Below are 452,737 nucleotides of genomic sequence, written 5' to 3'. Positions count from 1 at the left end.
ACATTACACTGACCCCTGTTTGTTGTGATGTCCTTTGACTCTTCTGCTGCCACTCATCTCCGATAGATGGATTTGCTGCTGAGTCCCGAGTACAACGGCCTGCCTGAATGTTGATGAGAAGTAGCTGGGGAGTTAGGTAACTTTCTTTTTTAGCATGCCAGTCCTCTGGTTCATATATTTTCTGATACTACTTGTACGTAACACACTGGTTTATTCGATCCCTACTCCAAGGCACTGATTGAAATAAGAAGTGTGCAAACTTAATGGAATATGACAGAGGAGTGTTCATGGCTGTCTGCGACCGGTTCATTCCATAGTGAAGCCTGGGCACGCCAACTAGTAATAAATAAATTTACCCACTGACTAGGATTTTTAAAATGATGAAGAAAATGATATTAAATTGAAAATAATGAGTGGATCTAATTCATGATGACTTATTTTCCTATAAAATTTATTAAAAATAGCTTAAAATGTAATAAAATTTGAAGTGAAATCCTTTATTTTATTCAGCTTAAAAGATCGAACAATATTAAGATATACAAAAAAGATAGCTAAAACGTAGTCAAAAGAATAAAAGCGTAGTTAACAATAAAAGAAAAACTTCAAAACAAATAAAGATAAGAACTTCACTTTCAAACACGATAAAACAGGCCACTGTCCCTCATAAAATGGATGACAATGACTACTAACTGCTCATCATCTCGCAGAATGAGGAAGATGGTATTAGGAAGTTTTAGACTACAGTGCAAATCAGCCAGGTTCGCGCACTCCATAAGGATGTGTATTACGGTCAGATGACCGCCGCAAGTACACACCGGGGTGCCTTCTCCCTTCAGTAACTAGGAGTGCATTGCTATACCATGGCTGATCCAAAGAAGACATAATAACACTGCTTCTCTCCGAGAAACCCAGAGAGAAGTCTTCCATACCTTGGTCATTCGTTTAATCGTTCTCAGCTTATTTGAAAGAATGGCTTGCCACTTTTGTAAGGCAACGGGAGCAATGTGACTGCCTCCTTGACAGCTCTACCAGCTAATTCATTTCCTGCTACATCTATATGGTTTGGGAACCACAGAAATATAATTCTGGTGCTAACCCTCCACAACCCGGCCAGCAGATCCTGCATCCGCTTCATCGGAGGGTGCCGTGGAAAACGTATCAATAGACTGTAACGAGCTTAATGTATCAGTACGCAGCAAAAAGTGCGCCGATGTTCACTATCGGAGAGCTTCAAGGAGAACATAAAGCTCTGTTAGGTACACTCTGCAGGTTTCAGGGAGAAGAAAAGGAAACTACCTTTTATTGACAATGAATATGTAGCCTACCTTCACTACTGCCCTTGAACCACCCTGGATACTGGCTAACAGCGGCGATGAGGAGCCTCCGATAAATGGAGGGATCTGTGTTCACTTATGGGTCAGTGCAGATCCAGGATCATTTCAGGCTGTTGTATTAACCACAGCGGTACCTTACTTGGTCGTCCAACAGGACAAGGAACTGAAGGTACATCAAACAATCTATAATTGCTTTTCAAGCATACAGTATGCCAATTGGCTGCATTGCTCATGTATAAGCAGCATACAGCCAGCAGTTTTCATTGTGAACTTATGCAGAGATAGCTTGGGTGAAGTGGTATCTGCCGCAAATTCGCACCATAGGATAATGTTTGCTGGTGCCCCAGATGTAAAGACAGCACACCGGATTCAGCGAGCGGGCTAGCAATGGGGCTTGTATGGAAAGCTCCCATTACCAGCCCTTCTCCATTGTGGTGATATTCTTCAGTTTGAGAAGAACACTTTTCCTTCCTGATCCATATGCTGCACTGCCGCAGTCTAATAAAATATGTACCCTATAAAAGCATAGTGCCTCTAGGAAACTTCAAAATATTCAGTTTCTTAGTGCATTTGACTTAACTTATGCATGTGTGGCTCCTATGATAATTTACTATAAAAAACAAGCCCAAGAAATCGGTATGTGTCAACCACAGGAAGAGTAACCTCTCCTAAATAAAGCTCAGGATGGGGAAGAAAAGGGAGTTTCCAGCAGAAGTGAACAACAGCGGTCTTATCAGTTGAAAACTGAAGTCCACTGTTCCACTCTCTTAATACTTCGCTATAATTGTTGCTCTGAAACTGCCATATGTTACGAGTTATAATGCAAAGCAAATTCGTCCACATATAGCGATGTGGGACTCCATTTTCCTGAACGTGATATTGCGCCCCTTCTCGGACACAGAATAGATGGAGAGACTATTTGAAAAAAAAAAAATAGAACGGCAAGTAACCTCGGAATTTCCACTGATGCAGGGCTGAAAGGATGCCATATCCTATGAGGTGTCATAGGCCTTTTCTATTAAAAGAAAACAGCCATCAAATGCTGTTTTCAGAGAAAAGCGTCCTGGATAGAACTCTCCAAGCATACCAAATGGTGAGTGGTAGAGCTAGCAACTTGAAAACCATACTGGTATCTATAAACTTGACCGGATTAATGGTACTTGGACAGAAGTCCTCTCTTCTCCAAAAACCACACAAGTCGTTGATTCACCACCCTCTCATACACTTTACACAGACAGTTGGCGAGACAAATAGGTCTGTAACTTCCTTGTTGTTTCCCATTTTCACACCAGGAAAATGCTGGGGCTGTTCCTTAGTTAAGACCACAGTCGCTTCCTTCCCAGTCCTAAACTTTTCTTATAATTTCGTCATCATGAGGCCTGTCTATGGTGGTGCGACATAAATCAAATAACAAATATGGCAATTACAAAACAATTAAACCTCATTTTATTGTAGATATTAAGACATTAGAAAAACAGCAATAACTTCTGCAATGTATTTTTTTAATCAGTTAATCAATCAATCTGCATTTAGGCGTGTCACCCAGTGCCAGATTCCCTATCAATTGTTTACTTAGTCTTTTCTTAAGTGATTTCACAAAACTTGGAAATTCATCAAACATTTCCCTTGATAAATTATTCCAATTCCTAATTCCTCTTCCTATAAATGTTCACCCCAATTTGTCCTCTTGAATTCAAAATTGATCTTCATATTATCATCTTTCCTACCTTTAAAAGCTCCACTTGAGGATGTCCTGTATTTTCAACATACATCTTAATGCAAGATGCAATGTATCTGCATATGAATATTCATCATTCAGTGCTTCAAAAATCTCAATGCAATACATGTGCAAAGCAGATCACATGCTTTAGTTTACAGTACATAAGTTTCAGGTTGCAAATGGCGATAACATGTAAAATGATTAATCCATAAATACTAGCCACACTCGATCATACAGTATTGTATTCTTACACTCGATCATACAGTATATTGTATTCTTCAAGCCACAATACACTACATTCAACAATAAAAACTTTGCATCACACTGGCATTGTCTGTTTTATTCAGAAAGTACATTTTCAACAGCATGGGTTTCGCTTCCTGTCCATTTAGGGGGTGCTACTAAAATGTTTATAACTTATCTGTTTTGCCCATCACTGGTTTCATCTATTCAGCTATTACTTGTATGATCTGTTGTCATTTTTCTGCATGTAGGGGTTGGCGGTATGATTTTAATAAGGTGCTCCCATCTGGAACAGACTTCCCAGTATATTTCTGCAAATATGTTCTTAAGCTAGGAAAGAGGAATACCACATGCTACAAATGTCTTTCTGTTTCAGTAAAAAATTAATTATTTCTTGAATTTGAAGAAGCCATTGCCTTGCCAATGAATTGTTCTCACACTCCACCCTTACTGCATTGTAATTCCTTATTCTTCACACGTTTTGCACTACCTATATGCCGCATAACATCGTTGCGTTGGTGTTTTTCATAAATTGTATTGATATATCACAAACAATGCTATATTATCCGAGTCTGCAGAAGATTATTAAATGTTAAGCAATTAATTTATTGAAACCACCTATTCAATACTAGTAAAGTCTTTAGGACCATAACATTGCCATTATATTAAGTTTAAGTATGGTACATGTTTTGCCTGTCATTGCAGGCATCGTCAGCCATGAATTCTAATTCCAAGTCAGAGCTCTGAGTGGATGCTTATTAGGATTATTCTAAAACAATATTTTTTATAACAATTTGCACTGGTGTACAAGAACATTAGGTCATATTGGAGTGAACAAGCTGTTCTTGTTTAAAAGTTCAAATGTGACATCCAACATAAGTTCACATCCAATGGAAATAATATTAACAGTCAGCTCTCATGTGCCGGTAATGACAACGGCATGATACAAGTGGGATTTAAATTATCTGTACATTTTTACAGTCTATTAGGAGATTAACTTGTACTAGAAGTATTCTTAAGAACAATTTTTTTTTACACAATTTACACTAATATATACAACACATGGTACAATTTGGAAATGAACTTGCTGATCCCGTCATAAAACTTCAATGGGACGTCCTACTCAAGTCCACGTCGTATGGGGATAATACTAATATTAACACACATAATGCCGATGCTGGAATGGCAATTGTAATCTACTGTATCATAACATTTCTTTTTACATTAGTGGGAGATCACACACATTTAGCTTATATGGTTTTGGGATGGCTTAAATATTCTATAGTAACATCACTTCCTTGAAGAATGAGAATCGCCATTAAAGTCGAGTGCCGGTTGGATGGCAAGAATGCTAACAGAGAGCTTGATTGAGTTTCATTAAAAGACAGATTATTTCATCTCCGTATAAACAAGCTGTATGTTGTTTATGTTGTGAAGCTTTTGAAGTTATTCCGTGTAAGCCCGAAGAGGAGTTAAACTGGTCTGGATGTAAGTGTGCATGTTGAAATCTGTGGAATAAAACGAAAAAATGTGCAAGTGCTATATTAGAATGGTTTATTAGTGGATTTAATATTCTTGACACTTATACTTTAGAGGTTAGGAGGAAGTCCGGTTGTGTAGCTTGTGTGAGGTGGTCTGAACAGTCGCTTTATCTCTGCTTCTCGTATTGTAGGGGTGTGTCATTGTTGGCTGGTAGTGTGTTGGGAGGGGCGTTAAGGTCGCTCTTGGTGCAAGTGGGGGAAGGGGTATGGCTGGGCGAGGGGGCAATGGCTGCTGTTGATGTATAGGTATTAGTGTTGGATTTATAGTTGAAAATTTTTAAAAATGATTATTGTTTATGTTAAAGGATGACAATAAGTTACGAATTTGATCCGTAACAGGGCTCTTTGTTTCTACAATGTCATTTAGATTTTTATTAAAGTGTTGGTCTAAAAAGATGTAGGTATTTTCAAATTCAGACATTAGACTACCTTTATTAATGATCTTTAAGATTTGTAGGTCCTGGTCTATGGTAGTGAAGTTTCTTTCATATGAATACTCATAGCGGAGTGTTTGTTGTGCTTAGATGCGTTGTAATGCTCTAAATATCTTGTGTGAAAACTCTGTCCAGTTTGTCTGACATAAGAAAATTCACATAGGGCGCATTTGAGTCTATAAATTCCTGAATTGGAGTATCGGTCGTGTATTGAATTTACAGTATGGAAGTTAAAGAATATATTTCTGTTAGTATTACGGGTTTTGAATGCAATATTGATGTCCTGTTTCTTGATTGGGTTGGTGATCTGATATATAGCCGGATTTGTGAAGGTAAAAGCAGCAAAACTGTTTTGTTTTTTAATTTTTATTTTTTCTTAGGTCTTTCAGGGGTTAGGTTAGTACCAGTTTTTAATTTGATTTTGTTTATAATTTTATTAACTTTGTTTGGTTTGTAATAGTTTAGCCAATTCTTTAATAAATTGTAGTTTTTTTTTCTTTTCTTCGGTTGTCACTGGAAAAGGGAATTTCGAACGCTCTATGGATTAAGCTGTAGAAGGTTGCTAATTTGTGAGAATGCGGGTACATAAATTCATTTCTTATAGTCAGAGGGGCAAAAGTGGGTTTTCTATAAATTTGAAATTTGAATTTATAATTGGCTCTATTTATGGTTACATCTAGAAAATTTGAGTTGTTGGTTTCATCTTCCTTTGTGAAGGTAATATTATTGTAGAGTCCATTAAGAAATTCTAAAATGTTGTTGTTGTTGTTATGCCGTTTATCAATGATGGTAAATGTGTCCTCTACAAATCTTATCCAAAGGTGGAGACCGTTGATTTTGTTAGCTTCTAGATTGAAAATGAAAATAGTTAGAATTCCTGGATCTCCTATTGCTAGTCATTTTTGATGGTACATTTTGTTGTTGAAAGTGAAGTAGTAGTTATTCAAAACAAAGCTCAGTAATTTAATAAGGTCATTTATTTCAAATTTGCTTAAATTGCTGTGTTCGGAAAGGTTCTTTTTGATAATATTTACAGTACCATTTATAAGGATGCTTGAGTACATACTGGTGATGTCATATGAGACCATTAGGTTAGGTTGATGTTTAAAATGTGTTAATTTTCCGCAGAAGTCAATGAAATTTTTTACGTATGCTTCATTGTTGAATTTGAAGTGTTTGTTAAGAAAATAGTGTAAAAATCTTGAGACTTTATATGTGGGACTGTTTCTGCTGTTTATAATAGGGCGCACTGGAATTTCCTTTTTATGGATTCTGGGTAATGCTCTTGCAGTTGGCAGTTTTGGATTCATGATAGTAAGTTTATGATGTTCTTGCTCTTGCAAAAGGAAGGATAAATTTTTCAACAAAACCTTTAAGTTACGTTGAATTTTTGGTGTGGGGTCTTTGTTTACTATAGTGTAGGTATTATCGGAAGGGAAAAGTACTGTTTTATTGACATAGTCGTCCTTATTTAATAAAACAGTAGTGGATCCTTTATCAGCTTTGTTTTTAAGTTGATTTTTTTGTTTTTTGAGGCCTGGTTGTGGATTATTTCTCCATTCATTGACTAAAGAGGGAAGTTTCTTTTTAATTTCAAATCTAACGTCGTTACGCTTGTCGGTAGCGAGTTTATTAATGTTGCATTCGATTTCGACAGCTGTGGTGATAAGGTCATCCACTTTGTTGGGATTTGGCCAGTTGAATTTCATACCCTTGTTGAGAAGATCCAATTCTTTGTCTGAGAAACAAGTTTTTGATAAAGTTATAGTTTTAGGGGTGTTGTCTAGTAGCGAAGTGTTCGTGTTCGTTTTTTTGGGAGGTTTGGTTGATTTCTGTTTAGTTTCTTTTAAAGTAGCTAGTTTTTGTTCAGTGTTTCTTGTTTTTTTATAAAACATTTAACACTTTGTTATTCACGAATCTTAGATATGAATCCCATTCTAATGGGGGCATGCTTTGGGCAACTTCTAGATGAGTTTTGTATAGTTGTAGGTTCATGAGCGATTTCTTTTTAAAAAGAGACTTGCTCTCGCTCTTTAACCAGATTTCATTAATTTTTTGTTGAGAATTATTGATTTTTGAAAAGGGAATTTTTTTTCTTCGTAAGTGTTTTAGAAATTTCGGTACTAATCCACTCTTCAAGCATTCTTTCAAGAAGTTAATGTCTCTTAAGATTTTGCTAAGTCTGAATCTGAGATTCAGGTATCTGTTGGATTTAGCCTGGTTGGCTACTCGATTACAAGAGATTACTTTCATTTTGACCTATTGAAATTCAATTATTAAATGTTAAACAATTAATTCATTGAAACCACTTATTCAATACTAGTAAAGTCTTTAGGACTATAACATTGTCATTATATTAAGTTTAAGTATGGTACATGTTTCGCCTGTCATTGCAGGCATCGTCAGCCATGAATTCTAACTCCAAAGCAGAGCTCTGAGTGGATGCTTACTAGGATTATTCTAAAACAATATTTTTATAACAATCTGCACTGGAGTACTGTAAAAATGTACAGATGTTTTAAATCCCACTTGTATCATGCCGTTCTCATTACCGGCACATGGGAGTTGACAGTTGATATTATTTCCATTGGATGTGAACTTATGTTGGATGTCACATTTGAACTTTTAAATAAGAACAGCTTGTTCACTCCAATATGACCTAATGTTCTTGTACTCCAGTGCAAATTGTTATTAAAAAATATTGTTTTAGAATAATTCTACTAAGCATCCATTCATAGCTCTGACTTGAAGTTAGAATTCATTGCTGATGATGCCTGCAATGACAGGCGAAACATGTACCGTACTTAAACTTAATATAATGACACTGTTATAGTCCCAAAGACTTTACTAGTATTGAATAGGTGGTTTCAATAAATTAATTGTTAAACATTTAATAACTGAACTTCAATACGGTCAAAATGAAAGTAATCACTTGTAATCTGCAGAAGATCTCGAGAACTTGCTGAATGGTATGGACAGAGTCTTGGCGGAGTACAAGATAAGAAAATGAGTCCAAAACAAAAGTAATGGAGTGGAGTCGAACGAAGACAAGTGATAAGGAAATATTAAATTAGGAAATGAAGTCTTAAAGGAAATAAATGAATATTGTTACTTAGGTAGTAAAATAACTAATGAGAAGTAAGGACACAAAATGCAGACTAGCACAAGCAAGGAAGGCTTTTCTTAAGAAAATAAATTTTCTCACTTCGAACATTGATATAGGAATTAGATGTTTTTGAAGTCTTTTGTCTGGAGCGTGGTGTTGTATGGAAGAGAAACAAGGATAATAACTTTTTTTTGCTAGTTGCTTTACGTCGCACCAAAACAGATAGGTCTTATGGCAACGATAGGAGAGGAAAGGCCTAGGAGTTGGAAGAAAGCGGCCGTGGCCTTAATTCAGGTACAGCCCCAGCATTTGCCTGATGTGAAAATGGAAACCACGGAAAACCATTTTCAGGGCTGCTGACAGTGGAATTCGAACCCACTTATCTCCCAGATGCAAGCTCACAGCCACACGCCTCTAACCACACGGCCAATTCACCCAGTGGATAATAACTAGCTCAGAGAGAGAATAGAACCTTTTGAAATGTGGTGTTATAGAAGAATGCTGAAGGTGAGATGAGATCAATTTGGCTAAATTTGAAAAGAAGAGATAGAATGACATGACACATCTTAAGACACCCAGGACTTGTTCAGTTGGTTTATGAGGAAAGCGTTCGCAGTAAGAACAGTGGGGGAAGACCAAGGTATGAATACGACAAGCAGATGTAGGGTGTAGCAGTTACGTAGAAATGAAAAGGTTAGCACACGATAGGCTGGCATGGACAGCTGCATCAAACCAGCCTATGGAATGATGACTCCAACAACAACATATACCTGTTTAAATTAGTTCTATTCTGCTTTCTTACAGTACTTGTCATCCTTACTTTATTTCCAGCTCCCTAAATTCACATCACTATTCCCCAGACCACCCCGTTTTCCTGAATACATCCCTACCTCCCTATAACTCTTTTAAACAAACCCTCTAACTTGTTTGTACCATTGTAGTTCAAGTGAAGACTATCTGAGCATAGATCCCTATCTCCTACCACCCTGTGTGTGTATGTGGTAGAATAACATCCACAGTATCCCCTGTCCATCATAAGAGGCAACTAAAAGGGGCTCTTTACTTGGGAGTATGCACTGAACCATGGGGCCCTAGCCGAGTCCTTGCATTGCTTGGACTTACTTATGTCAGGCTCCTCACTTTCATCTATCCTATCCGCACTCCCTTGGTCAACTCTGTTCTTTTCCAACCCTGATGGTATTAGGTTTGCGAGGCATAGGGAGTCTTTCATTTTCATGCGCTTTGAGTCCATTGTCTTTCTTTGGTTGATACCTTCATTTTTAGGTCTCGGTTCCCTTCAATTTTTCTCCCTCTGATTAGTGTTAATAGAGTTGTTCTTCCTCTTAAAGCAATAATAACCACCACCACCACCTATCTCCTACCCACTCATTAGGATCTATAAATCTCATTCCTAATTTCCCACATGCCCACTCCATAGACTCGTTTAAATCCCCTATCACCCTCCAGTCTGCATGGCTCTTACACAGTATCCCACTGATAACATCCTCCACTCCTTAAGGTCTCCCGTGCTTTCATAACCAGATCCACACATCCTCAACTATGTTAAGTGTCTTACGTTGTTGTTACCAATGTGGAAAATTGCCACTTTCTCCTTACCATCTACTTTCCCAAAAAATCTGCCTTAACCTAATTCCTGGATAACACTCTACCCTGTGTCCATTCCTCTACAAACTTTCTCCACATGCCTAACAACAGAGTCGTCCATGCCCAAAGCCCGAATCCCACCCTCAATAGATCCCCCTACTCTCCAGGTCTCTCTTATCTTCCTGGACAGCTGCAGAATCTACTTCTTCCCTGTTCTCTCTCTCTTATGATCCTGTTCCATGTCCCTCTTGCTAGCATCTACTCTACATTCCCCTTTCCTACCATTCCCTTTCTTCTTGCCTTGTCCCTCCACTGTAACACCTGTTATCCTCTTCTTTCTGCTGTAATACCCTAAGTGACCCATACCTTCTCAAGTTAGTGATGAATTCCAAGGTCTAACTTTTAATGATTTAGGGCCGGTTCTACCACCTACTGGTAAAGTAGCGCGTAACTTGCCCTCCGCGCAAAAGAATGTTTCCGTTCGACCACTCCCACGTGGCGCTATCGGCAGCATACATCATCGTTACCTGGCGCGTAATTTATCGGCCACTTCGAGGGCCAGATAAGACTTTACCTGCCGGGCAAATTTTGAGAGCTGAACATTATTAGCTGTATTTCTGGTGACATACAACTCAAATTAGCTCAGTATACTGAAAGAAAAGCATTATACTGCAACAGTGATCGATACTGTATTGCATGATTTTGAACATTAATGCTTCCTTTGAGTTGCAACGGTCACACCAGCCTCTCACATTGATAGCGTAGGGAACACATTTTATACGTCAAGCTTTCGCAAAGAAACTCTAAAAGGATATAAAATCAAAATCTACTTTGAAATAATTTCAAATGGGATTTAATTTTCTACGTTTTCAGTTTTTAGACACCAGGTATAACTTAGTCCTATGTATCCCAATTACCCCAAGCTTCCTCGTAATGTAATCGCTAATGCGATCTGTTCATAATATGAGGTTTGCAGGTTCGAGTCTTTATTATGACGAATCTTTTTTATTTTCATTATTAGCATTGTATTAATCTGTATGCCTCTTTACATACGTTCTTTTGTTAATAATATATTTCATTAAAATATTTTAATCACAAAATCATCTCTACAGGAAAATGCTTTATATGTGTGCTACTTATAGAAAGTGATGTACGATTAATATAGCATACAGGACTGTCGCCCAGGTAGCAGATTCCCTATCAGTTGTTCACATAATCTTCTTGTAAATGATTTCAAAGAAATTTGAAACTATTCCATTCCCGAATTCCTCTTCCTATGATGGATATTTACCCTGATTAGTTCTTTAACAGTACCTTCCAACTTTATCTTCATAAAGTTAAATATTAGAATGAAATGCATTATCAATAAATGGAAGCATGTCGAACTAAGAACAGAAGACCAAAACAATGAATTGAAATTAATCCACAACATAGCTAAACAGAACGGACACAGCAAAGAAATGGTCAACAAAATCATTCACAAAATAAAATCACAACCTAAAACTAAATTACCTAAAACAGCCAAACCCAAAAAAGACTATGCCCTATTTACCTTTAACAACACCCATATATATACCATAACTAATATTTTCAAGAAGCACAACATGAAAATAGCATTCAAAACCACACACAATAATACCAACATTATACATAACACTAAAACAGTCAATAATAACAATAAATACAACCAATCAGGTGTCTACCGTATCAAATATAACAACTGTGACATAAGTTACATTGGACGTATAGGCAGAAACTTCACCATCCGCTACAATGAACATATAAATGCAGTAAAACATAACCATTTCTCATCAATAGGCCAACATGTAGAAGAATCCAAGCATAGTTTCACAGACATCAATAACGACATGACGATACTAAACATAAACTCCAAGGGCCCCCTGCTCAACATAACCGAAGATTTCTACATTTCTTTGGACCAATACGCTAACCCCAATCATAACATTAATGATATTACAGAGAAAACCAGCATCATTTTTGATAAAGCCATTCCGGCATTAAAGAATGATTACCTCAAAATAGTAAACACACGCTCCAACAAACCAACGAATCACAAGCACGACCCCGCCCCTACTTCCCCAACGGCCACTCCTTCTTCCTCTCCACCTACACCACCCTCCACAGCTAATATGAGCCCCAGATGCACTCGCAGTAGAACACAACAAGCCTTCAAACACATTGGCACAAGACCTCCACAACAACTATAGTAAGTACTCTTTCCATACATACACCAGGCATTCCTTCATACACACACCACCGGTATACTTATATTAGCTTATCTTTACAGACTACAACCACAAACGTAGATGAGAGAGGTGTTGCCACCAACTGCTTCTAAATCCAAACTCAAGACCTGCAGTTTACTAGTATATTAAAACTTACCAGAGTATATCACAAGTTGGAATATATAACACAATAACATTTCTTCATGACAAAGGTCCATATCAATATGACGCAACCAGCTTCAGAACATTCTCGAAGATTACCTCACACAGCTAAAATCAACATAACATAGAAGCAAAGGAACCACACAGAAGATAGAAGAATGGAATCTATGTAACATGAACTAAAAATTTTAACAAGTGTCTACCTATTGCGCCGTTCCCGGCTCACTGAAAGGACGCATAATATCCAGGCTAGCTTAATTATGATCTTCCAACTAAACGTTTCAATAATTTGGGTGTTGAGTTCCGAATCAGAGAAAGATATACCATGCGGAGCCAAATACGACTTAAATCATCTATAGAAACGACTCTCATATGTTGCTTATTCTAATTCTTATGCTATCAAGATGTTATCGCTATCATTTACTTAAATCTAGGTTTCTATACTACAAACACATTGAAAGAATTGTTTAATATTTCTATATTTGTTTATTATAACAATATCTCAAACCAGAATTCGAATATTGGACTATCCTCCATAAAAAAAAAATCTGATAAAGGAAATTGCATGGTCGACTGCTTATTTGGCCTATTTCGAGGGAACATGGACTTAATTTCATGAATTTACCTATTTCTCCATTCAATATTTAATTATTCATTTCCTGTTTCCTTCTAATTGCGCTGTGTCATTCCTTTATTCCACGTTTCCATGTTTCAGGATGGAAAGAAGAATCGAAGAAAAAGGCGGTATCGTGCAAAGATATATGTAAACAATGTTTACGGAAAATCTACTGATATTTGGCACATCCAGTGTCCACTACGCACTCTAAAGTAAAGGTTGCTTAACCTGGTCATCATCTGTAATATATCTATTGGTATTCATTACGTTAAGTGCTCAGGTCATGCCTGTCCACAAAATCAGGGACAGAATACAATGTATGGCAAGGTATTAAATTCTGAATAGGCCATCATTAAGCTGAATACTCTTATGCTCCAGCTCATAATCATTAAATTAAACCCATAAGTCCAAAAGAAAATGTGAAATTTCCCTCTTAAGCCCTTAAAGCAATAATTAAATTGGAATAAAGCATTCAATTAACGGATTGAAACAAAATCGAATATGTTCGAATGCTTAAATTGATGAAAGCTTTCCTAACATAGGTAACCAAAAATTCATATAAATAATTGAAAACTTACTTGGATGACTAAAGAAAAACTCATCTGCATAGTTACTTACTTATCTGAGTAACAAGAAATAAAATATATTATTGGTCTAGGTAACAAGAAAGAAAATTATTAGTTTGGGTGCACCCTAGCAAAAGAAGAAAAGAAATATTTACAACTTGAGTTCCAATAAGCAAAATATAGATTGAGGGTATCTTCTTCATGGTATCCAGGACGCATTTCTGAGACTTATAGCAATATCTCAAGAATTGGAATCTTTCCTACTACATATGAGGTCTGAATTAACTATTAGCTCTCTCTCTCGGAGCTCATATTCACTTACTGCCATAGAATAATCATATCCTTCAACATATTAATAAATACCTAGGGATGCTAATCTGGGAGGATAGTTCCCTAATGTTTCCTTACATAATCAAATCACAATATTGAATATTAATGCTTCTTCGTCTCAGACTATTTCATTCTGCATGAATTCCGACAAGTTTCCCTTTCAAATCAATGTAGTTCTCATAAAAGTTCCATCAGAACCAGTAAGACACATATACCATTAAAAGATCCAAATACTCTCGTCATCTTAAGCTAAACATAGGTGCGATATCCTACTTGTTAATGACTACCCTACTATTCTTGTCTGAAGTATGCTATCAAGAGTGGTTCATAGTGTGAAAACTTGATCGTTGAAAATCATTTCTACATTTCCATTTGGTCATCAGTGATGGGATGTCGCCTAAGAAATTACTACGTTCCTCTCGTCTGAGACTAAATTGGTATTAAGAAAATTTTATGACAATACATGTGTTCAGTTCGTCCTCCTAACTGAGATGATGTTGACACTACCAAGTGAGCGTTCCGACCAACAGATGTCACTCAGATCTTATTTGTATTTCTACATGCTTGCTCGTGAGATAAACAGAACATGAAATTGCTACGCGTTCATTTCCTAATTAGCAAAACTCTGCATGAAAATCGTTAAGTACATAGCCACATCACCGTGTTCATCCTCACGAAGAATTAATAACTATCATTATTCTCAATCGTCAATCACGTATCAACTTCTCTAAAAAATATTACTATTATACTTTCAAACCATAATCTGTCTCCTTACTAACACGGGTTCACTTCTTGCCATTGTGGCCCTTATTTTTTCTAATTAATTAATTAATTAATTACGGTTCACGAATACATTTCCAAATACTATGACCTTCCTCCAGTCATAACCACCATTTATCATAAACAGATTTGTCTACCTAGCAAGCATATCCTACTGTTGGTTCCTAATTTGACATTCATTGACGATAACCAATGTGCATGCCTTTGCTGGCGAGATGTAGTGTTTACAGTGCACTATGTCTTCTGGTATGGGCTATATCAAATTTGTTACTTTCATTGACCTGTCACAGTCTCATCCTTGGCTTTGACAATATGAAAGTGACTGAGGTATGAGTGATGCTAGTAATACCATTCCTTATGCAGCCAGTCCCTGTTATGAATGGTGTGGAAATATCGCTCATAGGGTCAGTTGGTGCATACTTTCAGTGGGCTTGGCAGACTGATATGTAAGAGCAACTGCTGGCTCGGTGAGGAAAGCAACGGGAAACTACCTCACTCCTCGTTTCCCTAGTACACCTCTTCAGTGACGCCTAGGCTATTTATGACAGCTGTTGGCGAAGCTGCAGAGGATCAAACCAGCCTTCGGGCTGATTACCCAACATACATACAACCAATGTGCACACGTATCTATAGCTCTTTTATGTATCATACAACTACTGTCACTTTGACTAATTCAGAATTTCACACTACATGGATCACATTTCGAACGTAGGCTTTGATCACTGAATGACTACCTATCTAAGGATTTGTTATGCACATCTGAAGATTACCTATCCACCTTCATTCTAATTTATTACACCACTCTTGTTGTTTAATCACTTCGCACCGAACAAATTAATAAACCATACTATATTTACGGTTGAATACAAACATTATTACACTGATTTAAAAGTAAAACTTATCTGAATTCAGCAGCTCCAGTCGCCGTCATATGTCCAGCTGACAGGACATATTGAAACGTCGCTACTTATTTCCCTTGGTGGATGGGAAATATTCATATGTTCCTCCTCTGGGCTCAGTCATCTCGGTCGGCCACGTCATCCTGCGGCACCCATTTGGGCAGTCTGGCTTATCATCTCCTTAGAGCTCCATGTTCATCTGTGGTCTAGACGGAATAGAATGGCATATGAGATTGATTAGCATTTCCATTGAGAATAACTGTGAGAAGCTGTATAATATGAAGATTATTTCCCTTTGAAAAAGTTGATTTACTAGTCGAATATTTCCTTAACTTGATGTAATTTTAGAATTTGAAATGATTAATCCTTTTTCTTCACTATATTTCCAGTTACTGTAGGATTCCCTCTGTAACTCTTCACTTCGGTAATATCGTGAAGTACGTCAGCAGGGACTGCAGTGACGTAAGCCTGTTGCCGTTATTTCCTCTCTTCACGTATCTTGAAAATCGCTAAATGGAATTATTAATCTCCAGTTCCATTCGCAATGTAGCTTTTAAAATTCCTCCTTTATCCCGCGGAGCTGATTTCTTGCTGTGCCGTCTTTACGTTTGGTACAGTTACTTCTGTCTTCAATCCGTATATTTCTTGGTAGCAATCCAATCTCTTTTTTTTTTTTTAATTTTATAATTGTTAGTAACAATATTCCCGTTCGATCCTTTTCACTGCCTTCTGGATCGCACTTCTTCTTCTCTCCCACTTGATGTGAGCACTTTTGTCTTCACCTGCGGTATGATTCAGATCTTTCGGCGTTAATTATTCCCAGATACATGGGTTCCATCTTTGTTCTACTTACAGTTGTAACTTCTCATGACAGTGAAATGGCACACTATACATACCAAATTTTAATGTGTTAAAACTTTTTAAGTGTTTTATGTTGTGGCCCATATGTTTTAATATGTTCTATATATTCATGTTCTAACTTATTGCAACTTTTTACCTTGACTACAGATATTTTAATTTCATGCTACTGTATCTAATACAATAACAACTTGTGAATTGTCTAATGGCTGGAAACAAATCATGTACCAGCTGATGATGGCCGTTAAGAGCCGAAACCAGTACTAGTTTAATCTATTTAAAATAAATTGTGTATTGATTGGTGGAAAAACACATTTCTTATCTACACTTTGAATCTGTCAATACGGAAAATGAAATTTATAAATAATAAAAGGCTTTCAACAGTGTTTCACATAATGTGATCTGGTATGCACTTTGGGACCATGGTGTACCAGAAATGCTTATTAATTGGAATAAGATGCTATAGATGAACACCACAAGTCGTGTATGTTGTGCTGTTGGCATCTTCGGAAGCTTCCTAGTGAAAACTGGTGTACACCAAGGCTCCCACATTGTCCGTACTGCTCTTTGTCCTTGTCATGAACGCAATCACGTGGGACCTGCGAAGGAGTGTCTCTTATATGCGGCTGATATCACACTTGTGGATACCATCAGAAGAGAATTTCAGCATCAGGGAGAAGGCTGGAACCACAGTCTCTCTCAAAATATGGTTTGGACTGAACATAAAAGAAGACTGAATACCTGGAAACCATCTTAAGCAGTGGCCTCTTCATCCAAGTTGATGGTGGGATAGGTGATGAAACGCAAAGTAGGATAAAGGCAGTATGTATGAGATGGAGGGAAGTCAAAGGTGTACTCTGCGACGAAAGGATGCCACTACACCTGGAGTCCAAAATATACCGCATGGTAGTATGTCCTGTTTCTTTATACAGTGTTGAATGTTGACCAGCTGACAAAGCTACAGTGTACCAATTTCACAACATGGAAACACGAGTTCCGTTGGTCGAAAGGCATCACACTTTGGCATCAAAAATATTGTTCGCCAGCAAATGGGCATCGGACCCATCACTTGGTGGTGGTGGTGATTATTGTTTTAAGAGGAAGTACAACTAGGCAACCATCCTCTATATAACACTAATCAGAGGGAAAATATGGAAGGGGTCCGACACTTCGAAAAATGAAGATATCGGCCAAAGGAAGACAAGGGCCACGAAGGGCGTGAAAATGAAAGAGACCCTAGACCTCGCAAACCTAATAGCGTCGGGGTCGGAAAAGAACAAGAGTTGACCAAGAGAGGTCGGATAGGATAGATGAAAGTGAGGAGCCTGGCACAAGTAAGTGGAAGCAATGCCAGGACTCAGCTGAGGGCCCCGTGGTCGCCAACCCACGCTCCCAAGTTCAGAGCCCCTGAAGCCCCTTTTAGTCGCCTCTTCAATGGTATGATCATGTCCTGCATGCTGCAACTGGATAAGTTGCCAATTTCACTCACACCTTTGAAATTAATGGGCAGCGTCCATGAGGGCGTCCAAAGCAGCGCTGACATGACAAAGAAAATGCTGATATGAAGACTATTACAAGATATTAGAATCATTCCGTATTGACGGTTTTCACTTTACAAAGGCGGAAAATGAGATTAGCCTCCTATTCAATACATCATATATTCCGTCATTAGACGGAGCAAACAATTTCAAACATGTTTCAGCTCGCTTGAGCCATCTTCAGTGAAAAATTAGGGGGGTTGGAATAATTTACATAATATAAGTTGAAAAAATGCTAAAAAACATAATGAAGGAGCAAATGAAAAAACAAACAAAAGAAAGCCTAGATGGAAACAAAATTAGCACAAATATACAATATTTACATGAATACGCAGAGCAAAAAACAACTTATTGCGACAAAATTCAGTGAAACAGGTGTTAATTTAAAATAATAATTGAAACTAAAAACTGCGTTAACCTAAGAAACAGGGAATGAGAAAACAAATGATGCAGATGGAAATGAATAATAGTAGCACATGGTGAGGTTGTGGACCTCATAGTTTAAAAATTATTGGTTTAGTAAAAATGACAAAACAGTTTGAAATTACTGTCAAAATCATCCTAGTAGAAATATATCACATCAAATTGGTCAGGAGGAGAGCGGGAGCAAACATTTTTGAGAAACCAAGCCTGATATAACCTGCAGGTGAAAAGCCTGTGACAAGGAAAAAACACCAATGAAATTTAAGGCTTTAGAAATAGCAGCATTCTCAATATCTTCTCAATTTAGCAGTCCCTTTCTTCATTATTGTTTCATAATGTTGGCTGGTGTCTTGTCTTATTATAAAGGGTCGGAAGGGCCGCGATATAAAAATTGAGAAGCTGTGTTAGCTCTCCTCCTGACCAATTTGATGAGATGGATTTCTACTAGGATGATTTTGACAGTAATTTCAAACTGTTTTGTTATTTTTACTAAACCAATAATTTGTAAACTATGAGGTCCACAACCTCACCATGTGCTACTATTATTCATTTCCATCTGCATCATTTGTTTTCTCATTCCCTGTTTCTTAGGTTAACGCAGTTTTTAGTTTCAATTATTTTAAATTAACACCTGTTTCACTGAATTTTGTCGCAATAAGTTGTTTTTTGCTCTGCATATTGATGTAAATATTGTATATTTGTGCTAATTTTGTTTCCGTCTAGGCCTTCTTTTGTTTGTTTTTCATTTGCTCCTTCATTACGTTTTTTAGCATTTTTTCAACTTATATTATTTAAATTATTCCAACCCCCCTAATTTTTCACTGAAGATGGCTCAAGCGAGTCGAAACATGTTTGAATTTGTTTGCTCCGTCTAATGACGGAATATATGATGTATTGAATAGGAGGATAATCTCGTTTTCCGCCTTTGTAAAGTGATATGAAGACTCTCAACTTAAGATCAAACAATGCCCAAGATTGTGCAAAATAGCAAGCCAAGATAAAGCAGCAGATCCTGCACCAGTGGTAAAACACTTGCAAGAAGTAGAAGTAGTAGTATGTCACAGCCAGGATCCAATTTGAAATAGTTCCACACCAATCATATCCCCCCCCCCCCCGTGAGTAGGGCCAGAAGAATAACACCCAGGTACCCCCTGTGTATCGTAAGAGGCGACTAAAAGGGGCCCCACGGGTTCTAAACTTTGGAGCGTGGGTTGGCGACCACAGGTCCCTCAGCTGAGTTCTGGCATTGCTTCCACTTGTGCCAGGCTCCTAACTTTCATCTATCCTATCTGACCTCCCTTGGTCAACTCTTGTTCTTTTCCGACCCCGACGGTATTAGGTTGCGAGGCCTAGGGAGCCTTTCATTTTCACAATATCTTCATTCTTCGAAGTGTCAGATCCCTTCTATTTTCCTCTCTGATTAGTGTCAATAATCACCACCACCACCACCATCACCACATCAATTATATTAAGCAAAAATGGTACATTATCAAACGCACTAGTTAAAAAACAGTGACTTGAAATTTTAAAACAGTTTTCTAAAATCAAAATTAGGTTTCATGTTATGGATGCTTACAGTTTTACAGTGAGTTGCTTCCTAGCCTGTGATTTAATAGTTTAAAATAGACTATGTGATTTGTTTACTGGAAGTCTGTTTTTTTTTTTTTTTTTTTTTTTTTTTTCCCACTCAGAGCTAGGTTATTTTGTAGGACGAGTAAAGTTTTTTTCCATAGTCATCCAAACTGATGATAAATAAATACTACAAATTAGTGCAATATCACAATTTGGCATGTTTTGTACATGACTATCAAAGAAATTTGTACTTCAGACATACTGGCACTTGAACATCTGCAGAAATTTGGAAGAAGGCCCGTTTTGTTATGGGATCAGTAGAGCTATAAACGAGTGCAATTTCTTGCTATACCTGCTATTTTGAATTTTATGAGTTGAGACGTGCTCATTGCGACCACTTTAAAATCTGCTACTTCAGGCAAGGAACAATATTTATTAAAAACATTAGTATTCTATTAACATAGTATCGAGAAAGTATCAAGAACCCAACTCTAAAAATAATTCCATTTTCCAAGGAAATACATTATTCTAGGGAGGTCACTGAATGCATTGAGCAAGTTTCGAACCACGATCGCACATAGGAGAAAACACCATGAACAAATACCCTAGAAAAGTAAACAAAAAAAAAAGTTTTTTTTGTTCTACTGAAGACAGTGCACAGGAATTAATTAATTGAAACAAAAATAAAAATTTACAAGAACAACTTTTATTTACAAAACTTGTTTCCCAAAAATGGGCTACAGTTGTGGTCCAATATTTGGATGCAACATGATAACCCTCATACAAAATAATAGCCCAAAATGATAGAAGGTATGGTACACACTCATTTTCAATCAAGACCAATATACACCCAGAACAATAAATTACTTAATATTTATTATACATTAAATTCAACAAATAAGGTTAAGCTACCACCTGACCTACTTCTTCTGATTTTGCTGTACGGTAAGCATTTAGTTCTGTGAGAAATGTATCTATCCGGCAATTTGAGGGAGCACTGACATTTGCCTCAAAACGATTAATATCTACCAAGTCTTCTTTACATCTTTGATAATAAAATACAGCAGCCAGCATGTGCCAGAATGTAAATTCTGGCCACAGGACTTTGGTGAAATATATACAACTACAGGATATCTGAAAGGAGAACACAATATATCAGTAAAATTAAAGCACAGTGAAATATTACACATTAACAATAATAAATTGACACTGAATTGCCCATTATGTATTTGTTCACCAATTTAACTACTAGGGAGTAAGTTGACTATTTTTATGAATGAGGAAGAGATTTTGTTTTAAGAGTTTAGAGCATTAGAATCACTACTGTCTGTATTTGTAACTTATACATGCATTACTGTATCTGTGACTACAAATGTACGCCTCACTGCTTGACGGTAGGTATTATCTCAGCATGTGTTTGGAGTTGGTGAAACAGCAAGAGGAAAAGCTCGCCCGTCCTAGGAATTTAACCAATGAACTTGAGCTCCTAACTTTTATGGTACAGACAACTATGAATGAAAGTTTTTAATAACAGTGAATTGATGGCAAATACAATTTTTTGAAAGAGCTGGTGTGCTACAATAGGTTTGCTGATATGAATTGGAGGAAACACAATTTCACAATGTTAATGAAACAACGTTTATAAACCAGTTGTACATATAGCTTCTCATTGCACACACTGAGCACAATGAGAAGCAGTATAGTTCTACTGATGGTTTCTCGCTTTCAAGAATGACAATGTTACACACAGCTGCTGTAGTCAGTGCTGTCTGACAACTCTCCAGGACAGGGTCACAGAGAGTAAATAAAGGTTTTTTTCACATCCTGGTAATGATTTAAAGTTAAAAACTTCATGATCGTTCCGTATTGAATAGAGAAATAAGAAGATGTACAATATTAGAAGGATCCACCTTTCAATACTTCGTTGTAAGTTGAACTAAAAAGAAGTCACAACTTGTTTATTGGGACCGGTTTCGACACATTACAAGTGTCATCATCAGCCAAATAGTAAAGTAGATCTTTATATCTTGCCCTACTTTACTATTTGGCTGATGATGAGACTTGTAATATGTCGAAACCGGTCCCAATAAACAAGTTGTGACTTCTTTTTAGTTCAACTTACAATGAAGTAATGAAAGGTGGATCCTTCTAATATTGTACATCATCTTATCCTGGTAATGCTCGTAGTAGATTTGACATATAGATCTGATGGGAATAGTACATACAGAGCAAATACCGACAATCACTGCAATAAAATCCTTTCATTAGCTGCCTGTTAGCTCATTTGGTCTAGCTACTATACTGAGAGTCAACTCAAGACCTTAGCGGTCCCTTTGATGTTAGTCAGACTTCTGGTCGGTGAAAAGGCTTCCGCAGCGCCAAGCAGTTCCGTAGGTTTGTTACCTGTTCCCGAAGTCAGGAGCTTCCTTCAGTTTGGTTAGATATTCTGGTGAACTGACTTGACGAATTACAAATTTTTGCCCCGTATAAATATGGAAAATATATCACAGGTTGTATGTTAATCGGGTTCGTTACCAACCCTTATATTTCATACATAGATGGCTATGAATAGTTATTGTTCTCAGCGGTGGTGTATGTAGCAAAATAATAATTATTTAATATGATATTGAAATCGTATTGCACTCTGTACTTAGTAAGCTTTGTTCGAGTTCATTCTATTGCTGATAAGTTCGCATAATATGTGCTACGTTGGAGATGGATCCAAGAAAACTGTTGGCAATACTGGCTGCAACAGCGTGTTCTTGTTCAGTATTCATAATGGCTGCCAGCTGTGAGCAAGACGTGTGTGATGCTGTGACGCTTGAGCCCCCTGTGAAATACTTTAAAGCTAACAAGCGTAGAGAAAAATTAAGTAGGAAATGTAAACCAAATTGTTTTAAATGTTTACAGCAGCCTACGAGATTAGAATCCGCTGTGGACTGTGGAAGACGTGGTAAAAACACCACGCAGCTGACCGGCGTTTCTGTGTACAGTGTTTACGCTGCTCGCGTGGAATTTAAACTCCACGGAAAATCCAAGTCTCCAGCGAAAGGTCGATGTGTCAGCTCAGCATTCACCGTAATAAAACAAGAAGGGCCTTAACACGGCACGGGAATAGGATCCTTGGCGTATTCAATGATGATGATAATAATAATAATAATAATAATAATAATAATAATTTGTACTTTGCTTTATATTTGTAACTGCCCTCTACCCGCAGAAGTGTTCTCATGAGGGGATCATGAGTTCGTTTTTACCCTTCCGAATGACGAGACTACAATATGTACGACATTCCTGGAAACATTGTATTTTGCAATCCCACTCACAGGTGTTTTTTTAAGCTTTTTGAACTGTGGGAAACTACCACTGACAGCCGTTGCACAAGAGCGGAATCGTATACTTATGTTGTAAGTCTCACACAAATTGCATTATGAAATAAAAATAAACCTTGCATTTCTTGCCTCGGTATTCGTCAGTAATCAGTAGGTTTTACATGGTCAATAAAGGAATAAATAGGTATGGTACGTAATCAAAGTACAGCTATGTGAAAAGATGTGATTTCGTTTCGTGCTTCACTGTTTCAGAATGAAGTAGGCTACTTGTTAGACAGACGCACGGCGTTAATAATAAGCTGGTTGTGGAGGAGATGGAGAACGGAGACGGGAAGGGGGAACAGGGGACGTGCTCACGAACGGAAGAATACTTTTCCTAAGCTCTTGAGTTGAATTTCAGTATAATAATTATTTGATGCATATACAGTCAAATCACATTAAGACCACCTGCTAGTATCCATAGTAACCACCGTTCGTAGCATGGACAGCAGCTACACGTGCTGGCAGTGACTTAGCTAGGTGCTGATAAATGGGCATCTAGATCCATTCTGTCTGCAGTGTGTCCCACAACTGTTCAAGGGTGCAGGGCGGGGGAGTCAGACTGTGAAAACGATCGAGGTGGTCCCACGGATATTCAGTTGGATTGAGACTCGGGCTGTTTGGGGGCCAGGGAAGAATGCTCTTCCAGCCATCTGTAGGCACTTCTAGCCACGTGGCTACAGGCCAATGTAATATCCATTCATAAATCTGGTGACAGATACAGTAAAAATTCTTTTATACGTTTCACACTTATACGTTATCTACACTTACATGGGTTTTTCCCCCCCAGCGGTAACCACAAAATCCTATACGTATTACGGCAAGTTATTTCATTTGTACGTCTTTCACTTATACGATTTATCCGCTTATATCCTAAGTCCTCAAAGACAAAATGCTTCGTTTATACGTTTACAATGGTTTCCTTTTTCAAAATCGCACAAAATATTCTAAACACAAACTTATGACTCACACAGTACTTTTCTTGGAAATCATACCTCTGCGCGCATGTTTGGTAGCGTGAGTGACTTGGAAGCTATTTTCGAGTTTACTCTTTGGTGTCTTGTGCTTCAGGTGTGACAGAGTTGTGATTAGCATCGTGAGATTCGTAAGTAGTGAACATGGTAGAAAGAAAGAGAACGAGCATTACGACTGCTGAAAAATTACGAATTTTGAGTGTAGAGAAGGAAAGTGGCAACATGAAACGAGTTGAAACTGCTAAGAAATTGGGGACTGCTCCGTCTACCTTAAGTACTATTGTAGCTAGTGCTGCGGAAATTGAAGAAAGCGTGCAAGTTAGGTGTTACGACAAATAAGCGGACCCGCATTTAGGGCAGAAAGTACAAATGCCTGGAAGATTGTTTATTACAGTGGTTCGGGCAACATAGGGCAGAAGGCATTCCAATCAGTGGACCAATGCTTTGCGAAAAGCATCAGTGATCAGATTTGGTGTAGAAGATTTTAGTGCTTTGTCGGGCTGGCTACACAAATTTAAGGTTAGACACAGTATCAGCAGTCATTATGTGTGTGGAGAAAGCAATAGTGCAGATGCTGAGACTGCACAAATTGGAAAGGAAATTGTTTGAAAGAACTGACATCACTATTCACTCCTAAGGAGATTTTCAACGCAGACAAGACAAGCCTCTTTTATAATTTAATGCCTGGATAGACAATGGCATTCAAAGGGAAAAAATGCCACAGCAGGACACAAAGCAAACTACGTGTAACTGTTCTGTTATATGCCACTAGTGACGGAAGTGAAAAATTGTCTGCACTGACAATCGCCAAATTTTCAAAGCCACATTGTTTTAAAAACGTTGCTAAGCTTCCTACAAAATACACCAACAGTAAGAAATCCTGGGTCACTACGAAAGTCTTTGAAACTGGCTTCAAAGAGTGGACGCCAAAATGGGAGTGAAAGGTCGTAGATCTTATTGGCTGTGGATTGATGCCCAATACATCCTCCTGTTACTTCATATCTGAAAAATGTGACTGGAATTTTTTCCCGTGAATTGCACAAGCGAGCTGCAGCCGCTCGATCTTGGAGTGATACGCAACTTCTAGTTGCTGGTGCAGCACGCAATCAGATGTGTAAACGTTGGAAAAAAGGACAAAATGAAGATAAAACATATTACGAGTAAGATTTCTCTCATTTATTTCCTCTTTTTATATGTTTATTCATGTTTATGTAAAATATTTTCTCTAGGACTTCGCACAGTATCATGCATTAAGGGCCGTTTCACACTAGGCGACAGGAATCTGCTATCAGCAGCCTGTGCTTGTGGAATACTATTTTGAATGGAGCTCTTCACACAGGGCTATTCTGTCTTGGCGACCAACCTCGAAGTAGTTCACTCCTGCTACTGGCAGCCGAGGCAGATTTCGCAACTCCGACTGGCGACAGCTCGTAAACCATCGCTGTGCACTGGGGTCTTCACAATCTTCAGTTGCGTTCTGTTCAGAACTCCCTTCAGTGATTGCGCATTTCATATTCCTTCACGTTATGGATTCCGTTACAAAATACTATAAAGTGTACTAAATAAATTATATTCAATATGAATTGGCCTTCAGTTTAGAGGGCCTCATGTTAGATTCCCAGTGGGGCCAGAAATTTTAACTTCGTACGGTATGGTTTGTGTTTGTCCCCACTTTCTCCTCTTCATATTCATACAACACATCACACTACCACCCACTACAGAAACACGCAATAGTGAACGCATGTAGGGTTGGCATCAGGAAGGGCATTTGGCCGTAAAACAGGCCAGATTAACATGGGCAACACAGTTCAATCCTGCGACCCCACCACTGTGGAAACACGTTAGAAGAAGAAAAATACTCAGTATATCTAGACAAGATAACACAGAAAATTTCATTATACAAATTATACAACCATCCGGAACTTAAAACATGACTAATGTAGCAATAGATTTGAGAAGATAAATACATGGTTTCAAGTAATGACCATCTCAGTTCAACTACATCAAAGTTAAGGCTTATTTTTTGCTTTTCTCAACTTGGTATCCAATCCCGCAATATCATCTTTCACATTTTCAAAAATTCATCAAAAGTTTTCTTTGACATCCTGAAGTAACTAATCAACTTGGTCATCACATAAATAATCAAATAATTTATAGAAAAGTCTTTCTTCCAAAGCACCTTTCAACATAGGATGTGAATGAAACCTACAACACTCTTTTTCCTTCTTTCTTTTCGACAATAACAAGAAGCAAAAGATGATGAAAACTGGCAAGCCAGGGAAGGCGGCTAAGTAGCGCAGCGGGCTACTGCTCAGCGACACGGAATTCGTATGAGCTATTCTGTAGCCGATTATAGTCGCCTAGTATGAAGCGGCCCTGAAAGACACGATTCACTGAGTTGTTATAATAATCTTGAATGATGCTGTCAATGCTCTATGGACTACCAAACATTTTATGACGCACCATAATATTTCTGAGGAAATAATGGCCAAATTGTACCGGTTTAAGAATACTGTTCATGCACTGGCCAACAAAAAACAAACCAAAATAATGGACTTCTTTATTCCATAAAGTGATTCTTTTCCCTCTCTTTGTAGCCCTATTTTTTTTTATCTGTGTGCATTTCTTCTTTGTTTATATTGTTTCATATTGCCATATATACTTTGGAATATAACTCAGCTTTTTTTCTGCTACTGGCTTCAGGTTGCACCGACACAGATAGGTCTTATGGCGACGATGGGATAGGAAAGGCCTAGGAGTTGGAAGGAAGCGGCCGTGGCCTTAATTAAAGTACAGCCCCAGCATTTACCTGGTGTGAAAATGGGAAACCACGGAAAACCATCTCCAGGGCTGCCGACAGTGAAATTCGAACCCACTATCTCCCGGATGCAAGCTCACAGCTGCACACTCCTAACCGCACGGCCAACTCACCCAGTACAACTCAGCTTCATATTTACAGAATTTCAATTTAAGAGTTTTACACACTTATATGCTTTTTCCTTCGGTCCCCTGGAAAACGTATAAATGAAGTTTTACTGTAATACCCCTTCTCATGCAGGCCCATTTTGATCACGTCTATCCTCTCAGCAGCCCTTTAAAGAATTTTACACTCCCACCCAATGTACTTCACAGCCCCACAACCCTGTTTTATGGAGGATAAATCATGGCTAACAAACCTATCTGTCTTCAACCAAAATGCTACCTCCACCATCGCTAACAAGATGCAATTGAATGCATTAAAACTGACCTGGACCAAACTCGATAGCTGCAGTTGCTTAAGTGCCGCCAGTATCCAATAATCGGGAGATAGTATACGTTCAAACCCCGCTGTCGGCAGCCCTGAAGATGGTTTTCCGTAGTTTCCCATTTTCACACCAGGAAAATGCTGAGGCTGTACCTTAAAGCCACGGCTGATTCCTTCCGACTCCTAGCTCTTTCCTGTCCTATTGTCACCATAAGACCTATCTGTGTCGGTGAAACGTAAAGGAACTTGTTAAAGAAATTGACCCCCCCAAACCATGATCTGCTCATATACAAACTGTCCTCACAGGCATAATATTAACAGTTGAACTCTCATAAAAAACTCTTCTCAATCGTCAATAGCGAGTGAGTCGTACTGCCTGGCTCCATTTCCTCAGGGCTGAATCTGGTGTCCCATAAGGAGGAATTCCATCATCACTATTGTTATCTCTCAAAGATGAAATAAAGAGCACCCCAGGTTCCATTATACTATATGCAGATCTATAAATCTTCAAAAATATAATAGTGAATTCCACAGATTGTGATAGTATTCAAAACACTTTGGACTTTTGCTACAACTGGGCAAGTAGATGGAAACGGAAAATTAATGCTGAAAAATGCAGATCGGCCTAAATGAACGTGAGCTTATCCACAGGTATGAAATAAACAGCACTTCACTGAAGGCTGTTACTCAGGTCAAAGATCTTGGAATAATTCATGATAGCAAACTAAATTTCTCTTTTCATATAGACCAAGTTAAATTCCATGGTGCCAAGAGGGCTCTTGGATTTTTATTCAGATTTACTGAAATTCGTGACTTTAACGTCCTTAAACAGTACTTGTAGACTTATGTTCTTCGTATCATTGATTTCAGCTTCCCGTACAAATGTCAATAAAATTAAACACATATTCTCATTCTTTGCGTACATTGTGAAGGCCTGTAATCCTGACCTGAGGCAGTATAGTACAAACCAGATTCTGTCACATTTCAAGATCTTGGACCCGAGCAAACATCTTCACAGAATGGTTACAATAGAAGTCCGTTATAGCAAGTATGGGATATAATGAGAACCCCGTTTTAACGACATGTTTAAAATGTCCCTTCAAAATTCCTATATTAAACTTTGGTTACAACGAGAACCCTTTCAAAAAGTCATCCATTATTATGAGAGATTTTAACGTGTTTTATTTTCTGTTATCGGTATTTCTACATTTCAGCGTAAAAGCTAGCAAAAAACTATTGATTATTTTTCCACGTAACTCTCAATATTCCATGAACTAATGTACAGTAAATATTTGTTATATTACTGTGATCGTTTTACACAATTAGATTATAAAACCTTCCACGAAAAGATTAACAAACATTGAAGCAGCGGGTCTCTTGCAAAGGATATTTTGGCACCATTATACTCTCGTTTGTATCAAGCATTCATACGAAACGATAGTACTTTCGGATGTCAGATTATTTTCTGTTACTGATGGCTATACTCTTCAGCATAAGTAGCTAACAAAACACTATTGATTATTTTTGTCCGCGTAACTCTCGATACTTCACGAACTAAAGTACAGTAAATATTTGTACATTAGTGTGACCCTTTTACACAATTAGATTATAACACCTTCCATGAACAATCAACAACAAATTACAGCAGCGGGTCTCTTGCAAATGATTTTATTGGTAGCGCTATACTCTCATTCGTATCAAGAAGTCACGCAATGCGGTAGTTCTTTAGGATTGATGTTACCACAAAGAATCGCACACAAAATGCTGTCAATTGTGTACGCTATTTTATTTATAAATTATACATACATACTATATAGACATAGTGCCTTAAAGAACAAAAAGACGGTGGTAACCTTTGTAGATTTCACTAAGGCATATGACTCCATCGACAGACAAACCCTTGGAAGAATCCTGAAGAACAGAGGATTAGATGGTACTACACAAGAACTCATAATGGAAATTCTATCAGACACAAAGGCAAGAGTGAGATTCAGAGGAGTACTCTCTGAAGAATTTGATATCAACACTGGTGTCAAACAAGGAGATGGATTATCACCAATGTTGTTCAACATAGCTCTGGATGAAGTCATCAGGCAGTGGAGAACAATGAATGAGACAATGGGAATACCAAAGACGCATGTTGGGGCCAAAAAGGACAATAGGGCCCAAGTAGATTGTCTAGCCTTTGCGGACGACATAGCTATAGTAAGTGAGACAGAAGAAGATGCAAAGATACAACTCAACAACTTAAGCAATATAGCCGGAAGGGTAGGACTGAGAATCGCCTACAACAAGACAAAGACATTGAATACCACTGAGGATTGGACAACACCGGAAGGCACCGTGCAAAAGGTGGACGAATTCAAGTACCTAGGAGAATTTATAACAGGAAGGAATAGGAGCAATGAGGGAATAACAGAGAGGATAAAGAAGATGCGATCAGCCTTCTGTATGACCAGAGATATATACAATAAAAAGAATATATCTACAGACGCCAAGATCAGACATTACAAGGCAGCGGTGAGAAATGCTGTATTATATGCTGCTGAGACAATAGCACTAGGAAGAAATGGTGCGGAACAACTAGAGAAAGAAGAGAGAAAAATATTGAGGAAAATACTAGGCCCTAAGAGAGGAGGTGAGAGATGGATGAGGAGGCCCAGGGAAGGATTATACCGGAACATGAGGACAATCTCAGAAGAAATCAGACTGAAAAGAGCAAGGTTTGCAGGACATGTAATCAGGATGAATATGGATAGAATGACGAAAAGAGTATGGGAAACAACAGCGAGGACACGAGGAAAGACAGGAACCAAGTGGGTAGTTGAACTCGGGAAAGATTGGTCGGAATTGGGGATCAAGGTGGAAGAAAAGGAAAATTGGAGAAGTAAGTACATACCGACTAATATGCCAGAGATCAATGATAGGGATGGATACAGGAAAAGGATTGAGAGTCACCAGTGGAGTAGACAAGAGAAGAGGATACTGAATATCTCAGAAGAGCAGGAGAGAAGAAGAGAAAGGATGAAGAGGTTCTGGGAGGAGAAGAAGAAAATGCAATCCATGAAGGAGCTGTCCGTGGTCCTACAGAGGCCGTAACGCAAGAAGAAGAAGAAGAAGAAGATATAGACACGCACTAATAAACTGCCATCATGAACACTTGACTACTACACTCTTAAACAAAACACTGTTATGAAGCATAAGAAGAAGAAGACTGCCACAATAGCATGTCAACATATTACCAATTATGAATTCACATACTCCATTAGCGACTTGCACTCACAACTCTTGTTAAAACAACTCAACTCTACCCTCAAGACTGCCAGGCTTCTAGAAGAATATGACACATGTTGTCTCATCATTTTGAGAGTCTCCAATAATGTATTTACAATGAAAGGAATTTTCTGTAACTCTCTAGAGCTAAAGATATGTTGTTCCGAACTACTACCTTGTGTTACACAATATTGCAGTGGATATATACAATCAAAGGATTGTAGTAGGATTCAAACCTGTGGAATGAAATTTCTTAGAACTGTCCTCCAAAAGACAAGATTTGATCATGTGAAAAATGATGAGATCCAATCTAACCTAGGTCTAAATGAATCGATGGAGGAAAGACTTAGGTCATCTAGACTTAAATGGTTTGGGCATGTTAAATGAATGAATAGCACAAGGTTACCATGTGCTTATTTGGAAAAGAGAACAACAAGTAGAAGACCAGCTGGAAGACCAAGAAGATGGATGGACCAACCGAGGGAAGACGTGAACAGAAGAGGATGGAATTGGGAATCTGTCTTGGACAACAAAATGTTTTTAAATAGGCAACTTTGGAAGACGCTTGTTTTCAAACACCCTACCCGGCTCGCTGGAAGGGCAAACCAATAATGATTATGATTATATACAGGTTATAATAAATTACATACTATTAATTATGTGTTCTTACATTAAATAAACTTATATTAATATACATACAGCACATGTTTCATGACATAACCTCACAAATAATACGACCACAATTTATACCAAATAAAGTTTGTACACAACTACGTAAATAATAATAAGAATAACACTAATAGATGTAAACAACTTCACAACCACACCTCACAAGTCATAATAATATTAATAATAATACTCATAATGATCATAATAAATCAAGCTCGATATTTCCATTATTTACCCATGGGTTAGAGAATATTGTTTCCAGTCCATTACACTTGCGTCAGGATGTCACAACTCTGTTCGGTTGGTCAAACTGTTATGGCTATGCATTATTTCAAGAGTTCTTTACTGAACTGCTATTATTGCTGTCAAAATCTGTTGTTTCTCAGGGTGTGACTGAATCTGACGCTTGTATTTATTGCTGTCGTACGCAGAGTAAAACTCCTTCTTGTGTTGCTTAAGCAATGATTTCCTTAGTGCACGTGTCTAAAATTGCTTTCTGTGTGACTTATGAACAGACTGTGCTACTGTTTATTTAAAATATTGAGTTTCTTTCCGTAATGTGCGAAGAAGTCATGTAGGCCCTAGTAGTGATCTTAAAAGCAAACTGACTGTACTGTGCAGAGTTAATTTAAATTTCTGTTTGTATTCAGTTATTCGTAATGTGAACAGCGTAGTTCGAACTGTCAGCTATTTCTAAGTTGTGTTTGGGAGTCTTCGTTTCTTTCGAAAACAGTATCGGTAATAAAACAGATCCACTTCGTTCTGTAACTCTCTAGAGCCAAAGATACTTTGTTTCAGACTATTACCATGTAATACCAATACAAATGGTCCGTTATTGGACATTGCAAATTTTCCAGCTAACTCATTCCTGGTTGGCAGCGTTTCGCCCCCGTGAGCTAAGTTGGACTCATCAGTTGGTACATAGCACACCCACCAGGACGCATGGCTAGTGCATACTGTGGAGGCCACTGCGTAGGCTACTTGGAGCTACTGGCAGATGCACTATGAGAGACTTTATCTCATTACCAAAAATTGATGCCTGCTTGGCCATCAGATGATCTAGATGTTGATTCCCATACGGAACCTGAAATATTTACTAATTCGGGACAAATATTTCAGGTTTCCTATGGAAATCAACATTTATATCATCTAGTACCGTGTGTTGCACAATATTGTATTGGATATATACTTCATATGTACAGGTAATAATAAATTACATACTATTAATTACGTAAGTACTTGACACAAGACAATGCCAAGTGAGAAACGAAAATCGTTAGATTTGGCTAAAAAATATGAAATTGTGCTGACTTGTGAAAAAAAAGCAACATGAGCAAAATTGAAATAGGCGGGCGGTATAATTAAACATCTTCGACTCTATTTACTATCCTTTTAAAAAGTAGCATTCCAAGCGGCAGTAAAAAACTGCGTGCTGCAGACCATGCTAACCTTGAAGGCAAGTGGTTTATCCAGAAATGAACTGCAAGAGTTCCTATTTCAGGGCCGGTGTTAAAATCGAAGGCACAAGACTTGGCTCTCACACTACTCAGACTTCCAGTGCAGCGATGGACAGTTAAACCACTTTAAAGCCAGATGTGGCATTTCGCTTCACACAATAAAAGGCGAATCGGCAATTGTAGACGAAAAAGCAGTGAATGACTGGCTTTCAATTCTCCATGAAATTCTTAAAAGGTACAAGCCCAAAGATGTCTACAATGCTGCACTTTTCTATAATTTATTACCCCAAAGGATTCTTGCAGTGAAGAGCAACCCGTGCAAAGGTGGGAAATGCAGCAAAGAATGACTAACCATTCTTTTGTGCTGCAACATGTATAGTAGTGATAAACTGAAACCGTTTATTACTGGCAAGTCAGCCAATATAGTTGGTCCATTATTATATTATTATAAATTTACTCATTCGGGACAAATATTTCAGGTTCCATATGGGAATGAAGATCTACATCAAGTCAGCCAACCCGCGAGCTTTTAAAGGCATGCATGTATGCATGTATGAAGCGAACACGAAAGCATGGATAACATCGGCGCTTCTTAAGCAGCGGCTTCAAGCATTTGATTCGAGAATGGGATTGAAGAACACAAAAAGTCGTTCTTTTTATAGACCATTGCCCCGCTCATCCAAATGTTGAGCTACGGAATATTGAATTGGTATTCCTACCACCAAATTGTACCCGTGTGCTACAACTACTTGATCAGGGCATTTTTAACTCCTTAAATACCGCTCTCGTAGCACACGGGTCAACTCATTCATGCGTAGGCTTGAGTTAAAACAAGTACTGAAATGGAATGTACTGTAAGCTATGTGAGGTATTGCAGTGTCGTGGGAAACCATATCGCCCGCTGCAATTTCTTCATGTTTCTGACACTGGCTTCCTACGAAGTGAAACAGAAAGCAATATTATTGAGGAGGAACTTCCTGATCTCCAAGTGCCAGATAGCTGGAATCGTGTCTCTTCTCAGCTGGAAGTCGCCTGTCAATTTGACGATTATGTAAAAGCTCATGGTGTACCTGTGTGCAGGGATCTGAATGAGAGTGAAATTCTTGAACTCGTTAAGCATACTAAACCACATGATGAATCTGACGAGTGAGGAAGATGGGGACATCACAGACGTACCAGCACAGTCTGCAGTCGTGAGTGCTTGAGATGTTTTAAAAACATTTTATACAGTAAATGACACATCACAAAATGATTTGGTGGCTATCCAGAGAGTGGAGAATTTTGTTATAAGGAACGCCACTGCAGGCACAAAACTGAAGCAAGCGAATTTGGACTCCTTTCTGAATCCTGTGTATTTGCCGGTTCTTGTAACGGGTCTCTTGTTCGAATTATGCCGGTGTGTTTTATTTTGTATTATAAAAAGTTGTGTGTTGTAACTCAATTCACATCCTGCCGATCAAAGACTGACAGAATTGACCATTGCAATTCGAGTATTAACGGTCATGCTAAGTCATCAGGCATGCTGGGATTGCTAAGAATGTAAACAACATGGCTTCACGACCGGGGGATGTTGCGTGTGTATTAACTGCTAAAGTATGAAGCACATCTCTGTCTTTATTCTGGGAGCTCCATAGAGTACCACAATAAAATGAACAAAGCGAAAGCATACAAGAAGATAAGAGAAATTTCTCAAGGAAGTATACAGCTTTTATATTCATTGGCTAGGGGCTTTACGTCGCACCGACACAGATGGGATACGAAAGGCCTAGGAGTTGGAAGGAAGCGGCCGTGGCCTTAATTAAGGTACAGCCCCAGCATTTGCCTAGTGTTTTTTATATTCATTACCATATGATAACCTATAAGTAAACACCATCCACAATGTTCGGTTTATGACGATCTTCGCATATTATAATTAGGGGCCGTATTTTTTGGTAATAACGATATGCACAAGTTTTTTTGATATCTTCTTTTTTGTCTATATATGACTTCCCAGGTACTAAAAATACCGTATTTTAGCAAAATGAACTTGCGAAATATCGCGAAATTTGATTTATTGCGCGAATTGCGCAAATAATCGCGAATTATATACAACTTAGTGCGAAAAAAGCGAAATGGCACCGGAAGAGCTCTCCAATAAACGTTTAAATACTTCTGAGAACTGGACTATCGTAGTTTCCTTCTCATTTGCCTGACAGCACTGTATATTCTGCACACAAATGCACACGAAGCGGTACGCATTTTGTATTGAAAGTATGTGTATTCAGTTACGTGATCTCTAAGGCAGTCGATAAAAATCAATATCTGTCATTGATTACAGCAAATACCGTTGTGGTCGTAACAAGATACAAGACCGGTTGTAGATACAGCAGTGCGCAATGAGAGTTTGTTACATACAAACATTTATCGGCAAATGTCCAACATTTAAGTATAAAAATGCCGAAAACTGAAGTCACAACAGGTTTTTTGAGGGTCGAAGAATACAACAGTTAGGGGTTCTATGTATTTGATGCTGCAAGAAATATTCTAATGTATCAATAGTGTACCAGTAATATTCGTAAAGTTGAAATGTTCGATATACACTGCAGAGAATCAGAATTAAGCGAATGAACATAATTCTAAGCGGCAAATAACAATCGACGATACTTTACAGATCGTAAAGGTGGGTTGAAATATTATAGAGAGCAATTTGTAACAGACACAGAAAAAGCATTCATGCAAGCCACCATGCCTCTACAAAAATAGGATAATCCTGGCATAAGGAAGAGAATGAATATAAAAGGAAAGATAAATAATACTGTCTTTACTGTAAAATATGACGGTATTGGTAGGGCTATTGTAAATAAATCGCCTGTTTGAGTAGTAATAATATTATTTTTATGCCCCACTAACCACTTTTAGGTTTTCCGGAGACGCCGAGATACCGGAATGTTGTCCCGCAGGAGTTCTTTTACGTGCCAGTAAACTAGTGACACGAGGCTGACGTATTTGAACTCCTTCAAATACCACCGGACTGAGCCTGGATCGAACCTGCCAAATTGAGGTCAGAAAGCCAGTGCTTTAACCATCCGACCTACTCATCCCCGCCCGTCGAAAAAGAGTATATCCGTGAACATCTTCCAGAGCTATATGACTTTGCAAAATGCAATGAAAGCACATCTCGTTGAGGAAGTGAAAGAAGACAGTGTTAGCAAAGTTTTAGGAGGTTTTATACAAGACCACAGGGAATTTGCATCCAAGTGTTTGCAAGCTTTATGGTTTCCGAAGTCTAATGTGGTCAGCGAGAGGAGCTTCTCTGCTTACACAAAGACACTTCCTGACTGTTGCACAACTCTGCATCCTGATAATCTTGAAACCATGCTTAGTTTGTACTTTGGAGACAAGTAATTCAACGTCTAAAAATGTAGGCTATGTATAAATGTATATCACAGGGCAGATCACTTAACTTCATTTCGAAGTATCAGCGATTTATACATTTATTTCTAAAACAATTTACATATTTGGTTTTTCTAAGATTTAATAACAATGATACATTACAAGAGTTTACTTTAAAACCCCTTATCACAAGGTTAGTTACATTTACCCCATACGCTACTACAAGGAAGATTTCGCAGGAAACATCAATCAGTATAACAATTTATTTCACGAAATACCTACCGAAATAGTGTCAGTTTTAACACCGAAATCAACAGTTTTATTTCACCAAAAAATAAGGCCCCTAATTATAATATTAGTAGCGAATTCTCCCAATATTGGAAGCAAATAACACAATCAATATTATTATTGAATTCCTAATATATTTTCATGCAATAAGATAAAAATTTCCATTGCATTGCTATCATTTCTTATTCAAATCAGCACTGTGCGTAAATGCAATATAACATAACCTATGCAAATGATGTTAAGGCACTAAATACATTACAAAACTTATGTGGAAGAATATCGCAATAATTCTTCCATGCAAATTATGGCTTACAGCGCGTTTCTCTTCCTTTTAAGAATATATCATACTGCTAGTCCAAGAACCACAACTGGTGGTTGACTTTCCTCAACATTAAAACAAAAGTCTATCAAATCTTACCAAATCTTTTCAAATATTGTCAAACCTTCAGTAATGTTGAACAGTCTTTGACAAGATTTGAAATTTTTTTGTGAAGTATTGAACTGAAAGAAAAATGTTATGGTGTGCAAAAGGGAATTTTAGTCGTGTGTTTCTGAAGGCTAGGTTTAAATTAAACATGATCGATCAACCATATCGATTTCTCACTACGTCCGCTACCCATATTAGCAAGGTATTTCGTGCTGCTGATTATTAATCCCCATTGACTGGTGAAAAGAAATATTCAAGTTTGTAACGAGAGAGAAAATGCCTTCATAATTCTTCTTCATAAGTGCGTAAATAACGCGACATTTCTTTCGTTAGCTCAGTCAAAATAAAGGATGAAATAAACAACTGATTTCAGCAATAACTATGTAACTGGCCTGACGCACCACTAACTACTTTTACCGGTTTTCGGAGATGCCAAAATTTAGTCCCTCAGGAGTTCCTTTACTTACCAGTAAATCTACAGACACGAGGCTGACGTATTTCAGAACCTTCAAATACCACCGGACTGTGCCATATTATTATTAATATTAGCAGCAAATTCTCCCAATATTGGAAGCAAATAACACAATCAATATTATTATTGAACTCGTTAAGCCTACTAACTCACATGATGAATCTGACGAGTAAGGAGGATGGGGACAACACAGTCTGCAGTCAAGAGTGTTTCAGATGTTTTAAAAACATTATATGCAGTAAATGACATACCACTAGACGATTTGGTATCTATCCAGCAAGTGGAGAATTTTGTGATAAGGAACACCAGTGCCGGCACAAGACTGAAGCAATATGACGGGATAGGAAAGGGCTGGGAGCAGGAAGTAAGCATTGTCACAGAGTCGTGCCTGGAGAGAAATAGTGACAGTGATAGCGGAAGCAGCGACACCTCATCTGCATTATCTGAAACCAACCAAGTAGTATTGAAAAGGTGGAAACGTTTACGTTGTTATTATTATTACTTATATATTAGTTTATTTTAGTACTAGGTACAGTAAATAAATAAAAATGTGATACACCTTAAGATACGACAGTATGTATCACTGATTTCAGAGGTTAGTTTATTACCACATCTGGTTAAATTTCAGAAAGGCTGTTCCCTCATATATTTACAGCGAAATTATTATTTTTATTCGTTTTTGCTAGTTGCTTTACGTCGCACCGACACATATAGGTCTTATGGCGACGATGGGACAGGTAAGGCCTAGGAATGGGATGGAAGCGGCCGTGGCCTTAAGGTACAGACCCAGCATTTGCGTGGTGTAAAAATGGGAAACGACAGAAAACCATCTTCAGGGCTGCCGGTTGTGAGCTCACAGCAGCGCACTTCTAACCGCACGGCCAACTCGCCTGGTGAAATTATTATTTTGCCGGGACGTACAATATGTTTCCATGATACGTGCATGGTGAAGTATGTGTTTTTTTTGCGTATCTTTTCTGAAATTTAGGGAAAATCGGGTATAACGACAACCCGCTATAGCGAGTACTATCCGCACACTTTATCTTGGTGCATTTACATCCTAGTGCTGAATCGGTCGACCTCGGCGATCTTCGAGATTCATACTGGCAACCTCTGAAACACAAACTATGAATCGCTTAAGCATCGTTGTGCGACATCTGGCGTAAACTTTACGTACTGGTACTGTTGTTGTTTACACATCAAAGTCAAAGTATAGAATTCATGCTACGAACAAGATTCGCATCGAGAGGTATGTTTTATAATGTTATATAATGTGTATGTGACATAGTTGTTGGCTTAAGATGATAACGGTTTAGAAATTTCATATCGATCGATCATCTTCTCGATTCAATTCAGATTTCATTTTCATTCAGTTGGCAGCACCAGGCAGCACTATCGATACCGGGACAGCTCCCTCCTTACTCCTCGCCCCGTACACACATGCATCAAGATAAAGTGTGCGGACAGTAAATTGTTCGCAATTGTAAATTCTCGCTATAATGGACTTCTACTGTACCTCATTTCCAGTCACATGTTCATTAATGTAGGATCCAAATCGTTGTGTGGGCCTGAGCTCCAGCAACGTTCTATTTTCTATCGCCTTCCCACAACAGCAAATATCCTGCAGGAAACAGACATCTTCGTTTCCTATCATTTCTTCAAAACCAAGCTGAAACATATACTAACGGAGTAAACTTTTGATTCTCTGCTGACAACCTGGTCAGAAAATGACCCTTTATTTTTTAACTATTTGCTTTAAATCGCACCGACACTGATAGGTATTATGGCGACGATGGGATAGGAAAGGGCTAGGAGTGGCAAGTAAGCGGTCGTGGCCTTAATTAAGGTACAGCCCCAGCACTTGTCTGGTGTGGAAATGGAAAACCATGGATAACCATCTTCAGGGCTGCCAACAATGGGGTTTGAACCCACAGATGTGGGGCTGCCACATTAGTTTCTTATCAAAATAGGGACCCAGGAATCTGCAGGTGTCTACCACTGGTAAGACACTGTTTCACAAGCGGAGCTCTGGTTCAGGATACACAACCCAACGTTGATGGAAGTGTACAACTGAGGTTTTCGCTGCTGAAAATCAAAAACCATGTTATAGGGCCCATCTATTGACTCTGTTAATAGAATGCTGTAGCTGTCTCTCAGCAAACCCCACCCTTCCGGAGCTGCAATATAAAGCTAAATCGTCTACATACAGCGATGGAACGACTGCGGGCCCAGCAGCGGCAACTATGCTGTTGATGGTGATTGCGAACAGCGTAACACTCAGTACTGATCCCTGAGGTACTCCATTTTCCTGTATATAATATTGAGAAAAAGCTTTCCCTACTCAGACTCAAAAGAGCCGGAGGGACATGAAGTTCTTAATAAACGTTGGCAAATTACCCCGAAATCCCCACTGGTGTAGTGGAGAGAATTCCATATCGCCAGGTAGTATCGTAAGCTTTCTCCAGGTCAAAAAACATGGAAACTAGGTGTTCCTTTCGGAGGAAGGCTTCCTGAGTGGCGCTCCCCAATCTGACCAAATGATCAGTGGCAGACCAGTGAGAGCGGAAACCATACTGGTAGTTAGACAAGAGACCTTCCTTTTCCATGGCTCACACAAGATGCCGGTTAACCATCCTTTCAGATAGCTTACAAAGGCAATTTGTAAGGCATATTGGCCTATAACTATCCAGGAGTTTTGGATCCTTACCTGGCTTGGGAATTGGTATCACGATTCCATCACGCCAATGAGATGGAAACACCCCTTCACTCCATATTCTGTTGAATAGGGTGAGGATATCCTTGAGACATCTGTCAATCAAATGCATAAGCATTTGACTGTGGATTTTGTCCGGTCCAGGAGCCGTGTCTCTGCATAGTACGAGTGCACATCGCAACTCCCAATCTGTAAAAGGCACGTTGTAGAGATGTGAAGCACTAGAGGCGAAAGAGAGATGGTGTACGTCTGCTTCACGTTTAATTGGTAGAAATGCAGGGTCGTATCTCCCAGAGCCTGACGTATCCGCAAAATGTGACGCGATGGGGTCTGCAATGACTGAAGGAATCGTAACAATATCTCCATTAGTGGAGATACCGGGGACTGAGGGCACATTCTGTACTCCGATAATACGACGAAGTTTTGTCTACACTTGTGCTGTCATGGAGGATACATACTTATCCCATGTAGCTTTCTTACTTTCTTGAATCAAAAAACGGGCTTTCGCACGCAGACGCTTAATTGTGATATGATTGGACATCATAGGATTTCGATGATAATGCTTAAAAGCCTGTTGGCAATCACATATGGCTGCTGCAATTTTGTCCATCTAACATGGGACCTGTTTCTGGCGACGAATACTGGACGAGGAAATTTCAGTAATAATGGAAGAAATGTGGTCGTCAGCAGACTCCAGCATATTACTGGCCAACACCGTGTGTTCGGAAAATTCTGGCCAATTTGCCCCCTGGAATAACCAGTGCTTGGGTACTTCGGAGAGTCTTTGATTCAAAATAGATAGAATTATAGGGAAGTGGTCACTATCACAGAGGTCGCCGTGTACTTGCCACCGTAGCAGGGGAACTAGCGCAAGGCTGCACAAAGTGACATTCAGTTGTGAGAATGTGCCATGTGCACTGCTGAAATGTGTCAGTTCCCCTGTATTAAGAAGCATGCAAAGATCGAACAGGTTGATCAGTCGCTCGAGCATCCTCCCCCTAGCACAGGAAGACGGAGAACGCCAGAGTGTGTTACGGATGCTCACGTCTCCCAGCATAAGGAAAGGAGGCATTAAAGTTTAAGAACTGAGCAATCAAATCTTGTAGTGCACGCACTTTAAAATCGCAGTCCGGTGGTATCTACACGTTGCACACAGTTGTCATTACTGGCAACGAAGTGCGAACTGCAACTGCATGTAGCTGAGTATGGAGCGGTACTACTTCGCTGAAGATGTCCGAGCAAACTCGGGTACAAACGCCCCCCAGTTGCGGCGCCATCCAAAGCTAGTGTGTCTTTGGCATAAAGACGATATCCTCTCATAATCGTGTCCAGGTTTCAAACAAGATTCCTGTAGGCAGACTACGTAGGCCGCATAGACGGATATCAACTGACGTAACTCAGCTAAGCGACAGTGATAACTACTGCAGTTTCACTGCAATAGTGCCATTGTGTGGATAGGTAGTGCTTTGAATTTAGAGCAATTTCTTGCCCTTTGTTCGGTCCATTACCTGCCAGGTTTCTCGTCAACACCACCATCCACAATGTGTGGTTCAGTCTCCATGGTCTCCTCAGAAGAAGGAGACGTGGTGACTGGGCACTCCGCAGACGGTGATCTCACTGATCAGGAACAGTGGGCCTTCTTCCTGGGAGAACTATGTTCTCTAGAAAGTGATTGAGCAAGAGGGCGTCGGGGCCTCTCGCTCTTTTCCACCGTTTCTTCTTTTTTGGAGGAGAACCAGCAGATTGCTTGCCAGACTTCTTAAGCAATCCTGTGACCCCCGATTGATTTGGAGAAGGCTGCTTCTACAATTTCTTAAGGGAGCTCTATGGCTTCATCTTCTCCTCCATTATAGTCTGAGCATTGGAAGCAGGGCTGGACTTTCCAGCCCTATTTGGGGAAGCCTTCCCCCCACCCTGTTGGGGGAGGACTTCCCGGCTGAACAGTCCTTGGAACAGCCCTTCCCAGGCATCGTCGCCAGTAACGCTCTTTTCAATGGTTCACGTAGTGAAACTCCAGTTTCCTTAGCTATTACATTGTGTTGCTGGCTTTGACTTTGTGATGCGAATTCAGTACTGGTGTTCTGTACAAGAGTCCCTGGAGTGATCCGCACGTTAGCGACCTTTACAGCGAAGGAAATTGAGAACTTCAGAGCAGCCACAGACAAGAACTTCCTCCGGATGTCTGGATAAGATAGTTTATCCAGCATTTTTATCTCCTGGATCATCTTCTCCTGCTTGAATGTGGGGCACTCCTTTGAGATTGGAGCATGCACACCCGGGCAGATGACGCACACAGGTGGTGGTGTGCAGTCAACCCCAGCATGCTCGTACTTCCCACACATTTTGCAGGTTGTCGAACCTGTATATCGCAATGAGGTGCGGCCGAACTTTTGACGGTTATAGCACCTCTTTGGTGCCGGAATATATGGATGAACAGTCAGATGATACATCGCTACTTTTATCCATTCAGGTATGGACTCGGTATTGTAGGTAAGGATGAAAGCACCCGTATTCAGCAGCTTATCACCCACACGCCTCTTCAACCTCTTCATGTCAGTTACACCCCAACGTGCTAGGTACCGTATCATAGTATGATCGGAAGACAACCAAATCCATGTGGAATATAACTCCCTTGCAGGAGTTAAGGGTGTGGTGCTTCTTGGTTTTCATTTCTACCTTTCCAAATAACTTGGCTTTAAGTAGCTGTCTGGACTGTTCTGCTGTAGATGTCTTTATCCGTATGGATCCATCGAGGACCTTGAGCATCTCGTTGACTTCACCAGCAACAATTTCTTCTATTGAATTACTTATCATAAAAGAACATTCGTAAGAAAACTTTTACCATCGACTCTGGAAGCAACCAGGAATCGAGGAAGACGTTCGTCACTTATATAATCTACTGGAACTGGAGTATACCGCTTGCGTTTCTTAGCAATCATGGACGCTGTTTTTTGAAGGATGCCACCTACTGAAAAATAGTTAAAGAAGAGAGAGATTCCGTTTTTGGTCCCATGAGTGATGCCAAAGGCAAGGCTATATACTCCAGAGGACGCCCGGTATCTGGAGGGGGTCGCTAACAACTACCATATTTCACAGCATAATCGTCGCCACCGCGTAATCGTCGCATCCTTTATTTTCAATACAAAAAACTTTAAACCTTTAATTACATAATCGTCGCACGTCCAAATTTTGTTCACTAATCTGGTTAAAAGGTAAATGGAACTGCAACGTAAGTTGCACATGAATGCGCATTTAAATACGTGTATGGTTTATGGGCAATTTGGCAACACAGTCACGTTTGCGACATGTTGCACAACGTATAAATAAATAATACCGGTATACAGTATGTACGACGCATGGCTTACCGGTAGACTATCGGCAGTTTGACAACGTGGTCGCGAGACAGTGTACTATTTATTCACCACCTACATATTATGCTTACCGGTAGGCTATCGGCAGTTTGACAACGTGATCGCGAGACAGTGTACTATTTATTCACCACCAACATATTATGAGTTCCCATTTGAAATACGTAAGGCTGTAAGTTATCGCTTATGGGCAACGTCGCCAGGAAATACCGGCTAGGTAGGTTGAATGGACCTCGAACCAGCCCTCAGATACAGGTAAAATTCCCTGACCCGGCCGTGAATTGAACCCGAGGCCTCTGTGTAAGAGGCAAGCACGCTACCCCTACACCATGGGGCCGGCTCCTGTGTTATTGCCCACGAAGTGAAATCCAAGACGATAACGCAGATTTCCACGGAATTATTCAGCCGAATTATTTACGATGTCTCAGTTGTCATCGCTAGACTCTTATCTTACTACTACGTCATAAGTGTCCGGGCATGGGATGAAAACTTTTATCCAAGCAGTCAAGATAATTATTATCCAATGCTATTAAAGTTTTATTTTATAAACTCGTCAGTAATGTAATGTAAAATCATCAATAACTGGGAAGAAATATTAACCTAATTACCGTATGTTTAAAAGAAATTTAAAAAAATGAATGTTTGTTACTGACGTCTCGGAATACAGTCAACTATACAGTAGATCTACACCGCGCTAGCTAGAGCTCCGGTTTGCGAGCTTTGCGCAAGCGCAGTAGTGTGTCGCAACCAACGAGCTAAACTTATAAATTGTTGCATGCTTCCTTGCTGCCTAACAGTATTGGCTGCTCTGGAATGGCCAGATCACAGATGCATTTATTTGTTTCAGATTTACGTGATTACTGTAGACATGTGTGCGTGAGAATTTAAGTTTTTAATTTGTGTTTTGGGTGTTTGCAGAAATAATTTGTTTTAATAGTGAACAATTACGGAAAGTCCTTTATATCGCAAAATATTAACGTGTGAAGCATTTATAAGCGATTATGGGTAAATATAGAAACTATTCTGCGGGCTTCAAGCTAAGCGTAATTGCCTTCGCTGAACAGCACGGGAACAGAGCTGCAGAAAGAAAATTTTCTGTGAGTGAAAAGTTGGTGCGTGACTGGCGGAAAGTAAAAAAACAAGCTAAAAAGCACAAACCCTTCTAGACGCGCGTTTAGAGGTCCTAAAACAGGGAAGTTTCCTATAATTGACGAAGAAGTGTTTAGGTACGTCAGTGAAATACGTAACAATGGCTGCAGTGTATCATATGAAATGTTACAAATTAAGGGACAGGAGGTAGCGCGCAAACACAACATACCGGTAACTCAGTTTAAGGCGACTCGTGGGTGGATTAAGGGGTTCATGCGACGACACAATCTGTCAGTGCGAAGGAGAACAACACTAAGCCAAAAGTTGCCTGATGATTACACGGACAAGATTGTAAATTTTCACTGATTTGTCATACGTTTGCGCAAGGGAACTTCGTACTTGCTTTCTCAAATCGGTAATGCCGATCAGACTCCAATCTTTTTTTGATATGCCTCACAACAGCACTATTGCGCTAAAAGGATCACGGAGTGTATTAATGAAAACCAGCGGTAGTGAGAAGTTGCAATGCACGGCAATGCTAGCCATTACAGCTGACGGGAGAAAGTTGCCGCCTTGCATCATTTTCAAGAGGAAAACGATGTCTAAGAATATACAGTTTCCCCGTGGAATTCATGTACGAGTGCAACCAAAGGGTTGGATGGACGTAGAACTCATGCTGGACTGGGTTAAAACTGTGTGGAATAGAAGACCTGGTGCACTACTAAAACAACCAGCTCTGCTTGTTTTAGATAGTTTCCGAGGTCACCTCGTGAACGAAGTGAAGCAAATTCTCACTACAAATAAGACACGACAGATAGTCATTCCTGGTGGCCTAACATCTGCTTTGCAGCCACTAGACGTATGTGTTAATAAACTCTTTAAAGACCACTTACGTCGATTTTACGACGAGTGGATGATGAGCGGCGATCAGCAATTGACGCCCGCCGGAAATATCAGGCGTCCACCCTTGGATTTGTTATGCTCGTGGGTGAAGAAGAGTTGGGATCTTATACCACCTGAACTAGTCTCCAAGAGCTTCAAAAGGACTGGGATTTCGAATGCACTAGACGGTTCCGAAGATGACGCAGTGTGGCAGGGAGACGAAGAATCTGATACTGGTATTAACAGAGGCGAGGACGGCGCATCAGATAGCGAAACCTGCGATAGCGACACCGAAGATTTGGAATAAATTGCGTACCATTAAGTCCGCATTTCACAACAAAGCAATAATTTTTGGCAAGTGTAATATTTTAACTTTAATACTCAAATTAATGACAAATTAACTTAATACGTTCATTTTTATTTTCAGGTTGGAAAAACGTTCGCCGAATTGTTGCGAAAAATTATGAATTTTGTTTTAGACTATTTTAATTATTTTGATGTATAAACGCGAGTATTACGTGCATCTTAAATTTGTATCAAATACAATTTAGTTATAAATACATTTTTTGAGTAATACAAATACTGGTATTAAATATTCATCGTATAATGGTCGCACCCTACAATTTTTTTCGAAAATTTTGGTATAAAAAGTGCGACGATTATGCCGTGAAATACGGTACTCTCCCAGTAGCCATGCATCACCTCGCCACGACCCGAAACGTGTGATTGGGGGAGGTAAAACCTCCGTACTAATCATTCTACCCAAGGCAGAGAGGGTGGCTACACAGGAAGAGGAATGAAATTTAAGAAGTTGAGAACAGAAGGGTAGAAATAGTAATGAAGAATTAAAGAGCACAGACATCTCTCAGTCAATTCGCGGAACACCTTGTTAGTCTGGCCTTACACAGAGGCCAATTCAGCATGGGTAACCCTGAGCTGGCGCAGCCCTCTGGATCAACAAGCACATGTCAAGGTCATGGTGTCCCTAGAGGGGTTAACATCTTTCAGAAAACCTACATTTCATGTTTCAGCTCCATACAGAAGTACTGAATATACACAGCATTTGAAGAAATGACATGTCTCCAAGCTGAGGCTTCAATCTCATAGTAGATTCTTCATTTTCAGAAAACAAACATGAGCCGTTCCTATTCGTACACAGATCACTAAATCCAGGCCAAAGTCCTCGGTAATACAGCTGTTGAGGTACTTTCAACTTGTTTCCCGTAAATGTTCATAAGGACATGTTAGTAATGGCAGTCACCTTTGTCTTGTCAGAGTTAATTTGGAGTACAAGTTTATCTCCTTCTTCAACGATTCTGTCTACCAGACACTGAAAACCTTCAGTACTGTTGGCCAAGATGACAATGATCTGTGTACCTCAAGCTGTTTATCTTCTACTTCCTGAAGAGCTGTTTGGAAGATCCACTAAAGAGTACAGAACAGCGGGGGAGATAACACACATCCTCCACGTTTTATCTGGGTAGCTTGAGTTTCACAGTTTCCAATTTTCATGGAAGCTTCTTCATGTTCATTCAACTTTTTAAATGAATATTCACTATCTATTGCTACTGTGTCCAAAATGTTTGATACAGTTGAATGCTTGTGCATAATCGATGAAGCAGAGATTCATAACATCCTTTGGGTAAACCCACTTCTTAAGGGCTTTTATTCTCCTAATAGGGTTACATTTCAGAGTTCATGTTTCAGCTCCATAAAGAAGTAGTGAATATACATAGCTGTCCTCATCAGTCTAATCTAGTCTTGTCCAGTCCTTTAAGTTCCTCAGCCAAGGATTATTTTTAGGCTGGTTTGCACTTTGTGTGTGTGTGTGTGTGTGTGTGTGTGTGTATTCTGAGATGTATTATCTTTAGAAACATTTTAAGAACTTGACTCATGAGACCAATGAGCTGGTATTGACTACATCTATTGCCATTTGGATTCTAAGGAATGGGGCTTAGAATTTACTTAAGCCATTCTTGCAGGATGCAGCCTGTCTTGCATATTTGATCAAATAACTTGCTTAGTAATCTAACACATTTTTCATCAAGTGATTTTAGAATTTGAGGGTGAATATCATCTGGACCTGCTGCTCTTCCAGTTTTTAATAAAGTTATGAACCTCTGCACTTCACTGATCAAAATTTCAGGTCCAGCCTCTGTACTTATTAATGGTGAAATGGGGCTTGCTCCTTTTTAAAATAGATATTGCACATAGTTCTTCCATTCATCCTGTATTCTCTTCACTACAACTACAAGCATTATTTTCACACATAAAATAGCTCATCATAAGCTTTAAAATTAATGCAGGATGAATTTTCTGAAGAAATCTAAGTTTTAAGAATCACTGCAAACATAAGGTATAGGATAAATATAGGAGTCTGTTTTGAAGCTTATTCATATATATATAGAGCTTGGGGCAAGATTTTGTCAGCAATCTTGTGCACTTCGAGAGTTAGAGGTTTGGAACAATGGTCACCAGACTTCAGTGGTAATATTACTGTAAATTGATCACGAATTAAGTTAGGTGGGCATGAAATTGAAATAATCCTATCTGTCACTTTCCTGGAGTGAATATGGCAAAAATCGTAAGAGAAACTACCCAGAATAGCTATTGTCACGGCCACCAAATTAGGCGGGTGATGAAAACTGCGCTGTCGTCAGATATGGGAACGGCAAAGCGACAGATGGTTGAGAGTCGCTTACCCCCGAGCACGGATTGGCAACGCTGATCGTGCAGTGCTGTCTAGTTGAAGCCCATCCGCTCCAGGCCACCTTACCCGAGTCATTCCCTGTCATGCAGCTGTTGAGCTCGCACCGTAAGTGCAGTTAAAATGGATGGTGAATGTGAATTGATTTGGGCTCAAGTCAAGAGAGAAGTGGCAGAGAGGACCAAGACATTCAAAATAAAGGACGTAGAAAAACTCACGTCAGAAGCCATCGACCGTGTGACTGCTGCAGATTGGGAAAAGTGCTTCAATCGCGCGAAAATCTTCAAACAGACGATTGGGCCAAGGAAATAGTAAGGGGCGAAAGAATGGAGCCATTCATCATCAGTGTAAATGAAAACTCGACAGATAGTGAGATGTGTGATGACAGTGACTAAGGAATCTTAGACTGCCTTGAAGCTAGAAACCGATTCTTAATTCATTGTAAATTAATGTTAACCTATTCTTGAAAGTAGTTCTTTTTTCATATTACTCAGTACAATAGACAGTATTCAAATATTTAAAGTTATAATGTAATAAAACTGACACGGATTAATATGTAATCCAAAAGTATTTACGGCATCCTGCAGCCTGTGCTGGCGCGCGCACTCCGAACTGCCTCAGCCAGCTACATTTACATGATCACTTTCCGGGCCATTTTCCAGGAAAATTACAAGACTCACGGAAATATGTTTCAGATAAAAAATATAAGTCAGGCAATTTTTTACACTTTTCCTGCAGATAAAATTTTATTGGCTGAAGAAATAAAACCTTGGCCGCTTACTGAAATTTTCAATACATGATTCTACGGATTTAAATTTACTCGTTCAAAATTTTATTTTTATAATTATTTGAAGTGGTTTATATGGAAAATAGTTATACCACTGATATCAGCAGTCTTTTCTGAAGCTTGTCGTATAATTTGTTTTGAAACATTGTATGAAGTAACATCAGGAGCTTGAGAGAGAGCAACTTGCCTCGCGCTCCGAAATGATGTGTTCAGTTAGACATTTCTTCGCCAGTTGCTGCATAACATTGGCAACAGCGTAATTTCTCTGACCCGCCTAATTTGGTGGCCGCGACAATAGTGTCGGCATAAAGATTTAAAACTTAGATCTTTCCTCAGTGTAAATTCCCAGTCCCACTACTGAATATAACTTAACATGCTTGGTTTCAAAAGGTAAATGTTAAGATCAAGATGAATTTTCACTCATTCAGTTATCCAAAAACCTTTACAAAATATCTCAACAGATGACTATGCTACTAACCTGCCATAAAAGAAAGTCACTTAATCTGACTTCCCCTGATGTTCGTATAACTAGTTCTGGATTGGGACTATTGTTGGTGTACAGAGAATTGGTTATTAACTCTTGGCTGATATCACTTGGAAGCAGTACCTTCCTTTCTACCCCAGCAACAATACTCTTCACTGCATTTGTTATCTCATCCCGGGCTGCAGGCAAATAGAACATGAGATCATCAGAGATTGCATAGAAATATAATTTATGAGCAAAATTATATCTAACAATGTATAAATAGTTACTTCACCAGCAACAATTTCTTCTATTGAATTACTTATCATAAAAGGACATCCATCAAGGAAACTGGACTCATGAGACCAATGAGCTGGTATTGGCTACATCTATTCCCATTTGGTTTCTAAGGAATGGGGCTTAGAATTGACTTAAGCCATTCTTTTGGGATGCAGCCTGTCCTAACACACTAGGCACACTTTTTTTTTTTTCAAATATACCGTATTTACGAGAATAATCCCCGCCCCTAACTTTAGGTAGGCTTATTTTGAAGAAAAAAAAAAAAAGGCCAACATTGATGCAAAAAACCGTATCCCAATTTCGTGCCTCAAATTTTTTTTAAATGTGCGGGTATTATTTGCGTAAATACCCGTATTTATGCGAATAATCCCCGCCACCGTATTTACGCGAATAACACTCGCCACCGAATAACCCCGCACCCTAAATTTTGAAAGGCTGATTTTGAAAAAAAAAAAAAAAATGCCAACAATGAAGCAAATAAAACCCGCACCCCAATTTCGTGCCTCAAATTTTTTTTAAAAAATTTGCGGGTATTATTCGCGTAAATACGGTAATTTCCTTTTGATATGATTTACATACACACATTTCATACTACTATCACTAACTAGCACAGATTGAAACTGCTTCAGTGCATTTACACTTTAATATTTCTCTGATTTCTAAGGCTGATAACTTCTGCAGTATTTGAAAATTTCTTACATGCATAGGTCACAAGGCTTGGCATAAGAAATGCAAAACTGCACTCTTCAATGATCAGTGCCGCTCATCCCAATGTTTCTAATTTGAGAAATAAAGATCATCTTCCTCCCAGCAAACAGCACAAGTAAGCTACAGCTTTTAGATCAAGGATTAATATGGTGTATGAAGCAAAAGTATTGTAAGAGGCTGGTACAGAGAAGATTGGCTGCACTGGAATCAACATGAAAAATCACTGTCTTACATGCCATGCATTTCATTAAGGCCTCCTCGGATTCTGCAGAACAAAATGCAATTTGAAACAGCTTCAGTGCAGCTGGCTTTTGTCGTGTTCTTGGTGATGTCATGCTAAATGAGTTTTCTGAGAGTGAAGAATAGCACCCAATAACAGGAGACTTTGGCCCATTACTAACAAAGAGGACTACATGAAGCTATAAATAGTTTACAGACATGGGCAGAGGACAACAGATCACAAATAAGCACAAAGAAAACTGTGTTATGATGATATTCAGGCAAGGTGGGAGAACTGCAGCAGTGGACAGAATTACTTACTACTACTACTACTACTACTACTACTACTACTACTACTACTACTACTACTACAACAACAACAACAACAACACAGAATACTGATTGTAAATTTGTTCAGATACTTTTCAACCCACCAGATCATCATTTAGGATCCACATCAGAGAAAGGACATCAAAGGATGTATGAAATTTGAAAACCTCGCCTAACTTGCCCTTGAAACAGTAGTGAGACTTTTCCAATCAAAAATCAAACCAGTGCTTGCATATGGTATAGAAATAATCTGGGAATATCTAACAGTATCAGACCTCAAATCTCCAGAATGTGCCAAAGCAAGATTCTTGAAAAAGGCCCTTGAAGTCTTGAAGTGAATATCACCCCTCTTCGAGACTTGTCTATGAAGTGACAAGAGAAATGTTCCTAATAGAAGACCTCTAACTGAACAGACACCTACCACAAAATGGAACGCTTCAGACAAAGAAGTCTCCCTTAGAATTTTACTTCACTGATGCAATGATAAACTATAACGGGGCCAAACTGAACAAAATATGGTGTGCCCTTGCATGGCTAGCAGTTAGTGGATGTTACCATAAGTTGTACACAAAAGCTCACTTCTACGAGCCTTCTTCAAAGTGCACGTGTAAACTCTGCAATTGTCACTGTGAACGATACCACTTCACAAGCTGCCCAAAAAAAGAAATCTGATGGACTACAACAAAGAGAAATGCTTGTCTATGAGCTGACGAGAGAAATGTTCCTAATAGAAGACCTCTGACTGAACAGACACCTGCCATCCACTCCCCACATACAATGGAACTCCTCAAAGACAAGAAAAGAAGTCCTTTAGAATTTTAGTCTACCGACGCAATTTTCATTTCGTGTGGCTATTTCTAGCTGGGTGCAGCCCTTGTAAGGCAGACCCTTCGATGAGGGTGGGCGGCATCTGCCATGTGCAGGTAATTGCGTGTTATTGTGGTGGAGGATAGAGTCATGTGTGGTGTGGAAGTTGCAAGGATGTTGCAGGGATGTTGGGGACAGCACAAACACCCAGTTCCCGAGCCACTGGAATTAACCAATGAAGGTTAAAATCCCCTACCCGGCCGGGAATCGAACCTAGGACCCTCTGGACCAAAGGCTGGCACGCTAACCATTTAGCCATTGAGCCGGACTACCGATGCAATGATAAACCATAACTGGGCCAAACTGAACAACAATATATGGAGTGCCTTAGCTCTATACCATACCTGGCTTACCTTAATAGTAAATAAATAAATAAATAAATAAATAAATAAATAAATAAATAAATAAATAAATAAATAAATAAATAAATAAATAAAATCTTTCCATTTGTTTTTAGAAGCATCAGAAGAAAATATTGCAAAGGAATATACAATTCTAATTTTACAGTCCAAGAGCTATAAATATTGACATACCATAAAACATTACCTGTATAAGAAAAGGCAACATTAAGAAAGGCCTTATTATTTTCTTTTGTGATGAACATTGCTTCAGCAATCAACTTCCTGATGTCTTCTGGTAGGAGAGCTAAGTTACCAATCACTCTAACACACACTCCATGTTCCATTAGCTTGTCTCTGCAACCAAAACATTACGTGCAGTATTACAGCAATTAAATAAGACTAGAGTTTATATTACAGTAGAAGTCTGTTATAGAGAGAATTCGCAACGGCGAAAAATTTACTTGCTACAGCAGATTGTCGTTATATCCGATTTTTGTAATTAAAAAAAAGGTCAGACGGACACCCACACACATTAAAATCAGTATGAAACTACAATCAGTTTGTTCAAAACATTTGCAGATTTCCATACTACGGCTTAGTCGTTAGTTATTTTTCCAAAACATGAACACGCATGTTCAATTTCATCCTGAAAAATTGGAGTATATCACTCCAGTGTCTTCTGTGGCAAACCCTTCATTTTCTTATTCAGAGTCATTTAACCTTACTTAACCTTATATGCATCGTAAAGATATATTTCAAGCGCCAGTAGAGTAATGATAACCTTCTCGCCATAAATTTACAAGGGAATAGCCTTTCCAAAATTTAACCAGATGTGAGAAAATACACTGAAACCTTGTTAGGGATTCCCTCATTAAAACTACGTCATGCTTAGCATGGCGTAAATTCAAAGTCCCGATTCACGATGTATTAAATTTATATAAAAATAACTCGCTTATTATGTCACATATTTTCACTATTACCGCGCAATACGATAACGTTTTTCCTAGCCTTGAAAATGTTCTTTGGGCCGATGACCTCTATGTTAGGCCCCTTTAAACAACAAACATCAATCAACCAACCAACCAACCAACCAACCAACCAACCAACCAACCAACCAACCAATCAATCATCAAAATGTTCTTTGTCATCCCTTGTGAAAGAAACAGACTTCCAACAAATATTAGAGCCATCAGCACAGGAGGCCACTTTGAGACAGTTGCATGAAAACGAGAACTGGCCTTGAATTCCTGTACTTTACAGGGTAAATCACATCTTCGGGAAGGAAGCCGTTAGCGTCAGGAAAGTTCAGTTTTGTTCTCCGATTTTCATTGATATTGCTGAATGACCTAGAAAGCATGTTTGTGCTTGTAATTTTCCATTCCTTTCAGAAATTTAGAAATTTATTCTGTGCTGAGTCATACAGTGAAAGGTAGCGAATATTTGTAGTATGATAGCCTACGTACGGAGGAGAAACACAATCGTGTGAAGTTGATTAGCGTGTCGATATTATTGTGTAGCCCAGTTATAGATACTGAAAAAGTTATGACATTTGCTTACTAATGACGACAAAATTAAAATCCAGGAAGAGGACAAGCATCCACATCTTTCAACAGTGGCATGTATGTTGAAACTTGCACCTTTGAGTTTCGACTTGAGTTGATCAAAGTTTTGTCACATTCAAGATGGCAGTCAAAGTATTTCTTGCAAGAAATCAGCTTCATTTCCCGTATCAAATCCTATTTACAATGAATCAATAACAGTAAATTTCCACATTTTAAATATTTTTTTTCGCTATTTGTTTTATGTCGCACCGACACAGATAGGTCTTATGGCAACGATGGGATAGGAAACGAATGGGAAGGAAGGGGCCGTGGCCTTTATTAAGGAACAGCCCCAGCATTTGCCTGTGTGAAAATGGGAAACCATGGAAAACCATCTTCAGGGCTGCCAACAGTGGGGTTCGAACCCACTATCTCCCGGATGCAAGCTCACAGATGCACGCTCCTGACCACACGGCCAACTCGCCCGGTTTTATTGATACTTATATTTGTGTTAAGCAAATCAATCAATCATATACAGTACATGTTTCATTGAATTCAAGAGACACTTTTATAAAAAATAAAACAAAAAATTGCTTTGGAAGGAGCAAATGATGAGAACATCCTCGTAAAATATAGAACACTGACAAAGAAAAATTATTTATCAAAAACATTTTATTAGTAGACAAACAGAATATCATATATCATAGTGAAAAGTGCTGGAAACAAAAAACATTGTTTATAACATCTGCTCCAATAAATATAGTTTTAAAATAGACTAAAATAAGTAAATCCAGTTCCCTCCCATTTCACCACCCCATTCAACCAACCACATTGATTTTAATTTATTTCAATTTTTTTTAAATTAACATAGATTTTAAGTAAAACAAGGTACTTATTAAGATGTTCTTAAGAAGATAAATACTTTGTAATTTCACCTGAGCGCTTGTAATACAGCTCAAGATGTTCCAAATTGAATGAAACATGAACTGTATATGATTGATTGACTTGCTTAATGCAAATATAAATATCAAAAAAGGTGGAAATTTACTGTTATTGATTCATTGCAAAGTAATCCTCTCGCACATGGCCGAGTTTAACCTCCAAATAATTCAAGGTCAAAGAGTGTGATCAGAAAACAATGTTTATAATAATTTATTTAACGTGCACAATGTGCAAAGAATTACTATATAAAACATCAATCTTCGTTGCAAAATTTCACCAGTGATTCTGATCGCTGTGTACAATTTAAAACATGGTACCTAGTACAGTGTGCACCACATCTTAAACATACACAGTTCAAACCTGGTTCATGATAACGCTTTATATTACACAGTTTATAATGGAACCCATGAACGGAGAACCTTGTCAGCAGGTGTCGCAGTTCATATCCACCTTGAACCCACTCGCGATTTAGCATGGCATCGCTAGAGTAGAAATCTTCCCAGATGTCAGCCTTCTTCGATCGTAGGTCTCGAAGCAGATGTATATAGGGTGTTGTTGCTGGAAGTAACAACTGTAACCTTAGCTCTTCCACACAAAAACCCTCTCTGGATAGCTCATACACGAGCCGGGAAGGAGAATATTTGGAGAGGCACAGAGCCCGTTTCAAGTAGATTGCCTTCAACTTCTCGATTTTATCTGTTTCATACTCAAATGTTCCCAAATGTTTTCCAAGCCATATGTTGCTATAGGGCTGATTTTTAGATGAAAGAGTTTTATGGCCGTTTCTAAAGACAAGTTTCTCAGATAGTTAATGTCAGATATTGCTTTCATAGATGCATTCAGACGATCCATGAGATGGAGGGTGAAAACATTACCTTGGGTTTGAAAAATTACACCCAAGTATTTAAAATGCTTTACAGACTTAAGTTCTTGGTCTTCATAATAGAAGATTCCATGAGGCCTCCCTCTTCTGAACGTCATGAAATCTGTTTTTTCTACATTCAGTTTGAGCTCATTTTTATTTATCCAGCCTACTATTTGGTTGAATGATTCCTGGAGTTCCTTCTCTGTCGATGTTAAGACCATATCATCAGCGTACATTAATAGTTTGACGCTTTCCTGGTTTACCAAATCTACTATGTCTGCTGTCGCAATGATGAATAATAATGGACTTAATGGGTCTCCCTATAATACCCCGGTTGTTTGTTTCAAAATAATAGATTTGGTGATGCCATCATTTACTTCTATTGAATTGTTGAGCAGTAAGTTCCTAATCAGCAGTATAAGGTAGTTCGTACTACCAATGATACTCTCCAATTTTTCTAACAGTATGGTTCTGCTTATGGTGTCAAAAGCTTTCGAATAATCTATAAAGATGGCATGCAATTTACCCCCTGGTTTCTTAAAAGGCTTCTTCTATGTCATTCTGGAGACAGTGGATAGCTAAAGTCGTTGATTTTCCTTTTCTAAATCTGAATTGCGACTCCGGTAGGTTATTTTCTACCAGTTTAATGAGACGTTTACCTACTAATGAAGTTTAAGTCTTTAGTAGAGTACATTCTAGCGCTATTCCTCTATATGAGTTGGGATCTGCGGTATCAACTTTGCCTTTATATAGCATTTTAATAGTAGATTTTCTCCAGTTGTCTGGTATCCTACCTTGCCGCAAGCATTCATTCATTGGGTGAGTGATGGATTCACCCAATTTTGGGAGAGTAGCTTTAAGATGTTCATTAAAAATGTGATCTGGGCCACATGCCTTGTTATCTTTAGATGCTGAAATAGTTGATACAACCTCATTAATTGAAAATTCGTCAATTTCAGGGATTATTTGAAACACTGGCACGAAATAATTAGTAGGCCGTGCGTCTCTCTTGAAGCACTGCACTCAAGTGCTTTTCCCAAACTTCCATTGGGAAGTTCCTGGAGAACTTCTCGGTTGTCTAGGCTGCAGAACCAGGTAAGGATCTAGACTGGCACGGTCTATAAGTTTCTTTTCTTCTTCCTCTCTATAATGACTTTTGGCTTCTTTTAGTAGTAGTTTGTATGCTCTCCTTTTACTGGCATATATTTAAAGGAATTCTTTTGTTTTCTCTCTTCGGGATGTATGTAATGCTTCCAGCACATCTCTACGACATTTATAGCATTCCTTGGTGAACCAGCGCTGAGATTTTCTGACCACAGGTATTGTTGGTAGAGTAGCATTCTGGAGCAGCACTTCTATATAATGCAGCCTCATTAAGATTACCCTCTCGTAATAGGTTAAGTATAGTTTGATTATCTTCACCACAGATAAGAGACGGATTACTTTTTCTACTTATTTTTTGTACGGTCTCTAACTGTATCAAGCGTACTAGGCCAATTCTCCAGCTGTAAGGAAGTTGCAACTGGTAGGTGTTTCCGTTGCGCCTCGAGGATAACCTCCTGCTTGATCGGCACAAACTTAGAGTTTATAAACACCAGATCTATTGTGCTAGCACCATTATGAGACATGTAGGTATTCATGTCAGAGGCATTCACCAACCGAAGACCTTCCTCTTCTAAGAAGTCCAAAACTTCTGTTGATTTTCGATGTTCTGTATCGATGCAACAATTTAGGTCTCCGGCAAGGATAATGGCATCATCCCTAGTAGTCACAGTTAAAGCTTTACTAACTTCCTCAATCTCAGTTCATGAGAAATCTGGCTGGAAATATACACAGACACATACACACGGCTTGGTTCGAACTACTAAAACGTTCGTAGATCTGTATTGTACACTAAATGGTGAGAATTGATCAGTGAGCAGACATGCAATGCCTCCTTTGGGTCTCCCTGCTGGAGGTTTTTCTGCCATGACGAATGTTGAATAATGTCTACTAGTTTGCCACGCATGCGTTAAAAGTGTTTCCACTAGGATTATTACATCAAATTCCTGTATCATATCTTCTAGTGTGTTTGTCATGCTCAGCAGTCCTTCAGTATTCCATAATAGTAGCTTAATCTTTGATGTAGGCAAAACGTTGTCGTCCTTATCAGGATTTGGTTGAGAGCATTGTACCCGAGCCGTTATGGGGTCGAAAATTATACCTCCTCACCAAAATCCTCCCTGGCCAGAATTCTGGGTTATTTACTTTTTCTAGGTGGTCAAATCTAATACCAATTCGGAACGCCTTCTTTGTACCTTCTGTGTCTAATTGGTCACAAATAATGTCATCAGATATATTGTTATCTCGAAGGAATTTAATAATATCCTCCCTCTCCATGTTCTGATGGAGTTTGCCTATGTACAACCAGGCTGTTCTATTAGCCGCTCTTAGGTTGCTAGTTTCATCAGCCTTTCTCGAAAATATGATTACCTGTCTACGGTGCCGGTTTCGCTTCACAACCTCCGTCCAAGTCCCCTCTTCGGTGTTATCAGATGACGTTTCTTTGTCTTCAATTACTCTAATGTTCTGTTCGTGGCTATTTGACTCCACTTGTGGTGGTTTCGGGGCCAATCCTTTCTTGGCAGTGATTCGAGGATGCTGAACTATAACAGAAGTACTGGTTCCTTTAAAACTGTTCTTATGTTCTTCATTTTGTCTAGGCATCGCTTTATTTATCTCCTCCGCAACCGTTTGTTTGATGCTTTCCTTAAGACTTCTTATTTCTTCCCATATTGCTTTTAATTCTTCTTTTCCATGTCTTAACATAATTAAATCATCTTTGCATATTTTGCACATCCATAGCAATGTAGTGCTAGGCTTTTTGAGAGTCGCGAAGTCACCCGCATTAACTCCGGAACACTCCTTGTGAAACCACTTACGACAGTTTCCATCACAGCCCACAGCAGCAGTTATCCGTTTTCCACATTCTCCGCACGGAGTGTTGTCTCCTGTGCTCTCGGTATCGTCCTTCCCTGGCATTAGGAACACACCCTCAAAGTCGTTGCCGAGCAGAGCAATATGGCTACCACACTAAAAGAATTTTGAAGTGCTCGTTTGGCTGATATTTACTCCATTACACAAATAGACTCGAAGATAACACACAATGTTTAATAACCTACTAGCCCGAAATAGAAGACTTCAGCTGACATTTGTTACAGAAAGAGTGTGATCTGCAAATAATGAGCTCATACATTTATGGACCCCAGTGCAAATATTTTATATTTGTTGGCTGGTGTTTTACACACCTTATACACCGTTGTTATTTAATACGCCCCAGTGGAAAACATTTTCGCATTTGTTTTCTCGTCTTTTTCATGCCTTTTAATACTGTCATCTTTAGAAACAGTAGATAGCCCATCTCTTTCACTGCCCCCATACATACACGTAAAATGTATTCACGTTGGAAAAAAACCCACCTTATCCCTGTTGGTTAGTTCTGATTTGTGTATTCAATAGTAGCATATGTTTTCTCGCTTAACACATTCTCTTTCCTTGTCCCCTGCAGAAACGTCCAAACGAGGTTTTACTGAATAAACTAAACTTGCAAATCGGTCTTCCTTCCTCCGCCGTATTTAAAAAAATAATTTTATTGAGTTTACGTTCCATTAACTACTTTTTCGATTTCTGGAGACATCGATGTGCCGGAAGTTATTCTCGCAGGAGTTCTGAGCCACTCAGCCCAGCACGCTGTATTCTGAGATGTATCACATTCTTACTTAATTTCAGTACATAACATTAAATTAATAGATTGTTTACTTCAGCCTTTATTTCTAAAGAGATAACTACTACTATAAGCCAGGTTAATTATGCATTTATTATGGAAACATGTTCTCTTTCATTTTCGAATTGTGTTTACAGAACAACAGTCAACGAGTATTACTAATGAACTCTGACATTTCCTTCGAGTTCAAATATCGGAGAGAGAGCTCCCTGGTGCAAACAGGGCTAAAACTACAGCAAAGATGATCATTCACATTCATTGTAATCGCTAGAGTCCATAAATATTGATTATGGAAATAAGAAAGCACGCTTAATCGCTTGTAACAACGGATGTATCAGAGATAGGGTTCTCACAGTAACCGAAGGATAATACACAGTTTAATATAGGAATTTTCATGGGACAGAAAAAAAAATCTGTCGTTAAAACGGAGTTCCCAATATATGTCATACTCGCTATAGCTGACTTCTACTGTATATGATTGAAAGTTTTCAGACACTCTTTAGGAAAAGGGTAATGTCATTACAACAGCAGAAACTACCTGTAAGCCAGGAGGCAGGGAAATGACTGTTCATGAATAAGTAACGAATGAATGGATAGGCCAGAAGGGTTCAGTGACTTTGTATAATATCATCTGCAGTCACTATGAACGTCATTTTTGGATTCTCTCAAAACACAATATATCAATATAATACCAATAATATACAAACTGAGACAAACTGTGAGGAAAAAAAAAAACCCTCTAAAAAATAAATCTCACACCACAATCAGCCCAGATGGTAGCATCTTATAAAGGCCTCTTGCCAGGGTTTTGGCAAAGTTGCAAACAGTACAAACAGTAGATCTTGCAGAGGATCCCTCTGTGGGGGGTGGCAGTAGAATGACACCCACGGTATCCCCTGCCTGATGTTAGAGGTGACTAAAGGGGCTCTAAACTTGGGAGTGTCTGATGGCATCCATGGCGCCTTTAGCCAAGTCCTGGCATTGCTTCCACTTACTTGTGCCAGGCTCCTTTCGTATATCCTATCTGACCTCCCCTGGTCAACTCTTATTCTTTTCCAACCCCGACGGTATTAGGTATTGAGGCCTAGGGGAATCTTTCTTTTTCAGCCCTTCATGGCCCTCATCTTCCTTTGGCTGATACTTTCATTTTTCGAAGTGTCGGATTCTGTCCTTTTTTTTCTCTCTGATTAGTGTTATACAGAGTATGGTTGCCTAGTTGTACTTCCTCTTAAAACAAAATTTTCCACCACCAACACTCTTGCAGAGGAGAACTCTTTAAAGTACAACAAATTTAATACAAGCGAGGATCCAGATCTTCCTGGAGATACTGTAATAAAATGGAAAAGAGAGGAGAGCCTGTGCTCACACTGAGCGATTCCAAACACGCCAACTGTAAAGCAAAAGTTATCGGACACTCCTGCAGCTCCTTGGATTAAAATTCCAGGTACTGTATAAAACAGCTGCTCACAAACGACAAGATACTAGGACATTGTGTGATCAAAGTGCAAGCCAAATCAGATCAAGAACACGAACAAAGAACGTTCTGAGATTCAGGAAAGCAAGATGAAACAACTTAATCTTCCTACTGGCAAATGTCAAAATAAAAGCCATAGAGCATGGACCACATCAGTTGTGCTGAAATCCAGCAAGGATTTTTGTCATTTTGATAACACTGTATGTCTGTTGAGAATATGTCCATGACCATCTTATGGCTCAGAATTCAGATTGGGGAGTAACTACCAGGCAATGGGATAGGAACAGGCTAGGAGTGGGAAGGAAGCGGCCGTGACCTTAATTAAGGTACAGCCTCAAGGTTTGCCTAGTGTGAAAATGGGAAACCATAATCTCACAGCAGAGGCAAGATGATTTCTTGAGGCGTGATAATGGAAAATAATTCCATTTTACATTAAACATGGCTAACTACTTCATTTCACACAGAGGTTGAAAGTGAAAGAATCGAATCATGAAATTAATGGTATGTCAAGTAAACTTGAAAAACTGCATTAATTTCTTCTTCTTTTTTTTTTTTTTTGTGTGTGATCAATGGATTTTAAACATTTTGTTGCCTATTTCTTCCTTTACCCATCTTAGGTTAGAAATAAGTTCAACCTGTCTGTCATCTATATTCGCCAGACGTCAGCAGCATTGAAATTGATTATTGAGTGTACAATCAAAACTGGCATATCTTAGTGCTTCAGCTTGCTACAAACCTGTTTTTTCCATATTGTGAGATTTTATAAATTGAAAGCCATGTACAGTATTTTTTAATATTCAAATACATTTCAGTTACAGATTCTCCATTGTTACTTTTGTTGATAGACGTGTATTTGATTATGTTAAAACTGAGGAAATGGTGCAAACTGGAGATGCAGCACGAGTTGATACAACATGAGCCTTGCACTTTTAGACCTCGCCTTTATATTTTTGCCTGGCACTAAAAAGGTTAAACCTGCCAACAACTACTCTACAAAATAATTTGACTGCTATATAAATGTTTTACTCTAAAGTTTACATGAACTACAGGTATTAAATTCTCACCTTTCACTGAGTAGCCTCTGAAACTTTTGCCTGGCCAATTCCAATAATGCATTGACTTCATCTGTACTGCGTTTGAAGTTTTCAATGCTGAATGCATAAACTGTTACTTCAGGTATTCCCAGATCCAAACACCACTGCAATGTTTCGGCCAACTTATCAAACCTGGAGCAAAAGAAAGAACTTGTATGGATATGGCACTAAAATATCTATATACCGGTATATAAAATAACATGTCCTGACTGAATGATTCATCATCGCCGAGCCAAAACTACTGGACATAAAGGAACAAAATTATGGGGATATATTTATATTACAATTTAGGTGCTTATTAAGGCAGGATTTTTGGATGTTCCTCAGCTAAGGGGGTGGAAAAAGGGGTGAATATTAAAAATGAGTAGATCTGTATCTGGAAATTGAACAGTTTACAGACTTAAAAATTGGTCTCCTTTGAAACACATTTTTGTTTTTGGAAAATCCCCTTAAGGGAGTGAAAAAGGCAAAAAGGGGATACTTATATCTCAAAAACTGAAGATGTTACAGACGTGAAAATTGGTATTTGGAATTTCCTATAAAAATAAAGAAACACTTTTTTTGTTTTTGGAAAATCCACGTAAGAGGGTTTGTATGAAGGACTGAAAAACGGGCTGAATTCTTTTTATGAGGATATTTATATCTCAATAACTGAAGATGTTACAGACATGAAAATTTGTATTTGGAATCATCTTTAACAATACAGAAACGTATCTTTTTCTTTTCGGAAAATCCACTTAAGGGGGTAGATGAAAAGAAGTGAAGAGTTGAATTCTTTTTATGAGGATACTTATATCAAATACTGAAGATGTTACTGGACTGGTGTGAAAATTGGTAATCTCTTTTAAAAATGAAGACACATGTATTCTTTTGTTTTCAGAAAATCCACTTAAGGTGGGGCGGGGGATAGGTCGTGAAGGAATTGAAAATAATTTAATTTTTTTAAAAACTGAAACTGTCGTAGACATGAAAATTGGTATTTGGAATCCCCTTTAGAAATAAACACAACTTTTTTGTTTTCAGAAAGGCCACTTGGAGGGGGGATGGGGGTTGGAGGAGGAGTTGAATTCTTTTTATGAGGATACTTACATCTTAAAAACTGAAAAAAACTACAGACTTGAAAATTGGTATTTTTTTTGTTTTTGAAAAGTCCTCTTGCGGGGGGTGAAAGAAGGGGAAACGACTGAATTATTTTTATGAGGATACTTATACCTAAAAAAAAAAAAAAAAAAAAATATGGATAGACGTGAAAATTGGTATTCTGAATCCCCTTTGAAAATAAAGAAACACAGCCCAAGGGGGTTTGACTGGAGAAGGTAGTTGACAACATCAATATTAATTTTCTCAAACCATTAGACATACAAGCTTGAAATTTCACATGATGGTTGTCCTACATCTTATATTTTAAATAAAAAGCGGTCTTAAAACAATACACCTCTAAGGGGTTTTGACTGGGGGTGGGTGGGGTGTGAGGCCCAATGACAAAAATATACATATTTCTGAAATTGCTTGACATACGAGATTGAATTTTCACATAGTGGTTACTCCTCAATATCTTGGATTTTAAATAAAAAGTGGTCTTCAAACAATGCACCCCTAAGGGGTTTTGACTGGGGGGGGGGGGGCTGATGTCCGATGACAAACATTTATTTCTCTGAAACAGTTTGACATACGAGGTTGAAATTTCACATGAATGTTGCTCCTATATATGAGTATATCTATATATCTCATATTTTAAATAAGAAGTGGTCCTGACGCAATATATTCCTAAAAGGTCTTGGCCGGGGTTTGGGACATGATGAAAAAATATTAATTTCCCTGAAACCGTTTGACATACGGGGTTGAAACTTCACATGATGATTGCTCCTGTATGCCTTAGATTTTAACTAAGAAGAGCTCTTAAAACAACACACCCTTAATGGGTTTTAACTTAGGTGGGGGGAAAGGGGGGGGCGCTGTGTCTGATACCATAAATATTCATTTTTATGAAACCATTTTTGACATACGAGGTTTAAATTTCATATGATGGTTGCTCCTATACGTTTTAGATTTTAAATAATAACAGGTCTTAAAACAATACACGCCTAAGGGATTTTGGGTAGGGGGGTTAAGACTTATGACAATATTATTCATCTATAACCAAGTCTTCACAACAGCCAAGGTACATGACCAAATTTCAGATTTCTCTTCTTTATTGCCAAAAACATTTATTTGTAAAACTTAGGGGTTTAACTGAAATAAACTTAATACACGATTGGAGGAACATTTTTCGAGACTGTGTATCTCTAATGGTACCAACGTATTCTTTTTCATGAAACCATTTGTATTACAAAGTGAAAATTTCAAATGATATCCTAGCTGTTAAATAACAGAAGGTGTGAAATAAATTTAATCCCTCAAAGAGTTAAACGGGAGTTAAGATCTGGAAACAAATATATTAATTCCTTCCTCCGAAATGGTTTAACGTACAAAGATAAAATTACAAATAGCGGTATTTATTTTAAATCCTAGGTGTGAAATAGGGAATACTCTCAAACGTTCCAGCCCTAAACAAAATTATTCATCCCTCCTTAACAGTTTGACGTACAAAGTTGTAATTTTACGAGATTCTTCTTCTTTTATGTCCTAGGTGTAAAATATCTTTAACTTCAAAATATTTCTCCTCTAACAGGTTTAGATAGTGGTTGACGCTCTAAAACACAATTTTACATGAAGGGTGGTCTATATCCTAGATGTTAATAAATAGTTAAGAACATACACCCTCCTAAAATAAGCATTCATTCCTCCATTACAGTTTGACGTACAACATAAAAATTTCACAGGTTGGTCACTTCTTTGTAATAGATATTAAATAAGACAGGATTTAAAACATTCCAATTCTTCTGCACAGGTTTCAAAATGAGTGTTAGATCAGAAAATAATAATTTCCACAAAATCATTTGACGTACGAACTGATGTATTTTACAGGTCCAGCCGACAGTAGAATCTCTAAAATGTAAAACTTTTATTAAAAACTTTCACTTTAAAACTGTTGTGAACAATGGGTATTTTGCTAGTTGATAAGTAATATTTCAACTAAGCAAGCACTTCCAATAAAAGCAACAAGAGGCAGTAATATCAATCTTTAATTCTGAAAATGGTACAACTAAAAAACAATTTTGGAGTTACTGTAGATGCCAGCATAGTCTGTAAATTTGATTCATTATGTTACAATCCATAAAATCCCAATATAGTCCAACATAATAATATAAAAAACACTGCAACAATAGTGGTCATCTCAAATTCCTTTATCTCAGAACTTGATCTTAATGGGCCATGAGCAATTTAATGTTAAACATGGAGATTACTTCTGTGGAAGTTTCCTCAAAGAACTGTAATCAACAGAGTCAGGTACTAGTCTAGTCTACAACCTATAATGTCAAGAGTGTCTGTTGTAGTGTACATCAGGTAAATGTACCAATAGATGACACTCAGTCTAAACGTCATAACACTAAGGAATCTCCACATTTCCAGGGGGTAGTACGAGTACTGGAAACATTGGTGATCCTTATTTGACTACCTGAACTGATCCCTAGGATTAGTGGTGTGTTTATCTTCATGTGAAACAGATCTTTGAAGGACATGTGAATGTATGACTCAATATTTCCCTTCTTCTAGACATATTCTTTACGAGGTAAGTAGAATTTTAAGGCTGACAACATTATAACCAAAATACATATCAAAACAGAAAGTAAAACTCACTTGAACATTTAAAATATTTTGATAGGTTACTCTCATTCATGAAGCAAATGACTGGATCAGAAAGGTTCTCGTCATAGGCCAGGTAAATGAGGAGGGAAGGAAGCAATGATCTGGCATATGCAATGCTACCATTCTAATGCTCAATTCAGACCAATAATTGTGCTGTTTAGCCCTTTACAAAAGATGAAGACCATAACAACAGAATTCTAGTCCACTCCAATATTATTGCTCTTGAAGAGATGCCACTGTGATGGAATTTTGTTCCCCCTCAAAGCTCTTGAGCATTCAATACATTTAACTGTTCCAGGATTTAGTACCGCAACCTACAGCATGGGGGGTGAACTCTAAATAACCATGCAATTAGGCTAGCCAATACAAGGGGGATTGAAATCTTGACTATCGTATGTTTCCCTAAGTTTATCATCCTATTTCCCAGGTAACTTTCAAAGCCTGCAGTTTAAGTTATAATCCACAGCAGCCAGAATTCTACAGTAGTTAATGTCAATTAAGTATATAAAATGATAAATTCACTTCCATAGTAGCATACTGAATCCCTCCAACGTGAAGTTCCTGTGATGGGTAGCTGTAAGAGCGAAGTACAAGACTGTTCACTCAAGCTACCTACATGTGATGCATCATAATCATGCACGCAAAGCAGTCTTAAACAGATTACTGAACAGTTAAAATAATAGCAAGATATCTACATTATAAGCAGTATGGGAGCAGTTACATAGCAGCATTTATACAGAATTTATAATTAAATTTCCTATAAAAATGTGCATATGCATTTTCTTTGTAATTCGAACCACCTGGTAGAATACTGTACTTAAACTATGAGCACACATCCCAAAGGTCTCATACATCAAGTGCAGTACAGCTGGATGGTTAAAGGTGAAAAATCATTATTGGAGTCTGTTAGTGGTGCAAGTCCAATGATCATTATACTCCTTCACTCTGCAAGAGGAAGTCTAAAGCAGAAACCAGGGTTGATTAAAGAAAAGGTGAAGCAGACAAAAGCAAATGTATGTCTGCGACCCTTGCAAGAAAATAAAATGTCTAATCTATCAGGATTAAAGGTTCTGGAAAAAATGAAGTTTTCTTGGTCATGGACACGCTACTTTATGTAATGTCCGCGAGGTGAGATGAAATTTGAAAAAGAGGGTGATCACGGGTAAATTATTATTGGATTGTATGCTATTGTTGCCAAAAATGCACATATCTAAGTCTGAATGTTCATCTGTCTTTCTGACCTCCTTTCACATCAAAACTACTGGACCCATCAAGTTCAAACTAAGCAAGTTTATAGTTTGTACCTTTTGTTAACATAAAGGCAAGTTACTGTCACATTGTCAAGAAAATGTGAAGACAGTATGAAGAAATGATACGCTTGAGACCCTTACAAAGTGAATACATTGCCTAAATGACTTGTCCTATAAAAATGAGCTATCAAGAGGACTTAAAAACCAATTTCCTAGAAAAAGGTTTATATGCATTTTAATCTCAACTCTAAACTCATATGTACAGAGTTAGGTATGACTTTATTTGACACTTGTTTGTTTCTTTCCAATACGTGATCCTGACCAGGAAAAAATCCTTTTCTGTGCTTTTGTGCATACTTTAACCAATGAAAGCCAAAATAACTGGTGAACTGTTGATCTTACAAGCAAAAGGAGCATACATACAGGATATAGAATTAAATTTTGAACACTCTCATGTTTTTTTCTCAGAATGCCTGGTGGCCATGAGAGTTAAGGCAGTTGTGGCAGCGTACTTAGACAGTTTTAAGTTCCATTCAGCTGAAAAATTTGTCACCATCAGAATACTGGCCAGCACAGGTGAGGTCATGGTATACAATTTGTAAACATCAGATTGTGTGCCAAAAGCCTGTATTCAATTCCAAATCTCTCTGCGGTATTTATATGAGTGAAGGCATATGATGCTGTTGATAGCGATTCATCCGTTGGATGAGGACATTAGGCCTTGCACGGACCCCTTAGTGCTATTCAACAGGAGCAGGCTACGTACTGGCACCAGGGTTCACCTCTCCCTTCCTATTATCATATATCATGTTATTAATTTCATCTCATTAACTCCACTGATAAGGTTGATGGCACGAGGGGCATCCAGTCGTAAAAACTCACTATGAAATCTCACTTCAAACCTGACCCCGTAAGGACACGTGACAAGGGTTAGGCAAAAATACTCTCATGCATTTTCTATGTATCAAACAATTTATCAGACAATTACACCCTTAAAAAAAAAAGTAATATAGAAACATTTTGAACACGTGGCTGAGATTGCTCACAAATCCAGCACAGAGGATGAAATACTGCACGTAAAATACATGGACGGATGTTTTAAAAACCTCCAAGATTTTCTGAAGATGAACTACACAGCAAGGAATAGAATTTAATAACGATATACTACAATATGTATTTTTGATCAGTAGTATTGCTTTAGGAAGTAAGAAATCACACGCACTTCTTCTACGGCAAATTCAGCTCGCTTGAGTACGGGTAAGGAGGCGAGGCGATGGAAGGATCATTCCTCCTACGTGAGTGGTGAAGGAGGCAGAGTTGGGAAAGGTAAACTAGCTATCACAAGGTCTGAAACAACTTGAATTTCATGAGTCTGGTCGTGGGACTGTCATACGTATCGCTTTTGTCAGCTATGCTCATACTAACACAGGAAAGCAGGCATGAAATATTGACTCAAATTCATATTAAAGTGGAAAGAAGCCATAGGTAAACAATAGTTGGAATGTGTTGCCAAACATGATTTTAGCTTTGAAGAGTAGGAGATTTTTTTTTAAGCAAATAGAAACTGGCTGAAGCGAAGTGTGCTGACCATAATGAATTAACTACAGCTGTAAAAATAAAACCCATTACATGGGACAAGAACATACAAGTATTTAATAACAAAATAGCCATAACAACAGTTTCATGTTGGTCCTATACTGGGTAAATCACCTAAAATGCCACCGGAAATAATTCTGAAACTAGATATACTGTCCATTTAATGCACTATTTTCAGTGACAGGAAGTTGTAGACAGGTGTTCAGAAATGTAGCCCGTACTGAGCTTCCAACAATGATCAGAAATTGGTCTCCTAAAATGAAGTTATGTTTTTTAAATGCAAGAATGGCTATTTGACAGTAAGAAAATAAAAGATAAGATCAGAATCACAATGGCATTCTTTGGCACGGTACTAGTGTAAACAGTTAATGACATTTTAATCTTTTGAGTGTTGTCTGCTCCATTTGAACTGTCATTACTAGTATGTGAGCACCTACTTTGGTCATATAAATATGTACGTTTTATGTTTACATTCCCCCCCCCCATTATACAGATTACATTGAAACTTTCTAGTCAGTACTCAAGTTGATTCATGCTGGATGTGCCAGATATTACGGTATTTACAAGAGATGAAAAAGTCAACATGATCTTAGAGGACAGAGAATGTAGAAAGAATTTGTGCTTTTTTCCTTAGCCATCTCAATGACTATATGCAAATCTTTTCAACCAACTAAGGGAATGATAATGTTCCAAAAACAAATCAGTGACTGGAAGAGAGGGCAATATTAATGTTCTAGCAGCTGTTGCTAAGATCTACATGTAAAATGCTACAATATCACCTACAACCTCAGCACGAGGCAGGGAAGTTTACTATGTATTCTGCAACATTACAAGTCTGATTTTTATTATGTTCCTCACAATCAAAAGCGACCATAGAAATGATTTTCAGAATCACGGCAATAATTTTTTGAATGGGTATTAAGACGAACAGATATCTTGTTTACTGATGGAACAACTTTTACAAATCATGGCCAAGTCAGCCCGAGAAACATGTTCTATTGGTCAGTACACAATCCTCATTGGCTTGGGCTAATGGAGCATCAATGTCCATACAGTATCATGTATGGTATGAAATAGTGGAACACCACCTTATAGAAGCACGATGTCTATCTAATTCATAGCCCAGGATGCCGTACAGATCGTCTTAACCAAATGCTTCCATACTGATGGACTAGGCAAAGAGAACTTGAAAGCTGGCCAGACCATTCCCCTGATTTGAAAGAACAAGACTTATTCTGTGGTGAAGTGTAAGATGTTATCTACAAGGGCATGCTGACTACACCAAAAGAAAAGAAATATTGGAACAGTCTGTAATGACAATTGTTCTGGAATGCAATAATATGTGCAGTGATCTTTGCATGAGAGACTGAAGTACTGTACATATTGTAGCTAATGGCCATCATTTTGAATAGTGGTGGTTCTCATACCCAAAACAAGACAAGACAGGCACATATACCATAAATGACAGTTCAAATGATGCAAACCATGCTCAAAGATTCAGATGACAACATTCCATTAACCTTTTGCCGCTGTGATGCTAATCGTGTCCCTTTAATTTTCTTAGTGTCAACAGACATCACTTCATTAAATAAAAACAAATTTTGTGCTAGAAAACAACATTCTGGTCCTTGTTGGAAGCTCAGAATAGGCTACCCCTGTGAGCACCTGTTTGTACAGCACATCTTGTTTCAGAAATTGTCCTGGTGGCAGTTTTATTCAAGTTCTGTACCGAGAGTTTCATTAACTTTAACATATGCAGATAAAATACTACAAGATTTTGTACTGGTGAATAAGCTCAACACATGCAGTTTTGTACCTGCTCTTTTCAAACTCCAATGTGTTGACACTAACAAAGATTTTAATTTTCACTAGTATGATTTTTTTGTATTTTACATTATCTCCAACCTGGTGAGTAACACCGTACTCGACAGACTATTTTCAATCAGTTATGTCCAAGGCTGTCATGGAATTATCAACATACTCATACTCATTCTTTCCAACACAGTTCCTGTATCAGTACAGGGTCTCTTTGATAATGCACAACATGAAAAATGCATTCCTACATAGTCAAAAGTATATTCATGTAATCATCCCTGTACTACAGTCAGGCTTTCCAAATAACTTTTGGCATTGATTGCTAATGGATGAAGTATTCTGCAATTTAAACCACGTATTGATTTGTACATTTCACCAACATGCACGGGAAAACTGAATCACTGCCTCCTGGCATTTTTTACTTGCTTCTTACTAGATAATTTAGGTTACCGAGGTTATATTATGAACAATAACAGCAACTTTTTACAATCTTATCCAACAAAGACGAAGAAATTGTCCTTTGCAAAAAAGGATACAACTGAAAATTACCTATATAATTAATTATGTATTGTGAAGAAGGTACTTTCTCCATGCCAGTTCATTAACAATACGAAGAAGCACTTGAACACCTACTCCTGCATCAATCTCACAGGCACATAGAAAACATTGTGGACAAAGTGACACATACTATCCTTCATGTACAGACAATGAACAGTGTGTTGGAAAGAACCTAAAATAACACTGAAGCATGCATTGTAGCTGAACTTAGTTTACACAAGTGATGGTAACATAATGTTATCTTCAGAGATATACTATGTAAACATAACCGCAAAATGTACCTGTGCTGGGATTATGTTCAATATTCCATGTTCTCACTGTACTAACCTCGTGGGAGAAAAGAAGAGAATACCCTTACCCTAACACAATGTGAAATGATCACCAAAAGTGGATGCTATCCTATGGTATAAATTGTCATCAAGCGAATACAACACACCTCATAAAATTGTGAACATGGCAGGCAGGGACACTGGCAGTTCAGATCCTCAATTTAACAGCATCTTCAGTAGTGCACCCATCTCTTGTTACCTGCGAGTCAAAAAATAGACTAATATTACTAAGCTGAGATACTGATGTTCTGTGATAAGTGTGCTACGTGCACAGGAAGCAAATCACTATGCAAACAACAAAATGGTGCTATCAGTTAAACTACCGTATACACCAAAAAATGTAGAACGCCTGCGTATGACTATGACAGACTTATCATGCACAGACTATCTTATCTGCACAAAGACAGGAAAATTGCCATGTGTGAATCTGCATGCCAGCTACGGCTTGTCATACAGAGACGGTCTTGTACGTTCAAAGCTAGGAAGAATGCCAAGAAATGCAATTACATTTTATTCATCCAATGTCTATATATTTATTTATTCAACAAGCAACAAATCAAAGTTAACTCTTCAATTAATGTTCCCATTTCAAATGAATCACTATTACTTCAATGAAGTTGAAAGGGAGGATGAAAAGCAGTACTTGACCAGAACAGGAAAATTACCAATTGCAATAAAATTTAACAACTTTTCAGAATTATCAACATACTGTAATTAATGTATATCTACAGAAGTAATTTACTGTGCAATATCTTACATGATAATGGGGTGCTTCAGTAATTTTTAGAAATGAAACATCTATAGGTTTTCTCACCTGGCTTCTTTACACCAGTGAAAGGAGACATTTCTAAGGAAACTGAATGACCTATAAATACAGTATTTGTTGTGAAAGAGCCTCATCCACGTATAAAAAATAGGGGAGGCGGCAAGGTCCATTCTTATACCGACAGAATCATGTACTTATACCTTGTGAGACTATCCAATGTCAGTTAATTCTAACTCCCTGTTACAAGGCGTGCAGTGAAAGAGACTAAGGTAATCCATGCCTTTCTGTATATTATGATAAATCATAACCAGCATGATAACAGATGTTAAGAGATTTCAAAGAGAAAAGATGAAGTGTGAGATGAAACATTTATTAAAGAATGATGGCTGAGTGGCTCAAATGATACAAACTCTGGTCTTCTGAGTCCAAGTTGGTGGGTTCGATCCCAGTTTACTACGGTGGTACTTGAAGGTACTCAAACACGCCAGGCTTATGTTGGTAATTTACATAAAAGAGCTCTAGTGGGCAAACATTCTAGCACTTCGGCATCTCCAAAAACTGTAAAAGTAGTTAGTGGGATGTAAAACCATTAATATTATTATGATAGTTATTGATGAATGTTTTGATGACAGGGCATAGGAGTATAATAACTTCATTATTGAATATTATGATCTATAAAGATAATAATTTCATAACAGCTTAGGCTTTGATAGCAGGGGCCAATGACCTAGATGTTAGTCCCTTTTAAATAACAATAATAATAATCATCATCATTTCAATCTCAGTGTTCTGACTACAGAAGAAATTTTCTGTCCTAGCGAATCATGGTCAAACTGGGTTCGTAGCATGCAATGTTTCACAGGAAACTGTGAAGGATCTGTGATGTGCCTATGTGCTCCCAATATACAGGTGGTAGTATGCTGTTCTCTGTGCAGTCAGGACCAATCAACACCAAACCCCTCAGGGTTTACTGGAAATAACCATAAAACCATATCTAAGATCTTTTATACTAAAGACAATGGGTTAGGATATAGTACCATATCTGAAGTACTTATTTGATTACTGTTTGCATGAAGGAGCTATACCAAATGAATGGAGAGTTGATATAGTAGCCCCTGTGTACAAAGGAAAGGGCGATAGACATAAGTAAAGCTGAAAATTACAGGCCAGTCAGTTTGACATGCAATGCATGTAAGTTTGGGGACAGCATTCTTTCTGATTATTAATAACTGGTTCGATAGAAGGTAGTTCGGGTTTAGGAAAGGTTATTCCACTGAAGCTCCACTTGTAGGATTCCAGCAAGATATAGCAGATATCTTGGATTCAGGAAGTCAAATGGACTGTATCGCGATTGATAGGGTGGATCATGGGAGACTACTGGCAAAAATGGGGGACTAGACAAAAGAGTAACTGAATGGGTGGCTATACAATGGATGCCGTTTATTGTAATCACAGATAATGCTATCGACCATATTATACAATCACTTTTATGAAATACCGTAAGGACAAATACTAAAACACTGAAAATCTTCCATTTACTGTGATCATGAATTTGGTTTGTCTTATCACATTTGTTTTTAAGGATTTTGTTCTCAGGTATGCGAGTAGAGTGCATACAAAGGAAAGGCTCCCAACCTTTAAAAGACCGGTTTTTACACTGTGCCTGTCTTCAAGGCCACTTTCACGTCTCATCTTTTGCAGCAGGTGTACGGTAGAAAATCGGTCAGCGCAGGTGGTAACCGTCCCACAAACACTTTCTGTTTTGTTTCTTCCTTTACGATAGTTTAGCCAAGGACCACTCACTCGAGTCTTACTAAAGCTTTCGCACTGTGAAGTTCTTAGCGTTGCACAGTGGGTAATTTCTAGCATCCAGCCGGCCAAAAATAATATTTTCAACCCTTGTCTTTGGTGCGAATTTTCTGTGAGTAGGGCTTATAAGACTCTTGGGTACAATAACTAAGTATTGAAAAGTCGCGCTATCTGATTATCTAATCTCACCGAAGGCCTAAAGTGGATATCCTCCGTTAGGGCATCAAATTCTGGCGAGGCGAGCGCGCATTTATTATTATGTGAGGGCTCAGTAAAGACGGTCAGAACTAAATATTTCGTTAGCTTAACTGTGGCTTTTGGCTGCGACCAGGCGCGACCATGAGAGTAATTAATGTTTTTCAGAAGTCATGTACTCTGTAACCCGGAGGTCGGTTTTCGAGCTGCTGAGGAACAGCAGGGAATATAAGCGGAACGATGATAATGCGAATGTTGTAACTGAACATTTAGGCTTTGAGGATTGTTCCGAGGATATATCCACGTCACTAAGGAAATCTGTCAGTATTTTGTGTACTAAAATTTGATTACGCTGGACAAAATATAATAGAAAAAGGGACAAATTGTTGAAGTACAATAAAAGTTGGTTCGAGCAGAGAATAAGCCTTGCAGAAGGTGCATCACAACAATGTCAGGATGATCCTGCCATTAGCCTACTATAGCTCATTCCATGTTAAGAAAACAGTATTGCTCTTATGACAACAGGGTTACCATATCGAACGGCTCCGCTCAACGCCATCATGGGAAAACGTCGGCACATAAATATGTGAAATTCAGTATGTAGGTTCAAGACGAACGGCTCAATAAACTAAGCTACAATTACTTTTATGAATTGAAAGGGACGTGGGGTTTACAGGGGCCACTTTTGGTTTGTACAGAATCAGAGGTAAACTACAGCACATAAGAAACCTCAAGACTGAAATATAAGGCAAATTGCGAAGAGAAAATAGACAAATAATTTTATGGACTTGAGGGGCGGGTGATGTATTTAATTGCATTTAATAAATTTATCCAGACAATAAAAGCTAGAAAACAGACGCAGTAAATAAATACTGCAGATGACTACAAATATCACAGTATTAATGTTAAAGAAATAAATCACACACGTAGGCTTATTGCATTAACTCTCATTCAACACAATACATTTACGCACTGATTTAAAGCCTAAAATACACACGCAATAAATAAATACTGTAAATGACTTCACTACAGAAGTTCAGGGAGGAAACGCGTCTATTGGTTGATATCCGAAGCAAAGTGCTGGCAATACCAATGATGCAAACCGCTAGAAGATTCTTCAGAGAGGCTTCCACTCCTGCGGACATTACTGGAGTAGATATAAAGTTAATAAACCATCTACGTGCCATCATAGAAACTCTTTCGTGTGGGCATGCCATTGATAAAGTGACATTTGGCATGTACGCAAAGGAAACTATACAACTGTACTTACAAAAATACAAATTGTACTACATGCCTATAACTTTTCACAAACTCTTGGGTCATGGCACTGTATTATATCTATTGGACACCTCTCTGAGGAAGCCCAGGAGACCAGGAATAAAGATAATAGGAAACCTTCCAGAAAGAGACAAATACTGACCTTTTCCATAGGCTGCTTATATCATCGGACCCTTATATTACCAGCTTAGGGAAATCAAGGAGGAGGAAGTTGATTCCATTTTCACGAGAAGTGTTCAACTTACTGTCTGAGCCTCCTGTATCTGGTTGCGCCCAAGGAGATAATGAAAGTGACGATAGGGATTCTGATGTAACTCCATCTAATGAATAAATTGTTTGGCAAGTACATGTATTCCTGTATCTGTTTTTAAACATTCTAAACAGCATCTATTTAATTTCGTAGAGCTATAACGAAAAATGATTAAAATTACGATTACTAATTCTATTCTTGGCGTAGTAACCTGTTCTTTGTACCTGATTGACCACACACTTGATTATCTCCAATAATAGCAGTTACATGCTAAGTTTTATGTAAATCTATCCATTAGTTTCCGAGATACGATTTTTGGCCGGCTAGATTCCTAAATTACGCACTGTGCATTGTAGTGCAGTGATGGCTGTGTTAAAAGCAAACATGCACCATCTTCTGTGCAAGCTAATGAAAAATCGAGACAATATTCTTAAGGCAGCAAAAGAAAACAAAAACTTCAACTGTAAGCAAAATCGAGGTGGAAAAGACAGTCAAGTTGAATTAGCTCTAAAACTTTTGTACTCAAATGTTCGTGAGAAAAATGCTAGTGTTGACGGTCCTCTGATGTGGCAAAAGGCTGAAGAACTAGCAAAAAAATTAAGAAAAAATAATTTTGTGGCAACGAAGGGTGTATGCACCGTTGGAAGAAACTAGAGAATATAGTGTACAAATGAACCTATGGTGAGCAGAAGGACGCTGATTCTGCTTCTGAGACTGCACTGTATTATCGTGCCTTGCCTGAACACACTTACTTGTTCAAAAATGAAAGTGCTAAAGGCTGTAAAACCTCCAAGGAAGGAGTAACAGTTTCATATTGTGCGAGCATGTTTGGTGAAAAGAAAAGACTGTTAGTGCTTGGGAAAAGTAGGAACCAATGTTGTTTTAAAGGCATCAATAAGTTTCAAGTGGACTATCATTCCAACTCCAATGCATGGATGACTGCCCTGGTTTTAAAAGAATGGCTACTGAAGTGAGATAATAGGCTGGACCGTAAAATAGTTTTTCTGGTTGACAACTGTGCAGCATACATTGTGAAATGTGAGCTCAAGAACATCAGGTTTTCTTACCGGCAAATAAGACTTCATTAATTGAACCATGCAATCAAGGAATCATTCAAACCAAGAATCGAACTGTTTCTGGCATGGGGATTTTTAAGAGAGTTACCAGAAGTAAAGGAGAATGTTGAACTTCATCCAACAGGCTTAACAGAAGATGAATTACAGGAATGGTTGAACATTGATGAAGGCATCATTACTGATGCGAAAGAAACAGAAAGTGACATAATGTGAGGCAGTTACTTCCGTAGAATTAGATATGAGAGGTGAAGAACACGGAACAGAAGATAGCGATGCTGATGATGACGATGTTGCCGAAAATTCGCCAACACCAACGAATGATGAAATGTGACAGCCACTAGATATCTTGCGATGAGGTGTTCAGCGTAGGTCAGTGGACTTCCAAAAACATTATGAATATGAAAGATTCATTAATGAATTCATTAATGAACTTTTGAGAGACAACTAGAAGCAAACAACAATTAGACCATTTTACATAGCTGAAAACAGTTAACATTATTGCAGTGCTGTGTATCGGTATCTGTTTCATTGTAGTGCATGTAGGTTATGAATAAATACAGTACGCTACCTATCAATTTTTATTTTTCGGCTACAGTTATCAATCTGTTAATGTTATCAAATTATCTGCGTCCCAGAGTGATCATAATAAGCGGCGTCCACTGTATTTCTAGAAAATAGAACTCAGAGAATTAGAGTAGATGAACCTTTATCTGAGCCTGTAATAATTAAGAGGGGAATTCCTCAAAGCAGTATTATTGGACCTTTATGTGTCATATTTATCAATGATATGAGGAAAGAAGTGGAATCAGAGATAAGGCATTTTGCAGATGATGTTATTCTGTACAGAGTAATAAATAAGTTACAAGATTGTGAGCAACAGCAAAATGACCTTGATAATGTGAGACGAGGACAGTAGGCAATGTTATGATGTTAAACTGTGTTGAAAGTCAGGTTGTGAGTTTCACATATAGGAAAAGTCCTCTCGGTTTTAATCACTGTGTTGATGGGGTCAAAGTTCCATTTGAAGATCATTGTAAAGTACCTAGGTGTTAATATAAGGAAAGATCTTCATTGGGATAATCACATAAATCTGATTGTAATATTAAAGAGTACAGATCTCTGCACATGGTTATGAGGGTATTTAGGGGTTGAAATAAGAATATACATCAAGATTGCAACAGAAAATGCCCTGACACAGAAGGGATAGAACAACTGATTGACTTCATGAAAGAAAGAAATATAGCCATACTTGGACTGTGTGAGACCAAGAAGAGGGGTACGGGAGAGATTCCTCTGAAACAAAGATACGGCTGTATTACAGGGGAGGACCTGAAGCACAAAATGGAGAAGCCATCATACTTAGCTCTTCGGATATGAAAATGTAATCCAGAGGGCAAGTTGTTGGATTTCTGCATGAGGAACCAAAAGATTGTTGGAAACACATGGTTTAGGAAGAAGAACAGTCGGAAGATTACAAGGTATGGTTAGGGAGACAGACGAACAAAGACCATGATTGATTATATAATCATCGAGAAAGAATACCGGAAGAACCTTGTAGATGTAACAGCCATGCCTGAAGAAGCCTTTGGTGGAGATCATAGAGTTGTGATAGGAAAACTGGAAGTGGGAAAGATTGAAAAACCCCAATTAAGAAGAGAGAAAAGAATTAAAGTATGGAAGTTGAAGGAGAAAAGCATACAAGAAGAATTTCAAAGGGAAATAATGCCCTTGGTACCCACGACGGAGATGGGGATGTTGAAAATGAATGGAAAAGATTTAAGGAAGCACTGGTTGGATGTGCAGAAAAGATTATGTGGTAGAACATCAGGAAATGTGAAAGACAGAGACACACTGGTTGAATGATAGAGTTAAGATTAAAGTGGAGGAAAAGAAAATGGCATGGAAAGCATGGAAGACATGTAAGACTGAAGAAAATAGAAGTAAATATGTGGAGGCAAAGAATTTGGCCAAGAAAATAGTGGAGGAAGAAAAGAGGAAATTGAGAGATGATATGCAGGGCAGCAAGAAATTATTGCATGGTATCTTAAAAGATCAAGTAAACACCAGATTTGTGAAGGATGAAGGCGGCATAATATTAACAAAGCCAGAAGAAATAAGAAATAGATGGAGAGAGTATTTTCAGAAGTTGCTGAACATGAGAACTAATGACAGTCATTCAATGGATGACCAGGAAAGGCAATTAGTTGATGAAGAAATGAATGAAGAAATTACAATGAATGAAACTGAAATGACAATAAGAATGATGAATGGAAAAACTGCTGGAATAGATGAAATTTCAGTGCAGATGATAAAGGCTGCTGGAGCTGTAGGCCTGCAGTGGACATATCGAGTTCTCAGGATTTTCTGGCAGAATAAAAAGGTCCATGAGGAGTGGCAAAAAGGAATAATCATCCCAATTTTCAAGAAAGGTGATAAAGTATTGAAGAACTACAGGGGAATTACTCTGATATCCCATGTTGCTAAGATAATGGAGAGGATACTGGAAAGTAGGATAAGGTTGAGGGTTGAAAATCAGATACAGGAAAATCAGTTTTGTTTCAGAAGTGTAAGGCCAACAACAGAGCCCATTTTCATTTTGAGACAACTAAAGGAAAAGCAATGGGAGTATGGGAATGATATGGTGATGATGTTCATTGACATTGAAAAGGCATATGACAGTGTCCCCAATTACCTGGATACTTTCACAATACAAGCACGCATTTAACCACGTGCCCCAGTATGTGACTGTAGGTTGTGGCCAGAATGTGGAAAGCTTCTGCTCTGAATTGTGTAACTGGGGGAAGGGGCTTTTAAGAAAAACTTTTTGAAGTTTGTCAAAAGCCAGTCCAAGCTGGGATAATTTGCTCACACTTCTTCACAAAACCTATGTAGGCCATGAGCGAAATGTACCATTTTAGAGTAAAATACTCATACCGTGCACGGTGCTGCGCTGCTTAAAAATAAAAGCACATTGTCTTATTTTATGCCATCAGGACACAGAAAAAACAGCACTGACCAGCAATTTGGATATAATTGAGTAATCGGTCTTTTCTAACATTTCGTCAGTCAATCAAAATATTTCACTTGGTCTATCAAATTCCAATGTTCCAATCACAACGTTGGCTACATAGCACCCCACTAACACGTCTTACTAAAATGCGAGGACTTTGTGTGGATGTCAAAGCAAAAGTAGGTACCCAGCATTAAACGGTAGATTTTGTTGATGGACCAAATTGCAGCACCTCGGCATCTCCAAAAGCCATAAGAGTAATTAGTGTGACGTAACGCCAATAACATTATTAATCATCTACCACTTTTTACATCAAGATCTAGTTCACTAAGTGACTGCTTACGATTTTCTTTTTTTCAGATGACAATTTTCAGGAATGTTTCTCTATTTTTTAATTTTCTTCTTAGAAATTATAATTGTCCTAGGTATCACATTTGCATCATATTTCAGTAATTTTTCAATAAGTCTCAAATAATAGAAAACACATTATATAATTAATTCACGAAACCACGCTCTGCAACCAAATGTAACCGCTACTACAGTGGTTACACTAAACACGATAAAGGGTAGCAGAGCGTGGTTTCGATCCACGGATCTCTGGGCTATGGGCTCAGCATGCTTCCACTTTCAAATGTAACCGCTAATACAGTGGTTACACTAAACAAATACTAAACACAATAAAGGGAGAAAGGTAAGAGCAACTACACAATACCAAAAACCACTACACACTCAGTGAAACATCAGCTGAAACTACGCGGATCTCCGCCGATAACAACTTTAGTAAATATCAGTACGGCCAACTAGATGACAAACTAGGAAGGTGGGAAGAGGCTGCGAACCTACCAAAGGCATGGATGTGGCTTAGGTCGCAGATTCAGAAATAATCAACCGTGATCCTTAATTTTTAAAATATTATTTACAAATGGATTTTACAAATAAATTCCGAACAAATTCCGCCATGCGGAAGGTACCGACACATAACGATAATAAAATACAACCTACATGTTCAGCTGAGATACACACCAATTATTAATACACGTTCTTTGACAATAGCTTCCTACAAGTTCAAAGATTCAAACAAACTATACATCTAGTTACAAATCCAGTTGTACAATGCAATTTAGTAAGTAAGAAGGAACGTAATACGCTATTTCAATTTACAGTGAAGTTAAACGTGCTTTTCAAAAACTCTGGCGTACATCAAGTGACACAGAACTACCAGGGGCAAAACCCCAAGGTAAATATATTAAACTACAATTTTCATATTTAGCGAAACAAGAAACGGGGAATGCCTCGAAAACAAACAGGCAAGCCCAGCTGAAAAGCTAAGGCATCATAAACAATTAAGTGGCGAATCTAGGTGAGGTTAGTGTAGACTCCTATATGAAAAGGCAAGCGAACATTACAGGAAATTTAAGCTGGAACGGAAATCAAGAGTGCTTACCCACAAGGTAGCCCATCCCGGTAGCGAGACGACATCGAAACTTCGGACAACCAGATCGACTGCTGACAGACCACAGACAGACCACGACAGACCACGAAATGCTGCCTTGCACTCTTTATAAGGGAAACCCTGGCCTTGGAATAGCCAATCAGAATGCACGAGTCCGCCTATCGCCACCCAGATTCACCCATCACAACTCCTACTTCAGTCGCGAACTTTAACATACTTTCTCGAATACACACGATCCCGAATCTTCCATTTCCAGAACAGTCAGAAAATACTTTCTAGAATACATAATCAACAAAAGGCAACACACCCTGTTCAAAAATTCGCGTCGAAAATTTTCTGGACTGTTCCAGTCAATATACAACAGAAATCTACTATTTACAAATACAATATGTTATCAAATATTACACTGTACAGGTTAGGTCGTTACAAACAAAACATCTCACCACACTTCAGATCATATAGTAAGTACTACGGAAGGTTTACAAATAAAGTCTTCAATAAACACTTTCCACTTTCCAACACATTCTACACCTGTGACACATGTATGTATGAGTAAATTTATAATGTCCATTAACAGACCATTTAGAATGGTAGTATAAATTTATTCATTCGGGACAAATATTTCATGTTTCCTATGGGAATCAACATCTATATCATCTGATGGCCAGACAGGCATCAATTTTTGGTAATGAGACAAAGTCTCTCAAGTGCATTGGCACTGCCAGTGGCTCCAAATGGCCTATGCAGTGGCCTCCACGGTATTTTTTTTTTTTTTTTTTTTTTTACAAGTTGCTTTACGTCCCACCGACACATTTAGGTCTTACGGCGACGATGGAATAGGAAAGGGCTAGGAGCGGGAAGGAAGCTGCAGTGGCCTTAATTAAGGTACAGCCGCAGCATTTGCCTGGTGTGAAAATGGGAAACCATCTTCAGGGCTGCTGACAGCGGGGTTCGAACCCACTATCTCCCGAATATTGGATACTGGCCGCACTTAAGCGACTGCAGTTACCGAGCTCGGTCAGGAATGAGTTAGTTGGAAAATTTATAATGTCCAATAATGTACCATTTATATTGGTATTAACTTCACGCTTCCACAAAATTATCAAAAAAGAATTGCAATTGTTGAATGATATTCTCTCTCTAAAACTTCTGAGGTTAGTAGAAAAATATCCCCAGGGCGACCAGCATGGTGTGTTCCAATAATTACATTACCTATATATCTACCTGCAGTGTCCATCATCTCATCAATAAATATCCAAATCTTATTTTCTGCTACACTGTGTTGTATTCAATTTAGAGTATCTTCTCAGCAACGCGATAAATGTTTTTTTTGCAGTGTTGATACCGTAGGAATAGATTTCTGTGTGTATTTCTCCAGGAAATTCTTGAAATGGGGATTGTTCATCTTGTTTAGAGGAATGATTGCAGACATCATCATCTCACAAAGTTCCTCTGAAAAATCCGAACATCTGACCATCGCTGAAGATGTAACAGCCTTATCGAATATCAAATGCTGCGTCTTCTTTTCGACATGTTGTCATTTGACATTGCTGCTATGTATCGCCATGTTACATTGTTGTTGCACATTAAAACGTTTTTTAGCTACGACCTTCACTTCACATAACTTGCAAAACAGAACTAAAACGAGTGCACAGAAATATTTTCCAAATTCCTTAACAAAGTTTCGTAATAACATTAGTAGAAGACTTTTTCTTAGACATACTGGAATGTGTGCTGGGATACGATTCACTGTAAACTGATGCTTGTGGAAGTGAAAGGCGGTTGAGGTTCTAATATCTGAACAAAGACAAGTGAGTGATTGCCAGAAGTAATTAGCTCACTGCTGGGATGGGTTTTTCAGGATTATTTCTGTCTCTATCTGGGAGACCGGGTTGCCGAGTACAGCGGGTGGGGTAAAAGGTGCAGTGAGGTCTATGACCTTTATTTTACACTATAAATTGAGGATAATTATGTCCACCTTTTCAATACAAAAACAATGTGACGTCATTAACACATCACATATTTATTACCTTTCAAACATTGGGACCGGTTTCGGCATTATTTGTATGCCATCATCAGCCATAGGAAACTTTGTGACAAGGCCTAAGTACAATATTAATATAACTTACAACATATATATATATATATAAAAATTGAACATATTCTTACATGACTATTAAAATTTGGTGTACACCATAAAACCTTAGATTAAAATTGGTAGCATATTTTATGCGACATATGACTTATTTCCTTTATACAATTATTTGACTAAAGTTAAAGCTTTTTTGTCAGTTTTTATAAATATTACAAAATGTTAATTGAGCATCCAGATAACAATATTCAATCTTTAAAAACTTTTATAACTACTAGGCGTTAAAGATAATAGTGCATTTGTTTGGTCAAAAATACTAAATTGACATGCATTAAAATGAAATCGCCTACTGTCAGATTGGAAAACAGTGACCTATTTGTACTAGATATGGGGATAAGTTACATTATAAGTCTTTAGTAATTCTATATCTTGCGTTAATATAGTTTGGTTATTTAATAACAAGTCGAATAAAATGATAAATTCGGCTGATATTTTAAACTTTAAAACATTAATTGTCCATTATAGAGGTACCTTTTTCAGTGAAGATATATAGTGAGCAAAACAGTTCCTCTTAGAATTGATTACAGGTTCACTCTGTTTTAGGTGGATTTTGGATTGAATAAATTTCTTATTTCGTAATATAATGTCGTTGAGATATGTAATATTCCGTCTTTTATGCTAATGTTCTTAAAATGTAGATTGACTGGTTACGGTACACAAGCCGGCTATCGCCAGTTCACTCGTAGGCGCCGTCATATGCTGTTAAATATGTCCATTAGGGTACAAGGAAGGAGTAGAGGTGCGAAAATACTAGGTTTTTGTATTATTACCTGCCATATAGAACACTGAAGAAGACACTATTTTCGTTTAAGTAGAAACATGCTCCGCCCCTCTTCTAATACTCGTAGTCTGCTTTCTGCCCTTCTGGTAGACAGTTCCTCACCAGCTTCATTCTCGACAACATAGTGCTTAAGGTGAGTGAGCAAACTCATAATATATAACAACTTACCGGACGAGTTGGCCGTGCGGTTAGAGGCATGCAGCTGTGAGCTTGCATCCGGGAGATAGTGGGTTCGAATCCCATTGTCGGCAGCCCTGAAAATGGTTTTCTGTGGTCTCCCATTTTCGCACCACGCAAATACTGGGCTGTACCCTAATTAAGGCCACGGCCACTTCCAACTCCTAGGCCTTTCCTATCCCATCGTCGCCATAAGAACTATCCGTGTCGGTGCGACGTAAAGTCACTAACAAAAAAGAATTACAATTTAGGCCGATTCCAAATTATAGCATCACAATTCACTAAATAACTCAAGATTTAACCCTGAAAAGAGCCGTTTCTTAAGAAAAGCTTCATCTTGACTTTTATAAAATTCTACATTCATTACATTCCAAATTAGCAGTGAAGAGGGTTTCTCCTCTGGCTTGGAGGAAAAATTTGCCTCCAAGTTAGATAGTTTTTTCTGCCACCAGTGTATGAATTGAGATTTTCCAATCTCATCGGGTACTCCTAGGAAACAGATTAGTAAAAGGGCACAGTTTTTGCCTTGAGACTCTCCACTATTCAAGCCCCCCTTTACCGAAAAAAGAGGAAGAGTATTCACAGATCACGGCTGTCTGCGGCTTGGTTATTCCAGCTCTGGAACTATGGACTGTTAGATCGGCAGTGTAGTACTGTTCATTAAAAGTGAGAAAATGTGTGGTTTTCCATTTGAATGAGTATTTCATACAAAAGCATTGTTTTAATCGCGCCATTTCTACTAACGTAATGACCTATATTCATTTCAGTTGGGAAAACTACTAAGTCAGTCTTTCTGAGGATGTAAAAAGGCAGGTGGAGAAAGAATGTGTTTCCATTATAATGAAAACTCCCCAACCTGATTTTGACTGATGGTAGGCAAGTGGGCCTACCATTACAATGAACATTCCGTAACCCAGTCTTCTTATGAGAAAAAACGTTTGGTGACTTCCCCCATTGCGTTTCTAGGGTAATGTTACGAGCTGTATGTATATATGTTTGTTTAGTCCTCAGCCCGAAGGCTGGTTGGATCCTCAACAGCTCCGCCATCAGCTGTCATAAATGGCCTAGGCATCACTGAAGAGGCATACTAGGGAAATGAGTGAGGTAGTTTCCCGTTGCTTTCCTCACCGAGCCAGAAGTTGCTATTACATATCAGTCTGCCAATCCCATTGAAATGCTATGCAATTTAATACAATCTTGCTCACAACCTGAACACTATCTAATCTAGAATTCTCTATACAATGTAGAATTCCGTAGCGAAGCACGGGTACATCAGCTAGAATTCAATAAATCCAGCATTCTATATGCCTACACATCAGGTATCTGTAGATGTTTCCTTATTTAGCAATCTGACAAACATTAGCAGAAAAGATTATGCAAGACCCAGAAGTGTTGGTATGAAAATTCAACTTACCCCTTCGTGTGACCTTCTATTTTTTCTACTTTATTCTTCTCGGCGTATCGTCGGTTACCGTCCATAATAAATGCTACATGTTTAGGGACTCCTCCACTTCTAATTACCTTCACACATAATAGCTGAAGCCAATTCAAAGACTTTTCACGTATCCACGACATTCTCCGACAAAAGCCAACTGAGTATTACTTTTACCTGCAAATGAAAGACATCACTGAATTGATAGGACACTAGCACATTTACAGACGTTATGTTTACACAGCAACCATACAGCAAATCATGAACAGGTATGAATTACAAAACCAGCATGTTTTAACTTAATAACCGGAAAATGCTCGCAGCTTGGAACTATCGAACTCCTCACTAACCTGGGAACTTTGTACAACTCATCAGCTGACCACCTCGAGTGATCTCAAACGCACTAACATTTTTCGATAAACAAACATTCTCCTCTTATCAAACGACGGAAATAACACGCCTATTTAGATATCTCATAGCGTCTTCAGCAAAGCAAGACACTGGCTAAAGATCCAGATATTAGGATTTTATTTAATGATTACTGAAGAAGTATCACATCATCCTGCAGCAGGTTTCTCCATTTGCTTTGGGTTTTGAGTCGCCACATTGTATCAATGCGCTATGAACGTGTTTCTACCAACTGCCCTAGTTTTTTATGTCAATAGATAAAGTTGGTTATCGAATTTAATGTATTAAATACATACATTAATATTATGGCTAAAATTAATAATTGCCTGCATGTTTAAATATACATAAACTGTAGCGACAGATCTTTTTTTTCTTCATGCGCCACGCTACACTAACTGACGTAGTGCATCTTGGATTGAGAAGTGAAATGAAATGGGAATAGGATACATTTTCGAAGAATAATGAATTATTTTCGATATGTTCTTTGTGAAGCAATAGACTATAACTGCAGTTATGGAAAGTGATACTTCTTCTCGAGAATGGTGTGTAGCTTCAGGTAAGAAGATTGCGCTTAGTATCTCATGATTCATGTATAAATTGGCGATGTGAGTGTTTGTTGTTACGACGGTTGTTTCTCTTGCAGAACTGTATTTCCTGATCGCCAAGTTTTTGGCTGCTGGTCCTTGTCAAGAGTCAGCTCAGGTAACTGAATGAATAATGAAATAAACATAACAAATTAATCACCTGATGCGTAATTACATTATGTGATGTCTGTTTTCAGGTATTGAGACGGGAGTTGGAAAATTCGAAGGTATGTGTGTTCTTGTTGTAGTGTTTGACATACAGCTCCTAGACTAGGGGGAACCGCATGGTTTGCACGTGGTTTGGTGCCGTCAAAACACTACAGATGGGGGGGTCAATGACCTTGATCGTAAATAGATGATGTTTGATGGAAATTATGTAATGAAACTTCTTATGTTTCAGGTATTGCCCAAGAGGTTCGATTGGCTCGGAAATGAATATGATCAGACTTTTGAGGAATTGGTAAGCAATAATAATTAACAAAACTAATTTGTTTATAATTATATAATTCGTAATTGTTGGGGCATTATTTCGTATCAAATAATTCATCACATTTTATGGAGATAATTGGTTCATTACATTATGGTCATTTAATGGAATTATAGTGGGTTGTCAAAAAAAGGACCATCTCCAGTACTTCGTCCCCAATTAATCCCCTCCTTCACCTAAATAATTTTTTTTTTAATCGTTCAACGTCATTATTTTACCTCTGGCCAATCCCGAGGTCGGAATGCCAGTTGATGACGTTATACGATCAATGGGTGTATGCCCGTTACTGTGATTGGTGAAGTCATGCAACTCTTGTTTCCATTGGTTATCGTGCAGCGTACGCATGCCTAGGAGTTCTTCGCGTTTGTATTCTCTCTTCAACAGCTGGCTTAGTGGCTTAGTACTTCCACCCTATAGCTCTGATAGAAAGGTACCGCTAGAAGTCGTGTCTGGAAATCCGAATGTTGAAGTTACGTCCGTATACTTATTATTTGATGGAAGGAGTCCTGTGGCTTCGAATTTCGACACGAGGATTCCATGTTGATAATTTCAAGTATACCGTAATAAAATACCCGGTTCATCTATTCGACCCCGTAGATATACGGGACAAGGGTTGAACATCATTTCCTATTAAGTACATTCAGTCCTCGGCAAGTAATTTACGAACCTTTAACTAATCAGTTTATTCTACAATAATTGGCAGAGGGAAGCTGGTGCAAGCAAAAAAAATCTTTACATTTTACACAATATCTGGGCAACCATCCTCTCCATCTGGAGAAATATGACGGATACTTTACCCTTTCCCACCATCCCTGAAATTGCATGCATTGATATAGGTCATATTATTTTCCTTATCATAGAACCCTGTTCCATAAAAGAAGTGAATAATGGAATGGTACAGAAATTGTTACATTCATAAGTGCCTTAATTAAGGCACAGCCCCAGCATTTGCCTGGTGTGAAAATGGGAAACCACAGAAAACCATCTTAGAGCTGCCTACAGTGGTGCTCGAACCTACTATCTCCCGTACGTGAGTTCATTGCTGCATGGCCAACTCGCCTGATCGTTCAAACTGCAGGATGATTATGTAATTTTATGTAGAGTTCAAAGAAATTGTCAAAAAATGAAACATGTTTTAAGAGTAAACAAGTAATTGTGAGGCATTATTAGTGCAAGTAACTTAATTATTTATGATTCTATATCAGAACACAAAATAATAGTAATAAAAATAAACCAGAGTGGTGCTGTTCTTTTTGCAGTAACAAATAATTCACTTTTAACATGATCAACAGAAGCTGGACCGGACCAAACGACGTCTTGAGGAGCCCAATAAATAGACTAACATGTCATGGTTTCCATCATAAATTATGCACACGGAAAGGTTTCCATGAACCCTCTATAGACTTTATGTAATGAATATCATTTCTGCAATTGTGCAAAAAGAGTAATGTCATTAATGAACTACAGCAAGGTAGTGATGTGCTTGAGCCCGGCTCGAGCTGCTCGAACAGAAGGCGTCAGAGTTTGAGCTTTGCTTGAGCTTTTGTACGCGCCGCAACCTAGCGCCTTGCTGTTACTAACACCCAGCAAACTTGAGAAGGATATGTAAGAGTATTATGCTGGACAGTACCGGTTCGTCCTCTTTACTGTTACTTCCGTGTCTTTTGTACATAATATAATTTCGACCCATACCTATATATTGGAGACAATAAAAATTCGTGTTTGTGCGATGATTTGTTACAAATACCTCCATCCGAATAAACCAATAGTCTACTAAAATGTGTTGTTTGGGCCGTATAAATACAGAAGAAGGAAACCATTACACGTGTCGTAATAGTTACATATTTGAATGGTTATAAGACTAAAAATGTATGATATTTTATCTTCAGTTGTTGACATATTTCTCGCTCGGCTGCATGGCTCAATGGTTAGCGTGTTGGCCTTTGGTCACAGGGGTCCCGGGTTCGATACCCGGCAGGGTCTGGATTTTTAACACCATAAGATGTCTTGTTATATTTGTTCCAGATGGGCTCGAAAACTACCGGACCGATTGACCTGAATTATGGTAAAGGATACAGCTTGAAATCTCGAGTCACTTTTGATTTTCATATATATATTTCACTCGTCGCCATAAGACCTATCTGTGTCGGTGCGACGTAAAGCCCCTAGCAAAAAAAAATATATATTTCACGCAATCAGACAGTAACATTGCTGCATAATAATATTTATACATGTATTTGTGTACACGATTGATGAGATGTCAATCCTTTCTTACTCAAATTCTTCTATACGAGCATAAAAGGTGATTCTCTTCCAAGGAGTGGAATCAAACCCCCCAACATTGAGGACAGAAGGAGAACCTCGCCTACTGCGCTGCACAGCGGTCTTAGCCGCCCAAAGCATGATATTGTAACAATAATATTACCATATTCATAATTTTGCACGGCCTAGAAAGCCAAGAATAACACACGAGAGGATCTGTTGTGCTGACCACATGACACCTCGTAATCTGCAGACTTTCGGGCTGAGCAGCGGTCACTTGGTAGGCCATGGCCCTTCGGGGCTGTTGCGCCGTGTGGTTTGATTTGGTTTTTTGTTCATAATGTTGCGCCAAACGTACAGTTGTTGCAAGGCACACAAGTTCTGCCATGGCAGGAAATACTTCTGTTAATACGCGGGGAATATTATGGATGCACGCTTCATCCTTTTCATTGCATATTATCATAATCTAAGCCTTCTAATTTTATGGGCAATCTTTATTCCCCATAAGATATATGTCAATGACTGAATCTAGTAATATGTAAAAGCACGCACCTTCATTATGAGTAGTGATGGGCAAACGATACCCATGTTCGAGCAGGATCGAGCCGACCTGATACGCGCTGAGGTTCGAGCCTGTTCGAAGGAAGCTCGAGCAGTCACGTGACCGAAGGTGGAGTCTGACTCGAGCTACAACTAGTGGTGGGCAAACGATACCCATGTTCGAGCGGGATGGAGCCGACCCGATACGCGCCGAGGTTCGAGCGTGTTCGAGGCAAGCTCGAGCAGTCACGTGACCGAAGGCGGAGTCTGACTCGTGCTACAACTAGTGGTGGGCAAACGATACCCGTGTTCGAGCGAGATGGAGCCGATTCGAGCCTGTTCGAAGCAAGCTCAAGCAGTCACGTAACCGAAGGCGGAGTCTGACTCGGGCTACAGCTAGTGATGGGCAAACGATATCCATGTTCGAGCGGCATCGGGCCGACCCGATATGCGCCGAAGTTCAAGCCTGTTCGAAGCAAGCTTGATTAGTCACCTGACTGAATGCAGAGTCTGACTTGGGCAACAGCTAGTGATGGGCAAACGATATCAGTGTTCGTGCGGGATCGAGCCGACCCCATACCTGCCGAGGTTCGAGCCTATTCGGTCACGTGACTGCTCAAGCTTTCTTCAAACAGGCTTGAACCTCGGCACGTATCGGGTCGGCTCGATCCTGCTCGAACACGGGTATCGTTTGCCCATCACTAGCTCAAATAAGTCAGCCTGGTATCGGTAGATTTGATGGTACGCAAAAGAACTCCTGCGGGACTAACTTCCGGCACCTTGGCGTCTCCGAAAACTGTAAAAGTTGTTAGTGGGACGTAAAGCCAATAAAATTCTTGTTATTTCTTGGCCCTTATGATTTTCCATCCCGATATCCCCAGTGCTTTAAAGGGGTGTTTATTTCCTGTTTGGAGTCATGTCCATAGAAGTAAAGAACTCCATTGTTCATTATTGGCTTTATGACCCACTAGCTACTTTTTCGGTTTTCGTCATCATCTTTAATTGCGCATCATCTTCGTCTTAATCTGTTTACCCTCCAGGGTCGGTTTTTCCCTCAGGGATCCCACCTCCACCGCCTCAAGGGCAGTGTCCTGGAGCTTCAGACTCTGGGTCGGGGGATACAACTGGGGAGGGTGACCAGTACCTCGCCCAGGGGCCCTGCGGGAGGATGCGAAGATTGGAAGGGAAACCATGGAAAACCACTTCGAGGATGATTGAGGTGGGAATCGAACCCACCTCTACTCAGTTGACCTCCAGAGGCTCAGTAGACCCTGTTCCAGCTAACGTACCACTTTTCAAATTTCATGGCAGAGCCGGGAATCGAACCCGGGCCTCCGGGTGTGGCAGCTAATCACACTAACCACTACACCACAGAGGCGGGCTAATTGCCAATCAGTGAATAAATTGATGGTTTCATAACGTAATGCTTACGCACGTAAAATTGGTATAAATTGTATACCTCAACAGTAGAGTAACTGTGTAGACCTTGTCCAGGTGGACATTCTGAGACTTTCACCAGTCTAATGCGAGTGCCCGTCCACTGTGCTTTTCATGAAAAACAAAACGGAGGCTATCAAGATTATTTTACCTGCATATGTCGACGTCGTTTTATGTGGAGGTGTCTCCTCATTTGGAATGGTGTCATTCGACGAAGGACGAAGATAATGAATTTTGAAGTGTCTTATCATCGTCGATGTATTTTTACTATAATTTTTTAATATTTTATCACATCGTGTGCATTTTACTAATTTATCTGGAAGCTCTTTAAAGTAGTCCCAAGTCCATGACCTTTTTCTACTGGCCATTGTCTGCTCTGTCTGAAGTAATAACAAATTCGTCTGTTATAATTATGTACTACTTATTATTAATGAGAAAATAATAACTCGTAGCATACGAAAAACATGTTAACAATCGGTACTTGAAAGTAATGATTAACAACATTAAGCCTGCAAAACATGACAAAGTTATACAGAAACACATTTCCGAAGAGCGGACAAAATGTAAAATGCAAAGGTACATAGTAACGAAATAAATATTACCAGTCTGTGGATAACTCAGGAGATACAGACATTATTGATGAATGATGAAAGTGCAAGAATGCAAAAAACGAGGAGGCTAGTAAAGAATACGGGTGATTAAAGAATGAAGTGGTTAGAAAATGCAGGACAGCTAAGGAAGAATGGCTGGAAGAGAAGTCCAAGAATGTTGAGTGCTGTATGGCCCTGGAAAAGGCTGATGTTGCCTTCAGGAAAATCAACGAAATCTTTGAAGAAAGGAAAACTAGGTGTATGATTGTTAAGAGCTCGGAAGGAAAACTACTACTACGGAAAGATTACAGGAACATATCCAACAGTTGTATCAGTATAAAGATGTAGATTATCTGGTTCTGGAACAAGAAGAGGCTGTAGATGCTGATGAAACGGGAAACACAATTTCAAGAGAGCTTTGAGAGACCTAAATAGGAAAAAGGCACCCGGAATTGAAAACATTCCCTCTGAATTACTGACTGCCTTAGGAGAAACCAACATGGCAAGGTTATTCCATTTAATTTGTAAGATACATGATGGAGAAGTGCGATCCGATTTTTGCTAGAATATAGTTATACCTATTCTCAAGGAAGCCGGCGCTGACAAGTGAAAATTTCTGCACCAATAGTTTAGTATATCATGCCTACAAATTTTTAATACATATTATTTACAGAAGAATAGAAAGACAAGTTGAAACTGAGTTGGGAGAAGCTCAATGTGGCTTCAGAAGAAATGTAGGAATACATGAAGCAATCCTGACTTTACATCTGATCTTAGAGGAGCAAATTAAAAAGGATAAGCCCATACACATGGCGTTCGTAAATCTAGAAAAGGCATTTAATAATGTTGATTGGACCAATTTATTTGATATTCTGAAGGTAATTGGGAACAGATACCGAGAAAAAAGAATTATCTATGATTTGTATAAAAATCAGTTTGCAGTGATAAGAATCAAGAGCTTTGAAAGAAGGCAGCAATCCAGAAAGGGGTGACTCTGTCCCTCCTCCTTCTCAATGTTTACCTAGAACACGTGGTAAAAGAAATCAAAGACCGAGCTCGATAGCTGCAGTCGCTTAAGTGCGGCCAGTATCCAGTAATCGGGAGATCGTGGGTTCGAGCCCCACTGTCGGCAGCCCTGAAGATGGTTTTCCGTGGTTTCCCATTTTCACACCAGGCAAATGCCGGGGCTGTACCTTAATTAAGGCCACGGCCGCCTCCTTCCACTTCCTAGGCCTTTCCCATCCCATCGTCGCCATAAGACATATGTGTCGGTGCGATGTAAAACAAATAGCAAAAAAAAAAAAAAAAAAAAAATCAAAGAGGAATTTTGAAAGGGAATCACAATCCAAGGAGAGGAAATCAAAATACTGTACTGAGATTTGCCGATGATATTGTTGTTTTGTCTGAGACTGCAAAAGATCTGGAGAAATTGCTGAATGGTATGGACAGAGTTTTGGTGAAGGAGTAAAAGATAAGTCCAAAACAAAGGAATGGAGTGCAGTCGAACGTCAGGTTATGCAGGAAATATTAAATTAGGAATTGAAGTCTTAAGGGAAGGAGATGAATATTGTTGCTTAGGTAGTAAAATAACTAATGATGGCAGAAGTAAGGAAGACACGAATTGCAGTCTAGCACAAATAAAGGAAGCCTTTCTTAAGGAAAGAAATTTGCTCATTTTGAACATTGATACAGGAATTAGAAAGATGTTTTTGAAGACTTTTCTGTGGAGTGTAGAATTGTATGGAAACAAAACATGGATGATAAATAGCTCAGGGGAAAAAAAAAAAGTGGAAGCTTTTGAAATGTACTGTTGGCTAAATTTGACTAGAAGAAGAGATAATAAATAATAATTTTGTGTGGCTATTTCTAGCTGTGTGCAGCCCTTGTAAGGCAGACCCTCCGATGAGGGTGGGCGGCATCTGCCATGCATAGGTAACTGCGTGTTATTGTGGTGGAGGATAGTGTTAAGTGTGGTGTGCGAGTTGCAGGGATGTTGGGGACAGCACAAACACCCAGCCCCCGAGCCATTGGAATTAACCAATGAAGGTTGAAATCCCCGACCTGGCTGGGAATCGAACCCATGACCCTCTGAACCGCAGGCCAGTACGTTGACCATTCAGCCAACGAGTCAACAGAAGAAGAGATAGAATGATAGGGACACATTCTAAGACACCCAGTGCACTTTTAACCCAGTCCGATGCCCGTGAATTGTGTTACGCAGTCTCAAAAAGCCAAATATACCAGACCATTAATTCATACATTTAGCGGCCGCTATACATTCCTTCGAATTTTCCGCCATCTTTGCAAGCATCAACTCGCTAAACACGTCATTTATGTCATCATATAGACGCACGAACAGCAGCTGTGGAGCCCGTGCTTGCCCGTGCCGGCGAATCCTGGACTTATACCTCATAATTTATTAGAGAAGTGGATTAAAATTCCTTTTTCCGATATCCTAAAAGTCCTTGACCATCGCATTTCCACTTTACGACAAATAGTGAAAACTTAATACAAACAGTGGAATGGCACCTAACATATTCGTCACATTTGCTTCAGCTCAATCCTAGCCCCAGTTAATTATCAGTATACACCAGTACAAGGACTTTATCACCTCCAGGTTATTAGACAAAGAAAGACATGTACGCTGAGTGCATAGGGCTGGTGATCACCCCCAGCCCGTTATGTGAAATAGCTTCAATAAAAATCAAAATTGATGTTCCCGTGTGATATATATATTTGCTTTGACCCAAATAATAGTTTCTTTCAAGGCAAGAAGCCTTCAGGGGTTATAGAACCAATGAGTTTAGTAATCTGAAGTCTGTTAAGGAAACACACCATAGTTAATAAGGTACCGGGCGAGTCAGCCGTGCAGTTAGGGGCGTGCAGCTGTGAGCTCGTGTCTGGGAGATAGTGGGTTTAAACCCCACTGTCGGTAGCCCTGAAGATGGTTTTCCGGGTTTTCCCATTTTCACACCAAGCAAATGCTGGGGCTGTACTTTAATTAAGGCCACGGCCACTTCCCATTCCTAGGCCTTTCCTCTCCCATCATCGCCATAAGACCTATCTGTGTCGGTGCGACATTAATAAGGTGTGTTATTCATTATTTGTTGTATGCTGAAATAGGTTCTTAAGCATGTTTATTTATGTTTTCTAGGAAAGAAAATATCCTCACATTGGTCCAAGACATTTGCTGGAGATATGTCAACGTATTGGTCCAATATTAGAAAAAGAAATTAAGCCATGTATACCAGGTTTGTCATCTTTACTTGGTGCAGGTCGCCAATCTTTACTTCGCACTCACAAAGGTATGTATTTAATTTGTTCATAAAGTATAATGGGACTAAAATGAAACAAAGTCGTGTGTGTGTGTTTTTTTTTATTTTTAAACCTATCTTGTCAATAGTAAACATACTGTAATAAAACAAACGCTATGTTTATTTCATCCCAGTCTAGAAAGCCAAGAATAATGGCCGAGAGGATTTGTCGTGCCGGCCACATGACAACTCATAATCTGTACGGCTTCGGGCTAAACAGTGGTTGCTTGGTAAGGTCATGGCCTTTCAGGGCTGTTGCACCATTGGGTTTAGTTTGTAATACTTGTCCTATTGTACATGTTTTGAGAACGAATCATTCTGTTTCACTGAAGATGAGAATGATTGGTTCTTGAAAGATGTACGATAGGACAAATATTATGAAATAAACATAGTGTTTATTTTATTATAGTGTGTTTCGTATTGACAAGGCATATTCCAGTTAAATTCCTGGCTTACAGGAGTGAGATTAACTTAATAGAAGAATAATTTCTTTTTAATCTCTTCATACCAGAATCTCATATGATTTGATGTTTCTCATAGTTTTCTGCAATATGGTGGTGACTTTTGGTGCTTTCAATTAGAATTTTTCATACTAACTTATTTCTCTGTTAATCTTTATGTAAAATACTGTATTTCACTGCACTTTTTATACCAAAATCATAACTGCCAACTTTCTGCATTTAGGCGGGAGTCTCCCGATTTTTGACAGTTTTTCCAGCCTCCCGATTATGCCACTATTTCTCCCTAATTTAGCTTATTTTTTTGTGAACTTCAAACATTTGTTTTAAAATCCTGCCATTTCAGCTTTGTATGCCAGTGGCCGGAAGTTCTTCACTCATTGGCTGCTTTCAAATGAAATATCAACGTTTATTAATACAAGAAATGCGTGCAAATGTGCAATGTTTATTGAAGCTTGTATATCGCTTCGCATATTGTATCGATTGTCAATCTCTTGTTCTTGCATGATATGTTCGTTCTCATCATTCTTATTAATTCTAGAGACAAGTCGCTAGATTTGCAGTATGTTTTTAGTAATATGATGACAGAATTTCAAAGATAGCGACTAGTGACTTTTTCTAGAGATTTTAATAGCCATTTGGAGACAATTCTGGTGAATTTTATTACTTGATATATAGCATAGCGCTTCGCATAATTACGCGGGCACGTGATGCAATATATTAATCTATGCATTTGCTAAGTAATGGCATCTAAGTGCCTGACCGATTCATACGTGTGCAGTATGAGTTCATACTATTTTCGGAAGGCTTATTAGAGACCGATCAGCTTACTCACATATTTCCTGTGAGATAATAGAGATGTGCAGTTTTTAACATTGTAGCCTCGTATATCAACAGTCGGGTTTTGAGACAAGTGTTTTAATATTATAATATACCATAGTACTCCTGTATTGTTCGTAGTTGTGGCAGTGTTTATTTTCAATTGTTATTAGAATTGTTTTTGAAATGAATGTGTGATTATGGGGAAGCCGTCGTATGTACAAAGCTAAGGAATTGGGCTGAGTGAGTAGGTGCCGTGCGGCTAGGGGCGCGCTGCTGTCAGCTTGCATTTGGCAGATAGTGGGTTTGAACCCCACTGGTGGCAGACCTGAAGATGGTTTTCAGTTGTTGATAGTAAAATCAAGGCTGCAGGGCAACTGCTTTCAACAGACCTTTGACGGAGGGTTTCACAGACAGGCAAAATCTGCCACTGCTGCTTCGCTGAATAACATCAGTGTTCTGCTGATGGAGAAGCTTCTGTAAATCAATAAGATGAAAGGAAGGTAGGCCTACCCTACCATATAAATTCTTATAAACTTTTCGTAGTCGTATATTTAGGTCTCACTGAATACAAATACATATGAGAGTAAAGAATTTGTGGATTTAGATTCCACTCATTTTCCTTGGAAATGTGTGTTAATTTAAATGTGGACTTGACGACATGATACATGGAGCTTACTGGAATAAAGTATGTATTGCCCAAGACATGTAGAATAAGCAGTTTTGACCAATTGTATCTCCTGATTTTTGGTTTTGTAAATTTGGCAGGTATGCAAAATTTTCGAGAAAATAGTAAGGTGCGATCATTACGCGAGGAATATTGGTATTACAAGTGTTTGTATTATAAAAAAATTAATTCATAACTCAATTGTATTTTATACAAGTTTAAGGTGCACCTAATAATCGTGTATATACATCAAAATAATTAAAATAGTCCAAAACAAAATTAATAATTTATTCACAACACTTAGGCGAACATTTCTCTAATCTGAAAATAAAAATGAACTAATTAAGTTGCCATTAATCGGAGCTTTAAATTTAAAATTCTACACTAGCAAAAAAGATTGCAATATTGTGAAATAGGGACTTCCCAGTAAACAATTTACTCAAAATCTTCTGTGTGGCTATTGCCGGTTTCGGTATCGGATGCGCCGTCCTCGCCACTGGTCATACCAATATCATATTTTGCATTACTGTAACACAGTGTGTCATCTTCGGATCCGTCTAGTGCGTTCGAAATCCAAGTTTTTTTGAAGCTCTTGGAGACATGTTCAGGTGTTATGAGGTCCCAACTCTTCATTGTGCCCACGAGCATGATAAGTTGAAGGATGAGGATGGATGTCCAATATTTCAATTGGGCATCAATTACTGATCGTCGGTCATCATCCACTCGTAAAATCAATGTAAGTGGTATTTAAATGGTTTTTTAATATATATATGTCCAGTGGGTGCAAAGTAGATGTTAGGCCACTGGGAATAACTACCTGTCATGCATTATTTTCATTTAGATTTTGATCACTTCGTCCACAAGGTAACTTCGGAATCTATCTCAAATAAGCGGAGCCGGCTGTTTCACTTGTGCACTGGGTCTTCACTATCACTATCACTACTGATCTGCATTTAGGGCAGTTGCCCAGGTGGCAGATTCCTTATCTGTTGTTTTCCTAGCCTTTTCTTAAATGATTGCAAAGAAATTGGAAATTTATTGGAACATCTCCCTTGGAAAGTTATTCCAATCCCTAACTCCCCTTCCTATAAACGAATATTTGCCCCAATTTGTCCTCTTGAATTCCAACTTTATCTTCATATTGTGATCTTTCCTACTTTTAAAGACACCATCCAAACTTATTCGTCTACTGATGTCCTCCCACGCCATCTCTCCACTGACAGCTCGGAACATACCACTTAGTCGAGCAGCTCGTCTCCTTTCTCCCAAGTCTTCCCAGCCCAAACTTTGCAACATTTTTGTAACGCTACTCTTTTGTCGGAAATCGCCCAGAACAAATCGAGCTGCTTTTCTTTGAATTTTTTCCAGTTCCTGAATCAAGTAATCCTGGTAACGGTCCCATACACTGGAACCATATTCAGGTTGAGGTCTCACCAGAGACAAATATGCTCTCTCCTTGACATCCTTACTACAACCCCTAAATACTCTCATAACCATGTGCAGAGATCTGTACCCTTTATTTACAATCATATTTATGTGATTACCCCAATGAAGATCTTTCCTTTTATTTATACCTAGGTACTTACAATGATCCCCAAAGGGAACTTTCACCCCATCAACACAGTAATTAAAAGTGAGAGGACTTTTCCTATTTGTGAAACTCACAACCTGACTTTTAACCCCATTTATCATCATACCATTGCCCAGCGTCCATCTCACAACACTATCAACGTCACCCTGCAGTTGCTCACAATCTTGTAACTTATTTATTACTCTGTACAGAATAACGTCATCTGCAAAAAGCCTTATCTCTGATTCCACTTCTTTACACATATCATTGATATATATAAGAAAACATAAAGGTCCAATAATACTGCCTTGAGGAATTCCTCTCTTAATTTTTACAGGGACAGATAAAGCTTCACCTACTCTAATTCTCTGAGTTCTATTTTCTAGAAACAGAGCCACCCATTCAGTCACTCTTTTGTCAAGTCCAATTGCACTCATTTTTGCCAGTAGTCTCCCATGATCTACCGTATCAAATGCCGTAGATAAGTCAATCACAATACAGTCCAATTGACCTCCTGAATCCAGGATATCTGCTATATCTTGCTGGAATCCTACAAGTTGGGCTTCAGTGGAATAACCTTTCCTAAACCCAAACTGCCTTCTGTCAAACCATTTATTAATTTTGCAAACATGTCTTATATAATCAGAAAGAATGCTTTCCCAAAGCTTACATACAATGCATGTCAAACTGACTGGCCTGTAATTTTCAGCTTTATGCCTATCACCCTTTCCTTTATATACAGGGGCTACTATAGCAACTCTCCATTCATTTGGTGAAGTTCCTTCATGCAAACAAAAATCAAACAAGTACTTCAGATATGGTACTATATCCCAACCCATTGTCTTTAGTATATCCTCCGAAACCTTATCAATTCCAGCTGCTTTTCTAGTTTTCAGCTTTTGTATCTTACTGTAAATGTCATTGCTGTCATCGGTAAATTTTAATACTTCCTTAGTATTAGTCACCTCCTCTGTCTGGACGTTATCCTTTTAACCAACAATCTTTACATACTGCTGACTGAATACTTCTGCCTATTGAAGATCCTCGCATACACACTCCCCTTGTTCATTAATTAATCCTGGAATGTCCTTCTTGGAACCTGTTTCTGCCTTAAAGTACCTATTCATACTCTTCCATTTTTCACTAAAATTAGTGTGGCCACCAACTATGCTTGCCATCATGTTATCCTTAGCTGACTTCTTTGCTAGATTCAATTTCCTAGTAAGTTCCTTCAATTTCTCCTTACTTCCACAGCCATTTCTAACTCGTTCCAACCTGCACCTCCTCCTTAGTCTCTTTACTTCCCTGTTATAATATAGTGGATCTTTACCATTCCTTACCACCTTTAAAGGTACAAACCTATTTTCACATTCCTCAACAATTGCTTTCTATCTCACACAGGTTTAACCCAGTCTAGCATGAGTTCTGTGACCATCCAACCCTTTCGTTGCACTCGTACATGAATTCCACGGGGAAACTATTTACTTGGGCATCGTTTTCCTCTTCCCAAGAAGCGAAAGAAAATTATGTAAGGCCGCAACTTTCATAATTTCTGATTACCGCCGATTTTCAAAAATATGCGCCCCGTGATCCGATGTTAATACAATTTGTACGTAAAACAATTAGCTGAGAAGTTGAGGGAACATCTTTCGTTGTTTTGTAACATAGCTTGGTTGTTGAAACTGTCGCTGTTATTGTTGTTGAAGTAAAAGTTGAATGATGTTATGGCCTTGGTTGTATGGCACAGTATCCTGAAAGGTAGTTCACTAATCGGCACTTTAAAAGTTCGTCAAGTTTGATACGTGTTTTTACCCTCCATTGACGATTCAACTTCAAATATTTGAACATTTTAACGTATGTTTTTTTATATCCATACTAACAAATCAGAACCTTACAGTATTCCTCAACTTCAAGTTTTTATGCATTATCTTAAAGCTCTATTCAGCATTGTGCAAACTGACGCAAGTGTGATAAACTGGCATAACTTGAAAACAATATTCTCTCACCCATGTGTAAATAATGCAAGTATCAAGCTCGAATCATTATTATTATTATTTTACGTTGAGGAATTTGGATCCCAGCGGTGAAGAAGGTGGGAGAACTATCTTGAAATGTAAATCCATACAGGTCTGATTTCGCAGCGGGTGATGTTGTGATCAGCGTCTGTATCCAGGTCAGGGTTGGCTGTTTAAGCATGCTCCAGGTCATACCAATCTGGTTCTAATTTTTGTGGGACCTACGGGTTCCACCTTCATGTGAGATGATTCACACATTCTACCATGATGGTAAAACGCACATCGGAAACTACCCCAGCCAGTAAAAGCCGGGGCCAGTTAGTCTGATCTAAACAGGGCATTGGATTCTGGGGGCCCTGCATCATCATGTTGGGATTAGTCGGAGGATCCCTCACCCTGCAAGATAAGGACCACCGAGCTCGATAGCTGCAGTCGCTTAAGTGCGGCCAGTATCCAGTATTCGGGAGATATTAGGTTCGAACCCCACTGTCGGCAGCCCTGAAAACGTTTTTCCGTGGTTTCCCATTTTCACACCAGGCAAATGCTGGGGCTGTACCTTAATTAAGGCCACGGCCGCTTCCTTCCCACTCCTAGTCTTTCCCTGTCCCATCGTCGCCATAAGACCGATCTGTGTCGGTGCGACGTAAAGCAACTAGCTAAAAAAAAAAAAAAAAGATCAGGACCAAGAAAAAACACTTCTTTGGTACGATGAATGTCGATTTCCTCCTAAGATGGTATAGATGTTGATTCCCATAGGGAATCTGAAATATTTGTCCTGAATGAGTAAATTTATAATACCAATATAAATGGTCCGTTATTGGACATTATAAATTTTAAATTATAAATTTTCTCATTCTTGGTTGCCAGCATTTCGCCCTCGTGTGTTAGGGTGGTATTATAAATTTACTCATTCAGACAAATATTTCAGATTCCCTATAGCAATCAACATCTATATCATCTGATGGCCAAGCAGGCATCAGTTTTTGGTAATGAGACAAAGTCTCTAAGTGCATTGGCACTGCCGGTGGCTCCAGTTAGCCTACGCAGTGGCCTCCACGGTATGCACTAGCCAGCGTATTGGTAGGTATGCTAGGTACCAACTGATGAGCCCACCCTAGCACACGAGGCCGAAACGCTGGCAACCAAGAATGAGTTAGCTGGAAAATTTATAATGTCCAATAACGGACCATTTATATTCGTATTATAAATTTACTCATTCGGGACAAATATTTCAGATTCCCTATGGGAATCAACATCTATATCATCTGATGGCCAAGCAGGCATCAGTTTTTGGTAATGAGACAAAGTCTCTAAGTGCATTGGCACTGCCAGTGGCTCCAGTTAGCCTACGCAGTGGCCTCCACGGTATGCACTAGCCAGCATATTGGTAGGTGTGCTAGGTACCAAGAATGAGTTAGCTGGAAAATTTATAATGTCCAATAACGGACCATTTATATTGGTATTATCCTCCTAAGAGTCGGTAAACAGATAAAAAAAAAAAAAAAAAAATTGTGTGGCTATTTCTAGCAGAGTGCAGCCCTTGTAAGGCAGACCCTCCGATGAGGGTGGGCAGCATCTGCCATGTGTAGGTAACTGCGTGGTATTGTGGTGGAAGATAGTGTTATGTGTGGTGTGTGACTTGCATGGATGTTGGGGACAGCACTAACATCCAGCCCCCGGGCCATTGGAATTAACCAATGAAGGTTAAAATCCCCGACCCGACCCGGCCGGGAATCGAACCCGGGACCCTCTGAACCGAAGGCCAGTATTCTGACCATTCAGCCAACGAGTCGGACGGTAAACAGATGGAACTTATCAAAGAACTGGAGAGATATCAGATCAAGTTACTCGCTGTACAGGAAACAAGTTTCCCATCAAATGAAGTATCTGTGATGGGCAAGTACAAGATAATAAAGGGACAACCAGCGATCAGGGAATATAAAATGGGTAATAAAAGAAAATCACCTTCAATTCTAGGAACAGCATTTTTTGTTCACAGTTCAATTCTAGATGCAATAATTGATTTTTGATCACCTTCTCCTAGGCTTTCCATCTTAACCTTGAAGAGTGGAAACAAATTGTATGCAATCTTCAGTGGGCATGCACCTATTAATGAGGACAACAAGAAAATTCCAGATAAAGTCGAAGAATTCTGGTCTCTCCTGGAAAAGGAGTTGTTGAAAACTCTGGAACATATGATTAAAATATTAATGGGTGATTTTAATGCTCAATTTGGCAAGGGAAGAAAATACAGGGAAATAGTTGGCAGTTGTCCTGGGCATATAAGAACCAATAGAAATAAGGAAAGGCTTATTGAAGTGTGTGAAGCATTTAACCTCAAGTTAATGTCCACCCAGTTCAAGAAAGAAAGGAAGAAATTAATGGCATGGCGTTCACCAAATCTCATGTTACGGAAGTTCCAAATAGACCATGTAGCCACATTGAACACGGCAGTGATTTTGAACGTTAAAGTGCGAAAAGGTGTAAACATGGATTCTGACCAATACCTTTTTTAGAGTCAAGATAAGATTTATTCCAAAGTCCTTTAAGAGACAGACCATCGCCCAAAGTCAAGTAATATCGAACTGACGAACTCAAGATAAACCAAGACATTGTCGAGAACTATCAACGAGAGCTTGAGGTCTTGGAATCTTCAAATTGGGGCGAGATGGCAAGGAGGATTCAAGAAGCAGCTGAAAAGACTATAATGATCGCCAAAAAGAAGAAAAAGAAAAAGAATGTCCAATAACGGACCATTTATATTGGTATTAGAAAAAGAAGAAACATCCATGATGGAATGACGATTGTGAAGTAGCCTTACGGGAAAGGTCTAAAGTGTGGATTAACTGGTGTACTAATCACAGGAATATTGAAGACTTCAAGGAACAATGGAAACACACAGCAAAAATTAAAATGACTTGGCAGAAATAGGTATCAAGGAGGAGGATATAAAAGAAAGGACATCATTTAGGAAGAAGGTTGCAGGAATGAGGGATGTGTCTGAAGAGCAACATGCGAAGCCACGGAACATCTCGGTGGAAGAACGAGTAAGTAGAATTCAAAGACTCGAGAATCTTTGGCGAGAGTGTAAGATGAACATTCACCGAGCTCGATAGCTGCATCGTCGCCATAAGACCTATCTGAGTCGGTGCGACGTAAAACAACTAGCAAAAAAAAAACCATCATTCAGAATGGCTCTATATCAGACGAGATGATGGTAGAATATTCTGTACATTATAACCTTGTTGTTAGGCACTCGAGAATTTACGAGAAGGTATTTTTGTAACATATCTTTTTAGAAGCCTTTCCAGGCACCTGTATAAAGAGATGGTCTTGATGGTAGAGACGAGTTATTGTTTAGTAGGAGTTTCACTGGTGAACACGTCTTGTTGTTAGGCTGACATGCCGATGTAGGCAGTTGGTAGTCAACTGTTTCAAGTGTGTTTCTAGGTTACAACCTCCAGGTGCTGTGATAGGCAGTTGTTAAAATGGCAGCTTGTTGATGTTCTCGGAGTGAAGTGTTTTGTTTGTGATACAGTGATTAAGGTTATGTGCATTTAATTTGTAAATAATTATAAATAAATCTGTGTACACAAGTTGACAGCATTTTGTGTGCGTCATTGTGGATACATCATTGGCGACCGTGGGACAGGATGTAAGAATATACGAGTGAATACGAGTGTAGTGCGAAATGCAAGTGATACTAGAAAATATGTCAGTGAAACAGCTCAAAGACGAACTCACGAAGAGAAATCTCCCGGTGAACGGGAAGAAGAAATTGCTCCAGACGGGGTTACGGGAAGATCTCGCTTGAAAAGGAGAAGATCCTGAAAAGTTTTTCATCGAAGTCGACGAAGATCCAGACGAAACATCTGAAGATGAGGTAAATATTCCCAAAATGTGTTCTAAATTAATGACCTTGGTGAAGGCACTAAATGACAAAATTTCAAACGTAAATGACAAACTTTCAGACAAAATTTCAGACGAAATTTCTCAAGCTAACTCAGTTTTAATCGGATAAATATTACAAGTGTACACGCAGGCTTACAAAGTTGAACAAGGCCTAGAATCGAACATTTCAACCACAAATGACAACATTTCAATGCAAATTAGCGACGTCACGAATCGATTAACGCAGCCGATATCGGACATCACGTCAAAACTGGGACAGGTTGACCAGATCGATAGTAGAGTAAGCCAGCTGGGAGGGGGGAAATCCAGGTTTGCGGCATAAAGCAACAGGTTGAGGGGAGATCTTCTACTGTTGAGGGTAATTTTGAAAGCCGTATCTCTGCCGTCGAGGGAAATTTCGGGAGCCGTATTTCTGCTGTTGAAGGAAGGTTGGAAAACTGGATTTCGACCATCAAGGGAGACGTGCAGAATATAACGGAAAGCATCCTTCACGCAGTAGAAAATAGATTAACTCAAACATGATGTACCCCCACACTCCTAACCCCCTCAAACCTAACCGGCAATACAGGACACCTAGACCCAAAGGTGATTATAGAGAGCCTTCCGGAATGCCACAGGCAATTGGAAGAGAACCCAACTAGCTTCATCGAGGGGTCGGTCAGTTTGTTAGGAAGAACTAACCTACCAAAGGACATCTTCGTGTAACTCATCACACCATGATTAAATTGGCAAGCTGCTACTTGGTGGAATAACTTGAAGGGTCTAAATTTAAACTGGATGGACTTCAAGAGGGAATTCCTTGCTAGGTTATTTTTTTTTTTTTTTTAAGGGGCTTTACGTCGCACCGACACAGATAGGTCTTATGGCGACGACCTTGCTAGGTTTAATTCCAAAGGTGTGAAGAGCTCCATGAAGAGGAAGCTACTGACTGAGGCACAACCTACTGGCATGAGAGCTACCGCCTTCCGTCCTACAAGCCAAACAAGCCATTCATTCATTAACGTGACTGTTGTCAGATTACTACCACCTATGAAGTATCACCATCTCGGAAGGGTAGTTGGAGCAGAGGACGGGGTAACTTATTATAACATATGAGTAAACAACACAGTAAAGGTTTCCACCTATTCAATACAAAATATATTCACAATATTTTAAAGTTACATGGAACTAGTTTCGACCCATCTAGGGGTCATCATCAGCCACATCAAAGCAAAGATCAATCTTGACGAAATCCTAAGAACATGTTAATTTTAACAGTAAGATTATTATGGAATAACAAGTGAATGTGGTAAATGGATTTTTGTGGTTGGGTCAATAATTAAATTGGTGGCTACATTGAAAGTGTTGAGATTGGGCCAATTGTGTTTGAAGCCCTTCGAAAGAATTGAGTTTTCATCATCACTCAGAGTGGTGCTATACCAGCGAGACAGTGGAGTTTTTCTATGGGAGTAGGTCTTAAACAACCTGTGATAATACGGCAGGTGTCATTTAGTGCTACATCTATGTTTTTGGCTTGGCTGGACTTATGCCACACGGAGCATGCATACTCAGCAGTGGAGTGGCCCTTCTTTTTCTATAATAAAAAAAGACCCAACCACAAAAATCCAACGCCTACTCAAACATACTTTAAAAAACGCTTCCTTTCTCCTCACAGATCAAGAAAAAACTAAACTAATAAACATGAACCCTGGACTACCCACTGCCAAAGCCCTCCCTAAAATTCACAAAACTAACATTCCTATCCGTCCAATTATCAATTACAGACCCAGTCCCCTATACAACACTTCTAAATTCATCCAAACATTTTTACTTAAAAATTATCGATTTTTATCCAACAAATCTATCAAAAACACTTCTGATCTAATCAACAAATTAAAGAATTTTGAAATCCAACCAAATTTTTCTCTCCATTCTTTTGACATTGTCAACATGTACCGTAGTATTCCAATTCCAGAATTATTCCCCATTATAAACAACAACCTAAACAAATTCAGTAACCTAAGTAAACTTGAAATTCAAGACTTCATGTCTATTTTAAAATTAGTTCTCAACAATAATTATTTTACCTTTGACAACACCATTTATCAACAAGATGGCTTGGCTATGGGCTCACCTGCTTCTGGCATTCTTGCTGAAATTTACCTCGACTTTTTAGAAAACACAAGAATTAATAATAATAATAATTTCTCCAACATCCTCTTTTGGGCGAGATATGTCGATGACACATTAGTAATATTAAATGAGGAATCAACCAACGCAGCCTCTACACTTCTTCATCTCAACAACTTAGACTCTAACATTAAATTCACCCTCGAATCAGAACACAACCAAACTCTTAATTTTCTAGACCTAACTATTACTAGACATCCTTCTTCTTTATCTTACAAAATTTTCAGAAAACCAACCCAAACAGCAACTACAATAAGACAAGATTCTTCGCACCCCCAAGCTCATAAACGTGCTACTTATAACAGCTTAATTTTTCGTGCTTTCAACACCCCTATGTCCAAAAAAGATTTAAATAATGAATCAAACACCATCCGCAACATTGCTAAATTTAATGGCTTTAACAACTCCTTCATTAACCGCATCATCAACAAATTCAAACACCGTCCAAAAACCACTTTATCTAAAGACACAATTAAACCAACTGCTTTTTCCACCTTCACTTTCACTCAGGATGCTTATAAAATAACTAATATTTTTAAAAAACATAATATGAAAATTTCTTTTAGAACTAACAACAGAAGTCTTGATATCTTACACAACTCTAAATCTCTAAATAAGTCTAATGCTTTTTCTAAATCTGGTGTATACAGATTTAAATGCAACAACTGCAATTCCTCCTACGTCGGACAAACTGGCCGCAACTTCAATATCAGGTACTCTGAACATGTCAATGCCATTAAATACAACAGATTCTCTGCCATAGGACAGCACATACAAGACTCCAAACATAGTTTCACCAGTATTGACAATGACATAAATATACTTAAAATCATTAACAAAGGCCCCCTCTTAAACATTACTGAAAATTGCTTTATCCACCTTGACCAGTACTTCAACCCTAATTTCAATTTAAACGACATTTCTGAAAAACCCAATATCCTTTTTGACTTCCTAATTCTTCTTCTCAAAAATTCCAAATTCCAAAACCCCAATTCTATTTTCCATGCCTTACATAGTTCCCACCCACATTTTCTACCTCCAATAACCCACCCTCCTAACCCACCCTAAACTACCCCTCCTTCATTTCCCTATCTTATCCTTCCTCATTACCATCTAACTTCAATTTCTTTTATTCTTTCTCTTATTTCACTATCACTCTTCCTCGTTTAATTTATTCCTCCTTCTCTATTTAAAAAAAAAACCACGACCTTCATTTCGGTTCTCCTCTTTCAAATTTTAACTCTTGTCTTGCGCCAACTTCGACTACTTCAATCATAACCTAAAAATTTTTCATTTAAAAAATAGTGCACTGTGCATATAAGTTTTCATTTGTTTTCCGATATTGCGCTTTTTACTACATTTTTTTCTTCTCTCTACAATTGTTTTTTCAAGTCAACTGTTTTCCAAGAACTTAGCAGGAGTACAAGTACTCATTCAATTATTCTGATTTGCGTCGTATATTTTTATATACGTACTTAACTTCCCGCAACCGTAACAAATTCTGGACCTTCAAAACATTCTCCACTCTACTTTGGCGTCCGACCGCTGCACATGACCTTGAATGTGCCGCGCTGATCACCAGGAGCTGGCAGCTTTCTACTACAAATCTATTCGTCTGCGACTTCAAGTTTTTTTTTTTTGATCTTCGTATATTAGTTGATAGTGTTGTGACTTTGTGCATAACAGAATGTGGTGTTGTGTCTTTGTGCCTATCAGAGTGTGAAACTGACCTTCCAATATTCATAAACATTGTACATGTTTTTACGGCTGATGATGACCTGGACTAAGGTCGAAACCGGTCCCATTTAAATAGGAATGTGATTACTGCATTTCTTTCTTTTAAGTATTGAATAGGTTGAACCTCCTTTTCAAATATTTAATTTTTAACTATGTTGTTTCTGGCAGACACTTTCTGTTTCACGTTTAGGCAATGTTTCTTATACGTAAGCGTACGGTCCAGAATCACTCCCAGATATTTTGGAGTCGAACAGTGTTGAAGAGGGATTCCTTCCCAGGTGATTTGTAAGGTTTTAGCTGTTTTTTTTGTTATTGAGATGAAGTACACAGCTATGAGTTTTGGCAGGATTTGGCTTCAAGTCATTTTCATTGTTGTAGTTGGTAAATTCTTTCAGAGCTTTGGATAAAGTCTGTTCTACCTTTTCAAAACAGTTGGCCTGAGCAGTGACTGCACGATCATCAGCATAGATAAACTCTGGGTACCTTCAGGTAGAGGCTGTTCGTTAGTATAGATGTCGAATAACAGTGGTGCGAGCACACTGCCTTGCGGTAACCCATTCTTCTGTGTTCTCCATCTGCTTCCTTTTCCCTGAAATTCCACAAAGAATCTTCGGTTTTGGAGAATATTTTTAATGTTGCACATTAGATGGAAGTCTTTGGTGATGTCATACAATTTTGTTAGAAGAAGCCGATGGTTGACTGTGTCATAAGCTGCAGAAAGATCAATGAAGACAGCGCCTGTAATGAGCCGATTCTCAAAGTCATCCTCAATATGCTGTGTCAAGTTTAATACCTGTGATGTGCAACTTTTTCCTTCTCGGAATCCAGCTTGCTGTGGTATAAGAGACGACTCCACCTTTCCTATCAGTCGCTCAAGAATGAGCTTCTCCAGGACCTTGTACAGGTGACAGAGCAAGGAAATAGGCCTATAGCTTTTGGGATCCAGCTGATCTTTGCCTGGTTTAGGGATAGCAATGACTCTAGCCTTCTGCCAGATTTTGGGAATCTTGCATTCTTGGACACAGATATTTATTAATTCCAGTAGCCAACGCCTCGTAACAGGACCAAAATTTTTGATCTGTTCTACTCAAATGTCATCTAGTCCAGCTGCTTTTCCCAATTTGCACTTCCTCAGTGCTGATTCCAGTTCAGCTTCAGTAAATGGTGGAGATAGTATGTTGCTCTCTTGGTTTGGCTTCTGTGTTATTGGTTTTATCTAGCTTTCTAGATCGGGTTGATTTTCCATTTACTAGCAACTGATGGACTATTTGATCTGCCTTTATATTAGCATATGTGCTTTTCTTGCTTCTTGTTCTTAGGTTGTTTCCTCTGTACCTTTGCTGTTGTTTCCATTGTTGTTATCAAGAGAAAATGGTCACTTCCTATTTCATAGCCACGGTATACTCGACAGTCTGTCACCTTCTGGAAGTGATCTCTCTTCACTAACACATAATCTATGATGGAGCGCTCATCTCGGCTGGGTTCCTCCCTCGTGTACATATGTATCATCTTATGCGGGAACATGGTGTTCACTGCGACGAGATTATTGGCAACGCAGAAATCAACAATCCTCTCACCATTGTTGTTAACCACAGGCTCACCATGCCGGCCAACAGCTCCGCCACTTCCCTCTGGCTGGTTTCCGACTCTGCCGTTGAGATCTCCTAATACAGTGATTTCCCCTCGAGTGCCATCCACCACATTCTGTAGCTCTTCGTGGAACCTATCCTTCTCCTCCTTTCTTACATCGTCGTTCACTCCGTAAACCACAATAAATGTCATCAGCTCCATCTCTGGATCTAATCGTATGCTGACCGTTAGAATTCTATCCGTGTGGAATTTCCATTCCTGAATCTTGTTTCTGAAGTTCTTGTGGATCAGTAGTGCTACTCCTGATTTGGCCCTTAATCTGATGCTAACTCCACTATAAATGAGCACATGATCGTTCACCATTGTATCCATCCCTTGACCTTTCTTTTTTGTCTCTGTCAGTGCCAGCACTACAAGTCTTGCTCTCTCGAATTCTGCCACTAATTCATTCTCCTTTCCAGCTAATCCTCTTATATTCCCTGTTCCAAATCTCATAATCCTTTTTCCTCGCCATGTAGCCATCGGGTTCAGCAGTCCGGTGTATCTCTCGTTTTGACTTTTCATGGGAGTTATTTCGGGCATGTGAGTTATGGGCCCACAGTGCCTATAGGGCAGTGAGGGGGCTGCCCTCTTTTGGCCTCTGCCCTTGCCATGCTGCGACTTCAGGACTGATGGTGTTCTCATTCCCAACTCTCTGAGACAAAGATTTTCTTCCTTCAGGACCTACAGCTGAAGGTCTGTCATTTAGTCTGGCCCCTCATCCTCGACCTTACCGGCAAGGGTGACCCTGCCAGGAGCCGAAGCTCCCGCCGGCATCGCTCTCGGGATCACTGAGGCACGCAAGCCTCCCCACCACGTCAAGGTACCAGACCATGGGGGAGGCTATAGGCTTCTTACTATCTTAATTTTAGTTCAAGTCTCTCCAAGGTTTAAAAAAAATCTGTTTTATTCCATGTATATGTAAATCAGGTGCCTGATTCTATTTTAAGGTTAAGATAATGGCTGATGATGCCTAAATTCAAGGCAAAACATGTACCATTTTAGTTAACATGCCAAAGTAAATTCAACTAAGACAAAACTTATTGTATTGATTAGGTGGTGAAATCAATAAATTAACTTATTGTTATTATTCCAATCAAATATCATCAATACAGATCAAGAATGATATTTATCACATGTAATATTAATGCCAACCAAGCAATGATAAAACCTAATAAGTATCTGAACCTGAGAATTAAAATAGGCAAGATTTCTAGAGATATTAAGCTTCTTAAGATTGCTTGAAATTAGAGTTGGTACCTAAGTTTCTCAAATCTTTACAACGAAAAGGTCATCCCCATTCAAAATCTAATGTCACTCAAAAGAAAGTAAACAGCATATGGTTAAAAAAATGAAATCAAGCTATTATACAAGAAGAAATCTCTATTGAATTTACAATTATATAGGACACATTTGACCATCTCTCAAAAATTATCTAAACTTGAATGAAGTTCATTTTTAAGGCACACTGACCTTAAACTATCTTACATATTAGACAGGAAACAGAAAACCCTAAACCATAAATCATTTTGTTTACAAGAAAACAAACACAAAACATCTGACCAAAACACAACCAACAAAGTGTCCCCTTCCCATTTGACTAACATTTCCACTACAATTAACCTATCTAATACTGCCTTCTCTAACCAAGATATGAATCTATTGGATAAGGGTATTAAACATAATTGGCCTAATCGCAAAAAGCAGAGAACATAATTACTGCCATCGCTGAAACCGAAACTAATATCGATAAACAAATTCCGATTGACAAGCAAAATTACGTATGTTATGAAGTAAAAAAAGAAACTCCCAACATTGATTAATGAGATAACATCTAACAATAACTACAACGTCTCGAAACAAATTCTAAACCTGAAATCCAAAATCCATAATAGCAACGTAGTAATAACAAAAGCAGATAAAGGCAACACCATAGAAATAATGAACAAACAAGATTACATAGATAAAACAGAAACCATTCTATCAGACAAAACCTATACTATAATTAATAAAGATCCAACAAACAAAATACAGCACATCTTAAAGAACCTTCTTAAAAATTCTACTTTCATTTTAAATGATCAAGATTATCAGAAATTAACCATAATGAACCCAAAATTACCTACAGTCAGATCATTACCCAAAATTCATAAAAAGGAGGTCCCATTCGACCTATAATTAATAGTATGAATAGTCCTACCCATAAAACTTCTCAATTCGTACACAAATTCCTAAAAAAACATTTCAGATTCAACAACTCCAACCCCATAAAAAACTCGATCGAACTTTGCAATTCCCTAAATAAATTCAGCCTGCATCAAAACCACGTTTTATGCTCTTTCAACATCACCATGTATACAAATATCCCTATTAATAATATTATTAACATCATAAGGAACAATCTATCGAAACATAGCAAATTAAGTAAAATCGAAATTGATGAACGGTTAAAATTACTTAGTTTCATTTTAAACAACAATTACTTCACCTTCAATAAGAAAATTTACAAACAGGAAGGTTTGGCGATGGGAGACCCGTTATCTGGAATATTAGCTGATATATACTTAGATAATCTCGAACATAGCAAGATTATCAACACCATCAACGGACTCTGTCTTTGGCATCGTTATGTCGATGATACCATAGCAATAATAGATAAACAAATCAATAATAGTGACAACATATTATCTTTCCTCAACAATTTGGATATTACATTAAATTCACTAAAGACGATGAAATCAATAGCTCTTTAAATTTCTTAGACATCAAAATGACAGGATTATCAAACAATTTCGACTTCCAAATATATAGAAAAATCCACCTTTTCTCCAACAAGCATAAAACATTATTCTTTACATCCCAACTCACATAAAAAAGCCACTTATCACATTCTAATATGTAGGGCATTAAAAATCCCTATGTCCTCCAGTAATTTAAGGAAAGAATTACAATTCATTAAAGAAATAGCTAAATTCAATGGATTTAATACAAATATAATTGATAAAATCATCAACAAAACCAAATTAAAATTAGCTACAAATTTAGCCCCATTGAAACCCGTTAAACCAAAATACGCTAAATTCACATTCACTAACCATGGTATTTATCCGATAACCAATTCACTAATGAAGCACGATGTAAAAATAGCCTATACAACAAAAAACACTAATCGTTTTTTATTCTTTAATCATAACTCTGTTAACATCACAGAAAATAGTTACTCTGGATCAGGGATATACAGACTAAAATGCTCTACATGTAATTTTTCTTATGCTGGCCAAACTGGCCGTAGCTTCTCCACCAGATACGCCGTGCATTATAATGCACAAAGACGTAACAAATTTTCCGCAATGGCCAACCACATGAGGGACACAGGTCATAAATTTACTACAATAGAACAAGACCTTCATATCCTCAAAAGAGTCGATAAAAGTAAACTTATGACTGAGTATGAAAATTTATTCATTTTCCTCGAATAGCATTTCAACAAAGATAAGAACTTAAACGACATCATTGATAAAAAAGCCTCTTGTACGAACAGACTTTATGTCTATTACAAGAATCAATTCCCCTCACCAATATATTCTTAAAAGTTTTCAACCTCAAATCAATAAGCCCTCCTATCTCCTCTACAACTAATACACTCCCCCCCTTCCCCTCACTGCCAGTACCTCTAATTCAACTGCAACCAATAGACCCTTAGCCACACCCACTGTAATATCACTCCCTCCAGCGGCATCCCACCGTTACAATACGTGCAGCAATACACTTCCCTCTTTCTCTCCCACCAATAGTAGCTCCCCTCCAAGTACTACAAACAAGCCCATAGTCGCGCCTTCGCAAACAGTTCCATCTCCAACTCAAACCTACAGCTATAACACCTGTAGTAAGAAGCCGACAGTCGACAATAACGTTCAGTTAATAACATAACAAATTACCCTCACCATCGTCTAATGGTTTCCTTTTACAGATTCAACTGTCACACTTCCGTTTCGACTAGTCAATCAACCTACATTCTTAACAACATTGTAGCATTGCATCAAATTGAGATGGTCCAAAAAGGTTCTATTTAAACATCGTTCTTCAACCGTCAACTTCAACTTCGTATTTTAAGATCAAACCGAACCACATCACCATATGCCATTGATTTTCGACTCTTTCTCTTGTAAACAAATAATTGCTGGTCACTTGACCATCTTTCATTATATTTTATTCTACATTATTTATTAAATACGATTTTTATCGTCATTTTTGTTGTAACCGCTGGTCGGCCAACATAATTTTTGCCAATCCTATCACTCGTTCATAACAGACTGTTGCTTTGTTCATTTTAATTTTAATAGAAGCCTTCTAATGTCAATATTACTACTACTTTCCCCAATTGTATATTTCGTCACTCATTGTAATATCTTTAAAACCAACTTCATTACAAGTCTTTTACCATATATCAATTTTAGTTCAAGTCTCTCCAAGGTTTTTTAAAAATCTGTTTTATTCCATGTATATGTAAATCAGGTGTCTGATTCTATTTTAAGGTTAAGATAATGGCCGATGATGCCTAAATTCAAGGCGAAACATGTACCATTTCAGTTAACATGCCAAAGTAAATTCAACTAAGACAAGACTTATTGTATTGATTAGGTGGTGAAATCAATAAATTAACTTATTGTTATTATTCCAATAGATGGCTGATGTCGGTTTCGGGTTGTAAATTTCGCCTGAAATATCACATGCCATCAGGAAGAGTATCAGGCCTTAAACCCACAGCTAAAACTAAGATGGGCCTCCAGCAACGTCAGAAATACTACCTGGCATAAGCAAAAGTTTAAAAATAGAATATTTTGATAATCTTTTGACTCAATTACAACTTTCTGTTTTTCTTTTAGATTTGCTACCTCGTATTTTGAATGTGGTTGATTATGCTGTACGAAGGCATGGCTGTTCTATTTCTGAACCCATAGGAATCTCCAGGCAGCACAATATTGGTGAGTCACTTCACTATGTTTGTAATCATTTTTATATTACAAATACCATGCAACAATCTTAACAATGTTTTAAAATCAGAGAGTTTATTGATTGACAAGAATATGATTGATAAAAGGTACAAATTCTTTAATAGAATATATATTGCTATGCTATTGCAAAACCATGATAAGTACACATTTTTTTTATTTCTTTATTTTTTAATCCCAGTTGGTGTATTTTTGTGTGATATTCAATGTAAAAGTGCAAACATTGCAAAATTTAAAATATTAGCCCCTTGAAACAAAATAAATTTCTTTTATATTGGAGTATTTTTATAAAGATCTTCAGTGCAAAATAACATTGTCATCTGCAGATGCAACGGTTTTACACTAGAATTTAAAGGAGAATTCATTCACCTTCAGTGCAAGACCACGATATCTGTCATTGTTGTGATTTTGCACATGCGTTGTTTATAACCTGTTGTGCAATCAAAACATTTTTTCTCAATAAAATGATTCTTGCACTGGCATGGTGATGTGTTAGAAACATTTTGTGTAGAATTTTTTGTAGAATTATTCCCTGTGTAACATACACACCGTACAACTTCATAATAGACTATTATGTTTTGCAGAGTTCAGTCTGTGCATTAGTATCGTATTTCTTCGAATCAAAGACAACAAATTTTCCTCAGAATTTCATGTCGTCTTGCATTCATGACCTAACAGTAATGAACACCACTGGCAGCTACCATGGCAGCCATGCTGCTTCCCTTTACATCCCTGTGCACTTCCAAAACTCGTTGACCTTCAACATCTGCATCTTCGCTAGCCACTGAAGCGCCGAAGCCAGCAAGCAAGACGTGTGTCCACTGGCAGCTAGTTGTATCTGACACTTAGTAGAAATACCATCGTTATAGACAGCAGGAATATTTTTGTGATGGATTGTTGTATTGTAGAGACCTATGGAACAGGTATTACCAGCAAGTTTGCAATGGGTTTTCGTTGATATTTTTCTGGACATCGAGAAAGCATATGACTATGTACCACGCAGGCATATACGGGAATGTTTGAGACATAAAAAAGTGCCTGATGACATCATAGCACGAGTACAATGATTATATGATGAAACTGAGTGTTGTGTCCAGGTCTAGGATGGAAGGTCAGGTTGGTTTGAAACGAAGAGTGGAGTCCAGCAAAGAAGTTGTCTTTCATCACTTCTCTTCATAATCATAATGGATGAAGTTTTAAAAGCGGTTAAGAGAAAGGATCCAACAACTAATGCCCTGGTTTTTGCTGATGATGTAATGGTATGGGGTGAGACAGAAGTGGAAGTACAAACTAGACTAGATCTCTGGCATGAAACTTTTACAACCTTAGGTCTCAACATCAGCAAAACGAAGACAGTTGGCTTGGTGATGAGTAGAAACTCTCCAATTGTTCATCTAAGAATTGGAGATGAGGAGATGGATATTATAGACAACTTGCAGTATTTAGGTAGTGTTCTGTCATCAGACAAACCATACATCAAGAGATTAGTAACAGAATACAGAAAGCTTCTGAATTCTATCACGCTGTACGTCAAATACTTTGGGATGAAACATTTCCGTTAGTTTCTAAGATCAGCTTGTACAAAATATATCTAGTACCTATATTGACGTATGGCCTGGAAGCAGCAACACTTACTGGACCAGCAAAGAGTCGTCTTCAGGGAACAGAAATGAAGTTTCTCCATTCTTGTCTACAAAAAATAAAAATGGATAAAATAAGAAATGTGGATATCCGACAACAGCATGGATTGGAAAGAAGCTTGCCAGAGACTCTAGAAGTGAAGAGATTGCAATGGTATGGGCACATGAAAAGAATGAACCCTCACAGGACTCCTCGAACAGACTTTGACCACAATGTTCCTGGGAAGAGACCAAGAGGAAGACCTTGTGATGTTTGGGAAAAACAAATAATAAAGGACCTTGAAATTAGAGTTTGAACAAGTGTCACATATATGAGCAGCATCTGTGAATGGATAGAACAAACTGAAGGAGGCTCGTACACAACCGCACCCGGCTTGCTGGAGCAATGAAATGATGATGATGATGATGATGATGATGATGATGATGATGATGATGATGATGATGATGATGAAGCCTGCAATGTAATCCTGAGCTGCTTACTTCCCAGGTGGTATTTAAATTGAAGCCCAACAGAGGTTTAGAAACCATTAAGTTAAAGAATTCTTAATGTTATACATAATGTAATGAAAATTTTAGCTCTACCAAGATCGTGTCCATTGTTTTTTGGTAATGTATGTGATGACTGGAGTTGAGGGTTGTCCATAACCACCCACAATATTTGCAAAAATACATAATTTATATAAGTTCCAATTTTGGTATTTGTTTAGCCCATTTAGAAATAATTACAAAATACATATTTTTGTTTGTTTGTTTGTGTGTGTATTTGTTTGTTTGTTTGTTTGTTTGTTTGTTTGTTTGTTCGTTCGTTCCTTACTATCCATTCATTTAAGGTTTTTTTTTAAATAATTGAGAAAGAGTAGTATTTACAGCATGGGTCATTTTCAACCCCAGCATTTAATTTGATGTTTAACGACATTACTACGTGTTAAATATCCCTTACAAAGCACTAAGACATACCTTTTTTGATAATTTGTCACTATTTAAGAAGAAGAATAAAAGTGATATGTCAGTATTTTATTCTAACTAGAATTAGTTTCAGAACTCTGTCTTCCAGTAAACTCAAAACAGGTTTTATACAGCACTTCCCGAAGCCTACATGCTTGGGACCATTTCTTGAAAATAACTATATCCATTTTGAAATGTCACTTTTATATTACTGAGTGATCATTAATGTGAAAAACTGCATTATACGAGAAAAATAAAATCCAGGCACTATGGGTCATATAAGACCCATTGGCCTTAAGTGGGTTAAGGTATATTTACAAAACAAGCAAAAAATATTTTCATTAGGGTTGTAGGCTGTCTGAAAATTTTCATATATCATTTCCAGGAAAGGCTGAAAAGTTTTTTAGGCTCTTTATATGCATTCCTTGTAGAATTGTGAACAAAATGTAAATATCGCAAGAATAGTTCAAACCTGTACCTTTTTTTTTTTTTTTGCTAGGGGCTTTATGTCGCACCGACACAGATAGGTCTTATGGCGACGATGGGATAGGAAAGGCCTAGGAGTTGGAAGGAAGCGGCCGTGTCCTTAATTAAGGTACAGCCCCAGCATTTGCCTGGTGTGAAAATGGGAAACCACGGAAAACCATTTTCAGGGCTGCCGATAGTGGGATTCGAACCTACTATCTCCCGGATGCAAGCTCACAGCCGCGCGCCTCTACGCGCACGGCCAACTCGCCCGGTAAACCTGTACCTTGCCATTGTGTGAGGGAATATAGGAGTTTCCAAAAAATCCATCCCTGGTGAAATAGCTCTTCAGGGTGGGTTTCTGAATTATCTCCATCAACGTTAAAAGCCCGAAGAACACATACATTTCCTCCCCTATGACTGCCTCCCACTTCCTGGTGCGCGATCTTGGTTTCAAGTGGGGTGCCAAGTATACATCTGCTGCGTACCTATTTGTCTCTCGAACAATTAAATCAATCACTTTGTTGTAAAAGAACAGCAGGAAAGCATCTAAAACAGACTCAAAATGCTTTCTGGTACCTGGCACACCTGTGAAGGGGATCTTTTGTGTGCTCGTAATGAAATCTACTTCTTGCCACAACCAGTGAACAGCAGACAAAGTTATTACTGCTGAAGCTGTTTCTTCTTCATATGCACTGTCTGCCACTTCTGCAGTAACCTTTCGCTATGCATAGTCACGGTTCATATCCTACTGAAATTGTTGCTTTCCAATACATCACTTCCCAATACATCACTTCCACTACTGTCATACATATATTGATTAGGTGGAACCAGTATAGTAGTTTTTCAACTTATATAACATAATTGTCAATATGGATCCAAAATGAAATTTATTTCATGATATATCAAACCAATAATCTCTGCATTTGTAAGAAAATGAGATAGCCTGGCCGTGCTTCTGCGACTGAGTAGCCTCTAGCCTGTGAAGCAAAATATACCTGCAAAGTATTTGCTTCTGTTACGCCCCATTTATAAGTGGCAATAAGTTTATGAAATTAGATATAGTTCTGAAAGCATTCTCGAGATGGCATGAAACGACGTGATACCTTCTCTCATCCTCATTCTAAAGCAACTTCCTTGAAACTCAATAGAGGGTGTTTCATGTTCCATCCCTGATCGATATGAGCCAAACGCAATGTACTGTATATTGGTCAGTTTCGTATTAGTTCTAATTGTGAAACAGAGATGACAGGAGAGTACACAGCTTGTCGATTCATAAGTGAAAAAAGATCCTACGAAGCAGCAGTGCTGCATGTGTAATAGGCGTTCTAACTGCCGCCTTCACCAGCCGTTCATGGTGCGTCGAACTGGCTGAACAAGTATAGTACAATGTATGTACAATATACGTCGAACTGGCTTGAATGGTTAAGTTAGTTGTCATTAATCACGTAGAAATGAGGAATAACTGTGCAGCCGCAAGAAAATATGGTATAACTAAAGCCATTATTCAGCGTTATTTTTCCTTTTGTCACATACAGAGCTCTCGTCCACATCTTACTTTCTGCCCACAACGTGATTACCAATGTGCTCCCTCTCTCTGTTCAATAATGTGGTGCTTTTCTTTAGCTTATAGCGAGAACTCACACTGATCATCTTAAACATATGATATTACTTAAACTTGATCCCATGTAAATGATGCGATATGTACATGGCACTCTTCTTGGATTTGGCAGGAACATACAGTATTTGCCAACAGCGTGAGCAGAAAAGTTCCATCTTCTAGATGTTCATATGTCTGGAGTACTGTATGACTTTGATGCAAATATTACACACACCCCAAATTTCTGCTGCCGTAGTTTGAAAAGAATATGCGGAGATTACCTATTCTACACAGTTTTCACCTCATCATGTCAAGATCAACCAACCATTTCTTTAAAATCTATGCAGTTTCTGATAAGACCTCTTGCTTGGGCATCCTTTTTCTCAATACTTACGGCAGCAGTTAATTTCAATCAGCAGATATTCACAGCATAACTGTAATGCACTTTCATGCTCTGCAGTACAGATCATGACATTTTGAACACTTTTATTTTCTACTGTCGTGCCATATTTGATGTCATTTCAGCATCAGCATAACTGATTTGTTCTAGTAAATAGAATTTTTTTGATCACAACTTGATGATGGAGCTCTTATACTCTAAAAGTTTCTGCTCGTATGTATCCAAAACTGCATTAACGTGATTCGTTGCCACAGAACACAACAAAGACGTTCTGCCTTGTCATTTGGACACACTACCTTTTAATCCTTTCCAACTCAAATTAAAATCTGCTGTTGCTCGCCATCTACTTGTATTTACTCTCAGCTTGCTCCAGTGCTGAACACTTCCATCACCTAAATCATGTGAATAAAACAGTTGTGTGTATACTTAGATATTAAATATGGAATAGAGCCTCCGTGGCTCAGGCGGCAGTTTGCCGGCCTCTTACCGCTGGGTTCCGTGGTTCAAATCCCAGTCACTCCGTGTGAGATTTGTGCTCGACAAAGCAGTGGCAGGACAGGTTTTTCTCTGGTACTCCGGGTTTCCCTGTCATTTTTCATTCCAGCGACGCTCTCCAATTTCATTTCATCTGTCAGTCATTAGTCATTGCCCCAGAGGAGTGCAACAGGCTTTGGCAGCCAGCACAATTCCTATCCTCGTCACTAGATGGGGGCTTCATTCATTCCATTCCTGACCCGGTTGAATGACAGAAAAGAAGCCGAGGATTTTTTAATTAAATATGCAATCTACACATTTTGTCAAATCATCAAATCAAATTCACTAGTCCTTTTTCAAAGTATTGTACTTTTGTTATTAGAATTTATTAATTTTTTAATTGAGTGAACCAACTTACTGAGCAATTCAGACATGAAGAACAACATAAAATGATCCAACACTTTCAGGTTTCTGATGCTGTGTGAGAGGAATTTCATGGAAATAGTTATTATTTACATTCAGTACTTCAGTCATCCATCAGTCACCTTTTCATTTGCATCTCCATCAAAGTTGACAGAAGAACTCTCAGATTCAGATGAAGCCCCATTCTTTTTAAATAAATAGTCACTCTCTTCCAACAGCTCTAAAATTGTATTACTGTACTGCATTTTATAAATACATGGAGAGAACATGGATGAGCTGTAAATTGTGAAATAATATGGAATTCTCGGCATCAACAGTAGTGAAGTGTAATTGTGAGCATTTCCGATAGATGATGGTACCAAATCAAATCATTCATACAAATACCAGCAGTTTTAGATGTCAGGGAAATGTTTAGGTTCATTTGGGCTGTGCCTGATATACGAGCTGTGTGGGGAAAAAAGATGTCGAACTTTGCCCGATTCATGAGGGTTTATGGCCTTGAAATTGTCAATATTCCATTGGTAGTTAAATTTAGATTACCTATTCCCTAACTTATACAAGTCATATTGCAGCATTAATTGTGATCTAAGCGTAAAATTATTATTTGATTAGCATCCCTTCAATTGCTATAAATTTTGAGTTGGGGTGTCATCATTTTGTCCCACAGAAATTCTTTAATGTACTGGAAGCGAATGATGTGGAATTGATGCATTTAAACATCAAATACCACTCACCTCAGCCAGAATCAAATTCGCTATCTTAGGAACAAAAGGATGATGACTAACCAACTGCACTACTGACTTTGGCATCTTCAAGTAAACTCTCCTGGATCTGAATTAGAGGTGCACAGTGATGGTATACCAACCGAGGGCATGTTTGCAGGTCAGTAATGGATAACTTCTGTTCTGGTTTCAGTAATGGAGATGGGAACAACTTCTTAATATTTTTGTTTAAGTTCGCAATTATGTCTGCGTTATCAAAATCTCCACTGAGATAACAGATGTGTATACCATTTAGTGAGTGAATTACAGACTTATCTATCCATTGTTATGCAAATTATTTTACTCCTTAATGGATTCACCATAAGAATAGTTGCTGATTGATAATCCTCAACAGTTGATCTTGAGTTACTCAGGCTTAATTAATCTTTCCATATTAGAGCTAAGTCATCAGCAAATGCCAAGCTACATAATTTACTTAGGCCATTAGTTAGTCAGAATCCATGTTCTAGGTTAATGCTGTTGATTATTAATTTCAACAGACATAATGATCTTGGGCAGCTCCTTGCTTTTATTATTTTATTTTTATTTTGTTTATCCCTACTTCAGTTTCAGAACAATTAATATTTAAATTTATTACTTCTTCCTCCTCCACCTTTCCCAGGTGTGACCTATGTCGCGTATATGGACATGGCCCTTTTTTTATAGCTGAATGCCCTTCCTGATGCCAACCCTGTGTGGAGGGTTGTATGAACAATTTCTTGTGTGTGTGGTGATTGGTAGTATGGTATATGTGTGAGTATGAAGAGGGTAGTATTGAGATAAATGCAAACACCCAGTCCTTGAGCCATTAGTAAAAACCTTTTGCTACACCCACAAGGGATGTACAGCCATTGTGGTCTTCTAAATTTAGCAAATGTTTGAAAACACATCATTAGAGATGAATTATTACATGTCCTGATTGAAGATCAAAACTTCTCTGGTGACATGAGAAACTTTATTGACTGCAAAGTAGTTTGCCCTATGCTCTCTCAGTAATTTTGATAGACCTTACCAGAATATTTCCACAAATAAAAAAATCCAAAGACAAAAAATATCAAGAATCTTCTTAAATCTTGTAGAAATGTAAAGTGCAATCCGCTGACAGAGATACTTGCCACTACCTTATGTTACGTGTCTCTCACAGAGCTGAGTGGATAGAAATACTGTGCTAGTTCCAGTTGATATAACCTTATAGTCATTGTATGCCGATAACAACTGTTCATAATCAACATTAATTTCTTTTCTATTACACTTTGATTTCTTATCAAATTTTCTCAGAGTTAATATTCTTCATTGAACAATAACTTTTGCTTTTACTGCCCTGTGAAACATGCACTTAAGCCACATGACCTACTTGTTCTACCGTAGATACGTCTCTGGTCTCATTCCTAGTATCATATGCTAATGTAGTACAACTGTACACTTTTTTTTTTTAACCTGACATTGATTGAAAATGAACATATAATGCTGATAATTACAGACGATGATGACTCACATTATTATTATTATTATTATTATTATTATTATTATTATTATTATTATTATTATTATTATTATTATTATTACTATAGTCCAGTTCCATGGCTAAATGGTTAGTGTGCTGGCCTTTGGTCACAGGGGTCCCAGGTTCGATTCCAGGCAGGGTTGGGAATGTTAACCGTAATTGGTTAATTTCGCTGGTATGGGGGCTGGGTGTATGTGTTGTCTTCATCATAATTTCATCCTCATCACAATGCGCAGGTCGCCTAGGGCGTCAAATCAAAAGACCTGCATCTGGCGAGCTGAACTTGTCCAGGGACACTCCCGGCACTGAAAACCATACACCATTTCATTATTATTATTAGCTGTGTACTTGTGTACTGTGTACTTGTGTACTGTGTACTTGTTCAGCTGATTGTGTATAGAAAAAAAACCTATGCAATAACTATATTGGAATCAATGGTAGTCTTTCTACCTGGTTGTGTACTTGCATGGAACTTGGAATATCTCCTTCATCCCCATTAAAACTTATATCTTGTAACTAATACATTACCCATTGTTTTCTGGATGAACATTTTAAAGGAGGAATCTTGTCTTATATGTGTGAATTCACAGTTTTTAGAGTTTCTTATATAAGGGAAATTTTAATAATTAACTTTAATTTAAACTTTATATAGGGTAAAAGGTAATGTTGTACCATCATTATACAGGATAGGAGAGAATGATATTTGCAAGGCATATGTGAAAGCCATTTTTAATTTTCAGATATTCTGTAGGTACCATTTTTATTTTTCAGATATACTGTAGATACTGTGATGATACATTGTAAAACATAATATTTTTTATGTAAGGTATCACAACAGGCAAGAACATGCTGCAGTATAGCAGTCACGAGGGCAAATGGCCTGTTGTGACAAATACAACACACCTGGACGAAGGTCAGAATAATAGAATGAATCACAACAAGCACACCAACTGTTTATGTAGCACTTATGCTGCCGCGTGCAGTGAATATGTACGTGTTTACAAACATTTATCATGTATGGAATATAAAGTAAAACATAAAACATTGACTTTTGTCCTTCTGAACAGTAAGAGGATGTTGACAAATTGTAGAAGATACACTTACTACACACACCTCATATTTTCAATATAATTTTCCTTTACACTCTGTGTATTGGTCAGATTGTCCAGCTCCATGGCTACATGGTTAGCCTGCTGGCCTTTGGTCACAGGGGTCCCAGGTTCGATTCCCGGCAGGGTCGGGAATTTTAACCATCATTGGTTAATTTCCCTGGCATGGGGGCTGGGTGTGTGTATTGTCTTCATCATCATTTCATCCTCATCACGACACGCAGGTCGGTTACAGGCGTCAAATCAAAAAGACCTGCACCTGGCAAGCCAGACCCGTCCTGGGATCTCCCGGCACTAAAAGCCATACGCCATTTCATTTCATTTCATTTGTCAGATTGAGCAGATGTGTTTGAAAATGAATTACTAATCTGTTTCAAATGACGATAAATTCGGAGGGTTAATACTTGAACTCATTGAAATTCCTTGTTGGTTACAGTGAAGGTACTCCAGGGTCGAGAAGCATCAGGTCCTTTGAACCGCCGTCATGCTGTATCAAGCTCTCTGTATAGCAAACAACAACTTTATTGTCGAAGTCTTGGCCATTTGTCAGCTGTCTACTGTCTTCTGTTTGACCGAACTGGGAGATATGTTATAACGGTGAGAATAATTTTATTTCTAAAAATATATTTTATCACCTTGCGTTTCCACTTCAAAATTACAGATCCTCATGTTTATATAATATATGCAGTATGTTTGAATGTCAAGGTGTATGGAAGTCTTGGTCATATTCAGGGTTCAAATGTGAAATGACAAAAATAAATATAAACATGAGTGTAACAGATTGCTCAGAAGGGCTTTGGATCAGTTAAAAGTGGAAGATAATTGTATTAAATTAGTTGTCTTTAAATGTCTCAATATACCACTGTTTATTCAAGAACATGCAAAATCAGAAGGGTAAGAAAACTGTACACCACAGATACAGAAAAACATTAGAATAATTACACTAGCCAACATGATTTTGCAGTAAAATAGAAAATATGTTTAGAAAAAATGAAAATCGATGTCCTGAGTCCGAAAATGATGTCATTTTATTTTGTATCAGTCTAGTTTTGACACAGTTCTCTTCTGCATTCATAAGATGTAACAATGAGAGATGTTCTCATGTAACTCACTGTGGAATAATAGTGTATTAGGATCAAGGGAGCGAAACATGTGATTATTCCCGTGTGTGAAGATGGCAGATCGAGACATGAGCAAGGGCCGAAGTTCTGAGTTCTGTTGTCTAGAAATTTAGATACGCAATATTAAGAGCACGAGGAAAGTTGGATTGCAGATGAGACAGAGTAGAGTTGTTGTCTCAGACCACTTGTATAAACAGAAGTGCTTTAAACCCCAGTTCTTATCTGATGTTTATGTTGGGCTGTCATACCTTTTCGCCGGGCTGAGTGGCTCATACGGTTAAGGCGCTGGATTTCTAACCCCAACTTGGCAGGTTCGATCCTGGCTCAGTCCGGTGGTATTTGAAGGTGCTCAAATACGACAGCCCCGTGTCGGTAGATTTACTGGCACGTAAAAGAACTCCTGCGGGACTAAATTCCGGCACCTCTGCATCTCCGAAGACCTTAAAAAGTAGTTAGTGGGACGTAAAACAAATAACATTATTACATTGTCATACCTTTTCAAGATAGGAATTGTGCTAGCTGCCGAAGCCTGTTGCACTTCTCTGGGGCAATGGTTAGTGACTGACATATGAAATTAAATTATATTGGAGTGTTTTGCTGGAATAAAAAATGACAGGGAAAACCAGAGCACCCAGAGAAAAAAGGGTCCTGCCACCACTTTGTCCAGCACAAAAAATCTCACATGGAGTGACTGGGATTTTAACCATGGACCCAGCGGTGAAAGGTTGGCGTGCTGCCACCTAAGCCATGGAAGCTCTATTTCATATTTATAATCTGTGTAAATATACAGTATACACAACTGTTTTATTCACATGATTTAGGTGATGAAAGTGTTCAGCACTGGAGCAAGCTGAGAGTAAATACAAGTAGATGGCGAGTAGATGTGCTGTACATCTCGGTTTTTTTTGTACCTCTTGAAGTGTCATATGATAAGAACAAAATAACTTGTTCATATACTGTTTGCCTTTGCAGATGGATTGGACTCAACATGATCTGTGTATGTGTCATTGTGTCAGATGATTTGTTTTCTGTCACTGACCTAGGCTGATCTCAAGAACATATATTGCCGTATTACATACTAAACTCACTCCATATCTAAGGGGTGACTCAGAGAAGCTTTCATGTCATTTCAATTACTTTCTTTTAGCGATACTTTACATAACTAAAATTTTCAGACCGAGCTTGATAGCTGCAGTCGCTTAAGTGTGGCCAGCATCCAGTATTCGGGAGTTAGTAGGTTCGAACCCCACTGTCGGCAGCCCTGAAAATGGTTTTCCGTGGTTTCCCATTTTCACACCAGGCTGTACCTTAATTAAGGCCACGGCCGCTTCCTTTCCACTCCTAGCCCTTCCTTGTCCCATCATTGCCATAAGACCTATCTGTGTCGGTGCGACGTAAAGCAACTAGCAAAAAAAATTTTTTCAGATAAATCAATTGTAAATTGTCACAGCATTTATGATATCTTCTAATCTTTGTTATTTTAATCGGTTACTATCTTCAAACTCCCCATTCCATATGGAATAACCCAGTTTTTATTAAAAGGTGTTTTAATACAAAATCTCTCATTTCTACAGGAGTTATAGTAAAAGGGTATAGATAATAATGTCGTTAGGGATGGAAATTCCACCCGAATGAGCACATGGAGCATACTGATGCCAGACAGCTGGTTGTACTAATTGTGTAATTAAGTATGCTAAATTTTATTGCTGCATGTCATGGTCCCAACACAAACCTTCCTGCACAAAGAAGTTATAAGATACGTGCCTGTGGTGGAGAGGGGCCCCAGGGGTCTTAAACTGTCGGAACTGCTGGGATATTTTACTTTCGGTTGTAAAGGTGGTCTGGATGTTTTAACCCTTTGCCGTTCCCCATTTAAAGGCAGATGCCCGGCCATAATTACCATGTTTTCTGACAGAGTCCTTTAAATTTCAATAGACACAGCAACATAAATACCATCCTTTAAAAGAAAATAACTAGAAGTCAAACGAATAAATATATTAATGTAATTTCTTCTACATTTCCTACCTAAATAATTAGTGCATATGAATGTGTACTCACCCTAATTTTGAATATCTACATTTTGCTCATGATGGTATTCCAAAAAGCACCCCCTCCTGCACAGTGGTAGATTGCGCTGCTTATATTTGAATGTTGTTTGTTTACCTCTCCCAGATGCTGCCCTAGTTTTAATTTGTAAACACAAAGCACACACTTTGGCATAACCAGGTATCTTCACAAGAGAATGAAATACTTCAGGGGATGGACAGCCGATGGGTAAACTTATTTTCCTGTCCGTATGTTTGCGGGACGTGAAGTTCCCGATCAGCTGTTGCACCAAGTTGCGCCGGAAGTTCAGCTGTCTGTTTTCATAAGCTGTGAGAGCTGGTCGGTTACTTATATCATAAAGAATGAAACTGTTCGCAACGCACACATTGATCACAAAATGAAAAATAAATTTCTACCAATTTTTAGACGATCGCCCAATTTTGTAGTATTCTCTTTTCTGATCACTTATGTCCACTCCACCCATATGTTTTGTGTAATTTATGACAGTATGAGGACATGTAATTTCTATTTCTTCATTGTCTTTGTTACGGAGTTATCCGTGGAAGGCAGAGGTGAAAGAAGGTGCGGGCTGGAATGGGTCTAAGTACAAAGCTGAAAGATTAATTAAAATTTAAATAAAAGTTATATTTTCAATAGACAACCAGATTTAACAAATTTTCACTAGGTGAAATAACAATGAAAAATCAGGTACAATTATAACTTTACAAACGAAAGCACAAGTTAAGGGGTCTTTACAAATTCTGGCTTCGAGCCTCAGTTACACAATCCTTGAGCTACTAGCTCAACATTACCAAGGTACACTCATATATTCAAAGGGCAGAAAACCCCTTCATTCAAGGAGCACTTGCTCCCAACTTTTAACCTCAAGCCTCCCAGAGGCACTTTTCAAACACAATAAAGAGCTGACCCGCTCTCAATTTTTTAAGCCTATTAAAGGCAATACCAGACTTTTAAAAAACTTGCCATCGAGGCACAACTTACAAGAATTAAACCGGGGTATCTCGTACCCAGCCTACAGGGCCTTAAAAGAAGAATAATAGGTTAATTAAATGGCACAAAATACCATGATGAATGGAGGCGTTGCTTGCACTCCTACATGAAACTTTATAAAACCTAAGGGGCACTAGGCCGATGATGATACAGGGGCTATTCCCAAACTAGGGAGGTGACTCGTATAAGAAAATTTTAATACATTAAGAGTAGAAAATCAGTTATGAAAACATAGTCACCTCAACTCAAAATGAAGGAGAGCTCGAGAGGGTAAAGAACTCTCTATCCCCGATTTACAGTTAAATAATAAGAAACTTTTACATAAGCTGGCACTAAGTTACATTTTTCGAAAGGTAGGTTACATTGAAAAAGTTTCGGACCTTCCCCGAGGGCTAAACTGCTGAGCTAGCAGGAAATAAAGATGTTAAAAAGGCCATTACCTTCTAGAAGAGCTGCTGGGGGATGAAAGAGGCGCTTCCAGCCTCCTACTATACTTCCATACACTAAGCTAGATGTTGTACGAGTGGCTGAGAGCCAGGAAAATCAGCAGTTTTTATACTTTCGGGGAAGATTCGAGACCTTTCATGAATGATTAAGACACACCCACAGTCATTTATTGGGTAGCTTACAGTTACACATCAAAATTGAGGAAGAAGAACGCCATTGGCTGAAAATTAATGACAGAAATTTACAATTGGCTAATTTCAAAACTGGCGGAAAGAAAGATTAATATTGCCAACCCACAAATGAAAAAACAACATTTAGTAAAGAACAAACTTATAAATACAAAATATCTTCAAGAAAAGTTCCTTCACTTCGCACCAGGGTGCATGATCATAGTTTTTGATAGAGACATCTGTGAGAGAATGTCCACACTTCTTGATAATTAGTAAACAAAAGTAATTCAAAATTAACACAGTGACATCTTCTGATAGACGGTTGAATTAATTCAGTTTTAAAGTTCAGAGTTTCAGCTATAGAGGAGTACTTTAAGGCGGAAAATTCAAATGTGCGGCGTATAGGTGTACCAACCGGTACAGCCTTTACTGGTTTTTTGTTTCACTGTACCATCATTCACAGAATCTGAATTTGTTGACTGCATAAGAACAGCATGTTTATCTTGCCAGACTGTTGCTGTTACACCCTCATTTTCCATTTTCCTACATTCTCCCCACTTAAGTTTCAGCTGTGCATGTTTCCTAAACTGATCAGGCCAACCCTTTGTATTTACCCTCATTGTCGGACAACTATAGGTGTTATGGATATAATTTCATCAGTTTTGCAGAACTGAAAAAATTATCAAAGTAAACGTGATGCCACTTTCGCCAGTATGACTCTGTCAGGTGTAAAACCACCTGCTCTCCTAATAGTAAATTAAAATCTGGTTCCGTGTTTCTTTCTTCCCCTTGTAAATTTCACATTTCAGAAGGTAGCCATTTCTTCTGTCAGCAATATCCCATGCTTTGATACCCCTTTTGATAGGTTTCCCTGGGAGGTACTGTTTCAAGATAAATCTTCCCTTGAAACCTATCATAGCTTCATCTACTGTGAGTTCACAGTCAGGTGCGTACAAAATTCTGAATTTTACGGTAAGTTGCAGAGCTGGTCTTGCTTTATGCAGAATATCATAATGTTCATCTTGTGGTGTTGGCCTGTTTACATGGCTACTTAGATGTAAATATTGCCCAAGTTTCCTAAACCGTTTCAGTGTCATTGCCTGCCTTACTAATGGGCACATGCAAAAGTCTCCTAGGAAGTAATTTTCTATTTCAGGTAAAACAACCAATCCCATATAAATTAGAACACCTACATATGCCCTTATTTCATCAGTGTTAGTGTCTTGCCAGGTAGTATCTACAGTGCCAGTTTTTCTTTGTAAATATTCGGCATGAATATTCGTCTACTCTGCTACTAGCTCATAAAATTCCAATCCCACAAATAATTCAAAAAATCTTTTTCTGAGCAGAGTTGAGTGGCTCAGACAGTTGAGGCGCTGGCCTTCTGACCCCAACTTGTCAGGTTCGACCCTGGCTCAGTCCGGTGGTATTTGAAGGTGCTCAAATACGTCAGCCTCGTGTCGGTAGATTTACTGGCATGTAAAAGAACTCCTGTGGGACTAAGTTCTGATACCTTGGCGCCTTAAATGTAGTTAGTGGGAGGTAGAGCAAAATAACAGTATTATTATTCTTTTTCTGAACTCCCGGAAGGTAAATTGTGATTTGGACCGGCATTGATTTCCCATATTTACATTTCATCAAAATGAATGTTGTGACTCCAGATATCACTAGTGACATTTCTTTGTAGCCCTGTCCCTCGATCTTCACACATTATTTGTTCACACTCATGATTCTCGGAATCATCACTACTACATTGATCAGAATGCAATTCTGAACCACATTTAGAAGGCTCACTATCTCCACTAACAATCTAACATATCTTCAATTTCGCGTTCTTTCATCCTTTCAACACAACTCCACAATTAGACGACATGGTGTGAACTTGAACAAAAATAATCTCTAACTGAATGACGATGTTTATAAAGTAGATCTGCTTGGGAAATACACACAGGAAATTCTGTCAACAAGGTCCTGACAGCTTGCTGAGTCAAATTAATACAGTGTGGTTTCATAAGACCCTTCAATGTTTTTCTCGAACACACTTCTAATGAAGGTGAGTGTGATGAGCACTTTGGAGCGTTCAGTACGGCAAGTGGGTGATAATACTCGAGCGCTCTGGAGTGTTACGGACGGCAAAGAGTTAACTCTTTATTGCCTACTTTGAAAGACTATACTCAAGCTTATTTGTCTACTAATCTCATTCCAAGTCATCTCTCCACTGACAGCTCAAAATTTGCACATGCACATGAAACTCATAAATCAAGAAGCTCAAGATTTATCGAGCAGCTCATCTCCTTACCTCCAAATCTTTTCAGCCCAAAGTTGGCAATATTTCCATTACACTACTCTTTTGTCGGAATTCACCCAGATCAAATAGTGCTGTTTTCCTTTGAATGTTTTCCAGTTCTCATATCAAATAGTTTTTATGAGGGGTCCCTACTCTAAGTAGGGTCCTACAAGCGACTTATACGCTTTCTTTTTTTATATTCTTACTACGATCCCTAAATACCCTCATAACCATATGAAGAGACCTGTGATCCTTATTTGCAATCCTGATTATGTGATTATCTCAATGAAGATCTTTTCTTGGTATTAGCACCTAGGTACTTATAGTGATCCCCATGAGTTACTGTCATCCCTTCAACACAGTCATTAAAACTGCCACCTCTTAATGATTACAGGATCAGATAATTCTTCACCTACTCTAAATCTCTATGTTTTATTTTCAAAAAAATTAACTACCGTACCCCTTCAGTCACTTTTTTGTCTATTCCAATAGCCCCTTTTATCATCAATAATCTTCCATGATCTACCCAGTCAGAGGCCTTGGATAGGTCAGGAGTGATACAGTCAATTTGACCTCTTGAATCTAAAACATTTGCTATATTTTGCTGAAATCCTACAAGTTGAGTGTCACAGGAATAAATTTTCCTAAACCCCAATGTTTTCCCAAAGCTTACAGGTAACGCACATCAAGCTGACTGGCCTGTAATTATCTGCTTTATGTTTATCACCCTTCCCTTTATACACGGGGTCTACAATTGCAGCTCTCCATTCATTTGGTATACTGTAGCTCCTTCATGTAAACAGTAATCAAATATTTCAGATATGGCCCTATATTCCAACCCATTGCCTTTAGTATTTCCCCAAAAATCTGATCATCCTAGCTGTTTTTCTAGATTTCAATGTTAGTATCTTTTTGCAAATATCTTTATTATGAAAGGAAAATTTCAGTACTTCACCAGTATTAGTCACCTCTTCTACCTGGACATTATCCTTATATCGAACTATCTTTACATACTGCTGACTAACTGTAAATCCTCACATATGCACTCCCCTTGGTATTTTATAATTCCTGGAATGTCCTGTCTCGAACCTGTTTCTGCCTTAAAGTACCTGTACATCCCCTTCCAATTTTTAATAAAACTTGTATGACTGTCATTAATACTTGCCACCATATCATCCTTAGCTGACTTCTTCACTAAATTCAATTTCGTGTTTAATTCCTTCAGTTTTTCCTTACTTCTACAACCTTTCCTAACTCTATTTCTTTCCATTCTGCACTTCCTCCTTAATCTTTCTATTTCTGTATTTTAATATAGTGGCTCTTTGCCATTCTTTACCACCTTTAAACGTACTTACCCATTTTCGCACTCCTCTACAGCTGCTTTAAATCCCATTCTATAAGCTGTTTATATTGTTATTTATCATTCCCCACTAGTCATAATTCCTTTTTTTAAACTTCCTCATGCCTTCCTTATCAATCATATGGTACTTCCTGATATTCTTACTTTTACTAAAGTACTTTGTATCACATTTATTTTTAACTATGACAAAATCTGCTTTGCGATCACTTATACAATCTGTCACTTCAGTTTCCCTATAGAGCTCATCTGGTTTTATCAGCACCTTCTTCCCTCTAGTTGGTTCTATCACTATTCGATACAGCTCTACATCCCTGATTAACTTACTTTCCATTTGTTGGTCATGTTTTCTGCCATTCGAATTACCATCCCAGTTGACATTTGGTAAATTTAGATCACCCACTACAATCACATTCCTTTCATTGTCATTTTCCACATAGTTGATTATCTTATCAAATAATTCTGCATCAGCGTCACTCTTCCCAGGTGTATACACCCCTAAAACATCAAGTTGCCTGTTATCTTTAGAGATGAGCATTATGTCTAGAATCTCATGTTTCTCACCCTTAACTTTCTTAGCTTAATCATACTTCTTTCACCAGAATGAATACTCCCCCTCTTTTTGAATCTATACTGTCTGTACGATAAACACTCCAGTTCCAGGAGAAAATTTCCATGTCCATAATATCACTTCTCTGCCATGACTCAACTCCTATTACAATATCTGGTAAATATATACTGTATCTATTCATTTACTTAATTCTATTCTTTACATAACCTCTACAGTTTATCACTAACAACTTTATGACATCCTTACGTGATTTACAACTCCCTGTACTCTCATCACTGCTCCCTAGCACTCCCCGACTCCCTGTAACTCTTCTTAACTCCTAACTTATACATACTACTGTGGTTCAAGTGAAGGCCATCTGAGTGCAGATCCCTATCTCCTACCCATCCTTTGGGATCTACAAATCTCAGTTTCAGTTTCCTACATATGCATTGCATAGTCTCATTTAAATCCTCGATCACCTTCCAGTCTGTATCTCTCATGCACAGTATCCAATTGATAGGAATCTTCACTCCCTAATTTCTTCTATGCTTCATTAACCAGATCCTGCACATCCTCAACTATGTTGGTACCTATTCCTGCTTGTCTTCATTGTTAATACCAATGTGAAAAACTACCACCTTCTTGTTACCCTCCTTTCGTCAACATCTGCATTAACCTAATTCCTGGATAACACTTGCTATCCTGGTTGCCTTTCTTCCACACACACTTTCCCTACATGCCTAACAGTGGAGACCCCCATGACCAGAACTTTAACCCCTCCCAGCTTGTTACATTTATACCTCCCTGCCGGTATCTCTCATCTTCCCTGATGGCTGCAGAACCTACTACCTCCTCCCTTGTCACACTCTCTTGACCCTGTTCTACCTCCTTATTTCTACCCTGTACTCTTTAAGTTTCCCTTTCCTGACTATCACTGTCCTCTTACCCCCCTCCTCTGTGAAACTTCCCTGTTTCTCATCTTCTCTCTGCTGTTCTACCTGCAGTGATTCGTATTGATTCCTTACCTATACCTCTCCTGAACTCTCTACCATTGAAGTTTCCTTGGGCCCTCAATTTCCTTCCCCTTAAACATTAACCTACCAGTCTTCACTTCCACATTGTGAAATTGGAGTTTACATTGTTTGAAAACAATCTCAGAACATTAAACAGAGAGGATGAAAGAAGGTTATACACAGTTAAGAAAAATTAGGGGAACATGTTTTGTGACGTCTGGTATGTGAACGTTAATTTGGTAGATAGATTTCCCATGGTTGTACAGCATACCTTGAGACCTTAGCTACTCAGAGTATGTCAAATCAAATTTCACCCCTCAAAACAAAGTGAATAGCGGTGCGTCCGTGTGTCGTTGTGAAGTACACAGACTACTGCGGTCATTTGAGCATGTTGTACATAAACCGGCACATCCCACGAGACATCTTAACGAGGTTCGAGTTGCAAGGGCCATCACTTTGGACTTTTCGTCGTGTTGCTGTGGTTCTCAGTGCCTCTCCGTCAGTTATTCACCGCTTGTGAATCGCTACAGTGAGACAGGCCAGTTCACAAGGAGAGTTGGACAAGGTTGTGGACACATGACAACACCACAGGATGACCATATCTGACCATCTGTGCGTTGCATCATCGTTCAGCAATTGCCAGAGAACTGCAACAAGACCTCAGAAGGGTTACTGGAGTCACCGTGTCTGACCAGACAGTAAGGAACATGTTAAGGGAAGTGTCCTTACGACTCAGACGTCCTGCTCGAGTGCCCCGTTTAACGTAGCAACATCACTCGGCTTGCCTTCTGTTTGCCTGTACCCACGTCAACTGGCAACTTCGCCAATGGAGACCTGTGTTGTTCACAGATGAGTCCAGATTTCCCCTGACCCAGCGTGATGGACGTCACGTGTATGGAGATACCGTGGTGAGCAGTGCATGCCAAATGTTGTCCAGGAAGGCGATCGATTCGGACAAGGTTCTGTGATGGTGTGGGGTGGCATCTGTATTCCACCCCACCTGCGTCTAAGTAGGAGTATGGATAAATCCCGGTAGCGTCTCAGGTTAAGAAAATGATCTTGTCATTAATATGTTCATATATCGTAGGTTCCAAAGAAGATTATAGGCACGTTCTGTAAATATTACTCTCCATTCGACATACGATGTGAATTAATTCCTACCATCCATGACTATAATACCTTATTGCTACATATCTTATCCTATTTTCCAAAAATAATAATTAAAAATAATTCTTACAATAGTTTATTAGCATGCTAATCCGGATAAAATGAAATTAAATTATAATCTGGGGAGAAAAGAAAAAGGATGCTTAATAATCAATTAACACATATTTACATTGCTCTCTGGTAATAACATAACTGAAATGGGGTCTCTTCTGCTAATACATTCATTAAATGCCAAAAGTCGCTTTACTCAAGTAATTAATATCATCACATAACTCCCAAATCATGATTCAACTCCACTGCTGAAAAGTTAAAGCTTTAAAATGTGAACATTATGCCTATTGAAATTAAACGCTCACAAATGTAAATTTCCATGTAAATTCATAATTGATCTTGCAGTTATTTCTATACAAGGTTCTCATCTATTATTATTATTATTATTATTATTATTATTATTATTATTATTATTATTATTATTATTATTATTATTATTCATTATGGGGAAAATTTTATGTTGGGTCTTCTTCTTGTTGACATTCTTGATTTATGAGAGCCGAGATATTCAATAAGTTTCCCTATTATGGCTAATAATTGTTGCCACACCCTTAAAATATCGTTAAAATTAAAATATTTATTTATCGTTCCTATATTACATCATTTGCAACACTAGCAATCATAATCAGGCTAAATAGACCTCTCATTAAAATTTCATATGTATATCAACCGAAAAGATGTGCCAAATATTCATATATTATCTTGCCATCAGTCATAATTTAATCTTATTTCATATACCGCTGTGCCATTAATTCAGTTCAACTCAATACATCAATCTACTGTTTGCTTGGGAAAGAATGATTCTGTATAAGACGATAATTCTTGACATAAATCCCTACATCTTCTCCATTAAGCATATGAAATCCATTAACTACTCATATTCTGTTACAATATGTCCCAAATTGACATTGAATCAGCTGGTCTCTTGGTATTACGTTTCATCTCAACATGACCTAACTCTGCGATATTCATTCCAAATATGATCCTCTACCAACATGTATCATATGAATTCGTAACATCTTCTTTCACATAACCTCTCGACAAAATAAACATTACATCTCAACATTTCTTCTTAATAATCATTCTTCACATAAACATCTCATTATTCTTCCCTTTAATATCACATTTGTTACAATACTATATTCCCTCGACGATATATTTTCAATAATATTCTCATATTCCAAGCAGGATCCATCTCTTCGTAATAATCAAGTAGGTACGATTATGTCTGTCGATCTGATTTCCTCTTAAAGCTCAACTATGTTCTTATAATACATGCATCCTTCCAATATCTCCCAGTTCACATCTGACTAGACTTTCCATGTAGATTGGTACGTTAAATCGATATCCACTCGTTACGTTTGTCGTCATAACCATGTCACTTCACATTTGAGTATATCTGTTACAGTATTTGCGGTTTTATGATCAAGACCTACCACTAACATTTAGAATTTGGCACGTATAGTTCATTTACTAACATAAATTCACTAACATAAATTATTTCTATCAAATACTACGAATATTTTTACACAGGAAACTTATCTTATATCTCGTCTCTCCTCTGGAGACTGCTGGCTTTTGCTTGCTCGTTATGCCATCTCCATGTGGCTGGATTCCACCTCTCAAGACGTCATCTCTGGTCCCACGGCATGGTACTGCTTGACATCGTTATGGTATCCCAGGCAATCTGCTCCCAACAGTTTAGGTGGATCTCATGATGTCGCAGTCGCTCATGAAAGTAGAAAATGACATTATACTGGCAGAATATATAATTGAGCTATTCATTTTTAGCCTCTCAATATATATATACATATATTATGGTCTCTATGTTGAAACTGCGTCTGTGTAACTATTCAGATGTGGCTTCTTGTAATAAATATATCTTTTCCTGAGACTAATTAGAGATTCATTTGCTACTTTGATTATTCCTCAGTGTTTTAGATTGCTCGTAGCACAGAAATTTGCCCTTTTGCGTTTTCTTTTGGCGGCTCCAATATCTCCCTTCCTTAATATTTTGAATTTAAAGATTTCCGATCCTTTCCGTAATTTGACTTGTTCTGTTATTATGTAGCTCGGAATTCTACTCCAATCTTCTTATTTAAACTGTTTTTTATTTCCTGAACGATGATAGACTGCCTCTTCTTGCTTCTGAGTTGATTTTTCTGTAAAATCTTTTTCTTCCAGTATTAAGAATGAATTGGTTTCAGTTTTTTTTTAAAACAATATTTGTGCCATCTTGAAGCTCCTTTGCATGGTCTTTATGATTCTGCGCCTTCTAGACTAAGATTGATCTGCATCTTGGTGACAATTTATATGCATTTGTACTGCTTGAAGTTGCTGCGCGCCATTTGGTCTACTCCTTTTCCGTTTGTGCGAGCACCTCGAATGTAACGTCATGGTACAGTATTGATAGTCATACGGATCTTGTCGTCGTCCGTGGTAATCTTACTGCTGCGGGGTACATCGAGCAGATAATGCTACAGCATGTATTGGTTGCTGCATATGGTGTTGGCCCTGAATTCGCACTCGTGCACGACAATGCCTGTAACGTGCATCACCAGAGCTGTTTTGCGAGAACTGGACATTCAAGAGATGAAATGGCCAGCAATGAGTCCCGACTTTAATCCCATTGAGCATGTGTGGGATAGGCTTGACAGAAGTGTTCGGGGCATCCTATTCCACCACAGACTCTCCAAGACCTCGAACAGGCTCTCATTGAAGTCTCTCATTGGGACCTGATACCGCAACATGACCTCCGTCCACTTATATGGAGCATGCCAAGTAGGTGCCAAGCTGTGAGAAATGCTCATGGAGGACATACACCATACTGAAGCTCTCCAACTGTGATAAATATCCTCCCTGGAGGACTGTTATCACTTTGTTTTTGCCCATATTTGGACATTTCCATTTGTGTTCTGAAAATGAACATGAATCCATTGATGCTTTTGTATACTTCAATTTTAAAGAATAAAGGTTTAGTTGGTAATATAATACCTGGGTGTGAGGTTTGGTTTTGTGGAGCATGGCATATGTTTAAAAACATGTTGCCCTAATTTTTTTGAACTGTGTATATACTCTTACGTGATGGGTAAGAACTTGCTTTGTTGGAAAGGAGGAAGGCATTTTCATGGCAAATATGGCTATTCATTGTGAATTTAAGTATTACAGTATTAAATCCAGTACTTTCATTGTTATTTTTCCTGTTAAATTATGGTGTTTTTAGTTTGTTTGTGCCAGTCCCGCGGTTTAAGGGTAGCATGCCTGTTTCTTACCCGGAGCCCCATGTTAGATTCCCGGCTAGGTCAGAGATTTTTACCTAGATCTGAGGGCTGGTTCGAGGTCCACTCAGTCTACATGATTACAATTGAGGAGCTATTTGACGGTGAGATGGCGGCCACGGTCTAGAGAGCCAAAGATAACGGTTGTGAGGATTCATCGTGCTGACCACACAACATCTCGTAATCTGCAGGCTTTCGGGCTGAGCAGTGGTCGGTTGGTAGGCCAAGACCCTTCAGGGTTGTTACACCATGGGGATTTTAGTTTGTGTGCTGAATTCCTTTTACTTTCTTCCTCTGTCTTTCTTTTATTTATTTATTTATTTATTTATTTATTTATTTATTTATTTATTTATTTATTTATTTATTTATTTATTTATTTATTTATTTATTTGTTTGTTTGTTTGTTTGTTTATTATTTATTTAATTCATTCATTCATTCATTAAATTTTTATTTATTTTCGGAGCTTGTTTTGACAGGAGTTTTAAATCCAAAGGAAAAGAGAACTAAAATTCATTGAACTGCACAGGGTGCTGATGATCTGTTGGTGAAAATATGGAGCACAATTGATGGACGTTTAATGGCTACACTACGAGGAGCAACTGCTGAAATCACTGATATTGCTGTCAACTTAGAAAACACGTTGCTGGCTGCTGGTAGCCTTGATAAGCTCTTGAGAGTGTGGTCCTTACAGTCAACGGCTCCTGTAAGTAAGACTTAAGCTTTGGCTCCTTCTTTCTGTCTGCACGAGTGTAGTTTTATTTCCAAAAATAGACTCATTTCTTGATTAAAACATGTACCATGCATCCTGTGGATATTTTTCCTTTGGCCAGGTTTGTTTAGCATACAATGTTGTAATATAACCTAATTTATACAAGCTAATTTGACTCTAGCCAATACACATCTAACATATAGCAAAACCCATCAAATATTATGTATTAACTAGTCAAATGGAAAAAAGGAGAAAGATAAAAATTCTTATTACGTAAGTGCTAGAAATGATCTTCATTAGCCTGCATACAAGAATTGTAGTGTGAGAAAATATACAATTTTATTTTCTACAGTTCAGCCTCTGATATTTCTCCACATTTTCATTGTGGCGCTGTGCCAGAGTTTCTGCTGCACGCTTAGTCTTTTTAAGGTCCCACTCCTTGGCTGAATGGTCAGCATAAAACCCTTCAGCCTAGAAGGCCCTATTTGGTTCTCGGACTGGCCAGTGTTTTTTACTGAATGTAGCCAATTCCTCTAGGTTGGGGACTTAGTGTTTGTGTTGATCTTAACCCTCGAACCGGTAGTTGAAATAGCTGTAACCTATGGGTGTGCACCATACATTTGCAGTACCTGATGTATGTCACTCTGACAGATGTATTATTCACAGAATATGCACATATAATACACCGGAACATTTAGCATGAACTGGACTATTTGAAAAGTGGTTTCCATTTACCCTCAATGTAATATTTTTTAAATTTTCTGCCCCTTTAAATGCCCCCTCAAAAAAATCAAAAATATTTTTTACTTACACATCAAATATAAATGACTAATCAGTTTTCCTGAAACTTTTTAAAATATACATTTTGTAGAGAAATTAATTCTGATGATAGGCATGCAAATTTTAAGTGAATAGTGTTAATACTTTAGGAATTATTCAATAAAAAGTTCATTACTTGATAGAGTTCTAACCGGTGGGTATTCATAACCTATCTCAGGTGGCACAACACTTATCCATTATGCTGCAGTAGGCCTTGAATTTACAGATACATTTAATTCTATTAAAATATCTTCATCATTTAAATCCAAAAATGTAGCCATCGTGTGTGCATAACACACAGTAAACAATGAAAACAAGTCACAACAAAATCAACACGTGTTTCAAATCTGTACGAATTGCGACCTTCATTTGTTTCAAAGATATCACACATAAATGGATGTATTGAACACTGAAAAATTCCACATTCCAAGGAGAAAACATGCCTGATGAACGCTGCCATCTAACGTAAATATTCACAACTTCTTCTACCTGTATTTACTGGTAAAATAGACCTGACGATCTATCATCAGCTACTGGTTCGAGGGTTACACAAACAACATGCCACTCTACCAAAGCATGCAATGGTGAATACATCCTTCCACATAGGGTTAGCATCAAGAAGGGAACCTCCACATCAAGTACTATCCTCAGTAAAGTGGGGGGAAAGATCAGGATGAAGAGGGATAAGAAGCTTTTTTAAGAATTAGTTTGCCGTGCGGTTAGGGACGTGCAGCTGTGAGCCCTCATCCGGGAGATAGTGGGTTCGAGCCCCACTGTCGGCAGCCCTGAAGATGGTTTTCCGTGGTTTCCCATTTTCACACCAGGCAAATGCTGGGGCTGTACCTTAATTAAGGCCACAGCCGCTTCCTTCCCATCCCTAGCCCTTTTCCGTCCCATCGTCGCCATACTACCTATCTGTGTTGGTGCGACATAAAGCAAATAGCAAAAAAGAAAAGAAAAATTATTTCACTGTTTTGGTCAGAAGGAATAGTATGTTGGAAGAATGTTGGTCCTAAAATAAATTGTTGCTGGAATAAGTATTGGAAAGGAGCAAACAACTGTCAGTTCAGCTCATATATAGAGAGAGGAACATGGAAAGGAGCACGTAATAGGTCAAACATAATGGCAGGTTGGTGTGGGAAGAGGGAGAGGGAGAAAAAACTAGGACAAACATAAAAACACAAGGATATTTTCTGCATCTTCACACACTGCTGTCTTTAAATAGATAGGCTCCCTCCTTAATCCCAGCTGTTCTACATCCTTCTTTTCTGAGCTCCCAGTGAGGTTGATTTTACTTCCCAGTTTCTTCGGGAGGGCAGGCATTAGCACTCACTGAGGGGTCTTCTTGACTTGACAGATCTTCAGTCTTGATAGGCCTACAGGAAGAAAAGGAGAAGAAGAAACACGGATAAGAGGCGGAAAAGGGAAGAAGCACCTGTATTCAACTTATCTTATGCATCAAACACCAATTTTTGTGTTGTGGAGTCGAGATTTGTGAATGAGTCTTGGGTTCTCTCATGATCAGTAACAGTTAGTTTATGAATTACATCCATGTCAATGAAAATGTGCCAGCTTTAAACATATAATTATCTGCTTACTTTTCATTTCTTTATGGGTTTATGGTTTAATATTGTATTGTTTTTCAGGGCTTTGCGAAGTCTGACTAGACTACTTTTGAAATACTCTAGCAACTCGATACTCTGGTTGATAAGTGCTCTCTAATGAATGAAAAAGGCATTAAAAATTGCAAGTTGTAGCAAGGTTCTTATGATTGCTGTATAGATGAAGCAAACACGATTTGTACTGTACGCTGGTATGACAATAGTGTTGTTACCCTCCTCTCCAGTGACCGAGCTCGATAGCTGCAGTCACTTAAGTGCGGCCAGTATCCAGTATTCGGGAGATAGTAGGTTCGAACCCCACTGTCAGCAGTCCTGAAGATGGTTTTCCGTGGCTTCCCATTTTCACACCAGGCAAATGCTGTGGCTGTACCTTAATTAAGGCCATGGCCGCTTCCTTCCCACTCCTAGCCCTTTCCTGTCCCATCGTCGCCACAAGACCTATCTGTGTTGGTGCGACGTAAAGCAACTTGCAAAAGAAAAAAAAAAAACTCTCCAGTGAATCTGGCGTGCATCCGTTAGGAACTGTGAGACACTATTCTGCTGCCACTAAGAGGAGGATAGATGTAGATCAACCAAATGTAGCTAAAACGTACAATACCTACATGGAGGAGGGGTGTGTTGATCAGATGGATGGCAATATTTTTGCTTACCCGATTGCAATCAGAGGAAAGAAGTGGTATGTCCCTATAATCTTTTAGATGTTTGATGTTGTACAGAAGAATGTCTTTCAACTGGCAAAATCAATGGGATACTCATCAGACATGTTGAAGTTCTGCAGAGAATTTGCAAGTTCACCTCTAATGAAATATAACTCACCAAGATTGCTTCCAGGACCAAATCGCCTCGTAGCTACTCCTCAGATAATACCTACATCAGTACGAAAGGAAAAGACAAAACACCTCATTGTCATGCAGCAACCACGACGGCAGTGTGCTGTTTGTCAACATAAAACAACAAAGGCCTGTATAAATTACATGGCTTTATGCTCCATAATAAGTGGTTTTTTGTATTTCATAGGGCTTAAGAGGATTCAGACTGAATTCTTTAACTTATTGTAAAGATATATTTTTGGAGGAAGAGAACATCTTCTAACACAACTTGTTACTTTGTATGGTATGTGGTATGTAATAATGGAGCTTTTCGATCAGCGTTTGGCTCTATCACATTTTATAATCAAATATTAGTAAAAAGTGTCAAATGAGAAACTATTGCACGTATCAACTGAAAAATAGCCAAAGAAATGGAAAAAATCAACTTCATTTCTAATGGCACGGTATCTGCCCGCCAGGTCGTTAATGACCCATATTAATAAAACAACTAGTACAAATAATAACATTATTTAATGCATGTAGTATGAGTTCTGTACCTCTAAGGACTACTTTAGTTGAATATCATAAAAATTTTATATAAAAAACGATATGGGCTTATATGGGTTAACTTGAAAATTGCTGACAACATATGACAGTTGGAAATTTGAGTTCAGGATGGCAAAGTAAGGCCCTTGGTGTCCCTCAGGGGTCAGTTCTCGGACCACTGTTATTTATAATCCAAATTAATGATATATCTAAAGATCTTAAATTCTGCAAATTGCAAGTGTACGCGGATGATGTACAGATTTACTATCATTCAGAACCGAGTGATATTAAATACTGCAATTACTAAAATAAATTCCGACCTTCAACATCTTAGTGACTATGCAAATAAAAACAGTTTATTAATAAACTCAAATAAGACTCAAGTTATTATTATCAGTATCAGTAAAAACCTATATTCCCTCAAGCAACAGGACATCTCCCCAATCATTTTAAACAATAACATCATACCCTACTCTACTTCAGTGACTAACTTAGGAATTGTTATGACTGAGACCCTAAATTGGACTCAATGGGTGATAAGCACATGTAATAAACTATATAAATGCTAATATCCCCTGAAACGGTTCTCTAATGTATTCTCTTTTTGACTTAAAATACAAATAATTCACTCTCTAATTTGTTCACTTTGGGTGATGTTAACCTTAGCACTAACTGGGGACTGCTGAGAGATAATGTTCACTAGGGGAAGCTGCAGATGAGGGGAGGGGGAATGAGTTGAAGGATGAGGAGCCGGACATATGTTGCGCAGACTTTCTTATTTGCTGATTAAGATCTCTTTCAATTGTTATACCAACAAGAATGTTAGACTTCTCCTGAATTTCATGAGATTGTGAATGGAATTTGATTTTTGATTGAAGTTTATGTGAATATTTTCCAGAATGTTTAATAAAGTTCCTTTATTGGCTGCATGCAGGATATCTAAATCTTTATCTATAGATGAAAATGTTTGATTGTAATCCCCCATGTGTTCACTCATGGCAGAAAACTTCCTGTATTTAGCTGCATGAAAGTGTTATTTATAATGGACTAGAAAATTCCTCGCAGTCAGTCCGATGTAGCTGGCATCACACTGATTGCGTATTAACTTATAGAGCCCTGATTGCATATATTTATTAAGAGTATTCATGTTTTAAATTAGTTTGAATGAGGTGTTGTTAGTTCTGAAAGCGATATTGAGGTTTTGTATTTTAAAGATGTACTGTCGGTGGGTCAATAATAATGAAAATATCATCTACATATCTTGACCAATGGAATATTCCTTGTAAGTTATTAAGTACCGTTGTTTTTTTCTAGCTTATCTCTGTAGATTTCTGCCAACATTCCAGAAATAGGGGATCCTATGGGGAGTCCTTTCTGCAGATAAAGTCAATATGGAACTGAAGATGAAATTGATCACATGTAATAAGAAAAACAGCTGGTTCAGAAAGGAGTCTGTCTCAAGGTCATAAGATACAGTCGGGATGGACCGTATAAGACTGTAATGGATTATGTCATTGTTGGTCCCACATGGTGTAGAGGTACCATACCTGCCTCTCACCGGGTTTGATTCCCAGCCAGGTCAGGGATTTTTACCTGGATCTGAAGTCTGGTTTGAATTCCACTCAGCCTCCGTGATTACATTTGAGGAGCTATCTGACGGTGAGATAGCGGTCCTGGTCTAGAAAGCCAAAAATAATGGCCATGAGGATTTGTTGTGCCAGTCACACGACACCTCATAATCTGCAGTCCTTTGGGCTGACTAGCGGTTGCTTGGTCGGCCATGGCCCTACAGGGCTGTTGCGCTGTGAGGTTTCATTTCAATTACGTATGTCATCACAGATGAAGAAAGGAGCAGGCTTGTGACAGATGTCAAAGTAATACTTAATGAGAGCCTTGACTGACCACCAGTTATTAGCAACAGGAAGATGTCAAAGATCAAGGTGTGGCAATTTCATAAAACAGATGTGAGAGCAGACCATTAGGACCAGGTAAGAGGTCATTTACCAAGAGATGAAGTGAAGACCAGAGATGAAGAAAGGGCCAGACTGAAAATCATCTTGGCAAAGAAAGCAATTGAGGTCTGTGGGCATGAAAGTGAGGGAGAAGGAAACATCATGGTGGAATGAAGGTGAGAACAACCATAAGGGAAAGGAATGCATCGTGTAAAGAAAGAGACCGAGAGAAAATAAAGTTCGAACTTGTAAGGGATGAAGAAAAGAACAAACATCATGGAGAGGTGTACAGAGATGAGAACCTGAAGGTCAGAGGGTTAGTTCAAGAAGAAGGTGAACTTCAGAAAACAGACATGAGAGCAGACTATCAGGACCAGATAAGAGGTCATTTGCCAAGAGATGAAGTGAAGACGAGAGATGAAGAAAGGGCCAGACTGAACATCATCTTGGCAAAGAAAGCAATTGAAGTCTGTGGGCATGAAACTGGATGAAGATAGCAGAGGCAATATAAAGTTACTGTACAACATGTTCAAAGGGAAAAGGAAACCAGTTGATACCATCAAGGCACTTGAAGATGAAAGTGGGAATAAAGTCAGAGAGCTCCCAAAGAACCATTTTGACAACCTCCTGAATGGATTAGAGGAAAAGAGAAACATAAAACCAGATGTGAAGCCTGCTCAGAGGAGCCTGCTATCACCTGCACAGAAACAGAAGCCGCACTAAGAACTATGCATAGAGGAAAATAGCCAAAAATAGATCAAGTAATGCAGACATGATCAAAGCAGCTGGTATACAGGGTCTGCATTGACTACACAGGCTGCTTAATGTACTGTGGAAGGAGAACATGGTACCTGCAGATGGCATCGGTGGTGTTATCATTCCTTTGTTCAAGAAAGGGAATATACAAAAATCCACTGATAATAGGGGGATAATTCTCATGTCACATGGCCGGAAAATGATCGAGAAAATCATAGAATGGAAGCTGTGAACTGTCTTAGAACCTCAACCGGAATACGAGTAGTACGGCTTCAGAAGTTACAGGTCAACTGTAGATCTTATATCCAGTGCCAGAATACTGGTGGCAAAGTATTGGCAGAAAGGCAAGAACTTGGCATTCCTGAATATTGAAAAGGCATATAACAGTGCTGCAAGAGAGATGAACTGGCATTGCTTGGGAAAGAGGATGGTGCCTGAAGAACTTGTAAGGAAAGTTCAGGTGTTGTACAGGGACTGTACCAGCTGCATAGGAATTGGAGGGAGGCACTTATCATGGTTTACAACTAAGAATGGCATCCAGCAAGGCAGTGCACTCTCCGTTCTGCTGTTTGTCACAGTTATGAATTATAAAATGAAGAGCATGAAGGAAACTTTGGGTGAACTCAACACAGTTGCCTTTACTGATGACATCATGATTTGGGAAGAAACAGATGACGAGGTGCAGGCAAGACTCAACTTGTGAAAAGTCAAGTTTCAGAAGGTTGACCTCAAGATTAGTGAAACGAAGATGGTGGTGAAGGCAGAGAGCAGATATAGCCGACCAACAACCATGAGACTAACCAGCTGAAGAGTGTGGACAGTTCCACCTACCTCAGCAGTATAGTCTTCAGAGACAACATAGCCACAAGAAGGATCACCAACAGCTGCAAAAGAGTCCCCACCTGTTACCAGCTTGTGAGGACCCTTTGGGATGTTAAGATTCCAAAGAAAGCAAAATTAACCCAATAGCTTGGAATGACGTGTAGCATTCGTCATGCGGTAGCTGTCTGCTGCTCTGGAGTGACGTGTCTGACAAGCATTCCACCACATCTGCATTGTCGTTCCATCTCCTGAGTTTCCGTCAAACTATGCCTGAGGTCTCTTCACAGCCATCTAGGCAAAGCTCCATTGTTTCGTTTCATACATATATCGATCCACTTTAATGGTTTTTTACCTCATTAGCAATGTGCAAAATTTGTTGACTATTCACTCATGTACTTTTCCTGCAATGGCATAGGAAAACAAGGATAATTTTTGTAGCAATGCTATAAAAGGCATATTAAATAAGTGTTTTAGTGATTATGAGGATAGTAGGCCTAATTATAATTTTAGTGATAATTCTGATGAGTGATGTTGCAGAGTTAGACTCTGATGAAGGTGAATTGATACTGAAGAGACTGTTGTTTCCAGTACTATTCATGCTGGATGTAGAGGTGCTGTGTGTAATTCTTACTGGGAAGACATGGATAATTATGTAAGAAATAAACATTTTATTTTGGACCCCAAGGTCCTAAATGTTGTAGAACCAGTAAAGGCTTTCAAACTTTTTTTTTTCCGCCTGAACTCGTCCAGCTACTGTAATTGTTACAGAAACAAATCACTACACTGAGTGGTACATAAGGACCTGAGGAATGTTATATCCATTTCGATCTAGGGTAAAGGAATTGATTCCAGTCACTGAAAATGATATATATGTTACTTTAGCTCTCATCATGCTGATGAGAATAGTGCAGAAATAAACTGTTAGGTCTTACTTCTTGAAAAATTGTACCATTGTTCATTTTTGATCAGTCATATCTCTACAGTAGAACGATACTGACCTTTACCTATGGTATCGAAACATGTACCCTCGCTAAGAAGGACTCATCAAGGTTGCAGGCATCAGAGAAGAGTCTGAGATCCTCTATCCAGAAGATCAGGATTGACAAGTTAAGAAATGAGGAGATGAGACAGGAAGCTGGGATGAAAAAATATCTGCTAGACAGTGTTGGTACATCCGTACTGTGCTGGTTAGGATGTATGATGATATAGCGTACAAGAACAGCCTGAGTGTACTTGGGAAGAGAGGTAGAAGGAAATCACCAGGTTAGAAGAGACAGAACCTGCTGGATGGATATGGTCAACACTGACAATGCAGTGGATGATGTGGAGAACAGGACATTTATGAATAGAGGAGAGTAGAAGAGGCTTATCAACAGTACTTGGGAAACTGGAACTGTAAATTCATGATGATGAGTGATGACTAAGTCTGCTATAAACATTTTATTGGTAATGTTGTGTTTTTCAAAGGTTCTTGGCTACTATGGTCATCCGACAAGAAGTTGCATGGATGCGGGCAAGAGGTGTGAGGGGTAAGCATGGCTGATGGAATGGAATGGCGTGTGGCCTGCGGAGAGGCCTAGTGCAGGGCTTTCATTTTGACGCCTTACAGGCGACCTGTGCGTCTGTTAGGATGGGGCCCTACCTATGATGAATTCTAATGCTCAAGACAACAAAAAAACACACACAAACACAGAGAGAGAGAGAGAGAACCCCAAGCCATTGTAATTAACCAATTAAGGTTAAAATCTCCAACCTGGTTGGGAATTGAACCCGGGACCCTCTGGGCCAAAGGACAGCACGCTGACCATTTAGCCGTGGAGCCGGACAGCATGGCTGATGAGCATGCGCTTATCCCAAGTCTCAAGACCTGGCAGTAAACATCTGTTCCATCCGTGGTAACTCTTGCGAACTGAGGCGCTGTCGTGAAGTTTCAAAGAGGTAGTGCAATTGTGCCTTAGTTACCCATTTACTGTATGTACTGCGTAATGAACAGTTTGATAATTAATATGCATTGATTCAGAGAGCTCTCGTTGTCTGTCATGACTGACATTTGTAGCTAAGAGTATAGTATCTTACTCCTGCCATACCTACAGGCTGCCACGACTTCTCGTCAGACGCCGATAGTAGCTAAGGAGTCTGAGTTGTCAGTCGTTAAACTGATATGTGGGTTTCTGAAAAGGAGCAAACTACAACTATGGGCTTCCTGTGATCTTTCATATTTTCTTCTTATTTGTTGACACACATAGATACCAATTTGGTAGAGAAACCACCATACAATTCTTCATATTTTGAACTTCTTGATATTACAATTCATCACAGTAATGATGGTTTTTCTTATGTTTATTTCTTCTCTTTCTTTCTTTTTTGTTTTGGTTTGTGTACTCAACTGAATGCTTTTCTTTAAAACTATGCGAAAACTTAGGCTTTAATCACTTGAAAGATCATTTAGTGCCTATGACGAGTGAGGACATTTCTATCAACTTCAGAAATATCAGTGATAGGCTGAAGAAAGATTTAATAACACACTGATGGATCACTTTTTCTCTTACAGTTAAGTATTGAGCATTCTCTAAAGGCAGTTTCATTCTTACTATTTCCTTCCAAAATTTTCATTTTATGAGCCTTGTAATTAGTGTGTACTTTTACAGCAGTTAAAAGCGTAACGTATTGTACAGAAATCGTGTAAGAGAATTTGTCATCCTTATTTTGTTGTTCAAATTAAATTTGTCCCTTCTCTCTATGACATAATGTAATTTTGTTCCTGTACATTATGTGCTGTATTACATTTTGGTATTTATTCCCTGTACCTAATATTTCGAGGTTTTTTAATTCAGCTTCTACACATCCATACCCATTAAATGACTATGCATTTCATAAATACCTTATTACTATTAGGAATAAATATTGTAGTGTAAATAGCTTGTAAGAAATGTGAGATTAAGTGAAACATGTTCACTATGCTTCTCCAAGCACATTCTTTAGTTTGTGGATAACAACTCAACCCACTCTCCTGAATTTCATTCTTAGGACATTTAAAAATAGTTTCTAATAAGGGTAATACTGAAAATGTGCACTAAAGTCCGTTCGTGTTCTATGAATTTCAGGTAGCTATTTTATCCAGTCACACTGGCATGATCACTGCTGTTCATTTCTGCCCCATGACATCAGGTGATGTCCAGTATTTGATCTCAACCAGCACGGATGGGTCAGTTGCATTTTGGAGTTATCAGTACGTCATTGGAGGCAAATATAACTTTCAGTAAGTAACAGGTGTTTTCTTTGTGGTGGAGGTGATTATTGTTTTAAGAAGTACAACTACGCAATCACTCACTACCATTGTTTGTCAAGTGAATATTTCCGTAAAACACCACCATTGAATTTTAGACACCTTTATTAGGGCTGTATTGTTTCTGAAGTGTGCATACATTCTACCTTTTCAAGCATTTGTTGCATGCAAAGAAATAATAACATAATTTCCCATTCCTCAGTTAGGCATCTATATTTACAAGCAACACCCTTGGGTTTGAAAGAAGGAAACCTCTCTTACCAGTATAGGCTTTGTATTTACCCCTGTATGTCTGACTTGTTGGCTGAATGGTCAGCGTACTGGCCTTCAGTTCAGAGGTCCCGGGTTCGATTACCAGCCGGGTTGGGGGTTTTAACCTTCATTGGTTAATTCCAATGGCCCGGGGGCTGGGTGTTTGTGCTGTCCTCAACATCCCTGCAACTCACACACCACACACCACACACAACACTATCCTCCACCACAATAACACGCAGTTACCTACACATGGCAGATGCCGCCCACACTCATCGGAGGGTCTGCCTTACAAGGGCTGCACTTGGTAGAAATAGCCACATGAAATGATTATTATTTACCCCTGAATGCAATAATGGTAGTCATTTTTCCGTAAAACACCACAGGTGCTGTAGACATGATATAGGCTTTTGGGCTTATGCCGTGACATGGCATAAGTACGGGCCGTGAAAGTATCGATGGCAACATCACAGTTGCTGACTACGAGAGCTCCATTGAATAACCCTTAACTTGCCATTTGCTGTGCTGGTAGAGATTGTGTGTGGCTTGTATTGTATGCTTTATTTGTGTATGTAGTGAGATCTATAAATGGTTTGGTGATTAGTAATCAATCCAGTTAATGTCTTGTGAATGGTTGAAATACTCAGCATCAGTGAAAAGAGATGGCTGGGCTCAGGAATGTGTCTAGTGGATGAGCACACCATTTGCTACTGTGGTGAGGACAGCACACAGCACTGCAACAGAGTTGCATTCATCATTATTGAAGAAATGGACCAGGCCATCAAGACAGTAGTGCCCTAAAGTGTCCAAATCCTCATGGTCCAAGTCAGTGCCGCTTCAGTGGATGTCCACGTTAGGTCTACACACCCATGGCTGACAGCAATGAGGACTTGATTGACTCCTTTGACAGTGACCTAGAAAAGCTTATTCAATCAGTCAAGAACAACAACATGGTCAAACTAATGGGGGACCTTAATGCAAAAGTTTTAGAATAAAAGGTGGCAAACTTGGTGGAGGTTTTGGGTTAGGAAACAGAAATGAACAATGGGACAGGCTTGTTCAATTTTGTTTCAAGCATGATTTGGCAATCATGAACACACCTTGATTAAACTGCCTAATAAAAACCTTTACACCTGGAAGTCTCCAGTGGACGTCCCACAAAGAGTGATTAGGAATCAAGTAGATTATATCATGATCAGGAAAAGTTTAAATGCAGTGAAGGCTGTAAAGACTATACCAGGAGCAGCAGACATCCCATTGTGTTTTGTGCCATTATATGCCTCTGCCTGAAGAAAATAAGGAGAATGAAAGTACCCAGCAAGCTGGAATCAAAGCACTCTGTGAAGATAAAAAGCTAGAGGTCATTAAAAATATAGAACAACAGTTTAATATCCAGGGAATTATAGAGAGTGTGGAGGCCCTGTGGACTGAGTGAAAAAAACTGCATTATGGACAATGCACACACCATGCTGCAAAATCAAAGACTGCTCAGAAAGGAACTGCGGATGTGGAGGCCCTTCTGGACCTCATGGAGACTAACTTCATTATGAAATCCAAGATCTGAATGGATCAGAACTCAACGTAAGTATCAAATGAGACATCAGGAAGGCCAAAGATGTGCATCTTGAAGACCGCTGTGCCAAATCAAGGACCTCGAAAGGCACTATGATATGCTCCATCTCCACAAGAAAATTCATGAGGTGATTAGGTATAAGCAGACTGGCCGACTAAGCTGCCTGAGAAATAAGAACGGCAACCTGATCCTGAATGAAGACCTGAAGATACAGCATTGGTTGGAGTATGTAGAATAACTTCTCGGCAACAATAGGAAAAACCCAGAACATGGAAAAGCTGTGATGGGCCCATTGATTGCAATGGCTGAGGTAGAATAGGCCCTAAAAAAGACAAAAACTGTAAAAGCTCCAGAACTTCCGTATGGCTGGTTGCAGTCAACATTCTTGAGCTTGCTAAAGAGACCTAATGCAAGAGAATGGAGACACTCCCTTATAATCAGCCTGATGAGTACCATACTAAAAATCTTCCATAAGTGATCCACCTCCTCATCTACAGGTAAACTGAAGATCACATTGGCCATTTTCTTAGCTTCTGAAAAGGCCTTGGAACTCAAGAAGTGTGTTTGTCCTTTAGATCCTGGTTCAGAGATGCATAGAGATCAGTTGCCTGGTATTTGTATCCTTCGTAACTTTGAAAAGACGTTCAACGGAGTTCGGTATGAGAAAATGGCGACCATACTGCAGGAAACCCACAGACATATAGATTTCGACTGGCAATGAGCAGCAGGATTCTGAAGCTGGAAGCATGTGGCCGCCGCCATCTTAAGTCACTACACTACCCCGATGGATTAATGTACAATAGTAGCCAAAACGGGAATATTGGACAGGAGATCCTTAAAATAATTAAAAGCACATCAAAATAATAACATTGATTAATTAGACCTATTAGGTCCATTATTTTACTGTTAAAGAAAAAAGAAAGGCTTGTATATCAATTTACCAATGCTTGAAAATAACCAACCTGTTTTAGACCGATCTTTGGTCAAATCTGTTTCCATTCAACTCTCGTACAGCACGATTCACACATATTTTCAGGTTCGTTTGTTTGTCCAATCCTTGTCCCGTTTCTTTATGGGGTCGGGTATGAGGTGAGATGAATCTGCCGTGGCGAGTTTTTATGACTGGATGCCCTTCCTGACGTCAGCCTCATCAGAAGAGTTAATGAGATGAAATAAATTACGTGATATATGATACTAAGTAGGGTGAGGGTGAAACCTGGTGCCGGCACATAGCCTACTCCTGTCGAATAACACAAATGGGTCTGCTCAAGGCTTAACTTCTCCATCCAACGGACGATTCACCATCAACAGCGTCACATGTCCTCACTCCATATGAGCTTTTCAGAGAGGTCTGGAATTTAATCCAGGCTTTTGTCATGCAATTTAATGATTAGAAATTGTATACCACCACCTCTCTTACCCAGCCAGCCAACATTCTGATGATGATGTTTTCTTTCAACCAGCGGGACTCGAACCGGCTAACTACAGTGTCAGACGGTTTAGACTTCAACGCTTTAATGATCAGGGCCACTAGGCGGGCTCTCCCACGTATTTTCAGGTACAGTGATGAAATTACACTAATAAGGCGATAAACATGCATATCCTTTGAGTTTAAGTCTTAAAATATGTGAGCTTTAACTTGAAAAAAAAAAGTTACATACAACTGAGCTGTGACTTCGTTTGGTATATTCTCTTTCATGACTGAGCTTAAACCTTTGCAAGTATTTTCTCCGAAATACATCTCAGTAAGTTTGCACACATGAACATCTTTCGTAGGAACATACAGATTGCCTCTATTCTGGAAAGAAATGAATGGATAAGGATTTTCTTATAATAATGTTATTTATTTTATGTCCCACTAACTATTTTTACGGTTTTCGGAGACACCAAGGTGCTGGAATGTTGTCTTACAGGAGTTTTACGTGCCAGTAAATGTACTGATACGAGGTTGGCATATTTGAATACCAGTACGGTACCTTTAAATACCATGGGACTGAGCCAGGATTGAACCTGCCAAGATGGGGTCAGAAGGCCAGCGCCTCAACCGTCTGAGCCACTCAACCTGGCTAAGGATTTTCTTTTTGTACAGCAGCTTCCTTACTTGTATCACATTGTAGAGAATTGGCTAACATCTTTACCACGAATCCTGAGATATATTTAATAATATTCTGTGATAATAAACCTAACATCCTATTTTGGTTGATGCAAGCTTACCAATCCTTCCACTCTAATTTTAACAGTAATTTTGACATTCTTATAATATATCTTTAAAGATTAGAAGAGAGCGAGACTGCATGCCAACAAATATACACCAGAAGGAAGTGAATTAGGAACCTTTAATCGTAAATTTAATTGCATTAATAAGTAGGCAACAAGTGTACATGAGCACAAGTACGCCACTTACCAGTGTATTGGAACTCCTATTCCTTCCTTATTCTTTCTTCGTGAATAGGAAACAACACACCCAAACACTACAGTACACGGGTATTCATCAATCTGCCACACAGTAGTTTTCCAAAAAGTTAATGTGAAATGTACATAAAAACAACATAAAACAAAACTGCACGTAACATAGTAACATGCATGTTTACTGTGAATCTGTAGTGACGTAAGATGGCAGCGGCTGCAAGTTTCCGGCTTCACTAGCACCAGTGCTACAAGATATGGCACTGGCTATCTATTTAATATATGTCTGTGAAGAAACTTCCAGTGCGGATGTAGCTGGGAGTTCTCTTACAACTTCCGCATAGTGAGGCGGTCACCTTTCTATCAAGATGGTGACCAGTGTTGCTTAATTGTGTTGTGACTATTTCATAACTGACAAACTGTTCATGTTGTATTATTGTGAGCTATTGTTTATTAGTTAAACATGTGAGATAACTGAAGGACTGAGGGCATGGTAGTTGGCTATAATAGTTCTTTACTATCTAAAAGTGCAGAATTACTGATGAACTGTTTGTGATGTATTATTGCTAGCTATTGCTTATTAATGTATTAGCAGACGGGGACTCTCTTTAGAGGCAGCTCTATCGCAGGGAGTGCTAAATCTGCCTGTGCAAGTCCCAGGACACACTGACCCGGTGTGTACTACCCAGTATGTGTACCTGCTCGGGGTAACGTGTGAAGATGTCCACGGCATTGAAGGCTGAAGAGGTGGGCTTTGGTACAGCACAGATCATCATCATAATCAGTCACCACTCACCACTTATCTGCATTTAGGGCTGTTGACCCAGGTGGCAGTCTTTTCTTAAATGTTTTGGTTTACGTCGCACCGACACAGATAGGTCTTATGGCGACGATGGGACAGGAAAGGCCTAGGAATGGGAAGGAAGCGGTCGTGGCCTTAATTAACGTACAGCCCCAGCATGAAAACCATCTTCAGGGCTGCCGACAGTGGGGTTCGAACCCGCTATCTCCCGGATGCAAGTTTACAGCTGCACACTCCTAACCACACGGCCAACTTGCCCAGTTTAAATGAGTTCAAAGAAGTTGGAAATTTATCAAACATCTTCCTTTGTAACTAAATCAGTCCCTAAGTCCCCTTCCTATTAAACAAATATTTACCCCAACTTGTCCTCTTGAATTTACACTTCATCTTTCCTAACTTTAAAACCTCCATTCAAACTTACGCTAATGGCATTCCATGCTCCAATGACAGCTTGTAACATACCACTTATTACATCCATTTTTGATCCTTATTGATGATATTTGATTGAAATAATAATAATAATAATAATAATAATAATAATAATAATAATAATAATAATAATAATAATAATAATAATAAGTTATTTAACATGTCATTGTCGACGTAATTCAACAAAGACAAGATTTATTGTATTGATTAGGTGGCCAAATTAATAAAATAACTTATTGTTATTATAATACCAATATAATGGTCTGTTATTGGACTTTATATTGGTATTATAAATTTAATCATTCAGGACAAATATTTTAAATTCCCTATGGGAATCAACATCTGTATTATTGTTATTATTTCAATAACATACCACTTAGTTGAGCTGCTCATCTGCTTACTCCCAAGTATTCCCAGCTCAAAATTTACAACATATTTGTAACACTACTCTTTTGTCAGAAATCGCCCAGAACAAATTGTGCTGCTTTCCTTTGAAGCTCTTGCAGTTCTTGAATCAAGTCATCTTGGTGAGGGTCCTATACACTGGAGCCGTACTTTCGTTGATGTCTTTCCGGTGACTTATGTGCTCTCTTTGTTACATTCCTATATATATATATTGAACGTTTAACACAATGTTATGAGAAAATTACATTACTAACGCCTATGTGTTATACATCAAAAGAAAAGTCTCCATCTCAGGATTGCTAGAGAAATATTATTTCATTACGTCATTTATTTTCGTAAAATACCCATTTATTTGAATAATAGGATGCTTAGGTCATTACAGTTAACAGTATTCACCGATAGATTGCTCTATGGAAGGTGTCTCTGCTGATCTTTCTATGCCACCGATTGAGGGCTCTGTGAAACCAATGACAGTACAAGCTTTGAACAATTGGCATTGCTTGAAATTGAAATAATTTTGAATTCAAATGGGTTTTAATGTAAAAACTTGGTTTGCCTCTGCTAACAGATACTATATTTTCAAGCTCAATTGCAGCAACACTACATGCCCCTAATGCTCAGAGATGTATGGAAACCTAAAATAAACTTACTTAACTCAGAACCAAAAGGGGTTGTCGATGAAATATTAACACTAGAACGGCTGAGAATTTTACGTTCCTAGAACAGTGGCAACGAATCATTTTGACCCATCATAATAAATGCTTTAAAGCTGAATAAGAGATGCATTTTCTTCTACTGTGTTTACACAAATTTATTTTACACACAAACACTTATAATATATAATATAAATTATAATATAAGGACATTGACATAGTCCAACACCAGCCACAACAGTTTTAATGTATCATTTTAGTTTCAATTTTAAATGTGTAGTCTGACATTTCATCACTGTTTTAGATTTCGATTTTACTTAAGACATACCATATTGTATTCTTTATTGGTGGTTATATGTATACATGTGTTTCCACTTTGATCAAGGCTGAAGATGACCTAATGTAGTAAGATCGAAGCTAGTACCAATTATATAAGATGCTATATTAATCTAATGGTATTGAATAGATGATGTCTGTAAGAAGCTGTTAAAACTATTTAAAATAGTATATGATTAAAGTCCAACTGATTTATAAATATCAAAGAACAAAAACAATATAATACTTTCTTTTGTTTAGCCCAAAATTTAAAGAACTATTATATCACAATTCACTGTATCAAGGAATAAACAAACATTAGTGGTGTATTAGGAAAATTATATTTACATAAAATTTAAATATTTAGATGATGTTGAATGAAAATCACTTCCTAAATAAATTTAAGATCTTCAAGTCATATCTTTTCTTCTTTTTTATCCTTAAATTATTAAATGCTAGTTCATACAATGGGTTCTCATCTATAATTATTTCATTCAAACCTGTTTCAAAATAATAATAATAATTTTGTGTGGCTATTGCTAGCCGAGTGCAGTCCTTGTAAGACAAACTCTGATGAGGGTGGGTGGCATCTGCCATGTGTAAGTAACTGCGTGTTATTGTGGTGGAGGATAGTGTTGTGTGTTGTGTGTGAGTTGCAAGGATGTTGAGGACAGCACAAACACCCAGCCCCCGGGCCATTGGAATTAACCAATGAAGGTTAAAATCTCCGATCCGGCCAGGAATTGAACCCAGGACTCTCTAAACCGAAGGCCAGTATGCTGACCAGTCAGCCAACGAGTCAGACGATTCAAAATGATAAAAGTGTATTGACAAGGTGGACCAATCATATACTGTTTTAAATAGTACACCTAAATGGTGACAGAAGCAGGTCCTATAGATTAAATGATGGATTATGACAGGTCTCAGTCCTTGCTCCACTTCTCTTCAATCTTTACACTGCAGATCTTCCACCTACAGCTTGCAGGAAGTTCATATATGCTAATGACATAGCCCTGACAGTCCAGTCCACAGACTTTGAGACTGCTGAAACAATTGTCACTCAAGATCTCCTAACACTGGACAGCTACTTTAACACTTGGCAATTGAAACCCAACACCAGTAAAACAGAGGTCAGTGCATTTCATCTGGATAATAGGAGGGCCCACTACATTCTTCAAGTACAATTCAGAGGTCAACAGCTAAAGTATTGCCCTCAATCAAGATATCTGGGTGTTGTGCTGGACCGCTCTTTGACATACAGAGAACATCTCTGCAGAACAGCAACTAAAATCGGAATACGTAACAACATCCTTTACAAACTCTGTGGTACAAGTTGGGGGGCAACTGCGACTGTTCTTCATACAACTGCTCTCGTCTTAGTATACTTGATTGCTGAATGTTGTAGTCCCGTATGGATCAGCATTGCATACGTAGGAAAAGTTGATGTCCAGTTAAATGATACAATGAGGACAATATCAGGCACTCTCAAATTCACACCACTCAAGTGGATACCAGTGTTATCCAACATTCATCTTCCACCTTAGAAGGCTAACAGCTCTAAAAAGAAAGAATGGTTAAAATGTACTGCAAATGATTTCTTACCCATACATCAGGACTGCTATCCCCAGAAGCAAAGGAGATTAAAATCTCGATATCCCTCATGGCAACTAGGTAAGAGGTTGATTGAACCAAAGTACAACATAGACAAAACTTGGCGGGAAGAATGGACTACATCAAACCCTGATCAGCTAGGATTGATCATCGATCCCTGCAGGAAACCTGGTTTCAGTGTCACAAGAATGATATGGATGTCTCTGAACAGAGTGCGGACCGGTCACGGAAGATGTAACTTCTGGCTACACAAGTGGGAGAAAACTCCCAGCCCTCAGTGTGATGGTGGTGATGCAGTGTAGACAATTCATCATATTGTGACGGAATGCTCATTACGGTCCTTCAGCGGAGGATATGAAGACCTTCAGAATGCAAGTAACAATGCAGTGAAGTGGATTACTTCTCTGGACATTAATTTGTGATTTTTAGTGATCAAGAGTGGGTATTACTAGATATTTATTACTTGTATGTAGTTTTACCTTCATATTTGTAACCGTATCCTATGCATGCCATACGAAAAAAAAAAAAAAAAATTAATAGCTTTGGACAAGTCAATACAGGAACAAATACAAATACCTACTATGGTTAAGTTTATCAACATATCTGTAAGAAGAACATTTTCTAAATGATGAGTTTAGTACAATAATCCTGCTAACTGGAACACTCATCTGACAGTAAGAGCTTAACAATACCAAGAACCCAGGTTGGGTACACACTGTTGACTGACAGTGCAAACTGCTGCATTGTAATAAGGAATTACACAGGTGTTAAAATGACCCCTTCCTCTGTTGAGGGTATGTCATATAAAAAATCTATGAAGATTTAAATATTTTGCTGATTGCAATACGTCACTGTAAACAGGACAGAAAACTATAAAAAGTCAAGACATTTGAAGAGAAATGATATGCGAGTGCACACATTATTTTAGAAAAATTTAGTGTGGGTGTCATTTTGACCTGCTCCATGGACAGGAATTGCAGCTTTGTTATTACCAGATGGTAAGTCAGTTCACAAAACTTTTGGTTTACCTGTTCCAGTAACAGGAACTCAGAAGCAGGCCTTTTGCAATACTCAGCTGTCATTATTATTGATAAAACTTCAGTGATTCCTGCATTAGCAGTAAATTGCATTGATTGCCTACTAAAGGACATTATGAGGTGTAAAAAAGAAATGGTTGGTAAGATTGTGATATTAGGGGGAGATTTTTGGAAAGTTCTTCGTGTGGTATCCAAAGGTGGAAGAGTTCAGATAAATGAGGCATGTATCCAGAATACTCAAATATGGCCAAAAATTAAAGTACTGCACTTGCTACTTACAGTAACCTGCCTTTCAAATTTAAAAGGAGGCAGTTGCCGTTACGTCTTGCTTTTGCAATGACCATTAACAAAGCACAGGTTCAAGTTTTGACAAAATAGCTATTTGCTTATCTCAGTGCATTTCCAGCAATGGTCAGTTATATGTGGCATTTAATCGAGTTAAAGCTGTGAGGGATACCAAAATTAAAACTATACCATATCAGGATCAGTTCCCCGAAACTGAAGGGTATTTCTTAAAAAATTCTAAATAAAATACTAAAATCAATCAATGAATAGGGCAGCCAAATGCAGTCATTTACATTGAAATGTAGCCTACTTTATTAAGTGATTAAAACATGAGTTACAAACATGTAAAAGAATATTATGATAGGGCAGTTGCCAAGGTTAAAAAATTATATACATGTAGTTACAAGGGAAGTGTAAGTTTAAAGGCGATTAAATAGTTTTCCGGAGTTCAATATATTTTCTGTTACTTTTCTCATGTTTCCTTTGTCATAAGTTTCATTTTTAGTCTTTGTTCGCAGCTATTGTTGTGACAGGCCGCTAGTTTTCTACAAACCTGAAATACCCTCAACCATACAAAGTGATCTATACCTTTATTTTCTTATTACACCTATGGAGATCTTTTCTCATATTAACACGAAGGTACTTACAGTAATCCCCATTAGTTCCGTTCACTCTATCAACACATTACATAAAACAGAACTTTTCCCCTTTGTTAATAATAGTTCCCATTTTCACACCAGGCAAATGCTGGGGCTGTACCTTAATTCAGGCCACGGCCGCTTCCTTCCCACTCCTAGCCCTTTCCTCTCCCATCGTCGCCATAAGACCTATCTGTGTCGGTGCGACGTAAAGCAACTAGCAACAAAGTTCCTTTTTTTAAAGAATCTCTGTTGTTCCTTAGGTAACATTTTATGTAGCTGCATCTTCTAAGAAGCTGCTTCATAATTATTTTAAATGATTTGTATTTGATATTTTTATTCTTCAGGCCAAAACCAATCCAGTACAATGAACGGATGAGGCCTGGGCATTCTCAGATGATTTGTGCTTCATTTAGTCCTGGAGGTATGTTCTTAGCAGCTGGCAGTGCAGATCATCATGTTAGGTGAGGATAATACCTGTTACAATGTTTCACTGTCATAAAAATAATTTTTCACATGAAATGATGTTCTCTCTCTACATTTTAAGCATTTCTTTTCATGAACATTTACTGTATTTATAACATACTAGCTGATGTACTCGTGCTTCGCTACGGAATTCTAAATTGTATACAGAATTCTAGGTTAGGTAGAGTACTCGTTGTGAGCAAGACTGTATTAAATTGCATAGCTCTGGTCGTTACCCTAGAAACGCGACGGAGAAATCACCAAACGTCTTTTCTCATATGAAGACTGCGTTAGGGAATTTTCATTATAATGGTAGGCCCGCTTGCCTACCATCAGTCACAATCATGTTGGGGAATTGCATTGTAATAGCAGACACTCACTCTCCACCTGCCTTTTTACATCTTCAGAAAGACTGTTTTAGTGGTTTTCCCAACTGAAATGAACATAGGTCATCATAATGACGTCAGTAGGAATGGCGCGAGTAAAAGCAATGATTTCACGTGAAATACTTGATCAAATGGAAAACCACACATTTTCTCACTTTTAACGAACAGTACTACGCTGCCGATCTAACAGTTCTAAGTTCCAGAGCTGGAATGATTAGGCCGCACACAGCCATGATCCGTGAACACTTTTAGTCTTTTATCGGGCGGGGGGGGGGTCGAATAGTGGAGAGTCCCAGGGCAAAAACTATGCCCTTTTACTAATCTGTTTTCTAGGAGTACCTGATGAGTCGGAAAATCTCAATTCACTACACTGGCGGCGGAAAAATCTATCTGACTTGGAGGCAATTTTTGCCTCCAAGCCAGAGGAGAAACCCCCTCTTCACTGCTAATTTTGAATAAAATGAATTTAGAATTCAACAGAAGTGAAAAGGAAAAAGCTCTTTTTAACAAATGGCTTTTTCCAGGGTTGAATTTTGAGTTCTTTAGTGAATTGTGGTGCTATCATTTGGAATATGCCTAAATTGTAATTCTGTACCAGGTCATACTACTACTGCTACTACTACTACTGCTGCTGCTGCTGCTGCTGCTGCTGCTGCTGCTGCTGCTGCTGCTGCTACTAAACGCCAAAGTAAAATGGAGAATAGCTTGAAGATCCACAGTGCCTGATATTGAATGTGTCGCGCTGATCACCGGGAGCTGGCAAGTTGCTTCATTGGATCTACTCGTCTTCAACTCCTGCACGATTATGGATCTTCGTATGTGTTCGATTGTGATGTGACTTTGTGCCTGACAGTGTTTAAAAACTGGCTCATTTAACCGTTCTCCGCTATTCATAAACATTGTGGGACTTTGCCTAGCGCTGCGTGTGCCATGCTGCCGCTCAGAGAATTGCGCACTGTTTTCTTTTGAGTGACTTGCATTTTACTTCTTCTGAGTTTTACAGTGTCTACCCCCGTTCATTTATATCACCTCTTCTACTGATCCGGAGTGTACGTAATCTTTTCCTTTTCCTATGCAATGTTTTTCATGTTTTAATCGGCTGACGATGACCTGGACTAGGGTCGAAACCGGTACCATTTCTACTTATTATTAAATGGGAATGTAATTTACTACATTTCTTATTCTTTTGTATTGAATAGGTTGAATCTATTTATCAATTATTTCAATTTTAACTGTAATATTCAGTCAGGTTGTTATACTCGGTACGCATCAGTAATCCTACCTATCGGAGTTGAGCAGCAGCATAAGAGACAAAGAACATCACCACAAACATTGGTCAATGTAATGTTATTGTTGATCAATGTTATGCGCTTTCAATATTCTAGGCCTTCACATTTAGTTTTCTTCCGACTCTGAAATACCACTCCTATCATAGTCGGTATGGCAAAATTGAATAAAACATAAATGGTCGGAAATTGTATTCTCTATAACTTTTGTTATGTAGTACTTTCCGATAGGACCAATAACATAGGTATTTAAAAATTAAATATTAGGTGCCTTCCCCTAAGCTACAATTTCATGCAGGGCAAATAAATTTTTTTATAACTTACACTGTAGTTTCTTATTTCCCGACTCCATATACCAACTTTCATTAAATTCTGTTAACCCATTTTTTGGCAACAAAAATACAAATTCATGAATATCTGTGTTATCAGAGCTGGTACGGTAACAATGTATGACATAAATGATTGGAAATTTAATTCTATATAACTTTAGTTATGTATTATTTATCGATAGGACCACTAATAATATACAGTAAGTATTTGGGAATTAAATATTAGGCCTTCCCCTAAACTACCATTTCACTCAGCGTGAGTAAAATGATTTATAGCCTAGATTGTAGTGGCTCATCTCCCGACTTCACATGCCGATTTTCATTAAATTCTCTTCAGCCGTTTTCTCGTGATGCATGTACATACATACAGACTGACAGACAGAAATTACGGAAAAGTAAAAAGTGCATTTCTTTGTTACTATGGACATGATCGATACGGAAATACCATTTTCAAATTCTAAGCAATGTGCAGACAAAACTCTTATTTTATATATATAGATTTGAACTGTTTTCTTCACTCTGTATTCTGAACATTGCACTAAGATAATGATTGTTAGAATGAATTTTTCACTGTTAAAAATGTTGAATTTCAAAGTACGTTTTTATTTTAAGATCAAAATGTTCATGTTTTAAAAGTACTATTCATTGTGTAGGAAAACTTAATCTAGTGACATGAGTTTGTGTTCAGCTTATCAAATAGTATCCATTTGCCTGGCAGACAATATCTTGAACCTATACTTTTCAGAACATAGTTAAGGATTTTGTGGCTTTATGCAGACATCTGCGATATGGAAGATGGAGTTATATTCACATGGGAAAGTATACTCAAAATCTCCTCATCCACAATTGTTTTGTTATAAATGTTCTAACATCATAATCCTGTGTTAACGGTTTGCTACATGGAGAGAAAATCCAAAGTAGGTACCAGTAGTTACTCTTTAACAAAGGGTACAATTTACAGTAGATTCATTTCAGGCCTGTTATTGTAAGAGAGAAATACTCTCCTTAAACTCTAATTTCTATTAATTTCAGGGCATGCATCCTATTACTAAACCAAATATTCTTGGAATGGCTTCCCTTACCTGGGTAAAGCTGAAACTAAACCTCATAATTTACTTGCTGTTCTTATTGGCAGTTATAAATATAAAGATTTATTGCATCTGGAGGTGGATGTACAAGTGATGGTTGACTCTAGAAGGATGGCAGGGGTCAAAATGACCTCTAGCACATTTTGTTTCCATATGTGCACTATATTTTAGTACTGATATTATTTGTACTCCATGACTTTATACAGTTTCTTCCATAATACCTTCATACAAGATTGTAATTTCTTTCTCTTATTTGATCAAATAAGAATGCAAGATATATCTGTAAGGATGACATTGACCCATTATTAACATACGTTTATACCTGGATTTTAAGCATATTCTAGCCTTTATTATTAGATACCTTGTTATCAACAATGACGTTAATGCATATTTGGAAGTTACCTGCAAGCCATAATAAGTACAATGTCGAACTCTACAAATGCTTGGTGAACAACTTGTTGACTGTAGTGTGAGAGTGAGAGCAGTCTTGAGTGAGATTTTTCCATTCTAATATAAGCAAACAAAATGATATACTACGAAATGAATAGATCTTAACTGAGCTACAAAACATCTCCTTAGATGATTCAGGCAGAGAAGACAATGATTCACTCAGCAGGAATCATTCTGATACATATTGATCATCATCTCCAGACGATTTATTTATTTATTTATTCGTATCAGAAGTATACATTTTACATAACATAATGGTACTTCATAACATCATATAGTGTCTGCCCAGAATTTTGCCAAATCACGGGCATTAGGTGTTGCAGCCATCAAGTCCTCCATTGTGCAACTTAAAGGACATTTACTACAGTTCATGAAATGGGCTGTGGTTTGGTCTTCACCACATTCACATAGCCTGGATGTGCCAGGAAAGCCCCACTTCACCATATTGATTCTTGATCTACCAACCCCAGTGCGAAGCCTATTCAACAATTTCCAAGTAGACCAATGTTCCTTGTGTCATGGAGGGAGATGTTCAATTGGTATCATCCAACCAGCAAGTTGCGGATTTCTAGTTCTCCATAATCTCATCCTTGTGGATTGATATGGAAAGAGCCTCCCCAAAGAGTGTATGATTTACATTCGGGCATTCCCTGGGCAACGGTGAGGTGTTAACACCAGCTGATCTTTCCAATCCAGAAGGAACATCTATTATTATATAATGAATCTCTAGACGATGATTAAACACAACAAAGTGGAGATGAAGTTCTGTCAGAAGATGAAACCAGCCCCACCACTGCAGCACTCATTTTAGATTCCAGCATTGAAACATCTGCAAATGGAACCAGATGGGAAATATTAGATGGTTCTTCTCCAGTACCAGGTAGGCGATCAGCACAAAATATTTTACGTATTGTACCTGTCTTCGTGATATGCAACCCAGAATATCACAGATGATTCTAAGTTTAGTGCTTTCAGCCTAATCAAAAATCTTGAATTTTTTCAGTTATAAAAATATGCACTGAAAAAGAAACACTGCATAAAAAGCCAGGTTGCATAATTTCTGAAGAAGAGCTTCAGGCATTTATTACTCTGCTGTATGTTAGGGGTGCAGGTCTTCTTGACATACCACTGAAAAGTTGTTGGTCTCTTTATGAGGGAGTGGCAACTTTTAGAAACTGTTATGTCAAGAGACAGAATGTTGGAGATCATGAAGTATTTCAGGTTTGATATTGGATCAGAATGAAATGAAAGGTTGCAAGACAAGTTTGCACTTATATGGGACATTTTATAAAGAACTCCAAACACTGTTTCAGTCCTGGAGAAAATTTCACTTGTGATGAGCAACTGTATCCAACGAAATGTAGGTATAGATTTTTGTAATATATGCTAGGAAAAACAGACAAATTTGGAATCAAGTACTGGTTACAGGCTGATATCAAAACCAGATATTCTTGGAACGGCTTCCCTTACCTGGGTAAAAATGAAACTAAACCTGATAATCAGTCTGTACGTGAATTTGTAGTTCTATCCCTTATGAAACCATATTTCGAGAGGGGGCTGAATGTACCTGCGACATCTATTTTACATCTGTGTCCTTAGCAGGGCAGCTGTGAAAGGAATGGACCGGCATCGCCAGTACAAGAGAAGGAATTGTAGGAAGGTTCCCTATACAGTTAAAAACAATAACCGAAGAAGAGAGCTGTAAGATACCACAGTCTACAAGAATAAATTGGGTCACACTCTTTCTGATTATCAGTGCAAAAAAGAAAAACATTGCCCTTATTTTGAGCTTTCTTCACTCCGATGTGCAGGTAGAGAATCGAGGGAAGAAGAAACTGAAAACTACTGTGTACTGCCACAAAACTAAAGTTGGACGGACTGGACGTTCTAGTTTAGTTGTATATAATGAAAGAAATGTTCAAGAAAATCGGAAAATAATGAGGGAAGACATCACTGAAGAAGAAACACTGTCAAAAGTCCAACTGCTCCAACAACCCTCAAATGTACATAACTCCTGCCAGAGGTATGTATGTGGAAAATGTTCGTTCAAGAAGGTACTGTGTAATGATACAGGATGCAGTATATGTGATGACTCTTTTTCCCTCTGGATATTTGTTTATTCACACAAACAACTTGCATCAGTTACTCAGCTGATATTGTGCTTCCTACAATCATTATTGCATGCTGCTCTTGGCCACTTGGTTTCTTTTATTTCTTAGAAGCTCCCTTTTACAATAGAGAATTCATTAGAAAAGTGTTCTATATTGTTTATTTTGTTTACAAGCTTTGTCATTGTTAACACATCATAGCCCCAGTTTATGAGCTAGAATTTGACAAAACATACAGTGGAACCTCGATTATACGTTCCTGGAAACTACGTTTTCCCGTATTATTCGTTCAAATTACGTGGTCCCGCGAGCATCCTAATTAAATCACGTTGTAAAAATCCCGTATTATCCGTTCCTCGAAGAAACAATTTCCCAGATCAACCGTCCAGAAATTTCAGTCCCATCAACGCTAAATCCTCGATCATGCGTTTTTCAAGAAACTGTATCTCACGAAAGGACGGCTACGGCATACTTACGGATTTTGGTGTTAACGTCTCGTCATTGCGGTACCGGTAATTTGAGGAAGTACTGTACCAGAAAAGTGATCGACGGCGGACTTGCGTAAGGGGCCATCTTAGCATCGCATTCTAGTGGTATTGTTTAGAGAATCCGTGGAAATCATAAAGCAGAGAGTGACCACAACAATTGGAAGGAGACAGAGTGCATTTCTTCGAAAGCTCTACATGAACACGAAACGAATTTCATCAAATGTTCGTATTTGCAAAACGTCAGGGTTAGATGTTTATTTTTTTTACTTTTTTGAGTGTATCGCCGAACAGGTTTTCGGCATTTCCCTCAGGGCACTGTATAGTCACTGGGCTTTCAGGCAGGAATCGAAACTGCTCCTTCTTAAGTAACACAAATTGACAGTAGTATTTTAATATTACCGTACACAATTATGTTATCGAGACCAGAAGCCATGGGAGGTTTTGAGATTGCCTATTACTGTTTTCGTCCTAATATAAGACAGGGAATTTCATGTTTTTGTGTTAAAATGTTGCGAAAACCGCAGTCGTTTTATTTGTGCATGTTACATTTAAAAGCTTTGTATCATTTTGTACCGACTTTTACAGCGAGTGTGCTTTCCAGCTGAGCTCAAGGTCACGAATAATCGTAATTTTGGAAGTGTTAATGATATTTTTTCTCAATTATGATTAGTGACGGGCAGAATTGAATTTAATGCATTTGAGAACTTGAAGATCGATACTTACATTCCAAACCATATTCTCGAGTTCAACATAACCTTGAAAAGCCGATGTAGGCCTAATTTACGCGGTACAAGATTTTTATAAACTGACTACGAACAGTATACCGGTGACCAAATTACATTGGAAGAAAAAAGAAAGAGAATTTCGCCGTCATGTTGAGCGCTTTTGTATCTAATGTGCTTTAATTTATTACATCAGAGATAGAGAATTAAAAACTACTTGTGGTCGATTGTTGTTTGGCTTGCCGTTACGGGTACCGTATTAGATTTTCAAAGAGTTTGGCTCTGGCTGATCAAAGTTGCTGAACTGAAAGAAGTTTTCAGGGAAAACAGACGAAGTTTCCCAGGTAAAACTGGATGTAAAGTTTCGAGATTTTTAAGTCGCGTACCGGTAATTAATGTTTGAAGCTGGCCCCGCGGTCTAACTTGCCTGCCTCTCACCCGAAGGGCCCGGGTTCGATTACTGGCCAGGTCAGGCATTTTTACCTTGATATGAGGGCTGGTTCCAGGTTCACTCATTCTATGATTACCTTTAATTGAAGCGCTATTTAATGGTGAGATTGCGGCCCCAGTCTAGAGAGCCCGGAATAACGGCCGGGTGGATTTGTCACACTGATCATGCGTCACCTCGTAATCTGCTGGCCTTCGGACCGAGGCGGTCACTTGGTAGGCGGAAGGCCATTGGGGCTGTAGTTTGGTTTGGTTTAGGGGTGTTTGTAAGATTATAAGTATACATATTTCATTTTTGTGATGTTTAGCCAAATTGTTGATGGTTCATTCATTCCCGGATTTTCCGTTTTCCCGTGTTGTATGTTTTTTTTCCGTGGTTTCTCCAAAAATGCAGAATCGAGGTTCCACTGTAATTGAATTATGACTTATCTGGTGACTTACATTATTTTATATCTGTATTATGTGTTACAATGTTTGTAAAATCATTGAGAATAGTGGACAAATCTTAAATTGATGATATGTTAAGATATGAAGATGAGGTAATACTATTCATCACAGTGCTACTCCATTCACAAGAAATTTGTATTCTGACGAGTTAATTATGGTTAAGCTATTTTGTGATGAAATTAAAACTTAGAGATGTAAAATCAATATTTATTTTCTTTTTTTTACATACAGAGTTTATATGATGGAAGGAGAGGAAGGCCCTCACCGTATTCTTGAAACAGAGGCGCATTCTGACCGTGTGGACAGCATCCAGTGGGCCAATTCAGGGCTCCGGTTCATCTCTGGTAGTAAAGATGGTACTGCTCATGTGTGGCATTATGAATGTCAACAATGGAAATCCTTGCCCCTGCTTATGAGCACCAAATTACCAAAGTAAGGGAAATATTTGAATGTTATGTATTGTGTTTCTGATTTGTTGAGTTAGCATGGAATATTTATATCAATTCACCCATTGTCGCCTCCAATTGGACGTCCATGCGAAAAGGTTGTAACTGTAACGGAAGTAGCACATTTTGGCGGGTTACAACATTTATACTACTGAAAATATTTATAGCTTTTAATATTATTTATTGTTTTTTTTTTCTGTATAAAAATAATGAAACATAAACCACACTTCTAATTTGCATTACCCATTGTTAGAGCTTCCCATTGTTTAACAGAATTAACTGAACACCAGCAATATTGTTGCGAGAATGTTTTGCAATGATGACTAAATATTACATTGTCACTTCACATTGTCTTTTGGTTCTCATAAAAACCTCGATATTTTTCAGGAATGTATCGACACAAGTCTAGCAGATTAGCTTTCTTTTCCGCAGATACAGGCAGTGGGTCATTATACAGTTTCGGTAGTCTATTCAAGCTTATTCAAGTTTGCATAGTACCAAAGTTGTAAGTAGTTGCGACATTGAAGTACTGCTGGAGAGTCTGAGGATATCTTCATCCAAACGTAGTCTGTTATTTTGCAATTTGGATCTTTATGGATTTGTTTTTCAATAGCACTCATATCAATTAAATCATCTTGCTGCATGTAGCAAACCAAAAACGAGTTGTTTGGTCTTGTAGTTGCTATTACCTGGACCAATTCAAATGGATCGTACACAAGGGGGTTCTTCTTGTTTCAATGCAAAATCTCAATCACAAGGCAAAAAGCTGTGGCTCGTGATTAGAAATGTTTGCTTCACAGATGTGAAGTACTTCAAGTTCAGCAGATATTGATTCAAAACAATAGTTTTCCAGTTATTATTCTACCCTGTACATCAATCTGACCACACCACTAAAGTTCTTTCTTCACTTAATTTTAGTACTGAAAATTCATAGGTTATGTACTTCAGGAGGCAAGAGGTTATTTCTGCTGATCCCCGTCTGGCTACATTTTCAGGCCATACACACATCCACACCTTATTGTCCCCAACATTATGTATTGTTTGTTTGTAAGTTGACAGAATATTTGATAGAATATTGCAGAATGGTTAAGGGTAGGACAGTACAGTACCTCTGGAGGTCTGTGCATATGACAACGTAGATTTTGTTTGTTGTAGCCTTTTCAGTATCCTTCTGCAGCATTGAATAAGCTGCTTCTGCTTCTACCTGTAAATGGTGCAGTTTGCCCTCTTCTATTTTCTTTCTTTCGGTTTCTTTTTTACTGTTAACACTCTGAAGGAACAGTCTATCACAATACCCACATGTATCCGAACGTGGTACTCCAAAGCGTAAATTATATTCTCCCCTGAAAATATCTCTGTACACTCTTTCACTGCATTGTACTGTAGAATTATCTTCTTTAAAGAGTTGGTAAAAATAACATTCAAATTGGAACTCGGCAGAGCTTTTCATTCTTATGTCTCAAGTAGTGGTTTTCTTGTCTTGGTACCTTCTCAGTGTGTTTTCTTATCAAATCTTTCACATTGTTCTGAAGTGTGTTTGGACGATTCTTATGCGTACCTCTTCTCTCTTCAAAGGGAATGCCACATTTTATCTTCTCTTGGAGCATTTGCAGACGTCTAGCAGTAATTCTATATATCGTGCATAAGGCTTTTTGGGATACCTGAATTTGAACTGCATTTTTTCTTTAAAAGTACTTAAATGTGCAGTGTCTGCACGAAATGGCCTCATCAGTCTCCCTGCGTTTAATATCTGCAATTTCAATGCATGATGAAGCTAAATGTCGTGTTTGTGCATTGTGGTCTAAATTGTAGAATTGTTCAAACAACATTCTGATGTCCTCCAAACTCAGTGTTCTACATTGATATTTATATTTACAGGTAGTAATATGTAAAGGTTACATGTGGAATACAAACGATTGAAACTACAAGAAAAGAGGAGTATCAAGGAAGAAGAGGAGAAATGTTGGGGAGAGTTTACGAACAAAATTGAGCAAGAGAGTCGAGGAAATCAGAAACTATTATACAGAGTAATAAAATCAAAAGGAATAAATCAAGAAAAAATCAAGGCATTAGAGAGAGAAGATGGATCCATAGTACATGATGAAAAGGGTCTTCAGAAGGTGATGGCAAAATAGTTTGAAAAACTTTATAATGAGGATGAGTGCTCGGAGGAAGAAGGAGATAAGAAAATGGAAATAATAGATGGAGAAAAAGAAGAGAACCCGATAACATGGTTGGAACTTGAAAGGGCAGTGAAGGCAATGACCAAAGGTAAAGCAAGTGGAAAAGACAAATTCAATGCTGATGTGATTAAGACAGCAGGAAGCAGTGGACTACAGTGGCTCTACCAAGCCCTCAATGCCATATGGAAGGAAAGAAAGATACCTAAAAATTGGCAACAAGGAAGCATTGTACCATTGTTCAAAAAAAGGAAATAGGAAGAAATGTGAAAATTATAGAGTTATAACCCTATTATCTCACATGGGCTAAAAGAATGGAGAAAGTCATAGACAAACACACTTAGATGAATAGATCAACAGTAGACTTGATATTTACAGTGCAAACGATAATGGAAAAACATCTGGAAAGGAACAAGGAAATTATCCTCGTATTTTTGGATTTGGAAAAGGCTTATGATTCAGTTAAGAGAAAACGTGTACATGAATGCCTACGGAAAAGGAATGTACCAAAATCATTAATTAACAAGATAAAAATGTTGTATCATGAGAGTAAAAGCAATGTACAAGTGGGGAGTGGTGACTGAAACATTTTATACAAAAAAAGGTTTCAAGCAAGGAAGTGCACTGTCACCATTATTGTTTATTATATTGATGCATGAAATCATAAAACGTGTAAAACAGAGTATCAGTAGTGACAAAGTGAATGCTTTGGTATTTGCAGATGGTGTGGTGATTTGGGGAAAGGGAGAAAAGGAAGTACAAAGGAGACTGGACATTTGGAATGAAAATCTGAAGGAGTTTGGAATGGTAATTAGTAAAAAGGAAACTGTAGTCATGCACTGTGGAAAAGAGGAAAAGAGAAGCCAAGTGAACATAGACGGGGAATGGTTAGAGAATGTAGAACAGTTTACATATCTGGGTAGCATTATTAATGAAAGTTATTTATTTATTTATTTATTTATTTATTTATTTATTTATTTATTTATTTATTTATTTATTTGTTTGTTTGTTTGTTTGTTTTTTTGTTGTTGTTTTGTTTTGTTTGAAAGTACACAGGCAGTAGGCCCAATACAGTACCGTAATGAAGTCAACCCTGAAATTAATAACAGACTAAGGGCCGGTTCTACCACCTACTGGTAAAGTAGCGCGTAATTTGCCCTCCGCGTAAAAGGATGTTTCCGTTCGACCACCCCCAGGTAGCGCTATCGGCAGCATAAATCGTAGTTACCGGGCGCGTAATTTATCGGCCACTTCGAGGGCCCGATAAGACTTTACCTGCCGGGCAAGTTTTGAGAGTTGAACATTATTAGCTGTATTTCTGGTGACATACAACTTAAATTAGCTTAGTATACTGAAAAAAGCATGATGCTGCAACAGTGGCCGATATTGTATTGCAGGATCTTGAACATTAATGCTTCCCTTGTGTTGCAACGGTCACACCAGCCTCTCGCATCGGTACCTTAGGGAACACATATAAGTCAAGCTTTCGTAAAGAAACTTTAAAAGGATATAAAATCAAAATCTATTTGTAAATCATTTCAAATGGGCTTTAGTTTTCTACTTTTTCAGTTTTCAGACACGAGGTATAATTTAATATATAGTACGTATCGTACCCTAACTATTCGAGTGTTCTTGTAGCGTAATGGCCAACGCGCTCACTTCGTAATTCGAGGTATGCAGGTTCGAGTCTTTATTATGACGAATCTTTTTTATTTCCATTATTAGCGTTGTGTTAATCTGTATGCCTCTGTTCATACGTTCTTTTGTTAATAATATATTTCATTGAAATATTTAATCGCAATATTATGTCTACTAGGAAATTGCTTTATATGCATGCTACTTATAGAAAGTGATGTTATGATTAATAGCACATAGGACTGTCGCCCAGGTAGCAGATTCCCTATTAGTTGTTTACATAGTCTTCTTGTAGATTATTTCGAAGAAATTGGAAACTATTCCATTCCCGAATTCCTCTTCCTATGAATGGATATTTATCCCGATTAGTTCTTTACATTTACAGTACCTTCCAACTTTATCTTCATAAAGTTAAACATTAGAATGAAATACTTTATCAATAAATGGAAGCAGGTTGAACTAAACGAGGTCACAGAACTATTTGCAAATAGAGCATCGTGGAGATACTTAATCAATTCACAGAAGCCTGCAGATAGAATGCTCAAAGGCAATAAGTCCGTAAAGAAGATGTGTGTGTACATAGGCCTACGTATATGGAAGCGCGTGAAAGAGAGTTAAGAACAACGGCAGGGATCGAAAATACATTTTAAAATGTAAATTAGAAATACGATGAAAACCTGCGTACCTTCTATTATGGAGCGAGCGACTTGACCAATCTACTACGAGAATACTTTTCAAAACGCTGCCTTACATGACAGGTTATAACGGGCGTAAGAAAATGTAATCTCAAGATTTTAATCCCGATTAGGTATTGATATTGAAGATCATAGATTAAAATCACGAAAGCTTGACATAAATCGTTGTCCATACCTCTTAAAACTCCCCTTATTAGGCTTTTTGGTGATGATAATAAGCAAACGCAAGCACAGGGAAATAAGACAATCGAAATGAGTTTCATGCATCTGACGATAGATAGCACCCCACTCGAAAGCGAGAAGTCGCTGAAAATCAGTCTAGCCAACTTCATATATCGGTGTCTAGCTCCTGGTAGCTACCTAGCGCTTGCGCGGAGGTGGTTGGACGCAAGCCAAAGTACCAGCCGATTTACACCTCCAGGTAGTTTACCTCCCGGGCAGCTGCCAGCCACTTTACCAGCAGATGGTAGAAACGGCCCTAAGTACAGTAAAGGTACAGCATTTTATCATCAAGTCAGAGAGCTTTTATGGGATGACAAAGTACCGAAGAGAATCAAATTAACATTATATAAACAGTATTTCATACCAATTGTAACATACACACCTGGGCGATTGGAGTGGGACATTGATGATGATGATGATGATGATGATGATGATGATGATGATGATGATGATGTAACGGTAACTAATAGGAGACAAGATAGTAAGATCCAAGCAGTGGAAATGAAATTTTTAAGAACATCGATTAAAAGGACAAGAAGAGATAGAATTCAAAACATCAAAATTAGAGAAGAACTAAATATAGAACTGTTGTACAGAACATACAGAAAGCAAGACTGAGGTGGTTCGGACATCTAAAAAGAAAGGGAAAGGAACGGATAGCAAGAAGGGAATTGGAAAGGGAAGTTAAGGGAAAGAGACCAGTTGGAAGACTGAGAAGAAGGTGGGTGGATCAGATATGAAAGGACATTAGAGAAGCTGGATTAGATGTGGCGGAAGTAATGGAGGAGGAAAAGTGGAGGGATAGAAAAGAATGGAGGAGGCTTGTTAACCACACCTGGGTGACTGGAGTGGGACACATGATGATGATGATGATGATTGTTGTTGTTATTATTATTATTATTATTATTATTATTATTATTATTATTATTATTATTATTATTATTTGCTTTACGTCGCACTGACACAGATAGGTCTTATGGCGACGATGTGTTAGGAAAGGGTAGGACTGGGAAGGAAGAGGTCGTGACCTTCTTCCTCTTTTTGGGCCTCTAAATATTAGTTCCTGATTAGCATCGACATTTAAGATCTTTTGCTACCATGTTTTTCCTTCATTCTCACCTAGATATACCTGCTCCCTTTACAATGCTGCAGGTTTTTCTTTTTGGGTCTTCTTGGATTTTTTCTCTCTCTTCACCTGGTTGTCCTAGGATGGAGAGTCTGATTCTACCCAACACCTCACATTCGAAAAGTATGTGTTCAACTGATTTCTCTGCTTCATTGCATTTCCTACATATGTTGACTCGCAATTCTATGTAGGTGTTTTTTCAGATGGCAGTGTCCTGGCAACAGTCCTACTATCTATCGTATATTTTCTCTGCTGAGTTTCAACAGTTCTTTAGTATGCTTCTTGTTTGGTCCTTGTATCAGTTCCTTTGCAAGCCTGTTTTCCATTTGTTTCTTTTGTACCCATTTTCCTCTGTAGTGTCAGGCTTGTCCATAGGAAATCCCAAATACAGTTTCTGGGCTTACAAAATGTGTTTCTGCCCATTTCCTGGCCAGTTTATCTGCCTTTTCATTTCCTTCTATACCTGCATGCCCTGGTACCCATATTACTGTATTTTGACAATGTTGTACTTTAAGAGCTTCAGGAGAAGTGAGTGGCAATACCAGACAATTCTGGGTATTATTATCCGGACTGCCTCTAGTGCCTTAATGGTCACTTGGCTGTCCGTAAAAATGAAAATGTTCTTTTTCCTATAGTTCATTTTCAGATTTTCTTCAAGACATGTTGTGATAGCTATCATTTCAACTTGAAAGACTGTAGTGTGTCTGCCCAGGCTCATCTGGATTGATCTCTCAGGTCTTCCCCCCGTTGATCCCTTCTCCTGTGCCATCCACAGTCTTTGAGCCATCAGTCCACCACGCTATATCTTCTTTTTTCAGTATTCAATTTGTTGATATCCCAGTCTTCTTTTGTTATTATCTGGGTTCTCAAACGGTTTTTCAAAGTTGTACTTTGGTATCATATGATCAGAAGGCATGTGTAGAACTTCCTCTTTTCTTACTATGTTAATTTTACAGTGTCCTGGATTGGGTCTTTGTGCATTCCAGCACACTGATTGTGCCAGTCTATATGAACTCATTCTAGCCTGTCCTTTTATGAAATTGCATAGTGATGGGAGGTCTAGTAAAGTATTCAAGGCTTCTGTCGGTGTAGTTCTCATAGCTCCAATTATGACTATGCATGCCATTCTCTGTGAGCTATCCAATCTACTGTCGACTTTTCCTTTACTTACTTTGTGCCACCAGATCATTGCAGCATTGGCCATCAATGGTCTAATGATCATTGTGTATATCCACATTACCATTGATGGTCATAGGCCCCATGTCTTCCCAACGGCTCTTTTACATGCATACACCAAGCTCTTGACCCGGGTTATGTTCCTGGCCTTGGCCTTAATTAAGGTACAGCCCCAGCACTTGCCTGGTGTGAAAATGGGAAACCACGGAAAACAATCTTCACGGCTGCCAGCAGTGGGGCTCGAACCCACTGCCTCCCGGATGCAAGCTCACAACTGCATGCCCCTAAACGCACGGCCAACAAATAAATTAACAAGAGACATTCTGAAACATTACTGGAAAATGTGTTGTAAAAATGAAAAATTAATTAAAATATAGTGTGACAATTTGAAAAAGTCCACTTGTAAAAAAGTCGTCCACTTGTGAGTCTGAATGCTAAATATACATTGCATTATTACAAATGCTGTATTCATCATCCTAAACCATCTCCAGTTTCCCGGATGTGGTATATGAGCCTCCTCCATCTCATCCTGTCCTTGTACCATTTCTCCTCCACCAACTTGTCCCAATCATGACCTCTCAGCAGTACATCGTTCTTAACTAAATCTATCCATTTCTTTTGTGGCCTTCCCACGGGTCGTCTTCCTTCTACTTTTTTGTCAAATTCCTTTCTTGCAGTTCTGTTAACTGGCATCCTCTTCATGTGACCAAACCACTTCAGTCTTGATATCTGAATCTTATTGAGGAGAGAATCATCTATTCCTACTTCTCTAATTTCCTCATTCCTAATATTGTCTTTCCTGGTTTTCTGGATCATATTGCATAGGAATTTCATTTCAGCTGCCTGGAGTTTGGAATTATCTCTATTGGTCATTGTTGTGGTTTTGAGACTGTGTGTAAGAATTAGTGTATAATAGGACTTGTACAATGTCATTTAAAAAAAAAAAAAAAGGTATTTGCTCATCTCACAGCAGATGTCTTACCTGGTGGTAAAATTGTGTTGCCTTAATTGATTCAGTTGTTCACCTCATGTTTTGCTAGGTTGTCATTTGATAGAACGCTACCCAAGTATTTGAAAACTGGAACGCTGTCCAGTTGGGCGTCATTTAACATGACTATTGGTTCTGGTCCTTCCCCATACACTTTCATCACCACCATCTGGGTCTTACTGATTTTTAAATCATATTTCTTAAACTCCTCATTCCAGCTTTGCATTCTCTCTCCCAGTTCCTCTTCTGAGTCACTCCAGATCACGTCATCATCTGCAAATGTGAAGGCTTTGATATCTCCGTGTTCTTTTATTACTACATCCATCACAATAATAAATAGAACTGGTGACAATGAGCTGCCCTGCTGCACTCCTCTCTTTGTTTCAGACTAGTCCGACAAACCACGTCCTACTTGAATTCTATTCCCACTATACAACATTTTTCACTTTGTCTATGAGGCTGTCTCGCACTTGAAGTTCTTTCATGCATGGCCAAATTCTTTTCCTTGGTATACTGTCGTAGGCTTTCTCAATGTCCAAAAATATTAGAAATAAAGACTTGTTCTTCTCCCAGTATTTTTCCATTAGCATCCTAATTGCAAATATAAGGTCTGTAGTTGACCTTCCTGGTCTGAAACCATACTGCTCTTCTTCCAAAATTGGTTCAACAAATACTGTATTATCATAACAAAATATAGCTTGACTGTTTTAAAAATTCACTAATGCTAAATACAAACTGTGTTGTTACATATATAAAATTGGTCATCTTGTTACATTCTTGTTGTGAAGTTAAACGGAATTTTGAATTAATTATGAGAACTCCTCTTGTTTGATCTGTGGTGGACTCTTACTTAACACAGGGCAGAGCTTATATGGTAGTGTGTCTAATACAGAGAAATCATTCACTCAGATTGACTTCTTGTTTTTATTGTCTGTAGGGGTCTAAAAAGAAAGAAGAGACTTATGACTTAAATTAGTGAGAAGAGAGGTGGGCGGGAGTAAACTATCAGAAAATGCCAAACTATAGTACTCACTCCTGTCCCTCAATTCCTCTGAACGGGCTCTGTCATATATGCACTATCACGTCGTGTTGGCGCAAGACTGTTTGCTTACGGGCAATGAGGGCAGGCTGCTGCTGTTGAGGGGTGTCAGTAGAGGAGAGGGTAGGCATGAAGGCAAAGGAGAAGCAATCGGTTGTCCGTGACATGTAATAGATGTTTTTTTGTTGTAGAATTTGATGTATAGTTAATTAATTAATTTAAGAGAAATTTCAGAAAAATTAAATGTCCTTGTCATTGCATGCCAAAAGCCTGGGTTCAATTCCAAACCTACCAACAAAATTCAGAGAAGGAAACCATACTTTCCAGTGTCTATCCAATCAACCCACTATATAGTGTGTGTTTTTATTCCTTGTTTAATAGTGTTTTTCTCACAGGTATGTTATAGTGTAATATTTATATTGAACTTGAGTGTTCGACAGACTGAAAAGCTTTTAAGCTGCATACGGAGGGAGGGCATTGGACGCTAATGTTCAAGATTCATCCATCGGGTGGACAGTTTGGACGTTGGAAGAGGACAAAACAGACAAAGCAAAAGAACTATCTTCACCAAGAAGCATCTGTACTTCAGTGAAGAGACTGCAAAAGGCGTCCAGAAGAGCAGCCATTTTCAACACCTGGCAATGTTGAGATAAAATGCTTATGCTGCCTTGCAGATAATGTAGAGAACTATCAAGGACTAAGGAAGTTCACCTTGACAGAAAAATCATTCCATTCTGATAGGCCTACTGAGTCAGTGTAAGAGATAAAAAAAGAAAAATTACTCCTGAAAGGAAACAAAGCCTTGGAAAGAACAGAAAAAAACCATATATTGTGACCAATTTTTCTCATACCTTTGGAACAAATAATGACTCCTTGGAGCCCAAATTTAATCCAGGGAATGACAGACGAAATAACACCTAGATTTGATTTTTTTTTTTTTTTTTAAGTAGTATTCCAAGATGTTGGTTTGAAACACTAAATATAGAAACACTGACTGGGAAGATGGAGGTAACAGATGTAATGGAAAGAAGGAAACTAGATTTGCTCAGACTGGCAGAAACAAGATGGAACCGAGAAGAGATTTTAAATTATACTGAATTTGAAATGAGGAAGGAACAAGGAATGGAGGTGTGGGAATAGTGGTGAGAGACAGTTTAAAGGAGGAAGTAAAGGGAATATGTGACAGAATAATAAACAATACAATAGCACTAAAGGGAAATAGCTTAGAGATGGTGTATGCCCCGCAAGTAGGTTGCACATCGAAAGAAAGAAAGAAAGAAAGAAAGAAAGAAAGAAAGAAAGAAAGGCGTTGAAGAAGAAATGCAGAAGCAATCGGAACGAAAGAACATGATAGTGATGGGGGATTTAAATGCAAACATTGGCAAAAAAAGGTAAGGATGCAAAAGTGTACTTGGAGGAGAGGGTTGGATGAGTCGAAGTCAGGAAGGTGAAAAGTGGCTGGATTATTGCAAACGGATTGGGTTGTTGGTTGTAAACTATTGTTTCAAAAGGAAAAACAGCCATAAAATAACCTGCTGCAATAGACACTGGTCTCAAATGTCAGTGGTGGATTCTATTCTCTTCGACAGCAAAATGAAGAGGAACCATTAAAAATCATCAAAATTTAACTCCTAAGAGAAAATTATATTTTTCAACCTTTTAATACCTGTTAAGAAGGACTTAACCTATTAATAAATAATGAAAAGACATACCTATAGAATTATAGGAATTCTGTACTACCACCTCTCCTACCCTGCTGGTCAGCATTCTTGTGGTGAAATATTTATTTCCACTAATAAGACTCAAACTGACTAACTGTGGTATCTGACCATAAAGACCTGACACCTTAAAGAGCACCACCACCAGGCTACTTGTCTGAAACATCGTGGTACTTCCTTTTCAGCCATTTCCATCCAACTACAACAAACAGACAAACTAATTGATGTGGACAACAGGGTACTACAGGAACTGATGGAGCATCACAAACAGCAGCAGGTGGACATTGCAATAACCCAATAGTTTGTCACCAGTAGAAGCCCATACTCAGTCACATTGTGACATGTGATGAAAAGTAGATCCTTTGTTATACTTGTAAGCTAAGTAGGAAGTGATTAGACATTGGTGAAACCCCCATACACTTTTCTGATATCAAAATTGTTGTCACACAAGCTTTGTTGTTAGTGTAGTGTACAACATTGAATGCTGTCCCTTGCAAGTTCTCTCTTTCTATGAAACCATTTCCGCTGTCAGGTATTATCCGGAAATTGATAAAATGCACCGACGTGTAAAGTGCAGCCATCTTTGGCCAACGAAAAGAGCTTTGATCATAGTAAAGAACATGAAACTCCTTGTGGAAAATATTAAACAACAGAAGCCCAGAGACCTGAAGTATGAAGTTTCCCCGCACTGCTGAAATTACCCTGCCTTAGCACAAACAGAAAATCATATATTTAGGCATCTATCACTTACTAAGTGACAGGTATTAAAAAACAGAGATATTGGAGAAAATGGTTCTTCGTTGCTTCACAGTAACTATTTTGAATGAAGTGAGTATATTTTTTTCATTTGAAAGCTCACCGGTACTATGAGGTACTAAAGCAGGCTTTTATTTCCAAACAACCTAGCACTAACGAGTTGGTTTAAAAATTCAGGTAAAACATAGACAAGCAAACTAAAATTAAAGGATCATACAGAAATAGAATGAAAAAGTCAAATTGATATTGTAATCATTTGCCAATAAATGAAAGCCACCATAACATTTGTTGGACCCTATGTAAAACCAGGCTGGACATAACCCCACCAAAGTGTAAAGACTGTAGGCATTTTATAAAGATGATAGATATACTCAAAAGAGAACAGAGGACAGAAGTATTACATTTAAGAACCTGATCTAATGTTACTTTGCCTCTTTCAGCCATGGGAGGTTGCAAAAAGGAAGCTGAAGCTCTGTAGGCTCTACGCTGTTTGTACAAAGAAGAACAAACCTAAGACTTAATCTGAATGAATGTGAGCAAAGTAAAAATAAATGCTAATGATATAGATGAAGCATCAACAAAAAAATTCCAGAAAGATGGACAGTGGCGGATAATACCTAACAAAGTCATGTACAAAGAGCTAGAACCCATTACAGATACTATGCGTAAGAGGAGACTGGGATTCTTTGGACATATCATGAGGATGCAGGATTCGAGACTTCTGAAACAACTAGTACAACACAATCTTGTCTCAAAAAATACCACAACAGGATGTAAATGGATCAGAGAAATAAGAGAGGATCTGAAGGAAATAGGCCTTACAACAGAAGACACCACAAATAAGATAAAATTGAATACAAAACTGAAGAATACAAACCTCCACTTTACCCTTACACGAAACAAACCAACAACGCATATTTTCAACTGAGGAAAGGGCACGAAGATCGGAGCGTCTGAAGAAGTACTGGGAGGACCGCAAAGCCCGAACAATCCCTTCAAAGAGACCTAAACAATGGACTGACTAAAGTGATTCTATGTGGTCATAAAAGAAGAAGAAGAAGATGATAGAGTCAGTCACCAGAAATAGAGCATTCATATAAAATAGATACAGTAGAATACAGGCCTGTGAAATAAGGTTTCTTAGGAGTAGGATTGTATTATCACAGTCATCATTGTATGCATCATTGGGTACAATTACAAAAATAAAAAATAGAGATATATACAATATACACAAAAGAAAAACACAATCAGACAACTAAATATTACGAAGGAACAAACAAGTGTCAGTTCAATCATATAGAGAGACTTAGGAATAAAAACAGGAACACACAATTGGACTAAGACAATGGCAAGTCAGTGTAGGAAGAGGAGAAAAGGACAAATATGAAAACCCCCTAATTAGAAGGGGACAATCTCCACTTCTTCATACACTCCCATCTTCGAACGGATAGGCTCTCTCCTCATCAGTCCCAGTTCTTGTACATCCATCTCTTCTCAGTCCCCGATGAGCTTGTTTCTGCTTCCCATCTTCATCAGGAGGGTGGACATCAACACTCATTGAGGGCGCATCTTGACAAATCTTCATTCTTATATGGGAAGTATAGGATAGAAGAAAACCGGATGCTGTATTTCCTTGTGTATTAGACCGCCCTAGATTTTTTGAGATAAAGAAAATGGGAAGAAAAAAATTAAACCTTGCATTGAAGATCCTACCAACATAATTCGTCAGAGAAGAACTATGATTCCGCTTTGTAGCAGGTACAGACCATATTGCAGCTCCGATGACATCACATAAATAGATTAACAGTTTCCTCTGTCCAATCTGCACAATGCAAGCACGCATCATAGTCATGCGATATGTCTGTGTTTTGTAGTTTAAGAAATCTTCACCTCTGTAACATACTGCAGGTCCGATGACATCACACAAATAGGTGAATAGGTTTGTCTGTCTGTCCTGCACATTACAAGTGCGCATCTAAGTCATGCGACACGCCTGTGATTTGTAGTTAAGAAATGTCCGCCACCATAGCATAACAGCACAATTAGCTGCCATTATTGGGGACCCAAGTTCAATTCCCACTACTGCCACAGATTTAAGAATGGCAGGAAGTCGGGTATGGAGTAAATTGGTACATGAGGGCACGAGTTTACTTAAGAAATATTCATGGGTGTTGCATTAATATAGTAGGGAAGATTATTAACACTGTGATCATGTAATATCTCATAAGTCAGACCAGTATAGGTGATTTTTGGAGAAGAAGGTTTAAAACGTGATGAAAGCAATCCAATCATAACAATTGTTTTACTCATCAGTATATTCAACCAATCATACTATGTAATATAAACATGGAGACAGTGAACGACACAAAATTAAACATTATGGGAAATAATAAAATGCATTACCTCCACACATTTAGATATCTATAAATATGGCAAGCTTTTCCAGGTGGTTTATTGTATTTATTTTTTTGCACAGAGATAACATATCTAACCATCTGTAAACAGCGTGGTCTCTCTTATCTTGGTTATAGTTGTTTAGGTAAATCCTGATATGATGCATGAAATATACTTAAAAGTAAAGGTCTAACTTTCAACACCTCCAGTTATCCAAGGAATGCTTCCAGACACTATCTGTGATTCAGAAGTACAACTCTTAACATTCGCTCAGACACGGGATCTTGAATGCTGTCGATGGCTGTGAAGATGACTTTATATGGGATGTGAAAACACTTCTAGCGGAGCAGTTTGCTGCACAGATGACAATAATTCAAATGAAGGTATTGGTTAGGTTTATTATGTGATAGGCCTACTGTTCAAATGACTGGCATTATGTTCTTTCTCGTATTAATATTGCATAATACGATTGACTATATTTACAGTATATGTAGGCCAAAAGTCATGTGTTTACCATTTATTGTTTTTTTTTTTCTTTATTTTTATTTAGAAATACTGCTTTCCACCTGAGGTAGCCAATAAAACTCAGAATGTCAGGCTAAGTGGCTCAGACAGTTGAGGCGCTGGCCTTCTGGCTTGTTGGCTGGTTTGATCCTGGCTCAGTCCGGTGGTATTTTAAGCTTCTCAAATATGTCAGCCTTATGTTGGTAGATTTACTGGCATGTAAAAGAACTCCTGCGGGACCTCGGTGTGTCCGAAAACTATGAAAGTAGTTAGTGAGACGTAAAGCCAGTAACATTATTGAAACTCAGGATAAAATCATAAGTTTGTTAAAGAATAGTGAAAATACGAACATGTACAATTTATAGCCTAGAAGTGCTCATGCACACACACAATTATACTTAGTAATGAATCACAACACTTCACTACTCAGTCTGTCCGACTCGTTGGCTGAATGGTCAGCGTACTGGCCTTCAGTTCAGAGGGTCCCGGCTTCGATTCCCGGCCGGGTCGGGGATTTTAACCTTAATTGGTTAATTCCAATGGCCCGGGGGCTGGGTGTTTGTGCTGTCCCCAACATCCCTGCAACTCACACACCACACAAAACACTATCCTCCACCACAATAACACGCAGTTACCTACAAATGGCAGATGCCGCCCACCCTCATCGGAGGGTCTGCCTTACAAGGGCTGCACTCGGCTGGAAATAGCCACACGAAATTAATAATAACTACTCAGTCACTATTTACAAAAGTTGCTTGTCCTCATAGTAAATTTCCAGCTTGCTGGAATTTACCTGGAACGGGCAATCCTCTGTAATTTTGATTGACAGGTCCCATCTTTCACTTTGCTTCTCACACACCAGTCACTTCACCCTCTGGCTGGGTTCGAATACACCTCTGTTGACTATCAAAACACACAACTGCTGTCCAATTGTGTGTAATCCAGACAAGGCCGCAACTCGCACAATCAACTCACGTGACTGCTTAATACACTAAGCTACTTAAAACATGTCACTCCGCAAGACGACAACACAACACCAACAGATAAACGACAACAACACTCTCAACATTCACTATTCCAATGCCACTACAACACTCAACACTGCTCTTGTTCACGGCTAACCAGCTTTTATATCCTCGCTGATGAAGTACCAGAATCGTTGGGATGTAGCTGGAATAGGAGCGTTCTAGTTTCACCTTCCAGAAAATTCACTGAGACACCAGATGAAAAGCACAATGAGGGACAGGCCCTCACATGCCCCCAGGCCGGCTGGTGGGCGACATACAACAATAGATTTTTCAGTCCATTTTTCCAGTTTTAAAGTAATTTACATTAATTTTATGACTGTTTTTGCATTTTATTGTTTCTTAGTTCTTTAAACTGCAACCTTATATTGCTTTGCAATCGCATGATGGTTACATGAAATAAAATCCACTGTTAAAGACCGTATTGTCAACTCCAAGTGCGGTACCTGCGCGCTGTAGGCGGACCCCGATGAAATCCTACCGCGGTGCTCTTCATTGAGTGTCGAGGTGGGCCGGCACGTTTACTTTGAACAAATTAGGGTGCTTAAAGCAGGCCGGCTGCGCCTGAATACTGTGTGCATGGAATAATGGAATAGGACCTCGGTTCTATTTTGTTGGTTTTCGGAACCCGAGGTAATGATCATTAGGGACAGGCGGGGGCATTCGCATTGCGACGTTAGAGGTGAAATTCTTGGATCGTCGCAAGACGGACCGAAGCGAAATCATTTGCCAAGTATGTTTCCATTAATCAAGAACGAAAGTTAGAGGTTCGAAGGCGATCAGATACCACCCTAGTTCTAACCATAAACGATGCCAGCTAGCGATCCGCCGAAGTTCCTCCGATGACTCGGCGGGCAGCTCCCGGGAAACCAAAGCTTTTGGGTTCCGGGGGGAAGTATGGTTGCAAAGCTGAAACTTAAAGGAATTGACGGAAGGGCACCACCAGGAGTGGAGCCTGCGGCTTAATTTGACTCAACACGGGAAACCTCACCAGGTCCGGACACCGGAAGGATTGACAGATTGAGAGCTCTTTCTTGATTCGGTGCGTGGTGGTGCATGGCCGTTCTTAGTAGTTGGTGGAGCGATTTGCCTGGTTAATTCCGATAACGAACGAGACTCTAGCCTGCGAAATAGTTGCATCCGGGATCCGTTCATGCTACCGGCGACAACACATCTTCTTAGAGGGACAGGCAGCTTCTAGCCGCACGAGATTGAGCAATAACAGGATCGCTAGCCGGCATCGTTTATGGTTAGAACTAGGGCGGTATCTGATCGCTTTCGAACCTCTAACTTTTGTTCTTGATTAATGAAAACATACTTGGCAAATGCTTTCGCTTCGGTCCGTCTTGCGACGATCCAAGAATTTCACCTCTAACGTCGCAATATGTATGCCCTTGCCTGTCCCTATTAATCATTACCTCGGGTTCCAAAAACCAACAAAATAGAACCGAGGTCCTATTCCATTATTCTATGCACACAGTATTCAGGCGCAGCTGGCCTGCTTTAAGCACTCTAATTTGTTCAAAGTAAACGTGCCGGCCCACCTCGACACTCAATGAAGAGCACCGCGGTAGGATCTCATCGGGGTCCGCCTACGGTGTGCAGGAATCGCACGCGGATAACCACGGCGGCCGCGCGCTTTTGACTCGCCACCACCGGCAGGACGTTCCACGAAACATGCCAGTTAGACACCAACGAGCGATGAACTGACAGCGTGGAACACAAATCCAACTACGAGCTTTTTAACCGCAACAACTTTAATATACGCTATTGGAGCTGGAATTACCGTGGCTGCTGGCACCAGACTTGCCCTCCAATGGATACTCGTTAAAGGATTTAAAGTGTACTCATTCCGATTACGGGGCCTTGGATGAGTCCCGTATCGTTATTTTTCGTCGCTACCTCCCCATGCCGGGAGTGGGTAATTTGCGTGCCTGCTGCCTTCCTTGGATGTGGTAGCCGTTTCTCAGGCTCCCTCTCTGGAATCGAACCCTGATTCCCCGTTACCCGTTACAACCATGGTTGGCGCAGAACGTACCATCGACAGTTGATAAGGCAGACATTTGAAAGATGCGTCGCCAGTACGAGGACCGTGCGATCAGCCCAAAGTTATTCAGAGTCACCAAGGCAAACGGACCGGATGAGCTGACCGATTGATTTTGATCTAATAAAAGCGTCCCTTCCACTTCTGGTCGGGACTCTGTTTGCATGTATTAGCTCTAGAATTACCACAGTTATCCAAGTAAAGTGGTACGATCTAAGGAACCATAACTGATTTAATGAGCCATTCGCGGTTTCACCTTAATTTGGCTTGCACTGAGACATGCATGGCTTAATCTTTGAGACAAGCATATGACTACTGGCAGGATCAACCAGGGAGCTGGCTGGCGTTGTAACTCGTTATTTAAGAATGCTTTGAGAAAAAGTCCCCGTTTACATTACTATAAATTGTTTATTGTAATAAAACTAACAATAAAGTTAATGCGACATGTTTCATCTCCTATTTAGAGACATCTTAAGCCATAGAAATGTAGAACAAAGCCAAAGTACAAAGATATACGTACATTTTAAATTTGGGTACAGAAACAACGTTAAAATGTTTTTTCCATGGAAATATATCTTGATACGTACATGATTATCACATAAGTCTTTGGTAATAGATTAGTCATAAAGACAAACAGTCAAAAGTACCATTATGGAGCAATATTAAATCTAATGTAAATATGCATTTAAACTTAAAATTGATTCATAACATTGGAATTTTTTTTTTTTTTTTTTTTCCATAAGCTGAATTTTAAGTGAAGCAGGCCTTTCAGCATATCGGCACTGAATGCCCAAAGAGATCGGATTTTGTTTGGGCTACAAATGAGACTATTCAGTGGTTGTACAATTTAGATTTTATGAACTCTCCTTGAGTTTCTTTGATTGTTTAGTGTTGTTTTAAATTTGTTGTTGTTTTTTATATTTGTGTGTAACGATAAAACTGTTCTGTCCTTGAGATTAAAGATACATTGGATTGTTATATATTATTAGAGTGATTATTTATTGTACATATGTCATTGTTCCACAGTAACTTTTTTAACAATTTATCCTCAAGATTTAATCTATAAATCAAAAGACTTAAAAATGAAATAATGTTTTACACTTAAGATACAGCTTGTGGAAAAATCATTCCAATGTTACGAATCAATTTTAATCTTAAATTGGTGTTTACCATAGATTTAATAGTGCTTCATAGTGGCTCATTTGACTGTTTGTCTTTATGACTATTAACAAAGACTTAAGTGATAGTTGTGTACATATCGAGATATGTTTACATGGAAAGAAAAAATTTTAACTTCGGCTTTGTTCCACATTTCTATTGCTGCAGATGTCTCTAAATAGGAGACAAAACATGTCCCATTAACTTTATTGTTTTTCTAAATAGAATAAACAATTTAGTAATGCTAGAATGTTTCTCAACTGACTACAGAGGAAGCACTTTGTATTGCTTTCTTCAAACGAGCCAGTATCAGTTCAAGATACTTTTTAAAATGTATGCAGTAAGCTTATGGAATTAAAGTTATGATACAAAACATCTCTAGTTTTCTGGATTGGGGAAATTGAGTAAAGAAGACTAAGGAAATGGAGATCCACCCTATAGGGTTTTTCCTACAAACTTATCACTTTAATACTTATTTTGGAATTCATTCATCCGGAGCTGAAGGATGTCATAAGAATGGTTAAAATTGACCGTATAAAACTGTAGAAATAAGGGTTAATTTATGAAGGCATAGCTTCTTATACTGTATATATTGCTCTTTATCCTTATCTCCCCCATCTGGTGCTCTTATCAGGAATTCTTCCATGTGTATGTTCCTACCCTCTTCTCTGGTTTCGTATTGTAGATGATTATACTTGTAACATGTTACAAACTGCTCCTTTTAAGTCTAATAAATTTGATATATTTGCACACTTGCAGCACAGTAGATACAGAAGAAGATCCTAAGGCAAAACTTAAAGTGACAATGGTTTGTTGGGACCAGAGTGACTCTTGGGTTGTGACAGCTGTCAGCGACTACACTCTTAAAGTATGGAATTCATTCACAGGTATGTTTTTGAGTACATTTCCTTTTTTCATCTGGCCTTGTTTTCTCATAGTTCAGTAGTTCAGCAGAAAGAACACTTTCCAAGTTGGAGAATACTGGTTCTGCCCAAAGTCTGTGGTTTTAGTCCTGGTCTTTGATATTACTGCAACCTTTAGAGTTATTCTTAAAATACATACCTTTTGTAAAGATAAGGTCCATTATGCCATCCAGTATACGCATTAACTAGTAGATTGGTGGATCATTGGTCTCTTTTATGGTTGGAAGGAAAGTGTTCTTGTGAAATTGTTAATTTTTGAAAATGAAAAGAAACCTGTGTTGTGGGCAATCGAGAAAAATCACCAGCTGAGACTCTATAACAGCACCACATATACACATGTCTCCTCTTACAACTCATAACCACAGGCCCATATGAATTAATCAGAAAAATGTTAAAAGAAATGATTTTCTCTGTGGTAGGCAACTGTGTGCTATACATTGTTTCTTCTCAGATCCAAAAATTCTACATGTTATGTATTTATTGACTGAATAGTGATAGTTGCTCAATGTGATTTTTTTTTTTTTTCCTAATGCATTTATTTGCATATGTTGTCATTTTAAGAAATTTGAAGGTTACATTTTGAGGAAGCATAGTGGGACTGTATCGTTAACACAGAATGCTACTAGGACATGAAGAGAGATAGCTACTAAATTTTGTCTGTGTAGGCACTGTAAACCAAATTATTCAGTAGCACAAACAGACTGAATAGTTTCACCCAAGAAAAGAGGAAACTGTGGCAGGTAAAAGAAAACTACACTGACTAATGACTACTTTCTCCCAAGAAGAAACAAATTAAACCCCACGATTTGGCTCACAAATTGGGTGATAGGGGAGTCAATCTACACCAGACCAATGTTTGTAGTAGACTACTGCAGGTGGAAGGAAGGCCAGCAAATCTCCAAAGGTTCATCTAATAGGAGAAATGCACAGAAAATTCTCTCTTATGAGGGTACATACTCATTAGTTATCAACATTAGAATATTGAAAGAGTACTTTTCTCTGATGAAAGTTACTCTGAAGTGCAGGAGCAGAGGCTTCAATATGCGCTCCAAGTGAAGAATAAGCCAACAAATTCTGCACATTTTGCAACAGACTGTAAAACACCACACGAAGAAAATGTTTTGTGGGGTGCTTGACACGTGAAGATCCAGTCAGTCGATGGTATGATAAAAGGTGACCAGTACATCAATATAGTGAAGAGTTCTTTTCGAGCTGCAGAAAAAGGTTTCCGGATGGTAACGGAATTTTCCAGCTAGACATGATTCCTTGCTATACTTTAACTCTTACACTGCACAGTTATTTAATGACCCATTCATGAAAGAATGCAATTATGTGGCAGAAATGAACATTTTCAATTGGAGTCTTTTATGTTTTCTGCATGTTCCTTACAACTTGAACTCTGCATGTTCCAGCAGGAAATAGGAACTCGCTAGAGTAAATAATGGCCATTTTTTGACATTAACAAAGATCATTCATTGTTGATTATGAATTGTGAATTTTACTGTAATTCATTGTCAACGATCTATTTATTATCTAAAGAGCAACAATATCTAAAGGGCATCAACATCAGGCTCTGTTATGTGAGAAAAGAAGATTAGAATACCACAATTGTTATGCATAATACACTCAATATTTTATGTAGACATAAACCTACAGTACATAATACAGAAAGGGATTATTCTGGTACCCAACGCATTCACATAATGCTCTGTACACTTTATGAGTGTGGTATTTCTTAAATCAACCAACGATGCACAGAGGAGGGTTGTTGGGACACTGAGCACAGAAGCATGCGGTTTGCTTCCACTTACAGGTGTTTTTGACAATTTGCAGGCATTATATTGCAGACAGAACAATTCAGTTTGTGCTTTCTGTCCTCGAACTGTGAAGGGAAATGCTTCTCTTTGAATCTTACTTCAAGCAGGTTAGAGAAACTATGGCCCTTCTTGCTGGGTAATCTTCTTTCAAACCCTTCAAGCAGTCCATCAATTACAAATTGCTGGAACGTGCAGTGAAGAGTGAGTGAGTTTCTTGGTAAGATTTTGTAAAATGATAATTGTATGGCCTCAGCTACCATGTGCAGACATTTTAATTTTTGCCATCTGGCTGTCTGCTCATCAATTTCAACGTTCTATTTTACTGTAGACCTACTAGATAGCAGAGTAAACCAAATCTCTCTTGGGCATCAATGGCTGACTTATAATTAATTTTTGTCGGGTGAACACCACATTTGTCGCCAGAGGTCTTTTACATGCAGACGTACGACATGGAGTGTCAAATAGACTTTCTTCCACCCTTCAAAAATCTGACTACCTCCGCCAAATTTGAACCCACTATCTTGGAATCCAGAAGCCGACACTCTACCCCTAATCCACAAAGGTAGCTAGGATTTTGTAAATTATATGAGAGACAACCATTTATGAGTGCTACTTCAATAATGAAATGCTAGATTATATGATACCATTTTACAGTCTTTCTACTAAATGGATAAGTTGAACAGTAGGGATCAAAACGGTGAACTCCACCCATGTACTTATTGTAACCAACCTGTGCATTAGGTTTGGACACAACTCGTTTTCCACTTTTGGAGTTTACTTTGACTTCAGTAACTCCGGCAGTTCCTACTGTAGATAACATGTTCACTCTTCCCGTATCTTGCCAGGTTCATGCTAGCATATCGTATTAGTAGTAGTCCATACTCGAGGCATTTCACTTCTTTCCATTTTGGCAGTCTTCATAGGTGCTGGAAGCTCTTTCCTGTTGATACGTACCATACCACATGCTCCACTGATTTGGAAGATATCTGAATAGATTGACACCTGTCTTTGATTTTCAAAATATTTTAACAATGTTTTTGCAACTCTTGCACCTAACCTGTCCTCAGCAGTTTTATCTATGTGCATGTCTTTCCCAGTATACACATTAAACCAGGGCATATTCCCATATTGCTTGTGCACAATGACCAATCTTTTATGCCCCATTTAGCTGATGGTTATGTTGGCAAGTACTGCTTGAAATATAAGCATCCTTTTGAAGCAGAATATAGTTTCATCAATGGATAGCTCCTTGCCACAACTAAATACGTTCCTGTATGTGTCTTTCATCAGGTCGAGTATTGGCTGCACTTTATGCAGTAGATCTTCATTTTCTTGTGTGGCTGCATAGTATGGTTATTGAAGTGCAGGAATGACTGCAGAAGTTGAAACTGATCCCTACTAAATACTTCTGAAAATCCAGAGGATTTTTTAAAGCCAGAATTTGTCCTGAAAGTATGAATCAAGGGTAGGTTTATGGCATCCCATTCCTATTTCTGTAGTAACAAATGCTCTAATGTCATTATTAGTGTTTGGATGTTAAGGGCCTAAAAATCACCCAAGTATACAGGCAACTATGCTCTTAAAAATACCTAAATATGATCAAACACATGCACTTCCAACGAATAATTCTTGCCACTCGTTCTTTGATATTAACCTTTTGCACTGATTTATTTTCAGTATTGCGTGTAGCCTATTCAGATTTGTTTCAACACTTTCGTCATAAAATTTTCTCTATTGCAACATAGTGGATTTATTTCAAACAAAATACAAAATACCTTGATAATTCGAAATTGGTTAATTCAAAATCCCGCCAATTCGAAGAAGCTCTCTTTCCCGGAAACATAAGGTACGATTTTGCATGTTATTTAAATTGTTTAATTTCAAATATGGATAATTTGTAATTTGAAGAACAATGTCCCACCATTGCCTCAGCCTTCCATGTGGGCATTTACAATTGACAGTGAAGTTGTATGCATCATGAGTGACTGTACTATTTGCCGCTCTCAAGATATGGCCGTACCATTCAGACACCCTTCTCGCATTTTCATGATTGGGGACAACTCCCACCCTCTGTCAGGTTATGTTGTTGGTTATGTGATCAATGCGTGAAACTCTTAAGAGACCAAAGTAACATTCACATCTCCGTGGTACGCAGTCATTGCTCGGCACTTTTGATGACTTGGCCAGCTCTCAGCACTGCACAAACACCGTTAGGCAAACTGTAGTGTGGTATGTTAAATGTTCGTTGGGAATTAATGCACACATATGTAAACAAGAATGCATAACTTCATGTTTTATTAGAAAAACAATAGACTGGCAAATTGACATGCATAACAGATAAAAGATAAGAGGGGCATACAATTTTATCAATGTATACTCCACCTCAATTTTAGTTTTATAAGATACATTGTATTATAAAGATAAAATTGGATTATATGTAAGCAAACTTGAAAACTTTAACCACAAAAAAAGAAATACTAGCATATTGAAAGTAATTACAAGAAACTATAAATCTTTATTGTCAACCTTGAACAAATACTAATGCCAAAAAACACAACTGATTCTCAGCTATAAGCATTAACATGTCTGATTTTAATAAGCCTTTTTCAACCGTAGAACAAGATTTGTCAATTCTCAAAATAGCCAGTAAAGGTGTTCTGTTGAATATTTATGAGAACATTTTCATTAACATAGATCAAAGAAGTAATCCAAATGGTAACCCAAATGAAATTTCAGAAACCCTCAATATTCTTTTTGAGGAAATCATGAATACTTCTTTTTTGTTAAAACAAACACGCGTAGCCTTTCACTCTTTCTACCCTTGAAATTTCTCCTCCATCCCTCCCTCATACCTCCGCTCACACACTTGCTGCTTCCAGCAGACGACCAGCTATCTGTAGTCCAACACAAGGCCACACACATGTCGGCCAGACCAGAGAGAGACAGGCAAAGGAATAAGTATACGGACGCTTGTAATATTATTGTCACTTGCGAACTTCACTCTTTTCAGATCTTTTCTAATTACTTTTTTCTCATTTTTAGACTTCTCTTACTCTATAACTTCTCCATATAACATATGGAGCCATCAGTTAGACCAACCCGGTATTTCAACCTTTATATTTTGAGAGAAGTTCCACCTGACTTCATCCCAGTTTCAAACATAAAATTAGAACATCAAGAATAATTACTTGTCAGCTAAGTGTTGGACTATTATCCTGTGTTTTTAACTGAGCATTTACAGGGGCTAAAAAGAACTAATATTATGATCCAAAGTATAATGCAAACAATTTTAAACCTAATAGTCTAATTTTAACTTTTTGATCTTCTCTGAATGTGTTTTTAATTAAAAATATGCTTTTATTTTAATATAAGCAGCTCTGTTGAAGTGTATATTTTTAATTGCGGCATTTGACTAGAGTTCTTAGTGTATAAATCAAGAAGTTTAGATATGTTATTTAAGATATAGCAGTTGCTACTGTATCTTTACTATATTTTTGCTCTTTGGTTGAAGATGTCTCTTACAGTGAGGTGAAACATGTCCCTTTGATGTTCTTCTAAAATGCAGTAAGATTTTAAGTATTATAAAGGTAAAATTTACCTTCAAAAAATCTGTAATACTTGTTCAAGGTTGACGATATGGATTTATAATGAAATTCATTTCTTGTAATGATCATGCTAACCAAGCAAACAAAAGAAGCTAACACGTACTTGAATATCAAGCTAAAGATCTCAGAAACTGGTAAAGATACGCTTTTATTGAAAAAATGAATGACCTTGTTCCTATATTTTTTAATTTTGCACAGTAAAATCAAAGCACTCTGTTTTTGGCATCAAAAATCTCAGTTGAAAAGTAACGCATTGTGGCTTAGGATCAAAATAACATTCCTTTATACGAAAATATCCTTTTTGTATTCATATGTGAAGCACGTCTGAGTGCTGCTTCAACACTAGTCCCTTTAGAATGCAACTCTTTTCAGAGATATGCTAATACGAACATTCTGAATATACTTTCTAAAAAACAGAACATTCTAGATAGAAAATAGAGGTACTGTTGCACAATAAAAACATAAAAATTGTTGTCCCTCAAAACCCAGTAATGGAGATGATTCTAATGCAGAACAAAAAACACCTCAAATTACTTTTAAAAATTTCAATAATCTCAAACGTAAAATCAAAGATAACAACTTAATAATTACAAAGGCCATTTTTTTACTCTTTGAATGATAATAGAAGTGCGGGAATTCAACATGATGGCTAAATATCGAAAAAGTGGGTTCAGCAACATTACTTGATTTAAGCCTTAGTGGGAGCATTCTTTGGTACATGAAAGAAATATATTTAATATTTATTTTAAGTATGGAATAGAGACAACTGAATGCTTCTATTAGCATGTTAAATAATACTTTGTAAATCATCCAAAACACTTTTAACCGAAATACCGTTTAACGATCGGAAAAAATATTTGGTTAAATTACAAAATCGAATTAAAGACATAATTTGTTATGTTATACTGATGTTCTGCTAATGAAATGGTGGCATTATACTGTATAGTGTCTAGCAAATGATGGGAAAAGAATAAAGACTTTTTCAGAAAAAAATTAGTAGGGCCTACTCTATATTTACAGTACATATACCATCGAACATCATTTTATTTTGTAAATACAGTTGAATAGTTCAGGTTCCCAGTATTAAAACGCTTTGTCAACAATGTACTATATATGTAGCCTTATTGTCTTCATTTACTTTCATCTAAATCTAAACCTTCAAAAAATAATTCTCAACCTCTAAAAATGACATTCAATTATTATCCAAAATTTTGATTTTCCAAAACTCCCTTCTCCCCCCCCCCCCCCCCAATTTCAATTAAAAGAAGTTCTACTGTATTATCATAAAATACATGTACATTTTTTAAATATTTTATATGAAAAATGTTCTTTTATAGGTCAGCTGGTGCAAATTTTACGGGGGCACAAAGATGAAGTGTTTGTTCTTGAATCACATCCTTATGATCCCCATGTTCTTTTAAGTGCTGGTCATGATGGACAGATCTTCATTTGGGATATTATTACTGGCAAATCTGTTGCTTCTTTCCAAAACACTATTGAGGGACAAGGTCATGGAGCTGTTTTTGATGCAAAATGGTCGCCTGATGGTACAATGCTGGCTGCAACTGATTCTCATGGTCATATCCTAATGTTTGGATTTGGATCTGGATTTGAGTATTTTGGAAAGGTAAGGAACTTAAAAAAAATTTAGAATAGTGGATCATATTCAACTGTTGCTGAGAAAACATATTATTTACTTCTGAAGAACAGACATGGTGTTATTATTTACTTTCTGTAGAATGGACATGGTATTAATAGATGTGGAACTATTAAATATTTACAGTTTGTAAGCTCTGTAGAAAATTGGGTTAAAATTGAGAGCCACACTGGCCCAACAGGTATTATACACACTTTAAAGAAATTAGGGGAACATGTTTTTGAATGTATGCCATGCTTCACAAAACAATACCTCACACCCAGGTGTATTACCAACTAAACCTTTATTCTTTACCGTTGAAGTATACAAAAGAACATCGATGGATTTACGTTCATTTTCAGAACACAAACAGAAATGTCCAAATAGGGGTGAAGACAAAGTGATAACAGTCCTCCAGGGTGGATTTTTAATCACAGTTGGAGAGCTTCACTATGGTGTATGTCCTCCATGAGCATTTATCACAACTTGGCACCTACGTGGCATGCTCCGTATAAGTCGACGGAAGTCACGTTGCAGTGTCAGGTCCCATTCTTCAATGAGAGCCTGTTCGAGGTCTTGGAGAGTCTGTGGTGAAACAGGACGCCACGAACACTTCTGTCAATCCTATCCCACACATGCTCGATGGGATTAATGTCGGGACTCATTGCTGGCCATTCCATCTCTTAAATGTCCAGTTTTCGCAAGACAGCTCTGGTGATGCACGTTATAGGCATTGTCGTGCATGAGTGCGAATTCAGGGCCAACACTGTATGCAGCAACCAACACATGCTGTAGCACTATCTGCTGGATGTACGATGTACCTCGCAGGGGTAGGATTACCACAGACGACGACAAGATCCGTACGGCCATCAATACTGATGCCACCCCACACCATCACATAACCTTATCAAAATCGATCGCCTTTCTGGACAATATTTGGTATGTACTGCTCACCACAGCGTCTCCATACACGTTGATGTCCATCACGCTTTGTCAGGGGAAATCTGGACTCATCTGTGAACAACACAGGTCTCCATTGGCGAAGTTGCCGGTTGACGTGGGTACGGGCAAACAGAACGCGAGCTGCGTGATGTTGCTGCATTAAACGGGGCACTCAAACATGGTGTCGGGGTCGTAAGGACACTTCTCTTAACCTTTTTCTTGCTGTCTGGTGAGACGCCATTACTCCAGTGACCCCCCCCCCCCCCTCCCCCCGAGGTCTTGTTGCAGTTTTCTGGCAGTTGCTGAATGGCGCCACAACACACAGATGGTCAGATATCAGTCATCCTGTGGGGTTGTCATGTGTCTATGACCTTGTCCAACCCTCCTTGTGGCTGGCCTGTCTCATTGTAGCGATTCCACAAGCAGTGAATAACTGACGGAGAGATATTGAGATCCACAGCAACACGATGAAAAGTCCATCCTTCCTGGATCAAAGTGATGGCCCTTGCGACTTGAACCTCGTTAAGATGTCTCATGGGACGTGCTGGTTTACGTACAACTTGCTCAAATGACCGCAGTAGTCTGTGTACCTCACAATGGCACACGGGCGTACTGCTATTCACTTTATTTTGAGGGGTCACCTGACATTTTAATGCATGGCTACGCCTACAGATGGAGTATAAGTTCGATTTGACATACCCTGAGTAGATAAGGTCTCAAGGTATGCTGTACGACCATTGGAACCCCATCTACCAAATTAACATTCACATACCAGACGTTACAAAACTTGTTCCCCTAATTTTTCTGAACTGTGTATTATCTTCCCAACTAGAAGACTGACTTTTTATCTTCAGGTAATCACAGGGATTTAAGGGCTGTCCTCCACTTTCTAAGCAGCTCCTGCTTAACTCGTCCAGTTTTCCAAATATGTAACAGAACATTTTCCTTTGTTATCATATTTCCATCAAATATAAAGGACCGATGGAAGGTGATCTCATTATCTGTACTGGAGTTCAAGAATATTGGAGTCTTTTACACATCCCCCATTGGCAAATGGATTTTGGGGTGGGTTTTTTTTTTTTTTTTTTTGCTCTACCTACTTTTACATTGTAATTTGAGGCCTCATTAAAGTTAATAGAAATATTAAAATATTATAAATCCTTTCTATTTATAAAATTCATATGCATTAAACCAATTTAGTATCTTACTCCAACTAGTATGGTGTACAACTAATTACAGTATTCACTACTTTCTCTCAGTCAATGTCTTACTTCCGTCTTACTTCTCTGTGCATTTAGTAATTGTGATCTCTGTTTGTATGCTGCTCTTGTATGTAAGTTACATCCTTCAGGTAATCTCAGATTGGGTTGCCAAATGGCACCTAGTATGAAGAGTAAATCAAACTTTTAATTTTTTGCTTTCTGTAAATTCATTATCAAATCATTCCCTAGTATGACTCTTTGTTGATGTCTGGGCTATCTGTGACAACTGATGGTGGAGCCAACCAGCCTTTGGGCTGAGGACTCTACATACATACATACATACATACATACATACATACATACATACATACTGTACCGGGAAATTATCATACATACATACATACATACATACATACATACATACTGTACAGGAAAATTATCATACATACATACATACTGTACCGGGAAATTATCAGGGATCGAGGCATGAGAATCTACACTTAAGGATGGATGGTTCTTATGGAGTAGGGACAGAGAGGCATATGCAGAGTGAAATAATAGTTATGCTTAAAATTCAATTTATTCATTACTATGAATTGATGTGTAATGTTTCCTATTATTCCTGCTCAAAATATTTATATTGTAGATAAATTATTAAAGTAAAATATTTCAAGAGATGATTGTCTTTTGTCTCGATGCTTGAAAAGACTTCATCATAAATTAATGGAAACTAATATCTTTCATTTGAAATTGGAAATTCAAAATATCAGAGTTATTTCCTATAGTCTTTCTAAATAACTTTAACATAAATATTATTTTCACTTCAAAATAAATATTTCTTCACTTCCAAAGTTTATGAAGATTTTTCCTACAGTCTTTCTAAGTATTGAAATTTAACACTTTGAAAATAATGCAAAATCAGTCTGGTTTATGAAGTTCTTTCCTACAGTCTTTGTAAATATTGAAATTTAACACTTTGAAAAAAATGCAAAATCAATCTCATTTCCAATGAGCATTATATTAACTGTCTGTAGAACTGCCAACAAAATCACTGACTTTATCATTCCACTCAAAAGAAAGTTAGTCTGGTGGAATTCTACGCACTTGTTCTGAAAAATGGTTTTAAATGCACATCATATCACCTGTATTCACTGGAACTCAGGACCTGAATGTAGATAGATGCTGGTCAGCGAACAGCAAGTTGATACCATAGGCATCCCATGTCGTGAAGTTGTCCCTATGGCACCATGTTCCACTTCCCACGTTGAAACCGTTCCCTATCCCTCCTAGACACATCCCACGTCGAGTTGAGTTAGCAGCAGGTAGATATGATGATTTTAAAATATGGCACTCGTCAGGATTTCACGCGTTATCGTGTGGTATAGCAAACACGCTAAAGTTCAACTGACTAGAATTGCTAGTAGTGTCCTATTCAGAATAACTCACATTTGCATGTCATAAAATGGGCACGGTATTTTGTTAAGTGCATTTGTTCTCTGTTCTTAATACTGGCAGCAAAATTACGAAAGCTCATTTAATTGGAACCATTGTTCATATGAAAAACACAGTTCTAACATAATTACAGGTATTACACATGAAGAAAGATTTATTCACTATAGAAAAGTGTTCTAAACCGTGAATATTTATATTTACCATTGCTTAGAATGTTATGGAACGTCTAAAGCGACACTGTCTTATTCACTCGACCGAGCTCGATAGCTGCAGTCGCTTAAGTGCGGCCAGTATCCAGTAATCGGGAGATAGTGGGTTTAAACCCCACTGTTGGCAGCCCTGAAGATGGTTTTCCGTGGTTTCCCATTTTCACACTAGGCAGATGCTGGGGCTGTACCTTAATTAAGGCCACGGCCGCTTCCTTCCCATTCCTAGGCCTTTCCTATCCCATTGTCGCCATAAGACATATCTGTGCCGGTGCGACGTAAAGCAAATAGCAAAAAAAAAAAAAAAAAAAAAAAACTTATTCACTCGCAATGAGCGTTTTAATCTTATTTAAAGTTAAATAAACTTTAAATTGAATACGTGTCTTCAAGCACTTTTATGGAGTTATTTGTTTTAATAGACTGAATATTTATGTAGTTCACTAGAAAATTGATTTAATGAGCACACGCTTCACGAATGTTCCAAGTTAAACTAACTCTGATGTGAGTACAAGCTCTGACCATTCCCTTCCAATCGATTTCAAGTTCAAATTATTATTTTACAATATAAGTTACTGTCACACGTCCTCAAAACACGAGAAGACTAAGTTTGTATCTGAATGGTTGAAAAATTTCTAAGTCCAAGAAGTAACACTTTAAAATAAATTTGTTGATGATCATTATGGTAGAGTTCCTGCTTACGAACTTTCTCGTGATGACTAAGTTCGAGCCTTGGCGGAGACACTTATGCACGACAGCATGTTCTCCCTTCTGTTGCGAATTGTGAACTGTCTTTACTTGGTAAACCCTTGTCCTTTTATACGATTCTGCCAGGTCTGACTTAACCTCCTCGTGGCAGAATTGATTTCCTTTAAGGTCTAATTACTTGCAAATCCCTATTAGAAATTTGAATATGTTGGCCTTCAGATGATGGGCTACAATATGACATATTTCATTATTCAATATCTTATCTGGATCAAAAGATAGTAAAATATGTTCTAGTCGTTTCCAGGCTAAGCTGTACACGTGATCGGTGCATCATAGCAGGTCAGTTCCCTTGCGTAGAGCTCGTGACATCACCTCACCTGCTGAATGTAAGTCCTGGCCGTGACATGGCAATGCTTCACGCTGTATTAAATTATGTTCCAGACCTCTGACGGTTCCTGGTACAAGAGACACATACATACATACATACATACATACATACATACATACATACATACATACATACATACATACATACATACATACATACATACATACATACATACATACATATACACACTAGCATAAAAAAGATTAAACTCACCTTAAGAAAGCTCCAGTTCTTATAGTATATTAGGCAACAGATTAGTGCTATTCTAAATGACATATATTTTAAATCAAAATATGAACATAGGAATCCACTGTACACAAACTGACACACTATAAAGTAATTTATGCTTAAAAAAACAATGTCTTTTAGAAGATATTCTGTGGCTCAGGCGCCAACATACCTCTCTCTGTTGGGTTTCGGGGTTCATATCCCGGTCACTCCATGTGAGACTTGTGCTGGACAAAGGTAGGCGGGATAGGTTTCTCTCCCGGTACTCTGGTTTTCCCTGTCATCATTCATTCCAGCAACACTCTCCAATATCATTTCATTTCTTCTGTTAGTCATTAATCATTGCCCCAGAGGAGTATGACATGCTTCGGCAGTCGGCTAGATGAGGTCTAACTCATTCCCCTCCTGACCCGGTCAGATGACTGGAAACAGGCTGTCAATTTTCATTTACAATGTCTTTTAGAGCTGCAGTGGGGTTTGAACCCACTATTTCCCGAATGCAAGCTGATAGCTATGTGACCCAAATCGCGCTGCTACTTGCTTGATCAAATGTTCTATTACTCTAGAAACTTATGTTCCTTTTTGATGCGTCAATGACCTTTTAGGTGTAATGAATTTTTAAATTATTTTTTTCAAATTCCTCTGTTGAGTAAATAAATTTATTTTATTTTAACTTTCATCTCCATTGAGAGGATGATTTATACTTCCTCTTAAAACAAAAAACTCCACCACCATTAAGAGAATTGACAATATCCATAGCAGCACAAGCTGTGAAGATTATGAAGCCTTACAAGGATAGTACAAACCAGGAATATAGAAAAAAGTATTTCTTCCTTACATGACACGTATAACAGAATAGGGTGCTTTCTTAGGAAGTACAAAATAATTCCAGTTTTCACCACAGACCGGACGCTCAAATCCCTATTTCGATCAGTCAAAGAAAAACCACCTCTTGAAACACCGGGTATCTATGAAATGGTTGTGGTAGCTCATATATCGGCATGACTAAAAGGCTTGTTAGCACCACGGTGAAAGAACACATTAGGTCAGTCAAGAATGTTACTCTTTCATCCTCCACAGAAAAATGCTATATACACTGAAGAAAATGGAAATTGCAACACCCAGAAGGAGTGGTGCTACATTGCTGCAATTGAACATGCAAGACGAGTGTTCAGTTGTGCTTCGATGATTACACTTTCCAGTCCTTCTGATTGCAAGTTTGGACAACAATCAATACAGGATGTGCTCACCACGAGCTGCAATACATTGATGAATTCGTTGAGGCATGGAGTCAATAAGACCCTGGATCGCTTCCTGAGGAATTGTGGCCCATTCTTGCTGCACTGCACGGGTCAGTTGTTCCAGAGTTGTGGGTGGCTGAGGAAGGTTGGCCAGTTGTCGACCCAACATGTCCCACACATGCTCAATAGGACTGAGGTCCAGGGATCTGGCGGGCCATTCTAAGGTTGTGATGTGGAGAGCTTCTCTGGAGATGCGTGCATTGTCCTGCTGAAACATCCCATTAGCAATGTTCGCCATCATAGGGACAACCACTGGATTGAGTACCCTATCGACGTACTGTCGAGCAGTCATAGTGCCCTCAACAAGCACTAATTGTGATTTCACATTAAAGCCAATAGCTCCCAGACCATAATGCTTGGTGTTGGCCGTGTGTGCCTCTCGACAGTAAGATCTGGGCGGCCCCTCTCCCTGGTACGTCGGCGCACATGATTCCGGTGATCACTGCGGGCAAGACAGAAGCGCGATTCATCATTAAAGACGACCCTATGCCATTCGATGACCCACGTCGATCTTTCTCGACACCAGGACAGCCTTACACGTCGCTGTTGTGGGGTCAATGGAACACATTCTGCAGGGACACGGGCTCGTGAGCCAGCTGCACGCAGGCGATTACCAACTGTTTGTTGTGTAACGTGGGGTTCCATAGCTGCTCGAATTTGCGCTGCAGTTGCATGGGGTTCCATCCGGGCCATATGAATGGTGCGGCGATCCTCTCTCACAGTTGTCTGTCGCGCTGGGTCTGTGCAAGGTCTACGAGTGTGGGTAACTTCATTTGACCACTGTTGCCATACACCGTATGCCATGTACAGTAGATGCCTGTCGGCCAACACGTGCAGCGACAGTCCGTAGCGATAATCCAGCCTCACATAGCTCAATTATCCGAGCCCTCTCAAACGGCGACAGTTGTTGATAGCGTGCTCTTCTCTGTCATCGAGGCATGTTTGACGAGGAACACTTCACTGCACAGACTGCAAGTCAACTACGCTACACCAAAGTCCGTATACTGGAGTTAATTCCTCCACAACCAATCACGTGGGGAGACCTGTAGCAACAATCCAGTGGGTCTGAAACTTTGATCGTCTACATACCTATATGGCATCGTTCCATATCTTAAAAATCAACACAAACGACCAATGCCTTCATGGTGTTGCAATTTCCATTTTCTTAACTGTAGTATTTGGAAAATAGTAGGTTCAAACCCCACTGTCGGTAGCCCTGAAAATTGTTTTCCGTTGTACCCATTTTCACACCAGGCAAATGCTGGGGCTGTACCTTGATTAAACGATAAGGAAAGGAGCGTGATTGAAGCGGGTGATCTCAATTTACCAAATGTCAATTGGGAAGGTAATGCAAACGACAGGAAGCATGACCAACAAATGGCAAATAAGTTAATATGGGAAGGGCATTTGATTCAGAAAGTGATGGAATCAACTAGAGGGAAGAATATTCTGGATGTGGTGCTGGTAAAACCAATGAGCTCTATATGGAAACCAAACTAATAGATGGTTTTAGTGATCACAAAGCTGTTTTTGTGGTAGTTAAAAATAAAGAAAGGAAGATATTAAAATTAGGACTACTAGGCAGTCCCATATGGCTGATAAAACAGGCATGAGGGAGTTTTTAAAAGAAACTATAATCGGTGGAAAATGATAAATAAAAATGTAAACAGACTCAGGGGTTTAAAACAGTTGTTGAGGAATGTGAAAATAGGTTTGTACCTTTAAAGGTGGTAAGGAATGGTAAAGATCCAATATATTATAACAGAAAAGTAAAGAGACTAAGAAGGAGGTGCAGGTTAGAAAGAAATAGAGTTAGAAATGGCTTTGGATGTAAGGAGAAATTGAAGGAACTTACTAGGAAATTGAATCTAGCAAAGAAGTCAGCTAAGGATAACATAATGGCAAGCATAATTGGCACTCGTACAAATTTTAGTGAAAAATGGAAGAGTATGTATAGGTACTTTAAGGCAGAAGCAGTTTCCGAGAAGGATATTCCAGGAGTCATTAATGAACAAGCGGAGTGTGTATGCGAGGATCTTCAAAAGGCAGAAGTATTCAATCAGCAGTATGTAAAGGTTTTTGGTTACAAGGATAATATCCAGATACAGGAGGTGACTTATGCTAAATAAGTATTACAATTTACCTCTGACAGCAATGACATTTACAGTAAGATACAATAGTTGAAAACTAGAAAAGCAGCTGGAATTGATAAGATTTCTGGGGATATACTAAAGGCAATGGGTTGGGATATAGTACCATAACTGAAATACTTACTTGATTATTGTTTGCATGAAGGAGCTATACCAAATGAATGGAGAGTTGCTATAGTAGGCCCTGTGTATAAAGGAAAGGATGACAGACATAAAGCTGAAAATTACAGGCCAGTCAGTTTGACATGCATTGCATGTAAGCTTTGGGAAAGCATTCTTTCTGATTATATTAGACATGTTTGCAAAATTAATAACTGGTTTGATAGAAGGCAGTTTGGGTTTAGGAAAGGTTATTCCACTGAAACTCAACGTGTAGGATGCCAGCAAGATATAGCAGATATCCTGGATTCAGGTCAAATGGACTGTATCACAATTGAACTATCTAAGGCATTTGATAGGGTAGATCATGAGAGACTACTAGCAAAAATGAGTGCAATTGGACTTTACAAAATAGTGACTGGATGGGTGGCTAAATTTCTAGAAAATAGAACTCAGAGAATTAGAGTAGGTGAAGCTTTATCTGACCCTGTAATAATTAAGAGGGGAATTTCTCAAGGCAGTATTATTGGACCTTTATGTTTTCTTATATATATCAATGATATATTGTGTAAAGAAGTGGAATCAGTGATGAGGCTTTTTCAGATGATGTTATTCTGTACAGAGTAATAAATAAGTTACAAGATTGTGAGCAACTGCAAAATGACCTTGATAATGTTGTGAGATGGACAGTAGGCAATGGTATGATGATAAACGAGGTTAAAAGTCAGGTTGTGAGTTTCACAAATTGGAAAAGTCCTCTCAGTTTTAATTACTGCGTTGATGGGGTGAAAGTTCCCTTTGGGGATCATTATAAGTACCTAGATGTTAATATAAGGAAAGATCTTCATTGGGGTAATCACATAAATATGATTGTAAATAAAGGGTACGGATCTCTGTGCATGGTTGTGAGGGTATTTAAGAGTTGTAGTAAGGATGTAAAGGAGAGGGCATATAAGTCTCTGGTAAGATCCCAACTATAGTGTGGTTCCAGTGTATGTGATCCTCACCAGGATTACTTGATTCAAAAACTGGAAAAAAATCCAAAGAAAAGCAGCTCAATTTGTTCTGGGTGATTTCCGACAAAAGAGTAGCGTTACAAAAATGTTGCGAAGTTTGGGCTGGGAAGACTTGGGAGAAAGGAGACGAGCGGCTCGACTAAGTGGTATGTTCCAAGTTGTCAGTGGAGAGATGGCATGGAATGACATCAGTCTTTAAAAGCAGGGAAGATCACATTTTGAAGATAAAGTTAGAATTCATGAGGACAAATTGGGGCAAATATTCGTTTATAGGAAGAGGAGTTAGGGATTGGAATAACTTACCAAGGGAGATGTTCAATAAATTTCCAATTTCTTTTCAATCATTTAAGAAAAGGCTAAGAAAACAACAGATAGGTTATCTGCCGCCTTGGCGAATGCCTTAAATGCAGATCAGTAGTGATTGATTAAGACAACGGCCACTTCCTTCCCACTCCTAGCTCTTTTCTGTCCCATTGTCGCCATGACCTATCTGTGTCAGTGCAACATAAAGCAACTTAGAAAAAAAGAAAAAGAGATTGCTATAAACCAATCTGCCATCGCAGAACACTTCTACAATATGCTCTCCCTAATCATCTTTGACCAGGCGAAGGTCATTGTTCCTGTAAAAGACTTCTATGCTCGATTTGTGAGGGAAGCCATAGAGATAGAGCTGTGCGCAAATAACTTCAACAGGGAAGACGGCTTAAAGTTATCGAATACATGGAGACCTGTACTCCAAAAATACAAGCGTAACACCACCACCATGGTACAGCACGACGCACTCCAGGAACTGTCGACAGATGGCAGTAACCTCCCAACCACCGCAGCACAGCACGATGATACCAGAGTCCAGTTAGTGGCGAGGACATGGGTAGTATGGTTGTGATTTCCACATTCTTTGAAGAATTTCAATCATCACTGTCAGAAGCAGATCTTCACATGCCCTGATGAAGGCCAATGTAATTTGGCGGAAAGATCGGTTTTGTTTTAGTAATAAATAAGTGGCTTTAATCCAGTTAATCATAGTTATTTATATATTTTAATACAATGAGCCACGAAAACCTATGTTCATTAATTAGAAATGACATGATATTTGTGTGTGTATTTTTTTCTTTGTTTAAATTTCTAATTCATTATAAATAACATGATTTTACAAGATACTTTTTAAGCCTGATTTAATATTTTTGAAGAAAAAAGCGGGGGGACAATGAATGGACAAGTACCTGCAGCAGGAAATAGATCAGAAATCCACAAATCTCAATTAAGTATCAGTTTCTAGAGTATATACAGAATTTCAGGGGTGAGTTTAAAGTTTCTTATATTAGCGTAATAAATACATGTATAAAATCAGTATTCTTAATAAAGGAACATCTGTATGTTTAGACTGCTTCTGTCTGGGTCTCTTGGGTGATGATGCTGGTGTTCATCACCCTTTCCCCCTCCTTCTTTCCCCTTGCCCCCTCCCTCCCTCCCTCCCTCCTCTTCTTGGACTGTATCATTGTGTTACTTATTTATCTTTTACTTTTGTAGTTGCCAAATGAACTGTTTTTCCACACTGACTATCGGCCTCTCATTCGGGATGCAAACCACTTTGTTCTGGATGAACAAACTCAAGTACCACCACATTTGATGCCACCACCATTTCTGGTGGATATTGATGGGAATCCTTATCCTCCTTATCTTCAGCGACTGGTTCCAGGTCGAGAAAACTGTCAGGGTGAACAGTTAGTTCCTAATATCATTGTTGGAGCTGGAGGTGAGTATTATGGAATTGAATTCATATTGCTTGAATTGCTGTCTAGAATATTTTCAGTTATTGCATTTCACTGTTGTAATTTAGGGGCATAGTAGCTAATGGTCTGGGTTTAATTCTTGACTATGCCATGAATTTTAGACTGGTTTGGTGGACTGGAAGAGTCTGCACTCAGGCTCAGATCACATGATCATGATTATATGGATTGTATCACACTTTTAGCCATTTTGGAAGTTTTCTGTGGTTTTCTACTTTCAGTTCTGGCAAATAGGATGCTCATTACAAATACAAAATTCTGAAAGGGAAAAGTTTATTTAATTATGTCAGAAACATAATGTCAAAGATATTAAAAGATAACATAAAATACATCCAAAAATTGGTACTTGAAGCTGATTTCTGCACGTGGTGTCCCTGCATAGATACTTGGTATCAGTTTCCACTACTGAACTGAACATCAGCATTCCAGAAGCATACTGTAAAATATCTCTTGAGTAAGATTTCCAACAAGTGGAAAAGGCTCTTATCACAGCCAAGTATAATAATCATTTCTATAAATCTGAAAGGGAAAATGAAATAGAAAAGAAATCCTCCTCTATACATGTACATAAGCCTGCAGATTACAAGGTAATTGTGTGGTCAGCACAAGAAATCCTCTCAGTTGTTATTCATATCTTTATAGACCGGGGCCACTATCTCAATTGCAATCATGTAAGCTGAGTGGACCTGAAACCAGCCCTCACATCCAGGCAGAAATTGAAACTGGGGCCTCCGTGTAAGAAGCAGGCATGTTACCCCTACACTGTGGTGCCATTTTTAAAATGATTTATGTGTGTTAATTCAGTCAACCCGTCAAGTCCAAACACGATTTCAAAAAAATTCCCAGGTGTATTTCTAGGTTGAACATCAGTCTTCTTCTTTTTCTTTTACTCCATCTTTTTCCGTTTAGACAGGGTCAGCATTTCTGGTGAGCCTCTTCTGAACATCCACCTTAGATCTTGATCTCTGCTAATTCCAGTTTCTTCTCCTCAGATTTCCAGATTGCCCATGCCTCTGCCCCATAGAGCATTGGAGGTCTAACCGCCATTTTAGTGCACAAATGTGCAAAGTACGTTTTCAGATCAGTCCTCCTTACAAAACTAAATAAGGGCCTTTGGTCTTAACACCTTTTGACATGATATCTATCACATTGTTTTTCATATAACCTGCATATCCACTGAAAGTCCTGTTGATGAAAACTCTTGTTCCTACACACTTTGTGGTGAAAAACCTACACTGAGAATCGTGTTGCCACATGTCGTAGGTTGTATAATACCTGCATCCATTCCTGTGAGATCATTGTGTCCATTCAGAAGAAGTTACTCCATATTTATTCCTATTTTCACTAATAAATGTCATTATTTTCTCATATGGTGTAGACAGTAGAATTATCAGGAATCCCACTTTCTTGACGACAGGGAGCTCTCTCATTAAAGCATAGGCTCTTTTTCTTCCCTAGCTGTACAAGATTTCTGCACTTCAGATGTAGCCATATGTTCTCAAGCCTTTATGGGGCTACCGGAGCAACTTTTAGGTGAAAGAGTCTGATTGTTATTTCCAGAGAGGGGGTGTTGTAACATGCCTTATGTCACTTATGGCTCATATAGCAGCATTCACTGTCTCTCCTAGATGTGGCTTGTGAAGGTGTTCCCTGGTGTCTGATGTGACCCCTAGATACCTGAAGTGTGAGACAGACAAGAAGGGTCTGCCTTTAAAGTGAATAACTCCATGTTTCCCTCCTTTTCTAAAAGTCACCATCACTATCTTAGCCTTAAAAAGATGCAATTCGTTTCCCTCTGCCCATTCAGTCACTCTGTTGAAGGCTTGCTGAAGATCTTCTTGGCTACTTGAGACTAACACTATGTCATCCACATACATGTACAACTTTACATTTTCTGGTATTGTTCTTACAATATCTTCTGCAGCCACAGTAAATAGAATGGGGCTCAACGGATTCCCTTGAAGGAGCCCTACTATTGTCTGTTGTGTGGTATTGTATTTTGTTACGTTAAACCATTAAACCAAATAATTTTGCAATTTTTATTTTTAAGCTTAAATTTAAAAAAAGCTTTATGTTTTGGCTGGTAAGCCTTATCATCTAGAGGAAATATGGCTTATAGTTCTAGTCCCGTGAAATGTTTATTTAATAAACAATTATTTAATTTGTATTGAAAAGGTGGAAAAACCTGTGGATTCTGATTGCCATCTGTAGGAAGAAATTTAAGCTTCGTATTTGTTAAGGGAAGTACCTTGAGCAATAGCGATTGTCAAGTAGTGAAATAGAAAGTACAACTTGTTACCATCAATCACCATGGAGAAATAAAACATACCTTTGGCACGAAAGCACGAACTTGTATAATTTTAGAAATATGTCTTAATTTCTGATGACATGCAAAATGTTGCTCAGCTAGGCAATTTATTACCAGCTCAAGAGGTCAATAGTGGTGAAGGCCTTTGTATAGTTTAAGAAGACGGCATGTAATTTCCCACCTGGCAGTGACAGAGTGTCTTCTGTATCTGACTGTAGACACTGAATGGCCTTTGTTTGGCATCTGTCTCTTCTGAACCCAAATCATTCTTAGGGAATGTGGACTTCTATTACTTCTGTCAGTCTTTGAGATTCTAGCTTGGTAAGAATATTTAACAGTGTGCATTTCAGAGCAACTCCCATCACAGTTCAGGTCACTGGTGTTTCTATGCCCTTTGTAAAGCATTTTCACCATTGATCTCCTCCAGGTTTAGGGGATAGTCACTTGTCACAAACATTCATTAACCCTTTGGATGCCGACCCATAATAGGGCATCATATGCATAGAATGCCAAGCATGTTTCAATGGATTTTCCATTACTGTATAAAATTTGTTATTTACATCTCATTTTAAAAGATCATCATCATCATCATCATCATTTCCCTTTATCCAGCTGTAGTCGGGTAGGGGCAAATATGGTTCCTCTCCACTTTCTTCGGTCTTTCCACCACTCCTCCTCCAACACTGTGTCCCAGTCCAGGTTTCTTTCTATAATGCTGCGTTGGATGGTATCCTTCCATCTCAATCGTGGTCGTCCATGGCCTCTCCTTCCTTGGATTTGCATTTCCATCACCCTCTTTGGTATTCTTTCGTCGCTCATTCGCTTTGTGTGCCCAAACCATCTCAGTCGGCTCTTCTCTATTCTATCATTCATTTTTTCCACTCCAATTTCTTCCCGGATTTTCTCATTCCTTATTTTGTCTCTTCTACTCTTCTGTATCATACTCTCCCAAGAACTTCATTTCGGCTGCCTGTATTCGACTCTCATCCTTCTTTGTCATTGTCCAAGTTTCTGCTCCATAAGTTGTTATGGGTACGTAATACATCTTGTACATAGTATCCTTTGCTTCCGTTGGCACATCTTTGTCCCATAACATGTTTCTTACACTATGATAGAAACAACTTCCAGCTTGAATCCTTTTACTAATCTCAGCATACAGTCGAGCATTCTCCATTAATTCACTCCCCAGGTATTTAAACGTTTCCACTACTTCCAGGGGCTTGTCTGCAAGTCTAATCTGTCCTTTCCCTTCTTTCTCCCCTCTAGTCATAACAAGAGTTTTACTCTTTTCTACACTTATTTTCAATCCACATTCTTCGATCTTCCCATTCACCACATTCAACTGTTCTTGAACCTTGCTGTCGTCTTCTCCCCAAATCACAATATCATCTGCAAATAACATCATGTTCATTTCTCTTCCTCCATATGCTGCTTTTGCTGTTCTCATGATGTCATCCATTACTATTGTAAACAGGATTGGTGATAGAACACTTCCCTGTCTCAGCCCACTAGTTATTTTGAACCAACTTGTCCTGCCAACTTGTGTTTGCACGCAACTCCAACATTCCTTATACAATGCCATGATCATTTTTATTAATACCTGTCCAATTCCTTTTTGCACCAGACTGTCCCAAACTTTCATTCTGGGGACACTGCCATATGCCTTTTCGATGTCAATGAATGTCATCACATATCATTCTCGTACTCCCAATGCTTTTCCATTAGTTGTCTCATAATGTAAATGGGCTCTATTGTTGACCTTCCACTTCTGAAACCAAACTGATTTTCCTGTATCTGATTCTCAACCCTCAACCTTATTCTACTTTCCAGTATCCTTTCCATTATCTTAGCAATATGGGATATTAGAGTAATTCCCCTGTAGTTCTTCAAAACTTTCTTATCACCTTTCTTGAAAATTGGGATGATTATTCCTGTTTGCCAATCCTCAGGGACCTCCTTATTCTCCCAGACATTCCTGAGAACCCGATATTTCCACTGCAGGCCTACAGCTCCAGCTGCCTTTATCATCTCCACTGAAATTTCATCTATTCCAGCAGTTTTTCCGTTCTTCATCTTTCTTACTGCCATTTCAATTTCATTCATTGTAATTTCTTTATCCATTTCTTCATCAACTAATTGCCTTTCCTGGTCGTCCATTGAATGACTGTCATCCATTCTTATGTTCAGCAGCTTCTGGAAATACTCTCTCCATCTATTTCTTATTTCTTCTGGCTTTGTTAAAATTATGCCACCTTCATCCTTCACAAATCTGGTGTTTACTTGATCTCTCTTTTTGTTTCTTAAGATACCATACAGTAATTTCTTGCTGCCCTGCATATCATCTCTCAATTTCTGTGTGAATAAGGCCCAGCTTTTCCTCTTTTCTTCCTCCACTACTTTCTTGGCCAAATTCTTTGCCTCCACATATTTTCTTCTACTTTCTTCAGTCTTAGATGTTTTCCATGCTTTCCATGCCATTTTCTTTTCCTTCACTTTAATCTTTACCCTATCATTCCACCAGTGTGTTTCTTTGTCTTTCACATTTCCTGATGTTCTACCACATAATCTTTTCTGCACATCCAACCAGTGCTTCCTTAAATCTTTTCCATTCCTCTTCAACATTCCCCACCTCTGTCCTGGGTACCAAGGGTATTATTTCCCTTTGAAATTCTTCTTGTATGTTTTTCTCCTTCAACTTCCATACTTTAATTCTTTTCTCTCTTCTTAATTGGGGTTTTTCAATCTTTCCAACTTTCAATTTTCCTATCACAACTCTATGATCTCCACCAAAGGCTTCTTCAGGCATGGCTGTTACATCTACAAGGTTCTTCCGGTGTTCTTTCTCTATGATTATATAATCAATCATGGTCTTTGTTCGTCTGTCTCCCCAACCATACCTTGTAATCTTCTGACTGTTCTTCTTCCTAAACCAGGTGTTTCCAACAATCATTTGATTCCTCATGCAAAAATCCACCAACAACTCGCCTTCTGGATTTACATTTCCATATCCAAAGGGCCCTACAGCATCTTCCTTTCCTTGTCTTTCCATTCCAACTTGTGCATTTAGATCTCCCATCACTAGTACTTCCTTATCTTCTATCTGCCTCTCCACTTCCTCGAAGAAGTCCTCTATATGTTTATCTATGCAACCAGTTTGTGGGGCATACAACTGAAATAGATCTTTCACGCCATTTTCAAACCGGAGTCTTATCATCATCATCATCCTATCACTGACGTACTTTGTATATTCCACATATTCTTGGATTTCTCTTCTAAGTATGATGGCCACTCCATTTTTTGCTTCAGGTCCTCCGCTGTAATACAGCCTGTTTCCTTCTCTCAGAAGGATCTCCCCTGTACCCCTCTTCTTGGTCTCGCACAGTCCAAGTATGGCTATATCTTTTTCGATATGGAGGTAAAATTGGGTATGTGAGCTTGATATACTCCAAGGAATATAAACATGTGATTTGCATTTCAAAAAACAAAATTTTATGGAATATTGTGCACAAAAATAATAATATTTTTTATTTAAAGAAAGGAAAAACATAATTTAAAATTAATTAGCACATTTTACACTAAATCCAAAGCGACTAAGTGAAGATATTTCATCTTAACTCTTATCTGGAATGATATATACCAATTTATATTGTTAATGTAGGTCTATTTACCAATTTCCAAAAACATTGAACATGTGGAGAGAAAGATACCAACAGTGTAAACCTGTCAACGATTGGATTTTTTATGAATTTTGGGAGAGTAATAGTAATCATTTGAGAGAACTGTGTCTAATAGCAGTATTTGTTACTACAGAACAGTTCAGAAGATCAGAACAACATACAAAATCAACTAATAGTGTCAGGAATGAAAGTGTAAAGAACAGATTCAATATTCTATGGGTGGAGCATCAGGATGAGGTAGGCCTACATGTTTTGGCCCTGGGATTTGATAAAAATGGTGGGGATGGACAACATTACTTTCAGGGAATATGTATTCAGTCCAATAATCATCTAATTCACTGTCACTGACATTTTCATTAGCACTGTCACTATAACTCTTTGACGTTGCACAAAATGTTGTAAGCCCATTAGCCAATGGCACGGATTCATCATCCCTGATGCGCTATCTGAAGACCCCGAAAACATCATAATCATCACTTTCGCTAAAATTAGAGTCGCTTACATCTTCAAAGCACCCCAAAAGTTCCTCAATTCCTTCTCCCGAATTATTTATTTATTTGGCGTATGATGAATAATGACAACCCATAAACTATTAGGCCTACGTGACGACATGCCTTGTTGTGATAAATGTACTATTTACAACTTTACTACGACCTAAATAAATTGCTAAGTAACTATAAATACAGTAGAAATAATAATAAACTTAATGTATTACAATAAGTAACTCAAATGCGTCAATTAGAACGTAAAATTATTGAAAACAAATCACAACACGCGGACATAAACAAGCAAGGAGGCTGCCATATTGGATCATAGACGTCAAGCGCTCACAGATCATACACTCAAAATCGACGAGTAAACTAGCAAAAATGAAGCTACGTCAGTGCCATCTAATGGCATAAGAAGGAATTACAAACATTCTACCTTCTTTCTACTTGATTTGTGGCGCAATCTAGCGTCTTACTGCATAACTACACCACTTATACGAGGGTGCCGATCAAATCGGCATCCTGGCATTTTTCGTACAGAATATAAGTGGTGATGCATCGGCACCTTGGCACTGTAAGAGTTAAGGAGATTTACTGTGCCATAGTTCAGCTTGGAGGCCTATAGATGTTCATTATATACTTAATCGGGACCGTAAGCCTTGCGATTCTTTACAGATTTTATTGCAGTCATTACTTCCTTCTCTGTGAACAGTTCTTGGGTCCTATTGTGTGGCTAGGAGAATTTCTTATGCTGAGGACAGATGATCTACCCATGTCTCCATTGGTGTGATATGTGGGTGGGGTTCGGTGTCCTGTACGGTTTCCTTTGTTCCTCTTCTAATGACTTGTTTTCCTCATCTTCTCTAAAGGTTTCTTTGCTTCTTTTGTGGTATCCTTATATTGTCTTCTTTTGTTTTTTATAACTCAGTAGATTGGCTTCTGATGGATTCCACTGAACAAAATATAGAGCATCTAGTGCTAATTTTTGAACCATATACAGTAGAGTCTTGGTATTTCAAGTCTCTATAATTCAGTATTCCCATAAATCCGAGCTGAAAATGTTGAATTAACAAAAATAAAAATCATCACTTAGTGAGCAAGTGCCTTATATGAGGTGACAGCTGAACACAATACACGGGAGTTGTTATGGAACAAAATATTGAAGAGAGTGCAAGAAGTGAGGAGGAGAACAACGATGAAGACGACCAGCCATTGTCTAACCTTCTTAAATGACTTCCACATTGAGAAATCACCAGCGATACTGACATCATGGAGTAGTTAAAAGATGATGAACAGCTGGAAATTAAAGATTCCTTTATCATACAGATGAGGTATCTGTTTTCAAAACTGGATAAGTCCATTACATGAGTTTCAAAGTGGACAGATCTGGTTTCAAAACTGGACAAGTTCAAACTATTTTCCAATAAATTATCATCTAATTTAGCTACATGTCACATATCAATGTTATAAAACATTCTGTGGCATATGTCTATACAACATTTTTCCACATTTTATCAAAAACTGGAAAGATGGACATGTTTGGTTTTGAAACTAGATGAGTGCACCAACACAATGTGAAAGTGATGAAGATGTGACAGATACTGTACTGCTAATGCTGGTGGCCTAGGGAGCGGTGTTAAGCGAACAGGGAACTGGAAATCAAGTAGGGATGACATAAAAATGTTAGTGCTCAACTGTAGAAGCATTGTAAACAAAGGAATCGAATTAAGTAATTTATTAGATATATACTTACCAGATATTGTAATAGGAGTTGAATCATGGCTAAGAAATGATATACCGAGCTCGATAGCTGCAGTCGCTTAAGTGCGGCCAGTATCCAGTATTCGGGAGATAGTAGGTTCGAACCCCACTGTCGACAGCCCTGAAAATGGTTTTCCGTGGTTTCCCATTTTCACACCAGGCAAATGCTGGGGCTGTACCTTATTTAAGGCCACGGCCACTTCCTTCCCACTCCTAGCCCTTTCCTGTCCCATCGTCGCCGTAAGACCCATCTGTGTCGGTGCGACGTAAAACAACTAGCAAAAAAAAAAAAAAAAAAGTGATACAATGGATGCAGAATTATTCTCATGGAACTGGAGTGTGTATCGTAGAGATAGGATAGGAATGGTAGGAGGGGGAGTATTCATCCTGGTGAAAGAAGAAAATGTAAGCTACGAAAAAGTTAAGGATGAAAAACATGAAATTCTGGGTGTAAGGCTCTTCTCTAAAGATAATAGGCAACTTGATGTCCTTGGCGTGTATAGACCAGGAAAGAGTAGCGCAGATGCTGAATCAGAATTATTTGATAAGATAATCAGCTATGTTGGAAATGATATGGAAAGGAATGTGATAGTAGCAGGTGATCTCAATTTACCAAATGTTAATTGGGAAGGTAATGCGAACGAAGTATGACCAACAAATGGCAAATAAGTTAATATGAGAAGGGCAGCTGATTCAGAAAGTGATGGAACCAACTAGAGGGAAGAATATTTTGGATGTGGTGCTGATGAAACCAGATGAGCTGTATAGAGAAACCGAAGTAATAGATGGTATTAGTGATCGCGAAGCTGTTTTTGTTGTAGTTAAAAATAAATGTGAAAGAAAGGAAGGTCTTAAAAGTAGGACTATTAGGGAGTACCATATGGCTGATAAAACAGGCATGAGGGAGTTTTTAAAAAGTAACTATGATCGCTGGAAAATGGTAAATAAAAATGTAAACAGACTCTGGGATGGGTTTAAAGCAATATTGTTGAGGAATGTGAAAATAGGTTTGTTCGTTTAAAGGTAGTAAGGAATGGTAAGGATCTTCTATATTATAACAGAGAAGTAAAGATACTAAGAAGGACGTGCAGGTTGGAACGAAATAGAGTTAGAAATGGTTATGGAAGTGAGGAGAAATTGAAGGAACTTACTAGGAAATTGAATCTAGCAAAGAAGTCAGCTAAGGATGGCAAGCATAATTGGTGGTCATACAAATTTTAGTGAAAAGTGGAAGGGTATGTATAGGTACTCTAAGGCAGAAACAGGTTCAAAGAAGGACATTCCAGGAATCATTAATGAACAAGGGGAGTGTGTATGGGAGGATCTTCAAAAGGCAGAAGTATTCAGTCAGCAGTATGTAAAGATTTTTGGTTACAAGGATAATGTCCAGATAGGGGATGTGAGTAATACTAAAGAAGTATTAAAATTTACCAATGATAACAATGACATTTACAGTAAGATACAAAAGTTGAAAACTAGAAAAGCAGCTGGAATTGATAAGATTTTTGGGGATATACTAAAGGCAATGGGTTGGGATATGGTACCATATCTGAAATACTTACTTGATTATTGTTTGGTTGAAGGAGCTATACCAAATGAATGGAGAGTTGCTATAGTAGCCCCTGTGTATTAAGGAAAGGGTGATAGACATAAAGCTGAAAATTACAGGCCAGTCAGTTTGACATGCATTGCATGTAAGCTTTGGGAAAGCATTCTTTCTGATTATATTAGACATGTTTACAAAATTAATAACTGGTTTGATAGAAGGCAGTTTGGGTTTAGGAAAGGATATTCCACTGAAACTCAACTTGTAGGATGCCAGCAAGATATCAGATAGCAGATATCCTGGATTCAGGAGGTCAAATGGACTGTATCGCAATTGAACTATCTAAGGCATTTGATAGGGTAGATCATGAGAGACTACTAGCAAAAATGAGTGGAATTGGACTTTACAAAATAGTGACTGAATGGGTGGCTAAATTTCTAGAAAATAGAACTCAGAGAATTAGAGTAGGTGAAGCTTTATCTGACCCTGTAATAATTAAGAGGGGAATTTCTCAAGGCAGTATTATTGGACCTTTATGTTTTCTTATATATATCAATGATATATTGTGTAAAGAAGTGGAATCAGTGATGAGGCTTTTTCAGATGATGTTATTCTGTACAGAGTAATAAATAAGTTACAAGATTGTGAGCAACTGCAAAATGACCTTGATAATGTTGTGAGATGGACAGTAGGCAATGGTATGATGATAAACGAGGTTAAAAGTCAGGTTGTGAGTTTCACAAATTGGAAAAGTCCTCTCAGTTTTAATTACTGCATTGATGGGGTGAAAGTTCCCTTTGGGGATCATTATAAGTACCTAGATGTTAATATAAGGAAAGATCTTCATTGGGGTAATCACATAAATATGATTTTTAATAAAGGGTACAGGTCTCTGCACATGGTTATGAGGGTATTTAGGGGTTGTAGTAAGGATGTAAAGGAGAAGGCATATAAGTCTCTGGTAAGACCCCAACTAGAGTATGGTTCCAGTGTACGGGACCCTCACCACGATTACTTGATTCAAGAACTGGAAAAAATTCAAAGAAAAGCAGCTCGATTTGTTCTGGGTGATTTCCGACAAAAGAGTAGCGTTACAAAAATGTTGCAAAGTTTGGGCTGGGAAGATTTGGGAGAAAGGAGACGAGCTGCTCGATTAAGTGGTATGTTCCGAGCTGTCAGTGGAGAGATGGCGTGGGAGGACATCAGTAGACGAATAAGTTTGATTGGTGTCTTTAAAAGTAGGAAAGATCACAATATGGAGATATAGTTGGAATTCAAGAGGACAAATTGGGGCAAATATTCATTTATAGGAAGGGGAGTTAGGGATTGGAATAACTTACCAAGGGGAATGTTCAATAATTTTCCAATTTCTTTGTGATCATTTAAGAAAAGGCTTGGAAAACAACAGATAGGGAATCTGCCACCTGGGCGACTGCCCTAAATGCAGATCAGTAGTGATTTGATAGTGAGGGGCACGCTGCACTAGTGACAGCTATGCGTTATTTCGACCAACAGTCCGAGATGACCCTAACAGACAGTCTGCTATTTAGATGGTAATGTGACATGCTTGGAAATGTTGCAATTCTTTAAAACAGAAGACACTTGACAGTTTTTCAAATGTAATGAAATGTGTGTTTTGTTTTCATCATTATTGAAATAGGCCCTACTTAATTAGTTCTTTTTATTTTCAAAAAACACTTGACAATTTCTTTTAATGTAAGACAATATGTATGTTTTTGTTTTCTAAACTACTGTGCTGTAATGTTGAACATGACTAAGTTTTTCATATACACAGGCTTTTTTGTGTGATTTTCTAAGTTCAAGTTTCTCTGTAGTTCAAGGTGTTGATCCTGTCCACCTCGAATTACTAAGGCTCTATTGTAGAACTTTTTATTAAACCATGGTTTAGCTTTCTGCTTTGATACATTGGTAGGTGCTTATCACTTCCTTAATAATTTGTTGTAGTTTTGTGATTGCGTTACTCCTTGAAAGATGTGATGTCCATTTCTTCTATTAGAGCTGGATTTTTTTCCTATGTATTTTCTTAAATGTGCTGTCAGTCTGTTTTTTGTCCATACCAGTTCAAAGATGGTCTTTACCAGCAGATGTTTCTGTACCACTTCCTCTATTATATTCTGTCTCACCACTTTGATACTTTGTCTGTTTGTGAGCGCAACATTTAAGGCACTTATTCCGTTATGGTATGGCATCTGTTCCATGTTGTTGACGATGGTTAGCCCTTCCCCTTTTAGAAATCTGCAGTACTGCACTTGGTTTGCAGCATGGTCTGTCGATGCAACAGTTCATATCCCCTACCAGTATCAGTGTGTCAATCTGCATTGTCTTCTCCAAAGCAATCTTCTCAGCCTTTAGGGTCCGGTTGAAAATATACACACGTGGCGGTGCATATATTTCTTTGCTCTTACTAATAGAACCTTGTTTGTTCTGTTTACATGACTTGAAAGGTGCTAGGTTAGGTTTCAAAATGGATGTGAACAATTTTCCTTTGTTCTTCCTGTAGTGCCTTGCTGTGTTAAAACTTTTATTGTGTAGACTTTACTTACTTCCCACTCTGGGGTTAATAGGGTCTCTGTTATTTTGACTTGATTGTATTGTTTAAAAAAATCCTATCTGGCAGCACGTTTATAACATTGGCTAGTCCTTGCACGTTTATAACATTGGCTAGTCCTTGCACGTTTCACAGTAAAGTCTTTACTTCTCTTTACTTCTGTCTTTGACTTGATGACACTGACTGGCTTCACTCAAGGTCGGTCCCTCTGTGTAATTGTCTCTGGTGCACGAATAGGCCTTACAATGATGCTTATGCCCTAAAGTTTAACAATCAGAAGCTTGTCACAGAACACCAAATTGTTTGCTTGTTTGTTTGTTTGTTTGTTTGTTTGTTTGTTTGTCTATCTAGTCATCTACAACAATCCATACTATTAAATTTCAGCCTAGGAAACCAAAAAGACAGCATTGAGTTCTTTTCAAAAGGAAAATGGATGGCATTGGTCATCATTTGGAAAATAAAAAAATCCTTTAGGCTTGTTCTGCAACAAGTAAGAATGTCTTATGGCTTTGCGTGAAAAGCTACTAATGTTAAAATGTCGTAATACACTTTTAACAATAGTTCATGATTTTGCTGTATGGTTGCATCACTGATGTTGAACTCTGCCAACACATTGTAATGACAGTTGCTCTCACTGATAGGAAAAACACTGCTTAGCTGTTTTTTTTTTTATTTAATTCAAATGCTCTCACTGTAGAATCTAAATCTCATGCAGCCAAAACTAGAATTTATGGAACTTGAAATCCAAGTAGAAATCAGTCTGATACTAGGTGAAACTTGTTTCCTAAAAATATAGTTCCAGTGGGCAATTAGACTTCCAACTATGAATTGTTAGAATTATCAGAAACACCCTGTGTTTACATCTGGTTCACCATTCCAGAATTAAAATTGATTCTTACTCTAAGTGCTGAATTGGAGTAATTTCAAGGCTAAACGTAATGAAAATTTGTAGCATTTATCTACTTGCATGATAGACTTGTCTGCATTGTTTTCGCTGCTGTAAAAGAAACCTTTGTTCTCAGTGTATAGAGTAGATCATTTTGCAATGAATGTACCACTAAGGGGGAAAAATGAGCATCTTGTACTCTACAGAAAATTTGATACAGCACATCAATTTTAAGAAACATACCTCAAATTTATAATGATGAGATCTGTAACCGACACTAGTCCGCTTCCGTAGAGTAATGGTTAGCGCTAATAGCTGCTGTCCTCAGATGCCCAGGTTTGATTCCTGGTACTACCAAAGGACTGGTATGTGGTTTAAAATGGTACATGCAGCTCATCTAAGAAGAGCCTGCATCACCTAGGTATGAAAAAAAATTAGTTTACTTTTTTGTGTGTGGTTTGATTGAGATCTGCTAACCTAGTTTAATAACCACTACTTGTTATATTTGGTAGAAGAGTCTGGGAGATTGATTTGAAATTCATGTGTAATATTGCATGTTCTGTTCGAAAAGAGTAGATATGGTTAAATCTCCAGTATGAGTGAATCACTACAGAATACAGCAGAACCTCATTAATCTGGACCCCATTAGTCCAGAAATCCGTTTCATAATAATACATTAATGCAATTACAGTATAAAGTTACGAATGCAATGTTGTAAATTGCACAGGAGGTGATCATTGAAAGTGTGATCGCTGCAGAAAGCTCTGAAAGGGATAAATATGACCAGGATGAAACAAATGATATTATTAACCCTAAGCCGAAACTTGGTGAAATTAGAGACCATCTAAACATTGTCATTAAATACGTTGAAGATAACAACAATGAAAACATATCTGCATTGAGGCATCTCTGTGAGTTAATTTTTAAAGAAATTAATATCGGAGGAAAACAGTTCAAGGTATTGATCCTGTCCACCTTGAATTACTGAGGCTCTACTGTAGCATTATATCTTGTATACTAAATAACCTTTGTATTTCTTAAATTTAAAATACTGTGCCGTACACATTCTTTTTTTTTTTTTTTTTTTTTTTTCTGAATAGAGTGTTTGAATATGTACCATGGCTCATTTCATAAGTTATTTTTTTTAATCTGGACTTTCATTAATTTGGACAATCTAGAGTCTCAGTTAATGCGGATTTATGTTTCTACTGTATTTTCAGGTAATTTCATATAGATATATCCTGGAGATTATAGTTGTATTTTTTATTGTAGGCCAGCAAGAAGTGATTGAGGGTCTTCCAAGTAATGAGCCACGATCTAACATTGATCAAATGATTGCTGCCCTTGCAATTAGACACAGAGGAGGAGCAGCATCTGCTTCTGATAATGCCACAGCTGGAAGGCAGGGAGGTACCTCTGAAAACACTCCAACCCTGAGGCATGTAACTTCTCCACGATCTAGTAAGTGTTCTTCTTGAAGTAATTTTTAATCATTGATTCATTAATTACACTGACCTGCAAAATAAAAATATTTCTGTTTCAAATATGAAAGATCTCTTTAACTAATTTCAATATGCTAAATTGAATGGTGAAGTCCATTTTTCTCTACCATAGTAAGTTTTCTTACAAATCACAAAAATAGATTTTTAGACTAATAAACGACATTAAAAATTGAATACAAAATTTAGAACTTTTTCTGCTAAATAAAATTCACTATATACGTGATAAAAGAGCAGTTGTTGAAGGTTTTTTTTTTGTTTTTGTTTTTTCCTGGAAGGAGGACTGTGTTGATTTGTGTTAATGTCCTTGTTGCATATCTTCTCTTTACAAGTACCAATACCTTTTCTCCATCTCTTTTATTTCCTGGTGAAATCTTTCTCCCTGTTCATCACTCAGGGTTCCCAAATTATCAGGAAAGTAGTAAAGGTGAGAGTACAAAAAATTGAGTTTTAAAGCCATATTGCACTCAAGTACTTGCAGTCTTTTTTAAAATATATTTCCCACAATTTCTTCATACTGTGCATCTTTTACATTTCAAAGAAACTTGCTGACTTCATCTCTGAAAGTACACCATGACTTACGTTCTATATCATTCATAGTGTCCAAGAATATACTCTCTTTTAATAAGCTGTTTAATCTTAGGTCCATCAAACATTCCCTCTTTTATCTTAGTTTGAGGCAAAACTGTGAGTTTACAGCTTGAATACTGGAAATGCAAACCATTCTCGTCTAAGGCTTTCCCGTATTGTTTCGTGGTTCCAAGGAGGCAGTAATATTTTTTATAGGATCAAGTAGACTGACATGAATGACTTTTTTTCTTCTGGGGTTAAACGTTTTCTCTTAGGCCATTCCTTCATTACTCAATGTTTATCCCTTCATCTACTGTACCATTCGCATAAGAAACAAGGAGATTTTGTGTACCCTCCCTGTTGGCCTATTTTAGGAAAATCAACCAAGCACTTATATGACATCAGAAGAACCAGTGTGAATATTTTTCATCCTAGAATTTTGGAAAGAATTAGACCAAAGATGGGATGTAAAAGAAAGTTTCCAAGCCAAAACAGGGACATCAGAAGAAATTTATATATATACAAAATGAGACTTACATTATATAAAGGGGAACAGTAAAAGAGTCCAAAGAGTTTTGAGAGCATTGTTGTCCATGCAACTGTCTATTGAAGGTAGGAACGGAAGGAGCAAGAGAAGAATGTTGTAAATTCTATAATACAGATTCACACAATACCTAGACAGCACTCATTTGTACAACAAAAATGTTCCAAGAACTCCACAAAGAGAATGGTTACAAGAAAATACACAGTACATGGCATTCAAGTATGTAAATCTTTCTTAAAAAGGTACAGTATCTCACAATGTATACAAAAAGGGCAATAAGATTTTAAAATCAACATAGGCTACTGTAGTGAACATGTAACTTACATCATGATGGAAGGGTTTTATCTTCAGCATTTTCTATACTTTTCTCACTTTTTTGGTCTCCAGATACTGTATTTGTCTATTTGTTTCCATTGTGGATGCTTCAGTAATGTCCTGTAAAAGAGGTTGTTATAAACAAATTATTATATGTGCAGAATTGCAAACATGCATTGCTATATCCCAAAGTAAGATATTAATCAAGGGCACAAAGTAAGCCTTTTAATATGAATGTTACCTTACACCTATCTCATATTCATTTACAATTGTTATGGAACTTCCTTCTGACTCTGTTTGACTTAAAATTATAAGTTCTAGAAAAAATATTTATATACCGATCCTTAGTACAAAGATGCTTCAATTTAGAACTTCATGTGATACCAATTATTGTCTGGACAGACATTACTGCAGTTTTCCTGCTCAACAGGTAAACTGTGCACAGTACAGTATGTCTAAGTTGCCATTCATTGAGCTGTGCTGAATCAATGGTAGGAACTGCAGGAGATTGTGATCCCGCTGCTAAATCCCAATCCAGTCAAAATAGCAAAGAAGGGTAGTTCTCACAGTCAGAAGAATTTATATGAAATTCGTTATTATTGTTAATAAAACTTACCTCAAACAGTGACCTCATTGAATTTTAATTAGTAAGGTTTGGAAGTTCATGACCAAAAGAATCACAAAATATGCAAGCAAATATGCCCTAAAACCTAACTAAATATGATCTAAAGAAGGTAAAATATGACTTAAGCAGTTTAGGGATAGGTAGCAAGTATTAGGGTATTACTAATATTAAACATGCCCAAAAAAGTGATTAGCAATAATACAACAGACACATTTAATCATGCAGACAGACAGAGAGAGCTACAGTAGGTACCTTAAAACTTTACACATTCATTCATTCATTCATTCATTCATTCATTCATTCATTCATTCACTTAGTGCTGAGGTGCTGCTCTCACTTTGTTTTCCTGAAAAATAAGCAAAAGAGCAAAGTATTAGCATGCTTTTTTTTTTTTTTTAATCTGTCGGCATACATTTGTACAGCATCTCTTTTTTTACCCGAGAATCATGTCTTCTAAACTTGCTACCTATCTGTTTTGGGAAAAGAAAGAAAAATACATATACTACAATATTTTGAAATCCTGTGTTTGATATTCGACACAGATAACATGTACCTTGTTAAAAACGATGCCTTAATTAAAATAAATTGCTCAAAATATAACCAAATATAACATTATATCACTAAAATGAGCAAAATATGATCAAAGCAATAAAACAGCTGAAATATTATATGCAACATAAAATTGCTTTAAATGGGGCCACGGACCCATCATTCACAGTTATCTTTCAGATTTCGGGTAAAATGACCTCAGAAAAGAAATGTGACTTTTCCTTAACATCCAAACCTTATTAATTAGTAACATCATTCACTAGCACAGGATTTACGTTTCCACATTTTCTTTGAGTATTAATCTATGTTGCACACACACTGTTTATCCAGTACTGTATGAGAATGAAGACATGAGCAGTAATATCCCTTCTTGTGGGACTACTGAAGAATGAGGCAGGAACATGAGACAGCACACAAACTGCATCAAATGACCAAGTGACGTTTTGGTGTCGCTTGATGCATAATCGGAGGGAACAGAAGGCTATTAGTCATTTGTTTTAATCTCTGTGGTATCTTGATTGGCACTTGGCTGAACTCAATATTGTAATGATTTATATTATATGTGCCAACAATTTTGATCGGGTAGTTTAAGGCTTTTGCTACCAAGTAGTGCAAGAATCTCAAAATTGGAACTTTGGCATTTGGTCAGTTGATGCATAACACCATCCAGTTGGCAAGTTCAGATCTCTTGTGGAATACTTTCACAACCCACTGACAGAGAGAACTGACCTTGTAATTAATTCCACTAATATGCTGTTAACAATTTTTTCAAGATTATGTTAAGAAAGTTCTAGACCTGCTGGCCTAGTCAAAGTTTTAAAATCAAAATGTAATTAGGCTACTGTAATTTTTAAAATTGAACTTACATTATAACATCATTAATGAATATGCTAACAGACATAGAAAATGCGGAGTCTTGTTTACCATGTGTTCTAATAAATGTGGAAAGGATCAGGGTTGTATCATCCAGTATTTTGTGTACTTATTATGGTTCTTAACTTTTAATGTTATTTGTTTATATCATTACAGGTCGTGTAGGTATGCGTCGAACTGGAGATGTAGAAGGTGTTCGTCAGTCAAGTGGAAATTGGCAGCGTGGAAGCGATATTATTTGGCACCGTAGATCTCTTGCAAGACCTCTTAATCCTGCAGAATACTGCTCTTTGCAAGCCAAAATGTAAGTATTAGTTAAAATCTTAGGCTTCTCAATTTCTATTCTATAATAAAAGGTACTTATTCAGCAACTGGTATAAATCGAAGTGTTGTGGAATTTAGAAATTAGGTGAAGGATTGAATGGAGTTGGGCACTTGATCATTTCTATTCATACATTGTAATCCTGATATATGTTGTATTGTTGAATTTATTTTCTTCTTCTTCTGCTTCTGCTTCTCAACTCCCTACCAGGTGGGGTAATGTACTAGTGACCACGACCTGTGCCTGTTCTTCCACTCAGGGCCAGTTCACATCTGTACTCTCCACTGCTTCCTCTACTCTGGTTATTTACCTCTTCCTTTGTTTCCGCTTTGGTCTTGTTCCAGTCAAATACCTTTCCATCATTGCATCATTCCATCATTTGGTGATGTGGCCAAATCACATGTTTGCTGGTCCCTACTCTGTTTTGTAGCTTTTCTGTCCCCTTCCTTTCCCTGTGTTCCTTGTACAGTTGTTCTTCATTTTCCTGAGCTTGCATCTAAGGAATTTCATTTTCACTCCCTGGATTCTGCTTTCCTTTCTGGATATTATGGTCCATATTTCTGCTCCGTATGTCAGAAAGGGGACTTTTCTGTTTTCTTAGGGCCTGTTGCATAAAAATTGCTAAGTGTGGTTGACTTTTGATCGACGTTCAGAAATGAACTTATTCTCCGTTAGTGTTGTATAACTCTAATCTTACGTCATGTGAACTTGGTTTAGTGCTGACCTGAGATCATAGAAAGGTGTTTACAACAGCGCAAGCAGGAGTGAAATATGAGGGGAAAGAATAATTATATCGCATTGACTGTCAGTCCTCAATATTCTTTGGTCTTCATATATGTTGATTACATACTGTTGCATGAACAGAAACAATGATGAATGGTGAAAAGAAAATATTGTGTACAGCAAATTTTAAAGAAGAAGAACAGAGAGAGAGAGAGAGATGTTAAGCAATCTTCTTTTCAAACATAAAACCATAATTGAGAATAAGAAAACCGATAGTGTCACTACCAAAAAGGAAAGAGGATGCTTCGAAAGAAATTGTTGCTGAATATAACTCCAGGAATTTGAGATTAAAAGTGCCTCAAATTATGTTATGAAAATACAAAGAAGTGAGTAAAGAAAGCAAATGTACAAAATAGGAGGGAGTAAGTATATGCCTCCTTCCTTGGATGAAAGTGGGCAGAAACTAATTGCAGCTGCTGTTTCTTCCAGTTGGATGTGACCCAGATAATGATGTAGACTTCCATTTGCTAGTCATTGATGTAAGGGATGTGGTAGATGTGACTCCAGCTTCAGACACCGATTCAGGAATAATTTACGTGACCATTGAGAATGAGAAGAGTGAAGAAACAGGAAACACAGTGGAGGTTCAAGTTGACTGTTTTGATCAATGGATAATCGCACATGGATAATTCGCTTTCCAGTAAATTCGCAGGTCTTGAAGAGTGATTTTTTAAAAGTAGATAATCATCATCATCATCATCATCATCATCATCATCTCCAACTCCAGTTTCCCGGATGTGATGTACAAGAGCTTGCCACTTTTTCCTGTCAAAGTATAATTCTGTTCCTCTATGTCCTCCCACTTTACATTCCTCTTGCTGACTTCCAATTTCATTATGTCTATCCATCGATTCCTTGACCTCCCTACTTTCCTCATGCCTTTTACTTCTCTGTCAAAGTAATTTCTTGCTGTTCACATTCCATCCATCCTCATAACATGTCCAAACTGTTGTAGTCTGCATCTTGACAAATGTTTTGATGCCAACCTCCTTCCTGTTTGCTCCATTTCTAATCTTGTCTTTACTGGTCTTTTGGTTCATTGTTCTATTGAATTTAATTTTGATTGACTGGATTTTACTATTAGCCTTGTTATGTAGGGTACATGTTTCAAAACCATAGGTGAGAACTGAATGAAGTAGGTATGAAACATGGTCAGTTTTGCTTCTGAGTATTTTATCATCCCAGAATAGATTTCTTACTTGAAAATAAAATTAGTATTTCTTGGTTTATTATGTTACCTTTTGAAATGATACTTCCAAGGTATTTGAAGTTAGAAACAGATTGTAACAGAGTTTCCTCCAGAAAAAAATATTTGAATCTGTGCCTTTCCTGTTGATCGTAATTTTTATAGTTTTTGTTTTACTAATAAAACAGTAAACTTGCCATTCCAAAGATCTAGTTTCTCCTGTACTTCTGCTTCATTTTCTCCCCATATGGGGAACCTCATCAGCAAACATTAGAGTGTTAGGCTGTTTGCAATATGCATTGATGGATGTTATGATCCGATCCATGACAGTGATGAACAGGAGTGGTGACAGGGCACTTCCCTGCTGGACTTCTCTTTTGGTATCAAACCTACCTGATCTTCCATTCCCTATTTGGACACAACTAAAGCATTTTTGATAGAGCATCTTTACTGTATCATTCAGGAAGTTTCGCAAACCTATACCCTCTAGGCATTCCCAGATTATCTCCCTAGGCACACTGTTGTAGACCTTCTCAACATCCATAAAAACCATCACCAAGTTCTTACCATATTCCCGGTGCTTCTCTTAGCATTCTGACAGCAAGTATCAGGTCTGTAGTACTTCGGCTCTTACCGAACCTGTGTTGTTCCTCCTCCAATAATAGTTCTACTATATTCTTCTTTCAATTATCTTCTCCCAAAGTTTGAGTGAGAAAGTAGAGTGGCGATCCTATAATTTCCACATTTCTTCTTGTTTACCTTTTTCTACAGGAGGATAATGATACCTTTCATCCACTTCTCTGGTATCCTGTTCTCTTTCCAGGTGACAGAGAGTACTCTATACAACCATTGTATGCCTTGTGCTCCAGCTGCCTTTATCCTGTCAGCAGTGAGGTCATCAAACCTTAGGGACTTACGATTTCTCATGTTCTTCAGCTCGGGCTCCACTTCTAGCCATGTTAGCTGGTGCTGTACTTGATCACCTGCACTTAAACTCCAGTCTTCAGTGATATCATTTTGAAGGCTTTCTCCGTGTAATAAAGTATTGAGGTAGTTCTTCATTTCTTCTCTGATGCCTTGATCTGTCTTTGCCATTTTCCTGTCATCTGTTTCCAGTGCAAGGAATTTGCCATGCTCACTTCTTCTGTTCTTGATTACTTTATGAAGCAGCTTCCTGTTACTTTCACAGTCTTCTGTTAACCTGGTAGTGAACTTGTCCCAACAATTTTCCTTTTCTTTAATCAGTCGCTTCATAAATAGCTTTTTGTTCTAATACTCCTGTGCCAGGTACTGAATTTCATCTTCTTGATGGGCTGATTTCTGTTTTACGTTATCTAGCTGCTTCTTTGCTGCATTTTTTCTTTCATAGCAGTTTTCACCCTCTCATACTACCATTGTGTTTCTTTCTCTCTGCATATTACTCTTCTCTTTCCACAAAGTGATTCGGCTTCTGAAACCAGGGTGTTCTTGAATGACAGCCACTCTTCTACTCCTCTTTTTTCATTCTTTGGTAATTTGGCTGAGATCTTTCTTATTTGAAATGATTACCATGTGCAGCAATACAGCAGTGAAGATGTTGAGGCCACTCATCAATAGCTGCATGAATCGTGTCCAGTGGAAATTTTTTGACAGCTGATGTGATTGACTTTTTTTTTTTACATCTCAACATTGCGGTGCCGTTTTTGACATGCTATTGCCTTGAGTTTCTGCCATAGAGAATAATCCAATGGATTGAGGTCCGGACTTTCACTAGGCCAGTCAGCAGCAGTGATGAACCATGGGACATTGGTTGCCAACCACTGTTGCGTCGCTTTTGCTTTGTGTGCAGGAGCGCTATCCTGCTGAAAAATCCATGATTTCCATTCAAACAGCTTTGAATTGATACATGGCATCACCTTTTCCACCATTGTCTGGTAGACAGCTGCAGAAGTCTTTACTCCAGCTTCGCAGAAATGCACCTCCGATGCTCCCCGCCAGGAAACCACCCACCATACCATGACAGAAGCAGGGTGATGTCTGCGCTGAACACATGGAACTTTCTCTCTTGCTCCCTGGAGGACCATGCATACACACAATCGTTTTGCTTGTTAAATGACTTTTCTGCAGTGAATATTTTTTCATCTGTGAATAGGATGTTGCGATGCTGGCTCTCCCCATATGTTGTTAACAAAACCTGAGATCTAACCCAACGTATCTCCTTTAATTTTTCAGTTAGTAAATGCTGTGTGTATCTTTTATATGCAACAACACTAAATCATCCTTCAAAATACGTGACATAGTTCATGGAGATATATTCATTTCATGGGACAAAATACAGTAAAACCTTGTTAATTCGAAGTCGTTGGGACTCAAAAATTGGACTTCGAATTACGTGATTTCGAATTAACCGCCAATTCGCAATTTAGAAGTACCAACCCTTGCCGCGTTACAAAATATTCTAAGGCCTGTTACTGAATGCAGTTAACCTTGTTTCACAGTTTATACCTTTCAAATGCCATGAAAAAAGAACTATTTCCTAAATGTATCCAAGAAGGTGCATTTACAGTATTCAAATAATGCACTCGGATATCTCACTGGTAAACATAACCTCACGCAACGAAAGAAAGGAAAAAAAGCACGATTCAAAGACGAGGAGAAATCTATGCTGGCTCCCATGTGCAAGTGCTTTATTAATTGGATTACTATACTGTATGCATTTTAGATGCCTTGTATTTACACAGAAAGTACCCGATGCCCTTAAAATCGAACTTTCCTATGACTATCCTTGTACGATTTCCCGCCGTGGTACTTCTCTCGTATTTCAGAAATGTAAACACTTGCCGCGTCACAAAGTATTCTAAGACCCATTAATACATGCAATTACCTCGATTTACAGTTTAAACCTTTCAAATACCATGGAAAAAAAACTATTTCCGAAATGTATCCAACAAGGTCCATGTACAATGTTCAAATAATGCACTTGGATAAATCACTGACAAACATAACCTCACGCAACGAAAGGAAAAAAATCGCACAATTCAAAGACGAGGATAAATTATGCCGGTTCCCCTGTGCAAATGCATTATTTTTTTGATTTCTGTACTGTTTGCATTTTTAGATGCTTTGTACTGGCATGGAAAGTGCCCGACGCCCTTAAAACATTGTAGCTTATCGAACTTTCCTATGACGAGGGGATAAAGTATCTCGCTTCCATGTGCATTGCAACGCACTACTATGACCCCCATCCCTCACGCTTGTTAGATTTCTCGGCTGGCAATTTCTCCTTTAAAACCATAAGACCGTTTGGGCTCGCATGAAAATAAAGTAATGCAGTTTCACCGGCAATGACAATATTGTTCGGTGCCTACGAATTTATTATATGAACCATGTTTTTTCGTCAACTGTCGGCATCGCCAGTGTTCGCGGATTCTGTTTTCCCGCACACTGCCTGTTGTGTGATATTACGGCGTTCCTTAAAAGGTTGAATACAAAAGAATTCCGATTTCATTCAACTTAGCAATCATGAAGCGCACTGTAGACCCACCGAAGTGAGTGTAAGTGCGGAAAGCTACCCCTCCACGTTCCGGAACACGCGTTCTATTATGACACGAAATGGATAAATTTCGAGTTGAAATTACTCTGTAACATACTATTGTTTTTAAATGTAAAGGCAGTTTCGAATAAAAGTCTGAATTTCGGTAATGGGGCCGACATTGTACTTCGAATTACGAATTATCTGTATTTCGAATTAAACAATTGAAATAACATGCAGAACTATATCTCATGCTTCTGGGAACGAGAGCTGCTTCGAATTATGCGGGATTTTGAATTAACTGATTTCGAATTATCGAGGTTCTACTGTAGTTTGTTTACACATAGGAATGCGTACCCATCTAGGACGGTCCAATCTGACATGATCAACAGTTGCATCTGTTTGTTTAAATCGTGCTATTGGCTGAAACAGAAATAGTTCGTTGATACTGAGCGGTTTCAGCGTAGAAAAAATTTCCTGATCTCACTATTTGCAATGAAATAACGCCAATACAGTGATACGATTCTCGTACACTCCCCAATCCATCATTCACTGCTGCCTGCTGTTGGCACACTGCAAGCCGGTTGCTGGTGGAGTTGTGAAGGTGACCCTTTGGACGACAACATACAGCGTTGCCACGCTTCTTCATTCGCAATTACTGTACTACAATGTGTTTAGATATTACTGACAGAATCTATGGTGGTACTGTGTGCATTATTTCTATAATATGCTGAATTTATGTTACTCTGTGAAACATCAGTTCTAAGATATTTAGATTATTGGAAGAAGGCATTGATTCAGTTTTAGGTTAGAAATAATTAATTCTAATGAAGTGTCATGATAAGGCATCCAACCATATAACGGGAATCGACATTAAGTGTCGTGATCTTGTTATATTCTACCTTGGCCCGGTGTTGGTGATCATTATTTTTTGAGACAAAACTTAAATTATCAGCCTCTATTCTATCTTCAGTATGTCATATGTAAACCTGTGAGGGGCTTCTTTGAAAATAGCATGATATATTTTGATAACTAAGTCTTAATTCTCTTTCCTGTTTTACCTTTCATCTTGTACTCGCTAGATTAGAGGTCTGTAAGTTTCCTGTTCTTTCCTCTATTTCCAGGGAATCTTTAGCAAATTCAGAGATGGATATCTATAAATATGAAAGTCACAGACGCCCTGTCGAACAACCTTCTGTCCTACCATCCAGTAGAAATCAAGGATCTGGTGGAAGGCGATATAATCGTGGTGTGCGTCAGCAGCATAATTATCGCACTAGAGCTGCTCGAGAGCAGCCAATGGACAGCGAATTTGAGGTAAACGTATGTTACCGTATTTGAATTTGGTCTTACTTTCCTTCATTTGCTACATTTTATGGCATATTACAGTAGAACCTCGATAATTCAAAATCGGTTCATTCAAAATCCTTCCTAATTCGAAGAAGCTCCCATTCACGGAAACATGAGGTACGGTTTTGCATGTTATTTAAATTGTTTAATTTGAAATTTGGATAATTCGTAATTCGAAGAACAATGTCGGTTCCATTACCGAAATTTAGACTTTTAATTCAAAACTGCCGTTAAGTTTTAAGAAAGTAGTATTTTACAGAATAATTTCAATTCAAAATTTATCCTCATCGTGATAGAACGCGTCTTCCGGAACGTACAAGGGTAGCTTTTTTCACTTGCACTCACTTCGGTGTGTCTGCAGTGTGCTTCATACTTGCTACTGTAAGTTCAAGTGAAATCAAAAGTCTTCTGTATTCAGCGTTTTAAGGAACGCCACAATATCACGTAGCAGGCAGTGTGGAGGGAAGCAGAATCTGCAAACACTGGCGATGCCGACAGTTAGCGAAAAAGTGTGGCTCGTATAATCAGTTTGTACGCACCGAACAATATTGTCATTGTCAATAAAACTGCATTGTTCTTTAATGCCGAGCCCAAACAGACTTAAGGTTTTAAGCGAAAGAAGTGCCAGCCGGGAAATCGTACAAGGGTGGGGGTCATTGTACTGTATTGTAACTTGTAATACGCACGGAAGCAAGAGACTTCCTCCCCTCCTCAGAGGAAAGTTTCATAAGCCACGATGTTTTAAGGACTTCGGGCACTCTCTGTGCAAGTACAAGGCATCTAAAAAATGCAAACAGTAAAGTAGTAAAATAACATTTGCATAGGGAAGCCAGCATAATTTGTCTTTGTCTTTGAATGATATGTTTGGGTTTTTTTTCGTTGCGGGAGGTTATGTTTGCTAGTGATTTATGACATAGATGTTGATTCCCTTAGGAAACATGAAATATTTGTCCTGAATGAGTAAATTTATAATACCAATATAATGGTCCGTTATCATCTGATGGCCAGGCAGGCATCAATTTTTGGAAATGAGACAAAGTCTCTCATAGTGCATTGGCACTGCTGGTGGCTTAAGTAGCATATTCAGTGGCCTCCACGGTATGCACTAGCCATGCATCTTGCTGGGTGTGCTAAGTACCAACTGATGAGCCCAACTTAGCACACGGGGGCAAAACGCAGGCAACCAAGAATGAGTTAGCTGGAAAATTTATAATGTCCAATAACGGACCACAGTGGCATATCCTGGAATCTCCACTGAGGCATGCAACTAGTAACACAAAATGTATTAAGTAAATTTCAATTCTACTCACCCTTATTACATGTAGGTGAACTCGACCCTGCGATTCTTTTTGCAAAATTCCTCGGTGACGTCAATGTACGTCCTCACGTGTTTTCATCTTAACAAGAAGATCTTTTTCTATAGACATTATTCCTAATGCAGAGAGTCGACTTTGATGAGAATTGTGGACGAAAGATTTTATTCGCTTTAGGGCCGAGAAAGAGCGTACTACAGATGATGATGTAGCGCGAATAGTAGCAATCAATGTGCACAACTTATAAAGCTTGGGAAGACCGCTGTGAAGAGCACTGGTCAATAGGAATTTCTGGATTTGAGCTACAGTCTTATCTTTGAAGTGTTCAGAAGTGAGCATTGCCCTCAATTCATATTTAAGTCGTACTATATCAAAATACTTTCCATAAACTTCAATCAATTTACTGAATTGCTCTTCAGGAAAATCGCCAGAAAAAAAATAAAAATTTCTTGCAATTAAGCATTTCAATGAAGGACAGATCTAATGAACAGAAGCGATATTGTAACTGTGCTAGAATAATATGTATTTCCAGGTAAACCCTCACATACTCATCTTTAACCGAAAATGAAGTTTCATCCTTTATTCTCTTCCTTAGTGGATCAAATTTCTCTTCTGTTCTATCCCAGATGTTATCAAATCCACATTCGCATTATAGATACTTTAATTTCTAAAGAATTCACTTCTCTGGTAGGGTCTTAGATTGAAGGATGATATATGTAACATCAGTCAATGAAAACATTTCATTAAAAACGTTCAGAATAAAATTGAACTGAAATTCTATTAACTTTGCGAGAAACCCGCTTGCCTCATTAATTGTATTGTTATCCCAGTTCACAGGTTCCTCCAAAATACTTTTGAAAAGCTCTTGGAGAGGAGCACGATATTCCGCGATTGTCTGTACTAAACGGCTGAAATAGTTCCACCTTGTTGGAGCAAGTTTAGGAAACCTTTTCTTGAGAATACTGTCCAGCAGGTTAGCTCTCTTTAGAAGAATTGCTAAAAAATGTCGCAAAGCCACTCTTTTAAAGATAAAAATTTCATTGTTCCGTATTGAAATTATTGATGTTAAAAATTAAATAACTGGAAAGGAGGTTCAACCTATTCAATACTCAAAAGAAAGAAACGTAGCAATCACATTTCTATTTAAATGGGACCGGTTTCGACCTTAGTCTAGGTCATCATCAGCCATAAAAAACATGTAAAATGTTTATGAATGTTGGATGTCAGTTTCACACTCTGTTAGGCACAAAGACACGACACCACATTCTGTCCTGCACAAAGTCACAACACTAACAATCAACATGCGAAGATCAAAAAGGCTTGAATTCGCAGACGAACAGATCTGTAGTAGAAAGCCGCCAGCTCCCGGTGACCAGCGCGGCACACTCAAGGTCACGCGCTGCGGCCAAACACCAAGAACTTAACTGGAGTACGGGTGCTCATTCGGTTGTACTAATTGGCGTCGTATATTTTTATATACGTACTTGGCTTCCCGCAGCCGTGACAGGTTCTGGACCTTCGAAACGTTCTCCACTTTACTTTGGTGTTTGGCCGCAGCGCGTGACCTTGAGTGTGCCGCGCTGGTCACCGGGAGCTGGCGGCTTTCTACTACAGATCTGTTCGTCTGCGAATTCAAGCCTTTTTGATCTTCGCATGTTGATTGTTAGTGTTGTGACTTTGTGCAGGACAGAATGTGGTGTCGTGTCTTTGTGCCTAACAGAGTGTGAAACTGACATCCAACATTCATAAACATTTTACATGTTTTTTATGGCTGATGATGACCTAGACTAAGGTCGAAACCGGTCCCATTTAAATAGAAATGTGATTGCTACGTTTCTTTCTTTTGAGTATTGACCTCCTTTACAGTTATTTAATTTTTAACAGCAAAGCCACTCGTCGTTGCGAAGAATATACAACATTCTTTTGTCATGAAACGGCTTGAGAGAAGACTTTATTAAGCTTGTGAGCGTAGCATTGGGTGAATACAGCCTCAGGAACTACTTTTAATTTAGCTTGCATACCATTCAGCTGACCTGCAAGCACCGCCGCTCCATCGAAAGTCTGCGCAACTAATTTTTTGCGGCAGTCAAAGTTATCCAGACTCTCAATCGCAAGTCTCACCAATGCATTCGCTGTCCTATCAGAACTCACATTATAGAGACCAACAAATCTTTCAACATCACCATTATGAACGTATCTGAGGACAATAGATAACTGTGAAAAGTTTGAAACATCATAAGTCTCATCGATCATAATTCCTACGAGTTTAGCTTCCCCAACCTGAATCTTTATTTCAGTGGTCATTACGATGCAGATGCTTTGAATTAAATCGTTCTGAAATGAAATGGCGTATGGCTTTTAGTGCCGGGAGTGTCCGAGGACAAGTTCGGCTCGCCAGGTGCAGGTCTTTTGAATTGAAGTCCGTAGGCGACCTGCGCGTCATGATGAGGATGAAATACACCCAGCCCTCATGCCAGCGAAACTAACCAATTATGGTTAAAATTCTCAACCCTGCCGGGAATCGAGCCCGGGAGCTCTGTGGCCAAAGGCCAGCACGCTAACCATTTAGCCATGGAGCCGAACAAATCGTTCTGAATGAGTGGAAACAGTCCTGTAAATGCACTCGCTTTTGTGAAGTGACTAATTTTTTCATCAAACTCGGCTAACAATTTAATTAGTTCTTCGTAATTCCCTCTGTTGTTGGATTCACTAGCCTCATTGTGCCCACGGAATGGGAACTCTTGCTTGCACAAAAAGCATGTCACAGCAATCAGCCGTTTCAGAATTTTCCTGTTTTTCTTAACAGCTTCGTTGTGCCTTAGAACATTTTCCTATTTCTGCTTATCCAACTGCAAATCTATCCTAGTTTTACCAAAGGTACTTAAGGATATCCATGCGTAGATATGACAATCGTTTCTTGCTGTTCCAAGGAGAATTTTCAGAAACAAACAATAAGCAAGGCCAACAGAATAATTTGTTTAGTGACTCAGAGCCAGAGAGCCAAACAGTTTTACTGTAAGTTTCTGGATTGAACGTGCAAACACAATTCTTGTTTTCTGTTTTTTTAAATTTTTTATTTAAATTTATTTAAATCTGTGAGGGAAGGGAGAGATCTTCCAGCTTTAACTATTTGAATCTTTTCATTAAACGAACGGCCAGCAAATGGCTTTTCAAACAGATTTACAATTATATCCGTTTTAGACTCGTCCATCGTTAAAATACCACACATGCAGAGAATATTAAAAAACTCAAAAAACGACGAATAGCACAGGGACAGCACACACAGAATGAACTCAATAATGAGCAAAACACACAATGAATGAACTCACTACTCAGCCACAACTCAAACACTGGAGGTAAGTCACCCAGTGGCATCCTGGAGTAACATCAACTTTTTCCATGGGTCCCGTTTGCAGTAAACTTGGACATGCCGACTTTCTCAAAATTGCTAACAGATGGCAGAGGGTAGCACGTGTATGGGGTGACAAAGTGTGACCAAGTTTCAATTGCAGCGACACCATTCGGAGGGTTTCAGAATTATGTCTGCCACCGAATGCAATTTTAAGATTGAATGTCTTATATCCTTATCTCCTCCATTTGCTGTCTCTTTCTTTCAAGAGTGGAATAGATGGCGAGACTACACCAACACCACACGTAGTCAAGCAACGGAACTAGTACAGTTGTGCGGAACTTTTGAACTTCTGAGGGATGAAATTGTTAATATTTGACTTGAAACAACCTAAAATCACACTTCAGACAGTTATTTGCGTTATCGTAACTCATGCAATGCATGCTTTGCATTCAAGGAGAATACGCCCCTGGCGGACCATTATATTGGTATTACCAGTGATTTATCCAAATGCATTATTTGAATAATGTCAGTGCACCTTCTTGGATACATTTTGGAAATAGGTTTTATTCCATAGCACTTTAAAGGGTTAAACTGTGAAACAAGGTGATTGCATGCATTAATGGGTCTTAGAATACTTTGTGATGCGGCAGTGGCTGGCATTCCTGAATTTCGAGAGAGGTGCAATGACGGGAAATCAATGTTGTAATGCATACGGAAGCGAGAGACTTTCTCCCCTCGCCATAGGAAAGTTCGATAAGCCACGATCTTTTAAGGGCATCGTGTACTTTGCGTGCAAGTACAGGGCATCTAAAATGCATACGGTACATTAGTCCAATGAATAAAGCACATGCATAGGAGAACCAGCACAGATTTATCCTCGTCTTTGAATCGTGCTTTTTTATACATATTTTTTGTTGTGTGAGGTTATGTTTTTCACAAATATACGGATAGGAAGCTTCCACCTAATCAATACTTTATTTTGTCTTATTAATGTACAGAACCAGTTTCGACCTCTTTAGAGGTCATCCTCAGCTGGTCATATATTAACGTAACATATAATTAAAACATCACTAAATTCAGAGAAGAGTGTCACATGATATGAATAAAAGTGTTATAATATCAATTTACAGTTTCTTCCTCATGGCTTTAAAACAATCGCCGAGTTAAATGACCTGAATAGGAGACTTAAATTCTACTATTCTATACGTGGATAACATAAAACATAAAATACAATGTTCTTGGACTTAGAATGTTCACTGTGTACTTGCAGTCCACACTAAAACTTTAGAACTGAGTTGATAAAACGCTTGTGATTACACAGGTAAGTTCACACAACGTTCTCGTATTTTTATACTTATGCTACTACAGTAGATTACACTTGCATAACCAACCGTATTGTCTACTACTAACATGGCTGTGAGTATAAGAACATTGCTGGATCCAGTAATAAAAGTTATATGATATGATTACAGTAGCCTGCAAAATAAAACTTTTTGTGCGGTAAAAACGAAACTAGGTGGGTTTTATGAATTTCTTAACTCAGAATTCGAGAAAAAATTAGTTTTGGCGAATCACGTCTGGTTTGGTGGCAATTTTACAAAATATTTTGTTCTTACGTAAAATTGTTGATACTTAGTATTGATTAAATTTGATGTATTAATGTAAATTTCAGCTTGCAAAACGTAATCATATTTTGCTTGCATTGAATACATATAAATGCTGCTTTGTAAGCAGTAAGTATGTATTATATTTTTAACGTATATTGAAATTCGTGAAACTGAAGCATAAAGCACCTATTTAGTTTCGACTGTACAGTTGCTTTTAAATTAATATAACTGTACCTTGAATAAAAATTACATGGTTAAACATACATAGTTTTGTTACATTATGTGCAGGTTAGATTCACACCTTCGTCTTTTCCCGTTTTCCATGGAATTTCCAGGTTTTTGATGTTCTCGAATGATCTCTAGAAGGGTTGTCTCGTGCAATCGACCAACAGTAATAGGCCATCATATTCACATCCCAACGTCTCTGATAGCGTCCTTCTGCATCTTTGAGATCCTGGTGAAACCTTTCACCTTGTTCTTCACTGACAGCTCCTAAATTTAGAGGGAAATAATCCAGATGCGAAGCTAAGAAATGAAGCTTAAGGCTCATATTACAACCGAGTTCCTTAAACTTTACCAACATTTTCCTTACAATTTCTTTGTATTGAGGGTCCTTAATGTTGCCAAGGAATTTAGTCACTACATCTTTGAATGCGTTCCATGCCTCTTTCTCAATTTTGGTCATCGTGTCTGTGAAAATTTTATCCTTCATCTGTTTACGAATGTGTGGTCCATCAAATACGCCTTCTTTGATTTTTGCCTCTAATAATGAGGGAAATTTAGTGGATAAATATTGGAAGCATAGGCTACTTTTATCTAATGCCTCAACATAATGTTTCATCAATCCAAATTTGATGTGCAAGGGTGGAAGTAGAATTTTTTCACGGTCAATAAGGCTTACATTCAAGACATTTTTGGATTCTGGTTGTAGTTGTTTCCTTTCTGTCCAATTCACTGTATTTCAATATTTATCCCTTGCCCTGCTATCCCATTCACATAGGAAACAGGGAAATTTTGTATAGCCTTTTTGTTGTCCCAGCAACAATCCAATGATCTTCAAATCACCGCAAATTTGCCACCCATGCTCATGATATTTAATTTTTTCAAGCACCAACTTTAAGGTCTCGTATGTTTCAGACATTTTTGTGGAGTGTGCAAGTGGACGGATGCCAGAACATTTGTATTATGAAGCAAAACAGCCTTTAAACTTATTTTGGAAGAGTCAATAAAAACACGCCAATCGACGTAGAAGATTTGAAACATCCGTATAAAATACAAGTTCATCTTCTTGAGTATAATACTTTCGGACTGTTATCTTTGAAAGGAAACTGCTTTATCAGTCCATCATAAACATTGCATAAGGAGTGGGGCTTTTAACACGTCTGTGTGTTCAAGTGGTCTAAGATGAAAGACAAACTCTCAACTGTCTTATCTTCAATCCTACATACCTCTCAGTCTATTGCGTATCTTGGGGAGTTTGTTATGAATTTACCAGGAAATCCCCAACTACAAAATGAAAATTTAGACAGCAATAAACCTATAATAAAATGCAAACAATAACAAATAAAATCACATAATTGTATTCTAAAAAAAGTTGCGCGAGAACATCTCTCAACATTACATCTTACGAATTCACGCAGATACTAAAACACGAATTGCGTCAAAACTAGACGTGATAGGAAAAAATATAGCATCATTTTCGGAATCCGGGCAGCGATTTCCATAAGAATTACGTATTTTCTATGTTGCCGCAAAATCATGTTGGCTAGTGTTATTGATGTTTACGCTTATGTTTAAAATTTTCATCAAAGTTCATTGTCTGCATTTATGATATAAAATTTCATCAATCTACATGTGAATAAATCTTAATCTATCAGGTACAATATTCTTCAGCTTAGAATTGTTCCATGGTATTCATGTAATTGATATTAAACCTTATATCTGTGCTGGGAAACATTATGTAGATACTCAGTTGAATTTATGTAAAATTATAGTGTGGGTTATTAATATTGCGACGTGCTTTCCTGAGTTTTGTGCTATCTATTTTTGTTAAAATATCGCAACATGTGGCAAACAAATTGTGCATACACGTCGCTGTAGACAATGTTCTCTGTCCATAATAAGAATCAAAGTCTAAATTAGAACAACCATCAGAATGAACACACTCCGAATAACCATTGGAGTTACAGCATTGCAGTCAGAATAAGAGTGAGAATAATAAGAGAATGGAATGAACACGTCGCTTCAGAACTTTCCAAGTTTAAACATCTTGAGTAAAACCTGGTCCTTTCAGGTTACGACTAACATACTGTACATAAAATATTATACAATATTATACAAAATCCTATGATATTCATAGAAAATTCTTTTCTCTGAATAATTTGTCATGCTCAAAATGTCATAGTCTGATATGAAAAATTAACCTAATAAAATTATATCAATTTATACAGAAGTAATTAATTAGTGGAGTCTTTATATTAGTCAAATCTTGGGGTTCGTACATTCGTACGGTTACATTATATTTAGGCCAATAAGGTACTTACTCACTCACTCACTCACTCACTCTTTCACTCTGTGGTCATGTGCTAGCCTTACCCTCCTCTAAGATAAATGCCTATTTATCTCTGTTGCTCTCTATCACCAGCTCGATACTTTCAACATTTTCAGGCCTTGCTCCACATCCTTCATCCATCTCAGTTGTCCTACTTTTCTCCAGGTTTACCATCCATCGTTCCCTCCAGCAATCTGTCATCCATTCTTCTCATATTATGGCTAAGCCATTGTACCCTACTGCCTTTTAATATCCACCACTGAGTCTTGATCTTTGTGCAAGATGTTAAGAATTCCATTCTGATTTATAGAGATGGTTTAAGACATGCTTAACCCTTTCCGCTCGTGTGTCGACCTGAGGTCGACAGCCGTCATTTAGCATTATAGCTCGTGATACAAGTTGTCCATTTCATGACCGTATCGATGATTATAGCTCGTGAGTCGACACAATGTTTCGCCGTTCGTTGCTAGGTTACCTAGGATGCCAGGGCTTTTGTACTTCGTTTCGTAAGTGCTGGTCACTTCCAGAATCTGAAAGAAACCGAATAGGTGTGTTTTAGTTTCTCTTTGCTTGGCAAAATTGCTCCGATTCCTTGACAATGGAAAGCAGTCGCGTGAAGCAACATGGCGACGCATAGCCTGACCGAAGCAGAGATTCTAGAGTCTCTTTCGGCTGATTTTGATGATAGTGACCATGAAAGTGATATATCCATTAGTGATTCAAATGACGATATTGATATCAGTGTCGCAAGAAATCATGGAGGATGTGATAGTATTGTGACTCGTCCCGGTCCCAGTCATACCGTGTTGACTTCAAGCATACCTTGGAGATCGTGGAGAAAGGGTGATGTAGGATTAGCCAAATTTCCTTACAGATTAGTCAGTGATTCGTGAGTTGTGGCAATAGGCCTAAATTAGAACTAGAGTACTGGTAGCTATTTTTTACTGATGTTGGTAACGTCTATTATACATGAGACAAATTTGCCGAAATGAAAATACAACAAAATACTCCACTTCAGGAGAGCTCAATCTGGTTTTCTTGGAAAGCTGTGACTTTAGAAGAGCTGAAGGCATTTATTGCTGTAATTATCAACATGGGGGTGAACAGTAAGGCAGAAATGCAGGATTATTTTAGTGAAGACTGGTTGGATAAGCAAGCAGGGCTCCATCCAAGCATTTGCTTTGAACGCTTCCACACACTCGAGACATACCATTAAGAAAGTGAAGAACATGATTTTGTGTCATGTAAACACCATACATTCATTAATTTTGTCATTCATTCCTGTATATATTGTTACAACCAGTACTTAATATCAGGTTTTAAAATATGAAGAATGCTGACAGAAATAAAATACGAGTTGGGAAAAATCAGGACTTACAAATAATTTGAGTGGAAAGGGTTAATCTTTCGCTAATGAACCCATAAGAATCTGTTTTCAATCAGTGTGATTTTAATCAGTGATCCAGTGGCTAGAGGCAATTTCCAGTTGTCACTGATGGTGCAGGATTAGCTCATCACTAGAAGGACAGTGATTTTGGTATTGGAAGTGATTTTTCACTGTGCAGTTTCAGCTGTTTTGAAGTGCTGGTGAAATTAAGATCAAGAGATGCAACAGTGTGATAATATCAAAGGGATAAGATATTATTATGTGTTGGAGGGGTAGATAAATGCACACACAAACTGGTAGTGTTAAACTTCTGAAATTTATGAGCTGAACTAACTCACACTGAACCCACAACACCAACTGAACTCGCAGATCTCACCTGACGTTTATACCCTGGCCAGTCGTTCCAGAACAGTCCAAGGCCGAACACATCCAGAAACCTCGCAAGATAGAAGACTTTAGGTTAATCGTTCTCGCATTTTCCATTTGGCCACCACACCACGGGCAAATAGAAAGGGAGCCGGCCTTGCACTTAGGCTCAACCATGTGTGGTGCGGCTTTTAGGGCGGCAGACAGGTCTGATGGTGACATCACTGCTTCACTCACTGGTCCTGCTTAGAGTCTGAAATGGCGGATGTAGATGTCGCCTGCATTGCACTACTCCCCCCACCTTTAGAGCAAGGCGGCTCGACTTGCTCCATGATGTGGTGCTGGATGATTTGATCGGGCGGCCATCGCCTTCCCATGGGTGATCCGCTGCGTCCAGTCAGTGAAGTCCTCGTTCCTGGTAATGACAAACCGCAGGTCTTTGTATGGCAATCGAAACTCCAGTGATTTTCCCTTCGTCCACAACTCCATCTGCTTCCAGGGCCTGAGTGCCTTCGCGGTCCACCAACACATCACACGTGACCGGCTCACATGTCGGATTCGGCCCTGCTGAGAGTCTTCTTATTTCGTGGTGTCGAACTCTGTGTTCTTGTTGCAAGTGATAAAAATCATTGTTATCCGTATTGAAGATACTGAATGTAGGATGTTAAAAGGTTTGTTTTTTCACCTATTCAATACATATAAATTTTATAAATTAGGAATTTATTGTAGATTCCACTTGAGACATGTTTCGCCCTTCATTGAGGGCATCATCAGTCAAAATATCACCTCAAGGTAAAAAATCAGGTAACTGGTTAGTAGTAGACATGTACAAATTATTACATATTATTAACAACATATAAAAATTAAGTATGGGAAAAAATTTTTTTGCACAAAAGTGATGGTTGAACATGTCAGCACTAATGCCTAAAAATAACAAAGTAGAGTTCTGCAGTGGTGCTCTGGAGAAACAGTTGACGCAATCATATGAAAATAAAAAGTTTAAAAATATTTACAATAAAACAATTAAGGGAGAAAAGGTGTAGTGTTTTGCGTCAACTGTTTCTCCAGAGCACCACTGCAGAACTCTACTTTGTTATTTTTAGGCATTAGTGCTGACATGTTCAACCATCACTTTTGTGCAAAAAAATTTTTTCCCATACTTAATTTTTATATGTTGTTAATAATATGTAATAATTTGTACATGTCTACTACTAACCAGTTACCTGATTTTTTACCTTGAGGTGATATTTTGACTGATGATGCCCTCAATGAAGGGCGAAACATGTCTCAAGTGGAATCTACAATAAATTCCTAATTTATAAAATTTATATGTATTGAATAGGTGAAAAAACAAACCTTTTAACATCCTACACTCTGTGTTCTTACCGGCGTCAAGCTTTGTGCCTGGGCAAGCGTCCTCGTCCAGTGGCACCCTCGTTCATTGGTCGTCTGTTCGGGCCCCATCAGTAGACCGTCTCCTAGGGGGGGACAGTGGGACAACCTCCTGGGGAATATGCCGGATCCAGTTTGAGACAGAGGAGGGAGCAGAATAGCTGATCGCTGGTCTACGTGGTCAGAAGATGGAGGTACGATACAACCCTCAGCCTTGCCTTGCCTTGCCTTGCCTTGCCTTGCCTTGCCTTGCCTTGCCTTGCCTTGCCTTGCCGTTACCATCACTGCCTCCATCTCCGGGGCGTTGTCAGTCAGTCATTCTCTCCCCCCCCTCAAGGTTCTGCTTCCTGCCCAGCATCGTCCCTGGATTGTTTTTGGCATTGGATTCCCTCAGCGTTCCATCTGCTGCGCACTGACTCTTCTTGCATAGATTGATATGGTAGGCGTCTTTCACCTGGTAGTCACTGCAGCGCCTGTCGAGTACTCCCACAACCTCTTCATAGGTCGAACCTGGCTGAGGGTTGCATCGTACCTCCATCTTCTGACCACATAGACCAGCAATCAGCTATTCTGCTCCCTCCTCTGTCTCAAACTGGATCCGGCATATTCCCCAGGAGGTAGTCCCACTGTACCGTGGGGTTTCCACCTTCACAACACTGGAGCTGCCATCACTGCTAGCATGCTTCATAATGTAAAACAAGGGCTGAATGGTTTCCACCTATTCAATACTCATTTACTGTAATGTTAAAAAGTTACATATAGTGTATTTGAAACTATCTTCGGTCTTGCTAGAGACCATCATCAGTCAAAATCACAAAGTGAAGGCAAGACATAAATTATAATAGACAAAATTTATAAAGTGTGTGTTGTTGACATTCGGTACAAGACAAGTAAAGAGTTGAAAGATAAAGACTCATCACGATCACGCTTGTTCTAGTGTAAGTTCTCAATGTTTTCATCCAATTTGGAGAATGCATCTCCCAAAAGACCAAGTCAAACAATTTTACTAGCACTTGGAGAATCTTCCTGAATTGAGTTCAGCTGAAACAAGTGTGATCAGAATAATGTGATGGGAAAGTGTTGAGATGTTAATTTGTTTTCAGTATGGATCCTTGAAAATGTTGAAATAGCAAAGCAAAGAAATAGATTAGAGCTGAGTTGTAGATGGGAAGAGGAAGAGAAGGGAGGTATTGTGTAGCCTAAGGTGGGGCTGAGGGATATGGAATGGTGATTGCTGGAGGGAATTTGAGGAGGAAATAAGGGGGAAGTTGGATTAATTTCTGTTTATTTAAAATAGGAATGAATAGATCAGATAAAGGGTTTGGTATTTCTATTATCTCATTAATGTTGAAATTGTGATTAAAGTATCGATCCAGGTGCATGAAACAGTTTTCAGAGATATTGAGCAGAGAGCCCTTATTAACCATTTTTAAGATTTGTCAGATCTTGATCAGTATTTGTGAATTTATGGTTTGAATCCATTATATGTTTTCCCATAGCTGAAAATCTATTATATTTACATGTAAATTCCTGACGCCAACAAAATGTTGAAGGATGTAATCACTATTGCGTATTTCTGTAGTGGTTGGTAGAGTGGTATGTTGTGTGAATATAAAGAGGAGATTGTTGGGACAAACATAATCACCCAGCCCATAAGCCAGAAGAATATTGATCAAACATGATTAAAATCCCCTGCTCATCCGGGAATCGAACCCGGGACCTTCTGAACCAAAGGCCTCAACGCTGACCATTCAGCCAAGGAGTCAGAGACATAATAAGGATAATTGATAAGTTCTTTTGTTAACTTTAATAATCATAATCTCATTCTTTATATATGTTTCAATTAAAATGGGTAAACTAATCCAATAAAGAGCATAATGTGTTTTAAAAAATAACTTGTAATCAGTAATTACTATTCAATAACTCATACAAGATATAGCAATCAGAAAAGAGCTATGTAGTGACAGGGAATTGTTTCACAGTGCAGTAAGTCGATGCTCAATCACAGTTTCACAGGTTAGCCGACAATAGACTTATTGGAGCAATCATAATTTCTTTTATCACCAGTGGGAAATTACTGTTAGTGCTTTTTTCTTCTGTCTCTACTGGTTTATAAATGCATCTCAATAACTTTCTTTCCCAGACATTCTCCTGCTTCATATGAATTTATAACAGGCCATGTTTCACTTCAGAACATATTGACTTTATCATTGTCATATACATTTTAATTTTGACTTCTTTTGGCCATTGCTCTAAACTTGTTAAAAACAAATCTGAGAAAATATGTATATTTAATCTTGATCTTTGATTTTTATTGTTTGTAATATTTGTAGAATCCTGAAAACTTGGACATTACTGCAAGTGGAACATCTGGTAGTGATAGAAATAATGATGATTCCACAGCTCGTGAAGAAGATCTCAATTCTAGTAGTTCCACTTCTGACACTGAAAGTTCTGAATACTCTGATTGGATAGCAGATGCTGGTGTTAATCTTGAACCTCCAAAACGAAGCAAACGACGGCCCGTTAAGAAACCAACTCCATCACCCCCAAGTGATCGACCGCAGCGCCAGCAAAGAAAAAAGGCAAGTTTCTTCATTCACCTATACTGTGTGTTGAACTAGGAAGAATTTGATTTCTTGGAATTTATTTAATTTGTTTTTTCTTCCTTCCACTAATAAATGTATTATTTATTTGCCAGGTTATACCACCCCCGCCTACTGCCGGTGAAGTGCCTGAACTGTATCGCCCCCCAGAATGGCTTTCAGAAGTTATTCCACGTAAGGCTCCATATTATCCTCAGATGGGAGATGAAGTGATGTACTTCCGACAGGGTCATCAGCTGTACCTAAATGCTGTCCGTATGAAGAAAGTCTACGATGTGGGTCCTCGTAGTGAGCCGTGGTCTCGTCAAAGAATCAGGGTAAATAAGTGGGGTTTTTTTAATGTGTACTTTATAACATGTATGTTGTTCAGTCCTCAGCCTGAAGGCTGGTTGGATCCTCAACAGCTCCACCATCACCTGTCATAGATGGCCTAGGCATCACTGTGATTATTGTGTTTTGAACATTTATTATTTCTCTATTCAATACGGAACAATAATGAAGTTTTTAACTTTAAATCACTGAAGAGGCGTTACCAGGGAAATGAGGAGTGAGGTAGTTTCCTGTAGCTTTCCTCTCTGAACCAGAAGTTGCTGTTGCATATCAGTCTGCCAAGCCCACTGAAATGCATGCGCCAACAAACCCTATGAACAACATTTTTATACCATTCATAGTAGGGACTGGCTGCATAAGGAATGGTATTACTAGCATCGTTTATACCTCGGTCACTTTCATATTGTCAAAGTCAAAGATAAAACAGACAGATAAATGAAAGTAACACAATTACTCTGGCCCACACCAGAAGACATTGTGCACTGTAAACACTAGGTCTCACCAGCAAAGGCATTTATAATATCAAATTCAATTTTAGAAAAATTTGTAGAAGATTATGAAGATCTTGTAAGAGTGTTCTATATCACATGTGAAGAGGTTCGTAGTGTATTTATCATCATTATCGACCATCATCATGTAGCCCTTCTAGCATGCCGAGTAGGGTGATGTTGAACGAGCTTTTACCAGCATTGTCTGTCCATGTAGGTCTTTCTCTCTATCATCACTCTCCATTTCCCTCCTCTACTCTCGACATCAATCTTCAGTTGATCCAGCCATCATTTGCTTGGTTGTCCAACAAGTCTCCTTCCACTGGCTGTCTGTTCCATATATGCATGTGGTGTTCGAGTGCTTGGCATTCTCTTTATGCCTGAATCTTTTAAGTCTTGCAGGCGCTAGTCCTTCTTCCAGAGGGTGCTCCACTCCCAAAGATGATCTGACACCCTCATTTCTTACATGATCATGCCGTGTCTTCTGAATGGCATTCCTAAGAAATTTCATTTCACAGGCCTGCAGTTTACTAAGGTTGATAGTCCGCAACATGCATGTTCTAGGCCATATGTGAGTATGGGAAGAAGATACAATTTTTACAAACATCTTGCTTTGTAGGGGGACATTCTTGTCCCAGGGACGTATGAGGTTATAGACCCAATGGCCACTCTGTTAGGTACTTGTTGCCCTGCTCCACCCTTGTTTGAGACAAGAAGTTGCTGTTGCATATCAGTCTGCCAAGCCCACTGAAATGCATGCGCCAACAAACCCTATGAACAACATTTTTATACCATTCATAGTAGGGACTGGCTGCATAAGGAATGGTATTACTAGCATCGTTTATACCTCGGTCACTTTCATATTGTCAAAGTCAAAGATAAAACAGACAATGTAATTGAATTCTTGTACTGTTGTAATGTATTGTCCATCAAGTTGTATTTGGCAACCAGTATTATCTTATTATTAGCTGAGGCCATACATTATTATTATTAATTAATTAATTTATTTATTTATTTATTTATTTATTCTTCTTCTTTCTTTCTTTCTTCGTTATGCCCATTCATAGAGCGCGTTTGAACTTGTTAATTGGTTTGATGGTTTGTGCCTTCTTATCCTCACAAAATCTCTTCATGAATGCACTGTGTTGCATCTTGCGTTCTGTCGACCACTTCCTACCAGTTGTCTTTTTTGGTTTCTCCCTAAATTTATGATTGGCTACTTTTGTTCTAAAAGCTCCACGATTTTCCATGATGTCGTCTGTGATATTTATTTCTTGGAGGTCCGCCTTAGTTTCTTCTAGCCATTTTATTTTGACCTTCTTTGAGTTGATTGTTTTGAATAATCTTTTAGTTAGTCTGTCGCTGTTCGTTCTGTAGATATGGCCATAGAAATTAAGGCGCCTTTTCTGTACGGCATCAGTAAACCTGTCGGTGAAGGAGTAGAGGTCCGCTGTTCTCCTCTTAATCCACATTCCATTTTCTCTCGTAGGACCATAAATTTTCCGGAGAATTTTCCGCTCCTGTTTTTCAATTTCTGTAATTTTAGAGTGACCCCCTAAGCATATGGTTTCTGAGGCATATAAAGCTTCGGGCAATACAACTGTCTTGTAGTGTCATAATTTTGCATTACGCGATATGACTCTTTTGTTGTAGTAATTCCACGTCAGTTTGTATGCTTTATGTAGTTTGGTGTTTCTTTCTACATTGGCACTACTGTCTAATCCTGATGGTAGTATAATTTCTCCAAGGTATTTGAAGGAGGGCACCTGTGAAATTGTGCCGTTTTCCATCTCTAGCGGAGTTCTTTTGCTATTTTGACGTAGATTTTCCATGTACTTGGTTTTCTCCTAGGATATCTGGAGGCCTGCCTTTGATGCTATATTGTGTAGTATTTATTTCTTTCTTTCTTTCTTTCTTTCGTACATTGGACCACTCTAGTCAATTATACAAAGAATTTCTTGATTTTCTGCCAACCCAATATTTTTTCATTCTCGGAGATGCTTCCTTCCTTTGTTCTGTTGAAAATCCCATTAGACATTTCATTGATCTTGGTCTGTAGTGTGGTGTGTTTGCCTAGTATCTTAATTTTTTCTGTTTTGTTTTTGAGATTGTCTGTTGTTATTTGCAGTTCTTTAATATCTTCCTAAATTTCCATGATCCATTCAATCTTGGTCTTGCTATTCCGTAATTTTCCAGTTATTCTTCTGCTAATTCTGGTGTCAGGTGTTCTGATAAGATGTCCAAAGAATGATATATGTTTTTTTCCTAATCATGGTCAATACTGGTTCCATTTCCTTATAAACTGTTTTATGTGATGCTATTCTCCATTGTCCATTAACTTGATACTGTTTATTTATGCATGTTCTAATTATTATTCTTTCTGTCTTAAGTATTTTGTCTGTTTCAGCTGTATTAGTAGTTTTAAAAATGGTTTCAATAGCATGAGTTATTTCTGACTGTATGACTGTTTTATAATGTCTTAATTTTGCTGCTATCAATAAGCTGTTTTTATTGTGTGTAGTCTTGGTAATATAATTTGCTTTGTTTAATTTATTTATTCTGTTATGTCAAGCTGGTTTCTCATTAAGATTATAAGTTTTGATTTCTCCTAAACACTTAAATTTATCAATAATTTTGATTTCTTGCCCATCAGTTGTTATTTTAAATACCAGTGTTCTTAAAGTCAACAAATGTTACTACTATAGGCTTGTTTTGTTTTCTGTAGTATGCCATTATTAATTTTAGAGTGATGATCTGTTCAGCACAACTTCTCCAGGGTCTAAAGTCTCCTTGGTATTCTCCTAACTCTTTTTCTAATTGATCTTTAATCCTTCCATATAAGATCTTGGAAAAAATCTTGTATGTGCAGTCCAAGATAGACAATCCTCTTAATTATCCAGATTACTCTTATCTCCTTTTTTATGAAGAGGGTGTATTAAGGCTGTCGTCCAATGTTCTGGAAACTGTTCAGTGATCCAATTTTTTGTTAAAGCCATGTGTAAGGAAATCCAAACCATTACTACCTCAATATTTCCAGATTTCTACAAAAACCTGGTCTTCTCCACATGCCTTATCATTTTTAAGTTATTTTAGTACTTTTTCTAATTCTTGAAATGTTGGAGGGTCTGTGTTATTAAATTTGTTTTTTATTGGAGTATTTGTATTAATTTGTAATAGTTCCTTGGGTTCTTCATGTAGTTCAAAATTTTACTGAATGCTTTTACCATAATCTCAGCATTTTCACTACTGTTATGTGCCATTTTTTCATTTTCATCTTTCAACATTAATGAGGAGAAGCAAATATCTGTAGTTGTCTTCCAAAAATTTTATAATAGTCTTTAGAATTGGTGTTATGATAATTAACTTCAATGGGTTGTATTATGTCCTTACAAAATTCTCTCTTAATTTTCCTAATATTTTGTGAAAATTTCTTCCTGATATTTTTTAGGTTGAAAGCATTTTCTTCTAATATATGGGCTTGGAACTTTAACCATGCCTGATGTCTCTCTTTATGAATTTCATCACATTCAATGGAGCTAAATTTTCAGCTTATGTTTTGAAAATGGGATCAATTCTTCAAGGCCATCTGTCAGTTTTATTGTTTGCATGACGTGCCGAGTAGGGTGGTGTTGAACGAGCTTTTGCCAGCATTGTCTGTCCATGTAGGTCTTATATCATCACTCTCCAGTTCCCTCCTCTACTCTCGACATCTATCTTCAGTTGGTCCAGCCATCATTTCCTTGGTTGTCCAACAAGTCTCCTTCCACTGACTGACTGTTCCATATATGCATGTGGTGGTCGAGGGCTTGGCATTCTCTTTACATACTTTAATTATTTAAGTCTTGCAGACCTTAGTCTTTCTTCCAGAGTGTGCTCCACTCCCAAAGATGATCTGACATCCTCATTTCTTATATGATCGTGTCGTGTCTTCTGAATGGCATTCCTAAGAAATTTCATTTCACAGGCCTGCAGTTTACTAAAGTCAATAGTCTGCAGCATGCATGTTTCTAGGCCATATGTGAGAATGGGAAGAAGATACAATTTATACAAGCATCTTGTTTTGTAGGGGTACGTTCTTGTCCCAGATCAAGGGACTATGAGGTTGTTGTTGTTGTTATTATTATTATTATTATTATTATTATTATTATTATTATTATTATTATTATTATTATTATTATTATTATCATTATCATTATTATTATTATCATTATCATTATCATTATCTTAGTGTATTGTATAGTATAAAAGTCCAAAAATGAAGTACTTGAAAATAATAAGTTAAAAAGAAATGAATCAGTAAAGTAAAACTGAGAACAAAAATACAACTGGTTTAATTGTTGAAATACATTTCATTGCATAGAAGAGAATATTAATATGAATAATATCTGATCATTGTCATCATTTTCCCCTTTACCGAGCAAGTGGCCATTTGGTTAGGGCCATGCAGCTGTGAGCTTGCATTTGGGAGATAGTGGGTTTGAACCACACTGTTGGCAGCCCTGGGGATGGTTTTCCGTGATTTCCCATTTTCACACTAGCAAATGTCGGGGCTGGACCTTAATTAAGGCCACGGCCACTTCCTCTCCACTCCTAGCCCTTTCCTATCTTATCGTCGCCATAAGACGTGTGTCAGTGCATCGTTCTTGTTCTTGATCTTTTACTCATTTCCCCTTATCCAGCTCCAGCTGGTTTGTAGCATTTATGGTACTTCTCCACCATTCTTCTTTAAATCTGTTTCATTCCAGGTTCCTTCATTTTATGCTGGTCTTGATCAAGTCCATCCGTCTTGCTTTGGGTCTCTCTTGCTCTCTTTCCCTCAAACTTAGCTGTCTTCTGTTTTGACATTCTTCCTTCCTCCATTGTCTTAACATGCCAAACTGTCTTGGTCTGTTCTCAATTCTGTCATTAAACTTTCGTACTCCAGTTTCCTTCCTGACATCTTCATTTCTCCATTCTATATTTCCTTTTACATTTTTTAGGAATTCTGTTTTACTAGCTAGTATTTTACTCTCTTCTTGTCACTGCCCAGGCTTCTGCATTTTATGTCATTGGGGATTTATAGTTCATCTTGGTACCTTCTTTGTCCAATCTAGATTGCATGGATTCTGATATAACGCATTCGCCTATTGCACCCTGTATCTGGCCTTGCATTTTGCATTAGTTCCTAGGTATTTGAAGCTGTCCACAATTTCAAGATCCTGACCTCCAATATTTATGATTCCTTTCCCTACTCTGTCACATCTGGTTACCAGGTATTGTAATTAAACGGATCATTCTTGTTCAAAACATAAGATTACAACCTACAGTAGAAGTTTGTTTTAGTGAGAATTCGTAACGGCGAAAAATTTACTCGCTATAACGGATTGTCATTATATCCGTTGTTTTGTTTTTTTCTCTCTCGTAAAAGTCGGGAGAAACCCCATACACATTAAAATCGGTATGAAACGGCAATTAGTTTGTTCAGAACTTGTGTTTTCGCAGATTATATCCATCAGATCAAAAATTAGATGGATGGCTTTTCCGGCGTTTGCTCTATTAACCAGCGTTTTGTCTTAGGTCTGACACTAGACTCTTCAGAGTGGGATGTGTCAGACCCTACCCACTGACGCTGGGGTGTACGGCTTCCTTATTTGTTATTTTTCAAAATCTGATATGTGTGAAAATGTAAGTTTAATTGCATTCTGAAAAAGTTATAGTATCACTCCAGAGGCCTCTGTGGCAAACGTTCCAGTTTCCTTCATCAAACAGCATCACTTAACCTAACCGTACATGTATCATGAAAACATATTTCAAGTGCACGTAGAGAAGTTATAACCTCCTCGCTACAAATTTACATGGGATCAGCCTTTCCGAAATTTAACTAGACGTGAGAAAATATAATCTATCCTCTGAATCAGTGATGTACTCTACCATATCTTGTGGTGTATCACATTCTTACTTAATTTCAGTATATAACATTAAAATTATGCGATCATTTACCTCAGCCTTTATTTCTGATCTCGGCCACATTATTTACGCATTTATTACAAAGACATGTTATCCTCTTTCATTTTGAATTTTCTTTTAGAGAACAGCAGCCGACAGGTATTATTAATCGACTCCGACATCGCCTTCGAATGTCGACGAGAGAGCTCGCAACTGTACATAGTGAGAAAACGATGTGGTTCGATGATCAATCGCATTTTGTGGCAGATGTTTCACAAGGGGAGATCACAATGTCCCCATCACTGAATTTGTTCAGACTTTGTAGGTTGGTAGTACTACATCACAAAAACACACTGACAAAGTCGTAGCGTGCAATTCGCAAACATTTTTGCAAAAAAAGTGATTTTGAAAATGTCAGAAAAAAGTTAAGAGAGGTTTAGCATGCCAGGTACCAGCAAGCGAGACACTGTGGCGCGGTGGTCGAGTGGTTAAGGTTCTCCGCTTCAGTTATGAAGATGGCGAGTTCGAGTCACGCTGCTACCAGGTTTTTACCCCACTTTTCCTCCTTTTTTTCATCTATTAAAAATGTATCTTCTTCTATTACTGTCAAAATAGATTTAAACATTTTCTTTTCCAGTAATTCGGCCTCTTCTTTAATCTCTACAGAGTCACCGGGATCCAGTAAGCGATTTATATAAAGAAGGTGCTTGACGTAAGCCATGGCCCTTTTTAACTGTTTATTTATTGCTTGCTCTCCCGAGAACTCGTTTGCACTTTGCGTAGCTTCACATTCAAAAACACTTTCATTCGAACATAATTCAACATGCGAGATCTCCATGCCAATAGAACTTACGATGAGCATGTCTGGTTACAACGCACACAACCGTTACATGACACAACGCGGTCAGCCAGTGACTAACTGCTCCTCTCATTCGCAACACAAGGAAATGTCAGAAAAAATAGTTGAGACGAGCGTGACTCGAACTCGCCATCTTCATAACTGAAGTGGAGGACCTTAACCGCTCGACCACCATGCCACAGTCTCTCGCTTGATGGTACCTGGCATGCTAAAGCTCTCGTAACTTTTCTCAGTATTTTCAGAAATTTTTGAGAGTTGCGCGCTACTACTTTGCCAGTGTGTTTTTGTGATGTAGTACTACCAACCTACAAAGGTGAAACAAAATCGGTGATGCCGACATAGTTTTCTTATTCAAGCAGCATCACCTAACCTAACTTAACTGTCCTATAGGTACCATGAAAACATATTCCAAGCGCCAGTAGAGAAATTATAACATTCTCGCTATAAATTTAACCAGACGCGAGAAAATATAAACTAACCTCTGAAATCAGTGATGCTCTCTGCCATATCTTGAGGTGTATCACATTCTTACTTAATTTCATTGTATAGTATTAACATTAAGCAATCGTTTACTTGGTCTTTATTTCTAACGAGTTAACAACTGCTATCGACCACATTATTTACGTATTTGTTACATAAACATGTTCTCCTCTTTCATTTCTAATTTTCTTTAGAGAAAAGCAGTTGGCGGTTATTACTAATCGACTCCAATCAACTCTGACATCATCAAGGGTTATGAACTTCATGTTGTTGGTCCGTATTGAACTGAGATTACAAATGAATTATAAACAGAAAAGTTTTCCACCTATTCAATACATAGTTATATTTACAGTGCGTGTATTTACATTACGTGGGACTAGTTTCAACCCTACTCGGGGTCATCATCAGCCATTTTTTAAACAATACACAATATTTGACATCACCTAAAATCAACTTGATGGTCTGTATCGCACTTCAGCAGATTCACAACTAAATTTTTTTTTAATCAACCTTCTTGATACATTAGTTGCTTAAGGCAACTTATTAGTTAATAGTGGTACATGTTTCATATTTTTGAAACATCTTCAGCCACATATTAATACTGTTTAGATGAAAAAATTAATACATTGACAAAGTTTATAATGCCTTGAGAGAAAGTGTTCTTAAAAAGAGCATAAGAAGATCAAATGACAACACTTAAAACAAAATACTCATGAAAAAATATATAAACTCTTTTTACAATTGAAAGCTTTGTACTCTAGCGGTTGTCAAGGAAACACTTGTATAATAGTCCATAGAGAATATTCTGTTCTTAAGAAGTTCATGTTAAAGATTTTTTAATAATATTTTTAAATTATTCTTAAGCCAATATATAATTAAAAATTGTACATTTTTTTAGTAAATGTTGAAATAAAGAATTCTACGTTTCATAATGTGGCTCCTATTACTACTGGCAATGATAATGTCACTAATTCATAGTTGTTATTTCTTTTTAATCCTGCTCTCCTCTCGAACAATTTCTCTTGTTTTTTTACAGCCTTGTGTCTGGTGTAGTAGTGATGTGTTCTTCCTTGTTTGTGTACTTCAGAAGGTGTGGGAGCAGGGGGTATTGGTGTGTCATTAACTTCCTTGTTGTTACCTTTTGCTTCAAGGGGGGAGGAACACGTCATAGGGCTATCTGGAGGTGGAGATATCCCAATTCTTTTTTCGTAATCGCTTTCAAGTATTTTCATATACACCAGAATTTGATCATATAACTTGTTCTTATACTCTATAGCCTCATTAAGGTTATCATTTTTCTTAACAAGTTGGTCCAGATAAATGTATAGTTCTTCTAATGTGTTCATTAAGCTACCCTTTTTAAATTTATTTATGATGGTGAGGTCTTGTTCTGTGCTGGTAAATGTATGACCTGTGGCAGCCATGTGTGCTCCCATAGCTGAGAATCTTCTATGCTTTTCAGCATTTACATGTTCTAAGTATCTTATTTTAAAATTGGGGCCGGATTGTCCTAAGTAGCAGGTAGGGACCCTCTTTGGAGGCAGCCCTACCCAGGGAGTGACGCCCGGCCTAAGTGAGTCCCAGAGCACACTGACCCATTGTGTAACATCTGGTATGGGTCGCTGAGGGTTACGAGTAAAGACCTCAACGGCATCTACGGCGGAGAAGGTGGACTTCGGTATGGTGGAGATGGTGGAGGGGGTGAACCCGTAGCGTCTGTACTGCAGAGGAGCGACTGTGAAAGGCGTCTGTCTCCATGTTAGGGGCGGCCTAATTTTGAACCTGGCAGTAGGTATAAAATGCCTTTGGGTGTGGCAAGCCCATCGTAACAATAGCCTATATGGATAAAGCAGATCTGGTACCTCGGAAATGGTTGGGGTGTGTCCTGCTAAAAGCAACGCGCATCTCTTCGGGTGTTGGGGAACTGTGAGAAGTGGGCAACTAGCACCAAACTACATCAGAATTGCAACAGCAAATGTCCTGACACTGATGGAAAAGACAGAAGAACGGGTTGGCTTCATGAAAGAAAAAGATATAGCCTTATTACAGCGGAGGACCTGAGGCAAAAAATGGAGTGGCCATCATACTTAGAAAAGAAATCCAAAAATATGTGGAATATACAAAATGCGTCAGAGATAGGATGATGGTGATGACACTCCAGTTGGAAAATGGCATGAAAGATCTATTTCAGTTGTATGCCCCACAAACGGACTGCATAGAAGAAAATCTAGAGAACTTTTTAGAAGAAGTGGAGAGACAGATAGAAGATAAGGAAGTGCTGTTGATGGGAGATCTAAATGCACAAGTTGGAATGGAAGATGTTGTTAGGGCCCTTTGGAAATGGAAATGTAAATCCAGAAGGCGAGTTGTTGGTGGATTTTTGCATGAGTAGTTAAATGATTGTTGGAAACACATGGTTTAGGAAGAAGAACAGTCAGAAGATTACTACAAGGGAGACAGACGGACAAAGACCATGATTGTTTATATAATCATAGAGAAAGAACACCGGAAGAACATTTGAGATGTTACAGCCATGCCTGAAGAAGCCTTTGGTGGAGATCATAGAGTTGTGATAGGAAAATTGAAGGTGGGAAAGATTGAAAAAGCCTCATTAAGAAGAGAAAAAAGAATTAAAGGATGGAAGTTGGGAAAAGCATATAAGAAGAATTTCAAAGGGAAATAATACCCTTGGTACCCAGGACGGAGATGGGGGAATGTTGAAGATGAATGGAAAAGATTTAAGGAAGCTCTGGTTGAATGTGCAGAAAAGGTATGTGGTAGAACATCAGGAAATGTGAAAGGCAAAGAGATACACTGGTGGAATGATAAGGTAAAGATTAAAGTGAAGGGAACAAAAATGGCAGGGAAAGCATGGAAAACATCTAAGACTGAAGAAAGTAGAAGAAAATATGTGGAGGCAAAAAATTTGACCAAGAAAGTAGGAGGAAGGAAAGAGGAAGAGCTGGGCTGTATTCACACAGAAATTGAGAGATGATGTGCAGGGCAGCAAGAAATTACTGTATGGTATTTTAAGAAACAAAAAGAGAGATCAAGTAAACACCAGATTTGTGAAGGATGAAGGTGGCATTGATATTAACAAACCCAGAAGAAATAAGAAATAGATGTAGAGAGAATTTTCAGAAGTTGCTGAACATGAGAACTAATGACAGTCATTCAGTGGATGACCAGGAAAGGCAATTAGTTGAAGAAATGGATAAAGAAATTGAGGTGTATCCCATTCTTACTTAATTGCAGTATTTAGCATTAAATATTGGGTGTATAAATATTGGTAACGGTAAAAATCGCGCCCGCATAATCGCTCGTAATAATGGATGTGTCAGTGATAGGGCTCTCGCTGTAACCGAAGGATAATACACAGTTTAATATGGGAATTTTGAAGGGACAGACAAAAACTGTCGTTATAACGTCATATGCTAATACTCGTTCATATGACATCAGCTACCATGTGCAGGCATTTCAATTTGATGCCATTTATGCTGCCTGTGCTTCAACCCCCTTTAGGGACATCATGACTTAGTGTTGGAATGGGGCCTTATGTTGATCCTGAGGGCTGTGCCTGCTCAGGATTACTCATACTGGATTGGCCTCAGAGTAGAGCCAGACTAACAAGGTGTTCCCCAAGTTGCCTTAGAGATTTCTGTGCTCGTTTTCTTCGTTTTCTGTCCTAATTCCCTAAAATTTAATTTCTCTTACTATCTAGCCAGCCTCTCTGTCTCAGGTAGAGTGTTTGTTTTCTGAACTTGCGTGCATGCATGGAGGTTTCATCAAGTTTCAGGCCACAGCGAGGTGATGAATGGCTACTGGGTGACTAGTCACTCGCAGCCAATCTGCAGATGCCAGGTGCCCTCTGGAGCATCAGCCGTACTACATCATGTGGGGGCTCTGTCGAAGGTTGACTATTTATTTCTGTAACTACTCATGGGACCAAAAAAATGGAACGCTTTGTTGCTCCAGAGCTATAGCATGACTACGGCTCATGCACCGGAGAAGATTTGTCCATTGTAGCACACTTACGTAATCTCATTGAACAAAATTAGTTTAAGACATGAAATGTGGGGTTTTGTACAGAAGGAAATTGACATTTAACTCTCATGGTAATGTACATTGTTAGCAAAATAAAAGACACAAATTATTTTAATATATCCTACATTTTTCATGTAATATTACTGGTTTATTCTACTCAGAGGAATTAAACAATTTATTCCAACTATAATTTCTAGGGACTGGAAGGGTTAACGTAAATCATTTTACCGTTCTTAATAATATTCATCAGTTCATAAATAAAATTAAAAATGAGATTTGATAGAATCTGATGATGATCTTTCAAGAACAAAACATATTCTATTTTTAATTAAATTGTATCCTTTTCAGGTATAATCTGTTGTTATATGTTTTCCTTTGTAGGTATTTTCTAAATTTTATTTTATGCTAAATTATTTTCGACAGACTAAAGAACCTAACAGTTACATAAGAACCTAGTTGTATGAAGAGTGAACATATTCACATTTTGTGATTTTCGCTCTCTCAGCGTGGAATATTAGATGTATTATTCTATAATATTCACCTTAACCAAAGTATATTCATAACCATACTAAAGTTGTGTGTAGTTTTTAATTATAAAAGTAGTATTTAAATAATCCAAATCACTTTGTGTCATTTCTAGACTGGATCACATTTCAAACAGTGTTACTAGGAAATGTTTTGGCGTTGCACCGATCCAGAAGGAAATGCAGGAAAATTGTCTTTCCTGGTTTGGGCATGTCTTACATGCATAGGACAATACATTGGCAATGTCAGCATATACATTGGAAGTCGCTGGAAAGCGGCCCAAGGGATGACCTAGACAGCAATGGGTCAATGCAGTGCTCAGTGACCTGAGGATTGCAAATCTCGATCTAGACACGGCCCAAATGGAGACAACGAATCCACACAACGGACCCTGTCACCTGCGGGACAAACCCTAAAGAAGAAGAACAAACCTTTGTCATTTCTTGTATCAAAATTACAGCTTCTTAAACATTCATGTTCATTTCAGTTGCTCAATTCAGTAATTTTTCTCTGAATGAAATGTTTGGAAGAATATTTTACTCATTGATGTATTTATGTACCAGCAAAGCACAAAGCGTTATACACTGATGTTTGGTGCAAATTGTTCATTTGCAGGCTTATGAATTGGTGAAGGTGATAGGTATTAAATACGAGATCAGACCTCCACGACTGTGCTGTCTGAAATTGGCTGTAATGGATGCCGATGGTCGTCTCACTGGAGATAATTTTACCATTAAGTACCACGATATGGCTGATGTACTGGATTTCTTGGTGTTGCGGCAAATCTACTTGACTGGCACTGCTAGGAGTTGGAAAGTTGGTAAGATAACTCACAAGATTTGTTATTACTGATCTTTTGCATCTTTCAGATACATAGGTTTGTAAAAAAAATTTCCGAGGCTTCAGTACACTTGTCATCATATAGGCTCTTATTACGATGGGTTCACCATGCCCAAAGGCATTTTAGAGCTACTGCCAGCCGAAACTTGTAGGCCACTCCTAACATGGAGAACAGACGCCTTTTGTAGCCACTGCTCTGGAGTACAGACGCTACATTTGATATGGGGTTTCAGTGGCATTTCCTCCACTGAGGGCCCGTTTCCCTTCTATAAGGACTCCTCCGCCCGTAGCCGTTGGTCCTTATAGTGCGTCAGGCTATTTACCACCACCCAACACTCGGCGTGGAGACACTGACGATTACCACAGCAGATTTAACTGGCCAGACGATTATGCAGAGAAAGCTGAGAATGTGGAAATTGCAGGAGAAGGAAATTGAAGAGTTCCAGACACACATTAAAACAAGTATACCTATGGAAGACATCGGAAGGGTTGAAGAAGAATGGGCATACTTTAAACTGTTCCAAAAGAGTGGACGAAAGGGGTCATTATACCAATTTTCAAGAAAGGAGACAGGAACCAGTGTGAAAATTACAGAGGAGTGACACTGAAGGAACCAGTGTGAAAATTACACAGGAGTGACACTGATATCTCATACAGCTAAGGTCCTTGAAAGAATCTTGGATAAATAAATAAGTGACACAGTAGAGGGAAAATTGGCAGAACATCAGAATGGATTCAGAAGAGGCAGGTCCACATTGGACCCAATATTTACACTGCATCAAATGATGGAATGATATTGGGAATATGGAAAGGACATGGTAGTAATGTTTCTAGATATTGAAAAGACATACGAGTGTTCCAAGAATTTGGTATGGAAAACATTGACAGAGGCACAGATTGGGAATGAAACAATGTACATTGTAATAGCATTGTATCCAAATTGCAAAAGCTATGTTAGAACCAAAGTGAGTCAAACTGAATGGTTCAGAGTTGGGACAGGCTTAAGACAGGGAAGTGTATTGTCTCCCCTATTCCTCCTTATCATCATGGATAGAATTGTATGCAGTGTCAAGGAGATGATGATGGACGAGCAAGTAAAGTCTATGCTCTTTGCTGATGACATTGTAGTTTGGGGAGATAATGAAGATGAAGTACAGACACAAGTTGATTTATAGAATGAGGAGATAAGAAATTTTGGAATGACGATTAGTACTGCGAAAAGCAAGACTTTGATCATGACGAGAGGTAACAGAAAATCCAGGGGAGTGATAAAAATAGGAAATGAACCTCTTGAAGTAGTGAAAATGTTTAAATATTTGGGTAGCATGATGTCGCAAAATGGGAATTTGCAAGTTTCTACCAGTGTGTGAGAGACATTGTATGGAATAAAGATGTGCTAATGAAGTGCAAGGTTTTATACTCATCCTGTTATAAACCTATACTGACCTATGCTTCAGTAGCTTGGACGTTGACTAAGCGGAACCAAAGTAAGATACAAGCAGCGGATATGAGGTTCTTGTGGAGCATACAGGGAAAGATAAGACAAGATAAAATACGAAATGAGCAAATAAGGAGAAGTGTGGGAGTGTGTAAACTTCAAGAAGAGATTGATATAGCTAAGCTAAAATGGTTTGGACACATGATGCTAGTTGCTTTACGTCGCACCGACACAGGTAGGTCTTATGGCGACGATGGGACAGGAAAGGGCTAGGAGTGGGAAGGAAGCGGCCGTGGCCTTAATTAACGTACGGCCCCAGCATTTGCCTGGTGTGAAAATGGGAAACCACGGAAAACCATTTTCAGGGCTGCCAACAGTGGGGTTCGAACCTACTGTCTCCCGAATGGACATATGATGAGAATGCCAGGAGAGACAATACCAAATAGAACATTCATGGATACAGAGACTGCAAAGAAGCCTAGGGGACAGCCTAGAATGAGATGGAGGAGTTCTGTTGTGGACTGTATTGCAGATGCAGGAGTCAATAGCAATAAAGTACTAGAAGAAGAGTGGTGGAAAAATCGAGTGAGGTGGAGGGCTTTGGTACACTACCCTACCCAGAGAGAATCTGGAAAAGGAAATGGATGAAGAAGAAAAGAAGAGGTTTGTAAAATAGTTTTGATTGATGTTATTAGTTTTCCATGGTTTCTAATTTTCAGACCAGGCAAGGAGAAGACGATGGATGAGCAAGTAAAGTCTATGCTCTTTGCTGATGACATTGTCATTTGGAGAGATAATGAAGAGGAAGTACAGACACAAGTTCATTTATGGAGTGGGGAGATAAGAAATTTTGGAATGAAGATTAGTACTGCGAAAAGAAAGACTTTGATCATGACGAGAGGTAACAGAAAATCCAGGGGAGTGATAAAAATAGGAAATGAACCTCTAGAAGGCATTGACCTTGTGCACTAGCTGACTACATTGTTGGAGGGAAGTGAACAGTGTTGTTTGTAGTTCTGAAATGTAAGTGGTTTTGTTTATTTTTAAATGTTCTTTTAAGTGATATGGAGGGTTGGAGGCCTCTACCTTAATTAAGGTCATGGCTACTACCTTCCCAATCCTAGCTCTTTCCTATCCTTCCATCACTAAAAACTTTCAGTGTGTTAGTGTGATGTTAAATTACTAGAGCAAAGAAAACCATACACTCATCTCATCTACCCTTGCCATTCTTACCCAACATATTTCCCTCTAAAGCTAGTCGTAAAGAGGTCCGGATTGTCTCAAGTTAAATCCTATCAAGCTGTCACTACTTGTGGTCAAATTTTGCCATATTGCTTCCTCTCAGTTTACTTTTCCTTAAATCAAGATTCAATCTGTATCTCTTAACTTCAATAGTATTTTGTAACCCATATTTTACTCTCACTTTCATGCAATGTCTTACTCTTCACAAATACTTCATTTTCAGGAATGACTTCCTAATTAAGGTTTGTTTAAAAGCCATAATATTCAGTATTGTGTAATTATTGGTGTAGTTGCCATTATTCGTTCTTTCTTGCGAACCAGCCAAACGTAGGACTGCACCAATACCACTTCACTTCCTTCTTATCATCCCTTCCTTCTTCTTTCGCCACAATGCCTTAATTCTTTCAGAATGTTGCACTTTTCTCTCTTCAGTCCATCTTCCCCCTGTGCGCTCTTTCTTTTCTACAAGAACTTTTATGTTGGAAAATCTTTTCCTGAATTGGTCTCTATCACAACATTCTTCATCTGCAATTCCTAACCTCTTGAGTTCTACCTTCATCTGCTTGGCATATCCCCTCTGGCTCTTCAAGTAGTGTATTTTATTAAAAATTTGTTTATTTAACCTTTATTTAATCCATTCTGACCCTGTGTCGAGTATGCACTCATCTTGATGTGTACTGGTACCTTCTCCTCTAAGAACATCATTTATCTTGCACACACTGTGAAAACCATCATATCAATTAAGCACATTTTGAAGTTTCCGTTTTACACTGTCACGAACAGTGTCTATCGTCTCATCAATAGATATCCAAATCTTATTGTCCGCTACACTGTGTTGTATTCGATTTAGAGTATCTTCATAGCAACACGATAAATAGTTTTTCCGGAGTGTTGACTCTGTAGGAACAGATTCTTTTAGTGAAATGGGGATTGTTCACCTTGTTTAGAGGAATGTTTGCAGACACCATCATCTCACAAACTTCCTTTGAAAAACCCGAACATCTATCCATCGCTGGAGATGTAACAGCCTTATCGAATAACAATTTCTGCTTCTTTTTGACATATTGTCGTTTGACATTGCAGCTCTGTTTTGCCGTGTTACAATGTTGTTGCACATTCAAACGTTTTTCAGGCACGACTTTCTCTTCACACAACTTGCAAAATAGAACTAAACCGTCGGTACAGAAATGTTCCTCTCGAAATTCCTTAACAAACACTAGTAGAAAACTTTTCCTTAGGCATACTTGGAATGTGTGATGGGATACGATTTACTGTAAACTGACGCTTGTGTAAGTGAAAGGAGGTTGAGGTTCTAATATCTGAACAAAGTCGAGTGACCGATTACCAGAAGTAATTAGCTCACTGCTGGGACGAGATTTTCCGGATTATTTCTATCTCTACCTGGGAGACCGGGTTGCTGAGTACAGTGGGTTGGTTAGGGTGAAGCCTATGGCCTTCATTGTATACAAAGGTTTTCCAATTGTATCAACAGTGTGATACCGAGAAGCAGTTTTCTGAACACTAGTTCGCATTCGACCAGTTGAAGATGATTTTGCACACCTACAGCTGTCGTCAGACCGCCGAAATATGACGTTTCTACTAAAATAGATCAAAATATGACCTTACGGCAAAAAATACCAAAAATAAGCCTTTATATGACAAATGAAAATCATTTAATTGTGACGATAATCACCTGATTTGCACCGAAATCCAATCAGACAAGAAAATAGAGACAAAGAAAAAATATGACTTTTCCTAAACATCCGAGCCCTAGTGATAAGTAATGGTCTGATGTTACATCAACCGCTTTTCTAACTTTGACGTTATGAATTTCCTTGTAGTTGTTGAAATTCACCTGGCAAGGGGTTTGGTGATACCCATGTTTTCTTTTTGTTGGGGCGTGCCATTATTATTATTATTATTATTATTATTATTATTATTATTATTATTATTTATTATTTACATAGTTTACGCCCACATTGGAGCACTTAAATCAAATCCAAATACATTTACGTTAACAAAGAATTAACTGAAGATTTAGCTTGCATCATCTTCTTCCTTTCCCAAAACCTCTTCATTCTGGCTGACCTGGCTGCCCTTTCTTCATCAGATATGACATATTGTTTGTGTTGTACAGTTTTTAATGACAGTCTTATTTGTTTGTTCTTGAGAATCCTTTTTTCTTCTCTATTTTCAATTTGCTTCATTGTAATATTCAGCTCTTCTAAATCATTCTGAACTTCTTTAAACCAATTATTTTTTGTTTTACTTATTATTATTATTATTATTATTATTATTATTATTATTATTATTATTATTATTATTATTATTATTATTATTATTATTATTATTACACTTAAGAAAATGGAAATTGCAACACCCTGTAGGCATTGGTCATTTGTGTTGATTTTCAAGATACAGAACGATGCCATGTAGGTATGTAAACGATCAAAGTTTCAGACCCATTGGATTGTTGCTACAGGTCTCCCCACGTGATTGGTCGCGGAGGAATCAACTCCAGTATACGGACTCTGGTGTAGCGCAGTTGACTTGCAGTCTGTGCAGTGAAGTGTTCCCGTCAAATATGCCTTGACGACAGAGAAGAGCACGCTATCAACAACTGTCGCTGTGTGAGGCTGGATTATCGCTAAGTACTGTCGCTGCACATGTTGGCCGACAGGCATCTACGTTACAATGTGTATGGCAGCAGTGGTCAAATGAAGGTACCCACACTCGTACACCTGGCAGAGGCCCAGCGCGACAGACAACTGTGAGAGAGGATCGCCGCATCATTCGGATGGCCTGGATGGAACTCCATGCAACAGCAGCGCAATTTCGAGCAGCTGTGGCACCCCACGTTATACAACAAACACTTGGTAATCGCCTGCGTGCAGCTGGCTTACGAGCCCGTGTCCCTGCAGAAGGTGTTCCATCGACCCCACAACAGCGACGTGTAAGGCTGGCCTGGTGTCAAGAAAGATCGACGTGGGTCGACGAATGGCATAGGGTCGTCTTTAGTGATGAATCGCGCTTCTGTCTTGCCTGCAGTGATCGCCGGAATCGTGTGCGCCGACGTACTGTGGAGAGGGGCCGCCGAGATCTTATTGTCGAGAGGCACATACCGCCAACACCAAGCATTATGGTCTGGGGAGCTATTGGCTTTAATGTGAAATCACAATTAGTGCTTGTTGAGGGCACTATGACTGCTCGACAATACGTTGATAGGGTACTCAATCCAGTGGTTGTCCCTCTGATGGCGAACATTGCTAATGGGATGTTTCAGCAGGACAATGCCCGGGTTCACACTGCACGCATCTCCAGGAAAGCTCTCCAGGACATCACAACCTTAGAATGGCCCGCCAGATCCCTGGACCTCAGTCCTATTGAGGATGTGTGGGACATGATGGGTCGACAACTGGCCAACCGTCCTCAGCCACTCACAACTCTGGAACAACTGACCCGTGCAGTGCAGCAAGCATGGGCCACAATTCCTCAGGAAGCAATCCAGGACCTTATTGACTCCATGCCTCGACGAATTCATCAATGTATTGCAGCTCGTGGTGGGCACATCCTGTATTGATTGTTGTCCAAACTTGCGGTCAGAGGGACCTGAAAGTGTAATCATCGAATTACAACCGAACACTCGTCCTGCATGTTCAATTGCAGTAATGTAGCACCACTCCTTCTGGGTGTTGCAATTTCCATTTTCTTCAGTGTATTATTATTATTGTTGTTGTTATTATTATTATTATTATTATTATTATTATTATTATTATTATTGTTGTTGTTGTTGTTGTTGTTGTTGTTTGCAGGTGGTAAATAAAATAACAATTGATGGACAAAAAATCAAAATTGTTGATAAATTTAACCCTACACTCCCAGCATCCGTAGATATGGACATCGGTGGTATGTGCAAGAAATCCTAATGTCCGTATATACGGATGTTTCATAAATAATTTTTTGAAAATATAATATGCTCTCAAATATACGCGTAAGATACACCAAATTAATCAGGAAGAAATGTTCTACTCATGTCAACCGCTTAAACAAACTTTAGTATAGTATACAGTGCCGAAAGAAGCGATTAAAATCTAGAAGGCATTGACCCTGTGCATAGCTGACTACATTGTTGGAGGGAAGTGAACGGTGTTGTTTGTAGTTCTGCAATTCTGTAGTTTTGAAATTTAGTGGTTTTGTTCATTTTTAAATGTTCTTTTAAGTGATATGGATAGTTGGAGGCCAGCTTTTTTTTTTTTTTTATGTGAAAAAAATTTAAAAAATTTGATATGGTTAGCAGATTGTGGAAAATTATATATCTTTTTTTCATGACTGTTTACTTTTTGCATTTAGTATCTTTTGGAGTATATTCAATTTGGACAATAAATAAGTGAAATATGCATATTTTAGTAAAATACTACAATAAAGCAAGAAAAGGGCCTGGGATTTCTTGCGCATACCCTGCCAAAATGTCTGGGAGCAAAAGGGTTAGGTATTTAGGAGAAATTATAACTTATTATCTTAATGAGGAACCACCTTGGCATAGTAGAATAAATAAACAAAGCAAATTATTTTACCAAAACTACATACAACAAAAAAAAGCTTATTGATAGCAGCAAAGTTAAGATTTTATAAAACAGTCACACAGCCAGAAATAACTTATTCTGGTGAAACCTTTTTAAAACTACTAATACAGGTGAAATAGACAAAATACTTAAGATAGAAAGAATAATTAGAACGTGCATAAATAAACAATATCAAGTTAATTTTCTAGTCAATTATACAAAGGATTTCTTGATTTCCTATTCTATTATTATTATTATTATTATTATTATTATTATTATTCATCTACCGGAACAGAATGTTGGAAATTGTTCTCTCGAGAAGATATATGCTTGCAATTTACCAAATCCAGTACTAGATGCAAATAAAACACTAATCAGAGTTGAAAAGAAGAGGACCACTATACATTGAAATTTGTTAATTATTTTTAGATTATTATAAATGAAAGCAAATTTGTGAATACCTAGCACATTTTTTTAATAAAGTATTTGTTTTTGTTTATTTCTCAGGTGATCGTTTTCGTTGTATGATCGATGACTGCTGGTGGATGGGACGAATCGAGTCCCAAGCTCCCTTTGAACCAGAATTTCCTCATTCACCATTCATGTGTTATCGTGTGCGATGGGATAACGGAGAGTATGAACTTATGAGTCCCTGGGATTTGGAACCTGTGAATGAAAATCGTGAGTTGGTCACACTACAGTTATACATGTAGAGATATTAAATACTAAAAATCTGGAAGTGTGTGATTTGGGAATGTTTTATATTACAGTCCGTACAGAAGATTGAAAAAGATCTGAAAACTAGAGTAGAAAATTTGGAAACCATAATAAGACAAAGATGTATATCAAGATAGAACAAAATGGACGCAGATCCTTCATAAACATCTTACTAGGCTTGCTGGAAGGATACAAAGATGATCATGTTGATGATAGACATAATATGGATTATTATTATTATTATTATTATTATTATTATTATTATTATTATTATTATTATTATTATTATATATTTATATTTTGCGAATGAGCCCATTAGGACTACGCAAAGTACTTAGAGACAGGCGTTTGCCTTTGTGCCCACACTTCCTTCATTCGTTTGCTCTGTGCTTCTTTTCTCTCTTGAGACCATGTTGTTCCGGTCTTCTTTGGTTTTTCCTCTTGGTCAACTTGCCACTTATGAACTTTGGTTCTGAAGATAACCGGGCTTTGGATGTCTTCAGGTGTAATTCCTGCCAGTTTGAGATCTGTTTTAATTTCGCCAATCCATTTTATTGTGTCCATTTTGGCTTTACTTCGGTTTTCATAAAATTCAACTATTTGCTTGGTAAGTCTAGTTCCTTTTTCTGAATAATAATAATAATAATAATAATAATAATAATAATAATATTGTTATTATTATTATCTGAAAAGATCTGAAAACTAGAGTAGAAAATTTGGAAACCATAATAAGACAAAGATGTATATCAAGATAGAACAAAATGGACGCAGATCCTTCATAAACATCTTACTAGGCTTGCTGGAAGGATACAAAGATGATCATGTTGATGATAGACATAATTTTGTTATTATTATTATTATTATTATTATTATTATTATTATTATTATTATTATTATTATTATTATTATTATTATTATTATTATTATTATTATTATTATTATTATTATTATTATTATTATTATTATTATTATTATTATTATTATTATTATTATTATTATTATTATTATTATTATTATTATTATTATTATTATTATTATTATTATTATTATTATTATTATTATTATTATTATTATTATTATTATTATTATTATTATTATTATTATTATTATTATTATTATTATTATTATTATTATTATTATTATTATTATTATTATTATTATTATTATTATTATTATTATTATTATTATTATTATTATTATTATTATTATTATTATTATTATTATTATTATTATTATTATTATTATTATTATTATTATTATTATTATTATTATTATTATTATTATTATTATTATTATTATTATTATTATTATTATTATTATTATTATTATTATTATTATTATTATTATTATTATTATTATTATTATTATTATTATTATTATTATTATTATTATTATTATTATTATTATTATTATTATTATTATTATTATTATTATTATTATTATTATTATTATTATTATTATTATTATTATTATTATTATTATTATTATTATTATTATTATTATTATTATTATTATTATTATTATTATTATTATTATTATTATTATTATTATTATTATTATTATTATTATTATTATTATTATTATTATTATTATTATTATTATTATTATTATTATTATTATTATTATTATTATTATTATTATTATTATTATTATTATTATTTGAATTGGCCTACTTGGGACCATGCTTGTTCAATTGTTGGGCTTTGATCTTTGCCTAGTATTGCTGCATCTTCTCCCTTTCTTTCCTCTGACCAGGGATACCTCTTTACTTCAGAGGGTGTCTTTCTTTCTTACTTTCTTTCTTTCTTTCTTTCTTTCTTCTTCTTTGTTTTTCTTTTTCTGAAAATTACAGATTTACTTGTTTCACCAGAAAAAACAGAGAGTTGGTTAGTCTGTTGGGAGGCCACCTTGCCACATGACCATAAGAAGCTACCCTCCTTTTCCTGCCACAGTCAGAGAGCCTCTCATTCTGGGAAAAGAGCTCTGAATTGTGACATCTCGGTATACCTCATCTTTCTTTCTTTCTTTCTTTCTCTCTCTCTGATGACTGTAGGGTGATTTTTCAGCTTCAGATTACGTTACAGGCATCGCTTGCTGTAGGTGTTCTGAGTCGGTCGATAGGCCATTTCCCGCTACGTCAACGATACTCAGACTGTGGTATGCATACCCCTGGAGGGTACATACACGTTTTTCAGGGGGTATGAGAACGATTCCTATTGACAAAATGACAAAGGAACCAAATGCTGCGATGAGTTTTTGAGGTATACAATATGAACTTTCATTGATTATCTGAGGAACGTATTAATATCTGATGCAGCACTACTATGGTACTGTATTTCTACTACACTACTACAGGATTATCATCGGCTTGGCTGCATGTGAGATTCTGCATCTTTACCTTAAAATATGACTGCGAATCATTCTCAACAATGGAAGTTGATGATTATTTCTGATTTCAAGAAACCAGCCATAATACGTTTGTGACTGTTAATGTTGCAACATTCATTCTTGTGATGTAGATATTGATTTCCGAAGGGAATCTGAAATTTTTGTTCTAAATGAATAAATGCATAATTCCAGTATAAATGGTCCATTATTGGACATTATAGATTTTCCAGCTAACTCAGTCTTGGTTGCCAGCATTTCACACCATTGTGTCATTTTGGGCTCATCGGTTGGTAACTAACACACCTATCAAGACGCATGGCTAGTGCATATAGTGGAGGCCACTGCGTTGGTTAATTAGAGCCACAGTCAGTACCAATGCACGTAAAAATCATATAAGTGAAAGACGTATAAATGAAATAACTCGCCGTAATATATATAGGATTTTGTCGGGATCACTGAAAAAAAAAAAAAATCAACGTATAAGTGTGAAACGTATAAAAGAAGTTTTACTGAATGGTGCAGTTGATAGCATTTCTAAGTTTTATTGATTCTACCGTAGCAATGGCAGAAGATATGCTTTGCTGCAAAGAGCTTCCAGGATGAACAGCAGCACAAAACTTATTTTACCCTCTTGATGGTTTTCTAAGGCAATATGGTGTGGACTAAGAAAAGTGTATTGGTGTGTGTATTGATGGTGCAAGAGCAATGACTGGAAAAGCATACTTGTGTGATTTCCCATATCGAGAAGGTTGCTCCAGAGGCAAAATTCGTTCACTGTAGTCTTCACAGAGAGGCTCTAGTTGCGAAGAAGTGTCCAAATGGAATGAAATAGTGTTGACAGAAGCAGTGAAAGTTAATTTCATAAAATCAAAAGCAGCCAATTCAAGATTATTTGCAATCTTTAATGAAGAAGGGTAGTGAACATAAACATCTTCTCTTCTATACTAGGGTAAGGTGGCTTCAAAGGGAACTGTCTTGCACATTTGTTTGCATTAAGACAAGAAGTTCAAAGTTTTTCTTCTTGGTAGTAAGTGTGAGTTAAGTGATAGGCTTACAGATGAACAGTGGCTATGCAGACTTTTTTAACTGAGTTCTTCCAGTGACTCAATGATTTGATTATATCAATCAATCAATCAATCAATCGATCAATACTGATCTGCATTTAGGGCAGTCGCCCAGGTGGCAGATTTCCTATCTGTTGCTTTCCTAGCCTTTTCCTAAATGATTTCAAAGAAATTGGAAATTTATTGAACGCCTCCCTTGGTAAGTTATTCCAATCCCTAACTCCCCTTCCTATAAATGAATATTTGCCCCAGTTTGTACTCTTGAATTCCAACTTTATCTTCATATTGTGATCTATCCTACTTTTATAAACGCCACTCAAACTTATTCGTCTACTAATGTCATTCCACGCCATCTCTCCGCTGACAGCTCGGAACATACCACTTATAATACCAATATAATGGTCTGTTATTGGACATTATAAATTTTCCAGCTAACTCATTCTTGGATGCCTGCGTTTCGCCCTCGTGTGCTAAGTTAGGCTCGTCAGTTGGGACTTAGCACACCACCCAAGACGCAAGGCTAGTGCATACCGTGGAGGCCACTGCATAGGCTATTTGAAGCCACCAGCAGTGCCATTGCACTATGAGAGCTATGTCTCATTTCCAAAAATAGATGCCTGCCTGGCCATCAAATGATGTAGATGTTGATTCTCATAGAGAACCTAAAATATTTGTTCTGAATGAGTAAATTTATAATACCAATATAATGGTCCGTTATTGGACATTATAAATTTTCCAGCTAACTCATTCTTGGTTGCCTGCCTATGCAGTAGCCTCCACGGTATGCACTAGCCTTGCATCTTGGGTGGTGTGCTAAGTCCCGACTGACGAGCCTAACTTAGCACACGAGGGCGAAACGCAGGCAACCAAGAATGAGTTAGCTGGAAAATTTATAATGTCCAATAACGGACCATTATATTGGTATTATAAATTTACTCATTCAGGACAAATATTTTAGGTTCCCTATGGGAATCAACATCTATATCATCAACATCTACATACCACTTAGTCGAGCAGCTCTTCTTCTTTCCCTCAATTCTTCCCAACCCAAACTTTGCAACATTTTTGTAACGCTACTCTTGTCGGAAATCACCCAGAAGAAATCAAGCTGCTTTTCTTTGGATTTTTTCCAGTTCTTATAGGACTGCACAGTAAACAGACAAGAGTCTTCATGGTTCAGGACAAAATAAAAGCTGTGAAAAATAACTGCAGTTTGCCTTTAAAGAAGTTGTGAATAGAAAACTTTCATTCTTTCCATTCTTAGAAAATTTTGTAGATGAAAATTAAATTGAGCTTCATGATTCCATTGTGAGCGGCATAAAAGAACATTGTTTAGATCTGATTGAAGATTTTGCTAAATACTTTTCTGAGAATATAGAGTTCTGGATTTGCAACTCTTTTTCCGCGGTGAGAGACTTCAGGCTACCAGATTACTTTTCAAAAAAAGAAAAGGAAGAAATCATTTAAGTATTCTGTGCTGAAGCAATCAAATGCAGTTTCAAGAAAATAATATCTTTGACAAACTTCTAGTTGCAGAGACAAGTCGAATTTCCTAACATCGCCTGCTATGCTATAAAGTTCATGATGCCTTTCTCAACCATGTACCTTTGTGGGAGTGCCTTTTCGTCCATGGTGTACCTGAAAAATAAGTACTGCAATAGGCTAAATATAGAGCCAGACCTCCACTTGAAAGTCTTGCCTGGTCAAAAGGATTTTAGGAAACTGTGTCAAGATATGTTGGCACATCCTTCCCATTGAAAGACGATTCATTGCTTAATAACAATTTTGAACTTTGTACGGTAATTGTATCTAAATTTTGAGATAAGAGCATGTATGCTACTACATTTTTTCATTATTTTTAAACATTTTTTAATAGGTTTGATTGAAACTAATGATAACACTTTTTCTAAACTGATCTTAATGATACTTAAATTATTTTAAGCTACAATATTTGAGTGATTTAAATACTTTATCACGTTTGTATTATTACTATTATTTGGTATGTCATTAATTTTCAACCTTCATTTTGAAAAAAAATATGGTGTCGGTACAATAGAAAACTAGTCACAACTTAGGGGTACAATTTTTAAAAAGTTTGAGAATATCTGTGCTAGGTAATTCTTGTAGAGACTGCTGCTTTCTCTGATAAGTAGGGTTCATTCCAGTTGTAGGGGTATTTAAATCTTGATTTTACCTCTCTCAGTTGTTTGCTGTTGGTAAGGTTCGTAGTTTTCTCCAGTAGCACTACGAGTCCCACTTTGGCCATATGTCTTCTGGGGGGAAAAAAAAAACTTGTATTGCTGCTATTTCCCGATATTTGGCTCCATGGCTAAATGGTTAGCGTGCTGGCCTTTAGGCACAGGGGTCCCGGGTTCGATTCTCGGCATGGTCAGGAATTTTAACCTTAATTGGCTAATTTCGCTGGCACGGGGGCTGGGTGTATGTGTCGTCTCCATCATCATTTCATCCTCATCATGACGCGCAGGTCACCTACAGGAGTCAAATCAAAAGGCCTGCATCTGGCGAGCCGAACATGTCCTCGGACACTCCCGGCACTAAAAGCCATACACCATTTCCATTTTTTTTCCGATATTCAGCTATCAGTGTCATATTGTTTGCAGAGGCCAGACAATTTACTGTCAGCTCTTCCCTCCTGTGATCCAGGGAGATCCCAATCTGGACACCCAAGTTCCAGTTTGTTGCACCATTCTGTCACAACTTTTTCAACAAAGTTATTGGAGAGGAGTGGGGAAAGTCTGTCATCTTGTCGGACACCTGTTTTTGTCTCGAAGGTTTCTGAGATCTTACGTTTGAATTTAACCTTAGAATATGAGTCAGTCAGAGTTCATAGAACGAATCTTTGAGTTTTGCTGTTTAGTCGCAGTTCCTCAAGAATTTTCTAAAGGTTTGTCTGTCCACGGAGTCGTAGGCCTTCGTAAAGTCTACAAAGGTGATTACCACCTTATGGCTTCTAATCTTGAAGTTGGCTAGTACTGTTTTGTGGTTGAGGATTTACTCAGCACAGAATCAACCCTTCCTGCAGCTTCCCTGGTATTCCTTCAGTTAACTGACCAGTTTATTCTCTACCCTTGATAATAATTCTGTAGACAGGACTTTTGAGAGAAGAGAGATCCCTTGGTAATTATTCACATCTTTTAAGATCTCCTTTTGTGTGAGGAGGTGGATTAAAGCTGAGGCCCAGTCAGATGTTAACTTCTCTGCTTCCCAAATGAGCTTGCTACTGGCACACTTCAGATTTCAGTCCCAATGGTGTCCTCTCCAGCTGCCTTGTTGTTCCTGAGTAGCTGGATGATTTGATTAACTTCTTCCACTGAAGGAGGTAGTGAATCCAGGTTAGGTGTTGTTTTCTGGTAGTCAGTCTTCACTTGGTGGATCACAATTGTGCAGGTTCTTTAGGTACTCAGCTAGGAGATGGCAGTTGGCCCATGTTGTTGGAAACAAGTTAGTCTCTGAAGTAAAGCCTCAGTGGAGTATATTTTGAAAGTTCTGCAAAAGTCCCAGGAGTTAATTTTTAATGAACCTCTCTTTGTTCTGGGTCAGATGGTTGTGTGTGAAGGTTTGTTTGATTCCTCAGATTATCTTGGTCATGAGCTTCCACTGTTCCCAGAATTTCTTCCAGTTTTCCCTGATCTTCTGGGAGTTCCATCTCAGCCATGCTGTTTGCCTTTAAGCTGTTGTGTAGTCACAGTCTTCTTGCGAGCGGGGGCGAGTTATATGGCCGTATTGACTAGGACCTTCTACAGTTGGTCCTAGTTATTCAGACCTATTCAACCTCTGATTTACTTCGTGGTTGTTTATAAATTATTCTGTGTTGAATTTTACTGTCATGGTGGCTTTGTGCCTTCTGGAGTTTCTTGGCAGGAGTCTCGGTTTGATATATGAGAGGTAGTGATCCAAATTCAAGTTGGTACCTCCCTGTACCTTTATTTTTATTACAGTATTTCCTTTTGAGACTTTATCGAGGTAGACACATTGTCTATTTGGATCTCACCCAGGTTAGTACTGGAAGAGGTGAAGGTCTTCGGTGTCCTCAGTAGGTTTCTGAAAACTATGGCGTTCATGACCAAGCTGAAAGCCCTATACAGTTCCACCAGTTGGTCTCCATTGCAGTTAGTTTGCTTGTGTGCTAGACATTTGTCCATTGTGTTCGTATATTTTCTCTCTTTTCCCTATTCTTCTTCTTCTTTATTCATTTAGTGAACTGTGATTACAGCAATAAACTTACAATATCAATTTCACAAACTACATTATACTGGTAAAATGGTTAAGTGACACTTATGCTGTTTTTGCAGTAATAAATTTTCACAAAATAATAAAATTTCATTAATGGAGAAGATCGGTGCTGAAATTCAGAAAAACCTGAAATACATGTTGTTTTTATATGTGAATGCATAATTTAGGAAAGTCTAAGCCATATTCACATCAAATTACCTTTTTCTGAAATTCACCCTTCTCCCTCAGCCATAATACATTGCCACCTGTGAAGGGTTAATGTGATATTTTCTACACATTCGTATTTCACTTTGTGCGTTTTCTGATACAGGTTTGCCCCGTGAAGTTGGAGGAGCTGTGCCAGTTCTCCCTGAAGAAATTCAGGCCATTCTTTATCAACCACGGGCTGAGGAATGGCCCCAGGGTGATAGAGATGCTGCATGTCTGAGAATTCTTGCTGGACTTGATGAAGTTATGAGTCTGGCCATTGCTGAGTCATTTATAGCCCCTGTTGATCTCAATCAGTACCCTTCTTATGCCTTTGTGGTGGAGTACCCCATTGATCTCTCAACTATTAAGGTGAATTTCTTTGTGAAATTACTGAAAAGAATTAGTTGACGATTGTGATTTTTCATTGCAAGAGTTTTTGAGACCATAAACTTTTAATATCTGCCTCTTTAGTCCAATAATATAATGTGTATTATTTGAAAACTCTCCTTAAACTTACCAGAATGTAGAAACATATGTGGTCAGTAAAATATCTTAAACTTTTTTTAAACATCTTGCAGTAATCTAATTTATGCTAATTAGTTCTCTATTGAATAATCATGAAAATACAGTAGAAACTCGATAATTCGAAATCGGTTAATTCAAAATCACGCCTAATTCGAAGAAGCACTCATTCCCGGAAACATGAGGTACGGTTTTGCACGTTATTTAAATTGTTTAATTCGAAATACGGATAATTCGTAATTCGAAGAACAATGTCAGTCCCATTACCGAAATTCAGACTTTTAATTCAAAACTGCCTTTAAGTTTTTAAAAAAAGTAGTATTTTACAGAGTAATTTAAATTCAAAATTTATCCGCGTTGTGATAGAACGCGTCTTCTGAAACATGCAGGGGTAGCTAACCGCACATTCATTCCGGTGTGTCGACAGTGTACTTCATATTTGCTAAGTTCAAGTGAAATCGTAAGTCTTTTGTATTCAGCGTTTTAAGGAACGCCATAATATCACGTAGCAGACAGTGTGCGGAGCAGCAGAATCCGCGAACACTGGCAATGCTGACAATTGGCGAAAAAGAGTGGCTCGTATAATCAATTCGTATGCTCTAAACAATATTGTCAGTGTCGATGAAACTGCATCGTTTTTTTTTTTTTTAATGTCGAGCCCAAACGGACTTAAAGTTTTAAACTAGAGAATCGCCAGCCGGGAAATTGTACAAGACTGGGGGTCATTGTACTGTGTTGAAACTTGTAATGCACACGGAGGCGAGAGACTTCCTCCCATTCTCATAGGAAAGTTCGATAAGCCACGTTTTAAGGGCGTCGGGCACTTCCTGTGCAAGTACAAGGCATCTAAAAAAAAATGCAAACAGTAAAGTAATAAAAAAAGGCATTTGCACTGGGGAGCCAGCAATATTTGTCTTCATCTTTGAATCATGTGGACTTTTTTTTCGTTGCGTGAGGTTATGTTTGCCAGTATCTTATCCAAATGCATTATTTGAATAGGACTAATGTCAATGCACTTTGTTGGATACATTTTGGAAATAGTTTTCTCCATGACACTTGAAAGGTTTAAACTGGAAATCAATGTGATTGCATGCATTAATGGGTCTTAGAATACTTTGTGACGTGGCAAGGGCTGGCATTTCTAAATTTCGAGAGAGGTGCCGTGGCGGGAATTCAAAGAATGTTTAAGTGCAGACAGAAGCGAGAGACTTTCTCCACTTGTCACAGGAAAGTTTGATAAGCCACGATGTTTTAAGGACATCGGATACTTTCCGTGCAAGTGCAGGGCATCTAAAATGCATGTAGTACAGTAGTCCAATGAAATGAAATGAAATGAATACAGCACATACACAGGGAGCCAGCATAGATTTGTCCTCATGTTTGAATCATGCTTTTCTATTTCTTTCGTTGCGTGAGATTATGTTTGTCAGTAAGTTATCCAGGTGCATTATATGAATACTGTAAATGCACTTTGTTGGATACATTTTGGAAATAGATTATTGCCATGGAATTTGAAAGGTTTAAACTGTGAATCAAAGTTTGTGATGTGGCAAGGGTTGGCATTTCTCAATTAGGAGTTGGCGGTTAATTCGAAATCACGTAATTCAAAGTCCGATTTTTGCATCCCAGTGACTTTGAAATAGGAAGGTTTTACTGTATTCTTGGAACATCTGCCTTACTACTACAATAACAAAGAAATAATCTCCCATATAATTAAATGGAAACTAGATAATCACACAAAGAGAATTTAAGATTTGAATATTTGGATAAATTTATTTAGCTTCTTTAACACTACCCTACTCAACAAACTGGGAGGGCTGCATTAAGATGATGAATCTATTAAGTAGGCAGCTAACATCAATAACTTCCATACCAAGATGCAGATAAAGCATTAAATAAGGGCCCCGTAATTCGTGTTCCATACAGCTCAGTTCAGATGATTTCTTAGCAATGAGTTAGATTGTGTGAGATGACAGACTAATAATAAAGGGAAGATATTGTGGAGATGACAGACTAATAATAAAGGGAAGATATTGTGTAAAGTAAAAACAAATGCAGTGATATATAAACAAAGAAAGAAACTGGACTACGGTAGGGAGATGGGCTCTTTACAGGAAATAGCTCAAAATAGTAGTTTGAAAAATTCATTTCAAAAAGCAGGAATTATGCTAACTCAACTTTCGCTTGCAAACAAAATTAAGCTGGGAGACCAAGAAATAACAATTGTAGAAAAATTTAAATATTTAGGTGAAATAATCACATATAACCTGAATGAGAAACCAGCATGGCAAAATAGAATAAATCCACCGGTTTGGACATACAAAATCAGCAGGTCCAAACAAAGACACCACTCGGATACGGTGGGGTGTCACGTAGAAGATCAAGGCGAGTCAGAGCGCCTGGAAGCCCAACAGATGACATGCAGACACATCCGGTTAAGAAAAGACTGAAATTCAATAAACCAGGACAATTTTCATTTTTTGCAACATTAAATATCAATTCAATTATGAAAGTTGGCAAGTTAAAACATTTAACAGATGTATTGGACCAGCATAAGATAGTAATAACAGCTCTTCAAGAATTGCACAATACAGATCAGGACCCATTAGAATCAGGAGGATATCGCCTTTACAAAGGTCCTCCAGGGAAAAGAGTGATGAAGAATGTTCCTCAATTTGGAGTAGGATTCTTGGTCCATAACAGCATATTAGATTCAATTGAAGCTTTTTCTTCGACCTCCCCAAGAATTGCACTCCTAACAGTTAAAGTAGAGAATAAAACATACACATTGATAAATGTCCATGCCCCAACGAATGACAAAAATAACAAAGAAAAGGAAGAAACAGAAAAATTTTGGGAAGAATTGGACCAGTTGATTTCAGGTATCTCTGATACACCTATTCAAATTTTACTTGGTGACTTTAATGCTAAAATAGGAAAAGAAAATAGATTTCGTACAGTAGTGGGTAAATGGTCAGCGCATAAATTTACAAATAAAAATGGTCAAAGATTAATTGATCTTTGTATAGATCATGGATTAATTTTGGAATCTACAAGGTTTAAAAGAAGACCACACAAACTAATGACTTGGAAATGCCCTAATATTAAATTGGGGGAGTTCCAGATTGACCATGTGGCCATGGACAAGAATTATCACAAAGAAATTTATAATGTGAAAGTACTCCGTGGGGTAGACATAGATTCAGATCACTATATTTCCAAGATTAAAATAAAATTAACGCCAAAAAAAAAAAGAACAAAATATCCAAATCCAATAGGAGGAAGAAGTATGACCCTAGTTATTTAACTAATAATAAACTGTATTTTGAAAGGTCTGAAACTCCTCTAAGCGACAATTTGGGGACGGTAATTGAAAAATTAAAAACCATAGCTGAAGAAATTGCTCCTGTTAAAAAACGAAAGAAACATGCTTGGTGGAATGTGGAGTGTGACACAGCGATTCAAAACAGGCACAAAGCCTGGTTGAATGATCAACAAAAGAGAACAGAAAAGTCCCGTGAAGAACTAAATAATGCTAGAAAACAAACAGCCAAAGAAATCAGAAGGGTTAAGAGAAATTATCACAAAGAATCATTAAACGCCATAGATGAAGCATTCATACAACATAAGACGAGGGATTTTTATAAAACGTTTCGACAATACCAATCAAACTATACTCCACCAACACTTATGATGAGAAATACAAATGGAAAACTGGCACTTAGTAACCAAGAGAATGCAGAAATTTCAGCTCAGTACTTTCAAGAATTACTTAATAGTGAAGAACCAACACAATACCTAGAGTATGACCTTCATTCAAAAAATAAAACACCAATAGAAAAGGTTATAGCACCAGATTACAATAAAGTGTTGAAAGCCATCGATTCACTTAAAAATTGCAAAGCTTCAGGGGAGAATCAACTAACTGCAGAAATATGGAAGAATGCTAATACACAAACCATTCAGAATTTACATAAATACCTCATAGACATTTGGAATACTGAAAAAATGCCCGAAGAGTGGAATATGGCGATAATACACCCTTTACATAAAAAAGGTGATAGATCAGATCCCAACAATTATCGAGGGATATCATTGCTGGATATCACTTACAAAAATTTTTCAAAGTTATTATACGTGAGAATTCAAGAACAACTTGACTGTGAACTTGGAGAATACCAAGGAGGCTTTCGTCCAGGGAGAAGTTGTCCAGATCAAATTATCAGTTTAAAGTGGATTATGAAGCATCATAGGGTTAGAAACAAAAAGTTAGTTATCACTTTTGTTGATTTTAAAAAGGCGTATGATAGTATCCATCGTGAGTCATTATTGAATATCCTAAAAGAATTTGGTTTACATCCAAAACTTATTCGCCTTATTGGAATTACCCTCAAGAACATTAAATCTAAAGTCAGATTTAGAAATGAACTCTCAAAGCCATTTGACATTAATACTGGACTTCAGCAGGGAGATGGACTCTCACCATTATTGTTTAATTGTTTGTTGGAAAAAATCATGCGGGAATGGAATAAGATGTGTCAACCTTACTTCAAGATTGGCAGAAAAATAAGACTTAATTGTTTAGCATTCGCTGATGATCTTGCACTACTTGCTAATGATATGGAAGAAGCTAAATTGCAAATAGAAGAACTTGATAACATAGCAAGAAAAGTTGGATTGCAAATTTCATATGAAAAAGCAGAAATAATGCCAACCTTCCCTGTTACAGCACCAACCATTACCTTAGCCAATACCAAACAAATTAAAATTGTGAATAAGTTTAAATATCATGGTGAAATTATAAGTTGGAACACCATTGAAAAATCATCAATAGAAAGCAGAACATTTAAGTTTAAAAAAGCACAACGAATTAGATGGCCAACGTACAAGAAAAAATCTCTTTCAATAAATGCTAAACTTCAACATTACTGTTCCATCATTAAACCTGAAGCGACTTATGCTTGTGAAACACTATTTAAATTGAACACCAAAGCAACAACTGATACACTGCAAAAGATTGACAGAAGGATACTCAGAACAATCATTAATAAAAAACATCAGGTGGATGGACAGTGGAGATTATTGCCTAATGCAGTGGTTTATAGGGAAAGTGAATCTATAATAGATACGATGAGAAAAAGAAGAATTGCCTTTTTCTGTCATCTTTCTAGATTAAATGATAATAGGATAATAAAACAACTATTTAATTACTTTTGGAAAAGTAAAACAAAAAATAATTGGTTTAAAGAAGTTCAGAATGATTTAGAAGAGCTGAATATTACAATGAAGCAAATTGAAAATAGAGAAGGTAAAAGGATTCTCAAGAACAAACAAATAAGATTGTCATTAAAAACTGTGCAACACAAACAATATGTCATATCTGATGAAGAAAGGGCAGCCAGGTCAGCCAGAATGAAGAGGTCGGTGGGACGAACGACGTAGCTCGCGACGACGCCAAGAATGTAAGATCACAACTTAAACATACACTAGGGAAGCTGACCCAACGTTTTTGTAGTGAACGTGCCCCACAGGCATGATTTGAGTAGAGACTCGTGTGTGAACATTGAAGTGGACAAGGTCAATACAGATATTGTTAAAATTTGTAAACATTTTCGGAATACTCAGGTTATTGAATGCAGCAGTTTTGAGAGATACTGTTATACAAAACATGGCCTCCATCTAAACAATTCAGGTAAACGAAAGATAGCAAATATTGTTCTAGATTTTATTAATCTTAAGATATGTACTGTAAAACAGGCAACTCCCTTGAGTTATAATACTGACCAGGAAAACTAGTAGAAAGAGCCAGCTGTACTTCAAGCTGGCTCAGTCAACTAGAAAAAGAAACTCAGGATAGTAAGGAATTTCAAGTTACCCAATTGCAACAGTCAAGTTTTAGGGAGGAAGAGGGTCTGAGATTGCTCGTGGTAAACTGTCAAAGTGTAGTAAATAAACAATTAAAATTCGGTACATTGATGGAATCTTATGAGACTGATGTGGTGATAGGAGTGGAATCGTGGTTGAAAGAAGGGGTGGATAATAGAGAAGTATTTCCAGAAGGGTACACAGTCTATCGTAGAGACCGAGGAGATAAAAAGGGAGTGGGGGTGTTTATTCTGGTGAAGGAAACTTACTGTTCACATGAATGGTTTACCGATGAAAGGGATGAAATATTAGGGATAAAATTAGTTTGTGATAATATGAAAGAGGTGGGAATTATAGGAACATACAGGCCTGGAAGAGAGGAAAGAGACATGGAAATCTTTGAAAAAATAATAGATTATACTCGTAAAAACAATAATAATGATATGGTAATAATTGGGGGAGATCTAAATTTGCCTGAAGTTGAATGGAAAGGAGCTGCAAGTAAAGCCCATGAACAGAAACTGGCAAATAAGTTAATTTGGGAGGGAGGATTTACACAAGTAGTACAAGAACCAACTCGTCTCAATAACTTACTAGATGTATTCTTGGTTAAACCATGGGAAATTGTTGATAAAACTGAGGTAATTGAAGGAATAGGAGACCATAAGGCTGTAATAATGGATGTAGGACTCGTACCAAAAAGGCTTAATAAGAGGGTTACACAAGACAAGAAATTGTACAGAAAAACTAAAGTTGATGAATTTGGGACTTACCTTAAGTCACAATTCAGTTGTTGGATAAGTGAAGGGAGTAACGTGGATACACTTTGGGCTAAATTTAAAGGAATTATTTGGGAAGGAGAGAAGAGATTTGTACCTGTTAAGAAAGGTAAAATGACCTCAGACCCTGTTTATTATACAAGGGAAATAAGAAAATTAAAAAGAAAATGTAGAATAGTAAACAGGAAAATCAAAGAGGGTAGGGAGAGTAGAGAAACTAGAAAACAGCTAATGAGGGAATTGAACAGAGTGAAAAAGGAAGCAAAAGAGAATTATATGAATGGCATACTTCAAGAGGGTAATGACCACAAAGGGAAATGGAAAAAGCTGTATTCATATATCAGGAATCAAAAAGGAAAAGGAATCCAAATTCCTACAATGGTGAGAGAAGGGGGTGGACACTATTTAACAGATACTGAGAAAGCAAACCTATTTAGTAGGGAATTTAGAGATTCAGTAGATGATTGTCAAAAGTTGGAAACCGAAACAGAAGATAGAGAGGGAGAGAGACAGAGGGAAACAAGAAGCTTCTCATTCACAAACGAAGATATTTTCAGAGAAATCCAACTGCTTCAGCAAGGAAAAGCAGCAGGAAGTGATCAAATTACTGGGGAGGTATTAAAGACAATGGGGTGGTACATAGTGCCTTATTTAAAATTTCTCTTTGACTATGTCATAAATAATAGTGTAATACCAAAGGAATGGAAGGAATCTATAATAATACCAATTTATAAAGGAAAGGGTGATAAAAGGAAACCAGAGAACTACAGACCAATCAGCCTGACCAGTATAGTTTGTAAAATTCTGGAGAGTTTAATATCGAAGTACATCAGAGGGATATGTGATGATAAAAATTGGTTCATGAGGAGCCAGTATGGATTTAGAAAGAAATTTTCTTGTGAGACACAACTGGTGGGATTTCAGCAGGACATATCAGATCAGTTGGATTCAGGAGGTCAGTTAGATTGCATAGCCATAGATCTTTCCAAAGCCTTTGATAGAGTGGAACATGGAATATTATTAAAGAAATTGGAGGGAATAGGATTGGATGTAAGGGTTACATGTTGGATAAAAGCATTTCTAAATTCAAGGGTTCAGAAAGTCAAAGTAGGAAATAATGTATCTCAGGAAGAGAAAGTTTGGAAGGGAATTGCACAGGGTAGTATAATCGGTCCGTTACTTTTCTTAATATACGCAAATGATTTAGGGAACAATATAACATCAAAAATAAGATTGTATGCAGATGACATAATTGTTTATAGAGAAATAAACAACATTGAGGATTGTTCAGAATTACAAAGGGACCTTGAAAGTATCCAACAATGGGTTGAAGAAAATAATATGAAGGTTAATGGAGGCAAATCAACTGTTACAACTTTTACAAACAGGAGCTTTAAAACTGAATTTGAATATACTTTGGATGAGGTAGTTATTCCAAAAGATGGCAAGTGCAAATACTTAGGTGTGAGATTTGAAAGTAATTTGCACTGGAAGGGTCATATTGATGACATTGTTGGGAAAGCATACAGATCATTACATGTCATAATGAGGCTACTTAAAGGATGCAACAAAGAATTAAAAGAAAAAAGTTACTTGAGTATGGTTCGTCCATTATTGGAATATGCAAACAGTGTTTGGGATCCTCTCCAAGAATACCTAATAAAAGAAATAGATAGTGTGCAGAGGAAAGCAGCAAGATTTGTAACAGGGAATTTCAGGAGAAAGAGTAGTGTATCAGAAATGTTAAAGGAACTTGGGTGGGAAACTTTAAGTAAGAGAAGGGAGAAAACTAGACTTACAGGATTATATAGAGCCTATACAGGAGAAGAAGCATTGGGAGATATCTGTGAGAGGCTTCAGTTGGAAAATAATTATATCGGCAGGACTGACCACAAATATAAAATTAGAAGGAATTTTAGCAGAAGCGATTGGGGTAAATTTTCATTCATTGGGAAGGGTGTGAAGGAGTGGAACAGTTTACCAGGGGTAGTGTTTGATCCTTTTCCAAAATCTGTACAGATATTCAAGAAGAGAATAAACAGCAACAGAGAAAATAAATGAAGTGTTAGAGGGCATTCGACCAGTGCAGGTTCTTCTTCTTCTTCTTCTTCTTTTATGACCACATAGGATCACTTTAGTCAGTCCGTCGTTCAGGTCTCTTTGAAGGGATTGTTCGGGCTTTGCGGTCCTCCCAGTACTTCTTCAGACGCTCCGATCTTCGTGCCCTTTCCTCAGTTGAAAATGTGCGTGTTGTTGGTTTGTTTTGTGTAAGGGTAAAGCGGAGGTTTGTATTCTTGAGTTTTGTATTCAATTTTATCTTATTTTTGGTGTCTTCTGTTGTAAGGCCTATTTCCTTCAGATCCTCTCTTACTTCTCTGATCCATTTACATCCTGTTGTGGTATTTTTTGAGACGAGATTGTGTTGTACTAGTTGTTTCAGAAGTCTCGAGTCCTGCATCCTCATGATATGTCCAAAGAATCCCAGTCTCCTCTTACGCATAGTATCTGTAATGGGTTCTAGCTCTTTGTACACGACTTTGTTAGGTATTAACCGCCACTGTCCATCTTTCTGATATTTTTTGTTGATACAGGTTCTTCCAATCCTCCTTTCAATTTTCTGAAGTCTGTCAGTCTTTGATTGTTTATTCAGGTAAAAGAGTGTTTCTGCTGCATATGTAGCTTCCGGTTTTATAACTGTGTTGTAGTGTTTTATTTTTGTATTTATTGATAGACATTTCTTTTTGTAGATATCCCATGTTAATTTTTGTGCTTTAGCTAATCTATTTGTTCTTACTTGGATTGAGATTTTTTCATTTAAGTTATGTGTTATTACTTCTCCAAGATATTTAAACTGAGTTACTATTTTGATTTTATTACCATTTATGGTGACTTCTTTTAGCTGTGTTGGTTTTTGGGGCATAATTTCTGTTTTTTCAAATGATATTTTGAGGCCAATTTTATTTGCAATGTTTTGAAGTTCTGATATCTGGGTTTTTGCTTCTTTTATGTCCACTGCTAGTAATGCTAAATCGTCAGCAAAACCCAGGCAATTTGTTTTGATTTTTCGGCCAATCTTTATTTTGGGGGGAGATTTTCTAAACCATTCCCTCATTACCATTTCTAGAGCACAGTTAAATAATAGTGGTGAGAGCCCATAAAATAAAAAATGTGTGTGAATAAATTAATTCCATCCCCTGGTCTAAGGAGTTTGGACAGCCAAAGTAGGGGACTGCCTGTAGGGGTGAAGTACAGTGGGGACTTCGAGGGCCCTGGGACCGCTACGGTAGCTGTGAAGGCCCTTCAGGAACTCTGAAAAGTGGTGGCAAAAGGGGTTCTGGTTAAGACGCAGCAGGTCGTTATGCTACTTAGGATCCAGAACGGGTAAAAAAAAATAAAAAAAAAAATAAAGTAAATAAATAAATGCAATGTAAATATTAATGTTATACCAGTTGTATAGTATCATTTGAAGTAATTCCACATACTGTATATCAGTTGACTATATTTGTAAGTAGTACAGGAGATATTATAAGTAGAATTTTGTAAACAATATAAATTTATTAAGGATGTGCTGTGTGTTTAATAGAAAACATTGTTAGCGTAAATTGTATAATATTGTATTATAGGAAAAATTTTCTTCTCTTGTTAATATTTAGTGCTTGACAATAATGTATTTTAGTGTACCATTTGCCACCGAGGTAGACACCTCATTTGCAAATAAAGAGATTTTGATTTTTTGAAGGAAGAAGATGATGCAAGCTAAATCTTCAGTTAATTCTTTGTTAACGTAAATGTATTTGGATTTGATTTAAGTGCTCCAATGTGGGCTTGAACTATGTAAATAAATAAATTAATCAGAATAGCACACTCAAACATCTTTATAGTTTCTTCACCCTGATCACTTCAACATTACATTTTTACATTTACATAACTGTGTTATTCTGACAAAGCTGACATATTTGGAGGCTGCTGCTCTAAGAGTTTAAATGCTAAAACATACTGTATTTCCATTTTGAAAGTATTGTTCTCTCTGTATGTTATGAATGCCTAGGTATATTATTTATTTTATATTTATGCACGTTTATTATCATTACTTACTTAATTTTATAGTTATTTGCTATATAGTCAAAAGAAATACAACTTGAGCTCCTGATTCTCTTTAGATATGTTCTGGAACTCTTGTTAACTTTCTTTTTGATGTTATTGTTCTGTAACTTTAGCCCTACATAGAGTAAGCAAAGCATTATTATTTCTGTATTTTAAAAAGTCAAAAGTTTGCTGAGATTCTGAACATTTAATTGCAGAGGAGGTTTGAGAACCGTTTCTATCGTCGTATTACATCTGCTCAATTTGATGTACGATACATTGCTACAAATGCTGAGAAGTTCAATGAACCCCGCAGTCAGATTGTGAAGAAAGCCCGTCTTGTTACTGAACTTTGTTTAAGAGTTATAAAGTATGTATGATTCTTGTGCTATTACCATCTCGCATGTCATTCACTCTTGCATGGATAGTGTGTCTTGTTTTCATTCTGTACATTCCATTAATTGCTAGTCAAAACAAAATTGAAAATATTATTCTCATAACATCTTTAATGAGAAAATTCATTGAGTCATTTTTAATCTATATCACTTTTGCTTCATGCAATTAATAAATAGGTGTATTTAAAATTTACGGCTGCTAGTAGTGGTAAATTTTACCTTTTTTTTTATAGGGATCGCAATATTATTGATGTACCTGCAGTTTATCATCAGCTACTGGATGCTTATCAGTCTTCTGATTCAGAATCAGAAGTAGATGTTGAGAAACCTGGTCCAAGTAACACAGTCTTAAGACGATCTGAGAGATCAAAGAAAACTTCCATTCAGATATCAAGAAGATCACAGGTTCAGCCCTCAGACTGGCGTCGAGATTGTCGTGAATTGCTTGAAACTCTTTGGATGTGTGAAGACTCTACACCATTCAGGTATAGTATATTAATAGTATATAGAATTAAGTAAGAATGTGATACGCCTCAAGATATTGCAAAGCGCATCATGGATTTTAGAGGTTCGATTATATTTTCTCGCATCTGGTTAAATTTTGGTAAGGCTATTCCTATGTAAATTTATAGCGAGAAAGTTATCGTTTTTCTGCTGGCGCTTGATATACATTTTCATGGTACATATATGGTTAAGTTAGGTTAAGTGACGCTGTTTGAATTGAAAAAACTGAAACGTTTGCCACAAAATGCGACCTTCAGTATCGTTTTCTTGCTATGTGCATTTACGAGCTCTCTCGTCGATGTCGGAGACGATTAGTAATACCCATAAACTGCTGTTCCGTAAAGAAAATTAGAAATGAAAGAGGAGAACACGTTTAAATATGTAGGCCTAAATGACACGGTTGATTAGCAGTTGTCAACTCGTTAGAAATATAGGCTAAGTAAACAATTGCTTAATTTTAATACCCATCATTAGGGACCTGAAAAATTAGCATGTATTTGTTTGAAAATTAGCATCTATTTTTTTTCCAAAATTAGCATCTATTTACAAAGTTAAAATAATTGCATGGTATTATTAATTTTAATGATTTCAAGTTTATGAAGTTCAATTATTGACCTTGGTTTACACACAATACAAATTCGTTGTTCAAACGAAAGTATTGTCAGTACTTCAGCATTGCTTTTTTTTCAAATTGCACCGTCTGTCTGTAACCACTGTGTTGTAGTGGGACAACACGCACTCGCAATCTACATTGTTCGTTGGGATCCACAACAACTCAAGACGGTATATAGCAAATATGCTGAACTCTGTCTGAACTTGCAGTTAATTTAAGCATGACATCACATTTTTCACTTTCTTTTTTCTGGGTTTGAAGTGCATGTTTCAGAGAACAGTAACCAGACCAGATATTGTTTCATGAGAGATCTGTTACTCCAAACAATTTCTCAAGCTCATCTAATTTATCGGTGTTATTCAAAATTACATTTTTTGCGGTACAAAGCTTGAGAAATTGACACAAAATGCGTATGGTTGGGGTCTTTAGCTTTCAATGTGGCTAGCTTGCACTGTGAAGAATGAGCAGCTTTGACAAATGTGTCTCTACATGCAGCCTGCTGTAGAGGAGTGAGCTTGATCAAAGCATCATTAGTTGCCGCAGAAAAATTCCCCTCACAAATGAAGGTAAAGCTGGCATCAAGGTTAAGGAGTTTGAGGTAAAGGAGATGAGAGGTAGGATTCAGGACCTTTCAAGTTCAGTAAGGAGGTCAACCAATCGAGCTGCATGATCTGTGACATAAACCATGTGGGAGTGAAACCTATTCACTTCTCAGTCACTCAGATCAGTCAGGTACTTAATACGAAGTACCACAGTTGTTGATGTCTTCCATGTAAGACATCTTGAAAAATGTAACATCAGTAAAGTAAGCACTCAAATAGAAGATAGCCTGAAACCAGCTATTCCATCGGGTTGTGACAGGTGCAGGAAAAAGCTTTGCTTCCTTTGAAGCACCATACTTTGATATTAAGAATTGTAAATAATTATATTTTCGCTTCCTTATAATCAAAATGCAGACTTTACCGTTGCAACCACATGATTTAAATCTGCCATCACTGCGACCCAGCTATTTTCAACCAAGCTGATTTTCACCGGGTCATGTACGGGGCACTGTCACTAACAAACACTTTAACTGCATCATATGGTACACTATAACTGCTCAGAGCTTCTAAAACAGCAAGAGAGCAGTTTGTAGCATTTTCTGCAACAAGATATTTCACAGAAACAAAGTGCAGCTCTCTTTTTGATCCGGCCGGGACTTGGAATGTGATGATAAAAACACAACGGCTGTTTCTATCTGTAGTTTCATTACAGAGTATGCTGATGTTCTTCCCCACTAGAGCCTCTGCTGTTCTTTTCTGGTGGTCAGATGCAGAAAGGTTGTTGCAATAACGTATTGTCAAATTTACTAATTACATTAGAGGATCAGTTTTTGTGGTTGTCTATTGATGAAGTCACTGATTCTGAAGGACGGTTGATTGCTAATGTAATTGTGGGCGCCTTAAATAAGGAACAAAAAACGGTACCATATCTTCTTAATGAGTGTGAACTGCTGGCCACTAACTATGTAACTGTAACACAGTGTGTGATGGATTCATTGAAATTATATGGCCATCTGGAATCAAATATGACCGGCTACTTTTATTTGTTACCGATGCAAGTACTTATGTGGTAAAATCACGACAAACACTGATAGGCATTTTTCCTAACTTAATTCATATAACTTGTTTGGCACATGCTCTTAATCACATTGCTGAGACAATACGCAATTCTTTCCCATTGGTAGATCGATTTGTGGCCTGTTCAAAGAAATTTTTTGTGAAATCTCCTTCAAAAGTCAAGTTGTTCAGTTCAACAGCATCCAATGTCCCACTTCCTCCTCCGCCAGTGTTAACACGATGGGGAACATGGCTGGATGCAGCTTTGTAATATGCTCAGCACATAGAAGTATTCAAAGAGGTTGTTAATTCATTGGACTCAAAGGAAGCTGCATCAGTACAAACAGTGCAAAATATTCTGTCAGGCATTGAGTTAGAAGAGAATCTTGTTTTTATAAATGCCTATTTTTCTTTTTTGCCAACCACCATAACGTCACTGGAAGCTGTAGGATCTCCCTTAAAGGAAATACTTAGTGTTTTAGAAAAAACGATATCCAATCTAAATTCTGTTCCTGGTAGTAAAGGACAAAAAGTGAAAGAAAAAGTAAATTATGTAGCTTCAAAAAAATCCTGGTTATAAACAGTTGTGCAATATTCGATACATTAAATAACACTTGTATGTTTTATTATTCATCCACCTATTCAATACAATGCAATCTTAAAAATTAGGACATTGTCCTTATAAAAATTGTTGACATGAAATTAATATATTAGATGGTACATGTTTCGCCTATCAATAGTAGGCATCATCAGCCATATTTTTCATCTTAAGAATAGATCAGGTACCTGATTGGAAATAACTTATGAATGCTGTTAAAAACTATGTCGTGTAAAATGTATTGGAGAACGTTAAACAACTATTACAATATAAAATGTAGTTATTACTTGACAATATTTGTGATAATATTGGAGTCTAAAAACATGACAGTTGTTTGAGGATTATGACATATTAAAAGATATTACAATAAAGATAAAAATCAGGAAACATGTTCCATTTAGTTGTCAGATGGCATGTTGTTAAAAACTTATGGAAAGTTGAGCAATGGTAATGGTCGTTAGTTGGTCATTGCTCAACTTTCCATAAGTTTTTAACAACATGCCATCTGACAAGTAAATGGAATGTGTTTTCTGATTTTTATCTTTATTGTAATATCTTTTAATATGTCATAATCCTCAAACAATTGTAATGTTTTTAGACGTCAGCTACGATGAAATCAGACATGAAACTAAAAAACAAATAAATAATATTTTCAGTACACCGGCATATACTATAACAACTTCAACGCAACTCGCAGACAGAGAAAAGGTTCTTCAACTTAAAAATAAAATTAAAAATACAAAAACCATTATTACTAAAGCAGAAAAAGGAAACACTACTGTCATAATGGACCAAGTAGACTATATCGACAAAACAAAAAACTTTTTTACAGATAGATCCTTCACAATTATTGATAAAGATCCAACCCAATCCATCCAAAAACAACTAAAGCAGATACTTAAAAACACTGCCTTTTTATTAACAGATAGTGAAAAAAAAAAATTAACATGAACCCTGGCCTGCCGACTGTCAAAGCGCAACCCAAAATCCATAAAAACGGAGTCCCTATACACCCTACAGTAAATTTCGGACCGAGTCCCCTTTATAAAACGGCTCAATTCTCAACAATTTTTGAGTAAACATTACACTTTTCAGGAAAACAAATCCGTTAAAAACACCCTAGAATTAATCAAACGACTGGACAATTTTAAATTACAACCGTATCATACAATGCATTCATTTGACATTACCAATATGTATACAAATATTAAACCAGAAAAAATTATACCAATTATTTTTAAAAACGTACATACTCATAGCCAACTTAGCCAACTTGAAATAGCTGATTTTATGCCTATTTTGAAACTTCTAACCAACAGCAATTATTTCATATTCGATAAGGTAACATGCAAACAGGACGGGCTAGCTATGGGTTCACCGGCATCTGGCATTTTAGCCAACATATATCTAAATTTCTTAGAGTACACAAAAATAGAAAAAGACAAGAAATTTAACAACATAAGCTTATGGTCCAGATTAATAGACGATACGTTTATTATCGTGGACCAAGGTATTACTGACGCATCTACTACCCTTGCACACCTCAATAACATCGATACAGACATTAAGTTCACCATAGAGTCCAAAACCAATAAGGCCCTCAACTTTTTAGATTTAACTATCACTAGGCTGCCGTTTTCTTTTAAATACAAAATCTATAGGAAACCAACGCACACAGCTATATCCATCAAGCAAGATTCCGTACATCCCCCTAGCCATAAATGTTCCACCTATAACTTCATTGTACCCATGTCAAAATCAGATTTAAACAAAAAACTCAATACTATACGTAGCATTGCACTCCACAATGGCTATAATCATAGTTTTATAAAATGTATAATATATAAGTTTAAACACCGACCTAAATCCAATTTACAAAAGGAAACAACTAAATCAAAAACTTATTCAACATTTACATTTAATCTTGACATTACCGAGTAACAAACATATTTCAAAAGTAAAATACCAAAATTTCTTTCAGGACCAATAACAGAAATCTTGACATATTCCATAACTCTAGCCTAGTTAATGATTCCAACCCCTTTGATAAGTCGGGCATCTGCAGATTTCACTGTAACGACTGCTCCAGCGCATACATTGGACAAACAGGGAGATCCTTCAAGATCAGATACAATGAGCATGTTAATGCTATCAAATACAGGAGTTTTTCGGCAATAGGGCAGCATATAAACGACTACAACCATAGCTTTCACCGCATCAATAATGATATAGACATCATCGAAATAATGAATAAAGGTCTTCTACTTGACCTAACGGAGCATTGTTTTATTTTACTGGATCAGTATTACAACCCTAATTACAATCTTAATGATCTGTCCAGAAAACCTACAATCTTATTTGATATGCTTATTTAAGTTATTAATAATCTTAAAATACAAAAAGATCAATCAGTATACAAAACAATATGTAACACACTAGCCTACTACCCCCACTGGAATCCACGTCCTTCCAACCTATGTTCTCCTGCTACCACGACCTCCCCTGCCCCTACCTGCTCGCAGCTTGTTGCCTGACATTCTGCTTGGCAGTTTCTCTCTTTGCTACCAAGCTCGATAGCTGCAGTCACTTAAGTGCGGCCAGTATCCAGTAATCGGGAGATAGTGGGTTCGAGCCCCACTGTTGGCAGCCCTGAAGATGGTTTTCCTTAGTTTCCCATTTTCACACCAGGCAAATGCCGGGGCTGTACCTTAATTAAGGCCACGGCCGCTTCCTTCCAATTCCTAGGCCTTTCCTATCCCATCGTCGCCGTAAGACATATCTGTGTCGGTGCGACGTAAAGCAGATAGCAAAAAAAAAAAACTCAGCTTGTTAACTTGGTACTTGAGGTGAGTTCCTTCCTTTCTATTCTTTTTTACTAAGCACTTTTCTTTGTCCCTGTTTGCATCATGCTAACATGTAGTTCAAATTTTCCTTTTAGGTCCATCTTGGTTCAAGATCTTTCTAGATCCACAAAAATCCACCTGAACATAGCGTATTTTCAAGAAACCTCGTCCATTAATTTACGGCTTCAAGTTTACCACATATGGTTGGATACAATTTTAAATTATAGGACCTTCTGTCATTTCATGATGGATACAGTACTTTTGTATCCATCTCTTGGCACAGGCCAGAGTAAAGTGTAGCTTCCACCGAAGTCCCAGTCAACATCCATGGCTGTGCCAATATGGAAGTTGCTGGGGTATGGGTGGTGCTGAGTAATGACATTCAGAGCACGACTAGTGCATCTGAGTGTTATGAAAGGTGCTGCTCATAGGGTCAGTCGTGCTGCAATAGTACTTTCTGACCCAGTGAGGAAAGCAATGGCAAACTACCTCACTCCTCATCTTGCTTAGTACGCCTCATTTTGGTGCTGCCATTGGTTTTTGGGGTTTCCTTATAACCGCATAAACTTTGGTGGTGCTATTTGAGGATCCAACCAGCCTCTGGGCTGATGACCTAACAGACAGACAGACAGGACCAATACTAATGACATATTTTTAAGTTAAGCTGATTCAGTGTATCCATACAAGGCATATGTCATTAAGGCCCAGTTTCATCAACGTGGGCTTAATATGCTCTAACCCTGGGTTTGTTAACTTAGGGTTAATATTTTAACTCATTCTTACAAGTCACGCGTTTCACCAAGCTATTTAGGCAGGAAACAGCTGCCCTAATAATCAAGGAGGCAGTGACTAAAAATCAGAGATCATGAACACACTTCTTGCGTTGTTCTTTTGTTCATTTCTTGCGCGGTATTTCGTTTTCTTCCTCAGGTCCGTGGTAGATATTATTATTTTGTGATCTTGAACGAAAAATGGAAGAAGCGCAGAAGAGAAATAGAGCACGAATTTTTCTGCTCTAGAAAAATCATTACTTATTGAATTAGCTACCGAGTACCGAAGTATTATAGAATGCAAGAAGATTGACGGTATAAAATTAAAAGAAAAGGAGGATACATGGGAAAGAATAACATGGGAATTTAATAATATTGCCCACGTTACAGTGCGATCTACGAAACAACTAAAACAGTTCTATGAAAATTTTAGCTTCTCTGTGCCAAGAGTTGTGTTTTGAAAGTTGGCACACCTTCACAGCAATAGCACACACGAAAGTAAATATACAGTTTAATTTCAAAGTGTATTTCTGTATAACCACTACGTAATACACAGTATAATGTTCATAGGTGTTGAACTATTGAAGTGGTGTTGTGAAGCTGCATTCCCATATGCCACTGCAGTGCTGTCGTTATTAATGTGAAGAATGATGTCATTCTCAATTCCAACATTCCTATTTCTTCTCCTTCCTGTGAGATACTGATGCAGAATTAAGTCCTGTGGGGGAAGTTTATCTCGGGTCTTCACAGTAATATTGTGTAATACTGCTGTTGCTACTATTACAGTCAATGTAGTTTCTAGTTTAGTTCAAAAGCCCAAGTTTGTTTCGATCAGGTGTGTATTCTAACCTCTCGCGAACTTCATCGACGAATTTACTGACGACGGTTTTTTAAGTCTATCTCTTCAGAAATTGTTCCTCAGATAGATTATCAAAGTCTTTCCTTCTTATTATAGGCCTATTTCTGTTAGGAACACCGTTTAACAAATCTAATTAAAGCAACTCTGCATCAAATGCATGATTTACGGTGGCCCTTTTGCTTTTAACCTCGAATAAACCGTTTAACCCAGGTGAAGGGAGGGGTTAACTTAACTCCGGTCGTAACCTAGAGTTAAAAATAACCCTCCTTGATGAAACGGAATGAACAGTCAAACTCCGAGTTAAAACTGTGTAACTCGGGGTTAAGGTTTAACCCACGTTGATGAAACCAGCCCTAAATCTTTTATTCTAATAACGAAAAATATGAACACTACACATGGTTCATTAATCACATTCTATGAGGAACTGTTTTCTATCAAAATTGGTCACTGAAAATGGTCTTCTACACATTTATATTGTACAACAATATTCTAGAATGAAACCAGCTGTTGGTTTATTATTTTACAGAGTGCCTAAGACAGAAAAAAAATTAAAATGTTTTTATGCTTCTTCAAGGTTAACAGCTGAATAGGATATACTTAAAAAGAAATTTTATCTAAAGTTTGGTGTCATAGTTAAATTTTTATAATAGTTACAAACAACACAACGAGCTGTATATATTAAACATTGCATAAGTTTTATGACTTATCTAAAGCCTGGTAATAATTGATTAAGTCTCTGTATTTCAGTTACATAAGCTTTAAGGTATTCACACAATTGTAAATAACACAAAACTTAGTTTAGAAGGTCCTGTTTATGTACATACAATTAGTATAAGTATTTTAATTAGCTATCAAAAATGTCCTGCAACAATCTCCTAGGCTGGTGATGGCAAATTAAGTTGCCGAAACCAGTACCAGAAATAACATTAATAAAAATGCGATCTTTCAATAAGTTCACTATTTTGTAGTATTGAACAGGTGGAAAATCCTACCCTATCTTTGATTGCAAACAGAAATGGCGGCACGGTGAGCGGTGGGTTGTGTTACCGATGTGGAAATACCGTATTTGCAGGACGAATGTGTTGATCTAGGTGGTTGTACCGATGAAAGTGATAGCTACAGCAGTGATGGTAGTTATTTTGAAATAGAAATTGAAGGATTTAAAGATGAGGAGTGTTAAATGCAGAAAGATGATGGACCTCTGCCAGCAAAGATATCTCAACAAATTAGGCCTACGCCTGTACAGTGGTCTAATAATTTGGATTATATCTCACTCGATCCCTTCACTGGAGATCAACGGGCTTTTCACAACTTACTTGTAGGATCAAGTGTGTTGGACTAGTTTTCACTGTATTTTGGAGTGGAATTTTTCAGCTTTTGGCAGACAATACAAACAAGCACGCAAAAATGAACCAACAAAATAAAGAGGATCAGAAGGGGGAACCTAGAAGTATATAATTTGTATTATAGTGAAAATAAACTTTTCGAAAGTAAATATGTCCTTAAAAATAAAAATAAATTGCCTCTTCAGTGACGCCTAGGCTGTTCATGACAGCTGTTGGCGGAGCTGTGGAGGAGCAAACCAGCCTTTAGGCTGAATACCCAACATATTTGAACTATGAGTTAGGTCTCTCTGGTTGTCCAAATCGCCCGTTATAAATTTTTCACATTATTTTAATCTGTCAGAATTAATCTGCCCAATTTTGGTTAGTGAAATTTTCATTTTCCTTTGCCACAGTGTTACATGCATAGGTACCTTGTAAAAATTACAGGTATATAGGAGTAGTAGTAGTTTTATATTCACTACTGTTCAAACATTGGCTCAACAGATCTGGAGTTGTAAAGAGAAAAATGACTGGAAAGTTGCATTTGAGTAGCCTCAAAGATTTGAGGGAGAAGGTTAAAGAGAGGGGAAAAAAGGAAAATGAACCCTATAGGCCACCTGCTGATACACAATAAGTTTTTGACAAACATTTTTGAAGGAAAAGTGCTTAGGAAGAGAAGTAGGAGAAGACCAAGAAAATCATACTTTGAAGACCTGAAGAACATGATGATGTACAGGAACTACAAAGAAGTGAAGAGGACGGCAGAGAAGTGAAGGCATGTAAGCCGCTGCTATGGTTCCAGTGTTGTGACCCTTACCATTATTACTTGATACAAGAACTGGAAAAGACCCAAAGGAAAGCAGCATGATTTGTTCTATGTGATTTCCGACTAAAAACTAGTGTAGCACATTAAAAGGTCAATTAAATATGAATGTCCACCTGGTCAACACTGAAAAATTGTACTTGGACCGCTTGACTGTTAGCGAGTTCTTAAATGTTTAAGATACAGTTGTAATGAAATTTCCTTCAGTTTCTTCATCTATTAATCAGAAAGCAACCCCAGGACATGAAAATACAAAAAGAAGATGAAAGAGAGGTATGTAGATAAGCGAATGCCTGGAATCGGAAGGGAAAACAAAAGAAGGAATAGGTGAATTTCACAGGAAAATGTTCATAAACCCACTCACTCTTCAGAATAGGCCGTAGCTATCTTGCCCAAACGAAAATTGTTCATCCTTAAAGTTCTTGTGCAAGTTTTGGAAAGAAAACCAGATATTAAGTTTGTAGAACAAGGTCGCATGACATGTGTACCCTGACCAATTGAGCCCGTTGAGGTTAGAGTATGGAAGATGACAATTAAGTGTCTGAATAATTAGAGTAATGATAAAAGAAAGAAAAAACTCTTTCAACCTCACCTCATAATGAAGACATATAGACACCAGGAGGAGAGCCAGCTCACTCAAGGATGGGGTAGAATGCCAATACATTAGGCAGGCAGCTTAAATATGCAAACCGATAATTTGAAAACCAATGTGATACAACTGATTGAGATAAATAGTATACATGCCAAAACGTGGTCATTCAAGATCGAAATCAGAGCCCATATTAAATATTATGTTGTGATGGACGTGGTCGAAATTTAAGGTAAGATGAAGATCTAACATTATATACACAAATGTCACAGTTAGAAAAACTTGGGAGTAAGGAGACGAGCTGCTCAACAGCAGTATTTTCCTACTGTATCTGTCAGTCGAGAGATGGCGTGAAATGACATTATTAGACGAATAAGCTTCAGTGGAGCTTCTAAAGGTAGGAAATATCATAATATAAAGATAGTTGAAATTCGAGAGAACAAATTGGGGCAAATATTAATTTATAGGAAGGGGAATTAGGTAATGGAATAATTTATCAAGGGGGAAAACGTCCATGTTCTTTGAAATAATTCAAGAAAAGACCAGATAAACAATTGATAGGGAATCTGCTACGTGGTGTAACCCTTTATGGGGGTATATGCACATATATATATATATATTTATTTATTTATAAATACTGCCGAGGGAAATCCAAAGTATCGGTGACACCGAGTACTTTCAAACGGTAGGTAGTAATATTACGCAGCGAGTAAAACGCCAAATTGAGAATGGAGGCCGTGGTAAAAAAAAAAGATCTCCAATAAGCATTCCAGAATAACCACAGATAGCGCAGTGGAAAGCATGCTAGATAATATTAGAAAATTAAAAGAGAATGGGAGGGGAAATAAGGGACATGACGGGTGAAAATAGATGAGAAACCAAGATAAAATTTGGAAATAGATATATTAGAAGAATTAAATCAAGCTCTTACAATATTACATGAATAGAAGTCTGTACAAATACGGAATTTTCCCAACCACATATAATACAAATTTGTTACACCAAGAATAAGATATCCAAGAGAATGAAAGCAAATAAGAGAATAGGCCAGGAGAGGAAAGAGATAGACAAGAAAAGGATGAATACAGTACAAAGAAAAATGTAGAACAACGAAAATAAGAAAAGGATGTACACAGTTACAAGATTGGAGTATACCAGCATGAAGTCTTCTAAGCAAAAGTCCAAATGTAATATGAAAGTCGCCACCTCTTCAATTATCACCCGGATAGGCACAAATTAACGTTGTCATGCAGGCGTAAGTCACTGTATACTACAATGAAACAGTTTCGAAGCATGCAAAAACATAAATGGCGAAACACTGATTAAGCACAAGTATGTATAGGAGTCGCAGAGTTGCTGATATACCACACGCACATTTGGAAAGAAAATTGTCACTAGTTAGTCAATAGAGGCTTAGATATTGAAGATACAAGTGAAATCTCGGCCTGGAAATGCACTGCTCCCAGTTAGAATATGCAAAGAAAATAGCTCCAAATGCAACATAGAAGTATTTACAATAAGGAGATTATCAGTTTGTCATACCTCATCTTGAACCAAGTAGTTCTGCCCGAAAATGGAGAGTCCAGGGCACATGTCGCTAAGGACGGAGATGACACACAGGCCAAAGTCCATCTCAACACATTCAGAGGAAGGCCAGGTATTTATAGTGTGGAATAATGAGAAATATGTCTGGAAGATTCCAGAGATTAGTGGAGCATGCGTGACAAAGCAGGCGATGTCACATGACGTCAGGCGGCGAAAAGGAAGTTAGTTTATCGTAGATCGTAAAGTGTAAAGGTGGATAGAGCAGAGTTCGTGCAAGGTATGATGTGTGCAAATTCACATAAGTATGTAAGTTCCAGTTGAAGAGAAAATGCGGTTTATATCATGATGAGGGTAAGTCCATATTAATAGTAGAAAAAGGTTATGTGCGTGGCGAGGTTCATAACAGTAGTTGCCGGTGAAGTGAGGAGTCCGTTACATTATCCGCCGGGCACCAGAAAAAAATCCGAAGGATTTTTTGTTGTTGTTGTCATTGTTGTTATTGTTGTTGTTGTTGTTGAAGCAGTTGGAGTTAAATGAAGACTGCTGGTGGGAGACGAAAAACGGAAGATACAGTTGAGTGGCGACGGCGTGGCGGCCCCAGGAACAGCAATGGAGGGCCCTTCCATGAGCTGGAGCGGGGGTCGATAGCAGCCGCAACGGTATATCAAAGAGCAAAAATACTGCAAAACAAAACAAAAGGCGGCAGAAAAATGTCCAAACACAATAAACATGCCTAAATAGAGAAATAGATAATACAAAAAGGTAGAGGAGGAAGGGAAACAAGAAAAGGGCTAAGCGTTAGCAAAGGGAAAGGGTAAGGAGAGAAGGGTAGTTATAAATTAACATAGAAATATATATATATATATAAATATATATCACAAACAACAATAAAAGTTAAGAACAATTACAAAAGAGAAAAAGAAAATGGTTGGGAAGATGTATGTACACTCCCATTACAACCTGTGCCAATTGGGCTGGGAGGGAGACTGGAGAAACCTGTGTGGAGGGAGAAAAAAAAGAGAAATTCCATAAAGGGAGAGAAAAGAATGGGGGGATGAGGTAGACAAACAACAAAGAAAAAGAAAAGAACAAAAAAGTAAATAACACTGGGAGCAATAGACATTTCCAGACCAGATGGAGAATAGAGAGAAAAAAAAAATCAGAAAGAAGAGGAGGTAATAACAAGAAAAGGAAAACACAGGGCAAAAGAAAAAAGATCAAGATGTGAAAGTTTTTAAGGATGAAATCGCTTGAGCTGATTCAGATGAAGTTTTTTAGTGTCAAACAAATCAGTAGTAGATTGCAAATATACAGTGACAGGAGTAGGGAAAGACAAAATACGGTATGGTCCAAGCCATCGAGGACTAAATCACCAATTTTAAAGTTGGATGGCTTATGACGAGCATTATAAGCTTTTTTGTGGACCTGTTGAGCTTTTAGCAATTGATCAAAGGCGTCTTTCCAGAGTGATGAAGAGGATGGCTGATCAGAAGATTCAAGGAGGTTGTGCAGATCCCAGGTTAGGGAAAGAGGAGTTTGAAGATCACGACCAAGAAAGAGCTTAGCCGGAGTTTGAGCCGTAGAACTATTGATACTGGAATTAAAGGCTAACGCCAAAGAAGAAAGATGAGAATCCCAGTCTTTCTGGAAAGAACTATGAAATATAGATAAAGCAACTTTGAGATTACGGTGATACCTTTCCACGGTGTTGGACTGAGGGTGGTAGGGAGAAGTCAAAATACGTTTGATACCCAGTTGAAAGCACATATTAAAAAAAACACTTGAAGTAAAAATAGAAGCATTATCAGAAACAATATTAGCAGGCAAACCGGTAATAGGAAAGATTTGTTCAGTGAGTAAATTAATGATGATCTTAGTAGAAATTTTCCGTAAGGGTCGAAGGACTAGAAATTTTGAGAAGGCATCCAACAAGGTAAAAATATATAAGTTGCCACGAGAAGAACGAACTATGGGTCCAACTAGATCAATGAAAAAGGTTTGGGCAGGATGAGTGGGTGGAAGGGCAGAATGAAGACCAGCAGACTTTATGTTTAAAGGTTTAGATTTTTGACACAATTCACAAGTTTGAACAAAGTTGCGAATAGACTTGCGCATTTGAGGCCAAAAGAAAAGAGAGGCTATACGGTTGTACGTTTTAGTGATGCCTAGATGCCTGCCCACAGGGGAGGAATGATAATATTGCAAGATCATGGGTTGAAGAGCCTGTGGAAGCACCACTTTAGGGGAAGCTTTCTTAGTGGGTTTGTAAACCAAGAGATCTTTAAAAATGGTAAAGGGACCCTGGTAAGAGGGATGAGAGATGGATTGTTTGAGTTGGATGCAGAACTGATCGGTGAGCTGATGCGACTGACAGGATTGAAATGAAAGAGGAAAGTCTGTTAACGCAAAAACAGCATTAATGAAGGAAGATGAAGGCATCATAGAGACATCCGGGGGTAAATCGTCAGTTGTACTTGACTGAGGAGCGGAAGTGTCAAATAAGCGACTAAGAGCGTCAGCTACAGAATTCTCAGTGCTAGAAATGAACTTAAGGGAAAACTTGAATCTGGACAATCGCATGAGCCATCGGCCAGTTCTACCAATCTTAGGTGCATTATGTAACAACCATGAGAGAGCCTGATTATCTGTCTTGACAAGGAATTCTTTATGCTCCAAATATCCTTCAGCAAAATGTTCAATGGAATTTAATAAAGCCAGGGCTTCACGCTCAAAGATAGAATATTTCCTCTCAGTAGGAGAAAGAAGTCGACTGAAATAGGCGATAGATAGAGGAACATCATTAACAACCTGAGTTAGAACACCAGCAACAGCAAGATTGGAAGCATCAGTATGTATTTCAAAAGGTAGGGAGAAATCAGGAAATTGAAGAATGGGAGCATGCATCAAAAGAGACTTAAGCCGAAGAAAGGCGTCCTGTTGAGATTGAGTCCAAATGAAAGGAACGTTTTTACGTTTCAGATAATTGAGAGGCTCAGCAATGTGAGAAAAGTTAGGAATGAACCGGTGGTAGAAAGAAACCATGCCTAAAAAGGTGCGCGTTTGCTTGAGATTTTTGGGAGGTGGAATGTTAGAAATAGCAGAAGTACGTTCGGGATCGACAGCTACTCCCTGAGATGACACAATGTGACCTAAGAATTTTATAGAAGTTTGAGCTAGGGAAATTTTAGAGGGGTTAACTGTGAGACCAATAGAACGTCATCTGGAAAGAACTTGGTGTAGATGAGACATGTGGGACTCAAAATCTGGGCTAAATATTAAAAGATCGTCGATATAAGGATAGAGAAATTTATACTTAAAATCTGAAAATAGAGAATCAACTAATCTCTGCATAATTTGCGAGCCCAAGTTTAATCCAAAAGGAACTTTTGTAAACTGAAAAAGGCCATTTGGGGTGATAAACGCAGTAAGCCTGCTACTACGAGAGTCCAAGGGGATTTGGTAGTAAGCAGAATTAAGATCCAAGAGAGAAAAATATTTAGCTTTAGAAAAAAAGTGAAAGGCGTTTTGCATTTTAGGAATAGGGTTAGAATCATAGAGTATTTTGGAGTTCAATTTTCTATAATCAATGACCAGGCGCAAAGAACCATCAGGCTTATCGACTAAAAATGCCGGAGATGCGTAATTGGAAGAAGATGGGACAATGGTACCATCCAGAAGCATTTTGTCAATAATGTCATCCATTTTGGCCATCCGAGGAGGGCTAAGATGGTAAGGAGGCGAACGAACAGGTGTTTCATCAAGTAAATCAATGTGAGCCTGATAATTAACAACAGAGCCTAAAGTATCTGTGATAACATCGGCAAATTCAGATTTCAAGGCCTCAATTGCATCTAGTTGGGGAGCAGTGGCATAAATATGCTGATGACTGAATACGTGGTTCATAGGGAAATCGAGGGGGTCTACCAAAGGAATTTGAACGTGCGGATTGAAAAAAAAAGGAGATAGAGGCCATGGCAGTATTATAAATAAGGCCAGTATGAGCAAAAAAATCATACCCCAGAATAACAGGAAGTGAGCAATTATTAACCACTTGAAATTCAAACGGCCAAGAAAATTGGGAAATTTTAACATTTAGTTGACCCATGATTTCAAGAGTGTGTTGAGATATGGAAAGACATCTGAGGGTAGAAGGGCGCAATTGAAGATGCGGATGCGTTTGTAAAAGTTGCTGAAAAAAGGAGAAACTGATTAGGGAAATTGCAGAACCTGAATCTAATAAAGCTAAGGAGGGAGTGTTATGTAACTGTACAAGAGTATACGACTGTGATGTAGTAGCAGGCGAGAAAGTTGAGGAAACATAAGGCAGATTTTGCCCAAGAGGTCGTGAGCTGCCTACTGACGACGGGAATTGAAGTTTCCCAAGGTAGAATTGGTACAATTTCGTGCTAAGTGCCCCATAGCCTGACACCGATAACAGCGAAGACGAGAGATATCACTCTGAGAAGGTGGACGAGTGGTAGAAAGCATGTGAGTTGTTGAAGTGTTAAACTGGGGAGGTGGAGTAGAAGAATAATAAGAAAAATTACTATGGGTATTTAGAATATCTAGTTGAGCAATGTGGTAAAGCTGAGGAATAGTAGTGGGTGGCGTAAAGGGATTGATGATTTGACGGAAAGCTGGAGAGGCATAAAATCGAATAAGAGAAATAATTTCCTGGGGATGTTGAGCAATAGCTAACACATCAGAATAGCCGATAATAGAGTCAAGATAATCATAAGCCGATTCATCTGGACGTTGATGACGTCTGATATATTTGTTACTCAGCTGTTGTCGAAATTTCATAAGGCAGAAAATAAGTGTGTAAAACCGAGCGAAAATGAGCCCAATAGCCTTAATGGCAGATCATTGGTTGGTCGGGTCGGGTCGGGTCGGGTCGGGTCGGGTCGGGTCGGGTCAGTCGGTAACATATGTGTCTTCAAGATTTCACTTGAACCTAACATACTGTAATTCTTTTGTTGATTAGAGAGTATAGAATGGGTATAAAGAAAAGCAGTAGACTATAAAAGATTATTTTTGTTTTAAGGGGTCTAACATCTGAATTATTGGCCCACTCTAAAAGAGGGTTGATGGTCGAGCTGTCTCTGCTGTCAGCCGACTGAAATATTTGCAGGACCAGAGAGAAATACCAATAATCAGTCCCAGTATTAAGTTGTAAATCAGGGACTCTAAGTTCCTATGAGACTTTCTCCGGGGCCAAAAGAAACTATTAATTCAGGTTCTTATTCAGAGATTGAACTGCTGTACGTAAGTTCCTGAAAATCTTGTTGAGGTTCATGTATCTATATAAAGCTAAGCCCAAGTGTACCAACTGAATTAATTCTCATATTATTTGTACTGAATGAGTTTTTATGCAGAATATAGTGAATATTCTTTTAAGAAACACATTTATTTTTCACTTCTCTTTTATTCAGCTGTGGACATCAGAACTTTTGCTTTGTGTTTAATTTTTAATTGTGACTCGTTACTTTTGATTACAGGGAACCTGTTGATGCATTGGAATTTCCTGATTATTTTCAAGTTGTAGATACTCCAATGGATCTTCGCACAATTAAAGAGGATCTTTTAGGTGGTAATTATGAAAACCCTCTTGAATTCTGCAAGGATATGCGACTGATGTTCACTAATTCGAAGAACTACAACACCAATAAACGCTCAAGGGTTTGTAATTACCTTGATATATCTTTATTTTAAAATATTTTAGAACTTTGTTGAGAATAATACATATAAAGACTGTGAAATTGTTCACAAATATTTTGTCCATCAAAGATTCTATTGCAGTATTTTTAAACTGAAAACTCTGTTGATATCTGGCTGCTGAATTGTAGAATTTCATGCAATGGCAAATGCTAGGGTACATATTTACTTCTATCAGTGATTATCATAGGTCTAATTTACTTACATAGCACACATATTAACTTTTGTGCCATGAGATGATTCTGAAGTCAGTATTGTGTAATTAGAGCCTGGGCCTTCGTGGATACAATCAGCCATTATGAGTTAACCTACAGCTGAGGATGACGCAAAAATGTGTCGAAACTAGTACTGAATATAATTAGAATGTTGTAATTACATCTATAATAATAATAATAATAATAATAATAATTTCGTGTGGCTATTTCTAGCCGAGTACAGCCCTTGTAAGGCAGACCCTCTGATGAGGGTGGGCGGCATCTGCCAGTTGTAGATAACTGCATGTTATTGTGGTGGAGGATAGTGTTATATGTGGTGTGTGAGTTGCAGGGATGTTGGGGACAGCACAAATACCCAGCCCCCGGGCCATTGGAATTAACCAATGAAGGTTAAAATCTCCGACCCGGCCGGGAATCGAACCCGGGACCCTCTGAACCGAAGGCCAGTATGCTGACCATTCAGCCAACGAGTCGGACATTACATCTATAAACATTATTATTGTATTGAATAGGTGGACATTAAAAACTTATTAATTGAAATTCTCATTTCAGTACGGACAAAATATGAAATTTCGTATGTTAACTGATACAGCCCACCAAGCAAATCAATAGCCTGTCAGTATATCGGCTTAAGAATCAAAGTAGGAAAACTTAAGTAAAGATATAAAATTTATAAAGCAATGTATTTCGCAGAATTTGACTCCCAAATTTTTTAGGGGTGTTTTTAGAAAGCATAAATTTCATCTCCATCAAAGTAATGTTCAACTAAAAGCCAAAAATCTATGGTTATGTAGATTTCATAGGGTTTTTATATCACTTACAATTTAATATTTATTATGAGTTTTATATTTGCCTATTTTCCAATTTCCTTGTACAGCTGAGGATGACGCAAAAATGCGCCGAAACTAGTACTAAATATAATTACAGTAGAATGTTCTAATTACATCTATAAACAACATTATTATTGTATTGAATAGGTAGATATCAAAAGCTTATTCATTGTAATTCTCAGTTCAATATGGACAAAAAATGAAATTTCTTACGTTAACTAGAAATCCATTACCAATCTGTGGACAGATTTTCATCACTCATTTTCAGGGATTCCTTTATACAGTCGGTACCCTTGTGATTCTATTGGGTCTTGATCACTATTTCTTACTTCTTGAAAGGCCATGATTAGAATTTTATGTTTGTCCATGATGTCAGTGACAGTCTTTAATTTTCCAATTTGGCACAAAGAGTTAACATTGTGTGTCGAGAGGAAAGAGATTTGTTTATGTTATTCTTTGAACTTTTTGTGTAGATGCTGGCTGTTGAGTTTTCAGATGCTCCGATCCATCATAATCTTCCGAATGACAGCCCAACGCATCCAAATGCTGTCTTTTCTGCAATATATTATTGCAGTCGGTGGAATTCTTTTTCAAAAGACTTTTCATGGTTGACTGTCTAAGGTGTCACCTTGAGATGAGGATAAATCCTCCAATTACAATTCTAAATGTTGTTTAGAAAGGTAAAGATGAGAGATGAAGGATGATTTTATGAAATTGTGAAGAAGGCTTTCTGCCTTATTTCATCCTAGTTGTTCAGGACCAGGAGTAGGCATTTCCTCCATATCCCGCAAACATTATGGTTTTCCCGCCAATACTCGGGTAGCTGATTGCAGTGGTTTCTCACTGGGCGATGGGGTCGCCACATCCCAATGCCTAATTATTATTATTATTATTATTATTATTATTATTATTTAGGTACGTTGGCAAGTAAAATCATTATGGTTGGATTGTTTATATCGCATTTTATACCTACTTCTCTCCAAAGATTACGTAGACTATACTGGCCTGAGTTATGAGATATTAAACGATCACTTTGTTAATGATGTTGCCTGCTATATTAATAGCAACAACCGTGAATATTTCTTAACTAAAGTAAACTCGTTTCATCATCCCGAGGTGGTGCAGCCCCCAATGGAAGGGAGCTGCATGTACCATTTTTACCACATATCAACTTTCCTGCCATTCTTAAATCTCTGGCAATACGGTACCAGGAATTGAACTCAGGCCCCCGAGAACGGCAGCTAACTATGCTAACCATTACGCTGGCGGACATTCTTAACTAAAAGAACCAGACATATAGCATGACTGATGCATGAAACTATTCACCTATTTGTACGACGTCATCAGAGCTGCAGTAGGCCTACGCTACGGGGCAAATATTTCTTAACTACAAAACAGATGTACTGCATGACTCTGACACGTGTTTTCATTGCACGGGTCATACGGACGAAACTATTCACAAATTTGTGTGATGTCATCGGAGCTGCAGTAAGTCTTGTACCTGTTTCGAAGTGGAATCATTCTTCCCCTACGAATAATGTTGGGGGGTCTTGTATGCAAGATTCCTTTCTTTTTTCTTTTTTGTCCCAAAAAGCCAGGGAGGATCTAATACGCAAGAGAGTCTAATACACGAGTAAATACGGTATGTCAAAGGACTTCTTCGTTGGTCACATGTTGGACACATATGATCTTGACCAGGGTCCTGTAGATCCACATTTTGAAGGCTAGGATTTTCTTCTCCATGGCATTGGTTAGCATCCAAGCTTTAACTGTGTTAAAAAATTGTGGAGCAGGTGTAACATCTCGCTATTTGCCTCTTCAAGTTTAGGCTAAGGTCCTGACTGCATAGCATTTTTTTCCGTTTTAATGAAGATGTTTCTTGCTTGTTCTGTGCGGATTTCTTCACTTAAAACAATTTACAAATAGGTGAATTTAGTTGCATTCTCAACATTTTGACCATTAGCTTTGAGTATATAGAGTAGCACTTCATTTTTGCTGATGACCATGCATTTCGCCTGTCCTACATTAATATCAAGGTTGTATTGAAGGCTTGCATGGCTCACGTTGCCTAAGAGATTTTACAGACCTTCAATAATGTCACCAGGAGTACAGTGTCATCTGTATACTACCAGTCATACCCATCATTGATGGGTTACTGTTTGTATAATTGAGGCAGTAAAGTGATAGAACACCTCAATTAACAATAGTGAGTCAATGTAATGTTTTAGTTTATAAGTTTTACGGACTGAGGACATTGCAGGCCATCACGTTTTGTTTTCTGCGAGCTTACTTGATGTTATTACAACAACCCCCTCCTTTAATGATTCCCTTTCTAAGTGATTGCATTTTCCTTCTCACTTTCATAGTCATCTTTATTATCTTCCTGATCAATAATAGCTAATGACCAAGCGGATTTGAAGCTTATTTAAATAATCGCAACAACAATCACTATCATTATTAGCTAGTTGATTACCATGAAAACTAAATAATACACTACCTCTGTTGGCAATTCTCACCATTGATGGACTTACTAATAAAATTGTGAATATCTCCATTGTTATAGCTCGTAAGGTAAAAATATATGAGACATTTAAGACACATAAAAGATTATCAAATAGATCTATAATTGCCGTTACCCCCAACTTGGCAGACACATAAAAGATTATCAAATAGATCTATAATTGCCGTTGCCCCAACTTGGCAGGTTCGATCCTAGCTCAGTCCAGTGATATTTGAAGGTGCTCAGATACATCAGTCTCCTGTCAATAGATTTACTGGCACATAAAAGAACTCCTGCAGGACTAAATTCTGGAAGCTCTGCGTCTCCGAAAACAGTAAAAAGAGTAGTTAGTGGGACGAAAAGCAAATAACATTATTATTATTGCCGTTGTATGCACTGTTTAGATTAGTATTTCCAAAAATATTTTAAGTTTGTGAAAATGTAAAAAGGTCGGTCATGTTGATGGTTGAGGTAAATGGTGAAAATAAATCTGATTTGCAGCAAAAGTGAAAATATGATTATGGGATGAACCAGTGCGTCACAAACCAGTAGTTATCAGAACATGTATGAACCAGAGAAATGGCATGTTACTTTCCACCAATATTGGGGCAGGCTGTTCTACTCGGTTAGCCCTTAGTTCATGCTAACAATAATTAGCGGTAATGACATCTATCGGAGATGAGTGGCAGCAGAGACTGGACAGATTCTCCATCAAAACAACTTCTCCGAACCATTTCCAATCACACATGGATTGAAGCAGGGTTGCGTACTTGCTCCAACTCTGTTTGCCTTGTATCTGGCGGCAATGCTTTATGAAGCAACAGACAACCCCGGCGTAGAAATTAAATACCGCTTTGATGGTGGCCTTTTCAACTTAGCCGGACTTCACTCGCAAAGACATACCAGTGTTACTAGAGTAACTGAAATGCAGTATGCTGGTAATACTGCATCACTGGCTCTTGCGTTTGAGGAACTGCAACAGTCGGTCAACAGTTTCAAGGATTCATGTGACCTTTTTGGCCTCACCTTCAATGCCAAAAGAAACCAAGGTACTTGCTCAGCCTGCACCAGGGACTAACATCCCAGAATGTAACATTACCGTTTCAAACACCGAACTAGAACAAATAGACCACTTCACTTACCTTGGGAGTATCTTGTCAAAGAGCTGTACTTCAAAACAGGATGTGGAAAACAGACTTCGTGCTACCCATGTGGCCTTTGGCCGTCTGTCACACAGAGTCTGGAATAAAAACCTTACAATTCGCACAAAACTAATGGTTTACCAGGCAGTAGTCATCTCTGCACTTCTCTATGGCTGTGAAACGTGGACCTTATACCGCCATGAGATAAAAAAAATAGTGGAGTGCTTTCATCAGCAAAAACTACGCTCCATCATGAACATCAAGTGGGAAAAACTATGTCTCTAATGTTGAAGTTCTCAAGAAAGCATGTGCTAAGAGTGTAGAAGCATTGGTTATTGGCCATCACCTCAGATGGGCAGGACATGTGCGCCGTATGAATGACATGAGACTACTGCGCCAGATCCTCTATGGTAAACTTGGCTCCGGTTCAAGACCACAGGGTGCAACCCTGAGATGTTTCGAAGACCAACTGAAACAAACCTTAAAGATGGCAGAACTAAACCCACAAACCTGGGAAACACTTGCCAAGGACCGTTTATTTTGGCAGCAAAGGTCTGTCCCTCATTTCAACACTTCAAACAAGAACTCCCCAGGCATGAAAATATTAAGTGACAGCAACGCAAACTTCACCAAACGCAGCTAAGACCTCCCCCGTCCCTCAGTTGCACGATGTGTGGACGTATGTTCTACACAAGAATTGGCCTGTGCAGTCACCGGAAACTTAAGCACAAACTGCTGTGAATTGAAATGAGCTGTTAGCCAGGAAATTGGTTGAATTGAAGTGAGCTATTAGCCAGGAAATGAGAAACTGCCGATGATGACATACTCTAAAGATGAACAGCAGTGGCAACAGCACACAGTCCTGTTGCGTGCCTCTTGTAATCATGACTGGTTCCAAGAGCTTAGTTTTGATGCGCACAGTCACTTCCTGACTCCTGTAGGGATTTCAGATTATACCGGTGTCTTCAATCCAACCCTGTGCTCTTCAGCGCATTGAATATTTTGTTGTGAAGACACCTATCAAATGCCTTGCAATCTTCCAAGAAACAGGCATGCACATTGTAGTTGACGTCCCTACAGTACTGGAAAAACGCATGAATTCCGAAAATGGTCTCACGCATACCCTGACCATGTGGGATCTAAATTGGGATTTGTCCACATTTTCCTCACATTCCAATAACAATAATAATTACTATAGGGTGCTTTTGTCAACCTTGAGTCTTTAAGTAAATACAGTAATATACCTTTGCATATTGGATGTTATGTTTTCTTTCATAGTATCTTCCAATATACTCTTTGTAATTTTTTAATTACAAAATGTATTTGAAAATTGATACATTCTGTTTACTTTACTTTTTCATCTTTGTGTTTTTTGATCAGATATATTCAATGACTGTTCGACTGTCAGCTATGTTTGAGGAACATATGAAGAAAATTATATCCAATTGGAACTTAGCACGACGGCGTGAAATGATGAAGAAAATGTCTGAAAAGATGAGAAAGTCAAAGAAACAAAGGGGAAGTGCTGGATCTGGTACTCGTACCCGGGTAATGAATGGTGCAGGTAAGTCTAATTTGGTTAGCAAATGAATTTCTTAAAAATAACTAAAAGCAACTTTTAATATAGTAGTAGAATCTGAATTATCATCAGATTATGAAAAAATCCCAAAATGTGGGTATCGTATGATAAATAAATACAGTAAAACCTTGTTAAGATATTTCTACAGGGGACAAGGAAAGAGAACATGTTAAGCGTTTTGAATACACGAATAAAAACTATCCAAAAGGAATATGTAAACACTTGATTTTTTTTTCTCACATGCATGCATTTTACGCCATGTATGTACAGGATGAGAGAGTATTAAAAGACGTTAAAAGTGCGAGAGAACAAATTTTAAAACCTTTTCTACTGAGGCTTACACTGTAACAACAGTGTATTACACTTGTTTTAAACACCAGACAACACATATGTAAACATTTGCACTAGGGCCCATAGAAGTATCAGCGTATTATTGCAGATCACACTCTTTCTAAAACAAATATTTCGGATCAGTGGGTTATTAAACATTGTTTTCTGGTCACACTTCTCGACAATTATTTGGAGGTTAAACTCGGCCATGTGCGAGAGAATGACTTTGATTTGCTTTGACCGCCATTTTGAATGCGACAGCACTTCTATCGACTGGAGATAAAATTCGAAGGTTCGTGTTTCAACATATTTACCATCATTGAAAGATGCGAATGCTTGTCCATTTCCTGGATTTTAATTTTGTCTTCATTAGTAAGTGAACCTGGCAGTAGGTATAAAATGCCTTTGGGTGTGGCGAGCCATCGTAACAATAGCATATATGGATAAAGCAGATCTGGTGCCTTGGAAAAGGTTAGGGCGTGTCCTGCTAAAAGCGATGCGCAGCTCTTCCGGTGTTGGGAGAACTTTGAGAATTGGGCAGCCAGCACCAAACTACATCAAGATGGCAACAGCAAATGTCCTGACACTTACGGGAAAGACAGAAGAACTGGTTGACTTCATGAAAGAGAAAGATATAGCCATACTTGGACTGTGTGAGACCAAGAAGAGGGGTACGGGAGAGATTCCTCTGAAAGAAGGATACAGGCTGTATTACAGTGGAGGACATGAGGCAAAAAATGGAGTGCCCATCGTACTTAGAAAAGAAATAAAAGAATATGTGGAATATACAAAGTATGTCAGCAATAGAATGATGGTGATGAGACTCTACTTTGAAAATGGCATGAAAAATCTATTTCAGGCCCCACAAACGGGTTGCATAGATGAACATCTAGAGGACCTTTTAGAGGACGTGGAGAGACAGATAGAAGATAAGGAAGTGCTATTGATGGGAGATCTAAATGCACAAGTTGGAATGGAAAGACAAGGAAAGGAAGATGTTGTTAGGGCCCTTTGGATATGGAAATGTAAATCCAGAAGGCGAGTTGTTGGTGGATTTTTGCATGAGGAACCAAATGATTGTTGGAAACACCTGGTTTAGGAAGAAGAACAGTCAGAAGATTATAAGGTATGGTTGGGGAGACAGACGAGAAAAGACCATGATTGATTATATAATCATAGAGAAAAATGCTGGAAGAACCTTTTAGATGTTACAGCCATGCCTGAAGAAGCGTTTGGTGGGGACCATAGAGTTGTGATAGGAAAATTGAAAGTGGGAAAGATTGAAAAAATACCATTAAGAAGAGAGAAAGGAATTAAAGTATGGAAGTTGAAGGAGAAAAGCATACAAGAAGAATCTCATAGGGAAATAATACACTTGGTACCCAGGATGGAGATGGGGAATGTTGAAGACAAATGGAAAAGATTTAAGGAAGCACTGGTTGAATGTGCAGAAAAGGTACCTTAATTAAGGCCACGGCCGCTTCCTTCCAACTCCTAGGCCTTTCCTATCCCATCATCGCCATAAGACCTATCTGTGTCGGTGCGACGTAAAGCCCCTAGCAAAAAAAAAAGAAACCATCAGGAAATGTGAAAGACAAAGAGACACACTGGTGGAATGATAGGGTAAAGATTAAAGTGAAGAAAAAGAAAATGGCGTGGAAAGCATGGAAAACATCTAAGACTGAAGAAAGTAGAAGAAAATATGTGGAGGCAAAGAATTTGACCAAGAAAGTAGTGGAGGAAGAAAAGAGGAAAAGCTGGACCTTATTCACACAGAAATTGAGAGATGATATGCATGGCAGCAAGAAATTACTGTATGGTATTTTAAGAAACAAAAAGAGAGATCAAGTAAACACCAGATTTGTGAAGGATGAAGGCAGCATAATATTAACAAAGCCAGAAGAAATAAGAAATAGATGGAGAGAGTATTTTCAGAAGTTGCTGAACATGAGAACTAATGACAGTCATCAATGGACGACCAGGGAAGGCAATTAGTTGATAAAGACATTACATTGAATGAAATTAAAATGGCAGTAAGAGAGGTGAAGAATGGAGAAGCTGCTGGAATAGATGAAATTTCAGTGGAAATGATAAAGGTTGCTGGAGCTGTAGGCCTGCAGTGGACATATCACGTTCTCAGGATTGTCTGGGAGAATAAGGAGGTCCCTGAGGATTGGCAAAAAGGAATAATCATCCCAATTTACAAGAAAGGCGATAAGAAAGTATTGAAGAACTACAGGAGAATTACTCTGATATCCCATGTTGCTAAGATAATGGAGAGGATACTGGAAAGTAGGATAAGGTTGAGGGTTGAAAATCAGATACAAGAAAATCAGTTTGGTTTCAGAAGTGTAAGGTCAACAATAGAGCCCATTTTCATTACAAGACAACTAATGGAGAAGCAATGGGAGTATGGGAATGATATGGTGATGACATTCATTGACATTGAAAAGGCATATGACAATGTCCCCAGGACTAAAGTTTGGGTCAGTCTGGTGCAAAAAGGAATTGGACAGGGATTAATCAAAATGGTCATAGCAATGTACAAGGAATGTTGCAGTTGCGTGCAAACACAAGTTGGCAGGACAAGTTGGTTCAAAATCACTAGTGGGCTGAGACAGGGAAGTGTTCTATTGCCAATCCTGTTTATAATAGTAATGGACGACATCAGGAAAACAGCAGAAGCAACATATGGAGGAAGATAAATGAACATCATGTTATTTGCAGATGATATTGTGATTTGGGGAGAGGAGGACATGAAGGTTCAAGAACAGTTGGATGTGGTGAATGGGAAGATCGAAGAATATGGATTGAAAATAATTGTAGAAAGAGTCATGACAAGAGGTCAGATTAGACTTGCAGACAATCCTCTGGAAGTAGTGGAGACGTTCAAATACCTGGGGAGTGAATTAATGGAGAATGCTCGACTGGATGCCGAGATTAGTAAGAGGATTCAAGCTGGAAGCTGTTTCTATCATAGTGTAAGAAACATGTTATGGGACAAAGATGTGCCAACGGAAGCAAAGGAAACTATGTGCAAGATGTATTACGTACCCATAACAACTTACGGAGCAGAAACTTGGACAATGACAAAGAAGGATGAGAGTCGAATACAGGCAGCCGAAATGAAGTTCTTGAGGAGTATTATATAGAAAAGTACAAGAGACAAAATAAGGAATGGAAAAATCCGGGAAGAAATGGGAGTGGAAAATGATAGAATAGAGAAGAGTTGGCTGTTTGTTCTTCTTCTTATTCCTCTTCCATGCTTTGTGGGGTCATATTTGCAAAATGGGTTGTACTTGTGGACTTGACCAATGATTACAGCCAGATGTCCTTCCTGGCACCAACCCTGTGTGTAGGGATGTACGTATTCACTATTGCTTGTTTCTGCTGTTGCTGATAGCATGGTGTGTTTTGTGTATATTTATGAGGAGGTACCTAGTGTTTTGATGCGGAAGATTCAGACATTTGTGAACAAATGTCCTAGGAACATCTTTGAGGTGTACTGGCCAGAAGTGGTGTCAGATGAGGAATTATGGAAGAGAACCCCCAATTACTGATTGAACAGTGTATCAGAAAATGAAAGTGGCAGTGGATAGGCCATACACTGTGTAGATCTGATGACAGCATAGCAAAACAAGCTCTCAAGTGGAATCCTCAGGGTCAGAGGAAGGGAGAAAGACCTAAGATAACATGGAAGAGATCAGTGAAGATAGAGAGTGAGCAGCTTGGGTATACATGGGAAAGCTGGAACACATGGCACATCACAGAACCAGATGGCAAAACGTTGTTGCGGTCCTATGCTCCTCAACAGGAGTTGAAGGAATTAAGTCAGTCATGAAGAGGTATGTAACACTCAGTCTCCAAGTCAAAGGAAGTAACCAGTCATGGCTAAAATCCCCAACCTGACTGGGAATCAAATACTCTTAACAAAAGGGCTTGATGCTAACCATTCAGTCAAAATCTTTCATGATTTAAAAATTGCAACAAATCAAAAAAGAGAAAAGAAATTGTAGATTGAGGAAGATACTACCACTTTCATTTCTTGATCCACTGTTCAATTTGTAATTGAGGGATCTCTTCCACTTGTATGTAAAATATATCAGATAGGAAAGAAAAAGGGAACACATACAAAAATAGATACAATATGAGACTAGTCTGAGCAAATGAAGTACAGAAAGGAGAAGTAAGAACTAAAATGTATTGACAAAAGGACAAGAGAAATCCTCCAGTCATTTCTGTCATATTGCTTTACCCATTGTAGATACTGTATTTTCTGAAAGATATGACTGTGTCATGATCATGAAGTGGCAGGTACTGATTCACCCTCTGTCCTTTTTAATGCTGCTTCATACATTATTCTTTCTTTTCAAGGTATAGGAAAGAGGTATGCACACATAATAATAATAATAATAATAATAATAATAATAATAATAATGTATTTATCCACCAAATAGAGACACTTTTCTTTTTCCAATTTTTATAACAAAAATCTAGGGTGAATCTTTTAATGCGAGGAAACATTTGTAACATATTAAAACCCTAACCATCTTGAATGTGAATAGGTCTATAATGAGCATCAGCTGCATAAGTTACATTACAAAACACATACAGCGTACAGTAGCTTAAAATTGGAAATAAGGTGTAGCAGTAATTACTGGCAAAACAAAATTCTACTAACATCTTACTGCTACTGTTAATTCATAGATAAGCTTCACTTGCTACCACTTTCAGCATCACTGTCATCATCCATCACAGATTAACATTCATGTTAAAAAGAACCAGTCGCACTTATCTTCACATATTATTTAAAAACTTGAATTTGAGCATGACTACTCCATCCTTCACTTCACATCATCCCAAATAAGTATTACACACGCTTAGTGACGGCTCGTGCAGTAAATTAGTGTGTGCTGTAAGCCATTCCCCCCTCCAAAAAATAAAAATATTTAGGAACATATGCGATTTTCAAGAGGCATTCTGCTGAGTTTTCCTTACTGAACAAAGATGCAAACAACCCCAACACATATACACATTCCTCATATAAAAAACTAATTAAACACACAATAACACCTGTAATGACAAAACATTCACAAACTCAGAATCACTTGGTGTGAGCGCACAAAAACAGAACTTCTCAATGTTATCAGAATAATTGAAATAAAACCAGCAATGTCGCAATGCAAAAATGACATGTTGTGTTGTTTTAGTGAAATTTATAAACTAGACATTTTGTAATTAAAGAAAATCACAATATCATGTCCTTATTTTGACAACATAAAAAGTACAATTTTTATAGTTCTTTGATTTACAAATGTGGCTATGGAATAAGCAAGTTGGGAGTATTAAAAGATCTGGCAGGAACAGCTAATGGCTTCCTCTACAGTATTTTGTTTTCCCGTTTGCTTTGAGCAATAACCTCTTAAATACTACTGCTGAGTCAAGAGGGTGCCACCTGCCACGTTCTCATTTCGGTCGAAATATAAGTATGACTAGTGCAAAAGGCAGAGTTCCTGCTTTCTGGCAGCTGTATGAATAAATACAGTAATAATAATAATAATAATAATAATAATAATAATAATAATAATAATAATAATAATAATCTTATGGCCTTGGCTATCTTGTGCAGGCATTTTATTTTGATACCATCTAAGTTGCCTGATCATCAATTTAAAAGTTCCATTTTACTCTACCAGATGGCAGAGTAATACAGATCTGTCTTGGGCAACTTGTGGTTGAATCTTTTGTTGAAAATTAAATGTGTCCATTAAACAGAAAAATCTCTTTTCCAGAATTTTAGGGGGAAGTTGGAGTGCATGCATTATGCGGTGCCATCCGCTGCGTGAATAAATACAGTAGTAATAACAATAATAATAATAATAATAATAATAATAATCGTACGACTAACATCGTGACTAACTTTGTACGACATGGAGTATCGATGGGCTTTTTCTCCATCCTTTAAAAATCTGTCTACTTTTGCCCAGTTTGAGCCCACAATCTTGGGATCCAGAGACGACACTATTACTGATCCACAGGTATAGGGACCCATCTCCTGTGTTGGATAACATCTATAGTAGAATGCTTAAGCATTTGCAACATGTTCTATGGAATATGGAGCAAGAAAGGATTTCCTTTCCTGTGCCATCTTTGCCGTAAGACCTATCTGTGTCAGTGCAATGTAAAGCAACTTGTAAGAACTGCTATTAGCCAGTCTGCCTGATGAATAGCTTCTGTAAACTATAGAGTGAATGGTGAACCAGCAATCTGTGTAAGTTTTGGTGAAGAAAACCTTTTGCTTTCATCAGTCTTCCCTCTGCATAAGACTAGAAGGAACTCTTACGAGTTGTTTTCGGTTGTTTTTGTCGAAGAGAGCACCTGTTCCCTGTGTTTTTCATTCTCAAGATAGTATACAGTACTACCTGGCATTATGGAATTCCCTCCACTGTACATCTCGGAGGTAATTGGCTGACATTTATTTAGAACACATCTCTCCAGAAATTTTGTGACATTGTTTAGAAGGTTTCAGGAAATAGAGTTCGACAAAGATCAGAACTCAGCGTCACATTGTTTGAAATTGTCTTCCATGACCTAGCTGCCACTGCTGAGTCTACAGTCATTTCATCCATTATTTGCTCTGTATTTCAGCTCTAGAGGAATGGCAGTTACTGAAACACTGCTCTAGTTCTGATTTTCATTCACCAGAATTGAGGCTGTTTTACCACTACATTGTTTGCAGGTACACTCTGAGCTTTATTTGCAAAAGCACTGTTGTACAGGTTGTTAAAATATACATTTTCCTTGGAGTCCATATTGTTAGTAAAATAATTTGGCTGCCCCACGTCTATCAACTCAAAGTTACCTGCATGACATAACATCCTTAAGTTTTTCAGCAGCATTATGTGAATAGGCCTGACCTTGTTGGGTTGCTACATTTCTGCTGGGTCCTAGTTCTTCCCTGAATGGACTAGAGTAGTGCAGCATATTGCTGAGCAAAACTTACTTACAGGTAGACCTCTTTATACGCGCAACATGGATGCGCCAGACAAGAATTACTCAAGTGAAGTAGAGGGAAGATGACCCTATCTCCCTTGAGCTGGGTTAGTGGTTATGTATGATGCCACAACCAATTATTATTATTATTATTATTATTATTATTATTATTATTATTATTATTATTATTATTATTATTGTTGTTGTTGTTGTTGTTCTGTATTAATGGTAGTTGAGAGTTCATGCAGATCTTCTTTTTAAGCTCTAATTAGAAACATTAGACCTTCCATACGTATCTTCTTGTAGGAGTAATCCAATCGACTCACCACATCACATGAAACAATAACAAGAAATCAGTGACCGAAGTTTAGCACCTCAAATAAGATGAACTAAGTGTAATGCAAAACATCAGGTAAATTAAATAAGGAACTGGGCTAGTGCTGCCTCTGAGCACCACAAAATGTCAAATAATATTGTTTGTCCAACCCTTGTCCCATTTCCCTACGGAGTTGGGTGTGAGGTGAGATGAATCTGTTGTGGTGGGTTTTTATGACCAGATGCCCTTCCTGACGTCAACCTCATCAGAGGAGTTAATGAGATGAAATGAATGACGTGATATATGATAGTAGGGAGAGAGAGAGGGTGAAACCCGGTGCCGACACATAGCCTCCTACTGTCGAATAGCACTAAGGGGTCTGCTCAAGGCTTAACATCCCCATCCGACGGACGAATCACCATCAACAGCGTCATATGCCCTCACTCCATATGAGCACTGCGGAGAGGTTTGGAATTTCATCCAGGCTTTTGGCACGCAATCTAGTGATTAGAAATTGTATACCACCACCTCCCCTACCCTGCCAGCCAACATTCTGATGGTGAAATTTTTTTCGACCAACGGGACTCGAACCAGCTAACCTCAGTGTCATACCGTTTTAGACTTCAGCACCTTAACGATCATGGCCACCAGGTGGGCTCAGAATGTCAAATAATGAAGAAAAGTAATTAAAATAAATGCCCAGAATGAAGCCAAATATACCACCACCAGTTATTTAGATCCTTAGCCAAGGTCCATGTAGAAAATCGCCTCAAACTCCATTGTAGAGGCACAAATCCGATCACCAGTAGACATGGCTTCCATCCTGGTCAAGTCTCCAGAGTGAACTGCCAGACTCGCTTAGCTTGGGAACACCTATCCTCTCGCTTCCATGTGCAGCCTCATATACATCTAGTGCATGCTAGAAATTGTCCATGGTGCAGTTCAGAAGAATTTAAGTGTTCCTAATTGAACAGCAATGGTATTTAAAACAAATATCAGTCTTCAATGGGATGCATGATAATATGCAATGTCTAGAATGTTCCACGGTAGTCTATGACGTGGCCTAATTGGCATAGGCTTTTTGCATTGGCTTTACTGCCAACCCTCCAAACTAATATTTGGCCAAAACCCATCATACAGACCTTCCTATTTCCATTCACACTCGCAACCATCAAACCATACTCGATAAATGTGTGTGCGGGTGGGTTTTTTTGTTTGTTTTTTCCCTCCAATGGGTACTTGGATATGATCCATTGGCCGTGACAGTGGGCGAATTGCGATCTTCAGAACCCTTTGGTTATGAAGTTACTCCTTGCATCAGAGGCAAAGATTACTATGTGTATGTCTTTCTGTGTCTAGTGTGATGGCAGCACGTAATGTGTTGTGTAGTGTTTGATGATGATAATGAGGTAGGGAGAAGGTGAAACCCAGTCTCGGTGCATAACCTACTCCTATCAATTAACACCAAGGGATCTGCTCAAGGCTGATGTGAGCGAGCTATTAAGGATATTGAGGGAGATAATTAGGCTTCTAGCGAAGGACAGAAATGAAGTTAGGTCTCCCTCAAACAATGTACAGAGTATGGTAGGTAGATAAGAGGGAGGGGAAGGAAGGAGAGAAGTTGTGGAAGGCAGGTGGGCTAATATTTTACATACATTACCTACATGCATACATTATCATTATAGACTGTTATGCCTTTCAGCGTTCAGTCTGCAAGCCTCTGTGAATTTACTAAACGTCGCCACAATCCTCGATTTGTAACTAGTGTTGTGGCCTCATTTAGTTCTATACCTCTTATCTTTAAATCGTTAAAAACTGAGTCTAACCATCGTCGTCTTGGTCTACCTCTACTTCTCTTACCCTCCATAACGGAATCCATTATTCTCCTAGGTAACCTATCCTCCTCCATTCGACTCACCTGACCCCACCACCGAAGCCGGTTTATGTGTACAGCTTCATCCATCGAGTTCATTCCTAAATTAGCCTTTATCTCCTCATTCCGAGTACCCTTCTGCCATTGTTCCCACCTGTTTGTACCAGCAATCATTCTTGCTACTTTCATGTCTGTTACTTCTAACTTATGAATAAGATATCCTGAGTCCACCCAGCTTTCGCTCCCATAAAGCAAAGTTGCTCTGAAAACAGACTGATGTAACGATAGTTTAGTCTGGGAGCTGACTTCCTTCTTACAGAATACTGTTGATCGCAACTGCGAGCTCACTGCATTAGCTTTACGACACCTTGATTCAATCTCACTTACTATACTACCATCGTGGGAGAACACACATCCTAAATACTTGAAATTATCGACCTGTTCTAGCTTTGTATCACCAATCTGACATTCAGTTCTGTTGAATTTCTTACCTACTGCCATCAATTTAGTCTTCGAGAGGCTAATTTTCATACCATACTCATAACACCTATTTTCAAGTTCCAAGATATTACACTGCAGGGTTTTAGCACAATCTGCCATTAAGACCAAGTCGTCAGCATAGGCCAGACTGCTTACTACATTTCCACCTAACTGAATCCCTCCCTGCCATTTTATACCTTTCAGCAGATGATCCATGTAAACTATGAACAGCAAAGGTGAAAGATTACAGCCTTGTCTAACCCCTGTAAGTACCCTGAACCAAGAACTCGTTCTACCATCAATTCTTACTGAAGCCCAATTGTCAACATAAATGCCTTTGATTGATTTTAATAATCTACCTTTAATTCCATAGTCCCCCAATGTAGCGAACATCTTTTCCCTTGGTACCCTGTCATATGCTTTCTCTAGATCTACGAAACATAAACACAACTGCCTATTCCTCTCGTAGCATTTTTCAGTTACCTGGCGCATACTGAAAATCTGATCCTGACAGCCTCTCTGTGGTCTGAAACCACACTGCTTTTCATCCAACTTCCTCTCAACGACTGATCGTACCCTCCCTTCCAAGATGCCAGTGAATACTTTGCCTGGTATACTAATCAATGGGATTTGTTGCAATCCTTCCTGTTCCCTTGCTTATAGATAGGTGCAATTACTGCTTTTGTCCAATCTGAAGGTACCTTACCAACACTCCATGCTAATCTTACTACTCTGTGAAGCCATTTCATCCCTGCCTTCCCACTATACTTCAACATTTCAGGTCTAATTTCATCTATTCCTGCTGCTTTATGACAATGGAGTTTATTTACCATCCTTTCCACTTCCTCAAGCGTAATTTCATCAACATCATTTTCCTCCTCCCCATGAGCTTGGATGTTCGCAACACCGCCAGGATGATTTCCTTTTACATTGAGAAGCTGTTCAAAATATTCCCTCCACCTCTCCAGTGATTCCCTGGGATCTATTATGAGTTCACCTGAATTACTCAAAACACTGTTCATTTCCTTTTTCCCTCCCTTCCTAAGATTCTTTATTACAGTCCAGACTGCTGCTTGACCTACCTAGCCTTTCCAGGTTATTACGAAAATCTTCCCACGACTTCTTTTTGGATTCAACAACTATTTGTTTCACTCTGTTTCTTTCATCTATGTATAATTACTCTGTCTGCCTCGGCCCTTGATTTGGAACCATTTCTGATAAGCCTTCTTTTTACGTTTACAAGCTGCTCTCACTTCATCATTCCACCAAGATGTTTGCTTTTTCCCATCTTTACACACAGTTGTTCCTAGGCATTCCCTTGCTATTTTTTATGCCACCCATTCACTTTCTATATCCTGAACCTGCTTACTGTCTACTGTTCAAAACTTCTCACTAATCATATCCATGTACTGCTGTCTAATTTCCTCGTCCTGGAGATTTTCTACCCTTATTCATTTGCAGACAGATTTCACTTTCTCTACCCTAGGCCTAGAGATACTTAGTTCACTAAAGATTAGATAGTGGTCTGTATCATTGAAAAATCCACGGAAAACTTGTACATTCCTAACAGATTTCCTAAATTTGAAGTCAGTTAAGATATAGTCTATTATGGATCTGGTACCCCTAGCCTCCCATGTGTAGCGGCGAATAGCCTTATACTTGAAGAATGTATTCGTAACTGCTAAACCCATACTAGCACAGAAGTCCGGCAAACGCTTCCCATTCCCATTAGCTTCCATATCTTCCCCACATTTACCAATTACCCTTTCGTATCCTTCAGTTCTATTCCCACCTCTCGCATTGAAATCGCCTATTAGCACTATTCTATCCTTGCTGTTGACCCTGACCATGATGTCACTCAATGCTTCATAAAACTTGTCAACTTCATCCTCATCTGCACCCTCACATGGTGAATACATGGAGACAATTCTAGTCCTGATTCCTCCAACTGACAAATCTACCCACATCATTTACTCATTTACGTGCCTAACAGAAACTATGTTGCGTGCAATGGTATTCCTGATAAAGAGCCCTACCCCAGACTCTGCTCTTCCCTTTCTAACACCTGTCAAGTACACTTTATAATCTCCTATCTCTTCCTCGTTATCTCCCCTTACCCGAATATCACTTACTCCTAGCACATCCAAATGCATTCTCTTTGCTGACTCCTCCAGTTCTACTTTCTTTCTTCCATAAGCCCCATTAATATTGATAGCTCCCTATCGAATTCCATTTTGTTCACCCAGTTGTTTCCAAGGAATCCCTCGCCTGTCAAATTGGAGTGGGACTCCGTTACTCCCATAGGTCCAAGGCTTGCTTAAAATGTTCTGAGCTCGGAAAATTCATGAAGCAGGATGCTATCGTACTTGCACATAGTCCAAGTGAGGATCTCTCCTCTAACGGGTTATGGACCACCGGTGAATTGTATGGTCCTAGCCGCCTGAGCACATGGAGGGCCATGACTCAGAATATGTCTGAGATGCCCACTCCCATTCCATAGCAACTGGTATCCCGACTCTCAGGACCACTTACTAGGCCACTCAGCTGTTGCCCATGGTTCACGAACTAGGACGTGACTACAGTAACCCACACCATGAACCATGCTAATATTTTAAGGAGAATGAAATAGAGGACTAAGGGATCTAGTCAGGGGGAGATTACAGAAGAGATATCAGTTAGGAATTGGTACGGGTCACTGCTGGTAGAAGAACAGAGGGAATAGCTCAGTGCATCGTAGCATGGCCAGGTATAGCCGCTAGCTCTATACTCGGCAGACAGGTGGGTTTGGATCCCCTATCTGTCATCCTCCAAATGGTTTTGCTTGGTTTCTCATTTTAGTTCCAGGCAAATGTCAGGATGGTACCTTTCTTCCCATTCCAAGCTCATACAGTGACACCTGTGTTATATCGTTTCACAGCATTACATGTAGCTTACTCCCAGTACCAAAAGACATAAGCTAAGATTTTTTTTTTTTTTAAGAAGCAGTTGAAAGATGGGGAGTAGGAAAGTGTTACAGAGAACGGATGAGGTAAGAGGAAAGGGAAACATAGAATACAGGATAGGAGGAGGGAGGGTCATTAGTGAGAGAAAAGGGAGTGGGAGGTAGGTTCTGCAGCCATCAGGGAAGATAAGGGAGACCAGGAGGAGAGGGGATCTAATGAGGTGGGTGTGTTTGAAATTCTAGTCATGGGGAGGGGAACTCCATTGTCAGGCTTATGGGGAAATTGTATGGAAGAAAAGGAACCAGGGTAGAGTGTTATCCTGCAATAGGTTAAGGCAGAGTTGAGGAAAGTAGAAGAGAAAGAAGTGTGTAAGTTGAAGATGGTAGTTTTTCATGTTGGTACCTATAACATTAGGCAAGGAGGAATAGTCGTGTTAGCGTGCCAATCCAACTGATGAGCCCAAATGACTCATCTGGGCGAAACTCTGTAAATGCACATGGCCTAACCACCCAAAAGCTAGTTCTGTTCCCGTGATTGTAAGATCTACAGCCGTGATACCGTTTTTAAAATTGTATCTCCATGGGGAGTACATATTTTTGAAAATGAAGAATTCACTTCTTTAGCAGATTAGCAATCCCTACTTGCTAACGCGGCGGGACCATGCTGTTGGTCTGCCACTGCTAAGCAGAGTCTTGGAGGGGCGTGCCAATCCAACTGATGATCCCAAATGACACGTCCGAGCGAAACTCTGCAAATGCACACGATCTAACCACCCAAAAGCTGGTTCCGTTCCCATGATTTTAAGATCTGCGACCGTGAAAGCCATTTTTGAAATAAGATAACTGCTCCTTTTCTTCTATTTTCTTGTTTCTCCTACCACTCCCCCTACCTCTCATTGCTTTGTAGCAGCAGCATCTTTTCGGCAATGTCCATCACCATTCTTACTCTCTTCTCTATTGATGAGAGCTGCAGCAGAAAATTTGGGACACATTTCTTTCTGTGTACTTTATCCCTATGTGCTTAGATGGTAAGTCACTGCTCTGCATGTGTTTCCTATGCATATCAATACCATATATGATGTGTAACTACTTTGAACCGACCTTTCATCACTGCTGCCTTATTATCAACATGAATACCTTTGATTTCTTTGTGAGCTCTTTTTCTAAATCCACAAAATATAATCATAACTGCCTGTTGTAACTTTCTCACTTATTATGTGTGTACTCAAAAATCTAGCTTCAGAGGGTCCCTTAGTGGCCTAAAAATATGTAGTGTGCGCCATTAATCACATTCCCCATCCTCGATTTACATTCTTATACGTCAGAATATAATACACTACTAAGAAAAGTTTTGCACTTTGGTTTATTGAATGTTTTTTTTTTTTTCTTTTTGTAATTAGCACATACAAATTCTCAAAAACGTTATTTGTATCTATGTTATAAAAGCTTTATGGCTGTCTTTGTATGGGAAAGGACATAACATTATTTACTATTTTAAATGTTATGTGTAGGAGTTCACAGTCTTATTTTGGCAAGTTCAAACAATATTATTAATCAATTCACTATAATTTTTTCAGGTCCTTCTAGAAGGAGACGAAGCGAGAGTGAAGATTCATATTCATGTAGTGATTCAGATAAACCTCTAAGAAAACCCAGTGCACCTAGAAAACCTCCAACTCCAAAAAAGAGTGGTAAGTATTTTTAAGATGAACTCTTGCTCCATCGTGGTTGATAAATTTCCTTTTTACTATAGCAGCATTTTCTTTTTTAAATTCTAGGTGCCAGTGCAGTTGCTAATGGCCACATAAGAACTGGTCCTGCTACTCGTCCTCCAATCAGATTGAGACTGGCTAATTTTCGAGGTGGTAAAGCAGAACGCAAGAATATATCCAATAGTGATAGTGAATCTGGAAGCTCAAGCAGCAGTAGTAGCAACAGTAACTCCAGCAGTGCAAGTAGCAATAGTAGCAGTAGTTCTTTTGTGAACAACACAGGTACATCAAATAGTAGACGTGTAAATCCACGTGCTAACAAGCATATCTATAATTCTCAAGCAAATAAACCCGTTGTTCAGCCACGAGGTAAAAAGCGCCGTCGACACTCGGACTCTGAAGACAGTTACCGACCTGGTCCTAGTGGTAGTGTAAGAACTCGAAATCGAGGAAAACAGAAAGTTCGTTACAGGGAAGAATACAGTGATCGACCTGCAGAAGATAGTGAAGCAAGTATGGGTGGACAAAGGAGAGTAAGGCTGTGCACTCGTCCTGTCAGATATTGTGATGATAGTGATAGTGATACAGTTGGAGTAAAACGGTCTATGCGAAGATATGCCAAAGACAGTGATAGTGATAATGTAAAAGTCAAGCGAAGTACTCGGGGACAGCACCTTAATGACTTTGATCCTGTAAAGGTTAGACGGACTACTCGGGGTCAGCATTCAAAAGACAGTGACAGTGAACCTCTGGGAATGAAACGACCTACACGAGGATTGCGTTCCAAAGATAGTGATAGTGATCTGGTAGTGATGAAACGAGCTACAAGGGGACTACGTCCAAAGGACAGTGACAGTGATATGGGTGTAGCCATGAGACGCACACGAGGGCAGCGTCCCAATTATGCACCTGAGAGTGAAGGTAGTGCAGTTCAGAGTGAGGAAAGTGATGATGGGACTGCAGCAGTAAGACCGACGCGTGCTCGTAAAACACAGTATCGTGAAGCAAGTGATGATAGTGATAAAGCTGTACTGAGGAGGACACGGGGTAAACGGACGCATTATGCTGAAGATAGTGATAGTTCTGACTTGTTGCCTAGTATAAGCATAAGTAGTCGAGGGCGAGTACGTAAACTCACCCCTAGAGCTCGAGCATTGTTTACAAAATAACGTAAGGGTAAGCAGATACGTAGGGCCAAGAAGTCAGTTAAAACTGTTCTTATACAAGGTGTTAATATCAGTAGCAGGGGTCGAGTAAGGAAATTAACTTTTAAAGCTCAATCTTTGCTCATTCATTGACATAAGTATGACTGGGCTAGAAAGTACAAATTTGATATCTTGTGCCAGGTGTCAAACCTTGTGTTGATGGCCTACGTTCTGCTCTCTGTCCTGAACGTAATTAAACTAACTGAATACCTGGTGCTGGTACTGAGTCTTCGGGGAAATGTTTTTGTCATGTGAGAGTATGTACAGAATTGAAACGAAATTCACGTATTGCCTGGTGGGAATGTATCCTTGTGTTCAAAGTAATTGTGCTGTGACCTTTTACTTCTCTATAGTCACTTGCCAGCAAATGTATGCTAGTATGTGAAATACTTTACGTGTTGCCTTCATTTAATTTATGATGATCGAGTCATTGTTCATTCATGTATATACACTTTTTCACTATACTTTCCATCAGTAAGTTATTTATAAAATGTAAACATCAGTTATACCAAATATTCTTGCTCTGAGCTTTGATATTGTTGTTTTTTGCACAACAAACGTTAAATAGCTACAAAGCATTGATAAAATATTTATTTTCTCCATAATATAGTAAAATGAAATATTTTCACTCCTTACCCTTCCTAGCCTAAGTATGTAAAAGTTGATGCAAAGAAGTACCGTTAGGAAGTTCAGTCCCATTCTTTATTTATTCCTTGTCTGTGATGTGAATGTTAAGTGACTGTTGATGATGTACGTAGTCAGTATTTTAGTTGGATCTCTTTTCACAATACTGTTCACCAGTTTTTGTGCCTTAATCCTCAGGTATATTATTTTTTAAATAGAATAATAAGAAATGAAAAATAAAACTGCCTGTGATTTTACTCCTCACTCTCTTGTGTTGGAACTTTATAAACAATGTTTTGTACTTTAAGGAATTCTTGTTATGTTGACCTCATATTTTCTAGGCATATTTGCCACATTCCAGAGGTTAGAACTGGTGACTTCATCTTGAAATATAATTTACTCACTAAATCATAAAAACTGATTCAGTTTAATTTTAGAACCTTGAGAAAAATAGGCACATTGGTGATCATTAATATATTTGTGCATCTTCATATTTCTCTAGAACATCAGTAGTTGATTTTCTGCTCAATTTTACTGTGTTATAGTTTGTAAATAAATATGCATCTTCTTCGCATTTTAGGCTGCAGCTGTGCATGAAGTTGCTCTTAAAAAAGGGAGAAAAAGTAACTGCTGCCATTAAAGAAATAATGTTGTGTGAATCCTCATCAAGAATGACCAGCAGTTTTGTCTAATGTCCAAAATTATGTGACAGTTGAGAGAAGAAGTGGAAATCATATCTGAAAAAGAGGGTCTCTGGAGAAGTATGAATTCATTACCTCAATTGAGCAGCACTTACTGAGTGAAGTTAAACATCAGATATATCTTCTGGTGCTTTTCCGTACATATTGAAGCAACATTTAAAATTATGTCCATCGTAAGAAAATAAAAGTTGAGAATATCGTATACCATAAGAAATTAATGTTCTGTTGAAAATATTGTTACCTCAAGACTGAAAAATGATGATAGTACTTGTGATTTTCTCAGTAGGAAGAAAATGAGTGAAAATCTCTTTTTTTTAGAAAATGAAAGAGAAGTGCCACAGAAATACAAGAAATTCTACATATATATATTAGCATATGGATCAGAGGCATGGGAGGTGAATGAATTGTAATTAAAACAGGCAGAATATAGGCCTGTGAAGTAAAATTCCTGAGGAGTAAAATTGTAGTGAAAAGATTGGCCAGGTGGAGAATGAGAACTAGAAGAAGTCTAATATGCAGGTGGTCGCAAGGAGCTAAGGAATGTGTATGAGAAAGAGGATAGAACTGGACATTGGTACAAAAAGGGAGAACGTAGGCTAGTGAAAGACATTAGAGAGGCATGTGTTCTCAACAAACTCAGCCAAAGGCTGGAAACTGTTCATAATGATGTTGATGATGAAATAATGAAAAGAGGTTTCATATGTAGCATAATCAAGACTTATAAATGCTTTATCTTAAATCATACAGAAAGTAATGCTTTATTCTGTGTTACATATGAAGAACATCATGGATCCGACTCTTTGGCTGAAAGGATAGCGTAGTGACCCTTAGTTTCAAATCCCTATCAGCCTGAGGATTTTAGACACTAAATTTTTCTGGCTTGAGGAAACACCTCTTCATTCACTCACTACATCATCACTCTATCAACCACAACAGAAACATAGAGTAGTGAACACATTCCTGTACATGGGATTGGTGTCAGGGAAGGCATCACGCTGTTAAAACTAGAAAATCCACACATACAGTAGACTCCCAGGTACTTGGGAAAAGGCTGAAAAGAAGATATATTAGGAACTTCCTGCGAAGAGAGGAGCCCAACTGGTGGCTATGATCATTAAGGCATCAGGTCTATAGAATCTGATACAGTGGTTAGCTGGTCGAAAAATTTTCACTATCAGAATGTTTGCTCGCTGGGTAAGAGAGGTGGTGGTATACAATTTCTAATCACTAGATTGCATGCCAAAAGCCTGGATTCAATTCCAAACATCTCCGCAGTGTTAATATGGAGTGACAGCATATGGCGCTGTTGATGGTGATTTATCCGTTAAGCATTGAGCAGACCTCTTGGTGTTATTCGACAGGAGTAGGCTATGTGCCAACACCGGGCACTCTCATTTATCACATCATTCATTTCATCTCGTTAGCGCTTCTAGTGAAGTTGACGTCAGGAATTTCATCTCATCAGAAAAATTCACTGCGAAGATTCATCTCACTTCATACCCGACCCCATAGAGAAATGGGACAGGAGTTGGGCGTACAGTACATGGGAAGAGAGAAGGCCAAGCATCAGCATATTTGATCCCACTGAACATGTTCACTGAAATTGAAGGAATACTGTCTTTTTTTTTGAGTTCCCCGCAATTGCCTAGACATGCTTATAAACCAACTTCTGGATGATTTTTCATTTTTACCTTTCGTCACATTACAGTAGAAATCCGCTGTAGCGAGTACAGCATTTAGCAAGAACTCTGTTATAACGACAACTTTTTTTCTGTCCCTTTTAAATTCTTATATTAACTCTTACCCCTCGTCTGTCGGGAGAGCCCCAACATAATGATATTCCCTTTCCGATCGCATCTCCTCGCCTGACATGACATTGTATCGCCCACCGCTTGTCTGCCGTATCCTAGCTGACAAAATACACAAAGCTATACTGTACTGCCATCTTTTGGTTCAGCATGGAAATTTGTAAAATTCAGATACTATTTAACAGTCAGTCAAAAATCTATTATTTAGATGGCAATGTAGCCATCAGCTGTGTCTGGTCCACTCATACACATGAAGGCTCGAGCGATAGTAAATAAACATGAACACCATTTGCTCTCTTGGTCATATACTGTTCAATGTTGTATGTGTCATGTAATTGCACAAAACCCCAGTATCTTCAGACCTCTACTCCTTCCTTGTACCCTAATGAATATACAGTATCTAATAGCATTTGACGGCACCTAAAAGTGAACTGGCATTGGTCAGCTCCTGTACCGTAACCCAACACGTAGCTGATGCCGACGGCTGGCACAATTGTAAATCAGCAGATCCCGATTTCAAGAAATCATCGTTTACAGCGGTCTAAGGCTACAAACCACCACAAGGTATGAAACCAGAGACTGAATTAGAGTTTTTCAATTGTTTTTTACCAATAATTTGTTTAGTGAAATTACTAACGAAACTAATCGGTATGCAATAACGATAATAATAATGTAAAATAATATGTCTTAAATTGTACACATTGCTTTTATTTGCTTCAGTATATATTGCTGTAAAGGTTTATAGGCCTAAATACATCAATAGCAAGTGCTATCTCCAAAATCATGAAAGATGAGTACAGGTCGTACAAGATAGAAATTCACATTAAAATACGAGTAGTAGAGGCAACACAGAGAACTTTAATTCGATGGGTAAGGGTTAAACTGTGTGTTATCCTTAAGTTACAGTGTGAACCCTATCACTGATGCATCCGTTATTACGAGCGATTAAGCGCGCATAATTTTTTCCATTATCAATATTTATGCACACCAGCGATTATAGTGAATGTGATCGATTATCTTCAGTATAGATTTTTCGCTGTGTGCACTAGCAAACACTCTTGTCGACATTTGAACTCGAAGGCAATATCAGAGTCGATTAGTAATGCTCATCGACTGATGTTCTATAAGCATAATTTGGAATGAAAGAGAACATGTTTCTGTAATAAATACATAAATAATGTAGTTAACTCGTTAGAAATAAAGGCTTAATTTTAAAACTATGTACTGAAAGTAAGCAAGAATGTGATAACCTCAAAATACAACACAGAATGGATGACTGATTTCGGAGGTTAGTTTATTCAGTAAAACATCGTTAGGCGTTTCTGCACGAATTTGTAAACATTTTATATGTGTTTTTTCTGACATGCGTGCATTTTACGTAGTGTATGCATGGTACAGTGAAAGATATAGGCTATCTACCAAGCGATGAGAGTATTAAAAGGCATGAAAAAGGCGAGCGAACAAATATGAAAGCCTTCTACACTGGGGCTTATAAATAAAAAGAGTGTATTAAAAGGTGTGTAAAACACCTACACCCTAGCGTCAGTGGGTAGGGTCTGACACATCCCACTCTGATGAGTCTAGTGTCAGACCTAAGACGAAACGCTAGTTAATAGAGCAAAACGCCTGAAAAGCCTTACATCTGATATGTTTTTGACAACACATATAAGGACGTTTGCAGTGGGGTCCCATAAAAGTATCAGTGCGTTATTGCAGATCACACACTTTCTAAAACAAATGTCAGCTGATATTTTGGACTAGTGGGTTAAACCTTATTTTCAGGTCACACTCTTCAACCATGAATTTGGAGGTTAAACTCAGACATGTGCAAGAGAAACTACTTTGACCATCATCTTGAATGTCCAACACTTTGATCACCTTGAGTCGAAACTTGAAGGTGCGAGTTTCAACATACGCACCACAGTTGAAGGATGAGGATGCCTGTCCACTTCCTGGATTTTGTCTTCATTAGTAAGTGATTTCACAACTTCTTCAGTATATATAACAGGGCTTCCACAAGACAAATATGCACCACGGTAGTTATCTTCACATGATTATGTTCCTAATCTTTACGTAATCTATCACGCGACAAATATTCACTACCCTTCAATGTGTCACTCCACACAGAATAAATTTCTAACTTCAGAATGGAATGAAAAATACAAACACAAACAGGCTTGCTGGGTTATTCAGCAATATCAATGAAAACCGGAAAGCAAAACTGAACTTTCCTCTGGCTAATGGCTTGCTTCCCAGAACTATAATTTACTCTCTAAATTTCAGGAATTCAAGGTAATTTCCCATTTTCAAGCAACTTTCCCCGACCTGGCTCCTGTGGCGAGGGCTCTAATCTGTGTTGGATATCACGTTCCTTTCACAAGGGATGACAAAGAACAATTTAAGGGCTGGGAAAAATGTGGTCGTGCTGAGCGGTAACAATGAAAATTTGTGACTCGATAAGTGAGGTATGTTTAAATAGATTTAATACAACGTAAATCGGGACTTCGAATTTACGACATGCTAAGCGAGAAATAGTCTTAATGAGGAATGTACTACGAGGTTTCACTGTACTGTATTTTCTCAGGTCTGGTTAAATTTCGGAAAGGCCATTTCCGAGTAATTTATAGCAAAAAAGATTATCATTACTCTACTGGTGCTTGAAATATGTTTTCATGATACATATGAGGTCAAGTTAGGTAACGTGACTGTTTGAATAAGTAAACTGAAACGTTTGCCACAGAAGTCACTGGAGTGATACTATTCAAATTTTTCTGAATGAAATTGAAAATACGTGTTCACGTTGTCTCGGAATTAGAAAAATAACTTACGAGTAAGCTGTAGTCTGCGAAAACACAAGTTTTGAACAAACTGATTGCCATTCCATACCTATTTTAATGTGTATGGGTTTTTCTCAACTTTTACAAAAAATCTGATATAACGACAATCCGCTATGGCGAGTAAATTTTTCACCGTTATGAATATTCTCACTATAACGGACTTCTACTGTACTTGTGTGAAAACTTCATTTGTCCTGGACAAAGTAGTTGATGTTTCATCTGCAGGAAATTCCCGCAGTCTCATGGTAGTTAATCCTTGGAGACAAGTAACTGGGAAAAGGCCAAGAAGAAGAAGAAATATTAAGAACTTCATGGGAAGAGAGAAGGCCATGAATCAGCATATTTGATGCTTTATGCTGATTGTAGAGCAATAATATCATTGGAATGAAGATAATTATCATTTAATCCAGGACTATGCTCCACGATCAGGATATTAAAATGAAGAAAAGCCTTCCTGATCAACTTGAAAGAAAATATGGATTGTGAAAATTTGATAGTAATGGAAGATTTTAATGTTTAAATTGGATCAGACAGACTGGGCTATGAATCCTCCCTGTGTCCTCATGGAATAGGGAATAAGACAGCAGAGGGCAAACATTTTCTAGATCTGTGTATGAGAAACAATATGGTTTTGAGTAGCACTTGGTTCAAGAAGAGGGATTTGCACAAGATCACAAGATATAGTTGGAATGATAAAAGTGAAACTCTGATTGATTACATACTTGCCAGCCCAGAAGTTTGGAAGGTTGTGAGGTAGGTACTAACATAAGACCCATAGGAAGGAGCTAACCAGAGGGAAAGTAAAGGCAGATCAAAAGTATGGTGAACCCATAACAGGCATAATTACAAAACCTTACAAAGAGCAAACATTGTTATAAAAACAAATTAAACATAGCAGCAGTAAAACAAATGTAACTCCATTGAGTTCAAAAGACAAGTATGTGTCATGCATATAACAAAAGGTATAATGTTCAAAAGGAAAATTCTCAAACTGGAGCATACTTCAACTAATTAAAAAGTTCTGTTGAACATTTTCTTCAGCATAAAGTTAATGTTCTGCCAAACTCATTTTCCTACATAAAATCATACTAGCAATTAATAGAGAGAAAAAAAGGCAGGGCAGGGGGTCATACTGGCCAGACTTAAAACAAAGTTCAAATAATAAAACCATACTGGCAATCCATGGAACAAAAGAGTGTACTGGGCTGCGAGTCCAATATACACAGCATACACAGAAGTCACAAGCACTTATACCATTTACACCCACAGTCACTACAACAAGCTTTCATTCAATATACATTCAAGACTTACACTCCAATGCTCACAGCCAAGCATCCTTGGGTTCGAAAGGGAACCTTAAAGAGACAAGTGAATTGTCTGATAAATAATCTGAATATTAGAATGTATCACTGGACGCAGCCAGTCACCAAGACTACGTTTGAGTTTGGCAGCTCGTAATTCAACCGAGTCAGTCACCGGATCAGCTGATGAAATTCGCCAGTTTACGATACATGGGCTAGCAGCAAAGTGGAGGGAACAGGACCGGGAACAACCAATAAGGAAACAGAATTATGACATTAATTCAGGAACAATTCTGAAGTTATCATGCAGGTGCACTCCAAGTGTCTTTGAAATACAGATAATATTTTGGATATTTTGAGATTATCACCATTATAAAAACACATCTAGGACCATCTTCCCATCTTAAACTGGGCCAAGCCCATAAAATTCACTTCAAACACTGCTTTATCACTGGTCACAGGGTCTCAAGAAAATATAATTTGCACATGCATGGCACTGAAAATTTGAATACCACTTCACAATTCAGATGTTAGATAACACGTTTTGGTGGCTCATAACTCTACTGAGTCAGTTACCATATCAGCTGATGAAGTTCGCCAGTATGCGCTACATGGCCGAGCAGCAGGGTGGTGTTCTAAGTAGATCAAGTAAACAGAGCGGGTTGGATACTCTGAACAGAGAAACTATTGTCTCCAACAGCAAGACAGCAAACCAGATAACACACATGACTAGTAGTGCCCCAAGTCAGCACACAGCATATTCCAGATGAGGCAACAGGTAGCAGATATAGGATAATGATGTCCCTTCAGTGCATGGGGCAGCATCAAGCACCGCACAGGGAGGCTCACAACTCCTCCTAACGGATCGACTGGTCATCTTGAACTACTAGGATCAGATTCCAGGGTTCCCCCACATCTTGTTATGCCATAACGACTCCAAGAGAAATTGCTGCAACATAAATCAAACTGAGCAGAAAGGCAGTACAAAATGAGGCAAAAGGGAATGGGGAACAGGAAACACTTCTCAAACGTAGTAAACTAGTGAACAATAGGATATAACCTACAGACCCAGCACATATGCCTAACATAACATGAGGCCATAAAACAAAAAAGTTGCATGTTAAATGAAGTAATTTTTTTTTTTTAATGTCACACCGACACAGTTAGGTCTTATGGTGACGATGGGACAGGAAAGCCTAGGAATAGGAAGGAAGTGGCCATGGTCTTAATTAAGGTACAGCCCCAGCATTTGCCTGGTGTGAAAGTGGGAAACCACGGAAAACCATATTCAGGGCTGCCGATAGTGGGGTTCGAACCCACTATCTCCCGAATACTGGATACTGGCCGCACTTAAGCGACTGCAGCTATTGAGCTGTAATATATACAGTACATACAGTAATAAATTACCTGGAGAATAATTATATCTTAAATATGACTTTACAAAGTCACCAGTCCAGCAATAAATTTAAGGTAATGGGATAATACATGTCCTAATAATGACCTGACATACAGGCAGCGGTCCAACAAAATGTTACTAAGGTGGTCAGAGATCTGAACGAGCTTGCAACTTTTACAAAAGGTAGAATACCTCAGAACTTAGATATCAACAAATGACCAACAGTAATAATTACCAAGAGTTGGTGAGAACAGAAATCGCAATAACATTTTCTTAATGTGGCTTTCACCTGAGAAAGTTGTACGCGGGTCAACTTTCCGTTAGAATTATCCCGAAGCAAAAGAGTGACGGGAGTCGAATACTTTACAATTTCCCATGGACCACGAAATCGAGAAGCAAGTTTTGCAGCCTCATGATTGGCCTTAGAACTTGCAATATGATTTCTATTGAAGAAAATTTCTAACGTTGAAATTTCCAGCTTTACAACCCATAACACTCTACACGAGCATGAGAAGCAAGAAGGTTATGGTGGGCTCTAGCCCAAGTTTCATGAATAGAAGAAGGCTCAATAACCTCTGACAAAAAATGTCATTAATTTATCAGAGATTGGATAAGGGTGAATTAGGAGATAATGCAAACATAAGCTTGAAAGGATGTGATTCATGTTTAGTGGAATTAAATGCCAAGGACAACCATTGCAAGGTAAAATTCCAGTGAGAGTGATCATTTGAGTGATATGCAATAAACACTAAAATTGCTATTAAAACGTTCTGTGTACAAGGAATTTGGATACTGAAGTGAAGCAGTAATATGGGTTACCCTATCCCAAAGCAGAACTTACAGAATTCATGAGAATTAAACATTGAAGCATTGGCAGATACCAGATACTGGCAAGGACCAAATGTTCCGAAGATCTATTTTGGACACAAGACAGTACTTTCGGTTGTGGCATCATGCATGGAAAATAATCAAACAAAACAGGAAAATGCATCAACACATACTAGCATGTATGTATGGCCTGACCGGGAATGAGAAAACCATCCCAAATAGTCCACAAACAGTTTCTCCATACAGCGAGTAGCTTGTTCGGAAGCTTGAAAACCTAATCAGGTATTCTGAGCCAGTTTCCTTAAGGAACAGGCAGTTCACGAGTGAATGTACTTCAGAATATCTCCATCAATACCCTTCCATATAAAATAAATCTTGGCTCAGGTCTTGAAGATGCTGAGATGACCACCCATAGGGGAAACATGAAAATATTTAAAAATCATAGATACCATAGCAAATGGAAGAATGACCTTCAATTTCTGATTGTAATGAGAACAGCAAAGCATCACACCATCTTTGATGATGTACGGTTTCACTTCTTCTCCATCAGAAATTCTTCTAATAATGCCAGACAGTTTTTCATCTTTACCTTGATGCTTCTGCAACCCTAAAACAACTCTGGTATTTCTGGAACAGAATTAACAATTTCATCCCTCTCTTCTTCCTCCAGATCATCAGGGTAAACATACAATTTAACGAATCAGCAGTGACATTCTTGGAACCTTTAATGTGCTGCACAGAGAACTTTAAAGTGGAAATTCTCACAGCCCACCAAGCAAGATTTCTGTAAAACTCAAGAGAGAGCTTGATTATAATCAAGATCCAATTCAGATTGCTTGAGGTAAAAAAAAGGAACTTCTCCACTGCGAACAAGACAGCGAGCGTTTCAAGGTCTTGCACAGAGAACTTAGCTTCCGCAGAAGTTAAAGTCCTGGACGCTTAAGCCATTGGATGGTGCCCTAACTCTGTTTCTTGGAGAAGAACACCAGCAATAGCACATCCAGAAGCATCCATCTGAACAATGAACCGCTTTGTGAAGAAATCTGGAATAGTTAAGACAGGAGGGTTAGCAAAAGCAGATTTTCAATTGTCAAAAGCAGCTTGCTGTTTAGATCCCCAAACAAATTTGACTCTTTTATTCTGAAAAAAATTAAATAGCATAGCCCTCTGAGGCCAATTGGGAACAAACTTTCAAAAAAAGGGACTCATCCCGATGAAACGGGCAACAGCTTTGATATTACGTGGAGCAGGAAATTCTCTTTTAGATGATACAATATGTCCCAAGAATGAAATCTGTGCTGTAGCAGTGATGACCTTGGTAGGTTTAACAGTTAAACTTATCCCTTTCTAAACAAAGAAAACTTCCCAAAGATTATTGACATGATCAAAATCCTCACTAAATACAATTAAATTATCAAGATATGGTAATTAAAAAGAAACTTGTTGCCACTGGTTCTTTCACAGCCCATACTTACAGACATGATATATGCTTTTGGTCTTATGCCGTGTCAAGAAAATAAGGTGAAATTCTGTGCATTTCACAGAGAACTTTGCTCTGCGTCTTCAGAAGAAAATCTTGACTGTTCGCGAGAAAGGCTTCTCAAGGAATGAGGTTTGAATTTAGACGTTATAATAGAAGTGGAAGTGATATGTTCATTCATCATCAGATGCGGTACAGTGCTAATGTTCAAAGCGGAAGCTGACGGAACCATCAGAATCAGTCTGAGAGGGAGTCACATAACATATCAGGAGTGCACATATATGAAAGTATGACATAGATACAAGCCTGGAATGAAACATCTGGCTATGAGGACTGTACGAATTTGGAAAACACTGAAACGAAATAACAATAGTGAAGGGACACGGAAGGGAACTACTTACATAAATCCTTAATGGCTAGCAACCACACTTAATTGATAGCCACTGTCCCTGTTGATATTGTTAGGATTTCTACGTATTTGCACAGCTTCCTGTATAATCCTGGACCTGTAGTGTATGGTGTGGATAAGAGCTCGAGCATCTTGGAACACGACATCATGACTCAACGGTAGAGCCCGCTCAGCTATTGGTGATTTGTCTGGCTGGTTGAGACGAATATTTCGTTGATGTTCCTTGATACGAGTATCAATGGACTGGTATGTTTGACCAATGTATATCTTGCTGCAAGTACAGGGAATTTCATATACCCCAGGATGTAAAAGTGGGGACAATTTGTCCTTGGTTTTACCCCGACTGTGAGCAATTTGAGTGACAGTGCCAAACACAGTTTTTATATTGTGTTTGCGGAAGACCTTGGCAATTCGATCTGTGATGTCGGGAATGTAAGGCAGGTAGGCAGTTCCCTTCACTTCTTCCTTCTGTGAGCTTTGCTTGGACGTTTCTCTGGGATGCAGGGCTTTGAATCTGCAAATTGCTGTGACCATTACCCTTGAATGTGACTTTCAGTGTGTCCATCTCCACCTGGATATTTGATGGCTCACAAATTCATCTCGCCCTCTTGGTGAGTATCATGAGAATGCCTTGTTTTTATGCTGGATGATGGTGAGAATCTGCATGAAGGTAGTGTTTTGTGTGGGTAGGCTTACGATAGACAGCATGTCCTAAGGAGCCGTCCGGTTTCTTTCTTGCTAGAACATCCAAGAAAGGAAGCCATCTGTCTGACTCCATCTCCATAGTGAATTTAATTGAAGGATGTTGCTGATTTAGGCGATTTAGAAAAAGATGAAGTTTCTCAGGACCTTCTGTCCAGACCGCAAATGTATTATCAACATCACCAAATCATACGTTTGACGGGTGCTAAAGCTGTAGCCTCCTCCTCAAAATGCCACATAAAGAAATTAGCCACTATGGGCGAAAGTAGACTTCCCATAGCCACTCCGTCCGTCTGTTCGTAAAAATTCCCACCCCACAAGAAATAGCTGGAAGTCGTGCAGTGGTAAAATAGCTCTGTAATGTCCTCAGGGAACAGATCTTCAATAAGAGACATGACCAAGTCAGTCAGCACTTTGGTGAACAAGGACTCCACATTGAAACTCACCAAAAGTGCATTAGGTTGAAGGGTTATGGTTGACAACTTGTTGACGAAATACCGAAAGCCCCTAACATATAATTCAGTACATCCTATGTGTGGCTAAAGCAATTTGCTTAGGTATTTAGCTGGAACATATGTAGGAGAACCTATCGCACTAACAATAAATCTGAGGGGAACATCTTGTTTATGGATCTTAGGAAGTCCATATAATCTGCGTCCCCCGGGGAAAGATGTTTAACCTCCTCTTTTGGAATTGAAGATTACCTTAAGAGCTTCACGATAATATAGCCGAGATCTTATTCTTATACTCGTCAGTGTCCATAACCACTGTCGCATTACCCTTATCAGCTGAGAGAATAGTCAGTTCAGAATCATCTCGAAGTTCCTTCAGAGCTCTCCTCCTGTCTCGTGTTTAATTGGGCGCAGGTACAACAGTGGACCTTATGAGTCTCGCACATTTCTGTTATAACTAAAACTTGATGTCCAAAAGAATTTTGTCCAACAAACATCTAAACATGGAAGCACCGGTAGCAAGTACGATAGTCCATTAAACTTGCTAGAACCTTCCATAAATTCATACAGTTTAGAACCTATTAAAGGCACTATGCTCCCAGAATCAGAGTGGACATGGGTATCTTATTTAATTTCACACTCAAATAGGGCAATTTAGGTAGATGAATACCCATAACATGATTCCAATCTTGCTAGGTTCATAGGATTGCCACCTAGGGCATGCATAACGTAGATGATCAACAGATTTACACAGAAAACAACATTGTGTTTTGTCTATCAATATTACAGAGTCAGTCCACATATTTCACTCCTTCTGCAGTAACACAAGTGTTCCTTAGCTCAAAGGAATTAGGCTTTGACGTAAATGACAAATAAAACGTATACTGAGGTGTTAGACCTTCGGGACACATGATCTCATGTTCCGAACACTTCAGGCAGAAGACGCTAGAATACATTTTATTTTCCTGAACATACTAAGATACTGATTTGTTACTTCTTTGGACTCTAAAGAAATAGCTCAACAATAAAGATGGTAGTGCTCTAGTAGAAATACATTCTAGTAATAGTTTAGCATGGAAATCCCAAATAGAGTCAAGCTCAGATATAGCCACATCTATGCGACTGGCTAACATTCCAGATGCATGCAGATAATCTAGTTGAAAAACCAGATCATCTTGGACGCCATACACAGCACTGTGCTCGAGAAATTCAGATTTTGCAGGAACTCAATAAATTGTTCAATAGTCTAGAGAATAAGACTTTGTCCCTTTAATAAGTAACCAAAGCCTTTACAACCTAATCCACTTCAAGAACAGTGGAAGTTTGACAGCGTGATTAACAGGGTTTCTTTGTAAGGAATGAAGTAATTAAATGTTAACCTCTAATACTGAGTTCATAACACAGCTCCTCGGTTCATAGGAATTCGAGACCAGAACATTCGCATGTCTTATCCCCATTAATAGGCTCAGTTGACCCATGTGCATCCTTACTTAGACTGAATTCACAGATGATAACCTTGCCAAATGCTACCACCGGTACTAGCATAAGGCCCATAGGAAGGAACTAACCAGAGGAGAAGCAAAAGCGGATTGAAAGTATGACACAATCATAAGGAATATGTACAAATCTCAGCTACAAAACCTTGATGAGAGCAAATGTTACAAAAGCAAATTAAACTGCTGAACCACATGACAGCAATAAAACAAATGTAACTCCATTGAGTTCAGAAGACAAGTATGTCTCTTACATATAACAAAAGGTATAAGTTTCAAAAGGAAAATTCTTGAACCGGAGCGTACTTCTCCAACTAATTACGAACTAGGTCTGTTGAACATACCCTTCAACATGAAGTTAATGTTCTGTCAAACCTGTTTCCTACTTTCTTATATAAAACCATATTGACAATTAATAGAACAAAAAGGGAGTGCTGGCACAACAGAAAATAAATGTATGTAATATAATAAAGCCATACTGGCAATCAGTAGAGCAAAAGAGCATGCTGGACTGCGAGCCCGACACATACAGCACACACAAAAATCACAAGCACTTACCTCATTTAGACCCCCAGTCGCTGCCACAAGCATGAAGCTTTCATTCAACATACACTCAATACTTAGACTCTGATGCTCGCAGCCCAGCAGCCTTGGGTTCGGGAAAAAAAAAGAAAAACCATAACGAGACAAGTGAATTTTCTGACATATAATCCAAATTTGAGAATATATCACTGGTTGCAGCCAGCCACTAAGACTACCTTTGTGACAGGAAGGGGAGGGAACAGGAGAGGTAACAACCAATAAGAAAACATAATTATGACAGAACCAATAATAGTGCAGAAACCATTCTCAAATTATCACATAGGCGCACTCGAAGTGTGTGTTGAGTGCCTTTGCGATACAGACAATATTTAAGATGTTTTGAGATTATCACAGTCATTTAAAGAAAACATCTGTGACAGTTGTGATGTCAAAGTAATCTGTAGTGAAAATCTGGATGGAGACCACAGTCTGTTAGTTGCAGATATCACAAAGAGAAGACCTTCTAAAGTCCACAAGAAAACAACACCAAAAATAAAAACTTGGAGACTTTCTAAACCAAGGGTAAAGGAAATGTTTCGAGAGAATGCTCAGAAGATGTTATCAAAGAAAGATCTGAGATCTACAAATGAGGAATGGATTAATTTGAGAAAGACATCTGAGAGAATTTGTGGACGACAGACCCAAATAAGAAAATCCAAAGAAACAATACAAAAGCTGGTACCATAGTAAAGCTAGAAATGGTGCAAGAAGAGCTTTGTACAATGCTAGAGTGCGAGAAAATACAAGTGAAATTGAGAATTAAGTATTGTTTTACTGAGAAAAATTATTACAGGTCAAAAGAACAGTTGTGTTGAGAAATGGAAATGCAGAGATGATGTTGCAAACAGAATAGGGCAAGACAAGTATAAGAAGCTCCTGTGTAGCATGGTCAAAAACAAAAGAAATGATAATAGTACTATCAACATAATACAGTAGAGCTTCCATAATGGAGAGGTAACTAAAAATGAAAATGGAATATTACATCATCATCTAGGTATTCTGCCTTATGGCAGGTCTTGTCATGGGATGAACCTCTTCCACTGTTGCCTGTCCTGCACCAAGTTTTTCATGTCTGAATATTTATTTCCTTGGATATTGTCCAACATTTGATACTTTTTCCTTCCTCTTCCTCATTTGCCTTTCACCATTCCTTCTATTCCTTCTTTCAGTAAACAGTCCCTTTTCAAACAATGTCTGATCCAGTTCATTTTCCTCCTTCTAATGATTTGTAACATACTTCGTTCTTCTCCCACTCTTTGTAATACCTCCTCATTCCTTACCCGGTCTTCCCATTTCACTCGTTCTATTCTCCTCCATACCCACATCTCTAGTGCCTCCAATCTTCTCTCATCTTTCTTGCTCAATGTCCAGGAATATTACAGGATTTCAGTAAATATTTCAAGGAATTACTGAACTGTAATACAAATGATGATCAACAAGATGCTTTTCGAGGAAACGAGGTTACTTTGTTACTTCGTGATGCACAATTTAAATTGACGAACTCGCTGTATTTGCTATTCCAGAGAGCCAGCCGCTACCTGTTGTTGTGCGTCAGAGGAGGGAGGGAAGTGGAATGCCCAAGTTTCTCGTCCTTTTCGCTTAGTCGCTTCCCAGCCCAGTAGGCAGTGTACAGTTTTTCTACTTCTTCTCTTCTTAACATTTATCCCATTTAATTGCAGGGTCTGCTGTTCTCCATTTCCTTTTCCACTTGATGCCGTCTTGTTCATCTTCAGGAGAGACTTTCGCCACACGCATGTCCTCCCGCAGAGTGTTGAACCAGAGCTTCTTTGGTCGCCCTCATGGTCTGCGGCCCTCAGTACATAAGTTTAATGACCTTCTCGCAACTGAAGAACCATTTCTGCATAGCATGTGCCCATACCATCGCAAACTAGTCTCTCGCATTTTCTCAGGAATTGGGGTCACACCAAATATCATCTAAACATCCTCATTTCTGATGTGGTCCAGTCTTGTGAGTCCTGTTGGCCAGCAAAGCATCTTCATTTCCATGACATGCAACTGTTGTTTGTCTCCTTGTGACTGGCCAATATTTGGTTCCATACATAGCCACTTGTCTAATGATGGTGCTATAGATTTTAGATACATTGGCACCCTTCAATCAAAGGACTCCTGTAACTTGGTGCCACTTCATCCAGGCAGCGTTGATTCTGTCACCATCCATTTGGATAGTGATCCCAGATATTTAAATTGATATATTTTGAGAATTTCAAAACTATTGATGTTAAATGACCCATCACTTTGCACCTCATACTGTAGGTACTCAGTCTTCTGGACGTTAAGTTGCAGGCTGTATCTATCCAAGGAGTTTTTCCAACATTGAATTAGTTGTTGCAAATTTTGAAGAGATTCACAGGCAATCATAACGTCATCAGCATAGAGTCCAAGGGTGTGGTGTTAACACTTCTGTGCTGATGGTGTCAAGACAGAGGATAAAGAGTTGCTTTTTGGTAATTTTCATTGTTGATTAGCTGGGTAGGATCTATTTTTAGTTTTAGGGGCTTCTTCTCAGTTTAAATATCTTGGAGAAGTAATAACATTTCCTACAAAAGGGTCTCATCAAACCTTCTAGGGGAAAACTTCTCCACCCATAGTGTTGGTCTTCCCCTAGTTTGTCGAGTTTGGTGTTGGCCGCCCAACCCTGAATGCAAAAGTGACAAGGGCCCGTTTGAAATGGTTTGGCCATGTCAAACAAATGGACAATAGAAGGACAGCAAAACAATGGCTACACACAGTCGTGGCTGGAAAACGACCGGTAGGAAGACCTAGTAAGAGATGGCTGGGCCAAGTGAAAGAGGACATAGGAACAAGAGGAGTCAGCTGGGATATCGTCTTGAGAGAAGAGTGGTACACGGACAGACAGAAGTGGAGAGAGCTCGTAAACCACACCCGGGCAACTGGAGTGGAAAACTGATGATGATGAAGTAATAACGACATAACCTAAATGAAAAAATCTCAATCCGAACAAGAACAGACAGATTAGCTAAAGCACAAAAATTAACAAGGGATATCTATAAAAAGAAATGTTTATCAATAAATGCAAAAATAACAACACAGTTATAAAACCGGAAGCTACATATTCAGCAGAAACACTTTTTCACCTGAATAAACAATCAAAGACTGACAGACTTCAGAAAATTGAAAGGAGGATTGGAAGAACCTGCATCAACAAAAAATACCAGAAAGATGGACAGTGGCAGTCATTTACAAAGAGCTAGAACCCATTACAGATAGTATGCATAAGAGGAGACTGGGATTCTTTGGACAAATCATGAGGATGCAGGATTCGAGACTTCTGAAACCAGTAGTACAACACAATCTCGTCTCAAAAATTGCCACAACAGGAAGTAAATGGATCAGAGAAGTACAAGAGGATCTGAAGGAAATAGGCCTTACAACAGAAGACACCCCTAATAAGATAAAATTGAATACAAAACTCAAGAATACAAACCTCCGCTTTACCCTTACACGAAACAAACCAACAACATGCATATTTTCAACCGAGGAAAGGGCACGAAGATCGGAGCATCCGAAGAAGTACTGGGAGGACTGCAAAGCCCGAACAATCCCTTCAACGAGACCAGACCTGACTAAAGTGATGCTATGCGGTCATAAAAGAAGAAGAAAGTACAATGAATTACCCACAATAGTGAACTTCCTGTGATAGGGAAATTATCCTCGTAATACTGAGAGATAATAGGCTAATAAAATTAGAAACCTTAAATAAAAATTAGAATAAGTTTCAGAGACATTCAAGCGCCTATTGGTTCCCATTTAAAACAGACTAGTAAGAGAAGAATGGTTTAGAAAATTTTGGAAACAAGCAGGCAAAAAAACCTACCAAGGGCAATGTTTTTTTAAGTTAAAAGAATTAAGCAAGTTCAAGTCCAGCTTGCACCATTAGATATTTAATTGCCAGAAAGATAACATAGAAGTAGGAGGCAAGTTTTTAGAAAAAGTCTTTTAGCTTGAAAAAGCTAGTTAAAGTTGAGTTACCTGCCTTGGCACGAAGACCAGAAGTTTAAGCATAGGTGGCGTAGAGAGACTTCTTCTTCTTCAAGTGCCATATCCGATCCTCCCGACGTTGGCGATCACCTTGGAAAAAGATAATTGCACCTAAAGCAGCTCCAGTGGCAGAAGTCTTCTGAGAAAATTCATTGATTTTAAATTTGTTCACTGCTGCACTTTTTCTGGATGTTTCTAGAAATTCCCAAGAATTTGCCTCTTATTTCAGAGGGAGCAGCTATTTCTCAGCACTATTGAACTATGTGTAAAATGTACAATAGCATCACTTTAATTACTCAGAACTGCCCCTGGTCCAAATTAAAATGAATTTGTAACAGACACCTCCATTAGTGATGTTTTTCAAGAGATACAACTGAAGGATGTTCGACCAGCTGCTAGTTCTGCTGTCGATTTGCAGAAATAAAATTGGTTAGTTATAGCGTCAGATAACTGAAGGAAGGATTTTTGGTTCATGGAACTGTAGAGAAGGGTACAGTCCTATTTGATAACTTTACATGGCCAACTGGAACTGATTTGTAAAATTATGGTGTTGATGTTTTTTCAATGTTGGCAGAAAATTTCTGGGAGCAACTTGCAAAATGTAAAAATGGTAAGAACTACGTACAATGAATACAAAATGAGTGGTTTCTTGGAAGAGGAAAAAAATTGTTTGAACTGTTGGAGTTAGCAAACAGTGACAGATTTCCTATTCTGGGACAGCTACTATCTATCTGTTGTGTGTGTTCTTCCAATCTCTACAGCATTGTGTGAGTGAGGATTTAATGAACTTTATACATGATGATGATGATGATGATGATGATGCTTGTTGTTTAAAGGGGCCTAACATCTAAGGTCATCGGCCCGAACTTTATACAAAATAGATTCAGATCATCATTAGAAATAAATATTCTGTGTGATTTGAAGATCTGTAATATGAATGTGCCTACAGTAAAGTAGTTTATTCCTGCAATGGCTGTGGACCAGTGGTTTTCAGTAGCAAGACCACAAGGCACATCCATCGTCACAAATTACCATGCAAGAATTAGATCATTATTCTGTAAGTCTACGTTCAGTATCTTCTGAATTTTGTAAAACAAGGATGACACTAGCATTTACAGCTAATAGTCCTAATTTAGTTCTTTAATTTAATATTTATGGACAGTTCAGTGCTAAGGTCAATGCTAAGTAGCACAACTTGATTATTGATAGGTGTCAGGTTGGTGGGATTCTTGCTGCCTTCATTTGGAATGGCTCCTCAGTTCAGAGAAATTTCTGCATCCCTGTTTTAGATTAGGCCCTTTCAGAAAAACTACAAAGACAATTTGGATCTAAATAAGGCTGTACAATTGGCAAGGCAGGCTGACAGCTCTAAGCACTGGCAGTGATAGAGATAAGGAAAGTTCTGCTGATGTCACTACTATAAATCATTTTAGAACTTCAATGTCACGGGAACCCCCGTCTAACATTCCTAGAGGGAATACATGTCCTAATTGTGGATATAACAGCAGTCACAAGTTTTCCCCTGCTGCAATTGTGGAAAAGTAGGCCATTTTATAAAACGTTGTAAAGAAAGGAAACAAGCCAGTCTTTGGGATACAAGACAACCAGCCTCAACAGGGAAATGATTATCTCGGCTAATGGACAATACTGGAATTGAACTCCGAGTCTTGGAAACTACTCATAAAAATTGCTGAACAGGAAGTAATGTTTAAGCTAGACACCGGCACTGACGTCACTGTTATAGGTACCGATTTATCTAATAAACTTGGTCTTAAGTTAGTGAAAACTGATAGGAACTTGTACGGTGTCGCTAAATTGCCTTTAATTGTGAAACGAGCAACCAGTGTCTTACTCAGCTATAAGGAGATGCAGACCTTAGAAGATGTGTATGTAATTCAGAACCAAGCTTGTCCTCTGATTAGGCAGATATGCGCTGTGGAATTTAAACCTAGTCAACTTAAATATAGATGAAGCGGGACTTGATGTTAGAAGATTCCCAGACGTGTTTAATAATAAACTTCACACAATGAAAGGAATGGAGTATACAATCAGGCTGAGTAGTAAAGCTAAACCATTTGCTATAGATGCACCCTGTCATGTAGCAATACCCTTAAGAGATGGAGTTAAAGTGGACAAGATGATTAAGGAGAGGATAATCGAGCCAGTAGAGGAACCTACACCTTGGTGTCCACCTATGGTTGTGGTCCCATGCAAAGACAGTAGAGTTCAGATATCTGTGGACTACACACAGCTAAACAAATAGTCCAAATGGAAAGGTGGCAGCTACCCTCAGTTAATGAGTCTCTTGGTGTATTAGAGGGTAGAAAGTTTTTACAAGACTGGATGCATCTAATGGCTTCTGACAAATCCCTTTGGACCCCAATAGCTATAAACTCACAACATTTATAACCCATTTCAGCAGATTTTTTTTAAGAGTGTCCCCATGGGAATTACATCCGGTTCAGAAGTTTTTCAAAAAATATTCATTAGATATTACAAGGCTTCCAACAAGTTGTTAACCTTACGGATGATATACTTGTTGAGGATTGAGGATGTAATTCAACTCTGTGAATGAGTCATGAAGGTATTATGTAAACTCAACCAATACAGGATTACCCTCAACCCTAATAAATTTTAATTTGGTGCAGGTAAAATTCGTAGGCCACATACTAGAGAATGGTAATATTCTACCTGATCCTGAAAAAATCTTGGAAAAACAAAACCTTAAACTTTGCCATTGATGCTTTCACGGACTGTACTTATAGACATGATACTGTATAGGCTTTTCGGTTTATGCTGTGTCAAGAAAATAAGGTGAAATTCCTTACGTTTTGCAGAGAACTGTGCTCTGCGTCACCAGAAGAAAATCTCGACTGTCCACGAGAAAGGATTCTTAAACAATGAATTTTGAAATTTAGTTTTTATAATAGAACTGGAAATGGTACATTTATTCATCACCAGATGACTTCCTGGATGTGGCACAGTGCTAGCGTTCAAAGCAGAAGCTGACCGAACCATCAGAATCAGTCTAAGAGGGTCACATAACATGTGTACATAACATATGACATTGACAGGTGTATGACATTGACACAAGCCTGGAATGAAACATCTGGCGATGAAGGTACGAATGAAAACACCGAGATGAAATAACAATAATGAAGGGACAGGGAAGTGCATAGTGCATTGGCACTGCCAGTGGCTCCAAGTAGCCTACGCAGTGGCATCCATGGTATGCACTAGCCATGCGTCTTGGTGGGTGTGCTATGTACCAGCTGATGAGCCCAACTTAGCACACGGGTGTGAAACACTGACAACCAGGAATGAGTTCGCTGGAAAATTTATAATATCCAACAACGGACCATTTATATTGGTATTATAAATTTACTTATTCGGGACAAATATTTCAGGTTCCGTATGGGAATCAACATCTATATCATTAAATTCAAATGAGCTTTGCGAGGCAGTCCTGCTGAATCTGCATGTGGCTTAAGATGGGCTTTAGAGCAACCATCGAAGAAAAGAACTTCACGAAGGGAGTGATTTGAACACGGACCTCCGAGCTGACAGGATCGTGCCATAGCAAGTTCGCTATGGTGTCACCAGCTGAAACCCATGGTGAGTTTGTGTTTGATATTGATTTCTTGGCATAGCTCTCAACCCAGTCTATAGACCATTCCATGTTAAGAAAACAGTATTGCTCGTATGGACCTACAAGAAGCAAACACACACCCCCTCTTAGACACCCATAATTCCTCGTGTTGAGGAATATTATAATGTATTTTGTATTTTAATATGAAAAACAGAAAAAAGGATTAGGTATTTTTATTTTTTTCCCATGCATTATTAAAGTAACTACTGAAGCTTTTATATTTCATAAATACATTTGCAGAGAGGAAGCAGAATGGCAGAAACAGCTATCGCTTTGTTTCCTTCCTTCATTTCCCTTCTGTGTCTCTCTGGTACATGTAACACATAATATGTTACTCTGTGAATCCTGGCAGCTTATTACTGTTGTAGAGATGTCATTTATTTATGTGATGCGTATGTTTTTAGTCGTTATATCAGTGTGTACTTGTCTTGTGTTGAGTGAGTGTTATGTGATTAATTAGCCCAAGTGTGCGATCTTTTATACAGTGATTTATTTACTTTATGGATGAGGCTGAGGAAGAAACAAAAGTAAATTATGCTGAATTTGCAGTTTATTTTCTTCCCCTTTTTATCTTAAACTTAAAAACTGAGTTTCACAAATTTATGTTTCACTGCTTCTATCCAGTTGTGCTGTGACATCAAAATGAATCCCTATACATCTCTCCCTGCCCCCCCCCCTCCCCCCACCTCCCAAATCCCCTGAAGTTCATTAATATAATTTTCAGTCTAGTTTTCTTTCTATCTTTTGTCGTAAACTTGAAAACTGAGTTTCACAAGTTTACGTGCCAATGATTTCCCGTGATGCTGTCGAGCAAAGCCGTTTGATATGGCAACACTGACGCATGGAATGATCTACAAACCACTTGCAAATTTAGCAACACCTCCTCGTTAAGCCCATTTGAATTTGCCCACGAAGCAGACGGGCTAACTTCAGCAGCTGATAAAATAACAACGGTATGAGATATCGAATAACACTTTTTCAAATTATTTATCAGTATGAAACTCTCTAATGCTCATATACCCGGTTCACGTTGTTTCCGACCACCCTGCATACAGGATAATTGGAACAAATTTCGTTTTTCAGTTTAATACTCAGTAGGCCCTACTAATAGATTTTGAGTTTTCATTTTTCAGTTTAATACGCAGTAGGCCCTACTATCAGAGATTTAAAGAAATGTTCCTTTTGATACATTATTCACTTAATTAAGTCCATATTTTATGAACAGCAATTGAGTGCATGAACTTTCTTATAGAAAATGTTGGGTTGAGGAAAGAAATACATGTGTCAGATTATGGAAATAAATTAATGAAGCAGATGTCAAGTTTTGGAAATAAAGTCAAACATTATGTCATTCATTTGATGCGTTTCTCCAAGAGAAATTTCATAAAAAATGTCAGATGTTGACTTTTTGTACTAGGTACCTAAATTTAAATGATAAAGTATTATTTTTTCCAAAATATAATAATACACCTTTAAAACCTAGAGAACCGGCGTTATCTTTTGTTGACAGCAAAATCCAGAGCAAACTCTAATTCATTCCTAATTAGAACCACGTACCTACCACATTTGGGCTAAAAGAAACTGCAACGCAAAGAGCAGTTTGTACCATGATACCTGTAATGAAGAACACATTATAATAAAACAGCAGATGCAGTTGGAGCATAGCAACATAGAGTTCTCCATGGACAAGATCTTGAGTTTCTTATCATTTTCGGCAGTTTTCTCTGAAATTTCAAACAATTTTAACAATATTCTTCTCCATTATATTAAAAAATTGAACCCATATCTTTCCACTGCGCCATTTTTGGGGCATCACCTGTTTCATATTTTTGTTCCCTCATTTCTTCCTTCCGCGGAGACAATTTGACCATTGAGAATTGTGTTGGTAACAATGAGTAACTTTCAGCTGTTTTCAGTGTCCTGGCATCTACAAGGAATAATCATATTTTAACTCTTTGTCTACAACATGGCTGCTCCATGCAGGTAAGATATTTCTTCTCATGTTTATCAATATTATATTCTACCTGATTTCACTGAAATTAAAATCTCCACACCTCAAGGTGTATTGTGAAATAGAAAAATAATGACAAAGGTGACTGCCCCAATTTTGGGACAGACAGTGGACATGAGTGGGTGGGGGTATTCATTCTGTTATAAATGTTTTTAGTCAAATTAATTCTAGAATATTTGTGTGTTTCAAATTTGGCTGTTTATATTATTTCGTGGGTCATATTTACAAAAGTGGGTGCTACACATAGGGAACAGAATTAGATTTCTTTTTCTAGGTAAACAATTTTATTTTTCAGATTGACTGTGATGAAATAGCTTCTCTACTTGCATCTCAAGAAGAGTTTCTGGATGCAACCATTTACATTGGTCCACCAGCAAATCCTGAGTGTAGTGATGAGAATAGTGGTGATGAAAGACGTGAATCTGCAACAATTAACAATCTATCAGGAAATCAACTTCGTGGTGAGGCTGAACTCTTCCTGACAAAAATATCTGATAATGGCATTGAGGAAGAAAATATAGGGACTGTAGAAAAAGAAGTAGATGACACAAGCAATACAAACACTAGTGAAGAAGCAGGAATTGATGAAAATTGTTTACGAGTATCAAAACAACAGAAACTATCTCACCCCATATTGGAAGTTGACATCACACCAAAGCTTGAGCGTACATGGACTAGGGCAGATATTTTGAATTAATATTTTTTTGCCGTAAAACTGTTCAATAATGTATCTGTTGTTTCTAGATTGCAATAAAGTTCTTTATTTGAAGGATTTTAAATTTCTTCAGAAGCAACATGAAAACTTAGGTAATGTTAGTATAATTACTTTAGAAAAAGGATAATATTTATGCATTTAAATATAAGATTTCAATTGCTAACCCACTCTGGATCAATATTTATGCTAATTAACAAACTAATGCACTCTTATAAACTTGTCACTATCTACAATTAAAAGGGGTTTTCATTAATATACCCCACCCAGACAATGCCCACTGCCCCATTTTCGGGGTGGTGCATTATGCAAAATCTAAAGTTGATAAAAAGAAAATATTGACTTCTGCACAAACAAGAGGCCCAATATGATACGTTTAATAGCAAACAAACACGAATTTTGAAAAACAAATTTGGGAAGATACGGTTAATATCATGCAACCATTTTAAAATCACTGCTAGGGCTTAAAACGGCACCATGGAAAGGCTACAACATTTCTGAATGTAGACAAGGTAAGGGTAAATTCAATTTTTAAAATATTTTGTTCCTATTTCCTGAAATTTTGCTTTTACCACAGTCACTTTCTTCTCAGTTTTGACCCTTTCATACCAGTTTTACCAAAATTTTAGTCTGACATTAAATGACTAGAAACAAATATAATCCTTATATAAACTCCTCCTGTGATAAAAGGTGTGGATGTTTGGCTTATGAGGTCAGTTGTTCGTGGGCTTAGCAGATTTTAGCAATGGTACTGTCTGGCTCAGTAAGTAAAGCAACAGAAAATTACCACATTTGATTTGACTTGACTTGACTTGACTAGGCAATACCATATGGCTGAGTAGAGAGCAATGGAGATCATTTTAAAAAACATTTATGATCAATGGAACATGGTAAATAAAAATATAAACAGTGTATGGGATGGGTTTAAAGCAATTGTTGAGGAGAGTGAAAACAGATATGTACCTTTAAAAATGGTAAGGAATGCTAAGGACCCATTGTATTACAACAGGGAAATAAAGAGATTAAGAAGGAAGTGCAGATTACAAAGAAATAGAGTTAGAAATGGTTTCAGGAGCAAGGAGAAATTGAAGGAGCTCACTAGGAAATTGAATTCAGTGAAAAAATCAGCTAAGGATAACATGATGGCAAATGTAATTGGACTACTTATGAATTTTAGAGAGCAAGAAGAGGACATGTATAGATACTTTAAGGCAGAAACAGGTTTGAGGAAGGACATTCCAGGGATCATTAATGAAGAAGGGGAGTGTATATGCGAGGACTTGCAGAAGTATTCAGTCAGCAATATGTAAGGGTAGTTGGATATAAAGATAATGTCCTGATAGAGGAGGTGAATAATACTGGCAAAATACTGAAATTTACCTATGAAATACAGACATATATAAAAAGATACAAATGTTGAAAGCTAAACAGGCAGCTGGGATTGATAAGATTTCTGGGGATGTATTAAAGTGCCATATCTGAAATACTTACTTGATTAGTTTGCATGAAGGAGCATGAATGGAGAGTTGCAACAGCACCACCAGTGTACAAGGGGAAGGGTGACAAACATAAAGCGGATAATTGCAGCTCAGTCAGCTTGGCATGTGGTGTTTGTAAGCTTTGGGAAAGCATTCTTTCTGATTATATTAGACACGTTTGCAAAATTATTAACCGGTTTGATAGAAGGCAGTTCGGGTTTAGGAAAGGTTATTCCACTGAAGCTCAGCTTGTAGGATTCCAGCAAGATATACCAGATATTTTTAGATTGAGGAGGTCAAATGGACTATATTACTATTGACCTATCCAAGGCTTTTGATAGAGTAGATCATGGGAGATTACTGAAGAAAATGAAAGCTATTGAACTAGACAAAAGAGGGTTGAATGGGTGGCTGCATTTCTAGAGAATAGACCTCAGAGAATTAGACTATGTGAAGCGTTATCTGATCCTGTAATCCTGGCAGCATTATTGGACCTTTCTTCATATGTAAATATAAATGGTATTAGTAAAGATCTGGAATCACAGATAAGACTATTTGTGGATAATGTTGTAATGTATAGAGTAGTAAATCAGTTGCAGAATTGTTAGCAACTGCAGGGGGACTTTGATGTGAGATGTACAGCAGACAATGGTATGAATGTAAATGGGATGAAAAGTCAAGTTGTAAGTTTCACCAAGAGGAAAAGTCCTCTCAGTTTTAATTATTATGTTGATGGGAAGATAGCCCCTCATGGGGAGCAATGAAAGTACCTAGGTGTTAATATAAGGAATGATCTTCATTGGAGTTATCATATTAATGAGGTTGTTAAGAAAAGTTACAGATCTCTTCACATGGTCATAAGAGTATTTAGGGGTTGTAGTAAGGATGTAAAGGAGAGGGTATATAAGTCTCTGGTAAGACTGCAGTTAGAGTATGGCTCCCATGTATGCTACCCTCACCAGGACTACTTAATATGAGAACTGGAAAAAATTCAAAGGAAAGCAGCACGGTTTGTTCTGGGTGATTTTTGACAAAATACTGATGCTCGGCATTGATATGAACTAAGCAACAAAAGTCTAGATTTATGAATATCTCTGCTATCATAGCCAATATGGTAAAAACTGCTAAAAGAGATATATGATCGGAAATTATAAACTTTCGTTATGTAGTATTCACTAGTTCCTAATTTAAGGAGTAGTGTTACAAAAATGTTGCGAACTTTGAGCTGAGAAGACTGGGAAGTAAGGAGAAGATATGCTTGACTGCGTGGTATGTTTTGAGGTGTCAGTGGAGAGTTGGCGTGAAATGACATAAGTAGACAAATAAGCTTGTGTGGAGCCTTTAAAAGTAGGAAAGATCCTAGTATAAAGAAAAATTTGAAATTCAAGAGGACAAATAGGGTCAAATATTCATTTGTAGGATGAGGAGTAAGGGACTGGAATAAATTATCAACGGAAATATTTGATAAATTTCCAAGTACTTTGAAAATGTTTAAGAAAAAAGCTAGGTTAACAAATGATAGGGAATGTAGATTGATTGATTGATTGATTGATTGATTGATTGATTGATTGATTGATCATTTCATGACTCCCTCTTGTCTAATTCTTGAAGTGATTGTTCCTTCCCAATTTTTTCTCAGTTTGACAGTCATTTTAATACCTTTCCTTGTCGATATAAGCTGATGACCACACGATTTTTCACCTTAAAATGATCATGACATAAACCACCACCATCACCAGTTAACACGACTGAACAATATTTCCATGTTAATGATGTTCGGAATTGATATGAACTAAGCAACGAAAATCTAGATTTGTGAATATCTCTGCTATCAAAGCCGATACGGTAAAAACTGTTAAAAGAGGTATATGATCAGAAATTATAAACTTTTGTTATGTGGACCACTAATAACATATATTTGAGAATTGCATTTTAGGTAATCCCCTGAACTACCAGCGTGAGTAAAATGATTTATGGCCTAGACTGTAGTGCCTTCTTCCCCGACTTTACATACTGACTGTTTGCCAGTTTTCTCATGGCTCGGCGTTGATATGGACTAAGCAACAAAAGTCTAAATTCATGAATAGCTCTTATTATCATAACCATATGGTAAAATTGTATGAGATATAAGTGGTCGTAAATCTCTATGATATAAAGCCAGAAGACTAACCAACTGACATTAATGTCTCTATTATATAAAGCCAGAAAGCTAACTGACTAACTCACTGACAGTAATGTTTACCCACTTGAAACTTGAAATTCGGCAAACTGATAGCTATTAGGCTGTAATCTAAGGAAAAATTTCAAAAAGTTCAAATTTTAAATTTGACCTCCCCCCTCAAAAAAAAATGGTTGAAGCAAACTTCCATGTGCTCTAGAAAATTGAACGTAGGCAAAATTATAGCTCTTCGTCTGCAGCCGACGGAGAAATTCCAAAAATATCAAAATGTGGAGGCAATTTCCATGATGGTGCAGACCATTGTTTCGAGGTATTTTGTGACTAAACGGTAAGTCGTATCGCAAAACGGATAACACATTTGGTACCCATCAAGAAGAGATCTACAACTTTAGTCATAGGACTTTTAGTCATATCTCGATCTCTTATGCCTTACATAGAGCTGCATTTTCCGATTTTACGTCAATTTTGTACATTTTCCATAATTAATGTTATTCTTTAGTACACTTATAAGACTGATAGAATCATGAAATTCGGCAGCCTCATTGGCACGTCCATGGGTCCAAATTGCATGGTTCTAGCTGCCGTGTAAGTAGGCTATGTAGATCGTTTCATCCACGATATGCACCCAGGTTTCCTTTAGGTGAGGAAAATATTTTCTCATCTTGTGAAAAACGTACAAAATTTTCCCTAGATCGAAACGTTTATCTCTATCTATGCTATAAATCGCCAATATACGAGACAATGTTATAGGACCAAACCTGTAGGACACTAAAAGAGTCGTCGGGTGGCGCAATCCGTTTCGCGGTACGACGTACCGTTTCGCCACAGTAATTTTCCAAATGACCACTTCTAATGAAGACCAACTGGGGGTCTGGGGCGGAGCTCCCCACCGAAGAAAAGCGAGTTGTATTCTAAATACCATACCGTAACTGTTGTTTTGTAGTATTTATCGATAGAACCACTAATACCATACAGTAGGTATTTGAGAATTACGTTTTAGGCCTTCCCCTAAACTACCATTTCACTCAAGCGTGAATAAGATTATTTATAGCCTTAAGTGCAAGTGCCTTATTTCCCGACTTTACATACCGATTGTCATTAAATTCTGTTTAGCCATTTCTCGTAATGCGCGTACATAGGCCTCCAGACAGATATGGAGAAAAAAATAAAAATTACCCCCGTAATAACATATAGCATGGCATTAATATGGGAGCACCTTAGCAAAAGCAATCTAGCAGATATAGAAAAAGTGAAAGCTAAATTCTTAAAAAAATCTTTACGTTTATCAAAGTACACCCGGTCACGCCTGGTATATATGCTGGCAAGAGAAACTTTTTTCATAGAAGATCTCCGCCTACAACTGCAACTACCCTCTACATCGGCATATCAGAATTTGCTCATACATAGACCTTCAGAGAAAAAGGGAAGAAATATGGCTGGAGTTCTACTCTACAGACGCTATGTTAAACAGCGAATGGAAAAAGCCCGGCTTATGAACTTAGACACGTAATGACGCGATTTGCTGTTCACGGATTTCACTACCGGATATGCAGTAGAGCCAACTACCATGAACCAAACAAATTACAGTGTTCATTCAAATTATGCGGGAAAAACTGTGAGAGGTACCGGTACCACGCAATGTCATGCTGGAAAAGATTAGTGTCACTGACTAAATTCTGGCTCGATGAAAATGAAAACTAAAATTTTCTTTGCACATTGTGCGAATCTTTTCTCTATTATTATTATTTCCTTATTTTAATTCTAAGCTGCAATGTTACCGTCAGCCTCCGAAGTATACAAACTCTGCAGAATCTTAGCAGTTGACAGCCGTCGGCAGAAAGCGTAAGTGATCATAGCGTTCAAAATTAAAACACAATTTAATAAACACTAACACAGCATGTAAAATAAATTCAGATATAGCCTACACAAGAAACATTAATGAAATTCATAGCACTATTACTCACTTTTGAAAATAAGACATCAATTTGTTATGGCACTATTCGAATTTTCTGAACAATTATCTGACGATATACCGGCACTGTATTTTTGGAATTAAGATAAAGAAATGCCTAATGGATTCTTAATACTGTGTAATATTTGTCACTACATTCTTAACTGTTCTGTCTTGTTCGTTTCATGATATAGTTTATTTTCTTAATACTGTTTAAAAAATATATATCCGTCTTGTTAAATTCACTAACTCTCGAACTGCTACTAACGCAATATAAACTGTTCTGCACCTTATGAGCCTGTGTTCACGTGTTTGGTAAATAGAAAATAAAAAGCAGGTAACCTTACCATCTTTCATTCGTCACACATTACCGTATCCCTCCACCCAAGGTAGTTTAAGCCTACGGCTCTATCAACGATCACATAGCTAGCAGCTTACATTCGGGAGATAATAGGTTCGAACCCCAATGACGGCAGCCCTGTGGATGGTTTTCCGTGTCTTCCCATTTTCACACCAGGCGAATGCTGGGGCTGTACCTGAATTAAGGCCAGGGTCGCTTCCTTCCCACTCCTAGCCCTGTCCTATCCGAGCGTGGGAAAAGTGGCAGAAAAAGATGATTATGATGATGATCATCATCATAGGTAGTTTGCTTATTGATGCAAACCAGCCTGGAGGCTCGTTGGATCTTCAAAAATCACCATCTGCCTTTATGTGGTTATAGAGAAACTCCAAATAGTGATAGCAGGACTATAAAAGCAAAGTCATCTCCGTACCGGTACAGGCCATGAGGGCCCGTGGAGGGGTGGAAGGTAAAGGCTTCCACCATTCGTAACCTCGACACATGATGGGGTGGAGCGGTTAGCTCTACCCCCGGCCGCCTTTGCCCTCAGGAATTAACCTGGTACTCATTTTTTGTGTAAGCTGAGTGAACCTCAGGGCCATGTGCACCTCCGGAAGTGGAAATCTTTCTTTTCAATTTTACGACTTCCTGACGGGGATTCGCACCCATGTCCTTCCGGGCGAACCGAGCACGCCTTTACCGCCTCGGCCAGGCAGCCTCTAAAGCAGGACTATAATAATAATAATAATAATAATAATAATAATAATAATAATAATAATAATAATAATACCGGGCGAGTTGGCCGTGCGCGTAGAGGCGCGCGGCTGTGAGCTTGCATCCGGGAGATAGTAGGTTCGAATCCCACTATCGGCAGCCCTGAAAATGGTTTTCCGTGGTTTCCCATTTTCACACCAGGCAAATGCTGGGGCTGTACCTTAATTAAGGCCACGGCCGCTTCCTTCCAACTCCTAAGCCTTCCCTATCCCATCATCGCCATAAGACCTATCTGTGTCGGTGCGACGTAAAGCCCCTAGCAAAATAATAATAATAACAAGAAGAAGAAGAAGAATAGTTATTTTAAGGGGTCAAACACTGAGGCAATTCCGGTTGTGCTGATGTCAATGCGATGGCGGGTTGTGTGTATCAATGCTAACGGAGGGCATTTTGAACATTTCATGTAGTACCGTATGCTGGTGCATTCTTTTCCTGTGTGCTATCATGATTCATGTACTATGTAGTTGTAGAAAATTAGTCCGACTCGTTGGTTGAATAGTCAGCGTACTGGCCTTCGGTTCAGAGGGTCCAGGGTTCAATTCCCGGCCAGGTCGGGGATTTTAATCGCTTGTGGCTCGGGGACTGGGTGTATGTGTCCGTCCCAACACTCTCCTCATCATATTCAGACAACATACCACACTACCAACCACCACAGAAACACGCAATAGTGATTACATCCCTCCATATAGGGTTGGTGTCAGGAAGGGCATCTAGCCGTAAAACAGGGCCAAATCCACATGTGCGACGCAGTTCGCACCCGCGACCCCACAGGTGTGGGATGAAGCGGTAGGAAAAGAAGAAGAAGTAGTTGTAGAAAGTAAGTCCTAACATGGAAATAAAATGTTCGTATACAGTGTCATATTTTCTTCTTGTATGTTCGAGGAAAATGTGGAAGTTTGGCCATACCATATTGTTACATTCTGTATATTCAGACAAATATCATTTTTGTAACCTCCGTCCAGTCTTTCCATCGGTATTTACCTTTCACGAGGAAGAAAGAAAGCATTTCCTTAGCTTCCTCAATGGTGCAAGTATCGAAGCGAAAGTGGTTAAAATAAATGCTACAGGTTATTACAATCTTATGAAGGAATCGTTGAGGATAGTAGCTTTCCTATGATCGCTATTTGCAAGCTCTCGATACATTTTGTACATTCATTCACAAACAGAAGAGAGAGAGATAAATTAAAAAGAGACAAAGGGTAAATAAATTTCTCATGTTGGTAAGTAAGGGTCGTTGGTTCTCCTGTTCGCTACGAGCTCTCGAACGTCATTCCACCTGTAGCCGATGACACGGAGTTGAATGCATCGTGTTATGTTCCTCACGCACGGTGGCCCGAAAGTTTGATGTGCGATTTTTTTCGTTTTCATATGCGGAAATGATTGAGATGCATCAAAATGAAAATAATGAAGGTAAGTGTTCTCGTGTGCAATGCCAAGGTTTTTTTTTTTTCAATGAAAGAGGACTGCAAGAAGAATGCTTACAGGCTACATATAAATACTAAAATTGTACAGTGCCAACCAATTTAATTCTCGCTGTTTATTATAAATATTTTTCTGACTTGAATTATTTTTTGGTTGTTTGTATTTATATAGTATACTGATATTCTGGGAGAGTTTTCAATCCCATGGGTCCGCTATTTCATTCGTCACCCTCGTGTTCATCACAGAATCCGGAAGTTATTGCTACCTTTAGACAGATAGTATCTTATTGTAATTTTTATGTGCTAATTATTTAATACCAACAGCATAGCGAATTCAATACGCTATGCCAACAGTGTTACCGAGCCTATACACTGAAATGGTACCTGACAAACACTTAGCGCTGGTGTCTGTAACATTAGATGTATCATTTAATAGACACATACCGGTAAAGTATCCTTTGTTTTCATTCTTTTGCTGCAATAAACTACTATAATATTGGGAAAATTATGAATCTCAAGACAAGGACCGTGACAAATCCGTCATTTGAAATTAGTAAATTTTCGTTAGTCAAATGACTACACATGAGGAAATGCTTAATTGCCTTTTTAAACAAAGTTAATTGTCCAAGGCCTTTTGTTTTAAACCTGCATTATCATGCAACAACACAGTACTTTCGCACCTTAATGTTCCTCGTATCATAATAAATATATCTTAATAGCATTTAATGGTTCCCGTAAGTGCATTGGCAACGACCGACTTCTTTATCCATAGGTACCCTAAATGTAAGAAACAGTTATCTGCTCGTAATTACCGCAGTTGATGTTATTTCGTCAGATCTTCTTAGTTTATTCAAATATGTTGCCTGCAGTAAAGTAAATTATCCCAATAAAAATGTTGCTTCCTTCAGTTTAAGTGCTGATGTTGGATACGAGAGTGTGTGGCCTTCCCAACTACCAGCACAGAACGAACCTTTTAGTATAATTAGAATAATACAGTATCTAAACTCAGGAGTCATACGGGAAAGGAACCCTTGCAATTCGTAAGTGTCGAAGCCAACAGATGAGTTTCAGCCAAATATGACATTATCAACAGCTATGACTACGTTTCAACACAAACTTGCAATGGCCATTATGATGTCTGCGGAACACAACTAAAGCTCTGGCCGTAGATGTTATCACCAAAAGTTCCCAGGATTCGAAGCCGGGATGCTGAGATTGGGAGTGGGGACATAACGACTGTGTGTTAGCAGAACGTGTATTTGTATATACTGATGTTGATCGTGTCACTGTAAGAGAGTTTTAAAAGCGTAAGTACATTTAATCACGAACCTACTACGCTGGCGTAGCAGGGGTAGAAGTGATACTCCCACGTGGCGCGTCCCAGGTAGCAGATAGGGGGGTCCTAACCGGCTTGCGGTGAACTTGAGCGAAATAAAATGGCTCTCGCAGACGTAACACACACACCCTTGTGGGTGGGGAACGCAGGCGAAGAATACACCCACGGAATCCCCTGCCTGTCGTACGAGGTGACTGCCAATGGCCGTGCTCGTAGCTGGCCGGCTAATGGTCGATGGCGCGTGACAACTTTCGTTCTGTTATAAAAGTAAACGTACATTTTTGGGCGGGTTGGTGGGTCCCTGGCATTGGTAACGAACACATCTCTTCTAAAAGGATTTTAAGGTACAATTCATATATATATTTCTTCGCGAAGTTGTGTGTTATATACTGGAGTGCCTAGGATAGGGCGCTACCCCCACGGACTAGTAATTAGTTCCATCATGCGGGGAACACCATGAGGCGCCTTTACTTGCGAGTTGTACCACTATGTTTGGTACACAATAATAGGTTTGAGATTAGTAGCAACAGAATGTGAATCAGGGTGAGATTTACAGTATCCTTGATTAGTACCACTACATGCGGAACACCACGGGCTTACGTTGCCTGTAATTAGTTCCATTAAGTGAGAAACACCACGGGTCTGAGCGTTGCCTGTGATTAGTACCTACCACTAGTGATGTGCTTGAGCGCGGCACGAGCTGCTCGAACAGATGACGTCAGAGTTCGAGCAGTTTCGAGTTTTGCTCGAGCTTTTGTACGCGCCGCATTCTAGCGCCTTGCTGTTACTAACACCCAGCAAACTTGAGAAAGATATGTAAGAGTATTATGCTGGACAGTACCGGTTCGTCCTCTTTACTGTTACTTCCGTGTCTTTTGTACATAATATAATTTCGACCCATACCTATATATTAGAGACAATCAAAATTTGTGTTTGTGCGATGATTTGTTACAAATGTCTCCATCCGAATAAACCAACTGTCTACTAAAATGAGTTGTTTGGGCCGTATAAATACAGAAAAAGGAAACCATTAAACGTGTCGTAATAGTTACATATTTGAATGATTATAGGACTTAAAATGTATATTTTATCTTTAGTTGTTGACACATTTCTGGCTTGGCTGCGTGGCTCAATGGCTAGCGTGTTGGCCTTTGGTCACAAGGGTCCCGGGTTCGATACCCGGCAGGGTAAGGATTTTTAACACCATAAGATGTCTTGTTTTATTTGTTCCAGATGGGCTCCAAAACTACCGGACCGATTGACCTGAATTATGGTAAAGGATACAGCTGAGTGATTTCCGACAAAAGAGTAGCGTTACAAAAATGTTGCAATGTTTGGGTTGGGAAGAATTTAGAGAAAGAAGAAGAGCTGCTCGACTAAGTGGTATGTTCCGAGATGTCAGTGGAGAAATGGCGTGGAATGACATCAGTAGTCGAATAAGTTTGGGTGGTGTTTTTAAAAGTAGGAAAGATCACAATATTAAGATAAAGTTGGAAATTCAAGAGGACAAATAGGGGCAAATTTATGTTTATAGGAAGGGGAGAGGGGGGGATTGGAATAACTTACCAAGGGAGATGTTCAATAAATTTCCAATTTCTTTGAAATCATTTCGGAAAAGGCTAGGAAAGCAACAGACAGGGAATCTGCCACCTGGGCGACTGCCCTAAATGCAGATCAGTATTGATTGATTGATTGATTGATTGATCTAGAGTCACTTTTGATTTTCATATGTATTTCAGCCAATCAGACAGTAACATTGCTGCATAAGAATATTTATACATGTATTTGTGTACACGATTGGTGACATGTCAATCCACCGAGCTCGATAGTTACAGTCGCTTAAGTGCGGCCAGTATCCAGTATTCGGGAGATAGTAGGTTCGAACCCCACTGTCGGCAGCCCCGAAAATGGTTTTCCGTGGTTTCCCATTTTCACACCAGGCAAATGCTGGGGCTGTACCTTAATTAAAGCCACGGCCGCTTCCTTCCCACTCCTAGCCCTTTACGGTCCCATCGTCGGTGCGACGGAAAGCAACTAGCAAAAAAAGAGAAATGGCAATTCTTTCTTACTCAAATTCTTCTATACGAACAAAAAAGGTGATTCTCTCCCAAGGAGTGGATTCAAACCACCGAACATTGAGGACAGAAGGAAAACATCGCCTGCCGCGCTGCACAGCTGTCTTAGCCGCCCAAAGCATGACATTGTAACAATAATATTACTGTATTCATACTTTTTCACGGCCTAGAAAGCCAAGAATAACAGACGAGAGGATCTGTAGTGCTGACCACACGACACCTCGTAATCTGCAGCATCTGCAGACATTCGGCCTGAGCAGCGGTCGCTTGGTAGACCATGGCCCTTCGGGGCTGTTGCGCCATGGGGTTTGGTTCGGTTTTTATTCATAATGTTGCGCCAAACATACAGTTGTTACAAGGCACACAAGTACTGCCTTGGGAGGAAATACTTCTGTTAATACGCGGGGAATATTATGGATAAATGCTTTGTCCTTTTCATTGCATATTATCATAATCTAAGCCTTCTAATTTTTTGGGCAATCTTTATTCCCCATAATATATACGTCAATGACTGAATGTAGTAATATGTGAAAGCACGCACCTTCGTTAACAGTAGTGATGGGCAAACGATACGCGGGATCGAGCCGACCCTATACTCGCCGAGGTTCGAGCCTGTTCGAAGCAAGCTCGAGCAGTCATCACGTGACCGAAGGCGCAGTTGACTCGGGCTACAGCTAGTGATGGGCGAACGATACCCGTGTTCGAGCAGGATCGAGCCGACCCGATACGCGCCGAGGTTCGAGCCTGTTCGAAGCAGGCTCGTGCAGTCACGTGACCGAAGGCGCAGTTGACTCGGGCTACAGCTAGTGATGGGCGAACGATACCCGTGTTCGAGCAGGATCGAGCCGACCCGATACGCGCCGAGGTTCGAGCCTGTTCGAAGTAAGCTCGTGCAGTCACGTGACCGAAGGCGCAGTTGACTCAGGCTACAGCTAGTGATGGGCAAACGATACCCACGTTCGAACAGGATCGAGCCGACCCGATCCCGCTCGAACGCGGGTATCGTTTGCCCATCACTAGCTCAAATACGTCAACCTCGTGTCGGTAGATTCAATGGCACGCAAAAGAACTCCTGCGGGACTAACTTCCGGCACCTTGGCGTGTCCGAAAACCGTAAAAGTTGTTACTGGGACGTAAAGCCAATAAAATTATTCTTGGCCCTTATATTCTTCTAGCCCGATATCCCCAGCGCTTTAAAGAGAGGATGTAAGGGGTGTTTATTTCCTGTTTGGGGCCATGACCATAGAAGTAAAGAACTCCATTGTTCGTTATTGGCTTTACGACCCACTAGGTACTTTTTCAATTTCGGCATCGTTTTCTTTAATTGCCCATCTTCTTCTTCGTCTTAATCCGTTTAGCCTCCAGGGTCGGTTGTTCCCTCGGACTCAGCGAGGGATCCTACCTCCACCGTCTCAAGGGCAGTGTCCCGGAGCTTCAGACTCTGGGTCGGTGGATACAACTGGGGAGGATGACCAGTACCTTGCCCAGGCGGCCTCTCCTGTTATGCTGAACAGGGGCCCTGTGGGAGGATGGTAAGATTGGAAGGGATAGACAAGGAAGAGGGAAGGAAGCGGCCGTGCCCGTAAGTTAGGTACCATCACGGCAATAGCCTGGAGGAGAAGTGGAAAACCACGGAAAACCACTTCGAGGATGATTGAGGTGGGAATCCAACCCACCTCTACTCAGCTGACATCCAGAGGCTGAGTGAACTCCGTTCCAGCCCTCGTACCACTTTTCAAATTTCATGGCAGAGCCGGGAATCTAACCCGGACCTCCGGGGGTGGCAGCTAATCACACTAACCACAGAGGCGGACTAATTGCCAATCAATGAATAAATTGATGGTTTCATAAGGTAATGCTTACGCACGTAAAATCGGTATAAACTGTATACCTCAACAGTAGAGTAACTATGCAGACCCTGTCTAGGCGGACATTCTGAGCCTTTCGCCAGTCTAATGTGAGCGGCCGTCCACTGTGCTATTCATGAAAAACAAAACGGAACCTATTAAGAATATTTTACCTGCATATGTCGACGCCGTGTATGTGGAGGTGTCTCCTCCTCATTTGGAATGGTTTTAGTCGACGAAGGACGAAGATTATGAATTTTAAGTATCTTATCATCGTCGATGTATTTTTATTATCGTTTTTTTAATATTTTATCACATCGTGTGCATTTTACTCGTTTGTCTGGAAGCTCTTCAAAGTAGTCCCAAGTCCATGACCTTTTTCTACCGGCCATTGTCTGCTCTGTCTGAAGTAGTAACAAATTCGTCTATTATAATAATGTATTTTCTTTCTTTCTTAATCTGCATACCCTCCAGGGTCGGTTTTCCCCTCGAACTCAGCGAGGGATCCCACCTCTACCGCCTCAAGGGCAGTGTCCTGGAGCTTCAGACATCGGGTCGGGGGATACAACTGGGAGGATGACCAGTACCTCGCCCAGGCGGCCTCACCTACTATGCTTAACAGGGGCCTTGCGGGGGATGGGAAGATTGGAAGGGATAGACAAGGAAGAGGGAAGGAAGCGGTCGTGGCCTTAAATTAGGTACTATCCCGGCATTTTCCTGGAGAAGAAGTGGGAAACCATGGAAAACCACTTCCAGGATGGCTGAGGTGGGAATCGAACCCACCTCTACTCAGTTGACCTCCCGAGGCTGAGTGTACCCCGTTCCAGCCCTCGTGCCACTTTTCAAATTTCGAGGCAGAGCCGGGAATCGAACCCGGGCCTCCGGGGGTGGCAGCTAATCACACTAACCACTACACCGCAGAGGCGGACATAATAATGTATTACTGGGAGATAGTGGTTCGAGCCCCACTGTCGGCAGCCCTGAAGATGGTTTTCCGTGGTTTCCTATTTTCACACCAGGCAGGTACTGGGGCTGTACCTTAATGCCACGGCCGCTTCCTTCCCAGTCCTAGTCCTTTCCTGTCCCATCGTCACCATAAGACCTATCTGTGTCGGTGCGACGTAAAGCCAATGGCAAAAAAAAAAAAATGTATTACTAATTATTAATGAGAAAATAATAGCTCGTAGCATACGATAAACATGTTAACTATCGGTACTTGAAAGTAATGATTAACAACATTAAGCCTGCAAAACACGACAAAGTTATACAGAAACGCATTTCTGGAGAGCGGACAAAATGTAAAATGCAAAGGTACATATTAACGAAATAAATATTACCAATCTGTTGTTCGTACTGCCAGAAAGACTTAAACAAATGCTCTTTCCGTTCACTGAGAACGTTGTGTTCACCACCCCCCACACATAAATATACTGAGTGTACCTAGTAGTAATGTAATATGACGAATGGTCCGTCCGCGCTCCGCTTAGTCGATGTGTGGTGTCGCCTGACAGTTCGAACAGGTTCGATACGGCATCGAGCCTACGTAGCGTATCGGGCCGACTCGAGCCTGCTCGAACTTCCGTATCATTCGCCCATCACTACCTACCACAATATGAGCGACACCGTGGGTCTGAGTTGCCTACGATTAGTACCCACTATGTTTGGAACACCATAGGTTTGCGTTACATGCGCGTATTAAATTTTCTGTGAGTAGTACCATAATGTGTGGAATACCACGAGTCTACGCTACTTTTGATTAGTACAGCAACATGCTAAATACCATGGTTCTACTTTACTAGCAATAAGTACCATTATGAGGGGCCGATGACCTGAATTTTGGACCCCTTTTGACAACAAGTATCATGGATTCAGGAGTGTGTTTTAGAAGCAATCCCTTGGTCAGTAATACTATCGTTTTATGATAGTTTCTGGGAATGTGGGGCATAGAGGGTCGGATCCACTGATTGTTTCAAATTCACATTCACCCATTCATTCTTCATCACGTTTTGAATTCTGGTCAATGGATGTTTTTGGACTTTTAAATTGTCATTACATTTCGTTTCATTTCGTACCATTACGGGCCGATGACCTAGATGTTAGGCCCTTTTAAACAACAAGCATCATCATAATCAGTACATCTAGACAACCATTCCATCTCAACTCTGGTCAGAAAATAAAAATTAAGAGATTCGAAACCTTCGAAGAATGAAAGTAGGCCTACCGGTAAAGGTAAGAGCTAAGAGCTGACTCCTCGTTAACTTAATTCCTTCCTGTTGGGAAGTGAACGAGAGATGACCAAGGGAGGTCGAATACGGACAGACGAAAGTGAGGGACCCGATAAAAGTGGAAGTAATGTCCGGCTCCATGGCTACATGGTTAGCGTGCTGGCCTTTGGTCACAGGGGTCCCGGGTTCGATTCCCGGCAGAGTCGGGAATTTTAACCATCATTGGTTAATTTCCCTGGCACGGGGCCTGAGTGTAGGTGTTGTTTTCATCATTTCATCCTCATCACGACGCACAGGTCGCCTACGGGTGTCAAATCAGAAGACCTGCACCTGGCGAGCCGAACACGGCCTGAGATCTCCCGGCACTAAAAGCCATACGCTATTTCATTTCAGTGTATTATGTATAAGTTAAGGATAAACTAAAACATTCGCAGACTAATAGATATGTAGACTACTATCGGAAACTCCCCAAACCCCATGGCGCAACAGCCCCGAAGGGCCATGACCGACCAAGCAACCGCTCCTCAGCCCGAAGGCCTGCAGATAATGAAGTGTCGTGTGGTCGGAACGACGAATCCTCTCGGGCGTTATTCTTTGCTTCCTTGGCCGGTACTGTCGGAACTTATTTTAAAACCTAATTCTGTATGTAATATTATATCGATCCCAATGATTGACTTCGCCTTAGATGGAAAATGCAATTTAAAGGAGATGAGATGTTATCTATAGGCCCTATTATGTTCCCGTTAAAACGAAAACAATAAAAATAAAATATGTTCAAGCCGTTTACTATACTACGAAATCTATATATAAAAAATAAGGGTTTTGTCTGTACATTGCTCAGAATTTGAAAATAATGGTATTTCTGTATCGGTCATGTCCATAGTAACAAGAAAATTCACTTTTTACTTTTCCGTAATTTCTGTCTGTCTGTATGTACACGCATCACGAGAAAACGGTTGAAGAGAATTTAATGAAAATCGATACTTAAAGTCGGGGGATAAGCCTCTACAATCTAGGCTATAAATCATTTTACTCACGCTGAGTGAAATGGTAGTTTAGGGGAAGGCCTAAAATTGAATTCTAAACTATTTATGTTATTAGTGGTCGTATTTTAAAGAAAATGGGTATGCAAAGTTGGAGAATAAGTTGCTACAATCTAGGCTATCAATAATTGTATTCACAATGAGAAAAATGGTAGTTTAGGGGAAGGCCTAAAATTTAATTCTCAAATATTGTTGTTATTAGTAGTCCTATCTTGATGAAAATCGGTATGCAAAGTCAGGAAATAAGTCTCTATAGTCTAGGCAGTAAATTATTTTATTCACGCTGAGTGAAATGGTAGTTTAGGGGAAGGCCTAAAATGTAATTCTCATATATTTCTTATTAGAGTTGTAATCGATGAATGCTACATAACTAAGGTTATATAGTATTAGATTTCATATTATTCATGTCTTATACATTGTTACCGTACCGGCTGTGATCACAAAGATATTCATGAATTTTGGATTTTTGTTACTTAGTCCATATCAGTGCCGAGTCACGAGAAAATGGGTAAACAGTATTTAATGAAAATCAGTATGTAAAGTCGGAGAATAAGAAACTACAGTTTACGGTATAAAATATTTTACAAATCACAGAATGGAAAGAAAACTAAATGTGAAGGCCTACAATTTAGAAAGCTCATAACATTGATCAACATTGACATTACATTTGTCGTGATGTTCTTTGTGTCTTCTGTTGCCCCTCATCTCCGGTAGATAGGATTACTGCTGCGTATAGAGTATTTTTTATTTGATTTACGTCGCACCGACATAGATAGGTTTTATGGCGACGATGGGATAGGAAAGGAAGAGGAGTGCCTTAGGCCTTAATTAAGGTACCATCCCAGCATTTGACTGGTGTGAAAGTGGGAAACCACGGAATATCATCTTCAGCGCTGCCGACAATGGGGTTCGAATCCACTATCTCTCGGATGCAAGCTCACAGCTGCGTACCGCTAACCACACGGTCAACTCGCCCAGTCGTACAGAGTGTAACAGCCTGCCTCAATATTGATGGGAAGTAGGTGGGGAGTTAGATAACTTTCTTCTTTAGCATGCCATTCCCCTGGTTTATACATTTTCTGATACTACTGGTACGTAACACACTGGATCATCATAGCATTCGGGCTATTCAGTCCCTACTCTGAGGCACTGATTGGAATGAACAGTATGCATATTTAACGGAATAATGGTAGATGAATGTTCATGGCAATCTGCGGCGTGGTCATCCCAGCTCTGGAACGTTGGACTATTAGATTGGCACCGCAATCTAACCGCAGCACTGTTCGTTAGAAGTGTTAAAAGTGCGGCTTTCCATTTGATCGAGTATTTTATATGATAGCATTGCTTTTAATCGATACTTACGTTTTTTAAATGACCTATGTTGATTTCAGTTAGGAAAACCGCAAAGTCGGTCTTTCTGAGAATCCCGTAGCGAAGCACGGGTACATCAGCTAGTCTTTTATATTCCTTTACATTCTGCTGCGAAGATAAAATTTATTATTGTCTTATAAAAGGAGCGAGAGGGCGTTTACGGCCAAAGCGATGGCTCTGATTTGAGTTTGTTCAAAAGCGACAACTCGCGGGACGAATTCAGACACCCTGGCAACATAAGATCCCTAGCAATTAGAATGGACATTAAAGAAATAACGTTATTAATTATAGTATTTATAACAAACTAGCTGATCTACTCGTCCCCGACGATTTGATATTTCCACGTAGCGATGCTTATCAGTAGTGGCGATTGGGGATTAAAAGTGCGTGTCCCATTTGCGATCAGTCCCATGCGATCACAGCAAAATTTGTCCCATTTGCGATCACTCCCATTACAGTGGAAAAAAGGAATATGAAGAAAGACCAGTTCGTGTCCCATTTGCGATCACTGTTCAATTATCAGCAGCCTATCAGGGTTTTCCAACGTCCATGCAGCAGGGGGACTGCTAATTAGGGCCGTACTCCACACAACCGCGTGATAAGGATTCTCCCAACCTGTCCCCTTTCTCTTGAACGTTTTTTGAGGTAATGTTAGGCTACAGTTTTTAAAATACTGCAATTATTCCAGCTGTAGACATCCATCGTTGATGTACTGTATATTTTCTTGTTATCTGCGTGCTTACTTACGACACGCAATTCATTGAGACGGAGAGAGGCAAGCCTTGTGCTTTACATAATAGATACTCGTACAGGAATTTACGGAAAAGTCAGTGATGTTTGGTGACATGGGTATTTTTTTTACTGCTGACTTTACGTCGCACCGACACAGATGAGCCTTATGGCAACAATGGGATAGGAAAATGCTAGGAATGGGAAGGAAATGGCCATTACCTTAATTAAGGTCCGGTCCCAGCATTTGCTTGTTGTGACGATAGGTAACCACGGAAAACCATCCTTAGGGCTGCCGACAAAGGGTTCGAACCCACTACTTCCCGAGTGCAATCTCATCTTTTCGCGCTATCATTATAGAATTATCATTTTTCAACTTATTTAATCTAAATATTTTCGTAACATTAATTTCTGGAATCTTGTACATCTAATCTGAGCGTACAGACAAAAATTATCACTTTATTTATATAGGTGAAAGTAGACTGAGTGGCCGTGCGTGTTAACGCGCTGCGGCTATGGAACCAAGCCCTGCATTCGGGAAACGCGTGGGTTCGACCCCTCCGTCGGCTGTTCTCAGAAAGTTTTCTGTGGTTTAATATTTTCATTTCCAGTCAAATGGCGGGACAGTTCCTATCCATAGGCCAGAGATGAGTCCTTCCACTCCCTTACCCAATTTCATTCACCATAACACATTTCATCTTCATTAGCTTCTCAATTGAGGTTGGTGCTAGGAGGGGCATTTGGCCGTAGAAACATGCCGTATTAATTAATCTCATCTCATCCCCGAGTCGGTATCAAGAAACGAGACTAAGGGGTAGACAAACATACATATAGATGATAGTTAGAGTAATTACATTTTGAGCAGCTGTTTACTTAACATGTTAGTATGAATATTTGAACAGTTTGAGCATTATTTAAGCAGTAATTTAATAGTGAAATGAAATGGCGTATGGCTTTTAGTGCCGGGAGTGTCCGAGGACATGTTCGGCTCGCCAGGTGCAGGTCTTTCTATTTGATTCCCGTAGGCGACCTGCGCGTCGTGATGAGGATGAAATGGTGAAGACAACACACACACCCAGCCCCCGTGCCAGAGAAATTAACCAATGATGGTTAAATTTCCCGACTCTTCCGGGATTCGAACCTGGGACCCCTGCGGCCAAAGGCCAGAACGCTAACCATTTAGCCATGGAGCCGGACATTTAATAGTGTTCCCTATTGTATAAGAAAGTGTAGGTTAACTGGTAAGTTTGAGATGAGCTACAATTGCTTCAAAAAGGGTAGCACTGCCGAAGAAGCAAAGTGTTACGGCAAAATCCTTTATTTTGAATTTGGAACCGCCTTTACACCCACAACCACCCGGTAACTCTAAATAAAAGGTTCATTCGAGTCCTGTTTATTCTCTGTCAGTCCCGATATTAACGCATGAGTCGCAAACAGTCAATATAAGGTGTTTTTTTGCTATTTGCTTTACGTTGCACGGAGACAGATAGGTCTTATGGTAACGATGGAAGAGGAAAGGCCTAGGAGTGGAAAGGAAGCGGCCGTAGCCTTCACTAAGGTACAGCCCCAGAATTTGCCTGGTGTGAAAATGGGAAACCACGGAAAACCATCTTCAGGGCTGCCGACAGTGGGGTTGGAACTCACTATCTCCCGGTTGCAAGCTCACAGCTGCGCGCCTCTAACCACACGGCCAACTCGCCCAGTGTAGGCCTAAATATAAGTAATTTAATGAGTTTCAACATACGATTCGTAAGAATCCTAGTATGTAGTTTCGCCAGTTACTTGAGGGTTGTCTTGCTGTACCAGTCCTTCAGTAGGGAATTCCCTCACAACCACCTGACTGTTTTGGATAAGAGTGATCGCAAATGGGACAATGCTTAACCCGTCAAAAATAAACTAGTCTTGTATTCTACCTGAGTGATCGCAAATGGGACGACACCTCCTAACCGGCTTGCCGGCGGACTTAAGGGAAATAAAATACCTCTCGCGGACCAAACACACTACCCCTGCGGGTGGGGGACGCACATGTAGAATACACCCGCGGTATCCCCTGCCTGTCGTAAGAGGCGACTAAAAGGGGCCCAAGGGGCTCTCCACTTGGGAGTGTGGATTGGCGACCACGGGGCCCTTAGCTGAGTCTTGGCATTGCTTCCACTTGTGCCAGGGTCCTAACTTTAGTCCATCCTGTCCGACCTCCCTTGGTCAACTCTTGTTCTTTTCCGACCCCGACGGTATTAGAGCATTGGATGCCTAGGGAGTCTTTCATTTTCACGCCCTTCGTGGCCCTTGCCTTTCTTCGTCCGTTACTTCATTTTCGAAGTGACGGATCCCTTCTTTTTTCTCTCTCTCTATCCCCTGTGGGTGGGGGATGCAGAACGAAAATACACCAACGGTATCCCCTGCCTGTCGTGAGAGGCGACTAAAAGGGGCGACCAAGGGATGATTGTCTTAGAACCATGAAACTACCTTTGATTAGTATAATCACGCGGGGAACACCATAGGTCGCTTTTACTTGTGAGTAGTACCACTATATTAGGTACGAAATAGGTTTGTGCTTAGTAGCAGCAGATGGTGTGGACTGTTGGTTTCCAGTACCCGTGAGTCGTACCCATGTGAGCAACACCGCGGGTCTGGGCGTTGCCTGTGATAAGTACCACTATATGAGCAACACCGTGGGTCTGCGTTGCCTGTAATTAGTATCCACTATGTGATCAACACCATGGGAATACCGGCGCCCGTGATTAGTACACCTAGGTGAGGAAACCCATCGGTTTGCGTTGATTATGAGTGGCGCCATTGTGTGAGAAACACCATAGGTCAGTGTTACCTGTACGACGTACAATACTTGTGAGTAGTACCATCATGTGTGGAACACCGTGAGTCTTCGCTACTTTTGATTAGTACCCCAGCATGACACATACCATGGTTCTACTTTACTAACGATAAGTACCATTCTGGATTTTGGACCCCTTTAGACATCAAGCATCCTCGATTCAGGATTGTGCTTTAGAAGTGGTCACTTGGTCGGTAATACCATTATTTATGATAGTTTTTTGAGTCGGATCCACTGACTGTTTTAAATTCATGTCCATCCATTCATTCTTCATGACATTTTTTTATTTTGGTCAGTGGATGATTTTGAACTTTTACTTTGTCATTTCATTTCATACCATTAGGGGCCCAGACCTCGATGTTAGGCCCCTTTAAACAACAAGCATCATCATCGTCACCATCAAGAAACTAACAGACACTGAAGAGACTGCCGGACTGACGAATGCGAGCGGCAAGGCGGGTGAATCATACCTCAGCGTCCATGACCTTGGGGAAAAATAAGTATATGTACACCCCCTGCTACCCTTACAGCAAATACAGTAGAGATAATACGCGACACTTACGGATTTCACCTTGCTAAAATGGGAGACAATTCGACGGTGGCGCTCCTAGTGACTTGACCTGAACAAATAGCGCTAAATTCAAATATCAATGGAAATGTATATACGGAAATGGATAAATAAATTACGTCTAGAAAGAAAGTGTTATTGAGATATTAACTTCGCTTACACATATGATGCAATGAATTAACATTTAATAGCTGGACAATGTTCCTCTTAACATGAAACCTACTAATAGAAAGATATTCCTTACACATATGATGCAATGAATTAACATTTAATAATAATAATAATAATAATAATAATAATAATAATAATAATAATAATAATAATAATAATATTTTTGTTTCACGTCCCACTAACTACTCTTTTACGGTTTTCGGAGACGCCGAGATGCCGGAATTTAGTCCCACAGGAGTTCTTTTACGTGCCAATAAATCTACCGACACGAGGCTGACGTATTTGAGCACCTTCAAATACCACCAGGCTGAGCCAGGATCGAACCTGCCAAGTTGGGGTCAGAAGGCCAGCGCCTTAAAAGTCTGAGCCACTCAGCCCGGCGAATTAACATTTAATAGCTGGACAATTTTCCTCCTAACATGAAGCCTACTAACGGAAAGATAATCTATAAAATCCCAGCTTTAATCTGAGAAGAGGGATAAAGAAAGAAAAGTATGAAAATGTTGTCGATAGTGATGCTTTAAGGAATATTTACGTACAATTAGAGCAAAAATGTAACATACCCTTGGCTGTATTGTCGAGGATTTCTAAAGTCGCTGGCCTGGAAATGATCTAAACAGATCTTATAATTCTTATATAAGCGTAACGTCCCTTCTTTCTTGTACATCTTATCCAAATCGCTTCTGTGACATTTCAAAACCCACATATCACACCTACAACACCACATCGGTATTGAAGGTTAACTGCTGCACTATACAATAAAATATGCGTATTACATTTTATGCCAGTTAAAATATGGGTCGAGCAGGTCAGAAAATTATGAAGTACTGTAAAAATCTCTGTCACTGGAAAAATATATATGCAAACACAATATTACTTGCATGTTCTTGTCACGAGGGAACCTGAAGAATGACCGCACATTTTTCTCTACTTCGTAATTACTGCAACCAAACACAGCACATACCTTTCCCCTCATGTTGAGGGGAGATATCAAGGAATGACACACACTACTATTTATGTCAGCTCACTGAAAAAGCATAAATAACACCAAAAACTTCACACATAAATACACATGCTCTTATGAGAGAATCAGTACTGTTCAGGTCTATCCGCTAGAGTGAGCTCCAGTAGCTGTCCGTCGATATCTCACTCAGTGTCGCGTATTATCTCTACTGTATTTGCTTACAGCATGTGCAAAGTTTCAACTGCTTACTGTAGCACTATACAAATTGGTTAACCAGGACGAACGACATTTCGTTTGTATGTCCGCTAATAATTTTGTTAATAATGAAAGAAAATTAAGGAAAGAATTAGCTAATAATACAAGAGGGCTTGTACAAATTACTTTTTTTTAACATAATTCCTATAATTCCTAAAATGCAAATAAAATGTAATATGTTCTCCAAAAGTGGGCGGGCAGCTGCCCCCCCCCCGCCCCCAGCAGTCGCGGCTACTGATGCTCATCGTTGCTGGACTTAGCAATGTTCTTAATATCTCTGTTACCCTATCATAGCTCATACGGTAAAAATGTACGGACCGAGCTCGATGGCTGCAGTCGCTTAAGTGTGGCCAGTATCCAGTAATCAGGAGATAGCGGGATTGAGCCCCACTGTTGGCAGCCCTGAAGATGGTTTTCCATGGTTTCCCATTTTCACACCAGGCAAATGCCGGGGCTGTAACTTAAGGCCATGGCTGCTTCCTTCCAATTACTAGGCCTTTCCTATCCCATCATCGCCATAAGACATATCTGTGTTGGTGCGACATAAAACAAATAGAAAAAAAAATGTACGGGACATAAAATATTTTAAATTGAATTTTGTACAGCTTTTTAAATGTACAGATTTCGGATAGACCAGATATTTGCAGAGATAATTAGACATTTGTAAAAAATGGAACCATCGCGGTTATCTCTGTTATTATTCCTCATGTGATAAAAAGACATGAAACCCTGTGGGTGGGGGTCGCACATGTAGAATACACCCGCGGTATACCCTGGCTGTCGTAAGAGGCAACTAAAAGGGACGACCTAGGCGCAGACATGGATTGCGGTTTAGTACAATGTGTTGGACTTGTGAATGGGAGAGGGTGAATACATTCACAGGTAATCCTGCCTGCCATAGAAGGCGACTTAAAGGGTCATGTGGCCATGTACCCCTCTTTATTTTTTATTGTTCTTTGAGGGTTAGTTGTAGACCTATTCAAAATTTTTGATGTGCGTGCTGCTCGGAGATGGGCCTCCTAATGTGCGACTACACTCGAAAGCCCGCGTCAGTAACCACCCAGGAAGCGGTGGGTGGGAGTGTCGTGTACCCTTGCAGTAGTATCCGCCTGACAACACAGGTCCCAGCACAGCTGAATGCCTGAAGGACATATTCTTATTAACCATTTTTATTTATTCTTTCTCTATATTTAGTGCTCCATACACGCTATGGGGTACATGGTATTGCGGGTGACTGGAGGGAGTCCTAGTGTTCATTGCCTCAGTCATCCTGTATTAGGCATCGTCCAACATCGGACTCTGGGCAGTACCGGCTATGACCAGGTGGGAATTGCCTTGGCAGCTTGGTTCGGCGCCAGAGACCCCTGATTGGAGTGGGTGACATTCGGGGAGGATGATTTCGGGCATGGTGTCGAAACCACTTCCGCCTGCCTCCTCGGGTATTTCGCTACCCAAGTCTTTAACTTTTGATTCCCTAAGGGGGGCAACCCCTTGGGAACAAGCGCAGCGTGTTAGCCTGGGTTCCAGCTTCCCTAGGTTCCTGGTTGCTACCAGAACCGATGGGCATGATTTCAAACTGGTCAAATCGATTCTTTTCAGTCGACACATCAAAGGTGTAAATGGTGAACTTCAGGATCTAAAAAAAAAAAAAAAAAAAATTAAAAAAATGCACAATGGTGGTTTGCTTCTGAAGATGAGCACTGCGTTCCAAGCAGATCGGTTGCTTAAGTGCGACTACTTTAGCGACATCCCCATCAAAATGGAAGAGGACAAAACCTTGAATCTGGTTCGTGGAGTTACTTTCCACAGTGATCTTGTTCTGAACACTGACGATGAATTGATGGAAGACATGAAGCACCGTGGTGTGACACATGTCCGGCGCATTACACGCAAAGTCAACGGTGAAGACATTGCCATGGGTGCGTTCATAGTCTCCTTCAAATTGTCAGTGTTGCCGGAGAAAATCAAGGTAACAATCTATCATTGCGATGTGAGGCCATACATCCCGCCTCCTAAGTGATGCTATCAATGCCAGAGATTCGGACACATGCTATCTCGTTGTTCGAATCAGTCTGTTTGTGGTACATGTGGAAGACTAGCTCACAGTGCGGAGGAGGGCACAACTCCGTACAAGTGCACTAACTGCTCTGGTCTTCTTTCTCCTCGAGATCGGAACTGTCCGTCCTATCTGAGTGAGAAGATGATCCAGGAGATCAAGACTTTGGATGGTCTTTTCTACCAGGAAGCGCGCCGTAAGTTTAATTCTCTGAATGCACCGGCCAAGACACTAGACTTCAGCATGATAGCACAGTCTCTCCCAGGTTTGTCATTTTCAACTGAAACACCTTCCCAGAAGATTGCTGCGCCCAAGGCGGCAGTTGCTCCTGTGAGCAATGCCGCAAAGAGAGAGGTTGAAGGTGGGTCCATCCCGGCCTTCGACCACCGATAAGTCTGTGCCGGCTAAGAAACCTACGCCGGCACAGCAGGGGAAGAAGACAATGTTTCCTTCCCTCACGAGGTCAGCGAAAGCCACACCTAAGCCGGTGGAGACAGCATCGTCAACCAGGGCTGGGAAATCACCTCCCAGCCCATCTAAACAAGAATCGACGGCGGGGAAGAAGAGCGCCCTTACAAGGCGTTCTTCCACTTCTCCTACAAATGGGGGTCTCACATCCTCAACCCAGAGGATCTGAGTCTGCGCCAGCGGGTTTTATTCCTGGAAAACCTGCGTGCTCCCCCGTAGGAAGAAACCCTGCCCCCAGACTACGTCGAAGAAATTCAAGGCATGCATCACATCGTATGGTGATGAGGTGATGCACATGGAGCATTTATCTCCATCTTCGGATGGGGATGTGAGTGTAGGTTAGGTAGTATTATGCTGCTTCTAACCTAAACCTCAGAAGTCCACACCCACACTATGGCACTGTTACAGTGGAATTGTAACGGTTATGATAGGCATCTTGCTGTGCTGCGCCAGCTCATTAGCGAGTATTCAGCAAGTATAGTCTGTATTCAGGAAACAAATTTCAGACCAGGCCATCATACGGTCTTAAGAAATTTTCGACTATACTCGACAGAACGACATTATGCTCACTCAGCTTCCGGTGGCGTTGGCATTTTTGTCCATTCTAATACCTACAGCAAAGAGATTCCACTAAGAACCCAGCTAGAGGCTGTAGCAGTTTGCGTTTCTCTGCCTGTCAAAACAACAGTGTGTAATGTTTATTTTCCACCAGGCCAGCCTCTTAACATACATGTCACTGATCTTGTAGATCACTCCATATGGGGCTCTGAAGCGGCTTGCCCCAGGGGAAGGGAGTTGGAAACATTAGTAACAGAGCTGGATTTATGTCTTTTAAACACAAGTGAACCAACTCATTTCAGTGTAAGTTAAGGCGCATACTCTCGCATAGACTTAATTCTATGTAGCCGAACATTGGTTCCGATGTTTGAGTGGAATACACATGATGATCTCTGTGACAGTGACCATTTTCCCATTATTCTTACTTTGTTGAAACAAAAATACGTCAAGGCTCCTCATCGATGGATTCTTAAACATGCTGACTGGCCCAAGTTCACATCCCTAGCTGTCTTTAATGACGATACCAAGCAGACCATAGACGGCGAAATAACTTACATAACACAAGTTAACCTTGCTGCTGCTGAGGAGTCCATTCCCTTCTTCTCATGGATTCCTCACCGAAAACTCGTTCCTTGGTGGAATGAAGAAATTGCAGCAGATATCAAAGACAACCGTCGCGCTCATAAACGTTATCATAGGCAGCCTACTGTGGCCAACTTCGTAACATTAAAAAAACTCCACACTAAGGCACGAGTCCTTATTGCCAAATTAAGGAAGCTTTATGGGAGAGATGTGTGTCGCCTATGACGTCACATACTCCATCATTTCAATTGTGGACTAAACTTCGGCGTAAATCGGGTATCCAAGGATCATCTTCTGTTCTGGGAATTTCCATTGCAGGCAATATCATCACTGAAGCACAATCAATTACTAACCATCTTGCAAGTCTTTATTTGTTCTGGGTGACCACGGACCTACAACGCTGGCGTAGTAGGGGGAGGGGTGATACTTCCACGTGGCACGTCCCAGGTGGCTGATAGAGGGGTCCTAACTGGCTTGCCGGCGGACTTGAGGGAAATAAAATAACTCTCGCGGACCAAATACATAACCTCCTGTGGGTGGGGGACGCAGACGAATAATACACCCATGGTATCCCCTGCCTGTCGTAAGAGGTGACTAAAAGGGGCGACCAAGGGATGATTGTCTTAGATCATGAAACTACTTGTGATTAGTACCACCACACGGGGAACACCATCTGTCATCTTTAATTGCGTGTAGTACCACTATGTTAGGTACCAAATAGGTTTGTGATTAGTAGCACACAGGAGCACCGTGCGGTCAACTCCCCCCACTTAGAGTTCACTGTCGGCTTTTACAGTACCTGTGATTAGTACCACTATATGAGCGACACCATGGGTGAACAACACCATGGTTCTGGCTTGCCTATATACCCATCATATGAGGAACACCATGGGATAGTACGAGTCCCTGTGGTTAGTACACTTTTGTGATGAACATCGTAGGTTTGCATTGCCTGTAAATGGTGCCGCAATGTGCGAAACACCATAGGTCTGTATTACATGTGCAAATTTCATTACCTTTGAGTAATAGCATAATGTGTGGAATACCGCAAGTCTACGCTACTTTTGATTAGTACCGCACCATGACAAATACCATGGTTCTACTTTCCTAGCGATAAGTACCATTATGAGGGGCTGATGACTTGGATTTTGGACCCCTTGAGACTGCAAGAATCATAGATTCAGTATTGTGCTTTAGAAGCAGTCCCTTGGTCAGTAATACTATTGTTTTATGTTAGTTTCTGTGAATGTGAGCACTGCGGGTTGGATCCATTGATTGTTTTAAATTCATACCCATCCAGTCATTCTTCATCCTCATGTTTTAAATTCTGGTCAGTGGTGGATTTTGGACTCTTAATTTGTCATTACATTTCATCTCATTTCGTACCATAAAGGGCCGATGACCTAGATGTTAGGCCTCTTTAAACAACGATCATCATCATCATCATCATCATCATCATCATCATGTTCTAGGTGATTTCCGAGAAAAAGAGTGGCGTTATAAAAATATTGGAGAGTTTGGGCTGGGAAGACGTAGGAGAAAGGAGACGAGCTGAGCTGCTTGACTAAGTGGTATGTTCTGAGCTGTCAGTGGAGAAATGGCGTGGAATGACATTAGTAGACAAATAAGTTTGAGTGGTGTCTTTAAAGGTAGGAAAGATCACAATATTGTACCTTACTGGGTTGGCAAACAAATAGATCAATAAGAACAAAGTGGGACACCACGTAATAAGCCACAATATACCATTTTTTTCTGTCCTCCTTTGCCCTGGCTTGTTCAGCAGCATCGCCCGTGGAACATCCATAATTTGGTCTCCAAGAACTACTAAATAAGATCTCTTAAAGATGTAAGTAGGACAGAAATTGCATTTGTATGACTGAATGAGGATTCAAGAGAAATACATTTGGTTTGAAATAGTTCAATATGCTAGAACATACAAACTGGATAAGAAAATAAATTCCCTTAAATAAATCAATATAATTTCTGATACGATTCTGTGTTTGCCAACAAGTGGCAACAGGACCTTGCTCGTCTAAACAAGTCTAAACTCGTCAATCTTGGAATCCATGTGCCAGTTAACATAAACACTACTCTGCATATTTAGACAAGTCTGAATAGGTTAAGAATTCACATTTAAATTAAATGTCCATGTGCGTGAGATTAAAATATAGCTACTTTGCATTAATTAAAAGTAATGTTAAAATTATTCCCTAAATCATTAGGGACACAAATATACCCTACGGGCTTGTTTAGGACCTTCATAACCCCTAAAAGTTCACTGTCTCTAATATGGGAACGGTCCCATAAATACAGATGAGGGATAAAACCTCTCTTCCCCTAGAAAATTTTGGGCTTCGACCCATGAGCTATCGACAACAATGACAAACCAAAAACAAACACTAGAAACAACATCAAAAATATATTCACATAACATCCAACGGGACATGAAAATAAACACATAATAAATACTGATCCTGAGTAATGAGAGATGGTTTCGAGCCCTTCACCAGCTGGCTCCACCTACGTCAATGACCTCCATATGCCGGCAGAAAAGACTAAGACATCTCCTGATAAACAAAACAAAACCCTTCGGTATGCATGGCTAAGCTTCACAAGTCTGGCATATTTCTCTTCTCACGCAGAACCCTGTCTGGTTGTCACAATACATGGCAGTGCTCAGCTGAGCCTACCAAAAAAAAAACTCTCTCCCCTTTGCTCGAAGAGAGAACTTCTCATATGGGCTCACTTTGCCAGCCAGAAAAATCCCTCATACTATACAGGATACCACAAGTAGTTAATATGTCATCATTCAAGGAATCATTGGCGTGAAGAGCCTCCGTATTACAGGATCCAGCAACAACTGCAGAAGGGCTGTGGAATGTGACTAAAAACTGGATAGAGTCCTCTTTGAATGAATCTCGAGTACCAAATACTAGAAGGCAACAGTGGATCTCTGACTTGACACTTCAGCTTGTAGAAGAAAGAAGGTGCCTTAAAAAATCTGGCATTAACACTAAAGAAAAAAGAGAGCAAATGTCTGATCTTGATAGGAGGATTCAGTCTTCTTGTAGAAGAGATAAGAATAATTTCCTTAGTAACATTTGTTTTCAGATTGAAGACCATGCAAATTAAAATCACAGCAAGGATCTTTTTAACAAAATTAGAATAATCACTCGAGAATTCAAGCCATATTCCTGGAATATACAGAACTCACAGGGTGATGATGTTGTGGATATAGATAATGTTCTGGAAACATGGAGATTGTACTGCCAGGATCTGTACAGTGAACAATGTAATGCACATGACCAAGTGAAGATAGACAAACAGTCAGATCCTGAACCTGACATCCTCTGAGATAAAGTAGAAATGGCTTTGAAAATGCTGAGAACTGGAAAAGCGTGTGGACCTGATGGAATAAGTGCAGAAGTCTTGAAAGCTACAGACGATGCTGGAATTGAAATGCTGTTGAAAAACTGTCGAGCAATATGGAATTCTAGAAGATGGCCCGAGGAATGGGTACAGTCAATCTTTGTCCCAATTCACAAGAAAGGATCGAGGAAAAAATGTGGAAATTATCGCTTAATTGCTTTGATTTCACATGCCAGTAAAGTTATGCTTCATATCCTGTACAAGAGACTCCAGGCATTCCTAGAGTATCAAATTCCTGAAGTCCAGACTGGATTCATGAAAGGAAAAGGCACTCAAGAACAGATCTTAAGCCTAAGACAAATCATAGAAAAGGCTAGAGAATTCAATGTTCCGGTATACCTGTGCTTTATTGATTACCAAAAGGCCTTTGATACTGTCAAATGGAACCATCTTTGGAAAATGTTGACATGGGTTTGCCACTCCATTTGATTGATCTCCTCAAGTCCTTGTATAAGGAAAATACAGCCACTGTGAAGATTCAAAACAAACAGTCTCAGCAGTTTCGTACAAGGGCTGGAGTTCACCAGGGATGTATCCTGTCACCGTTACTTTTCAATCTCTATGGTGAATATGCAATGAGAACTGCATTAGATGGCTGGGACAAAGGGTTTTCCATTGGGGGATGCAAGATCAACAACTTGAGATTTGCTGATGACACCACCTTGATAGCATCATCTGAAGAGGATTTGACAGAACTGATCAAGAGAGTAGAAGAAGCAAGCCTAGAAATTGGATTACGCCTAAATTGACAGAAAACCAAAGTCATGATTGTTGATTGTAAGAACAACAACAGTCCACATATCAAACAGATTGGAGGGTGTGAAGTTGTACATCAGTATATATACCTAGGCTCCTTACTATCCAATTCTGGTAGTTCCAAAGATGAAATAAAGTGAAGAATTGAAGTAGCAAAGGTAGCGATGATCTGTGTGCAGAAGATCTGGAAAGATAATATCACCATCAATACAAAAAAGAAGCTCGTTGAATCTCTAGTCTTCTCAGTCTTCTTGTATGGCGCAGAGACGTGGACCATCCTCAGACGTGATCGTGAATGGATAGAAAGCTTTGAAATGTGGTGCTGGAGGAAAATGTTAAGGATTCCTTGGACAGCTCATCGCACGAACACATCAATCCTGAACCAACTTCAGACAAAAGTTCGTCCATCGTGTAAGGTCTCTCAGCGGATTGTACGCTACTTTAGACATATAATGTGCCGAGATGGTAGTCTTCAAAAGCTGATTGTTGAGGGCAAAGTCCAGGGAACCAGACAACGAGGATGAGTACCAACATGATGGATTGACATGGTGAACGGCACCCTACAGAGTTTTCTCAGAGCAACCACATTGAAAGCTTTAGATAGGGAAGAATGGCGGAGTATGGTTCATCGGCTAGAGGGCTGAATATTATGATAGTCATGACACCTCAGTCATGAGGCAAAACGAAGAAGAATATATCCTGCACCTGGTCTAATGATTCCCAGAATCGTACTTTCAATAAATAATCTTCAATGTTTATTCACACATCAGGTATCATGCCTCTCATCTCAATATGCCATAGATTCGGGTCCGTGCCTCGTGCTCAGGCCTGTGTTAGCTTGCCAGAATTAAGTACTTTGAAAACCCTAAAAAGTACAACGTTGGGAAGAATCATCATTGCCCCACTGCAAAGCTGAAATTTATATGCCTTATCCTAACATTCCATGCAAACCTATTCCTTATGTTGCCACTATCTCGTAAGAGCTCCCCGTTCAACTTCCTAGATGGTACAGTTATGCTTCATGCTCGTTAAGACCTTAGCATCTCAGTTACTCTACATCACACTAAGACAAGCTTATTACTGGATAATTTAACATTAAATGACCCTAATTGAATATTTTATCCTCATGACCCCATAAATTCATACAAAGCTAATAGTGGTATATATGCATTGGTCCTAACATATTTACACTACCACTCTTTAGGCATGTTGAACATTTATATACAATGAAACAAAACGAAGTTGCTTATTCCTCTCTCATGCTAAGAAAAACATCTATTCAGACTTACCTGTAACACTGCGACCTCATGGCTCCTCCATGTAGACTGGGTATATGGACCTAGCCCATTCTTGCGCTAGCGGCGTCTTGGTCAGCGGGTCCGCAGTTCAGCTCCCTGGTATAGTCCATTGTGATGCCATCTACTTGATCACCTGGTTTGTATGGTCTCGTTTGTAAAGCTAATCACCTGCTCTTACTGGTAGTTGTAGGACAGTCTTTTGGCTAATCAGTTCTTGTCATTAGATTTGCGTACCGCTGGTAACTGCAATTTACACGCACAATTAATATGGCTGTTTGTGCACTCCCTCGCTCCTAGTTTAATATCTCGCATGTTAGGACACCAAAATCTATTGAGTATTTCCTCTATCCTGGCTTATAGTCAGTTCCATATTGCTCCTTCACATGAAGTTATTTATTATGAACTGCTTCTCAAATCTGTGTACTATTTCCTCAATCAGAGTTTATTCAAATATTCTTCCCAGCACAGTGTAACTACTGTAGTTCACAAGCAACCCAAATGAAGCTGACCAACAGTCTATTATACCACTCCCTTTGCTTACCTGCTGCAACCTTGCAATGCACTCGATCCCACCATCAATCTTCAAAAGGGGGCCCCCTCTTCTCTGAATGCTACTTTATATATGTTCTCAAAAGAGGTGCCACACATACACTTCTCCTTTGTGTAAACTGAAGCTTGGTTCCCATGCTCATCGCACTCAAATCATACTAAAAAAGGCAATTACACTTGGTACATCAGATCAGTTCAAAGTACATAAAAAATTACTTCAAAATTTCCTGTTATTTTAACTTTGCCAAAATGTGTTTACATGAGTAATTGTCATGTTTTCATACCTTGCCAGGCCTGCTTCATGCCGCGTTTCTTCTTATAAGTGTGGTATCTGTGAATCCTCAGACAACATTAGAGTTGTTCTATCCATTTCACTGGCTTCTTCACTCTCTCACACATCTTGCCATGCCCAGTCTAGCTTGCTTTGCCCTCCTTCGAGCTCCAAACTTCCTTTCGCGCCTTTCCAGTTTTGAATCCTGGTACAGCATTCCTGATACATTAAATAATAGCTCTATCACCATGAAACAATATGGTTCAATATGAAGATAAAGTTGGAATTCAAGAGGACAAATTGGGGCAAATATTAGTTTAAAGGAAGGGGAGTTAGGGATTGGAATATCTTACTAGCATAAATTTCCAATTTAAAAAAAAAAATAAAAGGCTAGGAAAAGAACAGATAGAGAATCTGCCACCTGGGTGACTGCCCTAAATTCAGATGGGTAGTGATTGATTGATTGATTGATTGATTGATTGATTGATCTACTTCCCTTTGATGATGGTGCAACCATTATCATATATTTAAATCAGAAATGTAGTACTGAAGATATTTAATTCAACTGTTATTTAGTAAGTAAGTTTATGTTCACTTGTGGCAGTAGCATATTTTCAGATATTACTATCTGAAAGCTATTTCTCCAATGTATAAGGCCTATATTGCTTTTGTAAAATAGGACATCTTGTTCTTAGAAAGACAGAAATGGAGAGCACTCTTACAATGCACCCAGGCAACTAGGGACTATCAAATGAAGAGCAAATTTTCCAATTTTTAATAAATAGTAGAGAAGATGCAGCTCAGAAACACCTGATATATGCTGAACAATTGTGAAAGGCTTAAAAAATGAAGTCATTCTGAGGATTCAAATGTGAATTATTCTCCTCCCATAAGATTGTCACTAGAAGAAAATCTTTCATAGCACTAAAGGACTTGAATGAAAATGTAGGAATCTAAAAGGTACCTGTAATGTACACACACAATAATCATATATCAAAGGGTTAAAACATTGTTACTTATTGAACCTTGCCAACACCTTCAGCTATTTATCACATTCTGTGAGAAGAAACATACATGTGTGCATAACCCTATTTAAAAACATCATTGTAAAGCAATAATACCAATGTAGTTTAAAAACATCATTGTAAAGCAATAATACCAATGTAGGCCTAATTGGTCCGTTATTGGACTCTTCCAATTTTCCAGCTAACTCATTCATGTCACCAGTGTTTTGCCCCAGTGTGCCAATTTGTGCTCATCAGTTGGTAACTAGCACACCTACCAAGACTACTTCGGGTCACCAGTAGTGCCAATGCACTATGAGAGACTTTGTCTCATTTTCAAAAATTGATGCTTGTTAGGCCATAATGTATAACAGAAATTGATTCCCATAGGGAATCTGAAATTTATAATACCAGTATAATTGGAATTTTGAAGTTACTCATTTGGGAAAAATATTTCAGCTTCCCTATGGAAATGGATTTCTGTAATATCATAGTAAATTATAAATCAAAAGTTTTACTTTTCAGTCTGATACTTCTGCTGTCTACAACTCAGATGACAGGTTCATTCCTCGAAGGAGTTCTAATTCTATTGAGATCAACTACTATATCAGGAAAACAGACTCTGATGAAGACAAACATGAAGATATTTTAACTCAGGTAAGTTTATGGTAATGCCGAGGTAATGAGAAATCCTTCTGTGTTAATTCAAATTTGATGATTTATTTAAGGGAGTGGATTTTTAGAGCATGAAGATCTCTCAGAATTACATTCCATTTGCACAGCTTAGCCTATTTAATGTCAATGCTCGTATAGTAACTTCTAGCACTGTCCCTCAAGGTGTTTTTCTACTCTCCTGTTTAGATGATTCTATATACTGTAATTGCCTGGCTTATTCTAAAAAAAAAAAAAAGAAAGTTGAAAATTTGTTAAGAAAGGAGCCATTCATTTTTTAGTGTCAATGTGGTTGATTTAACTTTTAAGTTTTCAGTCTGTTGAAGTATACCACTTAGAATACTATAACATACCTGTAAAAAAAGGTACGTTAATAACAGAATGACTTGTTTTGTTCTACAAGAACATGTACATGCTCAGGTTTTGTCACATCGTTTTTAACCATGGACATAAATGTTAAATATTGTTTACATTGCTCTAATGCTGGAGATAAGTCTTAAAACCAGAACTGGTTTTAGATTAAGTGCAGAAGACGTTCCCAAATCTACTGAAGTGTCAATAATGGCAACATTAACATAATTTGTTACATTTGTTCATATCACCCATCCACAATCATTGACAAGTTTTTGCAACGTAAACAATCTACCCAGTATTTAAATCATTACAATCGCAGCCTAACCATTGTCACCTTGGCCTCCTATTTTTCTTGCCCTCCATGTCCTAGTTCATTATTCTCCTAGGCAACATATATCCTTCTCCAGTTGCCTCACATGGCTGACACCACGAAGCTGTTTATATGCACTGCCTCATCCACAGAGTTCATTCTTAACTTAGCTTTCATTTCTTCATTCATGTATCACCCTTCCATTGTTCCCTCCTGTTTGTACCAGCAATCATACTATTTTCACGTCTGTTATTTCCAACTTATAAATAAGGTACTGTACTGTACCGTACCTGTCTTAAAAATTAGCCGGAATCAGTCGGTAGAGCGCGTGGTACTGTTCGTAAAAATATGGGCAAAGCAAACTTAATCTAACCTTCTAATGAGGTAAATACCATGGGTATGTAGACAGGATTATGGGTACTTAAATACGTGAAAAAGAGAAAGAAATAGGGGGCAAAATGGATTTATTAGCTAAGGCATTATTATTATCCACACTAATTTACATAATACGAGAGAAACACATATAAAGTCAGCTAGGGCAACAAAAACAACAAACTGTGCCGCACACATATACATTACAATTACATTATACAAATTTAAGTACAAAGTAAAGCAGGTCTCGGCCTGAATAGAAATAAAACACACGACTTCGGAGTGACTTGGGATGGTTAAATTACGACAACGCGAACTTCATTCTCATGTCCAAATCCCATAGGGATTTGCTTATTGAAAAGTATTTAAATACCTGCAACAGTAAGTGATCACACTAGTATCTGACCCACTATTTACATATATACATCAAGAAAAGTGAAATAAAATCATTAATTAAATCTAGTCCATCGCTTCACTGACTTATATCTAACACTGACTCGAACGTACAGTTGCCCGTACACAAATTGGATGGCACAGGAACCACAACCAATATTTAGCTTTTGAGCTAATTAACAACAAAATTTACACAACGTCGATGACGTTGACACTCTCATCAAGAAATCAAGAAATGCAAATATCAGACACATAAATCAAACAAGAAAAATCAAAGAAAATCAAGAAAAGGCTGAAAGAAAAACATATGCAAATCAGGTGACTCGTATGGGATCCTGTAAAATAAATACATAAATACACATATCTTCTTAGCATGGATAATTGGGTTCACCAATCACATGCAGGCGCAAGATTACGTCTCCAACTAACACGTAGGGGTGTGTCACTGAGGTCATACTTTCACTGTCCTCAAACAGCTGATACCTGTTACGTCTCCCTACCAGCAGCAATGGAATGCAGGGCTTAAGGCCATGAGTGAACTCCACAACACAGTCCTGGCTGATTCATTCAATACACACAAAAGGGGCTACAGTTAAGAGACTAGATTTTCACTGGAGACTTGCTTCCCTTCTCAAAACATCCAAATTCAACCACTGCTTATTCATAACATAACCAATAGTCTCAATTCATTAAGACAATCATTTTCACAATGATAAGGCCTTCAGCCTCTTTCATTTGAATATACCCAACATTATTCATAATTCTAAGGCCTCCGGGCTGAGTGGCTCAGACGGTTAAGGCGCTGGCCTTCAAACCCCAACTTGGCAGGTTCGATCCTGGCTCAGTCCGGTGGTATTTGAAGGTTCTCAAATACGACAGCCCCATGTCGGTAGATTTACTGGCATGTAAAAGAACTCCTGCGGGACTAAATTCTGGCACCTTGGCATCTCCGAAGACCTTAACAAGTAGTTAGTGGGACGTAAAGCAAATAACATTATTATTAATCGAAACAGACTTTCAACGTATTAGGTCGTGTTACGTACATGTAGTACGTGTTGAAGAGATGTTAAGTACAGAACAAAAATGGCCAGCCGGACACCAGTGAGATCCGAACCCACAACCTCCCGATTTTGCGTCGGTTGCTCTACCAATTGAGCTATGGTGGCCTAGGCCATCTTTGTTCTGTTTGAAAGGATCTGAGCTACAGGTCTGGCACTGCTGCTAGCACACTGTAGAGTGCGTTTAAGTCGCCCGTTGTGGGGCATGTCAATGAATATTGAATTTTCACGACCGCATTGTAATCGAAACAGACTTTCAACGTATTATGTCGCATTACGTATGTAACGATTACAATGCGGTCGTGAAAATTCAATATTCATTGACATGCCCCACAACGGGCGACTTAAACACACTCTACAGTGTGCTAGCAGCAGTGCCAGACCTGTAGCTCAGATCCTTTCAAACAGAACAAAGATGTCCTAGGCCACCATAGCTCAATTGGTAGAGCAACTGACGCGAAATCGGGAGGTTGTGGGTTCGGATCCCACTGGTGTCCGGCTGGCCATTTTTGTTTTGTACTTAACATCTCTTCAACACGTACTACATGTACGTAACATGACCTAATATGTTGAAAGTCTGTTTCGATTACAATGTGGTCGTGAAAATTCAATATTCATTAACATTATTATTATTTAATTCTAAGGCCGATTAGGGCCACTCGTTTGGCAATACATGGGTTTGTGACTCTCTTCTGGTCATAAACATATGCACATCTGGCCTCCTCTAAATAATGCAGTCTAGCTCCCCTTTAACTATTTATATCAATATCAAGGCACCCTGATCCTTCTTCTGACCAGCCCTAGTTCATAACCAGCTTATAATTCTGTGCTCATCTGGCTTCCTACACATCAGATTCAGTAGTCTGTGAATCCCGTATGCCCTGCCTTCATTGCATAATAAAAAGATTCTAACTGAACAATGCAGAGTGTCTCCTGGGTCTCTGCTTCGTAAATATCCCTGAGAATCCCATGCATTACCAAAAAATAATAATAAAATATGCACTACTGCTATGAACTTATTATGAACGGCATGTTGCCTATGAAAACAATGACCGTATCCAACATTTTTATCACACATACATGGAATACACTGAAACACACACTATATTTACACTAACATTCCCTTATTCCCATCTAACTAACTGAATATAAAAAAGAAAATCAAACATGCAATCAGCTCTGGACGCATTTACTTTAAAAGAGAAAATAAACCAAATTCAGTGCCAGCTGGCTGACAATTAACATTAAATATTTATGTACACATTGATCTTTACTAGCGTGAAACTACTACCCCAGGCATGTTTAATATTTAGACAGGGAGAACTTAACTTTCATCGATCTCAGCATTCGTGATGATTACATGGCCGCAATAGTCACCACAATTTAGGCCATGACTACGTCCATCTCCAGGTTGCTAGAAGTCACTTTCTCGATCCTCGGCGACTGTCCCATTGTCCTAGGTATGTGGAACTCCTGCAATACAGATGTTAGGCACTTCCTCTTCACTGCTAGTAGTACACGTGTACAATGATCACACCCCTAATGATTGGCCGACATTTTACTACAGCCTGCACACGAATGTAGGTCCAATTCGTGCACCATTAAATTAAGGACACTTTGTCCAGGTACGATCAGTCCTTGACACGGCAATATATCGATACGGTAATCACGCAACTGCGAACACGAACCGTTACAGTCACAGGTAAACACATAAGTTAATAGTCTGCAGGGTTAATGCGTTAGCGAATAATACCATTCATTACCGTCTTTAACGCTGTTAGAATATTATGCGCCAACCTGCACTTTGGCATCACCTGAATAACCATCACTGGTAGTTTAATCAACTTAAAATTACTCCCAGATCGGATATAATACACAGCACAGGCATTGTGCAGAAAAATCAGTCATAACTACAACTTCCTCAAATATAGCACTGGCTTAGCACACACATATTTAGAACAAAATGTCATTAGCCAAATACGATCTTGGTGAGCGAACATGTAACATCAATGAACAGCACAGGAATGACCATGCTCTCCACTCTACATGTTCTTTTAGACACACAGGCACTTCTATTTGAACCCGGGGAACCCCCTTTAGTGAATAGGGAGGCGGTTCAACTGCCGGTTGAGTTCTAACGAGAAGCTGTTCATACTTGTAACCACTTAGAGTATGTAAACTTTATACAAAGTTTAATTAATCAATTTTTATATCTCCAGGCATTAGAAAAATTACATCTGTCATTCTGGACGTATCAGAACTGTGGAATATTGGCGCGATGACAGATTACTTTCGTAATATATTACTGGTTCACTGCTGCAACTACAAAGTTGGTTGTCCTGATGTTGTGATTCGGTAGCTCCCAGGCTCCCCGTACACCTCCTTCAAGCTTGTGATTGGCGGAGTTCGAAACTCCCCGAACAAAGAGTGATGCAGCGGTTCTCCCCAGCGACTTCGTTCAAATTTATCTTTGTTACCAACTAGGTACTGGCAGGTCTCTTGCAATGGCACAACCGTCTTCTAACTGCCTCCCTCACAAAGCTATATTACGAAATGAGCCCACAGTGTTATGCAATATAAAAATTACCGGGCGAGTTGGCCATGCGTGTAGAGGCGCGCGGCTGTGAGCTTGCATCCGGGAGATAGTAGGTTCGAATCCCACTATCGGCAGCCCTGAAAATGGTTTTCCGTGGTTTCCCATTTTCACACCAGGCAAATGCTGGGGCTGTACCTTAATTAAGGCCACGGCCGCTTCCTTCCAACTCTTAGGCCTTTCCTATCCCATCGTCACCATAAGACCTATCTGTGTCGGTGCGACGTAAAGCCCCTAGCAAAAAAAAAAAAAAGAAAAAAAGTATAAAAATTATTTATTTGAAGCGTATGACGATATGGTTCATTATCCTGAGGCCACCCAGCTTTCACTTACAATGAGGAAACTCTTCCTGAAAACAGACTGATTTAAAGATAGTTTCATCCAAGAACTCCCTTCTTTCTTATGGAATACCATTGATTGAAATGGTAAGTTCATCTGAATTTATCATTTACCAAGTTCTTTGATTACACAGCAATAGGTTGATACATAGTCGAGGAGTTTCTCTCGTGCATGGACCATCCAATCAGAATAGGTTAGTACATTCTATTGTTCATTTTCATTTTCACTACCAGTTACCTGCGGCTTCGCTCGTGTGGATTTTGTAACTTGACAAAAAGGGAATTGTTCCTTGGTACTGTACTAAGACATTATCTGAAAATTCCTAAAGTATAAAAACTCATGGAAAAATTAGTTTTTTTACCCCAGAAACTCTTTGTAAACAATGTTTGTGGTGTTGCCTTTTGGAGCTAAGATGACCGTACGACATACTGTAGAACTGTACATTTGAGAAACAGTCTTCTCTCAAGTCGAAAAAATAAAGGAAAAACATGTTCCTTTATTTTTAAAGGAGATTTCAAATACCTATTTCCACGTCTGTAACATCTTCAGTTTTTGAGATATAAGTATCTCCATAAAAATAATTTAACCCCTTTATCAGTCCTTCCTCCACTCCCACTCCCACCTAAGTGGATATTCCAAAAACAAAAAATACATGTTACTTTATTTTTAAAGAAGATTCCAAATACCATTTTCATGTCTGTAACATCTTCAGTTTTTGAGATATAAGCATCCTCATAAAAAAATATTAAACCCTTTTTTCACCTCTTTTCACCCTTGTTAAGTGTCTTTTCCGAAAACAAAATTAGTGTTTCTGTATTTTTGAAGGACTTTCCAAATACAAAGTTTCATGTCTGTAACATATTAAATTTTTAACATATACTGTAGACATACCAGTACTCATTTTAAAAATTCACACACTTTTTCAATTCCTTTCAGCCCCTTAAGTGGATTTTCCTAAAAGAAATAATACGAGTTTCTTTATTTTTAAAGGCGATTCATAATTCTTAACTTTCACGTCTGTAACATCTTCAGTTTTTAAGATATAAGTATCCTCATAAAAAGAATTCAAATTCTTCTTCTCTTCTTTCCACTCCCTTAAGTGGACATCTATAAACAAAAATAAAATGTGTGTTTATTTTTAAAGGAAATTAAAAATTCAACTTTCATGTCTGTAACATCTTCAGTTTTTGAGATAAAAGTATCCTCTTAAACAGAATTCAACTCCTTTACTTATTTTCACACCCACCCCCAAGTCAATTTTCCAAAAATGAAAAAAAAAAAAAGAATTCTTATTTTTAAAGGAGATTCCATATACCAATTTACATGTCTGTAACAACTTTAGCTTTTATAAATATAAGTATCCTCATACAAATAATTCAACTAATTTTTCAATTCTTCCACTCCCTTTAATTGGATTTTTCAAAAACAGGAGAAGACTTGTTTCTTTATTCTTATAGGAGATTTCACATTCAAATGTTCACGTCTGTAACATCTTCAGTTTTGGGGATATAAGTATCCTCATAAAAATAATTCACCTTCTTCACCCCATCCCCGCTGATTCCCATCCTCCCCTAAATGCGTGCTTCATTATTTTTAAAAGAGATTCCAGATACCAGTTTTCATGTCTGTTAACGTTCAGTTTTTGAGACATAAGTATACGCATGAAAAGAATCCAATTATTTTCACTTCCTTTCACCCTCCTCCTTTAAGTGAATTTTCCGAAGGAAAAAAAAAAAAAGTTTCTTTATAAATATCAATTATCATGACTGTAACATCTTCTGTTCATGAGATATGTGTGTCCTTATAAAAGAATTTCAACTCCTTTTCACCTTACCCCCCTACCTCCCAATTTGATTTTGCCCCAAAAAAGTGTTCCTTTACTTTTAAAGGAGATTCCAAATACCAATTTTCATGTCTGTAACATGTTACGTTTCTGAGATATAATGTAGATATAGTTTTCTAAAAATTCACCCCCTTTGTTAATACTGTTCACCCCCCATAATTGGATTTTTCAAAAACAAAAACTGTGTTTCTTTATTTTTCAAGGAGATTAAAAATACCAATTTTCATGTCTGAAACATCTTCAATTTTTTAGGAATAAGTATCCTCATAAAAGTTTTTCAACCCCCTTTTTACCTTTTTCACCCCTCTAATATAGTGATAAAGACATATGTAGTTCTTTGTTGAATAGAACGTCGTATGATTGTACGGCTTAAAGCCGTAGTCATTAATAGATGTCTAATACATAGTGGAAGGCATATGAAATCAGTTCAATGAGAATATATAATACAATCAAATGATACATAAAAACTGGTAGATTCATAAGCAGTACATTTAAAAATGAAGGCGTCATGTGACTATAAATGACAGTTGATGGCTTAAAGCCGTAGTCAATGTTTGAAGTATAGGTCAAATAACTGCAAATATATGGTAAAAAGATATGTCAAAATATAAAGCTTAGTATAAAAATATGAAGGAAAAACATTCCAAATTGCTTGACAAAAGTTACTTGACGTTGGCATGCATTTGTCCGTGATATTTATTGGTCAACAGTTCATAGGTTATTTTAGATTTATTCGGCAAGAATGCATTGACAAGAAGTTCACCAGATGTTTATAGTTGGCCTGATTTGTATTAAGTCATCAAGAAAGTTGCAGAGATGATGATGGGTTGAAATTCTCAACGTTGGTATGGTTTTTTGACGTGAAGGTTGGAGAGCAGTTGTTTTCTTCTTCGATGACAATATATTTTATAAAAAATGTTGATTGTGATAATTTATCACAATAAATTATCACAATCAATATAAATCAATATAATATAAAATTCCATGGTGTGGTTTGTCAGTTTGATTCTTGTATAATTGCCACAAGCGTAAATATCCCCTTTTCTCTTATATATTGGATTCAGTATGCCTCTTTCTCCATTCATTTGGCATTTATTCACCCTCTAGTGTTACTGAACAGGCTGGTCAGTCAAATAACTCCTTTTATTTCCCATAGCATTCCTTGCTTCCACCAGTATATTATCTGGTTCCGCAGCCTTTCTGTTCTTCATTTTGTGTAACGCCTTCTCCATCTCATCTTTGGTGATATTTTGCACCGTTACTGTAGATGCCTTACCTTCATCTTCCATTGCTTTCTAATGTTTGTAATTCAGTAGTTTCTCAAAATATTTCCTCATCTTTCTAGAATTTCAGGATCATTTCTCAGCAGTCTACAATCTTCTGTTTCAATAACCCTTACCTGATACAGATCTTGACCCTCTTCTCCATCTCTCGTGCAGTTCTAAAGATTCTCTTTTGTCCTTCATTCTGAAGGTCTTCATACAGATTATTATATGTCTCTGCCTTAGCATTTGCCACAGCTCTTGTTGTTTTTGTCTTTGCTAAATTGTATTCCTCTCTGGCATTTTCTATTTCCATATACCATTTCTTCTTTGCCTCCTCTTTGATACATTTCTATATGGTACCTCTTCAATTAATTACCACATTTCTTTGTCAAGTTCACATTTTCTGGTAGTCTGTCCCAGGACCTTACCACCTGCATCACTCACAATATCAGCTACATGTTCCCATCCATTTTTCTCTCTTTATTTTTTTCTTTTTTTCTTTTTTTCAGTTACAACTGTAGATTGAAGGTACTCTCTGACCACCTCAACAAATTGCTTCTGCAAGTCAGTTTGTTTCAGTTCCCACCATTTGGTGTTAGGTACAGGTCTTCTTTATTTAGGCTTGACGTGCCAGCTCACTGTGCAAATGATTGGTCTATCTTGGGGGCCACTAATTCTCCAGTTAGCATTTTGCAGTTAGTCACTTCTTTTAACATCTCTCTTCTGCAAAGTATGTAATCAACTTGTGAATATCTTCAACCACTTTTGTTGAAAGGTTTGTGGAAGTAAGCATTCGCTATCACAACAAAGTCTGTAATGCTGTCCCTTTCATTGTTCCTCTGTCCAACTCGATACTTTCCCTGTATCCTTTCATTTCCTGCAATCTTTTCTTCCACATGTCCATAGAGGTCACCACCTATAAACAATCTCTTATTATTATGTATTTCTCTTACCACTTCATCCATCTCTGCCTGGAAACAGTCTTATTATTATTATTATTATTATTATTATTATTATTATTATTATTATTATTTACTACGTCTCGTCTGTGGTACATACGCACCTAACCCATCCTATCGTTTTTCCATCAAGGTGTATTTTCATTGCAATAATGCTGTGATATTCTAACTACTACTACTACTACTACTACTACTACTACTACTACTACTACTACTACTACTACTACTACTACTTTAATTTTCTGGTCTAAAATTATTCAGACTCCATTCTTATTGCAGTTTGTTGCACAGCAGTACAATTACATGTAGCCCCCTCTGATCTCTTGCTTTACTTCCTTTCCATTTGGTCTCATGTACGAATAGAATGGATACCCTTCTCCTTTCCATCAGATCTGAAACTTTCTTACCCTTCCCTGTTATTGTACCCACATTGGCAGCCAATCTTGATCTTCATTATTTTGGTCTTCCTAAGTTTCATTTTCCTCTGAACCATCTTCTTTAGCCACATTCACTCCTGATACGGTAGTCCTCGCCCATTTATTGAAGTGGTTGCATGTTCTCTATAGCCCATTGAGCCTATTCTTGGACTTCTATTGGAGTCATGGTAAAACTCTTCTGATCAGTCTATCAGCATGACAGTGGTGAACAACAAAAAATCTTTCTAAATTTGTTTCTTATTTGTATTGACATAAAATAACACATGAAATCTCATAGTCCCAGAATGCACGCTGTAGGTTATGTAAAGTTTTCATAATTAGGGCCACGAACCTACTACGCTGGCGTAGCAGGGGGAGAGGTGATACTCCCACGTGGCGCGGACTTGAGAGAAATAAAATACCTCTTGCTGACCACACAACCCCTGTGGGTGGGGGACGCAGACAAAGAATACACCCACGGTACCCCTGCCTGTCGTAAGAGGTGACTAAAAGGGGCAACCAAGGGATGATTGTCTTAGAACCATGAAACTACTTGTGATTAATACCACCACACGGGGAACACTATGGGTCACTTTTACTTGCGTGTAGTACCACTATGTTAGGTACCAAATAGGTTTGTGATTAGTAGCAACAGTGTGTGTTGCCAGCTTTTACAGTACCTGTGATTAGTACCACTTCAGGAGAGACACTATATGAGGAACACCATGGAATAGTACGAGTCCCTGTGGTTAGTACGCATATGTGATGAACACTATAGGTTTGCGTTGCCTATAAATGCGAAATACCATAGGTCTGTATTATATGTGCAAATTTCATTACCTGTGAGTAGTACCATAATGTGTGGAATACAATGAGTCTACGCTACTTTTGATTAGTACCACAATATGACAAATAACATGGTTCTACTTTCCTAGCGATAAGTACCATTATGAGGGGCCGATGACTTGGATTTTGGACCCGTTTAGACTAAAAGCATCATAGATTCAGTATTATGCTATAGAAGCAGTCCCGTGGTCAGTAATACTATTGTTTTACGTCAGTTTCTGTGAATGTGAGGCATTGTGGGTCAGATTCACTGATTGTTTTAAATTCATATCCATCCATTCATTCTTCGTCCTCATGTTTTGAATTCTGGTCAGTGGAGGATTTTGGACTTTTAATTTTTCAGTACATTTCGTCTCATTTCATACCATTAGGGGCTGATGACCTAGATGTTAGGTCCCTTTAAACAACAATAATCATCATCATCATAATCATCATCATAATTAGGAAGAGTAGATTTTCTGACTCTTTGGACATTTTTCTCTCTCTTTATCAGTGAATTCATATTTACAATTTCCCGTTTTAATTCTGAAGTGAGAAATATATAATAAAGTATGCTAATTATCTTTTACTTTTTCCTGGTAATTTTAAAAAATACAGGTGTGGAACTAAACACTGTCATGGAGATAGTTGCAAAGGATTGTGGAGGTATTTTGTTAAATCAGAGGCTTGCCGACTGAATGCTGAAAAACATAAGTTACACTGTTACACAATAGATAACAAACTTTTATCATTCATTCACCAAGTATTTACATTTGTTTTTTATTTGTTTTTTCAGGATGTTCGAGCTTATTTGAAAGATGCATATCGTAAGAAGTTGCGTGAAGTTCTTGGTTTGCCATTGCCCACTTGCAACATTCTCTCCTTTGGACAAAATGATAGCCATTGTAACAAGGAGTCCTTGGCTAAAACAACCTATTCCTGGTCCTGCAGACCAAGAACAAAGCCTTTGATTACTGGTCCAGACTGTGCCCTTGACCTACCAGACTTCAGGCCTACCTACTGTTGAGTATCATGAGATTATACATTAATTCCCATCAATGCTCCATAAAGCAAAATAAACTTGTGTTCTGTTGCAATTAATCTGGCTTAATGTGTCTATTGCATAAAAATATTATACTTATTTCCAGTACTTGGCATAACAGGCTTTTGGATCTACATTTAATTATTTATCCTAGCAACATTTCTATACTTTACAGTATGATGAATGATCCAACATATTCACTTCACTTCCACAATCTATTGAATTTTGAGTTGCATGCCTGTTGAACTCTAATTTTAGTATAGTAATTGTTAAATATTAGAAGATGGTTGTAACCAGCGGCACCGGGTTTTGAAAATGAGTTGGGGTGCTCTAACTCACAGTCCAACCGAACAAGTGGCTGCATGGTTTGGGTCATGTAGTTATCAGCTTGAATTCAGAAGATAATGGATTAGAACTCTGTCAGCATCTCTGAAGATGGTTTTCCATGGTTTCCAATTTTCACACCAGGAAAATGCTGGGCCTGTACATTAAGTAGGCTATGGTCGCTTTGTTCCCACTCCTAGCCCTTCCCTATCTCATCGTTGCTATAAGACCTATCTGTGTTGGTGCAATGTAAAGCAAATTGTAAAAACTCAGTCCAAAAAGTTGGAAAATGTTGAAATTTAACCCATGAAACATAGAAAAGTCTTCACAATTGGAGAGCACATTATCGATTTAAATCATTAACAGACTTCCATAGACAAAGGTATGATCATGTTGCAAAAAGGTCCTTTATTGATATTTATGAAATTAGATAAAAGAAACAACCCGAATCTAAATTAAAATGAGATTTCCAATAAAATCAACACACTGTATGATGAGTTGATAAATATATTTATAGAGCAATATTCTAATGCTCATGTTAATGTAAATGACTCACTCTTATTCCAGTAACTTACTTCCTTCTTTAACAACTTCAATTTCATTTTGCTTTTTTTTTTCTCAGACCATTCTACAGAACAAGAAGTTGAAATGAAACTAGGTCAACCCATTATCCATTCTGTTTTGGCATTTTAACCTGTAAGCTATAATACTTTTTAAAATTTTCATCAAAACTCTTTTAAATCTCAATTTTCTACCGAATTATGTTGACAATTTTCAGAATATGTATCTGCAATTGTAACTCACTTCTTTTATGACCAATTTTATTGGGGATGAACATTCTAGGTTTTTAGGACAGATTGATGCTTTTCTTACCCATTTTCAAGATTCAAGATTCTTAAAATGTTTCAAGAACTGAACAATGTTTTTCATCATTCACATATCTTATGTTTTAGTTTTTCATGTAATGTAGCTCAAGAAAGTCCAATCAGATCAAAAAATCTACTAGTTAGTAGATTTGTTGGAAGGTATTGAAAAGGTGGATCTTGTTAAAATATCTTTATAGAAATCATATTGTAATATAATTCGCAACATTTTGCAACTGCTGTTTTACGGGGTTACATAGGAGATGGTGTTTGCTATGATTTACTGACAGTTGACCTTATAAACAGAATTCTAGCAGCAAGTGCAAGTATATAACACCTGCAGTGTTGCAGAGGGTGCAGGAAAACAAATAAAGAACAACTTATTTGAGATTCTAGTATATCTTAAGCTCATGCAGTATGTGTGAGTAAGCAACCCATTCTAACTCCATAGGCAGGGGATACTGTGGGTATTATTCTACCACCCCCATCCCCAGGGGGAGATGTCAACAGAGATTAAATGAATGATGACATTGCTAGCTGGTGAGCCTCTCCTTGAAGGGACCTTCTCCTGCGAGGAGAGAAAGAAAGCTTCGTGGAGAGTACTATGTGAGCTAGGAGATAGTTTAAGAACTAATTCTGATCATGTTAACTTTGTAAAACATTACTTTTATTAGACTGCATGGACACAAGAGCCATAGATCTACTGTTTTATGCAGCAAGTGCAAGTATATAACACCTGCAGTGTTGCAGAGGGTGCAGGAAAACAAATAAAGAACAACTTATTTGAGATTCTAGTATATCTTAAGCTCATGCAGTATGTGTGAGTAAGCAACCCATACCAGTTTTTATTACCACCAGGCAGGAAGGATAATCTAAGGAGAATATCAGAATTATGTTTCTTCCTGTGTAAATGAGTTACTCCACTCTGTCACACTTCGTAGACAAAACATCATTGAGAAAATCAATAGGTTAATTGGACTTATTATTTTTTGTACTGAAATATTTTTTTGTAATTCCTTAATTTATCACACTTTAAAGTACACATGTGTGTTGTAGGCATTGGTGATACGATTACAGCCATAGATCTACTGTTTTATGTGATTGGTGATTGTCATCACAGGCCCTTCTGTTTTAATGGAATATTTGCTACTGAATTCCTCTTGTACCTCTTCCAGTCAATGTATCTTATTCAGTCAAGGGTTTATGATGACATTTATCCCTTCCTAAGGTTTTTAGCGTTTCATTTATTTATTTATTTATTTATTTATTTATTTATTTATTTATTTATTTATTTATTTATTTATTTATTTATTTATTTATTTATTACTCTCCAGATAATTTACTTACTACCCTCGGTATTTTCGTTTTTAATTTGGTTATGATACTAAATTTCCCTTGTCATAGATGTGTTTACCTTTTTCACAAGACTGGTTCAGTGATCATAAAAAGGAGATTGCATGCCATAAACTTATGTGGATAGAATAATAGGCACTATGCAAGAGAGGCCACGGATATCACTATGTCAGCTCAACAGAGACTGGGTCATGCCATATGACTGTAAAGGAAGTCATTAAACCCTACCCACACAAAATAATACGACTGCTTGGATTGTGAGTCTTGATTTGGCAGGCTGCATACATATTTGTAATTTGTTTTGGAAAGGCTGAGGAGGAACAAGAGATGATGTTTACATCAGATGAGTGTTTAGAAGTAAAAAAATGTGAATTTGAGGAAAATCCTAAGATGTGCTCTTTTATACTGATTTATTCAGGAGATGTGAATTTTATTTTATTTGTGTACTAAAATGGTATTTCTGAAAAGAGCTGATCCTCTACTATGAATTAAAAACCTTCCATTGAATATATTTTCAAACAATAATTAATTCTGACAGTAGGAAATTAGCAGAATCAAATGGAAGAAGTTGAAGATACAAGGGGGGGATCAAATATTAATTTATTTAAACATATTTAAATTAATTTATCGAAAAACACAAGGCAATTAAATATTTTTCCACATAGTTTCCTGATTTGGAAATCATTTGTCCCAGCATATGTGCAGCTTTTTGATGCCCTCATCCTAAAAAGAGCAGGGTCATGTCACCAGCCAGTTGCTTACAAAGTCTTCCACACTTTCATCATCTTCAAATCGTTGCTCTCCTAGAGCTTCTTTAAGCGGTCTGAACAAATGTCGGGAGTGTAGTGGTGGACCCATGTTTTGTCACATGTGATGATCTGACTCAAAAATGCATCATCTTCTTCCGCAAACCTTGCTGTAAGCCTCTGACAGACCTCCAAACGTCTCAACTTCAGATTTTCTGTCAAAAGGAGAGGGACCCATCTGGAACACACTTTACAGAACTGTAGGTCATTTGTGATGATAGCTTGAGAGCTCCCATAACTGATTCAGACTTGTTCTGCAATTTCTGATACTCTTGCCTGTCGATCGTCGTCGATAATATCTTTAACCGCACAAAGGTTTTCGTCTGTAATGCTGGTCCGAGGACAGCGATCGTGTTGCTGATTTTCCACATATTCTCATCCTTCCTTGAACTTTCTGTGCCAGGCAAACAAACTCATCCTTGACAATGTTTGATCACCAAACTGTGCAGTCAATCTCTGGTAAATTTTCACTGCTGTAACTCCTTCACGAATAAGAAATTTTTATAGTTGTCCGTTGTGCAATGGAGGGGTGCACCTGTTGCTCCGACATTGTGAGTGTTAGTGACGAAACAGCAGGAAATATCTAACAGCATGCTTTCCTCACTCCTAACGGTCCTGCCTAAGCATAGCAGAAGTGCGGGGCCAGTCCTACCAACTGTTCATGTTCAGGAACAAACATCCTGGTTTATATTTGATCGACCTTCGTATAAAGGTTAAGTTTAGGCAGTTCCCACAGTTCAATATATTCATGCTATGGAACATCTACCACTAATTCAAAGTCTTTAAGCCATGATATTGCAAGTATGCAGTGACAAACTTTATTTTCCGATTTTTTTGTCTTTGCCTATAGAAATTCACTCCACAGTAATGCCATTGATTTCAAGTTGACGTCGAGGCTGGAAAGGATTGGTCAGCTTTCATGTGTCTGTCTTCCCCTTGCTCCCATTTCCTGATATGGATTGATTACCCGATATGTTGTTATCCACTAAAACTCAACCATTTCATTTTACTGTCATTAGTTTGGCAAGAAAATAGTGTTCCACTTCAGAGATCCTCTTAGCCAACAGTCAAAGAGAGTGGTCATTAAATGGTCCACGAACCTGCTACGCAGGCTCAGCAGGGGGAGAGGTGATACTCCCATGTGGCACGTCCCAGGTGGCGGATAGCGGGGTCCTAAACGGCTTGCCGGCGGACTTGTGGGAAATAAAATACCTCTCGCGGACCAAACACACTACACCCTGCGGGTGGGGGACGCACATGTAGAATACACCCGCGGTATCCCCTGCCTGTCGTACGAGGCGACTACAAGGGGTGACCAAGGGATGATTGAATTAGAGCCATGAAACTACTCTTGATTCGTACCATCATGCGGGGAACACCATGGGTTGCATGTACTTGCGAGTAGTATCACTAAATTGGTACGAAATAGGTTTGTGATTAGTTACAGTAAAAAGCCTGGCCTGGTGGTTTCCAGTACCCGTGCATCGTACCCATGTGAGCAACACCGCGGATCTAGGCATAGCCTGCGAGTTGTACCGCTATATGAGCAGCTCAGCATTGCCTGTGATTGGTACCCACTATGTGAGGAACACCACGGGAATACCGGCGCCCGTGACTAGTACACCTAGGTGAGGAACCTTACCGGTTTGCGTTGGCTATGAGTGGTGCCATTGTGTGCGAAACACCATAGGTCTGCGTTATCTGTACTAAGTACAATACTTGTGAGTAGTACCATCTTGTGTGGAACACCATGAGTCTTCGCTACTTTTGATTAGTACCCCTACATGACAAATACCATGGTTCTACTTTACTCGCGACATGTACCATTCTGTAGGGCTTTAGTCGTGGATTTTGCACCCCTGTAGACATCAAGCATCATTGTGCTTTATAAATGGTCCCTTGGTCAGTAATACTATTCACGACCTTTTTTTTTTTTGTCTGATCCACTGTTGTTTTTTTTTTTTTTTTTTTGTAGGTTTCATATCCATCCATTCATTCTTCATGACATTTTTTATTTTATTTTGTTCAGTGGATTAATTCGAACTTTTGGTTATTTCATCTCGTACCATTAGGGACCGATGACCTCAATGTTAGTCCCCTTTAAACAACAAGCATCATCATCATTATCATCATCATCATTAAATGGTCTTGGAGTGTGGATGTCATATGTGGGGTGAATTCATCATTACCTGTCCTGATTCGCTTTCTCTTGTTCAACTTCCCTTGTTGATAATTCCTCAGGGCATATAGCAAACAAGTGGACAGGATGAAATGTCAAAACTGTCATTCTTGCCAACATGGATATTCACTACATTTTGCTTCCTTGCTGTTGGCTCCATGATCTAGGGGTAGAGTGTCTACCATTTATGCCAGACTGAGTGCTCAGACTGTTGAGGTGCTGGCCTTCTGATCCCAAATTGGCAGGTTCAATCCTGGTTCAGTCCAGTGCTATTTGAAGGTGCTCAAATACATCAGCCTCATGCCTGTAGCATTATTATTATTGTTATTTTTATTGTTATTATTATTGTTATTATTATTGTTATTATTATTGTTATTATTGTTATTATTATTATTATTATTATTATTATTATTATTATTATTATTATTATTATTATTATTATTATTATTATTATTATTATTATTATTATACTACTATCACTCGTTAACTAGTATGATTGTCTTCCAAAGGTAATGTTCAAGTCACATGAGATTTTTTAATGGCTGTATAATCCAATTCTGGTACCACAGACTCTTCCACAATATTGGCACACGGTGTCTTGGGTAGCAACTTGTTCTTGAGGGTTGATACTCCTGATATTCATATGCTCTTTCCTAGCACTGCATTTGTCAACCAGAAGTTTCCTGCATTGTAGTTCAAAGGATAAATGCCCTCGGTGGATGAGGCGACACCATTCTGGATGAGTGGATACCACAATCTCCTGATTTTCAGGGTCAATTTGACGTTTCTTTAGATTCGCCTTCAGAACATCTTTATAGAGTTTTTGTTCCCCACCATCTTTCCTCTGTCCAACTTTCAAATGACAGTACAATTTGTTTTGGGAGATGTGACTTAGGCATGTGAATTGCATGACCTGTCCATCGAAGCTGGTGTTATGAGAGCCTCAATGCTGGTTGTATTAAGGCTGGTCTCCACTGATTGACATTTAACTCTGACATGTTAAATTTAACATGTATATTGTGACTGTGTCTTCCAATTGACTTTGCATGTTAACTCAGAATGTTGAGGTTAACACTTTTAACATGTTGGCGTGTTTTCCGCTCCAAGTGGAAAACATGTCAAGTCAATTCATTGTTCGTGGGATGTTGGCACAGCTTCGGCAACTTCCTTGCCGTTTCCATGTCAACAGATAGCCAAACAACGTGCTTCTCGTGAAGTAGGATTATAGTTGTGACACTCAGCAACACTCAGTCCCTTTGTTATAAGCTACAAATACAGTACCGGTACGCGCATGCGTGTCGTTCTCTCTGCATGACACTAAAATTTATAGTCAGAAATGGAGTGGAACAAGATTACTTTGGACTTAATTAATGACATAATAGAAAGGCCTTGTTTGTGGGATGTCTCATCAAAGGAATACAGAGTTGAAGCGAACAAAAGCTGACAATTTCCAGGAACTTTAAATTATCTATCATTATTCCCGTGAGTTCATCGAGAAAAAAAAAACTAGCGTCCCTCCGCTCCCAGTACAGTCAAGTATTGCAAAAAATTAGAAAAGTCGGAAGTCGGGGGACGGGAGCGGACGAAGTTTATACTTCAAAGAGGTTTGCTTTTGAAGCAATGAGCATGATGAGGGGAGGAAATGTGTCTAATAAAACTGCATTTCTAAATCACAACAAGAAGCAACAGTGGCAATAACAAAGGCCAGTGTCCTTGTTTGAAAATATATTACCACAAATTGATATGATGAACTATCTATATATAAATATATTACCACAAATTGATATGATGAACTATATACAAACAAAGTAAGTCAAGTTTAACATGTTTATTAAGTGTGGACACAATGTTAAATGAAACAGTATTCAACATTTGACATGTTGATGGTGTCACCAATTAACATTTAACATGTTGTTGTTAAATGTCAATCAGTGGAGACCGGCCTTTAGCTTGCTGCAAAACACTTACGTTAGTGTGTCTGTCTGGCCATTTCATTCCTAGGATTCTCCTAATGCAGCATTGATGGTATATTTCCAGGCATAGTAAGTGCCTTCTGTATGTAACCCAAGTTTTACAACCACAGATCTCTATGGTCTGTAGCTTTACTGGCATGTAAAAGAACTCCTACCGGGCGAGTTGGCCGTGCGTGTAGAGGTGCGCGGCTGTGAGCTTGCATCCGGGAGATAGTAGGTTCGAATCCCACTATCGGCAGCCCTGAAGATGGTTTTCCGTGGTTTCCCATTTTCACACCAGGCAAATGCTGGGGCTGTACCTTAATTAAGGCCACGGCCGCTTCCTTCCAACTCCTAGGCCTTTCCCATCCCATCATCGCCATAAGACCTATCTGTGTCGGTGCGACGTAAAGCCCCTAGCAAAAAAAAAAAAAAAAGAACTCATGCAGGACAAAATTCTGGCAACCCGGTGTGTCCATAAAGTATCAAAAGTTGTTAGTGAGATGTAAAAACAATAACATTATTATCCATCTTTTACTGCGTCAGGGCTCTTTGCATGCATCTGGGGGCTGGTTCAAGGTCCACTTGCATTATATGAGAAGAATTGTGAAGCTATCTGATGGTGGAATAACAGCAATGGCCTAGAAAACCAAAAATTATGGTAGAGAGGACTAGTCACACTGACTATGAATTTATATTGTAATCTACAGGCCTGTGGGCATGAGCCAGACACGTCAGGGCTGTAGCATTCGTGGATGGTTTGTTTTTGTTATTGCTATAACCTTAACTAAAATGCTGCAGATGATTTGACAGATGTGGTGATGTTTACAGAAAATTGTGTTGCTTTCTGGTCAGTATATTCAAATAGCAACAGTTTAAAGTTTTTTTTCAGGACCTATCCTGAGTACAGGGGTGTAATAAAAATGTGGACTCCCTCAAATAACATTTAAAATCCTATGAGTAACTAATATAATTACTTCAGGTGTACATAAATCAGTATATTGCCAAATTATTAAAAAAAGGGGATTATTCATTATTACAAGATTATTAAAAAAAAAAAAAAATGTTTAACCAGTTTCATTTGACTGCCTCCTGCTAAGCTGCTGAACTGCCTACCATACACCAGTTCATACTTAAACATTGGTTTCATTTTTCAGTAACTACAGAACAATAGTCTGTAACCTATACCGAAGTTGCAGTTATAATAATCTATTTGATTACAACACAGAAAAATATACAAGCAATATTAAATAAAAAATTCTTCAAACAAATTTTGAAAACCATCAAACCGCACAACTGATAAGCCTATTATTAACTTTGTGCAAAGAGAGCTTGTTTGCAACTGAGTTGGCTGATTGCTATTACACTAATTTCTTATTGACTTTATACATTTTTGTTGAATAAATGTGTAGCAAAAGTTAAATATAGCAAAATTTGTGCATAAGATAATCTTCAATGAACTACACTCCAAGAAATTATTTTCTAACTAAAATATGATATTTTGGTATCAATTTTCATTGCTGTAATTATTTTTAAATAATTTGGTGCAGGTCTTTTGTGAGGAGCCTGTCATGGTGTTGCGAGAGATGGCAAGGGCAAGCATTTTTTACAGCTGTGCTTTGGTACACTCAACAAAATTATAATAACTGATGATAGATTCAACCAAATGGCAATTACTCTACTAAAAATGGTGAAATGAACTATTTCGACTGATCCTACAAAACCGCCTTGGTCATTTACGTGCAGAGTGACATTAAGCTAAATATATATAATTTTTATTTCTTTGCAAGGAGTCTGCGGAGCCCCTTAAAGGCCCAGGCCCGCCTGCAATGCGGGCCCTGCAAGCGCTAATGTCACGCCCCTGCCCGAGTATAGTTCTCTAGTTTCATATTTCCAGTTAAATTCTTCAGACTTTTCGGTAAAGTACACATTAGTACCAAGCTTTTAGGTTATTAGGCAGTGTGCGTATGCATGTGCAGTATTTTGCCCTCAGCATGCCACTTGGGCTGATCCATTGGACTGGCATGTCTTTTCACACATGGCCTAATAACTCAGAAGCTTCGTTCTATTACTGTGATTTGTTTTTGTATCTGTGGCAGTGCATGGCATTCTTGTGCTCAATTTTGGACTGGTCTGATATTTTCTACCGAGGAAGTGGCAGTGAAATTTTGGGTCACATAACTGTTGGCTTGCATTTGGGAGATAGTGGGTTCGAATCCCATTGTCTGCATCCACGAAGATGGTTTTCCGTGATTTCCCATTTTCACACCACACCACCTTAATTAAGGCCATGGTCACTTCCTTCCCACTCTTAACCCTTTCCTATCCCATTGTTGCCATAAGACCTATCTGTGTTGTGATATAAAGCACATTGTAAGAGAATTATATTTTGCTGTGGAGTCAAGTTAGACTCCTGTTCCTAAGCTCCATTAGCAACAGATGATCTAAAATCCTTGTTACAATCTCTATTAGCCTTAAAGATGTAGCTTGATTGATAACTTACATTTTAGAATGGAACATGTGACCTCACAGTATTTCATGTGGTGCATCTTTATGGAATTCCTTTTAAACAGAGATAGTAGTTCCCTTAAGTTGTCTGAATTGAATTCATTGGTTTTGAGTATTAAATGACTGCTAACACATTTGATCTGTCAGCCAGGGATAGGATAATGTCTGGAATTAATATATCTCTGAACTTAAATGCAGAACATAATAAATAATTGTTTCCTCTTTCTGGTTTGACACTTGTGATGGTGAATACTCAAATGTATATCTTATTTCATATATGATGAGGATACATTATTCTGTTACAGGCTTTAACCTTCTAGATTGGGGACCCACTGGATATTTAGCTGCTTCACTCAACAAGAAGATATTTCTCTGTCATCCTGGAAGACATGTCACTATCCACTTTCTGGATTTGAATGTACAGTTTCAACCTGATCACATCTGTTCATGTATCAAGTGGGACAATGCTGGCAAGATCCTGGCAATAGGCACTAATAAGTCTCATATAGAGGTGAGAAAATCTCACTCCCTTCTTTTGTCACAGTCTAAAATGGCCTATACTTTCTTTTATTACTTCCGAGGTAAGACTTAGAATATGAGTGATATAAGGCAAAATTAGTTTGCTAGATCTCCAGTTATATAATACTGTAAGTTATCTGTATTCTCTTTGTTACTCCTCACTCTATAAATTAATATTTGCCCCAATTTGTTGTCTTGAATTCCAACTTTATCTTAATTACCATGTAGCCATTTTGATGTATGACCAGGGACTGCTTTATTTATGATGCGTTGTGCAGTGATGTCTTGTTTTGAGTGTCCAAACAATGCTTTTTCATTTACATTCTTAATTACATGTAATTGCTTCAACAGTTTATTTACCTTTTCAGTATTCAAATCTGTTCCTGCAGAGGCAGTTTGATTCCAAATAAGCTACTAATTATGTCGTTGCATACTATTGAATTGACCAAATATGGGAATAACTGAAACTACTTAGTAACTTTTGAAAACAGGCTTACTTTAGCATACTTTCGGTGACTTTTGTATTCATTATTGTATTTATCCTTCGTTCCTTCCTTCCTTCCTTCCTTCATTTCAGTGATAACTGATAGTTCCTTACTTCAAGTTATCTAGTTCTCTAGATCAGGTTCAAAAACTCCCTAAGTCACAGTTTTGAAAAATTGAAATTAAATTTACTTTTACTCTGATAGAATTATTGTCAAAATTCTGTTTGTGTAGAGATCACGTAACTTACTGTAGAACACAATTATTGGTACGGTAATCGTGTAACCTGTGTCCTGCGATATAAGGCTCTGATTTCATAAAAAGTGTCCTGCCTATATCTGTTGATAAGCAACTATTAATTCCTCTAATGGTTTTAAAGTAATGTATATAAGGGAATTCTTCTTCTTCCTCTTCGTATTAGGGTGTAGTCTCCCTATGAAAGTTGGTGATCCAATTAGAACTCACAAAACAGCAGTTCAAAAGATTTAAATAGAAGTTTGACCATATATCTGTTTATATAGATCTTGATTCCCATAGAGAACCTGAAATATTTGTCCCAAATGAGTAAATTTATAATACCAATATAAATGGTCTGTTATTGGACATTATAAATTTTCCAGCTAACTCATTCCTGGTTGCTAGCGTTTCACTCCCGTGTGCTAAGTTGGGCTCATCAGTTGGTAAATAGCACACCTACCAAGACGCATGGCTAGTGCACACCGTGGAGGCCACTGTGTAGGCTACATGATGGGTGGGTCACTTAGCTATCAGCTTGCATTCGGGAGATAGTGGGTTCAAACCCCACTGGGGTTTTGCCTTAATTAAGGGCATGGTTGCTTCCTTCCTGCTCCTAGCCCTTTCCTATCCCACTATCACCATAATACCTATCTGTGTCAGTGGGACCGTAAAACAGATTGTAAAAAAAAAGAATAGTGCATGAAATGTGGTTTAGCATTTCATGTAAACTGTTTTGCAGTATTTCATGGCATGTGAAACAGATTCAAACAGAATTAGGACAACAGAACTTCACCACTGTAATGCAGAGCTTACAATGTGAACCTTACTTTCTAAAGACAGTAGTGCTTGTTTGTTTTCATGTGAATTACAATATTTCCTGTGTTTAAATTGTAAAGAAAGTGCGTTTTTCTTTGATTTAATCTTTAATTTAGGACCAGTAAATGAAAGTGTGTAAAAACTCATGTAAATTTAAAATTTGTTGTAGATAAAACCTCTACCCATTCTCGCCCGCTGTTTCATTAATGGAACGTACTGAAAATTGTACTCAGAAAATTTGTAAATTAATTTTAACATAATTAGTGTAGTTTTGAGACCCTTATTTGGGAACAGATTGGTTGGGTTAGTCAGATGGAATTCTCCCTGCCTTAATACTGCATTGAATAGTGCAAGTAGCAGTTCTAGGCCTCTACAGTCACTGTGAGCAATAAGTTTGAGAATTTCTGCATGTCTTGCCTGGACCCACAGCTTTACCACTCTCCCGAAGCTTGCTTGCATACGATACTCCCTTTTCGTTATGTCAGGACTTGCTTCATTGCATTCCTCAATAGAGGGTAGTTTGTCTGCACATCTTTAAATTCTCAGCATACTCCTTCCAGCACTAAAGCTTTTCTTACCGGGCGAGTTGGCCATGCGGTTAGGGGCGCATGGCTGTGAGCCTCCATCCGGGAGATAGTGGGTTTGAATCCCATTGTCAGCAGCTCTGAAGATGATTTTTCATGGTTTCCCATTTTCACACCAGGAAAATGCTGGGGCTGTACCTTAATTAAGGCCATGGCCGCTCCCTTCTAACTCCTAGGTCTTTCCTATCCCATCATCGCCATAAGACCTATCTGTGTCGGTTTGACGTAAAGCCACTAGCAGAAAAAAGCTTTTCTTCAGCTTCCACCAAGATAATGCTATTGGCATCCCTCGGTATAGCTTTATATGACTTGTGATATTTCCCCACAACTTCCTTAATTTTCTTATGGAGGTTAAACATGTTTCTCCTTGACAGTGTTCATGGCGAGAGCCCTGCACTGATACACAGTTTTATCCACATCCACACTTCCTTCATCTGCAAATGGTTATTCACATCCAGGAATGGTTATCCTGATAGGCCTGATACCAGGCACCAGAACCCCTATAGTCACAGGTTTATGAGGGATTTTCTCTTGTGACTACTACCGACGTATTGACCTTTGTTCCTTCCTTCCCGGGCAGGAGCCAGTTAGGCTTAGGTCAGATTTATGGCTTTATGGTCTTGCCATTCTCTGATATCAATATCAAGTGTCGCCTCACCCCAAGCAAAAATGAGAGTATACCTGAGTGAAAATCAATACACTTCATTATTTAGAAAATATCGGCAAAATAATCCGCACGGCCTTACAGTTTGCATCTGTCAAGACACTAACTTTGTGGATATCCGTGCAGGGCTCTATTCATCACAAGAGAAGTTTGCAGTTTAAGAAGCATGACTCAATCTCCAAGAGAAATGAAATTGCTTACTGACTTAATCGGATAAGACAGGAGCAGAGCTACTCCAAACTGATGTTCAGGATCATCAGAGTAGTATAGGATCCTATGTTGAGTCTTTTGTGTCCCTGATCCAGGCCATCTAACTTCACTGAGACCTGAAATCTTGATCTCCAGACACTGCATTTCTGCTTCAACCTTTGCAAGCTTACCAGCAATGTGCAAACTTTGCACATTCCATGTGGCAATTCTTGTCATTTTGTTGTAAATTTGAAACTTACCACTAATTGTCTTTGGGAGATTCCTGGCACCCTCTCCCCACTTACGGGGTGCCCCAGACTGAGGGTCATTACTTTGGTAACTCGAACCAAAACCATACTGAATGTTTTGGAAAAGGCCAGGCTGAGTGGCTCGAACGGTTGAGATACTGGCCTTCTGACCCCAACTTGGCATGTTTGATCCTGGCTCAGTCCGGTGGTATTTGAAGGTGTTCAAATACATCAGACTCATGTCAGTAGATTTGTTGGTACGTAAAAACTCCTGCGGTATTAAATTCCAGCATCTTGGCATCTCTGAAAGCCGTAAAAATAGTTAGTGGAATGTAAAGCCAATAACATTATTGTTTTGAAAAGATAGTGCAATAGTACTTCGGTTTACTTTCTGCACCACAATGTAGGAATTCTAGAGGCAGCTACAGCTATGCTTCTCACATCCACTACAGTGCTGCTAGTGAAGTCGATCCTCACGCGAGACTACATGGTATTGTTGGAGTTGCTGCCTTCCATCAGGAAATGTCCACTCAACCTTGGATAATGGGCTGACTCCCCTGTCAGTTCTGCCGTATTGAAGTCGGTCTTCTCAGTCTTTGCTAATAATGAGCCTTTTAAAATGCTGAACCAGAGCACAGGCCTGCCTCTTCTGTCGTTTATACTGTACTGAAAGACTATATTCTCCACTGTAGATGCCACTGAAGTCTTCACTAAATTTATGTTTCCTGGAGAGAGGGGTTACCAGTATTATCAAGCCCTCAGAAATTGGGCTGCCTGTTGATCTGCAGGTCCATTTCAAAGGTGTCTGAACCAGCCCACATATGTGGGCCCCCTGTCTACCATCTGGGAGTGTGGCCTCTAGGGGTTAACAGGCTCCCTGAGGGAGGTAGTACCTAACACAATGTACAGTAAAGAACAATAATCAGTGTACTAGTGGCATAGTTGTCCCTATGGTTACCATAATGTGTGAAGTTAAGGTGGGGAATTATTAGTTTTACTCAGTGTTTCTAGATGGTAAGGACTAAAAGTATAAAACTGTATGGATTTTGGAAATTTTATTTTGTATTTGTCAGCAAGAACAATGCTGGGCTGGGTAGCTCAGGCGGTATAACATTGGATTTCCTGATAGGTTCATGTCTGTAGGTTTGACATATAAAAGAACCCTGGCAGGAAAAAAATCTGGCATTATTATTATTATTATTATTATTATTATTATTATTATTATTATTATTATTATTATTATTATTATTATTATTATTGTTATTATATGCAATAACTTTTTAGATTTAGTCTTGCACCAAACTGATAGAACATGTTTCAGAAATGTTATTGACAAATTGCTATTCTAGAGTATTTCTATTTGGTTCAGTGTTGGGATGCTGTTGGTAAGAAGAAACTGGGTGAAACCGACTGCAAATGTGCTCGGCAAGGCTGGTGCTCAATCATCAGTATGCTTTGGATTGACAAAAATCAGAAAATAATCAGGTGAATGAAATACACATGCTATACATAAATACTGTATGTGCATATTTGTTTAACTCCTATCTTTGTCACTGATAACTTCAGAGCAGACTTCTATGTTGTAATAGGATGGATTGCATATTCATTGATTTTTAACAGTCCTTTAACCATTAATAAAGGTCTGTAGGGAGAGTTGCATGAATAGCAGTGGTTTTAAAAGGCCATGCTCATACTATTTACAAAAATCTTCAAACACAAATGTGCGCTTTCCAAATGATACTGCCTTCTTATTGAAATCTAACCAATTACTACATAAAAATCTGCTCCTTATTGAAAAGGCTGTGATTGTAATCAGAAGGGTGAGATTTAGGACACACACTATACAATATCCTTTCTGTAAATACAGTCCTTTCCCATCTATAGGCCAAACTTTACATTTATTTATATTAACCCTTAGAAGATGCATAATTTTGGCTTGCTACAGAAGTGTATTTTTTTTCTGGAAAACTATAAATGATTTTCTAACTGTGATTAAGGCTAGCAAGTTTTTATGCTCGATGATGTCAAAATATAAATATTATATGCCAGAAAACTGAATCTTAGTGGCATTCATTATGGTTCAAGTTTCATTGTGTTTCATTAAGTTTCCAACAATTAGAGCTCAGATTTTCATTATGATACAACTGTTTGACCAATTAGGTAAGGATAGCATCGCACCTGTCCTCAACGCTCTAACTTCCCACTAGTTTCCAAAATCAAACATGCCAGACACACGTATTAGCATCAATGCACCTTCTACTTTCAATATTCCACAACCACACGGCACATTCCCGCAAATTCACTTCACCAACTGTACAATAAACAATTTGTATTTGAAATAAAGCTAGGTTATGATAACCTATCAAAGCTTTGAAAACATATAACATTGTCAAGGTCTTGGATCCACTCACAGAAAATCAATAACCCAGCGCATGCGCTCTGTGCTCTGTTCAGTAAATTTAACTGTCTAGTGACATCTCGACAGAAATTTATCAATATTTAAAAAAATTGTTATAATTATCATCGAGCATAAACAGTAGTTTGCAACTCACCTATAATGGTAATTACGACACTTGTATGGAAATTATAACACTCGCTTCACTCACTTTATAAACATAAAAGTGTCTTAATTATTACCATTATAGGCTTGTTGCATAATGTACTATTATATCAACCATCATCTTGAATCGGCTCCAGTTTCCTAAGTGTGGTGAACGAGCGCTCTCCATTTACTTCTGTCCATGTAGATTTCTTCCATAATCTGCTGCAAATCCAGACTTCGTCCAGCTAGATCGTTTATAATCTGACGATCCATCTCTTCCTTGGCCGACCTCTTGATCTTTTGCCTTAGAGTTTCTTCTCTGTTCTTTGTGGGTCCATTCTTTTGAGATGACCAAACCATTTCAGCTTGGCTTCAACACAGATCTCACCTAAGGGGTTTTTTTTTTCACTTGGACAAGATGGCATGTCTTTTCATATTTTGTCCCTCCTTGTTTTCTGGATCATGATTCTTAAGAACTTTGTTTCCACTGCTTCTAGTTTGCTGATATTTCCGTTGGTTTTGATGCAGATTTCTACACTGTATGTGGCAACTGGTACAAAGAAGCTCCTGTAAAATATTAATTTTGATCTCAATGGAACTTGCTTATCCCAATGAAATTTTCTCACAAGAAACCCAATGAAATTTTCTCACAAGAAACCTAAATAATATTTTTAACATTATGTAAATGCTGAAAATGCAGAACTTGTTCTGTGATTTACTTTTACTATTTGTCTCAAAGCTAATTCCTTGATGAAGGTCTAGTTTCAGTGAAAAGGTTTCTGGAGAGGCAGATTTGTCTTTGTTTTGTTTGTTCTGTCTGTTACTACACTCACAAAGAGGCACCATGCTCTGTATATCACAGATTTATTGGTGCTTAAGAGATATGAAAGGACACATCCAATGAATGAATGTAGGTTTTTGTAGCTCATTATCATTTATTAAATGATTATTTCTGGTTTAAAGCCACATTTATATACTGTATTTAAGAAATATTAAACAAAAGCAGAGCTTTAAGGCAAGTTACGTTGCTCTGAGATGAAAGCCAATACATACAATGGTCTGTTTCTGACAGCAAGAATAGAAATGCTTCATGTAACGTGTACTGGAAGTCTGTTGAGCGAATCAGGAACTGATTATTCACCATTCCCTATTGACTGGACTCGGAGAGCATCTCGCTGTGTTGTGGTGATAGGGAGGAAAGTTACTGAAGTAATTGAGAAAATAATGATCAGAACGAATGAATTAGTATTGCACAGATCACAAGAACAAAACAGTACAACCTTCAAATAGAGAGTGAACATAGAACAACTCAAGTGGTCCAAAGTGGCCAATGAAGTTAATAATATAACTTATGAATTGATTGATGTTATTGAGAAGTGTAAAGACATTTATGCTGAAACCTGTCCACTCTTCCAATAATTGTTAAAATATTATAACTTATTGAGGTACTCCTCTTGTGGTTCTTCTGCCCTCACTGCTCCACCTCCTAGATAAGAATACTTTCCCAGCTTCCTGAAGATCTAAAAATCTCATGGAGAGAGATCTGGGTGGTAGGGAGGTGGTGGAGTTTTCCACCAAAATGTATGAAATGAGTTGGCAGTCACCACACCTGGGAAACTGGAGCTGGAAACTGATGACAGAGCTGGCAGTGTAGGGACTGGTGTTGTCATGACTGTCTGTTACTGATAGTAAGCATTGTCGTGATGAAAGCTGATGTTAGCTAAGTAGAAAGCTTGGCTTTTTTGTTAAAGATTTCTTAAATATATAAATGTGGCTTTAATCCAGAAATGATATTTATTTATGTACACATGAAAATTGCTGTGGCCCATCATATTTTATGTCTGAAATATTCGTGGACATTGGTGTGCTTCGGATGATGACGTATGTGACTGGGTACAGATGTGGTTCCTTCCCTGCCGGCTATTTCAAGAATGACTGTGTCACACTAGGGCCTGGATTTTTACATAATATCAAAGTGCCAAATATATACATAAACATTTAGTAAATATCAGTGAAATATGTAATTAAATATGTAATGTTTATAAAATGTAATAGTATTAATGCACTAAACTTACGAAAAAAGGTTGTATATATGAGACAATACAATTGTTTTAAGTACCTCCATATTTTATGCCAGGGCCTCACAGGATGCATGTACAGGTGCATTGCATGGCACAAGGTGCAAAAGATGACTTTGCCAGGTTGAGCAGAGTAGTGATGGGACATTCGATTCATTTTATTCCGTTCACGTTACTGAATAGATACAGTGATCCGATTCACAGCACATTAGTCACCGCTCCTACTGCATCTGTGTAGTATGTACTAGTAAGACAGCAGCAACAGCATTCAGTGCTCGCAGCTGCCATCTGGTCTTCATACTATGCACTCCTTTCTTAGAAAAAAAAAAATGCTAGTCACTCTAATACATCGGAGTTTCAGGCAACGCAGAATGGGAAAGGTCGGATTAGGAAGGTAGCAGCCATGGCCTTAATTAAGGTACAGTCCCAGCATTTCCTGGTGTGAAAATGGGGAAACAACAAAAAACCATCTTAACGGCTGCTGACGGTGGGATTCGAACCCACTATTGCCCGAATGCAAGTGCATAGCTACGCGATACTAACCGCACGTCCAACTTGCTCAGTCATTTTTGAAAATATGTATTTTTCTATCAATTGAGAATTTTTTTAAATCGTCATATTTTGTGTAGGCTACCCGAGATGTACAGTAGCCCGCTGGTTTTCTGATTCAACATACTGTTCATTAAGTTACTGCATCAGTTGGCTCACTTACTGTCCACATATGATTGAAGTCTTGTGCAACGATGTGACACATGAACTGAGAGAATACTGAGTCATTCTTCCCAATATACACTGACTGACAGAGCAAATGCAACACCAAGGAGGAGTGGTTCGAAAGGGATGAAAGTTGGGGAAAAAACAGAGACGGCACGGACGAATAATTGATGTTTATTTCAAACCGATATGCAGGTTACACAATGCGCACGGCATCGACTCAGTAGGATGTAGGACCACCGCGAGCGGCGATGCACGCAGAAACACGTCGAGGTACAGAGTCGATAAGAGTGCGGATGGTGTCCTGAGGGATGGTTCTCCATTCTCTGTCAACCATTTGCCACAGTTGGTCGTCCGTACAAGGCTGGGGCAGAGTTTGCAAACGGCGTCCAATGAGATCCCACACGTGTTCAATTGGTGAGAGATCCGGAGAGTACGCTGGCCACGGAAGCATCTGTACACCTCGTAGAGCCTGTTGGGAGATGCGAGCAGTGTGTGGGCGGGCATTATCCTGCTGAAACAGAGCATTGGGCAGCCCCTGAAGGTACGGGAGTGCCACCGGCCGCAGCACATGCTGCACGTAGCGGTGGGCATTTAGCGTGCCTTGAATACGCACTAGAGGTGACGTGGAATCATACGCAATAGCACCCCAAACCATGATGCCGCGTTGTCTAGCGGTAGGGCGCTCCACAGTTACTGCCGGATTTGACCTTTCTCCACGCCGACGCCACACTCGTCTGCGGTGACTATCACTGACAGAACAGAAGTGTGACTCATCGGAGAACACGACGTTCCGCCATTCCCTCATCCAAGTCGCTCTAGCCCGGCACCATGCCAGGCGTGCACGTCTATGCTGTGGAGTCAATGGTAGTCTTCTGAGGGGATGCCGGGAGTGCAGGCCTCCTTCAACCAATCGACGGGAAATTGTTCTGGTCGATATTGGAACAGCCAGGGTGTCTTGCACATGCTGAAGAATGGCGGTTGACGTGGCATGCGGGGCGCCACCGCTTGGCGGCGGATGCGCCGATCCTCGCGTGCTGACGTCACTCGGGCTGCACCTGGACCCCTCGCACGTGCCACATGTCCCTGCGCCAACCATCTTCGCCACAGGCGCTGCACCGTGGACACATCCCTATGGGTATCGGCTGCGATTTGACGAAGCGACCAACCTGCCCTTCTCGGCCCGATCACCATACCCCTCGTAAAGTCGTCTGTCTGCTGGAAATGCCTCCGTTGACGGCAGCCTGGCATTCTTAGCTATACACGTGTCCTGTGGCACACGACAACACGTTCTACAATGACTGTCGGCTGAGAAATCACGGTACGAAGTGGGCCATTCGCCAACGTCGTGTCCCATTTATCGTTCGCTACGTGCGCAGCACAGCGGCGCATTTCACATCATGAGCATACCTCAGTGATGTCAGTCTACCCTGCAATTGGCATAAAGTTCTGACCACTCCTTCTTGGCGTTGCATTTGCTCTGTCAGTCAGTGTAAAACAGGTACTTTTGAGTGGTCATGAGCATGACGCAAAGCCATAGGGCAGGCTAGAATCAAGTTTAATTAATTGTCAAATAAATTATAATACTAAGATTCATTAAACTAATAAATAGTATAACCTAATAGCCTACCTATTTACTAGCTACTTCAGAATTATGTTTTGACTACCTTTTTAACACTGCAAATAAATCCATCTATTATTAAAACCTCCCTGTAAGAAGAGGACAGTGAATGCAAGTGGGTATTATTTTCAAATGAGCTGAGCTCGAGAGTCCATTATAGCATACTATTCTTTCAGTGTACCATGGCTCACTGTATGTCTTGCTGCAGCGGAAGCTCGGGCCTCCGTCAGTGTCCAGTGTACCGATAAGGAGCCGTGTGTATCTTGTTTCGCTGAGCCGTGCTCGTTCACGATTCCTTCGGTGTGTTATGGCTCACTGTATGTCTCGCTGCAGCGGAAGCTCGGCTCTCCGCCAGTGTCCAGTGTGCCGATAAGGAGCCATGTGTATCTTATGTCTCATTGAGCAGTGCTCGTTCACGATTCTTTCGATGTGCCATGATTCCCTGTCTCACTGCAGTGGAAGCTCGGCTCCCCATCAACGTCCAGTGAGTGCGCCACTCAGCACTGTCCGCTGGGAGTAAGCTGAATCGTGTGCCGCGAGCTTGCCGTTCCCGTGAATTGATTCACTCGGACACTTGAATGAATTGATACACTACTTCGAATCATGTATTCAGTAGCCAACACTAGAGCAGAGTGCAGATTCACACTCGACGATTTTAAGCAGTAGCGCTGTCTCTCTCCCCCTACACCTGCCTTGCTGTCTTCACTTGTCTCCCCCCTCGGTTTGCACGCATGAGAACTTAGGCGTTTGAGAGGCCATGTTTTATGACGGTCATCGTTGTTGCTTTAGGTGATTTATATAGTCTGTTTGCTAATTTTGACAGTATTAATAATCAAATTAAAAGCATAATCAAATTACTTCAAATATTGAAAAATAATGTTATGTACTGAAATCATGGAATATATTACATAATGTATTGTTGTAGCTAATTTCCTGTTGGTCTCATGATCTGAAAATGAAACAAATAAAAATGTTGCTAAATAAAGTTAACATAGAATCTGTCTTTAAATCTCTGTTGAGTACTGCAAGTAGTATGGTAACTTTTTTATCGTGATGCGCAGTGTGTTACCAAGTACTTCTCATTGTTTTCCATTATGATGTTTTTGTGCTGATCTGATAAAATTATCTTGTAGGCTGAGAAGGACCATTCAGCATCGCAAGAAGTCACTGCTGGATATTTTAAAAGAAAAAACCAGCTGGGTGGAATATTTTCTTGGGCTCTTCTTATTCACTACCAATGATCTTGCAAACAGACAGAGAACTTGAATAACCTGGATTTCATTTCAAGACTGCATGGAGTTTGTTAGAAACCAGGACCAATGAAAGGCACCTAGCCATCCAAGATTCTGAGAAAGGATTACTAGTCTGAAAATTAAACGAGCCGACTCAATTTTTAATTTAATTTTTAAAATATAGATATGTACAAAAAAACGTACTTCAAATATGTAAAACTATGTATTAATAATAATATGTAAATTGAAACACAGTTATAATCATATCAGAACCACAATTCACCAGGCTGAGTGGCTCAGACGGTTCAGGCGCTGGCCTTCTAACCCCAACTTAGCAGATTCGATCCCAGCTCAGTCCGGTGGTATTTTAAGGTGGTCAAATACGCCAGCCTCATGTTGGTAGATTTATTGGCACGTAAAAGAACTCCTGTGGGACTAAATTCTGGCAACTTGGTGTCTCTGAAAACCGTAAAAGTAGTTAGTGGGACGTAAAGCAAATATTATTATTATTAAAAACATTTAAGCTCTTAGACTTCTTCAATCGTGAAATTACCAGCGTTTCACCCCAGTGTAGCAGTGGGCTCATCAGTTGGATTGCTACACCTTTCCAAGACGCTGACAGCTAGTGCACCGTTGAGACAACCACTGCAAGCTTCTTATGTAGGACAATGCAGTGACGGTGTACTGGCGAAAGCATTGTATAAATGTATAAAGGCAGGCATGTTGATGTGCAAAGGCAGTTATTTATACAAATGGAGTCGCATGCTTCCCCTAGTGCACAGTCACTGCATTGACCTACATACGAGGCTTGCAGTGGTGTCACAATGTCGCACTAGCCGCCAGCGCCTTGAAAAGGTGTAATAACAATCCAACTGATGAGGCCACTGCTATACTGGGTTGAAACTCTGGTAATTTCGTGACTGAAAAAGCCTGAAGAGCTTACACGTTTCTTAACATTTGCAAGTGAGGAAATTAAATTGTTTCCTTCTAGGACATTATTTTTAACATTATTATTATTTAGAACCACAATTTGCCGACATTTTTCATTTTCAGTTTAAAAGTAAAGGAATGGATTATGTAATTAAAATAGAATCGGGTCCTAGTCATCACCCAATGGAATGAATGTCCTAACATTTCTGGCAATTCCTTTTGAGTTACAAAATGTTCTACTATACTTTCTGACAGGTGACCTGTTTTAATTTGACTGCCCCTTATATTTCATGGGCTATACTATGAAAATGTTTGCAAAAGACTGGTTCATTAAGTGCTCTGTTTGTAGAAAGTTAATATTGTATGTTCATCTGTTGCAGTGGTTGCTCTCGAGGGACAATCATGCTTGTGAATCTCCAAAAACTAATGACTTCTGACATAAAAGTTGCTGTGGCACATGATGGATCCATCATCTCTATGAGAAGTTCTCCAGATGGGTACCATCTGGCATCTTCTGGTGATGACTGCAAGCTAAGAGTTTGGAAAATCCCAGAATTTACACCTCATTTTCAAATAATTCATCACTTTCCATCACGGGTAAATTTCTTTTCTTTAGAGAGCAGCATTTGAAATGAGATCTTGTGAAAATACAATGCATACTTTGAAATTAAAATTCATGTAAAACTGAAAATCCCATGGCCATGATCACATAATCAACAGTCAAGTAAAACTACAAGCATACATACTTTGCCAATAAATGATGAGAATTCTGAATGGGCAATCTGATAATGTCATTGCTTGGAACAGTAGCTCAGTTAGAATAACAATTTGTCAAACAATTGGCAAACAGTCTTCTATCTTCTAATATTTGTTGGTTTCAGTCTCCATCACATGAGTACTTTTAGCATGAAAATTGCTGTGGTACATGATATAAGATTGATATATTACTTCTATGCATACATGTATAGTTTAATTTTGTATCAGTTAGCTAGCTCAGTGTCCTAGTTTATCACTCCAGCAAACCTAGTGCAGCTATACCTAGATATGTAAGTCTCTTCCAGCTTGTCCTGTCCATTATTATCCACTCAATTTGAATACAATCATTTATAATGGGAATAAACGCCCACACCATTCTTTGGCTCTTACTCGTTTCCAGATCAGTATACTTCTCATAAGTATACTACTCTCATTGTTTAAATTATAGCACAGGAAAAGTGCACTATGTTAGTGCATTTATCATGCTGCAACATTTTCTTCATATAGATCAATATAGATACAATAAAATTCTCTCGGTTGCACAGTAATATGCTAATCAAATCTCCTGCAGTTAGGTAGAAATTTTCCTTCCATATGCCAGCACTGGATTTTACCCTCCCCTTCTATTATATATCACATCATTCATTTCATCTCATTAGCTCATCTGATGAGGTTGAAGTCAGATGGGCATCCGGTCGTAAAATCTCTCTACCATGCTTCATCTCACTTCATACCCAACCCCATAGGGAAAGTGGACAATGGTTATACATACATACATACATACATACATACATACATACATACATACATACATACATACATACATACATACATACATACATACATACATACATACATACATACATACATATGTCTTTATGATCTATATATTCTCTTATGCTGTTGAAGGTCTTTTTTGAAAATATTTGAGAACAATCTAAGGAAAACTTCACTTGGATTGCTTCAATATTGACTAATGCCAGGCACCTCTCCCTCATCTTTCATGTCTGAGCCTCCTTGTTCCACTCATTTCCTTTTGGCCTTTGCGATGTTAGGTTTCTGAAGCCTTAGGAATTCTGTAACTTTCCCATCTTTCATGACAATTGTGCTTATAACCACTGCCTTCAAGCTGTTGGAACATTTTCTCTTCCGATTAATGTGAAGTATGAAGAGTAGTTTTGTTTAAAGCCTTCTACGGCATTTAGCAACTTCCTTTATTGGCTAGGCCTATCTGGTAGTGGATATGATGGTTATAGCCCTGCACGGATATACAAAATCTTATCCACATCCGCTCTGCATCCACACTTCCTTCATCCGCATCCGCGACTGGTTATCCACACCCGCGAATGCTTATCTGCGGATGTTGTAAATACTTGACTACAGTATATTACACCCAAGGTATTGAAACAGATAGATCTGTTAACATAATACAATAGGCCTCATACCTGGCATCAGAACCCCTACAGTTGCAGGTTTACGAGGGATTTTCTCTTGCGACAACTACCGACGTATTTATCTTCCTTCCATTAATTGCGAGTAGGAGCCAGTTAGTCTTAGGTCAGATTTATGGAATTTATGGTCTCAAGGCTCTTTATATATCACCATTCTCCCACATCACTGTCAAGGATCGCCTAACCATAAGCAAAAATAAGAATATACCTGAGTGAAAAACAATAAACTTCATTATTTTGAAATTATCAGCAAAATTATCCGCAGTGCCATACAATTTGCATCTGCCAAGACACTAACGTCGCGAATATCTGTGGATATCCGCATCCGTGCAGGGCTCAAATGACGGTGAACCTATGAGGACAAATATTTCTTGTCTTTCCAGATGACAGAGAGTACTCTATACAACCACTGCATGCCTTATGCTTCAACTGCCTTTATCATGTCAGCAGTGAGGCCATCAAACCCTGCGGATTTACCATTTCTACACACTTCTACATCCGAGGCTTGTTTAGGCCTGGCGCCATGAGGCAGAAGTAGTAGTAGTAGTAGTAGTAGTAGTAGTAGTAGTAGTAGTAGTAGTAGTAGTAGTTTGTTCATGGTCTTGTATTCCTTTTTCTGTATTTATTTTAAAGGTCAGGTCAGGAACACCCTGCTATCATATGTGACAGTAGACGGTACTACCTGTGACTGTCTGGCTGAGGGTTGGGTGGCCAGTACCAAACCCGACAAACTAAGGGAGAACCAATGGCTAAGGGTGGAGAAATTCTCCCTTAGGAGGCTTGGTGAAGCCTTTGTGCAGGCAATGACACAAATTCATCAAAACACTGCTGCCTTGCAGATGTGGCAGGGGACTGCCAAACGCTAAGGGAGATTACACCGACAGAAAATTCTCTACAGTGTTAGGCCTAGCAAGTCAGCTGAACAGAGTAGATGAGTTTGTTGCTTTCAAAACCTAAACAAGCCTCGGATGTAGAAGTATGTAGAAATGGTAAGTCCGCAGGGTTTAATGGCCTCACTGCTGATATGATAAAGGCAGCTGAAGCACAAGGCATGCAGTGGTTGTATAGACTACTCTGTCATCTGGAAAGACAACAGGATACCAGAGGACTGGATGAAAGGTATCATTATACACCTGTATAAAAGGGGAGAACAGAAGAAATGTGGAAATTATAGGGATATCGCTCTACTTTCTCACTCACTTAAATTTCTGAAGAAGATAATTCAAAGAAGAATCAGGAATATAGTTCAACAGTTGTTGGAAGAGGTTCAGGAAGAACCGAAGCACTACAGACTTGATATTTGCCATCAGAATGTTAACAGAGAAGCACTGGGAATATGATAAGAACTTACAAGGCAACACATACATGCGTTACACTCGGATCTGGTTGAAATTGGGTAGGAATATTTGTGGGAGGCTGTAGAATGCTAAGGTGAAACCTGCATGTGCCCAGCGGAAGTTTGAACACCAACATTGAACAAATAAATTAGTCGTAAATTTAAAAGTACCATGGGAGTATCGGGGTGTGGCAGAGTGATAGGAAGGAGCGAAGCAGTGGATGTGAGCCAGCCGGGCTGTGTCGGCCCCACCAGCAGCCAGGCAGCGTATTGTCGGGCTGCTCGCTCAAGTCAAATGAATGACCCCCCTCCCAGCCACACTTCTTTACTGCACCGCAGTTCGCACATACCTCGTATCTTCCCAATTAGAAACGTCAAAGCAGATCAAGAGGTGCACATTGATTAGTCATCCGATGAGACAACATTCTTACAATGACAGGTAAAATCTGACGTTCTTATAGCCATTTTTATGGATGGTGACTGTATATTTACTTTAACCTTGTATGGTAATAATTGATTTTTTACACCTAGATACAAACAAACACCCACTACAGAAGTCATTCAATCTGTGGAATGTAGTAGTGTGCCTTCAGAATTGTTTTACAGAGTGTGACAAAAAGACACCCCATTTTCTGAAGATGAAAGGAATTTGGGATTGGAATTATATCATAAATCTATTTATATGTATTTACTTTTAAGAGAAAAACAAGCGTTCACAGGAATTGCGTTCTTGTCTCCATTTTACAAATCTAATTGCCAAAAGGGTTTTGGGTACCGATGTGACAATCGAACTGATGACACATTGGATATGTCAGATGATGACTTTGTTTTCAAGGAAGACAATATTGAAACACCAGTATCTGAACTCATCTCCGAAAATGTTCCTCCTAACCCTGCATCCACAACAACGGCTGAATGATGCCTAATCGCAATAACTTATAAGAAGAAGGTCGTTGAATATTGGCGAAACAAAGGTGGGAAAAAGAGGAGCTTCACATCAGTGAAACACAGGTTTCATAAATTAAAGTGCCAGGAAGAGCTTTATAGGTGGAAGCAACAATTGGAAAATGGTGGCACAATGGGAGAAAACAATAAATTTGTTACAAAGAAGACTTATCAAAAGTTCAAAGAAAGTAGACAACGAAACAAAATTGTTCACGATATAAATATTAAAAAATGGGCCTTAAAGTACGCTCGTCTAGTTAGCTATGACAGGTTTTGAGCACCTCATTCCTGGGTAATGAGTTTTAAAAAGAAGTTTAAAACTGGATCAAGAAAGATTTGCAAATTTGTATCTAAAAGTACCAATTTGAACAAGAAGATACTAATTGTGACGTGACACTGTTTGTGGATGAAGTGTCACAATTAATAGAAAGTCACGGCCCAGAGTGTGTGTTTAATACTGATCAGCCTGGTTTTCATGAAGAGTTCCATTCTGGCAGGACCCATAATGAATGAGGAGAAAAAGTTGCATTAGCGGAAGCACAATCTATGAATTCGCTAACTCATAGCTACACAATACAGCCAATAATTTTGGCAGATGGACAACTCCTGCCGAAGTTGCTAGTGGTGTTGAAAGAAAAAAATTGCAAATTTCGTCCTAATATAGAAAAAAAAACTATTTACCACACCAAATGTGTACACTTTGCCTTCAAAGTCTGGAAAACTGACCAAAGAACTTGTACAGAAATGGTTATGGGATGTTTATTGTGAGCTAGTACCAGAGAACATTGTTTTAGTTCTCAATTCGTGGACCAGACAGAAAGAAGAAAATATTTTAAATGCTAAAATTGGGAGTAAGAAAATCATAAATGTTCAAACAATTCCGAAAGGAGCCACTGGACTTATTCAGCTACTAGATGTTTTGGGTTTCTGCATTTGGAAGCAATTTATTTGTATGTTGTATGATTTAATTTTGTTAAACTCATTAGACATCAACGTACAATTAAGAAACAACCTTTTAGAAGTGCAATCTTTGATGACAACCAGTTATCCTCTCAACGCTTTCGTAGCATGTGGCAGTTCAGTTGGTACAAATGTGGCTATGTTAAAAAGAAACCTTCACAATTTGTTAATCCAGTCAATTATTGTTTCAAAGAAGAGTCTTCCGATAATCAGTGTAATACTTGTGAAAGCGACAGCACTGTAAGATGTGCATGGTGCACATAGTATCTGTGCCTTGTCCACTCTTTTGTAAACAATCACTATTGCACTAATTACGAGTAACAAGAACTCGGGCGTGAAGTTTTCAAACCTGATTGGCATCATTGTTTAAACATTGTCCTTGTACACTTGTTTCATGTGCTGTTTTCATATTTATGTTTTGCACATCTGATCGGGAAGTTAAGGGGAACGCGCTAACTATACGCTGCCTGGCTGCTGGCACTTTCGACACGTGAGGTTATAATGGATACACAACACACAAATTTTGTTTCTTGATTTTTTCACCCAATTGGGCTAACACCTCCCCTTAAAACAGTTTTGAGGAAGCAGAGACTGGGCAAGTTGGCCATGCAGTCAGGGGCACACAGCTGTGAACTTGCATCTGGGAGATAGTGGGTTCAAATCCCACTGTCGGCAACCCTGAAGATGATTTTCCGTGGTTTCCCATTTTCACATCAGGCAAATGCTGGGGCTGTACCTTAATTAAAGCCACGGCTGCTTCCTTCCAACTCCCAGCCCTTTCCTATCGCATCGTCGCGATAAGACCTATCCGTGTTGGTGCGGCGTAAAGCCAGTAGCAAAAAAAAAATAAATTTAAAAATAGTCTTCATTGAACTTGATGATTCCAAAGGCCATGCTTCAGTCCTTTTTATATCCTTGAATATGAGGAGTACAGCTTTTGAAACATCTCGTTCAACCATCATCCAGATACACACATCGTTTAATTACGATATGTTCAGATATACATTACGCGTATTTTGCTACCAAAATCCAATAACAGAAGTGAATTCTGTGTCTTGGTTTTTCTTTCTGAAGAGATGGCATATAACCTCAGAATAACATTTCAGCTTTTCAAGAAGTGGTGCAGCCAGTTTCTGCTGTAACAACAACAGTGTTAAACATAAGTGTTCATGAATGCTAGAATTTTGCTTTGCAATTATAATGTTGGAGATAAATAATGACATGACATAATTCAAATTTTTTTATGAAGACCCTATCCTATATCTTCTTTGAGTTATTGGTCACCACCAGGAGGATAATTATAAAGAGTTTTAAGTAGGTATAGAATAAGTTTTTGGTAGCTAAACCTGTAATACTGTATATCTGTATATAGAACTGATATTCCTCCTAGAAAATGACTGGAGAAAGCAGCAGTGCTTTCTTAGCCTCTGTGAAAAATATTCACATATAAATAAGTAAGAAGTATGTTTTGCTAGAAGACCAATTCATCAACAACTGGGACAGTTGCAAAGAAATGTTAATTATTTTTAAGGTATAATTCTGTTATGTTGTTTTCCAGATAGTTTATGAATTTATTTATTCAAAGTTAGTTTCAGCAGGCTGAAGAACCAAACAGTTATAAACTGGGTCGAAACTGAAAAGAGACGGCTTCAGATATCACAAAAGAAACAAATAACCAACCAGAAAAACCTTCCATTTCCTATCTTTATCTGGCTTTCTTCTTATTCTACACTTCCTACATCAAAATTGAACACCTGTTATGATAGCCCCTCAATGAGTGTTGTAGCATGCTCTCTTGATGAAGCTAGGAAGAGAAATAAGTTTGACAAGGGCTGAGAAGAACTCTGTATTCAAGTAGGATTGGTGAGGAGAGAGACCGCTTATTTGAAGACAGCCATGCATGTAAATTTGGGGAATGTCCTTCCTTTCATTTTTGCTCTTGTCCTCTCTTTATGTTGTTTTCTCTTTGGTGAGGACATATCCTGTTGTTATCTTGTGTTCTTTTATATATTTCTAGCCGGGCTGAGTGGCTCAGATGGTTAGGGCACTGGCCTTCTGACCCCAACTTGGCAGGTTCGATCCTGGCTCAGTCCGGTGATATTTGAAGGTGCTCAAATATGTCAGCCTTGTGTTGGTAGATTTACTGGCACGTAAAAGAACTCCTGCGGGACTAAATTCCGGCACCTCGGTGTCTCCGAAAACCATAAAAGAGTAGTTAGTGGGACGTAAAACAAATAACATTATTATTATTATTACTATTATTATTATTATTATTATTATTATTATTATTATTATTATTATTATTATTATTATTATTATTATTATAATAGATTTCTATCTTTCATTATTATTATATATGTTGTGCAGGCTCTGGCTTGGCATCCTTGGCAGCCGTCATTGCTGGCTGTGGGAGGAGGGTCCCACCTTGGAGCTATCACGCTGATAAACGTTAAGAGTCAGAAGGTCTTACTGGAGTACTGTCCTCGTACTCTGTGTGCAGTGCTTGCTCTGGAATGGAGCAGACTGACTGGTGAGCTGGTAGTCAGCTACTGGGTTATACACAGTAAGTTTCAACAATGTGATCAGAGTTGAGAGTGCCATAGTGAACATTTCACAAAGATCCCAAGTGGTTCAGCATGTAGATGGGTGATCCCAAACTTTTGACTTGAGACTTCCAATGTTTCTGCTTACTTATGTCACCTTTTCACTTGTCTTTAATTGGTAAACTATGGTTTTATTCTGGCATGGGCACTTTCCTGCTTTTAAGGGTTATGATATCTTTTATTTTCACCTCCAGAAGTTCTTTTTTCCTACCAAGACTATATCTCATTTTTTCTAGGATTCCTTCTTTTGTAAAAGTAAAATATACCACACATATGAATAATCCTTGTACTCTAATTTTAGGAAGAGAAATTTTGATGTACATTTTGATTCCCATAGAAAACTTGAAGTATTTGTCCTGAATGAGTAAAATCATAATTTCAATATAATTTGTGTAGCTTTGTTAAATTATTTTACTGAAAACTGCAATTACTACAGTAGCTTACAAAAATGACAAAGTTATAGTGTTGTAATATTAAAAATATACTGATGTATGGTCTGCATTACCAGTTAGTGGGAGTAAATGTGTATTTCCAGGTGCGAAGCATCAGGGGAGACAGGGTAGACAGCGTGTACCCTTAACATTTTGTGAACGAAATACTGTCTAGTTAATTCAATTATTTTTAGAACGTTAGTTATTTTCACATTCATGACATTATCGTATTCCCTGCTTTACTTATTTTTGATTCACTTCGGCAGTGTCAGGGCTCGCGTCAGTTACACGAAGCACGTAGGCGAAAGTAGACGCTGTCCATTCTGTGTATGATCCCTTTGATTTCAGATAGAGCAACACTAATGCTATCTGTAGGTGCTGACTGTGGAACTATGACTTTCCTATAATGAGATTTCTCCGCCCAGTAGACAAACTTGCCAGCGTCTCGTCTTGCCCTCATTGGCTAGTATTTGGATCCCAGGTATAAAGGTGCTCTTATTGGTTATGCTTTTAATGTAGTTAATTTGAATTTATTTTATTATAAGACAGTCTAAAAATAAAATAATCATATTTAAATACAAAATATAGCAAACTTACACCTAATAAATGAATGACAGCATGAAAACCCTTCAAGTAAATGCATTTCCTTGCCCGCCATTATTAGTTAAGGTATTATAACCCCCACAACAACTGGCTTACATTCTGAATAATGAACTCCAGTGTGTGCATACGGAAACAACAAAATTGCTTAACTAGATGCCATATATTCCGTTAACATCAGTTTCTAGTGAACGCGCTATTAATACTTTGAAACGAATTAAAACCTATTTAAGGAATTCAGCGACCAACCAGAGACTTCAAGATGAGGGTAATAGATATATTTGCTGAAATGAAGGACAGGCAGATTGAACTCATTTACAAGAATATTGTTTAAGGTGACTTGCACGAAAATCTATTTATTTCTTATTTCTCTTATTAAATCTACATAGCAATATATGACAACTCCCACTGCCCATTTAGTCTATATTTAAAAATAAAACGAGTGCATGTAGGATTATAGGTTGTTATACGATTTGTCTTAGTTTCAGTCATTAATATAACATTGCATGTAGATCTGTATGCGTCGAAAACAAAATTCCATATATACACTAATGTGATTAAAATAGTTTAAATTTTAATAAAATCTGTCTCCCCCCTTACTTAGTCCACGCTTCACCGCTGTGTATTTCTTTGTACAAACCAATAATTGTAAATCTGTGGACATTTACAATCTCTTCTTCATGCTGGAAGGCATTGTGTGATGCTAGTTTTCCTATGAAAACAAAGAAATTTTATTCAAAAAACATATGTGAGCCATCCACAGCTCGTGATAGATTGATTGCCCATGGATGACACATGAATTTTTGAAACTAGTTAAACAAATATTTGCTAAAATCAAAAGACAACTCAGAACTAAAATGGGATATGTGTATTACTCAGAAGAATGAATATGGGCTTACAAACTTGTTTGTAGAAATGTTACTAAATTGAAGAAAGAACTACATAATACTTAGTTTGTTTATCAGTTAAATAATACCAATAACCATTAGAAAATAGTTAATGAAATTTTGAACACTGACAACCATGGTGGTAGTAAAGAAATAAACCTAAGGATATAGAGTAAAATGATCACAAATCCAAGAGACATTTCTGACATTTAACGATTACTTCGCAAGTATTAGTAATAATATTTTTGTTAAAATTCAAGTTAGTAACACTGTAATTGCAGAAATGGACCACATGATTCCCTTTTATTGCATTCCACTACAAAGTCGCAAGCATTATCATCAGTAAATTAAAAAACAGGGGAAGTAAATTCTCACCATAAACAATGTTCTTAATATATCCTGAGAAGGTAATGTCCATCGGAGTAAGGTCAGAGATTCTGGGCAGCAAGGATATAGGGCCACCTCTAACTATCCAACCATTCGGAAACTGAGAATTCAGTGTATTGCTTGCATTGTCTGGTGCTTCGCAACACCAGTAAATTGTTCTCAAGTTACGTCAAATGAGCAGATTTTATTTGAAGTCACCGGGCGAGTTAGCCGTACGGTTACAGGTGCGCAGCTGTGAGCTTGCATCCAGAAGAGTGGGTTCAAACCCCACTGTCGGCAGCCCAGAAGATGGTTTTCCGTGGTTTCCCATTTTCACACTAGGCAAATGCCACGGCCGCTTTATTCACACTCCTAGGCCTTTCCTATCCCATCATCGCCATAAGACCTATCTTTCGGTCTGACGTGAAGCAAATAATAAATTATTTTGAATTTCGCAAACCCAAGCACACACTGAGCTTTCTACTGAGAGGCCCACATCGTATTGACCTGGCTACACAGCACACATGCAGACGCGCTGTTAATAGCAAGGGTGGTACGAACCCCACTGTCGGCAGCCCTGAAAATGGTTTTCCGTGGTTTCCCATTTTCACACCAGGCAAATGCTGGGGCTGTACCTTAATTAAGGCCACGGCCGCTTCCTTCCCACTCCTAGCCCTTTCCTGTCCCGTCGTCGCCGTAAGACCTATCTGTGTCAGTGCGACGTAAAACAACTAGCAAAAAAAAATAGCAAGGGCTATATCACCCGATCAAGGTCAAACAACTAGTACAGTCATTACTAGCAGTGGTTTCCTGATACTGGGAAGCAGAAACAAGCTCTTCATTATCTGAGAGGAAATGAGAGCAGAACAACTGTGATTGCACAGGAGAGACCATCTGTTTGAAAACAGCCATGTATGAAGATGTGGAGATTGACCTGCATTTGTGTTTATCCTATGACTTAACCCATTCACATAATTTGACGAGCTATTGTCGCACGTGGTGTTTTGGCGCATGATTCAAATTAGTTCAGTTTGCAATTATGCAGTGTCTCGCATATCTTTGTATATTAGATTCAGTTTGCAATGAAAGTTCTCACAACACACACTGTAAGGAACTATGTAGACATGTACTGTTGACAAACAATCCTGTCTGTATTTCTGTTTGACACTGGCATTTGTTGAACAGTTTATTTTCATCAGTATTCAGTATTCATTATGCAGTAGAACTGGTATTGCGGTAATGACGAGAGTTTGAAAGCACTTACAAACAGTGTTTTAGGTGACAATTATGGCAATAATGGTGATTTGGAAAATGAATCAGAGTTTGAGGGTAGTAATAGGAACAGTGAAAGTTACTTGAGTGCGAAGAGCATTTAAGAAAGTGAGAGTGAAAGTGCCGTGCCAGGTCCTTCCAAACGCGCGTGGCCGGTGACACAAAAGAACCTGAGGGGTTGGAAATTGGAAAATAAAGACATTATTCCTGACATATCCATTTTGTGGATACATTGGTGTTTCAGAAATACTTACAAACAATTTGGATTCTGCCCACCATCTGAACTTGCAATGTTTTTACCCAGACCCACTTTTTTTTTTTAAATTATTTCAAATGAAACATTTGTTCCACAGCCAGAGGTTATTCAAGGAATGAAATGGTGTATGACTTACAGTGCCGGGAGTGTCCGAGGACATGTCCGGCTCACCAGGTGCAGGTCTTTTGATTTCACGCCCGTAGGTGACCTGTGCATTCATGATGAGGATGAAATGCTGATGAAGACGACACATACACCCAGCCCCCATGCCAGCAAAATTAAGCAATGATGGTTAAAATTCCCAACCCTGCTGGGAATCGAACCTGTGACCCCTGTATGGGTATGGGTACAGTAAATCATGACTTTCATTGGCATGAATGCAAATTATCTTCATTAGTTAATATTTTATGCTTCTTTTTGTGCAACAGGTGACAATGAAATGAAATGGTGTATGACTTTTAGTGCCGGGATTGTCCGAGGACAGGTTCTGCTTGCCAGGTGCAGGTCTTTTGAATTTACACCCATAGGCGACCTGCGCATCATGAGGAGGATGAAATGATGATACAGATGGCACATACACCCAGTCCCCGTGCCAATGAAATTAATCAGTTATGGTTAATATTCCTGACCCTGCCAGGAATCGAACCCGGACCCCTGTGACCAAAGCCCAGTACGCTAACCATTTAGCCATGGAGCTGCACTATGCTACAGGTATGCTCAAACTACTGGCAGACAAATTAAATCTGATTCCACAGTCAACAATGTGGCCATTTATTGCGACTTAAATGGGTTCATGTACGCTAGGGTGACCTTTACTAAGACAAAATTTAATTATTGAATCTTAATATTATCTCAAAATATGCACATACCTACACTATTCTAGTACAGCTGCTAAAAAATAAAAAATGAACGTATGGTATTGTACGTTTTTTGCATTTAATATTTTATCGGACTTAATTTTAATGACTGTATTATCAAAATATAATTCACCTCCAAGCGAGTTGGCTCTGCAAATAGGGGCGCGCAGCTGTGAGCTTGCATTCGGGAGATAGTGGATTCGAAACTCACTGTTAGCAGCCTTGAAGATGTTTTTCCATGGTTTCCCCAATTTCACACCAGGAAAATGCTGGGACTTTACCTTAAGGCCATGGATGCTTCCTTCTCAGTGCTAGCACTTTCCTATCCCATCATCTCCAGAAGACCTATCTGTGTCAGCCCGACATACAGCCAATTATAACAACTCATTCCTGGTTGCCAGTGTTTTGCCCCCTGTGTGCCAAGTTGGGCTCATCAGTTGGTACATAGCACACCCACCAAGACGCATAGCTAGTGCATACCATGGAAAGCTGGAAAATTTATGATGTCCAATAATGGAGCATTTATATTGGTATTACAAATTTACTCATTCAGGACAAATATTTTCAGGTTCCCTATGGGAATCGTCTATATCATCTGATGGACTAGCAGGCATCAATTTTTGGTAATGAGACAGAGTCTCTCATAGTGAATTGGCACTGCCGGTGGCTCCAAGTAGCCTGCGCAGTTGCCTCCATGGTATACACTAGCCATGCGTCTTGGTGGGTGTGCTATGTACCAACTGATGAGCCCAACTTAGCACTCGGGAGCGAAACGCTGGCAACCAAGAATGAGTTAACTGGAAAATTTATAATGTCCAATAACGGAGCATTTATATTGGTGTTATAAATTTACTCATTCAGGACAAATATTTTCAGGTTTCCTGTGGGAATCAAAATCTATATCATACAGCCAATTGCAAAAAAAATTAAGGTGTATATATATTCACCTCCCATGGAGATACACACTCTGTGGATACCCACTACACAAACTTCATCTACAGGTTCAATTGTTTCTGATACATGTGTACCTGCAAGGAACTTACACAATAGCATGAACTCAATCTTGTTTTGAGCAACTGTACCTGTCAAATATTCCTTAATTACTTAAATAAAATTCTACTTTATCAAATTTTGTTTCCTGAAAGTTGTTGTGCTGAAACACCTTGTGTTCTGGTCCTTCTTCTCGGTTTATTACGGTCAGCAATGGAAATTGTTTTAGTCCAGTACTACAGCCAGATGCCTTCTCGGACACCAACCCTGTACTATGGGAGGTATTTACTGTTGCATGTTTTTGTAGCGTGTAACAACTGCTAAATGATTTTTAATTGTATAATCATGCTGTATTTCTATTTAATTGTAATACATGTGTAATCTTGTTCCTTTGGTAAAAGTTTAATCGTATAGTATTGAATGAAAATCTTAAAACTATTATTACCGCACTTAAGTTGCTGTCAACCTTTACCTCTCTGTCGAAATTCACTCAAAGAGCATTAAAAAAATTCACCATTTTGTAGCATTCTTTCATTTTATATATATCCCCCCACCCCCACTGTCACCGCTCGCTATATTTCAGAAATGAGGGTATGTTTTGTTGTCTGTACATTTTTTGCTTCCACCCCAACTTATTTTCAATCGCTGCTACTGGTCCCCGAGCCAGAGGAATTAGCCATAAACAGTTAAAATCCCTAGCCCCACCAGGAATTGACCATCCCGGGCCTTCTAAATTGAAAGCTAGTGTGCTGACTGTTCAGCCAGACATGATTGCAAGACCTTTTATAAAAAAATCCATGATGTAAGTAGCAAACAAAATATGTTTGTACATGAAATTCTCCATATTAGTAACTAGCAAGCATCCGTGGCTTTACCCGCATTTATTAATTCAACCATTAGATGTTTCTAAACCATTTATTTAAAAGCAAAATTAGAGAAATTATACTTATCACATTTTTACATAAATTATATGAAATACATTACTTTATTTTTAATTATATTGTTACTTTTAGTGCTGGTTGGTGAATGATACAAATAATATTAAAACAGTATAAAAGACCATATGTTATGAAACAGTTTCCTTATAGAGCTTTTGGATAAACTAGATTACACTGAGTGGCCAAAAGTCATGGAAAGACACTGAATGTGATGTTAATAACAAGTTGCTCTTCCACAAGCACTCAAAACGGCAGCAGTATGGTGAGGTATCGACTCTAAAAGGTGTTGGAATTGTTCTGGACGGATCTGGACCAACGCATCTTGCACTGCTACCCACAATTGGTCTTGTGTAGTTGTTGCAGGGTTCATGGAACATACACCAGCATAGACAGCATCCCATAAATGCTTGATTGGATTAAGATTAGGGGATATGGAGGGCCAATCCATGGTCCTAACTTCACTGGAATGCTCCTCCAACCACCTGTGTACCACCACAGAGTGGTGACATGGCGCATTGTCCTGTTGAAACATGACATCTCCATTAGGGTACTCTAGGGAAAGAAAGGGATGCAGATGGTCTGAAAGAATGCCCACATAACGTGCTCCTGTCAGCGCGTCCTGCAGCTGGAAAATGGGGCCTAATTGCGACCATGAGGATGCCACCCAGACCAGAATTGAGCCACCTTCCGCCTGGACACAACCTTGTTGACGCATAGGATCTATAGCTTCATGGGGCATACACCACATTCACGTGCCCATCAGCTTGATACAACTGAAACCGCAATTCATCAGACCATACCACACACCACCACTGTTCCGCAGTCCATTGCCGATGTTCGTGGGCTCATGCACGTTGTTGAGCTCTTATGTCGAGGTGTCAGCGAAGGGGCAAGAGTTAGTCATCGGCTGGTGAAGCCTATGCGGTGCACTTGCCTCCTTATAGTTCTGTTAGAAATGGGTTCCTGACTCCCATTATTCAACTAGACGGTGATCTGACTCGCAGTAACCCTTCAAGCACTGAGTATGGTTCTGCAGAGGCGATGTGATGTCCATTTGTTAAACCCCTTTGATCTTCCTGTGCGGCGATTTATGCGGGTGGTAAAATTTTCTCTGCGATATTGAAAATCCACCTCAACACTGCTGACCTCGGAAACCCAAATTCGCATGTAATCTCCGCAATGCTATGACCGTGCGCTGATGATCATCCCACGTTAAAAGTTTAACTTGTGGTGTGTTTCCATCTTCACGACACTGGTGTCTGTGACAGACTGCTCAGCTATGCTGCAGCTAGCTGCAACGCTCAGGGGTCATACACAGCACATTTTCTAATGGGACACCCCTCCCCATGACTTTTGGCCACTCAGTGTAAGAATCCTTTCATTTGGAGCAAAGATGTATAGTGTGTTTGCCTTTCCAACTCTTGAATAACACGCAAGCAGTTGACCGCGGGAGAAGCATAGTTTCCGAAGATAGTCCTACATCTGTAATACTTTCAACACTATGCACTAATTTCGCACGTGTTTGTAGGCAGCTGTTTGTATCCCATACGGTTCCCGTCCCTTACATGGAGATATTAGCAATTATTGGGAAGTTCAAACATAAACTATAAAAAGGGTAGTTTTTCCTTGCTGTGACCTTTACCGAAGCATTCAATGTGCCAGGTGCTGAGCGTGCCAAATCTGTTGCACTGTCAGCTGTATTACTGTACAAACATGTCCTCACGTCGGCTCAATGATAGTGATATCTTGGATATTTTATCGAGAGAAGTGGGTTCAGAAATAGATGAGTGATTAATACCCTGCTTCCGAACCAGTTACCATATCAAGTGATAGTTCGGCAAGAATTTTATGTTACGTCATTTTAGAGTGCAATTTTTTTACTATGGTTACCTTCTAAGAACCTGATATAAAGAACCTTATATAAAGACTAAAGGCAGGCATTTATACAAGTGGAGGCACATGCTACCTCTAGTGCACCATCACTGCATTGTCCTACATAAGAGGCTTGCAGTGGTGTCTCAACGGCGCACTAGTTGGAAAGGTGTAGCAATCCAACTGATGAGCCCACTGCTACACTGGGGTGAAACACTGGTAATTGCATGACTGTAAAAGCCTAAAGAACTTAAATGTTTTAAAACTGTTTCTAAATTGGTACATTGTGTATTTCAAATGTAATTGTGTTTGTCTCAAGTAGCCATATTAAATGACCCATTTTTATTGTTTGAGCAGGCTTATTGCTAAAACTTGAATGTAAAAGTTTTTCTCGTACATATTTTATTTTTCATAAGATTAGTATAATTAAAATATTTCAGATACGTACTTCCTGATTAACATCTTCCTTCGTTTTGGATGGCTGACACTTTCATATGATACAAAAATCAGATACTGTATGTACTATGTTTTGCTGTTGTGTAATAATGTATTCAAATTCAGGAAAAAGATCAATTTCTCTCTCAGGGTCCATGTTAAATATGGTACTGTTGAAAGTGTTAAGTAAATGTCCTTGTGCCTTGTTGATGCACATGGCAAAACTCAAACGGGGAGCTGCTGACGTCTAAATTGAAATGTTATAAGATACGAAGGGATGATTTGTGGCATGCCCAGTCATGGACTTCAGTAATATTCGGCATCAGTTTCTTGACTGAGAGTTGTGTTCTGTTGTAGAGGGAAGGAGAATTCATATTTCTGAGAAGGATAATCGGTGCCACAATCGTCTGCTCCAAGATGTTCAAGGGTACCCCAGGTGACTCAAAGTTGATCGAAAGCTCTGCCATGTAGTTGACACCCTCATCTGTAATACATGTCATGTTGATAGACTAGTAAATTTGTAAATCACAGGGTAATTCTTATAAAACTTGCTTGCTGATGACATTTACAGCTTCATTTCTTGGAACATATTGCTCTCTGACACAGCCACTGAAATGCTGTGCCCACATATGTAAAAAATTTAAATCGCTGCGTGCCGTAGATTTGGCTGGGCATCGCATACATACACACAAGCACTTCTGGTTATTATGGACTGAATGTGGCTCCTTGTGTCGGCAGCTGGAAATAGCTTCCTACGTCATGGACTTAAAATGGCTCCTTGACTTATATTACCTATCTTATTTACATTGCATAGCTGCAGTGAATCTACGCATTGAATCCTGCTGATAGAATGTTGAATTGTTGTACCCCACCACAGGTTTTCTGTCGGTTTTTTGTTCGTAACTCCCCAATGAATGCGAAAATGGAAAATTCAGTTTTGAGGTGCATTTGGACCTGTTTCCAAATTTCTGATCTCTGCAGAAAGAGATTAGATTCAGACTCTGAATTCTTGAATGAAATTTGAGCCTTGAGAGAAGAGACCTATCTATAAACATGGCTAGAAGTAACATTTTGATGGATTATCACATACATGATTATAAGAAATGTTGAGAGAAATGACATTAAGGTTTTTTAATATTGAGTGGAGCTGACACCCCTGCCTACTTTTCCTCAGGAGATTATAAAGTGCACAATGTTTCACAACACACGTTTCACCTTACTGCATGAAGTATTTTGCCTCTTCAAAGGCGTTAAGTAGTATTCTCTGAAAAGTGGTAAGAGAGGTTTCATTGTTTGACTAGAACAGACATGACTTTCTTGGAAATTTTTCATTAAGAAGCATAATTTTATATTTCAGATAGAGATTCTCCTGATCAAGAAGGCCATTGTGAAGTGCTTGTGTTATCCAGCATGACAAAAGTAGTGGATAAATTTATGTCTGGATGTACAACACAGATTATACAACTGCTTTGGAGTCCAGATGACAGGAAATTAGGTATGTAGAATTTCCATTTACATTCATGTATACAACTGGAATTCCATAGCTCCCTCTGTAGATCAGCAGTAGTGTGTTGGTCTTCAGATCCTAAGACTGTGGGTTCAAAACCCAGGAGAGGTAGTAGGAATTTTGAAAGGCATAGAAAACTCCATTCAGCACTTCATCACATGATGGTGGCTTGCAAATAATCTTTTTACTGCTGTTTGTTTAACGTTGCAGCAAATGATCTCTGCTGACACATTCAGAGTTTACCTGACCAAATTAACCCTTTAGGATTCAAAGTTGGATAGAGTGAAACGTTGCTAATACACAGTTCTGGTCCAATGTCGAACCTGGTCCAACATAATTTTATTAGATTTCACATAAATTTGTGGGAAAATGGCAGACATGTTTTACCATGTACTGTCTGCATCTCGTGAGAAGTTGCGGTAGCTTGTAGGTACAGCAGAAGTAACAGATAGGTCTACTACACTCTAAACTACAAACATTTCTTTGTGACAGACAGTATGAACTCTCTGAAACAGATGCATGTTCACCATTAACTTGATCATATGCAGTACATATAATTATAGTAGGCTAAATGTGTAACTAAAGTAAAATTTCAATACCACTTCGAAGTGTCAGAACAGCACCTCATTTTGTAAGAATCACGTGAATGGAACAGATGTTTATCATCAGGCCTTGAGATTTGTGCGGCAGCCATCTTTACCCCTTGTACTCCTTACCCCGCATCCATGAGACTTCTCATCAGATGACCATGCTATTTCTCAGTACAGTGCTGACATCCATGAATAATTTTTTCTTTAGAAAGTGCTGTCTCTAGAAATACATCATCCATTTTTTTTTCTTTTTTGTGAAACCTCTTTAAGGACCCCTGCGCCATTCCAACAAGTGCACCTCAAAGTACTTCATGATGAAGGAAGTATCCTAGGAGTGTAGTTGAGTGTATAGCAATGGACAATTTTGCATAGATTTACTTTCAAAAAGTGCTAATTTATAAAACAAACAACTGTGTATTTTTTCCAATATCAACCTGATTTTCAATGGATCTGCAGAGGATGTGAGTGGAAATATAGTTGGCCTCCAGAGGTTTACAACTGAGCAATAGATCATTAAATAGTTAAGATTCCTCTGCCATCTAGTAGAATATAGGTTTAGCATTAAGTCTGCAACTTTGTGAGTAAACAAAATCCCTCCAAAACCCTCTGTTTGTATCATGCACTATTTCTACAAAAAATTCCCTCTTTCATTATAAACAGAGTAAAAGTTCATTATAAACTCCGCCATTGTCCGGTCCCAAGTCCGGAATGAGAAAGGAGGAGGGTTTGCTGGTCTGGCACCCAGCTGTAAAACTGCCAACGCCGAGTGTTGGGCGGCGGGAAATAACCTGACTCCCTAAGAGGGCCAACGGCTTCGGGCGAATGAGCCCCTTTGGGTGGGGTGATGGTCTCCACAGTGGAGGATATGCCACTGGAATCCATTACGCAGCGTCTGTTCTCCAGGTTAGGGGCGGCTGCACAAGGCATCTGTACTCCAGAGGAGCGGCCTTATTATCACCTCACTGGATCACATCCAGAGTTGTAATTCGGGACCTAGTCCCACACAGGTGACACCTTGACAGTCAACCATGGAAGGTCTTTTAAGGAATACTCCACCGGCTGAACCAAGAGTTCAGAGAAGGCAGCATTCGGATACGGTGGGCTGCCACCTGAAAGATACCGTGAAGTCGGAGGCACGGAAATACCCCAGTACTACATACATGAATGAGACAAAATCAAGAATCAAACCAAAGCAGATAACATACTTCTCTACACACAACATAAACTCGCTCATGCAAACCGGTAAACTAAAAGTGATCACCGACCTAATGGACCAACACAAAATTCTTATCATGGGATTACAGGAAATTAGAAACACTGACCAGGATGCCTTAGAATCTCAAGGGTACAGACTTTATAAAGGTATACCCGGGAAGAGAGTGATGAAGAATGTCCCACAATTTGGAACAGGATTTTTGGTCAGCCTTAAAATAATAAACTCAGTTCAAGAATTCAGATCACAGTCTCCACGACTCTCAACGCTCACCTTAAAGGCATCTAATAAAATCTATACTATAATAAATGCCCATGCTCCCACTAATGATAAAAACAACTCCTGAAAAGACCAGGAGGAAACAGGAGAATTTTGGGACCTATTGGACCAGACCATTGATAACATCCCCAAACACCATATAAAATTATTAATAGGTGACTTCAACGCTCAACTAGGCAGAGAAAGAAAATACCATGACATCATCGGAAAATGGCCAGCACACAAGAAAACAAATAAAAATGGAGAGAGACTAGTTGACCTGTGTAGAAACCATAATTTAATCTCAAAATCTACATGTTTTAAGAGGAAACCTCAAAAACTCAAAACATGGAAACACCCTGACTACACTAAAGGAGAAGGATAATGTTGAGATAGAGGAAGAGACTAAGGCCAAAGAAGTAATAAAATTTACATATGATAACAATGACATTTACAATAAGATACGACAGTTGAAAACTAGAAAAGCGGCTGGAATTGATCAGATTTCTGGGGATATACTAAAGACAATGGGTTGGAATGTAGTACCATATCTGAAGTACTTATTTGATTATTGTTTGGTCGAAGGAGCTATACCAGATGAATGGAGAGTTGTTATAGTAGCCCCTGTGTATAAAGGAAAGGGTGATAGACATAAAGCTGAAAATTACAGGCCAGTAAGTTTGACATGCATTGTATGTAAGCTTTGGGAAGGCATTCTTTCTGATTATATTAGACATGTTTGTGAAATTAATAACTGGTTCGATAGAAGGCAATTCGGTTTTAGGAAAGGTTATTCCACTGAAGCTCAACTTGTAGGATTCCAGCAAGATATAGCAGATATCTTGGATTCTGGAGGTCAAATGGACTGTATCGAGATTGACATGTCTAAAGCATTTGATAGGGTGGATCATGGTAGACTACTGGCAAAAATGAGTGCAATTGGACTAGACAAAAGAGTGACTGAATGGGTTGCTATATTTCTAGAAAATAGGTCTCAGAGAGTTAGAGTAGGTGAAGCTTTGTCTGACCCTGTAATAGTTGAGAGGGGAGTTCCTCAGGGCAGTGTTATCGGACCTTTATGTTTTCTTATATATATATAAATGATATGAGTAAAGGAGTGGAATCGGAGGTAGGGCTTTTTGCGGATGATGTTATTCTCTATAGAGTGATAAATAAGTTACAAGATTGTGAGCAACTGCAACGTGACCTCGAAAATGTTGTGAGATGGACAGCAGGCAATGGTATGTTGATAAACGGGGCTAAAAGTCAGGTTGTGAGTTTCACAAGTAGGAAAAGTCCTCTCAGTTTTAATTACTGCGTTGATGGGGTGAAAGTTCCTTTTGGGGATCATTGTAAGTATCTAGGTGTTAATATAAGGAAAGATCTTCACTGGGGTAATCACATAAATGGGATTGTAAATAAAGGGTACCGATCTCTACACATGGTTATGAGGGTGTTTAGGGGTTGTAGTAAGGATGTAAAGGAGAGTGCATATAAGTCTCTGGTAAGACCCCAACTAGAGTATGGTTCCAGTGTATGGGACCCTCACCAGGATTACCTGATTCAAGAATTGGAAAAAATCCAAAGAAAAGCAGCTCGATTTGTTCTGGGTGATTTCCGACAAAAGAGTAGCATTACAAAAATGTTGCAATGTTTGGGTTGGGAAGAATTGAGAGAAAGAAGAAGAGCTGCTAGACTAAATGGTATGTTCCGAGCTGTCAGCGGAGAGATGGCGTGGAATGACATTAGTAGACGAATAGGTTTGAATGGCGTTTATAAAAGTAGGAAAGATCACGATATGAAGATAAAGTTGGAGTTCAAGAGGACAAACTGGGGCAAATATTCATTTATAGGAAGGGGAGTTAGGGATTGAAATAACTTACCAAGGGAGATGTTCAATAAATTTCCAATTTCTTTGAAATCATTTCGGAAAAGGCTAGGAAAGCAACAGATAGGGAATCTGCCACCTGGGCGACTGCCCTAAATGCAGATCAGTATTGATTGATTGATTGATTGATTGATTGATTGATTGATTGAACGAGAATGGCAACTGGATCACGTCTGCATGGACAAATACCACCACAAAGAGATCTATAACGTCAAAGTCCTCCGAGGAATAGACACAGGTTCAGATCACTACGTAGTTAAAATTAAAATTAAACTCACTCCCCAGAGGAGACAACAAAAGCAAGCCCTTAAAACTAAAAGAAAAATAGATCCTACCCAGCTAATCAACAACAAAAATTACCAGAAAGCAACTGAAAAAATAAAAATCACAGATAAACTTGAAGACTTAGTACGCAACCTTAAACAAATTGCAGAAAACCTGGCTCCAATTAAACCATGTAAAAAACACCAATGGTGGAACAGTGAATGTGATGAAACAGTGGAGAAAAGACATCAGGCATGGCTATTACATCAGTCCCAAAAGACAGAAATATCCTATCAAAAGCTAGTAAAACAGAGAAAAGAAACTACACAAGTCTTAAGAAGAATAAAAAGACAACATCATAAGGACACACTCCAATTAATTGAAGAAGAATTCAATAAAACTCAATCAAGGGACTACTACAAAACCTACAAAGAGACCTGAACGACGGACTGACTAAAGTGATCCTATGTGGTCATAAAAGAAGAAGAAGAAACAGAGTATAACCATCATTATCTAGGTCTCTCTCTGGTTTTCTGACTCTCTACGCCAAAGTTCAATACCCTCTTCTAGGACATATCCCACAGTGCTTGGAACAAGGTGAAGTGAAAAAGGGAATTGGAGGACAGAGGGCTGTTTGTCACTGAAATACATATCCCCTCAAGTTGAAGTATGTACAAAGTAGATTCCTTTGAATGTAGTTTGTACTGGGTGCAAACATGCAGGCAAAAAAATTCTTTGCTTTTATTAATGATGTTACATTTCTTTAAACCATGTTCATAATTAAATTCATTACAATAACTATCCAAGTGCAAAAGATATGGGTGCGGTTAACTAGCTAGAACAGCCTCCGTACAAATACAGCCTTAGTCTTATATCATATCCTCCTGAATGGCTCCATTTGCAACTGGTCCCTTTGTGTAAATTATTGATGTCTGTGTGGTACTAATAAAAGCTAGTACTCTCAGAAATCAATTTGATGTTACATGCCCGAGGAACCATACCTAAATTTTTTGTCAACTATTGCAATACCTTTGAGCTGAGTAGAGATGCAATATATATAACATTGTCATTACTACCTCCAAGAATTCCATCATGGTCTTCAAGATCCATACTTGTGGACATCAAATGTTTGATGTGGCCTCATTGTTACTATCTACACTTGCGCCTATTCTTATGTAACTTCATTATCTTGTGTAGGCATAATCCTTTCTCCTGTATCTATTGCTCTTCAGGTATTCTTTAGTACATAGTACTGCCACAAGTCCTATCAGTACTTTCAATGCATATAACTACCAAATAAAACTATGCAAACCCATTAATATACATACAGGGTGAACAAAAAATGCCGCACTTGGAGGTCAGCATGCAATTCCTCATCCCTTTGAAAGACAAAAGTTTCTATAACCAAATCGGATCTGCTGCTGTTGGAAAACAAGTCGAAAACGAGAAGCTGGCAACACTGTCACATCCTGCAGCGCATCGGAATATAATAGAGAAATGTGCATCATCCCACTCTACCATACCTGCCATTGCAGCTCACTGAGTAGACGGCTGGGTTATCAAACCCACATGCACTATGGAGCTATGGCTCGAAACTATGTCAGATTATTTTATTCTTTTGTGTGTGTGACGTCAGGTCTCTAGTTCCCGTTGTGTAACTGCGTTTGTAAGTATGACAGCCTGTTGTCACATGACAATAGCCGAACACATGACAGTGTGTTCCATTCAACTGAATGCAGGAGTCGACTAACCACGCAGTGCACAACCATAACTGGTCCTATCAAGTGCATGTAGGGTGGCGTCCTGATGGCGTACACAAATGGTGAATACGTCAATATGCTTTTAGTGTTGGGGGTATCTGATAACCAAGCTTCTGTTGCTGCTTGTTAGTACGCAGCATGGTACCCTCAAAGGCGCCATCCCGATAAGAATGTTTTTCGTCGCCTTGAGCAACGCCTGAGGGAAACCGGTAATTTTCGTCCAGAACTAGTGGACAGAGGTCGTCCAAGGACTAGACGTACTCCAAAAACAGAGGACAACATTCTTGAAGCCGTTCACCAATCTCCTCAGCAAAGAACCTGTTATATTGCAAGGCAGTTCCAGGTATCTCAAACACTGGTTGTTGATGTGTTGCACAACGAAAAACTGCATCCATATCATTACACGTTAACTCAACACCAGCAGCCAGAAGACTTCATTCAACGAGTACAGTTCTGTGAATGGCTTTTGCAACAAGTTGAAGATAACAAACATTTTATAAAGAATGTGATATGGAGTGACGAATGTAGCTTCACTCGGGAAGGTATTTTCAATGATCACAACAGCCATTATTGGTCTAACTACAACCCACATGTCACCCGTGAACGTGGCTTTCGGGCATGCTTTGGCATAAACATGTGGGCTGGAATTGTGGGAGGAGTGCTTTTAGGCCCCTACCTATTGCTGGACAAGTTGAATGCACTCCGCTATCGTATGTTTCTGGGCAATACTTTGCCGGACGCTTTAGAAAACGTTCCACTTGGTGTTCGGCGACAGCTATGGTTTCAACATGATGGTGCACCACCACACTTTGGAATGACTGTGCGTAACTGGTTAAAGGAAGTGTTTCCAGGGAAGTGGATTGGTCGTGGAGGTCCAATGTTCTGGCCTCCACGTTCCCCGGACCTTAATCCACTAGATTTTTATTGTGGGGACACTTAAAGAAACATTGTTTATAGTACTCAACCCATGGATGTAAAAAATCTAATAGCTTGTGTGCGTGCTGCATCGGCACTGGTGGATGCAGGTGTGCAACATCTGCTGTGAAGTGAACGTTGCTTGTAAGTGTACGTACCGGCTCTGTGAAGATAAGACTGGACGTCACACATACACTATGGAATTATTGTGCGTAGCGTAATGGGCAATCCAGTGTAGCCTACCCACTGTACTGTATTGTGTTTCCTTGTACTGCATTGGATAGAGATGATGTTACTGTATCCATTATTATGTTCTATGTATTGGCTTTATTTGTGCCATGGACGAAACAAAATGGTCGTTTTCGTCGGTAAGAAGTTCATGTTATGTTTGAATGTTTAAATAAAGGTAACTGTAGTGGTAGCCAGAACATAGTGTATTGCATAGTGGAGGTGTACACTGGATACAATTTAATACATTAACTGAAAAAAAAATTGGCGCAAACGCACTTGAATATCGGTGCATCTGCACAACCCATATTTATGGCATTACCTCATCTCACTGACCTAATGAGACAGCTCCGGCAGAGCACCAAGTTCATGCGACCTGTGTTTGGCCACGCTGCACGCTGCTACAGAGTTGCCACAGCCTCGTTTCTTAACTCTCATTTCTATTAAACCTATTGGTGAGACTAGGTTTCGCAAGATAAACTTTTGTCGTGAATTTCAACAAGGAACCACATGCCGACCTCCACGTGCGACATTTTTTGTTCATCCTGAACATGTATATTCTGAAAACAAAGAAAATGCTACAGAATGAACATACTCTTATTGAAAATGATCACCATTTGTGGCAACATGGTGGCAAAGAGATTGAAGCCTCTTATTAATAGTTTCAAGAATTGTGTCCTGTGGAAAAATTTTTGACAGCTGACATGATTGATTTTTAAACATCTCAATATTGCAGTGCCATTTTTGACATGCTATCGCTTTGAGCTTATGCTACAGTGAATAATCCAATGGATTGAGGTCTGGACTTCCACGTTTCTCTGCTTTCCTTTTCACTTCGTAGTAGGAATCACATCTCATGTTATCTAATATTTGTCACGTACTCTAATCTTGGTCATCCTCTATAATTTTTCCGTCTATGGAACCTTCTATTATTTTCTTCGGTAACCCATCATGTCTAATTATATGGCCTATTAGATGATCCCGCTGTCATTTTATTTGTGCCTTAAAACGTCTTTCTCCTGCTCTTTTAAACACCTGTTCATTTGTGACCATTTCTATCCAACTAATTTTCAGTAATCTCCTACAGCAACAAGCTTCAAATGCAACTTATTACGACATATCATACAAAATGGCACATTATCACTTTTCGGAGAAATGTATAGACTATAATGTCCAGTGTTGATTTTTGTTTGTTACCGGTTTGGGGATTGCTGACAATGAAAATTCACAGCCTGTTTTCAGTCATTTGACCGTGTCAGGAATGGAATGAATGAAGCTCCCATCTAGCGGCAAGGATGGTAATTATGCAAGCCACCAAAGTCTGTCACACTTCTCTGGGGCAATGATAAATGACTGACAGATGAAAGGAAATGATATTGGAGAGTGTTGCTGGAATTAAAGATGGTGGGGAAAATGGGAGTACTTGGAGAAAAACCTGTTCTACCTCCACTTTGTCCAGCACAAATCTCACATGGAGAGATTGAAATTTGAACGACGGAACCCAGCAGTGAGAGGCCAGCGCACTGCCGCCTGAGCCACGGAGGCTCATGCTGAAAACAATGTAAAGATTATTTTCAAACTCTTGTTTTCAGTAGATTTCAAATCTATCTGTTAAACAGTCAATGCAAGCATCACTGTGAAGATGTATCAAAATAAAGGGAAGGTATTTATAATTGTAGAAAAGTCACAAATAGTATGCAGATTACAAAAGAGGGAAACAAACTTCAGTGTTGTGAAGGAACTGGGTGTATCACACTCAACGCTTTCTACAATTTGGAAGGTCACATAAAACATCATTTATTAGCCAAGATTGTGTGAGACATTATTAATCAATTTACATTGTTGCTACTTCCTTCCTCACTTGTTTTTGCTGAACATACTTCGTAAACGTAGGAACAAAATTTTCAGTCTGCCCCACTCCACAAATAGTGTATTGCAAATACAATACTTTACTTACTTCACTTACGTTATTTGAAGTTTTAAATTTATTCTATTTATTATCCATGTAAGTGTGCAGCCTGTAACTTAGATATGACATTTTTAGCAATAACAACTGGTGTGTGCATCTCACCTATAATGAGTTAATAAGTGGTCCCTTCGGAATTGTTATAATTGGTTTTGACTGTAGTTGCATCTTAACATTTCCTGTCTTTTAAAAGTAACTGTAGGCAAAGGAGTAACCTCTCCTTGGCTGTTATTCTTGGTAATCTACAGTTAGGATTGTGTCAAATGTGAATAATAATTTTTCTTCTTCTTCCAGCAACTGCAAGTACTGATGAAACTCTGCGAATATGGAGTTTCATGGGCTCTGACAGGAAGAAGGTTAAAAAGAAACCAAAGACAGATAAATTTAAGCAAATAAATTATTTTGTACCTTATGAACGTAGGAACGATTCTCTCCTATCAAAATGCATTATCCGTTAAATTTTAAACTTCTGAAGTGAACCTTCTATGTTTTAGGAAAAGGAGAGAAACCCATTCAATTTGGGAACAGTTCAGTTTTAGAATAATAAACTAATTTCCAGTGAATTGCTTATAAAATAAGTGTACTTATACATCATTTGGATTAGAATAAAATAGAGCATTAGATTGTCTGGTTGAGAATGCCACAAATCTTTAATTTGTTTAAATTTCCTTAGCCAATATCAAAGGCAAAGGACTTGAATAGCCCCTTAAAAGGAATTTTATTACTATTTGCACAATCTTCCCATCTTGGACCTTTATGAAGGTACAGGGGTTTTTAAAATAAAGTAGAAATGGAGCTCGAAAGGTTCCTTTGATGCATTTTGCATGTATTTAATTTTATTATTTGTTGTTATCACAGTGTTTTTAATGGAAGAAAATCCATTAGGGTCTTGGTAATAAATAAGGAATGATCTGTAAATCTTTTATTTATTAAGACTTGTAGTATCTGACATTGTTCACTAGCTATTAAATAAAATGTTAAAATTTAATGTAACAATTTTTTAAAATAAACTGATTTTCTCTATTTTGGTATAGAGAATTCTTAAATAAAGCATTACTTTAAGTAATGTATTGTGAATTACTTTATTTTGTCTACATTTACTACTCATAATTCAAGAATACAGGGTGTAACAATAAGGTGCGGCCAAATTTTCAGGACATATTTCTCACACGTAGAAGAAGACATGGGTCTGTAACTTTTATTTCCATGTTAGAACTCATTAATCTAAAACTCAGCTGGGGTTGTACGTTAATTAAGGCCACAGCCACTTCCTACCCACACCTAGCCCTTTCCTGTCCCATTGTTGCTATAAGACCTATCTGTGTCTGTGTGACGTAAAGCCAATTGTAAAAGAAAAAAAGTCTTGATGCACTGATAAATGTTGCACGATTCATTGCTAATGGAGGGCATTTTGAATACTTTATTTAAGAAAGATAACATATTTTCTTCTACGCTTGAGGAATCTGTCCCGCCCCATACTGTTACACCCTGAGGAACTGAATGTGTTTTGCTGGAAATATATCAGACATGTTTTTCATGACGACTAAGATTTCCTTTTATGAATTGTGTTCTTAGCTTCTGAAGGTTTGGTGTGGTGAGGTGGTTTGTCCAATTGCAGATGAAGCAAAATTTATTCACTCCTCTGAGCATATGTCCAGAGCAAGAAATGCATCATTAGCTTCTAATTTATCTGAGTTATTTTTTAACTTTATCATTTATATGTAGAAATTTGATTCTATTTTGGAAAAGGATTCCTTGGTAACATTTATTTTAGCGGTGATCATTATTTGATAATCAAAAGCAGAAGACTACATTGCTTCCAAAATTTAAAAAAAATAGGATTTCTTATGAGCAAAAAGTTCATTTCTGTAGTAATTGCTATCACATGTGAAAAATATTACTGATAATCGCCTCGCTCTTAGGGTGTTAATTGTAATATCATGGCAATACATATTAACA

At 38.5% G+C, this 452,737-nt stretch overlaps 4 protein-coding genes across 7 annotated transcripts; 3 read left to right on the top strand and 1 right to left on the bottom strand.

Annotated features, from left to right (window-relative positions):
- Positions 1-20,659: 20,659 nt before the first annotated feature.
- Positions 20,660-86,268, bottom strand: Dhdds (Dehydrodolichyl diphosphate synthase subunit). 4 transcript variants are annotated; one of them, XM_067143343.2, is made up of 6 exons: positions 86,001-86,267; positions 85,633-85,827; positions 61,944-62,105; positions 52,500-52,648; positions 49,545-49,729; positions 20,660-21,107 (listed from the first exon to the last, which is right to left on the bottom strand). In XM_067143343.2, exons 2-6 carry the CDS (start codon positions 85,791-85,793, stop codon positions 20,877-20,879), a joined length of 888 nt encoding a protein of 295 aa, XP_066999444.1. In that variant the 5' UTR covers positions 85,794-85,827; positions 86,001-86,267; the 3' UTR covers positions 20,660-20,876. The 4 variants fall into 4 exon arrangements, with proteins under 4 accessions (XP_066999444.1, XP_066999445.1, XP_066999447.1 ...); XM_067143344.2 differs by lacking the exon at positions 86,001-86,267 and adding an exon at positions 85,958-85,977; XM_067143346.2 differs by lacking the exon at positions 86,001-86,267 and adding an exon at positions 71,379-71,470 and having other exon boundaries at positions 85,633-85,649.
- A 217-nt stretch (positions 86,269-86,485) lies between these two features.
- On the top strand, positions 86,486-329,427 carry BRWD3 (bromodomain and WD repeat-containing protein). The gene is made up of 28 exons (XM_067143342.2): positions 86,486-86,614; positions 86,702-86,760; positions 86,840-86,869; positions 87,043-87,102; positions 95,113-95,263; positions 115,135-115,233; positions 125,018-125,178; positions 139,610-139,786; positions 150,223-150,377; positions 161,158-161,274; positions 169,258-169,458; positions 188,892-189,019; positions 195,815-196,104; positions 207,333-207,558; positions 222,100-222,288; positions 225,959-226,106; positions 232,729-232,921; positions 247,256-247,507; positions 247,624-247,845; positions 260,795-260,999; positions 268,769-268,942; positions 276,995-277,242; positions 288,341-288,492; positions 288,751-289,002; positions 306,083-306,263; positions 312,367-312,550; positions 327,076-327,189; positions 327,277-329,427. Exons 1-28 carry the CDS (start codon positions 86,572-86,574, stop codon positions 328,377-328,379), a joined length of 5,514 nt encoding a protein of 1,837 aa, XP_066999443.2. The 5' UTR covers positions 86,486-86,571; the 3' UTR covers positions 328,380-329,427.
- Positions 329,428-352,671: 23,244 nt separating this feature from the next.
- On the top strand, positions 352,672-353,405 carry LOC136866824 (uncharacterized). Its single transcript, XM_067143929.1, has 2 exons — positions 352,672-352,680; positions 353,004-353,405. The coding sequence occupies exons 1-2, from the start codon at positions 352,675-352,677 to the stop codon at positions 353,403-353,405; spliced, it is 408 nt and encodes a 135-aa protein (XP_067000030.1). The 5' UTR covers positions 352,672-352,674.
- Positions 353,406-361,415: 8,010 nt separating this feature from the next.
- On the top strand, positions 361,416-451,824 carry LOC136867365 (cell division cycle protein 20 homolog). Its single transcript, XM_067144540.2, has 9 exons — positions 361,416-361,552; positions 388,477-388,608; positions 400,147-400,372; positions 410,683-410,888; positions 415,487-415,602; positions 423,615-423,831; positions 431,050-431,245; positions 441,547-441,684; positions 451,073-451,824. Exons 1-9 carry the CDS (start codon positions 361,538-361,540, stop codon positions 451,234-451,236), a joined length of 1,410 nt encoding a protein of 469 aa, XP_067000641.2. The 5' UTR covers positions 361,416-361,537; the 3' UTR covers positions 451,237-451,824.
- Positions 451,825-452,737: the final 913 nt, after the last annotated feature.

The sequence above is a fragment of the Anabrus simplex genome, chromosome 3 (genome assembly GCF_040414725.1).
Source record: "Anabrus simplex isolate iqAnaSimp1 chromosome 3, ASM4041472v1, whole genome shotgun sequence".
Lineage (NCBI taxonomy): Eukaryota > Metazoa > Arthropoda > Insecta > Orthoptera > Tettigoniidae > Anabrus > Anabrus simplex.
The sequence above is the reverse complement of the archived record's forward strand: the minus strand, read 5'-3'. Positions and strand labels throughout refer to the sequence as shown.

Excerpts from the sequence above, each read along its gene's own strand:
- LOC136867365 (XM_067144540.2), top strand. Across the intron at positions 400,373-410,682 it reads AGACTTCAGGCCTACCTACT|GCTTTAACCTTCTAGATTGG; the intron begins GTTGAGTATCAT and ends ATTCTGTTACAG. Across the intron at positions 441,685-451,072 it reads TCCAGATGACAGGAAATTAG|CAACTGCAAGTACTGATGAA; the intron begins GTATGTAGAATT and ends TTCTTCTTCCAG.
- Dhdds (XM_067143343.2), bottom strand. The coding sequence starts at position 85,793 with ATGTCGTGGATACGTGAAAAGTCTTTGAATTGGCTTCAGCTATTATGT. Across the intron at positions 62,106-85,632 it reads ATAGAAGGTCACACGAAGGG|GTTTGATAAGTTGGCCGAAA; the intron begins GTAAGTTGAATT and ends CTTTTGCTCCAG. Across the intron at positions 49,730-52,499 it reads TGTTGCCTTTTCTTATACAG|CCCGGGATGAGATAACAAAT; the intron begins GTAATGTTTTAT and ends ATTTGCCTGCAG.
- BRWD3 (XM_067143342.2), top strand. The coding sequence starts at position 86,572 with ATGGAAAGTGATACTTCTTCTCGAGAATGGTGTGTAGCTTCAG. Across the intron at positions 86,761-86,839 it reads CTTGTCAAGAGTCAGCTCAG|GTATTGAGACGGGAGTTGGA; the intron begins GTAACTGAATGA and ends GTCTGTTTTCAG. Across the intron at positions 232,922-247,255 it reads CAATGGACAGCGAATTTGAG|AATCCTGAAAACTTGGACAT; the intron begins GTAAACGTATGT and ends TAATATTTGTAG.